General features: G+C 42.0%; 4 protein-coding genes and 2 long non-coding RNA genes across 19 annotated transcripts; 5 read left to right on the top strand and 1 right to left on the bottom strand.

Moving 5' to 3' along the window:
- The first annotated feature begins 7,055 nt into the window (after positions 1–7,055).
- Positions 7,056–8,616, top strand: MED7 (mediator complex subunit 7). Of its 2 annotated transcripts, none has more exons than XM_052684688.1 (2): positions 7,056–7,133; positions 7,525–8,616. In XM_052684688.1, exons 1-2 carry the CDS (start codon positions 7,056–7,058, stop codon positions 8,233–8,235), a joined length of 789 nt encoding a protein of 262 aa, XP_052540648.1. In that variant the 3' UTR covers positions 8,236–8,616. The 2 variants fall into 2 exon arrangements, with proteins under 2 accessions (XP_052540648.1, XP_052540649.1); XM_052684689.1 differs by lacking the exon at positions 7,056–7,133 and adding an exon at positions 7,178–7,339.
- Positions 8,617–10,795: 2,179 nt separating this feature from the next.
- On the top strand, positions 10,796–17,914 carry LOC128081443 (hepatitis A virus cellular receptor 1 homolog). Of its 4 annotated transcripts, XM_052684683.1 has the most exons (8): positions 10,973–11,587; positions 12,704–13,048; positions 13,622–13,672; positions 15,483–15,559; positions 15,820–15,876; positions 16,647–16,761; positions 17,243–17,282; positions 17,685–17,914. In XM_052684683.1, the coding sequence occupies exons 1-8, from the start codon at positions 11,539–11,541 to the stop codon at positions 17,776–17,778; spliced, it is 828 nt and encodes a 275-aa protein (XP_052540643.1). In that variant the 5' UTR covers positions 10,973–11,538; the 3' UTR covers positions 17,779–17,914. The 4 variants fall into 4 exon arrangements, with proteins under 4 accessions (XP_052540645.1, XP_052540646.1, XP_052540643.1 ...); XM_052684685.1 differs by lacking the exon at positions 15,820–15,876 and having other exon boundaries at positions 10,796–11,587; XM_052684684.1 differs by lacking the exon at positions 13,622–13,672 and having other exon boundaries at positions 10,979–11,587.
- A 3,068-nt stretch (positions 17,915–20,982) lies between these two features.
- LOC128081428 (T-cell immunoglobulin and mucin domain-containing protein 4-like) lies at positions 20,983–37,306 on the top strand. 5 transcript variants are annotated; one of them, XM_052684650.1, is made up of 12 exons: positions 20,983–21,739; positions 25,503–25,847; positions 26,146–26,493; positions 27,159–27,218; positions 27,935–28,282; positions 29,412–29,714; positions 30,264–30,350; positions 31,755–31,814; positions 33,233–33,285; positions 33,892–33,976; positions 34,428–34,458; positions 36,580–37,306. In XM_052684650.1, exons 1-12 carry the CDS (start codon positions 21,691–21,693, stop codon positions 36,659–36,661), a joined length of 1,851 nt encoding a protein of 616 aa, XP_052540610.1. In that variant the 5' UTR covers positions 20,983–21,690; the 3' UTR covers positions 36,662–37,306. The 5 variants fall into 5 exon arrangements, with proteins under 5 accessions (XP_052540610.1, XP_052540612.1, XP_052540613.1 ...); XM_052684651.1 differs by lacking the exon at positions 36,580–37,306 and adding an exon at positions 35,610–36,254 and having other exon boundaries at positions 21,040–21,739; XM_052684652.1 differs by lacking the exon at positions 31,755–31,814 and having other exon boundaries at positions 20,987–21,739.
- Positions 37,307–38,749: 1,443 nt separating this feature from the next.
- Positions 38,750–74,521, top strand: LOC128081455 (uncharacterized). The gene is made up of 2 exons (XR_008207193.1): positions 38,750–40,138; positions 71,211–74,521. It is a non-coding gene; the product is annotated as an uncharacterized LOC128081455 (long non-coding RNA).
- Positions 66,499–380,776, bottom strand: SGCD (sarcoglycan delta). 6 transcript variants are annotated; one of them, XM_052684682.1, is made up of 9 exons: positions 380,649–380,776; positions 264,337–264,522; positions 195,596–195,781; positions 145,672–145,773; positions 122,842–122,929; positions 120,439–120,558; positions 106,713–106,785; positions 78,061–78,184; positions 66,499–66,558 (listed from the first exon to the last, which is right to left on the bottom strand). In XM_052684682.1, exons 2-9 carry the CDS (start codon positions 264,346–264,348, stop codon positions 66,514–66,516), a joined length of 750 nt encoding a protein of 249 aa, XP_052540642.1. In that variant the 5' UTR covers positions 264,349–264,522; positions 380,649–380,776; the 3' UTR covers positions 66,499–66,513. The 6 variants fall into 6 exon arrangements, with proteins under 6 accessions (XP_052540642.1, XP_052540637.1, XP_052540640.1 ...); XM_052684677.1 differs by lacking the exon at positions 66,499–66,558 and adding an exon at positions 74,809–76,352; XM_052684680.1 differs by lacking the exon at positions 66,499–66,558 and adding an exon at positions 74,809–76,352 and having other exon boundaries at positions 264,342–264,522.
- On the top strand, positions 87,698–103,126 carry LOC128081463 (uncharacterized). Its single transcript, XR_008207200.1, has 3 exons — positions 87,698–88,073; positions 97,201–97,398; positions 99,441–103,126. It is a non-coding gene; the product is annotated as an uncharacterized LOC128081463 (long non-coding RNA).
- Positions 380,777–424,270: the final 43,494 nt, after the last annotated feature.

The following is a 424,270-nucleotide window of genomic DNA, read 5'->3' as shown; positions in this document are numbered from 1 at the left end:
GGTGAGATTAGCCATGGTGAATTCCAGATGAGGATGAGGATGGCTCAGTAGATTGAACAGAAGGAAACAAGTAAACATAAGCAGATTGGGATGCTACTATAGTTGATTTCACTGAGAGCTGCTGTTTGTTTTGCAAATTTAATGGCCTTAAGTTGAACCAGGGGGAGATTCGAGTTGGATACTGGGAGAAATTTCTCCAATGAAAGAGCGGTGAGGTTTTGGAACAGGCTGCCCATGGAGCTGGAGGAGTTACCATCCCTGGAGTTGTTCAAGAAAAGAGTTGAGCAAAGGGCAACTGAGCAACACCATCTGGAGTCGTCACAGGCAAGGGCTGATGGTTGGATTGGGTGATCTTGGTGGTCTTTCCAACTCTTCACTGATATGGGGAAGAATGTAGGAGCTGGGGTATTTTTGTATCCACTCTCGCCACAGATCTACACCTTCCTGTTCCTTTTTCAGTTCAGTCCCCAAACCCATGTGTAGTAAACATGCATATCTTTAAGTGTAGCAAGCCAAAATCCAAATAAGAATGTAGTTTAATGATTTTAAGGCTGGGTTGACATGTATGTACAAAAATGTACAGTCTAATAACTGTATTTGTTTAATTACACCTTTATGAGTGAGTAACCTGCGTATGTATATTTGAAGTGTATTTAATTTCAAAGATTGTTAAATGAACAATTTAAATTGTTCAATTTTACAATGAAATTTTTCATTTTTTAAATGAAATTCTTTGTTTCTTTCAATACATAAAGTGTAGATGCAAATCAAATGTTGTCATCTTTCTATTAGGAGGATGACATCCTGACTAGCAGGACATGATTCTTTTTAAGAGAAGACTCAGCCATTGAGGAGCTTCAAGATCCTCCCACAGTGGTGCAAAAGAATAGTTAGGTAGAAATACCCTCCGTGTCTAGAATCAAAATTGTTTCAGAGCTGGAAGAAGTGCAGACAAGTCTGTAGACTCAAAATGCAAACCAGACAGCTTCCTGAAAGGCCTCTGAAGGGTCAGCTGGAACGTCATGCTAACACTGGTATTTCATTGCTGGAACCTGATGTTGTAAGTTGGTGCAGGAGTACACCAGCTGTATGGGTATGCTCCTTTTGTTCATAGATTTTTGCAACATAGTATATTGTATGTCTCAGAAATTTTGTATATGTAATGGAAAGGAATTAAGTAGAACTGCCCAAAGTATCTTAAAACCACTGTAAGTATATATCCCTTAAGATGAGGAGACAGCTTAATGAATTTTTTAGTTATCTTCTCTGCTTAGGTTTTTTTAATAGATTCTGCTGACATGTATCCTTTCACACGTTTAATTCATATGCAAGAAAAGAGAAAAATGCAAATTTTTTCAGATTTAAGTTTGATCTGCTATGTGCATCAAATTCTCTCTGCTTGGTAAATTGATGTTACAAGTGAGGGGTAGAACTAAGTGATCTTAAGGGTCTCTTCCAGCACAAACCATTCTGTGATTCTGTAAAGTTATCCTTATCAACTGTGACTTCAGCGACCTCTTTTTGATTTCTTTTAATCACCTTTGTCCATCCCTTGCTACCTCCTGCAAAATGCTTGATTTCTGCTCTAAAACAGGTTATTTTAGGGATTGGATTTTTCTTAGGGGATTTACCCAGATTATGCAGTTCACACTTTTATTACTGTAGTCTGTGGAAATCTCCCCACCCGCACATCCTGCTGTGATACCAGTGCTTATGCCCTGAAGACAGCAGAGAAATTTATGAAGTTAAATATAGATAGTTTTTGGTTTTGTAAAAAAAAGAAGAAAAAAAAAACCAGACTGGAAAACAGCAACTACATCTTCACTCTCAGAAGACAACCTGTACACTTCTACCTCTCAGGTAATATTCAGGTCAGATTTTCTGTCTGGGTGGCAGCTCTTACTTTTCACCAGCTGTTCATTACAGTGATTATTATTCAATTTCCAGGCTTCCAGAATTCATTCCGTTTTCCTATTTAGCTTTTTTAGAGAGTGTGAGAAACTCTGTTTAAGTTACTCAGCTGGTTTGCATCTTTGGCAATTCATTATTCCACCAACAAAGATGTCTGCAGTAGACTCACAGAACAAACCAGAAAGCTGCCGAAAAATAAGGAAAGGATTGGAATAGAAAGAATTGGTCTTTATAAGCCAGATGCATCTAGCTTTCTTCTTGATCTTACAACTGCACCTTTGAATGTGCTCACACTGCTCCCAGTGACCAAGAGAGCTGCTCTGTTGGAACTCGAGTAGGATTCCTCTGTGAACCGTTTGTGAGCCCTAGGAAAGTAGGGCCTTGTTCTGAGCATCTGCTAGGAGGATACAGTGAATTATCCATGATTTGAATGCCTGAAGCAAATCACTCATAGGTTTGCTGATATTCCCAGGAACATAGGGAACACATTTTAAACCACTGAACTTGCACAGGGATTGTACTTGTTCTGTGATATAAGTACAAAATAATCCTTTGCTCAGCTGTTCTCATCTAGGCGAAAATACAGAAGGGAAAATATAGTTGCATGGGGTTGTATCCAAACTGGAAATTTGCTCTAAGTTGTTCTGTTAGTGCCTGCCTAACAAGGTTGCTGTCCCTTACTATTTGCTTCTGAAGACAAAGGCATGACTTACAGTGCTGGAAAATCTGCAGTGCTTCAAATCCTGCATTTTGTTCTGGCAGCATGGCCTGCAGGCAGCTACCCAGGATGCTGATGGCTGGGTAAGGAGTACTTCTCCATGCCATACAGACACAGTTTTGGAGACATTTTCATTTACAAGTTAGAATAGGCAGTCATCACAGACTTCTGACTGTGTAAATACCCCACATTAATGCCTGGCTTAATAATCAGGTAGAGGATCTGCTTCCAGAAATAATAGACTATGAACACAGGAAAGAGTGCTGGCTGATTCCAATAAAATATGCCTGGATTTTGAACCATGAACAAGTAGTGACGTATCTATTTCATGACTAAAAAACTGTTCAGACTGTGCTGAGTTCTTCATCTACTCAGATACCAGTAGTCACAGATTGTATAGCAAAGAGCAGTTCAACTCTCGTGTACTGAAGAATGGTGTGTCCCAGTTTTTATATGAGGGTAAACACAAAGCTTCTCTCCTATGTTTGTAAGTGTACAATTGGCTGAAGCTGATATTTTGGTCTGAGGAATAAGAAAGAAAATGCAGCATAGCACTGCATTTCAAATTCATTAATTCCCACAGCCACAGCAGGAGATGGGAATTAACCACAGCAGATGGAGACATAAAGCGTAAGACCCCTCACCCCCAATAGGCTCCTTTTCTCTTCCCCTCCTCCCAGGTATGTCCTGCAACGAAGCCTTCAACAGTCATCAAAAAAGGAAGTTCCTGAGCTTGTTGCTTAACCAGGCTGTAAGATGAAACGACCTAAACAAAGCAAGAGATCGCAACTCTGTCTTATATTGAAGTTCTCTTTCAGGATACTTAGGAAAAGAAAAAAAAAAAAACAAACAACAACAAACCAAATTTTATTTATCTACTATTTAGACTGCAGTGACAATCAAAAATTGCAGAAATATGTTCCATCATAGAAGGGAGCAGAGCTATGTGAAAATGGAGTTTGTATTTACTGTGGTTGTACACCTCCTGAATTCAAATGATGATGAAATGATAATGATATGATAACAGTGCACTGCTGTACACACTTGCTGAATTAAGGGAACATAATGATAATGAAACATGGCAATTTGTCTGAAATTAGTTATGAATAAAACTAAAATAAATGAAACTAAAGCAATAAATTAAGATCTTCTGTCTTTGTGGCAGAGAACATTGTTTAAGTGACTCCCCATCTGCTGAACTGGTGAATGAACTGATAGGTTCATTCCAACAATTTGCAGATGCTGTAGTAATTGAGCTGTATTATCAGTGGTGGACTTGTCTTGGACAGTGACTTTATTTCAGACAACAGCAGAAATGCAGTAGAAAGCAAATTTGAGAGTGCTATGTGTGACACTCGCCTTCATTCTCAGTCTCTCATTTGGAACCACTGCAGAGAAAATGTTAACAGCTCCCAACATGCTGGGAAGGGTCATCCAAGAGCCTTCTGAGAATCAGTCATGCTACCAAGAATGAAAATGAAAACCCTTTTTCTTCTTTCATTTGTTGGCCACTACGTGCAAACTGGGAAAATGACTCAAGATCACACAGACCATGTGAAAAACAAGTGCTTGGCTCTTTACTACGTTCTACCCTTTGAAGTCACAGCATTTAGAGCTGTACTACGTGGTTCACAGAGTGCAAACCAGCTGATAATCGAGCTCAGCTCTTGGTATAAGAATGTGAAATCACAGTCCGGAAAGTCCAACAAAACCAAAGACTTGTTAATGCCTCCTACTAGATTGGTTTTCTCATGCTACTCTGGAGGTGGTGCTTTTAATTCCTTGTCTGTGGGGTTTGGAGTTGCAATAGATTGCTTTGCAAACCAACGCCTGTCAGTGATCCTACAAAGCAGTGACAGGAAAAGGCTGTACAGCCAGAAGTCAGGGCTGGAGGAGCAGTGAAGGAAGAAAGCAGAGCAGAACCCGATAGAAGGTGAAGGAATGAGAGCTCCTCTTTTGAAATCAGCAGCTGTCTAGTTGCAGCATGGAACCATGCCCTTGCCATTATCAGAAAACCATGTTCTCAGTTCCATATTTTTATATCTGTGTGTTAAGATCTGTATCTCCATCTTGGAGCTCTTTCTGTTCTTCAAAATGATTACTTGTATGCACTGAAGTAGTATTTAGAAACAACTGGGTGATTGTGTGTGATTTTTTGCTCCAGACTGTTGGCCTCTTACCTGACTGGAACACAAACTGATTAAAGAAGTTATGGGATAATGAATTTGGATTTTAAGAATGAAAATTAAAGGTCTCTTAAATGTCCTATTGATCCCAAAGGACCTTGTGTCTTAATATGAGGAGTTTGAATGACTGGTTCATGTTGAACAGCAAAATCATGGCATGAGAGACTACCAGGGACCCAGCTTAAACTTTACATGTGGAGGATCCCTTCAGTCTATGGAGTTCCATAACCATGGTAGGGATGTAGTGAATAGTAGCAATTTTTTAAACATTGTTCCTCAACTTTTTTGAGTGTGTCTTGATTGAAAAACAAAACAAAAAGCATATAATATTTATTTTGAAATCAAATAACTTTTTGTTCTCTCCAGTTTTCTTTAAGGTGGCTCTTTCAAATATCTTAGCATAACTCTTATGTTTCAAAGGGATGGTTTTCACAGGTACAGTGCTGAAATGCTGAAAACAGAAAGCAATGTGGCCAAACCACATCAAGCTATTATGTTCTTTCTGCATTGTGTTGCACAACATGGCTGACCATTAGGCTTTTTGCACACAAAGAATAAGAGCTTTCTGTACACCCAACCTCCTGAGGCTGAACAGAATGTTCAAAGCTTATACTACTCAGTGCCTGTTCCATTTCAATCGTTATGGATGTGTTTCTGAAGAGAACACTCTGTCAATTCACATCTTGGGGCACCAGAAGATCTTTCATGTAAGGACTTTTGTCTCACTCTTTAAATAGAATTATTGGTACCGAGGGCAGAAAATGTGAAGATGTTGCTTCTGTTATCAAAAAGCATCAGATCCAGCAGTCTATAGATTATTGACAAATACAGATTTCACTCAAATCAACTTGTCACTTTTCCCTAAACCGAAATTGTAGGCAACTAATGAATGGCAAGAATATCCTTCTTTGGACAGTGTGCATGCCTAGTTACATGAAAAAGAGAAATCCTTGAGTCTATATTTGAAAATATGACAGGCTATATCTGTACATACATACATGTGGATAAATACTAAACTACTACTACTCTGATGGCATCAATCCGTGTGATTAGAGAGAAAAAATAGGGATAAACCTTTAATAAAGACCGAATAACAAACTGATATTTTACTAAGAAATGAGCTAACGGCTGAAGTCATCAGCAATATGTTTTTAAATGTGTAAATACTGTACAGCAATGCTAAAGCACATCAATCCTTGGAATGCCTCTTTGGATGCCAGGGGCTTACACTCATTTTCAGTGCTACCTCAACTGTAGAGTGTTGGTTTTTTTTTTTTAAATTTGGATTATTTATTTAACTGTTTAGGTATTCATTATTAAAACATTTCCTCCCCCCCAAAATGATCCCAAATAGCAACTCTGCACATGATAGGGCACGTAGACAGGGGTTCTCTTGCCGGATGAGGGATGTTACTGCCATCTGCTGAGGAAAAAAGAAATCAGAGCACAAATGCCCCATTGCCACACCAGTGGCCATCTGCAGAGATGCTGCCAGCCAGCACAGATTCCCATGGCAATGTGGAGTACATAAATCCTCTATTTTTTTTTCTTGAACTTTGCCTGAAACAAAAATGGAAGAAAAACAAGAAGTCCCAGCGGTTTGTTGCAGACTTTGTGCATCCAGGCTGGGTGTGTTCAGCTATAGAAAGGATGCTAACACTTCCCAGGGCAATGCTTTCATTTCGTGACCAGAATAACACCCAAGTCTCTGCTGCATCATTCAATGGTTAAAGCATTGGGATCACACTGACGGGCTCCTCAGGGTCTGGCACCGAGCTCACCAGAGTTTAGGAAGAGTCTGGATGATGCTCTCAGGCATACGGACTGATTTTTAGGTGGTTCCATGCAGAGCCAACAGCTGCACTCGATGAATCCCTTCGAACTCGGGATGTTCTATGATTTTATGAAAGCAGTCCTGGCTTTCCAGTTGGAATACTAAACACTAAACATGCAGAAGTAAGTCTCGCGGAGGGTCTGATGCCTACAAAAGTCAGGTCGTCCGCTCCCATCTCTGCCTCCGCCGGAGGACCCGTGCTGGGACCCCTGCTGAGATCCCGGCTAAGAGCCCCGCCGCGCCACTCCCAGCCGCAAGAGGGCACCATTCCCCAACGCCCCCGCCGCGATGCGAACCCTGCTCCGCACCGCCTCCCGAATGAGCCCTGGCTGTGAGTGGAGCAAGCTTCTGACTGGCGTTGAGGAGAGCCAATCAGAGCCTGTCACCCTGCTTGAGTTGCGAGCCAATGGGAGGAAGGAGGAAGAAGAGCTGCTCGCCGGAAGTCAGGTGTTGGCGGTTGCAGCGGAGAGCGGCAGGTGGGCAGGTGAGGGAGTGCTTTGTGTGCGCCCTGTGTGCGCGGCCGGCTCCTTGGCCAGCTGCCGCCGGGCTCCTGCCGAGCGCGGCCTCCGCCTTTGTTTCTCTTCAGCAGCGGCCCGGCGAGCCCCGCCGTGCGGCTTTTGGGCCTTCCCGGAGCCTGGCCGTAGCGGTGGGCCGGGCCTTCCTTCTTGTGCCTCTTCACTGGCAGATCTGGTTTGGGAAGCGCTGTGTATTTCAGTAGAAAGCTAACGTGGATTTATTGGAGAGTTTACTATTTTGTGCACGCTGAAGTATCTCCTGTCTGGTGTGTTTTCTCATAGCTAGCTGTATGCTGCTTTCTACATGCTGCATAGTTGTCACATAAGTTATTTAATGTACGTTTCTTTGGTATTTGCTAGGTATTTTCATCTGCAAAAATGGGTGAACCTCAGCAAGTGAGTGCCCTTCCTCCACCTCCAATGCAATATATAAAAGAATATACTGATGAAAACATACGTAAAGGTCTGGCACCGAAGCCACCTCCACCTGTGAAAGACAGTTACATGATGTTTGGTAATCAGTTCCAGTGTGATGACTTAATTATCCGACCCTTGGAAAGCCAGGGTATTGAACGGCTGCATCCGATGCAGTTTGATCACAAAAAGGAATTAAGGAAACTTAACATGTCTATCTTGGTCAACTTTTTGGATCTCTTGGATATCTTGATAAGGAGTCCAGGGAGTATAAAGCGAGAAGAGAAACTGGAGGACCTGAAACTGCTGTTTGTTCATGTGCATCATCTTATAAATGAGTACCGTCCCCACCAAGCTAGGGAGACCCTGAGAGTCATGATGGAAGTGCAGAAACGTCAGCGTCTGGAAACTGCAGAGCGATTTCAGAAGCATTTAGAGAGAGTTGTGGAGATGATTCAGAACTGCCTGGCATCATTGCCTGATGATCTCCCTCATTCAGAGGGAGGACTGGGAGTGAAAACAGAACCAATGGACGCTGATGATGGCAACAGCTGCATTGGACAGAGTGAGAAGCAGAGAGAACGTTCTGGCTGCAAGAGAGATCAGGTTTTAGACAAAGATGCAGCTATGTGTAGCATTATTGATGAAATGACATGAAGGAAGCATTTATTATGTTAGCACACAATACAGAGGCCAGATGGCTGTGAGGGTATATGCTGTATTTTGTTTTTCTGTTGTGCCAGCAGTTGAAACATTCGCACCTACGGTGGGGTGGGTGTGAGTTGCTAAGCAGCTGTAGGTACTTAATATTTTGTATGGGCTGTATGCGTATTGGTAAAAACAACAACGTATGCTTTGTCCTGTGTGGATGCTGTTGAAGTTAGCTTTTTTTTGTAGAACATTGTTTTGTCACTTACAGCTTTCTGGGACATGCTTCATCTTGTAAATGCCTTATGCTGTGGAAGCAGAGGATCTGACTGACTGAAATTGAAGCTGACAGTTCCTGGATTTCAAATAAATGTTAGTTTACATTTGAAATGAGTCTTTTCAGTTACACTATATTAAAAATTAAATCAATGTTAAATCTGGGAAATCTATTCCTGTCTAACTTTGTACTAATGTAACAGTGTGAAAGAGAATTGTTTTGTTATGTATGTGTTGTGGTGTAACTTGTCTTGTTTAGATCTGTGAAGTTGTGGTTCTCTACAGCTAAGTTGATTAAATGGATAATTAGCTTTTATACTAACTGAGAAATCTCAAGTTAGAAAGACTCCTGAAGTCTGTAAAATGGAAGCTAAATCAGTCATGTTTAAAGAGAACTGCAGTTGGATCAAGCTTATGGCAAGTGGAAAAGAGTGATTTGATAATGAAGTGGCTTCTTTACCCAGCTCCTCCTGTCTGTAGCATGATGTTTTCCAAACTTGATGTAGCACCTTAAAAGAAAAAAAGGTTAACTTTGTGGATGAGGGAACTTAGTGAAACTATTTTTAACACTCGTTATGCAAACGATACATGAGATCATTCAGCTGTTTTCAGGCATGCACATTTATTTAAATGAGAAGGTAGATCTTAACTGTTGGGTGGTGGGATTGAGATCAGTGTAGCTAAAGATGAACTGAAGCAAACGGGTGACTCACAGCAGGAACTCATCTGCTATTTCAAGTACGTGTGATGTAAGTAATAGTAAAGAGAAAACATGTTTTTTCAGAAATGTTTATAAATAACTTCATGAAGTTAAAACTTTTGACCTCTATGCAGCTCCCACTCTTTCCTTCTCCCTGAACTGTCTGAACAGTTGTTTTCTAGTACCTAGAACTACTGTGGGTCAGCTGAATTAATTGGGTGTCTGCTTTACAAATGCTCCCCAAGTGGAAGATAGGAAGAAACAGCTTTAGTGTGTTGTGGATAAGCGATCATGCGTGTGGAGTTACTTTGCCACAGATGTTCTAACTCTGCCATTCAATGCTATAGATGCCCAAGGTCTTTTTTTGGTTGTTTTTGTATTTGTTTTTTTTCTTTCACTTTTTATGTTTCTAATGAAGTTGAAGGCCCAAGTGCTGTACTTCCAACTATAGGCTGGGTTCTAACAGTAACCAGTAGTCATAATTAACTACTGGTGAAAGCAATGAAGTAATTGGGGATCGAGTCGTTTAAAATCATAAGACTGCTTTCAACTTTCCAAGAAGTTTCAGCAATAATTTTCTCTATATTCTTTGGGGTCTATCTTTAAGGCAAACCCTGAGATAAATACCTGCAGGAGATCGCGGTACTTTCTGAGCTTTTCTTCAGCCAAAATGGCAACTCTCTTTTGTCACATCAATACAATGATGGCTCTCTTGCAAAAAAACCAACAATTCAACTGTAGCTGCAGTGAAGGCAGTGGGTGATTTATGCCTTGTATGGGAGCTGCATTTCAGATTGTGTAGGATGTGACTCACTGACTTCAAAGTGAAGCTATGAATGTTGTCTCTTCTAATTAGCTGACTCATGATGATGAGGTCTTTCTTAACCTCAAAAAAAGAAAAAAAAAAAACAAACCTTCTGATGTTGCTGTTGGATGTGATGATGATACTTGAAGTATTCTATTTCTGTGAAATGTTAATGTATGAAGTGAATCGGATTATAAAATTACAAAACTCAGGAGGATAAAGGTAATGTCGGATGTTAAGAAGAGTGAACAAAATGCTGCTTTAAAACAACAACAAGCTGGTTCTTTTATAACACCAAGTGAGCTCGGGGATAAATGCAGTTGTTTGAAACAGGGAAGGCAAGTGTGTTGTCAGTGAGCAAAAAGGGGAAGTTTTGATCATTCAGAGGGAGGAAAAACAAAGCTAAACTCTGTTGTTGCAGGGCAGTCCCAGGATACTGCTGGTAATGGTCAGCACAATGTCTGTAAAAGCTGCCTACAGTGTCCTGTCTCCCCAGAAGCAGGAGCAGCAGAGAGGAAGTGTGTTCTTGTCCAGTCATAAATCTGCACGCACAGGTTGCCCTTTCTCCCTCTTCCATCCATTTCCAGCAGATATGTTGCTGGTGTAGCTCTGCCACTTGGCTGCATTTATTTGTTAGTTCTAAAAAGTCATTCCTTGCCACTTAATTTGTCTGTATAAAAAGCAGATCATCTGTTTCAGCAGAGAACGTGAATTTGCTATGGATCATGTTTGATCACAGCTGCAGTTCTGAATCAGACTGAATGATATTAAGACTCCATGTCCTCACTCAGGGCAACCCAGAGTGGCCAGAAAAACCATTTTTTAAGTAACACATTTCTCCTAGTGACCACTGTTGCCACCCAGCTTTTCAGATGGCTTCTGTGCTGTGTGTTACTCGGTATGGTAAAAGCTCAGAATCATGCCGAACTTCTAAGAGCTGAGTGATGAGAGGCTGCAGCTCTGTTTAGTCTACACCTGTGAAGTGGAAGCTTCCAGTATTCCTGCTGTAAAGGATATCACATTTGTTTAAAGTAGCAATGTTAGAAGCAGAATTTAGGATTAGATGCTGGTTTAATAATTCCTAAGACCCTCTTACATTGCTGAATGATTTCTGTTTACTGGTCTGCTACACATCTTATGTAATCTCTTCTGGGTGTGGGAACCCATCTTGAGGCAATGGATTATTGGTGGTGACAGCTTGGTGGTACTAACAGTTTAACCTGCTATAAGCAAGTAGATCTGGGGGGGAAAAAAGAGAAGTAGATTTCTGAAGTGCTGCTGAGTATTTTAACCTTATAGTCAAACCACAGTCAGCAAGCATTCAGCTGCATGCGTTCTCAGCAGCAGCAGCGTCAGTGACTAACAGACTAACCACAGGAAAGGCAATCCTGATCAAACCAAAGGGCATCATCCTGTTTGAAGCTGACGTGCTAGTACTGAGAAGTAAAACCAGCAGTTTATGAAAACGATAGTTTATTTTGAATGTAGGTGCATAAAGAGTGAATAAGAGCATTCCTCATCCTCAGCTACAATGTCTTCTCATTACTTCCTGGACTGGATCCTTCTGATCTGGCTTACAGGTAACTCAGTGGGTGTGAAAAATAGCTGGAAGCAGATGGAAGGGAGGTAACGTGCATCAGTGCTTCTTGGGGGCTGCAGAGAGATTCTGGGTTACGGTGGTAAGAGTGTTGCATTGCACAGCAATTGCTGTTTTGCATATTCAGTAAAACTTTATCACAGTATTCTGACGATCATATCTCCCTTTTAAAGCAGAGCTATTGGTACAGGCAGATGGACACGAAACATTTGGTAGGATATGTTCAACAGACAAAAAAGAGACTACAGATACTTTTCTTCTAGTTTTTTCTAAAGCCTTTTATGATGAGATTCATTTAGAGTTTCCTTTTTGTATTAAATAAAATGCATTATTGTCAGGGATTAGTTCCTGGCACGTTACTGTGGCAAAATCTTTGCATAAGACTTACTTATAATTATTATAGCATAGTTTAGGAAAAACATGGCTGAGATGAAATTGGGCAGGACTGCTTTTTCCCAAGGAACAATGGCAATGAAGCCAGGCGCTGCTTGGGATCCATTGGCACAAGTTGAGCTACCTGCTGAGTGCAGCACCCTTGCCAGTGATATGCAGGGACTTTGATTAGAGATGATTAGTTGCTAGACTATTTCCTACTTCCATCCTTGCCGCAGTGAATTCTATCCCTGAAATGTTAATGTGGGTAAATCAACATCTTTGCACTTTGGATCCCATGCTGTGGGAACTGAATGGGTTAGAAGCTTGGGAAGAATGAGGGGGGATTTTAAGCTAGGGAAAAAAAGAAGGTACAGAAGTTTTTAGGAAAGCTCTGGAAGATCTCTTCTGATAGGCACAACCCAAATCCTTTCTTAGCGAAAGAAAAAAGGAAATGCACAGCTATAATGCTGGTGAAAACTGCCTTTCAGTGGCTTTTTACTGAAAGTGAGGAAGGGTTTCCTACTCTAGTTTTAATGAAAAATGATGCCTTTCTGTTCTCCCATGCCTGGTTTGGATTAAATCTAAGCTAAGAGAAAAACCAAGACCCATTGACCTGGATGCGGCTGAAGAGAAGCCACGGAGCTGTGCAGGTCCAAACTCCATTCTCTCTTCACCTTTTTGCCTGCTGCACGCGACCTTTTAATGTTTGTGTTTCTGTCCACAGGCCCTACGGTGTCAGGACTGCTGGTGAAGGGAGAGGTTGGTCAGAACATCACCGTGCCCTGCTTTTACACGGTTAGGACAGAACATGACATCACCTCAGTGTGCTGGGGCCGTGATGCCTGCCCCCCTTCCAAATGTTCTCGCCCCATTATCTGGACAGATGGGAGGAAGGTGACAGAGGGGTACCACACAAAGTATGTGCTGAAAGGGAACCTGCTGAAGGGCAACGTGTCCCTCACCATCCTGAATGCCCAGGAAACAGACAGTGGGACGTATTGCTGCCGTGTGGAGATCCCAGGGTGGTTCAATGACAAGACAACCAACCTCCAGGTGGTGGTTGAGAGAGGTGAGTGCTGTCACAGTGACTGCTGCTCTGTTTGGAGTTTGAAGCTTGTGGAGGAAGCGATTTCTGTCATCATCCATAGAATCAGTCTTTAGCATCTGGCAGACCTGCCGTTAGTTGGGTGAAAGCTAATCTGCCTTTGAGAACGTTGTATTCACTGCAGTAATAACAATAAAAAAGCAAACAACGAAGGCAGTGGTGCTTTGTTTAATGGTATGCAGTGCTACTGAGTTTCCTTGGAAGCACTATTTATAGAAATGAAGAATGAGGGCACTGTAGGGTATCTGAAGTGCCGTACTTGCGGCTTTACACAAAGATAATGTTTCATCTTTTTCTGCGGGGTTTCAGGGTAAAGCCCAGGGATACGCAAATAGCACTGACAATTTTTCTTTAAGGAAACTCTTCTTTTGGTTTTAGTTCATCTCTACTTGTGAAAAAAAACGTGATAACATAAGGAACAATTGTTTCACAGGTGTGTGCCTGGTTTGAGCACGCTCTTATAGAAACATTTTCTCTTTTTTCACTGCATGGATGGACATTAATTATAATGCCTGTTGTTTGTTTCTCTAACACCAGCTAGGGTCCCTACTGCAACTCCTCTCACTCACACCTCTCCACCGACCTCAGGTAACTTTTTTCCAAGTATTAATGGCAATAGCATATGCAAATGGACATCTTAAAAAAGAAACAAAATGACAGATGATAGAAATATCTTGGCTAAACTTTACTGAACCTGCCATAGGACTTGAGATCAGAACTTGGCCTGTAAATTCTACCTCATATTATTTAGAGGCTTAGCACAAGGAACTTGTATGTTGTTCCCAGGTGTTGGGCTTAACTAGATGCTTCATTGGTGCTTCAAGTGTTGTTTTACCTGTGGCTGTTTCAGGATATGTTTTCTCTGTGGTATAAAGTCTCACCTTGTCATCCAGAAGTGCATCCCGTGAACAATAAAACACAAGGTTTTAGGATCTGTGTGTGTGCTCACTATTTAATCAAAGCACTTGTTGGTTAAGGTTAAGTAACAAAGAACTGTGTTGCTGGGTTGGTTCAAACATATATCTAGTTCAGGATCCCATCTCCATTAGCTGTCAACTGCAGAAAATTGAGGAGGAATATAGAAACAGCAGAAATGTTATGATACAACATATTGTATTGTAAGTATTCTTTTACCCTGCTGTTGCCTGTGTCTCAGAGGTTGCCCACATCCCCTGCAGTCTATGCATAGTCTCAAGTGAGGCCCATCATTGTGATGGAATATCCATTCCTTACTCAGCTTTGATTCCACTGTGTGTATCTATAGATGTCTGTCATATAACCACTCAGCTTCTTTTTTTAAATCTGAAAAAGCCAACATTAATATCCAGTACTCACAGCAGAGTTCGTAGTTAATAACAGCTTAATGGCAGGATTTTGAAAGAAAAATCAGGGATGCTATTTTATCTATCCCTCAATCTCAAACGTTACCAGTTGAGCAACACTAAAATGTTACAACACTTGCATTTCCTTCTTGGAAGAAGAAGTGAAAATGTTCTCAAACCATTTCTATTCTTGTTGCAAATGATATGGCTTCCAGTCTCAGCTCTCATGGGTTTTCTTAACCATGTGACATCCTCCTTAGCTGCCGGGGAGCAATTTTTTGAGAATACAAGTTAATTTCTGCATGGGGACACTTAAAAAGATGGGTGTCTGTGTTCCTCTGATGTAGGGATGTTCCAGCATCTGTCTTGAAAAAGAGGACAGTGAAGCAGGTGATCCTCACTCTTCAAAATGCAGCTTATGACATAAGGTTAACCATTTATAACATGAAAGGAGCCACCTGGGATTGTCATAACGTGAATAGAAGATTTTGTTTTCAGGAGGGTTTTGTATCATCTGACAGCACACAGAGAAACGGTGACGGATGATGCGGATAACAAAGCAGTTTGTAGCTCTATTTTAAATATTGAAAACTGCTCTGGGAAATTACCTCAAAATCCACTGCATGCCCTATGCAAATGTATCACACTTCAGTCGGCTGTTTATTGTATAGCTGTGATCTGGGACTTCAAAAGTACAGCTTGCTATCTGCAGCTCTCCACCAATTTGTCTTCCAAGGCCCTGAGCTGGTGTTTATCAATTTTCATCAAATAATCTAGTTTTACATCCACTGCCTCCTCTGATCTATGATAGGGATCCAGAGCCCAACTCCATCTTTTTAGGCTCCGTGTTGAAATAATAGCAGGTGTTTCCTGGAAGGATTTCAAAGCTCTGAAAAGGGCACTGGAGGGATTTTGCAATGCCTTTGTATGGCACAACATCTTTATAATATACACAGCAAAGACTCCAGACAGTGGTACTTAGGTTCAATGGTCTCAGGTCAGTAGCATACATTCTTTGTCCAAGCAGAATGGTTTCCTGTGAGAGTGATATGTTGGTTTGTCTTGCTTTTGCTCAGCTCCTGGGAGTGCCAGTGAAACGTCCTTTACTGTCAGAACGTGGCCACCAGTTTCTCTTTCAGAAGCTCCTGAGACTGTAAGCATCACTGTTGTGCTATACTGAGATGATGTGCTTAGACATCGGAAGTTACTGGGTGATTCCTGCAGTTAAATTACAGCATTTTGTTTTGATTGCAAAATAACAGATATTTTCTTACAGTCTGCATATTTAATGCTTACAAAAGAATGCTTATGGGGTCATTATGAAAGGGAGAAAGCAAACTGCTTTGCTTGCAAAAACTGTTTCCTTCCTACTAAAGAGGGAAGACCTTTAGCAACATCTGTATTGCCTTTCAGGCCTCTGGTTCCCACTCAAGCATCTCAGACTACCCAGAAGTAACCTCCAGCCTGCAGGTACCGGCAGGACATGGGGAAGGGTTAAAAATGGACCACATGACAGCACAGGGATCTACCTGCCACGCGTGTGTACGGGGTTCAAGCTCACAGCCCTATCTGCCCTGCTGAGTCCTCCAGCTCATGCTGTGTGTTAATGGGCAGTAGCATCATCTTAATTTTTGTCAGGAAGGCAAACAGCCAAGCTACCATTTGGGAAGCTCTGATGTTATGTCCTGCAAGGTAGTATGTATGTGGGCATTCATATTGCTGCACATGCAGAAAGTCAGGGACTGCACTACCTTTCAGCATCTTCCCAGCTCTTAGGGAGTGGTTGGATACCTATCAGCTGGCTTCCGGAAGTTGTGCTGAAAGGTGAAGGCATGTTCACATCCTGGGATAAAGCTCCACATAACTACTGAGTAAGCTGGCAAAAAAGTGAGGCAGAGGGAAAACAGCAGGGGATATTTAATCTTACGATTAAATAAAGATATTCACCAAACAGTATTAAATGTTAGGCTTCTTCCTTGGGCTGAAAGGAACCAGGAACAAATGTGAACAAATGGGACTGGTCATAACCTCAGGTTCTTTGACGGTGTTAAGGAGTAACATATTTAACAGCAGGGTTCAACACAAGTGTTGTGAATTCTTGAAACTAGTATCTCAAGTTGGGCTCTTGCTCCCAAGTGCATTTTAATTGCAGCTTTACAAAATGCACAAATGTCCTCTGAGTCCTGCATAGGATTTATGCTCTGAGTTCCACTGACACTAATTTGTTTTGTGTTTGACAGAATTCATCCATATCAACTCACAGTCAGCAGTATTCAGAAAAGAGTGTTTACCTCAGAACTGGATTGTGCGTGGGGTTTCTGCTCATCCTCGGTTTGGGTCTGTTCCTAGGTAGACGTAAGTACTTCTCAGAGGCAGTTATTCAGGTGTGGGTTGGGTACATTGAATCACAGCTGTGACTTTGCCACACGTGTCTCCTGTGCCATGAAAGTGAGCTTATGTCCCCCTTACCTGGAGCTGGTGAGGAGACGTGGTACAAACCCACATCCCCTGCGCTGCTCCTTTCCTCGTGGGCACTGCCTGTGTTGTCCCTGACCTTCTCAATGATAAGGAAGGAGGCCCTGGTTTCATGTCACTATACCCAGTGTTTTTCATGTGCCAGACTTTCTCCTTAAATGCTCTTGGTCAGATGAAACCACATGAATTTAACTTCATGGAACTTATGGGGATTTCCTATACTGAAAACCTCGGCTTAAAGTTCCCTAATTTCGTTTCCTGCACTTTTTTTTTTTTTGGCTAAACCTGTAACTTTACTTATTTAGGATGGTTTAAAGAACAATGTTTATTTTTCTTTATTTTCATTCTGGATCATCCTTAGGGTATTTACGCAATATGAAGAAACTGAGTAAGTTTGCAAGGTAAGTATTCTATTTCTGCTTCAGCTAATAGGACAAACTAGTCCCACAGGGAGTTGCTGTGATTCCTGCTAGATGCATGATGACTGTACATACTCTAATTTGATTTTCTTTTAATCTCAAATTAATAAGAAACATTGCAAAAGAAATTAATAAATCCTGCTACTCATCCTTAGTTTATAAACAAAAAATGAGTCTAACTGTCAATTCAGTTCATTAGGGAGCAGGGAAAATTCAAGTGTGGGTTGTCTCATAAATGGAAAAATGATTCATTATCAATTGTATTTAAATAAGTGCTTTTGCATATTTTACAATTTTTCCAGTGAGCTGGTTCATTTAACAGTCTGCTCTTTTGTGTTTCTATTGTCTGTTGTTTAACAGCCTTGTTTTTACTCATGTGTGCAGCTCTGTTGCATTTTGGAGACCAGAACGTGCTGGGAACCAAAGTGCCTTGGAAGTTGAGATCCACGCAGAGGAAAACATTTACACAATACACTAAGGACTGTATGCATGCTTTCCTTTGTCATCTCTGGGACTTTAAATATTTTCCAAAATGTTAGCTGCTCCCTCTGCAGTGTGCCTGAACTACTAAAGCATCACTCATATCATTCTAATAAAGCAAATAAAAGCTACAATGCTAATTAAAAACTTTTATCAAGCTTGTTCCAGGAACAGAAACCCTACTGGCTTGAATGGAAATTTCCAGATTCCATTTATCAAACCATAAGGAAAGTTACCACATACAAGGGGGAATGGCTTTAAATTAAAAGAGGGGAGATTTAGGTGAGATGTTAGGAAGAAATTCTTTACTCAGAGAGAGGCCATCACATGCAGAGCTGTGGGTGCCCCTTTCCTGGAGATGCTCAGAGCCAGGTGGGATGGGGCAGCCTGAGCTGGTGAGGGGGTTGGGACTGGATAGACTTTAAAGTCCCCCTCCAACCTAAACCATTCAATGATACAGTCTGCTTCAGATTCTCTCTAACTTTCAGAAAAAAGAAAGGGGCAGGATGACTATTCAATCGCAAAAGGAAAACCACCAAAAGGAAGACCACAGTCTTAAAATTTGTCTCTATCATGTAATATATCCCTTGCTACAAAACAGTCATCTGAGGGGGAAGAAACCTCATAGCTGCTTTGGCACAGACAGCAGATGGAAAACCTTGGTAGTAATAGTATGTCAAAATACCTTTCATTAAGTTGGGCATGCCCATTCTGGATAACAGCTGTGTGTTAATTCCTGCCTACCCATGGTTAAAGCTGGAGGGGCTGCTGGTGCTCACCCCCTCATGGGGGTATTGTTGGAGCTTATGGAATACTCACAGCTTGCTTTCAGAGAAGTGTGACTAAGTGCATTTTCCTCTGCAAAACGCATCACTTTCTTGCTGCGGCTTTCTCCTTGGGCCCTTGTTTGCCCTGAGATGTTCTTAGGGTGGAAAATTTCCTTTCCAGCTCTCTAAAGCAACCAAGTAAACAGAACTACTCTGTAGTTTTCTGCTCTTTCAGGCGGGAGAGCGACCAGCTCTCACCAAGTATTACTGGGTGCAAATTACACCCTGCAGCTCAGCCCACGCAGCAACGTGCAATACCTAAAGCACACATTGCTGCCATAAAGGGCAGCAGGCTTAGAGCTAACGTTGTCATTAAGATTATTTACAAAGGAGTCGTACATACAACAAAGCTACATCAACCATTAAGGCATAAAGGAACAATAATAGAGTCAGTAGATGTTATGTTAACAGCTGAGACACTTGGTCGTGGTCTGGTTGTGCTGTTATGGGGAGCTGAGGTCAGTGGAGCAGCTACACCTCCTGTCCTCAATTGGCAACCAGCTCTGCCATTTGCTTTCTTCATGTCATCTGCTGTCTTGTATAAGAAGATACTGAGACTAGAGTGGTTCTGTTAGTTTAAGATTGTATTTATTTGTTTGACAATTAGCAATAACTACTAATCTAGCATCAGTAGTAGCCCCTCTGTAGACATTGCTTTCTGTCTGGTTGGTTGATAGGTCACTGCTGTGGGCTACAGCCCATAGCCAGAGCTGGAGGAAGTCTGACCTGATTTCTGAACCAGAGCTCAGAAAATATCTTCAGCAATTTCTACTTCCTGAAGCTTTTGCCAAATTAATAATCTTCACAGGGATTCAGACAAGAAGTGAGGGGTTTCCAAAACCATCTGATTCCAACCATTTGTACTTTTAAGGAGTCTGAGGTCTGCTGATAATGAAAGGTACTTGCCCATTAGGAGTTTTTTCCTTGGTATTACAGACAAATTCAGACTTATTTTTGTATCAGAGAGTTTTGATGCAAAATAATGTCCACTCATGTCGGTGCATCTTAGAATAGGTATTTCAAAATGATCCCCAGAGTTGTACAGGTGGCATTTGAGCCTATTCACCCATTAAGAGGTTTTCCAACTGCACACAGCTGACAGCCTACTGAGCTAACAAGCTGCAGAGCAGTCTGTCCTTCCTTTTCTGCCTGCAAGAAGCCACTAGATAGCAGTATAGATACAGAAAGCAAGGCATGTTTTTCTGGTTCTTCCCAGCATACTTGAATCTGATGGATTCTGGATGGCCTTTTTCAATGCCCAGTCTTGGTAAGGAAGCAAAGCTGAATGATGCCATGCTTGTCTATTCCTTCCCTAGTTGTTTAGAACAGGCTGGCTAATCCTGATTTGAGAAACTTCATTGAAATTAGTAGCTGGATAAAGACCCAAATTAGTGTCCCAGGTGGGATTCGGCTGCTCCTTGCATTGGCATTAGCTGAGCATTGGCTCATGATCACTGTATGATGGTGAGTGATAGGAGAGGAAGGAGGAGCTAGGACCTGCTGTAGAGGAAAAGTATCTGGGATATTGAACACGTTAGGCTTCATCAGATCGTCACAGAACAGCTGGAGCTGCTCGTACTTGGCATTGTATGAGTTGTACCTGGTAGAACACTGCCAGTCAGGTATTTTACTGATTGCTGGCTAAAGTGCCTTATGGTATTGACAGTAGGATACTATTGTTGTGTCTATTCCTACTGATTGCTGTTATGCTACACTGAAGCATCCCTTCAGAATAAATTCAGAAGAGTTCTTTGAGATTCGTGCTCCTTGAATCTGCCACTGAACTGTCTATTGCAGCATTGGATGGCTATCTGCTGGTGAAAGAAGCAAGGCATTCTGGCTTAGCTGCAATCTAGTCTACTGGGGATCTACTTCTTGCTATGAATAACATGGTGGTGTGATGGATGAGGATGTCAACAGGTCTGCAAACATAGGAATCATTCTCTCATGCTAGTTTGGGAGTGGGGATGGTATCGAAAAGTTCATCTCTTCATGCCACTCAAGATTTTGTAGACCTGTATCTCTTCCTGACTTGATATGGACCATTCACTTATTCCAGCTGTGGAAGCTCTTCCTTTTTTTTTTTTCACCATTCTTTTTGGCCTTCCTCAAACTGTTCTTGGTTCTAATATTTGCTTTTTTTTAAGTAGAGGGAACTAGAACTAATGATGGGATACAAAGTAGAACTTATGTAGAGGTGTAATGATGTCTTCTGATTTGTTCTCTTTTCAATGAATAGATAGCTTATTAATAGAGAATATGGAATTTAATAATAATTGCTAAAATATGCCTTCCCCCTTCTCCCCCCCCCCAAGTGTTACCAAGCCTAGAGGTAATATTTTCATGGTACTGTGCCTGATGAGGCCTAAATTCCATATTGAGGGGTAGAGTCTGTTCAAAGCCCATCATTTTATTATTTGAACTTACAATTGTTTTCTCCATTTGCACTGCATTACATTTACTTGCACAGAATTCTGTCTATCTACAATTTGCGTTTGCAATGAGGAAACAAGAAAAGTCAAAGCACAGCCTCAGCTGACAGTGATCAGTGTGGTGTCAGTCAATAAAAAAGGCTTTTTAAAGTATGTCAATGGCAAGAGGAAGTCTAAGGAAAACACTGGACTGGTAGTTGATGCAGATCATCACCTAACAAGTAAGGATGAGGAAAATATGAAGCAGAAAAAAGACGTAGGGGGGTCTTGAAGCAGAAAGCAGAATCAAGAGCAAAGAAGGGATTAGGAAATCTTAAGCACAGGTGAAGATTAAGCCAAATGCTTAAGACTGTAAGAGCACAGAGTTTTTTCTTGCTGCTCAGTACCACGTAACAGTAATCAATCTTAAGAATTCACAGAAAGGAAAAAAAAGAAAAACCCACAACAATTTTGAACTGCGACGGTAATACCACGCTGTGTGTCTTGGAAAGGGAGAGGGACCTATCCGGAAAACAGAAGCAATTGCGGTATGTAAAATCTGGAAATGGAGAAACGAAACTTCAGTTGGGCTCACTCAGCATCTTTAATGGTAGCTATAAGGTCTGGTTTTCTCTCCTTCCGCTCACTGACCTTGGGTCGCCGTCAGCCAAAATGTCCCATTTTGTGCTGTTTCGCTGGATTGTGATGCAGACCTTTATAGGTGAGTCTTCGCCTGCTTGACTGTGGGATTGCTCAGAGAGCAAAAATTTTAATGGCAGCACTTGTTTTACCCATATATGTGTGCATCACAGGGAAAAAGGAGGTAACTGTATACAGAACTTCAAAAAATATTTTTAACCTGTAGAGTTAACTTACAGAGTTAGTTAACAACTCAAGATGTTATTATTTTAATTTAGAAAACGTATGGTTTCTTCTATCTATATGCTTTGTTAGTTTGCTCTGTCCCCCAAATTATCTGATTTATTTACTGCTGCTAAACATGTATTGCCAGCTTTGTTTCTCTATCTGCATCTCCTCCACAACCCAAGGCAGACACAACCCAAGCCAGGGAATTGAAATATTGATTGCATAATGAACTTATATACATGATAAAGGCAATATTTTCCTAAACGCTGAGGACTGTCTGCTGCTTTGAACATTGTCACGGGAATCATAGAATCACTAAGGTTGGAAAAGAGCACTAAGATCATCTAGTCCAACCATGAAGAAAAGCACGGCTGGAGATTAGTCTCCTTCTAAATGCAAATGTTGAGAGTTTGCCCATCTAAAATCTGGATCCTCAAAGAAATAGCTGTAATTTCTGCATGCACATTTAGGCATCAGTGATGCAATTTCCAATTTGCTGAATGAATTAAATGAATCTCAATGAATGAAGCTGAATGAATTGGCTCATGAAACATGTCTTCCCCCACTTCCAGTGAGGTATGAGCTCCTAGAGAGAGTTGTGCTTGTAAATCACTCCAACATTTCAGGAAATGCTGCCTTAGATGATAAAATATCAAACCGACTAACCTCTACTAGGATGAAATATCCAAGATAATAATGACAGCAGTTGCACTGTCCTTAATTCACTTTAAAAGGTAGTGGAAAGATTTTGGTAGGTGGTGGAATGCACTGAGGTGTCTGCTGTGCAAGTGGCGCAGTGATGTAGCCTGGGAATTCCATAATATTTTTGCTCTTCTGTCAGACTCAGCAGAAGAAATAGGAGGTCGCTTTCCTTGCCATACTTTCATCCTCAGCATAAATTGGAGGGACTGGTATCCATTTGCTCTTGTTTTCAAAAACTTTTTTTATGCAGAGCTACTGAAGGATGAGAATGACTTTTTGTTACTGCCTTCTCTTCAACCCAGCTCTGCACTGAGAAAGGCCTGTACTTTCAGGCTCAAGTTAATTATTTCTTTCTGGTGTACAGGATGTTCTCTTTGAAACCTCATTACTGCAAAAGTTTTAAGGAGAAATAAAAAATAAAATTGATATGGAAAAGATATCAATTGTCTTATGCAAAAAAAAAAAAAAAAATAGAAAGGAGAAGCTATCCCTGAAACAGATCAAGGAAAAAACTTATTTTTTCAGCCAGCTGTCTTGCGTGTTTTTGTCCATCCAATGGCCAGTCTACATAAGATAAAACCATTACAACAGCAATTACACTGCTTAATCCATCACTGAGGGTTGTTCAAAGAGAATCTGTACATAAATATGTGTATATACATACGATTTAAACAATTATGAATACCTTCCTGTCTTGGAGTATATAATAAATATCTGGAGTGCATTTCTCTCTCACTTGGATTAAAGATTCAGAGTGACAAAGCTCACAGACTTCAGTGGGCCTGCCCAGGCACAGCTGATGCTCAGAGTGCCTTGGGTCAAGACTGGTTGGCTGGGCTGGTCATTGCCATGGACAAAAACAACCTAGGGTGTCAGGATGGAACCGTGTCAGGAAATTCTTTCTTAATTTCAAAAGTATTTAAATTCAATCCTGTTTGCTATTTCTTCTGGAAAATGTGTCTGTGAAAGAGTCTGCAGCTGAGAAAGAAATTACATGGTCCTTGCTAAGAGGTTCATTGTGTTGAAGAAAGATGGTTGTGGTATTGAATCTTTCCCTGCTAACCTGCAGTGCAGGCAGATGTTAAGAACATTAGTGTCACATAAATTAAAAGAGGACTTGAAACTGCAAAAAAATATAACTTCCTAGCACCAGTACTTGTGGGAAACTGCCCTGCAGACATTCTGGTGCCTTGTGTCTTCCCTCTTCTTCATTTCTTTCTTTCTTTCTTTCTTCATTTTTTTTTTTTTAAATAAGCAGAGCCTCGAGCTTATTAAAAAGAGAAGAGCAGGCAGAATTTCATTTGTTAAAGAGTTGCTTAATGAAGCTACTTTTGCATTGTACAAGACTGGGATGAAACAAGAGCAGAAGATATGTCTGTTCATCCTCAAACTGCAGCGATGTCACCTGCAGGAATAGTTCAAGCTGGTCTTGGTTTTACATACATCATTGTTGGGGTTGATTTGAAAATGTATGTTAAACTGCTCCAGTGGCTTACCTCATGGTTCTCTATTTTCAAGGCCTATCAGATGAATTATTTTGTTCTCTTGTCACCAAAAGAGTCTGTTTTCTCTGCTCTGCTGTAACAAGACAAATGAACTTACTTGTTTCCAAGCAGTAAAACAAGCAGCCATTTTGCAAAGCTTTATGCTGTAGTCAGAAATTCTCTTTTTTTCCCTTCTTTTTTTCCAAATTCTTCATTTGTTTCACTGCTGAAACTTCTGCCCTTCATGCCATACTGCATGTTGTTTTTGTCTGCTCCTACTCTTTTAGCATTTGGAGCAGTGGAAACCTGAACCAGTCAACTTATCTTGCCAATGGGATAAGCGATAATGAAGCTGAAATGTCATCCGAATAACAAGTCATGGGGCAGCCTGCCACAGACTAAAGCCTCACCTGGGGAATAGTCCATTAAAGAAAAAACAAGAGAGACATGGACACAATTGGCAGCATCTCTGTTTGCTATCTGGGAGTCACGCCAAAAAGAAAAGACATTTAAACAGCTGGCAGAATAGAAATGTTTGGCAATCCAGTGTCAGAGCTGGTGATAACAGCAGCACTTCTCTAAGTCCTCTTTGGGGTAAGGAAACAGACCATAAGTTATCAGATCTGTGGGGTGATCCTCTTGCTGCAGCAGAGGACCAGATCTGGATGCTCCCCACGTCCCTCCGTTCTTTCTCTACTGTGTGTAAATGATAACATGGGGAAAAGTCAGCAAGGCAGGAGGAGCAACAAAGACAGAATGAACGTAAACCAGAGGAGATTTATCACCATATGTAAACTTTTATTTTTGTGTAGTGTCTCTCATGAGAAAGAAATAACTTGCAGGGCAATCTGGAAATTACATGCAAAGTTAAGAGGGAATAATAACAAAGGTTCAAACCAGATGCTAAGGTGGGTACTGGCTGTAAACCCAAAGAAGAGCTGGTCATCAGGAGCAAAAACACAATTAAAATCTGCATCTGTTGTTTTTAACACTGGTTTAACAATAGCTGTTAAAGCTGCTGTGAACACAGGTCTGCAGGTAACTGAGAGTTGGTAGGGCTTGCTCAGGGACTGAGAGAGCTTAATAACAACAGATTCCCATAGGCAGATCGCACCACTCTGCCAACTTAATTAGGACCTAATTTCATGCAAGAGTAGGTAATTTGGCCCCTACTATTGAGTCTGTCAAGGAAAGGCAGCCGTGACAGAACTTTTTGTTCAAAGGAGGTGATAGTGAACTGAGAACACCAGTTGAGTTTCAAACCAGGTTTCTGAACAACTTTCAAAGAATCTCTGAGAACAGGCAGTGGGATGGGAGCCTAAGTCCCAAATTGCATTTGCACACGTGCGATTTGTGTTTGGGTCATCAGCAACAGTCTTGAGCTTTTGTCACCATGCACATGTTTACTCTCAGTTCTTTCTTCCTTAACAGTGCACACCACATCAGAAACTGTTGTTCGAGGAATGATGGGACAACCTGTCACACTGCCTTGCTCCTACCGGGTGGCACGAGAGAAGGACATCTCTGACATGTGCTGGGGCAGAGGCCCGTGCCCAAACTCCAAGTGTAACAACAAACTTCTGCACACCACTGGGAACAGGGTGACGTTCAGAACATCGCAGCGGTACAACCTGCAGGGCTACGTTTCCTACGGAGATGTGTCTCTGACAATTCAGGAGCTGAAGGCAGAAGATGCGGGCACCTACTGCTGCCGCGTGGAGATCCCGGGCTGGTTCAATGACATCAAGCAGAACATTCAGCTCGTGGTGCTCAGAGGTGAGTTCTGGGGTCTTCTCCGGACTTTTGAGCCATAAAAGATTCTGGTTCTTTTGTTTCTTTGTGTGTGTGAAGGAGTAACTTCTTGCAGCCTAGAAAGAAATCAAACCCACAAATCTGGGCTTTGCTCTTCCTCAGGCTTGGTTTCTGCTAATTAGGCAGTAAATTTAAACAGCAACTCTCCTTACTTAAGCCACAGTATTTAAGTAGGTAGATGATTTTTGGTAAATTATCATTTGGCTTTCCTCAAAGAATGCTCTGATTCAGCTTAACTCTTGGTTACAATCTTTCTATACAGCAACCTCAGTGAAGAAAAAACCTAAGAAAAATGGTTCTAAATCCACAAAACGTCTCAGAAAAACAACTTTTGCACCCCAAACAACCTCTGATCTTCAAGGAACAGAGCAGACTGCTGTCTTCCTGGCAACCGCTGTCCCCCCAGCAGCTTCTGCAACCACTGAGTCTCCGAGAGTGACAACTGCTTTTTTCCCCCCAATATTTGATCAGACAGCAAGTGGCACTTCTCTAGAAAAAGCGGGGTCAACCAGTGCTCTCCCAGATTTTTCAGCCAGTTTTCAAGCAGTTGATGTGAGGACTGACGGTGATGGCATCTCCTACTCGACAGAGTTAATCCTTCTTCCTGAAGGTACCAAAGTAACCAGCACCAATTCTTTACTTGTCTGTGTAACAGAGATTGTCTGTGTTAGCCCAAATCAGGTATCATAAAGATTCTCAGGGACAGATAACTAACTGTAGCTTGAAAGGTTTATCTGAAACATTTGAATATGCATATAGATAGTATGTTTTAGAATCACAGAATCATAACAGTTGGAAGAGATCCTAAAGGACCATCTGATCTGCCTCCCCTGCACTGAACAGGGACACCACAGCTCCATCAGTGCTCAGAGCCCCTCCAGCCTGACCTTGGCTGTCTGCAGGGATGGGGCACCACCACCTCTCTCACAGGGCAACCTGTGCCAGTGTCTCACTGCCCTTATCAAAATGGACGTGCAAGTCAGATGTTGTGGCTGGTGCCACAGCAGAGAGAATGATAAGGAGAATAGGTGACTGAGCCTGTCTTCAGAGGAATGTTAACAGGCTGAAGAAATAAGGTGACAGAAAGGGTGGATGGTGCCCTATTTTCATTTGGTGGAGGTGCACTGTTAGCCATGTCCAGACAGAACCTCGTCTGTTTTTGTTAGTTAATTTCTCACAAGCGTTTGCCAGACAGATTGGGTTAGCTGGGTGTTTGGTTCCTGCTGAGCAGGCTCTAATTTAAGTTTCTCTTCTGCCTTTGCCTGATTTCCCCAGCAACCACCCTGCGAGAGCCAACCATACTTCAAACACCAAAGTCAACCCTCGGTCCTTCAGGTATGGGGAGGAGGCACCAACAGTTGCTCCACCAAGTGGGCTGTGGTTCGCTGCCAGAAAGTCTAATTTTGACGTATGGGACATGTGTGCCAGAGTGAGATATGCACTTTGTGTACTTGTACATGTGTATTTGGGGGTATTCCTGCTAAACTGCTCTTCCTTCCTTTTTATTTTTGAGAAGAGTAGTGGGGAGAGAATTGAAAAAAATGAGGGAGGAATGGGTGTTGGGAAAAAAAGGATGAAGGCAAAATGAAAATACATGTCTCGAGAAAGGGCATGGGATGGGAGCTGAATTCCCAAATTCCATTTGCGCAGCTTTTATCTGTGCTTAGGCCATCCGCAACAGACCTCAGCTTCTGTCATCACACATTTGACACACTTGGTCACATAACCCAAGTGTGTGGCTCCTGAAAGTCAATGCAGAATCAAAAAGTTTTATGGATGATGTGCCTTGTGAGCAGCCCACAGCAGTTGGCTGGGGCTCAAGAATGGAGCCCTCCAGCAGCGGCAAGGAGCCAACATCCGTGAACTCCTGGCTGTTGCCCACCCTGCCCTGGGCCATAAGCTGCCATAGGCTGCAAGGAAGTCCCTTGGGTCACAGCACTGAGCTCTGCAGGCTGTGCTGCTTCTTTTCCTGCCACATTGTGTTGCACAGGCAGAGACCTGAAGCTGAGGCTGCCAAAATTTCTCATTCCTGTTCCTTTGTTCTTCCTCAGCAATGAACACCGCATCAGAGACTGTTGTTCGAGGAATGATGGGACAACCTGTCACACTGCCTTGCTCCTACCGGGTGGCACGAGAGAAGGACATCTCTGACATGTGCTGGGGCAGAGGCCCGTGCCCAAACTCCAAGTGTAACAACAAACTTCTGCACACCACTGGCAACAGGGTGACATTCAGAACATCGCAGCGGTACAACCTGCAGGGCTACGTTTCCTATGGAGATGTGTCTCTGACAATTCAGGAGCTGAAGGCAGAAGATGCGGGCACATACTGCTGCCGCGTGGAGATCCCGGGCTGGTTCAATGACATCAAGCAGAACATTCAGCTCGTGGTGCTCAGAGGTGAGTTCTGGGGTTTTATACATCAGGGAGAAACCCAACACTGCAGGAGAGGTGAAAACCCAGTTGTGTCTGTTTGGCTGTTTGGTTTTGATGGAAGGTGTTTTTATCGATGTATCGATGTTTTCAGAGGAGGGCTGAAACCAGTTGCCCATTTGAATCAAAGTCATTGAGCACCTTTGATGAGAAAATCATTACTTGAATTATCTTTCCTTTCAAATGAAATGTTTAATTTTTCATTTCACAACTATATTTGTGGATTTAAATGAAGTTGGAATCATCAGAAGAACCCTTGGAATTGGAATTAAATCCAATTTTTCATTTGGTATTCATCAAATACTAAAGACTGGTTTGATTTTACTAATTTTACCCAGGTACAGAAATTTTGTCTTAGGTTTTCAAATTACTTTTCCCTTATTTGACCAAGCTGCATGTTAAAAATTAAGATACTGCAAAGCCAAGAAGAGGCTGAAAAGCATTGCGAAGCACAGGGAAAAGATGGTAGCCACCAGCCTTACTGCAGAAAGAGCAATTATTCTTGTCCTTACAGGAGGTTGTTCTGAAGTGCAATTGATGCTGGTGTACACAGAGCTCTAGCTTTGCCTGTTGTAAGCAATGTATCGGGAGAGTGGGGCAAAAATGCTGCAATCGCATGGCTATCTCCTAGTCTGAAGGCAAAAGTTCTTAAAAAAAAAGGACTGCTTGAAAGAACTGATGAGAAACTTGTGGCTGAAAATCAAACTTTTTATCTAGAATGACTGAGGGTCTCAGTGTCTTTACTTTTAGGAGGACATTGGAGAGCAATAATGTTCTGCACATTTAGGAGATTTGCAATTCAAGGTTCCAGTCCTTCCATTCTGTGAAAGGGCCAGGGAGGGAATGTTTGAAACCTGCAAAAAATAAAAATAAAATACAAAATCAAACCCAGAGCACTGGGAATTGCTCACCTGAGGCTTGTTTTCTGCTGATTAGACAACTATTTAAAAAAAATTCTTTCACCTTCAATCACAATTTTCAATCACAATGATCACAATAAATGGATCATTTTCATTAATTAGGTTAACTGACTTTCCTCAAGGTGAGTTGTGAATGCTGAGATCCACCTTTTCTTTTGGTTAATTTTTCCACACAGCACCTCCAGTGAAGACAACCACGGGAAAACCTCCCACCTCCTCCAACCATTTTGGAACAACAACTTTTGCTGCCCAAGAAACTCCTGATCTTCAAGCAACCACATGGGCTGCTGTCCCCTCAGCAGGGCCTACAACCACCTGGTCACCCCCAACTTTTGATAAGACAACAAACAATAACTTTCTGGAAAAAGCAGTGACTACCAGTGCTCCCCCAGATTTTTCAACTGATTTCCAAACAAGTGATGCGTGGACTGAAGGTGAAAGTGTGTTCTGCTCAACACAGCCGGTCTCTCCTCCCAGAGGTACAAAAATAACCAACAAAAATGCTTTCTTTTGTCTGTGTAACAGAGGTTTTTCATGTTAAGATGACTCAGGCATCATAGCAACTTTCCAAAGACAAATAATTAATTGTAGCTTGGAAGGTTTCTCTGAGATGCTTATGGGTATGCCTGTAGATATTATGTTCAAGGAAATGGAGGTCACATGTTGTGACTGATGCCAAACCATGAATGGTCAAGAGAACAAGGGATTGGTTTTTCCTTTAGAGCAGTTTTAGCAGGCTGGAAGAATTTGGTGATAGAAACCTCATCAAGTACAATAGAAATAAATGCAAAATTTACACCTGGGTTGGGAGACTCACTGATGCCTGCACTACTGCATTTCTTTATTTGGGAAAGCCTGTTGAAATGCTCCACTGAAAAGGTCTTTTACTCAGATTAGCTGCAGACGTGAGAATGGTGGTTCAGTTTTGCCTCTTAGCAGATGCAGAACTGCAAGAGCAATTCTGAACACCATACGAATAACCCTCTAAGCAGTGATCTTTATGAGCAGTGGCTCTTATTTTGTTTCAGTGACTTCTGAATTCCCAAGTATACTTTGGACTGCAGATGGAGCTGAAGAGGCCACTTTTCTCTGGACAGATGATGTGCCAACTGTAGGTGAGCACAATAACACTGGAAGGTCAGATGTTGCATGTTCAGAGAAATGATGAAGTTATCATAAACAGAAGTATTGACTGTTCTTAAGAGTGTACCAAACATTTACCAATAGCTATTTGTTGCATGTGTCAGTGAGGAGGGTTTGAGGTACACAGAGTAGTTGTCTGAAATAAGGATGAAACGACAGGAAACAGCATGTTTTCAAGGCCTCCAAAGGAAGCAGGGTTTGAGTCACTTGAGTCTCGGGTCTGAAGTAAAAACTTCTCTTTGTCACCATTCAAACTGAATTGTCAGATATCTCACCTGTCATTATTGTGAATCCACTGAGTTTTCTGTTTCAAACACTCCCTGAATGTCATCACTGAACAGATTCTGCCAGATGTGGCTGCAGGCTCAGCTCTCCCATGCCCATTGTGTGCTCCTGGTGATGATGGAAAGCAGCAGGCAATTACCACAACCATCAGTCAGTCCTTCAAGAGAAAAGGAACTGGGGTACAAAATCATGACAGACCCGAGAAATGAACAAACTCTCATGAAGTTTGCACTTCATGGCTGCTAGTCAAGTACAAACAAAAACCAGAACGTTGTTCAGGTGTCAGAACATGTCCATCAGACACCTGGAAGTGATGACTTTAAAAATGAAAAATTAAAATTAAAGGATGGTGTCATATCTGGCTGTTAGGAGAGGCCACTGCTCACACAGTATTTAGGTTTTTGCAGATCTCCTTTTGATAGGTCTAGAGACTTGCAGCAGAAACAGTTTAGGAAACCATTCCTTGAATGCCCGTGGAGGCTCATGAAAGAGGCTTAACTGATCTCTTGAGCATATGTGAGCATTTCTTGCACTACTCTGCTTCTCATCTTTTTTATATAATTCTGGATAATGTCCGTGTTCTGTTGTTGTAAATAGGAAGTCTTGGAAAGAGGCTTACCTCTGGGATTCAGGAGGAAACCGTGGGCTAGAAAGAGCTGTCACTAAATGAGTAAGAGCAGGCAATGTACCATCCTATGTGAATCATGCAAGCTCCCACCCCTGCAAAAACTTGTCATGCTATTTCCAACAAAAAAACTGCCACGTGTCTGAAAATGCTGCAGCATAGTTAAACATAGTATCTTAATTAAAAACAACAAAAACAACAAAAACATGTTCTTGCATGGGTATCATTTTACTGTAATGTTTCAGAGGTATTGAGAATCTACCTGAGAATTGAAAACAAGGTGGATGGTGCCCTATTTTCATTTGGTGGAGGTGCACTGTTAGCCATGTCCAGACAGAACCTCGTCTGTTTTTGTTAGTTAATTTCTCACAAGCGTTTGCCAGACAGATTGGGTTAGCTGGGTCTTTGGTTCCTGCTGAGCAGGCTCTCATTTAGTTTCTCTTCTGTCTTTGCCTGGTTTCCCCAGCAACCACCCTGCGAGAGCCAACCATACTTCAGACACCAAAGTCAACCCTCAGTCCTTCAGGTATGGGGAGGAGGCACCAACAGTTGCTCCACCAAGCAGGTTGTGGTTCGCTGCCAGAAAATCTAATTTTGACCTATGGGACGTGTGCCAGAGTGTGATATCCTGTATTTGTTACTCACCAGAATCTACTTTCTACTCAAATGGAAATTTCTGTTGCTAAAATTGCGTGCCTGTGAGCTACCTGTGTCCTGTCCATGTCTTTGATAACATTCAAACACGTGCTTTGGTAGATGGAAACAAAGCAGCTCAGCTGTCATAGGTAAGCTGATCTGAACTGAGATATCTGGGGGAGATAGGAGAGTTATCTACTGGAGGAAAAGAAAAAAAGCATGCAAATTTGTTCTAGTGGGGTTACTTGTGACTGCCTGATCAGCCCTGCTGCCTGGTGACATTCTGTGAGCCTCATGCATGCAGTGTTTCCTTCAGCTGTGGTTTGGGACACTATAAGTGTGCTACATGTACGTGCCCTGTCAAGTGACTCATCTGGTCCCCAGTGCATTTGCTAATACAGAGGCCCCATGGTTGTTCCCTTGTCAGACCCTTGGAAGCACTTCTCATCAGTGTCTTTCTATACATTAGGGTATGACCCAATGCCCAGAACCTCTCCTGTCCTGAGATAAGCTGCTGTTTCAGTTTGCTTAGCTAAGTCACTCTTCTGTCTTTGGGATGCTGATCAGCATTGGTGCCTCCTATGAGGGATCAAGAGCTTCAAATACTTAAATACTTCAGTATTTTATAGCATGAGATCATGATGAGCACAGGCCATGTTCAGGTTAATTTTTCGGTGGCTTTAAGTTCACCATCCAAAATCAAGATAGTAGGATCAGAGGACAGCAGCCTATAAGTTTGCTGCAAGATTTCTTGAGCATTCGTTTAGTTCATTCCTATGCCCAAGGCTAAGAAAACCAGAACAACTGAATTATTTTTAATAAGCTAAGATTAAAAAAAAAGAGAAAGAAAGAAAGGAGACACACCAAAGCATCATCTTGATAGAGTTACCTTACATCTGTGGTAAGTTATCTTAACATTAAGGTATTTCCTGTGGTTTCCAGCTAAAGCAACCACACATAGCTCTGACCACAAATAAGCAGAGGCAGCTCCTCCAGTTAAACTTGTGCCTTGCTAACTACCTGTGCTCTCTGCTATATTTTGTCATGCTTATGGAAGTAAAAATTTTCTTGCGAGAGACAAATTTCTTCTGTCCTGCTTCATAGGCTGTCCCTTGGAAGCCTCTTATTTCCTTGATGAAGGCTGACACTTCCTGATGGTTGCCTGTATACAGTTTGTGGCTGAAAGAGATTGTAAACTTCTGGTTTTGAGGTGCTACGTTTCTCTTACTCGGGGCCAGACTTTGCACAGTAGCCCTCCCACCCTCAGAGGACTGTGCCATTGATAATTTATTTCTCTTCTGATTCCAGGGACTACACTGAGTTCAGCCAGCAATACAGAGAAAGCTGGGATGAAACTTTCTGTAAGTTTCACGAGTGTTTGACTAATGAGAAGCCAGGCCAGCAGGATGGGCTGGTGATTTTTCAATGCATTGATGCCAAACAGATGATCTTTGCAAAACAGTAGCCTGGACTTTTGTGCAGAAGCTCAGGAACCACGTATTCACCTTCTGCTGATCCTGTGGGTTGTGTTAAAACCTGCAGCAATCCCATCTGGTTCAGGCACTTCAAAAAATTCCTCATCCCTCCAACACCTCTGCATGAGGTGCTGTCCTCTGGGTGAGAGCAGGCAAGAGGTCCCTTCAGGAGGTTGTTGCATTTCCCTGTCTCTAGCTTAGAGAAAGATGGTGACTAAGCTCCTATAGACTTAGTGAGTTCATGTTTAATGGGATGCATTTAGGCTTAAATGCTTCAGAGCATTCAGAGTTTATTAAATATTTAACAGGCAGTTCATGCTGTTTATCATGATCAACCTGATGTGTCTTCTTCTGGCAAGCTGAGCAGAGTGTTGCAAACTCAGCCTCATGCAGATATTACAGAGCTCTTAGCCTGGAGCTCACTTCTGCATGGATACCTCTGATGCAGAAATGCTTTCAAAGACTTCTTAACTTTTTTCTTCTCTTTTCCAGTTTCGCATCTCCACCATTCTCACCGTATCTCTCATAGGGATATCCATTATTTTAATGTTGATACTCTTATCGTTACTTTGGAAGCGTAAGTACCACTTAAGCACTTTTATCTTTTAATGTTTCCAATGGTGGCCTAATGCAGATATCCTTCTGTATCTCTGATGAATCCTCTGGTAGATCTGCCATGGACTGTATAACAGCACTCAGTTCATTTTATGGAGCTGCTGTCCATAGCCCAGGACTGTGTCACCATGGGGATGAGGTAGGGATGCAACAGGAGGAAACCTGTGCAAAGAACCCAGCGCTTGTCAAGTTCTGATTCTCACTGAGGGCTCTTATTCTTAGTAATGTGGTCCTACAGTTCCTTGGAATTGTTCCTGGTGAACACTGATGTAGCTTAGAATGAGATCCTTTCTTTCCTGCTTAGCTCACAGAAATGTTGCAGCTTGGTGTCTTTGCTTCTGAACTCATTTGACTGATTTGGTAGAATGGTAGATTTCTTTTTTGTCATTGTAACAATATGATTTTGCTTCTAGGAAGACACACAAGAAAATTTATTATGAAAAGGTAATCCATTTTATAATTTTCTATTAAAAGTTCCAACATATTTTTTCTTAGAAACAGAAATTATTTGCCACTAATTGTAACAGGTACAGTACTGGTCTGTGAGGCTGATAATGTAAATTTTCAGACAACTTCACCCCAGAAAATCAAACAGTGGTTTCTGGAAACTTCCCATATGTAGTATTGAACAGAACCCAGAGCACTGGGGAAGGTTAGCAGCCGACACTGGGACACAGTGACCCCACCTTAAGAAAATTCCTTGCCTGCATTATTCTTTGACCAAATGGAATCATAGAATGGTATAGGGAGAGGCCTTAATGATCATCCCTGCCACAGACAGGGTAAATCCTAGTGCATGAGCCTGGTGAGGCTGGTTTAAATCAAGCAAGATGTAAACAGTGGGAAAAAAAGGACGTTTTTTTTCTCATTTGCTCATCTTGGCTCAGAAAGGGATCAGAGATTTACAAACAGTCCTCCATGAAGTAGCAGTCCATTCCAGTAGACAAAAAAAAAACAAAAAAAAGGGCCCAGGAGGGACACAGTGCAGTAGCATGGCAAACCAAACCTTCCACCAGTGGGTAAATCTTGCAGCCCTCATGGGGTCACTGCACCCGGTCACATCCTCCTTGAGTCACACAGAAGTATAGCAGGTGACCACTGAGGTAATCATTTTGAAACAGATGTGGAATATTTAGGTATGATGAATCACCCAGGGCACATATTCCTAATAAGCTCATGTTTTCTGGCTTGACTTGAACACAGGACTTCTTCTAACCAAATAGGGCTGTCCATTGGAGTATCACCCTTTGCCAGTACCAATACTTTTTAAATAGTAGATTGTCTCCCAGTGCATATTACACTAAGATATGAGGGCTGGGGGCCAAGGAAGGGCTCCTTTCTAAACCCCATAGTGTTTATCTGGCAGCTGTCACTATAAGATCTGAGCAGGCCTTTCCTAATTGTTAGAATGATGCATGCAAGGTAAATACTTCATAGTGTAAATAAGTAGACCTTTTGCCATTGAAATCAATGGACTCAGTAGCTTCTGGTCTCTGTTTCAAGGGGAGTGTGCCAACGTTGCAAATAAGAAAGGTTGCTCTGAAGCATCAAAGTACTTTTGCCCCATACATACTGATCTGTGCTTATCACTATAGCCTTAGACCAGCTGAAGACCTTGAAAAAGTTTTCAGTGGCTCTGAAGGAGAAAACAACCTTTTTGTTCTGTGAAGAGCTCCTGCATCATCAGTGGATGGCCTGGAATAAAGCACAGCTGCACTGCAAATAGAAAGGACCTGTTTCAAGCTGCATCGAGAGACATTTGTGAGCCCTTAAAATATCAGTGGGTGTAAACCAAAGGCCAAAGCTTCAACTATGAAAATTTAAAATCTTTGTGCAAATTTTGCCATCTCACCTTTAAAGCGCACTGTATAAAGAAGCTTCTTTTAGAGTATGCATTATTCAGTAGCATTTCTGGGATCTGTGTTCTTGTTAATACCAAATTAAATGTTTTTCTCTGAGTTTTACTAATGCTTTTCCTTGAATACAGCTCAGTCTTTGGGGAACAGAAGAAATATCAGTGAATGCTTCTTAACTTTGAAGTGCAAAGAAATATACAAACCAGCAAATACAAAGTTTCTTATTGCTTTTATATAATCAAGGGAAAAATTAAGCCACAGGAATGCCTTAAGAATAAATAAAGATGTAGATCACTTCAGGGGTTCCAGTGCTGCCCTTGATTCAGCATGTTCAAGTGACCCTTGGAGGCTACGCTAATAAACTTTGTAATCTACCACTAGAAATTGCATTTTTTATGCCACATCCTAGAGCACTTAAGCAGGAGTTAGTTATTCCCCAGGTGCTGAAATGACTGGTGTGCTATCTCAGCTCTCCAAAGAAGTGCTGCAGCATTTCCAGAGATGGAAAATGACCCAGAAGTCCAACCCCATAACATTCCCCACCACTCATTGGTAAATTCATGTCTCCAGCAGCGTGCACAGGGGATCTCCACTCATTTGAATACATTTGCCTTTTTGTCCTCATCATGACAAGCTGCAAAATGGTGTTTCAGCTGGGTTGAGATTTAGGCTCTAAAATATAGCTTGTGTTGATGGTCTTGCCTGGCAGGGTCAGTGCAGAGTGGCTGGCTATGGGGTCTTGCTTGGAGGAGGGGTCGTCTGTGGGATGCATCGTTCATCTGTGTCACTGAAGTCCTCAGCAGCTCTGTGGGATCAGCACAGGAAATGGTTCAAACCCATTACCTCCATTGCCTGCAGTTGTCAATCCCTGCTACAGCAACTTCAGGAAAGGAGCCCTTGAGCTGAGAGCATGTGATGGAAGCATCATTTGAGCAAAATGTGGCAGGCCTGGACTTCCCCTCCAGTCACACTTGAGGCTGCGGTGAGAATTTTATCTCTACAGCATATCTTCCCAGCCCACATGTGGCTGCATGAGTTCTGTGGAGGCAGAGGAGGTTCCTCTGTGGGCTCCTGCTCAGTCTTGCCTGGGTTCAAGACCCTGCTGAGTATACTGGTCCTGCATTGCTGGACCATGCAGTTTTTATGCTTTCCTTTATGAGAACACAACCAAAATAGCTGGCTTTGTTTTATTTTTTTTTTTTTTCTTCCAATTAGCAGGACTGGGCCAATCCATTTGCAGGTATTAATTAGCTCTGCACTGAAGACTTCTGCAGAGCAGGGTTGGCTGCTGGTCTGGAAGGTCCTGCTGTGGGGAGATGTGGAAGGGCAGAAGAAATACGAGCTAAGAAAGTGTGTTTGATCCTCTAAACATAAAGCACTGAAGCCAAGAAAACCCTTTTGTGAGCATCCTCAAACAAATAAAAGCTGTAAGGTCCTTCAGTTACTGGTGCTTGGGGATGGGAAAACTTGGAGAAAAGCAGCCCTGCAGTTGCTGTAGGGCTTGTGCTGTTGTTTTGTAGGGTACTTGTTGTGGTGCTTGCTGTGCTTGCCAATGCAAGCCTCCCTCCTTCATCAAAATGGTGAATTAAATTGTGTGAAGTGGATCTGATGTGAAGAGATCATGACTGAACCACTCAATTAGTGTGGAGCAGGTACAGAAAAGCAGTTAAAAAGGAATGATCTGAGTATTTTGGGACATGAGATTGGCTAGTGGAAAAAAACAAACAAAAAACAAACAACGACTGGAAGAAACAATGAAAAACAGAGGTGGACACTGAGTTACAAGTACAAATCCTCTAAAGAGAATTCCAAGGAAAGAATTAAGTATCATTCTGAGATTAATGAGACCTCTCTTAATAGACTTTACTGGAGCTGACTGCTCTGATGGTCCCTCTCCATCTCAGCAGAATATTCCATTATGTCTCAGGGTTTGTTCCTCAGCGTTAATGTGCTTTTCTAGGCATTTTTTAAGGTTAATATAAATAAATCTCTGGGTTCCAAAGGTGGATTCTAATTGGAGCTTAAGAAGGAGCAAACAGAAGAGAAGAATGCAGTTGAGTACATAGGAAATTAGAAATAAGAATAAATAGCATCATGGGACTTGGGGAAAGTACAGAGATAACTGTGCCATGTGAGATGAATGCACGAAAAAGTGGAAAATTTTAGTCGGATGGAAAGAGGATTTGGGACGTGCTGCTGCAGACATGACAGCAGATGGCAAAGTTGAGCTGCAGAGAAACAGCTGAACTAATGTAAAGGGGCTGTGGAAGTGATGTACTGAGATTAAGGAGAGGGGGGGCTCCTGCAGGGAATACTTTGGTGGGAAGGATCATTTCCTGCCCTTTGGCAACGTCAGCTTAAGGGTTAACACTGGTTTGAAGCTGAGGGTGCAGGAGAGATGCAACCTGGAGTGGGCAAAAAGCATTGGGAAGACTGGGGAGGAAGATATTGAGGAAGACTCCTTAGCAGTCTGGTGGGATACGACAGAGGGAAATAGTTTCAAATATTGAAACCAGGGGAGATTTAGATTGGTTATAAGGAAAAGTTTCTTACAGTAAAGACAGTGAGGCAGTGGCACAGGTTGCTAGAAGGTGGTGCTCCATCCCTGCAGACAGCCAAGGTCAGGCTGGAGGGCTTTGAGCACCTGGTGGAGCTGTGGGTGTTCCTGTTCCGTGCAGGGGGGTTGGAGCAGTTGGCCTTTAAGTGTCCTTTCCACCTCGGGTGATTCTGTGATTCTGGTATCAGCTTTAATATTTGAGATGCTGACCCTTCTCCAAGGGGAAGGAAATCCACCCCTTCCCCAAATGGAAGCCTTATTTTCTTCTTTCTTAGAAGAAGTTGCTTGTTCTGCTGCAATTTCAAAAAAATGCTCACAACTTTTTTTGAATCAAGAAAAGGTGTTTTTTTTTTTTTTTGTATTTTACTTTTTAAACATGTAGGAAAAGGGGAGAAAGATCAATTATCCAAACCAGGTGTGTGGGAACTGTTGAGTCACAGGCTGAACCACTGATTGAGCAGCTGGGAAAGGACCCGGTCAGCCCTGGGAGCACAGGTGAAGGCAATTTAGTGCTACCAGAAGGGTTGGAGCCTGGCTGCACCTCTCTTAGACCTTATTTAAGGGCTGACTGCCAGTGGGGAAAGATCTCTTTCTGCAGATCCCTTCTTGGTGAAGCTTTTCCCTGTGAATCTGGAATCTTCTGTTGTAGGTGAGCAATCTTCTTCCCTTCCTTTCTGTTGTGCCAGTCCTTCCATCATCACACCTTTGTTGTAACGCCTTTCCTATCGTATTGATCTAATAGCTGCAGCAGGGAACAATCTGTAATTATGTAATCTGAAACAAAAAGCGTGGAGGCCTGGCTCCTCAAGTCCTCAAGTCTTGAATACTCAGACTTGCATATTATGAAGATTCATGGCTTCAAATTTACTCTCAACTACTGGAGTGAGTGTCATTCTTAACTAAGTCATCCAGTAGTTATACACACCACAAAATCATCTGCGTGTTTAATGTAGAGCAGAGAATTTCTATGGAGAAATCTATAGCTTTTAATTCAGTGATGAATCATTTATGGGATTTTGGATTATTCACTTTGCACTGAATTGAGTTGTCTCTTTCACAAAGACCACCCCCCCCCAACGTGCTCTGTGTCACAGACTGAGCCCCGTGGTGATGTATGTTGCTGGGATGAATTATTTATTGGATGTTTTAAATCACTTGTTCGGTGGTGAACTAAGTCAGTTAATTTTAAATGTGCTCATATCTATTCTTAAGTGCACAAAATGACTTTACATACACAATATTCATCTCTCTTTCTTCTTTCCTTTTGTGTACAATAACGATTTATCCATGAGGTTTGGGTTGAGCTAGTTTTGGATGTGATCAAACTTTCCTTTGAGGGAGGCAGTGACTTGTCCTGGGGGTTTGCCCCACCTGTTCTTGGGCCTGGTGTGCAGCAGGTGTGTGCACGAGCCTATCAACTCTCAGCTGCATCTTATTTCAAAAACACAGGGAAGGGATCACTATTTCTTAGCATGTAGTGCACAAGATGCAGTTCTCTCAATCCTCAAGAAGTTCAGCAGTGAACTTCTCAATGGATTGTATCAATAGTACTGAGAGCAGGGAAATTCCCATAGATTTCTGTGATCAAACACTGATTTTATTTTTTCTCTTGACCTGCAAGGCTCAGCGGATAATGGGGACGGCTCTTTGCTAGGGCTTTCCTGTGAGCACTGCTTCAAGGACAAGGGAAAATCAGCCTCTTCACTGACTGGTGAGTTGATGCTGCTTTTGAATTTTACTTGGTGTTTTATGCCCTTGGTCCATTATCTAATGAACATTATGATGAGGTAATTATGGAAATACGCAAATTGCAACCTCATGAATACCAAAGAAATTCATGATGATCCATGCTAAAAGAATGCATAAAAATGCAAATCATTTGTAAATGGGTAGTAGTAAATCTTGTTAATATTAATAACGTGGAGCTTTTAATTGCATCAGCCCTCTGAGGAGAGTTTTTAAGACTTTATCCTGTGAACTGTGTACCACGAGGTCAAAGGGAGCTCTTACATGGCTCTGTTTGGTGTGTAGTTACCCTTGGCTCCTTCCATAGCTGAGAGAGGGGGAAGGACACTGGTCCAGAACATGATGCAGCCCTCCCAAGAGGAAGTGAAGCCTGCCCTGTGGTGGGAGAGCTCCTGAACTCAGTAGGGCATTGTTAATTGTGTGCAACAACCTGGAATCATGCCATAAGGACTTACAGTGTAGTGTGACTTTGTCTATAAAGTTAGGTTAAATAGCATTGCTGGATGGATGCGTCCCAGGACTAACTCTGGACCCCAAATATCATTGATATGAGCATCTCTGTGGCATCTGTATCACAGCACAGAATCTGGTAGAGATGGGGAGCATGATCTCCATGCCTGTGTCTGAGATTCAACTGTAGCACCAGCAAAGCACTCAGGAAGGACGACTGCAAAGGCCACGGCTGAGTGAGCTGGAGATGTGGGTAGGGGGTGACTCAGTGCCTCTGCTTTCCCCTGAAGCACTTCTGCTGTGGTTGCTTCCTTCGGAAGGGCTTTGTGAGGAGCAAACCCTTCCAGTGCTGAGGAGAGAAGTAGCAGGATTGCTAAGTTTGATGAGAGGTGCCCAAATGAATGTATGGGTTATGAAGCCTAGGGAGGTCCTGTGACAGCAAAATATTGACAAATTTTACAGTAGCTGAGTGTTCAGTAGAGTTCATGTTTGATTTCATCAGCTCATTTTTCTATCTTCTGTAGTTCATTCATTTCCTGTCATTAGCTGAGTTATTTCTTGAAATAATTTTATTATACAAAGATACTAGATAGTGCATTCAGACATGGTGCCTGCAGCTTCACAAATCCTGATGGAAGAGAGAGGAATATTCCAAGAGAAAATGTCATGATTTACTGCTTATAAACAGCTCTCTGGGTCTTATTATCTTTTCTGTGTAGAAGCCTGGAGATCTAGATCGAGCTTTATAATTCACATCAAAATTCATTGTATCACATGTCTCCCGTAAAGCCACGTTTTTTTGAATGATACGGCAAACCCTATTAAATAGGTACTCATTAAACTCCAACACCTTATAAATTCTTCCTGAGTTTTGTTGACAGTACACATCAAACACAAAGCATTAAGTGCTTTTCATTTTCCTGGTAGTGTGCAATCATAATGCATTACATGACAAAATAATGTGTTTACATGACAGATTTAGTGCTTGATCTGCTGCATGAAATGCTTCTGAGCACCAGAAGATAAGAGAAAAATGTAACATTATACTTCCAAGTGTATATTAATTCTTAACTAATAATAAATTACACCAGGATGCTGATGGAAACAGATGAGAGAGCAACACACACATGGGAGGAATGCATGAGGATCAGTGACATGGCAATGAATACTAAATGCAGACATCATAACTGGAGCTAAAATGAAGCATTTCTGCATCAGCAAGAGAGCTCCTAGAGCCTGTGGGCTCTGTGTGTTTTCTTCTTTTGCATCTTGAAAGCCCATACTGGATTTCAGCAAAGTTCCTGTTAGTCTTACCATCACTGGTCCCTCCCACCTGAAATGGTGGCTCTGAGCATGCAGCTTCTCACCCTTTCAAGGCATTTGGTGCCAAAAGTTCATTTTTTTTCCTTTTGATAATTCTAAGGAAATTATTTTATCTTTTTAATGTTTTTCTTCCAATTTTTCATCATAATTTGGCCACAGTGCTACTGGTCCACTGCCAGCCCTTTCCCTCCTCAAAACTGTACCGTAATTCACAATTTAGCAGGCATTCAGCACCGACAGATAACTGTCATGATGTTGAATTTGGAATTTCAAGAGTGATATTCAGCCACTTCATGAGTTTGCAGTAGGAGGGTAGCTGTGTCTATTAATCTTTAAAAAGAACCCAAATCTGTGTGTTTTATTGCAAGTGGGAGCTAAGGCAGAATTGGTATGTGGGAAAACAATGCTATAATAATGACATACAATCAAAGGGAGGATAATAAACCCGCTAGTTCTCTGTATTTGCTGGGGGAGTTTGCTGGGGAGCAGGAGCTGAGGCTTGCTTTAACTACAGACAGCTTTCTCCTTTCTGTTTTTATGGCTTTCTCAATCACTTTGCTCATCTGCTGCTGGAGGCTTTTATTTGCTGATAAGGGCTGTTAACCAGTTGGAAAGTCAGACCAATAAAGTTATGTAAAATGCAGCCAGCAGCTTTTGGCAGGAAACAGGCATGGTGCTGGCAGTGAGGGAGGAGATGAGAGGGCTTCTTCCCCTCCTGTTGGAAAGGGAAATGTCCTGGGGAGGAGGGAACCAGTTGCAGTGTAGCAGTGATTGACACGTGCATAGTCTCTGTTCCTTGGCCTCGTTTGGTGCTGATGGAACAACGAGTTTCTTTTCCTTATTCTGTTCCTCCATTTCCAGAGAAATTTCTACAGGCTTCTTTCATGGGGAAAGGAGTAACAGATGCTGGTTTGCAATGGGAGGGGGCTCGGGCTGCCTTGCCACAGTGCAGTGCTGTGAGCTGCAGCTCTTAGCAAGGCAATGACCAGTTGAACTCCAGGAAGACTTGGAGATAAATAAGTGCTTCCTTCAAAGTGACTTTGTATTACCTTTCCTTGCCCAGATGCAACAATGATAGAAATGGAAAAAGTACCTGATTTTCAACAGTTTACCTTTGAGCAGACCTCAGAGTTGTGTCCTTGCAAGCCTGGATGCAGGCAGTTGTGTTACAGCAATAGCATTTATTTCTACCTTAAAACATTCTAGAAGCATAGAATTAAATCTGTGTGGGCTTCCCAGTGTGTCTGTAGGTGCTGAAAAAGTCACAGGCCTTACTGAGAATTCAGATTTTGTTGTTTATAACCTGTGTCTGGCATTGTGATCTTATTTCATGGCATTTTGCCTCTGAGATGGTATTTCTAACCTCTAGAGCTCTGCATATGATGCTAATGAAAAATTCAAGAGGAGAGCTCTAAGAGTTTGAGTTCTGAAAGGAATGCTTGGTATGGAAAGCTGGAGCGTAGGGCTGAACGTGCCTTTTTGTTCTGTACCTTATTGTTCACCCCACGCAACTCCACACGCTTGGGGCAGAGTGACTGGGAAGTCGCACGGAGGTAAAAGGAGCTGGGGGTGTTCATGAACATGAGGCAGCAGTGGGTTGGGTGGCCAAGAAGACCAATGGCCACCATTGGAATGGATGCCAATGGTCTTCTTGGCTTATGTCAGAAATAGTGCAGCCAGCAGGCTGTCCCTCTGTGAGGCTGCACTTCTGGTGCTGTGTTCAGTCTGACCCCTCGCTACATGAAAGACATTAGGCCCTGGAGCGTGTCCAGAGAAGGACAGCAGAGCTAGGAGGGGTTTGGTCTTGTCTCTTGTCCTAGGAGCTGGGGATTGTCTTCAGACCCTGTGTTTCTCACCAGCTGCGTGGAGATCTCAGTTACTGGGATATGGCAGCTTCTAGTATTCATACATCAGTTTCAAATCTCACCTCCATTTGGTCATCGTTTGAGAAATGATCAGCATCAGATTTGACAGAACTGTTTCAGTTTCCCTTTTCTCTTCCAGAATCCTCTTGTCCTGAAAGAAATCTGAGAAATTTTGTAGCATCTTCTTGTAAAGCCTCATCTCTTTCAGATCGCGTGTGGTAGAAAGGTATCTCCCTACCTACTGAGCTGCTCTTACTCCAGAGAAATTTTTACTTACCCAGTTAGAAATACGAAGTCAAAACTGATTATTTGGTGTGGAAATCATTCTACTCTGATGCTACAAAAGGTGAAGTTTGTGTGAATCTTGGCTCACGGTAGAAAAGTCCAGCTTTGATGCTTTTTTTCTTCCTTGTTTCTTTCCTGAAAGTGGTATGAGCTTGAGGAACAGAGATGCTCATGAAGCTGTTTTGTGATAGGTGGTCCAGCTCCTGCAGGAGAGCCAAGTAAGGCATTTGCTGCGAAAGCTCAAAGGAGTTTTGCCCTGGTGTTTGCTATGGTTATGCTCTATACCTACTTGCTTATGTGTTCTGAGTTGTTCCCCAAACTGCTGTCGCATTCTCTAGCAGCCTGGAATTTAGGTGTCATGTATTGGGATGAAGTAGTAGGGAGCAGTTGCTGCCCAACCGACTGGCTGCTGCTGTCCTACCTGCTGTGCTTGCTCTGCTCACATGCTGTCAGATTTCCTTGGTTCTTTCATAATATGGAAGACCACTTTCCAAACAGTGGTCTCATAACTCTGTATAACATTAGAGTTGAAAGCAGTGATTAATAAAAACATATGTGAACCTCACTTTTGCTCTAGTATGAATCCTTTCAGAAAGAGTATAACCAGCGAGTCTGCCCACGTGCAATGATGCATGCAATGGGGTCCTTTCTATAGCCTCTGTAGGAAGGATTTGAGATCTCTTTAGCTGATATTACATTTTTCTGATGGAGACTCATTAAAAATTGATCACTTTTTTTTTTTTTTTTTTTTTGCAGGCTCCACTACTTTCCTGCTGGGGCTATTTATGTAGGAGTAGACTTAAACATCTCCTATTTACTCATAAATTATATTGACCTGGTTAAAAATCCATGCCATTTTCAGCAAAATCTGTTCTGTTTGCAAATAAGGCATAAATCTACTGACTTCAGAAAGCTTTTCTAAGATGTCCTCACCTGCTGCACCACTGTGGCCAAGGCAAGCTAGAAGCTAAGCCTCTTCCTCACCCAAGCTACCAAGTTCTATTAGTGTTGTTTTTTCCCCAGGTGCTAGAAATTTGTGCTTCTTGGCAGTTCTACCTGTAGGTTAATGAAATCCGTAGTCTTTATGACTTGGCAGCTTTCCTCCTGCTGCACCATCTTTAAATTTCTCCAAGATCCAGAAATGAGACTCAATTGAGAGACTCCTCCATCTCCACAGAAATTGGGATAACGCAAAGAAAGAAGTTGGGTCCCACTGGTGGCAAGGAGATGGGAAGTTCAGGCAGAAAGAAGAATCTGGTAAAAAAAAAAAAAAGACAACCCTGCCTCTGGACCCCACCCCACCTTGTTTTGCATTTTCTATTCAGCAGCCCTTTGACCAAATACATGTGGCTTTTGGACCACAAAAAGTCTCTTTCCTCCCTCTCTGTGAGAATGATTTAGCAAGTAGCTTATACTCATGTAAACTCTCCACCTGTTTTGTTTAAGAAAACTGCAGGTGATCATCCCTCTGTCTGGTTCAGTTTTGGCGGGATCACTTCCAAACTAATCCCTTGCCCAGGCTCTTCACTCTGGGATCTGGACCTGTGCCCACAGCTGAGCACATTTCCTCAGCCCCAGAAATCACCATGTCTAAATTTCAGACGCAGAAGGTACTTTCATCCAGCCCTGAGTGTACTCACACTGGATTAAGTGAGCGACTTGATGAACTGATTAAAGTTTTATCATTCTTAGAGCACGCAGCAGTCTTTTGGGAAGAATCTTGGATCAGAAATCCATCCCTGTCCTCACTAATCAGTGTATTATTCTCTCTCATTATTTTGTATCGATTCATTTCCATTTCATGCTGGTCACCAGTGTGTGTCTGATATTGCACTACATTATTTAGCTGCCTCCTGACTCTCTTTCAGTGTTCAGTGGCATCTGTTAGCATGGTTGACCCTTCCCTGTCAGATATCATCTAATGATGGCTTCTTTGTTTTCCCATTAATAACACTGACATCTTATTAGTCCATTAGCTGGTCATACTCTTTGCCATCCACAGTTAACTCTTCAGTGCCTTCTCTTTTCTTTCCATGCCCTCCATGTTGAACGTGAATTCCTACTTGTGACTTCTAGCCATTATTTTTGGTCCCAGAGACCACCAAACCCCAGGTACTTGTCTCTAGGAATGCGGGAGCAAATCAGCAAGTGATATGCTTCTCTCTGGGCATGACCCACTTTTTTTTTTTTTTTTTTCTGCATCTCATTAGTTGTGATGGCTTTTAATATTTTAAAATGCCAGAGAACGTGTGTCAACCCCTCCAGTGAAGAAGCCTTCCCTCAGTGTTCCTAGGCTGCTAAAAGCAGCATTGCAAGGGACTGCAGAGCACTTCTGTTTAGCTTCACATGGACTCATAACAGCTGGGCTGGATCATCCACTGGGCAAAGCAGCACAGCATCACAGCCCCTCTCCTCAGGCTTCTTTCTCAATCTCAGCTGCATCCCTTCAGGTTGTCTCTCATCTGAAACACGTGGCAGATGCAAAGCAAGTCTCTTGGGGTTTCTCTTTGTTTTCCGTTGCTGGGCTGCCTGAACAGCAGCAGCAAAACCTCTGGCTATACCTTCTTATTGATACCTACCATCAATGGGAAGTCCTGTGAATTCCCTGTTATTGTAGATATCCCTCTCACTTCCTCTGGTTTCACAATAACAGTAAGAAAAGACAACTGGGCTGTGTTGTGTCACACACTTGCTCAGCCAGACTCCCATCTCATGTTTTGAGGATATGGCAATATCTTAACTGCAGGATTTGAGAAGTCTGCTGATGCCAACAACTGTCCCGCTCTGTGGCCAGATAGAAAAGAAAGATTCAGCTGTTGGAGAGTCATCAGAGAGGGCTTAAGAGAGGCTTGGCTGCTGGAAGTGACTATTGCTGAGAAACACTTCCCTATGACTGATGCAGAAGTCTTGCAGATAATCCACTATGGTCTTTCAGAAACACCAGGAATCTCAAAATGTTAATTCCTCTTTTATTTTCCAGCTCATCAAACAATTGAGTCCCAGATTTATGGGATCCCTAACCAGAATGGAAATTAGGCCATGTTGTCAAAAATGACAGTTTCTGCCTCCCTTGTTCAGAAACTTGTCTTCCCTTCATGTTTAAAGGGTTGTGCCCCATGGGAATGCAGCAGGCAGTTATGCACCAGGTCTGCCCTTCCAGTTCTTGTCCAGTGGGCTGTGGGTGACATTTGGAGAATGCCTGTTCCTGCTGTGGTGAAATGAGCTTTGTCTCAGTTCTCCTGCAAGAAGAGTGAGATGCTGAATGTCCATCCTTCTGGAAATGAACAGGGATGTGAGAACTCCACTGTGTCAGCTCAAGGCCTCTCACTGCTTTATTTCTGATTTGACTGCATCCAGATCACTGCAGCAGTTTCTTATGGTGCCTTTCTCCACCCAGCACCAATCCTTCTCCCATGTGAGATAGTCATCTGAAATACTGGCAGGCTTTTAATTTTTTGATAAGCAAAGTTGATCTTTAAAATGTCCCGTGGCCTCTTGCTTTTCTAAAACTTAAATTACTTTGTGCTTCTCCTATTTTTCAACCAGGTTTTTTTTTTTTCCAATTTTTTTTTTTTTTTTAATATGCATTTAAAATACAACACTGGCACCAGAGCTGAGCCAGCATCCTGGGTTTGTCTCGCCAGTGGCACAGTCAAGGGGCAAAAGTTGTCCTCTTCCTCTTGCTTGCTCCTGTGTGGTCAAACTGGAAACATCCCCAGTCGTTAATTCAGATATTGCCTCTGATAGAAAATCTATCAGGCTAATGGAAGATGTTCCCTTGGTTAATTACTTTCCTTGGTTTGAAAAAAAAAAAAAAATTTAAAATGACTCCCCATAGCTTGAATTGATTCAGTTTCAGCCTCCAACCACTGGGTCTTATTCTGCTCCTGTATCTACTAGATTAAAGAGCTCTCTCTTAATAGAAAACCATGTGGATACTTCAGTGACCTCTTAGCCTTCTCTCAGGGAAATGAAATGAATGGAAGTTCTTTGGACTCTTGCTGCAAGGCAAGCGTTCCTGATGAGGGTCAGGGCAGTCCAACAGGGTCTCGGTCAGAGATCACTAAGAAGAAAATATTTATGTTCTTGGCCCACTTTCTGGAAACTCAAAATAGATTAATTGTGAGAAGTGTTAAGGAGCACTCAGGAATTTGTCTTCCATTCAGGTTGGGCACTTAAATAGATTTCCTCTCTCGTCTCTTCATGATTCAAATTAAGAAAGAGCTAATGGAAAAATTAATCAGGTGCTATTTCATCCATTTCCTTCATGGAAAGGCAGGTGAACGTTAAACTGCATTAAATATTACTTTCTTATGAGTAAATTGAGATTCCACACAAATACAGTTAATTAAAGATTGAGGCCATCCAATTACATGAATATATACAAGAAGGCTGATTTGAATATGGATGCTACAAAAGTGGAGGGGGGAAGAAGGAAATCTGTCAATGCCACTAAAAATCCATTTAAACAGATTAGTGCTGTGCTTCATATTTAACTTAATAAAGGCATTTACTGTTAATGAAGTGATAGATGTGCTGGAAAATAGGAGTAAATGATTAAAATGGGAAGTTCTTGAGGTGTAGCATTTGGCAGGAGTGGAGGAAAAATGTGTGGCACCGGGAGCATGTGATAGGAAGGCTGTGCTAGGACCTGGAGAGGTGTCTCAGTCCCTTTTTAGCCTCTTTGGATTCCTGTCCTTTCCTCTTCCTGCTCTTCCCCATGTTGCTGTCTGTGCTGCTAATGAGCCCTGATGTTGGTACTGATCTGTAGGCCCACAAATGAGTATAAATGAAAAGTGCTTTTCTGTGTTCAAAATACCAATGCCGGTGGCTAGATTAATAACAAGTTGCTCATGGGAATAGAGGCCTGTTGAATTAAGGTCTAGCCCTTAAGTCCTATGAGGTTTGGGATATTCCTGCATTGCACAAGCATGGCTGAGTGAATTGCAAGGTTTTAGTGACCTCCATGCAAGGACAAGAAGTGCTTCCTTCTGCCTAAAGCTGTTTTCTGCAAAAAATAAGATACAGTTTTTGGACATAGAGGAATGAAGGCATTGTCATTTCAGAAACTATTCAGAACTTACATTTACAAGTTTTTTTCATTTGTTATAAAATAATGATAGGATGAATTCAGTTTCTCCGTTCCCCTCTGGAAGTGACCTTCTCTTGGGAACAGGCTGCTGAAGCACTTAATGTCTAGATGTTTGCAAAAACTACCTGCCAGAACAAACTGCACCAAGAAAATGGAAAGTCATTATTTGGGTTTTGTGGCTGCTCTACCTTCATTGCCCTTTCAGATTAGGTGAAGGAACACCAGGGTACCACTCCTTCATATCTCAGTTGCAGAGCTGACAGTTCAGTCTGTTGTGGGGGCAGGGAAATTAAGTTTGGCTCTACCTTTTCTTCTATGCTAAGGGGACAGAATCTTGCCTTTGTGGGCATAAATCACTTCTAATTAGGGAAGGTTAGGAGGAACCCTGTCTGGATCTGGGCAATCCAGCAGTTGACTGCTGAGGTTTTGTACAGAGCTTGGTGTTATGCACATGTTTAGACCATGTCAAACTCAGGATAGAGGAGGACGTAAGATGTTTGTTCTCATTTCAAGTGTGCAGATACCATCTCTGCCAGGGAAGGAAAAACATCTGTGAAAGCAAAGGCTGGATCTTTTGTTTTTTATCGTGCAGAACAGAATAGGAGTCCAGAGCAGCAATATGAAAATGCTTCAAGTGATGAAAAAAAGGAGACAGGATAGAGCAGTGCATTGGAAGTGTGCTGTGTGTCTGGCCATTAGGTGACACTCTCCTGCCATGTTTCCACTAGCCAGGGTTGCAGTGGAGAGAAAAGCATTTGGTAAAGTTTGTGTGAAGTACTCTGGGCAGACACTCATATTTTGGGGAAGCCAACTGTAAACATTTCCTCGTATTAAGGTTTAATTCACATGGGGACTTTACAATTTTGGTTTTTTTTTTCTGATCAAGCACTTTCCACTTCATCCAACTCCTGATTAATGTGGTTCTTCGCTTTCATGCAATTGAAAATTCAGGAATTCAATACCTTGAATTCAGAACAATAATTACTAGTATATTTTGCTCAATTTAGATCTACTCAAGTTTGTGTTATGAGATTCAGTCATCAGCTCCAGGGTGTAACTATGTAATTTTTGTGGAGAGTGTCATTTCCGTGCCATGGAAGGTAAAGGAGTCTGAGAAAAGAAGAGGGATAAAAAGCAGAGGGACAATCAGAGCATTTTTCTAATATTTCTGGCTGCATCACTGGCCTGTCTAATGCCTTTGGTCAAAATAAAGCTTCTGAAAGCAGTGCAGAATAACAACAAAGTCAGAGAGACTAGTTTGCCATGTTTGGCAGCAGAATCTGAGTAAGTGTGTCTGCTTCACGTACTTTGTCACTCTCTTCTACAACAGTGACAAAAGATGAATGCATGCTTGGCCATCCCTTGGAAGTGATTTCTCAGATTACATCCACATCACGATAATTCATTGAGAAGATGGCTGACATGAGAAAAGCAATAGCACTATTTTTTTCAGGACCACTTGAAGGATTTATGGCTAACTTTTATCTTAATTCCAGGGAAATAACCAGGTTAGTACTAATCAATCTGTATGTTTTAAACTAAAAATAAATAGAGCTGCGTGGGCTGCAGTTGTGGAATATGTCAAGAGCAGTGCATGCCCTTGCTGTATACCACCAGCGTTCATCCTCCTGCTCCCTGTGCTTCCCCCCATGAGGAACCAGCATGGGATTCACACTTGCTCCAGCCTGGCTGGTATTCCTGAGTTTGCATACATGTTTTCAGAGAAAAATCAGTGTTGCAGATATGCTCCACTAATCTGTAATGGCTTTGGTGTTGGTTTTTCATTCCATTGGTATATTTGTATTTACTTCATTGCTGCACTTTAGGTGTGGTTTTTTGTTTTGTTGTCTTTTTTCTGTCTTCCTTTCTGCATCTGTGTGAAGTAGGCAAGATAGTATTCTGTTTGAATTGCTTCTGGGGAAGGTATATTTAAAGCCACACACATACTGGAAAGGCATGTTAAAGACTTAAAGGACCATGGTAGGGATGATCATAGGGACTTAGATGTATACTCTGAGTCCTTCAGTATGCAAAAGGATGCCATCATTTGGCACTTCTGACCCTTGAAGGAAAAAGGGGGAAGGGGGAAGAAAGAAGGGAAAAGGGGGAAGAAAGTGTGTTTGAAGTCTGTTTGTTTGTTTGTTTGGAATGCTAATGGAACACTTTCTAGGTACAAGTTGATAGAAACAAGCTGCAGGAGGCTATTGGCAGCACTACCACTACCTGTCAAACACTGGATCTTGTGATAAAAGAAAGGACTTGAGGTCTTCTTGGATTCCTTTCCTACTCTATGATTCTGACCTGATCTCATGCGTACGGGAAAGTGAGTTTGCTTTATTGACCTCAAGGAATTCATAAGGACTTGTGTTTGTTGGGCTCTGTTTTTTGTAAAACTGAACTTGACTGGTGGCTAGACAAAGTTTGTGTCCTGCCTTGTGGTGATCCCTTGTTGATAGTCTGCCAGCAAGATGGTTCTGCTCACCTTAGCTGTAGCATGGGCTGAAGTGAAGTTATCAAACGTGGGGAAATTTATGGTTTTGGAGTACTTATTCCTGTTGCAAAAAGATTTTAAATAGCAAGGTTAATGTCTCACAAAGTTACATGTTTTTTGATACATTTTTTTTCTGGTCCATTGAAATATGTGATAATTTTCATAATGCAAACTAAATACGTTTCACCATTCTGCTGCTGAAGTGGTTGAAGTGCTTCATCTTGACATTTTCAGTGTAGAAAAGAGATGTCGCTGAAATGTTTCTGGGGTAATTTGTGTTTTTCTTTAATGAAAAGTCATTAGAGGGCAAATGTCCATAGAAGGTCTGAAATGAAGTGTGTCCTTAATGAAAGGGGATTACTCTGATAGAAGATGTCTTATGGAAGCTTCCTTCAGAGATCAGCTGGCTGTAGCCTCAGGGCAGGTGGACCTGCAGCAGGTCTGTGACTCAGTGCTGGAGCTGGGGTGAACACCATGGACTGTTTCCTGGTGGAACTCTTGTGTCTTAGTATCCAGCATTCATCTCTGTGATCCTGTCCTGTTGCAAAGCCCGGAGTTAGAAGTGGGCATTTATTTGTATGTGTGTAAAACTGGTCTGTTTGGGGTCTTATGTGAGTGCTTTGTGCCAGCTCATTGCTGCCTATGATCATAGAGCACAATACTGATTGTCCATTAATTACCTGTCAATTTGCTGAAAGCATAACAAAGGTGTTTTCATGTAAGTCTATTTTTTTCATATTGGGAAGATAACACCAGCAAATTGACACTGAATTGAATTGAAAAAGAGGCTCAAGGCAGTAGCACCAAGGGCAATCACTTCTTCTGTGGAAATATAGGGCAGAAGTTGCAGCCCTACAGGCTGGTAAGGGAAGGGATGGTTGGGTCTCCATCGTGACCATTCTCTGGTTGGATTGGTAAGGAAGAGCCTGATGGAGAAAAGCCACCTGAGATCTAAGGAACAGTGTAAAAAGCAGATGAGGTCAGGGGCTGTCCTCAGTGAGCAGGGGGCTGCTAGTGGGTAAGAGTGGGGGAACGTTTGCTTACTGTAACTTGTTTTCGCTCCATTGTAAAATTATTCAGAAGTGATGGTCTTTGCTTTATCACTTTCCCCATAGCAATGCAGGTTCCCACATTTGAATAGCACTGATCTTGCTACTTTTGCACAGGGTGATTCTGTGAAAGTCAGATCTGAACATGGTCCAAACAAAAATGCCTGCTCGACGCTCAGCCTGCAGCCCCAGATCCCTGAGCCTTTTGTTTCTCTGCTGCAGGTGGCACTATGGTGCCTTTTCTTTTACCCATCCCAAATCTGAAGAGATGAGTTATTTGCCATGGTCCAAAGGGCAGCAGAAAAGCCTGACCAAATTTAACTAAACCAGAAGGGCACAAAAAGGATTTTCAACTAAACGTGAGTGACTTGCTTGCCCTGCCCATCCCTTCTCAATTACAGAGAGCAAATAACTTTCATGTAATGGCCATGGGGGAAGAGGCATGGAGAGGAATCAGAAAATTCTTTCTGTTAAAACTGATCTTCAGGTGGAGCTCCACACTGTTTGCACACACAGAATGTGTGCTTGGCTGGCTGAAGGCCTCACAGCTGCCCTGGCAGCTGACACTAAGCAGTAGCTGTTTGCTGCTCTGTGCTGGGGACCTTCCTGCATTTAATTCAACTCCTTGCATCCTGGCTTGGAGGAGCAGATCTCCACAGCCACAGTCTCCCATAATATGTGTCATCAGATTTGCCCTAACTTCCCTAAAGAAGTAACGAAAGTTGGGCATCCAGTGGCAGGGGCACTTGATCTAATGTGTGATGTAGTGGCTGGCAACTGTCCACAGCACGGGGTTGGATCTAGATGGTCTCTGAGGTCTCTTAAAACTGAAGTCATTCTGTGATTTTGTGGCAGTGCTCCCTCTCTTCCAGCCTGATGTGCTGGAGGCAAGATGCAGGTCCTCAGGACCTATCATGTGCTTGATGTCTATGGGATGACCAAGATCAGATTCTCCTGGCAGGACCAGGGCAACCCATTGGAAAAATGTTTCATTTCTTAAAATCCAGATAAAGCTTTCTTTTCTATTGTGAACTGTGTTGGGGCAGTGGGAGAGAGGACACGTTAGCAGAGCAGATGTAATTATCAAGCAATATTCAGGCAGGAGGAGGAGGTGTTGGGAGATCTTCCTACCTGCCGAGTAAGCCAACAAGGAATGCCGTGTTTGGGGCTGGTTTTACCTGCCCCAAATTGTTCATCAAATCACAAACCATTCAGAGGAGAACAATAAAACTTGGAGGCTTAAATGTGAGGGGCTGAAGAAGCTAAGGTACTTGTTTGCTGTTTTTTCTTTTGTCCAAGAGAAGTTTAAGAGGTGACAGCCTGTAAGTAACAACAGCAAGCAGAAAAGTTTTTTAATCTGAGGGAGAGAGTATAAGTAAATTTCAAAGGCTGTAAATAGAAACTAGATAAATCCAAATGGGACCTGGGCAGGTGGCAGAAGGGTACAAGCGAGATGTGCTTCTCACCTGTGTGCAGCACCATGTGCACTAATCTAAAAAGCCCATAAAAACCTTCCTGCAGTTTCTGTGCAGAACAGGAAGAGTAAACACAGAGGAAAAGTATATGGATTGAGTTGATGGAAATTTACTTTTGACTGATTGAAACGGAGGTGACATAAAGCAGATGGAATTTTTTCTCACTACTGCTAGCTTAAGAAAATGAAGTCTTTCATGATGATCCAATTTTTCTATTAATTTTCATATAAAGAACACAAAATATTGTGGCTGTGAAATAGCTGAATATGAAGCAGAAATAAAATATGTACATAAAATGGGATAACTGACAGGTTTAATACATTTTCAATTTATATGTGAATATAGACACAATACCCCCTTGCATAAGCCAAACATGTAGCCGCAGAAAGGCCAAGTGATGTGCAGCACTTGAGCAAGAGAACCAGTGGTGGAGGGGTGGCAGCGGGCAGGGCCTGTTGGATGGTTTGATGGGATCTGCACCTCCTTCATGTCTGTCCCTGCATCCGGCATCACACTTGCTCAGAAGCTGACAAGCACAGATTTTTGATCTTTTTGTGCAATCTCCAGCACTTTCTTCATCAGCATCTCAGATGCTCCCCTAGCACCTAGAAATCATCAAGGTGATGAAATTGATTGTAATGACCCTGTGACAGAAGGCAACGGGAATGCAGAGCTGGTGTGACCAGTGCATGGCTATTTCCTAACAGCTCCAGTCTCTCTGCTTGTCTTTGGAGGCTATTTCAAGATTGATCTCAGTTGCACCAGGCTTAGAGCAGATGCTGTGTAACTTCAGGCACAGTGGTGCCATGAGTGCATTCACCCAAAGGCTTTGATATGCTTAAAAAGAATATAGAGGAAAAAGAAATGGAGTGGGGGGAGGAAGAGGGTCTCATGATGTCTGGCTGTGCCAACGCTGCCTTCTTAATTACTGGTGTAATCAGGTCATGCAGCTTGCCAGCACCTCAGTGTGGGACCTCCTGCTCATGCTGGGCTGTGTCTCTGCCAAGGCTTATTGGGAATCTGCATAGCTGCACAATACAGTGAACCTCATTAGGAATGAGATCAGCTCTCCATAAAGGATGAGTTCTGATGAGTGGGTCTTTTCTCTTCTGTTTGAGCTACAGTGAGGGCTCCTTGAATTAATTTAATAGAAGCAGCGACAAAACAGCTCTGCACTCTCCTTCCCCAAATAGATGTTTGGAAGGATTCTGCTGTCCTATGCTGTATTTCTCAGCACAAAATCTGCTGATGTTTAGTAGCTGCCGCCAGCAGTCCCTCCATCCATAACCTCCATAGGAAATCCTCATGGCTTCCTAGGAACACAAACATTTCCAGGAGCTAAAGGATTTGGGGAATTTTCCTTTGGTTTTCCAGGAATTTTTGATTGAGTGGGAATTCATAGAACACTTCTCAAAGGCTCCTTGGGCTTGAATCTGCCTGGGAATTTCCTTTCTGGAAGACTTCCTGGGGCACTCTAGGCAATTTCCAGTTACAGTTTAGAAAGTCCTACAGATGCTTTTCAGGTTTTCTATTCGTGACTCTGTGGGCAATTTTCTGTCAGCCTTTCAACTTCTGCTTCCCAGGAATACTTTAGTTGTTTTTTTTGTGACTTCTTCCCATGCTTTATGCAAACTGTCCTGCTTTTTTTTTTTTTCCCTAGAAACTTTTCTCTTTTAAGAATTTTTCCTTTTTTTTTTTCTTTCTTCCCTTTCTTCTTAGAATTCATCTCTTGTTTTCTAGGAACTTGGCACATTCTAGACATTTTCTCACAGCTTTCTAAGAATTCATATGGTGCTTTCCAGATGCATTTTTAGGAATTCACGCCAAGCCTGCTAGGAATTCCTCATTGCTTTCTAGGAATTTTCCTGCTGCATTTAAGGATTTATCAGTTGCTCTCTAGGAATCCAGGTGGTGCTTTCTAGAAATTTCCCCATTCATAGACATTTTCCTACAATCCAGAATATCACTGGCTGCTTTTGAGAATGTCACCTGCTGCTGTCTAGACTCTTTCCTGCCACATCTCAGGAATTTTCTCCACTGCCTCAATTCACTTCACTGGTTAAAATAAAAAAAATTTAGTGAGTTTCACTACTGTGTCCTCACAGTGCTAATGATGTCTGGATATCAGCACATATGACGAGCTAATACAGACCAACGAGGCTGGGAAATGGTGTGGAGAGAAGGAAAGTCTTTGGTCTGTACTGAACTCAAACAGCTTGCAGCCAGTGATCCTTTCGTGTCTCTGAGCAACAGCATATGGATGCTACGTAGCAGCCACTGCTCTTCTCTCTTGCTCCTGCTTTGAGGGTCTTTCCTGAGTCTTCTCCATTCAAGGGGACATGAAGGCTTGAGGTTTCACCAGGGGGTGTTCAGGTTGGATGTTAGGAAAAACTTCTTCTCTGAAAGGGTTGTCAGACATTAGAGGGCATGGTTCAGTGGGCATGGTGGTGATGGGTTGACAGTTGGACTAGATGATCTTAGTGGTGTTTCCAACCATAACAATTCTATGATTTTATGAACTCCCATAGCATGCAGCCTGCTGAAGCGGCAAAACAGCATTAACAGATCAAACAGTAAATGGACTATATTTCTTTGCAAGAGACATAATCTCATTTCTTTTCCCTGCAATACTCTACCTGGACGTTCCCTTTACAGTATCATCACAACAGTTTGTAAAGAATGAACCTGTCTCCAGTTGTAATTGAACAGCTATATTGTACCTGGGGACTGAGAATAAGAGCATTTGCCTAGTTCTGTGTTTTTAAAATACAGAACTGTGTTTTGTTTCTTTTTTTTTTTTCCAGCAGAGTAACACTTTAAAGGAGTTCTGCAATTAGCATTGCTAATGTTCCAGGGTGGTAACAGCCATGCACAATGCAGCCTCTCTGGCACAGCGCTGATGAATTGTTAAGAAGAGGAACTGATTCACTTTGCTAAATTAGAACTGATGCCACAGGCACTATGGATGTTAGCATCCATGTAATTATGCAAAATATTTGTACTTTTATCTACGTTAAGCATGGTACAAGTGTACAAGACACAGAGGCTGTCAGAAAAACACCCACAACTTACCCCAAAGAAAAGTTTCTTATCTCCTTGGTTCCCAACATAAAAGAAAGGTGCAGTGGCAGGATCCGCGCTCTGTAAAGGTAAATCTGCTTTCCATAGCATATCATCAGGCAGAAAGTAGAGCAGGGCATAGGGTTTTCTGCTTATTAATGGGCAGAGGTGGCTTGTTGTGCTGGGAGCAGTGCTCCTTCTATTGTAGTGTGAATTATGCGGTCCAGGGAGAGCAGGAGCTCCTTGAAGCAAGACGTGAAGGTAACCGTGAAGCCTGAGCAGGGAGGTGGGAAAATAAAATATGACCCATATAATTGATGTAAGAGGTGACAGGCGCAACTAACAGTCCCTTCCTTCAGATCTCTTGCTAAAGTGGTGTTTATTTTTTAGTGTACCTTTTCCATTTGTGGTGAAGGACTGAACACTGCAAGTCTGGAGTGCCATTAGATTCAAAATTCTCCCCAGCTGTGGGGAAAAAAAAACTTTAATTTTAATAGTTTAAATACTAAACCATCCCACATGTTCGGAGCTGCCAAAAGAAATGTAGAAACAAGGCAAAACATATGATTTCATTTTTCAGCTGTTTAAAGCTTTAATCCAAATTTAATTACTTTTGGGGTATGGGGGTGGTGGTGGTGGTGTTATTACAGAACACTGAAGCTTCAGCACTTACCTGTTTGAAAGTGACTTCTCAAATAAGTGTTTCTTAGGAAGGGTTTCAAGGTCAGTCACAGTTATTTTTAACCAAAAAGAAGGCTGTCGAAAAAAGACTCTGATCAACAAAACTCTTGCTCTTGCATTTTCACTTGGGTTTCATAGATCCATTTTAGAAGACTTTGTTACTTTTTCCAGCTCATTGTTTATCTGAGAAGCTTCAGTCCTATCCTCCAGTAGATACATGACCTCTATATGTTAAAACTTTTTTGGGTAGCAACTCCATTCATAGGAGCACCTTCTTTCACTAAGCTGCATCTTGATCTGTCCAATACAAGCAGAAAAACCCCACAGTCCTGGGAAAGATGCTGTTTGTTTGTTCGTTGTACTTGAGAATTCATGGGTATTTCATCAGTATTAACATGGTTCTAGAAGTCCATACCAGTCAGTACCTGTGTCCCCAGAAGTTGTTGACTGAACTGGGGCTGAAGTCCCTGGTTTAAGGTGCTCTGCTGTAGCATGTTCCTTCAGGTGAATTAACAATTATTATTATTTTAAACATAACCAAGATTGGTAGGTGGCTGTGATTGCTTGGCAATGAGCTTTAGCTCCTGTAAGTCTCACCACCATAGGCAGGTTCTTTTAAAATGTCTTCTAAGTTGTTTATAATTCTTTGCCCATCATATATCTATGATGGGGTGAAATGTTTTGTTAGTCATGAAGTCAGTTCTAAATTCCAGAGGATTACTGAGGAAGAAGCAATTTGTAGGTGATCACAAAACAACAGCTTCTCTAGGCTGTATTTTTACAGCTTTCCCCTTTAGGAGTTTGCCTCTTTCAATTGGGAGTCTGGATACGTAGGAAAAAGGCTTTCTGTGTCTCCTATATGGATTTGGGTCAGTGCAAGAGAAGCAATGAAAGTCAGCTGAGGAATAGTTGATGTACATGGGAGGTATTTGATTTGTATTGACTATCATGAGTAGCGTGAGCTTGAATGTGTGATTCAGATGGGAGGCTGCCAAACTTCTGTGCCAACGTCTCAGTGGCAACAAGGAAAAAGAAAGGAGGGGAGAATACCACAGAGAACAAGCTCTGGAAATAATCCTTCACAGTGTGACTTTCTAAATTGTTAGACAAAGAGGGAGCAACTAATTGAAGCATTGTTTTCCTAACAGAAGCTCACATTTTGCTCTCAGTTACATGTCAGCAACTACACCGCAGTAATTGGAATAACACCTACGGCAGTTCAGGTACCATGGTGATGAGCGCTAATAGAGAGACCGGTTAGATAAAGCAGGATGCGCGGATGACAGATTGGTTCTGATAAACGTGTTTTAAAAGTCAAAAGGATGTTCACTTGTGGTTTTCTTCTGAACCAGACACTAAAAAAGTTAGCATTATCAGGTTTTCTTCTGAACCAGACACTAAAGATGTTAGCTCTACAAGACTTCTACCCAGAGAGATGTTCATTTGCAGGAGTACTGTTTTCTGTACTAGCGCTTCAAAGATCCAACTTCTGCTTTCTTTGACATCAACAGAGCTTTTACAGGTGTGAATTGCAATCTTGGTTACATAAGCTCATTTATTATGGGAAGGGTAGTCAGTATACACTTCTATCACATCTGCTCCATTGTAATTTTCCAATGAATACTTTCAAAGATGTACAGGACATAAGCTTTCAGATTAGCATCCAGGCGCCATTAGTCTAATTCTAAAACACAGCTAGAAAATCTGCAGGTAAACCTAGCTAAACCTAGCTCTGTGCATGTTTCAGTGCTGTGAGTATTTGCTGAAGATTTGCTCCCCAGGCACACACTTCAGAGGACAGAAATTGATTTTAAAAATTCCCTTTTATGTTTTTCCCAGCTAATGTTTAATGAGAATAAAAAAAAAAAACTAAACTTTTTTTTTCTTAAGATATCTAGAAGCAGCTATTAGTAAGTTTAATCATTTAAACTTCTGATTTTTCTATGACAAGTACAAGTTGATACAGACTTTATTGTCTGAACTTTATTTCAGATACCTGGAGAGTTAAATTACTGTGTCTTGAGGGGAGCTGGGCTGATGTGCCCAGAGCAAAAGCCTAGCTGGTTTAGATGCAGAAAAAGCAGCAACTGCTTCTTACACATAATCTGCTCAGAGGGAACCTTGCACAGAGGATCTGTGGGAATCTCTCTAGGCAGTTTAAAGAGAGATCATTTGGATCTTCTCACGTGCCAACTGAAAAGAGGCAGCTCAGCCACCCAGTTCAGCAGCATCCCCCCACCCCCTGCTCCTCTCCTTCCTGCCCTAAGAGCTGGCATCTCCCACCTTGTGCTTACTCAGTAAGATGTGCACTGGCTGATGTATCTCTTGATTTAATGAAGTGCTGTATCTTTCAGCACTTCATCTATCTGTAGATTAGATCTAGCAGATTACAGATCAGTGTCTACAAAACTGAGGCAGGGAAGAACATTTCTTGCAGTCACTTCTAAGTCCTGACCGAGTTGTTTGGCCACAACCTGACCTGTTGCTAACCCAGTAGTGAAACACAACAGTGTTGAATTGTGGTGAGCTTCAACCAGTTTCATTTAGAAACCTTCAGAGGAGGAGGTAATGAAATGTTATGTCTTCATACAGCTGAACAGTGTATCAAAGCTTCACTCAGTGCAGAGGTACTGACATTCACCCGGAAAATGGAAGCGTTGACCTATACATAAAAGATGCGTGCTTGGATTTTTAGAAATCAAAGTTTATGAGAGCAATTATGCTTTTTATTTTTATTTTTGTTTTTGTAGGGAATAGGCTTAAAGTCACTGCCTGATGGTTTCAGCTGACAACTAGAATTATATGGTCTGTCAGCTCTCTTTCTTACAGGTGAAGGTGAACATCTGCATTATGAGGATTTCTGCTTTTTATAATTGTTCTGGGTATATGTAGGTTTCTTTTCTCCTGGTCAGTTATCACATTTCAGAACAAGTTCCAACAGGACTTTTCCTTCAGGACACCAGTATAAAAGCCATAGAATTAGACATAGTAGAAAAGAGATTGTCTCTTCATAAAGGTCTCAAAGCTCATTTGATACAAGACTGCAGCAAAAGATAACTGCTACAGGCTACTTGCCACGTGGGCTTTGTTTCATTTCTTCTCTTCCTCAACCTCTGTGTTTTTTTTTCTGAACGTTTTAAGCAGGTTCTGCATTACATGATGCTCAGGTGTGCTGCAAACAGAAGGGGGCTGCACTCACCCCTGCAAAATGACTCTAAGTGTGCATTTCTCTTAGCATCAGAGATACTTGAGTAGATCTTAGAAGGGATTCTGTTGGGTTATCTGAATCTTTTTTGTTCTACTTTAGAGAATTATTATTAGTAGTATTAGAGAATATTTTTAAAGAAATCCTAGAATAGAGCTGCAGATAGAAGTACTAAGTGGAATTGTTCTAAGCACCCTGGCCTCATGCAGCAGTCTCAAAGTCAATCTTCCTCAAATAGTTTGCACTGTGTAATTTTATCACAGAACTGAAATTTCACAGACTTGGCCCAAGTTCCATGTTGCATCTATTAGCCAGGAGTAACAGCACTATGCTGAATACTAATGCTTCCCCTGAAAGGAAACTTCTCCAAGCCTGAGCCAGCTAAAGGATACTTCAATAAACAGAGGAAGAGGTATCAGCACAGCCAGCTGAGTCGTTTCATAGTCCTGAGAAGAGAAGCTCAACTCTTTTGTCCTGTTAACTATACATCAAGTGTTAATTCTTTTTAAATTAAAGATTTAAATTTAAAAAAAGATTAAAATTTAAATTAACTCTAGTAACTCTGAACTCTTGGACTGGAGCTAAGTTGGATACCTAAGTTTCAGTATGGATATTAGGAACAATTTATTCTCCGAAAGAATAGTGATGCATTGACACAGGCTGCCCAGGGAGGTGGTGCAGTCGTTCCTGGAGGTGATCCAAAACCATGGAGGTGGGACACTGAGGGTCATGGCCAGTGGGCATGGTGGGGTGGGTTAGAGTTGGACCTTGGTGTTCTTAGTGGTCATTAAATTCATGTTACTTGCTTTCCTTACCGTTTTGCTGGTCAGCTTCTTGCGCCTCTGAGGAATTGGACCTGATGTCTCCAGAATCCAATATATGGATTTTCAAATTGACATTTCCAAAATTTCTAGCCAAGCCTGTAGCCTGAGATTTGACTGAATCTGTGTCTCCTTGCATGAGGAGGAATTGTTCCTGGTCCCCAGGAGACTTGGTTCTCCATTTCCCCACCTCTGTGGGACCAACTGCCAAAGTGGCTGTGAGCTCAGGTGGCATAGTTAGCTTTACATGGAGCATCTGCACATAAGGGGTGTTTCAATCTGCTTTAACCCCTCACCTTGAATGTAATCAGCCTTCTCATCTTGAGGGAGATGAGTCACCACATCAGGTTCTTTCAGTGCCAGCTCTCTCTCCTGGAAGACTGGGACTTTGTCCATCCCATTTTCCACAATGACTGTAATCCTAACAGCGTTTATTCAAGCATGGCCCCATTACAATTAGAGCCAAGGGCTTTAGACATCCAAATGACGCCGTTGGCAGAGCTTATGCTCCAACAGTGAACTGCCAGCACCTCCTTTATGATTTCTGCGGCCTTTTCCCAACCAATAATTGAACTGCCTTAGTGGTCTTGTATCTAAGTGGAAGAAAAGGCTTTTTCCAGCCTCACCTCTGACTTTCATAGACTTCCAATGTTCCTTCAGCATGCCTTGTCTATGGGTTTTTAAATACCTTCATGATTGAACAGCCCTTCTTTTTCTTCTGAAGCTTTTAAGCCCTCAGTCCAGGCACGACAATCTCTTGTCTGAATGCTGGGTGAAGTCCTGAGCAGCAGCTCCAAAGCCAGAATAGAAAAGCTTTAATTCCTCTGGAAAGTCCTCTCTGTGCAGCATGTCACAAATCCCTCTCCAAATCCATCTCCTGCCGAGGAACAGAAAACCCATCCTGTTCCTGCAGGAGCTGCTCTCAGCCTCAGGTGGAGACTTCAGAAGCAAATGTCACGCTTTAAAACCTAAGCGCTCCCAGCACAGCCCAGCCTTGGCACTTTTGGCTCAAGAAATGTGATTTCATCACTAATTCTTTCAGCTATCTTACTGCTTGCCCTTCCTCTTTGAAGGGATTTTTGCTCAGGTTGCCAGCATCCTAAGGCTTAAATTGAAATAATATTTCCTAGAAAATGTGTGTTAAAGCAAGTTGTTAGTAATCTAATGCAGACAGGCCTTTTCCCTGTCCCAACAAGCCCTTAATGCCTGTTAGTTGCCTTTTTGTCATACTCATTGTAGCTCCCAGTTCCCATTAATCAGCGCTGAGGAGCAGGTCATAGGTAGAGATGATGCTTGGGAGGCATTCACTTGCTCTCTACCCAGCAAGGACTTTCTGTTGTTTTGGTGGAAGATGACTGAATTTCCCATGCTATCTTTCAGATTTTCTGTGTTTAGTGTAAGAAACGCAGTGAATGAGGAAGGCCAGGGCAGTTATCACTAGAGTGCTGCAGCCACGTTCAATTTCTCACACTTGTGCTGAATCCCAACAGTGAGAAATCCTGAGGAGCAGAGAAAAATCCAAGGTGAGAAATCACAGCCTGATGAATTTTGCTTTTCAGCAAGTATCGCTTGGAATTGGCCACTTTTCCAATTGTTAACAACCATGTATTTTACAAGAGAGTCACATACAACCATCTCAACACAGAACAGATCCGAACGGGCTGGGGCAGTGTAAGGGTCACTCTGTGGACAGATCCTGTAGGGAGCATGTTCTAGTCCACATTCGGCCCAAATCATGCAGGCAAAGAGCAATTCCATCTGGATATACCATAGTGTTTCTGGATTTGTTCTCCAGGCATTGCCATGTTGGCTTTTACCTATTTGGTTCAGCATAGGTGCCCACTTACCTGTGCTCCTGTGGTTGGCTGGAAGTGGTCTGAGGGGTAGTATGGGACTTTTTGGGTGAGATGGACTCTGCGATTGCTAATTATCCATTTATTTGGGATGACAGGAGGTGTATTTGACATTTCTGATCTCTTTTTAGTCTTTCCTACAGCAAGGAAAGACTGCATTACAGCTGTCAGCCTGCTGTCTGCTACATGATGGGCTGGTGTGGGCAATGTGCTCCTCACCTAATTGTTTTTGATACAGTGAGATGAAAACATGTGAAGACAGGTCCTTCTTTAATATGCAATTAGGGGTCAATTTATATGAGCCATGCAATGTTAATGGAATTTAGCAGCTTATAAGTATTTTCTAATTGCAAATAATTCATTGTAACTTATTGAATGCCTTTGCTTATGCCTGCTGTCTGCATTCCTGCACCTTTTAATGTTTATCTTAAAGTCCTCCTTGCAGTCTTCATGTAAAGTAGGGATGACAATATTCTTCTGAGGGCAGCAGCAGAGGATCCCAGGGCTCATTAACCCATGCTTGGAGCAAGGCTTTCCCTTCTGCCGCAGCAAAGCTCCTTCCCTAGCAATTTGGATTCTCCAAAAGGGGAGAGTGCAGAGAGAGCTTCAGCCAAAGAGAGCTGGTCCTGGCACTGAGTGATGACATGTAATATTGCAGTGGGGTGAAAGGGTATTAGTACTTCAGGATGCAGTTTGCTAGGAATTGAGGTTTTTGTCTCAAACTTCTTAGGGTGCAGTTCATCACCTGCACTGTGCAACATCTGAACACACAGTGCTCCCATCACACCCTTGCCCTGGGCAGGGCTGCACCACCTGTTCCTGTTTCCTTTGCCTGCTAAACCGTTCATTGCAAATGAGTTTATAAATAATTCATGGCATGCTGCATTCTGTGCTTCAAAGTTCATTGTGTAGGTGGTGGGCTGTGGGTTTTCTTGGAAGCAGCAGGCTTCTCTCCATTCTTTTCTCTTTGTTCATTGTGTGTGTGTGTGCAGAGCTCAAACGGCATTCAGAACCTAAGGTTTCGCTATCACTGTTTTTCTGATAGCTTCTGTATAGCAGATTACAGTCATTTTCAAATTTGGTTATTATGGTTCAGAGCAGTTATGTTGGAAAGAAAATAATCTTTTGAGATTGGGGTTTACTGAAATGCCCAAATGCTTGTGGAAGGTGTTAGAACTGACAGAAAAAAATAACGTATCAGTCTGAAATGGGCTTCCCCAACCCCATGCAAGCATGAGTTTATGCACACACCCTTCCTAAGCAGGCACTTACTATTGCTAGGCCTGCTGATGCTGGAAAGTAATGAAAAGTTATTCAGGCTCTCATCCTGCGTTTAGCCGTCAGCTGCTGCTGGGATGGCACACTGTCAGGTTGTGTTTGGGGAAGGGGCAAGTTAAAATTAAAGCACCTATTTCAAGGCCCGTTGCCAGCTCTAACACTGCTTATTACAGCCCTGGGGTCTCATTTTTTCCCCATCAGAGCACTTGAAGCCCATGCACATATGTCACATGCGCCACTGTGGTGTCACAGCCTTACCTTGCTCCTCCTAGGAAACTTCTTGCTCTGCAGCACTCCACATTTTCTTGACTGCATCCGCGATAGAGCATCATTTTTTGACACTTGCATATACAGTTTCTTGCCTCTTATTAAATTTCATTAGACGTCCCCAGTCTGGTAAAGCAGATCTGTGTTCAACATGTCAAAGCCCACCTCAGTTAAGCAGAGCATCCTAAGGCTGACTTGGAGCATTCAGCTGCTAAGCTCACCTTGTAGGAAGAGTTTAGGGAAGCAAAGCAAATTTATTGTTTGAAAGCAGCACTGAGGTCTGTCAGTCTACTTGGGGCTTATGCTGGCACAGGTTGCTTGCCCAGAGAGGTGGCTGATGCTCCATCCCTGGAGACATTCAAGGTCAGGCTGGGCAGGATTCTGAGCACCTGATGGAGCTGTGGTGTCCCGGTTCACTGCAGGAGGGTTGGCCTAGATGGCTGCTAAAGGTCCATTCCAACTCAAATGCTTCTACGATTCTGTGCTGTCATGGACAATAACTGTGGTTACAGCCAGGCATGGGCACTGGGCTGTTGAGGAGGGTGTGGAGGAAACAGCAGCCACCAGAGGAGTCTACCCCCCCAGCAGCAGCAGTAGCAGTAGCAAATGGAGCCAAATGGGGTTACCTGAGGGATTTAAATGCTGTTTTGTGCTTTCCCCACCCCCCGTACAGCCACTGAACAGTGCCAAGCAGAGAGAGGGTCCATGCATTCCTCAGCGAAGAGGCAGTGGTGTGGCTGCTTGTGATGTTTCTTTTGAGGCTGCAAGTGAAGCCCGAAAGTGGTGGGAAAAATGCCCCAGTAGGTGTGAAGGGAAAAACAGCCCAGTTGGTGTTACACAAGCTTGGCTGTATGGTGACGTGGAGTATTGAGAGGCTATTCACACACCCCGACATTAAAAAGTGCAGATCGTATCAGTAATGTTTATTACAGTTGCCCGATAGCATGAATCAAATATTTGAAGATTGTTTCCACTGCTTTGGACTATAGATTGACTGCAGAAGAAAGCCAGGGTTGAGCTGCCTGCCACACTTCTTGCTTTTTCTCTATTAAATGAGGCCGTATAATTTTCCTGTGGGATACATTTGGCACTGGAGCTATTTAGGTCTGATCCTTCATCACTAAATTCAAGAGGATTTTTTCTGTTCAGTTCGAGGATGGAAGAATCAAGGTCACAGCACTGGAGAAAACCTGTTAAAATAAGTACTTCTCATTGCTGGTTTCTGTTCATAAAAATAAAAATAATCACCCTGATTTAATAACTGAACTTCAGCAGCAGCAACTTGGCTGCACCGGATGGACTGAGATTGGAAATACAAAAACTCAGCTGCACATAAAATGTTAAAATTGATGTTGTTACCATTTTACAGAGGATAGAATGTGTTAATTTGGTCACAGTCATTCTTTTCTGCTTTTGTAGTTGTTTTTTTTTTAATTAATCTTTTCTGTTACTGAGGAGGAAAACAACAACAACAACAACAACAAAAAACAATTGAATTTCCTGTAGGACAGAAAGGAAGAATGGGGAAGTACTTAAAAGCTGAATGGCAAAAAATCTGGGAAAAAGTTGCATTTTGACAATTACTGAGGGAGTGGATTTTGCTGCTCGTAGGGCTGAATTCTGTAAGTAGTTCCTGCTTAAATCACAGCACCTTTACCGACAGCTGAGGAGAGCTTGTTGATCCCAAGGAAGGATGCAACCACTGCCTGCCCTGGCACAGCACTGCATCACCTGCTGCTGCTGGGACGTCTCTGGCAGTGTGGTGCTTAAATGGGGTTAACTTCTGAATTATTTTGCTGTCAGTTTGTCAGACATTGCAAACTCAGGCCAAGAATGGCAGCTGAAATTCAGCTGAAAGATGTCTGTGAGGTTTTTTTGTTGTTCTTCTTCTTATAAACTGCAAACAGTCCAAAACCTGCAGAGCAAGAGAAGGGCTGTGCATGTTCACCAAACATTCCAGAGTGAACTCATTTGCAACCTGGTAAAAATTGGCTCCTACAAACTGGTGAACACAGAGCCCTACAGCCTGGACCCTGGCAATGTCTCAGCTGTGATAACCAGGCTCATGCTCCTTGCTCTTGGAAGGCATGCACATCTTTTCAGCTGGACTGAATTCTTGCTATTTGTTCAGCTAATGAGCCCCAATCAATGCTCTCATTTACCGACAAAATCCAGGCTGAACAACTTCGTATTTAAAACCCAGCTCCTGCAAAATGTGCTCACAAGTGATTGCATGGCAAGTGCAGAGTCTCCCATGAGCATCTGATTAGTTATCCAATTAAAATAAAACTGATGGATCGTTAAAGCAGCACAATGGTCCACAGTGCTGTGGGTTTTGTGTTTTTTTTATTGTTCTTTTGCAGGCAGAGTTGAGCTTATGCTCCTCACACTGTGTTAGGCAGGGGCTTGATCCTGGGTGGATGCACCTGTCTACTACTCAAGATGGTAACTCAACTTTCCCCATCATTTCTACCTCTTAAGCATTTTTGGGGGGAATGAAAGCATCCAGGGACTTGAGGCTGTGAGAGAGATCACTGCTATGACCCAGCCTGACACATCATTGACTAAGATCACCAAGTCCAACCACCAACACACTCTCACCATGCCCACTAAACCATGTCTCCACATCACATCAACCCTTTTCCTGAAAACCTCCAGGGATGGTAATTCCAGCACTTCCATGTGCAGCCTTTTCAGAGAAAGATTTTTCCTGCTAATATCCAAGATGAGCCTTCCCTGAAGCAACTTAAGGCCTACAGATATACATATAGACCAGTACAGACATACAAATGTCTGAGGTCTAATTCATATTTGTTATGCTCAAGCAAACAAAAAAGACTCAACAGCTCTTTCCTTCTTAACAATCATTATTTTATTAATATATTTTACAAGATTGCAGTTGAAATCATTTAAATACAAATGTTTTTTTTTATACAGAAAGTGTAATAAAGTTAAAATAGTTCCTTGTGTAATTCATAGCATTATTGCAATGCTTACAAAATTTTGCATAGAGTGTGCAAGGATTGATGTTATTTGATACAAAAAAGCTTTATATTTTCCCACACAACCACACACATACATAAATTAAAAAGAAAAAAGCCAAACCAATCTGAATTTCCTAATGAGAACTGTGGTAAGACTTTAGAATTTGTTTGTCCTGTTTACAATATCAAGATCATTGGTGGTTATCAGAGTAGAGGTCAGACAAGGTATTTAACCATCACAGATGAGAACTGCCATTATCACAGGGGTCGTGCCTTTATGCTGCTGCTGTGGTTGAATGGGGTTTTGCTTCAGCACTGAATGGTGTTTTGCTGTTGGGTTTAATTATGTGGAGTTTGGATTTGTTGGGTTACCATCAACAACTCTATTAGTGTTCATGTACAAAGAAACTAAGTAAATAAGGGGCAGGCAAAAAATAAAATGAAATAGAATGGATCTGAGTCAGATCCAGCAGGTCAACTCCTTCCCTGAACCCAAAGTACTGCACAGTGCAGATCCAGAACAAGTTCTGGCTCATGGCTCAGGAATAGCTCTGATCTAGGGAGAAATCTGTGTGGGAATGTTATCATGGAGCCCTTCTTCCATAAATGTAAGGTGTGATGAGTGCTCAGTTCTGCTTTCAGAAGGTCAGGCTTTGTTACTCCTAACTCACAGCCACACATCACCTTTAAAATCATTAGCACTTCTGCTGTGTTTTGCTATCTGGTACATCAAGAACAGCACTGACAGTAAGTGCATGAGGCTAGGAAGACCCAGATGAGGCCCAAAGCAGCAGGCTCTTCCTCCCTGGGTACATGGAACAACCCTGGAAGGAATGCAGTCAGAGTGCTGGGGTGTGTGTGGTGCTTGCAGCTCAGAGTGGGAGAAATAACAGCAACATTCTTTCAACTATAATCCAGCCTTCAATAGAAATAGAGCCACCCACAATTAATTATTCTTCTGCTCCACAGCGCCAGCCTGCCTGACGATGTTTCAAGGACTCTGTTATGAGGAAATCTTTGAAACAAGAAAGAAGCTGCATTGCTTTAGAAAGGGATGATGCATTGAGCTGTATGAGGCTTCAGGAAGCTTGATCTCCTATCAGCAGTTAAGCCTTTCTAACAGGGGATAATGTGAAAGTACGATGCAACTTCAAATTCTTGCTCCATGCAGAGATGCACACAAACTGTTCTTTGCAGTGGGCCTATTCCTGCCCATGGTAGAGCTGTTAGAAAGGATGAGGTTCAATTTGGGCTGGACCTGGTGAAAGGTTGGCAGTGTCTTTTTTAATCTGAGAAAACAAAGACCTTTTTACTAAGGTCACGCGTTGTTACTCAAAGCATTTGGGAACAGAGAGAAAAATAAACCTAAGGGTTTTGTACAAATTTCTTTCTGACATTTACTGTCAGAAAGCTCAGGCCAACTGAATAACAGATAAACACAACTGTGTATTGCTCCACAGTGGAGACATCCCTCCTACTTTTTACCACTGGTTAAACCAAACAAACCCTCACTCTGTCCATGGAGATGGTGGCCTCAAAGGAAATCTGGCTGCCCCCTGAGCCAGGAGCCCACTGCCACCCACCCAGCCCCCAAATCCAGCTGTGGCATGGCAATGAGCTGCACCGAAGTGAGGCTTTTCCTGGAGTGACACCAGGGCTGACTTTCCTGCAGAAATTAACATCTTTAGCAAATCAGCAAGTTAAGGGACTGACTTACTTGCATCTCTGATTTAATGTGACTTGGATGGGAAATCTCAGCAATTCCCTATGATCACACTTTCTTTGTTGCTCAGGATATAAATCCCACAGTTTTAAATATCCATCTTTTCCTGTATAAAGAAGTGCGTCCCTTTACATGTGGGCACGACGCAATTCAGGTGGCAGGACAAAAGAGTTTTAAATGATAAAGCCTTGGGGCTCTCTGTGCATAACCATGTGCTTCTCAAGCACAGTAAATTTAAAAGCTTTCTAAACACAAGCCACTCACTATAATTTCCATGCGAGCCCCAAGCCATTGTGGTTATTGTGGATGGAAACACCTTGGCCATCTCAAGCAGCCCAAGCTGTAAGTGCTTCCATTGAAGTAATTCCACTGTGCACCAGGGAAAATCAAACATAATTGCTACCATTATTAGTGAAATGGACGTTATTAATTTAATGTACAACAGTGTAAACAGACAAAGAAGTTTGCTGCATTACCATGATTAAGGTGATGTCTCTAGCCATTTCTTCCCTCTCCCTCCTGTCTGCCTTCCATAATGCACTCTTCTCCTTCTGAATAATCTCATCAGAGACACATCAGTGTTCAGCTCTGCTTCAGCCACAGCTGTAGACTTGGCTGCATCAGCTGTGAAAACACTGCAGCTGTTGTGCAGAATTTACCTAAAAGGCCTAAATTTCACCTTAGTGCTGCTGCCCCATGCTTGTTGATTTGGGTCTTTGGAGGTGTGAGGTGGCACTGGGGGCTGCAGGCCACCCCAATGCAGAAATACTGCCACTGAAATATTACACAGCAATTTCAGAGCTGATGAAAAAGCTTACAATGGGGAAAATGGAAATGTTACAGTGATTGCATTCCTCAACAAGAAGGGCAATGGGAATGAAGACGCTGCAGTGTTCATTTGAGGAGCACCAATTCCTGATTGCCAGAGCTTGACAGGAGCGCTCCCTGCATTTGTTCAGGTGAGTTCTGGATGATGACATTTGCAAATTTAAAATGCCAGACATTAAAAAAACAACAACAAAGAAAGACAACAAAACCCATCAGCCAAACAGAACAGCCCCAGATTTTCCTGGTTTTATGGCATGCTCTTTATAATAAAATCATTTCAGCACATTTTCTCTTCTTCACTGAGCAGGGTGACTGCGAATTCCAAGGACTGAAGACCTGGATGGTTTCACGGGAGCATCCTGCTATTGTTGGTGCTATTGGTGCTATTGTTGGTTGTATATTGGTGTGTCCTACCAGCATCCTCATCTGCTGATGCTCGAGTGCACAGCCAGCAACCAACATTTCCTCAGTTGAGTTACACCTTCAGCCCAGGACGATCTCTCTTAACGTTTAGGTTATTTTCTCACGTTTCTCTTTCCAAGTAACCTTACCTTCTGTACACACCTAAAGAATTCCAGGTTATTTTCACTCCTCTCCATGAAGGAAATTAAAGGCTTCCTGCTGCTGTATGCTCTCACATGCATCTATGTGATAAACCTGTGTTTTTCCTGCCCAGTTCCAAAAAGCACCATTAAAGTTAATGCATTTCAGGTATGAGGGCAACCAGAGAAAGGATTAATTTCTGTAATCTTTGGTCTTTTCTCATTGTCTTTTGCAATGTGAAACTTAAAGCCATAACTGCAAATAAAGAAAATATGTCTTTTGTTGAAAACAAATGCAGCTAACCATATATATATGTTTGTGCATGTATGCTATGACAACAAAAGTTAATCTCTTCTAAGACCACCTGTCACTGCAAACTAGGTATGATGCAAACTGACCAGGTTATTCACAGGTTTCCATAGGAATCTCTGCTCAGCCTTCAAGTAGTTTCTAGAGGGGGGATTCTTGATTCAGATATTGTTTTGCTGTACTGCAGGTAGGACTGCTAGGTGAATGCCTTAAGCTTTTTTCTTTGTGCATTGTGATACTTGTGATTAAATGAGGGGAAAAAAAACCCAACAAACTCTTAAAATCCAGGTGTTTGACAGCATGTGACTGAGAGAAACAAATACACATCACTTCATTTTCTAAACATGTATACCTACAGAGGTCACACACCTATTTTCACAGTTACTGGCCTCCCCTTTTCAATGACTTCCTTTCATTTTTACATATCTTTGTACTCTACAGCCACTCATTTCACTGACTACCAGGTAACACACTTCAGTAAAGTTTAAAAGTCAACCAAAGCAAAGGTACGTGGAGAACACATGTGGTTGTACCATTTTAGGATCTCTGCTTTTGCTAATAGCAAAATCTTTTTACTTTACGCCCGCCCTCCCAACTCTTTACAGCAGAAGGGTCATACATGACATATGCATAAGGTACTGGTGTACAGCTAAACACTGACAGTCAGTACTGAAGTGTGGCATTGAAAGCAAATTTAACAAGGTCCCAAAACCCTGTAAAGTTAAGAGCTACAACACATAAAAGCATTTATCTTTATCTGGTTGCCTCAGGGACATTGACACTAGTATCACAGTCTCTTGATTAGCATTTCAATGTTTGCAATGCACATAGCTGCAATGCAGGACCCCACACGGTGCAGTCAGTTCAGCTCCACAGCCACCACAGCTGCTGGCACTGTTTCCTCTGGCATTAGTGCCCTGAATTCTCACCCATCAGGCTCCTGCCTTAGCTCAGGCCATGAAGACATTGGCATCTCTTCCATTGGGCTCAGCATGAACAAATTCACCACCCACCCCAGCCTTGCCTTAGTGTTAAGAGGTAAAACTAAACTCTGATTTGAGATAAATGCCATCTCCCCTCATAGCAAATGCTCAATTGAACTAAACTGCAGGCCCAATTCATAAAGAAATACACAAACCCTTAATTGTTTTTGGCATTTATCAACAGCAGGTAGAGTGTATGTACAGGGATGTTGTGACTTACTTTGCACTCAGGGAAAACCAACCCATACAGATAAAGCAATTGTGAGTGGTTTCTGAACAAGGCAGGAGGAAAACCGAACCTTAATCATCTGCCTCTCCCAGCAGGTGAGTTAGTCACACCACAACTGCCCCAGAGAACAAACTATGAACTGTGAGGTGGCTGGATGTGACTGCATGCTGCTTTTTAAACAAAAATGCAATCTTTCCCCCGGACTCTCATAGATGCAAACCTGCTTGCCCTGGTTTGCCACTCACTGAACAGCAGAGGATTACTCACACGGCCAACTCAAGACCAAGCAGCATCATCTGAACTGTGGTCTTAAAACTGAAGTGAGGGTCAAATGTTTTTCAAGTCTCTGCATGGGTTCAGTCTCCATGCACAGAGAAAATCATTTTACGCTTTTTAAAATGGAGACAAAATGGTAGAATATATTGAACTCCTTTATCTAGGCATAATTAAGGTACCCATTGTTCACTTTCTGCAGAAAACAGTAGCGGCACAGAGGTGTAAGGCTGTCCTCTAACAGCTCCCCCACAGACAGTCATACCAGAATTAACGTTCTTAAGCAATCTCATGGTCTTCCCAAGTTATGAGGGTGCTCATCTCATCCAAGACCGCAATGAAAAAGACCATCAGATCAAAGTGAAATTACTGCAGAGCAGCCCAAGGTATTTGGGATGAGGACTGACCACCGGGCACTGGGGGTCAGAGTAAAGGATTTGGACACAGTATCCCCCCTGGGCCACTCCTTGTGCTCAGCCCCATGCTACCAACTGGCACTGGTACCTTCAGGAAAGGGAAAGTTAACCCAACTTGTTTTCTGTACAGGATGTACCTCCTGCAGCATGCATCTTCACAACCACTCATGTGCTTGCAAACATGGGATTTGTTTATGAATTGGGCCATGCTTGATACAATGCCTGTGACCAGTATTAAATGAAACAGGGAAAAAAATCTATAGAAAATGTAGGACTATGAATGGGACTTCACTTGTGATCCCAGAGGTAACATACACAGTATTTTGCTATATTTAACGTGGTAAAAAAAAACAACAGTTGTCACTCTCGGTGCCCCTACAGTCTTAATACATTTCATTAATATCTGTTTTAAGTTGCACAACCATTTCCCAAGACACCCTCCTGTCCCTCCCCCCAAATAAACTAGTTTTTATAACAAGATAAATATGATGTGCTTCTCCTTGCTGAGTGCATTGACTTAAGGCATAGGCACAATTCCCCTCTTTGAACAGAGATGGTATAGTCCTGTGTCCCAATACAATTGTTATCCTGGGTGACCCTTTGCATTCGAACATTGACTCAAGATAATAATTACAGGAATAATTCATTAACAAATAATTTGAATTTGTTCATTAATCTGAAAGCATCAGAGATATATATGTAGATAACTCAATCCTCTTTCAGAAATAAATTTTATGGGAGTGTTGCTTTGTTGGGAAGCAACATCCAATCAAAATGCCATGGATATCTTCCCATTGAGTCCAGCCAGTTTGGGATCAGGCTAGAATCAATCATTTAAGAACATCAAACCCTGGTACTTTTCAGACCACATGAAAACATGTGGAAATATGTTCCAAAGGAAAGGGCTAAATTATTTCTACAAATTACCGTCAGTGACATTGTATCCTGAAAATTGCTTGAAGAATACCAGCTTTGCTCAGATACCGCTAGGAATGGGCACAGATCTGCCATGTTTGCACGAGGCAATATTTTCAGTAGCATCTCAGTGGTGTAGAAACCTTGCTGTCCTCATGAGATTTACTGTGACTTGAACCCTTTTGCACTAATTAGTACATTGGTTTTTAAACGGTTTTTACATGCATGTGGATGCAGTTATGGGTCAAAATTAAAAGATCTGGGCTCATTTCAATTTTTTTTTTTTCCTCAAAAGTTAATCACTGGTAACGTCACCAGATCAGATTTATGGTTTATCCTGCCTTCAAGTAACTCCTTGACTTCAGTAAGAAAAACACACCCTTGAAGAGATCTGACCACAGAGATTCTGGGGCTGGAATTCTAGAGGAACCAGCATCCAAAGCCTTCACTTCACAGTAATCTGAATTTGTAAGAATCTTCCTAGAGTCTTAAAAAAACATCTATTTCATTGTCAGCATCTCTGACTTTTGCAACCTCCACAAAATGTATGTGATCTTGGACTGCGTGTCCCGAATAGAAAGAGGACAAAAATTCTAACATAGCATAGATATTATACATCAAATCCAGATAAACCCATAGAAACACAGAAATTCAACAGGTGATTTTCTTTGTTTCTATAGGTGTTGGTGGGTAAGTTCCAAATCTTACACCTTCTCAGGTATGTTAGATCACTTCAAAATTAAAGGTGGTAATAGAGGTTGCGTAGGGTAATCCAGGACACCTGTTAACTAAACTGGTTCAAGATTTTTCTCTTCTAGTCCAATTTTCATAACTTTTTTTCCTATCAAGAACAAATACAGTGCTAATTTTTGTTAGCCCAGAGATGACTTCAGGTTGGGGTTAGAGCTGAGTGTGACATTTGAATAGCACAAGGCATTCATTACAGGTACAGGAAAGAATCTGAGTCCTTCAGAAAGTAATTCAGCAAGATTAGGACTTCTCTATTGGCAAAGTGCAACCCATCTCTCCCAGCATGGAGCCATGGAGCTGAGAAGGTGAAAATTAAAGGGCGCAGTTTAACCCCAAGTGTCTTGGATCACTCTAGGCAAGCAGTAGAGCACATCTGGCTGTTCTGTTTTTCTCATGCCACTGATATAGTGGTGCAAAAATAATCAGAGATGCTACTCTTCTTTTAGTATGTTGGTGGGTCTACATTGGTTCCGGGCTCAGCAATCCCACTACTCTTAGAACATGGTCAAAAACAAGGGGTGATCATTAGACTGTACTATTACAGAAGGGTCCAGGGGAGCATCAAGCCCAATTCAGTAGATTGTACCAGTAAATTTTGGTGTGGGAAAGAGAAATGCTACACAAATGTAACAGGGTCACCCTGGGATTCCTTGTACTGAAACATCATTTTACACAGAGGATATATATAATTTTATATATATATATATATTTTTATATATATATTCACACACACGCGCGCACACAAAAAAAGTCTTTGATAGGCTTTCTGTGTTCTAGTAAAAATAGTTGGCAGCTGCAACCTAGGAGACCAGAATTGGCTTTTGTGCTGCCTGCGATGCCCCACTGCAAATTGTCTCTCAAAGGCAGACGCTTGTATTTATCTGGCAGGTGGAACTAGTGCCTGCCTGAGACAGAAATAACCTCCCATTGGGGCACACACAGAGCTCGTAGATTTTTTGCCTGGACCCTGCAGAAGAGGAAGATCCTTGAGGCAAGTTAGGTAGTTTGATTTTTGCAGAATTCAGTGTTATCTGAAGTCGGAGGAGGGGAGAAAGAAAAAAGGAGAAAGGATTAGTGAAGAGCTGTTATTTTTGAGGAGGCCTCTTCTGGACAACTGAGCTGCTACAAAAACTGGGCAGCCAAGTGTGTGAAGCTGGGGAAAGGCTGACATCCATGTCTGTGAGTTTACCATGAGACTGGTTCCACTCTTTTTCTGTTTGTTTACGTTTCCTTGGCTTATAACTTCCTGGGACACCAGCGTGTGTCCTGCAGCACCCAGGAGTGTGATGGCAGTGCCCTCATTGCTTGGTGAGCAGCACGCTTGGTTCACCTCCATGCAGTGATGACCCCTCTCCTTTGTTGGGACTTCTGGCGCTCTGCTCTCATTTCTAGTCATGTTTGAAGACTCACAGCACTCATTTTTATCTGTGCTTTATGTGTACACGTAACATCTTTATGTGTATTATTATTATGTATATAAAAAATTTCTTAAAAGCTATAACAGATCTAAATTTCTTCTTATAAAACTGAACATAAAGGGAAATTTTATAACATGACTGAGAAGAGCATGCTAAGATAACCTGGTGGAGATGTGGTTGCCCCAGCTCATTGCAGGGGAGTTGGACCAGATGGATTTTAAGAGCTCCTTCCAACTCAAATGACTATTCTATAGTCATTCTATAGGATTCTATAACCTACAGCCCAGAATATTACAGGGCAACTGACACTTATCTTGTGATTACAGTAAAGATCACTTCTGTTTTAGTATCCAGCCATCTAATTGCCTGAAAGAGCAAAATTAGCATTAAAAAACATGAAGGCAACTGCTTGCAGTCATGAAATGCCTTGAATTTCAATTGCAGTATATTAGTTAAGAGTTTTATTGCTATTTTTGTTTTACTTTGTTTTGTTTTAAACTCCTTGCCAGGGGGATCTGGAATATCTTAAAATGCAAATGTTTAGAAATAACAGAAATCGCAATAAGAATCTCAATCTGTGAATCACTGAGGACACTAAGATAGGAAAACAGCAGGCCGTACCAGATCTCATATCCTATGGGAGGCCTCCAATGAGGCTCTCCTTGGGTTCCCGTCATCCACATCCTTCAGTGTCTTCCACAGCTGTGGCAGAAGGAGGGGATGAGAACGGATGTGCACACTCTCCTGAGACACCAGAAGAGGTTTAACTCAACACCTCTTTTACTTCTGTTCTCTTATCAGCTTTAGTTATTCTCTCTTTCCCTTTAGAAGTTTTCCCATTGCAACACCCTGTGTCTCCTAATGTTCACATTCTTTCCAAAATGAAAACATCAGCTATAAAAGCTTTTTGGATCAATACGGGTGAATTAAGCTCTTCTCATAGAAAATATGTATGATAAAAGACTTAATTATGTTGGACACGTAAATCCTGCTTTAAAGTGACAAGGAAACAAAGAATTTAGGAGCGCTGTGTACTTTACTGCTGTATAAATTTGCCTGAACCACAGATGCTATTATCCGAGCACTTTAAAAATAATGAATTAGCCTTCTCCACAGAGTGAGCCTTGTTTGCATATGATGTGTTCAATCACTGCTAGCAGAACCTGTGCTAGGAAGGCTTCACCAGTGCTTTTAGAATAGAATCATGGTCCTGCGACTTAAAACTTGTTTTTCAAGTACTAAGTGAATGGGAAGGTTATAAATCTGCAGAGATCTGTACCTTGATTTGTGTTTGCCAGAAAGCTTGACGCTCTTTGCTTACCTCTCCATCTTTGGATTCCAGCCTGAGCTCTGTCCTGCACGTGGCTTTCAAGCTGCCGGCCTCAGCGTTGATCTCGATGCCCTTTGGAGCCTCCATCACCAGTGCACGTGTGGGTGACTCCAGTCTGCAAGAGAAAAGGGTCTTACTGAGCCTGGTGTGCCGAGGATTCATGTGTAACCTTAGGCTGTGGTCTTGAACAGTCTGAGTGCACACTGCAAGGCAGCCTGGCACCACCTGAAGTTCAGATTTACAGCTGGTTCAGCCAGCAGAAAGAAACTACCTGCAACTATAGAATCATTAAGGATGGAACAAACCTCTAAGATCACCTACTCCAACCCCAACTCACTCCCTCCATGCCCACTAACCCACATCCCTCGATGTGATATCCTCCTTCTTCCTGAAAACCTCCAGGGACGGTGACTCCACCACCTCCCTGGGCAGCCTGGACTCAAATCTTTCCTAATATCCAACTGAATGTGGTAAAGAGTCTACAAATCCAATCTGCCAGCATTTCACATCAGCTTTGCTGAGCTGTAAATGCTGTAACGAGAAGTGAGGTGCAATAAAGCTTCCACTGTGATTAACTCCCTCATGCAATAGCTCAGATTTGTAACTAATGAATACTAACGGAGGATATTAGCAAAGCAGGATAGCTACACAGAAAGCGCAAGCACTTTTCTTCCTCAAAGCACTGCTAAGCAGGAGTAAATTCATTCTGATGCCCTGTAACATGAAGTATTTAAAGGTTTAATGACATAAGAAAATGAACAAAAGAAAAAGATGGCAATCCCCCAAGTTCCAGGTCTCCAGTGCTGTGCTCTCTTTGTAGCACTCACAGCAGCAGCCTCCCAGTGCTTTGACCCCTCCTAACTGTGGTTATGTGAGGGAGACCCGACAACCCCATTACAGCTCTGACTAACACAGCCAAACATTTCATTTCAGGCAATTGAGGTTAATGCTTTAAGATCTGGAAGTGCAAGGTTCAGTCTTTCTGTCTGATTATTCATTCATAGGTCCTGTATTGTACTTGTCCCTTCTCTTCTTTATAAAACAGACTCTCATTACTTTCTCTATTGAAAATAACAATAAAAAACCATTTCTCCCTCTTTGGCAATTCCTCGCTATTGACTTTATCACAGCTAACTTTCTGCACCATCAGCAAATCTCAACTGTGATCTCACCAGCTGAAGCCAGAAGGACAACTTGAACAAAAGATCCTCTGCTTGGGGTGCTTTGGGCACCATAGTGACAAAACCAAAGCACGAGGATGCACACACTCACCCAGATCTCCTGGGCATCTTTTAGGACACTGCATTACTGAAGCAGTACTTCAGCTGTTTCTCTTCTCCTCATATAGAATCATTTGTGCAAGTCAGTGTATTCTTAAATGGACTCCTGCTGGTACTAAGAAAACATTACTAGAGACTGAGGGAGTTTGGTCGTATTTATTGCAGCCAACAGTTCAATAAAGCAGAAGCACAGCTCCGTGTGGCACTTTCCAAGTTATGACCCTCCCTCTTGCAGGTGACTTCAAGTTGTTGGGTTTCAAACACCTTTCTCTTAAGAGCTCAAACTCGCTCATGATTTCCTGGCTGACTCAACTCAATCTAAATCTCAGAGAAATGAGGCACAGACTGAGCACAGCCTCATGGTTCCCATCCTCTGCACAACCATCCTGAGCTGCTTTTTGTTTGCTCCCCACAGGGAAGTTACCTCCCACATAAACCTTCTTCTGATCCCTCTGCTGGTGTCAGCCCGTGGCTGTTCCCTGCACAAGGAACCAAAGGTTAAGGTGGCTGCTGCTACTTGTTTTTCTTTTACTTTTTCCTGATTGAATCGCAGATGGCATGGTGGAGAAAAAGCCTGCAAAGAATGATTGACGTTAAATAGTGTTACCTCATATAAGAACCTCTCTGACCTTCCAATTGCAATAACTGCCTTTCTAGTATCTGTTAGAATTCCTTTCTGGTAAAAATAGTCAGAGCACGAAGCCCCAGTGCTCTGGCACATGCATTCTGGTGGCTTTCATTATGGTGGGTGAACGTACTGCTTGCCTCACATTTTCACTGGGGATTTCTGCCATTCACAGCTCTCACCTTTGGTGGCACAGCCCCCAGTGCTAAGGACCTTCCACACGCACTCAGCCCCAGGATCTGGGCTGTAGGATGTGGGCACACGTTGTGTCCCACTGCTGCTGCTCCAGAATCCTCCAGAGGAGGAACAGATCTGGGGCCAGGAAAGTCTTAAGTCACTGTGGCTACGTTGACTAGAGGACATGCCCAATCCCCAAAACAACTGAGCTAATCTGAGGATAAAATAATTCCTGAGAGCCATGGCCAGGTGGCTCTTCAGCTCTATCTCAGTGGCTTCAATTTCTTTCACACCTTGGCTGTCTCAAAACATTTGTTCATCTGTTAATCTTGTAACTCTTCTGGCCAAGAACAAATAAACTTTCTAAGTGCAAAACACTGATCAGAGACCACAGTGCAAGTAAACTCAGATACAGCAACAGCATTCGATTGCTGCCCTTTACGAGAGCAGTCTCCCACTCCCACACCAGTGCTGTACTGGAGAGATCTAAGGAACAGGGAATTAACAAATAGCTTCCCATGCTGGGGGATCATGGAATCATAGAATCTTAGAAACGTCTGAGTTGGAAGAGATTCTTAAAGGTCATCCAGTCTAACTCTCCTGCAATGAACAGGAGGGGACATTCTACTTCCAGAACCTTCCTTATGCACACAAGTCCTTGTAACATCAAACTTAGCTAAATTCCTGCTTTGAATAAGCAAACAAGCACCAAGAACTTTGTTAGACAACATTGCCCCCTAGTTTTATTCTCTTTTCGTATCTAACAAAGGGCACAAGTTGTCCTCCATCCTCCAACCAGTGGAATCCTACAGGCAGGAGAACAGTATCTTCAAAACATTGATGAAGCCCATGCAATTTTATACATATCCTAATCCCTCTTGCACCATGGAGGTCCTTCTCGAGCATCTCCTGATAGCCCATGGTGTAACATGGCACCAGCACATAGCACTGGGGTTCTGCTCTTTGCAGAACCACTTGTCTTTCTTAAGATTAGCTGAGCCAAATCTAATTCTTTTTCTCCTAAATTACTGGCTCAGGCAGTTGCAATCTTGCTGACATGCTGAATTAACCAAACCCCATCCTTTTAATGTTAAAAGTATCATTTTGAAGCCCAGAGCTTTTTTTTTTTTTTTTTTTTTTTTTTAAGAACTTTAAATTAACAGCAACAGGCAGCTCCTCCAGCGGTAAGAATCGTATGCTTGCAGCTTGTGTAGAATTTGTACTGTGAGTTCAGAATTTTATTCTTCTCACTCTTCTACCCCTGTTTGACAGCAGTATCTCCTGTCTGCATGGGACAGTTGTCCCAGTTTATGCTACTGAAAGCAAGGACAAAAAGGTTCTGATAAAATTGTCTTTGGCATTAGAGGGGCATATGAACGCAAGGGGCTTAATTTGATTATTTTCTGTTTCCTGAATAAATCCCTGAAACATCTGTCTTTAAATCACGAGCTGAAAAATCCATGCAAAGCCCCAGAAAGGAGTTGAGGAGTTTATGCTCTAGGAGCTTTGAGAAACGTTTACCGAATACTTTCATTTGAAGCAAGCATTTAAGAGACACTCTGCTTTTAAACCTAATTCTGCCTTCCAGAGCAGAACCAATTTGAAGACTAATAATGAAAGAAAATGATTTAGCGATGAACAGATAATTTGTTCAATATCAACATTTGTTTTTCACTAGGAGACTCTGGAGCTTTCAGCAGATTCACATCTCCCGGCTAGGTGTAAGCCCGTACTTACAGCTGTAGGCTGCAAAGCTGCATGAATATAGATTGTTTCATTATTTGCTCCTGCTCTTGAATTTCCATCCCACCAATTGGCTCATAAGCTCTTTCTTATTGACCACAGGCACTGCTTATTTTTGCTCCACTGTCTTGAGGACCTCTCTGACAGAGCTTTGCAAGTAGAGGAGGTTCACTGCTATGCACAGTTACACCTATTTCCAAACCTGATGAATTCAAAACTGAGATAAAATGATTTTGCTACTGCCAGAAATTTGCTCCTGTCCTACCTACAACCTCTTGTCTGGGCGATGACCATGGAAACCTTTCTTATAGCTCCCAGGTCACCAAGCGAGCCAAAATTTTTCAAAGAATGCAAGTAATGGGATTTTCACAACTACTGAAGAAGCCTAAGATCCACTTAGTACACCAGGTGTTGGGTACTTCTGAAAATCCCATTGAGTACCTAAAGACCATAGCAAATCTGACCCTTAATCGTACTTAGTTCTGCAACAGAGGTAATTGCACTTCCGAGCTCCACAGGGAGAATGGAAAGGTAAATAGATGAGGGTTGTGAAGCAGTTACATACTGTAATAACTGAGGTCAGGTAAGTACCATAGCCAAAGATGGATGGCAAATAGATAACTGATGTTCCCAAAACTCCAGAAGCTCTTACCTTCATCAAAAATACCGTTCCTCCCACTGAGCACTCAGCCTGCACAGCAACGTGCAAGGCAATGAATGCAAAGGAAGCCTTTTGCCAGCTCACCATGCTTAATGGACAGTGCTAAATGTGTCTCTTAAGCCCTTTCACTCAAAAACTACCACCAAAGCACTCTGATGTTAAAGAGCTGTAATGGCATATGTGCATCCCACAGTGAAGCCCCCTCCTGCTACTGCTGGAAAATCCTGTGTTCCTGGGAGCAATCTAGACAGTAAAACTTTTGGTGCCATTCCTCCTTGGTTTTGAAAACTTGAGGAATAATGGGAAGAAGGTCAGCACCTGGGTCTGCACTGCGGTTCCGGTGAAATTCATTGGGAAGATCATTACTTACCCAGACTTCTAGTTTTCATTTCCTTCACCATAAACAGTCACGTTAATCACTCCAGCAGCATGGATTATAGTTCCTTCTTCTCCCCTTCTTCAACCCCGGTTGAATAATCCATCTTTTGCCTTACTATTGGCAATGGATTTTGGAATTTGGGGAGAAAAGGATATACCAGATGTCAGGGCAGCACCACCAGCAGCTAGGGGCTGCTGATGTGCTTCCAATAAAATTGATATCATTTCCTTAAAATAATAAAGGTTGATGTGAAAAATTCCTGGGGAAAATACTCGCCAGAGTTCAGCACCAGCACAAACAAGACTTGCCATTCAATGGTAAAATACAAGGAATGGCCTTGAGTTTCAGAAGTTCTTGTTCTCAACATGAGATTTTTCTGCATTAGGCACAAACTTCATCTGCAGTGTGGAAATGGAAAGAGAAGTTTGCTCTCAGGAGGTGAGGAGCATATGATGCAGCAGTGTGGTAACATGAGCTAATTTAATTTTGCTTAGAAACCTCTGGACTGAGAATAGAGCATGTATTACTGCAGCTGTAGCCCATTATTTCTAATGACTCTAATTATTTCTTACGGTATCCATCTGACCAGCTATAAGATTTCACATTGAGCATAAAATTAGCCAATGTTACCACTGTGCCTGCTTACATCTCATACAATTGGTAAATTATGCTAGCAAGTAAATGTAGAGCTCCATCAATTTGCTGGTAATGAACCAGTATCTCAGGTTGAAATTTGCTTTCAGTTTTAAGCCTCTTGTTCCAATGAAATCAATGGGATCACCCATTCCCAGTGACTTATACTTCTGACTCCATTATTTGTGTTATCTTACATAAATCTATTTATAGAATAAAACACAATAATTTACTACTCACTAATTGGAAGGTAATTAGCTTTTACTGAAGAGCAAAAGAAACTGTGCTTAATTTCCATTTCCAGAATGCTTTTAAACTTTTTTTTAACTGCCTTACATGTGCTCAGAGCGGAGCAGACAGTTTGGGAGGAGGAACAAGGACTGGGACTCATCTGGTCAAAACCTTAGCTGAAGTTCAGCCAAATTCTTGCAATCTTACAATGAGCAAAAGGCTCTGTTATGAGCAATCCCCATCTGCCCTACATTTCTTTCCTACTGTAAGGAACTGCTATTTCAGGAGAACAAAATGAGCTAAGATATGGCAATGGCAATGACACAGAGCTTAAGGTAAAAACAGGAAAAGAGCAAAAAAAAAAAAAAAAAGCCCTAATAATTATAAAAAAGAGACCTGGCCTTGGAGTGAGAGTTTAAAATAAAAACAGTCAAACCAAATCTTTCTCTCTCATTCCTAATCAAGATACCAAAATTTTGAGTAAATCTCTTGTCACGTATGGCACAGCACAAAAGCAGCAAGCATTCTGAAAGCTTACAGAAGATATCATCACTAATAATAAGATATGTATCCCCGTTATTTATTCCCCAGCAGTGACATAAACCTTGTTTGCAATTACATTTTAATGAAGCACTCCAATTACTGTTTGAACGAGGACATCTGATTACAGTCTCAATCAACATAAATAAATCTTCCTTATGAAAGGTTTCCAGGATATTTTCTACAGCAACATTAATTACAGAAGTAAACAAGGATATATGATTATCACAGCACCCAATTGTAAATCCTGGCTATAGCTGTAAATATTCCTTAGTTTGACAGCCTGCATCATGATACAGATTCCAGAGTCTATGCTGCAAATCTGTTAAATGACAATTTCAATGCGGCCATACTCTAAAATGGATTTTTATAGCCACATCTAATTCCTAATAAGATCTAGATTCTTTGAGCTATCACCTATAAACTATGGTTAATTCCTAAGGAAAATCCAATTAAATCTGTCAGAGACCTGACAGGATCAGAGGTCTAGTGATGCTTTATTGGAAATTACAGTTTTCTAATTGAGCCAGAGATAAGTCTGGTTCAAATGGCAAGGAGGGTAACAACTTCACTTCTCTGTATTTGGACAACAGAGATGCTAAAGAGATTTTGTACAGAGCTGAGTGAAGAGAGAAAAAGAATGGATAAAATAATGTGAATTACCCTTATGTATAAATTATGGATGAAAATTAGTATTTCCTTAGATTATGATGCTAGATGAACTGTCCTGCTTGGGATCTGCAGGTGCTGCATTCCCTGATGAATGAATGTGTGTGGGGAGCAATCCTCCCCTTTTGCCAACCTACATCTATCAGTTCTGACCACTTCCCTCTGCTGTAACAAGAGCAGTTTGAAACCATTATAAAACAGTTCAAAGCCAGCATTAGGAAGATGCTTAGCTAATGTTGAAAGATTCAAATGAGTCCAGATAAATAAGATAAATGAGAAACCGGAGGAGTCTGAAGGTGTGGATCACAGGAGCCCACTGCTGTATATTCAGAGCACTGAAAGCAATAAAACCAGAAAAACGTGGAGAAGTCAAAATACAGTTGTGAATTCTTTGTGAATATTTATCAGGCTAATGCATGGGAATTGCTGAAGGGGATGAAGGAGCTGTAGTTACATCAGTTATCCTGTTTTTTTCTCTTTAAGTAATCTCTAGAATGGTATACAGAAAGAAAAACGTAGCATTTAGAGGACAAAAAAAGAGATCAAATGGAAAAAAATCAAATTACTCTAGAGAGAAAGATGTAGTGTATAATACTATTGAGATCTGGTTTCATCATGAACTGGAGAAGTGGTGAAGGGTAGAGACTGTCAAAGAACAAAAGTACGAGATTAATGTTTTACGAAGTAGAGGTATGGCTGAGGAAATTAAAATCATCTGGATAATTAAAAAATGCTGTTGCTTATAAATGAAGGAAGGAAATTATCATAGAAATTGGGAGACAGTCAAAAACGATGTGTGGTAAATACAGAAGCAGTTTAAGATGATGATGATGAGGTTTTTTTTTTTTTTTTTTTAAGGGCCAGGGAAGGGACTGAGGGATGCAAAATGAATTGTTCCTATTTTAGTGATGACGGCAGCGATGCTCTCCTCACCCGGTGGGCTGTGAGCAGATTGGTCTCGCTCCGAATCCCCACTGTGCCTGACAGACGTGAGCAGAGAGCTGTCTGCAGGATTCCCTCCGTCCTGCCGTGCTCAATCTTTCAGCCTTAATTGATGAGCTCCGACATCCAGAGATGTTACAGGGCCAAGTGGTGGGAAACTGCTGCAAAACCAGGGCAACGGCAGAATCACAGAATCAAAGAGGTTGGAAAAGACCACTGAGATCAACAAGTCCAACCTCAACCCACCCCCACATCTCCACAGTTCTGGAACACCTCCAGGAATTTAATTTAACCACTTTTTCGGAGAAGAAATTCTTCCAAAAAAAGGAATGGCCAGGGCTGCATCCAGAGCAGCACAGTCCCATGGGTGCTGATGCCAGAGGCACAGTGCCTGTTTCTCAAGGGAGAGGAGTTACCAGTTGGGAGCAAAGGAGTGATTAATAAAATCACAGCAGTTGTAGGTGGGATTGAGGAGATTGAGCCAGACTACAGCTCTATTTATTAATATAATTAATGCCAGGAATCAACCATAGGAGATACCATGAGATAAAAAAAAAGCAGAGAATGCGCTTTGGTTAGAGGAAAGGCAAGGGATGAATGTCTTTTCTTCTGGAACGATAAAAGAGGGATAGTAAATGACATTATCACTGGCAGTTCCTTCACAGAGGCTTGTTAACCGCATTGTGTTAATTGTATGCAGTTTCTCTGTGCTGCCAGCAGGAGCAAGGGACAGTCTCAGGAGCTAGATGTGCCCCAGCTACCATGTAAAGCACCATCTTCTGTGTGTTGGCTGTACCTTATTTTACTGCAGTAAGTTACTTAAGAAAACAAATTGAAACAAAACAAATTCCTCCTCCTGTTGGGTGCATTAATGAGAACACTCATTTCACACATGGAGAAAAATAATTACTTTTTATGTTACTGTAATTGCCTAAACCAGAAATGCATTTTCCAGAAACAAAGGTTGGGCTGGTGTAAGTTTCTAATTACAGGTTGAAAGCTTCTAATTAAATGGCATTAATTGGAAGAAACCTTTTCAGCTAGAATTACAGAAGAGGCTGGTAAGATCGGGTATTATCTTGATGCATTGTTACTAAGCCAGGAGTGAAATAAAGAAATAGAAACAGCATGGTAGCTCCTCAAGCCACTGGCATAGCTTGCTGCCTAGTAGCAGCGTGTGCAGAGGCAAACTGGCCTCAGACCTCCCATCTGTAGCTGTGAGGTGAGCAACACAGTGTCAACCCAATCCTAACACCCTACAGGGTTACAGTAAGTTGGCCTGGTCAATGTAAATGGGTGCAAGCATTGCAATAGCTTTTGGAGCACGTCACAGAATTTATGTTGGCTTCTGGATGGTTGCAGGAGGACAAATGCCACCAGAGCTGGTGTAAAATTAGAAAATTCAACAGAAAGATGGGACTTGTGTCAGATAAAACTCGCTAGGTTGACACATTAAGTATTTATTAACCTAACATACATAGTGCTCCACTTCAGGGTGACTTTCATGTGCAGTGAAGGCAGCAAAATATCACGAAGAATCAATCTGGGCCAACTCCCCACTACTTTACTTTGAATGCTTGCTCTTTTGTCCAACTTCAGAAGACTGAAGAAGCAATTGTTTGTTTTTTAATCTTTTTTTTTTTCCAGGGTGTTGCATAATCCCTCTGAGCAGACCTGCATGTGGTCACTGGCAGAGAAATCACTTTCTCATGATAATCCAAAGTATATAGATGATACTGGCAGGGGTGCAGTGCTATGCAAATACTGCAGTCATTATCATCAGTGGTTTGCAAGAATTCTTCTACATCAGAACTGCTTAATGAAAGGTGGCTGCAGACTTCCATTAAAAATTATTTTTTGAAGTCTCTCTGTCATGGGATTTCTATTTGCCTCTTGGTCAGACATAATGGAAAGTGTCAGACAGATTAAAATCTCACGTGGACAGTGAACAGGCTCAGATTACTGCAGTGCTTTCTGCAGTGATTTACTTTTTCACTGCCTTGATGATTTATTCTGTTCCTTATAAGAAGATTGGACTTCATAGTAAGTAACTTACAATGAAGAAATATGGAGATACCAAAAGTAGGAAGGATTTGAAACGGTAGAATACCTGCTGGAAAAAAGGTAAGTCTGTATGCATCACATACGTGGTGGTGGTATCCCTTGAAAGCATGTAGTGAATACTGTAAGTGGATTTGAAGAGCTTATTTAGCATGACAAATTGGCTACAACCTGGTGGCTATTTCTGAAAATGCATTCATAGACCTTCCGACACTGATACTCCTATGGTATATCCATTCACAGTACAGTCAATTTATAATGATTCCACCAAATTAAATCTTTATTAACAATCTTATTGACTCTGGCTTTGACTTTCGGTCCCCCCTTTAATTAACTGCAGTAATGAGACAAGCAATATCCAATGTAACAAGTGACCAAACATTTTGTTTTAAACCTGCAGTTTATTCCAAGCAACTTGACAAAAAATGAAGGCTGAATTGCTATTTGCTAAATGTCAATTTTCACACTCTGCCGAACCCTTTCTGAAGCTTGTCAACCACAAATCTGTAGTCATTTTCCCCCCTCTGATCAGAGCTATATAGAGCACGTAGCAGGTTTTTTGTTTTTATGCAGAAGTACCATTTGCTGTCCTCTGTATACTTCATAAAATGGCAAACAGGCATAATTGTACATCTAAAGGGACTATATGCCAAAGTTGTGGCCTCTTTCACAATTTACACCAGGAATACAGTTTTATGTCTGCGTGCATAAGGTCTCAGCAATGACCCCAAACTCCTCAGATTACTTCACAGGAATACTGAACCATCCAGTTTTCTAGTGTGCTGGGCTTCTGCTCAAAAGCTAGGGAGCTATTTCACCCTTCGTGAGTCCCAGCAGATGGTTCATTCTCAGGCTTGCTCCTTGATTAGAGGTGCTCCTCATATCTGCAGGAGAAATTCCATGCCTTGCTGTCTGACAGACACAAAGCAGCCTCACAATTATGAGCATCCACACCCTTCCCTCTACAGGCAACCATGACCATGCATAGAGACACAGGACTTGGCTCTATTGAAAAGAAATAACTATTTCTGGCTTAATGCTATTGCGAACCAGTTCACCCAACTTCTCACATGCTGATATTTGATAAAGTTAGGGAAGCAAAGTGACAGAATAAACTGTCTAGGTCAGGATACTGAGTAATGTGGATTAATGGGTATGGGGGGATGGCAAAACAGTTGGACTTGATGATCTTTGTGGTCTTTTCTAACCTTAAATCTATCATGTATACCACCACTGAGAAGGACAGTAACCTAAAAGTTAGTTGCTTATTCCTGTATCAAAACTAGCTAATCTGACAGCTGTCTTTGAGAAAAACAGAATTTTTCATGAGTACCCACTGATCTGTGATTGCTCTTCACATTATAGCACTGATTCACAACCTGTTTTGATAATTTGGAAATTTTTCCTCTGTACAATCTATAACATCCAACAGAGAATACAAATACATGAAAAATGAACACACTTTCTCAGGAGGAGTGCCAAGAAAAAGTCAAGATTTCTGAGGACAGAAAATGAGAGCAGGGACCAGCATTTGGTGGGGCCAGTTTCTGAGCTGCTACTGGAGTTAGCAGGGCAGTGGGAGGGACGGGATTTTTGAAATAGTTTTTCCTCCCAGTTCTTTGAAAATCTTCAAGTCATTTGAGATTTACAGCTCATTTCTTGTTTCCAAAGAAAAATAGGTTGGGAAATGGTGCAGAGAAGAAAACAAAGAGATTGTGGAGGTGGGTGGAGAGGAGAATGAACTACAGATAGAAAGAGATCAGGCAATTAAAAAAAGCCAACTTGCTGTAAAAGAGAGTACAGAGATGTCTCCAAAGGGACTACTTTAATTCTGAGAAGAGGATGTTTTGCAAATTCTAAGGGTCAATTTCTCTTCAGCTAAAAATGAAACTGATTTCTGTTTATCTTTTGCATATAATCACTCCTGAATATAACACGCATTTCAAGGTACAGTCTGGCAATTTTTCAAGAGATATGCAGGACAGTGTTTTTCTTAACTGGGAGACAGGTTGAACCTAGTGGCAGCAATTCAGTTGCTGACTAGATGATCTTAGCAGTCTTTTCCAACATTAGTGATTCTATGATTCCCAATGAGAAACAACACCCCTGCCCTTCTCCATCTGTAACACGTGGATACTGGGAAATACTGGGAAATACAGTACCCAATGCTTTGGGTGCACATCTCAAGAAACAGCAATCCTTGCTCTTGACTCTTCCTCTGCCAGCATCCATGCTGTAAATTACTGATCCTTGCTGCAGAACAGAGCTCAAAGAAATCAGTCTTCTTGCTTCTTGGCTCAACACAGCAAAAAGAGAAAGCGTTTAACATTTCTTGACTTCCATGAAGCTCCTTCAATCCTTTCTTGGGCAAGTCCATATTTTCACACTCATAACCTCTTTTGTATGACTTTTTTCTTTTCAAGTAACAGAGAGAATCACAGATGCTAACAGAGCAGGTCAAGCAGAGATTAAATGAAACGGATTAATAAAAATGAACTCAGCACCCCTCAGTGTCATAATTTCTTCCTAGAAGTTTTTAGCAGGGAATTTCATTTCCTTCTGTTTTGTTTTCTGAAAAAGAGGCAGGTAGGAGGACTGGCTTTGTGGTTGAAGCACTGGAGTTCAATTTCTATTCCTGTGATGAACTGCCTTTGCGACCCTAGATGAGCACATTCAGAGCTCCCTGGGGTTACTGCAGTATAAGAGCAGTGGGGATGGCTCAGCACAGCCCAGGAGTAACTCACCCTCCTCCCCAAAACAGCAAAGTTGTACAGGCAACTCCTTGCCGCTGATTTCTCCTAGTGCCCAAGACAACTCATTTGAAAACTTCCTCAAGAAAACTGCCACTTCCACTGCAGAGCACGGCCCTAAGCCACTGCCTCCACCAGGAGCTTCACCAGATGGTCTCAGTGGTGGGAATGGCCCCAGGTACAGAAACATAACCTGACTGACTTCCTAAGTATTGCCTTTAAAAGAAGTCAATAGAGTTTCCTTGGAAACATAACAAGGGAAAGGCAATTGGATTCCAAACCTTAAAAGCAACTTGAATTCTTTTGTCTGGCCCAAAAATACCCAGAATAAATGTGCAAAAGAAAAAATAAATCATGGTCATTTAACCATTGTCAAAAAAAACAACAATCAAAGCTGTAAGGTGTAGGGTTTTGTTTTCTTCTCTCCAGAATTCTTTGTTTCTTCTCAATTGCCTGCACTCTCGTGGTACCTCTCAGCAGTCAAATTAACACTATATATTGATTGCATGCTTGGTAGGCAGCAGGAGAGAAAACAAACCAGGCAAGAACTTAATATCTGAGTTCCTTGAGCACATGTGGAATATGGACAGCCTTTCATGGTGGCCACCACTCTGCTAAAGCTTTTCTAGTGAAATTACTACTGTTGTTTCCAAGGGTGTCAGTAAGCAAACGCTGCCAGGAAGAAGGTAGGGTGCTTATATCCTTCCATGCAGAAGATATGATAGATGTCTTCTACCACCTGGGAGCGTCACTCTGACAATTTTCCAAATGTTACTTGCTTCCCATAGACAAAGAAATTTCACCTGCTGAAGTTAGCACAAACTGCATCCCTCACACTGGAACATGCATGATTCCACCTTCCATTCAACACCCCTACATATCAGCAGGCAGTATCATTAATTCCTGCTCCAGAATACTGAATCCAGTCCTCATGTGACAGCCCCAAAGAAATGAGGACTTCTGAGTCCCCTCCATACACCATAGGGAGAAGCCACATTTATCACTGGACCTCCCAAACCAAATCAGTTCCACAGCCCACTTGCTACCATTAGCCAGGGTAACTGCTGGGATAGAATACTGAAATGAGTCAACTACCTGTTTGGACACTAAATATCAAGGCTGCAGAACAGAGCTCAAAGAAATCTGATACAGATATAGAGAGAAACACAGATACTGAACTGCTGAGTCAAGGAAGGAACTGGTCAGAAAATAGCAGGGAGGGTGATAATTGAGATTTTCTATCTTGTGTTTCAAGAAGGAATGTGTGACATCTGCAGTTATTCACATGCTATAGTATGGGCAGTCTGAGGGGCAGCGCTGACTGGGGCCCATCACAGGTTGGGGAATTGCTATGGGTTGATACCAACTTCACATATTTGGAGAGCTTCCCAAAAATGACAGACAAGCGAAATGTTTCCTCTGTTCAGTTTTAGTGTCAGCTCTGGCAGAAATTCCCATTGCTGTCTGTGGAGGGTCACAAATTCCTTTACGTAATAAGCCTTTCAGAAAGATATTTGAAATATTTAAAATAATTGGGTCATTAGATAAGAGTGAAGATTTACAAATACGTTTACACACATGCTGGCTGGTATTTAAAACTGACGTAGCATTTTCCTGCACCCAGTGCACATGAACTGCACATAATTATATCTTCACATAGTATTTGCTACTCAACTTTCTGGCCCAAGTGATTTTCATTCTGATGTAATTTACATATGTTCTGATTTTCAGTTGATCCTGTGTGGAGCCTGGAATTGGACTCAATGATCCTTATGTGTTCCTTCCAACTCAAGATGTTCTATACCACATCAGTGGTCAAGGGGAAGGAACCTACATAACCCCCAGACTCAATCAGCTCCAGCAATGGGGCACCAAGGCTCCATCACACAATTATTTCAATACAAGGGAAAGTAGGAAACAGTTTTTTTTCCTACAAAACTTGGCCACTGCTAAAGAATTACCCTGCTATCCCTCAGATATTAAGCTCATCACAGTCCTTCCCTCCTTGCACTCCCACAGTTCTCACTTTTTTCCTGTTTATTATTGTAGAGTAAGCCACCAGGTATAACAACATTTACTGTCAGCCTAAATACAAGCATTGGAAATTTTCAGTTTACCAGTAAGAGAAGTACCCAGTACCAGAGATGCATCCCTGGGGACCCTGCAGGGTCTGGCAGCATGCAGTTCCCCATCGGGTTTGCAGAAAAAAACCTGGGGCAGGTTTCATCCAGTGCTAGAGATACTGACTACTCTCAGTATGTTCCCATAGATGACAGTACATGGAATATCTATCTCCTATAAAGGATATCCTTTTATAAGGCAATTACATCCTAACAGTCATGCTGCTTTAACTGTACTGCTCTACTTAGAGTTATAATGTGGGGAGAACTTAAAAAGACATAACTGGACAGGCCTGTTTTAATTGTTCCCACCAGACCTGTGCTCCATGACCTCAGACATCTACAGAGCCATAAATAGGAGCTTTGATTGCTGTTCCCATAGTGACTGACAGGAAGAATACACTGGAGGCTGGACTGGAACTGCTTCAAGCAGGCAAGCAGCTACTGGAAATTATTAAGTTCAGAAGCTCGGGGGACACTAATGTCAATGCAGGCCAGTCAACCTGGAAGATAAACACTGCTGGGCACTATAGAAAAGACTGTTATATTTGTGTTCTGCTAAGAAAGTGGAGTTAGCTGCACTACAGGCATTTGGCTTGGCAAATGAGCCCCCTTCTGAGGGGAATTTACTGGTCCTTTCTACTGCTGGAGATGACAAGGCTACTGGTTGTGACTGCTGTGCTGCACACATTTACTGCTGAGGAACAGCCACCAGCCCTCCAGCTCAGCTGCACTACTGAGGCATTCTGTACCCAGTGCTGCCAAAGGCTTTGTGTGGAAATGGCACACTTTTGGCATACTGCTCTGAAAGAGTGAAGCCCTGGTGGATGCACTCAGAAACGCAGTTTGTCCTGCAGCTCTGACACCCAGCTCTTGCTCTCACTGTGATTTGTGCCATGAATACAGAAATAGAATTCTAAAAGCTCTACGCTCTCGTATTTCAATATTAAAAAAATGGTATTTTCTGCAAAAAAAGGCACAGATGCATACTGAGTATGTATAAAAGAAGTTCAGGAATATTTATATTAGCTGAGCACACAGCAGGAAAAGTATAGTGGTTCTAATGGCAAAGCTGCCAATATATCTCCAAGTGCTGCGCTCACTGCCTGTCCACAGACTGCTGGGCTCTGAGCTATATGCAGCTGCATCAGCTCGCTGGCCATTGGGGGCTGGTACATCACTGAAGGAGGGAATTTCCATCTGGCCAAATCCAGCATTGCCCATAGATCACTCCAAGTTATAAGCCTATAAAGCCAAACAGCCTCAGCATCTCCATGAATGTATTAAGATTTGACACTGGAAATATGGTTCACTACTGGAGTTGTTCTAGCATGCAAGATAAAGCTACAGTTATTCAGCTAGATAGTGATGCTGAATCTATTTTGTCTGTACACCTTGTATACTACCCGAATTCTCCAGTTTATATACTTTAAGCTCTTCAGAAACCACTACTGCTGAAACTTTAATGTCAAAATAAACCAGATAAGCCCATAAAGAATAAGTACAAGGTATCACTTCTCACTTTCTACTCCTCTTTGTGACTTATGCACATAGTTCTGTAAAAATAAAATGAACAACCAAAAGAAACCAATGCTTTGAAAATGATGTGATCTTTAAACAGAAGGAGCTCAGTGATGTGGCCCAAGGAGACACTTTTCCATTCTCATGCAATGACTGATAATCCATACCATGGCCTAGACTACAAAAGCCACTACAGGAACAGATATATTTTGCTTCACACAGAAACACAGAACTAGCATCCAGATAGACAAAACTTCCTCAAAGAGGTGATTATGAAAGCAACGCCTTTTGGTATTGCCCAGACACCTGGACGTACTGCAGCCCCCAGAGAAACACTTTTAATAGAATCAAAGAAGCTGGAAAGGACCTCTGAAGTCACCAGGTCCAATCCCTACCCATCCCACCATGCCAGCTGTGTCCCTCAGTGTCACATCCCCACAGTTCTCAAACATCTCCAGGGACAGTGACTCCCCAGCCTCCCTGGGCAGCCCGTGTCAATGCACCATCACTCTTTCAGTTAAGAAACTGTTCTTAATTTCCAATCTGAACATCCCTTGGCAATAATATGTAGCAGAGAACTTTTGCCTGCAGAATTCCCATTGCACTGACACAGCTTCCCCCTTCACAGCATATCAATTCACAAAGTATGATGCAGCATCATTGAAAATGTCTATGTATTTATTAGAGGTTACAGCATAAAAATATGCAGGCACCTTGAAATGTATTTCAGACTGCGACAGCAGGCAGAGTGACTGAATGCATGTCAGGGGTTTATGATGAACTCTGAAGCATTTCATTTCATAGGAAATATCCTTTTATATAGGCATCTTTTATTGCTTGATTTATTCTTTCTATCTGTAGCTAACCTCTAGACTCAAAGATTTAGCCTCCTGGTGTGATGTTGCTTGAATGCATGAATCTGAAGCTCTGCAAAACACTCTGACAAAGTCATTGTTTGGTCCTCTCCCACTGTTCAGAACAGTGCCAACGGAGAGAGATCGAACTGAACTAAGAACCCATTAAATTGAGATATTTAGTGCGAGTGTAGGTGCAACACTACTTCATGATCTACATGGATACTTAAAGGCAAAGTATTGCTTGCAAGATGCAGTCCTAACATCAAACCCGCACAGGTCCCACATTACCAAAGTTTCTGTACTTTTAAAAACAATTAGGGAATAAAGCCAATGCTTGCATTATGGTATATACCCAACAGTTTGGATCTGGGGAGCAGGGAAAACACAGTGCTGGAACCTGCACAGCACACTCAGGACTGGCTTTCTCATTCTGCTCCCCACACAGCTCCTCCTGACCCACAGGAACAAGAATTGATCATCTGGTAGGGAGCATTTGGAGGGCTCAGGCAGGCAGTTTAGCTCTGGTACCTACAAAGGATCTGTCAGAAATGTCATCTCTAGTTATTTAGAGATATATAACCCAGACAAAAGCACAGGTGATCCTTCCAGAAGCACTCGGGTTTCCAAAAGGAAATTCTTCAGGTTTACATAAAAGCTGCCATCTTTTCAAGAGAGATCCTCAGCTGATTCAAGTATGATAGGCTGCTTTCCTAAGACCGCCTTTATTTGCAACATGAATTTATTACAAACCATCTCACATGCACACATTTTTCACTCAATCACATCTCGTGGATCATAAGAGAATTTCATTTCATGAACCTTAGGAAGCAAGCACAATCTTTAACCTCTGGCACTGCATGAGAAGATACTGCACATTTTCTATCAAAATGAACAGTTCTAATAACCTTCCATTAATATCCATTAATATTGATTAAATTTAAGACACCAAGCTCTCAAAAAAAAGTGTCATTTTACTTTACTTCTATCTTTTACAATGTTAGTACTCAAGGAAGTGGACAGGACACGACATTGTTATCACTGTCACACAGTTCAGCACTAGCAGCATGAACTCTGTCTTGCTTTCTACCCTTATTAAATATAAGCAGATTTTCTCTGAGTTCACTGGCAGGGAACATCTCCTTATAGCAGCACATCCACTCATTATCCAGCCTTCTCAGCTGTTCTCAAATGCACGAGGAAGCCATTTTCCTCTGTTTTACAATCTCTTCTATGATCCTTAATGGTGTAAGTTTTGGGGGTTTTCGCTTGATTCCCCAGTGTTGTTTTATAACATGTCCTCAGCAGTCTCCTCCCATGCCCATCCTTAATGATGTGAAACCAGAGGAAGAGAATGTGTTTTAGTATTGTGAAATGCAAGAGAGATCCCATGAACCAAGGTCAATTCAACATGACAGAATTGCAGCTGAGATGCAGAAGTTTCAGCTGGTGAAATAGCTGCTGGGTCCATGCAGCCTGACCCCCATTTGTGTCAGTTGAACCCAGGGGAAAAAGCTCCTCTCTCTTTCCACAGCCACTGCCCATGCTCTGAGAAATGTGTTCCTCCCTACTGGAGAACTGAGCTGTGTTTCTGAAAGTGTTTTTCAGGCTCTCTCAGAGACACTCACCTGCTTTTTGGCTTTTATTGGTCATAATCACATTTCTGCTTCCTCATTTCATGCACTGACCCAAAGCAACACACAGCACTGTGGAACACGCTGTTTATAATTTTGTCTTTTTCTATCCAAAGACACCAAGTCCTTGTGCAGCTGGAGTGAGACACTGCACTATTTTACTTGCCAGCAAAGCCATGTGCATATATTGTTTCATATATTTAGAGCAGCCACATCAGCTGATGGAATAAATAGCGACTGCCATTTTGCCTTCTACCTTTTACACAATGCTTTCAAATACTTGGCATCTAAGAACTGTTGCTTTTTCTCAGCTGCTCACACCGATCCCAACTGAGCTGGGAACTGTCAGCTTCAGAAGCATTAGCAGAATCTGGGAATCATACAGCCTGAGAGCTTGCTCAAGATGGGCCAACTGGCCACCAAGACTAGCTTTGTAAAGGATTCTGTTTTCTGAGCTGAATCTGCACACAAATTTCCAATTCCAGCCCATGGGAGTTGCCATGGTTTGCGTAAATAGCAAAACAGTGGCCTTCAGTGCAACACACCTTATGAATTGCAACGATGATATGGCAATGACATATCTGACAGCACCCTGCAGAAAGCAAATCAAGCCCCCTTCTTGGTCTGGTACTGTTCTGCTGCATAAGGGACACAGGTTTGACTGTTGAGTCACATCTAGAGATGGGTTCTCATGACATCAAACACCATTTGAAAGCAAGGAGTATGTGATCTCAGCGATGTCATTTGAAAGGAAACTATTATTCAGACTGCCAGAGGTGCCACATAAGCCCATGGGATAAAGCTAGACTGCAACATAAAGGATGGATTTATATAAAACATAAGGAGCAGGGCAGCAGCAGCACCACGCCTTCCAAGGATAAAATCAAGATGTGAAGTAACAACACAGCCACCCTTCTCGGCCTAGAGAAAACAGCTCTATTCCACATGACACAAATTTGGACTAAAGATCCTCTAGGCACAGTGAATATTTATGACTTCTCTTAATAAGATACAAAGCACTGCTTTCAAAAGCAAGAATCTCATTATGGTTAGAAATACATTTTTCTTCTCTTTAATATGGCTATACAACCACTATCAATTCCTGTCTAAGGTACAATTGATGCTTTTGTGAAAGTGTCCTTTTTAACCAGGATGGACTTGTACAGCTCAAAGCACCTCACTCACACTCCATAATAACTATGATTGCCTCGATACAGCTGAGCTCAGGCACAAGCAGTAAGCAAAAGGGAACAAAACCCTGAGGAACTTCTCACTTGTGTAGGAAAGCACCTGAACTGCCCTTCCCTATTTTGTTCAGGTTAACGAGAAATCTGTATTAAGCACTCAGGTTTGAGGAAGTTGGTTCACAACTACAGCAGCCAAACCCTGGCTGCGATTCCCATGCTGGGCTCATGGTGCTGCAGGCACTGATATACAAAGCCTTGGCAAGGAGACTGCCCTTAAAGACAAGGACTGAGCACTTATATGCAGCCTACTTTGCCCTTCACTTCAGGTTTTAGAAATGCAAGATACACAGCTGGAGGGAAAGACATAAATATTAAAGAAAGCCAGATAATATTCTACCAAAATGCAAACATGGTGTTCAGTGGATTGAATTCCTCCCATTTATTTAAGGTAAGAACTACATTTCAAGGAAAATCTGAGATATTCAGCCATTTTGAACATGAATACATCCTAAATATCACACAATTTTCAAAGGAGTTAAACATAGGATCAGGAGCACGGGTCGGTAAGGTGCCTCCTTTGTGTCTTCTCTACTTCTGCATTTCATGTTCACTATCCTTGGTACAAACAATTTTCAAGCGCAAATGCTACAATAAACCAACAGTTACTGAGACTCTCACAAAGCATTACCAATTACAGAAACACAGAATCATTGGAGTAGGAGGGGACCCTTAAAGATCACCTGATCCAACTCCCCTGCACTGAATCCACAGGTCCACCAGCTGCTCAGAGCCCCACTAGCCTGACTTGGCTGTCTGCAGGGATGGGACATCTCTATGCACAACCTGTTCCAAATGTCTCATCTCACAGCAGACACCATCTCTCAGCTACCCCACAAGGATAGAGCTGAGAAGGCTCTGCTGCAAGGAAAGTGTTGCCCGACTTGCAGTGAAACAAATGCTGGCCTGCCAGCTCTTCTCTCTGGACAGTTGTCTAATGATTGCTTTTAGGATGCTTAGGGCTGCTGTTTGTCAATAACCTGCAGATCCCATTACAGTCAACACCACAAAAACGGTCCTTAGAGCCCACAGACCTGGTGCTCCTCCTAGGCACAAGCAATAAGTTATGCCACTCCTGAACATGGTAGCTCTGCTTAATCATTAACAAAATATAAACATCTGTGTTGTAGCGGCCAGGGGTTGTTTTTATTATTTTCTCTTCCAAAACACATCACCTCAGGGAGCAGACTGAACTACCAGACAGATACATCATGTTAGTCGGATGCCACCACATCCTTTTAATCAGTGCACCATCGATATTTTGTATTATGTGAATAACTAATTAGTTTCTCAACTTATTTCCACAGATGTCATCGCAAAAATCTATCTGAGGAATGTCATCTGCACTTGAGGGAAGGACAAGCATTGTAATTAAGTATTAAGCCATTTCACCAGTATGAATCTGCCACGAAGTGTGAAATGGCTATTATTCACATTTTAAGACCTCGCATTTATTAGCATCTATTTTCTACCCAAGGTTAGCAGCATGCTGCACAGTGTTTAAAAAAAAAAAAAAAGCAAAAACAGTTTACATTTTTGTTATTCAAATGGATGCCTGTGTCTGTCTGACTGTACACAGATTGCTAGCACCAATTGGGCTTCTCTCAGGTCCCAGAGGACTTCTGGCCTGCACACCTTTGTGAGCAGCATTGGAAGGGATGCTCTGATTATGGAACAAGTGATATTCAGCTGCTGAAATGTAATGACAACCACAGGTGCAACACACCTTGGCAGAACACTGATCCTGTGTACACAAAAGATATCCAGCCTGAGATAACAAGCAGGATTGATGATTAATACCTCCCAGAAAAAGATTTTGTTTGCATTAGGAAACACTTGCAGAATAAATGCAGACAGCAAATAATGATCCAGCCTGTACTGTTGTATGCAGGGGGCAGCAGAAATTTCCCTGGTCTAACTAGAGAAAGGCAATGAGCACACACTTGCTATTTTGCTGCTCAATTATATACATAAGGAGAGGAATCCTGTGCATCCTCCAGCCAGAAATGAGAGATTTCCACTGCTCTCTACCTTATACACCATGCCATTTGGCAGCAGTTTAATTTAGAAATCTGCCCCTTCCTGCCCTATTCTCACACTTCTGCTTTCAGTTATGGGCCATGTAGCTCTGGAAGATGCTCCTGCACCCACACACCTGCACTTACACACTAGTGCATCCAAAAAGAGCCCCATAGCTGACCACAGACTGTTCAATCACAAATTCCAGCTACTTTCTTTTGCAGTTTGAGCCTATCTCATTTTTTACTCCAGCAATTTAAACACCTTTATGCCAAACTCACCTTCCCACTAAGATGGCCTTCACTGTCCACCAGCCCTTCTTGAAAAGGATCTGCCTGTCAGTGGGCAGCTCCTGTTAGCAGCACAGTGAGCAGGGCCATGCCATGATTTATACAGCTGGGATAAGTCAGCAAAGCTCTGTCAGTGCCTCTGTCATTTGCCAGGTGTGTGCCTGATTATCTGATCCATATCTAGGCACCACCTGCTAAAAATAGGGAAGGAAAGAACACTAAGAGCTAAATCCCGTATCTTGTGCTGGGTGGGAAAGGGTGATAGTCATTAAGAGCAGATATGCTGTAGCAATAAGAGGGAGCAGCAAGACTCCTCTGCAACAGTTCTATTTTAACAGAAGGAAAACACCTGCAATCATCTGCCTCCTTAACTCCAAGCCTTCTATCGAATGCATTGTATGAAGTGCTCAATATATCATCCATAAGAAGCCTCATGGAAAGACTCCCTTTGACCTGGGGCTGTGGTTTGTCTGCTCTAACAGACAAATGGCCAGCAGCAAGAAGGCATGTCAACAGCAAAGCAGCTGTGAAGCGATCATGAGTTCTGCTCTGAGGAAGTCACATTCAACATCAAGTGCTTCAAGAAATGTTACCTGCCATGAGAAAATCGTCAGATCACATGTGGAATCCTAGATTAGCACATCAGGAGTGATGAGAACTTCTGCCTTTCAAACAAACCTCACAAGGGTCCACTCAAACTAGCTTGAAGTTCAGAAACTAGGAACCTCTTCTCTCATTCCAACTGTATACACAAAGGAAGGCACTGGCTTGGTGAGGACAATTCTAGAAATCCTGCCTTCTTAAATCACTATTACATTTTGTTACAAAACAAGGAAAGTAAAATCCATCTCAAGGCAAAAGCATGTTGTTTTGAAGCTGGTAAAATTCTACCAGAATTATTACATATGCACCAGTAAAACAAAGAAAAGAACAGCTACTGTAATGCTACAACATGATAGCAACTACAGCAACAATAGCAGTGGAACAGCCCTAGGCTGCAGCAACTAAGAACAAGCCCAAATGCAACAACCACGGATGCAGAAACAGAGGAAGAAAAACTGCTTACCTTCAGCAGGCCTCAAGTAGGCAGGGACCTCTAGCAAAACCCTCTTATCTCCACTGCCAGCCCTTAAATGAGGTCTGGTAAGGGATGAATCCTGGCTCCACCCCTTCCAATCACTCAGGAGCACTGCATGCACCTGAGCTCCCCTGGGCTGGCCCTGCCTTCCTACCAGGTGCTCAATCACTGCTTCAGGCCGTGATTCAGCATTTCTGCTACAGCACCCTTACCAGCTAATCAATCTGAAAACAACACTACTAGTTGCAAGGCTAAATTGACCATTTTTTCCTTGCTGCCGCCTTGAAGGAATTCCCAGTGTTTGCTAAAAGCTAAACTATGTTTCAATGTGACATGCTACTCTTCATAAATGACATCCATTTCCCACCAAATGCTTCCTCTTTCATACAACTGATTTTTTGTGTTTCTTCTACTTTTTGTTCCTTTGATCTTTGTGAACATAATGGTTTTTAGACAGAAACATTATTTGTGTTTGTTCTTATTGAAAATATCTCTGCTGCTTTGTGAAGCACAGCTGAGAGAAGCCTTAATTCGATAAGAATTATTATTTCACAGAAAGAGTGCTGTTGCATTAGCTAAGCACTGTATTTAAATTGCTTTTTGGTACAATGGGTCTCACTTGGACTATTTGGATAGTTCAATACTGTACATGGTAAGGTAGAATTGCCCTAATAAAATCAAACTACAAGTGCATTTCATCTGTTATTGGGTACTTTCAGTGCTTCATAATTAACTTTGGTCAAAAATTACCCCTTTAAGCCCAAGAGATTAATTCTCCCTTAACTATATTTGTGTATAACAGGAAAAACAATCATGCCTTGGTTTCCCAGCCTTGGATGAGCAGTTTATGGCATTTTTTAACCTACAATGACTGTGGATGAATTCCAGGTCTGTGATTGCCGCTTACAAAGTGAATTTCACGCTGTTTTCTTTTTATTTAACTCCAGGAACATAAACACCCTAAACTAGGGTTTCAGCAACACGCTTGCAGTGCAAGTGCTTGCCTAGCAGTCTGGTTATGAGGGAGATCCCTATGCTAGGTCTGAACAAGGCAGTTTGGGTTGAGGAAGCTGCCCTAACAACAAGCCCACGGACAGGTGCTCTTGTACAGCACCTGTTCAACATGCACCCTTCCTGCATGTATTAGTTTAACATCCTTTTGATACTTTTTTTTTTTTACATTGGACCACTCACTTTTTAGTTATGTTTCCACCTCCAATTATTTCCCTTCACTGCCACTCATCAGCTGGTCTAGCCCTTATCCCTCTCCTTGAAGGATGTCTCAATAGCAGTGAAGGCACTGATCTTGTGATTGTCAGACAGTTTTTGTTACTCTTCTTAACATATATTGCCCTCTTGAAAGAAGACAAATGAGGAAGCCTGGTGATTTCTGTCAGAGTCAAGGAGAGGCTCTCAAGTAAAGCTCTTACCAAGTTACTTGGGCTCTATTAAAACAATCCAGTGACAAAAGAGCATCTGCAGTCAACCTCTATGTACAGGCAATCACAAGGATAGCAACTTGCATTACAAAGACTCAATTACTACATATATTTAATGTCCCCCAAAAAATCTCATAATTCCTCTCTCTTAACTATTTTGGGATGATGCTCAGCAGGAATTTTAAGCAGTCCAAGAATTTGAAAATAATTTGATTTTTTTTTTTTTGCTTTTCTTTTTACTGTTTTTGATTAGCTTACAACCCAATTAGCAAAACATTTAGGAGTCTAAAATTACTTTCACAGAATTATGGAATTGTTTGAGTTTGACCCTTAAAGGCCATCTGGTCGAACTCCCCTGCAATGAACAGGGACCACTACAGCTCCATCAGATGTTCAGAGCCCATCCAGCCTGATCTTGAATGTCTCCAGAATAGAGCATTTATCTATTTACCTACCTGGGCAACCTGTGCCAGTGCTTCATCACTCTCACTGTAAAAAAACCTTCTTCTTATATCCAATCTAAAATTCCCCTTTACCTGGAAACCGTTTCCCCTTGGCCTATCACTCTGCTAAAGAATCTGTCCCTTTTCAAAAGTAAATACAGGAAAATATTCACTAATGCGTATTAAATAGTTTTTCATATATTTCTACTCTTATGTCACGACTAAAGAAAACTCTAGATCACAAAAAGAAAACATAGATCACTAATAACAGCCACCTCTGCATTAAATCAGGCATTTATGAGCTCTGCTGCTCCTAATACAACTGATATTGGGCTCTGGAATCTTCTCAGGATTCTTTTTTTGGGATACATGAGCCTTTCTGTTGCATGGAGGTTGCTGAAAACCTGAGAAGTCTCAGCAGCAAAGTCAAACCTGGGTCAAAGAAGTGCCAAACCAATTCTTGCAGCCCAACTACTATCTTATGAGCTTAGCATGTAAGAAAAATCTATGCACATACTGCCACCTAATTTTTCTCCATCTAAACTGCTGCAGACAGAAGTATTTTAAGAAAGGTACATAGAGAAAAGAGCCATACAGGGCTTGCTGGTGCACCAGGAGGATGGCTACCTTGTCTGTCCCCAGGAAGTTGACCAGCTTGTAGAGCAGCCACCAATAAATGAATTAAGCTATACGAACTGAAGGTCATTCATCTAAACAGGGACAGAAAGTCTATTGAGAATGTACGTGGCATCGCTCAGAGCGTATCAGTCTTTGTGATGTCTGCACTTGACTGAAGGCCTGTGGGATGGAGAAGAAAAAGAAGGGAAGAAGCAGAAATGACTGGCACAGTGGCATGCTGCCTGTGTTGAAGGGGAAATCAGTCTGTCTGTTAAACAGAGGAAGAAGAAAAAGGAGACATACAGATGGTCTGGCTCCCAGTGGTGACAGAAGCAGTTGGTCTCCTCTCCTTCTGTTTGTGACAGTTGTTGTCACCTTATTTTGAAGTCTCCTAAAGAAGAGGTGGGAGTCACTAAGCTACTGAAAAAAGCAAATGGATGAAAATGGATTGTGTAACTAATCTTAACCATTTGGTCTAGGAGCAGTGATTGAGGCTGGCGGCACTGGTGACAGCCCACAACAGCTGATGGTGCACCTCTCTCCCAGAAACTGCAGCCTAAGAAGGAAAGAAAGGTTTCCACTGTTTGTTACAGAAAAAGAGGTCTTTGTGAGTCAAGCCAGCTACTGAGTACATGCTTGTACCAGCTCTGGACCCACAGTCTGCCATCTTGCTTGGGCCCATTTTACCACAGCATCTTTTTAACCAGACTTAAGGATACCTTATGCACACACAATGCTATCAGAATAGGAAGGTACAAAAGGATGTCCTCCCAGAATAAGGCTCCTTCCCCTATGAAATCTGTGCTGCTCCCAAAACACACTATTTCACCTACAAATGCTCCAACAAACTTTTGTATGTGTAGGGAGAGAAGGATGGCTCTTGATTTAGGGAGGAGTAAAGGATTTGATCTCAGGAAACTTTACTTTCTCTGCAAAGCGCTACCCACATCTCTTTTCCTGTCAGGGTGGCAGAAAAAAAACATTTACTTTTGCAAAGATAAAATTTTCAGAAGTGTATAAAATGCTTTAGGACCCTTTTGGCCTTTTTTCAAAATAAATCCTACTTACTTTCCCTTAAAAAGGGCAAAAAAAAAAAAAATCAGTTTTTTTTAAAGGATTTTTTTTCAAACAGTCTACTAATTTCAAAGAAAGCCAGATCTCCAGCAGCTCCTTACAAGAGCAAGTAAAATTACAAGAATTTAAAGCAGATCAAATATCAACTCCTTGCATGGATACCACCATAGTTTGTTTCAATTTCATTTTGCTTAATTCTCTATGGAACAGAAGCATGCTCAATCAGATTAAGGCTACTTTGATTGACATCTGCCCCCTTTAATGTTACACCTTACATTTCTTCAGATGAAAGTCCCCTCCCACATTTAGAAAAGTCCAAAGCAAGTAAAAACTTGGACCTAAATCACAACCAGTAACAGGACCTGATTCCCTAAGTTATTTAGATGCTAATGGACATTTTAACCATGATTGTGATTTTTTTTTTTCCTGCTGGAAATCTGTGCTGAGATGGGCTGTACCAACAAGCCCTTGTCATCCACATGTGATCACAACCCATGAGTGCTCTGCAGACCCTGGAACTGCCCCAGCAGCTGCGTGGCAAATTGTACAAGGACCCCATTTCTTCTGTTCTAAAAGAATGCAAACTGAGACTGAAAAAAACACAAGGTAGTGTTCATGTCACCAATCACAGAACAAACTTTAACCATGAACTGACTCACACCACTGCTGCACTTTTGGTCTGACAGGTGATCCTCAGAGTGAGGATGGGACAATAAGAGTATTTCTGGAGAGAAACTGAAGGACAGCGATAGGCACAAGAGAAGGCAGCTTGGATGCTGCTCACCACTCATGGTGATCTAGGCTGGGCCATTGCTTTTCCCAGTATCACAGCAGAGAGAGCTAACGAGAGCTTGTTTCCCATCTCACAACACAATTTGAGCTGTCCAGAGATTGCTTCACCCCTAGTATGCTCCAGGAAAGCTGTATTTGCAACCCAAGATCTAAGGACAAGATGACATGCAGATTTTTTTTCCCCTCTTTTTCTCTCTTTTTCTAAGCAAGAAAAATTAAAACACTGATAGAAACCCCCTACAGCCCTTTCGGCCAGAAGATTTCAGATTAGGCCATATCTTTCCAGAGACCAATCATCCAAACTAACACATAGAGACTTTAACATTCTTTTTAAAGTACATTGCCCAGCATTAGATCCATTAGATTTTGGGAAAACTAGTTCTCCTCATACCTGCTGTCAGCAAGTGGTGACTGCAAGGCTCAGCAGTGACATGCATGCACAGCTGGAATTGGTATAGATTAGGGAGGGTTTGCATTTCTGCAAGACAGACAATGCTGGAGAGCATTATCATTGTGCTGTTACACCCTGTGACTCAGCACAGACTCCAGTACCTCCCTGCACACCCAGGAGAAAGATTTTTCTCTTTCTTTCCAAAGGCTGAGCCCAAAATAAGCAGAGTGTGTTACACAGGAGAAATGGTTCTCTCATCACCCACAGTTGCCTTTAGCTCTGTCATATTAGACATAAACATGGAAGATCCCTCTCTTCCATGGCATCCCCTTGGTGATGCCATCCAAAGCAAAGCCCCAGGTTCCTGTGCAAAAGCAGAAATGATGCCCAGCAAGGCACCACTGAGTTACCGTTAAACCATATTCCAAAGTTTACCTTAGTTCCTTGAAGGGGTCTGCCCTGACATTGGGAGTTTCTATAGATTTAGGGAACACTGTGCCTTCTGCTCCTGAAATCACAAAACAAAACAGAAGACAAATTGTAAACATTATAAGCTGTTATCAGGGGAGTGATTGTCAAATCATACCTAGGTGCAATTTTAATCTGACCCCATTTCCCCATTGCCTGACCCCATTTCTTTCTCACACACACCCCTTCTATCCCCAGGAAAAGCTAAATCCTTATCATCTGAAATTGGTTGTCTCAATTACAATTGGGATTTGCCTGTAAGCTGCACTTCAGGCTGTAAAATTTGTGTCCTGAATATGGGAGGTGTTTGCTGACCCCCAGCTGATGCAGGGAGCTTGGAACAGATACCTCTTTAATAACCAATGCAGCTACATCTCTCACTAATGAACCTGGATGCATGTCATGAAATTATTTCTTTTGCTGGGCTCTGAGAAATAATCAAAGGAAAACCAAATTTTGGCTCAATTACTGCAGGCATCTCTCAGGTCAGGCTGTGCTCTTGTCATTTCTGCAACAGGTCCACAAATGAGCCACACTGTGTCTCTTTAGAAAAATGTGCTCTCCAAATTTCATTTCTAAGCCAAAGAGAGCCCATAAAATAAGCTTTTCCACTAATTGTTCTAATTTTAAAAAGGGCATCTAATCAGAATTGTTCCTTCCACTAAATGTTCTTACATCTTTGCATGCCAACCAATGGACACTGCATGAACACAAATCTTCACCTTTCTCCTGCATTTATTTAGTGACAATGACCCAACCACCTCAACTTTTTCTTCAGTTCTCCAAAATGTTATGGCTTTCTGTTCTGTGAACATGAATCATTCATGTTTTCCAGACTTTCTACTGCTCTTTTCTGAACCCATTCCCCTTCTAAAACATGCTGTTTGAGACCTCAGCACTGGACACAGCTGTCCCCAGGGGGTGTCACCAACCCTCCATGCTGCATTATGCCACTTATCGTCCTCATTGAAACATTCAGTGCTAGCACATCAGTGAATGATGTAGTCTTACCCATGGCAATGAACAAGAAATTCATGTTCCTGTTGTCCTGAACATAGCTGTCTACCCAAGGAACAAATTTGACCTACATTCCTACATCCAGACCTTACATGCATTTACACTGTGACCAACTAGCCATTCATTATCTGCGTTCCTCACAGCAATTTCAGTGTCTGCATGCAAACTGTACCAGTGGCATTTTTTAATGTCCTTATTTTTTTTTCTTTGATAAAGCTTCTGATGCCAGCTACAGACCCTGATGGGATCATTTAGATATGTTTGAGATTGTTTTTAATATGTCCTATTAAAATTGTTACCTATGAGCACATTGGAAGACGATGCAAAATGTAAACACAACACATTTTTGTAACTACTATTATAAGGGAGAAACACTCATGGCTTTGATGTGAGTACACTGTCTTTGCACTGAGATAGATTAATGAAGCCATCCCTATGAGTTAACAGAAAAAAATGGAATGAAAATAATCACTCTCAACGTCTGTAAAACAAAAAAACAACTCCTTTTTAACCTAGAGAAAAACAAAGTAATCTCAAAAATGACAAAAGCAGTCTAAAGTCTGAAGCTTTATACTTGGGAATTGAAATTGCTTCCATGGCCCAATACAGATATTTAGCTCTTAAGTTAACTATAAGCCTTCATTGTTACAAGTTGTCAGAAGCAGGTGCAGCTTGCCAACCATGAAGGTTATTATTATCTGATCTGTCCTCTCTCAACAGTTTCCAAACAATTTAAGACTCTGCTTATCCACACAATTGCCTTGGTTATTAGCCTTCCAATGAAACTTATTGAAAGATGTAGCCTGCACCCATTGCATAATAAAATAATGATTTTTGAGGTGAGGAAGATGAGAAAGTGCTGTGGGAGAGGTACAGGGAGATATTCTACCACTTTCCCCACTTGCATCGCTCAACAGGTGACTTTGTTTATGCCAGTAATTTTCATTCATTTTTACACACTAAGTGTGAGATCTGCAAGTAAGCAGAACACCTGCAGGATGAGGAGAACTGGCATACTTCTAATGACCTGGAATATTCCAGTCTTTCATTATCTCTTTGAACATAGAAAGCAACTCTGGAAACTAAGCTAGTGGAGACTCCAATGCAGTTATTTCAGGAAGACTGAAAATGAAAAAGGCTTCCTCTCCTTTCACCCATCCCCTGGTTTTCCTTTCCCTTCACACAGTCCTTAAACCCTCTTCTTCTGTGTTCATCATTCCCAAATCTGTGGAAGAGTCCCCTATCACTGGGAACAGAAACGAGACTTCCAAACCTTTCCGCTTCACTCCTTCAATACGAATTAGAAATGAATGCCACCTGCCTTGACAGCATCAATTCTTATTATTCCCTCTTAAGCACAGGAGATCTCCCACAGGGCTGCCTGTCCCTGTCACCGTGTAGGACAGCAGCCACAAGGGATGCTGAGGAGCCAGGGTTACACCATCCCTCCCTCGGCTCTGGCTGTCATCAGCCGAAGGTCTCTGAGGGCTGGCTGTCATCCAGCCACCAGAGAGACACTGGTAAACATTTCTCACCTCTGTTTTTCAACCTCATCATGATTTTACTGTCCACAGTTCTCTACCAGGGGGCCCGCAGTTGGACTAAATGCTCTGGACAAGTCCATCCTTTGTTTCACCTTGCAGCCTGATGATTTCACTGGATGCTCATCCTGCCCTGGACTGTGAGAAATAGTAAATAACCATTCTCCATTCTTTTTTGTGCTATCTGAAATATTATAAATTTGGAAACGTGCCCAATTCCACCACTTTTCTATTTTCCATGAAAAGCCTTGGTCACTGCCTCCCCCTGTGCCTCCATACGGTGATAAACATCTGGAAAAATTCAACTACACTGGACATTTGTGCCAAAGTCTGTCTCTCAACCACTACAGAAGTTCCCAGCCAGGCAGTGACAGCATCAGTGTTGGACTGTGTTGAAAGTGAAATCTTTAGGCTGGAGGAAGTGACCTCATTTAAAATTTTTACTAATGGCCTTGGCACAAAAAGAAGGAAAGTTTGAGAGAAATATGCTGTTGACATGGAATTAGGCTGTCCTGGCTCTGCAGAGGACTGGGCTGTCATGGTGAAATGAATGAGTAGCCTTAGGGAGTAGAAGGGAGAGGGTGCAATTTAAAAATAGGAATCCAAGGTCATGTGCTTAGAGAGAAATGAGGATTTCTGCTCCACGCTGGATGCTCCCTGAATGGGAACGTCCCATAAAGAGGCCATGGGGTACTCATGATTCATAGCAGTAGGACAGGGCCAAATGAAAGGCAAGCGTGTCATTAAACCGCATGAGAAGAGGCAAGACTAACAGAAACATGGGAACAAGAAAAGACTGGCATTATTTTAAGAATAACCAGTGAATCCTTGAATTGAATTTAATGTAGCCTCCAGCTCATCCTCACTCGAGGATCATGTGCAGACAGAAAACACTGTCTGATTGCAGGAACTGAAGAAGCCTGCCCTACAAAAGAAGGCTAGAAGGACTAGGTTTTTTAGTATAGCAGCACGATGGTGAAGGAAGGATATGAATGCTGTGTATAAACACATTAGGAGGATAAATAACATAAAGGAAGAAGAACTACTGGCTATAGGCCAAAGTTGGCATGTGAGCAAATAGCAGTAAACTGTTTCCAAATACATTAAGGAAGAAAAAAACAGTTTTCTTTCTTTTCTTTTTTTTTTCTTTTTTTTGGGGGGGGGGGGGGGAGGGAGCAGCAGAGGAGTGAAAACAGGAACAACTTTTCTCTTACAGTGGATGGGACAGACAACCTAACAGACTCGACAAACTCATGACTGCAAGGTGTGGGAAACAGGATTTGCAAGACCAGAAGGTGCTTTGCCATCCTGCATTCCCACAGGCTTATTTTCATTACTACCTACCCTAGGAATGCTGGGTTTTGGCAAACAGTACTAATGCACAGCTCCAACAATGGAAGACTTAGCTGCTGCAATCTCCCTTCTCAAGCAAAGATACTCTATCCGTCTTCTCCTTTTGCAAAACATAAAACAAAAGTAAATTAAATTTACTATTGTGTAACACAGCTTCTGCTTCCTGAATTATCCTTTATTAAAACATTTGCTATCCAACATGAAAAATGCATAGTATAAAATTTCCATTTCATTGCCAAGTATTGAAAATATTTTTTGCCTTCCGAGACTTGCTGCTGCTAAGGGCAGCTCACCTGCAAACAGCCAAAGACATTTAGAAGAAAACAATCATATAATTTGTACTTAAACATACTGTATCATACATCCCTAGGCAATAAACTATTCCTTCTCACAGTATTATATCAGAGTGACTCCTATTAAAAGCCATACCTACTTGATTCCCTCTTCTGACACTCTCTAATTTACCACCAATAAATGTTCATAAACAGTTTGACTGAAAAATCCATACAGCCATTTCAGCTTTATTTTAAGTTCCATTTAATGTCCCTCAAAAATGATTTCATCAATGTGTTTCCATTAACTGGTTCTCTGCCCAATAACTTAATTCCACACAATCAGTCAGGAACTTACGAAGCATATGACAGCATCTACCTAAAATGTTCTGAATCACCATGAAGATTCACTCAGTGAATGCTTTCCCCTCCCACCCTCCCTCATACTTAAACTGAGGGGGAACTTCATGTGAGAGCAAAAAGCAAGAACCTTAAGCAAGGAAACATTCAGTATTCAATCTCAGTGATTATTTTTGCTTCCCTCCCTCCCTCCCTTGCTCCCTTCCTTCCTTCCTTTTTTTCTCTATTAGAATTGAAACAAGGAGCACAGGAGAACAGGTCTGCCAAATAAGACCTTGCAATTTCTTTGGTACTTCAGGTATCTTAGAAGCCAACTACCACATCCAGGACATAAGCCTGGTTGCAGTTTGCAAGTGAGTTGCTGGAGCTACAACCACCTTCTTGATCTCCTCTTGCCTCTCTTTCCCTTGCTCTATGCACTTTTGGCAATCACCTTGCTTTATAATATGAATCCAAAATACATGAAATCAGACTGTGTTTTTTATCAAGTTTTAGATTGAAACAAAGCAGAAGCATCGTGTTCAGTATCTCTATGCTGGTCTGCCAGTCTCCTGTTGAAGAGGGTCTTTGAAATGTTAGCTCTCTTCATCCCCTATTTGGAATTGGCCAATCAATCTCCTGAGCTTTGTGACAAAAGACTGGCAGATTACAAACACACCACCAAGGAAGGCAGAGGCTCTGTAGTGTGACCTCGGCAATGGCTGGATGCCAGTAACTCCGTAGGAGAGAGAGGGATTTCAGAGGCCCCAAGAAAGATGCAAAATCTCAACTGGAACATGCAACTTTCTTAACCAGCAACATATCCAGCAAGACGAAAGAGGGAATCAACAGTTCAGCTTTCCTAACTGCTTCTTGTTTTTCCAGTGCCCTGCAAAATCATCTGAGCTGCATGACTCTGTCCTGGCACCATCCCTAGTGCAAAGGCAAGGGCCCATCCTGCTCCCCTGAGATACAACTGGGCTCCAGTCCCTGTGACGAGATCCTGATCACATACTGCTCCCTCTGCACAAAACTGTTGCTCTAGACTTCCACTGCTCTCAGCTGCAATAGGGAGAAGAGCTCAGACACAGCGCAACAACAGGTATTTTTGGACTAGTGATTGATGCTCCTGCTGTCAAGGGTAGGTGGCAATCAGCTGAACAGCACTTGGGGTGAACAGAACACAGGGAGAAAAATCAGGTTTCTACTCAAGTGGAAATGTACTTGGTGAGTTATTCCCCACTTTCCTATTTTTACTTTTTCTACACAACAGATTATTTTCCCAGTTTGTGCATTCTTTAAATAATAATGCCACATCCACAGTACATTTTTAGAGTTGTATACCACTGCTTTATAATGAAATTGGGAGCTCAGAGCCATGTGCCAGACTCGGTGATTAGGTTGGCTTAAGTGTATCTTCTCCTTAGAACACTGCCTTAACATAGCACTGTGCAAATGAGGGGAGAAGGAAAAGGATTTGCTTTGATTTTTTTTTTTCTAGCTAAGGTCAATAGACAATGTATTGTGTGCTGATGATCACCAGAAACTACTTCTATTTCCACAGTTATTGATCAGGACACATTCAGCAATTTGTACATGAAAATACTCATCTGATGAGGCTCTGTACTCTGCAGATCTCATTGGGGTAATATGTGACAGTCTCAGAAAGGTGTCTGGGCAAACATGCATCCAGGAAGTAAATCCAATCCAATACAGGCAGAAATGATTTGCGCCCACTTCTTTTAATTCCTAGCTTTAAAAGCCTTATTCATCTCTAATTTACGTTTTTAAATGGATGAACATAGTAATTGCTGTTGCTCCCCTTGAATCCCATCAAATCTGGAATCAATGAGGTCTATTTCAGGGCCCAACAATAATAGCACGGCTAGGTTAACCCACTACTCTTAACAAAAGCCATAAAGTTTCGTTCGTATTTCTTTCTGCTATTGGATAAAAATGGTTGACTGCAATGGTCTGTCTGCATACCTTTGTGCCAAAGTGTTGAGGGGTAGTTCAAGGACAATCTGTGTAATGAGTGGTGTACACTATCAACAGAGGTGTTTTTAATAAAGATGCAACATAAATTATTTAGAATCTGATAGCAAATATATTTTCTCTCTTTCACTATCTGTAACTAAGAATATCCCAGGACTTTGGGATTTGGACTTGGCACCAGATACACACATGGGGAATGAGTCAACCTTAAGCATTGGGTCAGGCCAGAAGGGAACTTCTTGTGCCTCCAACACCAACAGCTTCATGGGATGGAGGAGAAGCAGTTCTCTGACTCATAATGCTGACAAATACATGGATCCCGCTTTTAAGCTAGGCAACGTGCAAGCAATAGGATGAGCTGCAAGATCTCAAATGAGCACACAGGTCTTTACTGATGTGTGTGACTGTAGACACATGCTGAACTTGCAACCTAGCTTCAGTGGTTGAGTCCCTGACAAACATAAACAATAACAGAAAAGAACAGGAGGGCTTGTATCCAAACTGAGAAAAGACATACGAAGAAAAAGTTGCTACAACCTCTGCTGACCTCTGGATATTTCCATCTCATCTAGTTTTGTGGTCGTTCAATACTTTTTCTGCAGGTCAACAACAGCAAAGTCATCACTGAGCTCCTTTGAAGCTGTTCTTGGCATTCTTGTGTAAATTTGCAAAGAAATTCAGGAGAGCACCTGAAGTGGGAATACCCAGTGGAAATTTATCAAGGAGAATGTTCTTTTGGCTTCAGACAGATCAGGTTGTGAAGGCTGGAGAAGGCACTCAGGAAATAAAACATAAATCTGCCACACTTTTAAATTTGATTTTGGTGTTTGGTGAGCGTACAGTATGTTTCTTTCATAATCCCTGTGACATTTAATCAATATTAATCTGATGGTGGATGATTCTTCTTCTTCCTTAAACAGGATTAAGGAAACGCAATCTGAAAGCACGTTTCAGCCTGGACTGAAAGCCTATACACTTTACATAAATGCTATCCTTTTTGCCTGGAATGTACTTTGAAGCAAAAGCAAACAGAAAAAAAAAACGTATTGCTATTTCTTCCTCCTGACACACATTGTTCTCACCAACAAAAGACAAGTCTACAATCTGGATAAGTGGGTTTTGAAAAAGAAGGGCAATGTTATTTGAATTCACTGTTGAAAGGAATAGACAACAGTGTCTAAATAGACCTATTGCCCTGAAGGCAGCACAGCGATCAGAAAGCATTCAGTCAAGACCAGCACTCCTGTTCAAGCTCTGGTCATTCTAATTTCTTGCCTAATATGATAGGAGACTTTTTTTCTACCCCAAACTCTCTGGGGAAAAAGCAATCCAGTTCAACCACATCCACTTTTTTTTTTTAATGTATGATTTCTGAATTGTTACTCTGTTACTGCTGATTACACATTAAATCGCTTTTTCATGCCTGTTAGTTTGATATGGCAATAGCACAATTCCTAACTGAGACAAAAAAAAAAAATAAATTCTTGTGGCTTTAATTGCTGACAGGAAACATTTTTTCCCCTGCTGCTCACGTTTGCTAAACACGATTTTTCTTCCAGTACCACAGATATGCAACGAGATGGGATGAGACTCCAGTGCCATGAATGAAGGCTGCAGACAGTGGAGGCTGCTTCCAGCCCTGCCGGTGCCAATGCTCAAATCTTTCATCTGCATTTGTCAGCACCTTTCCCCAGTTTTCTCATTCTATTCTCTGTTCCTTTTCTGCAGGACCAATGACTACATGACAGCTTGGCAATTGCTCCAGGACTGTATTAGTACTACTGCTTAATTACCTATAGAGAGTGAACAGCCAATGTTCACAACTGCTTCCTGAAGAAGTTCAAGCATCTTCAGCAAAAGGTCAAATGCCTGTCCAAGCCTTGCGAGCAGCACAGCTAACATGGTCATGGCACGCTTGTTTCTCTTGCCAGGAGCACAGAAGGGAGCTTGGAGCAACTGCTACATCCAGGTGTCTCTGAAGCAGCCTGAGCGAGCGGGAACTCATTTGCAACTGGAGGAACTGGGAAAGGCATCTGACACAGTGCTGATGGTTCAGTGTTTGCTTCCAAAAGCACAGCACGGAGCCACAGCCTTGCTTTGGCTGCACCGAGCCCTCATGGAGTCAGCTGCAAGATGCAACTTTTCAGCTGCTTTTGCACAGGAAAAAGATCGCGGTAAAAAATACTAATATTTGCTAGAAATGAGTATTGTAGCAACATTTCTCCCTTGAAGAAACTACCTACAGACCTATAGAAAGGATACCTTTTTTCGGGAAAATGTAGAAGATCTAGACACAAAGATTGAAGCTTGCCATCTATCTCCAGGCACGGAGTTGCAGCAGACACACTGGTGAGGCCAGAAAGCTCTATTTCCTCTTTGGCTCTGTTCAGATTTCAACACTTGGCTACAACAGTTACTCAGTCTGCCATAAACAAATCAGCAAAATACCATTTTGTAATCATAATGGCTGCTGTAAAGGGCACTGTGCATGTTCTGACCCATAAATAATCGCTTTGGAAGAAGGGTGCAGGAAGCAAAAATGGGTGGTGAGTTGTTATATTTCTAGCTTACACCACACTCTAAAATGACTGGAACCAGTCAAATGGCTTTGCAGATTATTTTCATGAAATACTTTTTTCATGATTTTCATGAACTACTCTTGAACTCATTAGAGTTACTCTGCTGTAAATATTGCAGCAAACATTAGCTGGAAAGAATATACCACAAAGCTACAAAAATTGTAATATTGAGCAAATGTGAACAGAGTTCTCTAACCAGGCTGGTCTTCCAACAGCAGTTCTGCAGGATTCCTCTTTTCCTCCCTTCAAGCTAATTCAAGGCTTTCTATAGATGTTTGTGTACGTGAAGCTTTTGAGACAGCTGGGCAAGTTTGCACAGACAAATCAGTTCACCACACTCATATTAAGTGCTGTTTTTTCTCCCATTTAAAGCAAAAGTGCTGCAAATGCTTTTTAAAAAAATCCTTCCATGAGTACTAAAACTCAGTGCTTATGAATAAAAGGTGCAGCTACTGGTTGGTTACTTGAAGGGAGGGCATGAAAGGTGTTGGCAAGCTCTATGGTTCCAAGATCAAAGGCGCCTTGTAGCCAGACATGGTACTGGAGAGGGCTGCAATGTGTGGGGCAAGTGGGTCACATATTTGTGGAGGAGCTCCTGCAGTCCTTACACTGGGGGACAAAAAGTACCCTCCTCAAGTTGGGGTTTTCCACATAACCAAACTGTTATTACTGCATGATTTTACAAGAAAAAATTTAGTGAGAATCACATTTACCAAGCACCCAGTGTGGGAATCATTCGGGGAGCAATCCTTGCCTTCATCTGTTGGAGGTAAGGGATCTTGTGGTTTTGTGATTGTTCCTACCCTTATCACAAGGAAGAAAGATCATCTTAAGAATGGTTAAAAAGTGTGGTTGATGTGAATAAGGCAGCCTGCAGGAACGCATCTTTGCTGTTTTTAGCTCAGCTCATTGCAATGCATGTGGATTCCCTACGAAGCTTAGCCAAAAAGAAAAAAAAGAAAAAAAAAGGTTTATAAATCCATCATAAATATTAAACAGCAGAGTATACTGGCAAGTTTCCCTGAAAACAAACTTCAAGAAATAATCTCCAAAAAAGATGTCATGGCCCTTGGGAGAACCAACACTGGCATGCCATCAGATGTTGTCTCATAAGGCTAAATTAAGCATCTGACCAGATTTTAATTTCTGTAAAAACTCGTGCTAATTTAAATTGCTTTAGATTTAATTAAAAATGCTTTTGTATAGAGATAATAATGTAACCCTGTTAATTAGTATCAAGTGGCATCTAGAGGGCATATTTAAAAACTAATCTGGAGAATAAATAGAGCTAATTAACAGTCAGAATAATGCTTTATGATTGCCCTTTGTTTATAAATGCAGTAATATTCAACATGCTTATTAAATAAAATTAGTAATTAATAAATATTAAAGTTAATTTTAATGCTCTTTGGTTAAAGAAGTATTTCTGAACCATTTTTCAATCCATCTGAACATGTTTCAATTCTTATGGGGGGAGGAGGCGGGAAAGGGAACCGCTGTATGACAAACCACAGAGAAATTCAATTAGAAGCAGCTCATTCATCTCCCACAGTGCAGACCATATGGGTTTATGAGCCCACAGGGGATACTGACTAAGGCATGAGTTTGTGTCTACTTGTTCCTTGCCAAAGCAGGCACCACCAGGGCTATCCCAGGGGAAGAGTGGCAGCAGATTCTGCCTTCAAGATCTCAACGCTGCAAAAGCAAACAAAGAGTTGTGGTTCAGAGAGATGAGGAATGCTCTGAGTTCTATTGTAGTATCATTTAAAAATGGTGACGTGCTCAAATTCTGCTGGATGGAGGACTGTAAAAGCAGGTGGTGCTAGAAGTGATCATGTGTTGCCATCCTCTCCCCTGACAAGAGTGGAGGTGACGGCTGGGCAATCGCATGAACCCACAGATGAGCTTAGAAGAAAAAGGGCAGGCCAGATTTGGCAGAAGATTCAGTTTCCACATGACTTTTTACGGGCAATCATGAGCTCCTTCTGAGTCAGCTGGGCCAAGGCAGCTGCTGGGCTTTGAGCAGAGCAATGGGACCTTGTGCTGGTTCTGGAAGAGCTCATGTAGATGTCATAAGAGCTGACCACAGCGGTAGGGCTCAGAGATGTCCCTGTCCTCAAACAGAAGTTCCCATTATCTTCCAGTCTCACCTATGATGGCAAATTTGAAGGGATCCACTAAACCAAATACAATCACTGAAGTAGTTCCACCTGCATCATGCACACAAAGAGAATCAGCTCTTTCTGTATCGTTTAGTGGTTAAAAATCAGAAATAACACCTTCCTGCCTGCCCCTTCCCCCAAAAAAACAAACAACAACAACAAACAACAACAAAACCCAACCAGAAATAAAAGGCACTTTCATTTGGTTATTTGCATCCACACTGTGCAATTTTTGAAGCCTCATCAAATGCAACATATGTCCTACTCGTATCTGCTTGTTATCTAAATGCTGTATATTCCTCCCTTTTTCGATGCCTTGTTAATGATGAAAAACCCTTTAGCTACTCAGTGCAGAGTCCATTTCAAAAAAACAAAGCTCCTCTTCTGTTATGTCAAGCTTCAGCATTACTTTGTAGAACAAACTTTCAGAATCCACTTTGAAGAGCACACAAAGAAAACAGTAATTATTGTTAACAAGATTAAAAGCTAGCCACAGGTCCAATAACTGATGCTCTAACCTCTGCAAGATGACTTTCATGCCAGATTGCAGACACACGCTTCCCTCTGTAACAAGTACGTGTTCAGCCATAACAAGAACAAGTTGAGATTATTTACATAGTGTAGATAGGTGTCAGCAGACACGTACCAGCAGCACCTGAGATCCCAAACACCAGAGAAATGATCTAAGGAATTTGTCTGTGTACTACAAGTTGGACTAGCCTCAAGTACAGACAAAAGCACTGGAAGAAATATGAACATATGGTATAACACTTCCCAGCATGGCAAACAGCCATGGCAACCACTTTTGGAGATATAATTAGATTGGGGAAGCAAAACTGGAGAAAAACAAAGCCAAGCATGAACTCTGAAAGCATTTCAGCTCAAGGTCGTTGAAATATTTGCTGTGTAACATCATCTGTGATAGCATTCTACCTTTTCTTTTCTGATTGCTCTGCAATGCCAAATAAACCCTGAGAAACACAGTTGAAAATAATAAAAATGAAAGTGCACTACAGCGGTTAGTAATACTTCTGATGCTGTTTATTCTGGAGACTAAAACAAGGCAGGAACTCAAAATAACTATCAAAAATAATTGCTGCTTTCTCCAGAGCAGAAAGCAAATAAAAGCAATGTTTTTACAGGTACGTAATCTGGAAAGGAGTACTTGTGACTTGTAAACAAAAGTTTTGCATTTTTTCAAAGAACCAATGACATAAGTCTTTCTCGTTTCAGATCATTGCTCTGAATTCATCTGCCCTGCACAAAGACTGCATGATTTGGGAGTTCAGAAGGGCGCCGTGTGAAGGGGATTTTTGGTACACGTGCACTGTGACAAACACTCCCCAGCTCTGAAACAACACCACATAAATTTGGAATGATCTTTTTCAAAGTTTTCTACTGAAAAAGATGCTGCAAATTTTTTCAACCTTTATCCCATGAAGCTCAGCTAACTCAGGTATAACTAATGGCTAAACCGGCCCACTGTGTACCAACAGTGACTTGGAATTTGAAAGGGCTACAGCTGCCCTTTCTAGAAACAGGAAACCATCTGGAACAGCACAACACCAACCAGTGAAAAAATAAGGGTTGGATATGACATTTTATTCATGATACCCAGACTCTGCAGCCCTCATTTTAAGCTCCTTTCTGTATACATAGGGTTCAGTACAGGGGAATTGGACTAGATGAACCTCAAAGGGCCATCCCAACTCAAGTGATTCTCTGATTAACTAACAATACACCATCTAATACGGAGTAAATAACAATAATTAAAAATACTATATATCATTCTAATCTCCTTCATTGATCCTTCTGTTTTCAGGAACTTACTAGAGAAGTAAGGAGGCTGTAGCACTGATAACACAGGTTTCTCCTCCCATGCAGGAGACATTTAAGCATATCCCTGAGCATAGCTGGAGGTGGCTCAGAGATGAACAACCAACATGGTCTTACATCTGGGTAAGAAAAGCTTAAGCAATATGGAGGGCAGCAAAGTATTCAGATAATGTATACAATGCATACAGGATCTTAACTCATATTGACTTTTCTGCCACAGGTCTCCTCCTTACTGTTTGCTTTAGGATGAAGGAGAAGCTGCTGATGAGCGGGAGATTAAAAATACAAAACATTCCCTCTTCACAGAGATACTGGTTGCAGCCATGGAAGCATTGGTACAGTGAACCCACACTGTCCCAGGCCCAAGAGATAAAGTCATCTACTTTCCAAAGCTGGTCTATATGCTGTGCAAGTTAAGAAACTCCTCAGATAGAAACTCCTGGCCCTAATGTGTCTGGGAAAGATTCAAAGCAATAAAGACAGTGAACAGCTTGTATCCAATAGAAGCCTTCCACAAACATGAAGGAAAGTCAGGCAAAACGATTCCAAAATTTGAAGAGGTATATATTAAAAAAGTGATTTAGTGAGTAATCTCTTACCTAAAACTCTCAATCTCTCTGCTCCAACTACCACTTCGTTGTCATCTGCAGAAAACAGCAATTTTCCAGAGAGGGTTTTCACCTCAAATTTTTGGCTGTGTGCTTCCACTGCTTGGGGACCTAGAGAGAAGAGACTTAGTATAAGCTTTGAGTGAAAGTGGAAGAAAACCAAGTAGCAGTCTCCATACATTTAATAACCCCATTTGCTGAGATGACTCTAATAGCTCTGCAGACACAACCTGCATCCGATACAACAAGAAGCAATGCCTGTGCTTTATAGAGGGTGGCCACTCCATAGGAAAGGGTACCCAAATAACCTTCAACTGTTTCTACTTATGATGTTGTTTAATGCTTATGTATGCCATAAATTGCCATTAAGCTTGGCATGGCTGGGAAATTTCTACCAGAAGACAGAAACACAAATAACAGTGATTGCACCCAGCTATACTTGGAGAGCAGTGGTTCACCTCTCTTGGATCGGTGCTGCACTGTAACAGATTCTTGCTTTCATGCCTGTTAAATATGATACTGCTGTCATGCATAGTCCAATGAAAAAAACCAAGCATAACACAAAACACGAAACAACAGCCAGAAGCAAAACTATAAGAGTGCTTTGCTTTAAAGCTGCAGTTTAAGCTTGGTCCCACCCTCCCAGTGTGATCAACCCTGGCACCATTGCCCTCCTGGCCCTGCAGAAGAATGAGCCACGAAGGGAATGGAACTGAGCCATGTGTAGGCTGAACGAACAGCATGGTCTCCCACATCTCAGAAAGTTTTTAGACGAGCAAAACTTTCCCTCTGAGCTCTTATTTTAATTTCACTGCTTCTCCTGCAGGCTGCTGCAAGGTGCAGTGCTGAGAGCCTCTAGGCAAAGTGTGCTGTTGTGGAACCTGATAAACATCAGCTGCCCAAACAGCAATTCTGTGCAGATCTGTAGCTCAAACACTACAAAGAGCAGACCCTCTGTTACCTGACCTCAGCTAAGCTTCACACAAATTGCCATCTTACGGCTGCACACAGCCCAGAACAGATCCCAGCCTCCCTGCAACGTGCTACTATGCAAGAAAGTGACAGCACTTAGCTTTAGTCCTGCCACCTTCCTGATGAGTCTCATTTCCCCAAAGTGAGTACTTTCTTAAAGGCAGTTTCTAACCCTCACCTGTACCCAGTGTTTGCCTATGTTAGCATCACAGCACACAGACTCATATGCAGCGTCTGGACTACAGAAAAGGGAGACCCTTGTATATCCGAGTCTGCAGAAACACTTGAAGAACCTGCAGCCATCCTGAGAAAATAAAATACTTTTGAGTTTTAAATTTGATTTATATCTCACTAATTAACTGCCTCCATATTCATCAATGCAGCACATGCTATGTGGGACCACATTTTCCCTCCACTTGTGAACCAAAGCTGTTCCAAGTGTAGAAGTGCTCTCAGTGCAGGACATCACAACAGGGACATCACACTGACTGCGTCCTTCCAAATTCTCCTGAAAAGGAGGTGCTTAGGGGAACCACATTCCCTCTTGTAAGTATATGCAGAACCAACAAACTAAACAAGTTCTGAACGTGAGAATCTGTGAGTTTGGGGTTGAATTTATTCCCTTCCTCCAGGCAGTTTTCATGCATGACACATAAACCACTGCTTTCTGAAGTGGCATATTTAATTATTTAATACTGTGACTAGAAGCCAAACTGTTATTTAAGCAAACCAAACAACTCAGCCTCATGCAGAAACAGCATGTTTATGGATTACTGGCTCTGCCATGCAGCAATACTTCTCCCAGTCCCTAGATAAATCTCAATAAATAAATGTCTATCTTATATCATATATACATATTAGTATTTCAAACTCTTTTAACCCAAACTACACATGCATCTATTCAAAGGCTGCTGTGCACTGGGGACTTATGAAACACCCATTTATCCATCAAACACACTAATGTTTGGGAGAATCAGTGTTCTTCATCTGAAAGAGGCATAAAAAGCAATAAATTGCCCAGGGTTCAAAACCAGCCACAGTCAATCAGCAGCGTTCCCAAGATCTTAGGTAAGCTAAAAGAGTCTCAGGAAAATCCTGTGCCTGCCAGGACAGAGATGTCAGCCTGCATATGTTCTTCTTGACCCCAGAGTTGTACAGCTAACCTTTCTGTCTCTGGATTGGCTTTCAAATGAAAACGATGGTCTGCTTCGTTATCAGACAGCACCAGCCAGCTGCCTGTCTCCAGCACTGCTTTCATGTCTCTACCTTTGTTTCTACAAAGCAGAGCAAAGTTTCCATTTGTTCTTAACTAAGACACCTGGGCTCCCCTCTGGCGAGCTGTGTGAAGCCAGTGCAGCATCCCACAACACACCTGCTTTCATCTCTCTGTAACAACTCCATGCAGCCTTTCCCCCTCCTTACCTGTTACTAGGCGAGTGAGGACTTTTGTCTTCTCATTGAGGATGTTCACTGTAACATTTCTGGCAGACTGGAAGTATAGTGGGTTGCCCTGGAACGAGACCACAAGAGCAAGTATGTGAGATGGGGACAGCTGCATGGCTAGGGACGAGGTGAGGTGCAGGTTCAGCTGCTTTTGCCCTTATGTTGATCTGTGCCTGTCTCATCATTGCACAGTACTGATGTAACTCAGAATAGAAATGAGTTTAACTTAATGTGGCAGCCAAAGGTGACCAGAGACAGGCAAATTTCCTTTCCCACTGTTTTCCACACTGCACACAAGCATACTGGTGCAAGGGGAGTTTTCTGAGACTCCTTATATTTGTGTTAGTTCCTGATCATGAAATCATGGAATCATTAAGGTCGTAAAAGATCTCTAAGATCCTCTAGTCCAACTGTCTACCCACCAATACTGCTCACTAATTCATGTCCCTAAGCACCAAATCTCCCTGCTTCGCCATGTTTATTGTCCAAGATAAAGCCACAGCCCACACCTCTGTTTGGCTCAGAAAACATCCCAAAGACTACCCATGTTTTAGGAATAGTCAGCTTTATTGCCAGTATGTGCCACCCAGCTTTCTATCTTAACATGTGCAGATGATGCTAGATCTGACCTGAAGTTTGTGGTATTTTGGGAGGCTGGTTACAGCAGTGCATTTCAGAGTCAAACCTGCAATCCTGCACATAGCCTCAGATGACTCCAACACTATGTACATGTATGGACATGTGTTTTTGTGCCCAGGGAGCTGTGAATGAGAAAACCTTGCTAACATGCACTAAGTGCTTTTGGTCCCAGAGCATTTATGAGCCATCCAGCATCCAGAACCACAACCATGGAGACTGGGATGCTTCAGACCAGACCCATCCCGTCAGGTCTGGAGATAGAATCATAGAAACATTAAGGCTGGAAGAGATCTAAGATCATCAAATCAACCATCAACTCATCCCCTCCGAACCCACTAAATGCAACAAGACATGAAGCCTATCCCTCGACTCCTCACTTGACCGCACCAATTTCTGCCTATTTTTCACATTTATGCTTTAAATGCACCTCTGGGAAAGGATCTAGAGCAGCTGTTAACACACTGGAGTCATGCAGCTACCTGGCACCATCTGACTCAGGTATTTCTCCCACAGAACGAAGCCAGAGGAAACCCACAGTGAAAACCATCTGGCTCCTTCTGTGTGCAAACACATCCAAGACACCTGGGAATCTGTGTTTCCTCCAGGCAGCCCCAGTCCTCATGGCTGGATTTTCAAGGGCTATTAGCCACCTAGGGCACTAACATGGGGTGAGTCCAACCTAAATCAGCCACAAGTCTAATGTGTGAGGTAGAAATTCACTGCCAGCAATTCTTGGTAATGTCTAAAGCAGGCAGCTGAATAAACTCATTAATCAGCTAAGCCAGAGGATTAGTAGAGGGGGTGCAGCAGCAAGAAAAACAGCAAGGAAATGAAAATTCTGTGCCTGTGCACTTCTTACACTGCACTTTCTTCCCAATGTTTCAGAATCTTTCCATTAGGAATGAACATTCAGGACAGGGTATGTAGGTCAGGCATGTTCTCAAATTTATAAGGAATATAATTAATATTTGTATAGATGTTTTCTGGATCACGGCAAAAGAATTAGGCTGTTTGCATATAAAGCTTAATAGGAGCACAGGGATGAACTCTTTGGAATCATGCACCAGAGCTTCAGTTGCTCTGCAGAGGCAAAGAGTTCCCTGCAGCAGTGAAAATAAAACTATAAAACTCACCCCAACGAATGCTACACGTGCACAAATATTCATGACAATTTCATCAAGATCATCTGGTTCAACTCCCCTGCAATGAGCAGGGACAAATACAGCTAGCAATGATTGCTAAAGATTTTGCTCTTTTTTTAATTCACTATGGGTTCTTCTAACCAAGCACCTGGGAATTAATGTTGATGACTATTATATGGTTAATGGCAGAGTAAAAAAGATGGCTTCACTTGAAGACCCGCTTCCTCTGACATTAATTCTCTGCAGCCCTGACCACTGAACCTAATTTGAACACCACTAGAAACAGCAGTTTACCACTACGTTTTCATTTTGCATGTATAGATGAAAGATATTTTAAAGACAAATAGCTACAACATACATAATCTGGAGTCACAGATGGGACTGTAATCACTATGAACACTTCTGTAGCACAGAAAGGTCACGTTTTTGACTTGCACCATTTGACTTTTTTATGGAGTTAAGCAAGTAGATGAAGTGTTTTGAAAAGGCCAGGAATCCTCCTAGGCCAAATTAAGGTAGAAAAAATCATTCAAACCCCAGGACTGGTTAACTTTAAAACTCTGCTACTGATCTGCATAACAAGAGATTCACTACAGAAGCACTACTATACAAGCCAAGCGTAGCAGAAAAAAGGCTGCCCCAAAGAAGGCTTACAAGATGAGCTAAGAGCTGGTATCCATCTAATGAAGACTTAAAATACATAACCAGAACCTGAAATGTTCATCCCAGCACAGTCATCTCATTCACTGCTTCAGATTCATGCAGCTTTTGAAAAAATGGAATTTCTCTACTGGAAGAGTTATATTTTTATTGGTCTGCAGAGAAGGACCATTTCAAGTATTTAATGCAATGCCTGCTCTCATTTCCATAATTCTTCTTCCATTAAGAAATGAAAATAGATGAAAAAGAAAAACAAAAAACATTTCCTTTTGCTGAAAATTCTGGAGATTTAGTGTCCATCATCTTCTGTTTACAAAGGTAACAACATATTTTACATACTGAACTCTTGAAAATTTTCCCATTGCAAGTTTAGCAACGATGCCAGCTTCCTTCAATCACACACATAGAAATTAATAGACTAAAGCATTAATTCAGTCTTAAAGTGGCTAGAAATCATAACTGAAAAGGGAAATCTTTCAATTCTCTTAGCATTTCATGTTATTGTGACATGAAGTTAAGCATTCTGGTGCACTTCAGCAAATGAAAATATAGATCAATAAGGCATCGTAGAATCATAAAACCCTGAAGGTGGGAAAAGACTGCTGAGCCCATCTAGTCCAACTGTCAACCCAGCACCACCATGCTCACTACCCCATGGCCCCCAGTGCCTGTAAAGGACCAACAAAAACCACATTCTTACTTTCTGGGGTGTGCTTGGTATGTGTGCTGAAATCAGAGACTTTGCAAACCTAAAGTTAGAATAAGAGCATGCAATAAATAGCCATGACTGTAATAATAACACTACAAATACATACCACATAGACAAGATACACCACATTTCTGAAGTACAGTGGGCAATAATAAGTACAGTCAGAACCTTTCTAGATAAATAATATCAAAGAAATTACACATATGTTACTCTTGGACATGATGCAAAGAAAACTGAAATGAACTGAAAACTGGATGCAATGCTCTTTTGAGTTTAGAAAAATAGAAAAAAGAATCTTCTTCTGTTTGTCTATCAGTACGTCTAAAAGCAGTTCCACTCAGTTCTTCAGGAAAGCATATTTTTGATGAAATAAATCTAGTATTTCAGATCACACAACAATCCCACATATTTCCCTGCCTGCATGCTATCTGATGTACTGAGAAATCTTTTTCTGTCATTTGCTCTTCTTCTATCACAAATACTATGCTAAGGTTTCCCTGCCCCTCTTTTAAGATCTGCAACCAGTCCAGGTGCTGGGATTAACATGCTCTTCATACTTGGATTTGGTTGTTGAAACTTTAATCTCCTTACAATGGCCATCTATGAACTTCACTGCTGAAGAGTTAGCAGAGCTATAGCTCATGTTCAAGGCATCCTGTGGCACTGCACTGAACCACAGTCTCTCATTTAACTGCCTGTGCAACTCGCAGACCGAATTAGCAGCCACTCCTTTCTGACACCATTTTACATTGCAGGTTCTTTCAATGCTCACTTGGATCATATTGTTGCAGAAACAGAGCTGCTGACATTGATGGGAATAGGATACATTCTTTTCTTTCTTCAGGTTTGCTTATTTGCTTATGACATGTTTCGAGCTTTCTCCTTGCAAGATACTGATCCTGCACTGGGTTACGATTCCATTCACAGAACCATACATTCATTAAGATTGGAAAAGACCACCAAGGTCATTAAGTCCAACCACCATCCCATTACCCATGCCCACTAACCATGTCCCTCAGTTTCTGGGCACAGGTGAGGCTGGGATCCTTTGAGCACTATTTCTCTATTTCCAGCCCACCACAAACCTACTGTTTACCTCTGCAGGAAATCTTAGGTAGCAAACACTCATCATTCTGCCTATTACATCAACACTTCTTCAACAGCAGACTCAATCTTAACGCAAATGTTTGTATACAGAAAAGAAGCAGCCACACCTATTTCATAGATTAAAATGTGGAGCATGCACTGCAGAATGAAGGATTTGAGTAGTTCAAAAAATATGTCAAAACAGTGTAGCTTGCTTAACCACTAAGCAGGGAGATATTCAGTAAAACACAGAAGACTGCAAAAGGTATCAATTGATTGCTAGGCTAAACACATGGCAAACAAGCCCTAACAGCTCACTGGGTGTTTTTCTCTGGCTCCCTTCTGGAAGAGATGCGAAAATTGCATAGATCAGAGACCAAAAGAGAAAAAACATTCTGGCAACCCTTATTTGCAGCTGAAGCAATCCCAGCTAGTGCAGTCTTTAAGGAAATTCAATAACAGATATTTTAGGAATTATTCAAAGTATGTGGAAATCTTTTTAAACTTTAACAGGCAATTTACAAATAATGCATCACAATCAATGTCCTTCTATCTTGGGTGGTTAAAAGCAATAGCTTTGATTTGATCTTATGGATTCAAAGAGTCTGCACAGTAATTGCACATGAAGCTTGTGGAAATAATGAAAATGTTGAATTTCCCGCTGGCTTGAAAAACGTAACGAGAAAAAATAAAATATTAAAGCTTCATCCAAGTTGGAGAGGAGCAGTCTGGAGAGGCCACTCAGAGCTCCGTTTTCTCAGTGACATACAGAAGAACCTCTCTGCTCTGTATGTAGCCAGGCTGTCAGAGGGCAAAACCACCTTTTCTGGAGACCAACCAGGCAGCCTGCAATGAGAGCAGAAGCATTCCTTCACCTGGCTGAGAGCCACAAACAGCCCCTCCAGTTCTCTGTACCCTTGAGTGCTGTTTTGAAGAGCTGCTGATAATGTATTTGCAGGGGCTATAACAAATGCATTCCTTTTATGATGTCCAAATAGTCCTACTATTACTGCGACATGTAATAGCAGTACTAATAACAGAGCTAACAGCAGTGATACATACCCCTCTGGATTGTGTTTCCTTGGGTAGGGACAACACAGAGCTTCATTAAAGGAGAGGGGGTTGAGTCCCGAGGAGGAAAAAAAAACATTGCAGCTTCTTCTTGTAGGCACTGAGTTAAACTAGTTGCAAACATCTCTCCTGAACAAAACCTTGGATGAGCAGTGATTTAATCTGCTTCCAAACAGTGCATCCAAATAGACCAAATCAGTGTCATACAGTGGTGCTGCAGACATTAAATTTCCCCCCAAGAGTCTGGTTATTTTAAGATACTTGACAAATGTTTGTATAATGTTTAATCTCTTCTCTTAAAAGATCATTGGGAAATCCTGACAGCAATTCCTTGTGAAGACTGGGATAGAGGAAACAGATTGGAATAACTGAGATGTAGCTTGTCTGGGCTGAGCACACAAAAAGATAAACAGCTTCACCCAGAACTTACCTTCAATCAGATAAGTGCACATTTGCTGGCAGATAGTATAAGTCTGCCTTGCCTTCTGCTTTGGCTCTACTTGCTTTGTTACTGGACAGAAAGCAGCAGAGAATTACAAAATCACAGCGTAACTCAGGTTGGAAAAGACCACTAAGACCATCTAGTCCAACTGCGGACCCATCCCTACCACATCCACTATCTGTGTCCTTCAGTGCCAAATCTCCATGTTTCCTGAGAACCTTGAGTTTACAATGAGTTACAACGACCCCACCATTTCCCTGGGCAGCTTGTTCCTGCTAGATATCTCCATTTTTTGGTTCATTGCAAACTTCAATTCCAAGATGACTGTTGATACGGACAAGATTAAATTAGTATCACTGATCCACTTTCGTGTGTTCCAATATGACTACACATCCAGCAGAGGAAAACACCATCAAAACTCTCACTGCAGGCCAATAAATGCAGCTTCCTAACCACAAGATGCCCAGAACGCTCTATGAGCACAGATCAAACAAAGCACTCCTGGACCTGACCCCAAGCATGCACTGCATTCCCCCAGTTCTGCCTTGGAGCATGCCTTGAAAAGCTCAGGGGGACCCCAAAAAATGGAGGAGTGAGGAAACAATCAGGTAAAGAAACCTTCTGAATTCCCAAGAGATGCTGCTGAACAAGAACTGGCACCTCCACGAATCACAGCAAACCTCACCAGAACATCATACAGACATTGCACTCTTGAAGAACAGAGCACTGGGCAGCATCTGCCTTTGGCTGTGTCAACCAAGACAAGAAGACAGACTTGGGAGTATCCAACAGGACCCTAAGGTTCCACTTAGCAGCCCAGCTTTCATCTGCATCAACTGAGACCCTGCACTTCATGCCAAATTGCAAATCAGCCACCACTGTTTCTATTTAAGTTGCCATACAAAAGAAAACCAACAGATCCTCCTTCTGCTTCTGATAGAGCTCCTCATAATAAGAACAGGATTTGTCCAAGAGCCTTCTGGAGCAAAAATTTAAGTCATGTAGCTAAATCCCCAGGTGCTAGATTGAAAACATCCTTTAATATTATTTGAACATACTTTTTGTTGTTTAATCATCGAGTCTCTGCTGATCTTGACTTTGTCCTTCAAATGGCTGAGTAAAACATTCATGTAACTAAATCCCTTTTTTTAGTAAAACTTCTGATTTGACAGTGTAAGCTTTTCATAACAGAATGAAAGCAAACTGTGGATGGAATTGATAACAAACAGATTAAAATGAAAGCTACAAAATGCCCCTGTTACGTGCTATGTTTCTTTCTAAAGACAACTTCTTTAAGCAAGGAGGCAATGGGTTCAGTGCAGAGGTAACAAAATGTGGTCTGGACCCTCTTGTTCCTAGAAATAAACTCTTTCCACAAGTGTCACACACCCAAGTCATGTAGCGTGGATCAGTGACAGAGCTGACACAGCCTTGACCTGCAGTTGGCATTCAGGGACACAGGTCTAGAAAGTCATGGGCTGACTCAACATGCTGTATTCTAACCTCTGATATTTTTTAATTATTCAAATGCTTAAAGCAAAGTATTCAAGTCCCTTCTATGCAAACAAAGTATGGTCACGTTTGCAGAAAGATACACTGTGAAGCTCGGAAAAGTAAAAGCACTGTGTTCCCACCCAATGTGACACATTTTAACAGCGTATGTACTACACATGTTGGAGTTCTATGTCCAATACTACAAAGCCCCCTCTTTTATGGCACTTCTTAAAGTTTGTTTTAATGATGAAAGGAACAAAAGATAAATTTCCCACTGCTGCATTAAAGCAATTACATCTCTGACTCTTCTTTTAAAGTGCAAAGAAGGCAGGTCTGTGATGTGAGATCTAAATGACTAGATTCTGCTTTTGGATGGCTACCCAAAGGGTTTTTTACGTCCTTCAAAGTGATTTATTTTTGGCAGTTCAGGGGTTCCTCTCTTTAGAAGAAATCCTGTAACGATCTCATGCAACAACAGCACTTAGAGTGCATGGCTGCTTCGGCAAGATGCTTAATCAGCTGCTGTGCAGCTGAAAGTTGTCTGAAAACTACATTGAACCATGTCTGCTGACATTAAAAACAATATCGAAAAGATCCCCGAGGGATTACATTACATCTGCATGAACTTCTTTGTTTTTTTTTTTTTTTTTTTTTACTTTGCTGGCTCATAATACAGAGAAAAATGCAGACAGGATGACAATAAATAAATAGCCATATACATAAAACTGTGAGCATTGGAATTCTGTTCTGTGTCTGTAGGGGTGGGAAATCTGGATTTGTAACATCTGAAGGTTGCTGCACTTCTACAAATCTTTCTGCATTGGCAAGGTCTCAGATGAGCATTACCTGCCTGGGCTGGGACCTGAAAGAATTGGATACACTGCAGAAATCCTCCAGCCAGCTGTCCTCAGACAACACCCGAGGAGAACAGTACAGATTATACAGTGACCAAACAGTTCCAAAAATGCTTCAAGCATTTTATGTTATATTGGAGGGGCTCAAAGGTGCTCAGAGGGTTAACTGCATTGCAAGGAAGCAGCTCTTCCTCATTCAGACTAAGCAAGATGAGAGCGATTGTAATGCTCTGAAACAGGATAGCAGCACATTAATCACCACTGGAAATTAACTGGGCATTCGTTATTGCAATTTATTTAAATCTTTCTTCAGAGAGACCTAACCACAGCGGCTGCTCATATCAGACCAAGAGGGAGCTCATACCAACCCAATCCTGCACGCAGGAGGTATGAAAGCAGCACGACTATAGCCCTGTGTGAAGGTACAGCCTATTTCTGCCTGGGGCTGTCCTAGCTATGGTCAGACTCCAGTGGTGACAGATCTCCTGCTGATACACTGCATGCATGCACTGGGCAATAGGAGGGAGGGAGGGAACTGAAGAGAGCTCTGCTGAGGTTCAAAATATTCTAAATCACCCAGCTCTATAGTTACCACAACGCTCGTAACTTTTACTCCAGACAAGTGTGCAGATCTCTGTTCATGTGTTTTCATTTTTATGGCCTTTCTGGTATGCCTGCTGCCTGCCTTAGACATCTTTTAAAACTACTGGTAAATCATACCTCACTATGTATATATGCTTTTTAAAGACAATATTACAATTATACAGAACAAGTGGTTTCTGATTTATTTTCTCTTACTTTCAGCATTACTTGGACCATAGCACAACTAGAAACCATCAGAATCTCAGTCAGTCACTGCGCTGAATATATATATATATATATATACACTTTTCAGAGTACCTGTTGTTACTACAAAGAAGGGAATGATAACATTTTCCAAAAGCCTGATTCATCAGAGACACCTGGGTTCTGCAATGCTTGCAGCACTTTTGAAGCACTGTTAGTGCACTGCATAATGCCAATATATAGAGATATTTTTCTCCTGTAAGTTTACTAACATGGCTACCCTTAAGCATTGATAGTACAAAGGGAAATGTTTTCAAACTAAAAGAGGAGAGATTTAGGAAGAAGTTTTTTACGATACAGGTGGTAAGGCACTGGCACAGGTTGCTCAGAGAGGTGGTAGTGCTCCATCTCTGCAGACCCAAGGTCAGGCTGGAGGGGCTCTGAGCACCTGGGGAAGCTGTGCGTGTCTCTGTTCAGTGCAGGGAGGTTGGAACAGATCGGTTTCAGTGGATCCTTCCAATTCAAAACAATTCTGTGATTCCTTTGAAATCGAACTTTCTTTTGTGTTGGGTCATGGATCACTTCTGTTATTAAGGTTATAGATGGCCACGCCAAATTATGTATGCACGCACAACACAAAACGCAGACAAAATCCTCACAGAGGCCCCTGATGTTACCAAAATTCAGCTGCTGCTAATAAGAGTGGAATACACTTCCATCTGTCTGGACTGGGAAAAAGAATTCATGAGGCTCTGATTCATCTGCAGCCATATGCTGATATGCAGAAAATACTCATGGACACACAGACATATGCGAGGTAGCCAGCACCAGAAATCAAATCAATCACAGATCACAGCATGTGATTTGCCTAATTATGAGTAGCACCTCACATTTTTTATCGACGCAAAAAGCGCTTTGTGAATGAGCAGATGGCATTGCTATGGGATGGCACCGTCCTCAGCATTTGCAGATGCAGAGCATTTACACAGCATACTGAAAAAATGACACAACACAAGCTGCTTCCTGGGAAAAAGGATTCAAATTGAACAAGTGTCACCAAACAAAATACACGTATTTATTGATGTTCTGAACTTATCTGATCCAGCCTCTCTCCTCAAATCAAATACACACTCGCAGGCCAGGGAGTGATGCTATCTACACATCATTAAAGTCTCTTAGATAGAACTGTCACGTGTGCTGTCTAGCATAGAAAAGCAGAGATGGAGACCAACTTGAGTCTAGTTCCAACCCGCAAACAATTTAAATCCACACAAGCAGAATCAATAGGAAGAAGCCCTGCAGAGAAAGCAATTACATGGCAAAAGCAACTATATTACAGCCCGGTTACGGCTGGAAGGCAGGATGCAGAAGGCCATCCTCGCTGCTGTGATTACCCAGTGGAGCTCTCTCCAACACATCTGGTCTGCGAAGCGACAAGGGTCAGCCCAGACACGTTCCTGCAATCAGAACATTTCTGCTTCTGGACTGCTGTTACAATTATAGGGCTCTTCATGATGAGACCTGTCCTCCAGGTTTGCCATGTGCCAGGGGCAAACGTTGATCTGTGCGTTGGGAAATCGGTTTGAAGGGCTCAGTGTGCTCTGCTTTTCAATTGCGTTGTGGGTGTACTAATCACATTTCTAAGAACTGCAATTATTTATTAATTGGAAACCATGCATTTGCTACCTTACAGGACACAAAGAAAGATCACGTGACCATTCCTGAGGATAGAAAACTGAGATTTCTATTCAAATTCTTGTTTTTATTTCTGGTTTGTCTTTTTTTTTCTCTGGTTCTTCTCTCTGGTTTGTCTGTTTTTTCTTTCCTATCTTTTTGTTTTTTCCCTCCCACCCTCCCCCCCCAAGCAGTTCCAGGCACACACTCTGGTGTGACAGATTTAAAGCAGCTACAAAATGATTGATGAAAAACATATTTTGGCCTTGTTGTGGGAATGCTTTCTATACAAATACACTGAGTTAACTCTGTAGGGGCATACATGGGAAAGCAGGACACAAAGAATGGCTGGGCCCATGAGCATGCCTCTGATAGAAAAGTAATTTCATCTGCTTTAATTATGATGCAGGGTTACTGTGTTGCACACATATTTGCACAGGTTGGTTTTGAATTTCTTTTTTTCTCACCACTTTGTTTCTGAAATGATGGATACTTTGCTTTCAGAAGGATGTTTTGTCTGTCTGCATGACCAGACAGAGACATCCCTGCAGAAATAAACACTGGGGCCCAAACCATGACCTGCAGTGTGGTAACATCCATGTGTGAGTTGTTGTCAGACAGGAGGGAGAACTGCAAATTTCTGTCCCAGGAGATGCAGAACATGAAGCAGGCAGGGCAGCACTAGACCTGAAGAGAGAAAATGGCAGATGCAGCTAAGTAAATGACATGACATGGAACTGAAATGGAGGGAAGATGCTAAATCATGCTGAATGCTGCTTCACAGAACATGTGCATGTACAGAGATAACGTGACAGCAGATGTCTGACCAGTGGGACCCTGCATGAGCAGTAACAGGAAGCTCTGTGGTGAGATTTGACTGCATCTTGCAGCTGCCATTCAATAGACACTCTTGGGTATCAACTTCAAGGCTAAGAGAGCAGAAGAACGCACGGTATTGCTGATGAGCAAAAATACATCCTCAACCAACAGCCCTGGGGGCCAGGAAGTGGTACTTCAGTAGAAGTCAGGCTCTCAGAAAGAGCAGCAGATGCTTTTTCCATGCCTGGAAGAAGACAAGAATGTTGTTTGGGGAAATGGTGAATAATGGTAAATGCAGCCAGAGAGATGAGGATGTGTGAAGGTAAAATAGAGCACAGGAGACACATAAAAGCCCAGAGCCAGCATTACTCTTTGGGCAATCAGCAGGGTGGCTCAGTCCGACTGGTCGTTGCCACAGAAGACATCTGCCTCCTGATTTTTTTATTCCTGAAGTTCTTTCAAAACTCTGCAGGAGCAAAATGGATCAGTGAAGACATCCAGCCAGTGGCTCCCACCAGGAATAGGTGCAAGGAGGGTCCTGACTGCCTGCTCCTCTTCCTCCTACTTGAACTAAGCTACGTTTCCCAGAATGTTGCATAATAGATAATGCTGCAGAGGAATAGAAAGCCTGCTGCCCTCTCAGCTGTGCACAACATCAAGGTTTATCATTTATAAATAACAATTGGGATCCGAAGGAAACGCACACATAGCAGAAGTCACTTTACAGCAGCAGCTGGGGATTTCAGGAATGCAGCAGCATTGCAGATCCAATACTTGTTACATGGTCTTTATGAAAATAGTGAAGGATGTCCTCCTAAAACCTGGAAGGGATAGGCTGTGAACACTGAGCCATAGGAAGCAGAAGAGGAAACGTGTTTAGGTTCATCCCATTAATGACAGCCATGGCTCTCTGGAAACGAAGTCACCAAACAACCTAAGGTTAATCTTGACCTCTAACAGCAATTTGCGTGCATTTTGATTATAGGCTATTTGGCCATTCCCTGTGTGCCTTCACCTGTGTGAACAAGACATCAGTTTATCTGCTTCAAGGAAAATATCAATTGTTCTAAGGCAATGAACAGCTACGTCTACTTTGTACTTCTAGCCTGCAAAATATACCTAGAAAAGTAAAAAATTTAAGAAAATTTTTTTCTTGCTCTTCAAAATGTGCCCAATCATAAGAAGAACAGTTTTTTTTTGGCTAAAGAACTGTAAAGCTTGCTGGACAAGCAAGCCTCATTCTGTTGGAGAAATGACATCTGCATCTCTTCTCCCTGGGTCAACCTGATTGTAATTTAATTTGTTTTCCTGCTTTTAAATATTAATGTCTTACAAAGCTTCTCATTAGAAAAACACATCTTACTCCTCAGCTGTACTGCCTTGGGCTACAATCCTGTCACATCTAATCCAAGAGGAAGGCTCAGCTTGTATTAGTTCTTGGAAAAGACTTCCTAGGCACTGTGAAGAGTGATATGGATGATTTGGTGAACAGCATGCTTCTCTCTAAAGCAGTCACCACCCATTCATGGTGCCATGGGCACTTTTTTTGGCAGCTGCTGTTGGTTTCTGCACAGAAGCAGAACTCTGCATTAATTGCCTTTATTCCCTAAATGCCCCGTGACAAATTCCCATGCCTAAGTCAAGGGAGAGACGGTGGAAAGATATCATGTTTTGCTCCGTAGGAAAATGACCTAGAAATGCAGTGTCAGGCAGTAGTAGGAAAGAAGAGCCTAAGTCATAAAAGCTACTTTCTTTGCATAGTTGTGGAGTACAGATGAAGAATACAGAAGTGTCCAATATTGATACTACACAAATCCTGGCATACATTTACTCATCACTTTCATGAACAGAGACTTACAAATCTAATTTTCCATTGCAACACTTGGAATAAACTTTAAACAAAACCTTCCCTTGTAGACCATAACAAAGAACTTTCCAAACGAGGACATCTTCATCCTTAAATTACTGTAGCTACCACGCCAGCATCTCAGAATCTTGAAGGGCAATGCTGCTGTATTACATTCGCTCCCTTCCAGAACTGCTCTGCTTCCCTTGCTAGTATGCTAGTTGCTCTCATAGGTCCAGCAGGGAAACAAATACAAAGCTGCATGACACCTCACGTCCAATTACACTGTTTAACCATATCAGAAATATCTGCCAGCTCTCACACTTGAGGCACGTGATCCATTGAAATGAATGTCCACATGGATACAGGGCTCATCACACAACTCCTGTAGGAGCACATGAGCAAGCCACTTTGCTCACCCTCATTCCTATTGCTTGTCCATTCTACCTATTGACAGCACGAAGCCCTTTGGGAGGGGCTGCCTTTGTGCTTGCATAGTGTCAGGCAGAATGGACTCCCACCAGTGGCTTCAGTGCCATGCACATGCAGAATCTGTAGAAATCACAGGGCATGATCCAGGAAAAAAGCCTATGTACGCTCACCTTTCTGCATGTGAATAGCCACATCAACATCCATAAAGTAATCAATGTCTGTGAAGAATTATAATAATTATCTGGTATAGTTAAATTATATATATCAGGTATAATTAAATATCTGGTTAGACTGAAGATCAAATCAAGGATTCACTGACGCACCTGAATGCCTGTCTCCGTGACTAAATTTAAAGCCTCTTTTATCACATATGTATTAGCATCCTGCACCCCAACAGTGTGCCACTAACACCAGCATGGGATTATCCCTTGCTGAAAGATATTGGACAAGGGGAGCAGGTAGGCAGGCACAGCCCCAGACAAATAAAGACTGAAAATAGAGATGTCCAACCAGGAAGATGTTAGCAGCCAAAGAAATCTCACTTACTTTCAAAAGATATAGTTCAGTTCTCCCAAGAGCCTCAACCAATTTGTCCTAAAAGAAGAGGAGCAAATTCAGCATTGCTCTTGTTTTACCCTGAACTCCTTCTCCAAATCCAACATCTGTCATCTAGAAGCAGAACAATCAGAGAAACTCTTATTACTGGCAAAGAAGCCGGTAAATGAAACCTGGAAGGTCTGATTTTTGCTTCCTGTTGCAAATCAAAGAACAGCCAACTGAACTGCCTGTAAAACCTGTTGTTGTGCTTGCACTTGCTAATGACAGCACAGCTTGTCTTGTCAAGTAACACTTGCCTTATGAAATACATAACTTTGCTTCTGAAATAGTTCTGACAGCAGAAGATTTGCAGAAGTGTTTGCTGTCCTGTGGTAAGAGGACATGAATCTCTGCTTTGAGGGTTCCTGGAAACATCAGAAAACACCTCACTGTTTCTTTACAATTGGATCTCACTATTTGCGTTTCAGCGCTTCCTGAATCATTCTGTCTCTACCTTCCATCTATGCTGTATGAAGTTTTATTCCTTTTTGACTTTTCAGTATTAAGAAGTTGCTTATATACTTAGGGATTTTCAAAGCAGCCAGGATCCTGACTGTCAGCAGTGATGTCTAGACAATGGAAATCCTTACGCTCAAAGCTTTTGCCCACAAGAGAGAGAAATGCAGCAGTACACAACTGCACCCCTTTCCCTGAGCAATTTCAGGTGCTTTGGAAAGCTTACTTCCTTCTCAGCCTACTGCTTGTTAAGGTGAAATTTGGATCATGTTTTGGACTGAAAATTCAAGACTAATGTACAAATGCCTCCAATCCCATGGGTTGGCTCAGGTTGCTTGTGGTCAAATACCAGTGTAGCTTCTCTATTAACAGCAATGTCTGTTTAGTAAGAACAGGAGGCAACAAAACACCAGATCAGTAGGTGAGACTGATGTATCTCACGTTCAACCCCAAGTAATCTTTTTTTTTTTAATATTAAAAACAGAAAAATAAGGATGGTGTACAGCTCCTACAGGTATGCCTGTAGGAATAATGAGAGTCATAATAAATGGCTACTTAAGAAAAATGAGCTTCATACAACCTTCCAAGCTCATTCAGAGATAGCACACAAGTTGGAGGTGCTGAACCTAAGCTGAAATAAGAGACACCAAAACTGTTGTGCATGTTGGAGGACAGGAAGAAACTGCCTGCCAAATTCATTCAGCTCAGCCATTTTTTCTTTCAACTTTAAAATCAGTAAATCCATGTCTTTTCCTTTTCCTCATGGAGGAATAAACTAAATCAAATGCTCATTCTCCTCTAGGTTCTAGTGCTTGCACTCTTTTCTCAAGGATCACAACTCAGCTAAAACACAGCATTAGCTGATTTGCAATATTTCTGTGGGTATACAGCCCTAACACAACTCAGTCCTGCTGTCAAACTCTTCAGAGCTGAAATGCTCTGGGATCATGGTAAAAATGCAATGCAAAAGCTCTGAGAGCACGGAGCATCCAGCCTTAACCCCGCAGCTCACTTTGAGCTGTGGTGCACATCGCTTGTTTTTATGACCGCTGAGTTCAGCTGCAAATGTCTGAAATGAAAAGGGGAAAGGAATCAGATCAGAACAGCAAAACAAACACAATCTGAACATCTCCCCACATTTCATACAACCAACTCAAGCGGAGAAATTTCACCTATCGAAGGAAAAAAAAGTCATTCAAACTCTGAGATTATTTGGGAAATTCTCACTCTCTGTGTTTGGCTTTGGGGCTGCAACAACTTAATGGCCTAAACTGCCCACCTAGGAGACAAAAACCACAGACTGCAAGTGCTTATCCCGTCTGCAAGCACAGATATTTCTGTAAGGACCACAATGGGTTTTCTAGACACAAAATCCCCACTGAAGTTAGGACCAGAAGGTACAAAAGCATTGTGCCCATGGTTAGTTTAGAGGTATGCCCATGATGAAAATAGAGACAAAAGCCAAGGTAGGTAGCCCACTTGGCACAGCTGATTGACTTTAATAGGTGTTGATTACACTGCTCATATTGCATGAAATTAAAAAGCTTACAAATGTTATGAGCCATTACCCTTCCATTTAAAAGAGCTTATGACATGTTAGAAACATTTAATGAATTCCGTTTCAAAATGCCACGGGCAGCCTCCACGAGATTTCTGCTTTGAAACAGAAGTTGTAGAGCTATTTCAAAAACTTAGTTTACTTCAGAGCTTCCCCTCTCTTTCTTCTGTGGGCTACTCAGAGACATTTGGCAGCTGGCGGGATGCTCAGCTGCACGTTGTGCTCTCGGTGTGCAGCACATAACAGCAGCTCGTTAGACAAACGACGGGAAACACACAAAGCAAGATGTAATTCTGGTGTGATTGGAAGTACTCCTTCTGCCAGCCTGCAAAATTTCCTTCTAAATTCAAAGCTAAGAAACTTCTGGCCAATATTACTGTGAAGCTAGGGAGATGTTTTCACAGTTGCTGTAAAATTTGCTTAAACTTCCACCTTTTTAACACACTGAAAATATCACAGTAACTGCCCCCAGAGCTCCGGGGCAACCAAAGTTCAACCTGAAGTATGATCTCTGGATTTTATTGCTTGAGAATGAAATTTATTAAGAGGAAAGCATATCAGGTTTATAAATCCCACTGGATGCTCACAGCCTACTGCCATACAGAGAGTCAAATCTGCTTCAAGTGGTGATGGCAACAGTGTCTGTGCATCAGGTGAGGGTGCTTCTGCCAAAGCAATGCCTTTTCTAACTTGCTCAGCTGCTTCTGTTTATTTTTGTTGCTTTGTCCCTAAAAGAAGAGCCCCCCACCTTGCTCCTGCTTACAGGACAAGAGGGAATGGCCTCAAGTTGCACAAGAGGAGGTTGAGGTTGGATATTAGGAAACATTTCTTCTCAGAAAGAGCAGTGATGCAGTGGCACAAGCTGCCCAGGGAAGTGGTGAGGTCACCATCCCTGGAGGTGGCATTGAGGGATGTGGTTCAGTGGGAATGATGGGGGTGGTGGGACTTGGTGATCTGAGAGGTCTTCTCCAACCTTAATGAATCTAAACTTCTGTGGATGGGCAAGCAAGATTCAGGCTTGAGTCCTGAACAAAGGCATTTGTTCCAAAATCATACTGGCACACATTCTAACAACAAGGTATTTGGAGCTTTGCCACAGGGAATAAACAGGGAGAATAAGGGGTGGCCAGGCAGGGTCGTATAGCTTCCTTTTGTTGGCTGCGCCATCACTTGCAGCATCATCTATTTTTTAACTACCAAGGCTTTTAAAAAATGTTTTAGCATCTGCTGCCAAAAATCAACTGAGAGAAACAGAAAGCTTTGAAGATGTAATTAAAGGAAGCATGCTGCTTCAGAAGCTGACATCGGATAGTGTGAGTTTTGCCTACCTGAAACAGTGCCATCATCCCTGAAGCCACAATGGCAACTGAACTGTCCCTGGGACCATCATCCCCATGGGCTCATTCTATCATCATGTGCATGAGATTGTTCTCATCTCTGAAAGGTTGGTCGCTAAGGGAATAGCAAACACCAGGAGGGATGATGGCAGGGATGCAGTGTGCAGGGGCCCTGCTAAGTGACAGCCACACAGTGAGACAAACTTCATTTCCACCCTGTGATGGCTTCAGTGAGCGCACTGAAATCCTTAAGCACTCTGCTGGACCAAATCATCAGGAACTAATTCAATACCCTCTTACTGTTCCATAAACTCTGACAAAGGAGAAGAAAAGGCATAATTCTATCCCCTTCCTCAAAAAATAGCAGCCTTCTTTCATGCTATCTACCTGAGTCTTTGCAGAAAGCAAGATTTCTACCACACAGTTTGAGCTTCTTACAGGGCTGCAATTATCTTGCCATCTGCACTGCCTCACCTCATGGGTGAATGTTGCTTTTTAATCCAAATTAGTATGTTGCACTGTTTATAAATATGTACTTATGGCTGTGAGGCGGGTATGCCCCCAGAGAGGGCACATGTCATTGTAAAGCCCAAGTACATGGTTTATTGTTTTTTTTGTGTGTATTTTTAGCTTTGGGGCAGGTAGACCTGCAGAGCAAATAGTACAGAAAAAATACCTGCATTACAGAGCTGCTTCCGTGCTTTAAATTTATACTACTCTTCTTCCAGATTTGAACGTAGTGAGACAAGTGCATTGGCAAAATAATTATTTATCAGTCTTAAAAGCTTCCTTCAAAATTTCTATCATTCAAATACTGGCTGGGGAAAATGAAAAGCACAGACAAGCATATTTGATGTACTCGCCAGTCTAGCTTTTATGCTGATGAGAACTTACTAAACACCAGCAAAGGGAATAGCAGTTATCAGCCCTAATTCACAACTGTGAAATTTTTAGGCCAAGCAGATGCCCTTGCAGAATCCCAGCCAAGAGCTGTGACAGGCCAGACCTCCCACTGCAGGCACCAGATACTTCCTTTGGCTTCAGATGCTATGTGCAAGCACTCAGTTCTCAGAGACATGGTCCTAAGGTGTGTCCCACAGTGAGCGTGCCTGGGTCTTCCGACATCACCCAAAGAAAAGATCAGTAGGCACTGTACTTTGCCCAGGGCTAAGAAAACTCAAGCCTGGGTGTAAATATTTGCAAACTGAGGTTTATTTGTCCTATTGGTGTGCTCAAAATGAACACTGAAAGGGCCAAAGTGCCTAATCCTACCATAGCAATGCCCTTCTCAGCCTCCTAAAGCTGAGATTATCAACTTATTGGTTGTCACAGAGTTCCTGAGGAAGTAATTCACTTGATTTTACAGTATAATCTCAGCACGTGAGTTTATGTCTGTTGTTACCAGAATGCAAAACACAGACAGCCTGCTCTCTGTCTCACCCCTTTTAAATTACTCACAGACCTGAAAGTCTTCGAAGAGGCAAGCTTCAAACAACACAATTGCTCTAAAAAAAGCTAAATCTCCACTTATAGTAGGCTTCAAGTACTCTGCTCATTAGCAGCTTTTCTGAACAGAGGCAGGAAAATTTCCATGTTGAGAGTTCAATTCAGACGAACGCAATGAAGACTGCAGACCACCAAACTGTTGACACTGCTTTCCAGCACATAAAATTAACAATTTGTGCTGCTACGTGCAACTTTCAGTCAAAGTTTGTCTGATTTATAAGCAAGCAGATGGTTCACACGATAGTCCACAATAAATTACAACAGTTAGAAAGACAGCTACATTTTGAGATTGACAGTGCAGCTGAGCTACAGATGGGTTTATAGATGACCTGTCCAATTTTTCATAATCTCCATAATTTATGTGCTAGTAAAGAAATGTGAGGATTCCTAATGCACCTTCTTGACTAAGTACAAATCACTTTTATTTACACAGGCAATACTTCATGGTCCAGTTAACTTCCTAATTAAAGACAGCAAGATGCTCATGTTCCATGCAAGTGGCATGGAAAACACCGTTTAGTTTGCAATATGTTCAGCTGGGAGTTTAAGATGCTCTGATTGCTCCAGGAGAAATGAATGCATCTATCTCATTTCTCTAAAACAAGACTACAAGGGTGCAAACACAGCTACCACCAGTTGCTATTCGTCACTCTCCAAAAAAAACTGAGGCTCCTGCAATAACAAGGTTACGTTTATTTGCAGGCTCTCACAGTTACGAATGGGTCCTAATCCAGGAGGAATTACAAACCAAGTGTTACTGAGCCAGGGCACGGGAAATAACAGGAGCAGAGACTCTTCCTACATTAAGAGAGAAGTATTTGAGGTCATTCTCGAATAGGTAAGGGAAAAGGTGAGTGAGCCTGAAAGGTTACTGCTGAGACAGGAGGTGGTGGTGCTGCAGCAGGAAATGCTGGAAGCAGCTTTTAGAAGTCAGTTCAGGTCTGTGGTTTTATTGGCCATATCTCTCACATGGGACTGAATGACTTCCACACAATCCTTCTGCTAATATCTTTGAAGGGTAGGCCAAAAGAATACCTCTCTTAGTACCATAAATTGCATGCCACAGTACCAGAAATTCATTCTTCCTGGCTGTAATTTCATTTGCAATGTGTTGTCTTCCAAAAAAGAGTGCAGTTAAAGGCAACCACGTATCCCAGAAGGTGATCAAGGAAGACAGTACCTGCTGCACAAATCACAGAAAGCAGAGGTTCCCAGATAGCCACAGTCCTTTGGGATGACACTTCAGGGTTTTTCTTCCTGCCTAAACCCCCTGTCTAAAACCTCTTTTCTTCCTGCCTTAACCTGCCTAAACTTCCTGTCTTCCCTTCCTGCTAAATTAGTTTGAAAAAGAAATCCATTTGAAATGGAAATCCAAAACTATCTATAAGCTGGAATGCACAGCTCCTAGGAAAGCATCCCTGGGACTTAGAAATGCAGGAGAGGCACCAGTGACAAATTCAGGTTCTTATTAACTGTCAGTCACAAAGCACGATTCCTTCCTGCATTTCCATGCAGCGCCATGGTGCTCATGGGGCCCCTCCATCTACTGCACAGAACAATACCAAAGCTGGCATTTTTTATTCTGATAATTATTCAAAATAAGCAGAGTCCGAAAGGCTTTCGAGCTTTAAATAAAATCATAATCTATTACTGTGCATAACTCTTAGGCTGTTAAAGCAGGCAGAACACACTGCATGCCAGCTTATTTCTTGGATATTCTTTACTGTGATTTGTCATATTGCTTCTCTTCCACTGTGCATGTTTAAAGCCACATTATGCATTTCCAAAAACCCAGGGAATACTGCTATGGAATTACTATGGATATTCATCTGTATCAATGCTGAGTTTGGCACTTATTTTAGCAATACTCATCAAGCTGAGGAACTGCTTTAATGCTTCCTTCCAACAGAATAATGGCTCATACTAACATGCTTTAAACAAATATTGCTTCAGGTAATCAATAACGTTTTTAAATAACCTATAAGTGTCATTCCTTGAATGCAGCCCTTTGATTTGCTTGCAAGAGGCCAAGTTCTCTCACAGCACAAGAAAGCCTAAGTTGATTGAAATCAACAGGATTGTTCCTGTGATTCCCAGTTCATTAATAATTCCAGCATCACTATGAGCAACCTGATATTCAGCACAGGCTTCTCCAGTTTAACTCCACTAAGAAGTCAGAAACTATACATGTGGTTTATGCAACTAAATAGTTAACACAGCCTTCAGGATTCATTGACTGAAGTGAGCAGAGAGGCTCTGACTTGCTTGGCTGTAGATCAGCTCTTCCTGGCTTTCCTGCACAACTGCAAAAAGAAGGCTAATCCTGGAGGATGGATATAGCAAGGAGCACACACAGAGGTCTTACCGTATGTTTTCTATTTCTTGCATTCATTAAGCTGTCAGTGGTGAGGAAACTCGTTTCATTATCTCAAGAAGGAGACACAGACTGTCCCCCCACCTTATTAAAATGTAAATCAGTATAATGGTACATTTAAACAGTAAACTCCCCGTAGCAAGAAAGGGTTCTTAGTTCTCTCAGTAATCAAGTACTATTTTCAGCAATCTAACTGAAGGAAAAGAAATGTATGTAGTAATTCTTCAGTCTATTTATCAGACTAAGTGCTGCACGTTTTCCACACACTTTACATTACGAAATGTATGACACATAAGGTTTTATGGGTCTCTTTTAATTCAGGAATGAAAACATTTATAGATATGAACATTTTCTCATTAACTTTTCTTCCTAAATGATTACGCTTGTTGAAATCAATTCCTAGCCATCTTACAGAGGTTACAACCTTCAATAATTAAATTGGATATTGTATTGGATGTTACGTTGATTATGCTACAAATTCCAATTTCTACAAGACCACTGAAATGCTGAGATAAAAGGCTGTTAACTTTATTTAATTAGCTATCTGCCATTGTTATCAGAATGGAAGGTTGGTATCTGACTCAACACTTCAGATGAGGAAACAAGCTAGATGACATCTTCTTAGAAGGATTCTGGAATGGATATGTAATCTTTTTGGTTATTTTACAGCTACTCAGGACAAACAGGATTGCATTAAAAACAAGAAAAGGCATTGACAGTCAGTGAAATGCTACCATGAAAATGCTATTTCAATCACACTTGGATTCTTCCTCATTTTCAGTTGTTAACATCCTTGCCACTTTTGTCAAGCAGTCTCACGGAGCAGTGCTGAATTTTAAGCACATACAATTTTGAAGCACAACATGAAATACAACTGAGCACATAGTACAGGTTTACTGCACCAGCTAACAGATCAGGCCCTTCTGCTAAGGCATCAGCTCATTCCTCTCTGCAGAGAAGATTCAACTAGTTAAATGTGAGCTGGAATTCACAACTGCCTGCTATCCCTATACCTCAGGTCTTTCAGTTGAGGGCTGCTTATGATTTATCCTGAAGGGAGACACAAAGGCCATGCAAAATCTCAGAGGTCCTTGGAGAATTTTAACTGTGTCTTACATCAACTAAATCCACAGGTACCGACCTTGCAACCACCCAGAGGATGCTGTATCTTGACAAAGTACCCGAGAGACACCCCGTCTCTCTCCCCAAATTATGTTTGTATAGAATGGCCAAAGTAATTTATCCAGTAATGATACCACTCTGCCACTTCAAGGTTTCTTACAGCTCAGACTGCAGAAACGTGATTATTCCTTTCCCAACAACTTACTGGTCTTGACCGGATTTCTTTGGCGTAGAGAGGTTTCAAGAATTCTGAATCTCCTTCCAGCTTCAGACCCTTATCTGTGATTCTCAGGTTCCCCATTCCATCCTAGAACACATACAAAACAAAACATCCCCATTAGTTACAATTACTAAATCCATCAGGCTGCCAATAACTGATTTCTGTTTCCTACTGAGGAAAACATGCAAAACACTGGGAGGCACTAGAGAATGCAGTTACTCGTGTTATCCTTTTAGCCCCGTTTCTGTGAAAAAAAATCCATTCAGAGCAATTTGCAATGCCCCCCAGTAAACCATTTACACAGATGAAAGATGCTCTTTTAAGCCAGTCATCTCCACTCAGAGACGCAGCGATGCGCTGCGTTAACAGGAAACTATTCACTGCAATATCCACTGTGTGTCTGTAAATTAACCTACCTTCTCATTCATGACAAATCCACATAAAGAACACGTGATTAATTTTACTGAACTCCATATAGATCTGTGATTATTTTCACTGAAGTGACAAAGCAGGTTTTGGCTATGTAGGAGTATTGCAATAAATGGAGTATAGAACATGCACCCCCATATTTGGGGAAATCTCTGCAAAAAACAGACTCTTCGGTGTGTTTTCCTTAGGGCTCATGACAAAAGGATGTGTTGATTACCACATCTTTCTTGTGCTTTCAACAATGTAAAAACAATACACAGCTCTATCAAAACATACATTTCTGCAAATATGTGCTCTTGGAGAAGCAACTATATATACAAGAGGAATACCTTCCCAATGGACTGCTTTTCTGCCATGGGCTAAATCCTGACTTTTCTTTCCAAGACGACCAGCTTGGGGTTGGAGCCTTCCCAGTGCTCCTTGCACAGCCTGAGCATATCCCAGAAGTCTGAACCTCCATATCCAAATATCTGAGTCTTCTCCTAGTCTGAGTCAGTCTCCTGCACTCAAGTAACTATTGCAAAGTTCCAGAGGTCAGGTCTGAAGTGACTGATGTAACATGCATCTCTCTCTACTTATCTGGATTTCGCATTTGGGTTACCAGCCCTCTCCCCACTGCTTCCTGTACTGTGATGGGAATCTTCTTGATAAGTGGGGCAAAGAGCTGGCTGCAGGTCTCCAGCAGATGACTACAAATAGTCCATTTTCGTTCGAAATTGTTTACTTATGTGTGTCCAAGATGTAATAAAGCATATGACAAACCATAATAGCAAAAAAAACATACGTCAAAATTTTGTATGAGTTTTTCATACAGTTTTTATTCAATAAGACAGGTATATTGGCTCACAAGTAGAATGGGGCCCAACTAAAAATATTTCTCCTTTAGCTTGTGAGAGAAAGACACAACTTTTAATAAGATGTGGGATTTACATTCATTTAGGCTCCAGTTGTATAGAAAGTTGTGTGTTTAAGAAATGATGTTTGGGGGAACTGCAAAAGATAGATGTATAACCAAAAGCACTTCAAATGCAAAGAAAGGTAAGGGGAGGGGAGAGAGGAGTGACAGGGAGAGGGAGAAGAAGAGGAAGAAGAAGAGGGAGAGTGAGAAGGAGAGGGAGAGGGAAAGGGAGAGGGAGAAGGAAAGGGAAAGGGAGAGGAAGAAGGCGAGGGTGAGGGAGAGGAATTCAATTGGAGCCTGCAAAGATCAAGTCCAACTGCCTGACCACTTCAGAACTAAGCAAAAGTTAAATCACATTATTAAGGACATTATCCAAATGTCTTGAACACTGATAAGCATGGAACATCCACCACTCAAAGACACAGCATAGCTCAGCAGGGATGCTGGTCACTCACCAGGGATTCCCCTGTTCCCACAAATGTCAGTCCAGAGGGTGTTCCCTGCCAAGCAATGATCACTTTCCTCATAACATGACTCATGAACAACGGGTTCAGGAGTGCTGGCTGATGGACTGACTGCTGTCACATCATTTTGAAATGAAAGGTGTAAGCAAACTTTAAATGGAGACATACGCTGAAAATGCTATTGACTGCTGAAGGAGGGGGAATGAGAGATGGACTGTAAAGTGCCAGTTGCTACATTTCCTGCCCCAGCTGTAAAATACTGGCTTATGGATTCTGGGTTGGTGAAGGCACAGAAGGGGGTTCATTTATCTCAAGCAAAAGTATGAAGAAAATGAGTGAAATATGATTATGTGCCAAAGAGCCAAGATTAAATTTTGATAGTGGTATGCTTTGCGATTTGAGCGAGCAGGAATTATTACTGCTATCTGCAGACCCTCACGTGTTTTGCTCTGCTAAAAAAATCTAAAAAGTCTTTCCCCAAATAGACATTTCAGTGAGATTACAAGCCCTGAAGGCTTTCATGCTGCAGGATGTTCTCCAGTGTCACATGGGTAGGTGTCACATCTAGCTGCAGGAATGACCACCTCCACAGCTACCAATCCTGACTATTCCCAGGGCTCGCTGCTGAGCTGATGTAAAGCAATACTCCAAGTAACTTGGACTGATGGCACTTGTCAAATCACCACTGAAGCCGTGGTAAACCATCAAGTTCAGAGGATCACAACTATATCCTCAGTCATAGCACAAATCAAATATTCCACTTTCCTCTTGAGTGTTTCTCTTCCTTTCTCCCCTTCACCTCCTGTTTCCAAGTATTCCCTAGTGGGATTACTTATATTTACAAAACACACATATGGGCCATATAACTCACAGTTAGCTGGTCTTATACATCCAATAAGACACATCAGGTCTATGAGACAATGTTCAACAAGCAGAACTTCAAGAACACATTTGATTCATATTGTACAGGCAGGCACGTGCTCTCAAAAATACAAAACCATGGGGTCAGAGTAAAGAAAGCACTTCCCCATGTTATTCTTCTCAGCCTCTGACACTGTCATTCTGACCCCACTCACCAGATGTTACCTCCTTCCCTCCATGGTGTTTGGGGTCAGGACACAAAGCTCAGTACTGACACTGACCGTCACTACCCCCCCTATTGTTCATGCCTCTTCTGATTGAAAATGACAGCTTTTTGTAGTGACATTCTGGGTTAGCAGTCAAAAAAAAAACACACAAAGGTTATAAACAGATTCTGAAGTGAGCAGGTACTCCTAATTTCTAGCAATATAATCATTATTAAATCGTATTCCCTTATTACCTCCTGTTAGAAAATATTCTGCAGCTTGATACAAAGGTAGTAAAATACAGATATATTTGAAAGAAATCACTGCGTGAAAGAACACCCTGCATGTGTTGTTTTGGGTAAAGCATCTTCCTCCTCCCTATAGTATATGGCTTAATAGAAACTAAATGTCACACTCTGCTACAGTGAATATATATATAGCACCAGTGCTATGAAATTTCATGGACCTTGACCTATAAAACAGAGCAGGAAACTGGCCGGAGTGACAGAGACCATGATTTTTTTATTAAACACTGTGTCATGATTGCTATATATCCTTATCTGCCACTATGTTGCTTGTGAATAAGAAAAAAACATGCAGTATTGATTATTGGGTACGCTGATGTCCGACAATCTCTGTTTCTCCCCTCTTTATTAGCAGACTCCTCAACAGAGAATGAATGACTTCAGTGTGCAGGCACAAACCAGCTTTGTGGGAGCTCCCAGGCTAACTGCTGGAAAACAGCAGGTACAGAGTCAGGAACTTTCCATTACCTCCTGCTTTGAATTATTCAGTTTTTTGGTAGAGCAGGGAGATAACTTCCACATTACTTTTACTGCCTCAGCCACCTCTCTTTTTATACAATGCCTTGTAATGGGCAGGCATAAAAATTTATATGCTATCACCAACTGCTCCGTGTTAAAATGGGACAGCAATGGTAAAATCCCAAATAACATAAATGTCATTTTGGTATTGCTGAATGACAGAGGACTTTCTTTTTTATTAGCTTGAGAGGCAGCTCAGTTTAACAACCAATTACAATGGATAGTGCTGGTGTCAGGGGAAGAGCCCAGCACTGCTGCTACCTGAAGGCTGAGGCTCCTTTACCTCGAGGTCAGCCCTGGGGCTATATGCACAGGCAAAGCCTGGCTTTTTTGTTTGGCTTTCCTTTGTATCAGCTGTGGGTTACTTTCTACTTTGTTTTTAACTATAGGTAGGTAGCAGGGAAGTTCAGTTGGAAGAGTAAGAAAAAGCAGCCAACCTGACCAGAGATGTAATTACTGCAGTGAATACCTGCAAGCTGCACCAATCTGGGCTGCTGTGGGGGATTTCCAGAAGTGTCTGCCACCTATGGTAGCTCTACTACGTAAGGCTGGGCTCATGCCACAGCTAACCTAGAGCATGGGCTGGCTGCAGCCTTTGTGCCATGATGCTCTGTTCTTTACAAACCATACATTCAGCCTCACACTGCTCTGCACTTCCTCAGGTATTTCTGAATATAGAAGGGAAATGTGCTGTTTACTGTTCTATTGCTCTTTTCCTAAGGATTTTCTAGGGACACCAGTGATGGCAAACACTATGAGCTCCAGCTGCTTGCTGGCCACCACCAGCCCAGTGTGTGTCAGTGCTGTGGGCTCGTGTCAGTGCTGTGGGCTGCTAGGTGAAAAAGCAGTTATCCTCATGCTTTTTCCTGCACCTCTATCCTGTACCAGTTTTCTGCAGCAAGGTTTGTCTGCATGGCAGGTAAGGATTTGCTTCTTTTAGTGGGAATAAACTGAAGTTATGTATGGTAACATCCTGCGGGAGAGAATTATCTTTGGAGACTGCTCATGTCAGATGGCTGCAACACCTGATTATTGTTGCTTGTATTATTGATTGCTGCACTCTGCATCGCTTCCAGATATGTGCAAGTTATTACACAGCTCAATACATTCGAAGTTAGGGAGGAAAAAAACAGCAAATGCAGGTGACCTGTTTTACCTTACCTTCCTCAGAAGATTTCTGTGCTCTCCTACCTTTATATTAACATTACTTTTTCCAGTTTTCCCAGACTTAAGGAAGGTCTGCAGAGATGCACTTTGCTGTCAGCTTTTCACAACCTCAAACACCTACTGACTCGAACAGCATCTGCTCTCACTCCTCATTTTCTTCACTTGATTAGTCATTTTTGGAAAGACACCACTCTCTAGCAGAGCATCAGCACAGTCATTTTCCCAGAGAAGCCAAGAATGCCTAAAAACCCACCAGTGGGCTCAGTTCTGGAAAGTTAGGACTGGTTACACAGCATGGTCCTGAACAATTAAACTCCAAAATAAGGTGTGTGACAGCTTTGTCCTGAAGTTTTGCTTTGAGACCTTGCCTACTAGCTCATGTAGGCAGCACAGAAACGGGGACAATTGCCTGCTCCTGCTGGATTGCTGATACAAGCCAGGATGCCGTGTACAAAGGAGAAAACTGCCTGCAGACCATTACGGTGATGTAAAATTCAGCCCAAACCAAGCCAACACAAAGCTCAGAGCCCTTCTTTCCAAGTGGAAACTCTTAGTTTTGTTAGTCGCTCTGTATGACCACACACTAAGAGGCAGAAGATGCCTCCAGCTTACTCTGAAAGGGAATATGTGACAGATTAACATGTAATTAACAAGGAAGGCATCCATCTATCCATGTAGCTCAGTGCCACAACAACCAGCTTGTCCCTGCATTATACAGAGGAAAAAATGACACAGATTGGTAGCTAGAAATGTGAGCAGGAGTCCTCAAGGGACACAACCTCACTGCACATTGCCTGGATGCCTACCTGTGCGACCTGCTGTAGGGAACCTGCTTTGGCAGGGGAGTTGGACTCGATGATCTCTGGAGGTCCCTTCCAACCCCTACAATTCTGTGATTCTGTACATCACAGTGGCATTAGGGACACTTGCCATGTGCACAGTCCCACAGCATCTTTCTCCCCTGTCAGTTCCTTTCACACTGACAAAGTACTCAACAAAGCCAGTGCTATTTATTATGAAGATTTCTTCAAGAGGTGTGTGCAGTTCTCATTAAAAAAAAGAAAAAGAATAAAAAGCATTCAGTGGAATGCGTTTCTTCAGTGGAAGAAAAGTCTTAAGGAGCAGAAAGAACAAGTTGCAGCTGGTCAAAGGGACTAAAGCCCAGCCCCTGAAACAACTCCAGACTTGGGCTGGAACCATTTCTAAACAAATCATTCAGCCAGTGCTTGAAGAAAGCCTAGCTCAGGATTTACTGCATATTGCTGGAACTGCTTTGGGTAGGAAGTATTTCTTTTCAAAGGGAACTCCAAGTGAGTTTACTCAAAACATGACGATGTGTAGCACAATAAAAAAAAACAACCAGGACTTCTGTGAAGTAAACTATTCAATTTGAGAGAACATTTTTGCAGTAAAAAGGATTAGCAGACCTTCTGAGAAAATGATTATGAATCCCAATGTTGTTACTACAACAGAGCCATCACTTGCAAAATTCCTCTTGGGATAATAAATTCCCTTTGCATTGACACAGCAGGAAGAATTCATATTGGCCCTTCATGGCTCTCAACTCCCTGCCATGGATCACCTTCATACTGAATCATTTTAAAATGAACCTGTTCTCTTGAGCATTTTTTGTTTCTTTGCTCCAATAAATACCAATGTTTCACATCTTAAAGTCAACACATATTCCAAATGTGTCCCTTGAATTCTGTCTTTTTCAGTATAGCTCATTACCGTAATTATGCTAATTAGAAGGGAATAGTCCCATCCTGTGGAAATTCGTGCTCACTCAGAAGTGGAATAAAAGAAATTTCTTCTCATAGGAACAAGAGCTCTTCTCATAATGCAGCAATAATAAAATCTGCACATAAACTCACTGCAGAGCTGGAGGGGTTGCAGAAGCAGGCTTTATACATTATGGTCTAATACTCCTGAATTACAATAATCTGTCAGTCACCAAATGAACGAAAGAATCAACACTTCTTTTTCTAAACTATCAAGATCTTGGACAAAATATCCTCCGTAGTGTAAGTCTTTCAAATTGTAACAAGGGTCAAATGAACTCACTTGTCTTTATATTGTTGGAAGAAGCTTCCAGGGAGAAGGAGGATATTTTTTTCTTCCTTTCTTTATTTCAGTGAATCTCTCTTGAGGTTTCTACTTACACTGTGGAGTAAGGTGTATGACTAATCCAGTGTTCAGCAGCTCCCACTGACCAGCACTGAAGCTGGCAGATTAAGGTCTGAGTGTGAAAAAGAAAGTAACAGCTCTCAGAGTTTCTGGAGGTGAGCCCTTGAAAATGAGGCCAATTATTGGGTCATTTTTGTCCGATGTGAATGTGCCAAAACAACTCAGAGGCACTAATTAGAGCACAATATCAGATCTGCTCAAGGAAATAAAGCTCACACAAGCACACTGTGGATCCAAACCGCTGCCCAAGGCCAACGCCAACATCTAGCTTCCCGAAATACAGAGAGAGGCAGAGCAGGGCTGGAGTTGTTCCTGCAGTCCCATCTATTAGCACATTTGACAGCCCCATCTCAGCAGACTGATTTACAGGCTGCGAGGACACCCGGAGGAGGTGCCTCCTGCACTGACCTTCTCAACAACCACTGCACCTGCACGATGTACTTGCTGCTATGGCAACATCCGGAGGTAGGATAATCATGATGCGAATCCATGTTTTCTGTTGCTTCATTTCCCCTCCACAACTACTGTTTCTGCTGCTTCCAAAAGCCAGGAGAAAACAGTATGGATGGAGAGGAATATTTTCAGCGCGACACAATTAATCACATCTGAGCGTGGATTCACTTGGAACATAATTGCCCCAAGCTACCTCTGCATTTTAGGGAAAGAAAATGGCAATTCAGCTCTTCTAGCACCCAGATTGCTCTATGCCAGCTGTTCTGGAGCTCCTCCAAGAGGCATATTTTCTAGAAGCCTTTGGATAACTGGGGTGGACCTAAAGCTCAGTGCAGTAGGATTAAAACAGACAATAAATAGGCTACCAAGCAAAACAATAAACAGATATGAAATAAAATACACTTCCAAAACATGTTCCCAACTATACTGATGTAGAGTCACTTCAGGGATTGTCCTCATGATTATTGTTTTTTAATCAAGTCTCAGATTTTCAGGGAGAGACAAATTCAATTTATTTGAACAGATAGGTAAAAAGAAATTTGCTTTAAAATAAAATTCACTGTGTTAAGAATCGATAGTCCTCTTGTTAAGAAGCTGCCTTCAAGACTAAGGAACCAGAACAGAATTTTTAAAGCTGTATTTGTCACAAAAATATATGATTTAGCTCTTTCACTATCAGAATATAGCGAGAAATAATTTAAACTGTCTTCCAGTCTTATCTACAGTGCGTATGACGTTGTTAGTGGGGAGGCTCTGGGGACAGCAAAGAAATGAAAGAAATGAAAGCTCATCTCACAAAGAGGCAGAAATAAGTATAAATAAGTATATTGCTTCTACTGCTTTTTGAACAAATGGCACCCAATAACTATTCATAGAGGGAAACGCATGGGTACAGTTAAGGTCCCTCATCTTTCTCAATGGTGGGCAAAGGATGAGATCAGATCTTCAATTTGAAGCCACTGCTAAGCTGAAGCTTAGTGATTCATCATCAATTAACTCCTCCCAAAATTCCCAGCTGCAGTGTATTTAGCACGAGTACTGACACAAAGCTGCTAACACACCTAATACATGAGCCTTCAGAAGAAAGAAAACAGTTTACAGAGTGAAGGAATAAGCAATGTGCTGTCAGCAACCCCAATCCAGCATCGCCCTGCCCTGCAGGATGATGCTTCCTCACATAACTGACCAAAATTACCCTTATGGCCATTTGTACTTGTTGAGCTGTGAAGCCACTGGAAAATATTAAGACTGTTCTACTGCTTGTTGAGACAAAAAAAATAGTCGTCTTTTTTTTGTAAGCTGAACCCACGTGCAGGCTTTTTAAAATTTCACATTATTTATCGAGTGGGGCTCACTGAGTCATGGGGGACTTCTGCCGATGCCAAGAGATTCTCCTGGAAGTCAGAAGCGTGGTATCATGTGCTCAAAATAGCTGAGAATGACATGCAAAAATATACAACTGCCACCCACTCTGGTTGCAAACTACAACAAAGACAGACGCAGCCCCCTTTTCCAACACTTTTTGAAACAGAGTTTTAAAGTCACTGGAAAGTGACTTTTTTTCTCAGCAGGCTTTTGCTTTTAGAAAGCACAGCTCTGTGTGGCATTTCATTACAGAAATACTCCTTATTTGGGGACGTTTGTGTTTATTCCTCTTCCTGCTCTTTTCTAACATGACGCCAGCAGGAGCAAATTGGGTGACTCACAGCCTGCATTCTTATTCATTTATCTGCTATATGCAACCTTACTGCAGCTAATTTATAATAGTAATTATTATTATTATTATTATTTTACCAGCACTAAAATCATCCAAATAATGATTTTTTTTTTCACAAGAAATACTGCCTCAGACCCGGATTTCCTCTCTCATGAACCACGTCTGGACTTCTGCTAGGCCATGTGCATTTTGGAGAGGATCTGCTGGGCATATTTTTGCAGTGACACCGATGTCTGCTCCCTCCAGCATGACAAAACGAGCAAGAGAGAGCAGCACGCTACACTGTAAATGTAAAAGCAATGTATTCTCCAGTGAGCATCAGTGAGGTTTGGCAGAGGCCTTTGGCATCTGGTTCTGCTCCATGGGGAATCTTTCAAAGAAAATAAAGGAACGAGCTGCAGAACTGGGCTCTGAGGCAGCCAGAGGCACCCTGTGGCTCTCCATCACGGCCCAGGCAGGGCTTGGAGAGAAACTCAGGCTTTCCTTACAGTTTTTTGGACACTTTGGCAGCTGGTGTTTGTCGCTGCCAGGATAAGATTTCCCTTTCCAAAAGAAGAACCTGCGGGATAATGACACATAATTGCTAAGCACATTTGCTTAGGAACCTAAAGTGCTCTAGAAGGAATTTGTTTCCCTTAAGAGAACACAAAACGTAGAGCATCCAGAACCCATGCTGCCCCACGCTATGAGATTTTGGCAGTGAGGATTCATAGAAGCACAGAATCTCCAAGGCTGGAAAAGTCTTCTAAGATCATCCAGTCCAACTGTCCACTTACGACCAGTACTGCCCACTGACCCATGTCCCTAAGTATCGTATCTCCACAGTTCTTGAACACCTCCAGGGACAGCAGGCTGGGAGCTCTGCACCACTGCCATCTCCTCCCCTCTCCATCCACCTCAATCCTAAACAACACTTCTCACTGCTGTTGTGGCATATTTGGTAACTTCATGAAATTTAATCTAAAAATACTCAGGGACATAGGAGAAAATACATTTTTCCTGGGCTACAGATAAGAATGTGGTTTCAAGGAGCTTAAATAGCTCAATGGGACATTTTGGTGACTGCTGGAAATTTAGAACCTTATGATAAATTTGGGATATTAATAGAACACTGCCAGAAGCAATATCTTATTGACAAAACTGCTAGAAAGTTCCAAAGGTAATAAACAAGGAATTGAGATGGATTACTGGTGAAATGCTTTTGAATATGTCACTCCTTGTCAGCTGTCGGATACACTGTGAAGTCCTCATGTATGTGGGTAAAACATTGTGCCCAGGAAGATCTTTCCTCACTGGAACTGTCAGTGAGAGTTACATCGAAGAGTGGCCAGTAATCTTACTACTGAGGACGTGTTATTAATATCAGTGTTGTAATTTATTACTCTAATTCATTATTTCAAGTTTGCGTTTATCGACACAATAAGAAATGCACAGTATACTGTCATAGTTATGAGTAAGTATAATGGATATTATCTAAATGAGGCTTATAAAAAAAAAAGAAAGCAACTTATTTTCTTTGAATTAATGAAAAAACAAGCCTTAAAGACTTCAGCAATCTTGGCAATCAGTGCAATACATGGCATAGTTCTAGGAAATCCTCAGACAATATTCTTACCATGGGGAAGGGGAACAGCTCCTGAGAAGATGCTCCTAAGTGAAGTTTGCTGCTTAATGGAACAGCTTGTAAACCATGAAATGTTTCCAGAAATTTCTCACTTTAATAGTAGAAGTCTTTGTAACTTAAAGAAGACCTTATTTAAGAACAAACTTGAAAAGATCTGCTTGGGAGCTGAAAATCCTTTATATATCTTAAGCATAGTTGGAGTTATTCTGGGTAGAATTTTAATTTATGTGAATGCTGAAAGAACTGAAGGAATATCTAAACAGGCAGACACAGCCAAAGGAAAACAAATATTAAAACACTAATTATACAGGCACAGGGAGCAAGGACTGTTTCTGTCTTGCAAAAAAAGAAAAAGAAAATTGAGATTCAGCTGCAAACTTGTTAACAACCTCTGTTTTCAAAGCTTGCTGATGTTTGGAGGGCCAGAACTTCAGTGGAAGTACAAAAATTTGCAACAAAGGTATGGAAAGCATATATAATCTGCCTCTGGCTCAAACCCATCCATCCTTCAGCATTCCTCTGACCTCAACATTTTCTTTTTGCTCCAGATTGGTCACCTCTTTTGACTCCTCTGCAGCTCTACAGTGCTGCAATACAGGTGCATCACTGACATATCTACCATAAGATCATGCAGTCACTTTGTTAAAGTCCTGTTAAAGGTGCTTTTTTTTTTTAAATCCTTCTCAATAGCTATGATAAGGTAAGAAAATTTCTGTGATTTACGATAATAACAGCTTCGCTTATTAAACATCAGACAAAGTATTCCTAGAGAAGAGAGAGAATGTAACATCGGTACATACAGAAAATAGCCGGGTATAAAATTCTTAATAGTCATTAATTTGTCTCTTCCGAGACAGCTCCCTGAACGACATATAGGTGAGTGAAAGGAAATGCATTAATTATTGCAGAGTTTAGCTCAGAGCCCATCATTGGGCATCAGCCGTTGGTGGGGCCATGCAGCTGATAGCGCTTTGCAGTGACCTCGAGGCTCCCTGCACAAAACCACGCCACGTGGTGCAGATTTCCCTATATGAGCCTTCAGCTCTTTCATTCATCACCTTTTCATTACATGCCTTTCTTTCCCAGCGAAACTTTATGTTATTTAAGAAGTCCTTTGAAGGATAAAGGCAGCCCTGTGGAATAAACAGATCAGGTCAGTGAGCACACAGAACTTCACAGGGATCTTGCATCGGTTTCTCATTTTCACTGTATGAACTGAACTTCACTTTGCTCTATCATTAGAAGTAATTGTTTTGCATGCAAAGCAGCTAATTTTTAATGATTTGTCTTTCTGCTGAATTGTATCTTTTTTTTTTTTTTTTTTTCTAAAGAATTTCCTGGTAGAATAAGGCAGAGATTCCTAACTTACTGAAAAATAAATATTTATCTAATCGTTGGATAATGCAAACAACTTATTTATATATCTGCCTTTTAAGTTCTCATCTGGCTACTGACTTTGTACATTACTAGTGTCTTGATAAGGTCACTATAAATGTTTCAGAAGGGGTTATTTAAACTTGTAAGCTCTCCATGCTGTGGCTCCTGTCATCTTTGGAACTGTGTTCAAATATTCACGTTCAAGTTCCAAGAAACGTCTTATCTGCCCCTGTAATCACTCAAGGAATTTCAGCATAAATCTGCCTTTCATTTTCTGAATAAACAGAAGATATTTGGCAATCAAGTTTTCTTTCAGCTGACAAATTCAGACCCCCAACTCACTGTTCAAGAGCAACACATTCAAGTATTTACCTCTACAATAACCTGACACTGCCTGTACACGGCACTGCTCAACTGCACTGTCTTCTCTGTGTTGTCTGAAGTTTTGATGAAAGAGGCTCTGCACATTAGTTCAACTGGTTCACTAACATGAATTCCAACAACATGAATTCCAATTGCTGTAACTCAAACTCCTGTTTATTGCTTTCCATTTTGTAGATAACAAAAGCCCGTGCCATAGTAATAGAGGTAATATCTTTAAATTGCTTAGCCATGAAACGTCAACAGCTGTTCTGGATTATCTACAGAATCTCTTTTGGTTGGAATAACCATAGAGATGAATGCTATTAACTCAAGTTAATTAATGTTCCTATTTATTCTAGCATGGGTATTCTGTAGATGCTTGCTCAGCAAAACAACCAGGTCTGTTCCTAATTGTGGTTCGTTATGGGCTGATCCATTAACTGTTTTGTATCTTCCCAAGAATGCATGTTCATTAAGTCAAGTTAATTGCTATTCAATTACCTTCAGTTTTAATATGTCCCTAAACTCTACTGCAAAGAGACCTCCTAGAGGTTTCATATATTTCAAGTGTTAACTAAGCCATACCTCATATTGTTGTTGGCTGATTCTATCTAGTTTTGAAACAACAACTTCCATTTATGCTTAAATTGTTTCTTATTTGGACTTTTTCAAATCTCCTGTATGGGTAATTGTAGTGATAAAATTTCTTCTTTGCAATTGCGTTATGATAATTATTATTACTGTAATGGCCAGAGATGTTTCCTGCAACCATTTATTCATATAATCTCTTTGTGTAGCTAGAAAGGGTGGCATATCTTTGACCTGATTATCTCAGAATGAAACTCTTATGATAACAGATATTCTGTAAATTTCAGGGCTTTTCTTAATTTCCAAATATATTCTAAGATTTTTCCAGATTATTTCTCTAGAAATTTCAAGAAGTTACATGATCAGTCAATATGGTTTGATCTTTTGGCTTCCACTAATGGCCAAAGCTTTTCACAAACTAGAGCAATTCTGATAAACAATAGCATGGAACAATTGACAAAGACCTCAGAAAGCCATCACAGCAAGAAGCTAAAGCTTTTGAATAGCAAAGCTCACCAAAGAATGAGCAACGCTGGCATCCCTCCACCACACTGAAATGCATTTAAAAGAATTGAAGTGATCGATATCTTTGCAGCACTCAAAGAGAAGACAGAACTTACAGCAACGGCCTTAGGGCACAAATTCTTAAAGATAAGCACAAATGCACAGCTAATTTTTTATTTTAACATAATACAAACACTAAATGCAAGAAAAGAAAAATAGCTGGAGCTAAGACTGAAGACAAAGCTGTAGCAATAAATGTTTTTGAAACCACTGAATTTCATTTGCATATTTTTACTCAATATATCCTCCTGAACTAACAGGGCCTTTCCTGGACAAGGGAAGAATAATTAGGAACACCTAGAGTTTTATATTAAACACTCTAGAATTTCTTCTGAAGTGGGCTGAGGCAGCTACGTATCTAACAACCTCCTCATGAAAATCTCTTTGCCCCACAGGAGAATTTTATCACGCTATAAACCAAAGCAAAGGTATTGCAAGCACCCATTTCCTCCTAATATTCTTTTATCTGCATCAAGAGAAGACATTTGCATATTTTGCAAGCTTTTTTCTTTAGTCCTCTGAATCAAATGAAACTGTTTTTTGGCAGCTGGCAGAGCTCCCAGTCATGGTACCTGTCCATCTGATAAGGACCCTTGTTTTGGTCCACTCAGTACTATTGGGAAATAGGCAGAGGGCATTATCAGCCCTGAACACACTTCTGCGTAGCAATCGTTGCCTGATGGGCATATTTCAAAACGGACCATACCCCTACATTTACTGTGCTCCTATTGCTAGGACATTATGGCACAATGAAAACACTGCAGCTCCAGGGGTTGGAGAAGTCCTGATGTGAAGGGCTGGAGCAGGTTCATGTTTTACCCCTTCCACCTACTGCCTTCCCACTGCCACTGAGCTTCAGTATCCCTACCCGTCAATACAATTCTCCCTCTGCCTCCTTACTGGCAACAAATTCTGGCACTTCCAGTGCCAAACAGAACGGACAAGCCAATGAGCAGCCACACCAGGGCTGTGCTGAGCTGCATGGCATATGGTTAACACTCCTGAAGCAGCCAACATACAGTCACAACTTGCACTGAATTTCACACAAGTCTTCTGTCCGAATCAGTGCTTGCCAACCTCTAATATCAGCATAACTGAAGGGAAAAATCTCTTGGTTATACAAAGCCACTGACCAACATGTCCGCTCCTTGACAATACCTGGGGAAGAAAGAAGGTACCACAGTTATTGGGGAAAGAATTCCCAGTGACTTCCCCCAGGTGAGGCACTGGGGGTTGCTTCAACACCACAGACTCAGTTATCTTGTGGTTTACAGAACCATCAGCAAATCAGGAGCTAGAGACAAATTTACAAAATTATACAGGTGCTTTCAGCTAAAATTCAAATCGTTGGTTTATATGACCTTTCTTAAAACGATATATTTCTTATTAGTGTGAAAATACATTCAAAGATGATGAGAGACTTCTTACTTCAAATGTGAAGGCTGCAAACAAAGTCCAAAGGATATAGATTTTCTAGAACATGCTAGCACCCATCACCTGAAGATCAGGCCCCTATAAAAAGGCTGAGCTTGGTCAGGTAAAAGTAGAAGGACCACAAACCACGATCATAAAATCTTAGAATCACAGAATTCTAGAATGACCTGTGTTAGAAGGACCTCAAAGATGATCTGCTTCCAACCCTCCTGTCTTGGGCAGGGCTGTAAATCACTCAACTGGGCACCAGCTCAGGCTGCTCAGGGCCCCATTCAGCCTGGCCTTGAAAGCCTCCAAGGATGGAGCATCCACAGTTTCTCTGGGCAGCCCAAATCAATAGACTGAAATGAACCGAAATGACTGATTTGAAAAATCGATATATCTCACTATATGAAGCAAGACCCCACTGTGCATTTCCTCATATTTCTCTTCCAGGACTGCTCTGCTCACATGTTCCAATTACACGTCCTCTTGTTGATATCTCACAGTACAGTTGTAGGATAATTTATTCATAAGCATTTCTGAAAACATTGTACATTTCCAAACAAAGTCATGCATGCTGTTGATTCATTTCCCACAAATTAGAAAGCTTCATCTTCATCCCTCTCTCCCAATTTTCACTTTCAGCATTTTAATTGTTTCTTCCTTCATTGCTAGATCAATATCAATCATCGTCCTCAGTTACCAGAAATTGCATCTTCCTGAAAATTATGTTAAATTTAGTTGCTAATGAAAACTGTTTACACTGTTTAACCACAGAAATGAAACCTCTATTACAAACCATAAAAACTGTTAGTTGTAACAAGAAGCTTTAATTTCTACCTCAATCTCCTTTTTACCATCTGCTGCCCTAGAAGACCTATCCCAGAAAACATGAACTAAAGAAACAAACAAACAATAAAAGGGATAATTGCTAACTTTACTTCACAACACTACAAACATTGAAACAATTAAAATAGTCCCATTAACTATTACGCTGAAAATTATGTTATAAAGCGAACTAGTCCATGTATGCCAGCACATGTCAATATTCCTTCTCTCCAGACATCCTCCCAAAAAAACAACCAGACATCCAGTACAGACATAAATAAAAATGGCTCTTGGCACCTAATGCTTGCCATCTTCCCAGACGGAGTAAGACAAAAAACCCTCATCCATTAAGATAAATACCACAAACACACTCTGTCATAGAAGTAGGTGATAATTCTTGAGTCTTATTAGGAATGGCTGAGGGAACTGGGATTGTTTTGTCTGGAGAAGAGGAGGCACAAGGGAGATTGTACAGACCTCTGCAACTGCCTGAAAGGAGGCTGCGGCGAGGTGATGGACGGCCTCTTCTCCCTCATGACTAGTGATAAGACGAGGGAGAATGGCCTCAAGTTGTGCCAGGGGAGGTTCATGTTGGGTTAGGAAAAATGTCTTTTCTAAAAGAGTTATTGGGTGTTGCAATGGGCTGCCCAGAGAGGGGGTTGAGTCACCCTCCCTGCAGGCGTTCAAGAAATGTTTAGATGTACTGAGGGATGTGGTTCAGTGGGGGAATATTGGTGGCAGATGGACGATTGGACTGGATGATCCTGGAGGTCTTTTTCCAACTTTGGTGACTCAATGATTCTTTTATCCAAAGCTCTGTGCAGTTCATTAGACATATTACGATACATTTATAAAACATTTCTGTTTAAATATTAATACTTAAATAATATTTACTCTAGCTACTCCCTCAGAACCAGTTACATGAAACACTGAGATTGCACCTCTGTCCATCATTCAGAGTTTTTCTCATGGGTTGCCATGTGTCTTCGCACAATTACAGACACAACTATGTTCTGGGAATGCTGGATCAGTGAGCTTCAGTCTCTCCGCATGGTGGGATGGAGACAGCTGGAGGCAGTAGACAGTAGGCTTCAGAATAACAACTATTGTCAGGATACACCAAAAAAAATCCAGTCTCCTCTTAGGAACTCTTATTCACACAAAAGCCTTGGCTTCCTTTATAAACTCAAAATCTAAATAGTGCATGGGGAAGGGAAGGAGGAGAAGGCTAAAATAACCACAAAACTCTTAACAGAATGTTTTATTTACTTTCTGTGCTGCAGAACCCAAGTGAACTTAGAGACTCAGTTGGGCCTAGATGAGATACAATCAGATCAGGTAAAACACTCTGCACTGTGTTTTACTTCTTAACAGCTGAAAATCTTTATTTTCTGTTTTTTTCTGATCTGTCCCCAAAGAACATTCGACACATCCTCATCAGGGTTGTAGTACGAACAAAACTGTTTCATTTGTGCCTTGCACATCAGTCATGTCCCAAGGAAGCCCGAGAAAAATCAGAAAAACAGAGCCACACTACGCTGCTGCTAAAAAAGTGCCATGAAATAAGGAGCTAATGAGCCCATTTGAGCAATAATGTGGTAATGTGGTTTACGCCATCTGGAATGCAGAATGAGCTTCTAGTTCACTCCGTTTTCTCTGAGTCTCACCCTCCTCCTGCCACATCTATACACACAGCTGTACCTTCAGTGCCTGAAGTAAATTCAGTGACTTCCACTTACAAATCCATGGATTTGAATATAATTATATATAAAAATTATTATTTTTTCCTCTATTGTACATAAATAAATCTCTCATTCCTTTCAGAATCTGGACAACTTAGTCAGGAGGTGCAGCCCACCTCTTGAGTCAGCTAATTTGCTACTTTGGCTATCCTGTTCACCTTTATTTAATGAATACATGTTCCTTTGATTAAATTAACATTTTTGTCTACCTAATTCGCCTGAAATGCCTGTGCTGAACCAATCTATAAGTGACTTCATTACTGTTCATAGGTCCATGTTTGGTACCCATCACTGACAGCTCAACAGGTGAAGGATTAGGAGAACATTAACTCTGCCTTTTTGGCTTTTCAGAGCAATTGTTGCACTTTTAGCACAGCCAATCCCGGCTTTCAATCGACCTGGCAGGACAGTGACAGATGTTTTAATCATGTGGCTTCATTCATTAGTGCTCACTTGCCTGGTTAGCCAGTCTGTGGTTCTGAGAGACAGTTGAAACAAAAAATAATTAAGCCTAACCAGCTTAATTACCTTTTTACATTCATCCCTTATCTGATACAGTTCAGGAGTAATGACAAATTGAAAATATAAATAAAAAACAGTTTATCCAGATCAATGAGCTAATAAGTATGCTCACCAGAATATGCATCATCACTTGTCTAAGAACGTAAGCGAAGTTGCTTAACAGACATTTAAAGTACATTGATTAATGAAATCATACAGGAGCTAACGAATCTATTTAATTGGGTCAGGAGCTGCCACTAGAAAACAGTTAGTGAAACCAACTTGTTATACAGTCTGCAGAGACAGTCAGAGAAGTCCCTTGAAGACAACTCAGTAGACCCTATCAAAAACTGGGACTACTGGTTATTAGCACAGTGAAATCATGCTGCTTCTTTCCTGATATGCTTCTCTTGAAAACAATTCCCATTCTCTTCCACAATAATAAATAAATAATTCTGAATAAGAAATAACAACACAAAATTTTATAATACAGTAAAATGATAAATAAATAATAATAGAAAATAAGAAAAAATCATTTTGAAAAATCTAAAACACCAACTAACTGTCCACATGTCAGTAAACCTGCTGGGATCACTTTTACTGGACTCAGAACCCACCCAGAGTGGGGTTAAACATGTAACTGAAGTTATGTGTTTAAGAGGATGTGTCAGTAAAGCTGGAGCTCGAATCTGCAGCAAATCTTTGAAGTCTGCACTCTATGCTTGGTGTTTTAGTCTTTGGAAAGTCTGTGCCAGTGAAATTGCTACAGAACAGTATTTATCTCAGACACTGACTGCTTTGGTCTTTGTTTTCACCCACGTTCTTCTTTTGCTATCCGTGACCCTGAAGTCTTGAGCCATTAAATGTCATCCCCTCAACAGAAGGATTTCTTCCTCTCACCTCTTCTAGAAGCTATTCAAAACATTCACAGATGCTGATGTTAGTTTATGTGTTGCCTTACAGGAAATCCAACATCTGGATGGGTGTCAGAGAGCACTTCTGAGGGTTTGCATTAAAGGTCCAGTTGACTTTTTTCCTGTGTTACCATGGAGCATTTTCTTCCTTTTTTTCTTTTCAATTTCCAGTAGTTGAGTTGATATGAGAGAGAACCAAGGCAAGAAAGGTTGGGCTGCCTTTTTCCAAGATCTTCCTTGAACACACCAACACAGGACGCAGCACAGGGAAGTGGGGTGGAGCCATGCCCACAGACACCCCACTGAAACGTTCACCTGCCTGCAGCACATGTGAACCCCATCTCAACGTGCAAGAAACCTCGCAATAGGAAAGCATGATCACATGGCTTCCTTGACACTATTTATCCTGACTACTGAAGAAGCCATAAATACTTTTTTTCTGTTAATGATTTTATAAAGCTCTAGATAAATAACGAATATTAGTACGTGTATTTTACCTAGCTTGTTCTTAGCTTTTCAAGCAGACTTTTTTTTTCCTTCTCAAAATATCCTTTTGAGACCATTTGGGGTTTGTTTTCATTTTCAGGCTCTGCTGAACTAAGCATTTGATTCAGAGAAAATAACAGGTTTGAAAGAAAGACTCTGGGAAACTTAAACATAAGAGATGCTTATTTGCGGACAACTGACTTAACTGAACTGAAAACCCCAGTCTAAATCCTGAAAATCATAAATGTCAGCCAGCTAGGAAAGAATAATAACCACTCATCAATACAGATGCACTCTGCATATAACAGAGCGCCTGGATTATAATATTCATATAACTATTCTCAGTTTGCTTCTCCTGAGCTCTCAAATTACAACGGGCAGCACCACGTTTCATTTCCCAGTGCTGAGAATTGGTTCAAACTGAACGGACAGGTTCCTTACAAGCTGGTAATTTTCTTCCATCGTCAGGTGAGCACTATTTACTTTGGAGTCAATATACAAAGAAGCTCATATAGGATATTCCTAGTGGCATAAATGGCCAACAGTGGCCATATCTGCCATTTTCAATAGAGCCTGTTTAACCCAGGCTGCCAGCTCACACTTCATATATCTCAATCTTCAAATCTTTGAAATTACAGAATCTGTGTGATCAAAATAAAGTCTCGGGCAAAAAAAGCTCTCTGAAATTCAAAGCAGCCTGGATCAGGATTTGGCTTTTCTGCTTGACCATAACCAAATAGCCCAAAGTCTGTAAAAAATTGGTGAAAAGATAGATCTGAAAATTTCAGACCATTTGAAATAAAAACCTCAGCATCACAGATCGATCTGAAAGTACAGAGCTGAGAGAACACAGGCATTTTAGCGACAGCTGTGAAACTTCAGCTTACAAATCAGCATCAGGTGATGCTTTTTATATTTTCTTATGCTCTTCTCTGCACCTGGGTAAGGGATAAGATACCGACAGTCCAAATAACTTGGACAGATTTTTGCCCTTGCTTTAAAATCACATTTTGCTCTCTGTACTCCTGCCCTTCCAAATTTGGGCCCGGATTACCTTCATAAAAACATGAATCTAAACCGTAGGTGCACAACCTCAGGGAAGTGTTCAGGTTAACGCTATAGCCAACAAAAATAGAAAGCAGTCACCAGAGGGTGATTTATCCTACCCAAGTCAGATGCCTACTGTGGGATGTGCTAAAAGCACCCTCTCTTTGGGTACCCGAAATTCAGCAAAGGAAAATTCCCATCAGTCTAACATTTTTCATTCTCAAAAAACTAAGCCAACAACCCATCCAGTCAGCAGCATTTGCAGCAATGCATTTTCTGTTTATACTCCTAATTCTTCTTTATTATGTCTTTAAACTTAGTCTAAGATACGCTTAGAGAGCTTTTTTGCAGTTTGATTCCCTCAAGATTTCTTAAAATCACGGCCCAAAGAGATATTAATAGATTTTAATTAAATTCATTATTCCGTTAATTGAAAATTATGTGAGGTAATCTAGAACTCTGTCATTGATCTCAGTGGGAATTCGGCTGAACTTTTTCTGGACAGACAAGATGACAGGTAATGAGGTGTCTGGCTAAGGCTGACTGTAGGCTTATGGGCTGCATTTGCAGGTAGTAAGATCCTGTAACTACTGGATAATACACCACATATATTTTGTTGGGCAATGGAGTGTTCTCCAAAGTCTAATGAAATCACTCAGCAGTTTCAGTGAGATTTTATGCAAATTTCTCAAGACAAAATATGGATGTTACACTGAAATTGGGGAAAACCTTTATTAAATACTCCCTGATGTAGATGTAAATGCTAAAACTATCTGAAAAGATGAGACTCGAGCATCAGTCACCATGAAGAGAAAAATCAATTTTGTATAAAAAGTAGCTCTATTCATCTTAGTTGTGCAACAGAAGAAATTAATTACATCACTACATATTGCAAAAGGGTTGTTTTTATCATGTTTCATTTGGCAAGCCAGGCCACAGGAAAGAGACAAAGTTACTGAATGAGATGGAAAGGAAAAAAAGGAGGAACAGCAGCACAATAAGAAAAAAAAAGGGAGACAAGGAGCTACTAATGGCACACTCAACAAGCGGTCAGGAAAGCAAGAGAAGACAAATCACTACATGGTCAGAGAAGTCAAGGAAAGAGATCGATATAATATATAGTGTGGGGCACAAGGCAGGAAGAAACTCAATGTATAATGAAGGCAAGCATCATTAGAGAACTGGGTCAGGACTGTACACTGTTTGCTCTGCACTGGCAACACAGAGGGATTTTGGCTGCTGGTGGGACACTGCTGAGCCAGCACAGCCAAAGCCCGACCCAGAACACGGCCCTGACAGTCAGACTGGAGCTGCCTGTGGCCAGCAGAGCCCAGCTTGAGCTCATGGCACTGCTCCCCAGCTTGGCCGAAGGATATTTACTGCAACACAGACCAGGAAAAACAAGGAATAGTAACCCAGAGGTGTCCAGACAGCCCCGCTCATCCATGAAGGCTGCAGGACTTCTCTATGCTCTTGTCATAGGTGGGGGCCACCCCTGCCATCTGCTTTTGCCAACACCTCCTGAGGTGAGGTATGGCTGGGACAAGAATGGCATCACAGCTGAGGAAGGCTGAAGGGGCACTGGAAGCCTTTAGGGAGGGTAGAAGTTTGTCACAGCTGGTGAAACCCAGCAAAGCACCCTGATTACTTCAGCTCAGAGAAAGCAAACTTGCTGTCTGGGTGATGTTATCAGCTATCCTGGCAGGGAAGTCCCTTTTCTTGAGGAATATAACAGATGTAGTTTTTGTGCGTTTGGGCCACTTGCCTGCTCCTGAGTCAAGAAGCTGAGAAATGTGGACATAGTCCAGTATTGCAGACCTAAAAATAATCAAACCTGTCATCCTTCCCAAGAAGAAGCATCCAAACAATACCATCATTTAAATATTATAGGATAGACATCTGGATGTACCGGCCCTACTGGAGCTTGCTCAGCTGCCCTTCCTTGTGGTCATATTGGGGAAAACAAGGCACTCCATCAAACAGCATGGGATAAAATACCATTGAATAAAGTCAATGTTATCCTCATTCAAACATGTCCATGAAGAATAGAAAGTAGAAATGAATGCATTCTCACATGATTATGTTTTCTAGGAAGAGTGAAGTTATAGCTTGAATATCACATGCACTGCTGCAAACACACTATTGCCACTGCATTTAATGTAGCTTTCCTTTGCACTCATGCTCCTTCTCAATGTCTTACAAAAATCATGACACTATACTCCTCTTTCTCCAATGGCCTTTCCCAGAATATCCCTGAAATTCCTAATAAAGCAGAGCACTCCAGCACATCCTAATTCTGGTGGTGTCACCCTACAAAACAGTCAGCCTTATTATGCGTTTACTGCTGGTAAGTAACTGAGCTTGAGACCAACAGCACAACTCCACGTGTACTGAAGTGCAGCCTGTATTAACACTACTATCGGAAATCAGATGCTAATAAAGAACTGCAGTAATATTTTGTCTGTTCTGTGACACTGATATTCATTTTTCCTGGCATCATAGCCTCTCTTCTACAGTCTGAGTAAAAGTAGTATCCCTCTGCCACAGGGCAAAAGCTTTCCTTCTACACTTCTTTAATGTATGACAGTACAGCGACAAAAGTGAAAATGAGAAGGCACTTTGTAGAAGTGACTATCCATAAAGTTAATGTTTCAAACTCTTTAATATGGAGTAAGTAAGTGAAGTTTTGCATCCAGAGTTTATTAAATAAGAAGAGTTGGGTCTTACCGGTGCTATCACAACCCCGAGGTCACTGCAAGACTACAGTCTATACTTTTAAATTACTTTCTTTTTTTTCTTTCTTCCTTATTCGTGGACAGCTTGATGTGCATGGCTACATAGAAAATAAAAATGATGGCCTGACAGAGCTCTCTGAAAAGCACATCCTGATATTTCACTATCCACACTGAAACAGGGAAGAACCGTATCTCATGTCATTTGCAGACTCAGTTTAATCTGCCAAAACTCCCATTAGTAATTACTTTCATTATTATCCCTGTCCCCCAAAGGCTATTAACTTTATCAAGTAATTGATAGTTCTGACTGTCCCCTCTCAAATGTTGCAGTCTGAGAGAAAATCAGATGGGAAGCCTAAGTGCTGGACGTTTTAATTTAGATAAATCCAAGTCTCTATGTGCAATAAAGGCTTTGGCATGCAAGCAAGTCAGCACAGGAAAAGGGATTGGTGAGGGTCTACCAGACCATTTACCATATTCCCATCTCGTGGTAAAAGATGGGTGACTCTAAAGAGTATTACGCAGCTAAACAGAGTTCATCTAACGTAAGTTACTCCGGATTTGCAAAATCTCAGCTCAGCCATAAGCATATTTACCTAGAATTAGACTTCCTGGGCTAAATTTTGTCACGTGTCTTAAGAAATAAAAATTCCTGAGCCACATAAAAGGAGCAGCACTGCATTAGATTGCAATTCTTGCTTCTATGCAACTTTATGAACAAACGTCTCCCTTCCTTCCAGGCTAAAACAAAAAATTTCTCATAGTTATCATAAAATAGCCCAGCGTATTTAACAGTTATTGATCTCCACCAGCATGTTTAATTTCCCTCATTTATTGAGCTGCTGGACAATGTTTACATGTTCTCAGTTCTCACTGAGCTGAACTCTACTTTCTAACGCTGCTCCTAAGTTCCCATACTTATAAAAGTAAATGCTTTCAGTTACTTTCATTACAAGCACATTGGAGTCACTAAACAATTTAGAACCTCATGCATTCATCTCTCCGGCTCTGAAAGTTACCATCTTCAGCTTCAGTCACTTCATTTCACCCTGAATTGTAGACTCAAAGTTTGCAGGTTGCATTCAGCACCTATCTACGCTTTTGTCCTCCCCAGCGGTAGTCAGAGAGATCAGGCAATTAGTGTGACTAACGAACAATTCCTCCACATGATGATGGGTTGTATAATAAAGTCTCACATTTTTTTAAACTGAATAACAACTCTCTTGTAATTTGCATGGCAGAGAGAAATGCTTAAAAATAATGACCACGTATATAATAGGACAAAGGCCCACATTCAAGCTCTTATCATCTGTTTTAGCTAATACTCAGAAAGATGATTAAGATGGAATATTTAGGAAAAAAATGAAAATGTGCACAAGATGTGCTATGATTTCTCATTTCTGCCTCAGTGATTTAAGATCACACCAAAAGATGAGGATTAATTAAAAGTGATACATTTTCTTGCTTGGTTTTTAGCATTATAAGCTCATCAAACCTGGCAAAAGATTTCCAAAAGGCCAGAAAAAATTGGAAATCCATTCATCAGAGAAACAATAACCAGTCACTAATTGACTTCTGATTCCATATTCACCCTACATTCATCCATGTGCTCCCACATTAAGCAAAAACTGTGTATCAGATTCACTTTACCACATTTTCCCTCTCCTTGGGGATGGCGCACAAAAGCACACCAAGGAAAAGCCACCATAAATCTATGGGATACTCATACTACACCAATCTAAACAACATGTTCTCCTTTGCCATAGAATCACAGAACAGCCTGGGTTGGAAGGGACAAAGTTTTTTTAAGGATTTCACAACAAAATTGCTGTGAACTGTACACAGCACAACACCCTATGCATGGATGGCTCTGTGGGGGCTGAGCCCAGCCCAGCATCTCAGCTGTGCTCTGCTGAGCCTAACCACAATTCAGCCTGTGCCATGATTTCAAAAGGCAAATCCATGTTCGGCTGTACGCTGTGTATGGGGGAGATGGGACAAACTCAGTTCTACAGATGTGAGAACAATTTGCTCTTTTTTTATATTGAACGTTCTTGGCATTGTTTTGACAAGATGTTCTGAACCTGCCCGTGGGCTGCCCGTGAGACAAGCCCTAGTTAGCATTCAAATGACTGTTTCTGAGTGTCACTTGGGACTGTTTTGCCAGAACCACTTTTTGCTCATTAGCGTGATTTGAGCTGCTGCAACAGTCGAGGGGAAGCTCAGTGAACTTCTTTCCAGTAACAGAACTCGGCTGGAGTGTAACCTTCAGTCTCAAGCACTGCCCAGCCTGTGGGCTGCACAATCTCCAGCACTTACACAAAAAAAGAAAAAATCCCTATTTCAAACTCTTCAACCACGTTCTATTGTTTTTTCCTTCCACACTGCACTCTCCCACTGTTACTTTCCTTATATTCTGGAAGCCATTTGGAATTGATGAAAACAAAAAAAAAACCCAACATGTGCTTTTATAAAGAAATACCATACTTCAACTTTGAATTCCTCATTCTCTAAGAGAGAGCTGGTAAGGAGCTGTTAGCATGGCCGCTCTCATAGCTCAGCACTGTGATGAGGGGCAATATTTCACGCTGGCATCCCACAACGGCTCATGCATATATAGCGAATTAGAAAGGCAATGACATATTTATACTACAATTAAAAACATGCTTAGCATTCCCTCAAGCCACCTCCCTTCCTGATTATTTCTTGCTAAAGGTGCATTAATCTGCTGCAGCAGCTCACCACAATAAAGACAACAGTTGTTCCCTCATCTGAAGTTTAATATCGAGTGTGAAAACTGATTCCAGATTTCCATAACCTTGAAATGTCACCACACATGGATGATACTTCTGCTTAAGCGCAGAGCGCTCTTTCAAACAGCCCCTTTAGAAGTCCTCACACACAACCACAGCTCCATGCTTTTTGGCAGTAACACATTTCACTGCCAAGTGTGCGAATCCATTTGCTGCAGGAATGCGATAAACAAAACGTGAACGTGTAATCATGCAGCTGGGAGGAAAAAAAATACATGGGGCAGGAAAAAAGAAAGCTGGAACAAGAAGGAACCAACAAGACAAAGTAATTTCATGCTAACCTTATCACTATGCTAAAATATATACATATATACATACATGGAAAATGAGTTCTGCTGCTCTGCAGCAAGGCCATTTCAACTCACATCTGAACCACACAACTACTCAGAACTCTGCTGAAGCCCCACATCTTACCACACTGAGCACTCGCTACAGACCAAGGACCAAATATCTGTGAAACACTCTGCAATTTGCAGCAAGTATAAATCATGCTTTTGGAAAAAGAAACAAAAACTCATCTTGGCTTCTGCAGCTTTTCTGCACTGAAATCCTAACAATCGCCAAAGCCGTATTATGGTTCTAGACCAACGCACGGTAACGTGCTGCATCACTTTGCAGCTGGTTTCTGTGTACAGCCACTGCTATTATCTTTTGCTGAGCTACAATAGCTCAGCTGACATTGGGTGCCAACAGAACCCGCTCAGTGACAGCTCAGCTAGTGATCTGTGCTGCAAATCGTTCAGACTGGTTGGAGCTTATCGAAATCCGTCTTCTCCAGAACAGCCTCCAAAACGTGACTAATAGGCTGATTGTCCTCCAACAATATCTATCTTGGTTCCTGCTGTAAAATAATCAATTACACTAAATGGAATTATTTATATGGAATACAAAAGTAGTTTGGCTTTGGTGGAAGTAATATGCTTATCAGATGGATTAAGATCTAATAGGCTTTTCTCTCTGAAAGTAAAGCTGTTCCTGATAGTCTATCAAAGCTCTTATGTAAATTACATTGCTCTTAACAATGTAAATTAGATAAAAGAAATATATTTTGTTTACAGACCTCAAATAACAAGATTTTTAATTTATTTTAAAGCTGTGCCAATAGAGTCAACAACCATATTAATGAAGTGAACTTGCCCTAGCTTATTCCCAGTAATGAAACAAAATTGAACCCTCCAGAGTTTTTGTTAATATGGTGACTCCAAGAAAATAAAATATTTACGTCTTTGGTCTAGGCAAGTTAATAAACAGTTCCTCTGTCACAGGAAAAAGAAGGCAACAGCTTCCTTAATGCATGCCTCTGCTGGAGTATCTTCTCAAGGGTGAGGTTTCAAGGCAAGGGCTGCAGGGAAGGGAGTAGAAAGAGCTCGTGATCCTTTAAGCTACCTTGGTAAACACTACCAGCAATTAAGGATGTCAAAGGTAGCTCCTGTATGGGTACTGCACAGGTAACTGATGAAATGTAATTCCATAAAGTTAGGAATAAAGTTAAGAACATTTACTCCAATTTCCAGTGGTCATTCTCCTCTTCCTACAGCCTTCCTTCAGGAAGACAGTAGAGGAGCACTTCCACTGCAGCTGAAAAAAGGGGAAGCATGTCTTCGGGGATATATTACAAGCACTAAAGGCACTCTTCATAATACCTTGATTACTCACAAGACTAACATAGGAATATATCTGTATTTAGCATACGCATAGATTTATATTTAGCAATGGGAATGGTACCTTAATAAAGCCAAACATTGGATCTGCATAGATCTGAAGCATAGAATGAGAGAGATTTGTAGATTCATTTTCAAAATTTGGGTAATACAGCACAAATGCAGCTTGGCTCTGTATGCTTGTCTCACAGCTCTGGACTAATTAATTACACTTGGCCCAGAGCTTGGCTAAACAAAAAATAACAATGCATGCTAAACCAAGTCTTAAATATTTCTCAAAAACCCAGATGATTTCCTTTATGAGATGCAACTAAGCATTTCTGCCAAAAGAGAATAAAGAATTTATGATGCCATTCAGAACCTAGTAACTACTGCTCTTACCTGAGAAACACAGGAAAGAAAAATAAATAAATCCCTGGCTTGATTATGATTCACTGCGTGCATCAGTGCTCTGTATCATGGGACCAGAGTATCCTTTTATCTGTGTTATTCTTCAGGACAGATTGAATAATGACAAGTGGAGTGCTGAGCTGGAGTTCACTCGCAGATTGGTTAACATCGTTTTGTCCCCAGAGCAACTCTCATCAGCTCTTATCACAAGCCTCCCAGAATTGTTTGAAAGTTACAGGCGGCACATTGAGAAAATTGATTTCCCTGTCCACCTCCTAGTATTGCCCAAATTTGGTTACCCTTATTCACGTGAAGTAATTCAACCACCTTTCATGAAGTGATGCTGCGTTTTTGCCTAGCTTACCAAAACCAGCAATGTATAATTCCTAGGGACTTAAGCAGGGTGCATTTCCCATTAGATGCACAGATGCAATTTTACATTATATTTAAGCACATTTTGTTGTTGTTGACTCTTCATTTGCTTGCAACAATGAAGATCTTTGTTCACTACTGAACTACAGCATTAGCACAAAGCCCAGGCTCATAGCTGCTGCTCCCCCTGCTGAAGGACACACCTTGGCACCTATAGTGCCATCGAACGATCCCATTCCCCACTTGTGGTGAGATGCATTAGGGATATTTTCATGCCTCAGGAAATTCAACGTTCTTGTATTTTCAAAGAACATAGATTTTCTGAGCTCACTATCAGAATTAGGAAACATAGACATGAATCAGGTTCTGTTTCACTCTTTCATGTCTACCCTGAGATTTCGGCTCTACAAATGAATCAAATAGAAATGATACAATCTGAAGCAGTTTGTGCAATGGACTGACCAGACACATAAATTAAGGGGGAAAGTTTTTGGATAAAAAGACTTTCTAGCTCAAAGCAAAGGCTGATGTAGCCTTTAATACTTTCTACAATGAATATAAGCTGTATGATCAAACTGTATGCACGAAGAGCAACTGCCATGAGCTTTTAAGTTCACATGCTGTTTTTAATCACATTTAGCAGAAAACTTCTCAGTGATTTCATTTACTTTCTGCTTCGGTGGAGACTTTAGTGCACAGCAAACAAAAACAAACATACAGTTTGAGCCTTGCACTTGCTCTCAAACTTCTAGCTTTTTTTTTTTTTTTTTTTTTTTTTTCCCAACCTCACACCATCATCTGGGGGAACTGCCTCAAACAGTGGAGTTGAGGCAGTCCCTGGAGGCATTTGAGAACCATGGAGATGTGGCACTGAGGGATGTGGTCATTTGGGATGGGCTGGGTTGGACTTGGTGATCTTAGAGGGTTTTTCCAACCTTTACGATTCTCTGAAAACTATTCATGGCCTCAATGAGAAATGCTTTCCACCCTTCTGAGTAGTGTCAGTCCTGGGACTTGTTTGGAGCTTCTGTTTATAGCTGCTCCTAGTTGTTCTAAGTCTCAAGAAAGTTCTGCATAGAAGCTTTTTCATTTCAAAGCACTCCATCCAGATTCAGGTGTATGGGTAAATGTGCAATAGCAAATCACAGGGCAATCACTACATTGAGCATTTGGTTGAAAACCAGCAAATTTCAATTACTCCTGTGAAGTGATGCTGTGGCCAGATGTGCTGCACTCCACAAAGCCATGACTGTGAACATTGCCACCCTCGCCCATTCCTCCAGCCATCCTACAGAGGGAATGGTGTACCCAGCCAGTCCTCAACCCCATGCTGTCAAAGGAATCTACAGTTTCAAAATCTGCTATTAAAAACATTTAAGCCAGTTTGGATCTCTGCAACGGAGCTGAGAGAAGGAATTATTCGTGCCTTTACACCAGCAGATCTGAGGCAAGCAAGAAATCTTCAAAGGCAGAGCCTCTCCTAAAGCAGCTCAGCACTCCTGACCTGTGCTGAAGCCTCCCTAGGACTGGTCACCTCATTGATCAAAGTCGCACATCAGCCCAAGGTCTGCGATACACCCAGCTGGGCAACACTATCAAATAATTCAGTGCTCAGTTTTTACTTTCCCTGAGTTTAAAGATGTGTGTGTGTATTTAATGTATAAGCTGGAGGCAGTCTTATTAAATAAAATTTACAGTACTTTACTGAGAACAAGGGAAAAACATTGAGGCTGCAGACCTCTGCAGCACGGATGCTGAACAGATGTTTTCAATGTCTATTTGCATTTTGAACTGAAATTAAAGGGCACAAATCTCAATAGATTTAAGATCTCTGCCAACAAATTGTGAATACTAACAAATGGCACCTAATGATCCATCAAGACAGGCGGTTTTTCTAAGTCTTTTTTGGAGGGGAAGTAAAGATTTAACTAACAGAATGAAATAAAAGACAGAGAAGTGAAAAAATATCAAGTAATAAAATCAAGAACTTAAAACAGGATCTTAAACCTGAACTACAAAGCTTGACAGCTATGCAGAAGTCTGACAGCAGAGATAGGGTTTAATATTCTCTTATATGAGGGAGCTTTGAATCTCATTTAATTTTATCAGATTTAGAATCATTTGCTAGGGGCCAGACAGCCAACTAGTGTAAATCAGTTGAGCTCCATTAACTTCTACGGAATTACAGTTTCCAATTTACATCAGCTGAGAACCTTGCTGTTATGCTACTATTATTAGCTGCTATTTATAATGCAATCGTACCTACAGCCGTCATCTCCAAGATGTGGCTCAACAGGCTCTCTGACATTGCCTGCAGATATTGGAAGACTGCTCCTCTACCCCACGTTACCCAGAACAGTACAGCTGAAACCTGCACTACTTCCTCCATATTCTGCCATGAGGATCAGTCAGGCTGGAAACTACAAGTTAATATGAAATCTGTGCCTAGGTTTGCTATTATCTATAGATATATATCTAAACATAATAATTTCAGATCCAATAATAAGAATACAAACAATAATGCACATTATTATACAACTGGTCTGTCTTTCAAATAATCTCGTGATGGCAGGATTATGAAGAGGGGAAAAAAAGGGCCAGAGGAACAATGAGAGGTTACACAGCAAGCCAGCCATAGAGCTGGGAGCAACCAGCATAGAGAAGGGAGCAACCAGCACCACCAGTATGCCGACTGGCTCCTTGTTTCTCAGGAAGGGAAAACTCATCGGCCAAATTCGAAGCTGTGCAGGGTGAAAGCAGAGACCCAAGTCTTTCAGCCCATGCAGTGAAAAGAGGCAGCTTTAAGCTTAGAATTCCTGAGCATTACAAGTTCTTGAAGTTGATGCCTGGGGAACATTCACACTAAAGAAATGTAGGACTCAACTAATGGGTCAAATTAGGCAGCTAGCTGTCCTCCACAGCAATGTTCCTTCAAGGACCTTTCACTGCAGAAGACAAGTGATTTACCTTGTGAAGGACTGCAACTCCCTTTTGGCTATTTAGCAGATATTAAGGAACTTCCTTCCTTGAAATCAGACATTGGAACAGGCTGATAACAGAAATAGCTCCTCGTGGACATCTTGGGAATGCACACACATTTTGATGCCTCCTTGTTTCTCAGTATTCATTTATTATAGATGTACATCCTACTCTGGCACTGTCCAAAGAAGGAACCATCTGTGCACACAATGCCAACCAGTCACAGTCCTTCACATTGTGTAGGGGATATTTTTCCCCTGACTCTGCAGGGTATGCAGAAACAAAGAAGGATATGTGACTAGATGTGTGTTGGGTCCACTTTGTTCACTGCTTGACATTCTCACAAAACCAAGAAGAGCTTTCTCTCACATCACCTAGATTCCTGCAGATCCTGTTTCTTGCTCAGATTTGTGTCCTATTTCTGCAACACGCCGTGAATGTAGACCCTCATCATAAAGTTGAAATCCCCCTCAGAGATGAACCAGGCTTTTCTCTGCAGTTTGGTACTGCTTGTTCCCCACATCCAGGCAGTGTGGGAGGATGGAGACCGAGATGCACAGATTTGCTAGGACCAGGAGGAGGTAGGCACAGAAGAGGCACCAAAGGAACTATCACTCCCATTAGCAAATGCAGCACGAGGCTTGCAAACTCACGGCATGATCAAAACTTTGCAGCATTTTTAATCAAAGCAGCCTGTGTTCATTCCCTGGTTAGCTCCAGTTTTGAAGCTGAACTTCCCTTAAGTTCAAGGGCTCAGGAAAAGAAATCTGGCTCAGAGCTTTCTCTTTTTTTTCACTTATGAACTCCTACTCACTAGGCTTCAATCTCACAAAGTGTTTAAGCTTATGCAAAGTCTCTCTGAAGCAAACGGGACTGTTCACACGCCTGAAGTGCAGTCCTTTGCTGGATCAGGGTGGCAGCTCACTCCTTGTCAGTCTTTCCGAGCTCCACGCATTCTGTTCAAACATTTTCTAAGGTACATGAGTTAGTGTTAAATATAGAAAATCCTCTGTTCAGTTTTGCTTTCCAAGGGCTGACACGCTGCTGAGCTGTGCAGCAGTGCTGAGCCCAGATCTGCAGAGCACAGGGCTGCTGCTGCTCACCACGATGGAGGCTGCTTGGAGGAAGGCACAAGGCGATTCATCTCTGAACTCACGACTGCTAAAAGAAAGTTTTCTGGTAGGGACCAATAACTGGTACTTGCTTACAGCAAATATCACATGAGAACATCTTATTCTGCTCCTGTCAATAAGTTGGCCAACTACAAATCCTGAGCTGTTTGCTGCTTTTTTTGCTGCTCTCTAGGCGCATGATTGAGAGCTCTGTATAGACTGATCAAGCAACCCATTAATATTTCACAGCTAGGCTCAGGTTGACTGGCAGTAATTATTCCACAGATTACTTTTTCATTTGAAGTGCAGCTGGTCATCCATTACTTTCTCCACAGCTTTGAAGGTCCAATAATTCCAATTATTTTTATCAACTGGAGACAGGTAAAGTAGCTCTGTAGAAATCTGCCCTGGTCTAGGCACTGAGTGGGTGGGTGACTGGAAGCTCACCACCCTTACGTATTCACTTGTGAGAGCCAAGATACTGGTGCACAGTGACAAACTCCCTGATTTTCTAGTCTCAAACAGAGTGTTTATTCTATTTGTAATAACCTGTAGCTTGGCCTGTACTTAAGCTGGTAGCTGCTCAGCTCTCCTGTCTGCTACTTTACCATGGATGGACAGGACTGGTTTCCATTCACACAGAAGCTAACCAAGTCTATTACGGCAGTTGTACAGGGCCTACAGGGCTACAATGGCCCATCTTGCTCCTAAAGGCCATGCAATGTTTCCACAAACCAGTTGTCTCATCAGTCATGTAACAGTCTGGGCAGGACCATGGGTTTTGAGTTTTTGGAGAGCTATGCGTGGCTGAATGAACACAAGAGTGACCATCTCACACCGAGGGTGGCTCCTGAATCCAGAGTTTGAAATGAAGGATGGCTTTCACAAGGCATAGCCTATGTTGTCCAAAACAAAGAAAGACTTTCAAGCTCTCCCACATATCTTGCCAGCTTTCTCTTCATGTACAGCTCCATAGCATATGCTAGAGAGCTTGAAACCTGCAGCAAACTGAAAGCTGAAAGTCATACCAGCAGAAAGGGTTCACCAGAAAATTGGCAATCAGATCTGGTCTGCAAGTATGCATTTAACATTGGAAACATTAGCTGTATTGAACCTGACTGCTGATGAGTTATTCTTCCTTGCCTGACTGGAAGGTCATAAACATCCCAGATATTAATGGTCTAGTGGAAGTCAAGGCTCCATGAGGATGAACTGTTCTCTCCCCATTTCTCATCCACAGAGAACTTTCTGCACCACTTGTTCAGCAAGTGGGCACTTTGAATAATGTGGGAAAATGCCACTTAGCTATTCACTGGGTTCCTCCGTCTCACTGCTGCAGTACTGCCGAATTTGCTTCAGGATGGAATTTTATTCCACACCTATTTTTCTTAATCTAAAGGTCTGTTTAAGAGATCTGTTCTACAAAATGATACTGCTGGTGCTCACTGCTCTGCTCTAAGAGCAGGTACATTTATTCATCCCTTTGGTGGGAGTGAGACTGCTTCTCCTTGACTCAGTGGGAGGGAAACTTCAGCAAATTTTTCATGCCATTCCTTGAACGTGTGCATTACAGTAGCTTCTCTTATGTTAGGACCAGGATAATAAGATTAACAAAGTGAGGCTGTAGGGCTCTTCCTCTTCCCATTTTTCTCATTAAGTTCTTTCTTCTCCCCAGTGCCACCCACAAGTGACAGAATGTGTGTGCTAAGTACACACTTCTCTGTATCTCTGTGTTCTTCTACATACTTCTCACCACGTAACTCCATGCTGCACTAGACACAAGCAGTGAGACTTCAGAGAGGAGTGAATCCCACAGGCAGATTCGGAGAAGTACATCTGGAATCTTCTCCAAAGACTGCATTGCAGTTCCAACCTCAAACCTACACTACTGAAGATGCCTGGGACTGCTCATACACTGCCGTGATGTGAGAGCCTGAATTCTCCTACACAGCATCATGTGAAAAAATACTTTCCTGAAGTGTGGAGGCATTTACAAGCAGCAAATCCCAGCTTTTTGTGGGCAGGTACAGCACTTTCATGAATGCTGAACCGGAATTCCCACCTTAGTTGGAAGGCTGAAGACCCACTTTGCCCAGTGGAGGTGTGAAATAAATGAGTCTTAGCTGGAAGCCAGGCTGTCTTAAGCAAGGCACCCGAGATTGTTCCTGCACAATGCATTCATTAAAACACTTGCTATAAGAAGTGCCCTTATTTCAGCTCACTGAGTATGAAATACATGCGTAACATTCAGTAAAGTTACAAGAAGATAGTTTTATTGCCTATAACATCCCGTCTTACTGAGTCCCCTAAGGCACACTCCATAATCCACCAAGCACAGGAGTATCCCAGCGGGTATGTCGACATCGCTATGTGAAAAAAGAGCAAGAGAGAGTGCTGGGATCAGCTGGGAGCATCCCACCCTACCATGCTCAGCTGTGCAGCGCCCTCCTGGGCAGCATGCACCAGCACCTGCTTTATCCTGAACTGCTTGGGCCCCACCAGCCCCAAGAGATGCTTTCCAGACACAGCCACAGGCTGAGCTCCCAAGCTTGCTGTCTGGAGGAGCAACAGGTTCTGTATCGGGCATCTGCTCATCCAAATGACCTCCTGGCTCTATCTGGGAAGCTAGAGCAATTAAATATTTAACATATTGAACGAGAGCACTCCCAGCTAAGAGGAATAGCAATTAAAGGCCTGCTGACTCATCACGTATCAAATGGAAGCGATTCAGTAGGGAACAGAAAATATTCTGAAGGAGTCAGATGTTGGCAGTATGCTAGGCTAGGAATTCCTATCAATGACATCCCAAACAAGCTGAGGACAATGTTTGCTTAAAATCCCCACTGGGGAGCTGTATTGACAAGAGAAAAAAAGGCAGAAGGAAAATGGGTATTTTGCAGTTTGTAAAGAACACATCCCTCTATTCTACAATAAAGATGACAGAAGATGGCAGTGTTACAGTCCTAGGCACGTGCAACTTCTCTGCACGCAGCAATTTAATATTCTGGAAAACATGCTTTTTCAGCTGTCTCTGCAAGCTTACTCACTTCTATGTGCATACATCAGATACATATGAGTGTATTATTATGGGGCCAATTTCTGCCCAGTGTCTGCAGGAAAAGGCATTGTGCTGCTTGCTGGCCCTGAATCAATGCTTTGACTGCGAAGGAAGATGTGCCCAAGTCTGATCACAGATACTGGACCTTAAGGTCACATCTGATTTCACTTGAACAGAAGGCTGTGTAATCGCTGACTTAGCATAATGACAACACTTGAGGAGAAATGCTAGAATGCACATCTAAGCTCCAATAAACTCATAGATGAGTCTAATGAAAGTAAAAATGAAGCTGCAGGCATTATTATCCACATGAACACAGCTGCTGTGAGCGCACGGGTTCTGTAAATATCAAGGCTATCTGAAGTGACAGGGAACTTTCTGTGTTTTATTGTCAGGAGACATTGAAAGTCAAAGAAATGGGCAAGTTCCTGTAACTGATGATGCTGAACAGGTTGATATTCTTGATACTCTTACAGACAAGTGCGTAGAAACGCTCCCTGGTCAACAGCAGGGCAAGCAGCAGCACAAGACTGAGTCCAAATCTTTCCAGTTACTACCAATTGGTATGGATACCAATCTTTTTGCTGCAAAACTGTGCTTGAAAGCAATTAAATGCGTAAGTCAGAACAGTGACGTACAGTTTACCAGCCATTCCTTTGGGAAATCGTCCCTCATGTCACCACATGGTTTACTTCCCCAAACGTCATAGCAGAAGACAAATTAATTTTCTCACTGCAATATCAGCCGTATGATTTACAAACCACATGGGCCAGCCAAAGCTGCTGTTTGCTCTCTGCTCCAAAATGTCCCTCCACTTCCTTTTCCATAAACCCTCCTGGTGGCTGGTAAATATCCCCACACAATTATCTGAAGAAGTAGCCACAAGAGCAAGGTCACACAAGGGAGCCCATGTCTCTCAGTTCAGGTGTACATTTTTAAGTTTGGCTAACCTTAAAGTGCCCCTTAAGCACATACCACTTCAGCCATAACATACATAATCATTAACGATTTAAAGCAGAAAGGAATTTAAGTGAGTTAGATATCCTATAATGGGCCTTTTGACTAGGGCCATTAGGAACATTTTGGTTCAGTTCAGACATAATTTATCATCCTGAGTGGAATTCACCTGAAAGGCAGGCAGCTTCATCTGCTCCTGTAGGTCTTTTCCATAGGAAAATAAAGAAGAAAATAATGGAGAAAAAAAAAAATAAATCCATTCAGCTTTTCTGCTTTCCTATACAGCTTAAGGTTATGAATGCCAGACAGCTTCCAGTTAGGCATTTACTGCTGTCTTTAATAGCCAAAACCTATCAAAAATCTCCTGAGGCTAAATACAGAGGAGAGAGCAAAAAGTAATCATTTTATACTGCAATCCTAGCTAGGAAAAGCCTGCTGAAAGGAAGGTTAAGGTGCTGCAGGCTGGTCTCCCTCCCCTCCCTAACTCAACAGTTAATTACGGCAATGCAGCCTGTAGGCACCCGGGTCACCTGCAGCAGCAGCCAGGCTCACTGGGACCCCAGCACTAATGCACTTCTGGATAGCAACAGTAAATTAAGGAAAGGGCACAGTTTAGCTATTAAACGGCAACACCGGCATAAAATGAGACATTTCAGCATATAGATGTGATTCTTAGGCCGATGTCAACTCATAGTGATGCTCTAGTTATTCCGTTCAATAGAAAGCCTGACAGCCTTCATAAGCATGGCTCATTCTTATATGAGGAACTTGTAAAAATGCTGATGCATTATGCTGTTGTATATAAACATGAAAAATAGCAAAGGTAAGCCAGAAAAGGTTTAAGTCTTTCAGAATGTAATAGAAAAAATATCCAGCCATCTTTCTGAATGATTAGAGAAAATTACATCTCTATCAAAGAATGTGAAAGGTAACAAAAAGCTGCAAGGATGGACACATTCCTGCTTCATTCAGGAGCACCATTTCTGCAAATCCACAGTAACTTTGTTGCTCTCAAGTCTTAAATGTTTTTTCCTACACAGATGAGAACAGAAAGGGAATTAAATATAAAAGGCATCTGAAATACAAAAATGCTACATTCTCACTTGACACCACAAACAGACATGTATGACTTCTCTCCACTCATCATATTTTACTAATGTCCATGCCACCACATTTCTTCATTACAGCACACAGCCTATCCTGGGACTTTACAGCCAGGGAAAGTACTGCACTGAAGCAGGAAGGCTCACCCCCTTGAGCCTTATACCAAGATGCTGCATGATGCCTAACTTGGCATGGCTGTATATGATTTTTAATGGAACTATGGTCAAGAAAAACAGGAACTTATAAAGAACAACTCCATCAGACCTTCTGTTTGTTTTTCTTGAAAGAAATGCTGGACAGTGAGGAAGGGAACGTGCACTCTGACACTATGGCTGATCAGAAACTTCTAAAAATTCTAATTTACTCATTAAAACTCAGTGGAGAATATTGTGATCAGATTCCTTCTCCACAGGATAAAAAAGGGGGTGCAGAAATATAAATTGAGCAAGGGACCACAGTAATAAAGCACACACCACATCCCTTGAGACCACCCCCATTGCACAGAGACGATGATGGGGTACTGCCACATGACTGCAGCTGGAATGCAATTGCAAATACTCTGCTCCCATTTTTTTTTTTTTTTTTAATCATTTTTAGGGATTTTCACAGGGTGCAGGCAGCTCTAGTAACTGATTAGAGTTTATTGCTAGGACAATTCGTAGGGCTCCTATAAGCCAGGAGGAGTCATGCTGGGAGATCTGCTTTCTGCTCTAAATATAGCAGCACAAGAAATGAAATCCAAGTGGCAGATTTCAGTGGGATTTCCCAGGGAGAAATGCACTGCACACATGGCTCATTAGAGACCTTTAAAACAGAAACAAGAACTACAGATTGCACCAATGCAATCCCTTCCCTGTGCTGTTACTGAAAACACTTTGGATGAATGGTGGTCATTTCCTCATCATGAATCTCATCATCTCTCTATGCTTTCAGTATGTATTTCAGACAGCTCATCCAATATGAACATCAGTGATAACTGCCTGAGCTGCAAACTCAGCCATTCAACTTCACATTTCTTATCGAATGGACTCATTTTAAGAAGAGGAAAAGGAAGAAAAGCCAAGTACAACAGACCTGTTTACTATCACTTACTGGGATGCATGAAGAGCTGGTCCCCAGTTATAGACTCCTGTGATGTTTTCCAGAGCTGGGCAGCTGTTTCAGAGCAGAGATCTCTAGCTCTTTTCAGCCACCTTTGTGTACAGAGCTCTCTTGACCCCTTTTCTGTGTTCTGCAATGCATAAATTCCCACCGTGTCCACCTATTTGTTTTAAACTGACATCCCTAACAGGAGACTGAAATCCATTTAACATGTCAATCTGTAGACTATCACTAACCTAAAGCAGCAACAACAACAACCACCAACAGCAAACCAGCCGGGGTTACACTTCTCTTTCCAATTGCCCAGATACTGTCTATATTTCAAAGTTTACAACTCTCCTTTGCAGCCTGCCTCCGAAGCCACACACTGCCACCGATTCCCCTCTCATTTATACCTATGTAACCCAGAAGCAATGCCACAGACTGATAGCCCTGTATGAGGAGAGCTGAGTCATCCATCAAGTGCCTGGTTACTCCGTATTTATTTAGCATAGTCTGCAGGCTACAGGGAATTAACCAACTTCCCAGCTCCAGGCTCCGACCTCACCTGCAGAACAGACCTTTTTCCTCAAAGTGTGAAACTCTTCCCTCATACAGAATGCTCCTGTAGTACAGACCTGTAATGCCTTCCATTCTGGTGACTTTCTTATCTGGATGTGGAACACAGCCATGGTGCTGCTCCTATGAGCTCCCAACATCACCTACAACAAAGGTTTCGTTGTGGCCTCAGGCTCCCTGTACAGAGCACTGTTATCTCAACCCTGAACTCCTAACAGCTCCTCACTCTCATTTAAAGGAACAAAAGGACTGACTAGGCAAACTACTGCAGAAAAACTTCTATTAGAGGAAAGGTGCAATGGCAAGAAACACGGCTCCACTGGGAAGAAGAAAGAAATTAAACATCTGCTTTCTAACACACAGGATTTTTCTTGTGCGATTTATGACAGTGAATCATTTACTATACTAGCAAAGACAAATACATTTGGTCAATAGGTTCTGACAAGTAACTTCAAATAAAGATGAAATTTCCTCTATAATCTACACTTACTGGTGGTGAACTGAATCAACCTTCCTTCCAGACAATGCAGTTTTCTGTAAAATCACAGCAGAATTGTTAAGATCCACCTAATCTTCCTCTAGCCCAGTCATTTGCTGATCAGCCTGGCGTTCCTCCCCTTCACAAGACTCAATTCTTTGCTGAAAACATAACAAACTCATGTGATGACATGCCTCCATAAATAAGACCTTCATTCCACAGTAGTTCGTCTGCACAAATATGTAATTAGCAGGAATTCCTTTTCTAACATGCACAAGAAGTAAATATTGTAAAAGGCATTTGATTTCTTAGTTTCCCAGAATGAAGAGCTTCAATGCCTTGTTTGGAAGGACGAAGTATTTGTTATCAGAAACAATGCCACCTTACTAAATAACCTCAATCAAAATCAGCACCTACACACACCTATATGGCTCGCACCTACATGAAATACATTACAGGGCCCAGCATACGTAACTAAAACACCCTTTTTTTCCCCCCAGAATAAAGAGTTGCTGTTTGTCAACATGTTCACTTGCTAAGAAACATCAGAGGAAGATTCCATGTTTTCATGCACTTAACTGCAGCTGCAACTTGGAAAATTATGACAACTCTACAGATGACCAACTATGATGTTTCCATTTCTGACTCGTGTAGCTCTAAGAGGTCACTACAAAAAATTTCAGAGACATTTTATGTGTTTTACTGTATATTAACAAGAACTTGTGTGATACATGGCGCTAATGAACAATGTGAGAACACAGGATAGCAGAATGCTTTTCAACATTCATACCTTTGGCATGGAGAACAGACAGCAGAAAATGGCCATATCTGCTGCTGCAACATATACTCTAATTTCTGTCATGCCTGTTTTCAGATCTGTGATAGAAGAAGGGATTTCAATGGAGCAGAGGGTGCAAGCAGAGTGACTGTGCTGCCAGAAGAGGCATGAAAACACTGAGAGAAGTAATTAAGCAGAATGCACGATTCGAGTGCCACACACTCAGTGTCTGAAAAAGTGCCTCATGCAATCTCATGCTTGCCTTAAGCACAGCGTGCACTGGGGTCACTGGAGCAATGCAGCAATGTGGAGCACTGGCCATCCTCAGAGATCCCACTCTGATGTTGACACCAACTGCCGGACTACAAACGTATTGTGAAGAGGAAGATCACCTTCCTTCAAAAAGAATGCATGGTGCCCATTGGCTTTTCAAAAACACACCAAAGGCTTGGCTTTTGAGTAATTAAATTGAATCTTAACTGATTAAACCAAAGTGAGGAACGCTTCACTGGGCTCCTCAGTCACCTTCACCGCACAAGGATAAAATAATTTTGAGACCCTGCGTGTGGGAGGAATCTTTTTTTTTTTCTTTATCCTGTGGTGGGGCAGAAACTCTAAAGACTTCCATTATAAGCAATTACTGGAGACGTGGAGGCTTCTCTGAGGTTAAGCCGCCCTTCATTTTCTCAAGAGAAGCCTTTAATTAAATGCAAATAATCACAAATTTCATATAGCAGATTGCCATAATTTCACTATTAGTTACTGGATCTCATTTAAAAATAGGAAAGAGGTGGGCAATAGTGATGCGTGGATGAGAAGTAATGAGAACTCAAGGGGTCAAAGCTGAATTACCTGTGCAAATCTATTCCTCTCCTATAAATCTGTCTGCAACCATATCATTTCAGTGTTAAAAGGTTGTCCTTCATGCAAGTGCACTGGAGTGTAGTCCCATAGAAACTTGGGCCTCAATACAAATAATTACCTCACTCCATCTTACCACTGACCACAGCGGTGAAGGCAGGATGGGTAATGGGGAAGATGTAATTGAAGCGGAAATGACCAGAACTAAAATGTAAGCTGTGATGAATTCAAATGGTATATTCAAACTCATCTCCATAGCAAAGCTCTGGAAGAACAGGCACATAGAATGGCAGCATCCAGCAGTGAGCACTTCAAAGACGTTTATCAAATCAGGGATGGGAATATATAGCAGAAAAGATGCATCCAAGAACAGAAGAGATAACACAGTGTCTGCAGAGAGAAGGGAGAAGCTGCAGTCCATAAAATCACAGGTTTGTAATTTTGTCCACAGAACTGTTAAGGCTTTAGAACATGTTCTCAACACTGTGTAAGGTAAATCATAAAAACGCTTGAGTTGGAACGGCCCCTTAAAGGCCGTATGGTTGAACTCCCCTGCACTGCACAGGGATGCCCACAGCTCCATCAGTGCTCAGAGCCCCTCCAGCTTGACCTTGGTTACTTGCAGGGATGGGGCACCACCACCTCTCTGAGCAACCTGTGCCACTGCCTCACCACCCTTATTGCAAAAAAACCTTCTTATATCCAATCTAAATTTCCCCTTTTTTAAATAGGGTAGATGCATGCAAATGTAGGGAGTATATGCTACTTTTTTCTTACTCCCCTTCTTTGGTTTAGTCAAACAGAAACACATCACAGCCAACCACAGAATCATAGAATGGCTTAGGCTGGAAGGGACCTTAAAGATCATCAAGCTACAACCCCTCCTCTGGGCAGGGCTGCCAACCACTAGATCAGCTTGCCCAGGGCTCCATCCAACCAGCAGCAGTGAGCCTGCAAACTGGAGCTCCTTGCAAAGAGCCTGAGTTTCTGCTGCTACGTGCTTTGCAGTGGTGCCAGAGCCACCTCCAGCCCCATTCCACAGACTGTGCAACACCAAACAATAAGAATTTAAGCAGCAGCTTTCTGAAAAGCTGATGGCTTTCCAGTTCCAGGCCAAGCTGGAAAAGGCATGGAGGCTCCACCAAGCAGCTCTTCTGCCTGAAGCAATCACCGAGAAGAGGTGCTTCAGAAGAATTCTATTTTTGTTAGAGATGGTTTTCAAAGCTGAGAAGGTCATTGCTCTCTGACATGCAGAGAGTTCAGGAGAATTGTCAGGAAGCTCAGAAATTAAAAAAGAAGCAAAAACAAAAACACACAGAACAAGGGCAGGAGGGGTGGAGAACCTACTACATGGATCAGCCCGGTATGTTACTTCTGTGTGGCTTCCCAAATTAAATCATTTCTCCTAATGTACTGTGAGAATATGGGGAGGGATCAGATTGTGAGCTATTCAAAGACCTAGCTGATTATCAGCATTTTAGCAGTGAGCTTGTTTTTGTTCTTCCTCGCATTTATAATAATACCTTTTAGGTGTTCTCTAAGAGACAAATCTTCTGCTTCAGAACCACTAGGCTGAAGATCTTTTGTTGGCACTGAGAAGAATGCTAATGTGAAATATCTTGTTTCTTCAGATGAAAGAGAAGCTGAGAACAATCCCCTGCGGAGGGAGGTGGCAGAAGTGGGATCTGGGATCGAGAGTTTATGACTCACCTCCCTGCACAGCCCACCATATCCACACCGCTTGCTGGGTCCTGTAGGGATCGATGGCATCACAACCATAAACCCAAGATATGAGATATTCGTGTCTCCTGAATACATACATCTCTTCAGAGGTTTTCAATATGATACGTGGCTTAAAAACAATAGAGAAGAGAGAGCTGAAAGCTCGTATACTGAGATGGAAGCACAATTGCATGAGCCTCAGTTCTTCATGAAAGCCAACCCACCAAAATATTTGAGGGAAAAGAGCCACCTACCTCCATAACAGGCTGTGTGCTGCAGCCTGCCTCGTGCAATAGACGAAGAATAAAAACAAAGAATTACCTGATGATTGCTACTTAGCACATACCATGTGGTTTAGAGGTACTGATGGAAGGCTCGCCATCTTTTTCGCTTCCATGATATATCTGTAAGCAAACCCGATGTCATGGCACCAGAAGAACTCAGAGATTTAGCAGAGAGTACAGACAGTGAGGAAAAAATATGGGCTCCTTTCATGACTGTGTGCTAACAGGAAGATGAAGGCCTTACGTGCTTGTGCTGGCTGAGAGGATACACTATTAAGACAATAAAACTGACATATTGTCAGAGACTGAGTTTTCAAAGGTGCAGCACTGGAAGAAATCGATGCATTGTAACTTAGCAAGTGATCAGGACCAGAAGCCTAACACTGCGGTGATGCAACAGCACAGGAACCAACCTTGCAGCAACGTCCTGCAATATCCTATCAGAACTGTTTTATTCTGAACTCCAAAAGAGTGAAGCTGAAATAGCAGAATCTATATCTTTAAAGGATATACAATCCCAATTGCTTTTAATGCAGAAACAGAAACTTTAGGTCTCTGAAAATAGCATAAGAAAAGCAGAACATTACTTTTTACATTTGAGAAGAAGGGAATTTGAATTTGGGGTACAAAACCACAACTAAAAAGCATTATCATTAATAACGGATCCACTGTAGACAATGTCAACATTTTCACTGCGTCCCACAGGGGTGAGGATTTAATCCATTGAACCTTCTTCATTTAACAGTACAATCACTCATAGCATTGCTGGTTCTGTCAGATCCCTACAAGATTAACATCTTTATATCAGAAGATGCAGTCCATGTGAATGAGAATAGAAAGGAGAGACACAAAGCTCTAGGGTAATGAGGGCGGTTTAGAAACAATTACTTGTTTTATAAAAGGAGGAACATGAATTAAGGTGGAAAAGTGCATTCTGTGTGTGCGAAGGAGACTGAGGGGAAAAAAAAAAGTCACCCTTTCCTCAGTAAGGATATAGCAAAATTAATTCTAATTCTAAACAATTTAGCTGACCAATTAGAGCTGCACTACAAAGCAGAAGCTGAGAAGCAAAGCAGATTTATTTCCCATGTTGGCTTTAGAATTGCACCTAAAAAGACCCCAGAGAAATCATGAAAAGGGAACATAAACTGCACAGTCATTATATTCTGAGGCAATTTTTAATTAAAAAAATTAGAACAAAGTCTGTTCCTTTAAATCATTAATAAAAGAATCCAGCCTATTAAGCAGATGAGCTTTCTTAACTCTAATCCATCTTTACTGCTGGGTTATTACCCAACTGTTTTCCTGTAATTAAAATGTGGCAGGTAGTTTACACACAAGAGGGAGTAATTGTATCGGAAATAACTGTTCATAACCAAACTTTAAAAGCATATTTTTTGTATAAACTTCTAATAAAGAAAGCAAGATAATAATATTTAGCACTTTTGCTACCTACAACAGCATTTTGTCTCTAAATTGTTAGCATTTTATTCAGCAATGTGAAAATACACCCCTCAAGCAATGAAGATGGCCTATCAATCATTTGTTCCTACTCAATTAAAATATTAAAAAATACAATCAAACCTTATACTAAAGGATCCCAAACTGTGTGGCTCTGGAAAGAGAATTTGAATGCGCTGTAGGAACCCCTGTGAGACAGGAAGAGAAGGTCCCCTTCTCTCTGCATCCCAAGGGAGATGGAGTGAGCCAGGTCATTGCCTGCCCATATCTTTGAGGCATTGCCTTCAAGGTACATGCTCAGGTGGCATAAGCATTGTGTGGGTTTGCTCAGACCTGAGTTTGGAGGAAGCTTTTGCTCTCAAACAGCCTCCTGAATACCAAAGCTGCAGAATAATTTCCTTACAAAGAAAGAGTCAAAGACTTTTCTATATTTTGCTTTGCAATATTCTTAGAAAGCAGTTCTCCAGGAGTTTCAAACCTTGCAAGCCAACTTAGGGGAAATTACTTATTCTTACATATAGTCTGGCAGTATTTGGCAATACAGAGGACTGCAGGCTGCTGTATGCAAGCAGCTTCTGTTCCAAAGAACATACAATTCAAACTGGGTGGACAAAAACACCGTGTCAGAGCAAAGAGACCTCAGTGGTTTGACCGGCAGATGAGTAAGTGGACTGCTGCCATTTAAATATAAAGCCCCAACAGATCCCAGATACTCAAGTGTATCGTAGGCAAGTACTCTACAGTGTGTGTTCACCTACAGAGTCACAGGCAATCCCACTGCTAATGACTTGCATCACTGGATGCTAATGCAGGTTGACCATAAAGAGTAAGACCATTACAAGCTCTGGTTCAATCCTTGTAATTAGATTGGCACCTACAAACCTTGAGGGGCTCAGCTGAGCTCTGTAAAATAGGTAGGATACAGCTCAAGCTGCCCCAGACCTGCAAGCTGAGAGGGTGAGTCACATACACAGCCCAAAGGCATTCATGTTTTTTCCCCACATCCATTATGTGTAAACCACATACTTGTATCATGCTTGTCCAAGAGCCAAATGAGCTGGAGTACCTTCACCTATACATCATCAGAAAGTTTAATGCTGGATAACAGTTTCTACCTCAATTAGGTTAGGGCACCTTCAGTGGGCATTTGGGTTTCAACCCAAATTGATGGCATCTGTCCAGATTCATTCTGTGGTTTGGCGTAAAAATCGAAGTAAAGTTTAGAGGTAGCAACCTCCGCAGAGCTTCCTGCAGCATAGCTCTAATGCAAATGAACTGGATAAATGGACCTGACTGTGTGAACCAGCTGTGGAACAGGCAGATGATATTTCGGGTACCCTCCAAGTCTGTTTTTCATACAGCTTATGCCGGGTAAAATCATTTAGAACAAACTGAAGATCAAATACCACACAGGGACTGAGTGATTGCAGCATGGCACAGACCGGCTGTGACCAACTGGCCCCACGCAAACACAGCACCTCTTTGACAGCCCCACATAAGAAGCAACAGCCACACTTAAACTTACGCCTTGAATGTTCAGATTAAAGCAAAACCAAGAATAAATTAGTTATGCCTTGCTCATTAAAAGGCACAGATTGGAAGCTTATGCTTTGATTTCACGGGAGTTTCCTCCCTGAGCATGTCACAGGGCATGCAGAGGGGAAAGGAAAGGGAGTGAAGAAAGGGAGCTCTGGCTTGACATGGAGTGATGGGTGCTGCCCAACACGCTGTACAAACTGCACAAGGTGATGTTTTTTCCCTCTAAAATGGACTCGCTTCCTCCCCTCCCTTCTCCACACCCCATTATCAGCATTTAAAACACCCCCGAGTTTTCCTGAGCAGGTTTGCTGTGCTCATTAAGATACACTGAGCACTTACTGGCTTTAATGAGCACTCATTAAATTCCAGTAAGTGCCAGGACCATCCTGTGGAGCTGAACAGACTCAGGTTCTGGGAGAGATCAGGGGTTGGGAAGATACTGGAAGCATTACATTTTCCACAACAACAAAACTATAAAACTTCCCCCTCCTTTCTTCTCTTTCTTTTTTTGCTCCACAAGCACTGGGGTAACTCAGACCTGCTAAGCAGCAGCTATTGCTTACTGACTGCTCAAATCAATCCCTTGCCCCAGAAGGCCTCTCAGCTCCTCTTATCAGAACAGGAACAAATTAAAGATTTTGCGTATTTGCATCTCCTCATTGGAGAATATTCGTACGTTTGTTATTTAGAGATAAAAGTCTGCTTCTAAAAATTCACTTAGCGCAGTGATTTTCTCAGCCGCAGGGAATGGTGCAGGAGGAATTGCAGAGCAGGATCCAGAGCAGCTGGTGAGGCTGCAGCAGAGCAGCACCATGGGCTCAACGCTCATCAGGATTGCATGCCAACCATTTCCAAGGAACTGTCTGCTCTGTTCTTAATAATCTGATCAGCCACATCATTTGGTCCCATCACAGCACAGCAGCGCCGTAACTGTAAGCAGTAGGAGTCTCAGATGTCTGCTGAGCTCCTACCACTCTTACAGTGGGGTCTTTACCAATTCCAGCTTGGAACAACCGAAACCTGGTTGTACTTTGCAGGTCCATCTTGGAGGAAGACATCTCCTTCTACCAAAATGCATCTCCACGTCTCTTCTCTGCAGTTCTTGCCCCAAAAACTGGGAGTTGTGCTTGGACAGGTAAATGCCTTGAATTCTTGTCACCAATATGCAAAAAAATCCATTTAGTAACAGATCTTTTTCCAGAGATGACCAGAATGAGAAATCTCTCTTTGAGACATTTCTCCCTGACTGAACACAATCTTTTGTGTTATGGCACATATCTCATAATAGCTCTACATTCACACAGTCATAGAAGGACTTAAGTTGGAGGGGATCTTTATGATTGGCTCTTCTAAGTCCCCTGCCATGGGCAAGGTTGCCAATCATGAGAGCAGGCTGCCTAGGTCCCCATCCAACCTGACCTTGAATTTTTATTTTACAGACTAATACAATTCAAGATCAAGGAGACAAGGTGCACACCTCCTATGTGCCCTGTTCTTATGTTTATTTCCCACTGGCTGTGTCAGAAATATACATCCTGACCAGCATGCCCACACGAACCTATATATATCACAAAGCAGTTCTCACTGCAGTGCTACAGTATGGGTTTTCATCCCCCAAAGCTGTTCAGCACCTATTGACATGAAAACATACAAATTAGCTAAAAACAGACACAAATACACTTTACGCTGGACTAATTCCCAATGAGTCACAGAGAGTAAGTGACTATTTAAGGAAACTGAATCAGACAACAACTTGAAGATCAGGGCAGCATTGAAAAAGCCAGCATACAGGCTAGGGAGGAGAGAGCTGCTGGAAGGGAGAGGTTTTAATCTAATGACCGTATATATCAAAATGCCATCAATTTCATAATAAATGAATATATAACTGGTCGGGGTAATAATTAACTGCTCCAGTTTGGCTCACTCTCTCATCCACTCACAGATTTTAGAGGATCACTGTTTTATAATTGCTTGCTCTCTAAGCATACGTGCATCACAATGATCAGCACACCTTGACAGCAAAGCAGTTAGAGAAACTAACTCAACATGTTCCCCTGCCACAGTACGTTGTCTGCTGGATACAGTAAGTCAGAGATTGTTTATTCAACTTCTCAAGGCCCATTAATGACATAATGCTAGACACAGCTGTTCAGGGCTTTGCAAGACCAAAGCAGAGAAAGAAATGCTGGAAAACTTCAAACACACTACTCGCATCAGAGCCTGGCTGGGAAAGTCCTTGAAACTGATTTGGGTGATTTTAACCTTACAGCTCTCTCATGAAGTAAATCCAGGATTAAAGCCTCAAACTTAATTTCTCCCAAAGATCCTAATGGACGTAAAATCGCTCCACCTGATCAGGGTGGCAATGACTGCTTTGAAAAAGGGGACATAAGTCGTTTCATTTTCACTCTGTTTGGCCAAATTATCTTCTGAAAAGCTAGGGCCTGCCTTACATGCTAGCACTTGAAAATAGGGTGTGCTTGGCTGATCGTGTCCTGACTTTCTGGTGTGTTGAGCAAGGGAAGAAAAGTTCAGTTGGTAATGAAAGGCACCCTGTGCTGTGCCAAAAAGTCTGAGCTGAGCTAAAGTGGGCGCTCCAGGCCCAGAAGGCACCACCTATCCCTATGCAATCTGTTTCCCATTGCACATCCATTGCACATTTTTCCATGCTCAACCCCAGCTCAAGGCAGGCAAGGATAAAATCCACCTGAATGCCACACCCAGAGAGCCACTCCAGGAATATTTTGCCATGCAGCTCCTTGAAACACATTTTTATGTAACTTTCCTTAAGAAAAAGGCAAATCAAGTTTCATAACTGCTCAGCCATGGAGAAAAAGCAAATAAAAATGTGTAAGAGGAAGGCTCAAACTCATTCCCATCCCCCAGTTAAAAATAACCTCTATTAATAATTTTAAAACACTTTATAACTGAATCTTTGGGAGGCTTTATAAAAAAAACATTTGTGTATATATTATGTAAATACAAATGTGTGTGTGTATGTACGTGTATGTGTATGTATATATATAGATAAGATCGGAGGAGGAATGTGATTCATGATGCTGAGCTGATTTCCCAGCCAGGCAGTCCTGCAGACAGCCCTAAGAGTCATTCTCCAGCAGAAAAAAAAAAAGAGGACTGTAGGATAAATTTGCTCCTCCCTGCTGCAGCAGCTACCCATGGCAATTACACCACCCCATTACTGAAACCATACCTGAATTCACGGGCAGAGAAGCCACCACCACCCCCCCATCCTTTTCCCCCCATCTTTTAGGGTAACCACTAGGACTTACAATTGTGAAGTTCATGACCTTCAGAATCCAGATGGTCATAGCAAGGTTCACCAGGATTAAGATCATTAGGAGCAGCACAAAGAAATAGAGGCATCTCTTCCTCCAGCCATAAATCCCGACTTTGTATACTTGGGGCCCTTCCGAGGTCTGCATGGTGCTCCTGTGCGCGTATTGCTCCTGAGGCATCTGAAACAATCACACAAAAATAAGAACGCGGATTAAGCAGCAAGACAAATCCGATGATGAAAACTGCTAAGGGTTTGTGTCTGTGCCTCTTTGAGGTTTGTGGAGTTTTTGTTCTTCCTTTTCCTTTCAGAGTTTACCAGCTGGGCAGCACCTCCTTCGGTACCTTAGTTCTGCGTTATTTTCCTTGCTGCTCACTGTATGCAGTAACACACCGTAAGAGAATTTTATGTATTAGATGTATATATACATTTATAAATACACATAAGCACACTGTCTAAAGGTATCCTATGGAGATCACTCTCAAGTGACTCTCCTCAACCACCCCGGGTTTTGCAAGGCTGGCACTCTAGGGCCTCGAAGGATCCGGAGGGGAAAATTCTGCATGCATTTGGTAAAAGCAGTTGAGTTCAGCAGTTTGTTTTGAAGATGCAGTATTACTTCGCAGAGGCTTTAATTCAACAAAAAATCACCTCAAATAAAATCACTCCTTCCAGACAAAGAAAAAAAAGGCAAAGGGAAAATGTCTTTTTCTCTCTTCCTTAACTGAATAAACCCGAAACACAAAGTTCTCCTAAAATAATGTCCCAAATATCTGCACGGATTTAACAAGGATGCCCTGGGAAAGCAGGCATGGCGTGGCAGGACAACACGAGAGCCAGGAGAGAGGAGAGAACGAAGGAAACTCGGCACTGAGGACAGCAGAAGGGCTGTGCAGCATGGCAGCATCCCCAGGACAAGTTTGGGTTTTGCATCTTGGTCCCCAGCTTGCTGCCGGCTGTCAGGGGTCTGGCTGCCCCACTGCTTTAAATGGCATTGCAGCCAGTGGGGATGGAGGGCAGCAAATGCACTCAGGGTTGTGCTTATGGAGGCAGATTTTGCCCCACAAAAGTATTAATTGCCTTCTTGCCCTTCACTTTGGCTTGTGGAAAGTCCTTTTCACATGCTTCCCCCAGGCGTCAGTTTCTTACATCGCCTCTAATAATGTGCTGCCTGCTGAGCGTTCAGCATTTAAGACTCTAGGCAGACAAAAAAACCACCAGACACATTTCTGTGCTACCGATTCAACATGAGGGACTTCTCCCTCAGAATACCTGGCATCAGTGTTAGCATTCAGTGAATTACAAAATTCACAAAAAGGAGAAAACAACGCAAGCTCCTCTCTGTGGGAGTGTGATCCATAAGGGCAGAACAAAACAATGGTAGAAACGAGATGCTCATTGACACTGACTTGTGCCTGTTTGTTTACCATTAGCCTCATGTTTTTTTCTTACTTCGAGGCAAATGTGCAAACAGCATCTAATAACAGCGTGCGGTGGGCGGCAGTGCAGAGCCCATTGCAATGGAAGTGTCAATGGAAGGTGATTTTCTCCCCAGCACAGATCTTCTACTAGCAGCATCACACTCGCCATGAAGTTAGCACTTTCTCTTTGTTGCCCCAACACTGAAGCCCACACAAACAGGGGCTGCCTAAAGATCCGGAACCATGTTTTTTTTTTCCCTTCTACACTTTGTAAACCTTTTAGCAACTTTGGGAGTGCTCAGATGTGTGTTTGCTAACACAGGTTGCTGTTATCACCCACAGTTAGGAGATCAGACACCTCTCCCTTCCTCCACCAGCTTTCATCATTGCTGAAGTGCAGCCTCAGGTGCTAAGCAAGTTAAATCAGGCTCTAAATTCTTCTCAGATGCCTGTCCTGATGTGCACACATAAAGTAAAGCTAACTAAGCAGCATGCTCAGAACAGCCATGCTCCTGCACAAAAATGGGATCCAAAAGTAATCCTCCTGCAGAGGGCAGAGGATCCCATCTCCCTCCTTCTCCTTCAGCAGTTGTGTCCATCCCACACACTCAAAACTCATAGCAATGGCTGAAAAACAGATTTTAAAAACAATAAACACAGTTCTCCTATCACTTTCCTCTCTGGTCTCAGAACCCTTGCAGTTTTAGGAACTTTTCCCCTTACATCCTTTGGGCAACATTCCACCAAGCACATCAAAGAGCTTGGATGTTGCATAACAGTGCTGTTGGTTTTTTTAAGGGTTCTCATCTGGTCTAAAAAACCAGACGAGATGTCCACAAACCATGCCTTACTCAGAACTCAGAGCATGTGAATATCTGCAACATTACTTAGAGAAAGGTGCCGTACTCTGGGGAGGAACCAACAACTGCATGGCAGATAGGCTCCTAGTGTGCCCACCTCAGTCAATTCAGCCAACTTGTACTAGAAAAGCATCGCAGAAGGAAGGTATGACATAGAATCATAGGAAAAAAGCCAAGATCATCCCATCCAACCCGAACCCACCCACACCATGCCCACTGACCATGTCCTTGGTACCACATCTCCACAGCTCTCAAACACCTCCAGGAACAGTGACCCACCACCTTCCTGGGCAGCCTGTGCCAATGCATCTTTCTGAGACGAAATTTGTCCTAATATCCAACCTGAACCTCTGCTGTCTGTATTAAAGAGCAGCTTTCTATGGTGTAACGGTCCTCACCATGAAGCACTTCTGCTGTTCAGACCTATGGGGTATCTGCCCACACAGCCAAGGCTCAGGCAGACCCTGAGCTATTAACAAAGGGAGCAAAGCAAGTTGCTCACAGCAGATCCAGTTTTTGGTCTTCATTGCTATTTTGCTCCCAGGTGCTAAGTCAGCAATTGTAAACTGGGGAGGGCTTTGCAGCACAGTGCTTGTGCCAGAAGAGAGGAGCCATGGTACAAACAGGAAGAGAAAACCAGGCCCCTACACTACTGCAATCACTCAGCTTCTGTGCGAGGGGAAATCTTAAAAAACAATAAATTACGATTTCCACTACCTAAGGGAAATTATAACAACAACTACTGTACAGTCACAGATTTTATTGCCTAATATTTTAACAGGGGATCCTGGAGAGCACATATTAAATGCAGCATCTCTCTTGGAGAAAACGAATAAATTGCATCTCCAGCACTCTCAAATCATGAAACAAGTCTGACCAATAAGAAATAGCCTGAAATACTGAGCACAAAATATCTTCTTATTGCAAAACTTGTTTATTCTCCCCTTTGCTCTCTCCTTTTTTTTTTTTTTTTTTTTTTTTTCTCCTGTTTTTCTTTCTTTTCTTTTTTTTCTTCCCCACAACTGCTAGAGTGGAGAAAATGCCAAATCCAACTGAGGCAAAACTTTGCAGACATCAAACGAATTTATAGGAACAGAACATAACCACAAAAAGCAACTTGGATCCACACAAGAGCCTCATTTTGAGAACTTCTCTTGTTCAAATAAAATATTTAGCTCACAGCTGCCTTAACAGTGATAGAGCAACCAAAGGACTGCAACGCGCATAGTGAACATGACCTAGTAATATGGCATAAATTTATAACAAGAAAACAACATGGGAATCATAGATGGAATGCTGTTTCCATATACTCTCACACATAAACTCTCCATAAACTCTCATACAGTTACACTTGAAGCAATATAGGATCTCTAGCAAGCCCTTCCCCTCACCCATGACCACCAAAAGAAAAGCTCATGTCTGTCGTTCTCTAGCAAGAGAAGAACAGATAATGGACATTGAGCGCTGAGGTGGGCTAAACAAATGTGTAGAAGAAGATGGGCTGTAAGGCACCTACATAAGGAACAAGCTGCATCCACTGCCAGTAATTTCTTCTGTGGGGGACAGAGAAGTATGCTAGTCATGATTTATATTTTGACACATTCTTGTTAAACATTGTAATGATATTGGCAGCAAATTAGGCACCAGAAAAGCAGTATTACTGTGAAAGGAAAACCAGTGGTTTCATCTGCAGAGCACCCCTTCCTTTTCAATCACCGAGCTGAGAAGAAAGGCTGCTAGCTGCTTAATGGGGTATTAGTTTTTGCAGGAAAACATTATAAATGGTCACTCAAACTCGTAATAGCCAACAACCAATGCTGAAACTAATATAGTAGAAATTGGAAGGAGAGGCACTCCTTCCAAAAGTCAGAGCTGTATGCGTCTGCCTGCCATGGGAAGGCACACATGCACCGTACTGGTGTGCCATACTGCACATACAGCATGAGAAATGCTGCCTGCCAGATCGTCACAGTTTAGCCACAGACAGCATTACCATGACTACAAAAGCAAAGCCCAGCACCCAGGTAATTTACCAAGGAATAAGTTTTTGTAGAATTCCTGTGGCATGGCTGGTGATGGGGTGATTAATGACTAGTGATGGGCTTTCCCAACCTTAATGGCTCTATGATAGTGTGCGCAGAAAGCCTCTCACTCATACACACAACATGCATTTCCCACTCATCAGGCAAAGTGTTTAATATGCACAAGGATAAATAAACCATCTTTCCCTTGCAAACACCACAGCTGTAAGTGTTTCTTGGCCCCATCAGCTTTGGAGGCTCAATGAGGGCTATAAATGAGGTGAGGCACAATGAGAGGAATCAATGATGTTTCTGAGCCACGGAGGTTTTCTGACCAGTGCTTAAATCATCTTTGTTTAGTAATTGGACAATTTTAAGCTGAAAGAGGACGCAGTTGAGGAAGATGGCTTCTCCTTCATGAAATTTACTGCTGAAAATGTTCTAAAGTGGGGTCTGTGCAGTGGGACACACAACAGGTTTGGGGAAGGTGGCACCTACTTGCACGTATTTTTTGCATTTGAATTTTTTGCACATTGATTTCTATAAATTTTATGTGGAAATCATGAGCCTTTACTTAATGGAGGCCAGGGGGCAGCTTGTCAAAATCATCAATTTTACAGAAGGTGAACATAGGGCAGCCAGAGTCTGGCATTGTAAATGCATGGGTGTGTTTGCAGAGAGCTTGCTGCCTGCCTGCATATAACTGAGGTGTAACAGCTTCATCAGCAAAACAAGAGCATCCGACCCCAGGCTAAGTATGGTGATGGGATTACATTTCAAGAGATGAGAAGGATGGGTTCAGGCTCCCTTGGGCATGGACCTACATCTCCCACATCTCCATTCAATTTGTATCCATATAACCAGTATCCTCTACTGTTTCTCTCTTTGCTTTTTGAAACACAAACCTTTGCTTTGGGGCTAAATGAGAGGTTCTCTCCATCATATCACTGGAAGGCAATGTACTTGTGAGCTCTAAACGCTCTGTGGATTTCAGCCTCTTTAATTTTTCTGTCTTTTAAGTGCACACTATCCACCAGGTTCAAAAGAACAGACATTTCTGGAGTGTTACTGAGAACAAAATTTGGCATGAAGAGCGGCATTTTGAGCCTGCTATCAACAAGACATTTTGCCTCTTCATTCCCCATAAAGCTTTCTCAAGCTCAACACCCCCAGACTCATCGTTCCAGCAACATCGTGACCCAAAAGTAATTTATGACACAAATTATGTACACTGATCAGACCACCACCCAAATCTACACAAAAGGATCTAGCCCAGGAAAATGGTTTCTGCCTTGCACTTTGACCTGTGAGCTCTGAGCACTGAGGAGTGGCCCCAACGATGAAATATTTGCTGGCGATGTTAAATCTTACACAGCTTTTTTCTCCCACGATGGTTTAAACCAGGCCCTCTCTAATGATGGCTGTGCCAGAATGCTCTCCAGAACTGCAGTCCCCAAAACTGAAATCTTCACTCTGTGCTTGTCCCTCTGTATGCTGTGGGGAACAGGTTCTCCCAGCGGCTGTGAAGACCATCACTACTCAGTACAAATCTCTTAGGGGGCACAGCAATATAGCACATGGCCAGAGAGACAAAAATTGGAAGGAAATTCAGAAAAGAAGAAAATGTTCCTTAAGACTACTTTCTGTCATCAGAGCACATCACAAATAGAATTTTCCAAATATCGAGCCTGACGTTGGCAAGCGAAAGTACATCAAACTCTGCTTAGTCTGCACAGTTCACCAGTGCATATTCTGCCTGGTCCACTAGGAAATACCTCATTTTCCATTCCCACCTCCAAAATATCACTAGGAAATTGGACTCAGTCAGCACAAGGAGCTGGGGAGACCTTGGGGATTCATCTGCTGATAAAGCATCTCCAGTCCCCATCCCTCAGTGCTCCAGGCTACCCCCGCCTCTAATGTCTTGAGAGCTCATGTTATTTCCCCAGTCACTGGGGCTGACAGCACTTTGACATGAATGTGCTTGAGGATAAGGGCACCACAAAAACCTCAGCTTATAACCCAGTGGCTTTGAGGAGGTGGACTGAACAAGAAGCTGAACTCAGGGCACCTGCTCTGTTCAGACACCGCTCTGCATTCACGGAGCACTTACAACAAATACTATAAACATATCAGAGCTTGCCAGAACAAAGCAAAGTAATAAGAAGCTCCATCTCTTAATAGTCTCTCCTGGACAAAAGGTGATTTCTTATTCTAAAATGCTGCAAGAGTCTGTAAGCAACATGGTTGCTATTGCTTCTGTTCTCACCAGAAGACAAATGTTTCTTCCAACTTCTAGATTTACATTAGCTCTCTTGTCTTGATTTTTATTTTTATTTTTTAATTTTTTGGAGGATCAGAAATAAGGAGAACATGGAAAGGGAGAAAAAAAATCTGCAGTGAGTTCTCTTATGTATTGAGCAAGTCAGCAAAGAATGTCTTTTCCCAAATGCCCCACAATTTGCAGCAATACATTCACACTGCATGCAAACATCATCCTGGATTTTCTGCATTTGAACACCAGATCCTTTGCACTACTCTAATGATGTGAAGCAATCATAAGTCTGCGTCCATCAGTGCCAAGTTTATAAAGCACTTTCCCACCAGAGAGTCTCAAAGCAGAGTGAACAAATATAAGAACTCCACTGAACTATCCCAGCAGCAGGTGTGACTATGGGCAGCTGTGGGAACAGCACGAGGGATATCATCAATTGAGCTTGAATCAGAAAGCAAGCTACAGGAGGTGATACTTTCCAGACCTCTTCCCCAGCAGATAAAAGAGATATGGCTTGTAGGAATGTGCAAAGCAGGATCATAATATGGATTTATATGGCTGGAACCCAACTGGCATGGCACAAAGAAAGAACTGTGGGCTTCAGCACGTGCCAAGACCCAGAGTAAAGTCTCTGCAGTGATCCTGGATATATGCTGCTAGAAGTTAAAACTTGTTCTTCTGCATTTTCCCTCAATTTAATGTGTTCACTTTGCTCATCCATTTGTTCATTTGTAGACACATTTGCTTTCTAGTTTGCTCTTGGGAGGAACCAGAAGAAGGAGTGCACATATTAGGGTGTGCCTGGAGCTCTCTTATCTGTATAGTTGCAAGATAGTGAGACCCTCCACTTTCACTTCATTGACTTAATATACTTTATGCACAGCTGCATGTGCATGCATGCATTCCTCAATTTCTTCAAATACAAAACAAAGCTTGAATACTGACCCTGGTGGGATGCAGAAAGGACACGTCCTGCAGAATGAGGCCCAGAAGCAGTTGCCAAGAGTAGGGAGGAAGCCGCTATCTCCTTCAAGTAAATTCAACCTTTCTCATAAAAAGACAAATGCGGTGGCAAGAAGATGACCCAAGCCCCTTCCATCACACAGAAAGCTTGCATTTGGGCAGACAATTTTCCCTTTAATGATCCAAATCTACTGAATCCCACCGTGTCCAGCAGAGTTTGCTATGGATGTGCTCCCTCAGCACTACAGTGAGAAAGCACGTCCCACACAGATTTGGCCAATCTCACCTTGCTACTGCATGCTTTGGATCATCTAAGTGAATGACTATTTAATGCTCAACATGCAGTCCTGCTAGGTGCAGGAAAAGCAAACTGCAGATGTTCTCCCACGAACTCCACCAGAACTCAACTTAGTGCTGTCCCACTCTAAAATTTCATATCACAGAATCATAGAATGGCTTGGGTTAGAAGAGACCTCAAAGATCATCTAGTTCCAAGCACTTGATCATGTTGCCCAGGGCTCCATCCAGTCTGGCCTTGAACTCACTTCTTGTTGCAAAAAAAACCCTGACTACCCAACAACCAAAGACATGCATTTTCAATGTATCAAATAACGCTGCTGTGAAAATCTGAGCAAGAGGCACTGGCAGAAGCAGGGAAGTTTCCAAAGCTCCAAGCAATGAACTGCTCCCAACACCTCCATCAGCCCTGACAAACACCGTACCCAACTCCTGCCATATAAGGTGTGGATATCTCTGCCAAGGCAAGCTGAGCTTTAACACTGCAACTAAAAGGATGAGAGAGTGTACTGCCTAAATCTGGCAGGCTCCTAAGCAGGGAGCGCTCTTTATCATGAATGTTTCTTAAGTTATTTGGGAAAAGAAACGTAATTGAAAAGAGAGTTTGCAGCCAGTAAATTAATGTTTTTTTTCCTTCTAATCTGCTGTCCGTGGTTTCTGACTGTGCTGCCTGCTGCATTTTGCTAGTGCTTTATGAAACACAGGAGAAACTAACGCACAGAAATCACAAGGCAATGACTTGCTGAACCACTGCCTTTCCTCACAGCCTGTACCAGGTGACAGAGAGTTAGCAATTGCCACAGAACCCCCGGACAAATATCTTTTCAACCCACTGAACAACTATATATACATGTAACTCCATTTGTCATGACCGAGTAGCATTTCTCAATAAAATCTGAGAGCAACATACGGTTTCCAGCCAACCTTCCAGTGGTTTCAGGTTATATCCACACTTCCTCCCCGAAGTGAAAAAGTCAGGGATGGTTCTGACACAGCGTTCACCCCGCCAGAGGCGCAGCACCAGAGCTGCTGTGCAGAATCACTCCTGAAGCAAAGTTAGCCAGAAACCAACACCCAGCCTCCAACTCCTCCAACCCTTCAGCAAATATGCCACAGCTCCACAATCTCCACTTTCTCTCCAAACAAAGCTCCCAAAGCAAGAAGCTATACGAGCACAAAAGCACAGTGAATGCACCCAAAAGCACAGTGAATGCTCCAGGAGGGAACGCCACGGCTCTTACCTGTCTGTCGGTGGGAGATGACAGCCCAGAGCTGTGCTGGGAGATCGGAGGATGCCGAGCTGCTTCCCGAGCTGCACGAGGCCTGGCCTGCGCTCATGAGCTGCCCCTGTCAGATTTTCCAGCAGCAGAATTGCAGCCAAGTCCCTGCCCATGCCTGAAGAATTTCCTGAACAGCATTCCCGTTCTTTTTCTAACTGCTTTGAAACCACACTGTCTGTACTTCAATGAGGCTTTGTCAGGCCAAGTTACAGCTACTGGTCTGGCTCCAGATAGCAATTGAAAACACATGTGTTTTGCATTAAAAGCCCCCTTCTCTGTGCACACATTTATAAACAGACACCCCTTTCTGCACTCAGCCTGGGACTCTGCATGCCTTGCATTTGCAGCTCATCTGCTAAATTCTAGCTGTTTTTGTTAAAAAGAAGAAAAATGCTATGTTGGTAGGGATATATTCTCCGGGAAGAGAAAAAAGAGGCTGGGTGGGATTCCACCCCATCACGTTTTACAGGTATCAGTGGCTATGTGTGCCCAGGTTAACAGCCAGCTCTGCCCAACCCCAGCAAGCACAGAAACACAGGAAATAAAATTCCAGTTCAGCACCGCTCTCCTCTTACCTTTGCCTCTGTCTCTTCCAAAATTTGTGTGAAAAGAAAGCATATTTTTAGCATCTCTAGACTGAGTTCAGCACATCAGGACTGGATCCTAATCTTGACACATACTCCTGTATCTGCTTATACTAAAAATAATACAACTATTTTTGAGTACTTACATCCCTCTCTGCTTTTCAGCTGTCCTAACCCTTTACAAATATTTTAAGCACCTTGCATCTCTTTTCAAAGAGCTTTAACATTACCCTGGCATTGGCTTAAGGAAAAAAAAATAGAAGATACAGTCTTATACCTTTCATCAGAACGGGTCCCAGTACTTAATATCTGTAATCATTTCCAGGCAGCACCATGGGTCAAGGCAGCAAACATGAGCTCTGCAGCTCAAGGTGCCCTGTGCTCGGAAGGCGCCCGCAAAGCAGAGCTGGAGGAGATGTGGAAACACACATGGATGTCCCCCTTCTTCCACCACAGCTAAGACCCACCAAGGATGAAACACAGCAGCAGAGTTGTCAAGGTAACAATATAGAAAAGAGACAGTTTAAAGAGAGAGAGTTGTGTTTTTTCCCTCTTAATGTTCCTTTTCAAAACCACACACTCCACTTCTATCAGGTTATTCTGTTCTGTGATTTACAGAGGTGCAGAGTCCAGATGAAGTGTTTACAAGAGACAAATACAGATGAGATTGAAAATAATTGAGAGTCTTATGGGTGGCCTGATCCAGAGCTCCTCAAAGGCAGTAGAGAGAGCCCACTGCCTTCCATGAGCTTTGGATCAGGTCCACAGCAAGGAACCATCCATCCACCAGGAAGGAGAGATCCACACCCAAGAAACGCTCATCTCTTAACTCCTGCTAAGTGCCACCCACTGGCCAGCAGCATCACGTGCATGGCCAGATGCTGGCAACCTGCACTAGCACCTGAACTACACTGACTTCAGAGGGAACATACACCAAACAAGGTGCTTCTTTGCAGAACAAATGACAGTAGGAAACCACGTGACTCTTCTGCCTCAGTTTGCAAGACTAGAAGCCAAGCAAAAGGCATGCATGCAAGCCACACATACACGAGCAGTGGCAAGAGCATTTCAAATTTAACTACACAGCTTGTGAGCAATCCGTTTATGCCAGAACAGAAACCACAGACTGTTGGATTGCAGGTTGGGAGAGCAATCGACGCAGCTAAAAGAAAGCCTCCTAAACAGGCTACAATGGTAATGATGATATTCTTTGGCTTGGCAGCCAGCAACAGCTGAAACCACCAGTGCCTGAAACCTTTGGAGTCCTTTACTGTAAATAATTTGAAATACAAAACTATGAACAGTGGATTCACATAACTAGGTTTTCAGTTGTACGAGACAATCAGACATCTGCAGAGCTATTTGCAAGATGAGAGTAAAGCGGCCCTTGACTTCTGCCTTAAATTTCCCCATGGCCTTCGTTCAGCAAACTGGTTACATATGGTGACAGGAGGAACTTCAAGGGATCGATGTCTGTTTCAAGTTAAGCACATGCTTCAGTGCTTTGTTGACCAGAGCTTTTTATGGCAGCCTGACTCCAGCAGGACTCAGTCAGATCATTTACAACATGGCATATGGCACTCCAACCTTCATCACTTCTCTGTATGAATATGGTCTATCGGTGGTTTTCAAATCTTGCTCAGTGTGGATCTCTAAATATTTGCCAAAGGTGGTGAGTACCCCTTTAATAAACTCCCAGTGAGGGATTTCTATGTCCCCTATGCAGAACTCTCTTTTTCTGTCATTTTTCAGTTTCCTGGGGAATATCCTCCCAGACATCTGTATACCACAGGCTGCAAACTACTGCTGAAGATAACTTAATCCCTTATTAAAAATGTAAATGATCTCCTCTGTTTATATGCTGTACTTACCAACTTCAGTTTATACAAGTTAGTATCATGCTGGCAGGTAGATACATGTGGAGGTGACAGCATTAATATTGCATTTTTTCCATTGGCATAATTAGTAGGCCAAGTCTATAAATATTTACATTAAATCTGTCAGGCATCACACTAACCTCACTGATAACTTAAGGGTGTCTTACTGTAAACTGCATTAATGTCTAACTATTTTGTCATCTAGTAATACATAAAATACTCCTTCGAGCTAAGCCGTTTCAACTAGGCTATTTCTATCTCTTTCTCATTTGGGTATGGGGTTTAAAGATGCTTCAAGTATCAGAACCGTGGCTCAGGGACTGTTCTTTTTTCTATCACTGAGCTATCATTTCTGTTACTGCCGGTGCCACCAAAAATATACGAACCTTGCAAGTGTAAAAGTGAAGTTGATGTCGACATAACTATCTGCATAACTGCTATTATTTCTCAGTTCTGGCAGGGTAATGAGGGTTAAAAAATAAACTACTAGAGCTCTTTGGGAAGATAATAACAAATTAACCAGTGTATTTGCAGCTGGAGTACTGCAAAGCATAGGAACTTCATTTTGTGTGGGAGATCCACCCCAGCAGATCCATGAAGTTCAGCAACAGGAGATTTGTGAGACTTACAGTTTGCACAGCAATGTCTCTTTTTTTTTTTTTTTTTTTTTTTGGGCACTGGAAGAGTGTTCCCAGAGCAGCAGCATGGCACCAAACTCCCCAGAGTTCAGGAAGCATCTGGACAACGCTCTCAGACATATGGTCTGATCTTTGGTCAGCCCTGCATGGAGCCAGGAGTTTGGCACAACGATCCCTATGATCCCTATGGGTCCCTTCTAACTGACATTTTCTATGATTCTATGACATGCTGTTCTCTACCACACTTTTCTCCACCTTTTCATGGCAGTGGAGCCGTTGGATGTTACCCAGAGCACCATATCCAGGTGCCACCAGAACCAACCTGTTGGAGTTCTGGATACCCTGCAGCTGCCCACTGTTAGCTCCCTTGCACTAACCACTGGGTGAGGAGGAGTTACAGTAATTCATCTTAACTCCTCATTAAGCCACTCGGCATTAGGAATCTTGGTATGCAAAGATATCAGAGTCAGACCTCAACTGGACTGGACACACACTCAGTCACACCAATTTGCAGTGCTGGCAAAAAGGGTTCAGAAAGAGGAAAGCTCCTTCTCCAGCACTTATACCTGACCTACAGTTTGCCTTCCAGCGTATTCCAGATGTAGCCAAAAATTATTTAATCCTTACTGTTGACTTAGCAGTACATAACTAATTCTGTTTAACTGATAATATCTGTTTGCATACAAATCAAAACTCGTGGGATTTTCGTGCCAGACAGATTTCCAGGGGCTTGCTGAAACATTCCCAGCACCTTCCTATGAAAATCAGGGCAAAGCAAACACACAGAAAGTATTAGCACATAAATACAGGCATGTGTGCGTACCTGGAGGGAAGGAAGAAGTCAAAATGAAATTTTAAGTATCTGAAGGAGATAATTAAGCAATCCCTCGCTCACGGTTTTTCTCTAAATGACTTTTTTAATCCATTAAATCTCTTGAAATATCATAACAGAATAAATATAAACGTTCACATGTTTTTAAACTCTAAATTGAAGGAAATTATCCACATAATAGTTATCAGTTTAAACCATCCTCAGCCTCAGACGCCTCTAACAGATCTCCTGCGTATCCATGCGTACAGGGAGAAGCTGAGACTCATTTGAGCTCCATTTCCTTAAATGCAGAATTAAGGTAACTAATGGATTAGAAAGTTAACTATTTGGGGCCAGGAACAGAAGCTGTAGGAAGGCAGCTATGGGCACTTATCATGGATTTGCCCAGCTCTGAGTGTTCAGATGGGATACAGGGCAATGTGATGAGAAACGGAGAGGAGGAAGGTGATCCCCAAATTTGATTAGGTAGTGGTAGCAGTTATACAACAGGAGTGGTCAGAGAGAGAAAACCTTTGTGTGTGTGTGTGTGTGTGCAGCAGAGTTGCAGGTCTGATTTGATGGTAGGGAGCAAAATCTTACGGAAGAGCTGCAGCTGCGACTGAATGAAGGCACAAGGGTCATCAGGTAATCACAGACAGTGTCAAGATGGGCTCACCGGACAGGTGAAAAGGAAATGGGAGAAAATGAAAAAGCACTTGTGCGCGTGTGTGTGTCTGTTAGGAGCCTGTTGCAACTTGAGCTGGAGACTGTGCACACAACGGTGAGCTGCAAGAGCCAGACCTGCAGCCTCACCCACGTCTGTGTCTTCAGAGATAAATTTGGGCTCGTTTTTACAAGGCAGCTCTAACAGTAGGACTCGTTATACAAAATCTTCTAATTCCCTGAAACTAAAGGCAAAGAGATGAAGAGGGCTAATGCCTTATAGCCCTGTTCTCTGAAGCAGGCATCCAGGATTCTTCGAGCATCATGTGTATGGGAAATTCCATTAGTGGCAGAGGTAACCCTGTAGTAACCTTTCTTCACACAACACTGGGTTATGTAGGTGCGAGTCCTGAATTTCACCCCTTCTGCCCAGTGGGAGTCTCCAAACAGCAGTACGACAGTGATGCAAACAAACCCCCAAGTCTCAATTTCATGATCATTTTATAGGTGAGTTGAAGAATAGGTCAAGTCAGCCGTCGGCTCAAAACACAACAGAAGTTCAGGTGAAGAGGCCAAGCAGGTTAGGAATTCAAGTATCGACTATGCCAGAATAACAGCAAGCTCACACATAATGTCGTAGGGGTCGATGTGTATCACCTGTACTGGGAGCAACTTACTCCTAATGGCTGTTTGCTCCTTAGGATCTGGGGCCTGCAAACTCCCTGAACCCATCTGCAGGTTGTAGTGCACCTAATCAGAGAGCTCTGTGCCACGTTCCTTTTCCCACAGGAAGCAGAGAAATATTTACCCACCGGCCACAGAGCTGCAGCCAGGAGCACATCCAGCTCCCCTCAGCACCACTGTAATTATTCTGATGATTTCAACCATTTGCAGGCTCTTCTCAGAAATAATTTAAGGCCAGTAGAGCTTGTTAATAGGTACAATGGGAAAGTGTTCCTTTTCATTTCTCTGGTAACATTAATGTAATTATCCTGAATCATTCTCAAACTACGTGGGCTGTAATTTCAAGGCAATATTACTATTATGGAACCCTGTTCTTCCAGCCAGCATGTGTCATACTCCCCATCCAGAAGTTATTTATCAATAATCAGAAGGGTCTTCATTTACAAACAATAGAGCCTCTTCATTTGCAGCATGACAAGGAAGCAGAACGGGTGCTGCTGTGTGAAGGTGCACAATTTCCCTGGCTGCTCCTTTGTCTGTGAGACTGGCGTAAGAAATGCAACATATTAAAAATAACCATGAAGATTAATTTCATACAGACATAAGAGCAAATACACAGTTGACCAGACCAATAATTATTCTTCTATTACAGTCTTAATAGTATCCAAATTTATTGCTCTTATCTGAGCAGCCTCACCCTTGGCTCTTTCTGGCATGTAGCTTCTCTCTAAGCTGCAGTTAGATATATGCTCCAACAAAGGCAAACCTTCACTTTAGCCATCTATAATCATCATCTGGGAAAAAGTTTCAATTTTTCTACCATATCTGTTTTTTTTTTGTTTTTTTTTTTAAGAATGTCTATGCCATGCTGTTTGCATAATGCAGAGAGTGCTTGATGCTCAATAGATGTCCTATTATTCATCACCAAGTTTAACACCACCAAATGTGTCCCAATTTGTCTGTACAAAACAATTCTCATAGTCAGTCTATCTTTTACAAAGCAATTAGCAGGACTCTAGCAGAACACTATGAAGGCAGGCTGTTAGCCCATAAACAACTCCGGACATTGCCACCTGTTTTAATGAGCCGTGGAAGGTCAGTCTGGATACTAAGTCTTCTGTGTGATTGCATGAGCCCCCTGAGATGGCCAGCAGCAGTCTTCATAGAATGACAGAATCATTAAGGTTGGAAAAGACCTCTGAGATCATTTGATCCAACCATCCACCCACCATCAATGCTGCCCACTGAACCATGTCTCTCTCAGTGCCACATCTTAATGCCTCTATGGACAGTGACATCACCATTTACCTGGGCAGCCTCTTCCAGCATCTAACCTCTCTTTTAGAGAAGTTTTTCTTAATATTCAACCTGAACCTCCCTGGTACCACTTCATACACAATATCTGAGCCAAAGCTCAGATACTATGACATTAGCCACTCACCAGAAGGCAGAAACCTGCTGTACAACATCCACACTAGAACACTAAACAAGGAGATAGCAGCTCTAGTAATCCAAATCATCAGTAATCTCTGGCCAAATTTTGCAAATTCTTTCTCTTTGCTTATATCCTGCAGGAGGTGATAAGACACATACTGCTCATGACAGTACGCAGACATTTGGATGTAGCAGAGTGAAAAATTATTATGCTTGCAGATAAATAAACGCTCATACAGTCACATATTTTGAGTTTCAACAGGGAATGAGGGGGAAGTTTTAAAAAGCAAATTAATAGGAACATAAAGCTAAACTGAGACTGTGTGGAATGTGTGAGCCAGAGAGAAGAAAAAAGCAATGGTCTGAGAAATAATTGCATATTTGTCTATCAGTAATCACGCCTGACCTTAAACTCTGCCAGAGAATTCAATATGGTAGAGGCATATTTGTGAGGATATTCACTTCAAGGACCATGAAAAGGCCATTGTAGAAAAAATCAAGACTCAGGCTTATCTACAGAAATCTAGCCAATGGGCCAGCAAGCTCAGCATCTCTGTTTAAGTTACTGGCAGGATGCCACAAAGGGTAAGAAGCCTGGGAAATCCCTTCGTCCCATAGCTATTATCTCCTAATTCTGAGAGGATTCCTTATGCCTCCCCACACCTGACCAGTTTCCTGAAGCTTGGACTTGTTTTTTTTTTTCCTTTATGGTTCAAGAGTAGACGTAAGGTCTGTGAAGTCTAAGAAAGTTGAGGAGATCATTTGCACTTTGTCTACTGCTCTTTTCCAAGTACCTGTTTCATTCTGCAGCTGCTAAAGCTTAGTTCTCACTCTGTGTCAGCATGGGCTGCTGCTCCTTCCAAATCTTTGGGTGACTCAAAGAATTGCTCCAAGGATGGCCTCAAAATGTTTGGAAGGCAACAGGAAGAAAAAAATGTCCTGTCCTTTCCTCTACAGAGCTGAGAACCTGTTCTTGGCACCTTTTTTTCTCCTAGGAGATTGTAATTAATGTCTTGGGTTACCTGTGAGCATCCTCCAACTGTGCTGCAGAAATCTTCACTGCAGAACTGAAGGAATGGAACAACCTTCACCTTTTAATGTTCACTTATATCCTGTACACAAATGACTGCTTCATTGTTTGATTCCTTCTCTTAAGTGAGTGAACATACCCTACAGTTTTGGCAGCAACAGAACCTTTTTGTCTTTAGTAGGACATGGGGGAAATCTCATCTCATTCGTATATTTTGGAGTGAAATTTCATCACTGCCGTGATTAATGTTAACATTATTTCTGCCCTAAATCCTCCATACTTTCAGGATAAAAATGCCCTGCTGGATTTCCTGATAGCTGTTCAATAGAATCACAAAGGGACTGAGGGCAAGGAAAGAAGCAGAGAGAGAAGCTTTGTATCTTGCTCTCAGACATCTTTTTGAGCAAAGTAGCTGTCAGAAACTTAAGAGTTGTTCCTTTTTAAAATCTGAGGGATTTTACCTGCCCATTTTTCTCTCAAAATGACAGGAGAAAGTTTGCCTGGGTGCTTCTTAAAGAGCAGCATAGTTTTCAAGCCATCCATCACTCAGAGATATATCTGCAGTGAGAGGTTATCTCTATGCAATCACTAATCGGTAATTAAAAGAGCTTACTTGATTTTGTGCCCATGTGGCCTTTTCTCATTGGCAGCAATGCCCTGCCTTTCAGTTTCTGGGGGTTAGAGGAATACTCGAGCTGGAGCAGACCTTCCCTCCACTAAGGCAAGAAATACGGAAAATGAAAAATCCCTTCTGCACAAAACCCATTTCCAAATGCAAAGATGATCTAATGAAAGGCTTAATGCTTTTGTAACTCCTCACCTTACAAAAGATCAGCATACAGAGAAATGAGTGCTGGCACTTATTCCCAATTGTGTATGAAAATGTATATATATATTTAAGTAGGATGATACTTAAGCAACGTTTAGTATGTTGCTACAGTGAGGTTAAATGTGAATTCTGCAACAACAGCTCCTACCTGAGGTCGGAGGTTAAGTGTTTCTCAACATGCTGCTCCAGTAAGTGAGCATGTGCCCCTGGTATGAAAGAGCAGTGCCCTGCATTCCCATCAGCGCCGCTGAGCAAAGCTTCCTCCTTTCACCCCTTCAGCTATTTATCATCATCACAGAAAATGTGAAGCAACTTCATGCCACGTTACAGAAGTCTCCATCCCTGCTGCCACGCAGAGGTTAAACCAATCTCCCTGGAAGGGAACAGCCAAGCCAGGTCATTTCTGTTAGCCTAAATCATCCGGGTAGTTAGGCTTTAAAGGACGGCAGGTGGGGGAGCGTGTATGTTTGCAGGGAGCATGGAGCAGTCCCTGAATGTATGGATTTACCATCACACCACATAAACCTTCTCCCACGGTAGGCCCCTTTTCACTTACCTATTTTTATTATTGTTCAGCTGGAATTCCACAGCAAATCTCTCAAAGGTTAACAGCCCTGTCCAGAAAATACAAGAAGCAGCCCTGCTACTGTCTATGAATTTTAATGCTCTCCATTACAACAGGTATGCTATTTTTATTCCTGATAGCAGTCTACAGCATAGTACAATAGTTTGCAGTATTTTGGTAACTGTATAAGATGTGACAGGAGGGGCCAAGGGAAGGCACAATAACAGTTGTAAGAACCTGCCTGCAAATAACAATAGAAGACCACCATAAAGACAGAAGAGGAGAGTGAGGAAATAACACTGGAGATTCAGAGGAACTCCAGCAGGGCTACTTCCATCTGCCAGCTTTAGGAACCAAGTAAATCTCTCGGTGCAGCAGGTCTGCTTCTGTTTCAGACAGATGGCGACCCTCATGTGAAATCAGTCCGTCTTTCTTTGATAGGTTTCAGAAAGTCCCATTGCTGTCTTCCTAATAGAAATGACACCTTCATGCTGAAAGTTACAGGTTGTTGCAGGCAAAGGGATAGAAATACACCCACACGCTTTTCTCATCTTCTGTACACTCAAGCTGTCCATGTATTTTGCAATAAGGGATGCTTGCAGGCACTGAGACATCTCTCAGACACGTGCTCTTTAAACCAATATGTTTTAGAAAAACTAAAAAAAAATAACAAAAACTGGCTACCAGAATTTGTTTCATTTTCTGCTAATTCACTGAACTGTGAAGTGGATGAAATCTTTAAGTGATACTTCAGCCTCCTACACCTCAGCAAAGGACATCTAAGCACTTTATGAAGAGATATTGTGGGCCAAAATCAGGCCCCATCAGTTGGTGGTGATGCACCGAACCCCGAACTTGCTTAAAAACTGGAATCAAGGCATTTAGTAAACCAGCCTTTCTGAGGCAGAGTCACACCTGGCTCCTATCAAGGAGCACAGCATGTCTTACACCAAGGCCAGAAAGAGTTCAGCCCCATCTATTCTGAACTATTTGCATTCCTATACTTTGTCAAACCTGAAGAGTCCTTAATGATAAAATCTGTCACAACTATATGCTGGCATCTCTTTATAATTTTCTTAACTACTTCACTCTCAAGAAAACGTGGTTGAAAATGCAAGAAAATTATGCTAATGATCTGCACATAATTAGATAGATTCAATAAAATCTGCCACTTGGCATGTTTGGAATCTATACACTCTTAATACTACATTAATCTCAAAGATATCTGTATCATTTTACTGCTTTGCTGTCAAGCACCTCTGGTCTGACAGGGGTCAAATTTCATCAACTTCTTGGCAAATATTTAAAATCATTACTTTCTCCACAAAATAGTTCTCTAACACTCCAGTTTTCCCTTCTGTTATTGCCAACAGAATCATAAACTGAGAAAAACTCTAAGCTCACCAAGCCCAATCATCTACCTATCCCCACCATGCCCACCAACCACAACATTCAGTGACCTATCTACCCTTTCCTTGAAATCCTCCAGGGATATGGACTCTGTAGGTTTTGGCCTGTTCTGCAAAGAAACCAATGATGGAACAGTGGGCTTCGGATCAAAGCTCAGCATTGGGAAGCTGTCTATCAAGAAAGGAAAAAGTCTTATTTTCACAGTGAAGCAAAGGTTAGGGGGGCAGGAGTAATAATGTGGCCCACTGTTCCAAATGTCTTCAGCTTCTGAACTTCTGAAAATCTGCTCAAAATATTAGCTGCATTGTGAAGCTAAAGGTAACAGTGAATATGCACACCTCAGCAAAAAAGACTTCTTACCTAGAGAGCACTGATGAAACTAAAGCTATTGGTAGACTCATAATCCTGACTGCTCTAATTCACCTGTTGATGAAATTTCCATCCCCTTATCCAGATTAAAAAACCCAACATCGCTAGGAGGAGGAGACAGGCAGAAATAATTGCCTGTTTTCCTATGCAAAATAGCACTTATGTTGTGGAAGTCCTATTAACTTCCATGGGAAAGCACAAAAGCTGTCACTGAAATTAGCTATGAATGCTTACATGTATAGAAAAAAGAGAAAGGATATTTGTGAAGCTTCTTTCCACTGCCATGGCAGAGCAGCCTGAAATGTCTTCAGCTCAACACGTAAGAATCTCCATTTACTACTCTGAACACACAATCTTCTTTTCTGCATGAGAAATTTTTCTTCCTTCAGAGTACTGTCCTCATTTCTAAGTCAGGAGAATTTGGAATTAATATGGCACTGCATATAAACAATGCAGAATGTAACAGAGCTTCAAAATTCAGAGTCAGCCTAAGATATCAAGTTTGTTTTCTTTGCAAGTGATTGATGCCCTATAGAGATATAATGATTATATGGCACACGGAGGGGGAAAAACAGCCTTCTGAGTGATACAAGCACTTACTCGAAGCATAACCAGAACACCAAGAAAATAAATGCTTTGGAACTGCTCAAACTGAATACGACAGCATTATTATCAGTAAATTGGATGAAAATAAAACCCCTCCAATAAGAAAAGAAATTAAGAAATTTGTTATACACTAATGCCATCTACCAGACATCAGTGGAAGTAGCAGGAAAAAAAGCCAAATGAAACAGAGAATGCAACAAAGATTAAGTAGGGTTGTGTTCATAGCCACAAGCCTTTTTTTCAGCAAGCTTTTCCTTTTTTTCCGAGTAAGGACTTCAGAGCATTTGTGGATGGAAATATTTATCATTTCTTCTACTTTGCAAGGCATCAGAAAAAAAAAACAACAAACCAACACTTAAATTCCCCTTCCAAAGAACTTTGAGGCATAACTTACATTTACAAGACTTAGAATTATCATTTCTCCCAGAAGTGACCACTCTCTTATGCCAGGGAAAAAAAACAGTAAGAAAAACAATGTATTTGGCATCAAATTCCATATAATCTCATTGCTTCTTCAATCTGCCTTGGTCTTGATAGTGCAAAGACTCCTGCACAGGACTGCTTTTTTGCCTAAACCTTCTTGAGCTGCTGATCCAACCCCCATTTTTGCATTACCTTCAGATCGTTCATTAACTCCTGCCAGGAAAATTCTAGATGCAGTTTGAGTTCTTCCACTCAATCACCAGCTCTTGTCTCAGGGTTCGTTTCCTTTGGCAACATTTACAGCCTCTTGGAACATTTAAGTCTGTTTGCAAAGGTTTCAGCTGGTGTTTTGGGACTTGCTTTATGTATGTTTTTACGGATTTTCAAACACGCAGCCTTCAGAACAAAGCAAAAAATCATGAAATCAGTTGGACATTAAATTCTAGTTGTGTCGTTAAGCTGTGCATAATAAAAACCAAAAAGGATTTTTAAAACATAGGTATAATTTTACTGTAGAATTCCGTAACTGTGCCAAGAAATAGCAGCCATGACCCAGTCTTCAGCAAACATACTTTTCAGAACTCGAAGCTGGTATCCTTCAGTTTTCCCTTTGAATGTCCACCAGAAGTAAACAGCAGATGCCTGCTCAGTCTCAAAACAGGGAGAAATAGATGCAGCTACAAAATCTGACAGTGCAGTGCCACAGACATGGTCTCCATCTGCTCTTGTGGGCACAGGTACACACAGAAACTGGGAGCCAGAAGCAGCAGTGTTTGAAACCAGCAGAGAATGAGGTGGACTGAACCATTTTAAGAGACCAGAGAATGCTCCAATTTTAAAATCATCACTACCTATGCATATGTTATTTCAGCCACCACCTCACTTTTTCCTGTAAGTAAACTAACTCAAGTCTTGCTCAAAATGCCTTAGACTTTTAGTCCCTAACATCTTTCCAGGAAAATCCTTCATCAACTGTAATAGATAGAAAGAATGCAGTTTTCCATATAAACACATTCAGACCAGTGACATCTCTTTCCATCAACTTTTTCTTTAAATTGCTGTAAAGATGCCTTCCAGAAGTATTTACACATATCAACTAACAAAAGCACCACACAGAAATTCTGCAGTGTTTGTCTCTTCCTGATCTCCCAGAAGGACAGAAACAAGAGCTCCTCAGCCACCACATTTAGTCCATGGAAAGGTTCTTACAATAAAAGCCATTTTGAATAGCCACTGATTAACAAATTGCAACAGTGCTGGGAGTTGCAGTTGATTCAAGGTGAGAGGAATCCCACTGAGCTGGAGGTAGTTGACAGTGCACAAAGAGGAATTTCCATGTTGTCAAAACTCTTCTGCTGTTCCTGATTCTGGCATGATTTCCTACTGACTTGTTAGGAAAAAATGAGCCCTAATCACTCTCTTCTGGTGCTCCCTTTGCTCTCTGGATGAATATTCTTCAAGTGCAAATAAAATGTTCAACAGCAGCAATTTATTTTCTGTCTCTTGCAAAAAGAACTGCAGGTAGCAAGGCTTTTGTATTGTGAGCTGGCAGCAAGTGTGCTATAGCAAAGCCTCCCTGCCAGGACTGCATTCCCCTCCTTCTCCTGTCTTTGGCCGTCTGTGAGGTTAGGCTGTAAGGCACCACAAGGCCACATATGAACATGGAAGCAGTTTCCTGTGCTTTTTATCATCTCTGCTACTGTAAGTGCCTGCGTGGCTTTAGGAAGATGTAGCCACGCATGAAATTTGGACGTGGAGATCCAAACTCTTGTTCCTGATCACTAAAAATAGAATCACCATATTCACAGGGAATCCCAAAAGGAGGAATATCTGCATTATTATGATGGTACTAGCCTATGGCTTAAACAGCCCACATCGGAAGAGCAGAGGCATACCATTACAAAAGTTTGGGTTTTTGTTGAACCTCCTCTCTCTCTTAGTATTTGCTGTCTCTATTTCACCTGGCTTTTCCTTCCAAGCACGCTGGCAGCAGATGGGTTAACAAGAAAATTATCTGGTGAAAAGACATTTCCAATAAATCAGTAGATAGCAAAAGGGAAAGAGTACTTGAATAATTTTTCCTTCCCACAGTTTCATTATGCTGTTGGCTTTAAGCCATTACAAGGTAAATCACCCGTTATGTTGTATAGCCATTTCTGAAAGGACAGTTATTTAAATCACTGCTCAAACTATACCTCTTGTTTTGAATGGAGGATCCTGTTTATTCTGCATGGCACTTTATATCCATTTAAAAGTTTTGAAAATGAGAGCTGAAGTCAAAGCTAGAGTTATAATGTTGCTGCAAATGGCACATCATGGCGTTGGCCTCAGTGTTGTCCTCACATTCCTCTTCCCCTCCTGCACGAGGTCTGACAGTAACACCCCAGCAAACAGCCATACACCACCCTCTTTTCTTCCCTTTTGGTAATATGCACTGGAGTGACGCTGGCCAAAGAGGGGATGATTATTCCTATCTTCTTTACCTGGGCTTCGCTGATCTGAGCACTAGTCCTCTCTGAGTTTGCACATCCATCAGCTTAAGTATTCACTCATCAGTTACTGACTCATGGCTCCCCAACAAATGGAGATATCCAACCTACACACTGGAAAGATTCTCCTTATTCAAGTCTTCCAGAGCAAGAAAACAGCGATTGCTGGCAAAAATATTACAGTTTTGACAGAACTTGGTCTTTTCTCAGTTCAATTTGCAACCATGGTTTTAGAAGAAAGATTTCAATGTGTCTCTCCACCTTGTGATGGGGCAAGTTGCAGCTTGGTGCCCTATGGGAATGACACTTGCTGCCCTGCACTGGGGAGCCACGAGTGCTGACTGCTGAAGGCTGCTCTGTCCCACAACCCAGCACCAGCATCCAGAGCCCAGAAGCAGAATTTCCCCAAGGAAACATCCTAGAAGGATTCACAGAATCATAGAATAGCTTAGGTTAAAAGGGACCTTATAAATCATTGAGCTCCAACACCGATCAGTCAGCTTTTGTTCTTCTCTAGGTATTCTTTGTCCCTCTGGTGTGCTCTCAATTCACAGTGACCTGCAAAAGTGCTTTAGAGACCACACAGCTCACCAAGACAGATATCAGAAAGATGATGAGATGGCACGAAAGACATTGTAGGAATGACACAATCTGCCCCAAGCTGTTGTAGGCTCCTGAGAGCTGCTAAATGCCTTGCTCTACCTGACATTTCTTTGTGCAATATCTGGTATCTTCACTTTGCATTCTTGAACTTTAATTAGTTTAACAACTTGCAGGGGACTTTTTAAATAATATTTTATTTAATCAACACGTTTTTCATTGTAATATTTGGTTGCAAGAAGAGAACTTGCTAAGATAATGAAAAGTACTGGAGCAGCTGAAAACTTAATTAAAACACGTAAAAATTAATTATACATCTCATCATTGATTTTGTCTGGAAAAGCTGATATGGCAAACAGGAAATCAAAAGCAGGGAAGTCATGTAGAGAATCACTGATGCAAAAGTGATATATTAGCGAGAAGAAGATGTTCTTACTGAGAACAACCATTCACTCCAGGCCCACAATCCAGCACTGAGCTGAATTCCACCCGACATCACAGAATTGCCAATCAAGCATCAATAAGGAGGCTGATTAAGGTGAAGCCAGAAGAGCAGGGAATACATAATACTGCTATCATGTATAGAATTTTATGTGTGACTAGTATCACGTGGTTAACACAGTCAGCCTCGTGGGTATCTTTCTGCCTCTGACACACCATGAAATACCATCCCTCAGGCTGTGAGCTGGTGTCTGGTTAGGCTGCACACTGCAACAAGGGGCCACTTGGCAATGCAAAGAGATTGTAATTCACCTTAGCTGCCACACTAAGCTGGAACATGAGCACACCTGCCTTCAGTCCCTGGGGTTAGAATGGCATGGGGAGCAGAGCAGCTGAACACTAATGCTATACCCTGGCAAAATTACACACTGTCCTCTAACTTAAATAATAATTTTCTCTCCCTCTTGTCAGTTCCCAAGCTTGTTTATAAAGTATAATTATATCCTATTTCAACTTGCATCAGTAGAACCAGTTAGTACATCCTTTTAATAAAGATCACAGTACAGAAGGCCAATCTGGGAGCGCCATAAATTTTATCAGGAGCTCTATCTTTGGGTAAGTTACTTAACTTCTCTGAGTCTAAAGCATGGAATGAGGAAAATATTGCTTCATCAACCTCAGCAAAAAGATTATCTAATATTATCTAATACTTATAAAGTGCTCTCATATCTTCAAGTAAAGACCACAGAAACGTAAAGAAGTACTGACCCAGATAAGGGTTAAGAGCAAAATCTTTCTCTCAGTGACAGCTTTCAAATGACCTTGTAATGTTAGGATTTCATTCTCTGTGCAAAGGAAGATCTGTCAGGTCCTGGAGCTGCGTTTTGCTATGACTGCAGACGACTTGGTATCAACAGGAAAACAAGTTTAGTCACTATCCAAATGTCAAGAGCTGCCAAATCAGCGCTTTGATGAAATGTCAGGAATACTAACTCGGTTTCGGGTCTGCAATGATTTAACACTACACAGCCAAAAAGCAATCTGGTCACAGGAAAATAGGAAATAACCAGCAGCAGTACACAAATTATGTACACCTCTTCACTTTGAAGTGAAGCTCAACAAGCTGAAAAATGTAACAGAACACCATACATATTGCTACTCCCGTGTTTTAAAGGCGGCTAACCTGCCTACGTTTCACATTCACGAGTACAAATATTCTATTCAACATAGCAACCTGAGTATTCAGCACTTCATCCAACCTGCCACCATGCCTCGTGCAGGAAGGTGCCTGCAAAGGTTGTGTTCCAGACACGAGGTTACCAGCAGGAATAAGAACGCAGTCCCTCACACGGATGAACACTGCAAGGCAAAAAGCACATTCCTTTTCTGCATCCAACAGTTAGTGAGTAGATGCCTGTAACAGAGCAATGCGTGTGGCTGGGAGCCTGCGCAGGATGCTCCCCTATTGCTTGTGAACAGCACAGCAGTTTGCTGTGGAAGAGCAAAGATATTTCCCAAGTGAAGTATGTTGACAAAAGCTGGCTGAGTTGTTGCCGAACTACGTCTCTTGCAGCTGACACTACCGCCTGTACGGTCGAGGAGATACCCTGCAAAAATCCATATGCATTATCCTGTATTGACACATAAATCATTGTTTTTAACACAAAGAAGCCTTTATTTGCAAAGTGTAATTTTGGTCTCACATTTTATCACATAATTTAAGCCTAATTATTTACCCGGGACCCCACACACGCTGAGAAAGTCATGCTGTGGTATTTGAAAACCCAAATAACATCCCATTGACAACATGGCAATGTTTCATTTTATAATTCAACCTGGTAAGCACTTCCACAGGAGGGAATATAAAAGTACCTCCTGCCAGGAGAGCACTGCCAGGTCTTTTACAAATACTACAGAAGTTTCCCAAGCAGGTGGCCCATCAAACTCAAATAATTGATCCATGTCAGTAAGACCTGGAAGCTCAATAGTACAGCACATCATTACAAGAAGCAACATAAGAAGAAAGTCCATGTGGTTTCCCCCGCAGCAAGCAGTTGAAAGAAAACAGAAAAGCTCTGCTATCTTTTCAGCTTTGTGCACACTTCCCTTGAAGTCTTCAGGAAAGAGCAAATACTGATAACACAGCTACAGGGCCCTCCTCTAAGAATAACTTATTTTTCTTAAAATAAATGAATAAATAAAATAATAGCACTGCAGTATTCTCTATTTCTTTATGGGAAACAGTTCAACGAAGGAAGAAAAAAGATGACGATTTTGGCAGGTTCAAGTGGTGCCACCTAAATGGCCCATTTCCCTGTATTGCAGTTTTTACATGCAGTTTTCACCATCACGGACAATGGCACGTGTCTATTGCTGGCACTGCCATGATTGCATCAATCACAACCAGATTAACTTGGTTATATATTTTCTGTAAGCATTGAAGCCTTAGATGTCCAGCACTATGGCTCCCGTTGGACAAGCAAAGTCACTCATTAGATACAAGTTAGGATTTGTAAGACCTTCCTGCCTCCATGGCAGATCAGAAGTTAGAGCAAAACGAGCAACAAGGACAAAAACTAACACTGCCTGTAGTGCAATTGCACCTATGGGCCAGGAAATGTCAGAGACCACTCCATTACAGACATATCAATACAATCTAGCAACCACAAAACATATTTCCTTTCTTACATTAAATGCCTTTGTTCTTGAGTTGTTGTTTTGTTTGTTTGTTTTAACACCTGTTTGGAAACACCACCAGCAACTCCACATACAGTACTTTCACCAATGCTTACACAAGTAAATTCCAAATACTGCCAACAGAGCAGCAAGCTAATTAGGCTGGATTCTGCTGGCTGGCAGGAGGAGGAAAATCAGAGATGCTTCTCCCTGCCAAATTTTGTGCCACTGATCCCTCACAGCTGGGTCACATCACCGCCTGGACATTCCTGATCCTCTCTGCTACCTAATCAGGAATTTCAGGTGCCTGTGATTCCCCCAACCCTTTGACAATATGCATAACATCAGCAAGATGAAATGACATCGAGCCTTTATTTTTCAGATAGATATAATAATACTTAGTTACTTTCAAAGAGAACTGTAAGGCCTAATTAGATAATTAACGTGAAAGTGCCTTTAAAAAGGCTATGTACACACAAAGCACTACTGTATTATTATGTAGGCAGGCATGAGGAGCTCTAAGAAATTTTCTAGCAGGTTATTTGTTGTTCTGGAAGAAGTCTTTTTCTGCATACTGCAGTAGGATAATTATTATCATCATCGGATTCACTTCCTGTTTTGTTGCATCTGCCCATCAGGAATGCTGTTAAAATGTTACTCTGCTGTAGTGAAAATACCTCTGTCAGAAATTTAGTTACATGTTTGTTACAGGAATCATCATTATTTAGATCTATACGGCACCAGTAATTCCCAACACTTTTTATGTGCATTCCCTTGCAATGGGATTTGTTTTTTCTCAGTATGTTGAAATATTACAAGAATCCATGAACTTGAATAGCATGGCTGCACAGCTGACTTTGGCATTACCACACATCCAGGAATTTACCTCTTCTGTGCGCTGCATAAATACGATATACACAAAAGTTCATTGAGTTATGACTGGGTCCAAGGAAAGCATGGCAATAACTGTGCCATTCTCCACTAGAAGACACAAATTAGAAATGCTTTGTGTGATTGGTGGTACGTGGTACTGGAAGAAGTTGGCCAAATATGCTCACTTATGTTACTTGAATAATGCTGTAGTCCATAAAAATCCCCTCCCATAACACAGATGAGGATGATTTCACCCTACAGCCCCAGTTTTTGGTTCCTTTCTAACCAAATTTCACAGTAAACCATGCTATGATCCTGTTCAGCTCAGGATTGGGCCACGACATCAATCATATTTTTACAGAAATACGGGCCCAGAAAAGTCAGTTTTCAGTATCTCAAACACAGACAAAACCAAAACTGCTTTTCCATTTACAGAAATTTCTCCTACTCTGCTAAGGATAAAGAACCAACAGGTCAATCTGCCCCACCAGCATAGAGAGGGTTTCACGACTGCTTCCTATTGGCAAAAGCAAGAATTATCTGAACAAATTCATTTCAGACTGATGAAACAAAAACATTGCCAGGAACTACACTCACCTCCAGGAGCCATACAGCCTCTAATAGTCCAGATCTGGTTTTTTTTTTGCCTTTTTTTTTTTTTTTTTTTTTTTACTTTGAAGAAACCAATAATGCAATGTATTCCCCAAAGAAGAAATATCTATAAATATATCTATAAAATCTCTCATTCCCTATAATAAATCTAATTTTTAAGTTTGTTCATTTTGATCAGTCTCCATTATTCCATCATAAAACAGGGCACACAATGTACATCCATCCAACTCCAATTAGGTGGAAAACCCTCCATAAGAGGACAGGAAAGAAATCTAAACAACATCAAATATTTATATCATGGGAAAACATCAAGAGATGCTTCTTTTGCAGCTTGTACTGTATATGTTTTACATGTAAATTAAGCTGAGTGGTTCCTCTTCATAGCTTCAAGCTGTTGCTAACGCTTCATAGATTTTTCAGGCAGACAAATATTGGTGAAAAATGTTTTATAACCTTCATACAGAAGATTTATGAATACACGTGAACTCAAAGTCTAATGTGCTGACACACGGCCCTGGCTCAGTCTCATTATAGAGTAATTTGTACCCCTAGTTTAATTGCTGTTGTTTAAATGTAAATCATCCTGTCCTTTCATGCAGCTCTGCCAAATTTGATTTCAGAGTTCAACATACCAGTTCTTCCAGAGTTTGTGTGGCTTACACCAAAACTAGCATTAGCTTACAGTAAAACTACTGCAGCTTTGGAAGAGAGTTCAAAACACCCTGTTCTGCACTCTTTTCCCAATGCAAATTGGCAATGCTTCTTCCCAACCCGGCTCTAATTATAAAAATAATCTGTTTGTTATTTTTAGATGCTTAAGCATGTTGCTTCAAATCAGCCCTTGTATTGCTCCTACCCAAACGACAGGGAAACGCCAGTACATGACATGAGGTGAACTGCAGTACCTCCAGCAGCTGGCAAATCTCATGTCAGCAATTCACTGAGATTTCCAAACAGTATTACAGTAAATTAATGCTTGGGATGGAAGCTGGCCAATGCAGTTAGAACATGATACTTAAGCTATGACATTTTCTATTAGCAAAAAAACGTATGCCAATACTGCTACGTACTGTGCATGCAACAAGAGACAATTAATGCAATGGACAGCCACTTAGTGAAACCACGGACCTGGATTGGAGCAGATGGCAAAATCTTGCATTTTTCTTACCTGCTTTCCACCCCAAATCTCCGGCTCACTATAAAAGGAAACTGAATTGATTCAAGTCATATATTCAGCAGCAATTAGCAAAACCATCACCCTACTGGATATTTTGTAAGCTCACATCCTACTGAAAACTGTGCAGCGTTTTCAAAAGAAGTTACACACATTTTTAGAGGGCAGATCCACGGTGGCCTAAATACAACTGCAGGCTCAGAAAGACCTTGTGAACTACAAACTATCAGAAAGTAGGAGCATATGGCTTGGGAAGGATTGCTTCATCCATCCTGTTTACTGCTCATATTTCAGCATCCATTATCAGTGACAGCCAAAGAAAAAAGGTTTTGGATGTGAGCCTGATTGGTGTGAAGGTTCTTATGCATTTCATATCTCAGGACCTCCAGGAATAACCCTTTCATGAGAGAATCAAGTTGAAAGGTGCTGTATATGGCCAAATGGCAGCCAGTCCTGGGCAGAGCTCAGCCCAGCCAACCTGCACGTCTGTGTCAAGGGTCTGAGAAAGAGACATTTGTCTGCAAAACATTTTCAAAAATCCTAACAGGGAAGAGGGAGAAGATCCTTTAACCTTGACCTGTAAATCCACATCTGCTTTATGAGATGCACGCTTAAGGCTCATTAACACGTCTTATGACAAAGCCATACTTAAGCATCTTACTGAATTCACATGGATTTATTGAAGCAACTCAATAATTTATGCAACAAAAGTCTAAAAGCATGAACTTTTCTTGTTTAACTTAAAGGCATCAGCTTTGGCTGACAGCTATTGAAGTCTTTTACGGCTCAGACATGAGGGAAGGAAAAAGTCGTGCTCACTGTGCTGTACCTGATAGGTACATGCTGTCTCTTTCCTTACAACTTCAACCAGGAAATGACCTCCACTTGTGTTTGGTACAGTCACATTTACAAAAAACTATATGCAGAGAACACAGTCCTTTTCACAGCCAGCTATACAGCCCAGCTGGGATATTTTTTTCCCTCTTGAGGTTGCTTGTTGCAGTTCTCCATGCTTTACTCTGCAGCAGCTCAGACCTAATACAGATCAGACTTGCTGGGTTTCCTTTGGAAGATCCTGCACTGGAAAGAGCAGTGCCATCACTGCAGTGCAGAACGTACTGCAGCACACACGGATTATGCTGTGCTTGCTACAAGACATCTTCAGAAAACAAAACATTTCAAATGGACTTCTGGCAGATGTACGTCCAAATTCTGAAAGGGGGACAGAGAAGCCTTGAAAAGCAACAAGTAGAACTTGGCCTATTTGATTTCTTTATCACATTCGTTCTCCATTATGCAGTGTGTGATGCTTGCAGTCCTAGCACCTCACAGTGTCCACTGGGACAGGGAGCAGAACCATGGCATGCAGATGCTGTGCTGAGGATACCAGCGTGGCTCAAATGAGGATGTGGGACAGCTGAAGGGCAGCTTCCTGCAGTGCCTTGCGCACCTCTCATCAGCACATTCAATTAGAAGATCTTCCATTTCAGAATTCTGCTGATAAAATGAAATTTGCTGGAGGAAGGAGGAAAGAAGATATCCTATAGTAAAGGGTATAGTTGAGGTGCTGACCCCAGAGCATTGACTTCTTTGTCATTTTAGGTTCTTTTTTTGAGCAGGGAAGGTTGAACTTGGTAATACAATACAGGAAAGAACAGCAGTATGTGCTGAGCTGGATTCTGTTTGGAGTTCAATGGGACTGCAATGATCTGCACTCACTGGACACCCACAACCCATGGTTTCCATAACCTACTAGAATTTAAACCATTAAAGCAGCAAATGACCTTTTACCAAAACAGCCTAATCATAACTACACAAATTAATTTTAATTTTAATTAATTTCCTCTTCCCAAATCCCTGTGACCTCTGTGGTCTGAGCACCACAGTGAAGCACAGTCCAAGGGAAGGACTGTAGTCTATTACTGCAGAAAAAATGCTTCAGCCCCTTCTTGCCAGCACCAGCATTATCTCCATGCGGAGTATGTCACCCTACCTGCAATCAATGCTTAAAACATTTGAAAACAGGACTGTCACAGCCCGTGAAACACACAGGATCTAATGTCTGCAGAAGTACAAAAGCACTGTCTCCAGAGCACTTAACGTAATGACAAGGCATGTGAGAAGGGAACATTTTTCTCCATGCTGCCAGTTACATCGGCTCCGCTGGTGGAGCATTTCTATCCCAGCATTACACACACAGCCCCTCTTTGCCTCTGTAGTCCCAAGAGCCGTGAGTTCCCAGTTCTCACTTCATTTATTACCGGAGTGATCATGCTAATTAACCTAAACTGCACAGGGAAATTTCAACTGTAGGCAATGAATTCTCCTGAAGGATCAGGGCATCTCTCAAAGAAGGGTCTATATGTGGCAAAGGATTTCACTTCCCAGCTTTTGTTTTAATAACTTGATATTAGCAAAACCAATCATGCAACCAAGTGGCACTCTCCTTAATTAAGGAAGTCAATTTAGAATCAATAAAAGGGCAATTAATCTGTTGATGGCAGTGGCTATGAGTTATGCCATCAGCCTCAAAGAGGTGACCGTGACCATCAACACTTCACCCAGGGCATGAAGGTTTCCATGTGCTGATCTATCAGTTTATGACAGACACCCTATTAGAAAATGCACTCATAACTGTCAGGGAACACTGAGTGAGAACTGAAATGAAAAACATTTTCCTTCTGTAAAATTATTGCAGTTCACCTTGTTCTTGCTTTGCATTCTCTTAGAGGTTCAAAACCTAGCTGATAAAGGGATTCCATGGCATGCAGCTGAGGTGCACACATTCCGGATAACAGGCAAGCATAGAATCATAAAGGCTGGAGAAGACCACCAAGGTTGTCCAGTCCAACCATCAATCCATGTCCACCAACCACAGTCTTCAGTGCCACATCCACACTTTTCTTGAAAACCTCTGTGGACTGAAGAGCCCATGATTCTTTCATGTGCCTCCTTGCCTCCTGTCAAGCCTCGTACCACAGTACAGCAGAAGATGCCAGCCCATAGAACAGTAGCAGTGTGCAGCAGGAGCCAGCAGCACGTGCAGCAGCCCTTCATTTTCTAAGGGTTTGCTGACAGGTCTCTGGCAGGTTTTAGAAAAGAGGAGTGTTGAATTTAGCACAGTCCCTCTGTCCAGGACAGCCTTTTCCTTTCAGTTTCCTCTGAAGATCAGGTAGTGCAAGTTTGTCAAGGGGAAAAAGGAGGATAGGAGATGGTATAGATCTCCTGCCTCACTCCCTCACACATACCTGGGCACAGATTGCTGTGCCACAAGGAGATTTATGTTATCAGTGATACGCACAGATTGGCACCAAGAGGAATAACTTGGCTTGCTTAGGACCAGACTTCAGCAGCCCGTGAGACAGCACTGTGGAGGGCAAACGCAATGAAATTCAGTAGAAGAGCAGAGCTGGCTTTATGGCGTGATTTCCCTCCCCAAAGACAATCCCTCTGACTTCACTGCCACTTCATTACTTACAGAAGAAGGGGCTACCAGAGCATGCTATAATACCACACTCTGAGCCCTTGTAAAAGTATTATGTTAGAGAATCTGTTAAGCCAGACCCAGCGTAATCAGGGGTGCAACTAAGCTGCCATCCAGGGGTGGTATAAGAAGCTTATCTGCATTATTCAGTACTACAATCCACTGACAACTGCAACAGTCACTACAAGAAATGTCTTACTTCTTCCACCATATCCCCATGCATCTGTAGCTATTTACAACACCCATCAGTCCCCAGTACGGGTATTTTTTTCAACTCACAGCCCAGGAAATGGGATGACTGACCTCTACCCATGCCTGTGAGCTCTGACCGGATGTCTTTTCAGTTCTATTCTCTCCCTGGTCTGGGGCAGTGGGCTGGTTTTTCCTCTCCCCAAAACTATCGCTCCTCTTTTTGGTACCTCCCTTTGCCTTTATGCTATCACCAATCCCCAACCTCATGAATTTTAAGTCAGGCATTTCACCTCCACTGGCAGAGCTCTCCGATGTGAGCTGACTAGCAGACATTAAATTGTTAGTCCAATGCTCCCTTCAAAATGCGCTCAGAGCAAATGCTAATAGAAGCACATCTCCAGAACTCCTACCAGCGTTTGTCTTGATCTTCCATTACCCATCTGTCAAAACCCAGGTGTCAGTTATGAGTTTAAATGAAAATTCAAGAGGCACCGGTTAGTTTCCAAAAAAACTTTTGCCTTTCAGGCCTCCATTGAAAGAAGTGGGCTGTGCTTGCCAAGTTCCAGTGTTTGAAGTGCTGGCAAGAGATGCAAATGGGCACAATATGAACAGGGAACACTCAGGCAATTTCAGGCAATTCATAAATACCTGCGGGCAAATAAATCACAGCCCCAGAGGCAAGCACATAAAGTTTGCTCTGCAGCTCATGGCTTGGTGGCACCCAGACGTGATGGAGGATCCTGGTGAGAGCCCTCACTCCTCTTCCAAAACTCCCTGCTCTCTCCAGAGGCCCCAACTCCATGGATCTGATGTACTGTCTGAAAAACTGACATTTGAATTTAGCCCCGTAGACAGCTCTGAATAGCAAGCAGTCTCAACAGGAAATTCAGACCCAATAAACCCTCTGCAAGGACCAGGCAGACCTTAGTGGAAAAGCAACCTTTGCTCAAGTGACTGGCAAGCACAAAACATCAATCACAGCCTGGCACCGAGTTTACTTTGCCAAGAGTTTGTATTCCTGCTGCAGACTGTCACTCCAGTCATACATTTCCAACATTTGCAGCGTGTTTTCCGATTGTTTTCAATGGCTTGTTTCAATCTGAATATCACACATATACTGAAAAGTAGATAGAACACAGTCTACATCTTTCTGGTAATTTCTGAGTACTGACAAATGTCACAGTGTGTCTTCCAGAAGGCTGGAGTAGGACTGATGCTTTAGCAGTCTGCTGGACTCAGAACACCTTGACTTTTCTTACAGGCATAATTTTTACAGCAAAACATTGCCTACAGATTACTATTTCTCATGCTCTGTTTTGAATAAAACTTACACCTGTACCAAGGTAAATAGTTCATGGCCACCGCATCCCACCTGTTCATTGAAACTGGTCAGTTTTCCAGTTAACTAGCATGTTCCTGCACAGAAATCATTTCCTAGCTCCATTATTTGCAATCAGCTGGCCACTCTGTGCTTCAGGGATTGATTCTGATACCCTGAAAAAATGCTGTTCCCACTTCTGTGTACCAGACACTTAGCAGCTCAGCCCTGCCTTGTCCTTAACCCCGTGGTCCCATTCGTAGCACCTATCTGTGTCCCAATCCACTTTCCCTTGGCTTAACCTTCATCTTGCCCGAACGTTTCAATCAGATTTAAAAGCCAACCTGGGAGTTGTTCTTAAACAATCAAAGCATACAAAAATAAAAAAGGAGTCATCTTACAGGTAGCACTGTGCATATTCAACAGGTCCCTCGGAAATCTGACTCATTCCTTGTGCCAATCTCTGAAACCAGACCTAATAAATCATGGCACGGCTAGAAGCCAAGCAATACATCTTTCTCAGTGGATGGCAGAATACAAATGCAATAATTCATCCCGATTATGTTGTTTGATTACCGAGACTTAGAAAAGGCTCAACAGAATGTAACTTTTAATTATGCCACTTTATGGCAGTTCATCTAGAAGGCAGAAACTCAGGGCTGTGCAAATGCTTGCCTCGTTCCTGATAAAGCCTGAAACATGTTTTGGTGCCTTCCATAGCCTCTGGGCATAGTCTGTATTCATTCTTGCAGATCTCACTGTTGATTTGCTATATTTTGCTACTGTTACCCTGGCAACCCTATGCTACACAATGATCCAATTTCTTTGTTTCTCTTTTAACTGAGAAAAAAATAGTAATTAGGTACTTCTAAATAAACAACACCTGGTACCTAATGAAAACCCATGTGAAGGGTAATATGGTTGTCATCGTGCAAATTATGGTTGACCAAGAGTTGCAAAAAAATGCATGCCAGAAGCACTGCATTTCCTTTGCATACCTTATGCTGAACATAACTGCATATTTCTCTCTGGGAAATCCTTAACATAAACGTGGTGGCATAATGCTGAAAGAATAAGGTGGAATTTGAATATACTGTGGATATTTAACTATGCTTGCTGTGTGTAACTGCAGGCAGAAATGCTCCTGAATGGGTGGAATGGGTGTTGGTTGCTTGCTATTTTGAAAAAAAGCATATTGAAGATTAATTAATCTATTTATGCAGACCCAGTGAGGTAACTTCACACAGGCAGTAACGTGCATCGGTGCAGTTCAGTGAAACAAGTTGCTTTTAACTTGCCCATCTCCTAAAAATACTTAGCAGCATCCATCACAGAAGAAAAGCACGAAGAGCACAAGACATCTCATGTGTAGAGTAATATGAAGCCTTGCGTTCCTACAGCCATAGCAACAGGAATATTGTGGGCCTCTCAGTCTAATTCTGTTTCCCATTCCCTTTTTGATCTTTTCTCCCACAGACCCTGGTGAACATTTGCATGGGTAAGACCATGGAATAAGAAGGGCAGTGCACACTGTATAGATCGTCCTGAGTTTGCTTATGAAGGGACAACGCAAAAAGTGAGAAAAATCATGAAGGCAATGCTGAGAAGACACATTCTAGAGATGCTACACAGAGAAAAGCAAAAGGATTTCAGAAAACCTTGCAGATGGAGGAGTGAGAAGTGACAACACTGCTATAAGCCTGTGGGACACAGGGCGCAGCGGAGCTGTCAACATTAATGGGAGGAGGAGGAGGCTGGAAGGATTCTGAAGGATAGATAAAGGGCTCAGTTTTAGAGCTGCTGGGCTTCAGTTGTCAACAGGACATCCAGCATCTGCTGAGGAAAAGCGAATGGCAAGAGAGATGTCTATGAACCATCAGCTCTGGATGGCAATTATAGCCTCCATGCCATGAGCTGCTGTCAGCCCCTTTCCTGCTGCATATGTGAAAGCTCCTGAATACTTGCCATTTTCTACCCAATTTCCAAGAAGAAATTACATTCATGCGGAAATTGAGCAGTTTAGCTTCCAGAAGGCAGGATTTACCCAGGCTGTGCAGCCTCTGCACCCCAGCACACCTCCCACAGCCTGGAGCCACACATTGAACCTGCAGGTCCCACACAGCCAACCCTGCTTCCAGGTTTCAGTCCACCAGGCCCAGAAGCCAGCTGTCAAATTGGACAGATGCATACTTAAGAAGTGTTTTTAGGCAATCACTCCATGCACAGTAATTTGAAAGAGCAAGCTGATCAGTGCCATGGTGAAATCCGCCAACATTCCAGGTTTCCTGGGACAGTTTTCCTTCCAGGGCAATCTGAAGTGTATCACTTTATTTAACACTGATTTACAAGGACCATATTATGTTGTTAACATTTTCTAAATGTGATTAATCCTATTTTTGCCTGTTCTGTCTCAAAATGGCCAGCACTCATGCCAAAGAGGAAAAAACCAAAATGATTTATTTATACGTGTAACTTCCCACCAAGATACAAAACATAGCCAGCAGACCAAACCCCCCACATTTGGTCTGCCCACATGGCTTCATCCAAACCCAGCATAGTTATTGCAGGATTTTGCAGCAGATCTTATTTCCAATTCTCTACTTTACTGGCTGCCAAAACGCCAGAGGCAACCATCAGCCAGTGCCCATACCAAGTTCTGTATCTGTTTGTGCATCACGTTTCCCTGGGGCCATTGCAATACAGCAGAACCATGTGATGCCTTTATTAGAGCTGCAGTGAATACGTTGCTTTGGGCTGCTTTCACATTGCGCAGCAGAGTTAGGAGAAAGCCACAGTCCTTCAAATCAAACATCCAGTCACCATTCCAGTGATTGAAGAGCCCTTTTTATTCCATGTATGATTTGCCCTTAAAGTTTTAAGAGCTAATTTCACGTATCTCCTCGATTCCAAAACTTTAGAAGGATTTAAAAGCAAACATTTTTTCCTCCAGGTCTGTGAATGGATATGTGAAACACGTACCATTAACTCTGTCTCAAGACAAAGGGTGCTACCTTGAGGTATAACAGCGCATGCTGTCCAACATCCTACACCTGGCAGCCAGGGGACTCCACCTGCCCCACTCCCCCAGCCCAGCACCCTGCTCCCACCAACATCACAGGCTCAGATGCGCAGCCTTATCAGCATGGAAAGGGGAATATTCCATCTCTGAAATACTTTTCTACCTGCAGAGGTGAAACAGACCCTATGAAATATCGTTGCACGGAAAGCAGGAGAAGGAATGTGTACACAGGTCTTCCAAAATACTTTAAATTCCCCACTGCTAAGCTTTCCTCCAGAAATCCTTGCCTCAATCACTTTAAAAACAAATTTGTGTCAGGTAAGCCATGCTTGAGAAGAAGCCCAGACTTCAAGCCTTCTCCCCTTGTGAGCACACAGCCTTCCTGTTTGCAGTTACATCAAAAAGAATCATCTTCCTTCCCAAGTTCTCCCTTTCTTCCAAGGAAAGGAATGCATCTGGGAGATGTGTTTCACCATATTCCTCAAGGGCTTCTCAGAAAGATTTTGCCACAGTCTGATGCAGGGATTCTTCCAGGGACGATTGGAACGCAAACAAATTCCTCTGAAGTACAAAACAAGCAAACAACCCCAACATGTAACTGTGGGGTAGCAGGTATAGATTTTAGATGGATGTCAGATTTCAAAGCAAAGCTTAATAGCATTTACTGTTCAAAAACAATCCTGTCTTATTATTATTTTTAGTACATTTCTCAGACTTGTCATTATGTACTTCTGATTTACAGTATTAATGCCAAGCAACTGTGTTGCCTTTATTCTTCCCTGCAGGGATACGTGAGAATATTCTTTAGAGAGAGCATCACACTGGGCTAAGGTTAAAAAACAATCAAGACATGTAGCAAGCTCCAAGGTGCCTTCCCCTATCTCTGAAATATAAATGATTCCCTGGCATAAGAGATTCTGAAACACACAGCCATAAAGTCAAAGCTCTGCTAAGCAAATAACAAATAAAAGTGGAAGCTCTCTTTCCAAAGGCTCTGAATCACGCTGACAGCTACGGCGCGTGTGAAGCTGAAATATTTCCCAAAAAGCCAAAAGCTGTCAATGGAAAGCAGCGAAGCACCGGCCAATTCCGACGTTCTGATGATAATTCACACAGAAATACACATTGTGGGGACAGAACTACAACTTAGAAAAATTGCAGTATGTGTTTCTTGGAGACTTTTATATCCAGGTGCTAACAGCTGAGAGTCTTCCACTTTCATGCCATCGACAAACAGTTTCTAACAGGTACCACCTAAATATTACCCAGAATATCAGGGAATTGCCTCCTGCCTCCGGAAAGCAAATGCCACCACTGAACATAACCAGACAAAACACACCACCTCCCTTTGCTTTAAAAAATTTGGTCTGTTAACAATTAAAGAATAAAGTCAGCATTTGCAGAAATCACTCAAGTCGGATGCTTATCACTATGAAATCAATACTTGTGTTTCAGGACTCAAAATGAGACCATGAGACTCATTTTTCTCTGATAGGAAAATTTCTACTTTGCCAAAAGTGAGACATAGTAATTTAAAAAAGCCCAGCTGGACAAACCACCTCTTAAAGACTCAGCAAAGCACAGCATGTCAGCATACCTGCATAGAACAGATGCTGGTGATAAAAACTAGTCTTGTGAAAACATCTCCGTTCATGGATCAAGCACATTAATTTGTATTTTCTGTGCAGATGCAAATTCCTCTGTCCACCAACAAGGCACACAGGGAACAGTCAGAGGAATGTGGGTAACTTCAGCACCCGTGCTCCAAGGAAGCATGCTTCCCTGCCTGCCTGAAAGCTAAAGGAAAGGCAGGCAGCAGAGAACACTCACCCAGCAGGTTACTGTGCAAAGCCACCTTGTTTCAAAAGCAACCTACGAGAAGACCAGAGGGGCAAGGCTCAAAATCTTATAGATAAGGACAGGCATGGTTTAGTGCAGATCAGCCACATCTCCACACAAAGCAGCAGGAAGGAGTTTGTAGTCCTCAGGTTATCAGTCTGCAACCATGGATTTCTTCAAGTCTCCAAAATTTCTAAGGGGAGCAGCAATAGGCAAGCTGGGTTCTTGCACTGTCCTGGTCACAAGTGACACGAGCTGGAATTCACCATGCCTGGTGTGCATGTGGTGGGCACAAACCCAGGGATGTCACCTGGGAAACCCACTAAAGAGCAGAAATATTGAACTGACTGGCCACTGGCCAGGCAGCAATCACTAACACATGGGAAGAACAAATACACTTCCATGTCTTTTCTAAACCTTGGTTTCTATTAGTTCAACCTATGTCACTGCAATTGTCTTTTCCCCTTTTTTTCTTTTTTTCTTTTTTTCTTTTTTTTTTCCCCTAGATATACAAGCCTTCTTGAAGGTGAAATATTTGCCAGGAGACATAAAGAAGTAATGTCAAAGGCCTGACACATAGCATGAAAGACAATATGCCAGACCTTTCCTAAATTCTGAAGCATAGCCCACAGGGCATGTCCAACAATCTTTCTTCTTACTTCAGATTCCACAAGCAGTTTTTAAACACCATGAATTTGACTCCTCCTCATTTTTTTTTCCTTCTTTTTTTCAAGAGACTGAGAACAGAAGCAGCATTATACTGTATATTTCATAAATCAAGCTAAAGCTGTATAGCCACATCTCTGCTAAAAGTGTATACATGAGATTATGCAGATCATTAGACAGCTAACTTTAAGTGCTGTATCATGCTGAAATGCCCATTAATCTGTGCCACAAAGGAAATGCTCCATAGTAAATAGCGATCAACCTGATTTGCCTCATGGAATCCCACAAAATTTCCAAAGAAAGCGCAGACCAGAGGATTTTATTTAACTCCTGGCAGAAGCTTTACTCCATACTTTCTGTAGTCCTCTACAAGCAGCATCACCTGCTAGAAGGACAGGCACAAGAGGCTGAAAGGCACTGTCAGCACAACACAAACATGGCACAATGTCTGTTAACGTTCCATAAGTAACCATTTATCAAGCCAATCATAAGATCTGGCAAGTTTCATATTAAAAGTGTCAGAATGAAATAGGAAATATCTTGAATGAATTAAAAACAAAACAAAAAAACACCAACAAATCAAAGCCACCCTACCCTAAGTAGCCCTTATAATCATGCACAGCCCAAACAGACTAAGAACTTACAGACACCAACTTCCTTTGTCACTGGCAGTTATAATAAAACTTGATTATATTGCACAGGTAATTAATTTTATAACTAACTCTAAATTCAAATTTGCTTTCCTATCTTCTACATGTGAAAGAGCTTTGGGAACCACTGTTGAAAATAGGCTTTAAAATAAAAGTTCCAGGCGCCCAAAACACCACTGGAAGCCACCCAAAACCTTCAGAAGGCAGGAAGACCTTTCTCTATCTGAGTAGTCTTACAGCAGATTGATCTTTTTAATTCCATTTCCAAACAGAGTAATGTTTTGTGATGTAGTTTTATTAGACCTTATCAAAACAGCACAAGGAACACTTTTTTCTCAACTGTTATGCTTAGAAGTATTAAAATAATTGGGTGTGAACTGGTTTGCTACAAAGTCAGAGATGATGCAGAACAAAACTGTCCTAACATATGATTTGTGGTTGAAATAAAACAAAATCTGTGCAGAAAAAAAAAAAAAAAAACAACCCACAAAAAAAACCACAAAAAAAAACACCTGTCATTGGCATAGGAAGATTAATAAAAAAACAATTACAAGGCTGAGTACATTAAGCTCAGTGCAGTCATTCCTGACAGAAGTCCTACTGTTGGTAATTGCACATATTTAGTCTTGTAATTGTTAAAAATATCACACTGCAAATATTTGCCGAGATTCTGTTTCTGAAAAGCCGTGGAAAATTCCCAACAGAAAACTCAAGTTTTGTTTTAACATGAGTTCCTGTAATATTTTATTCTTTGCTGCTTGCTCTTCAACTATTTATTGCTTCTGGATCAAAGATCTATTTTGCAGTGAAAACAACTTCCAAATCACTGCTCATATGCTCCTTTACCACAGGAAATGTACGAGAGCAACTGAACCCCATTCTTCTCCCTCAGCTCCCTGAGGACTCTAGAGCAGCACATGTTACACAGAGAAATGAGTTGTCTGCTAAGACTTGGGTTCGGTGCGCTGCTGAACCAGACGCTGCTTGTTCTTCCTTCCCTCCAACACAGAACTTTGAAACTAAACATCAGTACACTGCAGGCCTAAAGCAGGAAGAAGTTACTGTCCTTGCTCAGCGCTTCCACAAACTAGTTTTACCAGGCTTCCACACAAATCAGTTACTCAGGGGAATGAATGATAGTTGACAGGACCTCCCATAACTAATTTTCCATTCCTCTTAGGTAGACTGTGAACGTATCTAATCATAGTTCTCAAGTAACTATGTTCCTTGGTAAGAATTTTGAAAGTTGTACATATTTATAAATCTTCAGAGAAGTTGTCACAAAAAATTTACTGCACTACATCTAACTTTACAAACTTGACCTTTTTGGTGTCTGATGATGTGAGAAGTCCCTCATAGAATGTTGCTTACTTGTCTAAGCTTGCACTGAAAATCTTCCCTAAGCTAACAATCCATTTAACACAGTGACGTTCTTCACACAACCCTTCCAGATCCCTCGCCCAGCTTTATTTGATGAAGCCTGGATGAAGCAGATAGGTCCCAACTCATGGCCCTTAACCGAACAAGCCCAACACTCATCACCCACATCCTAAGAATTAGGTCAGAAAGGTCAAACCTTACAATTACGCTACAAAAACCTCTGCGCACAAACATTTCCAAGCACGAGAGGAACGCAAACAAGAATATACTTTAAGGCTGGCAATTTGCTTGCCGTTCAACATGAGGCCTTCCCTCCCGTTCTGGAAGGTGTGTGAGGCACAGGGCTCTGCTTCTGCTCTCCTGTGGCCTCATTAGCAGAGAACTCGCAAGCGGAGCAGCTGAGCGGCGTCCCAGATTTCCACACGCCAACTCTGACATTTATAAAGCGCTTTCTGTCGTGACAGCATCAAAAACTCAGCATCCTTTCAAATCTCATAATATCTCTCAAACACCCCCAGCACAAGGTTGGAAACAAAAAAAAAAAAAATATTTGAAAATGATAAAATTCGTATTAGATAAAACTGGAGGAATTGTGGGATTCCCCCTACTCCAGTCTTCCTTCAAGTTCTGTACTTGGCTCTTGGAAAACACGAATCACACTGCCTCCTGGACGTCACTTATTTGCAATCACTGCAGTCCTTCCCATCAGCTCTTCCGCCAGCAACTTTCTCTGTCACTTGAGGCTCTCATTTTATTTTGGGCTCTCAATCATCTATTCCTATGATTATATTTAAATGCCAATGGAAAACTACTTTGCATGTTAGAGCATCACCCTCCAGACAGGCTTAGCAGAAGTTGTGTCAGGACTTGTAGTCCAAATTACTTTGTCTAAGTTGTATAAAAGGATTGCTTTGTTTTATGGATTTTGCCATAAAAACTATTGATCAAAACAATGTTTCTCATGTGCTTGTAACAGCAAATTGTATAAAAGTTACCTGTGCAGACAGCCTCTTCAACTGGTATGTATTCATATGTGTAGAATTCTCACATTGTTCTTCATTTACAATTAGCTATTAAATCATTGTACCTCATATTATGGCATTCTCCCTTCCTCACAGCTGCACTCTTCTATCATCTGTGGTGTGCTGGGACTCTCCTTGCTGCCTCACATCCAGGGATGAACCTTCTGGTGCTACCTCTACACCAACAGCATCAGTAATCATTGGGGGCACCTTGTACTTCACATCATTATTAATCCAGAACGACAGCACTGGGCTTTACCTATTTTTGCTCTGACTTCAGAGCAAAGAACTTGGCCAGTACGTGCATTAAGAAACACAGGCTGCATGCTGAAGGCTGCAGTTATGCTTGACCAAAGCAAGGGCATTACCATCTCAGCTCACAATGTGTGCAGCGGGGCACAGAAGATGCTGAAGGAAATGCTAACAGCAGCCGTAATGCAGTCAGTTCCCTCAAAAGCTTCCTCCTAACTTCTATAGCTTTGTTGCTATACTAGTATTAAGTTCCTTGATTTTGTAACACCAGATGTTCTTTTAATCTATATTAATGCTCAGCTTTCCTCGATTCTGGTTAACTTAGGCTCGAGCAATCTTCTCCAGTTTATCTATTTGTGATACTGCAGAAAATAAAAAAGACAGCTGAATATTTAAAACAGGCTATGATTCTTCTGTCTTATTTTAAGGACTCTATTGATAGCTCCTAGCTTGGTATGCATGACAGAATCCCTGATGTACACATTAATCAAAGCAAAACAATAACAGGAACATATATAAGGACAAAAGGAATGACTTGAAGCTGCTGGGTTGGAAGTTACCATTCAGTTTTGTTAGCTATTTCTCACTGGAATCCAGTTATATGTATTTTCCTTTAGTTGATTCATGGTCCTTGGCTTTTTTCTCTCCTTGTTTATTCCAAGCATAAAACAGCTATTACATTCAAGCTGTTCAAAAAACATACAATTGAGAACATTTCAACAATAAACAATGCTTGCAGATGTACTCTATAGAAACCATAACCAAAAAACCAAAGACTAACTCTTCAACACAAAGAAATCACAGACAAAATAGGCAGGAAACAATTTAAAAAACAATAAACCACAAACCACCATTTCCAACATGCTTAATAGCATTCAGGCTTTATAAAAAGTAATCATCATCAACTGTGAGAACAGACTTTTAATTAGCAAACTGATGCACTCTAAAGAACAGAGAACCACATTACAGTGTTTTCAGAGTCTCAGGTGTGCTTATATGACTAAAATGAAATCTTTCATTCATTTCTAAGCTGGGCCACTGCATGCGGCATAAAATACAAGTTCTTGTTTACATAGCTAAATTGTGATTAATGTGCGCCATATGGAAGCATGGGCCGGCCCCAGCAAACGGTTCTTTCTCTGCAGAAACACGTAATGGGTTTGTGAAACAGGCAACCTGGCTCTTGGTAGGGAACAGCACAGAAGATTACAGAAGAACATCCACCAATGGGCTGGCGGGTTTTAAAATAGCAACACGGGCAATTAGAAGAAATACAACATAAAACTTTAACTAGGCAAAATGATTTTGCAAGCAGTGCTTATGAATGCAGTAGATAATCAGGACAGGTACTTAGGACATGGGGATTATGTGTGGTTTTTCATTAATACAAAGAAGGCAGGCGATACTTCATCTAGCAAATTTTGAAACGAAACTGAAAGATTAAGCTAGCGTGTTAATCTGTATCAGAAATGCACAGGAACGTATAATTAATGCATTCTCCAGGCTGCTCATGGCATGACAGAGAATGCCAGCAAGCAGATCACTAGCTTGTGTAATCTAGCACAGCTCCAGGTAGCAACAGCAACTCATAGCAGCTGAAATCACTCTCCCCACTGCCCCAGATTTAAACAGCTTCCATATTAACACATTCTTACTCCATGTCTTGGCATACAGCTGGCACAGTTAATGGTAAAGGGCAGCTAAGGGCATTCCCAAGAGGTAGTACTGTCATTTAGCATTGTGAGGAGAGCAATACCATCTGTATTCTAAGTAGTATCTGCACTTTCGCTCTGTTATCACCTATGTTGGCCCTGATGCTGGAGCAGATGCAAATTTCTGGACTCCTACTAAGCCTCACTAATTTGAAATAAATGATGTAGAAACATGATTGAAAGGGCAGAATAAAATCTGTACCTATGGTGAGTACTGCAGAGAAGAAACTCGTTCCAGTGTAATTAGCTAAAATAGATCTTTTTTTTTTTTTTCCTCAGAGTTAATTGACATAGGAGAGATCCTGAAGTTGTCGTTTTCTCTCAAGCTCTCAGATCAGAGAAACACGAGTGGTACTGCGTTGTGTCACCTCCACATACAATGCAAGCATAGCGTGCACTTGTCGACCACAGGACTGAACACATCCTACTGTTTTACACGCCTAAAGTAACTGTTTTTTAGAGGGTATTCTTTTTTTCTGAGTTTGCTTTCTTTTGCAATATGATAGGCAGAATAAAAGAAGAGAAAAAATGGACTGAATGTTAAGGAAATGAACCTTTCTAGCGCTTCACAAGCAAAAACTGTGTTAATCCCAAAACCAGGGGCAAATTCATAGTTTACTGTGCTGAAAAGTTTGTGAGGTTTGTAAGAGTGCAGCCCCAACACCTTAAAGCGACCTGCGTTGAGCTGAGCCAATTTAAATGCTTTTTGTAAAACCACAATTTCTACTTTCCTGTCTTTTTTGTAGTGCTAATCATGGGTACAGCGCTGCTAAAAGCCAGATCAAAACCACAGCTAATGTGTTTGATACGAGATTACTCAGCTTTTGGAGCTTAAACCCCTACTTGACCTGTGCCTGAACAGCCACTTATCCTGCAAAGCGTTCAATTTCTGCCAAACTTTGCCAGTTGAAACAGTTTTACAAACAAATGCATCGTTAACAGCTCATTCATACAAATCGTTAGGAAAGAAGAAACAACAACAGCACTCAGAAAACAAGAACTTAACAAGCGAGCTCTAATACGTTCAAATAACTGACGTTGATCTTGAATGAATTTTCTTCTGTTTCTGCCCTAATAAAATCTTCCAAGACAGACTGCGTTTCTAGAAACTGAAACAGCCTCACGGAGCGACAGCCTGCCTGATTTCCTGTACCCTCTCTGCAGAATTCCAAGGACTGGTGCCTATGGAGGAGTGGATAACCTGAGGTGTGAGCCTACAGGAGAGCACTGGGTCAGCATTCCCACCTGCAGCTCATCGTGCTGCCTGTGGTGTCAGAGAATAGAATCACAGGATTTTCTGAGTTGAAAGGAACCCTTAAAGGCTATCTGGTCCAACTCCCCTGCAATGTATAGGGACACCCACAGCTTCACCAGCTACTCAGAGTCCCTTCATCCTGACCTTGGATGTCCACAAGGAAGCGGCATCCACCATTTCTCTGTGCACCCTGTGCCAGTGCTTATGTCTGTGGCAGAGTTTCACTGTGCTGTCCCAGAAAAACCTGTTTCAGGTTTCCCACTATCAGCCAATACTTTTCCAAGATAATGGTTAGACTGAATGGCTGGAAGTTGAGCCCAGCTGGCATCTCCCATCATACTCAACTCAGAATTGAGCTGCTGTTCACGAAAAACTTCTGTAGGTTTCCTAGGAAAGGAGCATTAGAGACAAAAACAAAGCTTTTTTTTTTCCCAACAAGAACAATTGGTCAGAAGCTAAACTATACCAAACTGACTGTGAAAACCACACCTGAGACCACTGTGTTCTTGAAGCTTTGCACAGTTTTACTCAGCAGATCGTGGATTTGCACACGGCTTCATGCTCCAGGCAGAGAAAACCAGTGGCTCAACTTCTGACTGCTTCATCCCCAGTCTTTGTGAAGCAGTCAGGGCACAAGCACATCCAACCTTATGGTTGCTGAATCACCTTCTGCCTGGTCCCCAGCTGGTGCTGCACTGAGCAGCTTCACCAGATGACTGCTCTCAGCAATGAAAACAGAACAAGCTTCATCTCAGGGATGTTAACATGCTAAGAAAAAGCCTAAATCAACCAACAGGCTTGCAAAAGCTGGCTCTATATTACTTCAATTCTTCTTGCCTCTTTTTCTTCCCTCATATTTTTCCCTTCTTTGCCCTGTTCTGATTGGAAACTCATTTAATTGTCAACTGAGGTGAGAAATGTCCTCTGCCTCAATGCCCCTTCCTCAGTAACGGATGTTACCTTTCTGTATCACTCTGCTTGTAGAATTCATTTTGTTAATTAAGAGATGTCTGCATTTATCATTTCCTAATTTTTATTTTACATCTTTCAAGCTTTTCTTTTTCCCCTTGGCAAGCACTACTCGTGCTATTTATTTTATAAGCTGATGTTTAAACATAAAAAGTCCTTTCCTTAAAAAAAAGCATCAGCTTTTCACTTCACGTTGGTACCTTGGCTAACTTTCACCTTAACCTGCTGGTTTTGCTGCTTCCTTTAAAACAGAAACATACTCAGCTTCAGAGTGAAACAGGATATCTGACTGATCAAAAAATTTTGACTTGCTCATTCTTTTCATCATTGTACTACTATGTACAGTCAGCCAAGTACAACATCTACTTTTTCCACTATTACTGTGGGTGGATTTTTATTTTATTATTATTATTTTTTTCTTTAAACTTCTGCTATGGAAATGGATGAAGCCTTTGGATACATTTGTTTTTATAAGAGGCTAAAGACAACACGCTGCCTTCTATGGCAAGAGTCAGTGAAGTTGAAGTCATTTGAACTGAATTAAAAAAAACAAATAATTCTGGGGTTCAGAAGCACTTGCCAAAGTTTTTGCACTGTTACCTCCTACACCTTCCCTCAGCACTGCAGCACTATTATAAATAGGACCTTCTTCTGCAGGAAGAATTCTTACTAGAACATTACAATAATTTGGGTTCTTTTTTCCCCCATTGTTTTCAGTCTGCTCTCTTCCTTTCCTTCCCACTCTCCTCCAACTTTCCTCCATCAATACTATAATGACAGCAAAGCAGAAAGAAGCAAATGCATTTCAGTTCTATGCTTGGTAGACAGACAAGCAGAACACAGTTGGCATTGATGGTATTTGGGATTTCTTGGCAATCTCCCCGACAGAAGTTAGCTGGGGTCAACACTAGTTAACCCACCAATTCAAATGAAATGGAATACATTCAATCTCTTCGATCTGTAGGCCTTATAATATCTGCCATCATCTAGGTTAATAAGGGTGTCTAATTAAATTAAGATAGCGATTGTTTTGACTTAAGTTTGTGTGGTTAGCAAATCATACTTCCTGTGAAAACGGCACTTTAAGGAGAAGAAAGCATATTCTCTGTCTGGAGCAGAGAACCACCTGCACTCAGGTTCTGCAGTGCTCAGCTGGGTGTTCTCGTGAGCTTTTCCATGCCCAGAAGGACATGACCATAGCAGCATTGTTGCAGCAATGAGTAACCATCTCATGGCACGGCAGGGCAAGGACATCGTGCAGGGTTCATCTCACTTTACATCTATAATGAAAGTGTCACTATTTGGACAAGTGACTTAAATATCCTTGACAGTCAATGGAGACAAAGAAGCCTTTCTAGCATATGAGTCATCCGATCCATTTAGACATGTATCTTGAAATAGAAGCATTGTGCCTTAAGAAAGGATCTGTTTCTGCCTGTTGATTGTGATGGTGATCTCTTTGATGAGGTCAAAAGTTGGAACCTTTACTTCTGTGAGATGTCTAAATTAATGAGGTTAATCCCACTCCTTGTGTTGGTCTTGTGTCCATGACCATCACATTTGTTAAGGAACATGAAACATAAAATATCCTAAATAGTCTAGTTATTCAATCCACTTCAACCCCAGTGTTAGGGCACTTGCTAAAAGAAAAAAAATAAAATATGATTTAATACATTCTCTGACAGCCTCAGTTTTGGTGAACCTCTGTGCTAACAGGATAGGTCACAGTACAGCCAAAATGTCACAGTAAATGATCTCATGAGAGAAGCACATGGGTCACTGAAGGAAAGAGCCAAGAAAAGAATTTTACACCTATCACTTGCTGTATAAAAACTTTAGACAGTCAGAGCAGATGCTCTGCTACATACCCAGAAAAGACAGGGAAATAAAAGAGGAAGGAGGGAAGAGCAGGCAAAGGGAGATTGTTAGTCTTCTATGAAATACAAGATGATTAAATACTGTCAGGCTTTAATCCCTGCTGACAAGTGGAGCTGCATGAGAGATATGGGTTGATTAATTACAAGGAAAAAAGGCTGTGGCATTGGCATATGAGGCAGAAATACCAAAAGCAGAAATGACTTATTTATTTATTTTTAGAGAAAGGATATTCACTAATGAAATGAGCCACTCATATGGATCTAAAAGTTTCAGCCCTACACCTCTCTGGAATCAGAGATCACTTGGCTGAGTTTGCCTTTCACAGGTGAAGTGAATTCAGGACCTGAGTAAGGTTTCACAGTCAAAAAACTGGCATTTACTAGTGGTGCTGGCAAAGGACAGCCCTGGTAAGGCTGGTGCAGCACAGCACTGTGGCAATAGCACTGATGGTGAGAACAACCGATGTAGGGCATTTCTCAGAGCACAGACATGAAAGATTTCAGAAAGGTGTGAAGCTTTTGAGAAGCCAAAATATCACAGGAGATGCAATTCATTGGGTGATGGTAAGGAACAAAAAAACAACTGCTATTGTTTTCTGCCTTCTTCCACATGAGCAGTCAGTATTTAGGAGTTTTCTGGGTTATCTGCTGTACTAAGAACATTTGATGACAGCATTAGATTTTTCTGGCCTAAAACTTCCTATTCCCACCACCATTTTCTTTTTCCCATGAAATAAAACTTTTTTTTTTTCCTTAAAAAAAAAAAAAAAATTACAATAAAAGTTTAACAGAAACTTGTTGCTCTGTTCTACAAATCCTAAGCCATGCTTTCTGGTCATGGCTCTGCTAAAAGCAGGCTCCAGGGGAGAGCCTTCTCACAAGGCTGTGCTCTGAGGGCACTATTGTCATCCATGCCATGGATCTTAATTGACCCAGATAAACCCTGATGAAACTCAGTTTCTTGTTCCAACATCTTCAATTGATCTGGCATTTGGATAGCAGCTTACATTGTTTTATCAGTTGCTGAACAAATGGGGATTTAAAACTGGGCTGTCTGGGAACTGTTCAGCCTACCTGGGTCTGGTATGACACTGCTGAGGGTGAGCTTTTTGTCTTGCAAATTTGGTCAAGTATTAGAGAATAGCCAAAATAAAAAGCAAACAACATTATTCAATGGCACGTTTTTCCCATATTCTAGCAAGGGGAATAGATCATTTGAAATAATTCATGTTAAAGCTGAAAAAAATTTAGGACACATTCCCATACCCTAGATTAAGGGAAGCCCAACTGAGCCAACATCTGCTACAGGTTCATCTTGTATATACCAGCAAACTTTCCCAAATTAAAGCTAAAACCATCAAGCAGTTTGGGCTGCTGAGAAAGATGTTGTAATCAGGCAACTTACCAGGGGTGAATGCATCTTAAAACGAGAGACTGAACAACATCTATGTTACAGCAGGCATTAAAAAAAAAAAAAAAAAGGTTTTGAAAATGGAGCAGGAAGAAGCAGCTGTGCACCTTCCCACTCCTGATTTGCAAGCAGGAGAATTTGTCCTTGCTGAAGGCACCACCACCCATGAACCCGCTGCCCCCACTGGGCTGTGCTGATGCGCAGTGCTCACCGCCAGCACGGCCATATGCTTGCATGTGATTTATGTGCAGGCAGACTTATGGCTTCTCTTTACACATTGGTTATGGTGTGTTGCTGCCTGAACACGCTGCACTTCTGAATGGCTGAAAAAGAAACCTTTATGGCTTGGCTTTGCCATCCCAGGGGTTCGTGCAGCCCCAGGACCCCAGAGCTCCATCTCTCCTGCCAGCAGGATCAGAGGATCACCTGCATGCACTGGGTTTGCCTTAAAGACACTTCCAGCTCTCCTCACTGAACAACTCAAACTTTTCAGACACCAGCTCCAACACCAAGAAATAAGAAAAGAAGGAAAATCAAAGAGAAAGAAGACACCAGAGGGAGGAAATAAAGAGAGACTGGAAAACAGAGACAATCCGTTATAGTCCCATCGTTTCAAACTGCAAAATTTCAGTCTGCATGCACCACTGATTCAATTACTGTATACAGCTTTACCCTTCAGCAGAACTAGAATTACAGAAAAACCATTTTCAAAGGTTAGTAGGAAATTTTTTCATTGGCAATGACCTGCTTCAATAGGGGCACACCATGCATAGCAGTAACTGTATCTTCCTTACTCCTCCAAAACAGATATTTAAATCCGTTTTGGGCTACGAGTGACATATGTCTGGTGATCTTAATCTACTTCCCATAGGGAGCAAAGTCAAAGAACAAAATCCTTTGATTACCAGTTGCTGTGCAGAATACTGAACCTGACATTGTGAAGCACATTTTACTAGAGAGGAGCTGATCCCTACAGCATGGTTAGGAGTACATTTAAAGGGAAAAAAAGGAGAAGTAAAAAAATACAAAGGCAATCACAGCTACAGGGCAGGCAGATCAGAGGGACAAGGTTTAGTGCTCTCTGCATGGGGAACTCCACTCCTTGTCTCACAGTCATGCCCTTTCCCTCTGAACCACTTCTCCTAAGACTCCTTTGTTGTTCTGGCAAATACACAGGTATGTATTCTTACATTTAAAGTATATATACTTGAAGGCCGATATTTTGGGCTATGTAGGGCACACCTGGTGCTGGATGTCAGAGGAGGGGCAGCTCCTCAGTCTTTTCATGAGTTCAATTTAAATCATTTCCCTAAAGTCGTTCTAAGTAGCCTAAGGAGAAAAGTGCTATTGCGATGAGAAGCGAGTGGGGTCATTCTTAAGTATCATTTTTAATCACGTAACCAATGCTAAGAGCACCGCCAGCATTTGTTAAAAGTGTCAAATATATTCAAATAACTTTTTTTTCTTCTCAAAACAGTGGATTTCTCCATTGTGTTTCATGTACCAAAGATATGACCTCAAGCACGCAGAAGTTCATCCACAGTTCAGACTATTGAAAATTGTCTGATAAACACTCTCTTTTAAATCCAGGAAGATTGTGTCTATGCTTTGCTAAAGAGCTCTCCAAAGGGAGCAACAAAAGCATCTCTGGCAAATCCCATGCCGTGTGTCTTCACTGCATCGTGAGGAGGGCTGAGCTCTCAGGATGCCACCAACACTGAGAAAAGATGGAATTGTTGGCTATTAACATAATCAGCATCACTGAGATGAGATACAGTGAAAGCAGTGGAAGCATTACTAATTATATTATTCTAAACATAACCCTCAGCATTCTCAACCCAATACAGAGTTCTCCACGGGATTTTTCTTAACTTATTTTTGTTGTTGTTAATCAGTTAAATTACAGCCTTCCAAAAACTCTGGGCAAATGACAGCTTATTCCTCAAGAAGACTGCAGCACAATTGGGCTAGTGAAATACCAACATCATTTCTGTGGAATATATTCCCATTTCCCATCCTAATTACTGACAGATTAGTTAGCGTCACTGGAATTACAATAATTTGCCTAAGCAGCAGGCTTTTAAATAAAGATTGAAATTATATTCACAAGTCCCTCTTCCTCACATTATTCATACATACTGTGTGTCTGTTTACTCTCCATGCATGAGTGGCTATTTTGTCCCTAAAGATCCAAGGTAATGTGATAACAAGGATGCTACAAGCGCATACACACTTCCATATATTCTCACTTGCAAGCATTTGCATTTACAGGATTCTCATCACGCTGATGCACGTCCTCCAGCTGTCATCCTGTTGCATTCGACACTCGTAGTGTTGCCTTCCCTCTCCCTGCTGTATAGCACCTGCAGGGTGCACTTTGGGTGTTGCTAATCCTTTCATTCTGTCTCAGACTCCTCCAGAAAAGATAAAAACCTTCATCCATCTCCCCGCTGCCATGCAGGTAGGTCAGCTGGAGGAGCAGCCATCCCGGTTCCAAGCCCCAGGAAATCCCAGCACAGAGATAGAGGTCCTGTGCTCCTCCACTGACAGCAATTCCCCCAGCCCAGGCAATGAGGCCAAAGTCCTACAGCAACCACCCCTAATGCTGCATACTGCTCCCTCTGGACAGCCATACCTCCCACGTGCTAGAAGCAAGACAGTCCAGCAAGCACTTGACCAAACACACACCTTTTCACAGCCTTTCCCAAGTATTTAACTGCTTTGTTTTATTTTTTTCCACATCCATTTCGGCCATTTTAAAAATCACTTTTTAACCCTCACTGGAGCACAGAGTGACAACTAGAACTAAAATCAAGCCATTATTTCCTTGGGCCATTACAAAAGCTCAAGTCTAATGCTTCTGATCAGCCCAGCATGGTTCACTTGGTTGTAAAACTGTGCTGGTGCTGTGCTGGAGAATGCTGGGTCTGCATGTGCAGCATGTGTCTGTTTTGGAGATGAGGGCGATGGGAGATTAACCAGGCAATCACAAGGGGAAATCAGCTGCTGAACTCCAACCAAAGGGCCACAGGCAGCCGCATGATTCATGTTTTGAAAATCCTCCTTATCCATCGGGCTATTCTAAGGAAAAAAATGGGATAGAAATACCTCCAATTAAAGGGAAAACTATATTAAGTTATTTAGGAAGAGAGTTCACACCTGTTAGAAGTTCAAAAAATGAGCTCTTTTCACTGTTCTTACATTACTTTTTCCTAAAAATTGGCCCATTTGGAACAGCAGCAGTACATTGTTCCAGGATCAAGCACTCAGCACGGGTAATATGAAAAGGACAGCATTACCACTTCCATTTTACAGGTGGCACAATAGGAGGGCTCAGCTGACACCTCTCCTACAGTGATAGACAGGATTACATCCTGGGAAAGCAGAGCTCCTGTTCCACCTGTAACTGCTGAGTAACACTTATGTATGGAGGCAGCAAGCAGAAAATATTGTCGGGAGCCACAGTGTGGTAATGCACATGTGACAAGAAACCTGAATAATCTCTTATCTTGTGATATAGAAGCAACGGGGGCCCAATTCAACGCAATATTCCAACAAGTTTGGTTAATGCACCGGAGACTGCTTGATGATAATTTTGCCTGTTTCCAGCAAACAGACCTTTTGAAGTTTGTGCATGTGATGTCAGTTCAATTTTTCAAAGGGGCAACGTGACAGCTGTGTTGGAGATAATCAAGAAACCTGGGGGCAATTAGGTTTGAATGCTGTGACAGTGGGAAAGTATATCAACCTCCTCACTGCAGCCACTAGTTTCTCTGGAAAATGTTCTATAATAAGGCACCAGGGATATCATCATTTCTTCACCGAATATTCCTGTGATTTTGTTGTTGTTGTTTGAAACCATGCAAGGAATTACGCACAGGTTTGCAAAACCTACTCACAGCTACAGCACCTGCTTTAGTTCAAGTAAACATCATTATAGTTATAATCTCCATTAGACAGAGGAAGTGAAGTTGTGCAGACATCACTGTTTTATACAATCTTAAAAACAAGTATGACAGCAGATGGTGCTGACAGAGGGCACTTTGATTTCTCTGGTGCAGCCATAGCTAATACAGGAATGTGTGGGGTCACTGGTGTAGCCCCTGACTGCCTCACACCTGGCAGATTATTCTTCCTCCCAAAACGCCAGGTAAGGGTGATGGAGCACTGCTGGAAAGATGGAAAATCTAAAGCATGGAGATGCCAACTGAATTATTCACAGAAAATTTGTTCCAGAAACAAGTACTCAACTTGGGTTCTGTTTTTCCATTCCGTTATTTTCTTCTGTTGGTACACTGCAATTTCCCATTTGTTCACAAACATTTACGAGTGTATCCTCTGTGGAAATTGAACATTCAAGGTCTGCTTGGAGCACCATTTTCTCCTGATGCAGAGTCTGTAGCTCAGATTGTTACAGCGTCAAGAATGAAATGGACTTTGCTATGCCACAGAAATCTCACTGGTAAGTTATTGCCTGAGCCTAAAAGCCCATATAATAAGTCATAAAAATATGTATTTTCGTTACATTCCAGAGCAGTTCAGCAAAGTAAAAGTTTGGGGAGTTGAACCATGACACAGACCACTGGTGCGCTGCACAAGGGAAAGACAGAGCTGAGCGCAGAACTGCCATCCGTCACCTGCCTTAGCCCTGCTGCTCTTCCGTGCAAAATGCAGCTGGTCCAACCCTCCTTATGCATGTGGTAAAAGCACTCTTATAGTTCTCCTTTGCAGCCCCAGGAAAGCCATTTGAATCTTCGATCTTTTTGCTTAATGGTCTTGCTGGGAGAGAAAATGGAAGGAGACATAACTCAGGGTCAGGGGGATCGTGCCTGAGCAATGTACTGGGGGACAAGGAGAGAAGACCACCCTACTTCTCCCCACTGTAATCCCCCTCATTCCCCACACCCTCGTGAGTTCAAAATCAACTCCAGCAAGTCTTCGCTGGGGAATATAAAAAGCAGAGCAGCATCAGGTTCAGCAGAAGTTCAGCAGCACCCAGCAAAGCACTGAATGCACAGTGCCTCAGCCAACACACCTCACCTACCAGGGAAAGGCACTCAGATGGCCATCCAGCTCCTGACAGCTTCCAGATCCTTCTCTCCCTCTCCCTCAAGACTCCAGGCACTCGCAACGGTACAAAATACAAGCTCCAGACAGTGTTGCTTTACATTCAATTTCCACAGGTATAAATTGACTGTTCAAGGCATTGGAGAATCAGCTTTCCTCAGGAGCCAAAGGTGAAGTGATTCTTCTGTTTCAGTTCTACAGCCTCCTTTCCTCAAAGCTCCCTGTGTGACACAAACCTGCTGCCTTTTGCCTTTCCCTCCCCAGGAAGGAAAATAGAGATTTTCATACCACCACCTCCACAGCTGCAACACATTAGCACCAGATTTCCAACAGAAAGAAGGGGGAGAAAATAAAGAATTCATGATGTAAGACTACCTGTTCATTCTTCTTCCCTAGTTCTGCACTCAGACTTAATGCATGACACAGTTTGGTTTGATATGCAGGTCACTCAGACATTCTTCTCACACATATATCAGGTGCTACTGGAAAATGTGACCATTATCCATCAAGTCCTTTGCTTTAGTCAGCTTCCAGCAGAAGAGTAATAGATGCACTGGTGTTGTCACATCATTGTTCGTCCAGAATGTCAAGGAAAAAAGCCCTGAACATTAACAACTCCCTAAGGAAATCAGTTCTAAAAAAAATAGCATAAGAAAAAGTGAGAGAGATGGAAAGAAAGATGCAGAGCATCCCTTTTCATGCAGAGCAGTGCAATTACTAGCTGTATTCCAGGCAAGAGAAGAGTACCAAAACTGTGGTTTTACTTCTAATGAAGTTTATGTGGTGTCTGGAAAAAGCAACACATGAGCATGTTGGTTTTAATTTCCAGGATCTAGAATCAGAAATCATCTTCTCTTTGGATATCATGCATTAAAAGAGACATATCAATTTGAAGGTAAGTGTAATCTCTTCCCAAGGTGCTTGTATTAAGATTCAAACAGCTCAGGTATCAGGCAGCGCAAATCTTCATAGACAGTAAAGGAAAAGGGGAAAAAGCAGAAAAGAAAATGATGAAATCAAAGATGACAAGAAGCAGCAGTCAAAGTCGGGAGGAAGAGAAGGTCAGGCACACAAACTAATCAAGGTGACACAGTGGTATTTTCCTCGTGCAGCCAACTTCTATGATCTACTTTTAAAGGACCTGCTAAAGTTAAAAGGGAATGAAGCAAAGCTTCACACCTTCTAAAGCTGGTTAAAATGTAGACACACAAAAAAGGTATTTCTCTGCTCAGATGCAGGGAAGAAAAGATACGCTGAATGGTGGAGAAATAACACCTGGTCCAGAATAACCCTGATAGTAAATTTTGGTAGCTCGCTCACAGCCCAAAGCAACCTGATCTGGGACTACAGGAAATCCTATAGAGGAGCAGCCACGAATGCATCCAGGGATGGGGCACCTACAGCTCTGGGCAGCAGTGCCATGGCCTCACCAACCGCTGAGTAAAGAATCCCCTACTAACATCTAATCCAAATCCACCCTCTTTAGTTTAAAGTCATCAATTATGTCCAAGAGATATGATCATAAAAATAAGGAATAGAGCAGAAGTTAGACAAAGCTGCAGGAATCTGTTTCTGAGATGAGTAACATCACCAGCTCAGCCACCTACAGCTGCTAAATCCTCTACTTCTTGACTCAAATGTGTGCAGCCTGAGCCACAAAATCTCCAAAACGGGACCTTACCACTCCTGTCAAAGCTTTGTGGACCTTTAGATAGACGAGGTATGGCCACAAGCAGCGCTACAACTTCTCTCCAATTCCTTGACTGGGTTTGCATATTACTGATAAGTAATTGATATACAGGAAATGAATGCAAGGCCTGTGCTGTGTCTGCTTCTGCATACAAATACGGGCAGCTGAACAGGAATCAGCAGCAAATACTGCAGCCCTGCTGTTTTTATGGCATTTCCAGTATGGACGTGCTTAAAATATCTCAACATAAAGAGTTTCACTTTGTACAAATGATGCTGGCATGAGCATTCGTTGCCATTTCAGAGAGGAAGCTGCAGAGGGCCGAGGACGTCAGATCAAAACAAAGATAACATTATGCAAACACTATTCTGGATGAGAACACAGAGAAGAGGGAGGCTGAAGGGGCAACACAATAAGAAAGCAAGATAAAGAGAAAAGGCACAGAAAGGCGAGCACAGCTCTCCACACATTCAGCTGTTAGGTACAATCTTTCTATTTTCTCCCTTGAGCTCAAAAAAAGCCCAACAAAATTAATCTCTGCACACAGCCTAATTTTGTATTTAGTGCCAACTTTATATCTCCATCAAATTCCTCCACGGCATGAGATGCAACACGGTACACAGGCTCATTTTCGTTATTTTATCAAATTGTGTTAACTTTCCCTCTGCAGCATTCCGAGGCTGGCAACACCGAGACGTGCAGGAAATGTAAATCACTCCCTTTTGATATGATAACCATAGCAGTGAATTGCATCCCAGAAATCAGCTCAGGATTATAGCTGAGAACTCGCTGAAAGGCACTTAGCTGTGGCTTTGCGCCAGAAGGGTAAATTTCAGCTGGCAGGTCGGCAAAAACAGGCTCAGGACTTGGGAAAGAAGAACAATACGTAACATGCAGCTGTGGCTGCCCAAACCTCAGAGCCAACGGCCTCTGGGTCAATATATAATTAAAGGATGCCAACAGGTGTCAAAAAGAAGTGTATATTTATGTATGCAAATGTATGGGTGAGGTATATTAAATATGAATAAGCACCTAGGAAAGGAACAGCTAGCAGGCTGTAGGATAAAATCTGCCAGACAACTACAGTTGCATATATAAACAACCACACACAAAAAACCTGCATATCCTGCATAAAGCTATTTGTGGTAAAGCCCATTATTATAATCATTTTAATCGCGCATTGTTTATTAAACAACTTATCAGTTTCAGAGCTTTAGTGAATGCTGGAATGCGAATAATCAGAACATGTAAATAATTGCCTTATTTTCATGTATAAATGCTACTGCTAACAGCTACTTGTATTAACCCTGGGCCAGGACTCTGCTGAATGAGGTACTCACAAACACAAAAATAAAAAGCTGCCTGAACCCTAAGGAATTTGCAGCTCTTACAGAAAAGAGGCAGCAGATGGATACAGACAGAAATAATCAAGAAATAGTAGTTAAACAAGGCAGGAGCTGGACTGAGCAAAAATCCCTGACTGCTGTGAGCCTCTTACACGCACCATAACAAAGAAGAGTTTTGATCATCAGTGCCCCACAACACACACAGCTCAGAGCATCCCTCATCATCGCCGCTGTGCTCCATCTGCCATCCCCATGCTTCCTGGCAAACGTGTCCCACTCACCCACTACACTTCATCTTACAGAATGAAAACTCCTTGGGCCAAGGACTGGCGTGTGTGACTTCACTCTCTGGCCTCAGTCTGATCATAGAGAAAGGTAAAACAGTTTAGGAAGGAAATACATATTTTAAATGACTGCTCCAACGGAGTTCATACACAAGTCTAAAGCCAAAATTACCACACACAAGAAAACACATCAAATATCAGAGGCATCCTCAATGTTTCAGCAATAGTACCTCCTGTTGGTTTCTATTCAGTCTACACATCTCTTTCTCTAATCTGAACCGTGCAAAGTTACTGGCACAGAATGATCTCGTGAGCCTGAGACACACACTCAAGTAAATGCATGTACAATGCACAACCTCAGCCCGAACCTCCAAAAGGCAACCATAGAGCATACAACTGTTATAAAAATTAGCTCAGATGATACCTGGATGAGGACAGCTGCCGAAGTCTTTGGATTTTTTAATTTTCCTTTTTTTTTTTTTTTTTAATTCATTTTTCCTTTGACACCTCCCATAGAGGTGAAAGAAAATACTGCTTTGAGTCACTGCTCATGGAAACTTCACTCAGTTAGGTGTGTCCCACATCTCTTAATTGTAGCACTTTTTCAGCAAGATACAGCAAGGCAAGAAGCCAGTTCCTAGATAATGCAGGCTCAATAAGCGGTGGCTGCCACTTCCACTCTTAAGCATGCCATATCACAGATTTTCCAATACAATTCAAACTTCAGAAGTGGAAAAAATAGCATGTAAATGGACCTCGCTTGCTCTTAAATCACTGCTATCAAATCTGAATCTGTTTAAGCCCAACAATTTAAATCAGGCCTATTTAACTTGCAAAGGTAGGTCGGCTTTTATTGATCCCCACCAGTACTAATGAATGCACTCTTAAAAGAATGAAAATGATGACAGACATAAACATACAGCTTGGTTGCTAAAGGCTCACTAGAAATAAGTGATAACGTATTTACAGCCTTCAAGCTGTGTTTTTATCTGTGCAACTTCTACATGCACCGGAATGCAGCACATACACTTGCTGATTCATACCAGAAAGTTACAAGAAACAAACACAAACACACATCAAAACCAGCACCTTATCAAAACAGAGGTGGGGAAGCACTTCTACTCACTGAAGACACAGCCATGAACTTCCAGAATAGTTAGAGCAGTGTGAGCACAATTACCTTCTCAGTTGTTCTTCCTCAACTGTTTTTAATGCAGTATTTCTGCATTTCCTACTCGGAGTCTGTGCTATGACCTGAATGTTGAACTGTTAACAACTGGTGCTACAGAAATAAGGCAGGCTTATTGTTGTATATATTATGACATTAGCTAGAGGTGTTTTTAAGTAATCACAGGTCCTTCCTCACATCTTTCACAGAAGGACCAGAAAAGAAGCACGTTTATAACACAGATGAAGTTTTTAAATAAACAAATGCAGACTATTTGAAGAACTGAGATTCTAAAAGAGAGGGTAAATAAATGAAATAAATATAAGTGATCACTGTCATAGAGAGAAACAAGGGAACATTTAAAGATTTGTAGCACTTTCCACCCACACGGACAAGCACTGACCAAATGTAGCACTTTACAATATCTAGCTAGGCACAGCCTCACTATATACCTTTTTGCTTCCCTACCCTAGCCCTTCATAAGGGACTTCTTCACTTAAGAAACACGAATTTCCATGCAAAACTAAACATAATTTTCACTTTATTTTTCATATCATGCTAAAATAAATGTATACCTGATTTTCAAGTGATATCAGACATATCACTCCCATTCCAATTACTTAATACTCATTTTTATGGCTTGAAAGAAACTGTGTCTGTAAATATTACATTTAATCACATTTAAAAAATAATAATCATCATCAAATCATTGCAGTTAATGTACTAGAAAAGAAAGACAAGATTTTGGGATTTGTACAACTCAGACTCACTGTGGCCGGCCAGCCTGCTCTTCCTAACGTCCAACATCAGTCTCCCCTGGCACAACTCGAGGCCATTCGCTCTTGCCCTGCTGCTAGTTACAGGAGAGAAAAGGCTGATCCCTGCCTCAGCAGAGAGCAAGAAGGTCTCCGCTGATGCCCCTTCTTTTCCACACTAAAGAATCTCAGCTCCCTCAGCTGCTCCCCATCAGACTTTATGCTCCAGACCCCCCACAGCTCTGCTGCCCTTCTCTGGACACATTCCAGCTTCTCAATGTCTTTCTTGTAGCGACCAGAACTGAACACAGCACTGGAAGTGTGGCCTCACCAGAGTTGAGTATGATCATCTCCTGCTCCTGCAGGTTAACACCATTACTGATAAAAGCCAAGATGGAAGGACCTTCTTGGCCACCTGGGCATGCTGCTACCTCATGTTCAGTCAAGCATCAACCAACATCCCCAGGTTCTTTTCCTTTGCCTTAAGCCTAGCATAGCTAGAAAAGCCAATAATAAATAATATGAATCCTTATCATCAACTTTAAGCAATTATTCACTGTTTATTAGCCTACAAAGTGAAGACTAATAAATATTATTTTAGCAGATAAAGTCAAATTACCTTGATTGAAGTTGCTAAGTGTTCAAAGACAAACAGCTATGGCCTCATTTGCTTTTTATTACTTCTGATGAAATGTCAGCTCAAAACTGAAAGATACTTCCTAGTTATTTAGGCAATGGGAAACTTGGGCAGTTATTTTCCAGGAAATATGGCCTGCCTGACAGCTTTTAAATGAATAAAAGTGATATTATTACAATTATCATTAAAAGAAGATGTCCCTCATCAAAATGTGTCTGGATTTTAATTGACAAGGTCTGGGTTAATGCTGTGAAAATGCCAATGAAAGCAAAGCCTGTGGCTCAAACTAATTGTCAGCACTGAGCAACCTCAACCTCTAACCCACCACAGATTTATCACTCTGTGCACACTGTACTCATGACAAGAAATGTTTGAATTAATCATCAACAATGAGAAATTCCTCCCAGACAGAAAGCAAGCAGAATGCAGGGCTGCCCACCCCCCCTTCCCTTGCTCTGGAGCCTGCAAGCCTTCCTAACAAGAAATACTTTGTTGTTGTTCTTTTCTTTTAAGATCATTGCAGGAGAAACTTTCAGTGCTCCTGAAATGAGGAATGAGGCATTGCTCTGAAGGAGCTGCAGAGCACAAACAGCCAAACGTCCTTCCACTTCCCTGACCACCGTCCCCAGTCAACGCCAGAGCCACAGAGAGACAATGTCAGGTCACACATGAGCACCAACGCCACTGCCAATAATACAGGGTTTCTTTAGTCTCAGTAATGCCTACACAATTGGTCCACTGTCTAGCAGTCATTCCTATGGACTCATCCCAAATGGTTCTAGTTCTGGACTACCCAACCTGCTCTCACCACTGAGACTGCCCCACATGCTCACTGAGGGCAGCTCCCACCATGGCCCCTGGGACACATCTAGACAGCAGGCAGCCCAGTGAGCTTCCAGCCTCAGAGCAGTGAGCCACATGGTACAAAAATCAACTGGCACCGATATTTCAACTTTGCCACCATAGTTTCCAATGCACTGAAGCCAATATTCAGCATATTCAGCTCCATACACAGTTCCCTGGGGATCACTGTTGTCCCTTCCTAGTAGCTAGGAGGCAGAGACTGCTGGCAGCACAGGGACAAACACCCTGCTCACTTCACTGCTCCATTTCTCCTCCCATTCACCACCAGCTATCCTGCCTTACTAATTTTTCCTGTTTTCTATGTATACACCACAGAAACTACAAGCTGGAAATCTCCTATTAAATGATGTCAACAAGGAGTCTCCATTCACAGCTAATGTTTGGCTGTGTACATTTGCTCTCATTTCCAAATGTTTTCAGTATGTTTCAGCTTCCCTTCATTAAACATATTCATAATTATTTACAGTGCATCTAAAGAACTTGTACAAGAGGTTTGTGCTTCCAAACACAGATCACTTGGCTGCAAAAAAAGAAAATCAGTTCAGCAGCAACAGAAAGAGGTCTGCAGTGATCAGGAGGAAGAGCTCAGGCAGAGAAAACTGGGAGTCACACCATGGGAGTTGGTCTTGACTTCTACCAGACAAGAATTTGGCTCGTATTTGGCTAGTTGAGTTTTTAGGCCATTGCTCTTTAGTTAAATACCAAAATAGACAGGAACTGTGACCATTTTTGATGATAAATACAAAGTGGAAATGTCTGGTATTCTAACTGAAAACCTGAACAGTCTAAATATTTTTTTTCTGGTCTAAAGAAACAAATAACACAGCAAAGTAGATCCGTAATAGTTCATATCAGCTACTGCTGTGCTCTTTTTTCAAAAGTTGTCAGAGCTTTCCAAACATCTAACTCTTTCAGGCTCTTTCGTGCACTGCGCAGAACTAAGGAAGGGCATTTGGCACTTCAATAAATTGTGCTGTGTCGGTTCTGCAGTGCTCAACTAAAACTAGCAGGACCCAGCATGCAATTATGAGACCAGAATGGCTCCCAAAGTACACACGGTACTGAGACTTCCAGCAATTATTTCTGTGATCCTTCAGATAGAGGTTGTTCAGGGACAGAACTGCTCCTTTAGGTAATTACATTCCCAGGGCTACATGGGGCCTGTCAGACTTTCCCCTCTCTCCATCACAGGCCAGTTTTGTGGTTCGTTATAAAATAAACATGTCATCCTGATGGGAGTTTTCTTAGTCACTCTCAAATGCAGAAAATATAACAAGCAGTAGCTCAACTGAATCTGAACACAACCAATTCACTGCTACACAAGACACAAAATGTTGCTTCCCATCTGCATACAGCACGTGGGACATGGGTGACTTTCCTAGCAGTGATTTTATCAGCTAAGATGTGCAATTAAGTCGGCATTTGTCCAACAAAAGGTAAAAATGACTATCTAGGTGATATCACACCATAAGCAGAGCAGCAAAGGCTCTGGAGCATCCTGGAACGATCAGTCCCATGTGTGACTTTCTCCACCAAGCTCTGCTCTGGCAAAATTCCTTATTCAAGGTGGGAAATGCAGAACTCTCATGTCATTTTTGCATTACTGGATGTAAAGCTTGGAAAGCGGAACTGCCTTAACCACACGGCAGGAGGATGGTAGTTCATAATTAATTTTCCACATCAACTGTTGGCCGTCCTCCTCTACCTCTCTGCTAGGCTGCAAACTGCCAGCGATAGTCATCCAAGAGCAGATATACTACAGAGCAAAAAGTATGATTATTATCAGCTGTGCTTTACAGTGTGGACTTGCCAAAAGTAAGAGGTAAGCGAGCTGGAGCAAAGTACCAGTGCAAAGGCAGTCCTGCCTGAAGCTGCTTCTCATCCAAGAGATGCAAAAATTAAGGGGATAGAAAAACGGAATGGGGGAAGACAGGCAGAAGGGGAAAGGCTGCAAGCAGATATAGAAATGTATTCTAAGAAAAAAGTTTTGAGCCAGGCAACTCCAAAACACCTGCAGCCCAAAGAAACAGCCATCCCCATTCATTCCAGTATGCTTCCACCTGTGACATGCCCACAGGCTGCCAAGCAGCTCAGTAGTGGAGAAGGGGCTCCAAACTTCCTCAGCTTCTGAAGAGAACAAAACTTCACTGCCATTCAGACCTTAGTTAAAATTTTCCACTCCTCAAACTTGAAATTTCTCAAAGACCAGAGTGCAAAGTAATTACAAGCAGGTCTTTGGTCCTTATAGGAAAAAGGTCTCCAGAAGAAAATAAGCCACTGCTTCATCACCAGAAGGCAGAGCTGCAGGCTGACAGCTCAGAACAAGCTCTTTTGTGTGACTTTGGGCAGATACTTTGACTTCTCAGTATTTCAAGAGCACAGGTAAAGGACTACTACTGTATTACTGTTCTGTGATTGATATCTTAAGAATTCCATGGTAGTTTTAGAGTTTCTTATTTTCTTTCAGAAACTCAACTCAGTTCTGCTGCTGCTATCAGCTTTTAATTCATTTTACACCAAGATATTTGTTATCAGAAATTGTACTTTGATATGTGTCAGGTTGATGGATTCAATAAAAGCCCTGTCAGGAGGAGCAGAGCGAACAGAGTGGCAGAAGTGGTGGCATCAGTAGAATTGATACGTTAACAGCCAGTCTGCTGATCTTGTAACAAGACACGCAAGCATAATAATCGTTTCATTTCCTAACTCTGGCAAAATAGTTCTGATAAACACTGGAAAACATTTGCATAAAAATTACTCATACAAAAAAGCTCAAGTGTTGATAGGAACACCGATAGAAAAAAGCCATACGCAAATGTGCTCCCATGCGCAGCTCTGTGTTCCAGTTTGGTGCTGAAAATTCAATTGAGAATAAAGCATTTATTCAAAACATAACTTCAGGAATTCAAGCAGATATCCCCAGATAACCCAACTGAGTATTTCCTTCCATAGTACTGGAGCAGGATTTCACTAACATTTTCAGACACAGTTGGTAGACCTGAACCCCTCATCAAGTCATTGGAAAGCCACATTATGGTTTATTTTGACATCCAGACTTGCAGACACGAAAACCAGTGTTTCTGATTTCATAGTATAGGGAGTGAGAAAGTGGTCAGTGCACTGCCAGAGGTCAACAAGAACTTGTGTATACCAGCCACCTGCGCTGAACCAGCTGCACTGTGCTACAATGCAACTTCCTAACTTCAGATAACTACAGAGTGTTTGGGAGTGGCTAAAAAAAGTGATTTTTTTTTAAAAAAAAAGAAATTATATTACAGTTAAAGCAAATGGAAAAGTTCCAAAGCAATTCATCTGAAAGAGTTGGTTTACGCTGAGGATTTACGTCCATGTAATGAAGACAATTAATTGCTATGAGATCCATAAAACATTAAATGAATATAGGTTGGTTTTCTTCTTTCTTCTCAATTTTTCTTGCAAGACAAAGTTTATTAACTACGTTTAATTGCCATTTAAAATTCTTCTCTTACGTATTTATTGAATGTGCTTTTTTGGCAGAACAGAGCATTTTACTAACCAGATTCTACTAATCTAAAAATAAGCACTTTAAGAAAAAATACTACTCTGCATTTTATCCACAGATCAGTTTAAAATAATTCCTTACACAAGAAGAATACCATTACCATAAATACGTTTGCGTTGTTAAAGGGGGATCAGCCTGTCTCACATGAGTAAACATGCTGCAAAGATGAACATGTTCAGCTAACATCATTTGGGCATATGGTGCCACTTCCAGCAGAGATACAGGATAAATGTGGGTCCTAATGTCATTTGGTGTTACCATAATCACTCAAACTAACCACATGAAAGAATTGGATCAGGTCAAAGCAGTAACCTCAGACAAACAGATCTGCACCCAAATCTGCTTTGACACACAGGGATCCTCAGCAGCACAGCCGAGGCCATCCCTGCACCTCCAGCTGAGGGTATGACATGCAACTTCTGCATTGTAGGTGCCCATGTTCATTGCAAGGGAGTTGGACTAGATGACCTTCAAGGATCTCTTCCAACTCAAACGATTCTGTAATTCTGTGACTTGTGATTACATGCAAATCAGACATATTTGCTGCTCAGAAGCGACTGCTCCTTATTCACCAGTCATAAAATGGGGATAAGCAGCAGTTCTGCCTTATGAGAATGTTATGGGAACAGAGAAAGTTGATGGTGGTCAACTATTTCAGTAAGACTGCATGAACCCCTAGGAGGAAGAGAAAGCACAGAGAACAGTCTGGACAGAATGGACAACAGCAATGTAGTCAACTCCTTAAAAACTGGTGCAGTGTTCTTAAAGATCAAAAATCCCCATAAACATCTGAGCTTTCCTTACATAAGAAGAAAGATTTCAGCTCCAACAGTCACAAAGAAAATACGAAAATATTACAAAAGTCCACACTGGAGCTCAGTGTCTAAATAATCACAGAATCACCGTATCTTCCAGTTTGGAAAAGATCTTCAGATAATTAACAGAGCCCACACATCCTGGGGCACCTGTGTACCCAGCAACACATGCAGAGCAAGGAAGATTTGTGCATTTTCACCTACAATAGCCAGAACAGAGCTTTCTTGACTTTCAACATTTAGAAGTTAAGCACATAATATAAGCTATTCCCACCAACTTTTTCTACAATCACTCAAGCTGATACCCACAGTGGTCATTCAGGTGTGTACAAGATGCTCAACACTAACTTCCTCCTAAAAATACCTTTTTTAAGCTAAATATGTGAAGCTCAGGTACCTAAAATGCAGACAGCTGACCTAGGCAAGATAAATCCTGGGACCTAGGCAAGATAAATCCTAGGCAAGATAAATCCGCAGCAATGCAGTGCTCTGAAGAAGAAGAAAGCAGAAGAAAGCAGACAAGGGTCTTGGTCTGCCTGACACCGCTCTGTCACTCTAGCTCCTGCTCACAATTTCATGGAGCCTGTGGGATAGAAGGAAGACCCAGCTATCACCCATTTGGCAGCAGACAAAACCACAGGTGTGGTTTCCTGACTGGGACCTGCTGATCTTCCCAACTTACAACATTCAACATACCAGTGAGTGCAATACAACGTACATAGAAAGACACCCCCCTCCCCCCCCCCAGCACTAAATACAGGTATGACATTGCTGATACATTTTTCTCAAGAAACTACTGCTGGTTCAGTCATGAAAGAGAAGTCAGTACCTGCGTGCTAAACAAAAAATGATAGCATCACCTGAAACCACTTTATTAGAATGTGGGAACCAATACTAAAAGAAGTTTTGTTCTTTGGAAGCTTATTTTGCCTCCAACAAAATAACTTGGCCTATGTAAAAGAAACCATAGTATTGGAGGCTACATGACATAAAATGCTTCTACAATACGTTCCTTAAGTTCCGGCCCCAATTTCTTGTTAAAAGATGAGTTGCGCTCTTTCTTGCTATGTTTACAGCATAACAAAAGAAACATTCTTATGTATATAAAATCCTGAATGCATATAAAAACTACAAGAGCCACACAACCAGGAGAGTGCAAAATTATGCAAGAAGGGGGTATTATTACTCCTTGGCAAGCAGTGAAAATATACTGAACACAAAAGAACTCACAGGACTGTATTACAAATTGACCACTTCAGCACTGTTTGCTTTCCTCTCCAATCCTCTGAACTATAGAGGTAAGTGAAACACAACAAGCATGACTTTCAAAATGCGGATTTCTATCAACGGGCATACATCACCACCAACAGAACACAAGCATCAGTGAGCATTTTGGTCATAAAGCATCTGGTATCAACATGCACCCCCTTAAGCCCAAGACTCCAGCAAGACTTCAGTCTTGATGATCGCTCTCCACATTCAGAGAGAGCAAAGATTATTTACTGAGGAAGTAAACATATGGCACATATATAGCAATAAACACAAAGGCTGATAACTTCCTATCTTTGTCAGATGTAGATACTCAGAAAAAGACAAAAGCCGGGGGAAAATGACGTACCTTACCAGACATGAATGTTGGACTCAACTCATTTCAGAGCAGCGCTGGCATGAAGGTAAGTTCCTCAGGTGACCACCAAATGCAATTTCTTTCTCAGCTCTCCAGAGGGTCCAGCTCACCCCTCTCCTTGTCACTGAGGCAGATGCAGTGTCCTCCAGTACGTCAGAGCCTCAGCTGTGAAAGATGCTGTTCAGAATCAGGAAAGAGAAGAAGGTGTGGCATTAAATTCTGGGGTCAGTTGTTTGGCAGATTCAGAGCAGAGCATAAGACAACATCTGATAGAAATAAAATGTCAAGGCAGGACGGAGTCTGTGACAATCCATCACGCATGGCACCTTTGGAGGGCAATCTCTGAATACAAGAACTATGGTGCAAAGCTATTCTTGCCTTACAAAACTTTAATAGTACCACTGCACCATGAAACAAATGCTAGCTCGGCTGCATTTTATTCTAGTCTGATATACTAAGAAATAAGTAATACATTTCTCCATAGGGAATGTTTTAATTCATTATAGCATTTTCGCAGAATAACAGAACTTTTATATTAAAAGCAATGACACAGCCTCAGTCTTAATACTTTGCACTGTTTAAAAACTGCTCTCATTTAGGAAATTCAAAGCTTCTCAATGGGCAATTACATTAGGTCTTATAGTTAATGGGAAGCAGTGACTGTCAGCACAACACTCAACAACATGTTCCTGAATTCAATCGTCAGAGACAGAAAAACATCCTACGGATTTCTGGGAGGGCAGGAGCTCTGTATCACCATGTTTTCTGGCTTCCTATCACTGATCACAGCCAGCTTGCAACAACATCCAACAACCTTAGAGAAGGACTGGGAAGTTCAAACATTTGTATGCCCATTGCTGCCATCACATTCTTCACCTCCAATCCCTCTGGACTGTACATAACCAAAAGTCCATACAGCAATCACAGCCACACAGATCAGAACCTTCATTTCAGAATCCTTCATTTCCTGGCACAATGCAGACCTCCTGTGCCTCTTGAACTCAGACTTAATGGAAAAACACAAAGCTTCACAGATTCTGTCATCTTCCAGGCTAACTATCAAGCCTTTGGTTGCAAATGGCACATGAATCACAGAATGGCCAATGTTGGAAGGGACCTCAAGAATCACAAATCTCCAACCCTCTTGCCACAGGCAGGGCCATCAACCTCCCCATTTAATACAACACCAGGCTGCCCAGGGTCCCATCCAATCCAGCCTTGAACACCTCTAGGGATGGGGTATCCAAGACCTCTCTGGGCAGCCTGTTCCAGTACTTCACCTCTCTCACAGTAAAGAACTTTTCCCTGACATCCAACTTAAATCTTCCCTCCCTCAACTTAAAACCATTTCCCCTTGTCCTGCAGTTATCAACCCTTTCAAAGAGTTGATTCCCCTCCTGTTTGTAGGCTCCCTTTAGGTACTGAAGGCTGCCATGAGGTCACCCCGCAGCCTTCTTTTCTCCAGGCTGAACAAGCCCAGCTCCCTCAGCTTGCAGGGGAGATGCTCCAGCCCCCTGATCATCTTCATGGCTCTCCTCTGGAACCTCTCCAGCAGCTGTCTTTCTTGTACTCCAGACCTGGACACAGTACTCCAGATGGGGCCTCATAAGAGCAGAGGGGGACAAAATAATGAAAAAAATCAGACTGCCAACCAGAATGGTTGCTAAATGACTGACGGCTGCTGATGGGATGATGCTGCAGCAGCAGACCTGCAGGGAGCAGCAAGACCCAACCCTGCCTCTTCAAGAGGATTTCTGTCTCTGGGGACCACAGTTACAATAACTTCTTAATTTTTCTTCATAAAAGCCTAACACAAAAATCATAAAGAAAATCAGTTCTGCATTCTTGTGCACTAACTATAGAATCATCCGAGTTGAAAAGCAGAAGGAACAACAGGAGTAGATTATCATTGTAAACTGAGTGCCGAAGCCTGGTCTCAATTTGGAAGAGATGCGTTTTTGAAAGCTCCTATTCAATACAGCTTGCTAATGCTCATCTGAGGGAAATCTCTTTGGTAAGAATTTGGCACGTTGTCTTAACATGCTGCTATGCATGCCCTTGGAGTTTCTCTTCTGTCTGAATTCCTGCACTGCTGGGTGGACCATAAATTACAGCACAGGCAAGAGAGCACACTTTCAGCTTTTGGCAAAGACAAAAAAAAAAACAAAAAAAAAACCTTCCCTCACATCTAACCACTACCATTAGGAGACTGAAAGCACAGCAGCACTAAGCTGGAAAATGCTGCCACAGATTCCAGGCAAGCAATTGCCCAAGTCAGACTGGAATTGTAGAGCAATGCAGATGTGCAGTGATGCTGGAGGGTGGGGAAAAATGGGAGCTGTGGCGATGAAGGAGATAAACAACTTTGGTTTCAAGAAAATGCAGTGACTATATAATATTCAAGCACATTCCTAAATTAACAGAGTTAAATGTATTAAATCAGTCTACAAGTCACAAGAGCAGGAATATAGATGTTCTCATTAATCAGAAAGACAGACGAGAGTTTTCTAGTAAAAACTGTATTTCCCTTAGAGAAGCCTCACCCCGTTGCTGATAGAAAGTATGTATTACACAAAATAACTATATACTTTAGATGTAATGAATCAGATCGAGTCTTAAATTTGAAGACACCACTTCTATCTTAAAATGTTCTCAGACCACAGATCAATGAAGGTTAGAAGACCATCCCAAAGGCAGCCTTGCTTTACCCTTTGTCCTGTTCTTACACTCTTCTTCAGGCACCAGCTATTTGTCACTGTCAGGGTGAGGACAGGAGCCAGCTGGACCTTTATCTGACCCAGTACAGTCATCCTTGTCTTTGGGTGTCATGTAGCTCAAGGTGTGGACCTTGCAGCTATGATCATACATAGTGAGATGTATGTGTGAACGATTATATTCTCACTAATGTGACAACAATCACATTAGTGAGAATATGCAACTTTTTACAGGGCTAAATGAGGTATCTACAAGCTGAACAATTTATTTGTAACTGTATCTTACTGTGCATATATTCAAATTACTGTTTGGCTCTTCAAAAATTCATTACAACCTAGCTAACTGCAATTGAGGACATTAGCTGGGCCTGGAAAAATTATATATTTCAGGAATCCAATGACTTAAAAATCTGAAACCATATCTAAAGTTGTTTTGGTTTTACTGCTGCTGTGGACATTAGGAAATCAAAGCTTTGCGTGTGCACCCACGTGGACTCATATACAACACTCAAACATGCACAATACGTGTGCATGCAGTCTCCTAATTCCCCTTTCCCTAGGGCCACACTTGGCCAAACACAAAACTAATGCAGGGGAGCTCTACTGGTAGAAGCATAAAAAAGGTTGTGAAACAGGCAGGGAAAAACACAGGTTTATTGCTAGACATTTAACAAAGTCAGCCTCTTCCGGAAGGGCAAGAAAAAGATCCCAGAGCAGACACTGAACACAGCAGGAAATAACGCCGATTCATTAGCAGACATATCTTCTAATTACAGCCTTGGACATTAGCCCCCATACAGCAGAGTAAGCAACAGCTGCTGCATTTTGCCCATCCTTCAGTATCAAACTCACTGTCTTCTAGAAAGCTTCAGGACAGCATGGCTTAATCAATCCCAACACACTCACTGGCTTCAGCTGAAAGCAAAGGTATTCAGCTATCTCAGAGGATGCTCATGACTCCTCACAGCTCATATTGTAATGGAAATTGGCTTCTGTGTTTTTACTGGATTTGTTTTTCTGCTCCTGTTGCATCAAGGAAGCTGTAGGATCAACAATTCATCTTGTCAGCTCCATCTCTGGTAAAGATCTTACATTAATTTAGTGTAGAGGTGACACTGGTGAAGAAGAGAATAAAATGAGGCTTTGAATCCCTCTTTCCAGAAGGCTAATGGTAAAAAATTGGTAGCAATACTACTATGGCACCTTTCCAACTATAACACTTACAGCGCTGCCCACGATCGTGTCCCAGACATACTTTGTCATTCATGATGGCTGAGTACAAAACATAAATAAAACAGAAGTCACCAGCAATCCTAGCATTCGTCTGTTTTGAGGCTTTTTTTTTTTTTTCCCTGCCAACAAAACCAGTAGCAAAAGAGCTGAGCTGCAATTCAGGTGATAACGTCAGTGATTTGGATAATTGGTGGAGGCCGGCAGGGTGATGGACGTCCTCAAGAAATGAACTCAACGCAAGCAGTAACAAAATGGAGAATACACTGCCTGAAATATAATGGAATGCTGTGATGCTGCTGAAGGTTAGCACTGCTTTTTGCCATCCAAGTGCAAACTAAAGGCATCCAGGAGAAAAAAACAAGGACAGTGGTAACCATGTCTGTCATTAACATCAGCATAATAGTACTTATGTTACATGGTAGAAAAGTAAAATTAAACTGACAGGTTTCTCTCAGATACAGCTACGTGATACAACTTTGCTGATACAGCGACATCTAACTGGATTTCTCCTCACTCAAACCTAAACTGGGAGCGTAACTAGAAAACAATCACGTCACTCAGCTTAGTGTCACAATTAAACAGAGCCTTACTTTCATGGTGTACATGGCTCTCTCTATCACAGAAAAAAGAAACCACGTGTCTATTTCTACCAAATTTAAAGCATGTTTCTTCAGCCCAGCTGCACTATAGCAATCAGCATTAACATTTGTCCTGCTTACAGAATTCTTCGTATCGAAGTATAGTATAAGAGTCTGAAACTGTACGGCAAGGTGAAGTCAGTGTCTTTATATTCCCTTGCCCCCTTTTTCCTTAAGCCAAAGAAGGCTGCCTGCAGCACCTGCAACGGCCTCCAAAAGGCTGGGCTCGCACACCCACTGCCCTCCCCCAGCAGTCACCATGATGCAGAGGTGGGATCATGTGTGGGATGTGCTGTGAGATCCTCAACTGCCCCACTTTGTCAATATATGCCACAGTGTAAACCTAATTCTGTTAACCAGGGAAAGACATCATTTTTGGATCTACTCCAAGATAAACTTCAACACAAACCGAGTTAGCATACTGAGACTCTTCTGGAATATATTTGGATCTATTTTCTATATTCCGTAATTCAGTTACACGCCAGGACAAGGAACGCTGCTCATTACTGGAGGACTCACATACCCCTGGATCTCTTTACCGCAGCTGATAGCATAGAAGTGAATCGTATTACAGGATCAGGGCATTAAAGCATAAGCTTTTTATAAACATACTGTACTTCTCTCTCTATCAAAGGTATTAGCTTGACCACTAACTATAATCTAATTCAAACTCACTGTAGTTGTATTTTGCCACCCAAATCTCAGGACTGACTTCTCTACATCTCCTTCAGCCTGGCTTTCAGGCTTTCCTCCCCCTCCATTCCCAGACTCTCCCAAACACTGCAGATGAAGTTTCCCAGTGGTTCTGGCACTGTCCTCATTCTGCTCCCCCTGAAATCAGTGAGATTTATTACTACTCTGCATTAAGACTGCTCATAAAAAACTGTTTTTGCTGTCCTAATCTGTCACTCTCCACAGACTTCTGCTTTGAATTACTGCTATTTTTCATACTTTTTTTTTTCTTGCAAAGTGAATAAGTAAATGTGTATATCTCCATCTACTGTTAAATGTCATTGCTAAGCAAACCTTTCGTCCTTTGCTGAAGTTGCTTATCTCTGAAGTTATTTATTTAACTGTAACTTTATTGTTTATCTCTGTGGAACATATTGGGATAAGCTGGTATGCCAAATGTTTGAGAAAATACAAATCTATTGGATTCTGTGGCAGCTGGAGGACACACAGCTGTCAGTCAGTTGTCAACCTGGAATCTGAGCAGGGTTTTCCATTATAAATTCAGATTATTCTTCTCAGGGTTTCGATTTTAAAATCCAGACATAGCATCAAACTGATGCATTTGTTGAGTCTCCAACTTGGTTCTATTTTGATGCATTGAGCCAGGGTTAGTTAGTAAGAACAATTGCTTTCAGGCACTTTTCAAACTTTTGGAAGTTTTGTTTGATAAATTAGCTGTACGCAACATATTCTTGGCTCTGGAAGCTGCAACATTTCTGTGGTTTTACAGTTACAAGAGAAAAGTAAGAGTCAAGCAAGTTCATGAACGACACAAAAAAAAGCCTTATTTACTGCACAAATCTGAGACACACACCTGGAAAGTATATCAAATTCACTGACACTTAAAAACACGAAGCTAACTCCTGAAATGTGGCTCTTCTGTGATAGGTCATATATTTGAAGAAAAATAAACTCAAGTTGAGCTGGAAGCCAGCATAAAAGCCTGATCAATCACTTAAGAAGGAGCCCTTAAGTGCTTTAATTTCGGTCAGTGGTACAAGGACAACGGAGGAGGTGCACAAAGGTGTGCCAGAGCAGCAGGGACAAGGACTACACTGATGCCTAGGGGAGGCAAAGAGAGGCCAGAGCAAACCTGGGGCTGCAGGAGATCTCTAATGGAAGTGTCAAGTTCAGAGAAGGTTGGTGTGTGTTTAGGAGGACTGTAAAGGAATAGAAGTGCTTGTAAGTCCCCGGAACGGACTTTTTGGGGTACAGCACATGCTCAAATACATTTGGACCCCCTTACTACTTTCTTCCCTAAGCACACACACTTCTCCAATCAACATTTTCTCAACCAGCCCATCTAGTCCTACACGTTGAGCTACAGAAAACAGTAATGAGTGCAAAATGCTGAGCAATCCAGTGCTGTTACGGAAGGCATCGTTGCCTCAGATTCCGTATCAGAAATATCTTCAGAGTGCACCCACGTAAACCCCTCCTGCTGTCAGCTCTTGGAGACAGGTTAGATGGATTTTTCCAAAAAGTCTCCAAACTAACTGATTCCCTCATAAAATAAGGCAGTGTCACACTGCTTTCAGTTGGTGAAAGCTGGTTTCCTCACCGTGCTGTAAATCCAAATGAACAGAGCAGAAATACAGCATCCAGCAGACTGCACTGCTGAGCCACCGCAAGCAGCAAGCATCTGAACTGCCTTCAATCTCATTAGGCTCTCAGTAGTCTTAAAGCAATCTTTTGATTTGTGCTGAAAACCAAAGCAGCTAAAAGTAGACTATCAAATGCAGAGGAGTCTAGAATAACCTTGTTACGAAACACACCAAATTCTCTTCAGACACAGCTAAAGACTGCTGGCTCTGTGAAGGGGCTGATTGTTAGACCCCAGTCAGAAATGTGTCACAGAGCCCAGGTAGAGCTTGGGCATGAGATGAGAAGAATCACTTAGCCACTGCCCGTACATACAATGCACCTGAACCCCACTGACATCCAGACATGGACAAAATATAACTATGAAAAACAGATGAAAACTACTCAGCACAGCGCAGCATTTGAAACAGAAATCTGCCTTATCACAGGTCGTCTTCTACAGATCCACATTTACATGTAGTGTTAACTGTCTTTACACCATAACTGTGTCATCAAGTAGCTGGATTCTCAAACTCTTGCACCCTGTGTTCATCTAACTTTTCTTTGGAAACACGAACCCATAAATATCATGCAAGAGAGTTCAGGGTGCTTTGCTAAAGAAAAAAAAAAAGCCAACAAAGTAATACCATCACAATGCAGTACTGCACGTATAAATCAATTAGACAAATTCATCTGTAAGGGATTTGGGTTGGGGTTTGTTTTTTTTTTTCAGTCCACTCACCCTTAAACAATTGGACACTGCAAGAAAAGCCTTCAGCTGTTTATTTGCATAGCACTGCAAATGGTTTGAACAACAGCAACAAAGTTGATTGGCCTGAATTTATCTCTGGTGTAACTTCATCAACTTCAAGAGGCTTTTGCCAGTGATAAATCTGCCCTCTTTGTTACAGGGCAAAAAATGAGTCTGAAATCACAGCTTTGAGAAATGTCAATGAACAAGTTTGGATGTGGGCAAGCCTGTGCATTGAGAAACACTTCTCATTACAAATGTGCAAAGCTTTGGCAGTTTGCAAAAGGCTGCTCTTAGGAACGGTTATGAAGAGCTATAAATAGACTGCTCAGCCCATGATAAATTATAATCTGTGAAGCCTGCAAGATCAGAAAAGTCTACAGCTCTGTTTCTTCAGTGGGGATTTTCAGGTCTTGTTTGACTGGAGACAAATTGTCAAACTTCATTGCATGGATGCATACGTGTGTCTAGGCATGTGTGTGTTTTAGAGTCAATTCTGGATGCTTCCTGTCATCACCCAAAAGCAGCATATTAAAAGCCATGAAATGACATTCTTCATGGAAACTGAAACATGCAATTTCATATTAAAAAACAGCAAACCAGAGAAAGGACCAATTCCATACATCGTGGTGGTTTCAGACATGCCTTAACCACTCTCTAAAGCAGCTCCAGAAATCCTGCTGTGACTTCCTGCACCAACCAGAAGCTGCAGTCCTGCACAAGCTCCACTCTTCCTTAGCAGCCGCTGAAAGCAATGAACTTCAGCAGCTCTGATTGGCACCTGCATTATAAATAGTTGCATGCTCCTATTAACACATCTGCTCTTCCCAGGTACGGTTTTGATTGCTCACTAAAACCAAAGAGCAACATATGAAGATGGCACGAGCACAGCATAGAAGTCCAAAGCAAGCAGCAGCAGGGAGTGGGGGAAGAAATCAGGATCAAGCTCACAGCTGTCGTCAGTCAGCCTGGAGCTGCTACAGCTAATTACTACAGAGCAGTTTTTTTTTTTATCTTTTTAGATCCATACCTTGTATATTCACAATCAGTTCAACAAAGCTGTGACAACTGTTACTCAGCAATAACAGCTTTACAGCAGTCGTCACAATTACCCCCGTGTCAGAGACTGATGGGAAGTAGGCCTTCCCGCTTCTATTTCACTGTGGAAGGACAACCAAAAGTAGTTAAAGTATATATTAATGGCTCTTCAAATAATATGCTTGATTACATCTACTGCAGAGTATTCTCCTTCACATTTTTGTAATGAATCTGACCATGAAAAACAAATTTATGTCTACAGTTTGCATCCTTATAAACTGAACTCATTTGATGTGAAAAACCTACAGTTTAATTGCTTGATTTAGATGTGGCTGCTAAAATGCGTGCTGAAACATTACTCTTTTAATTATGTTAATTTATAACTGAAAACCTAAATTTACAAAGGCAATAACATTAATTATTTACTTGCCCATTAAAGCTGAATATTTATGACTATGCTAATTGGCTTCATAAGTCTGCCAAAAAATTAAAAACGAGTTTATGAACTGATTTATACAGGAATGATACCTCCATATCTCTCAGCAGGTTCTGTGCATTTAATGGGTTGTACTGATATGCATTCACTTATACTCCATTACACTTACTATTTTTAAAATATTTTTTCCTTGATTAAAATGCCAGTTCTGACACAGAGCAAGCTCTTATACTCTTCTGTGCTCAAAATCCTGTGTGCAATGTGATAGACTTTCACTGCTCCGTAATAATTCATGAAGATTACATCTTGCTGTTTAAACACTTACTGAATGTAGGACTACATGGGGTTAAACCAACCAAAAAAGGAACCAGTAGCTCAAATAACCCATCCCACACCAAGAATAGCAGGGCTGTTAGAAAGCAATACCAGTGGTGAAGCACCTCACTTAAATTTAAGCTTCATTCCTACATACAACACGACTAACATATCTATTTGTGCATGCATCCTCAAAAGAACACAATCAGGTAACTAAAGCTTACAGAGCAACTTGAGTGTTACCTTAATGTGTGATGAAGGGCTAATTTTTATTTCTGTCTAGATGGAAATTTTAATTTCATTTGACAATCTCTCTCCACTCTGGCATAAAGATACCTTTCCTTTCTTCTTACATTCCTGAATAAGCTACATTCCCTGGAGGCAATCAGATCACTGTAAAGCTGCTGTGGCATGGCCATCAACATGAGACAGAAATGCTATGATGTACATTTCTGCTTGTGCATTTGTGGAAGTCCTCTTTAACTGGGGCTACCAACCGTCGGTCGGCAGAGTGCATAACGTAAGCAGAATAAAAGAGCCAACCCAGTGACGCTTGTTTCCAAACATGAGAGGATCAGAAGTCGTCACAGGGTACAAGACAGCTCCTACAGTGAACTGGTACAAACTGGCAAAATAAAGAACTTGTTAACACTGAAGTCCAGCCTTGTTAACACCAAAATCCAACCTGTGACACTAGAGACATTTTTGACAATTTATTTCAGCACTACAAAAAATGACGAAGTGGTGATATTTCAGGTGAGAACATTAAGTCTGTTCGAAACTAGAACTATTCAATACATACACCAAACACAGAGCTGTGGGACAGGATGCTGCTGTCAGCCCTGCACCTACAAACTCAACATGACACAGGTGATGGCTGGGCTGCCCTCAGAACCTGCACCCAGGTCTTGTTTGCACTGTTTTTCCTTTATTCTTTTGCAAGAGCATTTACTTTGCATCCCGAGACCTGATCAAAAGGCTGCTGCCATCAGTGCAAAACTTCCCATTAACTGATGGTGATCTCAATTGGCATTGCAGTTTGTATTCCTTCCTATTTGGCTCATGGCTACAAGCTCACGTATATTAAACCATCCTGGAAGCAACCATATCTCCTGCATTGCTTTATTATCCAAGAGTTTGGTTAGTGCAAGCCGCTTCCCTGTGGGCCTGAATGGAGATGGGTAAGTGATCATTGCAGAGACATTCAGAGAGATTCAGTGGCTCCACTACAAAAAAGCTTCTCCTCAAATGTTTGACTTGCCTAAATTACATCTACAGCTTCTTCCTCCCAAAACACACACACAAAAAAAACAACCACGGAAAATGGGATAATGCAACTACCACTAAGAAGGGCAGAACAGAAATTTTATATTTCTATGAATATCATTTATTTTTGCATATTTTATTGATTTTAATTGAATAGGACCTGAAGGAATGGCATGGACCTATGTCAGGGAAGGCTCAGGCCAAGCACTAGGGAAGGGCTCTTCACCAGAGAGTGGTGGGCATAGAGTTCAATGTAATAGCACTTAGATAATGCCCTCAGACACACGGTTTGGGTTTGAGTAATCCTGCATGGAGGCAGGAGTTGGACTTAGTGATCCTCATGGGTCCCTTCCAATTTGGGATATTCCCTGATTCCATATAATCTTGTTATTCAAATAATGTATATGTATAGACCAATAGACCAAAATCCAGGGTTTTGAGAATAGTAATTATTCAGAAAGCTATTGAGTTGAAGTCAGTGTAAAACTTGTATACTCTGTAATGTTTCTTTGAATTTTCAATTACTCTTGAAAATGCCTTTTTTAAAAAAAGCAAGAAACAAAAAACCCTATTATGTAAGCCACACCTTCTATAAAAAAAAAAGTTATTTCAAACTAAAACCCAAGCCTTTTTTAAAGACCAAGGAGGCAACTAAATTTAGCAAACTCCGTAAGTCTCGTGCTTTTCCGTTTTGCTTTTAGGCTGGGTTTGCTGAACCTGGCCTTTCCATCACTATTAAGGTATTAATGGTTTGGCACTGAACAGTGCCAAGACATCAGGCTGCAAAATTCAGATCCAGTCTGGCATGAAGCAAGAAACCTCACAGATAAAGACCTGGTACGAGGCAGACCTGATAAACAAGGATAATGCTGCATGACATACAACTAGCAGAAGAGAGGGTGGCAAAGAGAAGATAATTTTCAAGCATGTGGTATTTTTAGCAACACTCAACCAAAATGCCTTAGACATCAGTTTCAAGCCACTTAATCCTCTTAATGATATGCCATGGCATTTGTTTATGATTAGGGTTTTCTTTTGTTTTCTATGTAAGATTCCCCTTAGACACTCAAATTCAATGATCTTTTTACAGTTCTGTGAATACACCGAGTATTAGGTTGGAGTTTAGTTATCACAATGCTAAATTACTCCATCTAGGTCATTATTAATTCCCCTAATTTTACCATATTTCACCATCATTACGACAATGCGGCACCCTACGGATACATTTATTACAGCGCATAAATCCTGTGCTCATAGAAGATGCTGGAATGCCTAGTCTGCAATCTTTGTACAAAAGTCTAAGGAACGCTTAAAAAGAATTATCTTTAAGCCAACTTTTCTAAGGCTTACTTCTAGATTCCCATCCTCCACCCAACTATTACATTGTTGTGTGATGTTAGGTAAGTTCTCTGTACGTGATACTCTACTGCAGTACAGGCTATAGCTCAAGGCAAAACTCTTTCATAGTAAATTCACCAGGGAAAGGGATGGTGAAGAAAGAGCAGAGAGCATACTGCTGTACACAGCAACTTTCATTAAAGGAAAGCATTTGTAAAAATAGATATTTAAAAATATCTTAATGCATGGTCCCCTCCCATTTCAAGGGCATAGCTGCTCTTACGTATTTTGTTCAACTCAGGTGTGTCAGGCAACAGCAGACCCTGCCCAGGGAATTCCTTTCTACTTAGCAACGCACACCTCTGTTAAAAGCATCTACTGATTCACTAATCAAAAGTTGGAAAGCTACAAGTTTGAGCTCAGCTCTCTTACGAGATCGCACTGCTTAAGAGAGTATCAGACACCCATCTGAAGATGGAGTGCTTCTGCCTTCCTCCGTTCCAGATTAGTCACCCATCCACAGAAGGAAGTTACAATGGTTTTGTCTTAATAAAGCATTTTGGATATTACTCACTGCGAGTTCAGTAACTTATTCTGTACCTTTTTAGGTATTTACAAGGCTCTGTTTCCTTCATAGTGCCCTCCACAATGACAAGTACTATGTTTGCCTTCCTTCAGACTTCTGACAATTTCGCTGTTCCCCATGAGCTTCTGAGAGTCATCGTAAATAATTCTGCGGGTACATTTCGGAAGGCCGTGCTGACCCAAATATATCATGCTTATCTAAATACTCCTTATCTTGTTCTTGCCTTTGCTCATAACCCCTCATTACAGGGAACGCTGTTATGGCTCTGACACAATTATTAACCTTCCTGCAAAGAGCAGTGTAAAATAATGGCATCTGGTATTTCTGTCTTCTCTGTCTACTCCGTTACTTGTTTTTCTTTCCTCTTACTTCCAGTGCTTTTATAAACCACTTCATAACCCTTTATTGCTGTCAGTGACTGTCTCCCAGTCCTCCCAATTTTGGCCTGTGCAGTAGCACAACTGATGTCCTTCTCAACCATACATCTTTTGCTTGCCAGCTTTGCACCCTTTCACATTAGTGAAAATCTCCCCAAGTAACCATGCCAGGTCCTTTAAACTTTATTTAGTAACAGGCTGATAGTAGCATTAGATTTATGGACTTCATAAAGGGTCTCACTACAACTAAGGAAGCAGAGACAACCTGAGAGCTACAATATGCCTCCTCTATGCATTGCTCCAATGCAGAACTTAAGTTTCAAAGAAGCAAAACAGCTTTTTTTAATTCATTACGTTCTGCACTGACAATTTGAAGACAAGCTACATGAAATACCCTGCATTTCTGGCCTCCCAAGCTGTCTTCCAATAGCCCACAGATCAGCTGAAAGAAATGCTCTTGTAAAAACTTCTCCAAACCAATTTCAACCACATCAGCACCTGTCCTCCACTTCCCATCCTCAGTTTCTCTCCTGAATATTCTGAGGGCATCCCTTTTTCTTCAGTACCTTCTGGATTTTGCACAGCTTGGTCAGAATCCCTCTTAATCTCCTCCATTCTAATGAATATAAACATAACTTTCTTAACCTCTCCTCACAGTTCATAACCCCTGTGTCCCTTTATCATCCTTGTTAAGGCTGTATCCATAATTAGGGTGTCTAGAGAGATCAAAAGGAGCGAACAAGAAAGTGCTTACTTAATACAAATTGTTACATGAATAACCAACATCTCCCTCCCCCAGCAAACCCTTCCCACCCTGCAGCAAGCAAAGGGGTGAACCTGTGCACTCTGTGTCAGTGCTGCTGATTTGTGCTCATCAAGTGACTTGGCCAGGATGGCCTTTGGAGCAGCAGGGTGCAGCGCTCCTCCCAAGCACACACTGCAATATTCAGCTTTCAGATATTTGTGCTAACTCATGACAGCTACACACATATTCTCTGCAGGTAACTGGAAATTCACACCTGCCCATTTTACAGATCATATAAACTGCCCTCCGCTGCCCATAAATGGACTGTTTGGCATGGATACACAGGTATGTCTACCCCATACACCTAGGGACATATTTAGTATTCCTTTTCATCAAGGAAAAGACACACTGCCTTAACCACATTTTATTAAGATTTGCTGATGAAGATAACATGTTGTCTGGCCTGCAGTGCTGGCTGTGGCCAGCGTTTGTTACTTGTATGGATTCTTGACTTCTCCACTGATAAGCAGTGTGGAGGCCTCCAAGAGCAGTCACAAGAATGACCCCCGGGGCGCAGAAGATAAACACCTTGCAGGGGGATACCAGCATGTCCTTATGGATTATGCTATATGATATTTACAATCTGGAATCTGTCATAGCAGATTAGATGAGTGCTCTGCTTAGACCAGAAACCTGAATCACAGTGGAAAAGCAGATGCTTCAGGGGACTGTTTGAGGAAACCCTGCAAATAGTTACAGAACACCTAAACCACCTAGGTTATTTTCTTCCTGATCTTGATAAACCAGAAAGATGACAGACAACCTGAAAAGGCAGAATTTTTGCTGCCTCTCTCATGCATCTCCATTTTCATTCTTATCATCGCATACTGCGTGGTCAAACTTCAGCTCTTGAGCTACTGCCCTTGGTGGCACCTTGTCATGATTTGTCCCAGAGCACTGGCAACTCAACAGCTCCTCCCAAACTCACAGTATATGAAATCACAAGCTCATGACCAATCTGCTGCTTTTTCAGGAGTTCCCCTGCACGATCTGCTCGCACACTAGTGAATCACTCCCAGTGCTTTGCATAAGCAAATTTAAGGTATTTTATCATGGAAATGTATGCCAAAACATCTTCCCACAGAATTTCATGCTGTCATGGTATGATGCATTTACACAGGGTGGAGAGTGATGCACATTTTAGAGAACACAAGTCTTTGACCTGTTTGACACGGGGCAATGATCAACGCAAGCATAAAAAGTAAAAATTCATTTGTCCTTGGCATGCTCTGTAGCTGAGTATCTGCTTCTCAGCAGGTATAGCCAGTAGTAATGATCTGCAGAAGGAAATGGTACTGAAACAGTAGCTCCTGTTAAGCTTACGACTCTATTTTTCTTTGACATTATTATCTATCAGAAGATTGTTACTATGAAGTATTATCTGCATATTTTATCACGCCTACATTTACACCAGAGGAGCAAATCAGTGGATGAAAATAACTTCATACTCCTCCAAGAAATCACTGCTGCCTTTACAAGGTCTTCTCCTGATTATTTTTTATCTTTTTTTTTTTTTTTTTTTTTTTTTTTTTTAATCTAGGCTATTCCTCTAGTGCAGAGCTCTGCCCAGGTTGTCCCAAAGTTGAGCAACTGGAGACTGAGGCTGCAGGGAAATACAGCTGAACTACTTGTAGCTTGGGTCTGTTAAAACAAACAACTGTCTCACTCCTCTCAGGAAAAGAACAATCTTCTCTTCTCCTTCTGCCAAATAACTGGAAATTCTGACTGTAAAGCAACTCCATGCAGAACAATTTGAGTAGTTACCACCTAGCTATTACGACTATACTCTAGATGAAGATTTCACATTGTTAGAAGCTTAGAATAATTATGAGCATCGCATTTCTTTTCCTTTGGATAAGTGACTGGACACTAGCACAAGACCTCTGCTGGTTGTTTTTTCTACTCTCTTTGTGAAGACAAGTTATAGGAGCACATACCTATTCCACATCCAACATTTAGGCAAGAGCAGTGATAGAGCTCAGCCTAGAGCAAAGAGTTACTAAGCCAGAATACATACACCACATTTTGGCAAAAAAGAAATTAAAAATAATCAATCTCATGAGCTTTTCTCTAGCTCCCAAGTCACAAAAGCTCATCCTGAGCCACAAGGTAATAGAATATCCAGTAACTATCAACATGCTCTCATTCTTGTCCTTAGGATATAACTGGTTAGGATAGAGTCTACATGAAGGTTTAACTGGGTAATTACATAACGATGAAGATCTAAGAATAAGATTCAAAGACCAGGTCATGAAATAAATTGCCAAGTACAATCTTGTAAATGCAAAGCCATCCCAAAAGGGGTAAGAGCTTCTTTTAGACTTGTCTGCTGGTTTAAAAAAAAATAATAATAATAATCCTATTCCCTTTTACTGGCAAAGGTGTTGGCTTGACAGCCCTGAAGAGCGATCTATTTATTCAGTGTAATGCTGGCTGCAATGGTACACATTTCACAAGCAGTTCTTCCAATGTGCCCAGCCCTGTATCTATTTTCAGTTCCATCAGTAAGCTAAAGGTTAAAGCTATTTATTTAAACCCACACCCACATGCCATTTAAATTGACCCAAAATATTGTCTGAGCAGTAACCTCTCTGTATCCAAGTCCTCTCAGGGGCTGATTCTCCATTTCAGGCTCCAAAAATTCCTCCCTCACAGGATAGAATAGGGGTAAGGAGCATCTGCAAATAGAAATACAGCAGGAATATGGGTAGAAAGAGTTCATCTTCAAAGAATGCCTCTTGGTGTTGTGGATGCTGCAGAAAACTTCAGCTTTATTATAGAAATATCTGAAGTGTTTAGCTTCAGTCAAGAATGCAATGACAAAAGATCTCAGCATCGTTCACATTTTAAGTATGGCTTAAAAAGAAAAACGTTACTCCTTATGTCTGCCTTCATGTTGCAGCTGGAATTGAACTCAGCCAAAGTAACCCCAAAACGTAGAAGGAAAGGTAGCCCCACAGTGTCAGCCTGCAATAAAAATGATGCTCTGCAAACAGCTCTCGCTATGCCAGGGAGAACTGACGAAGAGCAGGAGCCTCTTGAAGTCATGCACCAGTTACATGAGCCAAGTGCCGTCCCAGGAGTGAAATTATTCTCTAGGCTGATAAAAGGCAAAGGAAAGGCAGCATCTGGCCTACAACATTTAGCCTTTTCTACACACTTTAATGCTGTACAAAGCACGGCAAAAGCAGAGCTTCCTCAGCCCCAGGAAGACAGCTCAGGATGAAACACAGCGGGGACACCATATGATGGGAGGCTCCTAATTACAAAACCTCCATCTTGCCTGTCAAAGCAACTGCACAGCATACAATGCAGCTCGTGGAGGAGTCAGGGAAAAACATGCAGAGATAAGACTAGAAATCCATCTCCAGATGCAAACTTCTCTACCACTGGCTCTTGGATCCAACTCCAACCCACTAAAAAAAAAAAAAGATGTGCTCTGAAGTTTAGCATTTGTCCAACTCTGACTTTTGGTTTGGAGCCATTCACACAAACACATATTTGGCGCAGAATTTCAGTGCCAGTGGATCATAGACACTTAAATTCATCAGTGTGAAAATGCCTGGACACCAAGACTCACTCACATGGGTTGTAAGTGAATTATTATTTGCTATAGAGATGATGAAAAAAAAAAGTTCTCGCATGTTACAGAAGTGGGGTAATCTCACAGGTGATGTTCGTGGAGATAAAAGCACCAAACATCGCGTTTAATTTGTCACCTCACTTTGATTCCAACATACGTTTGGTCCCCTCAGGAATAAAGTCTTCACGAACTGGAGGTGAATTTGAAACTTCAACCAGGATTAGCCATGGTTAGCAAAGAACACATCCAGAAGAGTCTGATAAAACCTCCTGGGCAGGAGTTCTGATGTACATTTTCTTAATTACTCTAGAGCATCTGAGGACACAACTCTAGCTAAAAAGAGGGTAAAAATCAAAATTTTCAGAAGAATAAGGAATAATAAGAAAGAATAATTAAATGAATAGTAGCGATGCACTAGTAAACAAAGCAAAACAAAAAGATCACTCAGGAAAGTATGTGGACTTCCAGTTAGAAGAAAAATGCTCACTGAAATTCTCAAGTAGTAAAACAGGGCTGATAAACATTAATTCTGCACAAAATTAAATTACATTAAAAAAAAATAAAAAAGGAAGAAGAAAAAAAGCAAGAGCAATGAGCCCTGATAGGGAAAATGACTGAATTAACATATCAAAGGAAGGAGATAGGAGAGTAATCCAGAGGGTAATACAAAAGAAAAGTTTAAGGGACACCTTGGGATAAGTTTTCTTTCAAGTACTGCACTTCCTAAAATAATAGGAGGGTTATCTAAACATGCCCATCATGCATCACAATTATTGGCTGACAGTTTTACTTACAGAAAGCTCATTACATAAGTGGAGAGTAAGTGCTCCCATGGAGGAAGCCTAATCGGGCAGCTCACATTGCAGGTGAGATTCGTGTCAGGGCTCGTTTTTATTTCAGACTCTAGGAGTGCACCAGGCTGCTCGTGGTCCTCAAAAGGAGTCGTTTGGTAGCAATTACAATCTTTACAACCGCTGTTGCTATATAGCGCATCCCTGTTCACTGCAGGGGAGTTGGGCCAGATGACCTTTAAGGGTCCTTTCCAACTCAAACGACTCTGTGATTCTATGCTATATTATGCAATGATTAGCTTCATTGTTCGGTGTCATCTCTTCCCCTCCCCCTTCCCAATGCCACGGGCTGCGTCTGCCTCACTTCCCAGCTGCAGCAGCTGCAAGATCACCAACAACTCATAGTTCAAATGCAAATTTTGTGGCAACGTTTCCTTCTCGATACATGCTGAAATAAAGGCCTTGCAGGCTATTAAAACAGCACAAACAAGCTTTGAAGACAATTAATTAATTGTCACTTTGCGGTCATTTCTGTTGCATGATGCAGGTGCAATTCCTTTGAAGGGACATGGCATTTGTCTGCCACGGAGATGAACCTGACTTCTATAGTAAATTATATCCTAATAAATGTTTGAGAAATAATGTGATTACTGGAAGCCTGGAGCTGGCACTGGCTGAAGAGATGCCTGGTTTCCACAACAGAAGAGCCTGCCCATAGCTGTACGGGATGGAAGGAGCCACTCTCCTTCCCCAGCCCAGCTCCATGAGTGCCCTGCAGAAGCAGTAGAGCACTCAGGGAGCATTTGCTTGCCTGGGCTTTACTGAAAACGAGTGGCAGCAGATATCCATTCCCGAACCTCATTCCTCAACACGTGTGACAGATGATGCAGGTATCTCCAGATGACCGATCTACATCCAATAATCAAATACATTGCAGATATTATCATTAGATGAAACTCAGTCAGGAAGTTTAAATGGAAAAGGAAATCAGATAATTAAAACCCTGCCCTTAGTAATACATTTTTTTCCAAGTGACAACATCTATAAAAACCTCAGGCAGAGACATAAAGTGAAGCTGAGAGAGATCCATTGAAAACCAAATTAATATTTTAATTCTGCCAACACAGGAAAAGTCTCTAAACGAGATGAAGTTCAGAACGAATACCAAGTGCAGTGATTTATTGCCTCTTCTCTGTAATTTAAATGGCTGTTACTTTAATGTTTGCTAAAATCCTCTCAAAGAGTTTCAGCCTAGGTTTCTCACAGAAGAGAGCATCCTGCAGCCTCAGTGCTCTCAACAGAGTTTCAAAAAAAAAAACAAAACAAAACAAAAAAAGGGACACACCATTGAGAAGAAGCCAATGGCTTTCCAGAAGCCACATCAGAAGTCAACTCAACCAAAGGACTAGGGATGGAATTAATAGTAAAGCTTTCTTCATCTCTGTAACTGTGCTCTTAATCTCTAAGCAATATGAATGTGCTTGTTTGCCATACAGCCCACATTAATAACAAACTGCAAGATGTACAGTGAAGGATACTGCCCTACTTGTAGCTTGGCACAAGGCATTCCCAGCCAGATCAGCTGGCTAAATACACCTTAAGTCATTCCTCCTGCTTTTCCCTAAAAGGGTGCTTATCTTAAACACATCCTCTCAAAAAGCAGTAAGCACTATCACTTGTACCTGCCAAGTGCTTTATAATGCTATCTAATTAACCTACACAAAGCTTCAAAGAGGTGAATATCATTGCCCAGAGCTACATGGGCATAAGATGTTATCGGCTCCCATTGATGAAAACATTGCTGATACTGGGAAGGTGATCCAGGTATGTGCAGGATCCCTATGGCAGGATCCCACATCATGTCATGCATTACATCCCCTGTGCGGGGTAACATCTTGATATTTCATGCTGTAAATCATGCTGTCCTACTAATTTGGAAAAAAAAAAAACAAAACAACCACCCACACCACAGAGAGGAAAACTCAAAAACAAGCAGAAAAAATTATGAGCATTTGGCAGCTTTATAGAGACTACAGCAAACACTACGTGAGGTTGCTAAAATTATAGTTTTAATTAACTGAAGATTAATTGTTAAATTAACTTAAATTTAATACAACTGAGTGAGGTAGCACATTTATATGAATTGATCAAAAGCACAGTTAGCAGCCGTGTGCAGATCCATATTTAATAATGTGATTTTAATATTCAGTTGTCACTTAGCGTACAACCGCTTCTATTAAATGTGTACGATCGTTACAATTGCACTGTCAAGCCTTTCCAACATCCCCATCAGAGAAATAAAAATTTAGGGATGCTATTCCTCCCATCAAATTTATACACTTTGATATAATTGCATCAGCACATAAAGTACCCTGAATAGCAACATTTTATGACAAAGGACAGGAGAGAGTCATGCTTTTAAAATAACTTTGCTGTCAGCTGTGACTTCCATGCTGAGGAGCAGCTGAAGGAAGGCAGAACTGCAGCAAACACAGTCTGACCCCTGTGACGCCAGAAGAGCAAAGCAGAGCTGCTCTGAGCTGCCACCATCTATGCCCACATCCCAACCGTGTGGCAAATGTGGCAGCAAAGCACAAATTAGTACCAAGGGCCTGGTCTGAACCAGAGAGTGCCCTCTGAAAACACCAGATATGAGCACAAGGAAATAAGTTGGATGAAAATGCCCAAACGGGTGGAGAACAGCAGCAGGTCCTACACAGAAAAGGAAAGCCAAAAACAAGCCCCACGAGTACTGAAAACATTCAGAGCCTTAATAACCAGCTACAAGCTTGATTTAATTAGTCAGAGCCAGCTATCCTATTGCATAGACAGGTCTAAACCCTTCAGTCCCAGTATCATCTCTAGTCTGTAATATGCATCTTTTATGCAACCTTATTTAGCACAATCATTCCAATAATAAACAAAGAATAATATTTTTTTTAAAAAAATCTTTCTTGGGTCTTTGCAAATAACAACACTTTTCCTAGCATTTTGCTTCAAACAAAATTTAGTTTCTTATACGAAAATCCAATGCAAGATAATGAAACACAACCATACAAAGGAAAACCAATTCTGAGGACTTCAGAAGGATTTCCACTGTACAGAAGCACTCCATAGCCTCACGCTGTCCTAGAAAAAACAAAAAAACCTTCTGCTCTGCCTGCAAATCTCAGGTCAGCCTCAATAACAGTTCTGTCTGCTACTGTACTGATTTTATTTTCAGATGGAACATACTTAGAAAGATGCTTAATATCTCAGTTCTTTCTCTTAGCCAATGTACAGTTTCTCTTTCCAGAAAGGACCTACACTGTGGGACTCCCTCTGATATGCTCATTCCTGCACAACCAGATTGCAGGTACATAGGATTGGACGTCAGAGGAAAGTTCAACATGGAGAGAGTGGAGAGGAGCTGGACCAGGCTGCTCAGAGAGGCTGTGGATGCTCTGTCCTTGCAGGTGTTCAAAACCAGGAAGGATGGAGCACTGGGACGCATGGCCCAGTACCAGATCTGGAGGTTGGTGGCCCTGCCTGCGGCAGGGTGGGTTGAAACCCAGTGATCCTTGGGGTCTCTTCCAACCCAAGCCATTCTATGATTGGCTTAAAAGTTATACTCAAAGTAACTTAATTTTAGGAGCTACTTAGGGGCTAGATCACAACTCACGTTAACTATGTCACACCACTGAAGGGAACCAATCTGTGTGGATGCCTCTCAGCTACGAACAGCAGGAGCAGGAACTTCAGTTTGGTTCAGTAGAAGTGTCACAGACAGCAGATTTTGCATTTGGGACATGTGCCTCTGCTGAGCAGCCCTGGGTGTCTGTCTGGAAGCCACTCCCACAGCCACGCTCCGGGCAGCAGCAAGAGCAGCTATTGGTATTCCAATCACAGCCCAGCCAAAGCTACCACCAGGTGCTGACAAACCATCTCGTATCAGACTCCAGGACAGGCAGTTCACTACTATCTTACATGATTTAAGGTGAGAACAAAAGGAAATTATATTAAGAAGTAGAAAGAAAGTAGAAAGAAGCCTCACAACTCAGCTGAGGCACCAAACTTTGTGTGCACTGCTGGATGCAGCTCTCAGAAAGTGCCTCTGCAGCACAGATTTGTTGCATTTCAAAGGAAGACCTCTTCGTAATTTAAGTCATTAACAACAGTTATTCTAAATTACCAGGGAAGATACATAGCAACCAACCACCTCATGAGAACAATGCAGTAAGCTGGAAATATTACAGCAATGTGTCACTTTCACTTTTGTTCTAAGCAAAAAGAGGGAAATAGAAATGAAGTATTGCATCAAATACAGATGCTGTTAAATTCTAAATATCTGAAGGGCATCCATTTTGAAGTGCGTTGCATCTCGACATCTCATTATTTAAAAAAAAATCAGCTGTGAAAGAATATCCATTTTCACAGTGAAATTTGATCTGTTCACTTAGCAGCTTTTCAAACTTTATTAGAAACATCTTCATGAAGCACGAAGTGCCCTGAATGCTGGACAATGGTTTCAACTGCACATGTCAGGAAGAGAGGGAAAAGAAACACAGGCAGAGTGTCACCTACCAATACCTCTGAGCATTTAAATTGTTTTCATGTAGTGAGAAATGCTGACTGCTTTCACCACCACTGCTGCCTCGTACGAACGCAGTGCAGGCAAAATAAAATGAAATTAAAACGTGAACGTGTTGCTAAAGGGGTAGAGGAAAAGTGTTACATGCACAATCTTTGCACAAAGAAAAATCTACTCTACCCAGAGTTGTTTGTTTAAAGGGACTGCTCTATTTATACACAAATATTTACACAGCATGGAACAGCACTGCATTGATCTCTTATTGCTCTGAATACATTATATTTTGAAAACAGAACTATTCTGCTACTTTCCTTCATTTTCAGGACTATCCGTTGCACAAGCATGCATCACTTCAGAATGTAAAAGATTAGAGCGCCCTTCATTGTATGTTTATAACCTATTAAAACAGTTCCATAAACCCTTGCTGCTAGTCAGCCTAGGAAAACTATATTGGAATCAAAATATATTTATGATTACAAATATTTTCAGAACTCTGAGCTATGCAGCATTGAATTACCTTGTATTTACCTGTGTGCAGACACTGGATTAACAGGGATACAACAGCTTGTTATCCCAGAGCCCACACATAGGCACTTAGTCAAGAGTAGCTTAGACTAAAGAGGTGAATCAATAAGGCAGATCCCTAAGACATCATCCCTAAAGCATAGGGAAAGGTCTTCTCAGATGCAAGCAATATATTAAATAACATTTTTCATAGCAAAGGTACTAATTTCTCACACATCTTGTGTCTGCCGTAGAGGAAAGATCCTTCCTTGGCATGGTCAGTGCTGTTTGGGAAATCCCACTGACGATCATGCAATGACCAACATTCGCAACTGTGATTTTTTTCTTAGTTATAACAGGTCCACTCTTTCTAAACTGAGCTACAACAGAAGGAAATGCTCAGATCTTTAGCCCATCTCACTTATCCTCTCTTTAACTGCTCTTAAATAAAACGGTACTGAAAACGCAGTCAACATTTTTTTCTTTGTTATAACTCAGTTTTTCAGTTGGCCAAATTTCTAACCATCACAGAGAAAAGTGGTACATAGAAATACTGGAAAAGGAGGTGAAGGAAAAACAAAGGGTCTCCTATTAAAACATCACTTAAAAAAAAATAAGCGAGGCTTACATTTAGCCATCAAATATATGTTTTTCATGGGTTCAGTTGACAGATTCATTAAGGTTGGAAAGACCAGTAAGATCACCCAGTCCAACCATCAGCCCATGCCTGTGACCACTCTAACCCATGTCCCTCAGTGCAACATGAAAGTGCATTTTCTCAAGCACCTCCAGGGACAGTGACCCCACCACCTCCCGGGGCAGCCTGTGCCAACACCTCATCAAGTATTCCTGGCCTACAGCTGACATCCATATAATGACCATAGGGGACAATAAATCCTATCATTAGGTAAGATTAAGACTTGCTATCTTAAGAATTTTCATTCACTTAAAGAAGGGAAAAAAGGAAAATAAATGAAAAAATAAAAAAAGAGGGGAAAAAAAAATCCCACCGCCCTGGGGGTATTCTCACATAAACATCCACCACTATCAGAACACTGCTGGAGGCACTGCCATGGGAAAGCAGCAGCGTGAAACACATCTGCCCTGGATCGCACCGCTGCCCCAGGAGGCCGCAGAGAGGCAAAGAATTCAAACATGAATGAAGTGTTTTCCTTGCACTGTCCAGTGTAACTCCTCAACACGCCTGGCTGTCTGCTGAAATTGTCTGCTTCAGCACAACACTTGCCAGAAATTGTTAACACTCAGATTTCTCATGGAGAGAGATCGGCTCCTCTGCACTGCTGAGATTGCTGGTAGAAGAATACGTGGTTGCCCGGGACACCCTGCATACCTCAGTGCTTTATTTTACCTTGAGATAAAGAAACAGGGAAGAATTCAGAAAGCTTTTTTTTTTTTTTTTCCTGATTCAGCTGCCTTGTGCAGCTTTAGGGAGCTAAGGAGAGCAGCAGTTTTGTTCTTGCTGAGCAGTACAGGCTCCTACATGCAAAGCCACAGCTAGCTACGGAAGCCACCTTCCATCCCCAGCTCCCAGCACATTACAGCCTCCCTGTTTCCGGGTCTTATTGGCCTCAACACTGCAGCATCTGTAAGCACCTCATCGTCTTTAACAGATTTATTAAAAAGAAAATCACAGTTTTTTCATTTTTAAAATATAGTTTTTATTGTGCTGTATTTTGCTAGGCATTTGACCCAAGTAAGGTCCAAGTACTCAGCAGTACCAAAGGGAGGAAGCAAAGACTCACACCAAGGCCACCAAGGCACAACCTCCTCCCCTCACCAAACATCCATCCCTGTCAACAACGAGCTCTCCTTCCCTTTAATTCCTTCAGCAGCTTTTCAGCAAACTTCGACGTCACCTAAAATACCAGAGAAAGTTATCTACCCACATCTCATTAAACATTCAGGAGTTCAATCACAGTGAGCTTCTGAAAACAGCAGATTCAGAACAACCTGCGTGCAGTTGGTACATCAGTCCATAGCCTGAGCTCATGGTTCTTGTTTGCCTTACAGCGATAAACAGGCAGTAAAACAGGTCTTAATGGCAGATCCTAGGCAATCTATCAGCCAACAGGGAAGACATGGCACAGGTCTCCAGGAACCACCAAGCTCCCTGTCCTGCCCAGGATGGGATGATCTTTGTCTCTTCAGATGGAAGTTAATTCCTTCTTTCAGTTCCATGTATGTCAACAACAGCATGTTTCAGTTGCCCCGGGGTCCCCAATAAAGGAATTATCATGTTACTTAACAGTTCTCTCAGGTGTTAACTACTGTTCTTAAAGAAAATACTACTATATAAATCAAGTAATTTTACTACTCAACTTTAAAAAAAAAAAAAACACAAAAAAAACTACAGAAAATATACTCTTTTTTCTCCTTACCAAAACTATTATCACTATTGTCCTCCAGATAAATACTGTTGCACAGCTATTTCAAAAGAGGATCTGAAATTCATTCAGAGCCTTCAGAGACTGCCTTGTTAATTTGGCTGCCACTCATTTGCCCTTAGGGCTGAATTCAGCTAAAAAGTAAAGACATTTTCCAAACTGCTTAAAGCTGCAGAAGTAGATGCCTCTCAAATCCCCAGTGGAAACTGGGGGGTTTCACTTTGCTTTCCCTCATTGCAGTTACAATAACAGACCTCAACGTCCTTTGCTCACAGAGTCAAATAATGCTTTTAATGTACACAGCCAAATGTTTAATTTACACGTGTGCTTTCACCCAGTGTTACCTGACTCCACTTGTGCACCGCAGCACGCACAAAAGAGTAAAAAAGGTTATACTAATTTATTTAATAATTGAATATATTTATGTAAGGATTAAAGTGATTCAATACAGGAGTATATGGCAATGAAGGGGGACAAGGAAACGTATGGTTGTTTAGCACCATAGGACCACTGTGAGAGGTTCAGGTTGGATATTAGGAACAACTTCTCCAAAAGAGTGGTGATGCAGTTGCACAGCTGCCCAGAGAGGTGGGGAGGGGTGTCACCATCCCTGGGGGTGTTCCAGAACCATGGAGATGTGGCACTGAGGGATGTGGGCAGTGGGCATGGGTTGAAGCTGGACTTGATGACTTTGGTGGTCTTTCCCAACTTCAGTCATTCCACGATTCTGTGACCACAAGTACATATACACCCCCAGCATTACGTGCTGCTAACAATCTGAACAGACTGAACAGGAGAGAAGGAAAAAGAAAACATATTAAATGAACTGCTGAATGAAGACCCAAGAAGACGCTTAACTTTCTAACGAGCTTTAAAAAGGTTAAGCCAACCTGGGCAAAAGCTGAAGGACAAGTAGTGCTCTGTTCATTTGGTCCTGAAGAGGACTGAAGAGGAAAATAACTACTGCAGATTTGGAGATGTGCCAACGCTTGTTTTGTTTCGTGTTTTTTGTGAGAAAATGAAAACAAGCTTTTTTTCCCTAAATTTGCCCCTATTTTTAAATCAATGTTTTATTCTTAAAGTACTTTGACAAATTAATCTTACTTCGCTGTGTAGCTTCTTTTGCAGTGAAGAGGAACACACACAGAGGTTCGTACCTCCTGGGAGAAGAAAGAGTGGGCTGAACAGCACCAAAAGCTCTGCATGCTTTGAGCCTCTTCTCTCTGCTCCTATCCCAGCCTCCTATCCAATCTCCTGTCCCTGTCTCAGTGGACACTCAAGCATCGACCTGCTGTCAAAGCCACCTTGAAACAGTACATCTGAATGCCTCAAGTATGTTTGTATGGTTTGCTCTGAAAGAAAATGTTCCAAGTTACAACTCCCAACTATACCATTGTAACACCCAAGCAACAAAAGTAGCAATGAGAAACAGTACTTAAAAGAAAATTGGGAACAGACATGATACAAGTACCACTATGATTTGTACTGCAGCAAGCTCATATATAGGTCTGTAAGTCTGAGACTTCTTTCCCCATTTACCAATGCATAAAACAATTGATATGTTCAAATCAAACACCTAGCAAGACCAAATGCTAACTTGAAGCCCAATCCTGGCATAATTTACACAATTTGCAGGCAAACACAACAATGCAAAAAAAAAAAAAAAAGTATCTACTTAATCTGCATTTTTAAGAATACAAGAGCAAATAGAAGGCTAGGTAAGAAAAAAGCTTCAGTGAAACGCAAAACACACACCTATCTTAAGTGCCTGCAAAAGTCAGGTGAGACAATGAGAAAGAGAAACAAAAGACCAATTGCAATATTGCTTCTGTTGGAAAGGAGCAAGTTAAATCCAGAGAAGTATATAATTAGTTTAAAAGAAATTTAAACCTCATTAGCTTTGTTCTAATCAATATTTACGTTAAGACTGCAGGAAACTAACTATGGGATATACCTCCGACTGAAGAGCAGGCCATTCTGTACCTTGTGATGGATTGCAGCAGTCTTCAGCCCAGTAAACAAAAGATGCGGATTCTACCAGCTGAGACATGTTTTAAACAGGACTTCATGTTGTTTTTCTACAGTATAACATTTTATCCAATTAATCATCCTACTCTCATAGGTTTTACCTCCTTTTTCACCCCTAGGTAGGTCACTGGATAGCGATGCTAATTTGTCAAAGTTCTCATGCATTTTCTTGCTTATTAAAAAGTGAGGAATTGCACTGCAATTTCAAAATCTATACCATACAAGGAAACTCATGTGCCAGGGTCTCAGAGTGACCTCTTTGTGCTGTTAGAGGAAAAAAAAAGTCTGCATATATATTGAAGTTCTTATCCCTTGCTGCCTCAGATACTACATCCTTGTTCACCAAGGGTATTTTGTGGGGGATTTCTTATTTATTGAATAGCTACAAAGAAGAAAAGAGGAAATGACATGCCAGGTCACATTCCTATGTGATTTCCTTCTGTCGTCACACATTTTAATTACATAATGATGGAATTTCAATTTTATTTTAATATAGTATTCAAATAAATGCTCTCCAAAAAGAAAAAAAAAATCTGTATTTACCAGGAAATTCTCATTCAGAGGCATATATCGAAGATTAGAATTAGAAAGTGCATTTCTTTACTGTGAAGGATTCAGCCACAAGGGAGAAGAAGAAAAGAAACTAAACAGCCTCTTCCTTGTAATAGATGGTGGAAAAAAAAAAAATAATGAAAGAACAAAAACGTGGATCTTCCATCCAATTTCATACATCCCTTTTAGCACATGGGACTTCAAGCTTAAAAAAAGAAGAAATAAACCCTTCTGACCACTTCAAGCTCCCCCAGGAATACTTTCCAGTTGCTAAAAACGACCTTAAAACTCAGAGGCGTGTGTAGACAGCCAAGTCAGCAGGACCACCACTTGACAACATGTTTCAGCTCTCATTTAATCTATCCATAAATCTTCACATGCTCCAAAAGAGAAACTCTAGACAGTGGCTGCTGGCCACCAACCCTTCAATAATTCACTACTGTAGAAATACATTTATTTTTAAACCGACTGCTCTAAACGCTTGCATGGAGCTGGTGGCCATCCTGGTCTTTGAAACAACGCAGCCAATTTGGTGGAAGGCAGAGGACCTCCCAAATGCACAGGGCAGCTCCTGCATCTTCCCTCTGCTCCTACGCACACCTTGGGCAGCACAGCAAGAGGTAAACATAAAAACAGACTCATCAATGCAAGAAGCAAATCATGCTTTGACAAAAGCAGGTTTTGAATACAGCATGCTCGAGGTAAGAAGATCTTCTCATTGCACTACACGGAAATATTTCAGTCCTCCAACACTTTAAATCAATCCTTCTAAGATGGTGGGAGGCGGCAGGCCAAGTCGGGCTCTGCTCCTCTGCAGCAGTTGGGGTAACGCCTTCTGCACAACCCACCCGCTGCTACCTGCAGTTCATCTGCTCTGCAACCCCTTTGAGAACGAATACATGTTTAGCTGATGCATCTCGTGCTTTGTAGTTGCGTTTGTAGTAGGAGTCCAATACCTTCTGAGATTAAACCGTCAATCACAGATGCTGCTTAGTCTCTGGGGGAGAAGCTCTGTTATGCAAGGAAATTTCTTACCCAGGAACTTCCAACAACAACACGCTATGTATTCAGTTCCTCTTCCTGTGCCTCTGTGACTTATTTAATATTAACAACAAACATTATAATAAATAAAATTAGGAAATTTATTTTCATTTTTGTGCAAGTACAAAGGCAAAATAGGAGGTCTTGGTCTAGTAGAGCCCAGGACTGGTGTGGAGGAAAAGTGGAGAACTGAGAAACAACTGAGCTAAACACCTATGGTCAGTTACAAGTTCCAAAATCCCAGCAGGACAGAAACTCTACACAGAAGATTTCAAATCTATCAAAATATTACATTTCTCTTGAAGAAAGGGGTTCGTCCTCAGGAGAAATCTGAAGGCAGAAATAGAAATCTGTTCAGTGCTGGCTGGGTTACATAGGACTTGCTAAAAGTAGATCAGAGAGTGATATCAAAATGATTCAAATTAAATAGACGCTCAGGGTGGAAGGTTAGGAAGAAGATCAGAACTAAGCAGTATAAAATGGGAAAACCAAAAGATATGATGAAAACACACCTGAAAGACAGCAATATCTTTTTCCTCCACTTTTGGAAACCTTAAACTAAAGCACAACTTCATCTCCATCCAACCAAAGGGTCTCAATTCCAGCCCTTCTGTGGCAGCGCTGAGCCCCGAGCTCCCAACATCCAGAGGGGAATCCTGCACAGAGCACTTCCATGAGTGGGTTTAGGAATGTTTTGTTATTAAAATGTCCTAAAAAAAATTAGCATTTCCTGCTCAACCAGAAGAAAGAGATGACCTCTGGAACACAAAAACTGAATTTTTCAGTCTTAACAGTGCACAAGGGTTTTCAGCATTGTGGTCTATTAAATAGTACAACTCTTCAAACTGATAGTGACATATTTTGGGGATTCTGACTTACATATGCATCCCTTTAAAAAATTATGAGCCTGCAGTCAGAGCAGCTTTGAACTAAGAGCTCATATCCACTCCAAATCAAAGGCACAAACTGTTCAGAAATGTGTTTCATACATAATTGTTACCCTTAACACAACTGAAATGCAAATCCTAATATGGTCTGAGATGGTGAGTCACATCTTCAAGAGCCTTTGCATTACCCACAGTTTCGCCATGCCTCTCAAGAATGGAATGCTAAGTGATCCACAAACCAGCAGTCATCCCTTCTTCAACACCAAAGGAAACGAAGCCAGAAACAGAGATGAGAAATGAGTTCTTCATTGCAGCTGTGATCAAGTGAACCAACTCTCTAACGCTAGGACAAATATCGTACTTCGCTGAGTTCAACTACATCTTACCCTGGCAAAGCTGATCATGAAAGCATGGGATAATTTGCAATTATGCACTTAAATCATCATGTTTTTGAAATGGCATACAAATTTAATGGTCTCCATACATTGATATATAGCACTTATATGTAAGGATTTTTCTTCAGTGCAGTGAGCACTGCAGAATATCGAAGTTCTTCCAAGTGCTGCTTCTCTTTTCCTCTCCAAACTTGCAGAACAAATCTCAAGGCTCAAACCTTTGAAACCCATGTTTGTGGGCTCTGTTCACATGCCACTGCCAATGAAATATACCAAAGCTGGAGACACTTAATAGTCTTAAAATACTGCTTCAACTTCCAATCTCAGGAAATTCAGCAGCACCATTACCTACACTTTGAAGGTAGCCTGTACCTTTCTATGCCACATGGGAGAGAGAAACACCCACCTCCTCTTGGTGCTTCTGGAAAATTAATTTCCCCAATATGACAGAACTATACAGCAAAATAATCTTCTAGTTAAGGCTTGCTTTATACTTAAGCTTAAGTCTTAACTCCCCGGATTTGCAGTATTTATTCTGGTGAAATCACAATATTCCTATGAAGCTGTGGGAAGGCTGGGAAAGGCTGCACACAAATGATGCTCACAGATTGAACTTGGGTGAGCAAAGGGCTTTATCTGAACACTGTATATAACAAGAGCTCCTCTGAAGCTGGGCCTGCTTTTCTCCATGCCACTACAGAAAGCACAAAGCATAGAGACTGGGCAAAGTGATTCTGAGCAGACTCAGGTCCATACACCTTGCTGCTCCACTCATCACACACGCCCATCTACAATCCAGGTCTTCTCAGGGAAGGAGAGCTGAAAAGATTCATTATAAAGCTGCAGACTAGTTGCTGCATGGTCCTCCTCTTCTAGATTTGCATCTCCAGCTCTTCTTCTCTCTCCTTCCCAAGTTTCTCTTCTCCCTGTTATTTTCCATCTCTGAAGACGTCACCAAGTTTTCTCATCAGCGTGAAATGCTCACTGGAAAGAGTCAAGTTTATTTTGTTCAATGTGCTTTTGCTAGATAAGCATTTGTGAACCACTATTTGTCTTGCAGAAGTCCTGTTTCCTCTTGATACAAGCCAGCAGCCTGCAAGCTGATTTCCGCAGCCTTCTACTTAATTCCAAGCCTTGTTTCTCCTAGCCAGCCTTTCTGATTACAGCTGAGTACTGTCCTATCCTGATATGCAAGCAGTCACACTTTTGTCAGATGTGTTTATATTTAAATATTAGAAGTTTTGTCGGAAGAAATATTGTTGTTTTTTTTTTTCCTTTGTGAGAGCTGAGATGTATTGCATTGCTGCCTGGTGCTTAGCAGCTTCCCCAGAAAGCAAAAATACTGCCCAACTATTTTTTCAGCAGGAATTAAAAGTAGGTTTAAAATCCATAGTGAATCTTCAACTAAATGCAGAAACACTGCATGTTTCCAGGGCTCTCATCCCGATCATAACTGAATGGCAGTGGTACGAAATTGTATGGAGGCCCCTCCATAAAACAAGGCACCTGAGCAGCGGGCACCACTCACGTGGATGCACTGCAGCAAATCAAACATCAGCTTTCAGCCTATGTCAAAATTCATTTGTCAAATGCTTTCCTACTACTTCTTAGAAGCACACTGAAATAGGATGAGAAGGAAGTTCATTCTCAAAGCAACCAGGCCAGCACCCGGCCATCCCCTTGCTAGTAGGACCTCTTCATGCTTCAAGGAAATCAATAAAATTCCCATGTATTTCAATTAAAACTTCAGATGAAAGTATCATAGAATCACAGAATGGCTGTAAGGGACTCCAAGGATCATGGTTTCCACACTGTCACCACAGGCAGAGCCACCAACCTCCATATCTAATACTTGACCATGCTGCCCAGGGCCCCATTCAACCTGGCCTTGAACTCCTCCAAGGACAGAGCATCCACAGCCTCTCTGGGCAGCCTGTTCCGGTACCTCACCATTCTCAAGTAAAGAACTTCCCCCTGACATCCAATCTAAACCTTCTCTCCTAGAGCTTACAGTAAGTATGCTAGAAAACAAGACAGAACTTTTAATGCTGGAATACCACCTCCCAATTTAACTCTTTGCACTGAATCATAAATACTGCAAGGATGAAAACCCAAACACACTGCACCACAGAGCAGCACAACTTCACAACTGGCATTCCAGCAGGTGCAGCATCTCAGGGCTTCGAGGAAATGCGAACCCTAGGCAAGTGCATTTGTTGAAAGGCTTGAGAAAGAGCAATGAAAGAAAGAGAAAGGAAAATGTATTTATGGGCTCATGGCAATCTTCTCCCCTGGAGCAGCGTAGTTTCTGTTGAGTCAGATTTGTCATGTGCTCTGCAACAAACTTGTCTCCACTATCCATTCTGCAGGTACATTCAATCAGGTCTCCCTGGGGAACCAGGGCTCTAGTGTGAAATGCTTCCACTCAGATGTAATGGAGCAAGATTGCTCATGCCATTATTTTAAATGGTTTGAGGCCACATGGTCCCCAATTTCATTAGCTGCATTTATATACAGACCTTACACTTAACACTGTGGAACACACAGACATGGATACATTACATGCCATCTTTTCTTCTCATCACTAAAAAAAGTAAAAAAAAAAAAAAAAAAAAAAAAAAAAGAAAAAAAACAGAAAAAAAACCCACAACAACAAACCCTCCGCTCCCAACAGCAGCAAACGAACAGCATTAAGTACAGCACCAGCTCAGGTGTTTCTGCATGATGTGTTATAGTACACATATGCGAAGGTTATTTGTGCACATACATACCCTCACCTCCCACTTCAATTATTTGCTAGAGGAGAGAAAGCGTCATTCTTTTACAAGTCAGAAACACCTTGCAAACACTGGCACTAGCTGGCTGTGTTGGACTGGGAGCCCCAGACTCTACCTGCAGTCAGGAGTTCATTCAAGTTCATGTGCTATGTTTAAACTAATTAGCTAATTACTGCCAGAGGCTGTGTGGGCTCCTAGAGATGAGGCAGACCTGCTCGTTTGCAGCCACCATGCTCTCACACAGCAGGGTACAGGAGCCAGTTAATACCAAAACCAAGTAAGGTTATTTCTAAACTCCAACAGTGACAGAACATTGCATGTAATAATCCAAGAAATGCATGTCTGCATGCTGGGCAACATCTCTGGATCTCTCAGGAAATATAAACTTAACAAGGACATCAATTTGTTTACTTTAAAAAAAAAAAAGCTACATATCTTTTATAGACTTCACAAAGGACTGTAATAATCTTACCCAGTTTGCTATACATTTATTATTACTAATTCTATCTCGTACTTTCACAAAACCTGTTTGAAAGAATAATAATGCAGAATGAAAAAAGAAATAAAATTAATGGAGTCGAATGCTGATAGGTTTTTATGGTTTGTTGTTAATCGCAACAAGGATACAGTTAAACAACAGATACTGGCAGTACGTTTTAGCTCCTGGTAATTTTTGTTTCATTCTGTTTTTCTTACAAAACAGATTTTGCATTTAAGCAGCTGGTAGTGATTTTCAGCATGGAAAATTAAAGCCTTCTTTGCTGTCATCCAACAAAGTAGTAATGACTTTTTGTTAATCCAAAGGAAAAAAAAAAAAGGCAGTTTTATCCACATAAAGGTACTGAGAAGAGAAAGGGAATAATCAGCTGGGATGTGAAGCTACCCTGCAAATAATGCCACATGCAAAACCCACTGCAATAAACAGGCCAAGCACAAGACAAATTTTACTCATCTACTTCACTAACTACTGTATGGAAGCAATTTGTTTTATTTTCTTCCAATCTTCTCCAGGGTCCCTGCCCTTGCATAGCAAGAGTGCTGCAACAGTGCATGAAGCAACGCTATGTGAACATCCAGTGGAGCAACCTTGTTTTGAGACGGGTTTTCTGGTTTAAATTTAATATATGTTTTGCTTGAGAAGATAAAGCCAATTAAGGGCTAGAAGAGAAAGCAGAAACCCCTTGACACCGCAGCCATCTCCCCACAGACTCCGCCAGATTTCAGTCCTCCACCTCCTGAGCTCACCACAGCCATTGACAGAGGTTGCTTCCATAAAGTCACATGGATAACAAGATCCTAAATCGTTACAGATTTTAAACAAATACAGTACTGTAACCACCACATTCATCTGACAAAAAGGTTAGAAAGAGACAAGCATTCAACACAAGCAACATCCATAGCCATCTCCACCCATTCATCGTACAGAAACCCTAGGCAAGTAGTTCAGATCATACTCTAAGCCACACACGGCTAAGGCCAGACAAAATGAACATCAGTAAGAGCTAAAGCAGGATCTGTATTTTGTTGCTCAACACTCCAGCAGCCTAAAAGGAAAACACTACAGAAGATGGCAGGATCCAACCATTCCTGGACCTCTTGAGGACAGCAGCTCTAGATGACTATAGAAGGGCAGACATGTATATGGGGCCCTTTATAAGAAAGAAAAGACCATCGAGTGCCTGGAATGCCTAAAAGCATTAGGGACAAGGGATACAACTCTGGGGGGTTCTCAAAGGTGCTACACAACACTATTTGTACTGTACTGGCACGCATCACATAAACAGTGCAAAGAGTCAGTGCAACCACCCAGCCAGGTCTGGACAACAGCAATGTGAGATGGGAGGAACAGGCACAGAGGCCATAAATTTATGGGATGGGAAGAGAAGCCTCCTCAGTACAATATTTACTGCCTACTCAGTATTCTTTTTTTATTTTCCTATGTTTGTTCGACCTTGGATACTCCCTGTTCAGTACGCTCTGAGCTGTGCAGAGCTCTCTTTCAGTACCCAGCAGCCTTAGTCCTTCCAGGCTTGCAGGTGAAGGTGTTTTGCCTGCTCTAACATCAGGCACCAAACATGGCAGCTCCCTTCTTTCCATAACGTGCAAGATAAGGCTGTAACAACAGGCTTTAAAGCCCTCCACATACACACAATGGATGATTATTCATTAAAAGTCAACATGTAACATTTATATCATCCCAGCCACACGGAGAGGATGAAGTGCCTTCCCCAGGCAGCATCACCTCACTTAATTCACAGTGGGCCACTTTGCATCGTTTCCGATAAAACCTGCAGTTGCTGGCATCCTTTGCATTTCAAGCTAGTTTTTCCTCTTTCATAAACAGCATTCAGAAAGGAGGCGAAGGCATACACAGCAATCCTGCTAACGCTGCAGAACGCGCTCACCTTTTTCACACGCATACCCTAAGGTATTTTTCCATGAGATAATATTTTGCAGGCTCTTTTGGACCTGCAAAAAAAAGGATTTCAGTGAAATAAAAACATCTCTTATCTTAAAACAACTGTCAGTTTAGGAAACAATTGACTGAGAGGCAACTGTGCCCTGGGTGCACGCGTTGTTTCGTACAAAGGCACTCCTTAAACAGGATCCCAGAAGTCCAATTAGTTTGTGAGCATCTACCTCCTGCTGACCTCTCCTGGCAAACGACCCCTGCAGTATTCGCACTTTTCAGAATCACATCTGGCTAGAAATACTGGATAATTCTTTTGAACACAGCAACCATCAGCATTCCCGGCCTTCCTGGACTTCTGTACATTCATCATATTCAGCAAGGAGAGCGCTCTAGATTAATACAGAGATACTGAAATAGCGATGGAGAGATAAGCAGCACAAACTGAACAAACGGCAGATTAGGAGGCTTTTAGGCACATTCCTGATTCATTCTTACATATTGCCCACATCACCTCAACACGCATTTGTACTTAATCATCTGTTGTACCCTGCAAAGATAAAGTCATATGGCCAGATCACAGCTTTAGTTATACTGAACTGGGCTGATTTACAACAGCTGAGAATCAAGCCCCAAAGCTCTGGACAGACTCTGTTATCTTTATTTCATCTCCTGGATGAAGACCAGACCACACTCACCAAGATGATTCACTCACTGCCTCGCTCCTGGGCTCACAGCCCCCAGCTGCTCGCGCTGGAAGCACAGCGGTTCCTCCCAGTGCATTCGTGAGGGGAACAGCCTATTTCCCAAAGCTCAGGGTGGGCTTTGCAAAGGCTGTGTTTATCTGAAACAGATCCTGAGACAGACCATGGAGGAAGACTGTGATAAAAGACCACGGCCCTCTGGGGAGCATCTGCGCACCTCGTGCTGTCCGCCATGACGGACTGCACCACAGCTCCCTCATTGCAAGTCGACCTGAAAAGAATAAATAATAAAATCTGAGGACAGCCCTATGGGGTCCAGAGTAGACTTGAATGACTTCCTATGTAGCCTGAATGTGCCCACGCTACCGCTGAGATTGCCAGTTTCTAGAAATACAGATGAAAAGTCTGGAGCTGAGGTGGGAGCCATCCACAACTGGCCCCAGCAGCACAGCCAGGCTCGCAGCCTAGCAGCCAGGGGAGGACAGCACAGCACTGACCCAGCAACACAGAAATTTCCCAAGGAGGGAACTGGCTGTTAATGCAGAGCTCACTGGAGCCCCTGAAGGAAACCTGCTAACTCCCTCCATCCTGCTTCAAGCCCTACGAATAGACACCACTGGGACTGAGCCTGGAATCCCAGAGACACACACAGAAGCACATTTTGCAGACATTCACACTATGAGCACTGAGCAGCAGCTGTAATCTGAACATAAATATATATTACAGTTGAAGTCTACACACATTCAACAATTTTCAAAGGTGATCAGCCACCCCAACCTGACTCTCTGAAGCGTAGCTTTTAGGAACCCAATTGCTAGGCAGCTTGCACCAAGGTACTCATTTGTCTCCTCTCTGTGATTCTCAAATTGTTAAACGTGAAAGAGAGCAGTAATTCAGTATTGTTCCACCGCTCATAAAAGCCAAGCAGAAAAAAAACATCAAAAATAATCTAGGCCAGTTCATTTGACTTATGCACGCAATACAAAACGCAACAAGTGCCTTTCAAGCTGTCTCATTTATGATAACACAAAAGTTGCTGATGGAATGAGAATTCCCAGGTAGTTATCAGGGCATTTTGCATATCATTTGTACTTCATACTGCATTAGTAACTCTCACATCATGTCAGCAGCTTAGGGAAAAAAAAAAAAAAAAAAAAAAAAAAAAAACCACAACAACAATGAATTACATCTCTCCCAGTTTTTATTCTGCTTTTACTGAGTAATCTCATCGTTTATCTCAAACGATTCTGCATCCAATGCAAAATGCTTTTTCTTCTCTAAAGTAAAAAAGAAACCTAACTCTACCTGTGCGTTATCCCAGTTTACTTGAATAGTAGATAACAGGAGAAATATCTGGCAATCAGATCTCCGAAGTGTGCAATTTGCACTAGGCTATTAGTTATCAGACCATTGACAAACCAAATGAAACCAAAGCTAAGGCTGCCTTCTACTCTTGAACTGCATGAGAAGGAAGAAGAGCCAACATCCTTAAGGTGGGACTGATACTAAGAGCTGTATTTCAACAGCTGAAGGTGACATCACCGAGAAAAATACATTTTCAGATGGCTTCCCTGACTTTAAATCCCTGTACAATGCAGCTTCTGGGAAGAAAACTGACTAATGTGGCCAGAACTTGCATCATACAACCTTAAGTAGCCACAACACTGAATATTGCAAGGATGAGATTTTTCTTTGGATGAACTGCACTCAGGCAAGTGGGGTTTTTGTTGTCTGTTCCAGCACACTATAGAAATTTCCCCCACAATCTCACAAAGATTTGTGCGGTTTGTGTTTTTTGCTTTTTTTCCTAGATACTTTTAACATATGCAATGTATTAAGTTCATGCAAGTGAGCATAGTTCCTGCAAAAGGAAAAAAAAAAAGAAAGAAGATTGTCATTAAATTATAATTTCTGAAATGTAAAGGAACTTTCATGCTACCTCCTATCAAGTGGGCTGGACACAAACTGTTTTAAATCAGATGCTGAAAAATCATATTTTAAACCAGAAGAGTAGAAATAAAAAGAATTCAAGCAACTGTTACTAATCTAGAAAGTTACAAGTAAGAAACCTGTACACAAAAAAAAAAAAAAAAATGGAAACAAGCAAGAAAATTGATTTTATGTGCTAATGGAATGTAGGCAAAGTAAGATTGTTCAAACAGATTTAATTGCCTTTCCACGCAAAATACTTTGAAGCAAACAACTAAATTTCTATCACTGGAGACTTTTAAGAACAAGTTAGGCATCTGTCAGGATAAGCTCAAAAGAGCAGGACCTGCTTCAAAGGGCAGGGCACGAGCAACCTCAGCTCTTCCTGTTCCTTCTGACCTTGTTTTTTTTTCCTGTGGAATCTGTAACAACGAGAGAAATACACGTACACAGCATCTGCTCAGATCTCCAGACTAATGACTGGTTGATACACAGGATACCAAACAGTGCTTATTCTACTACTGCAGTACAGCAGCTTCTCTTCCTGCCTTACTGTACTTAGGTCTTTAGTAGTGTAATGGACTTGAAAAAGGAAGGTTATCAACACTCCCAGGTTGTCTGAAGCATCCCTTTTCTCTTGGAATTATGCCATTTCATAACCAGCTGTGGAGATTCACATACACAAATTTCCACGGTAAATCCCTAAGTGCATCAAAGGAAAGGCTACCATGCAAGGTGAGGTGAGTGGGATGGAACAAAGCAGCGCACGTATACCCTGATAACTACCTGGGAACTCTCATTCCACGCTTAGCTTGGGAAACTAAAAGATAGACAAAACAGTTTTACATTACGATCTAAAATCAGTCTTCTGCACCAAGTTTTAAATTATTTCCTGAAGTATCTTTTGAAATTTCATGAAAACCAGGGAAGTTTTAGGTTGAGCAACCACCCATTTAATTCCAGTTAACTGCAAGTGATGTAAGTGAAACATCTGACTACATCCTGTGCCTTCATCTGATGTACTGGAACTGTGTTAAATATGAACAGCCATATTGCTTTGACTAGTCAATAAAAAGTTACACAATGGAAAATATACAAGTAAACTTCAGAAGAGATGCCATGAGAAAACAGGTTCCCTTTCCCATTCACTGCACATGCATTTTGACAACGACGACACATTTAGATGAATAAGAACAATTTTCCATCATCAGGGAAGCCTTAAACAACCTCTGACTGCTTATACCGTCATCTCGTAGGCTCTGGCTAAATTGCAGTTATTTTTTCAAAACAAAACTATGAGGCCTCTGATATAATAGAGCAATTTAAGCAGTGAAGAATACAACACCTGTAATTCAATTTCATGGCAGCTGGTTTCACAACATGTTTCTATAACACTGTTATGATATAGGAAACTTCTCTCAGACCATAGCAATTCTTCTTTAAGTAAGCCAGGCTCTCAAGAGAAAAGCTGGCTCTAAGTAGACAAATACTATAAGCAATAAGCAATTTGTATCTCCATGCCAGTCCTTTCACTCCTATCTCCAGTTAGTCCGCCACTCTTCTGAGAGTTTAGGTTTTAGTTTATATTTCATATTGAGAGGCTGTTGTCAGAAAAGGTAACAATAAAAGTCACCCAAGATCTGTAACCTTGAGCAAGTTTCCGAGCAGAGGAACATAGAGGAGCTTCCGTTCCCATTCATCTTTCCTACAGCAGCCACCATGTACCAAAAAAAAGCTGTAAATCCCAGGCATACGACCTTCTCAAAAAGTCAAGGAGGGAGCAGGGGAAGATGAAGTTATCAATAATGACTAGTCAGCACAAGGAGCACAGCAAAAACGTTCTTCCAAAAAGGGAAGTTTAGTATTAGCTCAAAATCCTACAGCTGAACTGCATTCTACTATGAACCTCTCTCATCCTACACGCAAATAACTAAGTCATTTTCTTTTAAGTGGAAAATTCTCTAAAGAATAAGGTCACGTACACAAGAATAGAAATGGAGGTTCATAAACAACATTCTACTTTATTCAGTAGTGACCCACACTAGCATCACTTTACATACTCGAATTACAAGGAAACAACATATCCAAACAGGCAACTCCTTGCAGGCTTGATGACTAAATTAACACCAAAGCAGTACTTTTACAAGAGTTTTACAGCAGTAGTCCTGATGATGAACTCTTCCATCTTCTCTCCCCAGCTGTCTGTTCTTCATGCATCCCCCTCCTGCACCATGGCAAAGGATTGGACTTTGGTTCTATTCTGTGCTACCAACTGAGCCCAAAGCAGAAAACTATACCCAGAAACGTATTAGTTGTCATTCCCCCAATTTCACATCTGTTTAAACTTATGCTTGATATCAAACAGAAATATATATTTTTTTTGCTTTGAGTGTTAAAATTTCAGTTCTGAGATTCATCAACAACTGAACACTGATGCTTCCCATTTGAAAATGACTTAATGTCTGAACTCCAAGTGTATCATTAATAAAGAGCCTTTCTCAAACTGAGGTTTTCAGTTCACTCTGCTTAATTTTTACATTACCAGGAATCAAAAAAAGCAAGTATCCTGAAAAGACACAAGGAAAGAAGATCCATTCTGCTTGCCTGCTTCAGGAAACCCTTGAAGAGAGATACTATGCAGGAGGTCAAGAGCTAATGAAAACTGTTGTACCAACCTGTGTAATTACCGAACAAAAAATTAATCACCTCTGTATTTAGTTACCCTCAAGGTAGTAATCATTACTAGAAACGTACACATAGGAAATAAGAGTCAAATGAACTAATTTAATCTCCTCTCTAAATGTTGATTTGGTTGTTTCTACACGCTATATTTGGTTGAGCATCAAAGTTTTGGTAGGGCTGTTCTTTAAAATCTATAGGAAACTTGTAGCCTTTTTATCTGAATACATTCAGTCTTTCCTGATCAGCGACTTCTTATAGCCCTTTAATTAGCTTGGCACGCCATCCACCACTAGAAACACAAGGAAAACTACAGATGAACAGGATTGTGTTGAGCTTCTAACAGAATGTGACAACTTGCTATGCCACAGATGCAAAATATTAAGTAGGCCTAATATATGGTGCTCTAGGGATGAAAATAAAACTTCAAAGAGGTAAGATTTTAGAAGTCCTATAAACCTACAGGCATTTAAACCAATTTGGTAGTAAAATGCACACACTATTACACTGTCAGAGCACAGAAGAGAACACGGTACTCACTAGGAGCCCAGAGGAAACCAGGGTTTCCCTCATCTTTTTGAGATAGAGCTAATCATACTCCCTCTCACCCAGCTATGAGACAGTCACCTACCCAAACTGAGCTGAAGCTCTTTCTGGAATCAGCAGAGAAAGACCGGCGTATGCTGCATTATATATTATATCCTACAATAGAAGTTCAAGGCAGAAGGGTTCAATTGCATGTGGATGTTTGTCTGCTTCTAACAACTACAGGGGGAATACAAAGAACTGACTAGGCTAAGCAAGATCAATCCTGCCTTTTTACTGCAAAAAACCTAAGCTGGGCACAGATCTTTCCACATGTCAAATCTGCAAGTATAAGCTGGGTCGTCACAGCTCCCTCCATCATTCACACTGTCCACAGTCAACCTGGAATGAAATATGCAGAAGAGGCTGTCTTCAATAGCATATGGTATAATAAAATATTAATCTCAAACAGAGCTTTGCAATACTGATTCAATAACGGCAATAAAAAAGCTGTATAATTCCTGATATTTTTTTTTGTTATCAAATCTGTCTCATAAGCATCCTGATTTACAGCAAGTCACCACGCAGCCCCATCATTACTGAGCACAGTGACAAAAGTACATAAAAAAGCCACAACGGAACAAAGCATTCCTGATCTTGGTTGAGAATACAAAGCAAAGACAGCCTCATCAACCGATACATCTTTACACAAAATGTAGCATTTACTGAATATTTCACTTTTTCAGGACTCTCAATCATTTAGCTTGTTGTCATCTTCCCTCACCGTCAGGCCTGACGCTGATTAAAAATCTCTATCCCAAGTGCATCTCCCTCACGAAGCTCCTATGGTATGTCTTTTACAGGAGCCCTTGATGTCAACCACTACAAGAGTTTATTCCCTTCTTCTAGTAGAACAAAGAACCCAACCTGAATGAGGCATGAAAAAAGCACTGCCTCTTATTTCCACACCAGTTGCTTCAGCTTTGCAGGGGACAAAGCCATCTCAAACACCCCACATTTTGAGTTTTCAAAAGGCCCTTTCAAAGGTGTAGTCCCTCTGTTGTTACATCAAGCTTCTCTTTAAAAGGAAGTGGGAGATGAAACCCCCTCCAGAGCCCAGAAGAGCTCTGCTAGCACTGCCAGAAGGAGGTGGGCAAAGAGCAGCATCTCTCACAGTTAATTTAGCAGAAACAGAAACGTATTGACAAATGCTTTTTTTGCTCCCACTGAAGGCACTGAGAGATGGGTCAGGCTCCTACTAGACAAGCATGCATTCAAACGATGAGCCTATACTGTTTGCTGGCATATAACATCACCCCTGTTTATGTCATACAAAAGACTATTTATTAACATGAACTCTGATCTTACTACTGTCACTTTCATTGACCAACTCATTAAAATGTTTAAGACAGCAACAATACAATGTTATTATATGCATGTACTGCTCAGATTGGTAATATCACAACAGATACTGCTGTAGCACAGCATCTAACTCCATCAGCCTCTGGCTTGCTTGCTTCCAAGTCAGCACTTTTTGAGCTGTAACAGTAACAAGAAAAATGGAGAAAAGAAAAATAAGAGAAAAATAAACAAACCACTGAGAATAGGAGACATTTTAGCATACCTAGTTTACAGATGAGGACCTGAGAACCAGGGAAGTTAAAACACCTGACGTGGGCTGTAAACACACAGTGTAACTGCACTGATAGCAGCCAACAAGAGACCCACTTCAGTATGTAGCCTATGAGTGTAAGTTAATCTCCCTATATTTGTTCCCTTATGTACTATGAAAATTAACTCTCTGTATTCTCATATCAAAAGAAATCTCAAACACCGCTTACTTCAAGTTTCAATTCAGGTAATTTCCTGCCCCACCGCCCAGGTTCCTTGCACTAAGGATCTTAACTTATTGATTTGTGAAGTTTTGCAATTGCCTCATGAGCCCACTGTGGCTGGAGAAAACGTGCTATAGTTCAGGCAGGATCGGTACTCCACGTTCACATCATTAGCACTATCAGCTCTCTCAATTTCTCATGTTTGATTCAATTTCATCTCCTAAAATCTGATTAAATCCAGTCAACAGCTGTAAATTATTATTCCTCATTGGTCCAGTGGTGCTAAACGTTCCCACATGTGACAGCACTCTAGTTTAAAAGAAAAAAAAAAAAAACCAAACAGCTGCAAGGCCATAAAACCATCTTTAGCAAGCTGGTTACCTCTGCAATAGATCCTCCAGCAGCAGCGAGAGCAATGCAAGTCATGTTTGCTGGTGTCTGCACCAGCAACAGATGGGCCACGTAGGACTGCAGGAGCCTGGAAGCAGCTCAGCCTGCGAATGAGAGCTCACACACAAGTATTTCGACACATTTCGCTCTGTACACACAGAAGCCCAAAAGGCACGGCCTAAAAGCCGAGCGTTAGAAGACAATGTCGGAAATCGACACAAGGGAAACAGGGCTGTGGAGCTACAAAGCCTGTCATGAAGGGGCTGCTGCTCCAGCTGCAACCACAGCTTACTGTATATATCCAGACCACTTGGGAGCGCACACCTCTTAAAGTAGGGCTTTTTTCTTTTTTTAAAACATTTTAACTTTCTTCTTCAAAGAGGATGCAAGATCCGAGCAGCCTTTTTTATCCACAAAAACCACCTGATTCCACAACCCCGAGCACAACAGTGGGAGAAAGCTAACACTGCCACCTCCTGCAGTGCAGCCTGTGGATAAAAGTCCTTATCCACAGACCTCAGACCCCACATTCATTTTTAGAAATGGGACTGTGAGTTTGCATCCACCTGCAACAAGCTGTTAGCTGAAGCAGATGAACTCCTGCCTCTGTTCTCCTGGTGCAGGTGGCCTTTTAGAAAATGTTCTGATCATTTTGCTAAATTAATGAGAACCAGATGTTTTTTACTTTTGCCTCTTTGAACTATTGTTCTCTGACTCATCCAAGGCCACATGTACATCCCAGTAGTCCCACAACAAGCATCAAAAATATCAAGAAAGATTTCAACGCAGGACTGAGCAGGGAGGATAAACATGAGAAAAATCCCTTGTAAAACAAATATATTGCACTGACCAAATTAAGAATCACTGTCTCGCCAAGCAAACAACAGATATAATATTCTTTCCCATGCGCAGCCCCAAGTTTGACCTATTTGTAACAGATACACAAACAAACACATGCAGGAAGATTTTTTTTTTCCAAGAGCATATGCTCCTCAGCAATTGGAGAGCCTTTTGGAAAAAAATTATTAGCAGGTCATCGGAGATTGCTCTGCATGTTACTCAGCTGAGTGTTCTGTCTTCCAAAGGTAAACAGCCTTCTCAGCCGCAGCAGTAACACTATGCAGGCAATCACCAGTCATGTTGAATTGCCATCAAACCACTGACGTTCAGTAAATTAAAGACTCTATGCCATCAGCCACGCTCAGGGCCTGTTTCAACCTGGGGATGTTCCATTACAGTTTTCAAAGGAGCTCCATCTTTTCAACTTGGAAAATTGCAAGCAATTGCATTCAGCAAGCAAATAATAGAAAACTCATACATGCTGGAGAATAAGAATGAGCAGTGTAGAAAATATCAAATAAAGACAAGGGTCTAGTGATGATAACAGCAGAAAAAATCTGAACGTAGACATATGGGGTAACCTGCTGCACTCAGAACCACTCCAATCCAAAGCAGCAGCAGATTCTTTGTAAAAGTAGTTTATATCATCTATCATGTATATTAGAGGCCAAGCAGCAAAAGGGACTTTTCTGTGCCTCAAAGGACGAGTTTCTGCCAACAGAAGCCTGACTGTCCACATGCTCCTCCTGCTCAAGCCTCCATGCCCAGAGTTCAAGCAAAGGAGCTTTGGAGTCCTCAGGTCTTAAGGACACTGAAGTTCCCCAATCCAGGGATGTGATAACCACTGTTTCACCCCTGTATGGTGGACTTCCTATACACGAGTCTCCTGGATAGCCCAAAAATCAGAATCTCAGCTAGGGCTTGCAGCTTTATGCATCTGCATAGTATGCATTGCTCTTTCCCACTGGAAACAACTGAAAAAAAGCAAATTTGCTTCTGCAATATTCTAATAAGAACGCTCCAAGATGGTCCTCAGAAAATTGTCCTCTTCAGAAACGTCCTTTTCTTGGCCTCTCTGGCACTTCTAACACACAGGAATAAAAGCAACATAAAATCTCAACATACTTGCAGATCTGATTAATGAGACACAAACTTCACTGCAACATCACATGTTTCAGTCAAACCAAACCCAATGAGTCCACTGCATCCTCAGCAGCATCACCCACTGTCACAGGCACTTATGGTGATTCTCACAACGGGTTTCCAACAGATAAGCACAAAACCCCAAGCTTGGATTTCCTGTTATATATGTGTTGCTTTGTTTATCAGAGGATAATTCGTTTATTGTCCTCTTCTTGAGGGGCAATCAAGACTGAAAATTTGATCTACAGATTCAGTAAAAACACTTGTTCTGCAGAGCATCCAGTGGTTACTGCAGGATGGCAGCTGGCACCTGTGGTCTTCACTAAGTCATTTTGGACAGTGATGGAAAAGACAGCGGGATGGGCTGGCACAAGGTGTCACATTTGCTTGATAGGGTGGTCCAAGCATCACAGACTTGTAGGCTGTCATTAACAGTCTGTGATGCTGCTGAGCAGGAGGCACGTGCCATGCAGCAAAGCAGTGTTCGCATGAGCCCAAGCTGCTCAACAAGAAGCATTCACCTGTGGCTTTTATTGAAGTTTGAGAGCACACATCTCTTTGGGAAGTTACATATATATATATATACATATATATACATATATATATATATATATATGTATGTATGTATATAAATATACACGTACGTATATATACACACACGTATATGTGCACATACATACACACACACATATGTATACACATATAAATTTTACTGGCAGAGAGTGTAGGGTGCTGAAGCACACAACTATCAAATTGTCATTCCCTTTCGCATAAAAAAACTCCACAATTTTTATGGATAAACGAGTCATAAAACATTTTCTTCAGGCTATTTAATTCATCAGCTAGCTGGACAGAAAATATGCTAGGATGTTAATTTAACAGAATTATTCCTCTCTCATAAGGTAAATGTTAGATGAAGATCATTAGGCAGGCTGGCAACCCTGTCAGCTTCCTTCTGCCAGACAAACCCACAAAGAAAAGGAGCTGCTAAAGAGGATCTGGCAACCTGGAGGCTCACAGCCTTCTCTGAGCAGACACTTCAGTTGCCACATTTCCCATACTTCCGCAGCTTGTTTGAGCTCGTTCCTTCACCCTGTAATTTCATTTCTATATCCTTTAAAAATATGATTTCAAAAGTCAAACATCCACATGAAAATCCATCAATACATCCATAAGGAAAACAAAGCCTTCTACATAAACGCTGTTGTGTGTGTCACATCACAGCCAGCCATCCTATTCATGGCCATAAACTTGATAGCACATCATCAAGCAAAATAACTGCCACAAATTCCGTTACTCTTTTTCCCCACAGGAAGTGCTATTACTTATAAGTAGATCTTGACCTTGCAAATAAACTAACAAAGGCAGGATGTAGTTTAAGAAACAGCCCAGAGTTTCTAGCAGGCATGTGATTGAAAGGTGCATTCCTCCTTAGTTATAAAAATCAAAGCAATGCCACATATCTTCATCTCCATCTTCAAACGCAAAAATCCCTACCACAAAAATACTCTGTGCTCTCAACTCATTGCACTGACACAATGAAAAGCCTAAATAAAGGGGAAAAAAAAGCTCCAAAATTCAAACAAGGTGAGAGTAAGGATACTTTTGCCTGGATCATCTCATCTCAAAGTGATCTGGCCTACCCCTCTGGTTGCTAAAAATAGGCCACAGTTCTTACCAAGGACAAATCAACTCCAATGGCCACCTGATGCATCCCCAAGCATTAATAAGTGGCAGAAAAGCTTTATGGGACAACTGAATGAAACAGAAATGCATGAACAGACATGGTGGTTTCTCTCCCTTAAGCTATGGTCAGCAAGGCAAATGAGAGGAAAGGTATCAATAAATGCAGTAGGGAAAAATTTTGATTATTCTGATATACGTATTCTGAAGAACAGCTAAATTAAAAACCATAATAATTTTTAAAATGCCATCCAAGATGTTTTTCAAACAGGAAAAGCCATCTGGATTTTTTCCAGAAATTATGACAGAAAGCAAAATTGTTAATTTGTATGACAAAGCAATATTGACGTTATTGGTGTTTTATTTGTAGTAACAATAAGCCATGTGTGTCCAACTCACCCCAGACTCCCAGGTAGAAAAGACACTATATAAACTGAAGTGGATTTCATTTCTTACTTCCCAGTCCTCTGTTTCTAGATCTTTCCCTTTTGTTCTGTTAAAAAACAAAAATTGACGAATTCCTACAGTAGGGTTTATAATTTCCTGAGTCTCCAATACCAGTACAGTCTTCAGAGATATTTCTTCATCATCTGACATCACCATCTCCCTATCAGTGCTGACCGCAAGGGCACAATGAAAACAGAATTAGTATGAATGCTGGTCAGTCTACTGTGAAGTGGAAAAGAAAGAAGAAAAAAATAGGATACTCAATTCACATATGGGGAAAGAATGAAAACGTCCATAGAGATCAGGTTAAACTCACTCCCTTTTCCTGTCTATTCAAAATGCTATCGGTTCTCAGCTCATCCCCTCCACTGTCGAGCACGCTTCTCAACACACATAAAATAACAACTAACATCTGGATTTTTATTCATCTATATTCTTCCCCAACATTAAGAATTCTTTTATTTAATGTAGCAGAGCTGAAGCCAATATAGCTCCCTTGTGTTTACTTATCTTCATGAAGAAGCTATTGAAGCATCTCAAAACTCGCACCCCTCTGGGTCCTAAATAGGCTGACACGCATCTCTCCCCTTTCTATTCCATCTTTGTTCAATTGGGCCTGCATTATATTGTTGTTGTTTCACTTCTGAGCCCATGGCTGTTCAAAGCCTGCCTGTTCCATGTGGATAGTGCTTTTGTAGAAAAGATAATAAAATTTATTCAGCAGCTCTTAAAAGTCTCCTCACTTAGAAAGGCATGTGGGGAAAACGGCCTTTCAAAGCTTTGAAGCTATATTCCAAAACATCTGTTCATGTTTCAAGGAGTTTATAGCTCAGATCCCAGAGCTCATATCAGGAGGTTGAAGAATCCTTCAGAGCTCCAGTATAGCTATTTTCAAATGTCCTCCTGCAATCAAACATACAGGCCTGAGCTTAAATACAAAATGTAATGCCTCTTCCCTTCTCCACCTTTTAGGGCCCTTTATCTAGTTCTTATGGCAATATTCACCATAAATCCCGTTATGACTTCCCAGCAAGAAAGGCTTGGATTTCTTCAATATTAAAGATCCCAGCTGAAAAGTCAACAGTCAAACCGCACGTCACACAACAGCTTTTAAATGGACATATTAATCATCAGCATGACCATCCTAATATTTACCACTAGTTGCAAAAGGCCTGCAAGAAAATAAATAGGATATAAGAGCACGTAGGAACAGCTGAACCTGTCCTGCCCCACGGCTTGTTGCACTAAACATTCTGCAGTCACAAATATGGAACAACCTGGGACAAATACAAGTGGGCCAAAATATAACAACATTTTCCCAAAATAGCCCTCAGTATGGACAAGGACTTTCCGAGCCAGTGGAAGTTGCTTTTCTGTGGTGAACCCCCAGAGTGTTTTCCCACATGCATGTCTTGAACCCATATTATCTCCTTTGGTATATTTTTCACGTTATCTGATGCTTCTTGATTTTCCTATTATAAGAGAAAATCATTATCCCCATTATTTCTTTTAATCTCACAATTAGCAAACCTTCACTATTATCCCCTTACTCCCCCAACTCTATTCCAACCTCTTTCTTATGCCCAAAGTTATTCACTGATTCCAGTCTTTTCTTTAAACTTGAAGCTATTATCACTAACCTGATATCAGTAGTCTGAAAATTAACTTCTTATTGACCCAAAGAAATATATCCACAGATACAGCGTATCTGTAGGAGAGCTAGATTCTTCACTGCAATAAATCCTTGAACAAAGGTGGTAAAGAACACAAATTCTTCCTCGTTGTATCAAAGCAACAAAAGCCCAGCTTACAAGGAACAACTCAGTGTTCAGGACTACAGTAACATCTCACACCAGCATACCCTGCAGTATTTCCCACAAAACACACCACAAATTACTTCTACTACACACAAAAAAAAATAATGCTCTTTCTCTCCTCTTTGAGTTTTCCCTCAGGAACTTGCTAGAATGAAAAATAAACATGTCCCTCGTGTTGCTGAGCTTGAAAGTTACCAGCCTGAGCTTCAACAAAACAGAAAGCAGATGCTTTTTTCAAAAGCCATGAGACAGAAGTCAAATTAAAGACGACTCTCAGTTTAGCAGTCCTTCCAAGCTCCCTCTAGCTTTTTATTTTAGAGCATTAGCAACCACTAAAAAGAACTTCTCATGGGGGTCATTTCAATTTTATCTCTAGAGTGGGTGGAAAGGACTGAGATGATGATAGGTGCTGGGCTGACCAAACAAGAGGAAAGAAAGGCTGCAAAAAGGTTTCACTCCTGCTTATGAGAGTGAACACTTGGGAGACAGCAGCCTGTTGACACACACTGAATGATGGCGCTTAGAGGGTGCAAACCAGCTGTGCATAAGTGCATGCTAAAGATCAGAATATGAGGTTCTACACCAGTTTGTCACATGGAATAGTGGGAGTGAAAAACATTTGCCAATCCAAAATGGACTTTGATCAGCTAATGAAAGGACTCGTGTGATGCTGTTTTACACAATGTACAAAAACTGACTTAAAAATCCTGGTAGTAACCTTCCAGACACACACTCCCCTCTGGTGAGGGGTCTGCATGCACAAGGAGCAGAAATGAGAGCTAAAAGTAGACCCTGTGTGAAACTCTGCTCTGCTCAAGAAAATGAGTTTCGCCATGACGGCAGGAGCCTGATTTGCACTGTGTGCATAAGGTGGGCTGCTACAGCTTTATAAAAAGCCATTGCAATACTCTTTCCTACACCATATGAAGATGACTGACTCAGCCTCGCTGAAAAGGAAGCAGACAAAAAAAGAAACTGAGCTAATGACTTCACATCCAGGTAACACAGCTCCCTTCAAAATCTGGTTTCCTACTGTAGTAAGGAAGAGACAGCAGTCTTCAGCACTAACCTTCGGTAAGAGCAACTCTTTAAGCTTCTTGTGACCCTCCCTGAGTCAGGTCTGCAGCAGCCCATCAGGGATATTTTGTTACTGAACTGCAATGGAGGAAAATTCAGAATTCTTGAAAAACAAAGAGTAATTATCTACAATGCACCTAGGTGGTCATGGGCAATGCCTCCAGTCTCATGCAGAAATATTTGTCACCAACGCTTCTGTGCAATAAACATCAGCAAAGACCATTTCCTCATCCGTGCATCAAATGAAGCAGATGTAAACACAGCATTCCCAAGAATTAGGTTTTTACCCAGGGGTGGAGTAGGACGCTGGGACATAACTCACCATTACTTCAATATTAACCCAGTGCCTGTTTAATCTACATTGCTTCAGTCTTACTTTTCATTTTTACCCCATTCCAATGAGTTTACAAAGCCTCATCTGCTGAAAACTGCTGAGTAATCTCTTCAGAGTTTCCAGACCGCAGCAGATGCTGTGCTTTAGTATTTTTCATCCATCATACAAGAAAAAAAAATCATAGCTTTAGTGCATAAGCCTCAATTAAGTTTAACATGAGCATAGCATTATTTTCACAAAACCAAAACTTCTAATTTGGAATGATATTTTTAAAGGAATGCCAGAACCACACAGGAAATTCTTCGATCCAACTCCACACCTCCCAAAAAGGCAATCTGTTGTGATCTGAAAACCCTGGAAGGAACCGTACCATCTATCAGATAGCTCAGTCGTACGTTCCATCATCATCCCAGCATACCCAGCAGTATCTACATTTTCATTTTACATTGTCTAGCCTTAATTTTTAGCTGTTGGTTATTCATACGCCTTTCTCTACTGAAAGAGAGGCCTGTTATCTGTCACAGCGATACACAGAGAAAAGCAAAGCACAGCCCTGCAATTCAGCCTGACAAAGAGAGATAACTGTTCCTCGTCCAACAGGAGCAGCTTCCAGGGCAGATGGAAATGCACAGGGCTTTTAATTCAGCTGCACCCATTTTTACTGGCAGGAAAGATGACCCCTGTCTTCTCAGCAGCAGTTTACAATTGGCTCCAAGGAAAATGTCATTTCCAAGAATATTTATCAATAAAATGTAAATTATAAGGAAGCTGATGTCTAGCACTTATCTCTCATTTCTTTTTCTCACCTTTCCAGACTATGTTCACAGTAATGGAACAGACGTTTCTCTGCTCTTTATGCTCTGTTCAAAATTTCTGTGCTTCTCTACAGCTGCAGTCAATGACTACATAAATGATGAAAAAGGTTAATATGAAATTACAATAAATCAATACAGTAGAGAAATATATTTTTTCCTTAAGTCTACTAAATGAGAGTCCTGCTCCTTTGCTTCATCTCTAGTCATCACCGTTCATAAACTGTACTCTCTTGTAAGCACAGTTTCTCAGCAGAGAAAGTAGATTATTTCTTCTTTAAAGAGCCAACATTCACGCAATGCTGATGGATGCTAAAACATACCTCACATCACAATTTCCTATTTAGAAATCTTCTCCCACATACATATCCTGCCAGGCTGCGTTGGTGGCACAGCTTAAAATAAAAAGTTGCTCTTTCTCTACAGCCATGTACCATCTTATCTTTTTAAATTTATTAAAGAAGAAAAGAAATCAGGAAGGATGTTTAAAATATGCAGCACGTTTTCTTTAAACATCCTTCCCATTAGAAACTCAGCTTCTAAGTATGAGTATTGGAGAAAAGCTGTGAACTTCTACAGATATACCCTACAGAGGAAAAGGAAAATATTTCTTCAAGTAGCTGAGTTCAATGTCTGCAACTTCAATTAAAATACATTACTAAAGGGATTGCTAATGACCACAGATCAGCATCTCAGGTAGGACGCGTGAGTATTTGGACCCAATGTGATCGTCCTTACACTGCTTATAAGATAGGAAATTTAAATACTTCAGTGCAGCAAGTATCAGTGTATTGAGACCATCCACAGCAACAGGAATGAACAATTGCAAAGAACTCTGATTGAGCTATATGGAGCTCCTTCTAATGCTCCAGCTGTGTGCACACAAGCTGACCTGCCTGCATTTCAGTGGGAGTTTTGAGCTGACTTTAAGTCACTCACAAGAGTTAGGAGAATGAAGAACTGCACTGGAATTGTTCTATAAAGGCAGCCAACAGAGAGGCATTCTTTTGTTAATACAGTCATTACATGAGAACAATATCAAATGCTAGCTTTCATGCCTGCTGAAACTTCATCTTGGGGAAAACGTTCTTTGAAAGTTGCAGTCACTCCAGTTGCATTGAAATCAAACATTTAGACCAGAAGAATTATTTTAGGTTTTTTTTTTTTCCCTCCTTTAAACGAAGCCAAACTATTTGCTTTCTAAAATATAAGGATTCCACTTACAGCTTGCACTTCACACCAGATACTCAGGACCAGTACTCCAATTTCCATCCAAACCTCAGTCTTGCAATACCCTCCCTCCCAGACTCCCAGCAACATTTCCCTATTTAACACTCAGCTCCCCACTTCCTTCTGCAACATCTTCCTCTGCAGTATCATCTCCTCCTCCAGTTCCCAGTAAGGTCACTGCCTCCCAAATCTCTCCCCTAGGAGACCATACTGACACAGACAGTTTTTAATTCCAAGCTCAGCTAAAAACATTTTGATAATGGAAAAGCATCCGTGGAGTATTTTATACTGAAGTGAAATGCATGGGGAGATATGGCCAGACTACCCCAAGCATAACTTCCCATAAGCTGGTGTGACCATCAGAAGTAACAGCGCAATCAGAATCCCCTGCAGTTCCATCATTAATAAGACACTTTGCCTACAGTGCCTACAGCAGCCATGGAAAATTGCATCAAGGTTTGTATGGCATTTCACATTAACTGTGGGAGCAGGATTGAAGGTCAAAGCACGAGCACTGAATCTGCCTAAATTTTTACCCACAGCATTGGAAGATGAAGCCAAGTCAGTTAAGAAGTGAAGATGTAACACGAGATGAGGAGACGGAGATCCGAAATACCGGAGCAGATCATAAGCAAGGTGAGGTGCGTCTAAATCTAATAAACCCACAGCTCCAATGGCACACACAGCCATAAGCACTCAGCTTCTCTTTCCTCCCCATTAAAGCACAATTCCCTTCCACAGATGAGAGCTATTGGGAGGGCTCTGTGCCAGCCAGGGAGGAAGAGGCTGAGATGAGTGGGGAGAGATTAATCGAAAACTGAGAAAGAGGATGCCCAAGATAGCAAGCAGCAGCTCTAGAGGGCAAACGGATAGGAAACTTCAAAAACAGATTTAGGAAACTGGGTGGCAAACATACAAAGTTTGAAAATCACTGCAAACATAGGTTTCTTAATAAAGGAAGCAATGCCATTCTCAATTTTTTCTTGTTTGTTTAAACCTTTACTAGAGGTTGGTTCCTTTTTACCTGTAGCTCCTGGATTCCACAATCCTGAAACTAGAATTTTCACTGGGCTTGTCTCTCTTGCAGAAAATGAGGGTGATGGCACATACTCAACAGATGGGGTCTTTGTGCCATCAGTGCCTTAACATTCATGACAAAACATGCAAACATCATTCATATAAGTGCAGAAAATATCAAGACAGTCACATCAAAACTTCAAGAAGTGGTTCTGGTTCCAGGGTCTTCAGCAGAAATTAAGTCATTAAGAAGGAAGTATCTCTTTCTTTTTTCTTCTTTTGGGAGTCATACGACTCCTAACCTCTGTCAACAGAATGGCTGTTTAAGTTTATGGAATTCACATATTTTCTTCCTGACTGACAGCATTTTCAGGCTCATTCTCAAAGGAAGACACCAGCTGCCTCATCTTCCTGTTCTGGTATCATCCTAACTAACCTGCTAACCCCAGCCTCAGCTGACATGAACGTTATGAACTGTTCCTACCTAGGTTTTGCTGAGTTTGCTTTTCTCATGGTGATAGACACTGATAAAATATTGCAGTCATATCAGTTACTTTCTACAGAGTCACAAAAGCTCTGAGACATAGGAGGAAGCAGGCCTAATGCAAACACCTACTGACAGTTTTGTCAGTAATAGGCACCATAACTTGTGATACGCAGCTTAAAACCAGTCTCCTTCCCTACAAGCAATAAAGGAAAGGATACCTTCTTACAGACAAATGACAAAGGAATACATTAATAACACTGCTACCTTAAAGAAACCATGTAGAAGTACAATAAACAGTTCTTTGAGGTTGATGAAAGATCTTGCAGAATGACACGATTAGAAAGAAACAGGACAAGAAGTTTCTCACATCAGACACTTTAACAGCAATTCCAAAGTTCACTTCCCTGAAGGCCCTGCCATCACACAAGGGCTGTGGCTGAGATCTGCAGGGCCAGGAAGCCCTTTGAGATCCACAATGCCCTTTTCCTTTAAGAACTACTTGTCCTGCCCAGAACTCTGCAGCTCAGCAAGTTCTTAGCATTTGTGTGCTTTAAATCCTACCCCATCCACCACAAAGCAGGGGGAAACATAATGCTCAAGTGTGCTTACATGGTGACAAGGCACACAAAGAACAGATGATGGCACAGAGCAACAAGTTGGAATTTCTCCCACCTGTTGGCGTTCCAAAGAAAAGCATTTGTGTCCTACACAAATACTGGTTTTGCTACACAGGTGCAGGAACAATGAGAGCTGGTGGCAGACTGATATTACTGGAAATGTGAGTCCCTAAGCTGCTCAGCACTTCTGTCTCCAAAGGTTCAATAAACATGGAGATGTGGCACTGAGGGACACAGTCAGTGACCAAGGGTTGCACTTGGGGATCTTAGTGGTGGTCTTTTCCAATCTTAATGATTCTGTGACTCCAATCCTTTGGAAAAGGAAAAATAAAGACTAAGTTGTGCAGGGACGTGCAATGCTCAGCACCTCTCCTGACTTGAAAACAGTTCCTCCCACAGAATCCAGAAGGGCCCTCACACACCATTCAAAGCAACTCGTGTGGGACTTCACCAGAGATGATTCTCCTCTTTCAAAAGGGGGAGCGAATTAGAGTCTGAACTCTAATCATGTTAATAGCCCGGCCTGACACCATAAATCACTGAAATAGCATTTTGTATGTGCCCATAAATTATGGATGCTGCTCCCTTCTGCAGAAGATTCCTTCCCCTCAAAAACATATTTAATAGATTTGCACCCAGTCTTCTTTTTAAACACACTGGCTCACACTGACAGCTTCCCTAATGCTCTAGGCGCTGATTTCAAGTTTCATAATCAATTATATCATTTTGCTTCGTGGCAGTAATTTGATTACTGCTTTTGGGGTGTGACAGGCGTTTGAGAACATTTCTGCCTGTCTTCATCTGAAATTGCTAATCTTCCTTCCTTCCATCCTCCTCGCAAAACCTGTGCAAAATTGATAAAATAACATCAATAAATCAAGACACTTGCATTTCCCCTGAAGTGACTATATTTCAGATTTCTCTGAAACACAAGCAAGGACATAGTTCATCTAGCTCAACAGCATGACCAAAAGAAGTATAAAATGATGATGTTTTCTGGCATTTATTGCCAGTTGTGTTAATATGACTGACTGCTGCAGGCTGTTTCTTCTAGAGCACCCTATCTTTGAAATCACCAGCACTACCACCTAATATTTAGCAGTAATTTACTACAAAGGAGTCTCTGCGACTGAGCCCACATCATCAGAAATGAAACTATAAAATTCAATGGAAAAAAAAAGATTTAATTCACATTTACTTCTCATGTTCAGAATCCTTATTAACCAATCTGTACCTTTCATTTCAACTGCACAATGTAAATGTAAAACTGTTCAGATGAAGCACTGGAGGAATAGGGGTCAAACAAAGCTTGCCACTTCCCAACTATTTCAGAAGTTTTAATGAGGGCAAATGCAGGAGGTGAGAAAGACACGTACTAATCAAGTTCCACAGAAAGATGCATGCCGAAGGGGGAATTACCCGATTTCAGCCACATGTTTCATAAGGATACTTAAATCCACTTACACTCCCACAAACATTTGGAGACACTGCAAGCAGAATAGGGCTGATAGCATTCATCCACTCCTCATCCAAGGCAAGTGTATTTTTCCTTAGGTTAAGTTGCACTATTTTCTCTCTTCTTCAAACCCTCATTAATACAAAAATTTCCAAAGGAAGAACAGAGGCTCACACAATTAGCTCATACAAGCATGTTCGCAATCGCTGTAAGTGATAACTTCTCACAGGTCTTTCCACATAAACCCCGTTTAAACCAAACTAGAAGAAAACTTAGCTCTTTGGTGGTAGCACAGCAACAGCAGTCTGCTTTGCTCTTGCAGTTTCCATTTACTGAGCTGACAAAGACATTCACAAATTAAAATCACTAAAGGTGATTTTAAATTTGAAGTAAGCATCCTGACTTGAAGCTCCATATATGAAGACAGCAAGCTGCTTTTGCTCCCAGATGGAAGACATCACTGGCAGGAAATAGACTGGACCTGTGTCAAAGAGCTGCCAAGAAGGCTGTCTGCATAGGGCAGAGCTGCAGCAGCACTTCACGTTTTGATGCTCTCTACCACCACCCCATTTGTTTATGGTCCCTTCTCAACTGAAAAGGCTCTACCATTTTTTATAAGGCCCAAGAGCAAGCAGTGCATGAAAAAGATCTTTCAAATCAAAGAGTGGTTGAATAGATGCTACTGCAAATACTTCTATCCACATTGCTATTGGCCACTGTTACAGCTTGTGAGACAAAGCACAGTTCAGGAGTTCAAAGGAAGACAATGATACCCATCAACAGAGTTCTCACAGGAGACATTACTTAATCTGCAGTTCTATCTTCTGGGGAGGAAAGGAAGCTCTAAATGTAAACCATTTTCATAAACACAGGACTTAAAAGCCATAGAGACAAAGTTTTGAGAAGTGCCAGAAGCAAGGCACTTCTGCCTTGCCCTCACAGGCAGCCCCCATGCCTTACCAAAGCAGGGGAATCGTTCTTTCAAGGCAACAGCAGCTGGAGACTGAGAACACAGATCACAGTAAGGGTGCTGTGAAAAAAGCAGCTCCATCCTTTCTGTATCAGCCTCTTCAGATCCATTACAATTGCAGAAACCCATAATCTCTTCCAGAACACATTCCCACCGCACACCCAACATGTGCAAGAAGCATCCAATCATTATCCCCCACCATCACACTTCTCTCATCGCTTTACAGCTCTGACTGCTGAGATCCAGTGTCAGCAGGGAGGCCTGATACACTGTGCACAAAGTCAGCATGCAAAGGGGATTCCAGGGGAGTAGACACAGAAGGAATCACACACATTTCATCCTTCAAGAACCAGCAGAGCAGCAGACAAACTGTATGAAATGGTTTTGTAAAGAAAGCAGGGAAGAAGTTAGGCTTCTTCCTGTTTTCTAGCAAGAAAAGGAAGGAAGGGACTCTATTTTACTCGTTTTGAGACCAGGCAGCTTTCCTTAACAAGGCCTTGACAAGTCTACAAACAATAATTTAAAGCTTTATGAGCAAAATCTCATTCCACTGGCAGAGCCAAAAGCTCGCCTAGAGATTTCACCTGATGCTCTAATTGCACTGGTTCTTCAAAGCTGGCCTGTAAAAACAAGAGCAATGACTGACAGATGCAATAAAAGCTTCTGACTAGCTTTTGGGGGAACAAGCCACTGATTCGTATTTGGATGCTATCTGAAACTGTTCTAGAATAAACAGCCTTTTGCTGAGCTGCCAGCACACCAGCCTGAGAGCCCGCTGAGGTGACTTCTGACAGAATCAAAAACTGTGTTTCTACCTACCACATCTTGCACTAATAATCCCCCTCTTCTGATAGAAAGGAACCCAGTGACAGAGAACAATGATGAATTCACAAGAGCAAAGGTCCACAGCTGTCGATTTGCCTTCAAACCCTTCCTCGCATTTATTAACTTCAAAGGAGAACAGAGTCCAATGCCACACACAGGAACCCACCAACCAGGATGTGGTCGTGCAGCATGAGCCAACGTGCCATTTTTCCTCAGTGGAGACTATAAGACTTGACTGGACAAAAGCGTTGCCTATGTCAGTCTGTCCACACAGAGCCAAGCACCAACCTTTAAAGCTCACAGACCACCCTTCTTCTCAGCACTGCTCTGAAATTGAGCCATCGATTGCGGGGTCCTGCTGCTTTATCCAGGATCACAAAAAGCTTTAGTCACCAAATAAAACGTTATCTATGAACCAACATAAATAGCCTTTCATCTGTGGCAAGAAAGCAGGCAGAGGGCAATTCTCGTCTTTATTCACACATCCCAGTTTGACTACCGTGATTTCAACCACTTTCTTTCCTGCTTTTCTCTGCAATGCATACCATACCATTACCCCCTGAGAGGCCACTTTACACTTTGCTCTCTTGCCTCCCTGATCCTGCTTTACTGTATAAAGTTATATGAAAAATAATACATAAGTGGCTGCATATCCTGCTGTGAAGTTGCTTAAAACATCACTCAGGGTTAGTTGTTGGTTTGTTTTTTTTTTTTTTTTTTTGGAAAAAATTTCATGCCACTAAAGCAACCAAAAATAGTCAGTCATTACATCTCAAACTTGACAGATTTTTCTGCATAAAACCCATAAATTAAGTAAAAAATATTTATTTATTCAAATGCATGGGTTTGCTTACCACCCAAACATTTCTGACAGCTGCAGAGATGACAGTAACCTGCTCCACATCACCCTCGTGGCTGTCTTGTTATTTCAGGAACCCCAAAGGTACCTCCTGAAAAATCAAATCACTCTGTCCTAATTAGAAGCTTCTGAAGACCAACTTCAATTGGGATACACGCTTCCCACACATTACATACTAATTCAGAAAGCAGGAAGCTCTTCTCTCCCCTCCACATGAGAGGCTGCAGACTTAAAAACAGCAGGTTTAAAACCCAAACGGAAAACTCCGCTGGTTAATAATGAAACACAGCAGTGGTGTTTGACACATCAGAATTCCTAAAGTAATAAATAAAAACTTGACTGCAGGACAGGTTTTGTGAAGCTTGCTCACAGCCAGACTCACACAGAACATGGCTTTGCTCTCCTGATACAAAAGTGAAGGTGACAAAAAAAGAAAATTTTTCCCTTGCACAGCTGCTGTTAAAGGAAGGGGTACAACTTCATTAAAGGCACCCAATTCCCTTTCCAGGGCTGACCTTGTCTTCTCACCCAGGGATGAAAACCAGACAGCTGGTTAGCAATCAGGTCAAACACTTCCAAGACCAAGCTCACCCAAGTTGCTATAGTAATATCCATTGGTCTTATTTTAGGTTTTCTGCAGAAAACTCTCAGCACTTGAAAACATTGCACAGCCAAAGTCATCTGAATTATGTGAGTGCCACTGTTGGACAAGCAGAACTTCATGGAGGGGAGATGAGCCCTATAGAGCTCATTACTCTCACAGGGATTGAATCATTTATTATGGATGTAAGATAGTCCAACTGCTGCTGGCTAACACAGCACCTGATACCAGCAGCTGATAGATAAGCACAAGGACCATTAACATCTTTATTTCCAAATGCAGTTAGTCTTACCATTTGCCATGAAAGTTTAGTTTCAGCATATATGTTTCTATGAAAATAGAACGAGGCCATCTGTAATGGGCTAAGAATTAGATCTATCCCCAGCTGAGCCTGTAAGTCACTGACACAACTTTTGCACAGCACACATCCAGTGAATCAAGGCAAATAAGTAGAAATAATTTCCACCTATGTGCTATCAAAACTCCCAAAGTAGGGACTATTTGGCAGCGTGCATTACTTAGGCAGGAAAAAAGGCTGTTCCCCATAAATCAAAAGTGCACATTTTCCTGGAAGACGCACCAACTCAATTTTTACCCACCCGTCACTAGGTCTCACAGTGAACATACTGGTTCATCTCGTAAGGACAATTCATTTAGTTAGTTAACCCTCCACACAAGCGCATAATAAAGCAAAGCTAAGCACCGTATTTTAATTAAAGATAATCTATTAGTAACAAAGCATAAGACCTCACAAATCAATTTGTGTTGCTTCCAATAGAGTGTGTTTCTAAGGATGTACTACATCACCTTGTGCTTCTTTCTGACACAGCATAAATCAGCATAATTCTGCTGAAATCCTGTTGATTTACACCAACAGATTTTGTGGCTTGGTGATCTAGTCCTTTACTTTCAAGTTCTCAAAATGAGACACAAACACATGCTTTTCCTGCACTGAACAGCATGTATGCATGTAAGAAATTCCCTCTTTCCTGCAGCTAACGTCCACAACATCAATTCTTCATGCGATCAGAAGGCAAAAAATACTGCAACCCCGACCATACAAAAAGGGGAATGTTCAGTGAAAACAGAACATAATTTCAGCTTTGTACGCCATGCTGATATCATATTCTCTATAATACTGCACTCCAATTTCTCATCTACATTTCAAGTAGGATGCCAAACACTAGCGAGTCCAAAGACTAAAGGTAGACATCTTACACTCCCAGAGCTGCTTGGATTCCCACTTTGAAGGCTGCAGGATGATTCAGTCACCATCTATAGTTACATACAAATGGACAGTAAGTTTTCCTGCCATGCTGACAAAATAAGAACTAGTGTTACAGAAGTTAAATGACATAAACTCAACATTCCAATACAATGCAAACTTCTTAACTGGGCAAGCTATGAAAAAAGGGGAGCTATTAGAGTACATAATAAACTTTCCTTCATTCCATATCTTCAGAATGGGATCAGACAATACATCTGATCCCATCCCTTCAGCACACCCAAGGCCTGTGTGCACAGCAGGCAGGTCAGCAGGTTGTGCTGCTACCTCACAGACAGACAGCCTGGAGACCAGGCTCATCATTAACCACCTATGCACCTAGATTTATCAAAAATAAGATAATTTGTCTGAATTTGTTGAGTATTACGTCACTTGTATGCTCTCAGATTTGCCACAGAGAGCATCTGTTATTGTCTGGATGTGTTTTGCTCAGTTAATTTCCTGCTTTTCCTATGCAAAGAATTTGGGTGGCACTCTGGTCTCTGCACTTTCCTGCCTCAGGCAGGCCACGTGAGCTCCCATTAAGAACTCTGATGCAGAAAGCGTGCATCTCTGCTGTGAACCAAAGCACACTTAATTCAACTCAGTAGAGCATTTCATTCAAAGAAGGGAGCAAGACAGAAGAGCTCACCATAACAGGAACCAAGCTTCCATGGCCTTGATTCCCGTGGAAGAAGCATGTAAGCTGTGAGCCATCCCACAGCCTATCTTCAGCTTTAAGGACAATATAAAATGCAAAAATAGGACAAAAAAGTGATGGCTTTCAGTTGCACCAGGAGTGGTTCGGTTTGGATATTAAGAAAAAATTGTTCTTAGAAAGAGCAATAAAGCACTGGCACAGGCTGCCCAGGGAGGTGGTGGGGTCATCATCCCTGGAGGTGTTTCAGAGCCCTGGAGATGTGGCACTGAGGGACATGGGCAGTTGGGTATGGTAGGAGTGGGTTAGGATTGGACTTGAGGACCTTAGTGGTCTTCTCCATCCTTGATGATGCTATGATTCTTTTAATGCTTCTAAGGAAGCATTAAAAAAAATAAAATAGTAATAATCCAAATGGTGGAACTACTCTATGGAAAAAGTTCTATTAGGTACGCTCTGGTTCATGTCTAGAATGCTGAAAGCTTATAGAAGAAACCTGCTTTTACACACACTGCACAGAAGGCTGGAAGGGCTTTGGATTCATTTAGTTTTATGCCAACTGTTGCAGAAACTTCTAGCAGCATATTAGCAGCTCTAGGGAAAGTTATTTTGACACTTTTGTACATATGGCATATAACAGAGAAAAATGCTTCAGGAATGACTTCTGCACACAGAAATAAGCGCAACACCAAATTCCTAGGAACTGCTCCTTCGCCTTTAAAAGACAAGGGAATCACTGTCATTGAGAGCTATTTCCAACAGGGCTGGGCTGCCTTGAGCATAGCAGCTTTCAACCTCCTTTGAATTACCTTGTTACACTAATTGGCATTAACACCACAAGCTGCCAAAATAAAGGCACGCTGAGATGAGCCAGAGGTACAGCTGAGATGCGTCTCTTTCAATGCTCACCAAGCAATCGTGCGCTTCAAGCTGACATGGCTGCTGCGTAGCTGTATTGATCCTGCATCGCCTGTGTCAGGAGGGAGGTGTCAGGGTGACATCCTCATCTGCACTGAATTACAGGATACCAGCACCATGCAACAGAGGCTGTGGAGTTGTACTGCAAGTAGAATCTCATGCATTTCTCTGTTATAACGGAGAAATAACAATAACTCCAGAAGTAAGGCACAGAGTCATTTCAACATCCCTCCTTGGCTTTGATGGAAAATGCCTCCAAGTGTTCTAACTGAATTATGCTTATTCTCCAACTGAGAGATATAGTCCAAAAAGGCCATCAATGCTCACTTGTGAAACTCTACTTTTTTAATTACCAATTCCAGGCACTCTCTATCACTTATGTTACATACAATCAGTGCTGACCTCATAAAAGGAAAGCACTGTCACCATTTATAATGGAGGAAGTTTTCTTTTTAAGAAAACAATTACTGACCATCTAATTACCATTGTGTAATATACAGGTGTATACCTGTATGTATCTATATATATCTGTATATATACACTCTGAGTGTATAGATACCTGTCATAGAAATGATTATCCTAAAAAAGCAGGAATGCTATATAGTTCCACCTCCAATACGTTTAGCAGGAGAATCTATTTAGGTACTTACTAATGACTTTATTTTTTTAAAAACGAACTTCTCAAAGCACTGTTTCCCATAAAGCAGCCAAGGAAATGAGTAAAACATGAAACAGCTAGATTTGATCAACATAGTCTGACAGTGCTTCCTCCTAAATCATTCTTAATACGCCGAGATCTGAATGCATGCTGACGCTTCAAGATACAGTTGCGTGAGAGCTGTCACATACAGAAGAAAACTGCTTGCATACATACACTTACATACATATTCCTTTAGCATGTCCAAGCAGATCAAACCACAAACAGCTCCTCATTCCCAGACTTTGAGTGTTTCTTTTTGCTTGGCCAGGAACAGGGGTCAACTTCTAACCTTCTCAAAGACATCACGAAGTGTCAGCTAAATAAAATTACTGGCTTTAAAGAGATAAGGACACATTTCCCCCATTAACTCACACAAATCAGAGGCATTAAGAAGTCCCTGGACAAATACTGTAATTTAGAGAAAAGCTGTCACAGGATACCCCCATGTGCTCCACTATTAGTCCTTAAGAAACAAAAATGTTAAAGAAAAGCCATGAACTTGTGCCACAAATCATTAAAATGGGTGCATAGCTGAGCAGTTAGCTAAGTTGATGTATCAGGCACACAGAGCTCAACCAACCTCCTACTGAAGTCAACAGCACTTACATCTGCTGCTCAGAAAGGACAGCAGTTAATGTGTGTATATTTGGGGTTAGAGAACAAGAATATAGAAACAGTAAATTCAACTGCTCTTCAAAGGACCTAAACAATTTAGTTGGTAACTTGCTGTAATTGTATGCATGCACATCTCTCATGAAGTGCTAAAGAGTACCAATCTTCTCTTCACATGCAAGCCAAAGAATTTGCACAAATGTTGATAGATGAACTAAGAAACAGGAAGACACATGCAGCCTTTAGAACACTAAATTGAGCATAAGTGTGGCACAAAAACCTCACCTGGAAAAAATATCAGGTCACAAAAGTTTCCTTGAAAACAAACAAAAAACTACAGCTTAGAGTAAACTGATAGGCAACTCAGGGCTATAAAAGTGAGGGAGAGAGATCAGATCCTTGGGATTATCTTGGTCAAACAAAAGGCTTTCCTCAGGTCGGTGAATCTTCAGGAATCCACGTTACTTCCCACCTTCACAAGCGGAGCTGTAAATACTGAGCTTCTCTTCTTAACCATCCACAAAGAGTGGCCAGTTTTTTATTTCCCTGGCATCCTCTCAGCACCTCCTATTCATATACATCAACATGCCCTTCTCCTCCATTTTGTGCCAAGCACAGATTAAGGAATACAGCTTAAGGACTCCAGGAAGAACAGATAAACCCCAAATCTGCAGCACAACAAGAAATGAGAGCTCTACAAACCCCTGTGATGGAAGGGAATGGAGACAAACCAAAAGGAAAACTGAAGGAATTATGCTACCTGAAGTTAATTACAAGGACTGATATCCCCAGCTCTGAGCACTCAGCTAAATGGTTTAGAAATTTAGGAAGTTCTGACTGCACATCGCCAAATGCAGGCAAAAGTCATTTTACTTCTCCTGCTGAAGTAATTCAGTACAGAACCTTGAGGTTTTATTAAACTCATTTCTCTGCTCCTCTCAAAGAAAGACTTTCATACAACGCAGGTCAGAACTAAAGCCGCAAAACAGAAGGAAAATTCTGTGCACACAAGTAAAAGCAGTTCTTGCATCAGGTCAGTCAATGCAACGCAACAGGAAGAAACCAACGCCATCGATCTGAAAAAGGATTTGCATGTGAATGTAGATGCTCACAGGTAGCACTAGACATTAAGGCTGGAGAAAGGCTGCATGCAGAACTTGCTGATATGAATTCTGAGATTTAGTACCTGCAACCAAGAGCTTCCAAATTTGTTTCACCTATTTCTTCTAGGGGGCAAGGCACTCCTTTCAGAACACTATGGGTCATAAGCCTCAATATGGGTCAATACCTCAAGGGATTACTTTAAAAAGAGGACAGTAGAGCCCTACTAAGTTTATACTGTCATTTCTTCAAGTGATACATTTAAGATCTTCTCTACAAAGATCAGGCCCCCTGATATCGTTATCTCCTGAGTCTTGTTCTCCACAACTGTCAGAACTTGAAAGGTTGTAAAGTCCCGCAAAGAAAAAAAGGCGCAAATTTCCTCCTTTGTGGGAAGTTTAACAACAAAGGAAGAGACAAAGGTGTCTTAGGCTTCCTGATAAGCAGGCAGCATCACTGCACTTTCACGTAAGTCCCTAGAATCCTCATTATTTAATAAATGCATTAAACTCTATTGATTTTTAGTGACTATGAAAGGTCAAGTCAAAACAAAGCAAGAACATTTTGTAATGCATAGGGTTAGAAAAGTGAGAAGTCTTAACGAGAGTAAGAAGTTTCTGTGCAGGTTGAGGAGAAAGCACAGCCCATCAAGCCCATTTCTTGGTTGGATGGAAGCAAGCATCAAGTAACTCCATTGGGCTCAAAGTACTTCAAACTTGCACTCTCTTGTGTCCTATCCTAAATTTATACTTGCACACCCATGAGAAAATTTTAATTTCAATGCTTCAGAAATTAGTAGAGTTTACTTAAAGGCCAGAAGCAGCTTCTCTACGTTTTTAGTACAATCTCCCATTCTATGCAGACTAAAAGGAAGCATGAAATAACCACCTCACAGTGGAGGAATGAGAACTGAGACTTTCACGCACTTGAGCGCACCAAGTCAAAAAGCGACGCCACAGGTAACAGCAAACATATCTTCCACTTTAAATGTTCTGACTTAAAAATCTTTCACACGAGGTAATTCTCAACAGTCACATTTTCTTCCCCAAAATTTCTCATCCCATTGCATTCAAGATTATCCAAAATGAAATACAATGCTGTGATTAGAGGCATGCTTAATTACCGTTCAGCAATAAAAGTTTATGAACCAACATTTTATTCTAGCCCATGCATTGTCTTATTTTTATATATTCATAAATATGCAAAGCCATTAAGATGATTATTAATTGCACCAGAATACAATTAGGCAGCTTTCAGCAAATGCAGTCGTTGACACTGTAGTATCTATGCACTGTTTTGCCAGTGTCTGTCTTCAATTATTTAGCTTTTGGAAGGTCTCTGTTATCATGATATAATGAATGTTCCACATAAATAGTTTTGCTGCCTAAAAGATCTATTACTAAATTAAGTCTGTAGGTGTATCATTTTAGTAAACCTTCATAAAACGGATTACTCATACAGCCTCACTCTTGTTTACGCTATTGTTGAGTTCATTATCAACATTTTTCTGGGGCTAAAAGTTATCACCTTTCCTTCCCGTGCATCATTTCTCTAGTATTTTCATAGAGTTCCTACAACACCAATAGCTATCTCCCAAACAACCTATTCCAAAAGATTTATCTCCAGCACACGCTATCCAAGAAAACAGTTCATGTTTTTGGGCCTGTATCAGGGGAAAGACTTTTATAACATCACAGATACTGAACAGAGAATTCAGAAATTTGGAATTAGAAATCTGTCTTTCCAAGAGGCGATACTTGAGCAGAAAACTCCTTCCAAAGGACAGCAGCCCAACTTCGTTGATGTTTATCCACCAACCTCACAAGCAGCCGTTTACAAGATGGTTTAAGCACCTTGCTTTGGTAACTGGTGGCAGTCTTCATAATGATCAGGACATTGTTACATGTCCTGTAATGACACAAACTCAGTGCCTTCTCATCTAAGTGGTAGGCTTTTACCTTCAAAACAATTGCTTGCTTTAGATTCCATGCCTTTGAAACACTTCAGTCTAACCTCACCTTGCCCCCACATCACACTCCTCCATACCACACACTACTGCAGCTATCAGCGCCCACTTTACCCTAATGCCTGCAATAAGAATTGCAATACTCATTTAGAAGCATTTTGTTTCATTCTATTTTCTCTTCATTCACTTTGCTAACATAGAGGTAATGCAAGCTGATGAAGAACACAAAGCTCCCTCCAAACAATGGCTCTCAGGGAAGAATCTGTCATTGCACAACAGAGTGGATAAGCATGCAACATCCTTCCAAAGGCAGCAGGAACCAACCCTGCATTACACCAGCATGCCTTCTCAACTCCAGTCCACTTACAAAGAAAAACACTTCTAAACACAGGCACAAAACCTAAAAAAACTCCCAAACCGTGGCATGGGGTTTCACAATTCCTCAGCACACAGAAGGTGATTGCTGCCAGGAGGCAAAAATAAGAAACACAGCTTGCAGCCTTGCATCAAAGCAGCAGCACTCACACCACCAGCGTATGCTGCTCAGCCACAGCTGCTGGGCAGATGTGACATGTTGCAAGCACTCCTAGAAATCTCCTCAAGGGGCTGCTGGGATTTGGCATGGGTTTTGGAGTCTCTATTTTGATAACAGTAAAGCAAACTGAAGGCACATCTGGGCAGTAGTGAGCACTGGACTTCAAAGCTTTACCTTAGGGACAGTTCCGTTCTCTCCACGCGCAGCAGTAGAGGCTCACAGGAATGCGCAGCAGTGCGGTCAGTTACTCTGCTCTGAGAAGCAGTTATGCTTTTCCCTGGTGCTCAAAGATATCAGACATATGCTGCTATCATATGATCCACTATCTCATCTGAGGCCATCCTTTAAATTTTGCAACACATGAAGATATCGAAAAACCATTGCATCCTACAGTTACCAGGTTGGTTTTACTTATTAATGTTCCCTGCATTATTCAAGAGATTAACAAAGAAAAGGGAGAAATTAATTGTCTTATCTACTTGCCCTAAAGGATTACTTACTCATCTGTCTCTTGTTTAGGCAAAAAAAACAGAAGTGAGGGGGAAATCATCATCATCAACACGTGTCCAAGCTTCCAAGCTAAAGGCACAGAGAAAGTAAAAATACCCTCACCCCTATGCAACAAGAGCACAGCTAGTGATGAACCAAGTCCTGGCTGGGCCTGTAAAAATCTACAAAGGCTCATCTGGTACCATTGCTGGGCTGGGCTCATATGAGCTGTGGTAACTTCTTCAGCGCCTGTCCTGTGTGCTTTTGGCCTTGCCTTCAGCTGCAAACACATACAGCAATGGGGGAAAAATAAATAAAAACTTAATACAAATCTGAAATCTATTCTGGGAAGGAAGGAAAAACTGAGAAGACAAATCCCGCGTGTCAGCCACGCTGCATAACCTATTTCCAGAGGATATTCAGAGCTGCATCAAAGGGAGTGCAGACGACGAAAAGGCACTGATGCTCCACTCCCACCTGCGCAAGGCCAGGAGCAGCGCCAGAGCCGACACCAGCACCGCACGCTCACCACTTTACTCTGCTCTCTGATTTACAGCAAGTGCACAGCAAGGGTGCAGCATCCATCACATGGCAGCACATCCATCACACAGCCGCGCATCCATCAGGTTCTCACCTCGCGGTGTGAGGACAGCCCGGCGCCGCCCAGACGCTGACTGCTGCTGCTGCACAAGTTGCCGTCCACCAGCGCACGGCTCGTGTCCACCAGCACTCAGATCCCATTTGTTTCCAACCATTACCATAGCAGGCTGGATTGGAGCCAGCCAAAATGCTGGAGATGAATAAAAGGAGCGATTAACTAACAGGAGGCAAGCGTGCTGGCAGACACCGTTCTGACTGCGAGAGTTATTTTTTGCTGCTAAGACCGAGATACCAAATTTACATCCCAATTTTATTTATAGCTTCCGGATTCACACTGCAGTTAGCTACAAAACTGACAAGCACATTTTAATGACAGTCAACATTAAAATAAAAAATTATAAGCTTGGCATCAAACTTCTAACTACTTTGGGAAATCAGGGTCTATTTGACTTGGAGGCTAATATTTCCAAAATCTTTCACGTTGGCGTATTAAAGTTTAACACATTAAGAAAGAATTAAGGGAAAACAGCATGTTTTAATTAAATCCTAGTTACATAATTTTTGCTGAATCAATCTGGAGGAATCAGAAGGATTAAAGCTGAAATTCATTACCAAGATGGCAAGTGAATATGAACATGATTTCTGTGATTTTTGCCGATTAAACTTTAAAAAATCTGCAAGATTAAAACTAAGCCCCATTTATAGGACAGCAAGTGAATATGAAGTTATTAATTTCAGATCATGGGGCTTTAACATAAAAAATAATCAACGAGAAATTACATTAAGTTTGCTTTTCACACTCATCAGATATTCTGTAAAGACGCCAATAAATCTCTCCTGATATTCCATGAGACAAATATAATATCTCCCAGATTACTAAAGCTTCATTCCAATATACTAGTCAAAACCCAGAATAAAACTTACACTGCAAATCAACAAAGTGTTATTAAATTAGACTCAACTGTGGAACAAGAGGCTGTGTGCTGTACGCTCCTACATCTCGGCAGGGCTGGATGCTTCTGGGAAATTAGCCAGGTTGATTACCGTTACAAGAAATCTTTCCTTTGGCTCTCCAACCCGCTGATGTCAGTCCCTTCCAATTCTGAAAGAACTCTCCTTAGGTTACCAATAAAAGCACAAGTTGAAGGATTGCAGCAAAGTAACAGTACAGTAAGGGAGGAATTCAGAGCTCCTATTGCTCTAGTCAGACTCCAAACTAATGTCGTCATGGGGTAAACAAGTATCTCAGAAGATAAGGAATAAAATAGGTTGGGTACTTTTCTTCAGGATCATCAACACAGGATGCAAAGGAATCACTGAGGCACCAAGTTCAGCTTCTTCTGCCACAAACCACAGCCATACTCCCCAAAATCCCATACAACTTCTGCTTTCCTTCTGCCTTGATGCAGAGCACAGCTATGGGAAGCCTCAAAACCAAGCACTGTCAAGGATCTTACACGCAACAGCTAAGGAGCATCGTTCTGACCTCTCTTGGCAAAGAAAAGCAGCTTCATCAGGTCCCAGTCCCACAGCCAGATGCCCAGCAGTGGAGCCCAAAGACCACAGCAGAGCCCAAGTGATGTTCCCAGTACACAGGGACAGTTCTGCTGGATGCTGGCTGCACAAAGATCGCCTGCACTGAGCTCATTTTCCACACTTTATAGCGTGCCCAATACCTCCTTCACTCCCTGCCCTCCAGCCCCAGATGGGGGATTTTATTTTTCTGTGATTCTAATAGCACTGCATTACACACAGGTTCTGGCCGGCAGCCTCAACTGACCTTTTTAAGGGCCTGAAATAGATTTAAGCTCAACGTCCCTGGCAGAGAGGAAGGCTGGCACGCTCCTTTCACGCGGCCAAGCAGGGTTCAGTCCCAGTGCCTCTCCCCCACAGACCAGATAGGATGAAAAGGGCAAGTCTCTTAAAATGTGGCTCTGACTTTGAAATTCAGATGACAAGGCTTCTGGACATATGGTATTTGACAGCCCCGTAACACAGCAGCTCCGGTCACTGCTTGAAAAATTAATCAAAGTTTCCATAAAGGCTCTTCCAATTCTGCCTTAATAACTTTGCTGAAGGGGTCTGTGGGTGCCAGCAACCAGACCCTGTACAGCACACACATGGATTTAAGAAGACACAGCAGCTCCTCCCGCAGCCTGAAGCTACCAAAATGAGCTTCCCCCTCCAATTATTTTTTTGGCTAAGTGCATAATTCAGTAGAGCACATCAAAGTCAGCCACACAGTGAGTGGCATTCCTTGTACAGATAAATGCTCACATAGGGCAATTACTTACAAAAAGGCCAAGACCTCAGATAAATAACACAATGGGGCTGCTCAAAGTTTTAAAAAGTCAGGAGGAGAGAGGTTTGGTAATCTCATGATTGGACTCTTATTACCCAAGTTAAATTTATACATTCTGCAAATACGTTGCCCCTTGAACTGGAGACAAGTCATGACACCAACTGTCATATACAGCCCAGGGGTAGAGGACAGAGCCCAGAGATTGCTTGGGCACTTGTGGCAGTGCGCATCAACCACTGTCACCACAGCAGGGGCTGCTCCCTGCACCCTCCTCTCCACGGCTCTGTTTGCAGCAATGACACTCAGACACATGGAGAATTAACACAGCTATTTCACAGTGCAAGGCATCTCAGAGCTGAACCAGAACGCTTTGCAATCAAGTAGGATGTTTGTTTAGCTCTTCCCTGCCTGATGCTTTGCTTGTATTGGGCAATCTTCCACTTTACTCACCCAAATTAAGAGCTGGGGAAGCCCTGAAGCTAGCTTACAAGGAAACCACTTAGAAACCACCACACACCACTACCAGAACAAATTTAATTCAATTTTTGGGAACTCACCATTCGTGCCAGCCTGCAAAACACCCAACTGTGTCAGGAAAAAGGGATGCTATCGACGTGGAGGGTACTTGGAGCAGATGAACAAAAACCCCATCACCACCAGCATCACCCTTTCTTGGCTTTTATGTGCTGCATTTATTAATCACTTTTATATCACATTTCCTCCTTTCAGAGCACAACCCGTGGTTCTTTCATACCTTACAGCAATGCCATGTGCAGACTGATCTTTCACTTGCCTACTCGAACACAAGAACACCTACCAGCTCCCACCCAGTCACCTCCCAACTTCAGCTGCTGCCAAGCACCAAAACTTATCAGCAATCCCTCCAATTCAAATACAAAAATCCAAGCATATAAACAAATACATTATTAAAAGTTAAGCATATGCTTGGATAATTGCAAGTCTCCCCATCTCCCTATAGAACTCACTATATTTAAACACAGGATCACAGAATTGCTCAGATTGGAAAAAACCTTAAAAGGTCATCAAGTCCAACCACAACCTAACCATACCACCCTAACTCTAACATCCTCCACTAAACCATGTCCCTAAGCACCACATCAGAGCTTTCTTAAGCATTACATTAAATTTGACCACAGGTGCTTGTAAGGACTTTATACTTACTTACCATCCTCCAGAGACATCTTCTCCTCTGGACAGCTCTGAAGAGCTACATTGGAATATTTCTGGGGAGTTTCTGGGTTTTGTTTTGGGGGTTGTTTTTGATTGGGGGCATTGTGGATTTTGTTGGTGTTTTGGGTGGAGTTTTTTTTTTTTCTTTTTTTTTTTTTTTCCTTCATGTGGGTGTTTCTGCATTTTTATTTTTTCCAAGTTCTACCGTGCCCAACATTCACAAGTCTCTCCTTCACAGGACTTTGGTTTACTTCATAGCTGCAGAGGTTGGCCCTAGATAAGCAAGCAAATACACACATCTGGTATCTCATGTGCTTCCCATGATAATTAAGGTTATTACAGCAATCATTAGTCAAGGCTCAGGGCAACACTGTGCCACGTCCTGCACAAACATGTAAAACTGTCTTTATCCCAGATAACTCCCCATCTCACCATCTGCTGCTGTCCTGATTTATCTTCCTTAGATGAGTTAAAAAACGTTCCCGATGCCATATCAGTTGCAGCACTGGGTATGACTTTGGCACTGAGCAGCTCCTCTAACTTATTTTCTTTAATTGGAAGTTTCAAATCCACAAAACAGATCTGAGTTTTGAGCAAGTTTTGCTTTGAGAAAGTTTGGAGGTGAGTAGGACCCATTTAAAGAATAGACAGAAAAGGCCTAGAGGGGACAGAGGAAAAAAAGTAAAGATTGAGGCTACAAGAAAGGAGAAGCATGTGAAAGAAGTAATTGAAGCCAGTCTCTCAGAATAAGTAAAACCCATCCAGCAAAAAAAAAAAAAAGACAGTGTAAGGGTAAAAACGAAGTGTGATAGTGCTGTCACTTTGGGGGCTCTGAGGGATAAGTAATGAAAACTGCTGGTTTAGAGATCATAGAAAACAGGGCTGGAATGGACCTCACGAGGTCATCGAGTCCATCTCTGTGCCCCAAGGCAGGAGCTGCTCTGCAGATATCACTCGTGACAGATGTTTTTCTATCCCGTTCTTTAAGAACTATAACGATGGAGATGCTGCAATCCCCACAAGAAATCTAATGCAGTATATCATCTCAGAAAGTTTTTGTTACTGAAGCAAATCTCACTTGCTGCAGTTTAAACCTGTTATTTCTGGCTTCATCCCCCATGAACCAGGAGGAAAGAGTCCCTGCACAGCAGTGTATTGCCAGGAGAAAAAACACAGCCACGTCCTCAACAGTGGCTTCAGCAATACCATAGTTTTCGTCAATGCTGTTCCTATTTCTTCTACTTCCTTTGTAACACTGAGTTTTTAGAATTGACATCAAAGGTAGAACCACAGTAACACAACAAAACTTTTGCTCATCTGCCCTGCCTACAAATGGTTGGAATCTGGAGGACCATCCTCTGCTCTCCCTAAGGATGAGGTGAGAACGGCTCTTCTCTCTCTCTCTCATTACCACAGAGTCTGTATTTCTGTGACGTTACAGCCCCACACACAGCAATGCTCTCTGAATTCTCCCCAGCAAACAATATTCAAACATAGTGGGGGGGGGAAAAAAAAAAAAGGCAGAAGAAGAGGAGCCAGCAGGATTTCCAAGTGGCAGCTCTCTGTGTAGTGACAGGAAATAAAAGCCAAGTACTGCAGTCAATGAAAAGGTGTAAGCACCATACATACATGGGTAGGCAAACAGTACAATTTACCACCTAGGATCTCTTCTTTGACCTGTAATGTTACAGCACTAAGGATGGGTCAAGACAGCTTTTGACAGTAAAGCACCAGGAACTGGGGAAAGAGAAGTATTCTGTTAATAAACATGAAATTATAAATGAGTTCTCTGGGTATTTATATGAGACAACATTTTACAACAGCACTGAAGGAACCAAAGACGTGGGGGCCTCTTTATCTGTGGGTGTGTGCTTTTTTTTTTGCACATTCAAACCCAAAGCTGTCACATCTTCAAGCTGTTCTCCCCAAATATGCGGACAAACATCTTTCCTGTGATGGGAACTCAGATTTCGGCTTTATCATATCACTATGACAGCTAAGATATTTATGAAAAGAGCTAAATATCATGGAATTCATACCATTCATGCAAGCACAACTAACAGCAGGCTTCCTTGGACTTTGAGTCCCAAATATTCTTTTTTTCCCCTTACAAATCTAATGACTTACTCTGCTTCCTAATGCCAATTAAGCATCCAAGAAAAAGGAAGGAGGGGAGACATCAAAGCTGTCACGCTTCTCTTATGCCTCCCAGCCGAAAGCTTGTCCCCTTTTCTGAGCCTTTTATAGTCTAGGCAGATCTCAACAACATTACCAGCTGAGTGAGAATTCTTGCCTAAGGAGCTGTCTGCCTAAACTCCTCAATTTATTAGAGCCTACCAACATCAGGGAGCAAACGGTTGCAGTCAGCAAAGATGAGCTGAAGAAGAAAGAAAATAAAAACATCCATTATACACACAAGCCCTGACTGTGGAATTCAAAAATATGCAAAACAAAGCACCCTGATTAATCATTAATTTTACCACATAGCCCTTAAAAGACATATATTCACTTTTCCAATCCGAAGGTCACAGCCAAGATGACACAGTCATTCAACCCCACAGCTTCAAAGCACACAGAACTGAATATTCCCCCTTCTGGACCAGTTCCTTCCTCTGATCTCTTTACATACATCGACTGAGAACAATTAGGAATATACATTTAACTGGATCGAAATTAATGGACCAGCATAAGAAGTACCTGGCATTTGTTTTGCTGATAGAGCCAAACTCCTTCGTAAGGAGAAATTCCCATTCAAAGTAATGGGAATACAAAACACTTAAGGCTTGGCTATTTGGGATAGATTTTTAGCCGAAAGTTGCTTCTATTTCAGTACCAAAGCAGCAGTCAGACCTTCCCAGCAGTACCTCCACTAAAGCTCTCGCCAGGTGCCAAGCCTTCACGGATAACAGAAAGGTTTAAAGTGTGCAAACCTGCAGTGTGTAGAGGCTGATACTGAATCTTTTGGAGAAGAAACAAAAAAAGAAAAGCCCTAACTGCACATAAATGCGGCATTCCCTGTTTCCAAGCGGATCTCGCTTCCTGACCCCAAAATTAGACTTGCCCTAGAGCTCAGCTGTATCTGCCACTGTTTTCAGCTAAGGAAAGCAAACTACCTGCAATTGCCAAGACAACATCTACAGGTGCTTGCGTCCCACTCTACCTGAGAATTAAACTTTGAACTTCAGTGCATGAAAACTAGACATTATTACAAGGATTTAATTTAATAATTAAAAAAAAAAAACCCACAGGATTCCCACTCTGTTCTTTAAACTCTTTCAGATAAAACTCACATTTCAGTCAATTGTGTCTTTTAATTAAAAGGAGTAACCTTTCTGAAAATAACAAAGGAGAGCAATACTAAATGGCCTGGATGTTCCAAAAATGAAACAAAAATAATGTTGCTGGGTTGTTGGTTTCTCTTCCCCTCTCTACTGGATGAGCTATTAGCATGCCGAGGGCACAAGTAATGGAAATGTACTTTTATAGCAATCTACTTTCTTTGCTTGGATTATTTTCAAATGACTCCACTGCAGCGTACATTAACCTCGCCAACAACGCTCGTGTAGTCAGCTTTCTTTTTGATAGTTTATTAGGGACACAACTACTATGGAATCACCAAACAACTGTCAGTATCACTGCACTCCCCTTTCATTGTTTGTTTTAAAAAATACAGGAAGCTCATACAAGAAACTGCACAAGAACAAATGCTGGGAAGCATTTCTCCTCACCACTGTATGCTCAAACCTTCATGCTGTATACGCACACACCATGGATGAGCCCCTCCAACTGCCTCAGCCAGAGATCATGCCACGTAACACCATGGCAGCTGCAGATCAGAGCAGTTTTCTCCCCCCCTTCCTTACTTTATTCACATACTTTTCATGTTTTTATACAGAAGCCAGAGTTTGCGTTGTGACCAATTAACTTGGAATTGATTCTGGTCAGATAAGGAACACATTCCAAATTTGTTCCAGAAAACACCTATTACTTTTTCCTCCTTATTTTACCAATTCATTTCTGAGCTATAAAATACGCTCAATACTGACCAAACGTTCAGTCACAGCTGTCCACATTAAATATCACATTCCATTCTAGCACATTATCAATTAATAAAACAAAGTTTCCTCTCCAAGACGACACTATATTTGAGAACACACAACATTAGTTACAATCAAGAGCTAAGATCTGACTTCTCTCCCTTGCAAATAGCTTGTACATTGCATTTAGTATTTCTTTGTTAACTCTTCCACCCCGCAGCACAGACAGCTGCATTCTATTTTACAAATGCAGATAAGGCTCGGCGTTTAGCAGTGGTAAGAAAATTGTTTAAGATCCCTGAGGGAAGGTGCTACGGAAGTGCATTCAGTATAGTTACAAGTCAATCCAGTTTGCTGGAGCTGAAAGAAAGCAAAAGTCTTTCATCAAGCAGGATTTTTTTCTGTAAGTATTACATGCACACACCCCTTAACACTACAGGGAGTGAAGTCTCTAAGGAGATAGCTGGCTTGAAAAGAATAAGGTTAGCATAAGGCAACCTGTGCAAGGTATGCTCAAGTATATGCTATATGAGAAAGAACAGGTGAAGATGCTCATCCTTCTGGGATTGGACAAAAAAAATATCAAGACGATTCAGTTTTAGTGGTGTACAGCCTCTATGTCACTACAAACAATGAACACACCAACATTACTCTTGCCAACAGAACATGGGTGTTCCCTGCTTCCAGCATAAGCTTAGAAAAGCTGGTGGGAAGTTTGAAATTCAAAGACACAAAACTGCCTCACATAATACTTCCCTTAGTAGAAAAGAGCCCATGCTGTGTAATTATACGAAGGTAAACAACTAGGAAGGCTCACTGTAAACTGTATTGTATGCCAGGTGATTTGTCATGCTGCCGAGCTGCCAATGGAGAGTGCCTGCAACATGTGCTCACCCTTTTCATCTCTGATTTCTGCATAATGCAAAGAGCAGACAGGGAAAGCTGTTTCCCATTTAACTTACGCAGTGTCACCTTCCCTCCCCCCCCCCCCCCCCCCCCCCCAAAAAGTTTGGTACTCAATTGAAAACTAATTTAAGCAAACAAATTACAATATCCACTCTTCTCTGACCTGCAGAACCTTGGAGAAATCGGGTGGATGGAAGAACCGCTGGCGATGTTGCCAACAGATCTCCCTGAACTCCTCAACCTAGGCAGAATCACAGGGGCAACTTTACACATGGATGAACTGGTCTTGAGCAATCTCCCTAATGTAGCAGACACAAATAGGCTTTGCTCCAACACCAGAAAAGCGTGTCCCACATGTTTGTTTTAACTAACATTACTGAGGACAATCCAGCAATATTCCTGGAGGGACTCCAATTGCATTGCAGGGGTCAGTTAAGTCTTGGGGAGAAGCGGGTGGGTGAGGAGCCTCTAAAACCATTTTCTAGTCTGGTTTCTCCCAGATACAATCCTATAGAAATGTAGGTCTATTTCTAAGGGGTCCCAAAGGATTGAGAAAAGAAAAGACCCATCCAGGTCACAGCTTAAAAGACAATTACAGGCCAACTTTCCTTAGCCCAAGGACAACAGCATCACTCATAAAGTGGGGTTAACCTTAGCAGATGAGCTTTTGAGGCATCTTCATCTACAAAAAGAAAGCCAGCCTAGGGCTGATGACTTGCCCTGGCACAGATGCAGACTTAACTCAAAACAACCCAAGGATGAAATGAGAGGCTGCAAGGTTTACTGAGATAGGACCCTTCTGTGTTTGAATATTAAGACACTTATAGCTATACACATTAAGTGGTAGAAATAAGGACAAGAGTCTGTGTTATGTGCATCAACTAACTATTTATATTCCCTGGTTTCACAAGAAAACTGCATCAGCTGATTGTCCTCATCCCCACAAATTCAGGAAAGGACAAAATGGATAAGAAGTAAAAGCAAAGGCCATCAGTGGTTCACCCCCAAGATAAGAAGGAATGGTGCCACGGGAGCGGGTCTGCAGGTCAGACCCTGAAGTCTCAGCACTTTGCACTGAGATTTAGCACCATATGTACCCAGCAGTACACTGTGTTGCCAAAGTTTTTATTTTCAAATAAAGGCCAAGTAGTACAGATTTCCTTAACTCTACAGTGACTTCAATTATGCACCACATCCACCGCATAAGCTGTATTTCCAGAGCTTCAGCACTTGACATTTTGAAATAAAATGTCATGAATAGAATTTGTGAACCACTCTTTGCCCTTCCCCTTTGATTTTAAATCCTTAAAAGCATCAGATCACTGCTTTAAACTACCCCCTTCTTTCTTCTTTCTTTTTGGTTTGAAAATCAAAGCCACCAGCTCAGGTTAGGGCATATCTTCCTTCTACATTATGCCAAATCTCAGAGTTCTTGAGTTAGCCCCTATCCACCTGACAGCTTCCCTCACATTTTCTGTCTTATGCTCATCCTCCTCATTTTCAGGGTGTTTTCTCTTATGCCCCAAGCAAGAGATGCCAGGAAAATAGAAATAGAAGACACAGAAATAAACTCAGCGCTGTGAACTTCAAGACTGTCTTGAATGTGAAGCAGGGACATAAGAAATCAATCTTTTTGTCAAATTATCCTATTAGCATGACAGGTTTAATGCTACCATGCAAGTGATTGACTTCTCTGTGGTCCAACTGACTGATTTATCAGTAAAACTGAAGGAGAACAGTCAGCTCTATCACTCTTCGAAGAAGACAGCAATGGTGAACCCATCTCCTGAAAAGTAGGGTTTGGTGTCTTTTCTCTCCTTTAAGATGAAAACAACTTTATTCCCAGCATCCTTTTCCTCCAGTCTGACAAAAATATCGCTTTGCAACTCCAATCTATCCTGCCTGATACTTTATTTAGTTTGCCTCTAAATGCATGGCTTTTCCTGAAAGGTCAATTGTTCCTCATCTAGCTGATGGCCTCCTGATGGAGCCCGATTATTACCCTCTGTCTTTTTATATAAGCTATGGTCAAGACACTGTTGGCATTATTAAGATGTGATGTTCTGTTAAGGATGCCTTAAGAACTGGAAGAGCTAATGTGACAGTTCTGAGCTTGGAGAGGAGAAAAGGAAAAGAAAGAAAGGAAAAAAAAAAAAAAAAAAAAGGGAAGAACGGTGCTTTTTCTTCTCCTCCAGTATTTGCCCTGTGCTGTCATGCTGTGTGAAGGGGCCATCCTGGCATCTGTTATCCATTCCCCTGAAGGAGTCCTTCACAAGAGTGAGTCTGCCTGCAAAGACAACGGGAGGATTCTGAAGACAGCATGTGGAAAGTTGCCATCGGTCTTCCAGAAATCTCTTCTCTAAATCTCGTAAGAACTGACCTGGGGCACACGAAACCACAGTGCTTCTGAAACACAAAGTAATCGCTCTGAACTCTCTTTCAGCCATTTGCATTTTCAACAATCTCTCTTCAGAGAGCTGCCCTGCGCCTACGGGAATATTTGCCTCTATTCACAGCTGACTTTTAATCTAAGATGGAATCTGCTGGCTTTTCTTTTATAGTTGACAGTGAAGTTGTGGCTCTGTTAAGATAAGTGTTCTTTTTGTTGTGCATCTTCTATAAAATTCCTGGAAGATGTGCCCTCAAACAAATCTCCCAGAATACCAGGGCAGAAATAAAGTACTGTCGCTATTACTGAAAGCACTCTGCAAATCCCACACAGCCTAAGAGAATCCAATGGCCCACAATGAATAACGATGCTCGGTAAGGCCAGATAAAAGCACCAAACAGCCAACAAGCATTGAATTATGAAGTCTGAAATCCAGAAATATCTATTAATCCTTTAGATTTGTCACCCTGATGTCGGTGATGTTTTCTTTTCCCTTTTGAATCTAAGGCTCTCCACGTGGGAGCTTATCTTGCCTGATGAATTTAAAATTCATTCAATTAGAATTAGGGATTCTCTAGGAATTAAACAAAAGATATACTTTCTACGTAGAAAAGGGAGAAGAGGTTTTTTTTTTTTATGCTTTTGTTTTTTAAACCAATGACAGAAACACTTTCAACCCATAATAACAGAGATATTCTTTCTATGCCTCTACATTCTTATTCCCAGCTGAAGACCATCCTATACCCTACAAAAACCATAGGCAAGATGCCAACTAAAATTAGCTCCTCATATGAAGAACAATGAGGCAGGAATTCCCAAGGAGACAGCACAATGCAGACAGAAACCTCTGCTAATCCTAGGGGACCACTAGGCAGGTATAAAAACCAGGCCAGGGGATAACTTACTGGCTTCTGCAAGGCCCCTTTGCCCTCACATCAAGTCAGGCTGCATGAGATGTGGAAAGCCATTTGGAACACCGCCTAAAAGCCTCCAGTCTTATTACCACTCCAGTCACTACAGCAAAATGTTTTTCAAGCAACTCAGCAGATGAAGGTAAAATACAGAAGCAAATGCACAATACTAGAAGAGGACTGCTAATAAGATCGCCTCTCATAACAGGGCAGTTTTACAAGGATTAAGGGACGTTGTGCTAATGAAGGAGCAAAATTACTCCTGACAAGTTCTCAGCAACACCAGACAAAGCATTCACAGATAGGCCAGAAGCTGCATACAAAATAAAAAAAGAGCTGAACTCACCCAACTGGTGAAGTGGCTCCCTGGCTGTGCAGTACCTCTTCTCAGGAAACAGCCCAAGTCCAAGCAATGCTCTCCGTTCAGCAGCTGGCCCTGATATGAGCCCAGCGTGACTCCACCCCTACTGGTCAGGAGGGGAGCACAGGTGCAAACAATTTGCCTGTGCTCACTGGGCCAGCCACAGCCCACCTCCAGCAGGTGCTCAATCACCAGTTGCCCAATACACCAGGTGCTCAATCACCAGTTGCCCAATCACCACGTTAAGCCACAACGTAACAGTTCCCTACAAAGGGAAAAGCAGCCACCTGGAAAGTAACTGGGATCTAGAACTGGTTGGCTCACAACATTGTCTGTGTAAGAGAATCAGCTCATTTCAGTGCCCACGTACACACGCACACACACGCATGATATCATTAAAAGTGAGAGTAACCCTTCCAATTTCTCTTATTGCTTCTGAGTGGCAGTGCCAGTAGATCTAAAGTGTGTGTGAACAACAGATAAGCCCAGAGCCCCTGTAATCCAGCTAACAGAAATCATGACACATCACAACTAGAAAGCCAAAGTAATTCTGCTTACAAGATGCAAAATTTTATGATTTTCTATCTCTGGCTCTTCCATTACAAGTAGAGCTAAAGCAGGTTGGTCTCCTTGGCTTGACTTCTGCTGATGGGGGCTTGGGAAAATTCAACACCACTAGTAGCCACGTTGAACACTGTTCAGTCATTCAGATACAGAAGTGCTGTATCAGAGTCAAGAAGGCAGCATAGGGAGCCAGGCTTAGCACTTTGGTGAGCAAGGTCCCAAATGGCCACAACAACAGCAGTGCCTACACTACAGGCATTGTGCAACACTTCAGAAATCAAAGCACAGTATTTGAAGAGAAACAAACTAACTTCCCTCAAATGAGTTGCATGTCTACACTTCTTTTGCAAATCTTTCATCTCCATCTCCATACTGTTTGCTAAAGTTGTTATCAAATCTACTTCTTTCTCTAGAAATATATTATCGTGATAAGGAAAATAAAGCAGGCATGTGACTTGTTTATTAGTTGGAAAGTTTCTTAATGAGGTGATATTTTAAGCTTTGTGCAAGAGTTCTTCAAACTACAGCACTTCGAGCATATGGCTATTAGCAAGATGTGTCTTTTGTTAGTAGTCTTCCAGTCAGGAAAGTCTGCTGAACTCAAATGATGACTTAGTGTCATGGGAATCACATTTCTTTTCCACTGTTTTATAGCCACTCATCTTGAACTGACATTGTTCAGCACTCCTCACTGCTGGTGTCAGATGGTATAACAGCATCCAGAGCAGCCTCAGCATCTTCCGGATGAAAAGTTTCTATGATTAACTTTAGAAATGTCAATCGTTTGCCACGTTCAGTATTCAGACTTGTTCATCAGTTAGTAATAACATTCCTAGCTGAACAGAAAATGTGTTCTGAGTAAGTGCTGGGGAAAGGAAAGCTTAAACATTTGACAGCAGTTAAAGATGAAGCAGACTATACTTTTCATTTCTGAAATGAGGATGCAGTGATTTCAGTGGGCTTCTGCACCAGAAAAAGCAGCAGGATTATGGAAACGGACCTTTTCTTCTACTTTTTATGACAACTACAATTCTATATTTCTCATCTCTGTCCTGCAATTAAAAGGGGAAGATAACAGAAATAGCTGAAGAAGCAAGAGACAAGAAAGGAAAAATAAGCTGCTTCCAGCTGGTCCTCTCTTTTCTGTGCTTGCTGTACTCATTTCATTACTAGATTAAAAGCTTCTTCCAGTGTCATCTCCATAGGCTTTGAAATTGTCACCATTAGAAAGTACGTCACAAACGTTATTCTTAAAACTATAGAGTGTGTTATAGAGAATCTCTTTTTGTGCGTGTGGTTTTTTTTTTGTTGCTGTTTTTCTTTTTTTAATGTAATGGAGGAAAGGCATTTGTTAGAGGAATAAGACAGCTGAGGGGAAAAAATACTCATCATAACCAGAAGATACAGAATAGAAAAAAAATCTTGGAATGCGTTCCTGCTCTCTCAGCCTAAATACTCTCTCTTCCCTGACTGGTGTCAAATATGATCAATCAAATTAATTCCACAAATACTAAAAATGAGCTCTCTCTCTCCTACTCAGCTCTGAAGTCACAACCTCGCTTCATTTCTGTGGAATGCACAACATCATCAACACGGGTCTAGGCAGATCCCCCAGCGAGTCAACTGACCAATTTCAGATGCATCCCAGCGTCCTCAAGGTGCACTGATCAGGATTCCAAACAGCAATCAGTAACAGACCTGTGACACTTGCAGTAGCAGTGCCTGTAGCCAGAGCCATTCCTGCAGTGGCCATTCCTGCAGTGCTCTGATCCACTTCTACTGGGAGATCCCCAAACATACACACTCTCCACTGCAGACCACCACCAGGGAACCTTTGCTCCACATGCACTGCTCAACACTACTGCAGTGTTCAACATCCTCAATAACAGTTTAAGAAAAGAAAACGTGTACCAAGCCAAATTCAGAAGTAAGTAAAATACGGAGCTTAAAAATACCACTGACTGGCAAAGGGAAGTGAATTCATGTCCTGCTTAGATGTTAACAAGAAGAGAAAAAAAAAGATGCAGAAGTGGAAAAGAAAGTACATAGACAAGATAAAGCTTAAGACCAATGTTGAACGGGAAGTAAAGAGTTCTCCCACACACAATAAACTGCTCATGCATTATTCACAGGTTGTGCAGCTGGGGATTGTTACACCTCTTCTAGAAAGAGGAAAAAAACCCACATTCGACACCCTCACAGCTCTGCACTTGCAGTAAACCCCTAGAGAAAAGTTTCAGGGAAGATGCCTAGATGTGAGGGTGGTAAACAAGTCCAACAGTGCAATAATTTTGTCGTTGGGGTTTGGGTTTGTTTGTTTCCCTTAGCTTTCTTCCTTGCTCTTCCATTTTAGAAGCTGGAAACTCATCCAAGGACGTACTAGACTGAACTGGTCCAAGTTTGAAAATCTGTATTAGTATCTGCAACTAGCAAAGAAGAAAGAAGAGCCATTCTTAGCAGTCAGCTACCATTGTTCTGTTTAAAGAAAACACACCCACAGTTCAAGTAGATTAGGCATTATTCCACTTCTCAGTGCTGTCCTTCCCATACTCTGAACCTTGCCCAGACTATCTTCTACCCACCCCTTAACTATTCCCCCTTCAAAGGGGGCTCTCACGCATGCACGACCCAATAAACGTTAACAAGAACATGTAAGGGTCAGGCAAAAGCCTAGAGTCAGAGCTCTGGCAGAAATCCAAACTGAAACAGACACTGACTATGCACAACGGCAAGGGAAGAAAGTCAGCTTTTCCCCAAAGTGATAATACAGAAAAAAACCTTCACTAATCCCGGAAAGGGTTTATTATTATCTGTGCAGCAAATGGGACTGCAGTTGGTCTACATAAAGCATTAGCTTCCTACAGGGCATTTTAGACTTTAAATGATGAAGGACCAGACTTAAACCAGAAGTCAGGTGGAACACTGTTCTTACCTTTAATTTTATTTAAGCACGCCAAAAGGCAGGGAATGAAAGTGCAGCGTAACAAAAAGAGCTCAGTGGAAGGCAGGGCCCAGGAAGGATCCCTGCAGGCAGGGATCTGCACAGGAACATTAATGTTGGTTGGACCAACCTCCCCCTCTGGGATCAACCCCTGCAGAGTGCTGCTAAGCATAATCCTCCCCAGAAAGCGCCTGGGACACGAGTTACACTCTGTCCAAGCAGGAAATATAACGTACTGTCAGTGTAGTTGTCTATCTGAAAGGTAACTGTGTGCCTAATGTCTCACTGGAAGTAAATGACCTCACTTATTAAAGGCTTTTTGCCACTGGGCTGTGATATTTTTCAGTATGTTCCCACCATCAACAGTGTGAATGAATTCACTGAAGTGAACTCAGCTTTGCCAGCAACCAGCTCCATCGACTTTGGAACGATCTTTGCTCTGCAAAAACTCCCACATACTTTACAAAATGAAAGGAGCATCTTGCATTGCGCATCAGGAGGAAACTGAGCACAAGGAAACGAACCAACACTTGGGTAGCGGCTGCCAGCACAAAAAAAAGAGAAGTCTCTGATAGAAAAATAAAGTTTATACTGTAGACCATAGGTACATATAACCAGGAGTGGCCTTCCAGGGGGAAGTCTGACCTCTCAGGCCAAGCCCTTAGACACAAGGGTGACATTCAGGTGCTCTAAGGTTTCTGAAACCAAAAAAACCACACAGGGTTAACAAAGACTGCAAACCTGTCAGAAAAGCAGAGCTGACCCTCCAGCATAGCAGCATCCCAAACCCTTCCCTCCCAACCCCTCACAATTATTACAAAACAATTTCCTCCAAAGCTCCTTCTGTGATGAGCTTTACTGAAGACAAGAGGGGATCGAAAAGAAAGATAAGAGCAAGGGGATGTGGGTTAGAAGAGGTCAAAAATGCCACCACATGCTATTCACAGATTCACAGGAATGTTTCATCATCAAGTTTTTTTTTTCTTCTCTTCCTGCACTGTAGTGTGTGACTTTCTCCAGATTGCTCAAAGGTACCAACAGTCAAATTAAAGACATAAGAAAAAGCAGACACAGTGCAGGCTGTTCTGAGCACAGTCCACTTTGGAACAGAGGGCAGAGTGCTGGAGAGTGGCCATCATTAGGAAAATGGACTGCTTGAAGAAATTTTCTTACACATGAAGAGGTCTGAAGCACTTAAGAGACTAGAAGTATTTTTAGAGACCTTGTCAGATAGGATGAGCTAGATGGAATTTTACAAAACCTGCTCTTTTAACCTGAAATGAGTAAGCTGTACCTACAGGCTCTACAGCTATATAATGTTCTCATCAACTGAACTACAATTAAATCCATACACCAATACCCACTGCATGAAGTAGAGGTAGATTGCAGAAATTGCTCCCCTCTGGGCTGATGATGGCTAACATACAAAAGCTGATTATCTTTCCTGTAGATTACCTCTATACCTTCAGGGTCTGCAATTCTGCTTCCTTTGTACAGTTCTGCTTGGGTTACAGTCAATGAGCAGTTTCCTCCTGTTTCTGACCACCTTCTCCAAAAATGAGTCAGAGCTGCGGCAACCTCACTGAGCATTCAACACTCTTCCCAGCAAAGTTGAGGGAAACTGCCAGGATTCATTCCTCTGTCACCTGGAGGACGTCCAGCCAGGTGTCTCAAATTCATGCAATCTGCTCAGCTCCTCTGACTCACAGAGAGATTGCTCAGAATTTTGCAGAAGTACACACCCTGAAAAATCAGCAGGATTTAGAGCTCCACCGTGTCATTGTGGATTTGGAAACGGATTTAAGCAGCAACTCAGGGTCAAGCTTTCAGCTTGCGACACATTCATCATGACTGGAGTGCCTTCCAGTTAAACACTGACCTGCATCCATCAGGCAGTGTGAGTGCTCAGCACACAAACACCTCTGCAACACACTGACTTCAGCTTCCTCACCAGCAGCAGGTGTTGGTATGCCCAGCAGCATCCATTTGGGTGATGCAGCACAGCATACAAAGCATGCAGCCACCCCCCTTTACTGATCGCTGTGCAAACTCAAATTATCCATAATCACGCTGAAATTCAAAATGAAAAGCAAATAAGATCCACTCTTTGCAAAATACAAACTAAAGCACAAATACTACACCAGTCAATCTTGACATGTCAACACATTAATTTATTTTCATGCTTTCTACTGCTTGCATCAAAAAACAGACCAGCAGGCTACGGGTGGGTTTGGAATAGGAACGTGATCATTCAGAGATTTCAGACAGTTCAAGCAGGAGGCTAGCCACTGAAATGAAAATCCAAATACAGAGCAATGCCCAAACTAAGCACCATGGCTCTCTATCAGCTAACTAAGCGTCATGGATCTACCACTGCAGATCCCCTGTGCTGCCTCCTATTTTTCTCACCGAAGTACTTAGCTTCATTACTCAGAGAAGCGTAGATGATTGATCTAACAGGGATTATTCCTTTCTCTTATTCAGTTGCTAGCTAATTAATTAATTTAATTAATTAAACCAAGTTGTTTAAAGCCTACTGCAAATTCGTGTTACGTACAGAGAGCATAAAACACAACGTGGCAAACAGCACTGAAATTTCTAGTTATCAGTCCATCCTCATAGACCCTCCCACTGGGAGTCATGATTTTGGCACAAAGGGCTGTCCAAGCATCACAACACAGCACTGCTCCCCATCCTCAGGGTATCTTTAGCTCACCCAGCAACAAAAATAACATCACTGCTGAAAACCAGTGTAAGAATAAGTATAACCACTGTATAAGAATAAGCCAGAGGAACACACTGGAATTTGTGCTGCAGTTTAACAAATGGAAGACAACTCTGTAAAATAAGCAGCAAACTTTCTCTGCTGGAGAGGATTTAGATCACCATCAAGTTCCAAAAATTGCATCATAAACTAAGGGAAAACTTTCTTATGCCTCAGATTATATCAATGAACAGGCTTTCAGAAGCAGAAAGGCATTAGAGAAAAAAGAAAATGGTAGTTAAGAAAGAAATAAACTTGCTGAAGTGACTGTGAACTATTGCCAAATACAGCTTCTACACCAGTTCAAATATAATGCAAGAAGAGCTTTAAGAAAAATAGAAGGATATTTAAACAGATAACAAGAGCTTAGATTGAATGGTTGTTACCACTTCAGACTTCCCAACAGCACTCCCTATTTCTACAGTACTCCCATCTGCAGTTTTGATTACTCACATCTATTCATGCTCATTTTGGATGTGGTAGCATGACCACATGGGTTATTTCTTCTCTCAATGCACAGCCAATAATTTTCTAGACTTGAGAATGGCAAAGTGAAAGCATTTCCTTTTATTTTTAAGAATCGTGAGGAATGTTTCCACCTGAAACATTTAACCTGTGGTTACAAAAACTGATCCATGTCCTCAGTGATAGGCAGGAAGAAAATATTGCAACAATTTCTGTCAGGGAGATGTTCTGGGAAAAAAAAAATACATCAGAACACAGAGGATACTAAACAGTTAACATTCAAATTACGCAAATGATGAGGAGTGCGATGTACTTACGAAATTAAATGTACCTGCTCCCTGGGTATAAATCCAGCACCAACTATTCCAAGCTCCATATATTAAATTTTATTCATGAAGTTCAAACTAAGATCATGCTGATAAAATGCCAGACTGCATCTGCACTCCCCAGCAACAATACCAATGATAATTCCTGTTGCTCCTTTGCTAAATTCAGTATCCTTATGTTTTATTGCAGCCACACCAGACCCTTACCCTAGCCAAGTTTGCACTGCCAGTTGGCATTACACTCCTTCCAAAAATAAACATACTTGTAGTTCTGCTATCTTGGCTCAAAAACATCCATCTCTCTACAGCTTATGATCAGTCTAGTCTCCAAAGCACTGCTGGCTGTTCTAAATAGACCCCAATGTCTACAGATTAGCACAAAGCAACTGTGACAACTTCGGGTTTCTCTTCCTCCCTCTTTTTAAATGCTCCTTTTGGAGGTGTTTCTCCTTTGTAGAGGCTTAAAAAGAGACCTGATGTGTTTTGGAATGCTATGTTCTGCGCCAACCAGAAATCATGAATCAAACGGAAGTATCTCCTGGGTTTTCTATTCTGCACTGCATAGAAGACAGGGATGCTTGGATTTAAAAGACAGACTCACTCGCACCCAATATCTAGGTTTCTATACGTCCTCTCCTTGGAGATGGACATTATGCTTTCAGGACACAATAGGTTAAATTAAGAGCACATAAGATTGTATTTTTTGAACCAGTACTGCCACAACCTCTGCATAATGGCCACCAAAGCTGTGTCTCATGTCAAAACACCTCTACCTACACAAACCGAAGCAACTCTGGGTGGCAGGCAACGTTCAGCTTCACACGTCGCTCATTAAACAGAGCTAAATGAAGGAGAGCACTGTGGTAGGGTTCCAACTGCACCAGTGTGTTACATGCAACATTCGTGTTAAACAAAATAAACAACCAAACAAGTAGTGTAGAAAATGCCAGGATGCATGCAAGAGCCATCATCAAACATGTAAAGCAATTAAAGTGACAAGAAAGAACAGCTGGTCCCTACCTGCACAAAGGGTGAGAAGAGAAAGACTAGTTTAACTTACAACCATGGAGATGAAAATACATCATTATTTTTAAAAAGGAAAAGGAACAGCAGTGTATTTGATGTGGCATTAAGTATGCACCTCGTAAGAGTTCTGTTAGCAAAACTCTGCATTCAGCAAGGGGAAAGGAGTTGTTTTTTTGACGTAAACAATAAGCAGTGAACATTCAGCTTGAGTTTAATAATAATTATTATTATTTCACCATTCATTTTAAACAAACTGCAGGTGCTGGGTTTTCGTTACTGTTTCAGCTGAAGAGTACAAAATATGCTTCTATTCAGGAAAAAAGGTGTGAAGATAAAATAGAGCACCTCCTGCACTTTCCTCACCAAGTTCTCCAGGTGGGAAACCCAATTAAAGCACTCCAATCACTGACGTTTGTGCATGCTTAAAGGTAAAGATGGAGCATGGAGATGCTGATGCTTAGCTTACAAGAAACAGGGAAGAGAGGACTTTCTGAATGAAAGAAGGCAAAAAGGGACACTGCACCAGATGCTTATCCAAACCTACTGCTGTTTGGCTTCAATCTTAGATGAAAACCATTTAAAAAGTCCTCACTTAAAACAGACATAAGCATAATCATGAAGTTGATCTGTTCATAACAGATTTCAAGGCAATAATAATGTTGTCCTAAAAAAAACCCTATGTAATACATAGGGTTAATAAAATGCAAGGAATTCAATGTTTGTCAGAGTTGCTGAATTGCTTTCTGGGCTTTTAATGACCATATTCTCAAGCAGAGCTTCTTCCAAAACTGCAGAACAGCAACATCACTTCCATTTGCAGCACTATGTAGGTTACAGATGATACCACAGTACTTCAGCTAACATCTTTTACTTTTCCTATTTAATAAGAGAAAGAAAATGTGACGAATGCAAACACCCTAAGCATTTGTACCTACTTTCCTTCCTCCATAGCCAGTTCCTCATAGCATCACCTACCCCAGAAGAAAAGACCTTGCCATCTTTTGTTGCAATTGTAAAGCACAGTAAAGCATGAGAAGTGAAATGATCCATTGGTGACTCTTAGAGTCCTGCAATATAGATCTGAACAGAGGTTTTAACACTGAAATAAACAAAACACAAACTGCACGCAAAATTACTGAAGGGGAGGTGAGAAACACAGCAGAATCCACAAGAACGAAGCAAATGAGAAAACAAACCGCCTTCCTCTTCCCAAACCACATTTATTTATTTATTTCTAACACTTCTTGCCCTTTGGGGAATGAAAGAGAGAATGCAGAAGCTTTCAAGCAAACCTCAGAATGAAAAACAATTTTCCTCAAGTTCACGTTCTGACATTATCTCATGCCTGCAATACACATCTTATCCATATTTACCTAACCCGGGGCTCAACTATTAGCCAAACTACACAAACTATTCAAGTTGGAGTGGTATACATCACTTAATGCAGAAATACCTCAAAAGACAAAAAGCTCACAGAACTTGTAGTTCTACTGAGAGACACAAGTGATTTCCATGAGACAGATCCAGATTACAACTAGAAATCACACATGCTGTTGACTTTTTAGTTAAAGAACATTTGAGGCATAAGTATCCTTAGTCTCAATTAGCTAAGAGTAAAGATAGCTCTTAAATTATTATATCTTTTTTTTTAATTAAGACTTTAATTAAGCAACAATCCCTGACAAATTGCTATATGTAAAGGAATGACCAATTTGCTAGATAGTTTGATGCTAACAGTGTTTAGAACCATAACTTCCCAATGTTTTCTACGCCTTTTCTTAAGCTACTTCAAGAAGCCCTCATCAGCCATGCAGAACTTTGAGATGGGTCTGTAAGAGCAAGTTATTTTTAGTGAATTCCTACATCTGTTAGCGTTGTTAACTTTCAGCAAGCCCATTTCTTGCAACAAACCAGAAATTCCTTAACTCAGCAACTTACACAGAGCCAGGTGGTACCTCTAAATGTTAGATGATGTAGGACAGAGCCAACCACGTTCCCACCTTCAGCCCAAGCAGGAACAGCACAGCCATTGCACCAACGAATCCCAGTAATACTAGAATGCATTCCTGAATACTGAAGAGCCCACACGCTTGCTGGAAACAGCTGAAAATAACTGTTTGAATTGCTGAACAGCAGTTTCAATTAATAGGTCCATTTTCCCCACCTGTAGGCAGAAGATTTGTTTGTGTTAATCGAGCTGGACTTACAAATCCCTGCTTGGGCTGGAATACTGACATTCTTGCTGCTGTGTTTTCAGCCAAAGCTAAAGGAGAGCAATTCACAGCATTATAACTTCTGCTCATTTTGCTCAATCTCAGGAGCTTTGAATGTGAATTTTAAAAATTATACTGTAAGAAAAAATACATTGTTTTGCTATTGGGGAGTTTTTAAATAACAAACATACCCATCCCAATAGCCCAATTATGAACAAATCCAAATAAGAAAACAAATCTTAATACCAGAGCATACAAAAAACATAAATACAGCTTATAGGTCAGATATTAGAGGAGATGTTCTCTTCAATTCCAAAGAGAAGCCATTTCTGTGCTTACTCCTTGCACCAACTCTAACTAACAGAAACCATTACATTGACACATCCAAAAGGTTGATCATGCAGTAAGAAATACCACCAAATCCTACAGGGGTGAAAATCATAAAAAATGAATTGCTAAAAGATTCAGGTCACAGCCAAACAAATCAGTGTAGGTAAACCTCAGTCTCAGTTGGGATCCAGTTCACTCTGAAGGCCAGTTCACTCTGAAGGTCACTACAGCATGAGCATCTCATTCCATAGTGCAGACTGTAGACTCTAACCTATGCATGATGAGTAGAGGCAAAATGCCAATGCCCAGTTCATTCTCACCAAGAAAAGACAGAGATAAAACACACCTATGGGAAAACTGAGGGCCCTTTTCACCCAAAGTATAAGCAAAGAAACGCTGAGACTGAGGTGGGCGCGCAGGTATCACTATCATCAGATGGGGACAAAATTTCCTGGGGATCTAAACAACCAGTTGTGAGCTCAGGTCCTGGCCCAGTGCAAAAGCCAGGACACAGCAGATACATCGGATGTTGAGGTCCAGTTTGAAGGACCAACCAGGCTCTGCATACAGGAGGCACAGTGCAATGGGTGCAACAAGAAGCACTGCCTTCCCACTGAGATCGGGACCAACACAAGGTTCACACCTTGTCATAATAACTGTCTTGAGTATTTGGGACTTCATTTTGAAAAATTTATTTTACACAAGACATTTCAGAATTATCTGAAGCAAGGATTTAAGCTGTGCTGGTTTGATTTAGTGAGTCAACGATACCAGGATTTCAGGTGAATGCAGCAAGAGCTGGAAGTCTCATCCTCCTTGGAAGAGCAGGATGGAAGAACAGATGGGAACAGGGCACTGGTGGGATAGCAGCACCACTTCGGCCAGTACCTGTATTTCACAGAAAAGGGAATTTCCATTCCAAATGAAGCCTTTCCATTTTGAACTGACATTTCAAACCAAGCAAGAAAAAAAAAAAAAAAAGGTCAGCATTTCTATCTAGCAGAACTAGAACTATTTAAATGTTGATTCAGAAGTATTGATATCTCCCTAACAACATCAAAACAATCTAACGCATAAATATGGTACTGAATAATAAATCCAAAAGTAAAAAAAGACATCAAGCACAACTGCAAAACAAGAATGTCAAAACATTTTCCTATCAAAACACAGGCTGAGTATGACATGCCCACGAATGGTTCACAACCAATGAAGCTGCACTTCCAGAGGCTCCCTCTTGTTCCTACATTTTCTCCGCTGCTCTGCTACGTATCCATGGGTTGGCATTAGGCTGTTTGCAACGCTTTATCTGCTCAGAGTTTAAAACCCAGCTGTCCTGCAAGAACTCTAGAATGATTTAAACCTCTCCTTCCAGTTCTGCTGTATCCTTATATAACATATTATTACAACTAAGGGTTATAAAGTATTCATTTCAACCTAAAGTGAGACCACTGGACAGGAAGGAAACAAATCATCATTCTCTTCCCCATGCTATGGGTATGACCTTCTTTCTCACATGACTGAAATCCCGTAGACTAAGAAGCAAATGCAACTTCTCTCTGCAGCTAATGCAGCTGGAAAGTAATGGGCAGGCTTTGGGGTGCTGCACCCTGTCTGACAAGAAGCAAGGACATTTAAGCTGAATATATTTAAGCATGAAGGCTCTTAATAAAGAGTGATTGTGTCGGTCAAAAAAGCAAGCAGTACGAGACCCAGCAGAGTCAGATTAGTGCAAATGAAGGGAAGGGAGAATATATGAGATCATCAAGTAAGACTACAAAAGGCAATGTCATAATACATGGGCAACAGCTCCTGAGCAGGAGAAGCCACTGAAACCAGCGATGTTAAAGGAATTTCTGCCTTTCAGCTACTACCAAAGACAACAACTTCAGCATGATTTGTGAAGACAATTTCTTTGCAAACAAAGAAGTTTCTAAAAAAGCTCAGCCTTTGCTTTAAGATGTGCCAAGATTACCTAATGGAGATGCTCAAATGCACTCAAAGTGCAGGAGAAACGAAACGGCTACGCCCTGCCGAGCACCACAGAAGACAACACTTCAGACATTTTCCTATAAAGCAATATTTTTCTTTCCCAAGAAAACCTTCCAATTGGTCTTATTAAGGATGTGAAATATGGTAAGGACTTTTTCCCTGTGCAAATACAACCTGCCTGAAGCTGAGGAAGAAACCAATCACAAGCTTGACTGCACATGTTTCAATACAGATGCTCTCTCACCACATTTATGTTATTATATCTTTATACAGACATCGCTGCTGTCTGATTTCTCACCTTCTCTCCCCACCTCCAGTGGTTAATGAATCACTCACACGATGAGATTTTCTGGAAAAGTTAAGTAAGAAATCCTCTGGGTGGAGGAAATAAGTTGTTACAATAACAAGCAATTTACTATCTGAATGCTACGCATACTGTATCATCTTATTTGTATTTCACAGTTAATCTCCCAGCTCACAAAAGTTTTATCGGATTGGAGGCATGTGCTGTATTCCCCTTTATAAAATTTTACAGTCCCATGCTATTCTCAGAGCTTGTTTTATAGGCACAATTTGCTGCTTTAATCTCACCCAATTGTCACGTTCTAAATCACGGTGTATAAAAATGTCTTAAAAGGAGAGATGCGCTGAAGGGTAGTACTTAATTACACTTACTGCCTGATTTAAATGTTATCTGTGCTTTGCCAAGTGCCAGGCACAGAGTAACCCAGCAGTGCAAATCTGCATAAACTGATACAAGTCATTATTGGGCTTTTAATAGCAACCCTGTACTCCTGTGCAGCATTCTGATGAAGGTGCGTGCCCCCTCCTCCTCCCCTATTAGCTTGTGAGAAAATTAAGCACGGAGACTGGGGAAGCTGCTAATTGGTAGGGCTTTTCCAGCCGCTCTTTTCTTCCCTACTTGTTTATTTTGATCTTGAAGAAGTCTTTACCAAGACAATCTCATCGGTCATCTCCATGAGCCTGATGTTTCCTAACAAAACTGAAAACAAGCGCGTGCCGAATCCTTCCCCCACCTTACCCCCAATATTCCTTTTGAGCACACCAAAGAACTGATTTGCCTCCATGCCAACTGCACAAAGCATGCAGCTAAAGCCTCTGGCTCAGAGAAGCGGAAACACAGCTTAGAGCACAGCATATCCAAAAGCTTTCTGCTTCATGCTCCAGTCTCTGTTCCATTCCATCATATGCCACAAGTCAGGACAGTCTTTGCTAAGGTTCATCATATTTAACGAGCCAGTGGAGGTAGGACAATTCTCCAACTCCCAATAATCCATCAAAAATCTTTATTTCTAGTCCATAGATTCCACTCTTTTGTTGTTGTTGTTCCTTTGGATGTGCTGTTTCTATGGTTCAGGCCCAAGAAAGTCTGGGATAGATTTATGCCAAGCACCCAGCAAGCAGATTGAGAGAACATCAGTGAATCAAGCTCAGATACTCAGCAGCTTTCCATTAAAACTAGATTTCTAACTTTGTACACAGTCCCCATTAAGCAGTACTATTGTTTACCCATTTCTATAGCATGGCTCCATTCATGAGACTACGATTTTTAGTACATGCAAGATGAAAACTACAATCTTGTCCCTTAGGGCTATACAAAATTTATACGTGCTCCTGTTACCAGTCACAACTGTATTCACACTGCCCTTAATTCCACCTCTGTAAAATTGAGTTAAAAACAGATTTAAGCAATCTTCTGGCAAAAGCCTTGTGGGCTACAGGAGGGACACCCACCTCAAAAGCATTAGTCATCTTCTCACCTGATTTTAAGCCTCATCTGAAACCTAGAGGTGTGACACACTAATCAACTCCAGCTTGGCAGGGAGCTGAAGGCGTTATAACATCTTGCAGGGCAGAAGAATCCCTCTCATGACCCAGCCTGAGAAGAGGGATGAGTTGGCTCAGCAGACAGCTGTTTTTACAGCTCAAAAATCAGTGTATCCCAAGCAAGGGCAAGACTCTGGTAGAATGACTTCTGACAGCTCCCAAAGCCCAGCCTGTGGGACTCTGGCAATGTATCTTCCTTTGGGGATTACAGAAGGAAGGGCACAAGGCAGCAAAAACGCTACAGCACAGGGAAAACGCTGCTTCCAAGAACCTCGTTCACTCATTTTCTCCCATGAAGAAGAGCAGTATTTTCCAGACTACTGGACTCTGAAGCCATGTGAAAAAGTTCAGAGCTGTCTCAGGGGATCCTATCACACCTCAGCAGTGATTTTAATTAAAATTTTGATGACAAAAGCGCACAGTCTACTGCAAGTAATTTAGAGAGTTAAAGATGACGCCTAACTCCATAATGTCTGAGAGCCACTGAGTTATAAAACTGTAGGTTTGAAAGTAATGAGCTGCTGGCTTCAGTTTGTTCTGTGACTGTGAAATATTTCCCTACGTAAGGGCTCATCACAGTGGCCACAGACTCAGTGTCTGCAGAGAGCAATCAGATGCTCTGCTTCCAGCAGCAGCCTCTCCTTCAGAGGGAGAAGCACAATGCAGGAGCGCTGCAGCAAAGCCTCCTCCTTTCCACAGTGGCCATCTCACTGTCCTAGGGAGGTTGGTCCTTTACCAGGTCTCACACACTCCTCTTTGCAACACACACAGGCAACTTTGGGGCTTCTTCTCAGTTCCAATAAATTTCGCTTTCCCTTCTTCCTCCCCAAAGAACATTACAGGATTAATTACTTTGCAAGGTCTCCATAAACTCTCCTGTCTTTGAAACACCTATAAAAGCTCAAGCGAAATTTCAGGGATAAACACACAAACTCCCTTTTAATTAAGCAGTGTGCCGCTCTGCAGGGGGTGACGGAGAGAGCAGATGCAGGGGGGATTGCCAATTAAGATACAACTTCTTTGATGGGAAGGGTACAGCCATACACAGGAGGAAGGAGAAAACTTGCCATCCAAGTCGTTATTTTAATTGGCTGCTCAGAAAGATTATGCATTCCACACATCTGATGGTGCCAAAAGAGTATTACTGATCCAAAATACTAAAAAGCCATCAAAACATGTTCTAAGCTGCTTGTATCATGTTAGTACTGCCTGCACTGTTCACTCTTCCTCTTTGAGGAAGCTGTAATGGTGGGAGCTAATTCTCTGGGTTAATCAGACAGAGAAATAGAGAACTTGCAGACTTCTCTTCCTGTTACTGATAATTATTCAGCAAAGAATAGGCATTCTTAGCAAAAATTTCTTGAAAGGAACATACTGGCCTATTTCACTTTCGTAAAACATTAATAGCCATGTGCACAGATGATAAAAAAAGCTGGGAAATTCCATGCATCTGGATGCCCTCAGAGTGAACCCGAGGATGAGCATGTTCTGCATAACTTCCACTGCTTTGACATACAAATATTTTCTTTGCATTGACCTTTACTTTCTGTGATCCTGATGGCGATGTTCTCATTTCCTCAGCTTCATTTAACAGCTGCATATTAACTTTCACTTCTGTTTTTGTTTGGTGTTAATGGAAATGCAAATCAGTTTTTTTGCAGGGTTTGTCCTACGTATGCCTTCATGGAAGGAAAGAAAGCCATTAAACTGAGAAATGGTTTGTTTGATTTGCAGCCTGCTTAGGAATCTCGATTTTGCCTCCTTACATGCTATGTTGTGACCACATCGGTCAGAGCACTGTGCAGGGGTGAATTCAGGCACGGAAACCCAGGGCAAATGCTTTATCCAAACCTTCTTCCCCTGAAGATGATCGCTCTGCTACTCATTCCTATCAAAACACTGAAGTAGATGGGATTTCATCGCCTCTGCTCAAAATAAATAAACTCAACAGAAAATGACCCCTTGTCTTTGTGTATGGAAGCAGAGCACAGTTCTTATCCAGAGCAGGACAACCAGAAATGTATTTCTACCCTGAGAAGACACCTCAGACTGCAGAGGTAAGCTGGTGCAGAGAAACAACCTCTTTCAGGTTCTCTCCATCTGGCAAGACAAATCCAGCAGTATAATTAAGTTTCACAATTTTACACAGAGAAAAATAATTCCAGCCTTTGTGGTCAGACAGAATAGCCTGTAAAAGTGAACCATGTTGCCTCATACAGTGGAGGTGTGAGTTTTCCAATGTCAAATTCACAATTTGACAACGGAAAGTGGAGAAGTCACCAATTTGCTGGTTGAAAGATCCATCAACAAACACGCTGCTGAGAGCCAGCAAAGCCTTCCAGGGGCACAGCCCTCCTAGCAACCACTGTATCCCTTAATCCTCCTGTCAAACTAAACCCTATTACCCACTCTAAAGTGCTCTTTGAAGCATGTTGCTTTGGTAGATATAGCCCTCCTCCTCATTTCTAGTCCAAATTGATTCAAAGCCAAAGTACATCTTTTTATTCTTGCTCCAGTACTTTGCATTAACTAATTTACTCCTTCTCCTCCTTTGTACTCCCCGCCAATATGTTTTTAATTAGTGACAAGGATTCTTCTCAGCTTTCCTCTTTCTTCATGCATCTCCTGTGAGAGCTCCATCAGCCTTCCTGTAGCCCTGGCCCATCCATCTCAAAAAACAGTCACTGTAATACCTGTATTATTCTGACAGAGTCACCACCAGTGATACTTCAAGCCATTATTAGAAAAGCTTCATTACAGAGTTGATGGACCAGCTGATACATGTATTACTCCTCTGTTGCTTTTAACTGCGGAGCTCCCAGCTTACAGGACAAATCCCCACAAAGCCCTCCATGCATGAGCTGACATTCTGCCTTGTGTTACCAATGAGAGGTCATTTTTTCAATGCACAAGCAGCATCTGGCAGCAAAGTTAGCTGCAACTCCATAAACCTGTCATTACAGATCAAAGAAACTTAAGAATAGAAAAATCTATCTATTTCTTTGTCTTCTCATTGGAAAACCTTCCAGTCCAATCTTCAGGAGAGAAAAGAAGCATAAATGACTATTAACAACATCATCCCTTCCCATGCTTGTTTTAGTGGCAAGCACTTTATTCATGGTTGTTGCAGTCACTGACCCCACTGCACTCAGCACCTCTTCTGGAAGGCCTCCCCATCCACTACAAACTGCACTGAACATCCAGAATCAATCAGCAAGAAGAGGTGGAGAATCAACGCAGGCAGCTAATTTCTTTAAACCCAGATACCCACACACACAGGAGAGAATCAGGCTCCAGTTCAGAGCTCTGGTTCACCCTGCAGAGGCTCCAGTGACTGTGCTGCCTCAAGGTTTCCCAATCAGATGCCTGCACCTGAATGTAACTATAGCCCTTGACCATACAGCTTCCTATTTAATGCTATGGCGATGTGGATACCTAATGTGGCTTTTAATTTGTTCAGCTGCTCTGTGATGGCACTGATGCAGGAATCAAGTATACAACCTAAGAATTATTATTTTTCCTTAAGAAATTTGGACTGTAGTGCCAAATCTCAAGAGTTCTGTTTTGTTTTAATGAGATTCTGTGCTAAAATGCAAGACACTTCAAACATCCACAAGCTTCCAGTATTTTTAACTGTTTTTCACTTACTTGATCTTTCAGCTGCTAAAATTTAGGTAGAGACACGTCTTTCCCATAAACACAGACAAAGCAAACTTCATGAGAATAGGTTATGTTTAAAATAACTTCTGAGTTCTTTGTCATCAATGCTGAGTGCAGTGCTGTTGTGTTTCTGTCCTCAGCAAGCAATTTATCCTTTGAAATAATGCTTTTATTATTGTAAAATTAAAGTACAACACCAAATCCCCACCTTCCCCATTAAAAACGTCTCTTACAACAAAACAGACCTTGGAGGAAAAAAAGAAGAGTGGCTAAACCCACACATAACTCTCACTGGACTTTATCTGGCACAGAATATTGTCAGAAAGCAGAAAATACAGGCTAGTCTCACATTATCTGCAATAAGATAGACGGTCTTTCATTTTAACAAGGTACCACTGCCAATATCAGCCCTGCTGTGTAAAAAGCTGATGCAATGATTTTGTTATTTACACAAGAGCAATGAAACCCAGCAAGACTGGATGCGACTGAAGGCACCTTCCAGCAGCTGGCACACATGGGTACTCGGGCAACACCTTGGTGAAGCTGGAAGAGCAGCTTCCAACCCACAGACATTCACCAATGTCCTGCCCCAGCTCTGCCAACCGCTGGGCAACGCAGCATGCCACGAGTCAAGCAACCCTTCAAGCCCTAAATGGGATCACAAACTCCACAAACAGGACAGCAGGTTAGCTGTCTTTCCTCCTAGCTTCTGCTCTGCTGTAGGCTCTCGGAAAAAGAGGTGGATAATTTGCTGTCTTTTCTCAGGAGCACCACTATAACTGATCTCATTCAACAATATATCACTCTTCAAGCCTTATTTCCATCTGCATGTAGTACTTCTACCCCTCAGTATGAAGGGCTAATTAATCTAATGGTCATCTGTATGGGAGATCATGAAGTATAGCGTAAAGACAAGCAATTAGCACTGGAATTAAACAGAACAGACAAGTATTGGCTGGCCAAAGGCATAAAGAGCACGCTGACAATTGCAGGTTCATCTCCATCTTGACCTCATTTGAGCTTGTCAACTACAATGGGTACTTGTTAATTTTTTTCCCATCTAGCTGTCTCTGGAAATTCATTTAAATCAAACCTGTGGTTCTCTCTAATATTCTGTTCTGTCCACACAACGAGGCTTAGGAAACTTCTTAAGAGATGCACATAGTAGGGATGCATCCATGGTTGGAAAGACGGTCCACGGAGTGACCAAACATTTGCAGAAAACTTTGGCATGGCTTTCAGGTTTTGGAAGGCACAATGAGCAAATCCACCAGGCTGATGACCTGCATCAACAGGAGGGAGATCTGGACTGAGCCATCTCTCATAGTACTGCAGGGACAGCATGAAGACAGCGGCGTGGGCAGTTTGTGTTTGGAGACTCCAGCCCTGTCACTCAGAGCAGCATCCAAGATCATGTGGAATTACTCTCACATTCAGGGCTTTGCCTTCTTGGCACCAATTAACTGAAACTGCAGAAATATTTATTTCGGCAACCACCGCAGCAAGATGTTCACAACTTGGAGATCACAGCTGCTCTGAGAAAGACAAAAGCTGTTTCCTTCCAACAAGTGCGATTCAGACAGAGCAGATCCCAGAAATAAAGAAAGAAAGAAAGAAGAACAATCAAATTAAGTTTAATTTCATGTGAAAGTTGTGCACTGATTGGCTGTCTCATTTTTAGCTTCAAACTACTGCGATATCACACCTTACAAATCTGCTTACTCAAAAACAGGTAACCTACATCTCATCATGAAGATGACAGCACAAGCTTTCCCAACGAATGTCCCTCCGCATGACCCTCATACAGGGTCACTGTCGTGGAGCAAAGAGAAAAGATCTTGATTGGTCACACAGCAGAGACCAAGCTGATCTGCACCCAGTGAGACTCTGAACAAAACTCTCCCCACCCCTGGATGAGTAAGGTGACAATTTTAGTGAGTGAGTGCTTCCTGCTGCTGCAGCACAGAGGTTTAATAGCTCTGTTAACCTCAGCACATAACGTCACATGAAACACATACCCACATAAGGAACTGTGACTTCAGCAGAGACCAACAGTGCAAAAAAAAGTAAAATAAATAAATGGAAAAGATTTGGGAATCTCAACAGGTCCCTTCCGAGGTGGGTATTTATGAGGACCAAGCTTCCTCCCACTGCTTTTCATTACAGACTTCATATATATATTTCAGATTCTCCCACTGAGAACATAGATAAGCTTCTAACATAAAATTCTCCATAAAACAGAGTTACAATACAAGAGCAGTGACAAATGCTGGCATCAGAAGCCTGCAGTACTGCTGTTGTTAGAGCTTTGTAGAGAAATGAACAAAGATGTAGAGAGTAAAGTCTAAGTCTCTTCCCCCACATTGAATGTTCCAGAAACAAAACTTACAAAACCTGAAGCGCTCATTAAAGTCACTGAGTGAGGAATGTAGACAGATTATGTCTTAATACTTCTACACAGGAATGACTTAAAACTGTAATACAGCAAGTTCCATCAATGTAAATTCAAGTGTTTGGCTTTTTTTCCCCTCATAACAAATGCATTAAAACTTATTGCCATTGATGAAAAATAGTTTTATCTCGCATGCTGCAGGGCTGAAAATTGCCATGGCAGTGCCATGCAGTGTAACTAAACCACATGTCAATGCATCGTCCCATGAGCTCTGATTCTTGGACCCCTCACCTCCAAACAACTCTGGGACCAGAACAAAAAAGAAGAAAGTACACTGCTCACAAAAACTTACATACAGCATTTCACACTTCTTTCATTGGTTGTTACAGCTGAATATCACATTACAAAGCCAAATCTTCAGAACTGCAGATCACTGACTTGTGGTCCACACACAGCCATTCTATTATATGTCCTTGAAGGGAATAAGGAGCATACGAATAAGATGATAAGGTGTGCACGGATATCTTCATCGCTGGCTTTCTCTGAATCCTTCAGCAAGCAGCATCAAAAAGTCATATACACAAATTAAAAGAAAAAAAAAAAAAAAGCCCAGAACACATATGTAGAGGCAAACCATAGATAAGAACCTAGGGAATAATGGGATAGAAAGGACATCTTCAGAGTCTACAACTGGCAAAAAGGAAAAAAAAAAAAAAGGAAAGGAAAAAATAAAAATCACTTGTCATGGTGATGAGAGGTATTCACAAATATCAGCATTTTTGCCAAGACATGTATGAATTCAAATATCCATTAAAAGTCTGAGAAGGAGAAGGGAGGCAATGAAGGGCCTGACTGTGCTGACAAAAGAGAACGATGAAGAGTAGGCAGAGCTGTAACTGATGCAAAAAGTGCAGAAGAGTTTCGAGGCACTGTGATTGGAGAGCGAAATGACAAAGTAAATTAGATGTTAATAAATGCAAAATACTGCACTGAAAAAATGGGTATGACTGTCCACACAGACTGACAGGCTGTGAATTAGCTGCTTTAGCTCACAAGAGAGATGTAGTCACTGCAGACAGTTCTCTGGAAACATCAGTTCAGCAGTAACCAAAAAAAGAAAACTTCAGAACTCTTCAGGAAAGACAGAGACTGGAATGCACAGCATCGTTATGAAACAGAACGGACTCGTGATCTATCTGTCTTTACAACACCCACAGAATCATAGAATCCCACCTGTAAAAAAAAAAAAACCAAAGACACACAATTTTCTTGTAAAGTATTACAATGTGTTTAATTGATAAATTGGAACACTTGGGCTAAGGTGTGTAAGAATCTCCACCCTGGAACCACAGGTATTGGTTAACAAGTCAAACATTTGGCTCACAACAAGCCATAAAATTTTACCTTTGGTCTTAATAGAAAAAGGGAAATATACAAGGCTTCAAGTAATGGAGCAGATAAAATTTAAGATGCTTCGTAAGTTGAAGGAAAACAACACTCTGAAGTCCCCTTCCACCACCTCCCAGCCCAAAAGGACAGGTGCATTACACACGTTCAGCTGTACACAGTATTCTCCATTTCCACATGAAATGCTTCACCTTCTATTTTTCTTCCTCTGCAGGCTGCTAGGAAGGAAGGGCAGCTTTCATATATGAAGAGTATATACAAAGAAGTCCTAAACACAGCACTAAGCAGACATGTATGTGAAATACCATGTATTACACATGGGCTGGGTCAGAACACCAAGTCCAGTAGACAACTGGAGCTGCTGTAACACCAGAGGAACAGGACCATGCTGGGTGAGAAGCCAAATTCGGAAAGATCAGAAGCTACAAGCAGGGGTTCAAGTAGAACAGAAGCTTCCCATAAGTGGAAGGAAAAAAGCAAGTACAAAAACTGTGTTTCTGCCCCTACAAGGACACTCTTGCATAGCAAGAGAAGCAGATGGAGAACAACACATTCTGTATCATTAAAATATCCTATTCCCACCTTAATGCCAACGCTTGTATCCCCAAGTGGAGCAATTGCTGAGGACAGAGCCGCTCACCTGAGGCAGCTGCTCTTACAGCACAGCTTTTCACACTGTGTTCATGAGTAATTACCAACTGCTGAAGGTGTGAGGCTTGGGGAAAACATCTCTGGCACATTCCAGCTGATGGATCTCTCTGATTACTCTTAATGCATTCTCTTAATGCATATAGTAGAATGACTAACATTCTGACTTCCTGCATCTCCTGATGCTAAGAATGCTCTTCCTACATACAAACTGTGACCCCACTGAGCCATGCAGGACACACTGTTGCTGTTTACAAAGCTTCTGTGTTGCATCATTTTTTCCAAAAGATTTGACTGAACAAATGCACTTCTGCAGCAGCCAATTAAAGGGGACACTGATGAGGTTTCTAGAGCCACTCTGAGCACGGTCTGCATCTCATCTTTAAATCAGTTTCATTCAAGTCAGACAGCTTTGCTGTTCAAGCCAAAACAGAGACTACTAGCAATATCCTGTAAATATATTTGAAATCCTCCATCTCTGTTCATTTTCTTATAGGCAATTAGCATGCAGGTGCTTTTTGCCTAAACCAGTAAAATATGCTCTAAATATGATATTAAAGCATGTGGCAGTGTTACACATTAGCCTGCACAGAGCCCATGCCACAGTGATGAGAAAAAGACCCAAACTTGAGCAGAGGAACAAGAGCCAAAGGGCAGCCAAAGAGCTCAGCTGCTGGAGTCAGGCACAAAGGAGAACAGAAGAAGAAAAAGGAGAATATACAGCAGATTTGTTTTTCAGACAACTCAGCCAATACATCAAACCTTACATTCATGCCTTTCAGGAATCATTACCCGTTGGTAATTAATTACAGCGCAGCTGACTCCACTCCCAGTAATTTCACAGGCACCAGGGTCAGTTTGGCCCTGTCCCTGTTTTCCCACTCAGACCTACAACCTGCTTCCAAACACCTCCCTCCCTCAGACCTAACATCTCCTTTCAAGTATCTATTTCCACCAGAGCATAAAACTACAAAACAACTGTCAAAGCAAGGCTGTTTTGCCATCACATCCCCCCCCAGAAATGAGGGGTTTGGTACATGATGCAAAGCAAGCCTTTAGTCACACCAAGAACAACAGGTTGCCCAGTGCCTATTCTAAAACAGTAGAATAATCTCATATTATAATCAAGTATTTTATTCTGTTTTCTTTTTCAAACACAAAATGCTACAGCAAGCTCTGTATACAAAACTACAAAAATAATTCAGCCATGCAGGATCAACCAGTAAGCAGAAAACTAAGCGACACACTATGATTCTTTGGTCTTATTGAAGCAATGAAAAAGCAGTCAAGTTAGACAAGGTATTCGTGCTCTAAAGACCATTTTGTACTCATGTTTTTGAAGAGTAACACACTAAAAGACTTGAAAGTTGGAATAACTGTAAACTGGATGATACAGAAGAGTTAAAATTCAGGGTTAAGGTTTTACTTGAGCGTGACAGCAAAAGCAGCAAATTGTGTCCTTGTTCAGAAGAAAAGCGTAAGGTAGAAAATCCATTTACATCCTGTCTATGTCCATAAAATAAGTCACAAGAGGAGCACAGCCGTGCATGCTGACACTCCAAAAAGAGTTCACGCTTCCTGCACTGGGGACTTTATAATTAAAAAGAAAAAAAGCAATGCACAGATTATGTTCTAAATCGGAAGCCTTTCCTACCCCAACACCAGGGCTGTAAGTTTTGCACACGCACATGGGCACCTGTCAGGATGGATCAAGCTTCAGTCAGCAACGCAGCTTTTTTGATCTTGAACTCACAACACAGGGTAGGAGAACAAAATCTGGGGGCTGTGGCAACACACACTTTGAGAGACTTCAGAAAGTTACTGGAGCAAGACAAACTGCACAAGATTCTTCTATGAGAAGTCAGGCCAGCAGCAGTCCAAGAGCTCAAACCAGCTCTTGTTTAATTAGCTCTTTGCCATGTACAGGAGAGGCTGTACGAAGTGCCCAGTGCTGCATTCTCATTTGCACTTTGCTGCGATCCATACAGCAGCAATTCAGCCCTGAGTGATGCAGAGCTCATTACCCAGCAGAGATGAGCTCTCCTGGCAGCGAGCCGTTCCTCCTGCACACAGCATCAGCCTCACTGCCCACCCCAGCAGGGCACGGTGGTACCGGCAGGCAGTGCAGATGCTGTGTATGCAAGGTTGGACCTGGCAGACCCAGGGCAGAAGCAAGGATACAGACTGCTCTCTGACACCGTGACAGAGTGAGTTTTATCCATCAGGAATGGGAACGCAAACAATGGGATGTCCTGCTCCAGCTTCAGCACATCCCAGAGACTCTTGTTTTGCTGGGCTGGGTGCATGCTCTGCCATTGCTGGAGCTCCCTCCAAAATGCCCTAGAAGAGGGCTAAGACCCTGATCATGATCCTCTGCAGATTCTCAATTCATGCCTTAAAAATACTTTCATTAATTAAGAAAACCTCCACTGTACCATTACAGAGATGAGCTGTGCCCTCTGGCCAAGCAGAGGAACCCAGGATACTGGAGCAGCCTCGTAAACCAGAGCAAGCAGCCTGATCTGCTGCAAACTTCAGCAATGGGGAACATCATTGGCAATACCAACATAAAGCATTAGATGCAGAGCAAGTCCCTGCAGGGTGACTGGTGGGCACAGACTGAGCCAGGACAGGAGGAGCAAATCTCTACTGAACAATGCTGTCTGTGCACAGATTTCACTCTTTGATGCAGTACTGTTCTCACCCTCAAAGAAGAATACCCACAAAAAAAAAAAAAAAAGCACAAAACACACACACCTCCATGGCAATCTTCTGCTCATGCTCTCATGCTCTCCCCCAGAAGAGCAGCCCTGGTGTCCGGCTGGCAGCACAGTGGGCAGAGCACCAAGAAGGCAGTGGGGCTGCACTGCTATACAGCACCAAGAGCTCAGGCCCAGAGTCAAGTGATGTGGATTACTTACTGCACAGATTCCAACTAACCTGAATGGAAATTTGTTTGTTTGTTTGTTTTAGGGGAGAGGGCATTCAGTTTGTGGTTTTGTTTGTTACCTTAAAGGATCTGGATGTATAGTAAAGCTTCAGTCAATAAAGGCCAACTGCCACACTTCTTCCCGAATATTTAGGAAAGTCCCACTGGGACCCGTGAGATACTTTCAGGAGTGCTGTATCCTGGACTTGGACATAACATAGGTTTTTCATTGCTGTTGTTTTTTTTTAATCACAGCCACCTACCTTTTCATCCATAGCAGCCCATCAACCTACAAACTGATGCAGCTACTTTTGATCAAGAGGTGAAAGTCACAACTTAGCTCAGAGCTTTAAAAACAAGAAGAAAGAAAACAAACAAACAAAAATCACCACGGAAGGCAGTCTGGGGACTCCCCTCCCTGCCAGCAGTCAGAGCAGTGACTGCCTGCTGGCACCGAGGTGTCTCACGCAGTACGGTCTGTTCTCCCTCTGCTGAGCAATCCAAGCACTACAGAGAATAACTAAGAGTGGTCCGTGAGTAGGGGCAGCGCTGCAAATGAACCAACTTTAACTCTCAGGCTAACCCCTGAACAAGGAAGAATGCCCACAAAGAACTGCTCAGGGCCACCATGCCCACAGAGACGTGCTCTGCAGCTCGACTCATGGCTGAGCATGGGACTGTGGAGCAGAGCACACCCCACTGAGCAAGCACACAGTCAACACAAGCCTGCAGTGCAAGAACCTGCTCGCAAGTTCCACTGTGTCAGAACTGGTCCATCCAATGGTGGCCAACACCACCAGCTGTAAGTGCAGCAAAGCTCCAGCAGCACACAGAGCCTCCCTGGATGTGGTCCCAGCTCTGCTTTTCTGCATTGGTGGTTGCCCTTCAAAGCCCAGACCATGGGGACTAAGCAGAACATTAACTGGAAGTCTGCACCCAAAGGTGAACACTTCAGTGGTTTCAGTCCCTTAGGGGAGTTCACACGGCACAGCACTGGAGCCTGGCTGCTGGCCCTGCTGTGTGCATGCTGCAGGAAAGCAGGGCAGCCTCAAAGCCAAAAGCCTTCCCAAAATGCCACTTCACCAGGAGGAGGGAGGATCAAACCAGTGCAGGTAGCGGCACAACGCAGGGGATAGAAAGCCTGAGCTTAGAAATATTCTAGAAAGCAGCCCAGCTTACCCATGCACTAGATTCAGTGAGCTCTTCTGTACATCACCAGCTTCTTGAAAACATCACCAAATTCAAAAGCAAAAATACTTAAAACTAAATGTTCACTGATAAACAGAGCACAATGTTGAGATATGAAAAGTTTTCATCTCCATGAGGAACCAAATAACCTCTTTTTCCAAGTGGAAGAGCAGACGGATGATGACCCCAGCATTCTATCTCTATGAAAAAACAAGTCTCTGTTTTTCAAAAGCTACAAAAACAAAGATTTTTAAGCTGTACTCAAATTCAACAGAACAGCAGCTAAAAATGGCAGAAAACAACCTGGGGAGGTTGGGGTGGGTCATCTCAGAACCAGCATGGTACAAAGCACATCCAGGTGCAACAGGATTGAGAGGAGCAGACAGAAGCAGGGAGGAAGAAGGTGTTCACAGGGAAAGGCACAGGAACACAAAGCAGTGCTTGTGCTAGCCCTGGTCTACAGGCCAGGAAGAGTTCATCTCTGCAGTATTTAGACCCAAACTGAGAAGAAGCACTGGCATTCATATAGCATCCCCTTAGAACTTTGGGAGAGTGGGAGACTGCAGCAAGGGCATGCAGGGAAGGCCTATGAATTGGCAAGGTTATTGAAAAGGAAACTGGGAGGCTATTTGCTGTGTTTACCAACCTGTTGTTCAAAAAATTTAGTGGTATGTTTCCAAACTACTCTGACTGCACTCGGCAAAATTCCCTTGTTAAAATCAGTGAGAGAAAAGCTGTAAGCTGCACGTAGCACCAGAAAGCTGCAGATGAAAGACAAAGTTCCTGTGCATTCTCTCCCTGCAGTTACCTCGTAAATCCAAGTTTGTCATTAAGCAACACCTATCTTGCCAAAACCCCTGGGAAAGCACCAAGCAGCCGTTAATTCATTTCTGACATTCGCTTGGGAAATACTTCTGGGGCAATGAGCTGTGTGCTGGCACGAGTTCAGCCTCCTTTAGGATGCCAGTGCCAGTGGCACAGAGGCAGGGAACCAACGCTGGGCAGCCACATGGACTGCCAAAGACAAATGGGCTCCGATGGCGCGCAGAGCTTTTAGGCTGACACCTTCCTCCTCAAGCACCCCTAAGGGACCTGATGTAAGCAGATAACAAAGCCTCAGGTTCTCATAGATGAAATAAAAGCTGGAGTAGACAGGAGAGAAGGTTGGTTTTTTTCCCACTGCGGTGTTAGAAGGCTGCCCCAGGGGATTTAATCAATGCAAGTGAATCTTTTATATTTTCCTCCAGTATTCCCAAAATAATGTCAGTGAGACAGTGAGATGCTGGCACTTTCGCAACATAGAGTGACCATTTCCTAGCAAGCTCGAGTTGGTCTTTATCAAAAGAACTGAAAAAATGCATTACAACTTCAAAGAAAAATAGCAAGCAAGGAAACAGAAGCAGCAGGATAACATTAGGTGGGATTGTTGGCTCTCAGGACAACTTTGTATTACTTTTCTTTTTAAGCATGAAGTGAATGAAGAGCAGCATAACCAGAGTTGCTGGTGCAGAAACATACCTGCAGCTACCCTGGACCACAAGAACAGCAAATAATTCCAAAACGTACATACCGTCAGACACTATCTAAAGGCATTTCCAGATCCAGAGTCTCCTCTCATGAAGGAAACACCTTCCTGACCATCTGCTTCATCACAGAGCCTACAAAGCTCTCCATGCATTCAAGCAGCTCCTAATGCACCACCTAATAACCTATCACCCAGAGGATCTGTGCATGCACACTGCGTCCACACGTCACATTAAATAAGGAGCAGCAGACCACGTTACATAACACCTTTACATAATCGCAAACACCTGAACAACCGGCCCCTCCTGCCTGCAGGTCTGCGTGCTGGATCGCCCTCGGCCAAAGGAAAGGTGGGCAAGGAGCCTTCCAAAGCCATGCATCAACTCCCAGTCCTACCTTCAGCAGTGAACTGGAGAATCTATTCCTCCAATTTCCTGCTTGTAGCGCTCGCTTTGAAACGCAAAACAAAAGAACCGCCACTTCTTGGGTTCTAAAAGCTGCAAGCAACACCAACCCTTCTAAGTCACCTGCAAAGGGGGGCAAATAAAGGACAAAACGGGCACACGAGTCACAACTTCTCAAACAAAACACTAAAAGCCTCCAGGAAGCACCATAAGGAGCCAGCCGATGTCTTCACTGCACTCCAATTTCAGTGATTTCAAGGGGGAAAGACAGAGGTAATTCCTCAGCAGCAACCAGCATATTGCAACAGCTGTACCTCTGTTAATCACAGAGCTCAGGAGCAAAGTTCACGCACCGTATTACTGAGAGGCGAAGATCTCTAAAGAGCTTTCACTCTCAGTCATCTCGTTGGGGTTCTTTTCAAATCTTGACTCTTATTTTTCATTTATCAGGATCATTTTGTTTCAAACTGGCATTCGGAATACAATTCTTCCTCAAAAGAAAAGTAGTCTGTAATACCGGTCTGGATCCTCAATTGATACAGAGTGCCACGAGAAGTCAATGGAATTAGGTTAATTTATACCAAATGAACACTACTAAGACTTCTCTTTGAAACGATGCTGGAAGTGGGACAACCATGCTCATTTACAGCAGATGCACTCACAGGGCACAGTTTATCCCCACACACAAGGAATGTCACAGAGCACACGTATCCACTAACAGGAGCTCAGCAGCAAACCAATGTACGAACGTCACCACGACCCATTCCGCACAGCACACAATTGAGAGCTGTTCATTTCTCTTTTCAATGAGCCACTACGCGAGTGTTGATTTAATGGTTCATTTATCAACCCCTCTGAATATTAAGCAATTCATTTTGCCTTAATTTGGACGATTCAATTTCACCCATCCTTTCTCCCCTTGAAAAATGTGAACTGCTCTCAAGGGAGAAGCTGTTTTAAAAGTTGACTTCACAGGCAGTACTTGGGAATCCACGGGAGAATGGAAGGTTACATGGAATATTTGGATAAATATTTTTATTTGACTTTCTTTTTCCCTTTCTATTTTACGCTACACCTGAAATTCACACATGCTAAAGCAAAGACACCCCAACAAGCATTCTTAACACTGCAGACCGAGATGCATCTTCTGCAGTATCTGCCACTAGACGAGAAGCCCACCAGAAAATTAAGCACACAGTCAATACAACCAGCAGCCTTCCTCAGCGTCACAATTCTCGAGGAACCGAGTTCCTCTCTGAAAATCCCCTACTTTCCACGAAACTTTGTTGTTGGAATATACATATATATATATATGTTAATAATAATAATACCGCGTGAAACACCCACGCCGAGCAGCAGCATCTCCTGCTCAGAAGTTTGCATCTCGGAGCGCTCCGGCAGCGCAGCGCACACCGGCACAGCCGCCCGGAGCAGAGCGGCCGCCCGCAGACAGCGCACCTGTTGGGCAGCCCGGCCGCGTCCCGGGGCTTCCCGTGGCGGAGCTCCGTTCTCACCCCGGGCCGCTCCATCCTCGTCCGAGCTGTTAGCGCCGGGCTCGGCGGCTCCATCCTTGCACTGCCGTAAGTCTCCTCGGGAACCCCCCCGTACGCACACCGCAGAGCTCAGCCCCGGAGCCAGGCGGCATCTCCCGATGCGAAGAGCCGCTTTGATCCCCGGAAAGGGGAATCAAGAGCCGCCGCGCGAAGGGACGCGCGGGGCAGAGCTACCCCGGCTCGGCGGCGGACCCGACGGGTCCCCGCGAAGGGCAGCCGGGGCCGAAGCCCGAAACTCCGCCAAGTGCGAGGCTGCCTGGCCGCGGATAGGGCAGGGCGCAGCCCGGCCGTCCCCCTCCGGGCGCTGCACTCACCTGGACGCCGGGCGGCCGAAGGGGCGGGGGTGGGGGGGTCGGCTCGGCCCCTCAGGACATCGCCGCTGGGGCCGCCGCCGGGGGCGGGAGCGCGGGGGCCGGCGGCGGAGCGGCTCCTCCGGCAGCGGGGGCGCGGCGCTGCCTCACGCCGCGGCGCTCAGCCGCGCCGCCTCCGACACGCGGCCGTGGCGCCCCGGCCCCGGTTGGGGGGGGCAGCGGCGTCGGAGGCGGGCCCGGTTCCCGCGGCCTCCCTTCCCTTCCCCTCCCCTCCCTCCCGCCTCGCCCCACCCGCTCCGCTCCGCCGCGCCCGCCCCCTCGGGAGCGCTCCTGATGTTTCTCCCCTTTCCTTTCTCCCTTTTATGCCTTCCTTTCTTTTCTCCCGTTTTAGTCTCCTTCGCCCCACTTTTCTTCCACTCCCCTCGTTTTTTCCCTTTTCATCCGTCTCCCCATTTATCCCTTCCCCCTTTTTTTCATTCCCTCCCATTTTCCCATCCCCCTTTTCCCGTCTCCCTTTCCCCCTCATTTCTTCTCCTCCCTTCCTCCTTCCCCCATTCCCCCCTTTTTTCCCCCTCCTCCTTTCCCTCAGCCCTCTCCCTTCCACAAGCTTTTAGCAGATCCGACCGCGGCCAGCCGCCAGCAGCCTCTCTCGGAGGAGACGGCCAGGGGCTGTGGTTAGCAGATGGCCCCGGGGGAGCAGACTGCACGCAGCGGTGTGCATCGCTCCACATCTTCCCCCTGCACCAGCCCCGACCCGGCGTGGCTGCCACCGGAGGGCACCTCCATGGGCATCCTCCCTCCCAACCCCCCTCCCCTCCTCCCCCGCCCCCCCCCACCACTCCACCCTTGAAGGTTTTGGATAAATCAATTCCGAAGGATCCAGCACAAATGAAGGAAGCACGGTTCGTTGCTCACTTAAGCCCCCAGCCCAGCGCTGGGTCTGCAGTTCCCAGAACACCTAACGTGTAAAGTGCATGGCATCCCTGAGGCAGCCTGCACTGAGCTCCCAGCGCTGCTACAAAAGCTTCGGTACCAACAGGCTTCACAATTCCCCCTGTTGGAGTTTCATTCATTACAGATGGGACCAATGGAAACACTGTTATCACCTTAAGATGTTGATTCTGTGATTCTGTGATCATTTTGCCACTGTATACAAATGGTTTGGTTTTATAAGACCAGTGAATGCTTTTTCTCATGTTCTGGAGCTAAAGATCAAAGTTCACAATACACTCAGTGCTACTGATTGATATTCACTACTGTCTAAAGTAAAGAGCCAAGATTTGGTTGACAGAATCACAAAATGGCTTAGGTTGGAAGGGACCTTAAAGATCATTGAGCCCCAACCACTGCCATGGACTGGTTGTCCCCCACCAGCTCAGACTGCCCAGGGTCCCATCCAGCCTGACTCTGAGCACTTCCACGGATGGGTTCATCAGAGGTCTGTAAAATCAATGCCAGCAGAATGACGTTAAGCAAGGCTAAAGCAAAAAATCAAAACCTAAGCTGAAGATGTTACCCTGTTTTAAGTCTCCTTCCCAATCTCCAGATTGCAGCCAGATCACTGATAAACCATGGAACACCTTAAGCAGCAGTAGATATGCACAAATCAGAAAGACTGCTTCTGTCAATTTGAATTGTTACATCTGGAACTTCAAGTTAATCATTGGCAGCATCACCCTCGGGAAAACAGCCCCAGTTAAGTACGAAGCCCCCTCAGATTAATTCATAGAATGATAGAATATCCTAAGTTGGAAATGGCCCATATGGATCATTGAGTCCAACTGCTGGCTCTGCACAGGACCACTCAAAAATCAGACCACAATGCATGGAAAGTGCACTAAGTTCTGCCCTGTACACACACCTCTGTGCATGCACTTCTACTTGTAAGCTACATGGAGACATTGCTCAGCCTTGCAATGTCAGAGGTATGCCTGTATGACTATTGCTGAAGAATTCAGCAATATATGCAAGATATGTTCATAAATATATATATATATTTTAAAATTACTGGATTCTGCTGGCCAGCAATGGCAGGGAATGCTAATTCCACTTAGTTACAGGAAAAAGCAATAAAAGCAAATATGTTTCCCTAAGGCCCAAGCCAAGAGTGATGAAAAATCCAGGCCAGCAAACATATTTTGTTCAAACCAGTCTTCAATGTCATCTCTTTTCCCACTGAAAAATAAAAGAGGAAGCGAACCTAAGGCAAACTGAAGTATAAACAATACTCCCCAGATCTATTAATTGTACCCAGACATAGCCTCAAGCTGGGGAAACAGGGACAGCCTCCACCCCAAAACTGGGCAAGTCCTGCCCTCAGCTCAGACGTGCCACAAACACAAATGCCATACCGCCTTAGCCAAGAGTATTTAAAGTTATGAGGTCAGTGATAGCAGCAGCTGCTGCTCCTGACCTCAAGGGAATCACAGTTCTGCTTAACACAGATTCCTGTCCTCCCATTTCTCACTGGATTTCTGTGATCTGGGTCGTCCTCAGAGCTGTGGGAGTGGGCTCATGCTCCTGCCATGGCTGCATGTGGCTGTGTGGCCAGGGGACAGAAGGAAAGGCAGAGCAGGCTGAGAGAAATCACTTGTCCTGGTAGGGATGGCTCTACTCATTTTCCCTGCCTTTAGGAAGGAACAGCTGCTGCTCAGGTTTGCCAGCACCCAGCATTCAAAAACCATGACTGAGAGACTCAGAAACAGGATGATTGTCTATAAAAGAGGCTGATACTAGGGGTGAAGGGGGGGGGGGGAGGGGGAACTGAAAGGAAAAAAAGCCTCTTTTTATTTAGTTTGAGTTACTGTCCGCAGGGATCTTCTCACAAGCTTTTTTCTCAGTTCATGAGGAGCAGAGATCCACCCTATATATTTTTTTTCCCTTCCTTTTTAATGAATGCTGGGATTCTAACATAATCAACTAATTCCAGGAGCTGAGCCTTGAAGATAAAAAAAAAAGTATACCATGTCGCAAAGCTCACAATGCAATCTCATTGCATTGGAATTGGCAGCAGTTCACTTGGCTCTGGAAATAATAAAGTGGGAGACTGAAATGACAAACAAACTGGAGATCCAAACCCAAGTGCCACCAGGGAATGCAAAGCAGATGGCCAGCTAAAGAGGACCAGCCCAAAGAACTGCTGTAATCTTCCCAGTAAGATTACTGACAGCATCTGTGGTTGCCTCCTTCCTATGAGCGTGCCTGGCACGGTTTGGACCTCGGTGTCCTTGTCACGAGTTATTAAGACAAGTAAACAAGCTAGGGCCCTCTCTATTGCAAATCACTTGTGTGCACCCTCTCGTAGCAAATGTCAATTCAAGAGCATTGGAGAGCATGTAAAGGTTGGGGAACAAACTCTGCAAACTCACATGCTACCCTACCTTGCAACTAACTGATTGATCACTTAGCTACTGTGAAGATAATATTTGTATGTGCTTTTAGGAAGAACTGATTATGCAGCATGCTTGTATTAAAATATCTGCTCTGTTTCAATGTGCCACGATGTTATTTTGTCAGAAGAATTTGTTTAGAAGCTGCAAAATTAAGTTTGTGCTAACCAGGGGCAGGCACAATGAAAATTAGATTTGGGGACTCCCCATAAATATGCAAGGGTGAGCATATGAGATCATATGTAGCAATTCATTTTCTGAAAGAGGCAAAAAACTAAATTACATTGTCTTCTGTCACATCCAGTTTGCTCACCAGAGGGAAGCACATGAAGATCAGCTGTGACCATGGGAAGTAAGCAGCGTGGTAACAACACCCTGCAGAGCTCCACTGGGACTGATCCTTCCTGCTTACCCCAATCAATGCATTGGCTTATTGGAGAAGAAAACAATTATCGTACTGCAGTTTCAGACTGCCAACCCCAGCAGATTCTCTCTGCTGCCAAATAGGATTTCTCCTTAGTTTAGCACTTAGCAAGGCTGCCCAGCCTTCAAGCATACAGTCATTTTCTCCAACTTTGACTCTTTTCACCAGCCTGGGAACACAACACTGAACCCTAACTAAAACCATATGCTCCTCTCTCTAGTTGCCTGCAGAGAACTGCTTGCAGTTCCTGCTTGCAGGATTTTGAACTCTGGATTCAATGGGAGAAGTTTCTCCACAGGCACCTGCAGCTAAATCCTCCCCATCGTAATGGTGCGTGCATCTCCACTGCCTGTGGTCTGAAGTAAGCAGGATATCATCATCTGGGGATGACAGGGAATTAGAGTCCCTCTTGGATGAATGCAGCACTCCTGTCCCCCTCTCCCAGATTGGTGCATGACAGCCTGGCAGCCACAGAAACGCACGGAGTGAACAAGGTCTTCCTTCCCCACCAGCCAATAACGATAATTACACAGGCAAGCCTATATTAATTTGGGTTCAGTCCTTTTCCCTCTCAAATTAACATCCATTTGGCTGTTGGCGCTGACCTTATCAGAAGCCGACCCGGCATCACAAAGCAAAAATGAGATTGCTGCTTTCCCTCGTCAGGGGCAGGCCTAACGAACACAAGCAGCCAGGGCAGCTCCCAGCATGGCTGCAAAGCTCTGGGCAGCAGGGCTGCGCCTCGGCAGGTAACTCAGCACAGAGCACGCAGAGCTGTCCTGCGGGTCACCACATCCCTCTGCATGCCTCCTCAGCTGCAAATGCCCTCAGTCCCACTGATTTCCGTTAGCTGGCCACTCCTCGCCCTGTTTCTACAAACAGAGAAAGTAACTGTTTACAATTCCCGACTCCAGGCCTTCTGCCAGATAACACTTGCAGATGCGCTGCCAAGGCAAGCTTCATGCAGGAAAAAGAAAGGAGAAAAAAAAACAAACCAAGCATAAATGGCAGATGAAATAGACCAGCTCCGATTCTTACCTTCAGAAGCAGACTCCACTCCAAGCCCACAAATGCTTTTACTACGCTGGAAGTCTGCAAACTATTTTTAGTTCCCCTCTGGGCTGCCATATAGGGCCAGCAGCCCCCTGCCAGCCACCGCTGATCTGCCCAGCAGAACTGCAGGCCACCTGCTGCTGGTGAGTCACCCTGTGTCGCGCTCACGCGATAAAGATAGGCAAAGCAGAAATACAGTTGCTTCTTTTCCTCCATACCCCTTGCATTTATGCCTCCCCGTGTTTGAAGCATATAAAATCCATGCAAGGTGATTACATCTGATCACCAATTCACGTTCCCTTCAGACCAGAAGCTCTAAGAGGCAATAACTATAGCAGAAATATTCTTATTTAGAATGGTGACATGAGGATATACATATACATATATGCATATACATGCACTTACACATGTAACATTCATCTTCAGAGTGACCGTGTTCCTGAACTCTCCTGCTCTAGTACATGCAAACTCTTGTTTTCTGAGAAAACAAGAATGGAAATTCAGTGAAGCTCCATCTTGATCCTGTCTTGCACGTGCTGTACGAAAGAACAAGCTTGGGAAATAGGCATGTCTAGGGGACACTCAGCCCAATGGCACAGAGAAGTGAGACCAACCACATGTTCCTCAGACCAACCTTCAGGGAGAAGGCAGAGGTAGCTCAGTGGTTGTACAACGGCTGTACTCCCCTTTGTTTGCTTCCCAGCCCTGCCTTGCAGTGACAAACACACAGGTAACAGCCCCCTGTTCTGCACTGGGAGTCTGATTTAGCTGTCCCCCCAAGCCATCCTTACAGGCTGCACTTCAAAACTTTTAGGAGCTGCAATAAATAGCTGCTAGGTCTGGCTTTTGATCCCTGGAAGATCTGTATTTTCTTTCTTTCTTATTACTCTCTTTTTATATTTTTTTTTCCAAAATGTGAATTTTGTGTTATTTCTGTAATATATAATATGTATATCAGTTCATGATGGCACTCACCATTCTTGCCCTTAGCTTACCCTACTGTCCTCACTCTCTACATCTTAGTCACTCTTAGTAAGGACAATGGAAAAATGTCCTCCAATATGAGTGGAAATAGGACAAACATTTACAGAAACCTCTGAAAACAGTTTTAACTGTCATGGCAAAATAAGTGCAATGTAGGAAGCTGTATCCTTTAGATTACTGATATAACTATGTAAGCATATATGTCACCCATACAGAAAAAAATCCAAAGTATTCAATGGATAATGAAAAACTTCCTGTAGGTTTATAAAATGATTGTATTGATTGTATCCCATTAGAATGATTTTTAAATATATGATACTTCTGTTCCCAGAGAGCTCTGTAGATTTTCCAATACATTTCTGTAGAGATGATCTGTTGTGTTGTTATGTTACGTTTTGTTTTGTTGCTTTCTTTTTTGTTCCCCTCTCTATCATCTTCTGTTGATCTGGAGGAGGAATGGTAGAACCCAAGGAACTGTCCCAGCCTGTCTGGTTCTTTCTCCAAGAGGAGCTGGGTTAGACAGCAACAAATGTCAAGTTTTCCCTCTTTCAGCAGCTTAGATTGTGTGCCATATAAAACCCTCCAAGAGCCAAATGAAGCTCTTAATAATTTGTCCTTGCACGTGTTCTAGGCTCCAAAAACAATTTAGAAATGTATTTCAAGCCCTGCAATTCAAAATAACCCCTGGTAAATCAACATCTCACCACTCAGAATGACCATCTGCCAACATCAACTCTGAGCATTTCTCCACCAAATAAAAGTGAAATCCCGGGGTCCATTCCTCTCTATTCCCAGCTGCATCTGCAGTTTCGGGGGGGCCCAGCCGAGCCGTGGGATGTGGGGCAGCAGCCCCTGAAGCTCCGCAGTTCAGGCAGCCCTGCGCTCTGCGGTGCTCTATTCCCCCCTAGTGACCGCATCGCTCCGAGGGCACTGAATCAGCTGCAGCCTTCCCGCTCCTCAGGGCTGCTGCATCCCCAAACACAAGCAGGAGAAGCTCTGGCTTTGTGATTCATGAGTCCTGCGACCCATCCAGACAGCTGCCTGGGCACCGTGACCATCTCAAGGGACAGAAACAACCCATGCAGTGAACTACAACCCAAGCACAAGGCTCAGCTCTCCTCACCACCCCTCCAACCACAGCCTAGGCATGCCACCAACATATCACCTAACACCATGGCTCTCTATATCCATGAAGCAAAAAACGAGGAACAGAAAGAAAAAAAAATCCAACCCACATCAGCACGTCTGCCTCGAATCCCAATTAGAAAAGAATTGTTTGCCTTAATTCTAAATGTATTTAGAATATGGAGCATATATTTCCAAAGGATGTTTTGTATTTACAGCGTGTCTGTCGGGTTATACTGCTGCAGTGTAATTGTTTTCCTGCTGAGAATTATAGCAGTGAAGTTACTCTGGGTGCGATTACAGCTAATTATAGTTTCGCTTCAGAATTTAAAGGCTCTCCTGCAATGCTCCCTCCTTTCCACTTAGACTCCATGGCCTCAGAGCACATCTTGGTTGCTGCCCATAATTGGAGTAACGGAGGTCTGTGAGGTCACTGCCAGCTCCGTGGCGCTTGGGTGCATTTGAGATTTAGTTGCTAGAAATGGATAAAACAGTACAGTAACAGTGTGAGGGGAAATCCGTAACAAACACCCTGCACTGAGACCAGAGGTGAGACAATCTCAGCCTAATTTCACCTGGGGGCAGCTTTAACCATGAGAAAGTGGCACTCCTCAACTGACCAGGTGATAGGCAGACTGTAGGCATGAGAACTGTGCAGAATTTGTACCCAAATGGGGATTATTTTAACAAAGCATGTTTGTGCTCAGTTCATAGCTGAGGAGCAGGAAGATGTTCGTCCCTGTGCACAGACCCAGCACAAGATGACTGCTCTGGTTTAAGGAGGGCCCTGGGAAAGCCTGGCTGAGGCAGTGGGAATGGTATGAATTCACTGACTGCTCCCTAATGGGAAACACTTCTTGACGTTTTTCATAACTGTAGCTGTTCTTTTGCATCTAAATCCACAAAATCTGATGCTAGAATCAGGTTTTCTTCATCAATCTCTTCCTTCTGCCATACCTCTGCCTGTCACTGCTGATATTGTGAGCACAGAGCTGAGCTCTAGCCACATAGGAACATCTCACAGGCAGCTACAACCCAAAAAGAGCAGGGAGCCCATCCCATGGTGAACCAGCTGGGGCAGCCTCAGCATGAGCTCAGCACAAAGCACACTGCTGGTGGTGGAACTACTCAGGCCCTCAAATCCCTGCAGCTGGATGGAGAAGGGCTCTGGGGCAGCTCTGATCTGTCCGCATCCAGATGGTGCGGCTTTGGGAAGAAATGCACTACACTGCTGAGCTGCACCATGTGTTTCCAAGCAAAATGTCAATGAGTTTTCCATATAAAAATGTTAAAAATGTTAAAAATGTATGAGCAACAACTGTCGCACGGAATGGAGCTGATAACCTTGGTAGGGCTTTTTTCCTTTTGAAAACAGGGTACATCATGTTTAGAACCAACATGTTCTTATGCAATTATAACTTCATCAGGCTGAAGGTCGGGAAGAATCATTAAATCTACACTTGACCTTGTAACAAACCTTTGCATTTCTCCTGGCTGTCTCTGATCATAAACAGCCATAAGGCTGAAGGTAGTCAACAGCAGAGAAAAGCAGAGTCTCACTCTGAAGCCATCAAAAAGCAGAGGATCCCTTTTTTTGTTCTGAGAATTTGCTCCAACAACCAAAATCAGCTTCAAGCTACAAACAAACAAACAAAAACCACCACAACCACACCTCATTTTATTACATCCTTCAGCTTTCAAACACTGACCCTTCCAATTCTGTTTGATAAAGTAGAGAGTCTCTTAGGATATCATATTTTTCCCCCAGAAACAGACTCATACAGGAAAAAAGTCACCTTAAGCGTATTTTGGTCAAACAAATACACTGAGATTTTCAGGTCTCCTATTATCAGATATGTCCTCTGACTGCCATTTAATTTCAGCCATTTTTCCTACACATTCTCTAGCTTTTCCATATCCTTCCTAAATTTCAACACAGCCTGTTGCCATTTCAGACCCGGTTTTAACAATATTGCACACAGAAGGAAAATTACCTCTTTCCTGTTTTTCATTACTTGACCGATCATATATTTAAAGGCCACACAAACTCCTTTTGCTAGTCCATCACGTGGTGTTGATGGACAAGGAAGGGCTTTTCAGTGCACCTTTCTTCCCATGGGCATTACTCGTAAATGTAGGGCTGTGTCCTTGGGCAGACCAACATCTAGTTTGATGGATTCCTCATCATCTTTATCAAAAGATTCAGGTTCCTCAGTGCCATTCTCCCTTCCTCTTCTCAGCATATCACTTTCTTGATCTTTGTGCTTAGCAAATGTTTTCCTCTTGTGTTTTGCCATGGATCACCGACACAAACACTGGAGAGCTTTGGTACTCTGACTTCACTTTCATCTTCCCCAGAAACCACAGATCCATTCAGTGCCAGTTCTCCATTGAGAACTACTTGTTAAGCTCTGTCAGACACCTCTTAATCCATTTAATGTATATTCTAATGTCATTGAATAGTGCTAATGTTTAATCAGCATGTTATTCAGCACCAAGTCAAACACCTTACAAAAGTCTAAATGCACTAATTTTATACAATCGTTTTTGTCAACCAGACACGTAATATAATCAGAGAGGGAAATTAGGTTTCTTTGATAAAGTTTGCCATAAAGCCATGTCGTTTCGACTATTTACTAATTCAGTTCTGCACCAGCTTTTGAATTATTTAAACCCAAATGATTACAAACTAACTAGCCTAGTTGGGTCTTAGGAAATACTTCTTCCAAACAACCGTCTCTCTGAAATGAATACAGATGCTTTTCTTGTGACTGAGTGTTAGCTCACTCCTGAGGCAGCTTTTTGTTTCCAGCAAGTGGACTTCTGCCTTTTGGAAGCTGGACTCTGGTGCTGCCTGCACTGGATGCCTGTGCCTGTTCCTCCCAGTGCCTTTCACAGGCACCCCACTAGCAGTGCCCCACCAGCACTTCCAAGGGAGACAGACAAAGAATCACTCCCACAATTTTCATTGCAAGAGCTGAGAAATGACTTTTGTCAAGAGAAAAAATACAACCTGTGGCACTCCTGCATGCACCTGACTGTACACCACCCTTGCTGCAAACTGTAGTGTGATTTATGGCCCCAGGTATATCTGTGCTTTAACTACATTTGGACTGAGCCATTGGCTCAGTTTTATGGGCATGGATGGAGATGTTTAGAAAAGGATTCAGCTGCCCAGGTATTTTTATGCCTGTTTTCTACACAAAGTTCAAGCACAAAGACATGAGTATCTTTGTGTCAGGATCCACCTCTTCTCATTCAGACCAAGTTACCTGAAGGAGCCTGAAGGTATCTGGGACCCCTGTTCCCTTTGCCTGTTCCCCACCTTACTCCTTTAAACAAGCTCATTTTGTCCTGCCAAAAACCTCATCAAATAACAACAAAACCTCCAGGAATTCAGCAGAGAGCTGATGTTTTGCACATACAGACACAATAGCTTCTCGGAGCGCCTGCTGTTATTCAGAAATCAAACAAAATGAAGCTGATGCAGGAAGTAAAGCAAGGGAAAGAGGTGAAACCTTCATACTTCATGAGCATGCCTCATTTGCTCTGCTGTAACTCAAAAATTATAATGAAAAGAGCAGGGGGGAGAAAAAAGAAATGAAAGAAAAGAGTAAACTATATGCAAACCACTGGAATTATCACTTAGCTTTTGGCAAAATATTGACTTCTCAAAGATCTTCATCAGATCTTGTAAAAAGTACAGCCTCTAGCTGATAGATCTTGCATAGGCATTAAAAGGGGATGTCGTTGGAAATGTAAACGAAGGGGAATGGAAAAGAAGGCTTAATTTTAATTAAGTAACCTGCATGTATGTCTGCATTTGGTCATGGCTCTCTTGAGATTTGGAAAAGAAGGCTGCTTGAGGGCTTGAGTTTTGTTTGCTTTAAATATTCATGGCATTTCAAACGTCTTCTGTGCTGGGCTTGGTGGACTTGATCACGTGCAGTGGATGCAGCAGTGGAGCTCCTGCAGCACACACCTTGACAGCAGTGCAGCCAATGCCATGCAGCCAATCCCTGCCCTGCTGCAGCAGAAACCTTCCCATGGATGATCTCTGGGACCCTGTGCAGGGGCTGAGCACTCACACTCATTTTGGGAGCAAGATAAATGAATGTACAACTGTCTGTATCAGCAATCCAGATGTTTTAAACTGTTTTTTCTTCTGGCATTCGACCGTAACCTGGGTTTTTGCTCAGCCTTTAGCCCAACTACTGAAGCTAGGAAGGAGAGCGCTATGGACAAGTGGTAAGCAATGGAGGAGAAGAAGAAGGTATTTGTTATCTAGTGCAATAATTTATCACTTCCAGACAGTGCGGCAGGATAAAGAATAGTCTTGTGGATAAAAAATTGATTTGAGACTGAGAGAGGCAGGTTCTGTCCCCACCTGGCAGATCTTGGACCTGCCAAATAGAGACATAAAATGGAAAAAAGATACCCTGTCCCAAATGTTGTCTGGGGCAGTCCAGTGAGACAGGGACACGCTGTGCTGCAAAGCCCCAAGTAAAATCCCAAGGAAGAAATCTGCATGACCTAAAGAATCCTGGACTTTTCATCATAAACAATGCGCCATAAGGGATGCTGAGATATTGTACACACTGTATGCCATTTCCAGTTTCACTCTAATCACGAATCAACACCAGTTCAACATTAAACCAGGATGAAATTCCTCCATCCAACTCGTTGGCATCAGGCAATCCACTCAATAATCTCTCCCTGAGACTCCTTTTTTTAAGAAGTGATTTTTAAAAATCACTTTAAGTGATTTAAGAATCCTCCTAAATGTCAGCTGCAGGCAGAGGAAGATAGTTATTGGTCTGTTTTTAGAGAGAATTTTTGGCTCAGCTTCTTCTTCCTACCCTGCTCATCACTGATGTATTTTTAAATGAATCCTAAAATACACACCAGGAAACTCTATTAAATAAAAATCATGAATGGCATGCAGACTGTGCTATTACTGTGCATAAGAAGATAACAAGACTCAAGAGACTGCCCTTTACATTCTGCCGCTCTTGCTGACTACAGACCTGGCCCAGCACATGCACGTGCCCCATGCTGAACGGAGAGCATCACAAGCTCTACACAACATGCTTGGAAAGAAGTCAGAGGAATAAGAGATCGGGGAGAGAATTGGGATCCATGAGCCACAGCTCTCGGTGTGCTCAATTAGCTAAGTGATTGGTCATGCACAGAGATCCCAAACGCATTGCTGGTAGGTTATCAGCAATACCGGACATGAGATAGAGAGGAGTTGGCCTCCCAGTGCAGCAAACTGGAGGAAAGGATTAGAATTCTGAAAGCTTTTTAAAGCCAGGCTCTCACCTCAGGACACAATAAAAGAAAAGCTTTTAGATCATTCCTGGCAGAGGAGTTGGAAAGCTGCCATGTTCACACAGAGTAACTATGGTAATCCATATCGGGTTGCAGAAATCATCCTCAGCGTACAGTCTTTTAAGCCCTCCAAGAAGCCTTCTTCCTAATCTACTTAAAAATAAAAAATAAAGGATGTTTGAAGGTCAAGCAATACCAATCACGGGATCAAAGGCACTCATTAGAGAACCAGTCGGGGCTTCGTGTTCCTGAGCACCAGCCGCTGTCCCTGCCGGGAAGGAGAACCCTGGTGCAAGGGCAGCAGCTGGGCAGGGGCAGACACCCGTGCCTTGTGCTCTGCCTGCCACGTGAGCTGGATCATGCCATCCACAAGGAAGACTGCACGATTAAGATGCACTGCGGAAAACCTGCGCTTAATTGCTTTGATGCTTAGGTGATTGAGAGCTGAATACATTAGTGTGTCAAAATTATGGAACACAAAGGCCTTGATTCTGTTCTTTTCTGTGCCAGTGGAAGCGGGGCCCACAGTTCACCTCAAATCTGGGCATTTGAGGATTGCTGGAGCTTATTTACGTCGGCAGCCACTGCCCTCAGCGACACTTCAGCTCTATTTAAGTATTTGGGGTTGTGGTGTGCCTGGTTGAAAGGAATCTGCTGCTATCGTTCGCGTAGGCAGAATCAGGAGTGGAGAAAATCAAGTTTCATTATTTCAAAATTACCTGAAAATTAAATTCCAATGCTTAAATCCCCGTGGTGCATCCAGACCAATCTTTTGCCCTGCTTCACCCAGCTGTGCATGCACAGCAGACTTCCATCATCTGTGTCACCTTCATGAGTGTTCCTATGAATCCACGAGTATTTGAGCAATCTTTGCATGTCTCTGAACACTCTTGAAACCAAGGGCAAATTACTATGATATGAGCTGGACCCAGAATGATCAAGAGAAACAAAGTAGGAAGATCAGGCTGGATATCAAGAACAGGTGTTGCACCAGAGCATGGTGGGCAAGGAACAGGCTCCCCAGGATGGGTCACGGCACCAAGCCTGCCACAGTTCAAGCAGTGTCTGGCCAGCTCTCTCAGACATACGGTCTGATTTTGGGATGTGGAGCCAGGGGTTGGACTCAGTAGTCCCAGTTGGATCCCTTCCAACTTGGGACATCCCCCTTCCAACTCAGGATATTCTATGATTCCATGATTCCCTCCTTTTAAAATACTTGATGAATCTCACACAAAACCTAAGGTCTTCCTCAGTTATGGTGTCATTTTTTCTTTTTCATTTGCAAAATGGTTGTACTTGCATGCACAAAACTGCTGAATGCTCATCTGCCTAATTTGTTCATACAAATACAAAAAGGGCTAACATCTGCATTTTGGGAGAAAAAACAAATAGATTTCCAGAAAAAAGTATGCAGGCAGAAGGCCTCAGTGATTTCACACATTTAGTTTTGGAGATGCTTTGAAAGTTAAGGCTACAAAATATCCAGCAATGCAAGTATGGGTAGTGGGCCCATGCAGTCCAGTCTACAGAACAGCAGCACTCCCAGCTCCTGTTGCCCAGGGAGGGGATGAGGGACAATGCTTTTCCCATCCATGAGCTTCACTTATTTGTATCGTAATAACATAATGACACACTGAAGGTATGTTCTTGCTCAGGCAGCTCTGCTGGTGGCTGCTGAGCAGACATCATCTGCAGGAATCTGGGTATCCTCTCCATCTTTTCCTTGCCATGCCTGTGTGAGTGCTTTGGGACAAGTCAACAAAGCGAGTGGCTGCTCAAAATCTTTCTGCTGCCTCCTCCAGCCCAGGCTCTACACAAGTCTCTGAGGAAGAGCCCAATGTGGGCAGAACACAGCTGTACAGAGCCCCTCTGCAAGAAGGCAAGCACAAACATTTATTCTGCCTCAAGCGGTCCTTTGTACATGCCACTGCAAAAGAGGCAATCGTGGAGTGTCAATGAGTGTTTAATTAATAAGCTGTTATAGAGCTACTTTGCTAAGCAGAGCATCCTATAAGGAAATTACATCTAGGGAGCACAAGAACAAATAAGACCCTAACTGTCAGCTTTATGGATGTCTGTTGTTGGGATACAGCTCCTTCAGCAGTGATGGAAGGGGCTTATATTTGGGAAAGAGAGATAGAAGCTAATGCACATGCTTCTCGTACACACATTTTCCACCTGGAAAATGTCTGTGAGGACATGGTCTGCTACACTGTGTTTCTGGCACAGGAGGGAGAAACAGATGGAGAGATTGTCTAAAAGCCTTTTTTCTCCATAGTTAATAACCTGGAGCACTTCTAATATCTAGCATGTGTAGGTTGCCCTCATCACTATATGCATGCTCTTCAGAGGAAAGCCAGCTACGTTCACGGGCTGGATAATACGAAAATGCGCAACAATTTTACGATGAGACCAGGATAAGCTCTTAAAACTGCAGTGTCCTTTACGAAATGCTGTTTACAGCAGATCTGTCACGAGCATCAGTAACTCACCTAGTCATCTGAGCACTGCGTGACATTTTAGTGCCAGTGGAATTGGGAACGAAACCAGCTGCATTTCAACACAAGTTTAGAAAGAAGGAAAACCTCTATTTTCTTCTTTTTGTCTTAAACCCAAACACGCTGATCTGTTCTAGTGAAAGACTGCAGTGCTTCTGAGTAATGAAGTTTCAGAAAAATCATCTCATCTTCAGTAGATAAGGTTGGGCTTGTTAGGAATTAAACCAAATGTTGAAATTGTTGGTGAACAAAATGTCTGTTTCAGTCCAGCTTGACCTAAGCTGCAGTACGATACTGCTCGTGGAAGAAATTCCCTTCCTACCCCCTGCAGAGTTGGTTCTACACTCTGAAGTATGTGATTTTATTACCTTTAATTTACCATGCCAACCTACAAATAATAATGACCATAAAATTATCCGTCCCTTGTTAAAATGCAGCAGGAATGCAGGGCCTCATTCGACAGTGAATTCCAGAGGAGAGCTTCATGCTGTGTGAAGAATCGCAATCTTAGTGCCATCCACGAACAGCAAGAAATGCCAACTGACAGGAGGCAATCAGAGCATCTCTCCAGCTCTTGCTGAAGTGCATGCTTCAATAGCTGAAACAAAACTCTTTAGCTCACATCCCTTTGGTGCTTACATCTCATGGCAGTGAAACTTTGGCTCCCAAATAAAATTCCAGCATGTTACCTCTGCACTGTAAGAGTTGCCATGGGAAGCCAATGCTGTTAATTCAGTCTGCAGCTAACAATTCCCTGTTCATAAGTCATCGGTTTCTCTATGTCTGAGGAGGAATACAGACTTTTCTTGGGACACTGAGACTCAAGGGAATTACCTGTAGTTAAACATCTGATTAATGGCTCATTAGGAATCAGCAACGGTGTTTATTCAGTCCCTGTCTGAGTGTGGTTTTGCAATTATGTGATTTTGAGAGTGCAGGTGTGTGAAATATTCATAACACAAATGGAAATATGAGAGAAGTGCCATTTACACTCACTCAAAGGCCAGTTGTTCCGGATTATAAATATAAGACAGAAAAACAAAGATGCAATTATCAGAGTGCCCAGAAACTCACAAGGCTCTTTACAATCACATCAGAATAGTTCATTTGGGACAGAAATTTAACAACTAAGTGGCAGAGCCTCCTGCCCTTCTCACGCCAGAGGGGATGAAAAAATACACAGGGCAGGAGGTGTGGGATGCCAGTACCTAGCAAACACCAGCACCTAAGAAGTTTCCCCATCAGCTTCAGATGGGGCAAAATCCATTCCAAAGCACTTAACTTCTCCTCCTGGGGCTGCTGTGCCTTCCTCAAGGCCGCTTCTGTTTCTAATTTATTTTACGCCGCTGTTTTTTAAGAGGGTTGTTTGAGAATTCCCTCGGGTCCCTTCTATGCCACGCTGCCACCTCGCAGAGCTCTCAGTGGTGCTGTACAGCTAAGCGTTACTCACAGGAGGACGGCGGCGGATAGTCAAGCAGAAACAAATCTAAAAGCAGTGAATCGTCAAATGTGAGGAACACAGGAGGGAGCTGACAGATGAAGGACAGTGCAGAGTCCCTAAATCCAGAGCGTGTTTCTGAAAGGGAACTTTTTTTTTTTTTTCCAGAGGAGAATTTCTATTAGTCGCTCTCTACCACGAAAAAGGAAGGATTTACGTGTTTGCCCTCACCAATTGCCTAGGGTAAAGTGCTTTGTGTTGGTCTAAAAGAAGACAGACAAGTACTTTGAGATGGCAGGAGGCACGGTGAAGCCTGAGCTCTGCTCTCACCGGCAGCAGCCACAGGACAGAGCCCATGGGCACAGCCTGGACTGGGAGCTGCCCTTGCTCCACCCATCTGGTCTCAATTCCCCTCACTACAGCCTGTGTCCCACATCTCTTGACCTGTCACTGTGCACCAGGAGCCTCCTCTCTAACATCCACAAAGTAACTGAAGGCAGTGGCCAGCTCTCCCTCTGCTTTTCTGACACTTCCCCAGGCTGAACAAATCCAGAAGACTTTGGTGCTTCTTTCTGTTGGCCCATGGGTAGGGGTAGCTTGAGTGAGACATTGAGGACAGACATCAGCAGCATAAGCCAAGAGCTGAAATTGAACACTTAGAGCCAGACTTTGAGAAGGGGACAGAGAAATCCCCAGCCTAGAACCATGCTGAAGACCTCAAATTTTCGTAATGAACATGACTCATAGAAAGATGCCCAAATCTATTTGAAACATGGATTTACTGATGGGAAATCCACAAAAATAATCTCTATTTCTCTCCATACAGTGGCAATCACACCATCACCTCACTCTCCTCCAGTTCCACACTCAAGGTCCCTGGTTAATTTCTCAGCCACTGAAGCCAGCTCACATCAAGATGTTTTTCATTTCAAAAATACTGTCACCTCAGCCAATAAGATGACCTATTTTCTTGGTTCCCAGACCTCCCATTTTCTGAGTTGTTCAAATGAGTCTGGTTGCTCACTGGAACCAGATTACTTTGAGGAACTGATTTATTGTTATTTACTAACCTGCTCATTTTTCTGTCATCTGCAATTTGTTGTCATTAGTTATTGGATATTTTCTTCTAGATCATTGATAATGGCGCTCTACGACACCAAAAATAGATTGCTGTGCAACAAAAGAGCAGCCTCCACACTGAATGTTGGTTCCCTGATCTCAAATACTGTAATGTAGCAATAATATCTGTAAGAGTGAAGGCCAGGGCTTTTAAGTTCTGAAGGATAAGGAAGTAACAGAGAATCCATCCCATTACTCTCTTGTTAACTCTTTCCTTTTGTTGCCATTCATGCAAAAGTCTGGAAGAAATTTCTCCCTGTTAAAATGTCCCTTATCTTCTCAGATTTAAGGAAAGACACCATTTACTGGGAAATAAAATTTCTAGCAAAATAAAAGAGGAAGTCTGGAAAAAAAAAAACCAAAACCCTCCCAACCTTCCATCTTGTTCTCATTTTGAAGCTTGATGTTTGCTAAGTTGGATCAACATGAAGTTTTAATACGCCAGTGGTTTCCTACAAGTTTGAACTGTAAGAGCTTCCTGTTATAATGGGAATCTTTGTCAGGCTTTTCAATCTCCAACAGCGAAGTGCTCTAAGGTACTCAAGATGTACCAAATGTTAAGCAGTTTATTGTCGGTGATATTTTTTTGCCTGTTTGTAATATCACTGAATGTGCAATGGTAGTCCCTGCTCCATAGCGTCTCGCCAAGGAGCAACCCAAGAAGTGGTTTGGGGCAGTGAGTTAGCAACAAAAATACCAAGCAACCTGCAATTTGTAACTGATCTCATACTTTGGATGTCTTCTGCCACCTGACCAGGATATCTGTGATGTATTTCTGGGAAAGATAAGCTTTGAAACAACTTCAGAAGAAGATAAGGATGAGGGAAGGATGTTTTCATGTATTTTCTTGCATGTATTTTATCTTCGCAGGGCCCACATGCAAGCACAGAGAAGCAAGCTGTGAGCAGTCTCAGGGAAACCACATATTTAACGTCAGTAATGTACTTCAGTACCCAGTTAAATCAGGGCTCCTGGTGCCTTGTCAGAGATGCTGATTTCCTGACTCTGTAACTCTCACTTTTACCACGGGGATTCGTGGAGTTGCTCAGTCATTTGCAGTTCTCTCTATGCCAGCTTCTTTTTGCATAACATCTTTCTAAGACTGATACAGAAAAGGTCATATGCTTTTCCTCAGCTACATTATTAATGCTACTCAAGGCTTTAAAAATATATAGCAAATGACAATAATTGTCAAGGATTAGATGTATGTCTAGTGAATCCATTGCTGCCATTAGGAGACAAATTGCCATGCCTCTCATGGAGCAAGAAACTCTTGTAAACAAAAGAAACTGTAGTGAATATAACAGGAAAAAGATGAGGCTTTTGTCCCCACTGTCATATAAAATATCTCCCTTTCCCCTCACCAAGTCTAAGAACATTTATCAATAGCATGTTGGAATCCTACCCATTAAAGATTGGAGAATACAATCATTTTGCAGAACTGAAGCCCATTTCTGAAATGAGGGGTTTCCCTAGCAGAGTCATTAAGATCAGAGCCCTTCCCAGGACCCACAGTCCTGCAGGGCACGGATAGTGCCTCGCTCTGTGTTGGTTGGAGCCCCCCAGATGGAGGAAGCTGTTCCTGAAGCTCTTCTTGATTTCCTCCATATGAGCAGTCAGGAACCGAGGTCTCCTCACTGTCATGACGCACTGTGCAGACCTGCCCTTCATTTCAGGGCTTCAATCACAAACACATAACAAATGCTCTAATTAGCAGCTCTGCTGACTTCATCTGGACTGCGAAGGACTGAGGAGTCACAGCCAACCTTTGATTTAAAATCAAGAGGGTTACAGCCCAGCTTTGCTTCGAAAAAAAGCCATTTCTGCTCTCTGGTGCTCATTAGGAAGGAAGCTCTTACTGCTGCACAGTTGCCTTATTAAAGGGCCACGCTTTAACAGCAGATAAGATACACCCATATGTTAAATTCCACATCCTCTTTTCATGCCCATTGGAAATCAACAGGGACAGGGGAGCAATGTCTCCACTTAGCTGATCCCCAATTCACTGCTAGGAAGTGTCATATGGAGAAAAAGGGTTGTTGAGATGAAGGTTACTCTGATGGTTACATAAGAGCTTTGCTTTTTTCACTTCTCTGTTACCACAAAAATCCACAACAGGCCCAATTTAGCCAGACCCTACCCCAAGTGCCTTGCAGCGTCAGTAAAAGCAATTAAGAAACACTATTCCCAAGGCTGTCTTCTCCTCAATTATGTCAACGAACAAAGAGCCGTGACTGTGTAAGACCCTCTCTATTAAACAAACCGAGCCTACTTATTTTAGCTTTGATCAGGGGAATGAAGTCAGTGGGGAACAAGGAAGGCAGAGCAGCACATTCTTCGTTGGACTAGTGAAGTTTATAAGCAGAAAGGAGGAAAAGAAAATGGGGACGCTTCTTTGGCATTAGAAGGCATGAAAAACGAAACTTGCTCCTTCAGCATTGCCACCGCCCAGTTCAGTAGGGCCTCACTGGGGGCTGGGGGTATGGGGCCATTGTAGTTAGCCTTAAAAAAACAGAGAAACTCCCACTGGGAATTTTTCTTTTGAAATTTCTGCTGTGCTTGTGTTCAAAGCAGTCCACAAGAGGGTGTTCTTTGGTTCATATCCTGGTCAGTTCTACATTTGGCAAAAAATGTCATTGATTGCTGTGCCCCTGCCTCATCACTTCAGAAAGTAAATAAATGGCAAGGAAATAGGACTCTGCTGGTTTTTTTTCTTTTTTTTTTTTGGTTTGTTTGTTTGTTTTACTGGTGTATTCACTTTGCTAAATAAAAAGTACATGTTCCATAAACCAATAGAATAGTTCTCTATTTCTCTGAGATCTTGTTAATTAGCAATTTGTTCAGGATAGGGTGTGCTTTGGTTTGTTTCTGGTTTTGCTTATTTGGGCTAAAATTTTTGGCTGAGTTTTTGTGCTGAGGCAGAAGAAACCTTGTCCCTCATCACAGAGCTCCCCCCGACCTTTTGCAGTCTCTGCTGGAAAAGCCAACGTTGCATTTCTGAGCTAATGAAACATTCAGCAGTGTCTGGGCAGAGAGGGTTGCTACCAACTCACCCTACTGGGAGGTAAAGATTATGACAGTGGTTCCTATCTAAGAAACACAGCATCTGTAATAGCTATTTTGACATCATTCTTAATACATACCTACTCTTGCATGCAACAGCCTAAAAGAGGAGAGCTGTGCTGATTCCTCGGGGTCAGGAGAAAGCAGTTTGTGGAGTGGCTCCATTGAAGCCTACAGCAGAACTGCAGCACACAGAGAGCTTGCACATAACTTCTGGCCAATTTCTCAGCAATCCCTCTATGCTGATCAAGCTGGGGACTTCTTCAGAGGATAGTTTTCTTTAAAACATAGATGTAACGCTTGCAAAAGTGTTGGATGGACAGACAGGTATTTGAAATGAAACTTGCTTCTTCTGCATTGCCATTGCTTTCTTATCCGCTTTCTTATCTTATCTCAGTGCTTTCAGAGGTACTGATGGTTGGGAACATCACAAGTTGAGATTATGGCTCTTTATGTAAAATCTGCTAGACAATTACTTCATTTCAGTCTCCTATTTATTACTGGTTGCATCAGCTTATAAATCACGGCAGTAAGTTGTCCAGAGCTCTTAATGGTATGTTTGACTGTTGCTTTGAAAGATCATCTGTACAGTCATCAAAATAATATTAATAGGTCATTACTTCAATAAAGCATACCAGAGAATGATAAGAGCATTAGAATTAATAGGATAGTGACAGTGAACTTCTTTAGCGCCTCATATCAAAACACTTTCAAAAGATCAGTGCCATTAGCCTCATTTTACAGCTGGAGAAACCAGGGCAAGGAGCAACATCTGGACTGCCAAAGAGGAACAAAGTCAGGTATTTGAAAATCAAAAGAGGAACTTGGTGTTTGTCTCAGGCCATGTCCTAGAGATTTTAATTTCTCATCACCTCCTCTTTTTGAGTCTGAGCCACTGCCAGCTCAGGGGGAGACTGTAGTAGCAGAGAATGCTGTGGTTGCCCATTAGCACTCTCACATCACCATCATTTGCTACTTTGCTACTTAGCCCTCAGGCTTCTAGAAGCCCCAAGGCTTGCGCACGCTGGCATTCACTGTGTACACTGATGACTTTTTTAGGACTTGCCTTAATGGAGATATATGGAAAAAATAATCCAAATATCCTCTGTGAAATCATTCAGAATCAAAACAGCCTCAAGTGATTTAAGCTAATGAAGGCCTGATGGAGCTTAACTGCATAGAGCCTTAGTGCCACTTCAGTCACCCACTATTCCTAATTTTGGATCAACAGCTTTACAAACAAACACTCTTCAAAGCAGCAACAGCAGAAGGACAACAGGATGTGGGTAACTGTCAATAAGCATTTCCATATCAACAATTTTATGAAAGCCAAGTCCTGATCAGGGAAAGCAAGAGGAGTCTGCACCAGAGACTTGTGAATAATGAAATCAGGGCCTTGGCAACTCAGAAACACAGCACGAGCTTTGTTGGCTCATGGATTCTGAGGAAGAGCAGAAAAAGGAGTGACTGAATGCAGACAGTGCACTACATTAGGGAGTGTGTACTTGGACAGAGTGCTGAGGGGAGAGGAGTTGCAGATATGGGGAGATGCAAAGCAGTGAGAAAAGGAGGTGTCCAATAAAGTCACCAGATTTTTCACCACTCTCATGATGCAGGTGCAAACTCTGTGACATCTGGTAGGGTTCCTAAAGTTCCAGCATGCCCATGGTGCAGTGTGATTGTGGTGATCTTAAGTGTGACTGTCAGATCTGTGGCTGTCATTTATTTGAAGTGGCCACACTCACAGAGATCTGTTTGAGAGCAGCTTTTTGAGCAATCAGTCAAAATCCTCGGTAAGACACTTCTGAAGCTCCTGGCCGGAGGACAGAGCTTGAAAACGTAAACGCCCAAGGGACCAAAATCAAAGGACAAATGAACTCAGATTTCACATCTTTGACATATTTTTCAACTTCTCATGAATTCCAGCCCAGTCCCAGCAGGATTATTCAGGACGCAGCTCTCCCTCCCCAGTGCACGAGGGTGACGGGACATTCCCAGGGGGAGCACAGCCTGGAGCCCTCCGTCTCCCAGGAGGAAGGGGCTGATGATGCAGCAGCCATAATTCAAGTAGATGAAAAGCTGGGTTTTTCTTTAATTTTCTCAATTTGAACAGAAGCAGCACAGTGCTGGAAGCAGACCACTGCCTTACAGAAATATTTCAGTTTCTCCTAGCTCTGTTACCTAGGCATCATTTCTGGTTTGCCCTGCGTACTCTCACCAGATCATCATGCACTTCTCCAGTCCCCTCTCCCCAACAGGTTATTTGTCTCCCCTCACAGCTAAACACCTCAGTCAGCTCTCATCACCTTATGCTGCAGATCAGCTCTCATTTTTTTTTCTCTAAAACAAAAAACTGCCATTTTGCCCTGCTTTTATCCTCTGAGAAATCAGCATACAGACAGTTTTCTTAGCTCCCTTTCAGCCTATGCCCATCCCTGTTGCACACCTCTCCCTGTGCTTCCTTCCCTTCAACGACCACACCAAATCCAATCTGCTCCCTCCCGTATTTCTGATGCACTTCACAACTTCTATCTGCCGTAACCATCGTTTCTCACTGCATTTCAAGAGATCAGCTCTCACCTTCAGTCAGCCCCAATGCCAGATGGAATCAGCCCCAAATCCTTCCCTCACCCTCCTCAGCACAGCTTACTACCATGAAACAGCAATTTCTCCCCTCTGTGCCAGCAACTCCTGGCAGATGGCACCACCCTGTTTGTTACAGGATAATCCTTTTTAAAGGAGGATAAGGAAAAAGAAATGCATGGAAAGTTTAATGAGGGCTTTGAAATGGAGCTCCTGAATCTTAACAGAGACTGGAAGTCATCCCTGGGGTCAGTGTGTGAGGTCCCTGCTATCGTATGTGCTGCATCCCATAATCTCTTCACAAATGTACCAAGCTGTGGCTTAAAGGCACTCAGGGGTTCCTACCAAAAAGCCATTCCAGCCTCCCAGTCCCAGTGACTGGAAGACTTCTTTGGATTCCCAATGTGCGTTTAATCCCAGCCCTTTGTTCTTCCCATAGCACTGCTATCCTGTCCCTGATACTTTATGGACAGTAATCATAACCCTGCTAAGCCTTTGTTTTGCTATGATAAACAATCTGTGCCCTTGTAGCCTTCCCTTGTAAATCAGGCTCTCTGTTCTCCCGATCCTGTAAAATCCATCTGCATGTGCCCCTGCTTTAATTCACATCTCTAAGCATGTATATTCCACAGATGGCTGTGCCATCCCCGAACGTTAACAGCTCCTTATCTGCACAGCCCACACCTTTCCTGACATGGCCTATGCCCTTTCCACAACTCATCACAATAGTGGCCATAAAAATTTCAGGCAGAATCTTTGAATCTGCAGAGCTGATGTCAGAGGAAAAGGCCTGAACGTGGTGCGCTCCCTCTTTCCCTGTCTTACATTCAGACACTGTTTGCTATTCCTCAGTCACACAGTGCCACCCTTGAATTGATAGATTTATTAAAAACTCTTACTACCAGATTTGCAATTTCACACATCAGTTCTTCCAGCACTTTAGGACCAAAAGTTTCCAGTCACACCCCAACTTTAGTGAAGGGAAATCTTCAAGCTTTTATTCCACTCCTGTAGATGCAAACTCCATTCCCACGTGCTCTTTCCCAGTAGCCACTGCATTTCTCGCCCCATGCAAACTGACTACCTTGAATTTCTGTGTGCACGCATTGAGATAAGATCTCCAACGCAGTGAGTGATTACTCTCTGCCTACAGAGAAAGTACTGTATTGGATTTTTGCTGAAATGTTCAGAAACACATAGGATATATTGAGCATTTCAGAAACAGAACAGGTGTATTAAGATGAACAAGTATTTTTTAAAAACCTCTATATAATGCTTGAGGTGGTATAAGCACCATAGATCGACTGCACCATTAAACCAGAATCTCTCCCAGGATTTGAGTGTACGTCTGCAATAAAGAGGAAAAGCAATGCTTGTGGCAACCACAGCCACAGTAATTGCCTGGGGACCTTGTGATAAGCCAGAGACCAGAAGATGAAGGAAGGAGGGAATACCACCAGAAAATAAAATAATAGAAAAGGTAAAAACAAATATTGCAATACCTGAACAGCTATTTCACTGCTGCAGAGGAAAAACAAATAGTTTGCTTTCTTTTAGAACAGCATCCTAATGCTCTTTCTTTCACTGAAATCAATGGAGAGCACTAGAAGAGTCCATTAACATTGCAGGCAGGTGCTGGGCTATCTGCTTTCTGATATCTGCTGGAACCCTCAAATTCTGTTAGCACGGCCCTCTTAAAGCCTGGCTGACATGGTGGGGACCTGTGGCAGAAACAGTTCAGGCTCCTCCAGATGTGCCAGCTGTGCAATTGTGGCAGTGCCTTGGCCATGAGGAGGGATGTGGCTGCACACCTCTGCGAGCATCTCAAGAGGAAGCTGGGCTGCAGGGGAGCATGGAGATGGGGCAGAGGAGAGTGAAGGATTTAAAATGCAACATATGTGGGTACCAAGAGAATCAATTCCACCTCTTCTTCCTATCTCATCCTGGGCAAATCAGTGTGTAAGCAAAAACCCAACCAGGCTGGGTGCAAATCACAGATTGCTCCTCCTCCCTGCCTCTCTCCTGAGGCATAATTACACAGGGGAGCTCAGAGCTGGAGTTGTGGAGCCATGCAGGCCGGGCTGCAGGCTGAAGGAGCAGCTGGACAGTGCAGGATGTCTGGCTGTGTGCAGCTCTCACGCTGGAAAAGCAATGTGCTGGTTTGCAAATGCAAGCAGCAGATCACAGCCCACTCCCCTCATAGGAGTGGGCTCCTCCTTAAGCCCTTTTCCCACACCTGGCTCATGCAAGTGGGTTGTGTGTGCCCTGTGAGTGCACCTCCGCTAAATCATTCCCCGAGTCCCTAACGTACGGTTTTGTTTTATGGTCGATGTCAAACCAAAACATTTCATGCTAATTTCTTACAACCTATTCCACTGCCTGCTTCGCTCCTATTTGATATTTATTCCCCTGCCAAACGTGCATTTATTTGTTGACATTTTTATTAAATTAGACCGCAATAAATCTGTCCGCATTTATGTTTATATCCCTTCACGCTCAAGTATTCAAAGGACCCCAAAGTAAGTTGCATACATTAAATGCACAGCCAAATGCTCATAAGCATTTTGCAGAGGGTAAATAAAGTCCAAGTAATGGTAATCAAGAAAGAAGATAATGATCCAGCGTGGCTGGGCTGGATGGAGGCAAAGTTTGTGTTAAAGTGCTCCATCTCCTCTCCCCTGAGCAGAAAGTGAAACTTCTGGGGACGGCTCCACTTCCAGAGGGTAAAAATTCACATTTCTATTCTCCTGTAGATACAACAGAGAATTCCTTGTGTCTTCAGAGTGAAAAATATTTTCTAATCTATTGCACATTACAAAATATTGCTGTGAGATAGAATATCAACCAGTTCCAGCGTGCTGCTGGTGGTGGAACACCGGCCAGCATTTAAAACATCCTTAGCTCACCAAGCTCTGGTTAATGCAGCTATGCTCAGGGAAAGCGAGGCATGGAGGCGTGTGATTTGCCTGATGTCACCCATCAAGCTGTCACCAGAGTCAGGAATGAAGGTCAGACCCGCTAAATCCCATCTGAAATACACGAAGGCACCACCAGATCAACCATCTCGCATTCATGTCATCTTTTTGTCAGTTCCATGCAAAAGAGTATTTTTTATATCATATCTTTTTATCGCAACCGTGAAAGCAATAGGGAGAAGAATAAGTGGAGAATTCACAGCACAAGGTCACCCACTGCTGGGGCTATTCCCAGCTGGCTCCTGCTGTCCCTTTTTGTGGCGGTCACCACACGTGCCCTGCAATTCAAGGCATCACGGCAGCACGCTCCAAAGGGGCCTGGTGCCTTATTTCTCCCTCCACACCACTCACACCGAACCCTGATGAAAGGAATGCAGAGAAATGCAGAGCAGCTCCTCCAACTTCAGAGGGCTCTGAACGCAGGAAATTTTTGCTAAATTACAATGTCTCAAAATTGGCAACAGCACACTGATTATGCCTCATTGTGACTGTGATGTCCTTGGCGATGGAGCTGGGAGACCGCAAAGTGAATATAATGCTCCTATATGTGACTCTAATGACTGATGATGCTCTGCTGTGGGCAGCAATTTTGAAATAACTGAGAATGACGACAAAGAGTATTGCTTTTGTCTTTTTGCTTCAGAAGAACTTTATGTGTAACTAAGGAGTGCAACACAGCACTGCCAGCTACGCATTGCTAATATGGGAATTTGCAGCAGTTTGTGCTAGTCTGCCCAGCATCTGATCTTGCAGGGCTGGCACAGCACAGGGGAAAGGCGGGTGCTCATCCCTGGATGTGTTCTCTAGTGCAGGATGAAATCTCAGGACAGGGGGACAGCCAACAAGTGCTGCAGACCACTTGATCAAAATAATACATTAAATTAAATGTAGATTTTATAAATGAGGAGCCAGATGCTTTCCTCACTCTAGTTGCCTGCTGTCATCCTGATAGCTCAGAGCAACCGTTGCACTGAATAGAACAATTGCTTGATTGGGAAACAATTCCCTGAGAGGGGAGAATCATATGCTGCTATGACACGTGGTGATGCTTTGAGACCTCAGCCAGTATCACTGCTCAGCATCTCTCTGTGCCAATGTGGCACGGAGAAGTGCCAATGTGCTCAGGAGTAGTGCTGCTCAGAGTCACAGTGTGCACTGAGGACACACACAGTGTCCCACATGAGACAGGGATGATGGAGCACTGCTCCTTCCTTAACCACCATCTGACCGAGCACAGAGCCACTGCGGTGCAGATAAATGCCTCTGTCAGTCGAATGGAAAACACTGTGTGTCAGCAGTCATCACACAGAGGGGAGAGGTAAAGAATAACTCGCAGAAGGAGGCTGGATGCAGACGTCTCTGCTGATATCTTCTGCAGGAAGCAGCAAGAGCACTCTGTGGGAGCAGGCTGGCAGTGGGACTGCTGAGCACACAGGAGCACAGTGGCCATTACACACAGGATGCCCAGGTTAATTCTTAGGCCTGAACGAGCTAATTTACACTTGTGCAGGTCAGTCTCTGGAGACTGAAGGCTGACATAAGAGGGGCACAGGGATCTATTTTGGATCTGCCAGAACAGCAGGTCCTGGAAAGTCCAACTGCTGTGCTGGCAGAGTAATTGCTGTTCTCCTTCGAGAGATGGGAAAAGAGGAATTTGGTTAACTTCAAGAAATCACACACGATTTGGAGAACTGCAGTCCTGGAGCCTTTACTTTGATGGTCACTCAGACTCTCAAAGACACCAGACTGAACAAGTTTTGTCTTAATCCATCCTGAACGATTTGAAAGTCATAATGCTGTTCTGAAAATGAGCCCTTCGCTCAATCCCCCACACAGACCTGACTACCATACTGGCCTCTCTGTCCCAGCACGGGTGGTGCTTGGGTCTTCTTGAGTTGGAAGAGATAGCTCCCACCTAAAGACCACTTCAAGAAGCTAGTAAGAAGACAAAATGCTGGTTTTCTTTGCACTTGAAGCACGTCTTTTTGTTTCTGCCTTACAGCATTCCTTCTAACTGGAAATGGTTTTGAATGCCAGTTTTGAATCTTGGCACATTTCATAGTAAGGTAATTTTCTGCACAAATCTAAATCCTTGCATGGGCTGAAGGCCATGCTCAAGGCCTACTTCCACCTCATACATGGTGCTGGGCTTTTCACAGCTTTAAATAGGGATGATGGCTCTGGTAGCAAGCTCTGAGGAGCCTGGAAGAGGCAATTTAAATGTTAGTGCTCCCAGGAGCCCACCTCCCAAGAACAATTAGAGGCAATCGTGTGCCTACATTTCAATAGCTTCAGTGCAAAGGTTGGCATCTTGACGTGAGCCCATCAGCAGGCACAGCAGAAGCACTGAGCTTTGCACCGAGTCAGCTCTGGTGCAGTTGTGTGCAGTTTTTCAGGACTTGGCTGGGTTGTTCAGAGAGGTTTGGTGGTTGTGCAGCAGAAATAGCCATGTGGGCACTGCTACAGCTGCAGGGCTGCAGGTGCATCCCAGCCAGCAGCTCTGACAGTGAGCCAGGAGCTGGAGAAGGATCAGGACAGGCTCCAGTGGGACCCTGTGTGTGTGCAGACCATCCCATGGGAACATCCATCCACAGGGGCAATTTTTGCACAAAAATCTGCATCTACCAAATGCAGAGCTCCTTCTTCAGGCCTGCTTTTACTTTTCGAGAGAGTTTTGTTGTTTTTTTTTCTTTTCCCTTCTTTCCCACAGCTGAACATTGCTTTTCTTCAGGAGCACTGGGGAACAATTACAGCAGTGAGAAAACAGCAAAAATAACACCAACCCAGCATATTCCTCATGACGCTGACAGCCAGAATGCTGCTTAGTATGGCAGAGAGCAGAAACATTAGCAGGCTTAATAACCAAACAGGTGAGCACGATCTGTACTTCAACTGCCAGCAACAACTTTCTTTGCTAGAAATACTTCAGAAAGCCCAAACACCCCCATCACCCCTGAACATGCCTAACCGTGCTCAGTAATTTGGCACCCGAGATGACAGTCATTGTGTTTTTGCTACTGCTTCATTTGTGGCAGCACTGTGGTACAAAAGCATTCAGACATTGTTAGGTTAAAATACGTGTTTCCCCAGTGGTAATTAGTACTGGAAAATCAGGCTAAACATATTAGTTTGGGTTGGCTTTTTCATTCTCTTCCTGTAGTTTTACACTTCACAGTCTCAATAATTGTAGCCCTTACGAACAATTATGTAAAATTATGTAAAACGCAATATGATCGAGGTATTAGACTATTATTATCCCAGCTGCAAATGCATGAATCATTACAACAGAGCACCTAAGAACCTCAGAATTTTCTGCCAGCTTGAGTTTATTCAACTTTTCTTGTCTTCTGGATGCTCGTGACAATTAAATCACACTTTGATCAATGTAAAAGAGAAAAAAAATATCCAGCATAGTTATTATAAGTGCTCATTAGGAAGCAAAAGATTGGTTTGGATGAATTGTGCTTCTCTGGTCACTTAATTAATTGACTGGCTTCTTATTTTGTTGAAGAGTCCTTACTGGAGCAAGCAGGCAGCTGGGTGAGGGATGGGTGTGTGGGGATGGGCTGGTGGGGAGCTGAGAACTGGCAGTTTGGCAGGGGGCTTGGCTTGATAACAAATGTTTATTGGGTCACCTATTGAATGCATGACAGTTACAGATGGCTGATACATGAAAGGATATTCAAGAATTTAGACCTGAATGAAGACAGGCATAAGAAACCCCAACTTTTCAAAATGGTTTCCCTTTGTTGGTAAGCTGAGCAAACACTGCATTAATGTAAAGCTATACCCTAGTCCTGCAATCCCACCTTAAAATCAATGGGACGGCAGACAGATGAGGAGTCTCAGCATCTCCAATTACACTCTGCAATGGGTTTAATTCCCCTCTGTGCTGAAGGATAACTATTTCCAACGATTTTAGAGGAATTAAACTAATATGCTGGGGAGAAGGAACTCTGTGACCTGTTTCTTTCCTTTCTATTTCCTATGGATGCGTATGGTGATTTGTATGTAAGACAAAGCCCTGGAGACAGCTCAGGAAATTCTCATATAATCCACTCTCTCCTAAATCTTACAAGAACCATGAAGATCGTATTACAGTATTACAGAAAATAATAGGGACTTGAAATTAGGGGGAAAAGTCATAGAGAAAAATGAGGCTGAGCTAGGTTGTATAGAAATTACATAAAGTTGGCTTTTTTCTCTAAAAAGATGGGGAAATGGAACAGAGACAAAGCACTAATAAATACACGAAGAAGAGCGAGATGTACCAAAAATTGAATAACCACTATGAATTGGTCAGAAGAAAAGGCCAATTACTTGTATGCAAGTCCAAAATGGAGAAATTCTTGCTGTGGCTGTTAAAAATGCTGGACTGGGTTTGTATTTTACCTAGGCATTTCTGTATCCATCCTTCTTCTTTCTCCTGATCCTTCCTGCAGTAAAATATACTGACTTGCTGCCATCCCTCACTGCCATCCAACACCTGCGTCATGGAAACTGGACGATGCCTTCATCTGACAAGAAACCAGACCTGAGATAAGACCAAATGAAGTGGCAACAAGGGCAAGGAAACAATGATTCATCAAGGAAAGGAGGCCATAGAAGTTCCCCTTCTCTAGTTCACAATACAAGAGGCACTCTCAAACTAGTTTTTATAGAGAGCTGCAACTTTTAAGTAAATTGTGGTGAAAAACCAGTGCCTCTTCTTGCTATTCACATAATCAGGCAATTTCAATGGCAAACACAGGCACTCAATATCCACATCTGGAGCAGAAACCTGCTTTGGCGGGGGGGTTGGACTCGATGATCTCTGGAGGTCCCTTCCACCCCATACAGTTATGTGATTCTGTGACTCCTGCTTCAGGTTATCACCTGCAGGGAATGGCAACAGGACTGTTTGTATCTGGAGCCTGGCTGCAGATGCCCAGTTTTGCAGCAGTTATGTAAGTGGAAAAAACAACGCTAAACTTAATATCAGCGTTAATAAATATAAGAGCAGGCTATCTACCTAATTGTCTGGAAAAAAATACCGTGCTCCTCATTTGCAAGAGCAAGACAATATTCATGGCAGTTCAATAGCAACAATAGCTGTTGTTCAAGAGCCTGGTCATGCTTTATTTTTTCCTTGAAAAGAGAAAAGAGGAAAAGGAAGAAATGTGTGCAGGGAGGAGACATGAGCATGAGAATTGAAATGGTAACATTTGTTCATTAAATGATTTGTGGTGAAAGAGATAAGAGATCGACATTCTCTAAGAATAATTTCTTTAAATACCTTTTGCTCAGGATTCCCCTCTAGGCTGCTTTTCATCTTTCTTCATTAAAAAAAATAGCATTAAATTTATTAAAGAGTCCCAATTAAACTGGTAACTTGCTTCAAAGAGCATCCAGGCTTAGGGGGATATGTTAAACGTTAACAGTGATGGGAGGATTCACCCGTAAAGCTGATTTTAAAAACAGCATCTTTCTGACTGGTACAATTTGGCTCGCACACCCTTAAGGCATTCTCCCAAACCTAACTGATGCTTATTTTGGGAAGCAGCACATAAATGCTCCGATTTAAGGTCAAGTAGATGGCAAAGTTGGCTGGAACAAATGCAAACTTTTCATGATAGCTTTGGAAGACAGCAAAGGACAACTTCATTCTTATAAAATTAGCATTTTTCTTAGGTCCCAAATTGATCTGATTCAAGGCTGTCATCAGACACACCTCCAGAAAACCCTATGAATTTACCTTTAATGCCATCTACCCTGACAAGTGAGTACCTTGGCTTCTTGTTTAAACATGATTGGCAGTAAGCACACCTACTTACAGAGTATATGGTCAGTCCTGAATACAGACAGGTCACAGAAAAAAGATTTCAGTCCCATTTGCCTTAATTCTCAGGGTTAAAACTTCTTGAAAATTGCCCATTGCTGACAGTGGAGAGATCCTTCTGTTTTCAGAGCAAAACTCAGAGGACAAAGTTGAGGAAAAAAGAGGGAGAAAGGCAAGGCAAGGTGAGGGAAGGGAAGGCAAGGAAAAAGGAAAAGGAAAGGGAAAAGAGAAAAGGGGAAAGAGAAAAGGGAAAAGAGAAAGGGGAAAGGGAAAAGGGGAAAGGGAAAAGGGGAAAGGGAAAGGGAAATGGAAAGTAAAAAGGAGATGACTGACCCTCCACCTTCATCATTTTATATTCTGGGAAGTAAAAGCAAGATATAAAGTCAAATATTGCAAAAACATTCAGAAGATATATTTAGATATGCATTCAGGCTCTGGAGTGGGAAGAAGTGAGACAGGTGGCTCAGGTCTGAACTCTGTGGAAAACCAGAGAGAAAAAACGGAAGGGGGAAATTGCAGAGAAAGCCACTTGTTATGAATCTCATACAGTGACAACAGATAAATAGGGCAGGGAGAAAACACTGCAGATGGCTCTGCTGATCCCGAGTGGGAAAGAGGATGGGAAGAGAGTAAAGGCAAGCTCTTCCACCGGAGAAAACCACCTTAAAACCAGAGCTCTCTACCCTGTTTCATCTCTTCTCTCGAAGAGATGCTGCATAAGGAGACAATTTATGCAGCCGTACAAATGTCACATTCATATTTGGACATTGATGTAGTCCTTTGCTTTACATTCACCTCTTGCATTTCCTTCATTTCTAATCGAATGCTAATTTCGCATTCATTCTTCATAGACAGATTTAGACAAGGCACCCAGTGGTGAATACTTAGGGGGTTTATTATTATTTATTTTTTATCATACTATGTCATTCCCAGGTAAAGGATGTGCTGCCTGCAATGTAATTATGTATTCTGGATAACGCTAGCATTGACTGGAGGCATATAAGTCAATTGCATATTGTATTGTGTATTATTTTATATTTATTGTTTGCTGTCAAAGTGTTTTTGAGAAGCAATGCTTATGAGCTGTGTGTACTTTGCTATAAATATGGGGTCTCCTGGAGAAGGTACAAGGATCAGGATAAATTTAATTTGACAATTCTGTCAGAGGTAACCTCTACTTTTTCCAATCTGCCACTTGCAACAAACAAGCCAAACTGGTGCTGAATGCAGAGGAAAAGAACTGGATGGCCTCAGCAGTAAATATTAAAGGGGAAAGATACAGAAAGATTTGTTTCACGGGCTCAGGAAGGAGCACAGTTAGAATGCACTTTCCTAAAAAATGCATTATCAGCCCCCCCGAAATAATGCCTCCATGTTTGGCTTTTCTTTCTTTCTTCCTTTCTTTTTTTTTCCTGCTTAATTCCTCTTTGGAAAGTCAGGTTTCAAATGGTACCCTTCTCCCTCCTTCAATGAGGCAGCATATTTCACACAGGAAAAATCAATTCTAAGTGGGAATGGTCTATATTGCCACATTTATATACAATAATTCTCCCCTTCTCTCCATTGTATGCATCTATGCATCTCCATCCGTGATAAATAATGGAGCCAATTTCAGTGGGTGAGATGTGACAGCAGCTCTACACACTCTGCCCCAAGGCTGCCTGAGCTATTTCCCTTGGCGTAGGCGAACCAAAACTGTTGCAAAGTTTTTACCTAGCTTGGTATACACAGAGGGTTTCAAAGTGGAGTGAGAAGAGAACACAGTTCCCTGGAAGTGGTATAAAATGCTTTCATTCTGCAGTTCTGACTGATGCCCTTCCCGCTTTCCCCTCCATATTCATTTCATTACCCTCCAAACCTTCACAAGGAATAATGAAGAGATGCAATGGCTGCACAAGTACACCGAGGTCAAACCTGCTTGAACTTGCAACTTTACCTTAACTATTCCATCAAGAAAACACATTGACCTGTTCTCCAAGTTGATTAGATAAATCTTGAACACAACTCTTAATCACTCTCCTTATTCCAGCTTATCTTTCAGCAAGGATAGAGCACAGTTGCTTGGCTGTTTATCATAGTGTTGGCATGCATTATCTGATTCGAAATTTCAAACTCCACCTGTCCAGAGATGTGGAAATTAATAACCATCCAAACCACATTTTTATAGGCAAAGTAGGATTTTGCCTAAAGAAAAGCCTTCCTAAGAAGGAAAAAAAAAGACACCATTATGGTTATTTTGTACAGATCTCTTACCAGTTCTTGTTTGCTACATTTCTTACTTTTGGTAATGTTTCTATTGAATAATCAGTGTTCAATTCTTGGAGTCATAAACAATTACAAATTATGTCCATCCCCCATTTCAAGGAACCCTCCTGCATTAAACCCAAAATGGCTCCCAGGAATCATCCAAAGCTTCAAGGAAAAGTGGGGTTCAGAATGACAATCCGGCCACTGCACCCAGTGTCAATAACAGAAGCCCTTTCAGTGCCCCAGAAGACCTAGCAGCAAGAACAACAATCACTTTTTTGAGGGACATAGTGATAGAAGGAATTGAAAATAATATGGACCTACAATGTCTAGGGAATGAAATACAATATTACAGTAGGCATCTAAGTCATATAGCAAACATGCTTTGTATTTCTCAGGTTCTGGCTTTTGTTGACCTCAAAGGATGAACCTCATCACTAATTTTGGGCAATATCTTTTAAGTCATCTGAGGTGCAAGCATTGCTTCAGCGTGCTTTTATAACAATCTTTAGCAAGACCCATTCTAGAAAGCAAAGCCTGACAAGATGCAATGTTTCTGCCTGAAGGCCACCTGGGAGCTGGAGGGGAAAGCAAAGCAGGTGGCAGAGGGTCAGTTGTGCTCCAAAGAAAACCTTGCAGCAGAAACATCACCTTTCTCGCTAGTCCTCTCCCTTCACAATGCCTACAGCTTTCCAATGTGTATTTCCCTTGCTGTAATTTTGTTTTGCTATCTACATAGTGATGAAAACACAGGTCTGCATTTGGGTATCTATTTTTTAAGTGATATCTATAATTGACTTCCGAGCCCAACAGTGTTCACTGAGTGAATTGACTTAAAATTGCTATAATAATACTGCAAAATTCCTTTATTAGTGTTGGAGTATGTCAAGGAGAATCAGTTAGATTGCCATCTAGGATAATAAATACTTACAGAGAAGTACAAACAGCCCTCAAAAAGCAGCTATTTTACAACTGCTTTCTCTTTCATTCTATGTCTCCTACAGCCAGTAGGCCATCATCACTGTAAATTAGGTGGGAGCTATCTGAAGGAATCTGTTTTTTCTATCTGTAGTGAGATCTGTAGTGAGAGAGGAGAGGAGAGGAGAGGAGAGGAGAGGAGAGGAGAGGAGAGGAGAGGAGAGGAGAGGAGAGGAGAGGAGAGGAGAGGAGAGGAGAGGAGAGGAGAGGAGAGGAGAGGAGAGGAGAGGAGAGGAGAGGAGAGGAGAGGAGAGGAGAGGAGAGGAGAGGAGAGGAGAGGAGAGGAGAGGAGAGGAGAGGAGAGGAGAGGAGAGGAGAGGAGAGGAGGAGACAAATAGAGGAAATGGTGAAGCAAACTGAACTGGCAATTCTTTATTTCATGATAACTTTGGGAGGAAAAGACTAATTCTCCCGTTCACATCATCGTAAGTTCAGAATCACTCCACTAACTCAGGACTTGATGGTCAAACCTCAAATCACAATCCAAAAGATCCTTCCAAAGGACCCAAGAACATCTTTCACTGACTTCTATGGGACTTGGACCAGACCCACTGTCTCGCAAGGCAGAAGTCAGGATGAGAGCTCTCACACTGTGTGCATGCTGGCAGCCCTGCCTGCCTGACCTGCTGAGCACAGACTGCTTACAGACAAAATGTTTGTTCCCTGAAGTCCACATGCCACAACTGTTATATGACTGATAAACAACACTGATGCCAGGAGAAAGTGATTATCATAGTCTTTCTTACACTTTTTCTTTTCCAGATAAAATATTTCAACTTTTTACACAAGTAGATAGTGATAGGACAAGGAGAATGGTTTTAAACTAAAGAAAGAAAGATTTAGGTTAGATTTTACTGAATTTTTTCCAGCAGAATTAAGGCTGTAATTAGTTGTGTTACTTCTACTGCCACTCTTCTTTGCAGAGCTATCACAGAGGCTGCTCCAAATGCAACGTATCACAAACTTAAATTACATATCCTGTAAGAGAACATAAACAACTGAAGAAAGAAAAAAAAAAAAAAAAAAAAAAACCCAAAAACAAAACAGCATTGATTACTTTAATTAATGCAATTATAGCCAGCAAATTCCAGATTCTCTGGTGACTCAGACCTCAAGCAAGGCAGAATTTTCACAAATATATAAGTCCCATGGTATCCATTTGGGGCCTGGAATTCAGGGTTTATCAATACCTATTACATCCCTGCTAAGTAAATTGTGTCAGGTCCCCACAGTGCAGTGGTAACTGGTGGGGGTACAAGGGTCTGTCTGAGGGGGCTAGCCTACCTTATTCACAAAAGGAAGTTCATTGCTATAGCAACAGCTGCATCCTATGATTTCCTTGCTACAAACACACACAGAAAATATTCTGAAATGATCCATGCAAAAACATAACAGTTACTTTGACCTGGCGTGATTAATGTGTTCAGACCTAGATTACTTCTGACACAGTTTAAGCATTTTGAATTCAGAGGACTCCTATGCAAACAGAAAAAAAACCAACTGCACTTAAATCAAGAGAAGAACCCTTTGTTTGAGCTCTTACTATCCATCCATGCCATGCCTGAATTTCCCCAATGAAATGGAAGACAGAGTTACAGCTTGGTTGGATTGGTTGAGAAAGACCACTGAGGCAGCAAAAGGAGCAGGACTTTTCTTCCCAGGACTTGACCATGGAGCATAGCTATGCTTTCCTGGCATTACTTCAGTCTTAACATCTGCCTGCCCAGGACTTAGAAGCCAGAGGAGAACAAACAAACAAATAAATAATAAAAACAAATCCTACAGTCTTGCTTCCCTTCTATGCAAATAAACATTTAGAAAGAAAAGCAATGTCATGTACCTAAGTCTCAAAGTTGAAAACTGCTGCAAGAATTTTCTCCCTTGCACTACTGCTACTTAAAACCAATGGCATGCACCAATTTGTGAAATGAATGATCAATTGTGGTGAAACTGATTCAGTGCCTTGTAAAGGCAAATGCATCACTCTGACCCATCTGTTCTATGGACATAATCTTAATTACGAACATAGGGTCACATCTCAATAAATCAGCAAGGCTGCAGTGAAGGTGCCTATGTTTATGCCAGCTGAGCATTTACCCAGAGCTGCCTGTGAACACTGTTCAACAGAATCCAGGGACAAAAAGAACAAGGAGAATGCTGCGAACACCTTTTTCCTTACAGTGATTCATTCATTCATACTGAACCTAAAGCTCCGCATTGGTAAAGTCCAAATTCTACAGTAATAAAAACAAAAAGTTCCATGGATCAGAACTTCATCCCACACATATGGCGCAGTGAGGCTCCAAAAGGGGTGAAGGGTAGGCCATGTACAAACCAAGTACACGTCACGTCACTGAAGAAATGCCGTAAGATCAATCCCAGGAGTGCAGAGCTGTGTGCACAATGTGAGCATCTTTGGTCTCAAAATAAAGGTAACTTGTTACAAAGGACAGAAAGGAGAAAGCGACTCCTTATTTTCCTCTTCCCCAAATGGAATTCACAGAGGTGATCTCATTAGCTCATCTGTGTAATTTACGCTTCTAATATGGCTAGGGAATAAAACGAATATTCAGAAATAAGCAACAGGACTGGGACAGAAGAGGGGAAAACCTCAGAGCCCTCTCTCATCTAAGCTCCTTCTTTCCTTGCCAAATGTTATATTCCCTTCCTGGGAATCCCGCCAAGTTTATGTCTCCAGATGCCACATTGCAGCAGGCTGCCTGGAATCCCTCCTACCCGCCTCCACATCACTCAGCTCAATAGGCAGGGCAAGCACAGGGCGGAGAAAGTATTTTATCCTTATTAATTTCCAGATGGAAAATCAAGGCACGCAAAGATCCAATGAAAAGTAAAAAATATTTTAAAAATTATAATAAACTCCATCCATCTGGAAGACAGACTCTTCTTTTGGAGAAAAGAAAAAAAAAAAAAAAGAGAGAAGGAAATACAAGTCACTTGGCTGGGTTGAAATTTGGCAAAATTCACACCTATTATTAACCTATGGTTCTGGAAGGCAGTAAAAAGAGAAGATCAGTACAGGCATGAGGGAAACCCTAATTATAAGCAACTGTAAGTATGATGATAAAACACGTGCAACTGAAGCCCAGAAGCATTCACTTAACTGAATATTAGGCTATGTGTTCATCCCAGTTAACTGTTAGCATTCATCTGAGCTAGGACTCTACTCTACTCTACTCTACTCTACTGTAGGATTCTCTCAGTGCATCCATCAACACACCTGAAGCCCAACTTCAGGTAGAGAAATTTCCTACTGTAAGGACTTGACTGTCTGTGAAGGCTGAGGCAAAGAGCTAAGGGCTGATACCTGGCATATGGGTCGGCACAGCCAGACAGAGCTTCCTCTCCCCTGGAGCAGGAGCTGGACCATCAGCAGGTCACTCTCTGCCTCTCCTTGCTCCTAATCAATGGAGGAGACCTGGCATGACACTCATCCAGTTTGGATGCTGAACTTAGATAGCTTGGAGCCCAGCCTAAGAGCTGGTATCTTGCTGGAAGCAAAGTAATGAAATCCATGCTTACGAGGAAGATGTGTTCATCTTCAGTATTTTTGACACTGAAAAGAATGTACCTGCTTTAAATACAGATAGATCTGGTTGAAGACGGAAATGTAACCAGACCTAATTAGAGAAGCGATCTGGTGTAATGCAAGGCTTATTCACCTCACAGCTTCCTTTCATCCTCTTCCTATGTATCTCCAAAGACCACAGCTATCCCATCCACATCTCTCTACCTAATTTTCATTTTAAAATGTGCTTTAATGACTGCAAGTAGGCCTACAGTCCAGAAATAGATGTCTCAAAGCACAGAGGGCATTATGTTCCCATCCACCTCACAGGGCAGGCTGGATCAGAGTCCAGACCCAAATTACCTGAGTATTAGAAAAGACCTCCATGCAGTATATCATCCCAGTTCCCTTTCGGACCCTATTTAACAACACCCAGTTGGCCTCCTGTCCTAATCAGAACCACTCTTGTACCTAATTCACTCCATCCCACTATTTTTTCCCCCCTTCTCCTTCCCCTGCATGAAAAACGTCTGGTAAAAATTTATAGTGGGTGGGATTTGGATGCACGCATCCCATTAAATTTAATGGGAACTGAGCATCTAAATCCCTTAGGCAGCTTGAAAATTTCAGCCTCTATTACTAATGCTCTTCTCATTATAACAAGATTTGTACATGACAGCTCGAGAGCCCTGACTCTGCTATTAGCGATGTGGTTCCGTACCGTGCCGTTCACAGCACGCGGTGCAGACTGCCTTGCTCACAGCTCAGCTTGTCACCAGCTCTACAGTGCACACCAGACCAGGGAGTAGCCTGCAGTTTCATTATGATGAGTGAACTCTCTCGTAGGGAGATTTCCACAAGAAAAAGATAACGTCAAGTAAATCTGCCCTTGTTGTGATTTTTTGAGAAGCGTTTAATTGTAATTATGAACACCAACATACAACATGCAGCCTACAGTGGGAGGAACATGGCCGTGGTTGCACAGCTGTGGCATGATATCCAAAGGAAGAGTTTTTCAGGTTTCATTCTGTTGTCAGAATTCTCTGAATCTACCATGTTAAATTTTTCATCAGCATCCGCTAATTTACCAAAATTATTATTTACCAAGAGGGCATGACTGCAAAGAGAACGGACTATTAAAATTTCATGCACATCCTGCAGGTTTTCATTGGTAAGATATTTAACCATGTTGGTGTTAATCACACCTGACAGGGCAACCGTTCTCATTCTCATCAGAGATTTTCCTGTCCCTTCTGACGTCACTCCTGCCTGAGTGTGCTGGGGGAGCACAGGGACTAGAAAACCACTGGGAAACCAGTGAAAAAGTCAAGATTGGTTGGATTTCTATCCTAATGCCCCCCCTTCTAGTGCATGGAGGGGGGAACATGGGTCTCTTGGAAAGGCAGAATGGCTCCAGTAATTAAGTTGATTTGCTCAGCATTTTTGCTACCATTTTTCTTCTAAGAGATCACATGTCCCTACATCCTTCACCAAGTTCTGTGTGAGACTGAGCTATGCATCCCAACCCTCAGATCTGTAAAGATAAGCCAGTGGCTCTCCGTGCTTGAAGGCCAAATTCTCAGAGAAGTCACTGGAAATTCAGACACTCAAAACCTTGGGACATCTGAGCCCATCTTCACAGTCTGAGGGTCTGATTTTGTAATCGACTTTTTCTTTCTTTCTTTACCCGTTATTGCTACAGCTGAGATTGAAGCTAAGGACTTCAAGAGTTTCTTTGTGTGGGTATGAAATTATTTAAATAAATTGGATCCGGACCTCTGGTCATGTTCCTGTCTAGTGTCAGTGATTACAACAAAGGACTGGGAGCTGTCTTTGCTCTATTTTATTCATAGCTTTGACATCAGCTTTCCTCCCCCACTCAGTGCACAACTCTTCATTGCTTTATGGCTTGTATGATTTCAACAGTCTTTCCTGTAGTCGTGGAATACAGGAAATGGCACACTTGCACAGACAAAAGTAGCATTTAAACACTGAAAGAAGAATCTTTTTCATGGAGTCTTCTGGAGTTGCTACTGCAAAAGGTTTCAGAGAGAAGCAGACAGGTCTGCTGCACTGTCTGCACGCAGGGTAAGGTGGGAGGAAGGCTGAGGGGCTCTCTGACAACATGCATGCTAAACCCAGTGATGAAAACACACCAACACTTCTTCTTTTCATCATTGAAATGCATGTAAAAGAAAACGAACACAAGCCAATGCCAACACCAGCTGGTATTCACAGGCACAGTACCAAGCTGGGCAGACAAACTAGCTGAAGGGCCCTGCACAGCAGAGCTGCCTTGCTCAGGAGCTGTGGTTCTCACTGTGGTGTTCAGATCTGTGCTGATCTCAGACTTGGCTATCTGCACAGAATGATCAGATAAGGGCGACAAAGAACATCTAGAGGCTGTTGCCAGGTAGAAAAACTCATAATTTTGAACAAATTGGATCAGGTTGGTTGAATGGAAACACATGACAAAGTCAAGGTTGAACACAAGTAAGTTCAGCCTTGCTTTTTAGTTCAAAAAGCTACAAAACTCCTGCCTAATTCATCAACTTTAACTAGGCAATTACTTTTATCTGCAGCTACCACACAGCATTTATTTAGGCAAAATCATCCATGGACTTCAGATGGGAGCTTTGTCTCCAATAAACAACAACATGGCTCTCTACGTACATTAACATTAGACACTAGCTAGCTAGATAAAGCTGATAAATTGGCTCTTCTGTGCCAGCAAGGGACAATCTCTACTAGTGCTGTCTGAATTAAAATGCAAGCACTGGTCCTCACCATGAAATACGTGAGGAGGAGGATGGGGGAAAAGAGCACAGAGAGAACGGTGAGGTTAAAAGTAAAGTTGATGAAGGAAGCACGTGGAGATGCTGAAGCTCTTTCAGGTGCACATTTTGGCAGAACATGCAGCAGTCTGGAGTTCTGTGCTGATGTACTTCAGAAGATCAAGAAGCAACAGCAATGGCAAAGGTGTACGGGTCTACAGCTGGATATTTCCACTGGTGCCAAGATGCTTTTAGCACCTTGGGAAAGCTCAGATTGGGTGGAATAGACCCTGTGTTTGGGATCACAGCAGTAAATCATCATTCTGTGCAGAACTCCTTTATTTTAGCAGCCTGAGGGAAAGTAAAAATCTTCTCTATCATGTGTACTCATGTACTTCACAGATTGCATGACAAAATTCCAATTAATTAAAAAGCTGATAGAATTGGTGTTAAAAAAGCCAGTATCTCTTCAGGAAACTTCAGATAAACCAATCATTCTATCTTCAGAATAATAATTGTCTTTTCTTTGAAGTGAGATGAAAAACAAGATGAGTCACTGTTATATGTGATATGATATGAACAGAAACCTGTTCAGTGTTTTTAGAGATATGAATGGTACCAGAATTGTAGTCACAGAAAGGCTTTAGGAAAGCTTAGTAATAGGAAGAGTTTAATGTTCTAGATGGAGATAGTAACAAATGCTACTTATTACAGTGGGCCTCAAATCTTGGTTGTGGTTATCAAAACATTTTTTTGCTACATAGACACTGAGTAAACAAGATGCTTAATACTTAGCTTCAGGGAGCCATAAAGTCAGATAGGAATCTTCCTTATTAAAAAAAATTTTTGTTACAAGCGAATCGATGTCAGTTGATTTTCTTGAAATTAAATCCAAAATTGAGGAAAAATTCTCCAAGTACTGCTTTACCAAACGGCAAATGGGAAAACTGAACATCTAAGAGCACTATTTAGGGAAATTATCTGAAATGCAGTGCTCAGTGACCAGAGTGCAGAGGGAGATCAGAGTGTCTAAGTTACAGACTCAGCCAACGTCTGGAAATAACACATGAACAAAAATACTTCTCATCTTCCCAGCGCTGAGAGCAATACTCCCAGATTCAGCTTGAGTGCATGATGAAAGTTTACAGGCCAATGAGAAAAAGTCCATCAGAGAACCACAAGAATAACCAAAGTTCTCTAAAAACATGAGGAAAGCATGAGAATCAGACTCAAGGGGCTTAAATAAAAGCAAAGGAGATTTTAGTTAGAGATTAAGGACAACTCTCTAGCATGAAACTAGAGAAACACCGGGCTAAACTCATCGATGATGGAAATCCCCGTGCATGAAGCTTTGAAGAACAGATCAGACAGCCAGCCACTAGGAGCAGTTAATTACATGTTCACCTCCTCTGAGGCAGAGAGATGGATTAGATGATATCCCAAAGTCCCTTCCGCTCTTTTAATTCCTATTTCATCTGTGTCGCATCTCCTGCTTCTGCACTTCTTTAATGAAGCAGAGGAAGGAGACGGAACAAGGGAATATTGCAGATGCTTAGTGAGGAGGAAGGACCCAACAAGAAGAGGGGATGGAAGAGTGAAGTCCAGAGGAAAATTAACTCATGACTGAGATCTCTGGCAAGAGACAAGAGAAAATATTTTACACCCTGTCTTTGAATTCTCCTAGGCTGAATCACTCTTTGGCTGTTTACGGGCAATGGAGTATATAGCCTACTCGCAGCCTGGAGCTGGTTGGAGCCACAGCACAAATCAAAGACCCCTATGTTTTATTTGTTTCTGTCCTTATGCCTTTACATCCTTCCCTGATTCTTAAAGCCAAATAGCTTCTCTGTTGTATCCCACACAAGAGTCATCCCGATAAAAAAAGGAAAAACACTGTGCAGTTGGTATAATCTACTTTCTTAAAATTACTAATTACCATGGTGAGTGCAGTGCATTTCCCAGGCAATCTCTGGCTGTGCTAGACTAACTCAGCCATGTCACACTATTATTGGGCCTTAAATCTCTGCTTCTCAGGCTGTTTGTTAAAAATAAAGCGTTTCAGCAGAAAAGGGAGGGAAACAACTGAGATGATTCAGCCTACTCAGGGTGCTATATATTTCTTCTTTTCTCCATCAGTACCTCTGAATTGTAGTTCCCAAACTACAGCAAACGAGCCTCAGTTCTTCAGCCACAACTTCACATCTGCCAGGGAAAGGGATAAGAAGAGCTTCTCACAGATTTGTGTGCTCAGTAATCCTCGTTCCACAGCTGTTTGTTTCCACAAGAGGGCAGAGGATGGAGTCTGCGGTGTGTGGACTCCTGCAGCGTAATATATGACTGCACAGCAACTGTTTGCCATAAAGTTGTGTCAGACATGTATTATTCCCCTATATCACCACAGTATTCTTTACCTACAGCGTTATTATGATATACAGCATCTTGGATCACTTCTCTGGCTGATGTGCTGCATGTAGCAACTCCAGCATAGCACTTGCAATGCTGTTCTGTGCCATTTGACTCTGCAGCACAAACTGAGGTCCAGACTGCCCAGAATAGCAATACCAGGCAGTGAGATACTTGCTAGAGTTTGTGCAGCCATCAGTTCCCCTCTCCTTGTTCCACAGCTGCTGGTACATGCAACTAGACATGAGCCAATGGATGGATTTCATTATTAAATGCTTTCTTACTTGTTTCTCTAGAATAAATAAAAATACAATGTAAGAAATCCTATTTTCAGCAAGAGAAAAAGGTGCCGGAATGCTGGCACAGAATATAATGGAATACAGTAGCACTATTTCATTAATTCAGTGTGTTTTCATTTAGTTGCTAGGGATTCAACAGCTTAACATGAATTCTAAAATAAGATTAGCATTCCAAATAAAATACTTTTGAAATATGTGTATTTCCCATTTCACTGTAATGAGCTTCAGTCAATAGATAGTACTGTTTGTGGGCCTAATTTGAATTGAGGAGGGACATAAATACAGCCATTTGGGACCAGAGTTGCATCTGGGCATGTGAGAGCAAGAGGACCAGATTTTCTGTCCTGCAATGGGCTCCCCAGTCATCAGAGTCACAGCACAGGAGGGCTGGCAGAAGAGCACAGCCACACATTTTTCAGCAGCTTTCAGCTATTATGGGACAAGGACTTGCACATGATGCTCAATTGGACAGAAGGAGTGGTGAAAAATAAGGGTAATGCTCCCTTAAGACCTGCAGGTAATACAAAGTAGGAAGGAGTAATGTATCTGAATTTCACTGTAACCACTCATCTCAATAGGTTTTAAATATTACTTAAATATATATATATATCTTCTTCTTCCAGGCTCCTTTATCTAACATCCCCAGCAGCTTTGATGCTCCTTGTACTTCATTCATCTGAATTACCAACTAATCAGTCCACATAATTTGCCTTCTTCTACCTTGAGAATTGTCGCAGTGGTCAATTGTCCTTTCGGGTCACTGAGAATGGAAACAGCCAAGAAACCAAGCTTGGACACAAGTGAGAACTCAGTATCCAACAGAACAAATTGTTCTGATCCCTCACAGGAATTTGAAAAACTGACACTGCATGTTGGCAATGCACACAAGGAAATGGCACAGCACAAACCCACTGCTAAGAAAATAGCTACAATATATATATAGACATATATATGTGTGTGTATTACATATAACACACTCTGGTAGCTTCAAAGGGCTGAGACCCATTCCCTCCTCAAGCAAAATGCATTTGAAGCGCCCATTTGTACACAAAGCTTATTTACCCTGCTGTGACACAGCTGCCATGCTCCCCTCTCGGCAGGATCAGGGCTTCCACTAAGTGCAAAAGCAGCCACGTGAACAAATAAGCACTAAAGTATATGGGAAGGAGTCGTCCTTGGCACCCCTGAGGGCCTCACCTTTCCTCCCATGCTCTGCAATGTCATGTCTTTGCTGAGCAGCAAGAAAAACCTTTCAAAATTCAGCCCGTGATGGGACCACCCATGGCAAGAAAAATGAGTAATGCCCAGAGTTATGAAGTAGCCATGACTTTCTGGCAACCTTACTCCCAGGGGACCATGTTTGTATTCCTCTGCTGTTTTCTTTCTCTCTTCTCATTTATTAAGACTGTATAAAATGCTTACCAAGTGGACTGTGGGTTCAGAGCTGAAGGATGATGTATTTCTAGCTAACGGCCTTTCTAAGGAACTAACTTATAAAGAGGGGGTAGCATTAAACAGTGAGATAGCTCTGTAATTAGTGGGAGTCATGTGGGAATGGAAGAGTGATATACTGGGGCCAGGAAAGTGCTGGAAAGAGAGCAAGTGGGGAAGAGAATACGTGAAGGAGAAAGAGAAATAGCATGGAGGTTGGTGTGTGCAGAAAAATGATCTCAGGAACCAGACTGGAGGCAGGCGATGCGCGCTCTGTGGTGGCATGTCTGTGGGCAGCGAGTGCAAAGGGAAGGGATCAGCCCAGCTGTGCCTTTTGGAAGTGGGGCATATCCATCAGCCAGCAGGCAGATCTATGCCTTCCCATCACTCAGTTAGTCACTCGATCCCTTACAGGAGGGAGCAATAAATTGTTATGCCTTATCGCTGAGTGTAGGAAAGGGCAGAAAATATGGTGACATCAACACCGCTAGCTATTTCTACCATTGGGATGAGAAATCCAGACATTACATTCCTGTGTGTGGTTCCTGAGCTGCGATAAGGCTAGGTATTACCTATCTCAAGTGAGCTTCAATAAGGTGGCTGTTATATAGAGAGGAAAATGTAAATTCACAGGTCTGACTCCTTGCATGAATGAGAACAGAACTTTGACCCACATTGTTTAGACAGAGAAATGATATCCACATCACCATGGTTTTTCATATACCCTGACAGTATTTCAGCAAAATGGTACAAAATGTTTGTTTTCCTAAGCTTCACAAAACAATATCTGCCCCAATCATTACTGCACACCATAGTTGTGTTGGACCTACATTGCACCTGTAAGAAAAGCAGCCTTCCCACAATCAGTAATTATGTCAGACTATGATCTCGTCTGGCTCTCTGGCCACACTATGCAATGGATGATGTTTAATTAGAATTAAATGCACTAATCCTACAGTACTGAAAAACAAATTAGAAACTTGTCTAGATTACTGTAGATATACACCCAGACATGAGATAATTAGGCTGCTGTAAGGCAAACTGCCACAAATTTCAAACTGTTCTGCCACTCTTCTCTCATCACCTAAGGGCACACTGACACTAATACATCCCTTTAAAATGGCCTTCTGCAAGGTGCTCTATGTGCTGTGTCACGAAAGGCAGGAGCAAACAGGTCCTTGGTATGCAATGTTATTGAAACCAATGATGAGAGAGAAAATAGATGCGTTTCATAAAGAGAAATCATATTTTAACACAGCAATTTATTAACTGAACCTACAGAATGGCACCAATTGATCCAATGACAGCGTGTCAATACTGTTACTCCGCGCAGTAACAATTATGTTTCCCTCTGCTTTAGCCCATCTTGCACTGAATACAAGCCTAAAGATTCAGGAGAAGCGAGTTCAGATTACTTTGATTTTTACTTTCTGGTTGTATTTTAAAATGTTTTCCTGCAGTGAATTCACTTGTTGAAAAACATTGACTTGAAGAGCTAAAAATATTTTCTCGAAAGGGGCTTCTTTCAGAAAGTGAAATGGTTGGTTGCTATAAATCGGTATCTAATGTCTTCAGGGTGTTTATATCTACAAAGCCAAGACCTAATCTGCCTTTTTTCAGATTTTTTTTCAAGTTAAGCATTAAAAAGAATTAACTAGAAAAGTTATAGCTTGTCACTTCTTTTCCTATGGAGCTGTCAGAAAAATAAAACAATCTAATTCATGCAATTTTTTCTCATTAATATTCCAATAAATCTCTGAAATAAACTGTGAGTTTTACCTTCACTCTCTTTTTTCTTTCTTTTTTTTTTTTCAGTTGTTTTTGCTTTGATGGCATACAGGACTTCTAACCACCTCTGAGGAAGCAAACTCCTTTATTCAGTGGAATACATGCACGGAGGTGGAAGAAAAGCAGCACTTCTCTCATATGGCTGATTCTCTCTGCCCCCACTCCAGTCTCCCACATTATCTACAGACTTCCTGAACACAGTTTATCCTTGGCATAACCTTACTGGCATTATATCAGAGATTGTCTTCATCCCAGTTGTGCAATGTGAAAGTGCATACTAAGTCCCTTAGGTTTGAAACAAGATAGGCATACTCTTGTGACACTGACATATCCCCAAACTTCTTCATTATGCTTTAGGATGCATTAGTATTATTATTATTCAAGCAACAGGTGCTTCAGTACATCACTTCATCTGCAAACATCTTATTTTAGCCAGAACCAGCAAAACTCTCTATTTCCCATTATCATTTAAGCCATTGCTAAGCTTCGACTGGAGGATAATTACTGACGTGTGAGCTTTGCTACATGTTGTTCTGCAGATGTAAACCAGCCCCTCCCAGATTTTACGAGCTGTTATTCTGAATCAAATCCCAGGTATGCATGAACAAGGACACATCCACGCCCAATTTGAACAAGAACCTAAAATGTGCAACATTTGAGCATTTGTTTACCTACTGTGTCAGCACTGTTTGCAGAGCTCTGTGGAAAATTTACACAAAACCTTTCAATCTGGCTATTTTCTGCTGTTCATTCTGGTTGCAGCTCATGCCAGAGCAGGGGCAGAGCTGGTACAGTCTCATCCTCTTGGCTCTGTCTGTATATTGTTTTATATGCCCTCTGCTAAGGCCTCCCTTGTCCTTTTGTTGGATAATCCTTTGTGTTTAAGGGCAAGAAAACCACCGCTGATACAAAGGACACCAGAGAAATCCACCGTGTTTTCCTGATGCTTTGGTGGCTAGAACTGACCTAGATACCAGAGAGAAGGGAAGAAGAAAAATGCAAATACCTCCCCCTCTATAAGAAATCATTCAACACAACAGCAAATAAAAGGATCTGAAAGGTGAGAGATGATTTATAAGGGCAGATATGGGAATTATTCCTTCCACTTCCCCAGCTGTGGGTTTCTGATGTGCACAGCTGCGTCCTCTTTTTCACTGCTTGAACCACTACCGCTCAGGTCCCCTGACTTCTTTTTCCTCCCAAAATCTTTGCCTCAGCTTGCTGCTG

This window comes from Tympanuchus pallidicinctus, unplaced genomic scaffold, assembly GCF_026119805.1.
Source record: "Tympanuchus pallidicinctus isolate F22 unplaced genomic scaffold, pur_lepc_1.0 scaffold21, whole genome shotgun sequence".
NCBI classification, from domain to species: Eukaryota; Metazoa; Chordata; class Aves; order Galliformes; family Phasianidae; genus Tympanuchus; species Tympanuchus pallidicinctus.
The sequence above is the reverse complement of the archived record's forward strand: the minus strand, read 5'-3'. Positions and strand labels throughout refer to the sequence as shown.

Bases quoted from the DNA above. Each gene is read 5' to 3' on its own strand.
- MED7 (XM_052684688.1), top strand. From the start codon at position 7,056: ATGGGAGGAAGGAGGAAGAAGAGCTGCTCGCCGGAAGTCAGGTGTTGG. The intron at 7,134-7,524 runs GTGAGGGAGTGC...GGTATTTGCTAG, and splicing joins GGAGAGCGGCAGGTGGGCAG to GTATTTTCATCTGCAAAAAT.
- LOC128081443 (XM_052684683.1), top strand. From the start codon at position 11,539: ATGTCTTCTCATTACTTCCTGGACTGGATCCTTCTGATCTGGCTTACA. The intron at 13,049-13,621 runs GTGAGTGCTGTC...CTCTAACACCAG, and splicing joins CCAGGTGGTGGTTGAGAGAG to CTAGGGTCCCTACTGCAACT. The intron at 15,877-16,646 runs GTACCGGCAGGA...TGTGTTTGACAG, and splicing joins AAGTAACCTCCAGCCTGCAG to AATTCATCCATATCAACTCA.
- LOC128081428 (XM_052684650.1), top strand. From the start codon at position 21,691: ATGTCCCATTTTGTGCTGTTTCGCTGGATTGTGATGCAGACCTTTATA. The intron at 31,815-33,232 runs GTATGGGGAGGA...TTCTGATTCCAG, and splicing joins GTCAACCCTCAGTCCTTCAG to GGACTACACTGAGTTCAGCC. The intron at 33,286-33,891 runs GTAAGTTTCACG...TCTCTTTTCCAG, and splicing joins AAGCTGGGATGAAACTTTCT to TTTCGCATCTCCACCATTCT.
- SGCD (XM_052684677.1), bottom strand. The intron at 120,559-122,841 runs GTAAGGAGGGGG...TCTTCTCTCTAG, and splicing joins CCTCACTCGCCTAGTAACAG to GTCCCCAAGCAGTGGAAGCA. The intron at 78,185-106,712 runs GTAAACTTTGGA...TTTCTCTTGCAG, and splicing joins GACCCCTTCAAGGAACTAAG to ACTGGAGTCACCCACACGTG.